This window comes from Aythya fuligula, chromosome 24, assembly GCF_009819795.1.
Source record: "Aythya fuligula isolate bAytFul2 chromosome 24, bAytFul2.pri, whole genome shotgun sequence".
NCBI classification, from domain to species: Eukaryota; Metazoa; Chordata; class Aves; order Anseriformes; family Anatidae; genus Aythya; species Aythya fuligula.
Genome location: NC_045582.1, coordinates 3,388,926 through 3,944,051, shown reverse-complemented (window position 1 = coordinate 3,944,051; position 555,126 = coordinate 3,388,926). Strand labels below are relative to the sequence as shown.

Below are 555,126 nucleotides of genomic sequence, written 5' to 3'. Positions count from 1 at the left end.
CTGTTAAGTAGCTGCTGTTTTTTTTCCTCTTCGATTATCTTGGCTCTCACTATTGCCTTCTCACACCTCTCAAGGAAAGAAAGCCTTGTCTGATCTCTCAGCTTGTTTTAGCTCATGAACTAACAGTGCCTACTGAGTGCAGTACTGGCTGAAGAGCAGTTTGTGTACTAGTACTTGTAGCTTACAGTTGCCTAAGAATAACTGTCATCTATAAGGACATGTAGGTGATGAAATAACTGCTGTCTTGAAATGGGCGAGAAAGGGTAAAAAGATGAGGAAGTGTCATTGCTAGATTTGGAGAGTCTGCAGGAGTCTTCATGGAGCATCCTGGTTTGTGAAGTGCCAGAAGGGGCATGCTCCTTGCTGGACATGAGGTAGCACAACCAATTCATAGCTTCCACATCACCGTGTCACCCCACAGGTATCAGTATGCCTTCTAACAAAGGCCTCTGAGCCAGGACATTTCAGCCATTCCTGTGGAAAGGTGACCCAGCAAATCCACTCACAGTCGAAAGGCAGGCTGCAGTGCTGGGGCAGGCATGGAAATGCATCATTGTTTTTATATTTTTATTTTATTTTTTAAGTAATATTGTAAATTGTATGAGAATTGAATTCTCATTCAGTTTGTTACACTGCTATGGTTTGTAGTATGGGAAGAATTGTCTTCCCAGTTATTTTTTCTAAAAGAATAAGAGACTTTCCAGTGCCTCCAAATGACACAGGAGAAGATAAGGCTTGAAGCAGCTCTTTTCGGAAAGACAAAAAACAAACAGAGACAGTTTTGTTTCACAGATCCTTTACTGCCTTTTTTTTTGTTTCTCCACTTCCTGTCTCTTTTTGTCAAGGCAACTCAGAAATCATACCCTGCTACTGACCTGCCCTTGAGATGCATTTTCACTGGGGTGCAGGAGGCAAAACACTGATGCACCAGCACTTGGAGGAACGCACGTTCCTTGACTCTCCAAATCTGGGCTTGAAATGCTGAAGAAAACCGTAGTGCTGAAGGCAGGGGAAGAAAAAGAAAATGTTCATGAGGGTCTTACACTCTCCTTCCAGCTCTCCAGCAAGGAGTCAGGCTTAGCAAAAGCAGTCCTGTGAGCATTGAACACAACGTGACTCATGTAACCAGCTCTGTAGCTTTCTGTGAAAGACCTCCCGTATTTTGCTGGTGCCTCAGGCAGTTCTCTGGGGTCCTTTTCCTCCTGGTCCCTGGAGGGAGACCTCCTCCTGGGATAGCTTTATCTCCCTGGAAGGAGAATTATTGACTGGGGTGAGCAAGCAGCGTAATTAGTGTGAATTAAAGTAATTCGAAAAATGCCTTATTAATCATCCAAGGGCTTGTAAGCAGCACAGGAAAATGTGTTTTTAATTATAAACATGATTTATTTAAAGTTGATGGACTCTTCTTTAAGTTCAAACTCCCGAATGGGAGAACATGAAGACCAGTAATTTATTTGCTTGTACTTTGAAGGCTCCGTCCCAGTTGTCTGCCTGGTTTTGACTTGGGCTTCATGCAAAAACTTGCAGCCCAGCGAGCCTGCAGCCATCGCGGTGGCTCTGTGCCTTTCTCAGCGCTCCTCGTTCTGCTGCAGTCTCGAAGCAGTCGCTGGACGTGACCCACGCTGAGGAGATGTTTTTGTTTTCCAGCCCTGTCGGTGGTGCTCAGAGAGCAACAAGTTAATGGCCTTGGACCGAGCCAGGCCTCCTACAGACAGATACTGCCTGAGCTCCCCTCATTAATCTCTGTCAGCTCCTGCTCGCTCCGAAGCTGCTGCGCTCCTGCAGCTGCGGGCCTGGCCTCCCACACAGCTCTGCTCAGGTACCTGGGCCCTGCCTCGCAGCAGCTCCTGCCATTCCCACCACGGGCCTGCCGAGCGGGCTGGGTTGCACAACGCCTTTCTAGAACGTGCAGAGATCCCTGAATTCACTTTCACGACATCTCACTGCTTCTTTTTTAGCCCTGGAATATTGACTTTAAAGCTGTTCAGAGCGTATCTGCCCTGCTTTCGTTCCCAGCGCTCCGGCCTTGTGGTCTGCGGCTGGCGGGCCGTGCCAGCGCAGCTCGTCGAACCTCCCAGGCAGCAGAGATGGTTCCAGGGCCCTTCAGAGGCGCTGCCCCCGTGGTGCTGGAGCCAGACATTGTTGCGCTTCAGAAAGTCTGGTCCCGGCTCTTGCCAGGGGATGGCGGATTTCCTTGGAGGTTCGGAGATTGTTTTGGCTGGAAGGGGATTTTATCATCACCTATTCTGACCCTTTGCATAACCCTTTCATGGAGGGATTATGGCATCAAGCCCGTGACTTGGGCTGAGCCTGGACCGATCCTTCAGAAAGGCTCTCGGTTTCAATCCAGCCATGATGCTGAGGGGCCCAGTGACTGGCAAGGGGCCCTGTGCCTCCCTACGTACATATTTCCTCCTGTAGCATCTGGATTTCACAGATAAGCTTTGGAACCTGGGAAGCAGGAGGGGGAACGGGATGTAAAGAGAAGAGAAAGCTGAAGAGTGTCTGATGTCTTCACTTCAAAAATAAATGAATTGTAAATTCCAGTGGAAATTGGAGCTTTTTCAGGATCTTCCTGGCAGTACAGGAATGTGGCAAGCAGCAATCATCCTTAGTGATTTTTCTGGTTACAACAGTAATCATCAAAAGCTTTTGAGACCAGACAATTGTCTTCTCTCCCAAACGCTTTGGCTCCACCTTCTCAGGGTATGTCACCGCCATTTCTAGTTGTGTAGTTACTTGTAGTGCTCCAGGATAAATGAAACCTGATTATTTTCAATAAGAGGTGTGAGCAGAAGTAACCTCCGTGTACGGGTGCCTGCGGCTCTCGGCGCTGCATTGTAGCCAAAGCTGAAAGAGCTTCCTTTGTCTTTAAGCACTGGGATGAGCCCCTGGCGGGTTCCCAGCTGGATTCCCTACAGGAATCACAGACCCAAACTGAACTCAACTGTTTCCCCTGAGCACAAATGAAAGCTGCCCAGGTTTTAGTGCCTAGAAGTGTTGACGAGGACGAGGCAGCAAGGATCACCTTGCTGAGGGAGCTGGGGAGCATCCCTCTGTCTCTGTAAAGACAGATGCAGGGAAACTGAGCCGTGCAGGCACAGGAGGAGGTCTCTTCTTCATTCTCATCAGTCCACGGGACAACCCCTTTGGGTTTGGTGCCATGTTAGGGAAAAATCAGAAGAGAAGATGCATGATCAGGAACTGGGAGAACGTGTCAAATGCCCAGGATCCCTTCTGCCATCATAGCTCTTCCTTCCCCCCAGATGGGTGTGTGCTTGGCACGCAGCTTTCTGCTCAGCTGTCTGTAGGGCTCTCACCCTAGCAGTGTTGTCACATATGCTTCCAGGGCATGATAGAAATTATTAGAAATGCAAAGAGGAGGGAGGGTATCTTTTTTTTTTTTTGAGGAGTCTCCTGTGAAGTGAGGTGCTCAAGAGGAAAAGGAATTGTCAACTCTGTGCTTAATCAGCAAAGCACCAGAGTTTGTGCTCAACTCTTGCTGAAGGCAGTAAGTTGCTGTGCTTAAATGCCTCGCTGAATGGGAGCTTGTATTGCAGAGAAAGTGGGACACTGCAGGAAATCACCTGTGTGGGCAACAGCGAGGGCTAATTCAAGCTAAATGGGATACAGCGACCTCTGTTACGGAGAGCGCAAGCAGGGAGCACACACATGGGGAGAAGCAAGAGGTTGGCCACATGTGCTTCTGCCTCCTGCCCAAAGGTGCTGTGCTTTACTTGGAGGTGTCACTCCAGAGAAGGATTTTACTCTGGAAATGCGGTCTTTGAGCCCCATTCACGTGTGACAACAGCGGGATGAGCGGGAACGGGTTGTGGCTGGAAGGCATTGATGGCAGAGTTCACTAGAAGCATTAATGTGTCGACACCAGCCCGGAGCTGCCAGCCTGTTGGTCCATGGCTGCTTCTAGGAAGGGAGAACATCCGAGTGAGATTTGGACCCTGCTGCTCTCAGCCAAGCTCCCTTGTATGCAGTAAGCACCTGGGAGTCTTCCAGGGTGAACAGCAGCTTGATTTGGGGGTGAAGAGCTGGCATGGCTGCTGTATTCAGGTTCTTTTAATGCCTTGTAGTCCAAGGGACTCCTGTAGCTCTCGTGTTTTCATTTTATTTGGGTTTTGAGGAGTTTTGTGGGGATTAGGGCCACTCCTTCATCCTGTGAAACTTTCTTTCAGTTCACATGAAATGGAAAGTTGCTGCTTGCAGTCCCAGATCACGGCATCCAGGCTCACACCTTGGGGGTGTGCAAGGGGCACACCAGGGGATGTGCCCTACTGGAAGTGGAGAGGTTCCCCATCACCCTCCTTCACGGGGCACTGGATGTGGCTTTCATCATTTAGAAGGAAAATTTGGCTGATTTCCCCCCAGACCACTATTTTATCCATGGGACCTAGCCCAAGGCACTGTGCTGGGTGCCCCCCACCAGGGCAGCAGATACACCGGGCACCACCTAGACAGCCAGACTGCGCCGCAGCCTTTAATTACACAGCTGTCTGTTTTTTCCATATTCTATGCCAAGGGTCGATCAAGGTTGCATGCAAAACTAAATCTGGCTTTTCCTTAACTTCAAGTGACTTCTTCCCTACTGAGACAACCCTTGTTGTGAAGGTTGGTATGTATTTACACACGTTCACACAGCCTGAATATAGGCAGAGAAATATGCATGCAGTACCTCCAGCTTTACAATAGGATGTTGATTTAATTTTCCTCTTACACAAATCTAAGAGCAGTTTGTTTAATTGAAGCTTTTAGAAAGCCCTGGAAGGTAGGGTGTTATTATACCCGTTTTATGCAGGAGGAAGAGAAGCAGGGGGCAAATCCTGTGGAGAACATTATCCTCTGGTATTCTAGGAAGCTAGCAGCGAACGAGGACAGGGGAAGGTTTGCTGGCACATAAAGGAATTCGCACCGGTTCAGGTGCATGCAGAAGAACAAACAGTGGCTTTCTCCAGAGCCCTGCACTTTGGGGAAAGCGAATGCCTCCGGGCAGGCAGGACACGCTGCCTTGGATCCCGCACGGCGCTGAGGTTGCGCTTGGCTCGCTGCGAGCCTGGAGGTTGAGCGACCTGGATGCTTTCCTACTGGGTTCTGGTATCAAAGCCTCCCTAATGGGATACCTGAAGGTGTAGACAGAGGGAGGGGCAGGAACAACCTCCGAGATAAACCCCATTGTGTGGGAGGGCGGAGGCTCCGAATGGCCTCAGGAAGGAGTCAGGCGATGGCATGTTATCTCCGAGTAGCTGAGATACCAACTTTCTCCCTGTCTAGAAAACCAGGAGACCCTTTTACCGTTCCTAGGGAGGGAAAGGCTCTGCAGGAGTCCTACCCTTGCTAAATACCAGAGAATCTGCACAAGGCTAAGATGCTCTGAATGCCCCAAGTCTAGAAAAGCCTTCAGTTGCCGCTCGCGCCTGGTTAGGTAGGACGGGCTGCTCTGCAGGCAAGGCTTGGCCTCTTCTGGATGTGATGCCTGGAGTGAGATCATCCCCCGTGCTGAATCTGTAAGAAACCTGTTGAATGCCGAACTCGCTTTGTTTTTCTGTTGGCTTTAGAGTTTCCAGGTTTGAGATCACTGATGACAGCTCTTATGTTTTAAGGGTTCAGGCAATTGGAGGCTTTCCTCAAGTCCCCAGGTCCCGGATTCCTGCTATCAGCCAGGAATCTCAGCTCTCCTTTTTCTGTGTTACATCATGTCAGTACACTCCTAGACTTCTTGGTTGTACAGAAATGCGAGGGAAAATGCAGTCAGAATATTTTACAAGCCTGGAATGCAAAGGCAAAGCACCCGTGGCGTTAAACAGATAAGGACTTTGACTTTTAATTTATCTTTTCAAAATTCAAGCCAGAGAGCTTGTTACACGGCGGTGTTAAAATCTCCAAAACCTTAGCAAATTTTGACCAAATCTAACATGGGTTAACAGTGAAGCAGCAATGCAGAGGCAGGGGTTTGCTCTCCCTTTGCTAAACACGCGGTGCTGGCTGGAGAGGAGCTCGGAGGCTGCTCCGGTACGAATCAGTGACAAAATGGCTGCGGCAGCCGAGTGGTTCTTCTCCAACACGACACGAGCACAACATGCCAAGCGTATCGCTGACATCCAAGGAGAGCGATGCAAGAAGATGAGAGCTGCCACAGGGGATGTAATAGGAAGCGTTAGCGCTGGCTGATGGCAGACCTGGAGAGCAGGATGCTGTACGGGAGGGATCTGGCACCGGCACCGGTGTAGGAGGGCTGGCTTGCCCCCACGAATGAGATAATATTTGGTCAGCCGTGCACATACTGCATTGCTCATAGCCGTCCTGCCCGCCAGCTTTCAAACCAGCTCCTCTAAAAGGACCAAAGCACAGGGGCTCCAGCCTCGTATGGGGTTAAGGAAAAGGGGGGAAACAGGGGAGTTCTCACGTGCTGCGCACGCGGGGGCTGGCGGAAGGAGTTTTGCTGCATGAGAGTTCTTGGAGATCCAAATGCTCTCTTCTCATTCAGGGCCAGGTGTTGGCAAACTGAAACAGTGTGGGGAAAATCACAGCGAGATAACAGAATTTTGTTTTCCTTTTTTTTTTTTTTTTTTTTTAATTTGGATGTTTTGTATGTTTCTAAACACGGTATCTTAAAATTTCACATTACAATTTTGGATTGAATCAGAACTTTTCTTGCACAAAATGTTTAAATATTTACACATCCCAGCCACTTTGAATTAGAAAACCTTTCCCTGTGAAAACAAAGTCACAAACTGATCGTGTCTTGCAAGGTCTTTCCGATAAGTTAGCTGTCTTTATTTAGGAAAAAAAATAAATAAAAATAAAAATCTGCCACTTCTCTGCTGAGTCCCAACCTGGGTTCTGAAGTCCCATGGGAAGTAATGGCATAACAAAGAGCCCAGCTGTGCTGTGTCTCATCCCAAGTAAATTCATTTTCTCTTTGGAGACCACTGCTGTTCCAGGGCAGCCGGTGTTGGCCCCCCACGGTAAGAAGGGAAAGACCAGGCAGGGGTGGATGCTGCGTCCCTGCTGAAAATGGTGTTGAGATGGGAGTATAGGACAAAAAAACCCTGAGATGTTGGATTTACAGGCTCTGATTGGGAAATCTATCTGATAACTTACTTCCTGCAGGGGCTCAATGGCAAATTTGTCTGCAATCCCCTCATACCTACCCAGGACTTCTCTGACAGCATGCAATGCCCTTAAAGGCTACTCCCAGTTATTGCCCACAGCCATAAATACGGTTGCAACTTGTTGATTCCTTTCCCCTCCGCGCCACCAAAAGATGAGCTGCCTCGTCCTACGTGCTGGTTTGGCATCTCGGGAAGGAAGCTGCAGCTGAGGGTGTTGCTCTGAGCTGGGAGGACAAAGGCAGAGGGGGCAATTGGGGTTTGCAACAGGCAAGGGAAAGGTGCAACTGTGCGGCTGACTGAGGCTGAAAATAAAGGGGTCGTGAGCCAAGAGCTAGCAGAAAATCCAGGAGCGTGCTGAAGGAGGTGGGCTCCAGCCACAAAACTGCACATGAGAAGAGAAACCCTGACCCTTTTGCTAAGGGCAGAGCAATATGGAGCTGGAAGAGGGGCAAGCTACAGGAGGAGGATGGTGCAACCTCAGCTCGTCGGGTTCCTTATCAGAAGTAGCCACCCGCTGCTCCACCAGCGCAGGGCGCCTTTCGGAAAACATTTCTGCCTGAAATAAATGCTCCGGGTCTCTAGGAGGCTTCTACCTCCCACGGTCCTCATCAAAGTGACCCTACCACCCCTAAAACACAGGGACGGGGTGATGGGTCCAGCATCTGTTTTCCGTTCAGCCCTACAAAGTTTGGGGCGTTATCAGGTGTGGTGGCCGGGCTCCAGAAGAGCCGGGGGGTGTTGGAGGCCGGTCCCTTTCCCAGGTCTAACGCCTTCCAGATCTTCTCCTCCCTCCACCCCAAATCAAGCAGAAACTGCACGAATGAAATTTCTACCTCCTCGAACGATGCTAACTGCAAATGTTACCAATTAGCGCTCCCCTAAACGGCTGTGATTAGCTTACCAGCTGACGGAGTATTTACTCTAGAATTTCTCCTTTTCTTTTGAGGGGTACAAAAAAAAAAAAAAAAAAAAAAAAAAAAAAGACACACGAAACGCCATTTATTTATTTATTTTACAAATTCCTGCCGCCGGCCGTGCTGAAAACGTGAATCACGCAGCGGGAGCTGGAAGTGGAGTGGCTCTTCTGCCGAAAAACAGATTAAAGCACAGGAAACAGCCTGCGAGAGCAGGCAGGCGCTCCACGAGCCATTTGCGACACGAGGTTAACAAATAACGCCGGGCTGCGCGGCCGATAAATGAACGAGTTGAAAATGATGGAACTTCCCCCGGCGCGTCGCAAGGGCGATTATTCCCCCCGAGCTGAACCTCGCCAGCTCCTCCCCGCATCACCCCCGGTGCCAAACTGCTGGGCAAAGGCTCGGGGAGAGGATTTGGGGTGGCGGCGGTGCGGGACGCCCCATTTCTGCCTGGCCGAACCCTTCCCGAAGCGCCGGCAGCCTCGCATCGCTAATCCGCGCCTGCCTCCCCTCGGACAGGCCTGGCCACTTCCCTTCCCAACACGCCGATTTTTTTTTTTTTCCTTTTCCTTTTTTTTTTTTTTTTTCTTTCCGAATTTCCCCCCCTTGCTTGTTTGCCTTTCAGAAAGCTGATTCAGCCTCAAAGCCGAGCGGCTTGCACCGCCCGGCGCTCACGGCCCCCGCTGCCTGCGAACACGCCACACTGCAACCTCTCGCCGCAGCCAGGATGAACCTTTTTTTATTATTATTATTATTATTTTTATTCTTTTTTTTTTTTTTGGTCTTTTTTTTCCTCAGCGTCTCGGCACAGCCTCAGAAAGGCAGCGGTTAATGTGGTCGGGTTGTGCTTTACGGCCACGTCCCTGCTCCATCGGCCCCAAAGGACGGGGCTGCGTGAGGCGGCGGCCGGGCCTGGCTCCTGGGGGGCTTTTTGGCCCCTGGGGGGGCTTTTGGGGTGGCCGTAGTGACAGGGGGACAAGGCCAGGGGGACACCAGGGCACCCCGGCCCCCTCCCTGTGGGGCTGAGGCGGCCGCTCCTGAGGCAGATGGAGCTGGGGGTGGTGCCGGGGGGGTGCATGGAGACCCCCCCCACATCCCCTCTCTGGGGACACCCTGGACTTCAGGGGGGGGTTAAGGGGGGAGCACCCCAGAGGGGGAAACGCCCCAGGGCTGCTGTGCCCCCCCCTCCTTGTGTCTGCATCCCCCCCCCAGGTCTGTCCGCACCCCGAGGCTGGATCTGTCCCCTCATGGCTGCTGCCCCCACCTCGGCCCACCCTGACCCCATAAACTGCCCCCCCAAGCTGCCTGACCCCCATAAACTGCCCCCCCAACCCATTCTGACCCCCAAAAGCTGCCCCCCCCCAGCATCCCTGACCCCCATAAACTACCCCCCCAGGCACTCCATGACCCCATAAGCAGCCCCCCCAGGCCCCTCAGCCCCCCCTTAACCCCCCATAAGCTGCCCCCCACCTCCCTGTCCCCCATAAACCGCCCACCCCCCCAAGCTGCCTGCCCCCCCCCAGCACCCCTGACCCCAGAAGCTGCCCCCCCAGGCCCTCCATGACCCCATAAGCAGCCCCCTAGCCCCCCCCCGCCCCTCAGGCCCCCCCTTGACCCCCCATCACCAACCCCCCCCACCCCCCACCTGCTGCCCCCCCACTACCACCCCCTCCCCCTCCCCCTCCCCCCTCCCCTAAGCCCCGCCCCCTTCCCAAGCCCCGCCCCCTCCGACCTCCCCCCTCCCCCCCTCCCGCGCTGACCTGCCCTTCCCCCCCCCACCACCACCCCCGCCCCCTCCCCTCCCCTCCCCTCCCTCCCCTCCCCCGCCCTCTCGCCGCGCGTGCAAATCTCGCGAGACGCGGCGCGCTTTCACCACTGTGTGTGCACCAATCGAGCCGGGCCGGGCCGGGCCGGGCCGAGCGCCGCGGGAGGGAGGGAAAGGGGGGGAGCGAGCCCCGGCCCCGCACCTGCCCGCCCCCACCCAGCCCAACCCAGCCCAGCCCAGGGGTCCCAGCCACCCACCCGCACCCCCCCCCCCCCATATTCAGCGACCCCCCCTCAGCACCTGCCCGGCCGCCCCAGCCCTCCCCCGGGCCTTTGTCCTGCCGCCGGGCCTTGCCCTAACCGCCCCCCCCCCCACCCCCCCACCTCACCCCGGCCTAGGCTCCTACGCGAGGCCGGGGATCCGCGGCCTGCTCCGGCTCCTCCATCCCCGCCCTCGGGGCTCGCCCCCCTTGGTTCTCCCCCACCTCCTCCTATCCCCGCCGCCACCCCTCCGCCCTTCTCGGTGCCCGGGAGGCCGCGGAGCCGCCCCTGGCCTCCCCCCCCCCCCTCCCGCCCGTGCCTCCGCCACCACCACCGCCGCAGCAGCAGCAGCAGCAGCAGGTTCCCTCCCTCCTTCCTCCTCCTCCTCCTCCTCCTCCTCCTCCTGCCCCCGGCGGCGGGAGCCGAGCGGTGCCCGGGGAGCGCTCGGCCCGGGCAGGAGGGGAGAGGAGCGGCGGGGCGGCGGCAGGAGCAGCGGCAGCGCCAGGTGAGAGAAGCCCCGAGGTGGAGGGGGGGGGGGGAGAGAAAAGCGGGGGGACAGCGGGGAAACCCCCCCCCGTATCCCCCTTCCTCCGCCTCTCTCCCGGCCCCGCAGGGCCCGGAGAAGCCCCGGGGGGCTTGGGGGAGAGCCTGGGGAGGGTCCCGGCGGGGGTGCGGGGGGCTCCGGGGGTGTTGGAGAGGCCCCCCCGGGGCCGGGCCGAGCCGGGGTCACGGCGGAAGGGCCCGCGGCCTGCGTGCCCCGAGGCGGCGGGAGCGAGGCCTGGGCCGCGGCTGCTGCCCCCACCGCGAGGCCTGGAGGAGAGCAGAGCAAAAAGAGGGGGGGGGGGAAGAGAGGTAAAAACCGCGGGGCTCCGGCCCCAGCCGCCTGAAAATCCCCCCCCAGGGGGAGGTGAAGGGGAGGCGGGCACGGCCTCCGAGGCCCCGGCCTGGGAGTTGGGGCAGCGCTGCCCCGGAGGAGGCAGGCCGAGGCGGTGCAGGCTGCTCACTCACCCATTTATTTCCTAACCCTTCTCTTTTTTATTTTTATTTTTTAATTATTTTTTTTTTTTTGCCAGCTTGGGGTTGGAGAGGGCTTGAACATCATCCCCTCACCCCCATTTTATTTTATTTTTTAAGCCCGTCGGGGAAGGGCAGCCCCGCTGCTGGGAGGGAGGGGAGGGGAGGGGAGGGGGCGGCTGCCAGCAGTGCCCCAGCCCAGGGCATTCCCCAGGCCCCAGTTGAAGATGGGCTCAGGCCAGAGGGTGGAAAGAGGCTCGGGAACTTGTGGCAGCCCCTTCCCGGCCCAGCATCCCCGCCCCGGGCTGCCATTCCCTCCTGGGTGGTGCCCCCGAAATGGGGGACGAGGTTGGGAGCTCTTCGACATCTCAGCCCGCACGGCCCGTCTGTCATTTTCCTCTGCACAGATTTCCTGTTTTGAAATCTAGGCTGATAGCTTTTTTAGGAGGGAGGGGGGGTGTTTGGAGCAAATAGTAGAAATAAGGCTCCCCGATGACTGTGTTTGGTGTTCCATTAGTTTTTGAGGCTTGTTGCTGACTGGGGAGAGCTTTTGGAAATGCCCCTGGCCTGATTCACTTAGCCCCCCGTAACTTGGATCTGCAGCGTTTGGAGGAAACAGCAGGGACAAAATGGACAGTTAATAAAAGGAACAATTGTATCCTGCCTGTTCTAGAGGGCACTTGCTGCCCTTCAGGAACTTTCCTCATCGCATATGCTCTTTATACAGCAAATCTCTATCTTCCATCTCTTTTCTCTACCTTCGTCCGGGAAATGAAACTGGAACAGACATTTCTGGAAATGATGAACTTGATTGGTGCAGTTGGGAAGATGTGATTCACGGTTAAAAATGAGCACTGAAATTTGTCCCATTTTTTCACAGTTCAGTATTTGAATTGTATATTTTGTCATTTTAACCTGTTTATATGACTGCTTTTTTTTTTTTTTCTCCTCACCTGAACCCTTCAAATAACGGCATCCGCTCTGTCGGATTGCCAAGAGGTACCCCAGGTACATCCAGTATAAAGATGCAGCTCTAAAGGTATCCGATACTTTGTAGAGTAAAAGGTGTAAATGTGCTTTATTTTTTTTCCTGTGATCCTTTTCTGGGCTTGGAAGAACCACGGCTGCTGTCAGTATTACTGTCAGTGAAATCTGGAGTTTGGGGAGACCTTGTATTTTAGGGATTGGCCAAAAATAAATTCTGGGGTGAGGAGTGTTGCTTTTTTTTTTCTCCTAGTCATGCAGCATGGATGAAAAGCTCTGAAGCCTTTAGTCATAACGTTCTAGTCCCATGTTTTCCTTTTAATAAAGCATCCAGTGGGAGAATGTGACATAATTGGTTTCTTGGATTAAGAGATCTTGAAATGGCTGGTGCTACAGATAGAAGATGAAACTCTCCAGCAGGGTTGTGGTTTAAATACAGTAATACGGTGACAAAGTCATGTTATTATGGCATGGTAATTTTGTATTTCTCCTGCAAGAAAACGCTCTCTACACAGTTCTACTGCAAAACAGACGCTTTTGAGTCTCATCAGTGGCACGGAATGTTAAATCTCTCCTTTCCTTGCATTGCATAATCTGGCTGTTGTTCTCCCACAGCAGCAGAAATGATGGAAGAATTGCATAGCCTGGACCCACGAAGGCAGGAACTACTGGAGGCCAGGTTCACCGGAGTTGGTGTTGCTAAGGTGAGCGTAAGTACCTTCTGGAAAAGGCATGACTGCTTGTCCATCCTGCACCGCACTTTTTTTTTCATTCTACATTGATAATTTTGCTTTGCTAACAGAATGTTTTACATTGATAGTTGTGTTTTGAGTGCTAATTTGCCTGAAGTATGTTTAAGAGGAATGAAAATGGGATCTCTATGAGCAGACACTGCTATACAGAAGATTTGGGCTTCTAATTAAGTTCTTAGGAGTTGCTCCATCTTGAGGTAGCTTGCACGCCCCCCAAAACAGACAACTTTGTCTTTGGGAATGGGAATCTCATCTGTCTTTTCCTTTCTCCAAGTTTTCATTTGAGAATTGAATTTGGCCACTTGTTAGATGCAGTTTCAAGCGTATTGTGTTTGATACAGCACGTAACCAGGCTTAATATTTTCAGGAATTTGTTCATCCAGTTCTTTGTGGGTACAGTGCGCTAAAATTGTGTACTCGATTGCTTGGGACACACACAAAAAGTACTTGAAGGCAAACCCTCCTATATCAGTGATCCACAACCTGCTAGTAAAATCCCATCTTTGTCCTCACGTACAACTTCATAACTGTTCAGTAGCTGACTTTCCTGAGTAAGGCACCTAATGACAACATTCTGTGGTTGCTTGATATGCTAGCATTAAGTTGTTAGCTCTCCTGATGTCGTTGGTAGCGTTAATTGATTGTCTCTCTGAGCAATGAAATGGTGGCAGAACTCATTTTAAACTAGGTCAGTGATAGGGAGTTTATTTTTGATGAAGATACCAAGTTTTGGACTACATCAAGGTAGAAGGTAAAACACTAGTTTTGCAGTGTCATTTTTTTGGAAGCATCTTAGAATTATTTTGGAAAGAAACTTTGTAGATGTTGTATTTCTTAGAAAACATGAAAGTAAAACAACTTGAAAAACAGTTTAGTTTGAGTGTACACTTTATTTCAGTACTTCCATCTGGATTCAAACAAGGCGAAGTCCTGGAAGGGAGCATGAATAGGTAAAATGTTCAGCATTCAACTAGCATAGTAACGATGATTAATGCTAGAAGTTTGGGGGTAACTATTTCAGGTACTGAAGTAGGAGTGTGGGTTTTTTGATCTTTTTCCCACCCTTAAGACTTTTTTTTAACCTTAGGGCTTCTACAACTATTAAGTTTATGCTCTATAACGTAGTTATGATCTTGAAAGACATGTTTTATACAGCATTACAACTTTTTATGTACTTTCTCATCTGTTTCTTGCTTTTTCCCCCCCACATATGTAACTTTAACATCTTTAGCTGTACCAATAAAAATAAAGCCAAATGACTTTCTGGAATAGCTAAGACTTAGAATCACAGACACTATCATTGCTTTACAACAGTGCCAACATACTCGGTGCTCTTGAAAAATGTTAGGAATTGCTCCTTTTAAAGGAAAAGGATACGGGAAAGCAAGTCTTAATGGTTTTCTCTGTGTTTGAGCTAGAAACACTGTGTACCTCCGTAGCTCTGTATAGGTTCATATTGAAAAGCCTTTTTTTAACTAAAGCATACCAAATAATAAGGCCTCATTTCTTGAAGGTTGTACTTGGAGCAAAGCTCCTCTTTAACTGAGTTTTGTTTTTATCTGTTGTTATGCAGTATAGTGTGTAACTTTGTATTAGTCAGTAAACTGTTAAAATGCATTACACTTCAAGCAATATATATTTATTTACTTGCATACTTGCTAATTTGCAATAGATCAGCCAACCATTGATATGAATTAGCATGACTCTACTATGTTGCAGCAAGTCTTGGTTGCAATATTAATCTCAGATACTACATTCCCTCCCAGGTTGGTGCTTCAAATTCCCTCCCTACCCCCCCAAGTCTCCGTCCGTCATGCTCCGCACTGGCATTGGTAGGTCACTGTCTTAAAGGGAATGTATTGGGAAAGCTGTGATACAATTTGTATGATTCAACTAAGGTTTTTAGCCTTTTCCAATTAAATGTTTAAGGAAAGCTATGTTGAGTAAGTTAGTGCCATCTAGTGGGACTGGGACTGGCACATCCTCCTGGGATAGAAGGTATTCTGTTGCTGTTTATTGCATAAAAGGAAGAAATGTCATCTTAGATGCTCTCCTATTGGGTGAATGCGGCAGGCAGTTACAGCTCCGAGCTTCCTGCCTTCCACTGGCTTGTTGTATCACTTGGTGTGTTTGGCTAGGTTTCTTTAATGTTTAAAAATACAGGGTATATTTTGAGCCTGCGTAAAACTAACATGCTAGTTTACGTCCTTGATATAAATGCAGCTTTAAAGCCTGTTTTCCCACCATGTTTGCAAGGATATCTGTACTCAGTTCGAAGAACGAATAAAAGTAAGCTGGCCGAGGATAAATTTTCGGTCTAGAAACTGGAATAAAAAGCTTCTAGTCATCAGAGTCACAGGATTCTAGAAGAGCTTTCCAGTAACAGTAGTAGAGGGCAGAAATCCTAAACTGTTTTGGAAGCAGCTGTGTGCTGTCACCTCCTGTGGTAGCTGAAGGCACAACCCAATGACCGAGGTCATTTGCAGTCCCAAATGCCTCAAAATTCTGTTGCAAGACTGTGATGAATTCTCTTACTTAATAGTTGGAGAATATATTTCTCTTGAAGCTTGGAGTTAATACGTGGAATTTATGAGCAAGGAATGTTTCTAGGCAACTGTTATACTCATGTGGTTCATCCAGGTCACTAGATAGCTTCAAAAAGCCAGCGATGCTTTAGATGTCTATTCTTGCCATATGGTAAAGTGCCATTCTCTCCCAAATTCACAAAGCCAGTCCTTGAATTAACACATGACTGTCTGACATCTACAAGTATTCTGCTTATCTAACTCCTGTTTGTGTTTACTTATTTAGGGCAAACCTAAGCGTGTTCAGTTGAGGCATTATTCTCAATAGTCATCTCAGGCATCTTTCCTGGGTCAATGGGTACAGAAGACAAAAAGTAGTTTATTTCTGGAGATAACGTTGTTTGGTTTTGTCTGTTCTCATCTTCTGCCTCCCTTCCCCCTGCCTGGGTGCCAGCTTTAAGATACCACACAGGTTAGCACCGAAGGATTTGTGTCTCTTCCAGAGACTTTTACTGGATAAGAATTGGAATAGGTAATTGTGCTGGATGAATTGGTGTTTGCACACAGCTTGCTTCAGGCCTAACCAGGGTGGATCATAGCTGCAGTATGCATTTCTTCTACAAATTTGGTCTTTAAAAGATTTTCAAGCTAAGCTGCGTGCACCACTCCATTATAGCTAATCTAAAAAGGCTGAAATATTTCTAGAGAGAGTAACTGTCTGTCTTGCTGTAGGAATGTTGTAGGTCTGGAGGACTGTGCTGGAATTGAAGTGTTGGTGGTAGCTACTGTGCTCTGCCCTCCCTCTGTGTGGTGTCACAAAGAGGGAAATGAAAATAACCTGAATAGCGTCACTTACGTTGCAGGACATCTGCCTCCAAAAAGAGAATAAATAGAACATAAGAAAGAACAGCATTTACTTGTATTATTCTGTTGTTGCCTTTTTTGTTTGTTTTTCCCTTTTTCTGTCGTTCTGGGATGGAAAGTCTTGATTAGTTCAGTAACTACCAGTTGTTTGGTCTACTTAGCAGTGTTTTTAGCAGCAAAAGTTACTAGGTTGAGAATTAATGCATGAGCATAATTGTATCTTCCCTGGAGGGAAGCAGTGCTGCACAGTAGTCCTTGACAGGTGTCACGTGCCACCAGAAGAACTAATTAATAAGAGTTTTGAAGCTTAGAAATGAATTTATCAGCTACCACAGAAAGTGCCAGGACTTTATACCAGATACTTGAAAATTGTTTGGATGCTTCTTTGTGCATCATGACTTATTTCAAACGTGCTGTCTGGCTGCTGGAGTTCAGGAATAGTTCTCAGATCTCAGTTCTGCTTCTGCCCCTGAGCTGAGGTTCAGGGTGAGTTGTGTGACACTCGTGTCCGGTTTGCCGTCAGTAAAATAAAAATACTGGGTCTTCATTGAGGGAACTCCTGAGGTATAATGGAAGCCAAGCAAATCCTGTTGGAAATACGCTTACCCATCAGCTGTGTGGAGGTTACCTGTGAACATCCGATAGTAGATAACTTCCCGTGGCAAAAAGACAAACCTGGAACACAGAGGTGATGTGGGGATCTCATTATTGGCCATGAAGTTGATTAACATGGGACTTTCCTAGAAGCCTAGTTAAGAAGTAGTCTTTAATTCTCCCATGTGGAGTCAGCAGTAACTTTCAGTGGAATTAAGGACTGACTTTTTCCCTTTGAAATCTCTTGATTTGCTACAGAGTTCAGAATAATTTGGGCTGCATTGGCCTGAGGTAGTGAAGCACATCTCCGCCACTGAGTTAGCAAGAGAGCTTTGCAACGCACGTAAACCCACATGTGAGGCTCCAGCTAGGCAGCTTGGATTCCTAGAGCTCCCTTCCAGTCTGAGGAGCTGCAGAGCACAAAATGGAGACTGGACAACAGAAGAGTTGTGGACGAGCCTGAAGGATCATTTCTGGCAGCTTGGAGAGGCTGAGGAAATGCGCGAGTCATGCAAGGCAGTATTTAGGCTTGAACAGGAGGTAGGTAAGGGAGGCCTGAGTCAGACTAACTTTGTTCCAGAAGATGTGATGGGAGCTATTATCAGGCAAAGTTGTTGCTATTGAAACTGCAGCCATTGTGCCTCCTTTGTGGCCCTCCCTGGGCTCTCGCAAAGGGAGAAATGACTAACTAGCCTGTGTAAATGGACAGGTTTTTAATTCTTGCCTTTGAGTAGGAGTCTTGAAAGGGCCTGTGAACTCTTCATCCACTTCTCAACATGGAGGTGTTGTCGTGCAGAGGTAGGCCACGGACTCAAAGCAGCAGTTGAAAGGTGAATCACAAGGGAAAAGAGCAAGCCAGCTTATCTAGGAAAGAAATTCCTCGCGGAGGAGGAAGTGTGTGCTGTTCTTGTGCTTGTCATTTGGGTAAACACTATAGGAGCCATTAGCTTATTTCAGATGACCCACGTATTTCAGATTTTTGCAGGGCCCCATCATGGTTTCTCTTGACAGGGAATAGTGGGTGAGGGGGCTGGAAGCGACACCACAGAAATGCGGTATTATCCTAATAATGTCTGTGCTAGAAAAGCCAGATACCACTGAAAATGACTTCAGGAACAAAATTCATAAGCCCTTCCCTTGTGAACTATGGCATGCTCATTCCCTACTACTATTTCCCAAGCTATATTCTGATGTCAGTATTCCTTGCTCCTGCTTGCTTGTTTTTCCCCCAAAATTCACGTTCATTCCTTTAATTCCTTTTGTGTCACGACCACTTCAAATGGTATGCTAAATTAAGTACTGAACATTTATCCAATGTCAGTTGCTGAGTTAAATATAAATAGTCAGGAATGATAAAACATAAATTTGAAGATTTTTTTAGTCCGTGCACACACTTACTCCCTCACTGTCAGCTGAGGGGCAGATGCTGAGATGTATAGCTGCTCATATCCATTGTCTAAACCTGTTGCTACCAGCAGTGGCTAACATGAGGTACTGTGTGAAACCAGATATCAAGCTGGATGAGCGTGAAAACTGTTTTGTTCTCCTCTCAGTTATGCAAGAGGAAGAGGTGCAGCTGAGGACTAGGCCGTGCTCCTCAAGCATCCTCGGTATTGCATCCTTATTGCTTCAAGTGCAGCCTGTGCTAATGAACAATACGTGTTTGCATAGCCAAAACACCTCAAAACAAGACTTTTTTGCTGACAGTTTGACTCTAGCAAGATGCTTTAGCTTCTTGCCTGTAAGATAGGCCTCATACTGTACAGTAAAGGAAGTGGAAGGCTGTCTTGAAGATATGGAAGGGAAAGAAAACTTGCTCAGTGGAAATAAGTCAAAAAGTGTCTACAAGGGATTTTGCATTTGTTCGCAGTGTCAATAAACATGGCAGTGAACTTGCTAGATATTTATAAACAACTGACAAGCTTTTCTTTCCTGATTCCATAACTAAGTACTTGGTTCCTTTCCACCCTTTCTGTTCCTGTGTTAGCTTCAATTTTATGATTTTGTTGTTGTAGTTTCTAGAGGAAGTTTTTAAAGTAAAGGGAAATTAACATTTTTGCTCTTCAAGAACTTGTGATCAGAATTGATTTTTTTTTTTTTTTTTTGGATCAGCACAAGAGCAAAAAGATTTGATTCCAGCTCCTCTAGAGCTGTAAATCTCACATGGAATAGTACAGGTAGTTGTGTCTTGTAAGGAAGAAAAACGTTTTTAGGTATTTTTCTGGCTGCTTGTGTTTCAGAACTTTATATTCTGATGCAAACAGACAGGATTTTTTGTATAGGTGAGGTTAAACCTCTGTTTCTGAAAAATCTTAGGATTGCTTCTAACTATAGATGGCTTTATCAGCTTATTACTCCAGGTTGCCCTGGAGTGCAGGTCAGCACCATGGCCACATGCTTTCAACCACAATGTCTCTGCGAAGCTCAGATGTGGCGCTTTGGGACAGCTGTTCTGTCACTTGCTCTCCACGTGCAAAATGGAGGCACCAAAACGTGGAAACAACTTTCACCTTGGTTATGTCAAAGCCCCAGCCTGTCCATCTGAGGCCAGCAGAGGCTAACTTGTTGGGGTGTCTTGGCCATGCTGCCGAGGTTTCAGCGCACAGGAGGAAGCAAAGGATTTTAGAGGATGTCGCTTGAGCTGTTTGTAACCAAGCTCTTTACGTAGGTGAAAAGATCAGCTTTCTATCGCCACTTGCCATCAGACAATGCATTTATTATCAAGGAGGACTTCGTGTGGATATGGTTAAGGTTGGTGTTGGCAGTTCCATTAAGTTCTGTTGGCCAAGAAATAAATCTCTGTGACAACCGGGGGCAGCACCCTCGTGAGCCATTACAATGGAGAGGTTCCAGGGCAAGCAGAGGTGCAAGCTGCTCCTCTGTATAAAAAGCCGTATAATTTGAATCAATTGCCTCGCCAAGGGCGCAAGGTAAAACGTCTTAATGCTTTTGAGCTATTTGTGTGATGAGCTGAAGGGGGTGATGGTATGGCTTAAAGCATATCTGCAACATACTTCTCAGTAACTTGTGTTTGGAAGGGAACCCTGAATGTGGAGCTTCCTGAGCTGTTCAGCTGTAGGCTTTTTTTATTCCCTTGAAGCAACCCTGTCCTTTAAGGAGTAACAAACTTGCTAGTTAACATTCACAGAGTAACACGGGAGGTAAACAGAATTTGTGCTCCGTGCCATGCCTGATTGGGAACGGGGTTAGTAATAGCTAGGTTGTGTCACAAGCCTGCTTTGAGGGTGCTGTTTGTCTTATAAATGGGGAAGGGAGAACTGCCACCCTCAAAAATAATCTGTTGTGGGATTCTTCTGTGGTATTAAGGCTTCTTCGCTACCCCTCCCATAAGTCGTCTTTTCAAGTATATAATGAGAAGTGGCTTTGCCTTGAGGAAAGGTTGATTGGTGGGAAGTGGTTACTGCCAAAATAAGAATGCCAAAATAGAATGAATCTTTGGGAGAAGATGCTCACAAGTTATTAATGGAGAGTTGGCTTTATCATGTCATTCTTCCTGTTAATGCATTTCATCAGTAATTGTGAATCTTGTTTTTATATCTTTGTCAAATTTGTCTAGATTTCTTAAGTTAGGTCCGTGGGAGGATGCTTTTGTGTCAGAGCACTAGGCTAAAACAGTGACTTTGCATGATTCACTTTTCTTTCTTTTTAAAAACAACTTAAAGAGATTTTTAGAAAATAATTTTCAAAAGCGCTTGTGTACCTTAAATGTAGGTGTGTATCCAGCAGAGCCTGCGAAGATGTTAGACTCTTGTAGGTAACTGGATACTCTTTAGGTAAATCTGTTCCAGCCTCTTGGATTTGTGCTTTAGCGTGGCAGAAGCAGCTGCTTTATGGGCAGGTCAGCCTTGGGTCCATAAAAGAGCCTAGCAGGGGAGGTTATTTTATGGGTGACGATTCTACTGCTGTTAACACAACTTTCACTTGTTCATTTCTTTAGTGTGGGGGGAAAAAAGCATTAAATAAACACTTTTCAAGAAAAATCAGTGGTACTGCCAGCATCTGATAACAGCAAGGGATGCCTTGTCAGATGGAAGATACCTTTAAACTCATAGCCCAAGGTTGAGCAGATGCTTGCCTGAAGAGCTGAGCTTTGAACTAATGCTCCTCAACAAATCCAAAGTTCTGCTTCTCAAGCCAGTTGCCTTAGACCTTTGTGAATAGTGCCTTGGCTGTTTTGTGATTGTGGTTAAATAAGACGATTAGGATTTAAATGGACACAGAAACACCACTCCAAAGGCCAGATCAGTACGCTGAGAAAAGCCTGTCCAACTGGCAGTCCAGTTTCCATCTTACTCCAAATGACTTCTGGAGGTTTTTAGTGCTCTAGCACGTGTCTAGGCATTTGACCCGTGTTGCTGCTGTACCCACATGGCTTAGAGCAGCATAGTTAGCCCAGAGGTGCGGTGTGCGGTAGGGTGTGTCTGCCATGCATGGGGATCGTTTCTAACTGTCTCTGCTTGTTTTTTACTAGGGTCCATTAAATAGTGAGTCTTCCAACCAGAGCTTGTGCAGCGTGGGTTCTCTCAGTGATAAGGAACTGGAGGTAAGCAGGCATAAATACTACCGGTAACTGGGTTTTTCAAAAAGGAATTTTGTGAGAGCGAATGACAGTGGTGTGTGTGTGGGGGGTGTGAAAGGGACTAGCAGAAATACCTAGTCTCATGCTAACCCTGCAGCCTTCAGACCATGCTATGAAACAATCCTTCTTGAAGCTTCCAACTGCAGCAGGCAGATTTTACCCAACCCCAAAAACACAGTAATCATAAAATTCAGCTTATGAAATTGTTTTCAGCTGCATTGTGATTTGTTTGTGGCTTTTGGCTAAAGTTTAGGCCAAATAAAAAGCCAGAGAGCATTAATGGAAAAGTTTGCCTTGCCTATCAAATATGTGAGTTTGCAGAAGTCTACAAAGCTGAGCGTTTTTATGAATCACTCTGTGGAAGTGTGGAGAGGTGAAAATTGATGCTTTGTCCCTGTTTAATCTTACTGCTTTAGTGTTAACTATTTCAAAACACTTGCTAAAGCAGCTGTAAAATGAATCACAAGGTTCATCGTTTTGCTTTAAAACGCTGTGTTAATAAAATAGTGTCTCAAATTAGAGTGCATTTTCTTAAGACTTTAGAGAACTTACCACCCAATTATCAGGTAAGTTTTGGATCGCATTTCCCTCCATTATATGGCAGTACTGATAGGAGCTGTCTGGTGAAGCTAAGTCTTTCAAGAATGAAATATCCATACAAGTGAGTACAGCTAATAGTGAAAGATTGAGTGCTAAGTCATATTTTACTTGATTTTGATAGGCTTGCGTGGAATGATTTAAATTGACCAAGCTGATGTAATCAAATCTACCATTCCTGGCTTTTCAGTCTATAAAAGATAACGTTGTATGTAATTTTGGTTGTATAAATGTACTTAAGGGGAAGAACAACCGAATCTGAATCTCATTAATATGCTTAGAGGTCTACAGGGGCTGTGCTGGAGTCTGGTGTTACCATTGCTCCAACGCTGCTCATGAATTACTCTTTGCTCAGCAGCGAGGAGGCAATTTCATGGACTTGTACGTGTTTGGGAGCTGGTGCAACAAGTGTCTAGATCATTACAGAGTTTTCAGTCTCTCCATTCTAAAAAGTGCTTTGCAGGCATGATGGCCACCCTTCTCTTAACATCTCCTACATCATCTTACCAAAATAATGTCAGTGACCACCCAGTTGGTGACGTGGGACCATGGATGTCCAGCATCCACTGGGGCACAGCCAGATTTAGGTTCTGGCTGCGTCAGCTTTATTCTTTCTGCTATTAAAGAAGGTAGATTGATTTCTGTGCTTACTGTGTGCAAGTCTTTTGGCAGAGATCTTAAACAGGGTACTTTGGACTTTGGTTTCCAAAGAGCATGAAGCTTAGGTTTGCCACAAACTTTCTGGCCATGGCTTTCCCTCCCCCAGTGTTGTTTTGCACACTGCGGTTTTCTTTCTGCCCCTGGGCTACAGTTTAGTGGTGACTGAAGTGATTGCAGAGCTTATAGCTTGGAAATTATTTGGGACCCTTAGGGATAAGAGATGGTTTTAAAATGACATTGGCGATGGGAATGACAGATATCTTTCTTTCCAGCAGCCTTGGTAGGCTGCTTCCAGTGCTCTGCGTCCTATTGTTCTCAGCAGACTGAGCCACATCAGTGACCCTGGTGGCAGTGGAGCACCGTGCCAGGGTCCCCTCACTCTAGTGTGTCTCTGTTTTCAGCCTTGTAGGGCTAGGTGTGATGCTTCCAGAGGCTTCAAATGGTGATCTGTATCATGCCTGCCCATAAATATATCTTGGTCCAGTTCTAAGCTGCACCTTTAGGTCTCTGGCTGCTCCCAGAAGATGCAGGTGTAACTGACCCTCAGCTTCAGTGAGAGCAGATGCAAAGCAAACTGAAGTTCAGATGAAATCCATCTGCGGTGGCTTTCTCCTGGCTGCCTGCTTGGGGAGCTCTGCCTTTATTTGTGCAGGGTTGCAGATGTGCACCATGGGCAGGATAGTTCCCGTAGGCAACTGCAAACAGCTTCAGGAATGAGCAGAGCTGCAGGCAAGATGGATTGTCCTGGTAGGCCGAGAGTGGCTGCTGTGCTGTAAATCTGGATGTCTGTACTCCAACCTCTTGTCGTTGGGGCCTGTTCTCAGCCACCTTTCACCTTTTGTGCCAGCGCTGCAGTCACCCTGAAATGGTTTATGCATTGTTTTTTTTCCAAGTGTTTGGGCTTGTTCTGTTAACCGTGTGAGGTAACTGGGCAGTGGAGGCTGGCTTACTGCAGCTGAAATTAGGGAAGAAAAAAAAAACAAAAACTAATTCCTAACCATGTTCTCTCCGTTCTGCAGTGCATATATCCAAAGGTAGCAGCTATTTGAGAGCTATTGTTTCTTTAAATACCAGCAGTAGAAGCGAATGCACCAGAGAACTGAAATGGCCACTGGGGATATGGAGCAGATTATTGTGTTTTGGCATTTTCTTTAAATTTTGGAATAACTGCAGAAATGTTAATTTTGAAGTATTGTTTAACAGACTCCTGAGAAAAAACAGAATGACCAGCGGAATAGGAAAAGGAAAGCAGAACCGTATGAGACCAGCCAAGGTAATCCATTCTTCTGACCCTGCTGCAGGATTTCCGAACGGTTGGTAATTTGTGCACGTTTTGCACAGTCAGTGTCCTAGGAAACTAATGGCTCTTCTCAAGGGTGTGTCAGGCAGCTTGTTATAAACTACTCCATGATGGTGTAGTTCTCTTCTGGGAGCCCTGTTGTCCTCATTGGCAGGAAAACACTCGTCTTCGGCTTATTTGCACAAACTATCCCATTTTTATGGGACAGACTGCCCAAAGGCTTAATATGGCTTCTCTGAAGTGTTGTTCTGGTCCTGTGTCACTACATATACAGCAGCCAGACTTCAAAATACAGGCTGTACTCTCTCTCTCTCTTATTTGAGACGTATGCCTGCCTTGTTAAAGTAGGTTCTCACCATAACAAATAGAGAACAAACTGTACTCAAGTATAAAGCAAGCAGTGCTGTCTTGAAGTACTAAGAAAAACCCAGAGCATTTCAGTCCAAGTTCAGATTTTCTAGCAAATGGGCATAGGGACAGATTTCTAGTTCTTTTATGCTTCAAAAGAAAGTAATGAGGATTGTGTTGACAGAATGGCTTTGATAATATTATAATAAGAGAAAAGGGCTACGCTTTAATGAGCTGCTATTAAGCCACCACCAGCTATCTCTTTAACTCTTATAGGAATGCTGGTGAGAGATTTCATGTGCAGTAATTTACCTGAAGGTGAAGGAGTGGAAGTACCCTTTGCTCTGCCCTCACCTTAAAGGAAAGTTTGGAAGAACCCGTGCACCATTCAGTGAGGTTTAGTGTTTTCTAAGTCCTTCAGCAAGTGCAAATGCTGTTTGATTAGATTTGACATGTTCAAAATTGATTGTTAATTGAATTGCCAACTGTAAACCCTCCCAAAACAGCACAAGAGCAGTAACCCTGGGGCAGTGTTTTGTTTTGCAGAAGCTTTTGTTAGGATAGGTGGTGCACCTTTACACTTTGACTTCCTTTCCCCATATAGAAGTCATTTTTCAGAAAACTACTTCATGACTTCTGTACTTAAAATATCCACTCTTCATTCTTCTTCTTTCTCAGGAAAAGGCACTCCTAGAGGACATAAAATTAGCGATTATTTTGAGGTAAGCATCTTTACGTTGTTTGAGAAGTCAGAATTCACATTATGCAAAATCTGAAGATGGAGGTCTGTAGCGAGACTTCTGTTACTGATCCCTCACATTAAATAGGATCTGGGAGTCACTGATTGATTGAGGTTAACCTACAAATCTGCCTAGCTAGGGCATGTGAGACTTCAGGAAGTGGTTTTTAAGTTACTTTCTCTTTGAGCAGTTGATAAAATGGGTTGGAAGTTGACTCCACTGAAATGTGTATCTCAGGTGAGGATACTTGAGCTCTTAATGTGCAAACCTACATTGATAAAGGTCCAGTGCTGCAAAGGAATCTACCTGCCAAGTCCTGCTGATTTGAGTAGGAAGTTTCTTACAGGGTTCCCTCTTTAGAGGTAGCTTGCCATGGGAAGCTGGCATGACGTGGAATCCCCCATTCCGCATCACCACTCCATGTCCACCCCCCAAAAAAGTTTGTTCTTTATTTTACTGAATAACTTGGAGTCAGAAATTAAGTGCTTATTAGTGTTTATTGCTTTTCTGGCTTAAGTGTTTGGTAAGTATGGGGCATTGTGCAGTGCAGGAACATACAGATTGCTGAACTGATCAGTTGCCCAGCTGATTTGCTGTCTTTGACAGTGACTGGCACAAATACTTCAGTGGAGGTGCATATTTCCTACTACTTCTGTGCTGCACAGTTAGCCACTTCCTTACAGGGAATGCAATTCCTAATTCTGTACAGTAAATAATTAGTATGTAGCCAAGTATGCAAGTTTATATCATTTTTGTCTTAAAATGAGAAATGTATTCCATGTAAATGTGGATGTTTGTCTGAAATGCTTTTGCTGTTATTTTTGAAAACAGCAAATGAAATTTTGAGTTTTGCCTCCCAGCTTATCTTCAGTTTGTTTAAATGAGTCCCTAGAGCCTGTATGGCTTCATTTTTAAGATTGTGTTGGTTCTGTCTCTGTTAAATTTGCTTGAATATAGTATCTCTGTGGAATTACTGATGATCAAATATGTTGCTTTGGCCAGTTTGCTGGGGGAAGCGGCCCAGGAACCAGTCCTGGTAGAAGTGTGCCACCAGTAGCCAGATCGTCACCGCAGCATTCCTTATCCAACCCCTTACCGGTAAGCGTACTGCCTGGGGACAGTGCGGGGGGCATGGCGATGATTGGGTTGGTGGCTGTGCTTCAGACAGGTAATAAAGCGTCCTGCACGGGAAGGAAGGGTCTCTTGGTGAGTGATTTCATGTGGTCTGTATTGTTTTTCCTTTCTTGGTTTGGTTCGTTTTTCTTGTTTAGTTTCTTATATCTGAAGCTGGTTTCTGGCAACAAAGCCAGATTTCTAGGAGCCTGTAACACTTTTTAGTCCAGTTGTTAATAATGTGGGTATCAGAGCTTAGAGCATGCAAGATCAATATTTTTAGCGTGCTTCGTGATTACAGATAGGGCACTACACTGTCCTTAATAAAAGGTGGAAGGGATGTATTTTCTTACCTTGTATTCCACTAGTGCTCATGAAATTCTGTGTGAAGTTGGGATTATCGTGTATGTTTGTATAGCACTACCACAATGATATTCTGATCTTAGTTACACCCTTTGGGACTACAGAAAAATGTGCATAACATAGTAATATTGGGAACATCCTTTACTTCTGTCTGTATGTGACTTGAGCATTAGCAAAAGCTTGCAAAGAAATGTGTATACAAGCATGTCTGTTGCTGTCCTTTGTTAAATAATTCCATTTTGCTGCCTGAATGTTTCTGCAAGATCTGAATATGAAGGAATAACCAGTATTTTTAAGCCGTTTTAGCACAAAGCAGTTAAAGACATTTCTTTGAGCTGGTAAAGCCGTATTCAGAGGCCCTGGTGCTTGATCTGTAGTTCTGAGTGTTGCCAGTGCCCGTATGTAAAATTTTTCAGCATTTGTTGTGTCTCACAGAAGCACAGAGGATGGGAAAGGTTTAGTTATACCAAAAAGCAAATGCAAAGGCTTTTCTGATTACATTATTCTGCAGAGACCTTTGCACAGTTCATGAATGTGTACCGAACTAAATCCCACCACTGAATGCTCTGATCAGAATTCAATATACATTGCTAGATTTTTGGGAGCTTTGCATTGCTGCTTTAAGGGAGAGTTTCAGATATGGCTTCTAGATGTTTGTGACGTTTATAAAAATTAAAATATCTGGATAATTGAACATCCTTGTCTTATTAATTCACTAATACTCCTCCTTAAAGAGAACTTAATGAACGAAATAACATCTCTGTTGCAGATGAATGATATCCTAGGGACAGTTCTTTATTCCAGCAGATGAGCTACCCTTCAAGTGTTTATAATGGGATCAGTTGGTTCTTCCTTTGCTTTTCTTCTTCTCCGCTTGAATATATTGAGTAGGTAAACGTTTGACCAGGATGTTTCTCAGGTGGTGAAGACTGATGGTACAGTTAGAGCTAGGTCAGTTTGTCTCTCTCCTTACACAGATGCTCTTTGTGTTTCTTATCTTCTGTTCTTTACTCTTGCAGCTAAACTTGCAATGTTTGCATATTCATAACAAATTATGTGCATTTGCAAGATCTATCCTCTTCTTACAAACTGAGTATCAACGGTTTGAGCTAAGCCCAAAAAAATGGGGGGATGAGTGAAAACTGGAGAAGATGGAGTATCTTATCCATTGCAGATGTCAGTGTGGTCTAGGAAGTGAGCGGAGTGTTAAAATGTCTTTCACAGTGAGACAAACCTCCTCCAAACCCGTGAGTTAATGTGTGCTGTACTGGAAATTTTCTGCAATCAGAACTTGTGGAGGAATTGTACTGACTTCAGGTTGTTACCTCTCGTCTTCAAATCTCTTGACTGCTTTGAATTGCCTCACTTCTCCCTTGATCAGAAGAATGATGTTCAGGTCTTCAGACTTTTTGCAAGGTCGCTCTCGTATACAAGCATTCTGTTGGAGGAAGAAAGAACGCTCTTGACATTTGTAATGCTAGCCAGAAAATATGCTGCAGGTTGCAATTTAGGTTTTGAGAGAAAGTGGAGCCTGACCTGACTGTTTACTTTCTATGTGGCATATGTCTGGCCTGGAGTTACGACTTGGAAGGTCTTAGATGAGTATTACCCAGGCTGCCAAGTTTTGGTGGTGTTGGGCTGGCTTTTGAAGCAAGAGCAACAAGATTCTGAGTGCTGTAATCAACATAGCTCAGATAATCCTTGTTCTTACTCATCTCAATTCCCACATCACCTTTGGAAAATGAGTGTACTGAATGAGAAAGGAGTCGGTGTTTACCTCTGCTATGCATCTCAGATCTTTTAGAAATACGGTAGCATTTTACTTAACTTGCAAGAGGTTGGTCCCTGCTTTAATTGACAGAAATGAGGCTGTGATATCTGGGTCCCAGACACGCTTAGGTTGCTGACTTAGCAGTTCAGTATTGGTTTAAATTTTAAAATGAGTCCTTAGTAACCAAAGTATTGTAACTTCACGTTGCAATGTACTAAGATATTTTGCCTCTCTGGCTCCAAAATGCAAGTATTTGCAAAGGAAGGGTGTGTGTTAACTGATGAGGAATTCTATCCAGTGTGTTCATTTGTTACATTTTTTTTTAATTGCTAACTTCATCTACTTTTTGATGTCTGCCATTGGAACGAACATTCCAGGAATTCTGTCTGAGTTATCAGATCCTCGCCATGCTGCCTGCCCATTCCTGAGCTGCTGCTTCACTGACAACAGTTTTGGCAGAGTCAGAGAATCGCTTTTAAAAAAAAAAAAGTTCATTGTATTTTTTTTGACTATGTTACAGCGGCGAGTGGAGCAGCCGCTGTATGGGGTAGACGGCAGCACAGCAAAGGAACCACAGGAGGATCACTCTGCTCTGCCAACGCTGATGTCGGTGATGCTGGCGAAACAGCGGCTAGAGAATGAGCAGCTGGCACAGAGGGGAGGTGGCCTCTGCTTTACTTTTGTCTCGGTGAGCAGCTCTGGAAAGACTTGAATGCCAGGGGATGGTTCTAGTTAAGGGATGGGGGCATTTGAAGCAGCTCAAGTGCAGCCTGGTTTATTGATGACCAAGTCTACCATCTTCTGGTAAGTTCATCTTCCTTGTGAAGAGTTCGAGGTCCCAGGCTATCTTTGTTTAATAAAATGAGATGAGTTTTAAGTTAATGATTCAAAAGTTTTGTGTAGATCAAAATAATAGTATCTGAATGGCTAACCAAATGAGAAAAACAAAAAGAACAGAGTATAGACTTGCTTTTAGAAGCATTAGTTTTGGCCTAGCTTAATCTCAGCTGACAGAACTATATGAGGTTTTAAAAAAGCTTTGTCTTTTAGCAGATTGGGCCAGACTTCTTGAGAGGAGCTGATTCTCTTGTTTTAATGAACTAAGTCTCTAGAGCATTCTTAAAACTTAAAAGTATGGTACCCAGGCCAGCCTACACCTCCCATGTAAAGATAAGTGTATCTGCATGGGCACTAGCAGTCGTTTCGAGGAGCATATAACAATACACTAACTTTCTTTTGCAGGCCCAGCAAGGCAGCCCATCTTCTACGGGATCAGGGAACACTGAGCATTCCTGCACTTCCCAAAAACAGATTTCCATCCAGCACAAACAGTCACAGGTATAGCTTACTAGATGATAAATCTCTTGGATATGAGATTTAAGCTTGGCACAGCTTGTCTTCTGCACGAGAGGGTGTCAATTGCAGGAGGCATAATGTTTCCAGTGGAAAAGAACTGGTAGTACCAACTCTGTAACTGTACATATTGAAGGTAAATCACTCTGAACTTTGTTCCTTATCCTGTAAAGGATGCTTCTCAGTTCTGCTACTGGAGTTTGCTTGATCTGTTACGAAGCTTTTCCTTGTCAATACTGCGGGCAGTTCTTCAGCTGTGTGAGAACGTGATCGGGGAGGAGTAGCTCTGGATTGCCCTGTCTCGGTTGTGTTGTATCCTGAGTGGTCTTCCTCTCCTTTAAAAGTGAAGGCGTGATGGAAAGCTAAATGGTGGTTATGGATACCTCTGTTTAAGCACTGGCTCCTGGGTGCATCCACGCTGATTACAGTACAGATATCCGCAGCTGCAAGTTCTTTGTCTTCTGCAGTTGTTAAGAGTACACCTGTGGTGTAGTTTGCCCTGCGAAGGTGGAACCTGATTTGTTCCTGACAGTGCTTCTCAGCAACTTCACTGAGCTGGAGTCGAGGAGTAGCTGCTTTGTCTGTGCCACTGTCTTTTGGTGCCTTTTATACTCTGTTAAGATTCTTCTTGTGGCTTTATGGTGAGACTTACTTTTAGCTGTGTCATCTATCTCTGTTTCATGTAAGGACATTCAGCTTTATCTGCAATGCATCTTGCTCGTTTCTTCTGCAAGCCTGCTCGTAGTCTTCTGATTTTCATCTCTGATTTCTCTGTGACTGACCCTTCCCTCAAGTGATTTCTAAACAATCAGTTTTGTGTCAATCATTTTCACACATCAGTCTGTGTCAGAGCTGGTTTTACTGCTGGGGGAAGTTCATTCTCGGTTTCCCCAGCAGGTGGTACAAGTCCTTTGTGCATAAAGAATTGCTGGGGACACTTACCAGCTAAAGTCTCTGAGCTCTGTCGTGTCATTGGGGTCACATCTGTTGTCTGTATTGTTAAAATGCTGGTCTGTGAAGATCCCTGCTTCTTGCTAATGCTTGTGATAGAATGATGCCGTGGCTCAAGAACCTGCCAGAGAGACTTCTCAGATTTCAATCTTTGCCATCTCACCACCACTGTTTAAAACAGTGGCCACAGCTGTAGTGAGCAAGATGTTTGTATTCTCTCCTGTGCTCAACATGCTCACAGCATCCATCTTCCTCGAAAAGGGCGACAGGTTAGCTGAGCATGCTCTCTGCCAATGCTCAGCTGCGTGGTGTTTTCCACAGATGCAGCTGTAGCATATGCTTAAGACAAAGAATCCAGAAAGATGCTTGATTCTGTGTTGAGGATGTTTACATTTTCATTTTCACCATCTCCACCTGTTTGTAGCTGATAAATGGAGAAAATAAAATCTTAGTGATTTCTGGCTTGAATCATTTTTGGCAGTGCCAAAAGCAAGTCAGCATGAGAATGATTTTCTTAGTGTTTTCAGTCAGTGCAAGGGCCTTCACGAGTTCTCTGAGGCAAGGTGAGTTGTGATGAAGTAAATCACTGCAAATATAAGAGCATGCATCCTGAAGCATGACTTCACCTGATGCAGTGCAAGCACGTGTGCATTTGACAGATGGATGTAACAGTTACCAAAGAAACTTTCTGCTGCTTGGCTGAGTGGATGCAGCCTAGGTTTTCAGCAGAGTGCCTTCTCACTGCCTTCAGTGACAAAAGTCTGTTCCATGTGCCTCCTGCAGGCTGTCAGGAAGTATAAAACAAGTTAAGGCCACAGTGAGGTGACCTGCCAAGCTTCCTCTTTGTCTTTTGGGATTTAGGCTCCTCTTGCTTGATGTGCAGTGCTGGCAGGTGTTCATTTTGATCTTGCCCATACTGGGTGTGTGTAGAGAAGCAACAGAGTTCCTGCCAAGTTTGCCTCTTACTTCATGGTGTTAGCTGCCAGGCAAGCTTGAAATTTGGAGAAGGGTTATTAACAACTCCGCAGGTAAGTCTCTGCTAAATCTTCCCAGAACCAGGATAGTTGCCTGCTAGCTGTAAATGTGAAATCTGTTTGTAGCCAGGCAGCAAGATTCCCTTGGGCTGACTTGTTTTTTCAGTTGTGTTGTTCGTGTGCATGCTGACTTTGTCCACTTTTCTTCCCCATCCATTAACTGGAGTCCTGAGATTGAAATACTCTTACTGCTACAGAATGTTTCTTATTTCTTTTGTACCCTGTTCCTGGGTTATAATTATGATTTCAAAGGGTGAATGTATTAAAGATGTGCTGCACCTTGTAAAATTTTCCAAATAAGTTTCATTCAAGAACTGTAAAGTTTCTGTCCATAGTGGATACTAACACATCAGTTTGTCAGAAGAAAAGCTTGCACCTAATATTCCTGCTGTTAATCTGTTGTTATATTTTAAAATAATGAGGACCTGCATTTTCTGCCAAGACCACCTGAAAAACCTCATAGGTATTATGTTTTGTCTAGCAGGTGGTTGTCTATGCCCATTAATTTGTTATTCCAGCTGAGGGATGGGATTTGGTGGCTTTTTCATAAGCCTTTTTTTCCTGTGCGAGCGAGCGATGTTGTGCTGCAGGAAAGGATGCTGAATGTTAGAGACCATCAAGGGCTGGGCAGAACTCCACTATAAAAACAAAATTGGCAGGGTGTTGTAGCCTGCTATGTGTTAACAATCTGTGTTCTCCAGAGCAGAACTTCAGGCCTTTGTGCTAGCTGCTTGAACCTCCTGTGTTGGAGGAGCCCATCATGCAATGAGAAAATGAAGAACTGGGAATGTTCTTCCCCATACTGCTGGGGGATGCAGGGGCTTGGTTCCTCCTTAGACCTAGCTGTTCAGGTTCAAGAGGGTTACTATATTATGCTCTGTGCTGACTCTGAAATATCAGCTGTTCTATTAAATGTGGTTTACGGTGTTTTTTTCTCTACAGTCGGACCTCACAATGGAAAAAATCTCTGCACTAGAAAACAGTAAGAACTCTGACTTGGAGAAAAAGGAGGGGAGGATAGACGACTTACTAAGAGTAAGTATTTCAAGTGGGACAACTCTTCTGAAAGTTGCTATTTAAAGATATCAAGAATGCCTGTGCCAGCTAGGCTGCAGAGCAGGGGCTTGTATACTGTAACATTTGTAGAACCAACACTCCCAAGGTAAAACAAATCCAGTCATCCCTTGCTTGCTAGATAATTATCTGGTTTGTAGCAGATACTGTTAGGGCCTGCTCGAATCCACAACCAGTGCAGCAGCAGCAGTGTGGTATTTATAGTGCAGAGTCATTGTTGTAGCTAAGCACTAGCTCAGGTGTCTGTGTCCTCAACAGGGTTGGCTTTTCTTTATCCGTTGCACTCTTGTGTATTTTGGTAGCTAACCTTCAGAATTATTCCCCTCTTCTCAGTGCTGGGGAGCTGACTCTGCCTCTTGCTCAGTAGATGGAGAGGTTTTATTCAGAAATGTTGATTTATGAGAGTGACACGAATAAAGATGAAGAGAGGATCTTTTGGTCAAACCTAAAGAATAAAGCTGCTCTAGCTCATTAGTATTCTTCAGTAAAAGATAAATACCTTTAAATCAAGGATCTTGTCTTAATGGAGGAATTGTAATTGATCTAGCTTTCATCAGCTGGAGAGGCATCTCTTGAAGTGTTGAAAAGGATTAGAAAACACAGTAACAGGAGAAGAGCAGAGGCTCTGTGTGTTTTTATATTTCTGATCTCAGTACCTAAAAGAGCTAAGACATTCTCTTAGACATACGCAGACAGACGTGTGGCTTTGTGGAAAATAAACCATGGAGCAGGAAATAGATTTTTACCATCCACTGTTTAAACAGAAACCAAACTATTGATTGAAAGGGGATGGTTAAATATTATTTTTTTATCAACGAAAATAGTTGCACGTAAAATACTGATGTGCATTTTGGTGTTCTTTTTAAAAACAAACAATCAGCCTCTGTTACTGGGAGAAGTCTATATATCAGGGCTGATGGACAGTAACTCGAACAAGAATTTAATAGAAAGTGTAAAGGGAGTTATCCCATCCTTTTCCTCTGTCAGTGTTGTGGCTAAAGGGGGAAGATAGTCCAGGGATGACTAAGCTATTTTGAGACTTGATAGCTGTGGCAAGGTCATAATTGTTATAAAAATAAAAAGTCCTTGTGTTGAGTTCCTTTTTACCTTAGTTTCTCACATGTAAAACAGGATGATAGCACTTCCCTGTTCTAGAGGTGTGTTAAAATTTGAATGGGTTAAAAACGATGAGCTTAGCTGGGATGTTTTGATAAGAGAAACCTAGTACTTTTTTTCTTTTTATTATTTTTATTTTTCCCTGTCATATCCTGCTGCTTTGCTTTCTTTAATCTGATGCCTAGAGCTAGCTGGAGGAATTTCTTTCTAGGTGATGCTTAGCTTGGCTCTCATGGAGCAACTTAGTCAAAGGCTTGTCTTCTCTGTTCGCTTTTAGGCCAACTGCGATTTGAGACGGCAGATAGATGAACAACAGAAGATGCTGGAGAAGTACAAGGAGCGGTTAAATAGATGTGTAACGATGAGCAAGAAGCTCCTTATAGAAAAGGTGAGCAGGGGACTCACGGTTCATATGACTGAAAGGTTCTCTATCGTTTTTGTGGCAGTGAAAACCTCTTCTTACTGCTGTAATGATAAAAGACAACTGGAATTTTGTCTTGAATTACTTCTCTGCAAATAGTAATATAATCTGAAGACTAGAAATGTTCTGAATGTTTTGGTTTGGTTACTCTTCACTGACTCAGCATGATCTCCCTTGCTTAAGTGAAATAGTCTGAGCTCTAAGTGCAACAGGCATTAGGTCTGGTAGCTGGTATACCCAAAAAGCACCATTGTCCAGCACTTGCCATACAAGAGCAGTATCCCATTGTGCAGTGAAACTGCCAGATAAGCTCTGTGACATGGGCGAGCCATTTAAACCTTTCTTTCTCTCAAATGGCAAAATTGGCGATCATTGCTTTGTTTGCACAGCACTCAAAACAACATGTTTAAGACACTGAGAAAGTGCCAAGCTGTTGTTTACCAGCATCCAGTCTGCTTCAGTCTTGAAAGCTTCACAGATTTCCTTTTGGTGAAACAATAAGGGGGTTTGATTACTCTTTCACCTGTTGGCCAATTACATCTATTGTTTGTGGGCACTGGATGGGCACAAATACCAGGGTGCTGGCTAGTACATGCAGTCTGTTTGACTTGCTTTTGTCACAGAGCTGATTGTTCCTGGCTGAATGGGACTCCCTTTTCTGGGAGGATTTCTAACTCTGGGCTGTGTTATGTAGGCTTGGTGTACAGATAAGTCCTGTGTAGCTCCAGTGAGGAGCTTTGCCTGTTCATCTTTAATCCTAATTGACTGAAGCTTTGCTGCTCTCATCTCAGGCCTTTTGAAATTGCCTTTCACTTACTGAAAATACTCTTGACAGACACCACCACCAGTTTTTATGCGTGTTGGTGTCCTAATTGAGATCATGTCATTTCTGGGAGTAGTGCTTGTCTAGGATTGAACTGGCTGATCATTGTATCTTAGTCTTAACAGTGATTTAAGGTGCATTTTCTTCCTTCACCTCTTGTTTGAGTGAATAAGGGCCTGATCAAAACCATGCCTGAAGTCCAGCTAAGCTACTGATGCAAAGGGATGGTTTTAATCCTACTGCTAGATTGAATTTCAACTGGTGATAGAAAGGGCGAGCTGCCGAAGCAGTAATGGGCAAGGGAAGATGAGGCTGAAATGTCAGAAAAGCAGCTGTCTTACAAATGCCTGTCAGATCACAGAAGCACCATCAATAAATTTATCAGTAACGTTCAGCTGGGTTTCAGATAAGTGGCACTGGAATAGTGTGAAAGGTGATAAGGGTTAGAAGTTACTTAAAATACAGCGTAACTCGGGGCTGCTGATTTATGGGTTTTATTTTAACACGTGTCTTATTTTGTTTTCAGTCAAAGCAGGAGAAGATGGCGTGCAGAGATAAGAGCATGCAGGATCGATTGAGGCTAGGTCACTTCACCACGGTGCGGCATGGGGCGTCTTTCACCGAGCAGTGGACAGATGGCTATGCCTTCCAGAACCTCATCAAGTGAGGACAGAGTTATCTTTACCTTCAGAGCCATAGAAGGAAAATCTAAGCAGTTGTGTGTGTGGTGTCTTGCATGTCAAAATGTGAGAGTGGTGTGACCAAAGCATGGAAGGATCAGATAGGAACTCGGCTGCTGACAGCGGAGAATCTTTTAATGTTGAAATGCAAAATGTTTCCACTTAACTCCAAAGACTTAAAACTCAAATCAGATTGTTTGAGTTGGCCCCTGGGTTGGAAAGAAATCGGCTGCCCTGCTGGATATTCTCCATGCACTTGGCTGTGCGAAGGGTGAAGGGGCAGAGCAAATCCTCACACGTATCTTGAGTCTATCAATTTGATTTGCTCCATCTGTGTGTGTTACTCCAGGAGGGCTACTTGGCTCTGTGTTTTCTGGTTTTGTTGTTTTTTTTTATTTTATTTTATTATTATTTTTTTAAGTTAAAGTAGAAAAGCTTAAAAGAGAAAATCCATACTATTTAGTTTTTTTTTCCTCCTGGTAATGGTGATCAAAAGGGCTGCAGAAACCTAGAAATTGAGATCAGAGACCCTTTTATGCAGGATGTTAATGGAAATACCCAGTAAATTCCCACCTGGCCTAGACCTTTAAGTAGGACTTGGCAAATTAATTGCATAGAGAGAGCTATGTGTGATCCTTTAAAATCATCTCACTTTTCTGTAGTCTGGTATGGAGGCGCAGGTCTTGTGAGGTGTAGGTTGAGTACTTTATAATTCTCCCTTATTTGTGCAGTAAGACGTGGAAGAAATACTTCTGGAATTTCTACCTGCAGTCTCAGTCTATTTTTAAAATGTGAATTAAGTATGTAAATTCTCAAGTCATCTAAACTTGTAATTCCACGAATGCTTTTATCGCTATAAAATAATGAGGCAGTTTTAAGACTTGGAGTCTCTCCTCCAAGACAAAAAGACTATTTTTAGAGTGAAATTGGGAATGGTGTTAGTTACACTTCAGAGAAGTAAGGACAGCTTTAACTGTACCACTGAAGTATAAGGATACTTTCTCAAACAGTGCCAGACTTCAGGAATAATTTGAACAGGAAAGTCTGAGGTTTAGAACAGAGCCTTCTAGGAAAAAGAGTGTGGAAACTTAGTGACTTACCATGGATCCCTGGGTTTTCTATGAGGTTAGCAATTCCTTGTTTTTGGATATCCTCTGCATGAATAAAACCTTTCACTTTACTGAAAGGTTTCTGTGGGCCAGGAAAAGAATTCCCTTCTATGTGTGTATATATTTAAAAAAAAAAAAAAAAAGCACATCCCCCTTTTTTGTACAAGAGTGTTTTGTTACTAGTCTTAAAACTGATTTGAATTCATTGCTCCCGTCTGTTAAAAGCAGATGCTGAAGACAACTGAGTATATCCCATTAGTTTTCTGCTTCATGTTTTTTCTCCCCTCTTCTTTCCAGGCAACAGGAAAGGATAAATTCCCAGCGGGAAGAAATAGAAAGACAGCGAAAAATGTTAGCAAAACGGAAGCCACCTGCGATGGGACAGACCCCTCCAGCAAGCAATGAGCAGAAGCAGCGCAAGAACAAGACCAATGGAGCAGAAAATGAAACGTACGTTATGTGGCCTTCCTTGTGCATTGCAGAGCTGCGTGCTTTGATTAGAGCACAAAATATCTACTGGGAAATGGAATCTTGCCCTTGCCTCTAGGCTTCACTACATGCACAAATGAATAGTGTGGAATTAGCCTGGCATTCAGAAACATCTGGCTGCAGTTCTAAATAGTTTTCATTGGAGTAAAACAGGGATCATTGCTGAGTCCAGACTTTGTGTAAGCTTAACTACTTTTGAATGTAGTAGTTTTCAAACTTGATGCAACAAGAGTGCTGAAAAAGCAGTGTCTTTTTCTGAAGAAAATACTTCACACTTAATTTTGGTATCACTGCAACGTGTCTCTTAAAAAAAAAAGAAAGCATAGCATTCAGAAGCTTTTATTTCCATTTATTTTCTGTTGAGACTTTTCATACAATTAATTTGGTATACTAGAAAAAGATGCTCTACAAAAACAGTGCATTAAGCATTAAACTGTGTCTCAGAAGCAGTCCTTCCCAGATACTTGAGTCAGGGAAACAGGAACATTGTTAAAGTATTACTCTTTCTTCTAAAAGAGAAATTTTTCCTTTTTTTTTTTTTTTTTTTTTTTTTTTTTTTTTTTTTTTTTTTTTGGAATTACTGATACTTTGAGACTCCTGATGCTCTTCAAAGAGGAAAGCTTGTCTCACAAGAGGTTTCAAACATAACTTCTTTTTTAGAATTTTTTGTGGAAATGTGAAGTCAGCCTCTCACCAGCTTGTTTCTTGTTGGAGATCATTATTAAGTAACTTTATTGTAAATAAAACTGACTCTCAACATGCTGGTAAGCCACACAGCCTAATTTTCCTTTCTTCTTTTTCTCCCCATTCTGGGCACTCAGAACTTTCCCATAACTTGTGCAAGTCTCCTTTTCAGTCTTCATTTTATTGCTCTTAGCTAATACTGTAATTCTGGATGACACTTTTCTTTTTGCACTATTAAATCTCCTGGGTATGGCCTGACTTCAAAGTTCTTGCAGCCCTTTGAATTCCTGGTCTTTGCACTTCAAAATTGCATGTGAAGCAAAAGCTCCTGCTGCCTTTTTCAGTCACAGCAAAGAAGGCACATGATGGGTGAGTTGTGGTGTTCAGAATGCTCTCACCAGCCAAGGTGGTACCCTAAATAGGATGCTGATAACTGCTGATAAGGCATGTTGTATGGGAGCGCACTCCATGTTTCTGCAAATCTGTAGTTTGAGCAGAGAGATTTACCTCCTGCACTGGCCAAGTGAGCTTAAAAACAACTCAATACGCTTTTCAAGTTGTGCTTTTGCACAGGGACATTGGAGAAGTAAGTTGAATGTGTTTGGATATTTTGAAGCGTTGCAGCTTGTTGCAGGAACATTTCATATATGAGGGAAGAGAGAACACTTTCCCCATTTCTGTCAGGATATTTTTACCCATCAGGACGATGCAGCTGGTTTCTGGCATGTGCTGTAGATGTGGCAGTATGGGTCTTGATGTGCCTGGCAGTCGTGATATGTATCTGTGATACCCAGTGAGCTTCTGCCTATGGTTGTGAGCGTGCCTTGATATTATCTCCTAGCGCAACCTGGGCATGCTAGTGAGCCTTTTTGTCCTCCCTGCCCTTTCTCCCTGTTTCTTGCTGGTGTATCATCCTTCACTGCTACATTTCAGGGTTTTATCTTTGTGGTTTAGAAGAGTTGCTTGTGATGATCTCGATAAAATCAGTTTGCCAGTTCATGTGGAGTGTTTTAGGTTTGTTTTTGTGAGTCAGTTGAAGCAACTACACTAAGTGACTACTTGCTTAATTGTTAGTTATCCTGTAAATGCGTTTGTTGGACGTGTTTCATGTACAAAATCTTACTGAATTTTGAGGGAAGTTATTTTTTGAATTCTTACAGAGGCTTTTGGGCAAGTTGAATCTGAATGTTTCTGAAACTTGAATGGGGAGTGGATAGCCAAATCCCTACATTTGATTTTGGTTTCCTCTTAGTTTCATGGTCGTTGCTGTGTCAGAAAGGAGAGGAAGGTTCCATTATGCAAATTTAAACATACTCTTCTCCAACCCTGCTCTCCGGAAAATGTCTATCTTGTGAATGAAGTTATTTTATTCACAGATACTAATCTACTGGGGCTTTTTGAGGTTTGCTGGGACAGCTTGGGCAACCTTAGAGTCTTCAGGTGCAATAGAAGGAGTGTATTTCAAGCCATGTTTCTGTGAAACAGGCAGTGTTTCTTTTCAAGCCCCCTTGATTTTTATAATGCTTTCTGCAAATGTAGCTATTTCAGGCAGTATTAGCCTGGTACTCATTACATCTCTTGCTTAATGAGTAGACTGTCGGTATTTAGCTCTGTATTCCTCTTGCACATAAGAAGATTTGGAAAGTTTGTTGCTGGCTTATTCAATTGTCTTTTTGTTCCTTATGAGCAAGACCAACCAAAGACCTAAACTTCTGGGAAGGCATTTGGAATTAGCTGAATCTGATCTAAATTCAGGCTGTCATGTTTTTCTTGTGGAATAGCGCACTTTTATATGAAATAAGACTTCACATAAGCTTTTACAGTACCAGGTGGTTTTTGTAGGTATCTTTAATTTGTAATAAGCAGTTCGTTATGATGGAGATTCTTTCAAAGGGAGCTTGGTTTGAGAGTGTTATATCAAATCTATCTGCTAAGAACTGCTTTAGAAGTAATTTCAACTATACACACTCTGCATTATCAATGGTGGAGGGAAGTAGGGTATTTCAAGATGAGCACTTAATCAACTAACTACAGTCATCTCAATTTGCTGTGCGGTGAGCTGAGAGCCCATGGCCCTGCGTAGACAGAGCTCAGTCCTCTCTTTAAACAAGGTGTGACGTTGATTCTGTGGAGACCTTATATGCTAACCTTTGTGCTAAGTATTACGCAGAGCATAACTGCTGCAACAGGAATCCTTCTGGAATATGGTTTGAACTTAATTTAGGTTAAGGGTATGTGTATATATTGTCGTGTGTTACCGTGTTTACAAAGTAAGCAGATGCAATTGATACCGACTTGATAACTGGTTCACATGCATGATGCTTTTACCAAATTTCATGTTGACAGCCATGAGAAAATCAGTATAATGATTTGTTTTGTAACTTTAAAGATCTCAGCACATCATTCCACTTCACTAGTGATGGGATCTGTCACTATTTTAGTGTAAGGCCGTACTTTGCCACTGTTGTACACGGCACACTTTGTTTATAAAAGACGCTGAAAACATTGTGAAACTTTGCCTTTTTTTGACCACCCACTTCGGATGGAAACTTTACACATCATTTACCATCAGCAAAAAGCGGATTGTTTCCCTTATTCCATTGTCTCTACTAACTACATACGGGGTCAAAGATGAAGTGAGCTTTCCAGGGTTTCCCTGAAGCCACTTCACAGCCTGAGACAGAAAAAAGTTATGACTCCCAGTTCACTGCTCTGCTTGCAATGGCACGGTAGCCAGTTGTTCTGCTAATGCTGAATAGATGGGCTGAACTATCATGTGCTTACTACACAGAAAAAAATGAGAGTCAAACAACGAAACAAACTTCAAAATGAAAAATAAGATGTTGAATACTGACTACTTGTGCTTCAGTGTTCCATGCTTAAATTGTTTTAGGTCACTTTGTTATGGTCCTGTCACTATCCTAAATAGTTGTTCTTAGGGAATTGAATTTGAAATTGATACGTGTTTTATCACGGTCTCCTTTACTTGATTGCTAGATTGCAGAGTTTACAAAATGAAGTCCTGCTGGGTGTTGACATACACTGTGTAGTTGTTGTTTTCTTAGGAGAAGGTGTCTACTGCAACCTGTATACTTTGCCACATGCATTGAAACTTGACATTGGATCTGTCACTTCTATGCAGGTTGACGTTAGCAGAATACCACGAACAGGAAGAAATCTTCAAACTCCGACTAGGTCATCTTAAAAAGGTAAGAACTAACTGCAGAAAAGGCTTTTGGGTAGGTTCTTGATGGTTTTCTGCAAACAGTAGCATTTTTCTGCAGAAGTCGCTACTCTTTGTTTGATAAGAGGTTTTTGTTGCTTGAAAAGGATGTCTGGGGTTTCGTAATCCTATTTTCCAAGGAACTAGTATTGTACTTTACTTCAGGAAATGGATTCTGTGTTGTTACAGTCAAAATTTCATTCAGGGAGCACCACAGTTTCAGTGCATCTTATTCTGCCACCAGCGCCTGCCTAGTGCTGGGCTCTATATGCTCCAGGATGGAGGACCATAAAGGAAGGTACCAAGGGAACGAAATCACAAGAACACCACAGAAATTGCAAGCGTCAGTGGCTTTCTCATTTTTGTCATGTCAAGTAACCAGTGTTATTGCTAACAGACCATTAAAACCTCTTGGGCTTTTGAATGTGAGTAGTGTCTAGGTAGCTGTAATGCATATTTGTTTTCAAATATTCAGTAGGAGCTGCACCTGCAAGTGATTTTATATTTAAGTAAGCCATTGGTCCATTGGTTACCATTTAAAGTGAGTGCAAAAATGTAGGAATAAAACTTCTGGGACACTTCAACCTATGAAATTAAGAAGTCTTCTGCCATTTCCCAGTTAGCTGTGATCTCTATTAAGGCCAAAGAGTTTTCATTCCTGGGTGAAACAGAGAGGAAAAGTGCAAATGCACTGCTAGTCTCCTTTTCCCAGGTGGTGGATGAACTCTACACTTACTTTTTCCTGTAACCTTGATGCTTAAATTGAATGCAAGGCCTCATTAATGCTGCTGTACCCCTCATTATTTTCAGTGGCGAGAGAAAGTTTAAGCACACATGGAATCTGCTGGCTCTCTGCCCATTGTGTTTTATTGTCCAGTGAGTAAAGATATGTGATATGGGCAGGAGTATGCTAAAGGCATACTTGCTCTACAGCTTCCGCATTGCTGGAATGGATTAATTGCAGCTCGGTCTATGCTGGCATGTAGTATGCCACCCTGGAATAGAGGAATCCATTAGGAAATGGACCTTAATGGAAAATGAAGTAATGTTCTGGGATTGTGGCATTGTCTGAAGCTGTGCTTATCCTTCTCCACTTTTGGAAACCGGCTCATTCTTCATGCCTAAAAATAGAACAAGTTGAGAAGGAAAGGAACAGAGTCACAAGACAAATGGGTAACTATGTCCCTTGAGTCATATGCACCAAATAATGCTGCTCAAGGCACATGTTTTAATTGAGGTCTGCGACTGTCCACAGTGATGTGAATTCTGGTCTTGTGTTTGAGGGCGCTAGAGCTTCCAGCTCTACAAACGCTGTGTTGAGACTTTGATGTGACTCCTTCCTTCACAAGGGAAGGAGCAGGACCACCACGGAGATGAAGCTGTACGTGTTCCTACACAAGGCAAGGGCTCTCAGCACATGCACTTCATCACTCAGTTGCTAGGCTTAAAGTATTCTGGAACGAAGTCTTTCTAAGAAGTATAAAATCTCTGTGGTCCAGAGAAAAACTCTTTGGTTTTGAGAAGTAGCAGCTGCAAGTTCTTTTGGGTCATGTGCGGCTTATCAGTCACTCCTATCCTATAATAGAGAAAACAGCCTCAGTTAAAACTGGAGGGTTTCAGGGGGAGGGTTCCCTCCCTGTTGGCAGCATGAGGCCATGGCTGTTAGCCTGGTGTTGAAGAGGCAGAGAAACAAAAATCCAACCAGGTACTAAATAGCTCATTAAACTTACACTAATATGTTGTTCTGTTCATAATAAGACCTGCTGGCCACTGCAATGTGTGTTTTATGGTATTCCTGCTGCTTAATGTTAGACTGTTTATGTGGTTCAGCTTGGCGTCAGGACTTTTACTTATGTGTGAACGAGTCTTTACTTGCCTTACCTTTGTTAACCGAAGCATGCTGTCCATTCAAGTGGTGTCTTACAACAGAAGTTTTTGACTAACTTCCATTTTTGTTTTAGGTGGCTTTTAAATTTCTAGGGTAGAGAACATACGACCCTGAAATGTGTTGAAGCTTATCGTAATGTTTATGTGCTGTGATGGTTTTCAGAGTAATCATCTGTCAGAGATAAGAATGGAAGCTAGTATTGGAAATGTTCTTTTATGTTAAGTTAGAGCCATGCACTTGCAATGTGGAAGCCAAAGCATCGAGCAGGCCACATCATCCTGTGTCCTTCAAGCATCCCTTTTTTTTTTTTTTTATGGCTTTTCAAAGTCCAGAGTCTGTACTTTCTTCAGAAAAATCACAATTTTGTTATCTGCATAATTTCACGTTTAAGCCCAGGGTAACAGCCTCTGTATTTAGAGCACATCTTTGTAAAGTGTCATGCCCCATTTTTTGAAGATGCGATCTTAAAAGATTTGTCTTCACTTACGGAATTGAGAGAGAAGGAGGGGGGTTTGGCTCTGTTAATGTGCAGTCTAATATCATGGGGCTTTTTGTTATAAGGTCCCAGGTGGAATGCCTCTTAATTAAAATCTTAAAAACAGAAGACACAAAGATATGTCTGCTCCTGTCCATGTATAATTTTAAACAAAACTGTCCAGTCAGTTTGCATTCCTTTCATCTTCCACCTGACTCTAAGTTAACTGTGAACATCAGTTTAATCTCCCAAACGAGTTATTTGTCAATAACATCTTTACAAGTGGAGTTACGTTTGTGGTTCCATAAATCAGGCAGAAATGCTAACTGCAATATTGTAAACAGCATTGTGTTTTCCTTTTGGAAACGTGTCTTTCCCTTTCCTTGTGCAGGAAGAAGCAGAGATCCAGGCAGAGTTGGAACGGCTAGAGAGGGTTAGAAATCTACATATCAGGGAATTGAAAAGGATACACAATGAAGATAATTCACAGTAAGCGCATGGGAGTCATAAACAAAAGTGTATTGCAAATTTTGATTTGTCTCCCGCAAAAATGTCAAATACAGCATCTTTTTTAAAATTTCTTTTACCTTAGTATGTCACTTGACTGGGGGGCTATAATCTTTTATCAGTACAAAATGATCAAATATTGTCAAATCTTCTAGCCATTACGATTTTATTTTTAGACTTAATATAAAAAAATGTTTCTTCACTGTATAACAGCTGTAACTTATTGTGCAGTAGACATCATTATTACTGTCAGTGCTCCTAAACTGTGTCTTTCTCACCAGATTTAAAGACCATCCAACGCTAAATGATAGATACTTGTTGCTACATCTTCTGGGTAGAGGCGGCTTCAGTGAAGTATATAAGGTAAATTTGGGGTGCTGGTCTGGTGTAATCTGAATCTGAAAGAAATGAAATGAAATACTACTATAAGCAGAACCTTGCACTCATTTTCGCAGCAGTATGTGTGTGGCTGTAGAGGGAAGAAAGGAGTACAAAACAAATGTTACATCTGGCTTCTATTAGACAGCAGGCTTGAAATTTTTAGGTTCTGCTCTTGTCCTCAGAGGTCAGTTTTCCTACAAATGTATGTTTCAAGAAAACATTGCACCAAGTCTGCAAGTTCTGTAAGGACAGAGAAACAAAGCATTTGTTTCTTCAAGGGCTGCACGCATGCATACCTTACATGGCTGTTTTATTGAGTATGGCATAGCAAGTCTTAAGTGTCCAAAAGAGAAAATAGCTCCAATAATAAATAAGAGCAAAGCCTTCATTTCCTGGGGGTAGAAGACTTTTTTTTTTCTTGTCTGTTTTTTACAGTCTGAAGTAGCAGACTGTGTGTGTAGTCCTTAGAACTGAGCATTACTTTTGTGTGTCAGCACTCTTGCATGGCCACGGCCTGTGATACGTCGGAGGTTCTTATTGATTGACAATTGCAATTTAGAGCCTCTCTAGTTGTAAATATTCCCCATCTGTACCTACTGTTCTTTAATTCATGTTGAACTTGGATGGAATTAACATAACTATACCAGTGCAAACATGGGAAACATCACAGTGATTGGTTTTGATGCAGTATAACAACAGGTATCCAAACCAGGGGGCTCAGGTAGCAAAGAGGGACAGCGATCTGCATGCAGTGCCTCTGAATTTCTCTTTGGGGTCTCTGCTGACTCAGTAGAAAACCTAGGCTCTGCAGGTGAAAGGTGAAAGCACGAGGGTATGAATGCTTCATACCTGACTGTGCTTCAGAGTTCTAATTGCATTACTAAGACAAAGAAATGCTTACTTCTCTTCTCCAGGGTCTTGGCCAATCTCTTAGGCACTAGCAGTTGAGTATCCAGCTTTTGAGCTGGACACAATTATCTTTGTTTGTTTGCAATAGGAGTCTGTCCTGTCCTGTAAATTATTGGGTGTTTCTGCTCTCAGACAAGGTAATAGGCTTCATTCCTCCAAGAACACAATTCCAGTGGTTGATTCTTTAAAGGATGCCTAAATAGTGAGAGACTGGAGGGAAAAAACACAGCACAAAAATTACATGGTTCAGCCAATGAATTCTCTAGCTTCTAAATAGGCTGAAACGTTTTGCTGCAAGCTGGAGAGCTGAGCTACCTGTGTGAAACAAAGTATTAAAAAATCACGTGTGTTTTTTGTTCTGTTTTTAACTGAGTGTAGAAAGTAAGTTTAGGTGGTTTGGGGCATAATGGCAGTCTTTCCCAGTGTGATTATGCGGCTACACTTTGTTAATTTGTCCTCTCTGATCCCATTGTAACTCTCGTAGTAGAATGTCAGAATAAATGCAGCACTGGTTAGGTCCCATAGGGAAGGGTCAGATCAAAGCACAAAATATTCAATTGTTTTCAGAGTTGCTTGGTTTCATTAGTGAAACTAATTACATCAAAATGTGGGTTTGCTCTTCACTCAGTGTGTTGTAATGCTGATTTCCTGGGTGGGGATATTGGTTTGTTAGAGCTTGTCTGCTTTTGCAGCGTTAACTTGAAGCTGTGATTCCTACTGATACTCAGCTCTTCTCTCCACAGGCATTTGATTTAACAGAACAGAGATATGTAGCTGTGAAAATACACCAGTTAAATAAAAACTGGAGAGATGAGAAGAAAGAAAACTATCACAAGTAAGTAAGGCTGTAAAGCAGACAGATGTGTTTCCAGACTCCTCCTGTATTTGGTTATTCAGTGTCTGAACAGGCTGCCATTTTTTTCCTGTTTTGCCATGTTTCAAAAGCTGCTGTTTCTTTTAGTAGCTACTTCTAAAAGTTCTGTTCGTATTAGAAATGTCTTCAACATATGCAAAAGCGTGTTCGTGTGTACGAGCACTGTGACACGAGGTTTTAAAACACCAGTAACACTCTACAAAGAAAGCTTTAAGGTGGCTTCTCCTCTCCAAAACATGTAAGCTCTTTCAGAAAAAGGGTGCTGGTGCCCATCTTCCAGGTACACACCTACATTATGCTCACAGAAAGATTTCACTTTGTTTCCTAGAATACTTAAGCTTTTCACAGATGATTAGGAATACACTTCTATGTCATGGCCTAGAAGAGAGGTAGAGGAAGTCTTAGGTACTGGTAACTCGTGCTTCCTAATGCCATGGATTAGAGAAGCGCTGCAGAATAGCATCCAGGCTTTTTTTTTTTTCCTGACAGAACTGCAGAGATAAAGCTGTGATCTTAATTCCCCAACAAGTCACTAGCAAAAGCTAAGCTGGAATTGAAGCTTGGAAACTGGACAGTTGAGTGTCCTGGAATTTTTCTAGAACTTGCTGATTTTTGTATTCAGCTATCTTGGATCCCATAGCAATTTATTATGAGATTATTCTGTTTTGGCAAGCAGTACCGTTAATCAGGATTAGTTATTTTGTAGTACTGCCAGCACTTGAGAATCTGATGTACTTAAATTCTGTGGTTCTTCAAAATTGTTCTGAGCAGTCTCTGATTTGCTTGCCTTTTCTCAAGTTGTCTGAATAATGTGCATGGGTTTGTGATTGGACTTGGAATGCTGAGTGGTATGTCTGGGTGCTCTATCTGTAGAACTTAGAATTAAGTCACTCGTATGACTAATGCTCAGACTTTCCTGCTTTCAGACATGCATGTAGAGAGTACAGAATTCACAAAGAACTGGATCATCCTCGAATAGTTAAGCTATATGACTACTTCTCGCTGGATACTGACTCGTAAGTTGTGTTGTTGTGTCCTTTGACTCAATTTGACCCACTCGCTACCATGGTTTTGGTCTCTCACAAGCAGAGTCCTGAATATATCCACACCATGCAGACTGTACTGCAGAGATGTCTGAAGCAGTTTCAGTATGCACAGGTTTCCTAAAGATGCGATGCTCTACTAGTAAATCCTGCTCTTTATTGGCCTGGGTGCATGCCCCAGTGGATACAGCTTTCCCCTTCTGCTTTTAGTGCTAAACAGGGCACATCTGACCTTTGCACTGTTGAGCACTAAGGACTATGCTCCTGGTGGCCTATTTTTAGAGAAGGATTAGTAGGCTGGAGGGCTCTTACTTTGAAACTTCGATCAAATAGATGAGACTTGCAGACAAACAACAACAGCGTTCTGGTTTCTATCTGATGCCTTAATTACACCTACTCCTGTTTTGCCTCCAGGTTTTGTACAGTGTTAGAATACTGTGAGGGAAATGATCTGGACTTCTACCTGAAACAGCACAAGTTAATGTCGGAGAAGGAGGCGCGATCCATTATCATGCAGATTGTGAATGCTTTAAAATACTTAAATGAAATCAAACCTCCCATCATACACTATGACCTTAAACCAGGTATGCTATGCTGCTAGCTGCTGTGCACAAGGATGCTTGTTAACTAAAGGTAATGGGTTATAAATAACATGGGAGCATTTATTTTGGTTAAACAGCGAAAGGGAGACAGTCCTGCTTGGGAAAATTAACTTGCATCAAGAGAAAACTAAAATGCATAGAACATTCTGTGAAAAGCTTATTGTCTCCCAGAATTGCAACATAAACAAGGAAGTAACATTCCAGAAAAAGCAGCCTTCTTGTTCAGAATGAGCCCTTGAACCACCAAGTGTCTGTTTGGTTTCTCAATGACCTGCTTGTGTTCTGTATTTGAGGGCTTCTGTTATTATTGCTTCATAAAGGTTCCCATAATTACTAGTGTGTTTTCTGTTCCCATTCTTCTGACTTACTCTTTCTGTAATCATCTGCCTGAAAACTCGGTAGCAGAAGCTGGCTTGGAAGTGTTCGTTTTTTCGTATCACATGAAAGCTCACAAAGCTGAGGATATACAGTCAAACTGTTTGCTCAGGTCTGCCTTTTGATTTCAGTAACGTCTACCAGGTAGAAGGTCCTCTGCAAATGTAGGTGTTTCCCTTTAAAGTTTCCCTTTTAGCATTGGACGGAGTAGTGAGGGCAGAAATGAAAGGGCTCCCTTTTGGGTTACAGATAGTGGCTCCACTGCTGGTTACTAGTCCGGTAAAATTCAACCACCTCTTCAAAAAGTTCTTTGGTTTGCCTCCCTTTACTGGTGGCACTTCATCAGTAAGTCTTGTGTAACTGGTATGTGATGTGGTTTATTGCATCAGCACGAGGAGTCTGTACAGGAGGTGGTGCTGTTGCTCTAGTTCTAGTGCACAGTTTCTTCCCCCAGCTGTTGGCTGCTCTTCCGCTGCAGAGCTCTGCCTACAGTTGTCTAAAGTTGTGATTCATCCGCTGCCATCACACACAATTCTGCTGCTTAACTGTAGGCTTTGAGAAAAACAGCAATGATCTGACTGCTTGATCCCTGATGGATTTGTAGAAGACTCTTGCTTAAGCAGTAATTGTCCTTTTTGAGCTTAGAAAGCCACTGGGGAGCACTGCCAGGAAGGAGAGTGTTTCTGGCTGTTGAGAGGCTGGGGCAAGTCAGGACTCCTGGATAAACTGAGTCATAACTGTGTATGTGTACTTCCTTCTCTCCTTAGTCCTCCTTTTTGACCTGCCCTTCCAGCAGGACCTCTGGGAGGGACCAAAACAGCACGGGCATCAAGCTGCTTTGGAGAATAGGGCTCGTAATCTGAAGGCCCCAAGTAATATTGGGCAACTGAGTCATTTGAGGATGGACAGATGAGATCTAGCATTCAGTAGGAGCTGAGTTGTCTTTGAAGTTGTGTATTGAATGGTAAAACACCTACCCCAGGCTGCTGCAACTCCCTGGGTTTTGTAGACTCCATGTTCCCTTGTGCAGAGAGCCAGAGTTCAATGTCATTTTATTCTTGCCTTTCTCTGCTAAATGTATATCCTAAGAGCCTGTTTCCTTCCTCCGTTTAGGTAACATTCTTCTAGTCAATGGTACTGCATGTGGAGAGATAAAAATCACCGATTTTGGACTTTCCAAGATCATGGATGATGACAGCTACAACTCTGTTGATGGCATGGAACTGACATCGCAGGGGGCTGGTACTTACTGGTAAGCATTGCCTGGGGCACCGGCAACTTACAGAGCTGACACAGATCCAAAACTGTCTGTAAATTATTTTTGATCTGTATGTGCTGCCATTGTCTGTGACAGCTTGAGACGCTGGGGGTTTGAGACCCTGGAAACCACTTTTTCAGTTGACACACACAGCTTCTTTTGAGGCTGGCAGCTTTTTGCTTTTCAATCTGTTTGTGTTTATATGTTTGAAGACCACCTCTTGTCCAAAGTGCCCGGTGAAAAATTGCACGTCTGAGATAGCCAGCTCTGGAGTGGAATTTGGCTGCTATTCTACAATGCATAATGGCACAGTCTAGCAGTTTGGGGGGGGAGGAGAATGCCATGCAGGTACATCAGGGGGAAGGAAGGAGTATTCTTCTGAATTGATGGTACATCAGGGTGAAATAAAGAGTATTCTACTGAAATGATGTGAAAATCCAGGGTGTTAGCTCGTACAAAATATGTAAGTCTCATGGTGCTATCTATAGCCAAACCTTCACTTGTAAGCATCACGTGAGAGATGTTTCAGTAATACTTTACCTCTGATGCCAGTTGTTGGCACTGCATCACCCGTAGCTGAGAGCAGGACCTATGGTGAGTACCCCAAATGTGGTTCTTAGAAATCACCCAAGCTGCAAACTATCACTATGAGCAACAGTTGCCCAAACATTTTCTAAGGCCTTCTGTATTGCACAGGTTTGTTCCTTTCCTAAAACTGAAACTAGCTGTAGTTTGAAAAAGGCTGGGTCTCTGAGACATGGCATCTGAGGTTGTGTTTCTAGAAACACGTACTTTGGCTGTGAATTTCTATTGTGGAATTGTTGGCCAAGCTTTTTTAACAACAAATGCCAGTTTCAAAGATGAAAGAAAGAGAGGCTATTTTGTGTGTGCTGTTGAAAAGAAATTGACTGTGCTGACTAGCTCAGACTGTGGATGTCTGGGCAGTCTTTGGGATCGTGGTTTCCAGGAGCTGGTGTGCAGTGGTGATCTTGAAATACAGGAGCCAAAATCTGGTCCTGTGACTCCCAAGCCAACATCTGATCACAGAAGCTTGTTCCTTCCTTTCGAAAAAAATGACAAAGTATTTGGAGATATTACTAATAACTTGTTGTCACTTCCTCCTCATCAGGTATTTACCACCAGAATGTTTTGTAGTTGGGAAAGAACCTCCAAAGATTTCAAATAAAGTTGATGTCTGGTCAGTAGGAGTTATCTTCTATCAGTGTCTCTATGGCAGAAAGGTAAGAACACAAGTAACTCCTTTCCAAGTAGTGATTCCCAAACCTTTTGGAGGCAGCCCTGACTTCTGCTTCCTTCTCCTTGCCAGACTAGAAGGTGCTTCTGCCTTGTCCCTGCCGCATTAACACAGGCTCTGTCTTGGAGCTGATGGCAAGGAGACAATTTACTAGGTTGTGTTTTGTTCTACATGGCAATTCCTTCAGGAACAATCCTCAGAACATCTCTTTCCACTGGACATGTTTCCAGTGAGGCCCTTACAGGCAGGACAAGTGTGTCATTCAGGGCCAGACACCGGAGGTTCCTGGTTTGGCATTGCTTTGTGATGCTTTCCATGTGTTTTGATGTTCTTCTTCTGAATGCCGAGTCTTTGTAGAGCCAGGTATCCCTTGACAGCTGCAAGTGTTTTAAAATAAAAAGTAGGCACAAGGACCTCCTCTAGAAGTTTTTAGGATGCCTTTTGGAAGGGAAGAGTCTGAATCAGGAAGAGGCGATTTGTCCTGAGAAACAGCTATCTTATTTTGATTTTGACAAGAAAATAAATTGATTGGGGCAGGAAGAGGATTCCATCAACACTTGTGTTCCCAAGTCCTTGGTAACTGAGTGTTGTGAAAGCCTGAGTTGCTAAACACACTGTGTCTGCTTTGTGGTGTCAGCGGAACCGGCCCAGCAGAGGTTGAAGTAGGTGAATCTCCTGGCTGCTTGGATCGCTGAAGGTCCTTGGCATGTGCTGGTGCTGACCCATGAGGTCTGGAAACAGATGGAGGTCCCTCCTGTCTGAGCTGGAGACACCCCAGACACGTTCCAGCTTGATGTCCCTTTTGACCAGTTTAAAAACAGGAGCAGTGCGTCCTGCTCATCTGGCAGGAATCTGCAGCACCTTCAATAACATTCACGGGCGTCTTGCCTGGAAAAATGCTGATGTCAAGTGATGATTAACAGAAGTGTTAAGGTTTATTTAAGGTCTGTCATCAACCTTTAACAACCCTCTTGTATTTTTTTGGTAGCCCTTTGGCCACAATCAGTCACAACAAGACATTCTGCAGGAGAACACGATTCTGAAAGCTACCGAGGTGCAGTTCCCTCCAAAGCCAGTAGTCACGCCAGAAGCAAAGGTAAGTTTTGCTGCAGAAAATTTGATCGCCCCGTGCATGCTGTTCAGTAGTCGGCACTGACAGTTCCTTTCTTACAGTTCTCCTAAAACTAGCAAGGAATTTTGTGTTTTATGCGTACCTCCTACAGAGCGCTCTGGGACTTTGCATCGTTGTAGTTGTCAGCCTTGGGTTGAAGGGAGCACAGCGTGTGCCTCTCCCCGTGCTTTCTCCTGTTAAAAGATGAGCTTCTGGCATGGGAGCTGGGCTGTCTGTGCAGTCACCAGGAAAGGAATTTCAGTGCCGGGGCTGTCAGATTGGCCCAGCTCCCATGGAGTTATCTATCAAAGAAAGCTTCCTGTTCATGTCGGTCTACTGATTCTTGTTTCGCCTTTGGGGTATCTGCAGGCATTTATCAGACGCTGTTTGGCCTACCGAAAGGAGGATCGGATAGATGTCCAGCAGCTGGCCTGTGACCCGTACTTGCTGCCTCACATCCGCAAATCTGTATCCACAAGCAGCCCAGCTGGAGCTGCGATTGCATCAACCTCTGGATCATCCAATAACAGCTCTTCAAACTGAGACAGAGTAATAGGCCAAAAACTGCTTGAGAAACCGGCAAAAGGACTTTCAGAAACAGCTTTGGAATAGAGGAATCCGCAAGGGTCTCGAGAAACCTGTACCAGGTGCTTTTTTTCTCTTGCTTTTTTCCATCCATAGAGCATGACATCAACTCTCATCAAGAAAACCTTCGGCATCTAGGCCAAGCCATGTGGATAGGAGATGGCTTGAGGTTTGTCCAGTAAATGACCGCGAAGGGTGGCTGCTCTGAGCAAGGAGGGGAAACTCAAGAAAATACAAAAAAGACATGGTTTCATGTACTGGGAACTTCTGAACATGCAGCCTTGGGGAATCCAGGACGCCGTGTGTGCTTCATATGAAGAATGTGGACTTTGGAAAAAGACTGGGCTAGTCCAGTGTTGATATTTAAACATTGTTCTTTTTCTTTTAATAAAGTTTAGGTAACATCTCCTGAAAAGCTCGAAGCACCAAGGTTCAGCTGGGGATGGTATATGACTCTTTGCCCTTTGGAGGGGAAAAAAGTTGATCCTGCCTGTTCATGGCACTAGAGTTAGTGTTTTACCCCTAATTAATTTCAGTTTTTTAAAAATAACAATTTTTTGGAAGAAAACAGTTTTCTGGTCTCAAAGTGAAACCCGTATTAGCAGGTCCGTGGCAGTGTCCGTTCTGCAGATGGCACAGCTCTCTGCTCCCTTGGGGTGGCCTCTTACAAGTAATCACCTTCTCAGGAGGGCCGTGGAGCCCGTAGGCAGCCTGTGTAGATCTCCTGTGATCAGAGCGGATCACGCGTCAGACTGCCACTAGGTTTTCAGCTGCTGCTTCATAGATCTCACAACGGTTGGTTGCATCTTCTTAATTTATTTGAAGTGCTGTTCTTTTTGAAAACATACCCTGACATGCTCACGACGTGCTCTCTGCTCTCGTGAGCGTGATAGCTGTTGACTGTTGAAAAGGCAGGCAGTGAACGGGAAGGAATCTGAGCACAGCTCAGGTGCGGTCTGTGCTCACACAGTACTGTACATATCTTGTTTATGTTACAAAAACCTGAAGCTGAGGAAGGCTCTTCCCAGTTAGGTGACTTGGCAGGAAAGCTGCCTCTCTCCCTTAGCATTTTCCTTCTAAAACTTGTTGACTTTTCTAACTTGCTGTCGTTACTGCGTCAGATTACAAATAGAGGAGATAATGTTCTGGAAGGGAACAAACACCCAAATATTTTTTGTCTCCCTTCTGTAATCTGCCTGGAGAGGTTTTACACCTTCAGCTGGAGCCTGCCTGCTGTGAAACACAAGCCTGTTGTCCCCAGTGTGCCCCCTTTTTCCCCCTGCGTTGAAGGAAGACTGAAAACACACACAAAAAGCGCAGCACTTGAACATGTGGCAGCCAGGTTGGAGTGTTTCTAACATGTGGCAGGAGCTCGTAGCCAGAAAAATTTAAAGATGCAGTGTTCCCGGCAGAGAGCTGAGCCGTACACTACTTCAATCCAAGGTGTTTAAAAAACCAAATGGTCGCGTGCACGCTTCCTAACCCGACACCCAGACCACCGTGTTGTGGACTGTTCTCGGTGCGGCACCTCTGGGATCAATCCTGCAGCTCCAGCAGCGCGTGGGCTGCTTTTGGGGGGCGCTCGGTACCTGAATGCTGCTCTCGTGGTAAGCAACGTTGTCCATCTCGCGCTTTTTGAGAGAACTAGCACGTGTCTGCCTTATTTGTAAGCCATCATCTGCAAACATCGCGCTTAACCTGTTCAGGAACTCGAGGTTAACTGAAAATTGCAGGAGTCTGTTGAAATTGAGCAATGGACATGGAAAGCGTGGAACTCTGTTGCTTTGATTTTTATTACTATTTTTGTAGTGACTCTTGGGCTTTTAATTGGATGTATTCACTTGCAGCTGCGTTAGGGTGGTCTCTAAACTGTAGTGTTTTAAACAAAGAAAAGAAATACTGCATCTTTAAATACTCAGCCATAATTTCTTAGCCCTTTCCATCGCTGCTGGTCTCTTCCAGAAGTTAACTGTTTAGCAAGCAGTGATTCAACGTGTCTATCCAGCCTCTGTCTGGCAAAATCAGGGTTGATGCTTCGTCCTGTTTGCTGAAACGGATGATTTGGTGTCTGTCCACATCGGGGAGAATTCTAAAAGGGTTTTTTGTATCCCAGCCCCGTTGTTTCTTGGACATACAGTGTGTGCTATCTCTGTGGGTGTGATTAGTTTTGTGTCAGATGCATTTATTCCTGCTGTGTGACACCCATTCAGGGGCCATGGGACCGCGTTAGCCTTTTCTGGGGCTGACAGCAGTGAAGAACCCTGGTAGAATTTTAGCGGCGACACCTTCCTTGTTAATACGGGTTTCACTTCCAATAACAGACCCTATTGCCACACTGTTCATTTACTTAAAGAAAAGTGTATGAAGAATTTGTAACTTAAACCAGGCCAGACTGTTTTGGCTCTACCCAACAGATGAGACATGGATATTAAAATAAGTTTTAAGAAACTGATTTGCTTGGCTCTTTCTGTTTTTGCTCTTCGTAGTGCTGGCAGGAGCTGTTTGAGGGGCTTGGGGGGTGCCAAGACCGGGAGGAAGGATGGAGAAGGGCGGTGCTCAGCAGCTCAGAGCAGTGGGATCTCTGCCTCACAGGAGGGAAGCGTGCCCTGCACAGGCTTTTATTGAAAATTACCAAGTCTTGTTTAATTACTGATACCGATCTGGTTCTGGAATGGGGAAGAAGACATCAGCTTGGGGTTAATCCCTCATTTCTAGCAGAGCAGTAGCTGCCTTTAAAAGCTGTTTATGTGCAGGCCACAAAGAAACCCTCTTTGTGCCTGCTGATGAAACTGTCAGCCTCCCCCTCTGCCCTGGCTGGCGATGCTGCGAGCTGGTGGCCACAGCCAGGCCCCGGGACTGCAACAAGAAATTCAGCTCCTTCAATTTCAGTCTCGGCAGCTTTCAAACTACACAATGGAGAAGGAACAAAGACCTTGGCAGCCGAAGGCAACGAGTCTGCTTCACCCACTGAGTGCCAGCTCCTGTGCCCAGCTCCCTGCGGGCGCACTGCGAGCACTGTGCGAGGTATCCCCGCGAGGTGACGCACCCGACCGCTGCAGGACGAGGGGTGGTGGGTGAGGATTCCTCTCCTCCTGATGTCACCTGCTGTGTGCTTGGGGTAAGAATGAGCTTTCAGTGAACAACGGGTGAAACTGAACACTGGGAGCAGCTCGGCTCCCTCTGCACTGCTGCAGCTGATTTGGTTTTGGGCCCCTGTGCCAGTTGGGATGATGCAACACAGATTTGGGCAGCAGGAGGTGGTGGTAGCACTTCAGCAGCAAATGTAGGAGCTGAACGCAGCCGTGGCCAGGTACCTGTGGGGCGTGTGGCATGCCCAGAGCAGGGCCATAAGCAGCAGCATAGGAGTTCAGCTCAACGCCAGCAGGAATGAGGCTTCCCAAGGGGCTGCCTCACTGGATGCTTCGCCTCATACGTTAGCGGTTAGGCGTCATGCTATGAAACGAGCTCCCTTCTGCCAAATAGGCCAGTCCCAGTTTATTTTGTGACCTGGCAAACCCTCGACGTGAGGTTTGCTACTGCTGCCAGCGTCTCCCTGGGGTTTGCTGCTGGAGGATGTTATTTTCTGGGTGCTAAAGCTTTAAACCTCGCACCACCCAGAACGGAGAGGAGGTTTTACAACACAGAAGCAGGGCTCTCACCCAGCACGGGGGCAACTTCCCTACTGCCTGCAGCTGCTTTTTCCCCCCGGGGCCGTGCCGACAGTGCCCGCGGAGCATCCGTGCACCCCTGCAGCGCCCACCCTGGGCAGGGCTGGGGGCGAGAGGCCAAGCAAACACCACGCTGCTCGGCCTCCCCTCGCACGTTCACGCCCAGGGCCAGGCGTCTTGGCCACAAGGACGCTATTGTCTCTGCCAGGCGGGGGAGCGGGAGCCGGGGCCGGTGCTGAGAAAAGCTCCAAAAGCTCTCATTTCATGCGTTAACTGCGTGGGGGCGCGAAGGCCGGGAAAAGCCGCTGGCGCGTGCTGTCTGGTGAGGAGCCGCGAGCGGCTGCCAGCGCCACGCTCACCTCCTTACGTCTCCCCGGCTCCCGGCCCTGGATCTCGCCGTGGGATCGCTCGCTGCAGCCTTTCCTCTCCCTCCGTCCTTCAGCTGCAGCTCGGCCCTTTCTGTCACTCCCCATTGCCAACTGTCAGCCCGCTGGCTCAGCGCAGCTCGATGCCGCGGGACGGGCCGGCAGAGCCAACCCTCGCCCCGTGTAGCCAAGGTTACCGGCACGTCCCGGCTGGCCCAGGGATGTGGTGGGGAGCAGCATGGTGAGGGTGGGAGGCTCGGCCTCGCAGGTGCTGGTGCCAGGTTTACGAGGTGCTTGGCTTCCATCCGCGTTCACAGAAGTGAAAGGCCGAGCTCTGCTCAGCACTGTCCTCACTTGACTGAAGCTGCTGGCAGCCTGGGCACTGCGAGCATGCGTTGGCCAGGGGACAGGCCACCCCTTCGGTCATGTCCTCCCTCTTGGCCTAGCCTCGGCTTTGCCTCAAGATCAGGGCTGGAACCCTGCTTTGCTCAGCGTGGTGGCTCGTCCCAGCTCCTGCTAATCCTGACAATCTGCCCGCTCGCACCCAAACCCGGGAGAGCGGCCAGGACGGTGCTGAAACCCCTCCAGGAGAGAGGAGACAGCGAGGGACTAAGGCAGAAGGGGTCATGGCCAGGCCTACGAGGTGAGGCAGTGGCAGAGGTGGAAGAAAAGAGTCCAGGGCCGCCCACGTGGCCCTACTTTGTGCTGCTCCCACTGGGAATGGCCACGGGACAGGGCGGGAGCCTGGTCCAGAAGCTGCTGCTCGGGATGTGCCGTCCCCCGCTGCTCTCCAGCTGCCTTCCCTCCCAGCCCTGCGTCCCGGTGCTGCAAACTTGTGCCTGAGTCATGAGGAGAAAGTGGTGATTTGTTTTTTTTTTTTTTAAAAGGCGATTTCCTCGCGAAGGGCTGGAAATCCGTGCAGCCCCTTTCCAGGTGCCCCGGAGAGCAAGGAGCAGCCGTGGGATTGGGGGGCAGCGCTCCTCCCCGGGCAGCCCCCAGCCTCGTCTCGCCCCCGCGTCGGAAGGGCAGGGACCTCGGCGCTGGCCCTCCCAGGGCTGGAGCGCCCTGAAATTCCTCGTGGCAGCTTTGAGTGAGCACATCTGGTTTTAATAAATTATTTGCAGCTTGAACTTGCCTGACTTCTAAGGGCTGCAGAAGAGAAAGCAGCAAAAGAGCCCCGCCAGCCCCAGCAGAGCAGCCCCAAAGGGACCGACCCCGCTCACAGCGAGGGGGTCCGGGGCCAGCCGAGCCCCTGGGGGACCCCTGCTGCTGGCAGAGCCCCTTCAGCTCCTTGCAGGAGTCGCGGGGGCGGCCGGCAGGGAGGCAGGGAGAGGGCTGCTCTGGGCCAGGAGCCCGCTCCCTGCAGCTGGGTGTTGAGCAGAGCCAGGGCTGACGGCCGTCTTGGCTGGGCTGGTGGTGTCTCGGAGATCGGGCGCGGTGCCTCCCCCGTGTCCCCGGGCTGTGCCCGTGGTGCCTCCCCGGTGAGATCCCTGCCCGATATCCCTGCTTGTCCACAGCCAGGGGAGTGCAGCTGTGACCTCTGGGGACGAGTCCCTGTCCCAGCCCCGTGCAGGGGGATGCATCCAGCCCCCCAGCCCAGCACCATGGCTGCCGACTGCTCCTTGCTGCCAGCGCTGCAGAGCCCAGTGTGAGTCCCGGGGAGGACAGGGACATGGGACCCTATCCATGGCTGGGGCAGGGGATTTTTGTAGGGGTTTCCATGGGGACCTCTGCTCCTGCCACCCCATCCCCACCGTGGCATGCAGCTCTCAGAGCCTGCCACGAGTGCTGGGGGATGCGGGGGCTTGCTGGGATGAAGGAGCAGAAGGAAAACAAACATTTCTCTTCATGCTGCTTCCTCATCCACACCCATTTCTACCCCTGATCCCTGCAACCCCGCAGCAGCGCATTCCCCAGCAGAGCACCCTCTCCTTTTTCCTGGCTCCACCGGGCAGGGCTGCGATGCTCGTGCACAAACCCAGCGCCGCTGCGCCCTCCTTCCCTTTTGGCCCCTTCCAGGCTGGGTCTCCCCATCACCAGGGGCAGGCTGCGACCCCCCCGCAGCCTCCGCTCCTCCCGGCGGGCGGGGAGCGACGTGGCCTTCCCCGCTGCCGGCGCGGGGGAGAGAGGAGCCAGCAGACGCCGAGACGGCCTCTTCCCTAAGCGGTGACCTCAGCGCGGCGATGCTTGCCAGGTGGGTGTTGATCTTGGCCCGGCCGGCCTCATTCGGAGGCCAGGATGAGGCCGAGGTGGTGCGGACGGAGGCTGAGCTCGTGGCCGAGCCTGGCAGGTGCTGTCGGTCCCCATCACGGCCGAGTTGGGCGCAGGGAAGAGGAGCCCGTGGCATCGAAGCCCCTCAGTGGCTGGGCTTTGGTCCTGGGGCTGCTGTCCTGGGGCCTCATCCTGCGGAGAGCCGGGGGCACGGGGACTCTGCCGGTCACAGACACCATCCCAGCAGCGGCAGTGCCCTGGGTGGTGCAGCTCTGTCCTTCAGGGCAGCTGCCTGAGCCCCCAACACTGCTCTCATGGTCCACGGGCACCCCGACCCCGTCCTCAAACACCCGTGGTGGGAGCGAACACCGACCCTGCCCTGCATGGAGCCGAATTCAATACCCAGCTCTCTGGGCACCTCTCTGACCCTGGGCTCTTCAGCCCTGGGGTTTGTTCAATCCTTCAGGCTCCTTCAGAGCAGCTCCCGGCCCCGTGGTTTTATCTGAGGTGGTTCCCCAAGCCCTAATGCCCTCGGTCTTTAACAAAACCACGTCTGAGAAACCGGCCTCCCCCTCTGCGCAGCCTGGGGCTGCCGGGCAGCCGCATGGCTTGTTTTCCCATCCCAAATAGCCGGGTGACAGCTGGGTCCCACGGCTTGCTGGCGACGTTTCTTTCCCAGCCTGTGGGACACTGAACAGCCCCGATTCCTGCCAGTATCCCCTAAAAGCCCAGACCCCCACCCAAGGAGAGCTCACGGCACAGATCGAGCTCAGAAAGTATTTTCTAACCCCTTCTGCAAAAGCAACTTGCATTCAAGCTGGATTTCACCCTGGCTGTCCTGCTGCAGCCCCTCCGCTGTGACCATTCCCTGGCCAATAAGTGGCTTTTGCCAAAACCCAGCATTTATTTAAGTTTTTCCAAAGAGGGGACAGATGCAGATGCTCTGGCTGCGGGAGCCAGCAGCAGCCTGGATCTCCCGGTGCTGACTAAGCTGGGATGAGCCCGTGGCCCCCGGCCCCCACCCGGTGCAAAGAGACAGCCCCAGAGCTGTCCCCGGCATGCGGCCGCGTCCCCTCGTCTGGCAGCAGCTCGTTAGGGCCGGAGAGGTCAGACAGCTTGGAAACGTCCCAGGGGAAGGGAAAAAGGCATTTCCTCCAGATCCGCTCCGATGAGCAGCAACTCGACTGGTACTAAACTGGATTAGATGAGCCTAAGTGGGGAGCTGCTGGCCCGCACTGGAGGAATTAATGATTAGGAAGTGCTAATTGTCTTCTAATTGTACACAGAGGAGGGGCCTCCGAGGAATGGGATGGACGAGGTCAGGAGGCGGTGATGCTCCCAGAGATCCGGGGCCTTTCAGCTCTGCCGCGTCCCCTCCTGCCGATGGGATTCACCTCCTGGGAGAGCAGAGCTGGGTTTGTGTGGGTGCAGGGACCCCTTGGTGGGACTTTGCAGCTCCTTCATGCCTGGCTGCTGGCACCCAGGGTGGGTGACACCCCTGGAGTCGTCCCCATCCATCTCCAAGGTTTAGGGATGGGACAAAGCACCCAGGTGCTTCCCTTCTGACCCCCAGGCTGCTCTTCCAGGTGCTGGCTCAATTGAAAAATAATCTGTGGCTTAAAAAAATAAAAAAAAAAAAAAAAAAGCCCAACAGCCCAGATGCTGATGTGCATAATTGGACCCCTCTCGGAGGGTTTGCATCCCCAAAGCCTCTCCTGGCACCGCTCTGCAGGTCCTTCCTGCCTCGCTGGGAAACAACGGATCCCTTTATTTTTTTAAGGATCTGCCAAACCAGAAGTGGCTGGCTCACGAGCATTCCTCCACACCGGGCCATTTCAGGGCCAGATCCTGCACCCGGCTCAAGGGAGCGATGCCATCTTGGTTAAAGGCATCATCTTCCCTGAGTTGTGCATGGCAGAACCCATGGAGCTCACCCTGTGTCCCTGGGGAGCTCAGGGGGGAGGTGAGGCTCTGGGGGGACGGGGTCTTCACTGCTCCAGCAACGGGGGAAAGCCAGGGCTGGGGGAGCTGCTGCCTTCAGCCCCCCCCCCCCAGGGACCTTCTCCTCCTGGCGTTCTGGGATTTGGGGTTTTCATTGGCTTTGAGCGTATTGCAAGATTTAACCTTCTCGGGGTGCTGCAGGCTGATCCCTTGCTCCAGCCAGATCTCAGCAGCTCCCCCGGTTCACCAGATCCGTGCAGACCTCAGCGCCCCTGCAGCTCCAACAACCCTCCTACAGCAGCACAGCCCGCCCTGCAACGTGGGGAAAATGCCAATTTCCAGCGTTTTCTGCCCAAAGCCATCCCATGCAGGGGGCCTGGGGCACCCAGAGGTACACACAGAGGTCGCTGGATGCTTTAAACCCACGTGCAAGTGGAACGGAGCCGCAGCAGAGCTGGGCTTCTCCTTCCCTTCCCACCTCCTCGCTCGGCTTCCCAAGGGCAGCGCCTTCCTTCGCAGCCCTCTGCACGGCTTTCGGGGCTTGTGCAGCACCCGCCGGAGGGGAGGTGTTAAAAAAAATAAAAATAAAATATTGTAAAAGGGGTTCAAAGGGTTTCAAAAGCTTCTTGTACTCAGCTCGTGGACACAGCAGTGTGGGACGCCGCGCGAAGCTCCTACCCCATGCCACAACAGGAATCCAGCACAGAGCGCCGTGGGGACCTGGCGGGGGGGAACCCAGCATGGGGCTGGGGGTCCCCGAGCATCCCCCGTGTACCCCAGCCACGTTTTGGGGTGAAGTTGGCACCCTGCATGGGGGGGCTCCCACACAGGACACACCACACACCGCTCCCCGCCACCTCCTTGGCACCACTCCTGACACCTTGCCCCCAAACCCCCCATACCCCCAGAGCTCCCCAAACCCTCCAGTGCCCCCTAAACCCCCCAGCTCTCCCCAACCCCTCTCCCCAGAGCTCCCCAACCCCCCCAGAGGCCTCCAGCCTCTCCCAGTGCCCCATAAGCCCCCCTCCCCAAAAGTGCAGCCAAAGCCCTGGCGCTGTGCGGCAGGCTGGGGCTCCCTTCTCGGGGGAGGGGGTCCCTTCATGGAGGAGTCCCCTTCCCGGGGGGGGGTCCCTTCCCTTTCCCAGCCCCAACCCCGGCCCCCCGATCCCCCCCCCGGCTCTCCAGGGCCCGTCCCACCGGCGAGGGCAGCTCGGCTCCCGCTGACGCAGTGTCTGAGGCCGGCCCTGGCTCCCCCCCCCCCCTCCCTCCCTCCCTCCCTCCACCTCCGACTTTTTTTTTTTTTTTACTATATTTTCTTAACTTTTTTTTTTTTTTTTTTCCCTCCTCTTTTCGGCGTCCCTCCTCCTCCTCCACCTCCTCCCCCTTCTTCCTCCCGCCCCCCTCCGCTCGTCCCCTCCTCGGCCGAGGGAAGCGGCGAGGCCCCGGCGCGGAGCGGAGCTCGGAGGGGCAGCTCCGGGCATGGGGCGCCCCCGGAGGCCGCGGCCTCTGCGAGCCTCCCTCGGCTGCCTCCTGGGCCTCCAGCTGGTGCTCGGCGCCGCTCACCCAGGTGGGACCGCGCCCCCCCCGCCGGCAGCTTGTGGGGTGGGGGGGCCAGGAGCGATGCAGCCTCACGGGGAGACCCCTAAATCCACCCCCCCCACCCCAAAATCCTCCCCTCTCAGCCCCCGGGGCGCTGCGCGGGGGTCTCCGGCCGTGGGGAGGGCGGGGGCCGCTGGGCTCCGGGAAGGTTTTTTTTCTTTTTTTCTTTTTTTTTGGGCTTTTCCACTCCCTCGCTTTTCTTCGCTTTCCCCTCGGCTCCTTTTACTCCATCTCCCTCCGGTCGCCTTTGGGACCGCCGCGTTTTGTTTTTAGCCCCCGCCGCCGCCTTTGCTTTCGCCGCCTTTTTTTTTTTTTTTTCGAGCCGCCGTCGCTTTTTTGGAGCTTTTTTTTTTTTTTTTTTTTTTTTTTTTTTTTTTTTTTCCCCCCTTCAGTTCCCTGCTCCGTGCGGCCACGCAGCGCCTGGAGAGCCCGGGGGAAAAGTTTCCGAGGCTCCGGGGGGGGGGTCGGGGAGGCTCCGGGACCAGGGGGTGGCAGCGGCCCCCAGCCCCGCTCCGGGCTTTTGTCTCCCCGGGGAGGGGCTGAAGGAGTTTTTTTGGGGGTTCCTCCTCCTCCCACCGCGTCCCACCCCAAAACTCTTCATCCCACGTCCAAGTGGGTATTTGCAGACTTCCGTTTTTGCAGGACTTTCACAATAAATCGTGGCTCTTGGGGCTTTTTTTTTTTTAGCACCCTCCGAAGACACCATGTGCCAGACGCCGGGGGCTCCTGGGGCCGCTCCCATCCCCGGCGAAGCCATTTCAGCCCCTTCATCCCGGGACAGCCCGGTGCAGACGCCGGGCACCCGTTGGGTTGCTCCCTTCGCTTAATTTGTCTGTATCGAGAAAACTTTTTTTTTTCTCGTTTTTAAAAAATGAAAAAAATTCGAAATTGGCTACTTCTGCCCGAACAACAACAAACATAAACCCTTGGCCTATTTTATTAGAGTACGCTCAGCAAATCCAAAGCAGATTTGGAAATGGCAGGAGGGGAGGCGCTGCTGCCCTCCTCCCCCTGGCCCCCCGCTCTCCCCCGTGGCGTTTGCCAGCAGGGGACAAGGAGCAGGGACAGGGATGGGGGACAGGGAATGGGGACAGGGAGCTGCCACCTCAGCCAGGGGCAGAGCAGGGTTTTTGGTCCCGTTGTGGTGCAGTGTTTGGAGGCAGCTCGGTGCCAGGGGCAGGATTTGGCCCAGGAGCGTAAAAAAGAGGCACAGCTGGGAGAAACGGCCTAAAAATTGGGGAAAGGGACGGGGCGATGGGGAAGAGATCCTTGTAGTGCTGGGGCACTCGGTAGAGGTTCTGCTGCTGCGTGGGGACCATCTCCAAAGAACTTTCCTGAGCCGGATCCCCGTTAACGCTCCTCTCGTCCCCGCAGACGCCTTTTCTCGAGGTCGCGAATCCCTCCTTTTTGCAGTGTCCTGGGGGGGGGCTGCTGGATTTCTGCAGGGCTCAGCCACCCGTCGGGCCCGATCCCGGCCGCTTTGCCGCTGGAAGCAGCCAGGTCTGGCGCGTTCCCTTCGCCCGCGTGACGCCGAGGACAGAGGCAGCTCTGTCCCTGCGGTCGGTGGGAGCGCGGCGAGGTGGGAGCGCGGCGGCGAGCGGCGGTCCCGCGCCGGGGCCGGGGAGGAACAAGGAGGCTTTGAGCTCCCCCAGGCCAGGTTTCGTTGCTGGTTGGACTGGGGTGCGAGGCTGCTGCGGGGCTGGGAACGCCATTTATTATTGTTTATTCTGTAGGGGATGGGATTTCAGGGCGTTTGCCGGTCCTCCAGGGAGCCCCGCAGAGCCTGCGGGTGCTGTTTGCCTTTCTGCACCTCTCTGTCTCTCCCTGCTCATTTTCCCTGGGGTCTCTCCACGCTCATTGAATTCCCTCCACCCTATTCCCTGTTTTCCCGCTGCTCTCCCCACCATCTTTTCCCAGCTGGAACCTGGGATGGGGACAGGGGACGGCGCTGACGGAGCTGCCACGTCCCAGGTGCCTGCTGCCTGCAGGGAGACACTGAGGTCTCCAGTGCTGAACGTGCAGCTGGGAAGGAGCCTTGCTTGGGTTTGGGAATCAGTCCCCAATGTCCCCTTAGCGAGCTGCCTTTGGAAGGATGCTCTCCGCATCCAGGTCCTTGCTGGGGTCCTTGGGGACCTCGCTGGTGGCATCGCTTTTCCCCTGCCGGTGCGGAGCCTCCCCGTTGCACTGGGAAAGGCTGAAAAAAATGTAAATTTTGGGAAAACTTCTCCGCCCAGCCAAACCGCGCAGCTCCCCTGCATGGGGCCGAGTGCCTGTGGCTGAAGGCAGGGGCTGCCACGGCGGCTTCGCGGGGCGGGGAGGGGGCGGAAGGGACCCAGGGAAGAATTTACAGCCTTTAAAATAAACACGGCAGGCTTCGTGCGAAGTTCTCCCCGTTTTCCTCTTTGCAATGGAAATAGCTTATTGCACGGCCAGTGTGGCTCCGAGAAACGATAACCGGGATTATTTGGGAGCAGGAAGGGGGAACGGCGGTGTTGGATTTGGGGTAAAAGCCCCACAGCGTGGTGCTGGGCTGGGGGAAGCCGGGAGCTCGCCTGCAACCTCAGCAGGCAGCCGGGCCGAGAGGAAGAGGCAGGCAGAAGAAGGGATTGCTTGCGCAAGAATTAAAAGAATGACAAGCAAACGAGATTTATTGCTTAATGCAAAGCTGCCCCCTGCCCCCGAAGCCACCCAGAGCCGTGCGATGCCCAGGGATGTTTCCCATGTGCTCGACGTGAAGGTGCTGCCCCCATCCTGGGCTGGCTCCCACGGCGAGGGTCGGGATCAGCATTTGGGGTGACCCCGACTTGCCCCACGCCTTCCTATGTGCAGCCGCATTTTTATTTTAACCCATAAACCGCAAGCAGACGTTCTCGAGCCGTTACAACGTAGCCTGGCCTCGCGGCTCCTTGTGCAGTCCTTCCCATTCAAGATTTCTCGGGGAAAAATGAGCCGTGAAATCAAAGCAAATGGCTGCTGATGGCTGGGATCGCTGCCGGGGGGATCCGCTTTTACAAACCCGTAGCAGCAGATCCCAGCTCTGATACCCTGTGTTGGCTGGGGAAGGGCAGCGGGCGCTGCTCAGGTCGGGTTTGGGGCGTGCAGCCAGCGACGATTTCGGGGTGGCGACACGGGCGCACGCGTGGCGGCCGCGCTCTGCTCCGGCGAGCCGCAGGATTCCTGCTGCTGCTCCTCACGTGCAGCCGGGGAGCAGGGTTTTAATTAATTTGAACCGTGCCGAGCCCGCGGAACATCACATTTTTCTCATTCTTCGGATTGCTTGGAGCCCAAAAGGGACCCACACAGATGCTCCTTTTCTTAAAGGACCCATCTTTAATTAATTAAGGGTTAGCAAATGATTAGTGGGTTGACTTGCAGATTCTTGAGCGAACTCTCGAGCCCGGGAGGGGAGGTTTGGGTGCTTGCAGGGGGCACGAGGCACTTTTCAGACCTGATGCTTCTCATGTCCCAGTCCCAGGGAGAGCTGAGTGCTGCGTTGTGCCTTGTGCTATCACAACAGGAACACAAATGGGATTTTTCCTGTAAAACAGCATGTCTGCAGGATGGAGATTAAAATGGGAACGGGGAGATGGAGAGCTTCTGTGCTCCCTGCGTGAATCCCAACGCAGCGACTTTGTGCTCTGCAAAATGGCCCCATTAACCCCAGCACCCTCTGTGAGCATGGGACAAGCAAATAGAAGAAAAACTTCATTTCAACATCTTGTCCATTTAAAAAAAAAAAAAAAGTAGATATTTCTTTGGGGCACCTGGAGCCTGATCTGTGCCGTGCAAGCATGCCTGGTTTTGCTAAAATGGAGGTTAATGGGCACTGGTGGCCCAGGTTGGGGTGTTAGCGTGAGGAATGATGCTGGAGAAGCAAGGAAGGAAATAATTGTGCATGACTATCAGTGTTTGTTATTATTGTGTTTAGTAGTGTTGAAAAAAAGTGTTACTTTTCAGGCAATTGCTACACCCCGTTTACGGGGATGTGCATCGGGGCTCTCCTGCCCGGCCCATTGCTGGAGCCTGGAGCCGAACTGGGGGAAATTTGGGGGGAAAATCCAGGTGCTAGGCACAGAGGGCTGATGCTGGGACTTGTCCCCTTCCACGGGTGGGTTAAGTCGCTTGGCCTGCCCACGGGCAGCATCCCCCAGGGAACAGGGTCCGAAGCTTTTGTCTGCATCCCCGGCCAGGTGCGGGGAGAACGGACCTAACACCTGCATGGCCCTGATCCGACAGCTCCCCGAGGCAGCAGAAAACGAGCAGGGTGGTGGGAGGCCTCCTGGGGTCGCAGCCAAGTCCGGAGCTCGTCCCGGCGGGCTCCCACCCCATAAACCACCGGTGGCTGTTTGCACCGCCGCGGGCTCTGTGCCGCTCCGGGTGCGGGTCCTGGTGCTGCACGCCCGCATCGCGAGCTTTGCTGTCATCCCTATGACAAGGGACCTGGCCTCTGAGGTTTATTAGAATTTAAAAACCACCACCGGCAGCAACAGAACCCCTTTTTTATCCTGGTGCTTGGCTTTGAGCGTTCAGAGCTGCATGCTGCTGCGTCCCAGGGATGCCATGGGCCATGGGTACTGCAGCTGCGTTTGTCAATGCTGCATTCCCAGCCCTTGGAGGGCTCCTTCCTTGGGCTCCCTTTGGCCAAAAATTGCTCTTCATGACCATGTTTTTGCTCTTCTCCATGCTAAAACCTTGGGGATGTCTGCAGGGGATGGCAAACTATGGCAAAAGCTGGGCAAACTACTGGGGTGCAGACATGCTGGGCTTTTCTGGGGCTAATCCAAACCCACACAAATTAAGGTGGAGCTGGGGGCCCTCCTGTGCTACTACTGGGGTGCAGCTTTGGGATCCCGCATCCCTAAATGTCACTGGGGGTGGATTTGGGGACTGGGTCTCTCTCCTTGTGCCTGTGGTTCCCTCCCCTCCTGTGTGTCCGTGGGTCTGTGCACAGAGGTGTCATTGTTGGGTGAAACCTTCCTGTGTCTGATGAGAACAGTTTGGGGTTCTTCTTTTTTTTTTCTTGGTTTTATTCCAGGGTTTTAGCTTCTCTGTTGGTTATCTGCCCCCTGGGCTGGGTACATCCCTGTGGATGTTACTGTGAAGGAGCTGCTGCTTCCCATGGCTTCTCCTCCAGGTTTGCACCCTGGGGTTCGGGGCCACTGTTCAGCTTTGGGCAGCAATAAAGAATGAAAAAGCAGCAGTTTGGAGAAGGGGGCTTGGGGGCTGCTGTGCTGCTTCCCACTGGGACAGCAGGGGGACAGCATGTGAGCTGGGCTGGGCTCGCCAAGCCGCACAAAGCCTTCAGCCTCACCTGCGTCCCCGGGGGGCTACAAGGGACCTGGCTCCTGGGGCTTGGAGCCGTGACCCAGCCCTGGTTGCTCCCACAGAGCCGATGTTAATCGTCAGCCCTGCTCAGGGCCACCTCCGTGGCCTCTCATCCTGTGCTGCCCACGTCCCCAAATTGCAGGTTGCGCTGCTTTCCTTAATTGCCCTGCGGTGGCAAAGCCGTCGTGGGAAGGGCTGCGCTGAGATCCTTCTGGTTCGGACTTTTTGGTGGCTAAAAGCTTTTAAAGAGGCAGAAAAACAAACAAACAGGAAAATGCCGCGGGCAGGCAGCAGGACAGGGCTGCTCTGAGCTGCCCCGCCAGGAGGATGCAGGATGAAGAGGCACAGGGGCAGCACCCAGCCCTGGCTGAATTTTGGCCGTTCCAGGCAGAGCGTCAAGCTGGTGCCCTACTCTCCAGTTCCTTCATCTCCAAAACTGGGTGCAAAAACCCACAGAACATCACTGAAAGGAGTCATCTGTAGCTGCTCCGTCGCTGCTGAGGGTGGTGCTGGTGATTTTTGTGCACGGACTCGGAAGAGGTTTTGTCCCTGCAGTGTCCCTGTTGGACGGTGATTTAAGGGCACCGGGTGAAGTTGTGGTTTGCAGAAACCTTCAGTTCTGCTCAAGTTTTCCTGCAGCGTGGACCAGGCTGGGGTTTTACCCCAAGAGCATCGCTCCTCCAGGGCTGACCCCTGCGAGGGCTGGGTTTATCCTGCAGGATAACAGCGTGGTAGGTGTTTGGCTGGACATCCACGCCCCATGCCCCAGGCACTCCGCCGGCAGCACCGCAGAGCACGCTGTGCTCCCGTGCCTGTGTACAGAGCTCCCATCGTCCTTCGTAGAAACGCAGCTCCAGCAGCTCTATTTCCAAATCAGAGATTTCAAAAAATCAAAGATTTCAAATCAAAGATTTCAAATTTTTTTCCAAAACAAAGATTTCTGGCACCAGAAAAGCTCCCCGCTCCTCCTGCGAGCCTGGGCGTGAGCTCGTGCCCCAAACCCATGCCCCAGGAGGCAGCAGCTCGGCCAGAGCTCGCTCCCTGTTTTGCCCAGGTGAAAGCTCTCAGCAGCACACCCCGGGCCCATGGCTCTGAGCAGCTTCTTGCTGCACCTGTAGCATTGCTCTGGTGCCTCCAGGAGCTTGCTGAGGCCATCGCGGTGTCACTGGGACGAGCCTGATGCCAGCAGGTAACATCCTGTCCTTTCTTTAGCCCCAAAGCCTTAGGCTGTAATTTCCAAGCTCCACCTTGTCCATTTTTAGAGCTTTTTGGTGCCTTTCCGGCCCTGGGCTTTCCCTGGAGTCTGGACAGCTTCCTCCAAGCCCACGCAGTGCTGCGGGTGCAGCCTCGACAGGCACAGATCCAGCACCTGACAGCAATGGGGACAGGATCGTGGGACGCTGAGCACCCCAACACCCCATCCTGAGGGTTTTTTCCTCCTGCTGTGAATTTTCGGGGCAGCTTTTTGCAAAACCGGGTTAAGCAATAAGCAGAGGAGGGTGTCCCGTTGCTGACCCCTGCTGCTTATGGCTGCTGCGGGGCTCACGGCGCGGAGGATTTGTTCCCAGCACCAGCGTTCGGCTCCCCTCACAGTGCTGCAGCCACAGCCCATAACCCGGCCCCAGCAGAGCTTTTGCTTAGTTGGGAGCTTGCCGGGATTAAAAAATGTCTCCTGAGAAATGAACGGGCTTCTTCTTCTAGTCCTTGGCTTTTGGTATTGTGCACGCACGGAGCCTGCGCCCCCCTCACGCCTTGAGAGCTGCGCGCGGGCAGGCTCCAGTTTTGTGTGTTCGGGGCCAGCCGTTCTCTGGAGCGAGGTCGAGGTGCACAAAGCTTTGTGCTGAGCCTCCCAAAAAGCCCTCTGATCGTTTTCTCCTCCTTCCTCCATTTCTTCCTCCTCGCGGAGACAAGTCAGCAGAGCTGGCTGAGCCCAGCCACTTGCCAGAGCTGCCTGGAGCAGCGTGGCTCCCCCAGGGCAGGGGGGAAGCTTTGGGTGGATAGGAAACGAAAACCTTCTCAGACCAAAAAATTCATATAGTGGCAAAAAAACAAAGCAAACAAAGCTAAATATAGCCAGGCCCGTGAGTAGGCTCTGACTTCTCGTGATGTTTGTAGTGAAAAAATTGGTTGAATTTAAAAAAAAAAAATAATTAAGGAACAGTTGTGTTCTCAACGTGCTGCTGGTCGCTGGGCCGTGGGGGCAAGAAGCAGGCGGAGGTTTTGGAAGCAAGGCATCAGCTGGAGCAGAGCTGCCTGGGGAGTCATGCCCCAGTGCAGATCCTGGTGGTTTTACTGGTTTATGTTGGTTTTGAGACGGGAAGGAATGAGGTGGCCTCGGAGATGGGTTCCTGCGAAGGATGGTGCAGGAAAATGCCAGGGGGTGGAAGTTCGGGCCATGGCGAGTGGGGATGGTGGTGTGGGGGTGCTGGAGGCCAGCATTCAGCACCCGGGCTGGGGTTTTGGAGGGTCCCGATACAAGGCTTTGTGTTTGCCCTTGGGGCTGTGCCTGTGCAAGCGTTGTCCATCGCGCCCTGCCCATGCGGGGGGACGCCTCCCTCCCAAACCTCGATTGCTCCGTGGTTTTTTAACACATCCCCAGGCACGGGTGAAGATGCTGGCCGTGCTCTCTATTTTCCTGCTCTTGCTTCCTTACCTGGAGCAGACGGCTGGTGCCAGAGCTGGTGGTTTGGCTCCTCTGGTGCTGGCACAGGGCTTGTTTTGAGCACCGTTGCCTTGGGGCGCTGCTGATGGGGTCTCAGTTTTGAACAGCCCCGAGTTCTTTGTGCTGGCTCTGATGCGTGAGAGCTGCTTGCTGGTGCTTTGTGGGGGTGCCAGGAGGCTTCAGCTCGGTGCAAATGCCTGTTGGGGCTCCCAGGGCACCCATCACCCCAGGGCAGGCACTGGGGCTATTCCCAGAGGGCAATGGTGTCCCGCAGCCTGCTGGGTGCTGTGCGCAGGGCTGCACCCCAAAACTTGCCGTGCATGGAGAGGGAACTGAGACGGGGGTGGGGGCGAAGCGCGGTGCCAACCCCTCGGCGGTGCTTTAACCCTTTCCCCACGCTTTTTCCTCTCTCTTTCCCCCCAGACTCCAAAGTCTTCCTCATCTACAACGCGGGCGCTCAGGGCTGCCTGGAGACCAAGGACTCGCTGGTGCGGCTCGCCAAGGGCTGCAACGCCAGCGCCCCAGCCCAGCAGTGGAAATGGGTCTCGCGCAACCGCCTCTTCAACGTGGGGGCCATGCAGTGCCTGGGGGTGTCGTGGCACGGGGCCAACGCCACGGCCGGGCTGCACCCCTTGGCCACCTACGAGTGCGACCGCGAGTCCGTCAACATGCGCTGGAGCTGCCGCAGCCTCGGCGAGCAGCTCTCGCAGCACCTCGGCGCCCGCCCGGGCAATTCCTCGCTGGACAGGGGGGACCAGGCACGCAGCTCGCAGTGGAGGACGTACGGCACCGAGGAGGATCTGTGCTCCGTGCCCTATTCCGGTAACGTCTCGCCAGGTGCCAGGCTTGCACTCTGCACCCTGGGTGCTTCCCAAGCCCCCTGCTCCTCATCCCCGTTGCCTTGGTGCTCAGACCCAGGAGGTGTTAGCAGTAGGGTTAGCCCTTAAGCACAAGCAGCCCCAAAATGGAGGGGAGGGAAGGCAGCCCCAAATCCTGACCTTGTCAGGCTCGCTGGGGCTGCAAAACCAGGTGGGAGCAGGGCGATGGGATCAGCCCCGCGGGTGGGATCATGCCCTGCCAGTCCCCGAGCAGCCGCAGCCTCCTTGCCAGCTGCCCCCTGTTTTATCGCTCAGTGTAACGCCACGTGTAGAGCATCCCTTGGGCCAGTCCGGGTCAGCTCTCCTGGCTTCATCCCCCCACCCAGCTCCCTGTGCACCCCCAGCCCCTCACTGGTGGGGCAGCACCCAAAGCGGTGACATCCTCGGCTCAGTGTAAGCACCACTCATCGACAGCCAAAGCATCGGGTGTTATCAGCGTTACTTTCCTCCTAAATCCCCCACACAACCCCATTCTAGCTGCTAGGAAGAAATTCACTGTCCCCTCCAAAACCAGGACATCTGCGCATCCCAGGAGCCCCCCTAGGGGGGAAAAACCCACACCCCTCACCCCGACCTCCCCCCAGCTGCCCCTTGGCCGCAGCCTCAGGAGGGGGCCCCTCTTGTCCCGCAGAGATCTACACCATCCAGGGCAACTCGCACGGGAAGCCCTGCACCATCCCCTTCAAGTACGACAACCAGTGGTTCCACGAGTGCACCAGCACGGGGCGGGAGGACGGCCACCTCTGGTGTGCCACCACCCAGGACTACGGCAAGGACGAGCGATGGGGTTTCTGTCCCATAAAGAGTAAGTGGGGGCAGCGCGTCCCCTCCCTCCTCCCGGTGATGCAGGAGCATCCCCAGGCTCCCCAGCACCTGGGTTTTGTGGGATATGGGGTTTTGGGTGGGGTTTTTTTTGAAGTTTGGGTGGGACATGCTGGGTGCTCGCCCCTGCCAACTGCTTGTCCCCATAGGTAACGACTGCGAGACGTTTTGGGACAAGGACCACCTCACCAACAGCTGCTACCAGTTCAACTTCCAGTCCACACTGTCGTGGCGGGAGGCTTGGAACAGCTGCGAGCAGCAAGGAGCCAACCTGCTCAGCATCACCGAGATCCACGAGCAGACCTACATCAATGGTGAGCACGGTGGCCCCGCGATGACACCCGGGCGCTGGCTGCCCCCACGTCCTTGCCACCTGGGGCAGAGCTGGTAGCCCCGTGGCCATCCGTGGCCCCAGGTTGGGCTCTCTGTCCTGGCCGGGTGGTCTGGGGATGGTTTCGGGCTGGGGTTGAGCTTGGCTGGGGCTGGAGCTGGGGGACTGATCCTGCTTCTCTCTCTGCCTTGGTGCCAGGGCTGCTGACGGGGTACAGCTCCACGCTCTGGATCGGGCTCAACGACCTGGACATCAACGGGGGCTGGCAGTGGTCGGACAACTCGCCGCTCAAGTACCTCAACTGGGAGAGCGGTGAGCTGGGGGGCTGCGTGCAGCCAGGGGGCTGCAGTGGGGCAGGGAACGGGCAGGTAGCCTGGGCTGCCCAGGGGACCGGGTGTCCTGGGCTGAGCATCCTTGTGCCACGGGGCACTGCAGGCCACTGATGGGCAGCTCGGTGCCGGAGCGTGGCGGAGGACACGGGTGGCGTGAATTTCTCTGCATCCATCTCTAGCCCCAAGAGGGTGTTTGGGGGCAGGAGGACTTATTGCAAGGCATGCCCTGGCTCCGTCCAGTGCTGTCACCCAGAGGCACTTGTAAGGACAGAGATACCCCGGGAAGAGGGCTGGGGACAGCTGCACCCACCCTGTGAGCCCCCCATCACCCTGTCCCTCCCTTGGCCCCTTTTCCAGACCAGCCCGACAACCCCAGCGAGGAGAACTGCGGTGTGATCCGCACCGAGTCGTCCGGCGGCTGGCAGAACCGCGACTGCGGCATCGCCCTGCCCTACGTCTGCAAGAAGAAGCCCAACGCCACCGCTGACCCCTTCCTGACGGGTGAGCGGGGAGGCTGAGTGTCCCAGGGAGTAAATCCAGGGCGTCCCAGGGTGGGAACAGGTTTGGAAAATCCCAGAGCAGCCCCACCTCGGTGCTCAGTGCCGTCACAGGTTGGGCGTTAGGGGAGGGCTCAAGCGACACAGGAGCTCTGCGGTGCTTCCCCAGATCTCTGGGCTCTGCTCTTGCATCGAATCTGTGCAAACAGAAGGGATTTGGGATGGTTTCCAGAGCTCTAAAGCTACCGTTGCTTGCACCTTGCTTGGTTTTGGCCGTGGCTTTCCCACACCTTGGCCTCTTGTCCAGAGCACAAGGCGCTCTCTGAGCGCTCGAGCAGCCCCGTGGGACCGCGGTGCCCCGCAGAGGAGAGGGTTGGGGAGCGGGACGGGAGCCCTCAGCTGCTCTTCTCCTGCCAGACTCGTGGTCAGAGGTGAAGGTGGACTGCGAGCCCAGCTGGCAATCCTTCCAGTCCAACTGCTACCGCCTGGTGGGAGAGAAGAAGAGCTGGCAGGACGCGAAGAAGACCTGCCTGCGGAGCGGGGGGGACCTGGTCAGCATCCACACCCTCTCCGAGCTGGAGTTTGTCACCAAGCAGATCAAACAAGGTACGGGGAGCCCCGGCCCTGCCCAGGGGAACATTGGCATCCTTAAATGTTTGCATTTTGCAGCACCAGAGCTTGTAGGTTTGCTCTTGGGGTATTTGGGAGAGCCAAATGTGGCCCCAGCTTCCACTCTGGTGCCCTGGGTGACGTTGGGCAGCACAGCACCTGTCCGATCTCTGCAGCCATGCAAAGCCACTTCTCTGTAATGGAAAATTAAAATTAATTAGTGGCAGTGAACGGTGTGGAGACCCCAGGCTGGGAAGTGGTGGGTTGCTCAGCCACATTCTCCATCCAGCAGATGTAAAAGCCATTCAGAGGAGCCTGCAGCACCAGGGTGAAAATAACATGGCCCCATCACTAGTCCTCTTTGATTAATGCAGAAATAGGGGGAAAAATAAAAATTGCTGACAAATTTAGTTCTGTTTGTTCCTTTGTGGGGAGAGACATCCTTGCTCCTCCTGATGGCGTGGGGCTGAGCCCCGCAGCCCCTGCTGGGTAGGGGTTTCAGGAGGTGTTTTGAAGCCTTTTTGGGAGGGTTTCTGCAAGATTTCAGCCAGGCAGAAGGGATTTTGCCTCCTGTTTTGGCAGACGTGGAGGAGCTCTGGATCGGCCTCAACGACCTCAAGCTGCAGATGAACTTTGAGTGGTCGGACGGGACGCCCGTGAGGTTCACCTACTGGCACCCCTTCGAGCCCAACAATTTCCGTGACAGCCTGGAGGACTGCGTGACCATCTGGGGACCGGTGAGGGCATGGGGCTGGGGACGGATCCTGCACCTCCACAGCATCCCCATAGGGACAGGGATGGGGCACCCAGGGGAGCCTGGGTTGAACCTGGCTCGGGAAGGGTCCAGCACAGCCCTGGGGGCTGCTGCAGGGAAGGAAAAATGTATGGAGCATGGATTGAGCTGGGAAATTCCCCAGGCTGTCAGCTGGGCTCAATCCTGCTCTTCTTCACCCTTTCCAGGAAGGGAGGTGGAACGACAGCCCCTGCAACCAGACCCTGCCCTCGATCTGCAAAAAGCCCGGCCGGGTGAGCCAGGAGAAAGAGGAGGATGACCACGGGTGCCGAAAGGTGAGGGGGGCGCAGGGCTGTGCTTTCTTGGCCAATTCCTTGCAATTCCCAAACTGCAGCCCCAAAGCAGCCTTGGCATCCCCAGAGCTGTGGGTCTGTGCCCAGGGGTGCCGAGCCCCTGCTTCCGGGGTTGTATGAGGCCATGGGAAGAAATTGGGGCAAAAAAATGCCTCCGCCATCCAAGATCCTCCCCCTTGGTCTGGCACGAGTTTCCAGCAAGGAAGTTTTATTTTTATTTTTTTCCTGCTTGCTCGCCTTGCCTCTCGGTGTGCCAAAAGGCTGCAGCAAAGCGGCTCCATGCAGGAGCAGGACGGGATGGGATGGAGGAACCTGGTGCATTGGTGCTGGTCGCCTTCACCCCATGGCCCTGGGCTCCTGGCAGCTCTCTGGGCTGGCATCGGGCTGCACCCAACGGCTCGAGGATAAAGGGAGCATCTTGGCTTTGAGATGCACAAAGCTCAGGGCTCCTGCAGGGGACCGTGGTGCTGCCATCATCAGGATGGGGCTGACTCTTTCTGGCCCTTATAACACCGTTCTCGCTGCAAAACTGGTGCTCTCGGTCTTGTTTTCCCCATGTCCACGGGGATGTTGGCATTTGGGACACACCGAGGGCTGTGCCACCCCAGCGTCTCAGCCAGCTGCCTCAGTTTCCCCAGCTTGGCGGGGACGAGGCCTTGCAGCTCCTGAGCCTGCTGGAAGGGGTTTTTGTGCCTCAGCTTTCGCGCAGGGAGCCTGGCAGCGCTGCCACCCTTGAACTTCTCCCAGCGCTTCAGAGGCAGCGCTCGCTCACACCCAGCCCGGCAAACTGACCTCGAGGGGCTGCTGGGCTGTGCAGGTGGCTTCGCCCAGACCTTTCCTTCATCCCAGCAAAGACAAACCCCAGCAGATGGCTGGTATCTGCGAGGGCCCGGGGACAGGGTGGCAGCCAGGCAGGTTGGCACACCGGGCCAGGTCTGGTGGCACCGGAGCAGGAGGACCCCCAGTGTCAGCAGGAGCTGGGGACGAGGTGCTGGTGGCCGCGTGCCACCACGCTCAGCCCTGCCGGCTCCTGACCACATGAAGTTAGAGCACGAACCCTTTATTTTTGGAACGGCCTTACAGAGGGGCCATGCTTGGCTTTGCCAACTTTGGAGACAGGAACTCGGGACAAAAATGGGATTTGGAGTCATTTTCCTCCCAAAGGCACCCTCCCGCATCCCTCCCTCTGCTTCCTCCCCGCTGTGCCGATGGCACGTGTCCCCCAGTGTCACTGGGGACACGGATAAAACCCCGGTGATGCTTCCTACTGTATCAGAAGGGTTTCTGAGTTGAGGCCACCTACCTGCCCGGCCGAGCCCCTTCACCCTTCCCACCCTTTGCTTTCCCACCCCGTGCACATCCCCTGTCCCAGCGCAGCTGAGCCCCCGCGTCCCTCCCCGTGCTGCCGCCCCGCTCACTGCTCTGGCAGAAAACAGGCACTATTGTGTCTCCAGCCCCGGAGAGGCTCCAACATCAACAAGGCGAGCGATTAAAGCAGGCTGCGGTGGGACTCGCTCTCCGCTTGGCCCTGCCGCATAAGCAGAGGATTGTGCTCCCCTCCCCGCACCCCGGCGGGGCCGAACGCTGGCGGGGAGAGCGATTTCTGCTGCTTTGAAGCTGCCCTGGGTGTTTGTTTTCCTCGCAGCCCTCTCCTTTGCGAGAGCTCTGGAGCAGAGCCGGGGCACGCCGGGTCGGCCGGGGGCAGGAGACCTCCCAGGAAAAGGCGGAGGTGGCAGCAGGGGACGTGGGACCTTGCTCCCATCCCACGTCTCCCGCAGCGGGGAGCTCGGCCCCTGCCTTTGGGGTGGTTTCGTGGAGGAGGTGCAGGGACTGGCACGGAGCTGACCGGGTGACTGATGTCTGCTGCCTCCTGTCCCCAGGGCTGGAAGTGGCACAGCCCCTCCTGCTTCTGGCTGGGCGAGGACCGCGTCACCTACAGCGACGCCCGCAAGCTGTGCTCCGACTACGGCTCCACGCTGGTCACCATCACCAACAGGTCAGCCCCAGGAGCCAGCAGCCCAAGGACGGGGTTTGCTCCAGGGCAGGGTTTTTTTGTGTGGGATGGGAGGGGGCGAGGGGGCTCAGCCAGCAGCTTGTGCCCCCCAGGTTCGAGCAGGCGTACGTCAGCAGCCTCATCTACGGCTGGGACGGGGAGTATTTCTGGACGGCGCTGCAGGACATCAACGAGACGGGCGCTTTCCGCTGGCTGAGCGGCGACGAGGTCATGTACACCCACTGGAACCGCGACCAGCCCGGTAAGGGGACAGCGGCGGCGGGTGGGATGGGGACGTCCCCTTCCCTGCTGGCTCTGCCCCCGGGGAAGGGACCGGCAGTGACCCTGAGGCTGGCTCCAGGTTACAATAAGGGCGGCTGCGTGGCCCTGGCCACCGGCAGCTCCATGGGGCTGTGGGAGGTGAAGAACTGCAGCACCTTCAAGGCCAAGTACATCTGCCGGCAGAACCTGGGCACGCCGGTGAACCCCGAGCTGCCCAGCCCCTACCCCACGCCCAGCCTCACCGGCGCCTGCCCCCTCGGATGGAGCGCAGACCCCAAGCTGCGGCACTGCTACAAGGTGAGGGGTGCCGGGGGTTGCGGCGAGCCCCGGCCGTGCCCTCCCGTCCTAGGAGCGTGCACTGGGGCTTGGGTGCTTGCAAAAGGCAGCCCGGACCCCGCTGCGGGCTGGTTAGGGGCTGGGGGGGGTCTCAGAGTGGGGTCCTGGGGCTGAGCCCCCCTGCTTCTCCCTCGCCAGGTGTTTAATTTTGACAAGCTGCAAGAGAAGAAGACGTGGATCGCGGCGCAGGAGTTCTGCCGGGAGCTGGGGGCTCAGCTGCTCAGCCTGGGCAGCTACGAGGAGGAGCACTTCATCGCCAACACCCTCAACAAGATTTTTGGGTGAGGGGCCAGCGCATCCCGCTGCGTGGGTGTGCTCGGTGTGAACCCACGGGGATGGGGACCCAGCGGTGGGGTTGGCCTGTGCCCATGGCTCTGTGCCACCGTGTGTGCAGAAAATGCATCGTTTGGGGCCATCGTACCTTCTGTGTGATAGAAGTGCTTGAAATTTGGGGAGGGATTTGGATTTAAAACTGTTCCAGCCCTGAGCCTGCATGCACCTGGGAGCCTGTTACCTGGGGTCTTTCCTTTAGGCATCATGGGAACAGCAGGTTTAAAAAAATAAGCGTAAAAAGGGCCAAAATATAAATATATACCAATGTACACATATAAAAACCTCTGTTTTGGAGGCTGGGCATGTTCTCACCACTTCCCCCCGGCTCCCATAGCGAGTCGGAGCCAGAGATCCACGAGCAGCACTGGTTCTGGATCGGCCTCAACCGGCGGGACCCCGCGGGGGACCGGAGCTGGCGCTGGAGCGACGGGCTGGGGGTGAGTCGGCACAGGGCACCCCCTGCCCGGGTGCTGAGCCTGGTTCAAAGCTGAACCTCAGCAGCAGCACCACAGGCAGCAATTATTGCTGCCACGGGGGGGATTTTGGCAATGTACTGCCCCAGTTGGCAGTTGGGGTGCAGGGGACAAATCCAGCGCTGGTGGAAACCCAGCCTGGGAGCCCCAACCCCGCCTGTCTCTCTCGGCCCCCCAGTTCTTCTACCACAACTTTGACCGCAGCAACTACGACGACGATGACATCCGGAACTGCGCGGTGCTGGACCTGGCGTCCCTGCAGTGGATGCCGATGCAGTGCGAAGCCCAGCTGGACTGGATCTGCAAACTGCCCAAAGGTAGCGCCGGGCAGGGGCTGGGATTGCAGATACCTGGGGGCCAGGGAGCAGGGACGGCGCTGGAGCATCTTTTCGGAGCAGGACGCTGTGCAGGAGGAGGGGAGGGTTGGTGGAGCCTGTGGGGGTGCGTCTCCTCTGCAAGCTGTGCTTTTGTGGCAGGATGAGCCTTAATTTGGTGGTTGGGGGGGGTGAAGGGAGCTGCTGCCAGGCCTGGAGGGATTCGGGGCATCTCTGCCCCATGCAGGTGGTGTCAGTGTGGAGCATCCCAGCCCCACATCCTGCTCACAGCCTCTCCTTTCCTTCCCCAGGTGCTGATGTGAAGGAGCCGGAGATCACAACCCAAGGTGCGTTAGCAGCTGTCTGTGGCCATGTGTCCGTCTGGGACACGCTGTCCTCCCCGGGCATCTCCCATCCTGTAGCAAGCACAAAGCGAGCTGCGGTCTCACAGGGCACTGGGAAGGGGCAGCGTTATTCAGAGGAGGAGGGACCCTGTGTAGGACCGTAGAAGGGGTGGGAGGTGGGACAGCTGAACAGCAAGGAGGAATTGCTGCCTGCAAATGCACGGCAGAATCAGGCCCCCGGTTGGAAGCTGGCCCCCTGCGCTCGCAGGGAGGAGCCCAGAGGCCAAACCCATGCAGGGCAAAGGGACAAAGGGACGAGGACGCGGTGGCAGCATGGGGGGGACGCTGCAGCATGGTGCCGGGTCCCCTCCTGCAGGCAGCAAAGAGTGGGTGAAGTACCAGGAGGCTGAGTACAAGTTCTTCGAGCACCACTCGACGTGGGTGCAGGCACAGCGCATCTGCAGCTGGTTCCAGGCAGAGCTGGTGTCGGTGCACGGCGAGGCCGAGCTGCGCTTCCTGGGCCAGAACCTGAAGAAGGTAAGAGGTGGCGGTGACCTCCCCGGGTGCAGGCGTGCTGAGCTGGGTGCTGCCTCCCAGCGCTGCTCTGTGCCCCCTGCAGCCCCTCCTGGCACGGCTTCTTCCGTCCTTTGCCTGAAGGACGTTATCTGGGGACAGCCTCGCTCCAAGCTGGTGGCCGGGTTTGGTGCTCAGTGGCTCCATCGTGAAGCTCGTCACCAGCAAGGTGCCACCACGGGGCATTCCCAGAGCACTGCGAGCTGCAGGGGGGCTGCGCAGCCCCCACTGTCCTGCCCCATGCCCCAGGTGGCCATGGCTGTCCCCAGGGAGATGCATACAGGGCCCTCCAGGCACTGACGTCTCTGCTCTGGTCCTGCAGTTCTCCAGGGGCCAGGAGCAGCACTGGTGGATCGGGCTGCACACCTACGAGAACGACGGGAGGTTCAAGTAAGTCAGGGCCAGGCTGAGCCCTCCATGTCCTTGTGTGTCCCCGTGCCACCAGCCCCATGGCTCAGAGCCTGCTGCTCAGGTTGGGCCCATCCCGGGCTGGTGCTTTGGGATGGAGGCTGCTGGTTCCTCACCCAGGAGAGGGCAGTGGTGGTGCACGCTCCCAGTTCAGGCATGGGACTGGTCCCATTGCAGCCAGCTCGTAGCATTCACCAAGTCACTGCCCAGCCTCGTGCTTCCCCAGGTGGTCCGATGGGTCCCTCCTCAACTTCGTCTCCTGGGCACCCGGCAAGCCCCGTCCCATCAACAAGGACAAGAAGTGCGTCTACATGACGGCCAGCAGAGGTGAGGGGCTGGGTCCAGCGGCACCGGAGGGGCAGGGGGCTGCAGGCAGGGCTGAGGTACCCTGTCCTGGTGTGACGGGGGTGTCATTGGCCTGCCTGTCCCTGCAGAGGACTGGGGGGACCAGAAGTGCCTGACGGCGCTGCCCTACATCTGCAAGCGGAGTAATGCCACCGCCGTGAAGCCCTCCCCGCCACCGATGCCCGCTCCCACAAGCGGGGGCTGTCCCCAAGGCTGGTTCCCCTTCCTCAGCAAGGTATGGTGGGGACAGACCCCGGGGAGAGGATCATTGGGGAAGGATGGGGCTGGGGAGGGTGTGGGAGGAGGTTGGGGGTTCTGGGACTGGGAGCGAGGCCTGTGGGGCGGGAGCACCCCCAGACCATCCCATGCCCTGCTGCCCGTGCAGTGTTTCAGCTTCAACGGCCGCGACAAAGCCGAGATCGTGAAGTGGCCGGAGGCGAAGCAGGCGTGCGAGAACCAGGGCGCCGTGCTGGCCACCATCTCCAACCCCCTGGAGCAGGGTAGGTCCCGACCCCCGGCCACCACCACCGCCACCAGCCCCGCGGCTGCTGGGGCTGCCCCTCAGCACCTCGCCATCCCTCACAGCTTTCATCACGTCCATGCTGCCGAACATCTCCTTCGACCTCTGGATCGGCCTCCACGACGCCAAGAAGGAGTTCCAGTGGGTGGAGGGTGAGCCGCTGCGGCATGTGAGCTGGGCGCCTGGTGAGCCCTCAGGGTGCAGCGCCTCCAGCCCCAGTGACAAGCCGGTGAGCCCCCCCTGCTGCCCCACACCCTGCCCCATAGCATTACCCTGCCCCATAGCATTGCCCTGCCCTGGGAAGGAGAGTGGTCAAGGCACCTGCCACCCTGAGAAGGCCTCAGCATGGTGTCCCACTGATGGTGGGCTGGAGGTTGTGGGGCTGAAGGTTGTAGGGTGCTGGGGGGGCTCTCTGAGGGCAGTGCAGGATCTGGTCCTGCAGCGTGGGGGTTCCTGGGCTCGGGGGGGGGGTGTGGGATGGGACACACACAGGGGGCAGTGCTGATTTTGGGGCTTGGCTGTGCAGACCAACTGCGTGGTGGTGTGGCACGGCTCCCCCCCACACTTCACGGGGCGCTGGGACGACCGGAGCTGCGTGGAGGAGAAGCACGGCTACATCTGCCAGCGGAGCATAGGTAGGGGGGAGCGTAGGGGTGACGGGGCCCCACCGAGCAGAGCTGGGGGCTGCCAGCCTTACCCCAGCACCCCACAGCAGGGGGGTGCCACAAGCAGTGAGCTCAGGGTGATGGGGTCAGCTTGGGGGGAGCATGGGGCAGTGGGGAGGGGGCAGGAGGACGGGCTCGGCTTGGGGGGAGCACCTGGCCCCAGCGGTTTGTGGGGCACCCCCAAACCTGCGTGCATCAGCCTGGCTTGGTGAGTCCCCAGCCAGCTGCATGTGTCCCATGCATGCACGGCGCTGCCTCATGGACACCCCAGCGAGGAGGCGACCCCCCCGATATGCAGGAGCAGCCTCTGACCGTGTCTCTTTACTCCCCCAGACCCGTTCCTGAGCCCTGCGCGGACGCCGTACCCCCCCTCGCCCACCGGCACCCTCTTTTACCACAACAGCACTTACCGCATCCTGCAGAAACCCCTCAGGTGGCACGAGGCCCTGCTGCTCTGCGAGACCCTCAACGCCACCCTGGCCACCATCCCCGACCCCTACAGCCAGGCCTTCCTCACCCAGGCTGTCAGCAGCCTGCGGGCCCCGCTCTGGATCGGGCTGGCCAACAACGAGGTGAGGGGACGGGGACAGCCCCCCCGGCTTGGGGGCCATTTGGGAGGGGGTCTCAGCAGCCCCCCAGCCTCTCCCCTTGGCTCCGCAGGGAGGCCGGAGCTACTCGTGGCTGACAGAGGAGAACCTCTTCTACGCCAACTGGCAGGACGGGGAGCCCCAGCAGGTCGCCGGCTGCTCCTACATGGACGCGGACGGGAGCTGGCGCACGGCCAGCTGTGACACCAAGCTGCAGGGCGGCATCTGCCAGCTCCGCTCAGGTACGAGGGGGGCGGCCGGGGGGGGCTCTGCAGGCCCCACAGTGGGAGCTGAGTGGTGTTGGAGGTGGCATCCCACCAGGAGCTCCAGTCCTGTCGCTGTGGGGCTGGGTGGCCCAGGGTGCTCCAACGTGCTGTGGGACCCCGAGCACCCTGTGCCCCCCACCCCAATGCATTGTGTGTGTGTGTGTGTGTGTGTCCAGGTGCCACCCGCACGCACAAGTGGAGCTACAGCGGCAGCTGCCCCAAGTCGCTGGAGGACTCGTCCTGGATCCCCTTCCGGGACCACTGCTACACCTTCCACATGGAGATCACCCTGGGGCAGAAGGACGCCATGCGGAGGTGCCAGAAAGGTACGGGGAGGCTGCAGGAGAAGAGAGGTCCCAGGTTGCCCCTGGGTGCAGCACAACACCCTAAAATAGAGGCCCCGGCCCTGTACCAGGCCACCTCTGGTCAGTCCTCGTCTCTCCCCAGCGCTGCTTTGCGTTGGGGCTCCCCGTGCACCACAAGGTTCATGGTCAGCAGTGGTTCCTCGGCTTTGTCCTCGCTGTTGCTGCCGCTCCCAGGCTCCATCCTCCTGGCCCTGGGCTTCCCCCTCACCCCCCTTTCTTCCACAGTCGGAGGCACGGTGTTGTCCATCCAGGACGAGACGGAGAACGTCTTCGTGTGGGAGCATCTCCAGGCCTATGAGGGCCCATCCAAGGGCGCCTGGCTGGGCATGACCTTCAACCCCAAAGGTACAAAGGAAGGAGGGAGGCTTTAGACCCTCCCTGGGCAACCCCATGGGTTCCCACCAGGTCTGCATGGAGCAGAGGAAGCCCTCGGTGGTGGCACCATCTTGGGGGTGGTTGTGCTATGGTGTGACCAAGAGCATCTCAGGCTGTGCGGCATGTGCCACATGTGTCCTCCCCTGGCTTTGTGGGCCCTCCCCATCGCCCCCTCACGCCTCCCCCTGCTTTCAGAACCGGGGCACAGACAGGGCATCCCCTTCGGCCTCCCCAGACCCAGTTCTTCCACTTCCCAGGTGGCACCTTGGTCTGGCACGACAACACCGCCGTGAACTACTCCAACTGGGGCCAGCACGACACGGGGCCCAGCATGCTGAGCCAGAACAGCTGCTACTGGATCCAGAGCAGCAACGGCGTCTGGCGCCTGGGTTCCTGCACCAACGTCACCATGGGGGTCATCTGCAAGATCCCCCGAGGTAGGGACCCCCCTGCAGAGCCTGGGCTGGTGTGGGGTGAACCAGGAGTCTGGGCACGGTGCTGCAGGGCAGGGCTGTGTCCTGCTGGCAGGGTTGGCCATGTTTTGGGGAATTCCAGTGCAACGTGGTGGTGGTGGGGGGTCTGCAGGTCCCAGTGGGATGGTGGGAAGAGGGGAGAGTGTTGTGGTCATGTACTCACCTCTCTGTGTTGCCATTGCAGTGGAGGAGAGCAGCTTTTCCAGGGCAGGTGAGTGGCACCATCAGCAGCATCACTTCCCGCTGAGCCCAGCAGTGGGAGCATGACCTGGTCCTGTGGGCCCGTGCTGCAGCCGAAATTGCATGAATAACAAGAGGAATGGTGTTTGTGGGTGGGAAATCCCATCCCTGGGCAGCTTTCAGTCCTCCTCTGTGGAGAAATGTCTGGCCAGCCCTTTGTGGGGCTCCCTTGCCCCTTCTGGAGGGGTTTATCCAGAAGGTGCCACATCTTCTGGTGGGATCCTAAAGATCCAGCCCAGACAGCAGTGGATCCTAAAGACCCAGCCCAGGAGTTCACATTCCTGATGTGAATGTACATCAGGAACAACCCAGAGAGGCTGTCCTGCACCAGGAGCTCTGCCGTGGGCCTGACATCCCCAAAACACTGCGGTTCTGTCCCTCCCTGACCCATCCTACCAACCCACCCATCCGGAGAGCCACCACCTGAAGCTCCTCATGCGCCAGGCTGGGGCTCGGGCAGGACATCAGGAAGTGGCAGCCTGCATTTCACCGGCCTTTCCCCCTCCCTGCAGCTCTGCCGGAGAACACGACGGCCATCGCGGTGGTGGTGCTGTCGACACTGGTGCTGTGCGCCCTGGTGGGCATCGCCATCTACCTGTACAAGCGTCGGAGGAGCTCGGAGCGAGGCGCCTTCGAGAGCGCCCGCTACAGCCGCACCACCTCCAACCCCAGCGAAGCCGCCGAGAAGAACATCCTGGTGTCGGACATGGAGATGAACGAGCAGCAAGACTAACGGCAGGGGGGACGCTGGGGACAGGGGGACGGGGAGGGGGGGATGGAGAGCATCACACAGACGATCCCCAGGGTGAGCACGGCAGGGGCAGCAGCGGGGCAGGGAGAGGGGCTGGGGTCGGGGTGTCCCAAGGGTCACTGCCACCAACTCCAGGCTTGTCCCCGGCTGCTGGGCGTTTGTCTGCAGCAGCCGCGGAGGCAGTTTCAGGGCTAAAAAGTTTAGGGGAAAGTTGCCCCCTGCTTCAAGAGCTTTCCCTGAACAGGCTCCGAGACACCTTCCCCTTGGGAGAAGGCAAGTGTGGGCGTTCAGGGCCCTGCAGTGGGCTCTTTCCCCCCGGAAAATGAGCTGGTGTCTGAAGACATCCTCCTGGGCAAGAGGTCTCCAAAGCCAATCTACCTCCCCTTCCCGTGCGCGAGGAGGGCCAGCCCCACGGCCCGGTCGGTCCTCTCTTCCTCCTTGTCCTCATCTCCCAGCACCAGAGACGTCGCGGTGACCCCTGCAAGGACACCCCCGCCCCAACCCCGACAGCTCAGCGATGCGACCCCTTCTCCTCCCCGCTGCATCCCTCGGGCTGCGGCCGGCCGCGGCGAGGCAGCTGCTGCTGCTTCCTGCGGGCCGGTGGCACAATCCTGCCCCGCTCGCTGCTCCGTTGGTCCCCATCCCAGTTAGCACAGAGCAAACCTCCCCGGCGGGAGCATCCTCGGCACCCCAGGTTTTGAGCAGATCAGAGAACTGGAAGCCCCAAGCATCCTCCTGTTGGTTAGGCGCAGCGCTGGTTGGCGGCCCCGCTCCCCGAGCCGCTCGGCACTCGGATCCCCCGAGAGATTTGGCCAGTTTCTGCCCGACTGCAAAGTGCGTGGAGGAAGGAGCAAAAAAATAAAGAAAAGGCTCGGGGCCGGGCGCCGAGAGCCGGAGCCGCCCTGCGTCCCCCGCGCCCACCCGCTCACCGCCCTTCCTTGCAGGGCAGGGACAGCGCAGGGCTGGTTTTGCTTGTTCGGGCCAGGAGGATGAGCGTGAGGGATGTAGGGTGGGCACCAATTTGGAATTTTTTTGGTGGTAATTTTGGAGGTTTCGTTGTTTTTTTTTTTTGTTTTTGTTTTGTTTTGTTTTTTAAGGAAACGATAGCTTTTTTTGCTATACTGTATTGAGTGCGTGCTGAATATATACGTTCTTTCACACAGCTGGCTGGGGTGTGTGTGGTTGCCTGTTTTACGTGTCAGGTGTAGGTGAGGAGGAGGAAGGCGCTGCATGGCTGAGCCCCCTGCTCGCTGTCGAGCTGTGCAATAAGGAGCGCGCGTGTCCCGGGGCTGAGCCGTCCTGCTCCTGCAGCACCCCCGGCGCTGGGGTCGGGACAGAGGATGCCCAGAGACAGTGAGAGATGCTCAGGCCCTGTGGGGGGGGGTCCCTGCTGGGAACGGGACCCGAAAGAGCCCCCATAACCTCTGAAGCAAGGCGGCAGAACCCCCATAAAAAGACATTTTCACGTAGCCCTCTGCCTCCAAGGCTCACATTTTTTTTTTGTTGTGAAGACGACGGGAACTAGCTAAGTTGTGTTACTCTCATTTTTGACACCTGTGTGGATTTTAAAATCTGTTGATTTCACTTAAGCTGGACATTAAGTGTTTAAGGAACTGTTGGGGGGTGGGACAGGGGAACAAGGGATCCTTTCATTTTGTTTACTTTTTGGCAATGTCCAAAAGCCGCCATGACGTTTCAGGGCGAGAGCAAGCCTGGAGCTGCCCCGGGTCCAGTTCTCAGTCTTGGCTTTGTCCACATTCATTTCCTGAGGTCCTTTCTGGCTTGGAGCTGTTGGTTTTCTTTCCTGATGTGGGTGCTGGATCCTGGAGAGCTGAGCATGAGTCTGTCCCCATCTCCGTCCCCAGCAGGCGTTCAGCTCCTCCAGCACCTGGGCTTGTGGGGGATGCTGCGCTGTGCGTCCTCTGTGACTCCTCCCGCTGGTGGGAAGTCCCAAAGGAAAAGCTGAGGTCAGGTTTGGTGGGATGGAGTGGGGAAGAGCGGTGCTGAGGGCAAGAGGTGCAGCTGGGCAGGACTGGGCTCATTTAGGGAATTGCACAGGGCCCTGGGCTCAGCAGGGGCAGCGCAGCACAGGGTTCTCTGTGCTCTGTGACTTTCACCCAGCCCTATCCAGGAACACTTTTTAAAAAGATTTTTCTTCTTATTTTTTTTTTTTTTATTAATTCCGTTCTTTATCCTCCTTCTTCTCTACCTTCAAGCAAAGAAGTCTGTACAATATAGGGGAAATCTTGTACAAGAATAATTTGTCAGCTGTCGGCAGTGATCAGGATTACAGGAAAACTGCATATACGGTTAAGTGGTATCGCCTATCACCATTAGAATAATGTGAAGAATTGCTTAAAAGGACCCTGTCAATTATATATATATATAATATATATATATAGTTTTGCATTTTTTTACTCTCTGTGGTTTGTAAGATCCTTTTAGAAGCTTGGAAATAAAATTTCCTTCCCCACCTATTTTCTTCCTTTTTTTTTTTTTTTTTTTTTTTCTCCTTCCATTTGGGGAAAACCAAAATTTGTCTTCCCGTGCGTTCCAAAGAAGCAAAGCTGAGGGTGAAACGGCACCTACCAGCCCCGGGCCAGGGGAGCAGGTAGGTGGGCGAGGGAGCATCATCATGCTGCACGTCCCTGGGCACGGTGGCTGGCCTTTGCTGGCTGTTTTTTGGGAAGAGTCAGCTGGAGAACGGACAACCTTCCCTTTTGGACACCCAGCCCTCCGGAGTTGGAGAGAGACCTCAGTTTGAACAGAGCCCTTTGAAAAGCGCTGAAATTTCTGTTTCTCACTAAGGCTCAGGCTGTAATCCAGCACTTTTGGAGCACTTCACACGAGAGGTGGAAGAGAAGCCGAGGAGCTGGCAGGAAGGTCGGAGGGGGCCGCTCTTGTTAATTGCAAACAGCAGTGGAAATAATTGTGCTCAATGCAGCAGCTCAGGGAGAGGACGCTCGAGTCACCCTTGCTCTGGTCTCAGGGTGCCTGGTCCCAAAGCCAGGTGGGCAGTTTGTTTTCAAAGGAAGCCCTGTAAAAGTTGCACTGCTGACTTTAGACCGTGAAGCCCACAATGTGCTTTATTATTTAATTTAAAAGAAATGGAGCCTTTGGGGAACGTAGCCGTCTGGAGTGACCGAAGGCCCTTTCTCATGGAGGCGAACGATCTCCGCCTTCTGTCAGCTTTTCCCAGCCTGAATCGAGCAAACCCATTTTAAGGGAGTCGTTACAAAATTCCATGATGTCTGGTTCAGGCTGGGCTCAACTGGAAAAGGATATGAAAGAGCCTTGTTATCTTAATCCCCTTTAATTTCCCTACTGACTCCTTACGTAGCAGTAGGAAGGCAACACCTCCTGGGCTGGCAACGGGGGCCGGCTACAATTAGTCAGCAGCCCCGTGCTTCTCACCAGCCCCTGCTCTGCGGATGAGGGGCAAAATTTTTGGAGAAGAACTTCAGCTTGACGTTCAGAAGCATTTCGCATCGGGAAGCCTTATGGTGCTGCTCGGGAGCCTTATGGTATGCCCCGGGCAGAAGTGGTCATCCTGTCCTGGCTTTGTTCTGCCTGCGGGCTATGGGGAGCAGCGCACAGCCAGGGTGCGGAGTTTGCTGGGCTGAGCTCTCTTCCCCAGGCGGCTCTGACACAGCTGCATTTGCAAAGGTCACAATTGAACATTAAATGATCAGGAAAAAGCAAGCTTTCAGTGGCCGCAGCGAATTGAGGACCGGGGATCCCTGGAGCTGCAGCACTCGTGCAACGCGCGGGGGCTGTGGCCAGCGGACGCTGCCCTTTTGAAGCAAACCACAGCTGGCAGCGGTTTTCATTTCACCCCATGGTAAAAACCGCTACTCTGAAAAGAACCAGTTTGTGCAAAACAAGCGACCACAAGATCTTTGTTTCCTCATTCCCAGAATCCAGCCCTAAGTCTGACTCAGAGGTTATTAATCTTTGCTGGATAAAGGAATGCAGCCTTCTGTGAATACAGTGTCTGCTTAGTAAGGAATTTTATTCCTGGATAATGACAAATCTGCTGGGTACTCCTCGCTGCAGGTGGTTATTGGTCATAGTATAATGCATGGTTCGTGTTTAATAATTCCCCCGTTTCATGCAGTTATACGTAGTTTATAAGGACCAACTTGGAGACGGGCGAGCACAGCCATGCGTCTGGGTCAGGTTTCCAGTGACCAACAATAACCAGCACGGGGGATATTAAGCGCCTTAAAACTTGCAAAATTATACCCTCTCATCACACACAATAAAAAGAATTACAATTTATTCAGTAATATATTTCATGTTTACGTGGAACTGAGAAGTTAGGAAACGTGTTAACCAGACAAGAATTCAGAAGGTTCCTGCACAAATCTGTGTATAGCTTAGAAGAATTTCTTCAGCAAACTTGTGCCAATCAGTCCAATATTTTGCTGAGCTACAGATACTCCAGGCTTCTTGCTGTACTGTACAGTGAAGCCTTCAGTCTCCTTATCTTCGCTTCCAAACAACAGCAGTATTTACTAGTTGCTTCAGGTGGATTCAGCATGGTATTTTTGCATGTCACCATTATACTCTAATTCAAGTCAAGATCTGAGTTAACTGTTTTTTTGTTTGTTTGTTTTTGTTTTTGTTTTTGTTTTTTCATTCTCCCTTCTAAAATACAGAAGGACCCTCTTTGTTCAGGCTGTGCTATTTGCTAGAGAATATTAAATATTAGAACTTTACTGAAAGCTTTATTCCAGCTGAAGGCGATGCACTTGATGGTTCATTGTTACATGCCTTAAATCAACGGATAATAAAAACATGCTTTGGACCTTTTGGCTGTAAGCTGTGGATAGGATCACATCGCTTTATAAGCTCGAGCTCTAATCAGAAGAAAGCTCAGAAGCACCGAATGTCAGTATTATATGTGACTCACAACACACAGTAAAGGAACCACAGGCATCTCCATCACTTGTGATTTTAAAGGTTAAAGGAGGTCAGTTAAAAACACAACTTGCCAGCCAACTGTTTGCAATTAGGCGAGGCAGTTTTAGGACATAATCAGCAGAAATGCTATGTTGACATCACTACTAGTTACCTTGACCTGTGGTCTTTTAGAGCAATTAGCAGGCAGTGTTTGGACTTTTTAAGACATCAGATGGACTACAAAAAGGACTGTGTGACACAGACACTCTTGTTTTGGCTTTAATTAGAGTAGGACAGAATATAAGGGGTATAAAAGACAGGGACAAGGGTACAAAGGCTTCTTGGTGGACTTCCAAAGTCATGAGATTTTTTAATCCGATTTTCTCAGAATCTGCAAATGAAAAAAAAGAGTGTTTCAGGATACTTTTCTTCATCAAGAAAAAACAGTAACTGAATAGAACAAAGCAAAATGTCTTTGCTTTCTTTTAAATTTGGAAGTAGAGAACAATCACTGAATAATTATTTTGATTGCCTATTATCTGCACTACTAGCCTGCTCTCAAAACAGCAGTGCAGTGCTTTCTGAACTCAGTTTTGCTGCCCATCTGAAGAGAAAGTTTCTCCAACATTCAAAATAAATGTGTCATTCGATGCAGCCTTCAGATTTTCACCATTTCAGTTACCATGGGAAAGTATGGTAAGGCATAAAGTGCAATCCCTCCTTCTTGCACATAAACATCTTCTAAATGCTGTGGAAATCGTTTGAGCTCACTGCTTCAGCATCTTTTTTTTCCTAGAATGAGATTTTTTTTGTATTCCTTATAGCATTGTTGTGAAGTTTTAATAGGTGGAAGATGCGTTCAAGTCACTGGTTTTAAATTATGCAAAAGCTACTAAGTCCTGCTTTCTTAATTACCTTGGTAATTTATTTATTTCAATTTATTGAAAGTACAGCTGAAAATGCAGTTTTCTGTCCTGATGGGATTGTCAAACCTACAGTATTTGAATTATTGTTTAACTCTTACATATTATATAAGAAGTAAATCTATCCTGGTTAGCTAGCAGATGTGTTTCTTCTGGGGCATGAACTGCTGGCATAGCAGCCATATGGAGGATGATGCAAAATGTAGAAGGCATGCAAGAAGGTCTCCTTAGAAGTGATACTATATCACTAATTAATTAAAATGGATGATTCTAAGCATGATTTTATATTGCAAGGAGTGTGTCAGCATAAGCAAGTAATTGCTGCTTCTCAGTGGTTTAGACCATGCAGCTCTGAGCACTGGCTCCGGGAGGTGCTGGTAGCGCAAAATCCCTGCTGGGGATGAGGAATTTCTCACCGCTGGAGCCAATAGGCCAGATAGAGGCTGGCAAAAGCAGCAGGTCGCAGAAAACCTGAGCTGTAATTAGCAAAGCAGTTACTAGGTGTCACTGTAGCCCCAGCTGACAGAAGTGAAAGATCCCTCCTTGGCAAAAACCCACGGCAGGGGAAGCAAGTCCAACAAAGAAACTCAGCTCGCTCCAACTGCAAGAGGTTTGCTATGAGAATATTAGCTGTGTTATAAACACAGAGATCTGCAGTCTTCCTCTAGGATGAAATAACTCATTTGGCATTTAGCATTGTTCCCGGGCATTACAAGTCTTCAAAATCCTGTTTATATGTGGTATTTTTCCTGCAACTGAAACGTTGGGATTCAGAGAAACCTTTCTGCAGCAGCAGCATTATGATTTCATTGCTCATCAGCACCTCCTCAGTAAACTGATCTTCAAGACAACAAATACCTGTCATTCACTGGTAAAACATGCATTTAAAATATGCATTCTCATTTCTCTGTTCAGTAATCCTGGACAATGACATTGTAATAGAACTTAGAAGGTGAGGGTGAAGTGGCTGGCTTGGCCAACGAAGGCAATTTCACGTCTCTGGAGAATATTAACATGCCAAGGTTAATAAATGATTTGCCAGAGAAAACTTCCTTACCCTTTTATTTCCATTTTATTTCTACCGTTGAGACAAAAACAAGTCCTCCCTATTGGCTGGGGGAGAAGAGTCCCTGTTCTGTAACGGGATTCAACAAGCATTTACATCAGAAATGGGGAGTTAATCTCTTCTTAGCCCATAATCATTGTCTACACAACTTATCTAAATATGAAATGTACTTTGTTTAAATGCCCATTACACAATCAGAGTTTAAACAAAGCAAAATATCTTTGTAATGGAAAACGGATAAAATATTTTTGTAATAGATAGTATATCTTAGAGGTCAAAGACAAGGTTATAGCCAGACACTTTGGAGGCAGTACTTTTACAATTACAAGGTAAAGTACAAATGTAAACTGAATTACTCTCAGCTGTGTGAATTGAAAGATTTCCTAACTTACCAGGTGATAGCAAATAAATATCAACAAGCAAATAAGTTCAAATAAGTGTCTTAACTAGCTTTTAAAATTGTTCTTTACTTCTCATTAATTCATTAAAAAGAAAAAAAAAATGTTCACAGAAGATACCCTAGGGTAGAGCTTGCTATAAACTCAGCAGTACTGTGGACTGAAGAGGAATTTCATGATTTATTTTGACTAATGGTTGTATTTAGGAAACAGCTGCCAAGATGATATGGAGTTTGAAGGGGTCGGAGAAGGGGATACACTTTAGAAAACAGTTTTTGTCTCTGCTGAAGAACAAAACTGTTTCAGACTGCTGAAGATGGTGTTTTGTTTTTGTTTTTTTAATCATTAGTGCTAGCACCTCTTTAAAATTTCTGTCCGGAGTGTTTCGCTAAGATAAGAAAAATTTAACTTGGGAGTTTTTTTTTTTTTTTCAGCTAGTCAGTAGAGTCCAAATTTCCTTCAGTTTCTGTTCTGATATCCTACGCTCAGCAGGGCTGGCCACCCAAAATCCAGTGTTATAATATGGTTCTAGACCTGGAACCCTGAAACAGCAGAAATAAATGCAGAAAGCTTGCTCGGAGGACTTGGCTTCATTTGCTGTTTGTTCAGACAGTGATCTGAGTCTGGAAAACAGCTTCAGGCTCCTCCTCAATATTTGATGTAGATGTACTCTTTGACATCACAGGGACCAGCTGCATGACTAAGCGCTCACTCTTCTAACCCATAAAATCCCAGATTATTTTGCAAGTAAAAGCAAAGCCTTTTCTTAGAGTTTGTGATTACATTTTAGCAAATAATCCGGTTCGTTGCCCTGTTTTACATCTGTCAGTGTCTCCCTCTTAGTGTTTCTCTGTTCAGACTGGATGGGTACGTCAAATTTCCTGATCGGCTCAAAGGGAAGAGAATGCTGTGACTATGCTAAAACTAAATGAAAACAAAGGCCTTATGAAACGAGTGGAGTCTTTAACCAGTAAGATGCCAACCTTCTTTTTGGATGTTTCCAGAAAGCTCATAAAAGTTCAGAAATTGCTCATAAATGCAATTTAAAATCTCATTGAATCAAATAAGGAGGAAGAGTGCTAGCACAGCACGGGTGCAACAAATCAGAGTTTTACAGCAATAGACTCTTAGAGAACCAAAGGACTAAAGCCCACTGCCTGGACCTTGTACACTGTGGGTTTTTTTCTCTTCATATTTTATTGGGAGCTTCAGTTAAATATATCTACTGTACACTTGGTGTCATGTAAATTTTTCTAATTTCCAGAAGTTGTATTTCCTGAATTTTTTCCTCCCACTTTTTGATGTTTAATGTGTCTCTTATAACTGAGTCCCTCTTGCCAATACATGAGATCTTGCATATTTAATGAGAACAATTAAACAAGAATGTGGTAGAAGTGTTTTAAGCTCCAAAGCTTACTTTCATTTTCCCCTGCTCTAGGCTGCCTTGAGCACTAGGAGAAAGGCAACCAAGATTAATAAACCTTTTCTGTTTTGACACTGATTAGACATGCAATTTAATAACACTAGAGACAGCAAGGAGAATGCTTTTATTTAAAAAAAAAAAAAAAAAAAAAAAAAAAAAAAAAAAAAAGCATGGAAATGCCTAAAAGCAAGAGAAGTAAGAAAATTACAGAATCATTTAATAGCTAGGGTTGGAAGGGAGCTCTGGAAATCATCTGGTCCAACCCCACTGCTCATGCAGGAACACCTAGAGCAGGCTGGTTTTTGAAGAGCTCCAAGGAAGGAGACACCACAGCACTAATGGGCCACCCAGACAGTAAAGAAGTGTTTCCTGATGTTTAATTTAAACAGAACCTCTTGTATTTCAGTCTGTGCTCATTGCCTTTTGTCGTGGCAGTGGGCACCACTGAAAATAGCATGGCTCCAACCTCACTGCACCCTTCCTTCAGGAAAGGTTTTTTGGTTGTCGACGAGGATGGGATTCGAACCCACGCGTGCAGAGCACAATGGATTAGCAGTCCATCGCCTTAACCACTCGGCCACCTCGTCTGTGGAGCTTTAATCTTTAAAATACAGCACAACTCTGAGTTAGTGTCAGTATGAAAACGATTGTAAATACACATGGCTGTCTGAACCTTTATTCAATTTATCTATAGTATACTTTATTTTTAAAGACTTATTTTATTTATGCAGCTAGTCCTAAGACGAGTTTTAAAATTATCATTATTATCATTATTTCAGCACTATTGATAGCATTAAGAAAGTCTAAGGTTGTAGCTTTGTTTTATGGTTTCTGATTATATTTTTTAATGATTAAATCCATTTAAAGAGTTTTTATATGGATTTAATTAAATTTTGTGCTAATAACACTCCAAGTTTCAGAACTATGATTGAACTCAAGCCTAGGAGTAATACGTTTTTCTGGGATACATGGGGCAGAGAGTTCAGTATCTGGATTTGGTATTTTTCTTTTTCAAGTCCAATCCGAATTTAGACTTTAAAAGAGAAGATATGCGGGAACACAGCATCTCACTGATGCAGCTCTGTGTGGTCACTTTAGCTAAATCTCCTTGGTCTCTTCATGACACCTAGATTATAGGAAAACCTATGAACCCTGTCCCTTTGAACTTGAGTGACACAGGGGAGGGAGCAGGATATTTTTTTTCAAAGCCCGAGGGTCTCACATAGCCAGAAGCTCATGTGTTGTTCCACTTGCTGTTCCCCATCCAAATTGTTTTAGTGCAGACCTGCATGGGAGGGAAGGTTAAACGATGGAAGCAGCCCTACAGCAGAATAGCATTGATGGCAATCATTGGAGAAAATAACATCAAACATTTATTAATTGTCCATCACTGACGTAACATGTGCTACCTCTGAGCCACCTCTGGGGGACTGCTCCTTCAGTTTTCCGGCTCTGATCTATTTACTTCGAGCAGGCTGACTCAGCTATCGGAAAGCACACACACTTCAGAAATGAATATACGTGATTCTGTATCAAAATATTTGAGTGACTAACCCATGAATAGTAGTGAGAAGCTTCACTGAACTGCTCCCGTGGGTCTCTTGTTTTAATTCGGTATTCTCTCTGAAGTGTTTGTCTGAGAGTGGTTTCTCTTTCATGTTTGTCTGTCACTGATAGACTTCTTTATGAGCGCTTTTAACAAGGCCATCTGTAACCTCTGACTGCTGCAGCATTGTATTATTTGACACTAAAGCTGTCCCTTCAGGTCCTGAAGGTTTTAGGAAAATGATGGTAAATAAAAATTTTCAGCATTTTGGGCTATTTATCCTGCTTGCAGTAAATGTCCCACATCAGATGAGCTTGGCTTCTATTATAGGAGAGGGAGTTAGACTAATTTAGAGCACATTTGACCATGTAATGTTGGGCCATTAACAGATAATTGAGGTTGCTCAGAAACCAGAATCATTTCAGTTGTAATTCTGTCCTGCTGCTGCACTGTGCCACAGGGACATGCCCATGTTCTGCACCTTGTTGTCTCGCCTGTTACAAGATTTGGTATCTCGCACCTGAACCCAAGTTTTCAGAAATTGAAAATTCTGCCTATGGGTCTGCCAGTGTTGTTAAATGACTCTCTTTGACTCACTCTTCCAGTAATCAGCATGAACCACCTTGACTGTGGTCTGTCTGCTCCACTTCACAGCTGCACCCTAGGTATTTATATCCAACCCACTCATGCCTTTACAATCCAGAGAAAAGACAGAGGTCTGGAGAGTGAAGCTCGTGTGACCAGCTTCAGGCATCTTTCCCAAGGAAAGATGAACCAGATCTCAAAACTCGCCTTTTTCTCTACACAGACTGTAACAGGAGCATGGCCAGCTGCTTGAGATGTTCCCTTTGTACTGGGAATGCCTAAAATGAGCAGAAAGTAATCCCCCCCTCTTTTGCCTGAGTTTTCAAAGTGCTGAATTCTTCACCAACTTCAGCTGACAGTGCAGCTGCATCCAGCTTTCTGAATGTCAAACAGAAAGGGTTTTTTTTAATGATTCCTTACAATAGATATTCAAAATGAGAGGTAACCTGTGGAAATGCCAAGTCCTGATGCACAACAGACAGGTAGTTTATGTGCTACATCTGAAAGTATTTTTACGTTATGTTTTCTCATCCAGACTGATGATTTGTCAGGAGAAAACTGTGAGGTTACTCAGTTCTTTGGTTTGGGGTTTTCTGACTTCTTTTGTCTTGTCTTGTTTTTAATGATGTGCAGCCATAACTAAGCCAGAAATACCGACTAATTGTAAGGGTGAGCATGCCATAACAACAACAATAAAAGGCCAAGAATTATTCTTATCACTGTGTCAGTATTATTTGAGGCTGGACATTTCAAAATGGCAAGACTAGAAAGGAATCACAAGAATCCAGCATCCCATAGACTGGGTTCTAATTAAAATCCCTCCCAACCTCCAGAAAGTCAGGACTGAAAATCACTATTCATTTGTACAGCTTCAAGACGACTGATGAAAGACTTCAGACAAACCACAAGAGGCCACAGGATCAGTTGATGTGACCTTTTTTTAGACCAGCTCAACTGCATTCATATTGCTCCAGTGAAATGATGTTCTGTGAATTTAAAAACATCAAAAATGTCATTCCAGAGAGCTTTGGAAGGTACAGAACACACGGATAGGTTCACGTAGAGATCGTGTGACAATTAACTGGAAAGTTGCATCTGCAGCTTTGCAATTCATAACAAGCACACCAAGACAAGGGAAACGCATTTTCATGTGACATGTCCATAGTGCTGACTTGGTAGCAAATAGCAGTACCACAAATGTATTCTGTTTTCTGGTCTGCCTACCTAAAATGGGTAGAATTATGAAGTATCTTTAAAGATGGCAGCCACAGTATTTACCTACAGCCAAGAAAACCCTTCACATGGGTCTGGATGCTTACCATAAAGGAGTGCTTGCAAAAAGGCCTCATCAAAGCCCTTATTTTAACCCTTAGTTTAATTAAGATTCCCTAATCCATTACTAGCAAAACTACTCGAAGGAGTTGGTGACTAGTTAACATCAACCAGTGAAGCTGGTGGGGATACAGTTGTAATCATTTAAGTTAGTATTGCTGAAAAAGTCATTATAGTTCTCATTCCAGGTGCATTTCCAGGCATCCAATCTCAATAGTGACTTAGGTTCTCTTCTAACCTTTTTTTTTTTTTTTTTTAATGCTATGACTGATGAGCAGGGCATACACAGGTGTCTTCTGTGAAGCTGCCAAAAACACTGTGAAGATCATTTAAATAAGTGGAAGACAACAAGGAAATCAATCCCCTTGCATTAGGATGTTGAGGAGGATATGAGGATCAGGTGTGATTATAGTCTACACCTGAAAGGGAGCACGTAAGAGAAGTTTACTGGCTGGTTTTTGGAAAGGAAGGTCTGCTTGGAAATGCTCTTTTGGTTCTATGCAGATTGAAGAGCTTGAGGACAGAAAAAAAAAAAAAAAAAAAGAAGTATGTTAAGTTGTGCTGTAACTCTCAGAAGAAAGTAATGAGGGTAAGGCATAGTTACAAGGTAACTGGAAGCATTGCTGTTTTCAATACTTTTCTTACCCTGTTTTTGGTGACTAGGATGTCATTCAGTCATAAATTCTGCAGAATGGTCTTTGTAAAGACCATGTAGTCCAAGCTAGAGGCTTGAATCTGTTAGTTCACGTGGTGCCTATATGCTTACAAATCTGTATTTTTACTGAAGTGAATTCTAATGAACTTGGTAAATAGATCAAACTGCACAAAGATACTTCAACTTATTGTGGGTTTTGGCAGTGTTACAGTAGTGATAAACTGTCTAGTGGCTGGGAAGGCTGTATAATTTTTTATGTCTGCATTCCAGTGACTTCTCTTAAGCTACTTGACTGAAAAGCAGATGTCCTGCAGTTATGTGCTAAGTGTGCATGTAAGAAGTGCTGTGCAGGTTGACCTGCCTGATGGGCAGCTAGCCTGCTCCAGCAAGTGGTTGGAAAGGCACGATCAAAGGGAAGGCACCCCATTAAGGGTGCCTGAGTGACACCAAGTTATGGATGTGCATGGGTATTTCTGTCACAGCTCCGCATGTGTGGCATGATTTTGCTTTTTATGTCCAGTACTGTAATGGGAATGGACTATGAAAAAAGAGGTTAGGATGGAGGGGGCAACCAGAACAACTTATTTAATATGTTGCTATTCCTTATTGATGTCTGAGGGGTTTTCAGAAAGAAGGAAGCTTGCATATAATCTGTATTCACCTGGAAAAAAAAAAAAAAAAAAGTTATTTGTGGGTTGAGTATCTTGGATTTGCTGAATATAACTGACTTATTAAGTCTGGATTGTTTTCACAATTAGTGTTATATTTGCTAATCATTCTTACTAGCAGTGCTCGCAGCTGCATAGCCTGTTGTGAGGATTCAGCACTGGTGCTAAGGGAGTTAGCTTAGATTTTTGAGTCCTAGCCTACAAAAATGCAGGGTTGCCAGTTTTGCTGAAAGGATATCCTGTTACAAAGGGAAAAAATGAAGGTTTTGAATGTAGGTAACTAAAAGGTCAACATTTAGTCTGGTCTCAGGAATAAAACAGCTAAGATGTAGCACTGTGTGAATGTTAGGACAGGCATTAGCTTGTTCAGAATGTACTTTGAGTCCTAGTGGAAAAATGGGACGGATCCAGAGAACACTCATAAAGATTGGGAAACCTCACCAGGAAGAAAACAACGGTGAGGTACTGACTTGACACAAGCAATGGCAAATACCAAGCAGTAATTAAAAGGGAAAAGGATAGTGCAATTAAAACCACAGATATACTATCCAGAGCTGTGGGGTGGGGGAAATGTTTCTAGGAGTAGGTGGCTATTTTCTTTTTTAATCTAGATAACGTAGGTAATCACCATTGGTATGAAAAACAGGGAGTGAATTTTCTGCCTTCCTAGTTAGAAGGTCTCTGAGGACAATCCTGGTATTGTGGGGAACCAGGTGCAGAACTAGATGGCATAACACATTCCTAAAACAGCTCCTGAAACAGGGATAACCTCAAAAAGTGTCAATTCTCAGTGAATTCAGCTAGAGATTTTGACCACCTGTAGGTATTGAAGACTTCATGGCGCTTGTACTGTCATAAACTAAAATGCAGGATCCTGGCTGCGTTCTGCTGAGGGTAATTGATTTTGCCTCCCCAAATTTCCATTTTATAGTTCTAATTGAATACATTTTTTTTACAGTGAATCTAATCAACCCGCAGGACAAAACACTTATTTTGCTTCGCTCTTGACAAACAAGTGTTTTGTTTGCGTTTTGCATCTGTAATTAAAGTACCAGCTGCCAATGGTGAAAAGAACTATAGAAATTAATAATTATTTCCCCTGTAAATACACGGTACAATATTGCTGGCAGGGAAGAGTAGCCCTCATTCCAAGGCAGTATGGCTGTATTCCACTGATTAGAGGAAAAAAAAATAAAAATAAAAATAAAAAAATGATGTGCATATGTTAGTGTGTTTGGGGGGGGATGGGGGTGGAGGAGAGTGGTAGAGGAGGGGAAGGGATAATTGTGTGTGCTTCCAGAATGTACGTGCTGGATGTAAATCCACGCATGCCGTAAGCTGCCTCGGTAGTGTTGCTGAAAAGTACTGTCATCTCCTTCAGAAGTGTCAGCAGGAATAGGCAAGGACCAGCCAGCTTGTGAACAGAAAGAGCATTGTCCTTAACCTTAAACTGATCCTGCTCCTCAGAGCTTTTATCAAAATACCCACTTTGTTTACTTGTTTGTTTTGGGGCTGGGGGGTGTTGTAGATCAGCTGCTCTGGTACACCTGGGAAAGGCTGTGATTGGGTTGGAGTCACTTTGGTGCTACAGTATTATTGCTCTAGCATGTTTATAAATTCTCTTCAAACTGTTCTTTTAACTGTTGCATCTTTTTCCACCCTTTTCTCCTGCATTTCTATGTTCCTCTTAGAGATCAAGCCATGATGTTTTCCTTTAGGCTTCCAATAAGTGTATGACAGTCACGACAGTCTTAGTATAAGTAAAAGGCTTTACACTCACATCTACATACATGTATGTATAGATGTATGTATTTTACAGCATAGTGCCAAATCAATCATTTAGACAATAGCTTGCTGATGAACGCTTCTGTCAAGGCATTCTGGGAAGTCATTTACTTTTTTTTTTTTTTTTTTAAAATGTGTTATTAAGGCCTGGAGGCATGCAGATGGGGAAATATACACTGTTTACTGCAAATAATTTGAGAAAGACTCTTCTACCAGATTGTACATCTTCTCCAAGTTGATAGGAAAGACTGGTGTGGTAAATTATTTATTTAGATTAGTAGAAACATTGAGAAGGGCATCTAACCATATGTTTTAGAAGCTTTTGGTACCCACTTCATTAGGTGGGCATTACAAATAATACCCTAAAAGTACAACAGTATAATATGATGTAAACCATCTCAAGGAAGCACTACAACCTATAATCTTGATTACTCTACACACTAGCAATTACCTTTGCAATTCATCCTATTTCTTTAAAATGCCGGGGGGAGGGAGGGGGGACGACACACAATGAACTTGGCAGTTTCTCTTTGTGTGTAATGTGTAAGTATGATGAGCTGAATTATCAAACTAGACTCTGATACCACCATCAGTTCAAATTCTGCAGAGTACTTGAAAGCTTTAAGACTGAACTCTGTGTGTGTGGTGCACATGCAAGCCTTGTTCCTTGACGGCTAGTACCACAAAAGCTGTGTAGACTGGGGACTGAAACTCCTACCAGGCACTCGGAAGCAAGCCAAGACATTTGCAAGACTTCTGGAGAAGGCAACTTCTATTGTAATTAGCTAAAAGGCTGTGTCATAAGATCTTATTTACTTACAGCTTGCATAGTGGGGTTCTGTCTGCGACTTGAGCTCCCTAGGGTCATGGAAACTTGTCAATAACAATGAAGTAACAGAATTTGTGCATTAACATTCAAGAACAGTGTTTTGAAGTCTTACCAAGAAGATAGGCTTTGGTTGCTGAGGCATGTTAATCTCTTTCCTCAATGCTAGCAACATCTTATGATGAAATCAATACATCATGCTCTGGCACAATTAATTCCTCTGAAAACAGGGTATCCTTGGTTATCATTAAATTAGCAGGGCTCTCAGTTTCAGTATTTCTGACCCTCATTCCTGTATTTCTTGCTTTAAAAATGCATATTTTTTTTTTTTTTGGGGGGGGGGGGGGGAAGTGTAACAGATGTTAAATTATTCTGTTGCTTAGTTCACTAAATTTCTCATCTTATATAATATTGCGAAGGGCAAACAATGAAATCCTTGGCTGCTCTCCCTCAATCTGATTCTCTACTGTAATGTTGTATCTACACAACAAACAATTTTTCCGTTGCCATACTTAATTACAGGTTTTCTCTATGCAAAGCTTCCAGATATTGAGCAGTTCTGTGAAATGCTCTGGGATTATAAAATCTAAGCCAAAGATGAATAAAGTCTCTCTGCATTTCTTGAAATCTGCATAAGTAAGCATATCTCTCTCTCACAGTTTAGCAGGTTTCAGTTGATGTTGACATTTCACGACACACTGAAATATTGCAAGGCAGCAATACCAAAATAGGATTATGGACTCATCTGAAGTGATGCAGTTTCTTAACCATGACTTTTGGTGATTTCTGTAATATGCATTCACATTAAAATTGTCCGTATCAATTATCAGGTTCTGCTTGCACAGCTCAAAGGCTTTCACAGCCCCCAGATTAGCCCCTGCAATAAGACAAAAAATTAAGCCTTTAGCTTTAAACTGTGTTGTGCCTGTTATAAAACCAGAATGACATTTTTTATTATTATTACTTTCTTTAAAGCCATTTTCTACAGATCTTTGTCTTTGTATTGGAATTCTGAATCACTTGAAACTATGGATTTTTTTATAAGCACATGTAATAGCGGTGATAACTGAACAGTCTTCTGTTAAATTCTGTGTGGCGTGACTGCTCTGAATTTTTTGTTTGCTTTTAAACAATAAAATATGCAGCTTTTAGGGAATAAAACTGAATCACGAATGGTACTGATGTAAGATGGAGTAATTGATTTCATCCACAAGTTTCTGTCGAAGGTCTTATCAATAGCAATAGAGCCAATGAGTGCCTGGAATTGTTTATTAGCCATCTCCCCTTGCTATTTTTAAGACAACAATGAATATCATTTGAGTGCCATAAAATGAGTGGATATACTCCTACTCTATAAACCGATTCTGCTTTCTCTTTTCTTCTGAAGGATTATGTGGAATTAAAAAATGTTAGAGGAAAAAGCCCTGTTCTCTATGTGCACAGAGGGCTTATGTTTTTTAAAAAAAAAAAAAAAAAAAAAAAAAAACAAACCTCTCCTTACTCTTCAACAACCAGATGCATAAACCTCTGCTTCCTAAGGTGGATTTCTTGTCATACGTGCTTCTTGGGATACTGTGCCACTTCGTTCTTTCATTGCTTAACATACCACCTCTTGCTGGCTCCTGGACTCTCGAAGAAACTCTCTCCGAACACGATCACTTCCTTGTATTCAGTCAGCTAGCTCTGAGGGGAAACTTCAATTATTCTGAGGACAGGATTCAGGGAAGGTTTGGGAAATGTGACTCACTTCCCTAAGCTGGGTGCAAGCCAGGAATCTAAATGAACAAGGCCTGGCAAGGAACCAAGTATGCAGGATTCAACTGATGTATCATCTGCCTTTTAAGACTGAAGAAACAAAGCTGGCACAAGCTATTATCTTCCCACGTATGGGATCAGCATTTTACACCATCTACACCAGGTTAGGGTGTGTGTATATGTCATAGACCCACTTACATCCTTTCTGGAGGTTAATTCTTTGGTTACTATCTGTTGGTGGCTTTTTTTCTTTGCGTTTAAGTGCTTACTTACAAGAAGTAAATTGGAAATTACATTATTCATTTAGGAACTTCAGAAGTCAGAATACATCCAAGTGCTTGACAAACACTGCAGAATGTATCTTAGAAGGTACCAAGCTGTGTTGTGATTACCTTCAATTTCTTAATAAAGATATAGCCCGTATTGTGAAAACATGCACTTACGTTGCTGTAAGTTTAGCTTATAACGTCACTGATAATTTCCGCTCAGAATGGAACCAGTACAACAAGAATAATACTTGTAGGAAAAAATGGGTGCTGACAGAAGTCAGGCTGAAATTGAAGCTCATGCAGCAGTGCTAGCAGGGCTCTCTTCTAGCTGGGAGTCACCTTCCCAAATGCTACAATCTGTCCTGCCAATATTTGTTCTCCCCTCCCCATCTGCATTCTTCTAGCACTTCACACATGTCACCTCTCTTTATGGATTTGTCTTTCAAACATTTTTCTTACCTGCTAGACTTGCATGTGCAGCTTATGATCCCTACAAAATTTGATGTTCATCTGATACTACTAATTGCTGTAGATTGGCTCATTAAATCTTTCAGCACTTGACATCAAGATCTTGTTTTAATCAAAACCAAGCGCTAGAAAATTGTTTTTGGTCTTGGTGATCTGCTTGCTACATACCAGTGGCCTTGTCAAATACATGAATATCTACAGTTAATTTACTGAGAATTCTTGTGCTAAAGAAAAACACTGCCATGGTGATCAAGCTTTGAGTTAAATTTATCCTTTGAGTAAATTTAAAGATTTGACACATTCCTCTATACTAATGGAATTAAACAAGATTAAGAGGTAAATCTGGTGAGGTATCTCAACCAAATGTTTGTGGGTTCAACCAAATATCTTGTGGGTTCCTCTCTCTCACCTGACTTTACTTCAGCTTTGAGCCTTTCTTTTAGATGTTCCTGCCAAAAAAACTGCGTGCTTCCCACGCAACCACATGGCCTCAGCAGTGGATTTGTAGAACCTCCACCAACTTGACAAATATGACATTGATCTTCCTTGTCTGAATCTTCTGCCAGAAGATGATTAAGACGTAACAGAAGAAATCAATAACTGTTCTTGGCGAAGTCTACAGCTGAATAATGGACAATATCTTTGCACTAATATTCTAGGATTTTGAGAGATTTTACTAAGGTTACCATCACGTGATAGAAATCCTGAAAGTGTAATATCCAACAGTTCAGAGTTAACGCGTACCTTAACGCTGATAACTGGGCAAAGGAAAAACCTTAGTCTCTAAATCTGTTGGTTTTTTTCCATGTAATCCCAATCCAATGTGCCGCTGGGAATTACACAGTCACTGTCCTTTAGGAAGAATTAGTGTGTCTCAATTCCACCTATAATGAATGTTAGGACGTATGCTTCTGTTGAATGTTCTTCTCCCTTGCATGTGTTGGCACTGCGTGCATTTTAAATGTTTGTCTAAAGTGACTTGCTTTCTAGAAACCTTTCTAGATTTGCAGTGGTACATGGAAAGTTCATTTCTTGGTTAACTGGAATGAATTTTAACTAAACAGGAAAAAAGTAATGTTACGTAACAAAACACTTTAATGCTTTTCTATTTATGACTGACGGATGAAAACATGTTAAGTATTTACTGATTAACAACTAGTGCTCTTTGCGTGCCATCTGATGAGCAGATTGGGTTCCTGTTTAATAAATAGAATTCTAAACGAAAAACACTGAGACTTGGAATTGAACTCTAGATTAGCTAATACTGTAAAAATAAAAATCTGAAAATGAAAAAGCAATTTGTGAATCTATCACTTCACACATTCAAACTCAAACCACATGGATTTACATCTCTGGCCTTAATTTTGACTGCCTACAAATACCCCTAGATGCTACACATATAATGCCTCAGAAAACCAGACTCTTCTAATTAATGTCAGCAGCAGAATGTTTGTGTGTTTTTGTTTTGTGGTTTTCTCCTTCTTCCTTTTCCCATCCTCTTCTAGCTGTGGTTTGGTTTGCCTAAATGTTTTGTGTTAGGAAAGAAGGACAAGGCTTTTGCCTGAAAACAGGAATAAAATGAAACCTGATTACCCATAGAGCTTTTGGTTTATTTCTAATCTGCACTCTTATTTTTTCCTCCCATTTCTGGCAGTTCCACCCCCTGAATTTCTTGGACAAAACAGGTACTGTTACCAATTCCAACTAAGGTCAGCAGGAGACGGAGGAAACTCAAGAGAAGGGAGGCTTCCTGTTGGCATAGTAGGAAGATGAATATTTACAACCCTCCAACACAAGATAGGAAAAAACTCTGGATGTCCATGTTGTCCCTTAGTTCTGAATTTCCTTAATTTTTAAGGATAAAAGTTGAGTTTTGAAGCTTCTGTCTAGATGTCTACCGTGTCCCCTGGGATAGATGACAAACTTCAAAATATAGACAGTTGGTTTATTTCCAGTGAAGCTGAGAGTAGAAATGTTTTTCTTGATAGCATCTCTGTATCTAATTGCTTAAGCAGTTTCTTGAGACAGAGTGAGCAGCTTGTTGATTACAATGAGCAGCAGGGAAACCTATTGCTCCTTCATTCTGCCTTTATTTGAAAGTCTCTGCAGTCAAAGATTTTACTGCATTTAGACCACAGATAGAAAATAGGACCAGCAAACAATTAAAAATAGCTTTGACAAACAAAGCTGTGCCTCTTAAAAATTGAGCTTCTGATTATGTTTGGAATACATAAAGAAGTTGAGCTTAAAGGGCTCAGCACTGGTTAAATGGGATCTATCCCAAAGGGAAGCCTTATAAAGGAAAGAAAGGGCAAGTTTTATGACTGTGTTATGAGCCATGTATACCAGTGCTCAAAAAGCGTGCTTGTGGATTGTGGTGGATGCTGTCATGCTGAAGAATCTTTTTTTTTTTTTTTTTTTTTTTTTACCTCCAACTCCGTAACAATAAAGCCCACAAATCCCCATCGTGTCATTGCCAAAGAAGGCTTGATTTAAGCTTCAGTGATATTAATTAATATTTAGGAATAAAGCAAGTGTGTGTGTGTGACTTGTAGAAGTTTCAGGCAGCAAACATCATCTCCTCGCTGAATGGCTTTCAGTGCCTCTAGTAGAACCTACTAAAAGTCACAGCTGCTGGAAGGTTAAGGAAGGAGGTATAGATGGAAGAGCTACTAACTTATTTCAATATGCTTCCAAATGTAGAGGAAAACAGAGCCCTTTCTTTACAAAGCAAGTCAAATATCAAGTCATCCTATGACTTTAATAATGAAAAAAACAACCACCTTTACACGTGTATTAACTATACCTTATATGTTGCTTAAGTTTCTCTCGATCTGCCTGCAGCCTCTTTCTTTCCTCTGTGCTTGTTTAATGAAAGGCTCTGGTCTTTGATTTTGTACATACCAGGAAAGTGAATGGGAACTGATCACACAAAGCATAAGCCATACAGAGATCATGAGAGAATCTTGTCTGAAAAAAAGATGGGTTGGAACAATTCGTTTTATTTTTATTTTTTTTTTAACTTTTCCCTGTCGCATGAGCTGCCACTGGAAGATGAAGTTTTGTTACTGATATTATCCTCCAGAAAGCTGCTGTCTTCAGATGTATTGTTGGTAGGCAGTGAAGAATTCTGGATTCTGGAGAATTCTGGATCTGAAGAATTCTGAGTTCTGGAGTAAAAAGCCCCTATAATGTGTAAGGAATAAGGCTGTATGCTTAATGGATGTTGACCTATTGTTCAAATCCGGCGTTTGTCGAAAACCTGTTGCTGAGCTCCAGCTTGTTGAGGTCTTAGGTTTATGTGCAAGCTGAGTTGAGGATCCTGGGCTACTGGGTGCAGAATGCAGCAGTGGTCTGGGAACTGCTGAACTAATGTAAGGAAGCCACCGTGACGCTTTTCATTGCAGAGAAAGGCATTCTTAGGAAAGCAATAAATGTGGGCACTAGCCCTGTCTCTGGAGTTAGCTTTACTATATTTTGAATAGATGAATTACTTGGCCTATTTTCAAGTTCAAAATGATCCCCATCTTCCATGCAACTCCCACATGGAGGGTACAACTTGTTACTGTCCTGAGATTCTCTGATGTAGTTCTCCATCAATGACTATTGTACTGTGTTCTCTTAATGTTCTCTTAAAGGCCAATGGGCAGATTTATGCCCTCTTGAAGATGCATTTTTATCATTTCCACCTTGCTCCAAGCTACATCACTCACTTTGTGCTAAATATAATTTACTAAACTTGTTCTGTCCCAGCATACTAGCAAACTGGCTAATGGTCTGGGAAAGACTTTTCTTTAACTGATTGTTATCTTCAGTATCTTCCATTTCTTCAAAAGAATCTTTGATAGTTAAACACTGGACAGGATAACAGCTTTTCCCTCGTCCTAAATGGGGCTATTTTATAGCACAGAACAGATGAACTGCTGAATTTGTTTGCTGTGTAGGAACCACTGGTTTCCCAGGAGGTCAGTGTGGATGACTGAATTAGAGAGGATTCAGCATGTGTGTGGACTGGAATAGTTCCTTTTTTTTTTTTTTTTTTTCCTCTCAAGACTTCTGCAATCTAGACTGAGATTGGAGGACTGTGTTAAACTCTTTCCTTGAGATCGCTTCCTATTCTCAAACACACTTTCACTTCATTTTCTTGCATAATGCTGTGGATCTCCAAGATGTGTGTCCAGTACAAAAAGCGACTATCAAAAAAAAAAAATTACTTTTGTGTTGAGTGTTTAGAATGTTTGGGGTGGCTTACAAATATTCTTTTGGTATTGATGTTATGGCACAGTCAGTTATTGGCAATTCTAGTTGTAGCACACTTCTTGTTAACAATATGAATTTATTCATGAGCTTCGCTGGAACGCAGACAGAAAAATCAATATTGCTTGTCTGGTAGGACATGTGGAGGAATATGTGGCGAAAGCTAATAAATACTACTAAATGATGCAATGGTACCAGACAGCCAATTACTATTTACCTTTTCCCTGAAATGCATTCAGACCCACCTTTGCTTGCTTTGTTGAATATGTAGGGTCAGAAGAAACTGCCTCTATGTAAGCAACAGGAATTGCATTAGCAACTTTATTTTTTTATTATTATTATTATATAATGTAAATGATGGAGTTTTCAATTTCAAGAATTTTATCTTGCTCATTACACAGTAATATAAACTTCCAGTGAGTGCTTTGATCTGCCCCAGTTTGCAGCTCAGCTGATTTTTTAGTACGTACTCTGGGGGAGGCCTGCTGTTTGTTCTAATCCTCAAGGGCACCCTGCAACAGAATTCTCTGCCTGTTAACATTTATACACAAAACCATATGTTACAGTAACAAAAAAGAAAAGTAGCTTTAGAGATTCTAGTGATTATCTTGGGGAAAAAAAAAAAAAAAGTCACATAAAACATTAGGAATTTATTAAATTTCGTGTGATGACTGCAAGTCCTGCCTTTTTTGGTGCAAAAATATCAGTTGGCTGCATAAAAATCTTGAGCTATATTCATTCTTTGGCACCATGTGAGGACGGGAGGTGCTGAGAAAAGGTGCTCATAGCTCAAAATAGCCAGAAGGGATAGAGAATAGGGATTGGTTGACCTTTAGAAAAATAGGAAAAAATGTTTTTAAAATGCTATTACTAATCCATATGAAGAGAAGCTATGTGCTAATAAAACACATATAAAGACAGGCCTGGAAGTGTGAAGTCTCAGCAACAGAAACTTCTACTAATGACATTGCTTGATGTACCTTAGTTTCATAAAGGTGACCCAGCTAACAACAAACTTCACCACCTGATTGCAGCGAGTGACCCTGCTGGTGTACGACTAGCTCTGTGCCACCCTGCTGTAGCACACTGTGAATGTGACATGCATTGTGACCGATCAGAAATACAGAGTGTGACTGGGCTAGCGGTTGTGGAGCTGTCACTTCATGTCCTTGTATGCTGTCTGCATGTCCAGATCAGACATGAGGGGTTTGTGTGTGTGCTCTGCTTTGTGACTGAGGCTTCACAGCAGTTGGATAGCAGCTAGCAGCTAATGGCTTAGCTAGAGATCTTTGTGCAAGGATATTATGAAAGAAGCAAATTTATAGGTGTAAATTGTAATACGTAAGGAAGATGAGCCTTTTAAGAATGATTAAATCAGAACGCTATTGGGCGCCTATAGGAAACTGAGTGATGAATGCCACTGTGTACTAACACTTCAGTCAGTGTCATGTGTAGATGAGGATCTTTGGTCCCATTTGACACCTTGCACAATGAAAGGAATTTGCACCCACGATAAAATTTTTAGGGCATTATGCTGAAGCAATTCAAAAAGTAACATGACTGAACCCAACGTATTCATATAGTATTGGTAACACCTGACTGCATGTGCTTCACAATAGACCACTGACTTATTAACAGTGTGTCTCCTTGTGGAATTGCCTTGTGCAGTACAATCTTTAAACCACTGGGAAGACTGGACACTTACAGGTAGAAGAAACAAGCCCTCTGTCAGACTGATTTAGCTGTGGGCTTGATCACTCAGACCTACCCTGGCAGACTGTCCTACTACACTTGCTGGTGTGGGGCCTATGGGGCTCTCCCAGCAGTGCTTCTAACCTTGTCTGTTAAATGCATGTTTGTTTTTTATCCCAAGGAGATGTTTGGACTGTTGCTCTGGTTGTCCTGTCTGCTCATTCATACAGCATATTTTTTAATTGCTTGGGGCTGCGTTATTGTATTTTTTTTTTTTTCTTGCTATGTGGGTGCACTTGAATGAGTTTATTTCCAATTGTAATGCACATTGAAAAATGTGTCCTCTACCTGTGGATGCCATTCCATTCTTTACTGTGGCAATGTCCTTCCTTGTGTCAAGTAACCTGCTTTTACTGTGAGACGCTGGGCAGGTTTTACTAAACTTAAGAGAAGCATAAGAATTCATTAAGACACGGTGCAGCAGGTAACATTACCCATTATATTTAATTTTTCTTGTACTATTTTGGTCTACTACATACTAAAATATGATCTAGATGACAAATATTTCAACTCTAACTCCAAGGCATAATTTAAAAATGAAATAAAAAATGTAAACTGGGGCCCTAGCAATCCCATTAGTTTTGAGAAGCTCGAGTATTTTCTTTTCCTTCTTCAAAACAAGATGTTTACTCTCTAGGTAGCAATTTGAGAGCTCCTGAAGTTGATGAAAGTAGTAATTCCAAGGTGGTGACATCAAAGAAAAAGAAATGGTTGTGTTATTTCACATAGCTGCTTTGTTGCCCATGGCCCCAGCAGAAACAGCTCTCCTAGCCTCAAAACAGAAAGTATAATCTGTAGTCAGGATCTTCGTACAAAAGATAAGATGTCTGGATTCAGTTTTGTGCTCTGCTAAAACTTATCCTATATAAATCACTTACTATGTCTTAGCTTCTCAAACATAAATAAACAAGCGCAAGGGTGCTGCGAAGATAAACTCATTGAAATGGTAGAAGACAGTCAAAAACAAATTGTGAGGGACAGATAAGTATGTGAAATAATCAGGCAAGCATGTCTGCATGCATGTTAAGGATATCAGAAATAAAAGATATTACATATTAGGAATGTGGTGGGGAAGTAGTAGAATATACCCTCAGTCTAATGTGGTATGAAGAGAACAGACAGGAGGGCCGCTGGGGTAGGGAGGCCTTTAAGATAAACTTCCCTTTGAACTACATGTTGCTGATAATTCAGAGGAAAGCTTGAGTTTTTTCCCCTACAGACAAACAGCAAGTTACATGCATAAAGATATGACATAGTAATGCTGCTCTCTATTTACTCATTTTTTTTCCTGGCTGGAAGGACAGGAGAAGAAGACTGGTCCTACTCTGTGAATGCCTGCCTGCTTTCTCCTGAGTGGAGACCACCACACTGATACAAGTGAAGCTTTGAATGGAAATAAGATTTTTGTCCTTCTAAGATCAGCGCAGTAGTTAATTTTGACTATATTTTTTCCCCCAAATACCTGAGGCCTATTTTCTGCTCTAAATTAAGTCAGAGACATGAAATAACACTGATGTAAGGAGCATTACCTCAGACCTACATGAATGCATAATTGAATGGGTTTAACCTTAATTTTAAAATACTTATTTTTGCTGAATGATGTTTTCGAGTAAGAAAATGCTGTTAATATGTAATAAATCAGAATTAGCAATAGATCTATCCTATTTCTTCCCTAAGACTTGAAAGGAGAAAACACGTGCACACACAAAAACACACTTAGGAGTCCTGAATATGCAATGGTATTCTTGATTGTGTGGAGAGCCCTTGTGCAATCATACATGTCAAGAACAACATCAAAATAGCTTTATGGTTATGCAAGCTATTTCTACAATGATACAAAACTGCAAGGACAGTCAAACTGCTTCTCTGTCTGTATGGGCCTGGTTTTTGTCTCCAGAGATGTAGCTGTGTTCTCACAGTGCCTCTCAAGAAATGAGAAGCCATCCATCTGCTATGATATTTAGCGAATAATCTTTGTTCTATAAATATTTGAAGCTTTGTGCTCAAAAATGGAATATCACTTTAAAAAGCAACTTGCTGGCATACATGCTAGCTGACTTCACCGAAACAATAAACTGATTAGCTAATCCTGGCAAACTTCATATTGTTTTCTGAGAATTTACTCATACACATTGTTAGGTCGGAACTTGTTTAACGTCTGCTATTTAAATTATGGAGGATTTATTTGTCGTTTAGATACAATTAACAATGATAAGCAGAGGTAACTTCACTATTTTCTGTATTTTAAACTCAAATAATTTATTTTAAATTACCCGTCTTATCTCCACCAATTGCAAAGTTGGATGAAATAAAGACTTGATCCTGTGCTCATTAAAAGCCTTGTGAACATGCCTGCAAAACTTTGCCTGCGCCCTGGAGGAATAGGGAGATTAGAAGACATGCTTTATCTCTGGCCTTTGATCCCACATTTCTAAAAGGCATGTATGCATATTCTGTGATTCCTTATTCTAAAATTAATTTCAGGTGTGCTGAATAACACCACTGAGACATTTCATGTAGTTCTCAAAGTTTATCATTATAGGCGTAATTCCAGTTTAAAAATTTCCACTGTGTGACAGTTTAAAACCAACCAAAAATGTAAGTATGAGCTCTGCTTTGAAGGTACATTCTTATTAAACTAATGTGTTTGTATGAAAAAAATAAAGCAAATGTCTATTCACGGCAGTAATACAAGCGTGATTAACTTAGATTAACATCCATCCAGTTTGCAATGTCTAGCATCAGGACAAATGGCTCGATTCCATGTAGACAGTATTCACCTGAGGTGGCTTTATTTGGGTCATGCACCCCTTTCTCTTTTTTTTTTTTCTATAGGTTATGTTGTGTTTCAACTTCTGCTTGACTGATAGGTTGTCTATAACAGGAAACTTAAGGCCATGTTTGTTTCTAGATTTGGTGACAGATCCACATTTCCTTCCATAACTGTTTTTTGAGGAGGTCTAGAAAAACAAAAGAGGTGACTGAACTTCACCTACTCTTAAGAAAACAAACAAACACACAAAAAAACAACTGCAGTGCAAATTTATCTGTGTGCGAACACCAGAAAGAAAACAATCCTGAAAGCCCCTTTCTCCTCCTCCTCTTTGATCTTTCCCCTGAGTTGCATAGCGTTCTGAAGACAGATATTTCTATAGTATGTTTTTTCAAATTTTCATTTGTATTTTATTCAGAGATCTTTTTTTGGACTATGTGACTCTTCCCTATACAAATCAAGTCCTTCTCTTCAAAATCTTTATTCTGTTTTACAGATAACTTGCCAGAGTGATCTCACTGTTACAAGAATGAAAGCTGTGATTCTATTACCTAAGAAAGTACAAATGCAACATAAACAGCTATGAGTGACCGTTTCCAGTTAATCTATTAACTTGTAAGTCTAATTTGGACTTGTGACCTTTTGCATGTTAATATCACCAAGGGAACTACAATGTGAGCCATTCAAATCACATCATGGTTGCTCAATTATGAAACACTTTGTATGTTCCTATTCCACAAAACAATCCTGCCCTCTGTATTCTAGAGGACAGCCATGACCTTTGTCATTATGATGTTAGTATTTTTCTCTTACACATATCCATTTACCATTCACGCTCAAATTAATTCTAGTCTTTAGAAATTCCTTGCAAAGAGATAAAACATGGTGACTTTTTATGTTAATGGATGCTCAAATATGAATAAAAATATTGAGAGCTCAAGACTGAAAATTCTAATTTTCAAATTAGACATCCCAACAACACTTGCGTAGTTTAGAGAAGGAATATAACAAACTCTTAGAGATAATACAATTTAATTCTTGGAGTTGCTACACTTGAAGCATCAACTCTAGACTAATGTGTAAAGAAAAGCAGAGTAGCTAATTAACCAGACATTCAAATTTTGAATTTTAAAAGCTATGTTAATAAAAATGATATAAACTTGAAAATAATGTAGTAAACTTTCATGCATATCCAACTTTTTATCCCAATCACAGACAAAGATGGCTTAATATCTTTGGATACACGGGGAAAAGCTGAAAGAAGAGACGTCACATGTTGAGACAAGGGCTTATTAGTGGAATTGTGTAAATATTTAGCAGATTACGTCTGATTACATTTACCTGCTTTGTGAGCATGACGCTTATTTGTTCACAAAAGCTCTTATAAAGGTAGTAACCTAACATTCTCCAATATAAGCATACTTAATCTAACTTATATTAATCAAATGCTACTGGGAAAACCTAAAGCCCTTTTTCTCATGCAGATTCAAAAAGTCCATGCATAGCACTGGTTAAAGTTTACATTTATATTCACTTCCTAAGTGATCATGGGTTTAAATAAAAAATTCTCTGATTGCATGTGTATGTGTGGGGAAAGAAGATCATAAAGACGACTCAATTACAGAAACTATGGTGTCAGTCTGAATTTTAAGGCAGTAAAGGGTTCCTTTCCCATCTTCTTTGAGATCTTTAGTACAGTGAGTTGGAATAAAACATCTAAGAGGGGGCTTGGGGTTTTGTTTATGTAGAGAGAGCCAAAGAAACGTAGCATGTACCAACAGATATATTAGTCACAGTCTGGCAACTTCTGTATAAATGTAATCTTTTTACATGGTATACAGAAAAGATTGCTGAACCTTCATTAGAAAGAAAGAAGGAAAACTTCCATGGAGGAAGAATAATGCCTAATGATATAGCTAGAAGGCGAGAGTATTAGCTGAGACTAATGACTAGAGAGAAACATCTTAGTGTTGGGCCGCCGTCAAAGTGGTGATAAGTACAAAGTAGTTGCAGAATGATAATCAATATTATTGTTAACTTTTCCTGAAGTACCGTCTCCTAAAACCTCTCTGAACTGATTCTGCCAAGTACTTTCCTGATTATAATTGTCTTCTGTACTAACTTGCACACTTTAAAGAAGATAATTTCATTAAGCTGTATCACAATGTTGTTGTACGTTCTACATGTTGCATCATCTGTTAGTAGTACAGCAACATTCAAAGTTAGAAATAGAAATATTTTGTCATCCAACTTAGTGAACTGTTTCTGGTATGTTTTCTGAAAATGATATGACACACTGCAAAGTTAATTTTACAAGTTTAAAGTAAAAAACAAAACAAAACAAAACAAACAAAAAAAAACAAAACAAACAAAAAACAACACCTGCAGTACAAAAGCTTATAAAGCCAATATTGTTATGAAATTAGAAACTGAGACAAATGTATATGCTCTTTTAGTTTAACAATTTCCACCTCACTGTATCATTGACAGGAGATAATTCCAGTTTTCTTAATAATATTCAGATATTCCTCTTGGAGTGTTTGTTTCTCCTAATAATGAAGGGATATTATTTTATTCACCAGTTGCTGCTTGTGGGGAGGCAGCACGGCAATGGAGGAGTTGACCACCTAGTCTTCTGTCCCACAAAGCATCCATAGAGCTCAAAGCACTGCAGCTGAAAGCTGAAGGGACATGTTGAAAAATATCACTCTGTAATGACAGTAGAACGTAAATACAAAACCTGTTCGAAGTCAATGGTATTACTGCTATTGATTTCACAGTCGCTGCAGTCTAACTTTGCTTGTGGATAATTCACGTAGTATGGTGTTGCTTTGCTTGGACAATATTTTATTTATGTGGAGTTTCTGTGGTCTAAATACTCTAACTTAGCAAGATAGTCACGTCTTCATCACATACTCTGAAAGATGATGTGTTCACATTGTTAACAACTTATTCAACTATCAGGTGCCTATCATAAAAACTTCAATTTAGAAAAGAAAAAAAAAAATGTGTAAATTAAGCTTTCAACCAATGCTCTTTGCAAATAAAGAAGCTTATCTTTACTTAGGTTCTCCATAAACTGCCATGCTAATCACAGGATCAAGCGTGGTGTGTCAGGACCAGAGTAGGCCTTCAGTACATCCTACCATAGCTTCACTTTTCTTTTTAAACACCCTAGGAAGGTCTAGACTTACACAGGTGCTTGCTATTCTACTGTGGGACTGGAGGTCTCCTTCAGAGTGTTGGATGCTGTTTCAAAGCTCAGGACAGTGTAGCTGTATGATTGAACACTGCAATTTACTGTGCTGTACGGCAAATGAGGAGCAGAATAAGGATAAAAAAAAAAAAATCCTGAAAGTTACATGTGCTCAGTTGCTATCTTGGAGTATAAGCTTTAAACAGTAAAGACAAATAATTATGTTCTGCATCCCCAGATTACAAAATATGAGCCACATCATTCAGTTTTAAAACAATTTAGGTTCTGTTCTTACAGGCATTATAGTTTCTTTTATTTTTAACCAGATATTTTTAATATTTACTTAGGCTGACACCATAAAGTGGGCGTAATGTTCTAATCTCACAGTCCATTGTAACATACTTAGTTCCACTGTTTTAATTCCATTTGGCTTTCAATTTAGGTTAAAGATCATAAACACTGTATTGCAGAATCTAAAAGCAAGACACCAAGATCTATCTTTGTGTTAGGGAGAGACTTATTCTAGTTTCAACTCCCTGTTGGCACCAAACAGAGCAGAACAAAAACTAGAGGGAGCTGTTGTTCACAAAAAAAAATCTTTAAATCTCCATTATCCTTTATTTTGAAATAAATCAGAAAGATACTCTTTTCACCTGATTTAAAGGAAGCATACATATTCCCTGTATCAGGGACAAAGAGAAGGAAGAAAACATGAGGATAAGCAAAACATGGAATTTGTCTGTCTTCTGGTTTAAATGTATAGATATATTTTCATTCAGTTAGCAATGCACAAAACAGTCTTATTTCACTTTTTAAACAAATACCTTGATATACTATACACTGAAAATTAAAAATATTACAGATTTGATGAAGAAATGATGAACTAGTAGATTCATTCATTATGAGGCTAGTGAATTAGCTCAGTAACTACCAAAAAAAATAATAATAAAAAAAAAAAGCTTATTAAACAAAAAGAAATGTTTCTTCTGGAAATAGCTATTAAATAATGCAAACAAACTGAATCCTCACCAAATAGTTTCAAAGTTAAATAAATCGAAATATCTGTAGGGTAAACTTGTTTTCATTAAAAGCTGCATGAATGTAAAAGAATTATCATGTAATATAATACATGACATATGTACAAGCCAAATATATTTGTTGGCACAAAAGTCATGTGGCAGATTGAAATAAAACACCCACATATTTTAGGGGCTGCCTGGTAAGACTGTTGTGAAACTTGTCAGTCATCAGATCATTTTGGACCACTGTCTTCATTCTATTCTAATTGTAAAACAACTGTGAATTTGCTCAGTTCACCACCCTTTCCTGTGAAAGACTGAGGAAACATAACATTGTATGTTGACACAGTCCTTTAGGAAAAATAGGCTCGAACTACCAGATACTCAGCCAAGGTGGTTTCACTTGCTTGTTTCCCTAGAACTAAGCTCAGTTACACTAGAATGCTTCCTCAAAGTTCTCAATCCATAGAACTCCACGAAATAGCATTTGCAAATATTTCTTTACTTCTTACTGGAGAATCAATCTTCATGGATCTGAAAGAGGCTTTAAAGAGATTAGTGGCCTAATTATGAAATTTGTATTTTATTAAATTGTAAAATTATCATATTTGAACATTTATGCATTAAATATCAATCTGGTTGTTGTCAGCATGTAAATAGAACAACAAACCTGCTGCATATCTCTTCTTTGTATGCAATGTGCACAGGGCTGAAAAATATTTCCAGTCAAGCTACATGAATAGATGATTGGTATTTAGCAAATAATTTACGCCATGAGTGATGTTTTCCTCAATGAGCTATTGTGTATTGTGTGCTAAACAGACAGGTGGCCTTAATCCGTCCTACACCCAAATGAATACCAGCAATACTGCTTTACTTGGGAACCACCCACGTGAATTTAAACAAAACTAAGGGGCTGACCAGTGGCAAGGAAAAATCATCTAGGTAAAGATTTGTCTTCAGTTGTCTTCAGTTTTTAATTGATTGTCGCTCAAACACACCTGTAAAAACAACAAAAGCTTTATCAAGTGCAGCTTAGGGGAGTCATTGAGAAGACAAAGGGTGCATCTGCAGTAGCATTTTGTCCAGGCTTAAGACTTGTACTTTTGGAACAACTCCGTAGTCTCCACTAACTGTGGAGCAGACTGGGACAGCACATACTAAAATTCCTTTTGGATGAAGCTTGACTGGAAGACAGACTCCAGCTGGTAATTAGTATTCATCCATATGACCAGCCAAGCGATAGTCAGAAGTGGAACCTTCTAAAATGTGTATAATGTGGATGTCAGGTCCTTGGCTTCAACTCTTACTCTGCTTCTGTTGAGCTGCATTACTGTCTGATGAAGACGTTAGCCAGAGAGTAGTCTCAGATGGTATAATGAACTTCCAGGAAGCTAGGGCCCATCACAATCCCTTTACTGACCCAACAATAACACTTGAATGCACTTTTTTGACTTGGTCTTCTCTACTATGGATGTGTTGTACTACAGATTTTTTTTTTCTTTTTTTTTTTTTGGGGGGGGGGGTGGGAAGGTAAAACCAAAGCATGCAGTGTGTTATTTTCTCACTGGAAAGATGATGGGGGAAAAAGATAGTCAAATAATGATTGTTCATTATTTTGTTCATGTAGTACACTGATGATGGCAGTATAACAACCAGAATAGATGTGAGGTTGGTAATTGAGCAGCATATTCAAATTACTATCAGAAATATGCATCGAAAACTGAATATAACTATTGCAAAAGCAGTGTCACTTGAAAGAAAAAGTGTATGGGAGAGGCGTGCACACACAGCCAAAACAGTCGCCCATTGCATGTTTTAATGTTTGCCAAGTTCATGGAAGATCACTTTGCTTTGTAGAATAGGAAAGCCTGAATGCAGCCAAGTCAAAGTAATATCCTCTGCATTTGCCAGTACTGTGCATGTTAGGGAAAGACTCTGACCTAAATGTAATGACCTGATTTGAGAACAAACCCAACCACATAAGAGAATGTTTACTCTATAGACTTAATTTCACATTGTAGAAGACAGATTTTTTTCCATATCTGAAACTCTGTGACTCACACTCTCTCTGGGGACATCCATATTTTCTCCTATAACACAGGAAGCATGGAAGCAACATCCCATCTTTTTACTAGTATTTAGAAAGTTCACTTATGCTGTAGGAGAACTGGATTTGTTTCCCCTCCATATGAATGCTCTAGCTACTAAACTATTGTCTTTAGTGGGAAGGTTCCTGAGGCTTTCTCACCTACAGCATTTACTTTGCATGAGTGTGAACAAATACTGGTGAGGAGGAAGTCCATGCAGTTGTGATCTTGCTGTTGGGGACTGGCAAAGTATCACAGGGATTTAAGTTCAGAACAGCTCTTAGTGAAGCAGACTGGAACCAAGATTTCCTCCAACTTTTTCTGCCTCATTGAAATTTCATCTTTGAAACTCCTTTACCCAGATGTGTAGGCTACGGGGAATATGTAATGTCTGTAGCTCTTGAGAGAGCTCAGGCACGAGTGAGAAATCTAACTGTACTCAGTGCCTGAGTTCCAGCTGGGCATGGCTAGTTTTGCTCTCCTGGGAACCTGACTAGAAAATTTAGCAGTTCTTGACTTTTATTCTCTGGATTCCTAGCTGGTAAATCAATAAATAAAATGTTGATTTCCTTTATTAAAAAAAAAAAAAAAAAAAAAAAAAACACAAAACAAACAAAAAAAAATCACCAACAGAAAATAACACCTCCAAAAAACCACCTCCCTCTGTTAATATGCTTTGACTGTTTTTCTAATGCTTAAAGTGTATCACAGAACTTTTGGGTTATTTTGGATTAAGACAAGAGTTCAATGAAACTACCAAATGGTGTTTTGGAAAACAGATTAACCTTTGTGATGAGCCATGTCTGTTTTGAGAAATATCATACTCTGATGAGAGATGCAGCACTACATTTTCATGTTTAATACATTTTAACTCTGAGAATATCCTTATGGAGATGACAGCAAATGGAAAACAGACTATGAACAGCAATAAGCACAGATATCCTGATCTCAGCATATTAAAGTTATCTGGGAAATAGCACAACAATTGCAGCAGCAGACTCTGTTCTTATGATGTTCTTAGGAAATTGGGTACCTGGTGAGATACAGTCATCAGATGTGGTAGGTTGTAGCTGATCCTCCTACACGTGGATTAAGCAAGTGGAAGTTTTGGCTGAGGGAGAAGCAATTCAGTTGGCAACTCAACCCGTTTATGGCCATCAAATTTTGAGATGGCATTAACTTTTACTCATTGGGCTCCTTTGTGCATTTTCTAGCACTGGTATAAGATTTCCCTAGATTTTCTATAAGGTGAAGACTTTTCTGAGACCAGAGAATTTCCCTACCTTATTTTGAATCCTTAAGGAATCTATTTTTCTGTAATTTCTAGACTGTGAAATGTTATAAACTGGCTGGGAAGACTTGCACAAAACCTGCATTAATGCACTTCTGAGTTCAACAGCCCCCTCCACCCTCACTTGTTTTCAGTTACACTCAAACAAAAAAAGCTTGCTTTTCCTTTAGAGAGAGGCAAATATTAACACAGCTTAGTATGACATAATTATTGGTCTTTGTCACCTGGAAAACTCAAGAACAGTTTTTGGTGTGTGCTATACTGTTGAAGAACTTTGGATTTACTTTTTTTTTATTATTATTTTCTAACTACATTTATAAAGGAACCAGTCCTTGTGTGACCATAGTGTTTTCCTTAATGTCAATTCAGTCTTATTCCAACTTTTGTATTATGGATGAGCAATTGTATAGGGTAGAATATTCAAAATAATTAAATTTTGATGAGTGTTGTTCCAACAGATGGCTATGGATGACTGAAAATTCATTAAAACCACACAAACAGTAGAATATCTGAGTTATTGGTGTCTTACACTAAAAATAAGTTCAAGCAAAAACATAACCAAACTTCTTTTGATGATCAGTGAGATCTCATCCCATGATGCAGCTATTATGAACCGCAGTTCTGGTCTGCAAGACGGTGAACAACTATTGAGTGAATAACATAATTTGGGGAGCTCTGTATCACTGCTGAATTACTGTGGTCCCTTGGACTTCTGTGAATATACAAGCCATTACACAAGTACTTTTGCATCATGTAATGTACAACAGTTCCTTGTTTTACTGAGTATTAAGGGGTTTAAATGAATTTTATTTCTTCTTCATTCTGCTGTGGAAGCACAGTACAGCTTTGTCATGAACAAGAATCTGACCCCTCTAAGAAACTGAAAGATGCAGTGGGTGTAGGAACAGCTGAAAAATGTAGTTGTTAACTGAATTAATTTTTCTTAATTCAGTTCTTGTGGCTTTTTTATTCTTTTTCTTTTGGATTTTTAAGGCAGGCGCTGTAAAATGGAATCTTTTGCATTGGCAGCTCTGTATGACCACAATGTAGTTAGTTACCTGTGTGATGACTGGTAAGCTTGATGGCCACGGTGTGTCATAACAACCTGTAGCAAAGATGGAACTTCAGATTTCCTTGCTTTGTTTTTCCCTTGTGTGGAGTTTTTGTTTCTTTCAGCTTGTTCTCTGTTCCGTTTCTGTAGTTTCAGACTTGCCTAAGGAGCAAAACACATTATTTTCCTGGAATGAGAGAGATTTTTCTACGTTATGCACCTGGATGAGATGATCTCATGTCTGAGTGTTCAACATTCATATTCTTTGAGGTACATCACGTGATAAAAGAGTTAATCCACAGAATGACTAAACCCGCCACTGATGGGAATAATTATCTGACCTAGTAATGCAGTAATCTTGGTAAATGTAAACAAAAAAACACTTCAGTGATTTATTGCATTCAAGGATGCTCATTGTTAAACCTGAAGATAAAATCTGTAAAATGAGGGGGCTAATGTTTTCCATGGAGTTTTCTATTCCTTTCCTTACTTGTGTGGAAAACTCATCTTAGACAATAAAAAATGCTTTTATTTGTTTTCCAATTATTCTTACGCCGAAATGCTGTAGAAGTACTGCTATCAATGCAAGTGGTCTTGCTGTGCAACTACAGAGTGGTCTTGATGATCAGTCTGATTGCGCAGCTGTTTGTGTTTTTCTTTTTTCTTGTTTTTTGATTTTCCTATTCTAATGCTGTCATCATTAGTTTGAGCAGGTAGAATGGCCACAAACATTAGATTCACCTGCTTATGCCTATGAATAAAGGAATCCCTGGCTAATATCAGCATCATACAGCAGCCTCTATCCTCCACAAATTTGGCATACTGGAATAAAGGGGGATAAAAGCAGCAGTGCCTTGCTGATATACACTCTGCTGTGTATAAAGCTGTCAGAGTGGCCTATAAAACCGAACTGTTACGTGCCAGAATCAGAAGCGTTGTCCTGCCAACTGTAAAAGGTGTAAAGACACCTTCTGCTTCTGTCCTGTTAAACTTCCCCCAAGAGCTACTTGACCAGCCTGTAACACGTGACTGGAAATTCAGTGCCATACGTCCCTGCTTGACACTGAGCACACTGAGAATTTGCACAGTAAACAAACCCACACTTTCTCTATTACTGTGAGTATCCAACCAGAGTTAAATTTTAGTATAAAATTGCTAGAAAAAGTATTCTAGAAGTTAAAAAACACTGTTTCTATCAATAGTCATAAAGCTAAAATACTGCTTGACTTAGAAAGCAAGCAAATTCTCATGGTTTGGGTCTGAAAGACATATATTTGTATGATGCATAATTTGTTTAGCCTTTGGACTAGGAGGACTCGCAGCTGTATCCTAAAAGAAATGAATAAAAGAAAAAACTTTTTTTCTCAGCGGGTCTTTATTTTAATGTATGCAACAAAGTTTGCCCTTGTGGCATTTAGTCAGTAGTCTAGCTTCATCAGAACCAAGTGTTCCTGAAGTTAATGGAAACACTTAAATTTGATCTAAAGTCTTCAAGAAATGCTAATTCCTGCAACCCTTATTTACTTGCAAAACTTTCTGCCAAAAATTGTGCAATCAGACTCAGATTGCAAGTCCCTTAGAGATGAGCAATTGTTTGTGTAGAGTGAACAACCATAATGAAGTTGGTGGTAACAGGTACACCATCTCAAAAATATAAGTAATAGATTCGCAGTCTTGTCCATAAATATTACAGTTTACACCTGCTCAAGTGAGTAGACTTGCCTGCCAAAGAAACTATCTTAATTTATGGACTAGAGACAGATTGTATAGTGTGCTGTTTCTAACAAAAGCTCCTACGCTGCTCAGTTTTCCCCTCCTCCCCTTTAGGCTTTTAAATTATTGACAGTAAGATAGCAGCTGCAAACAGATACATTTATTTCAGTATAGCAATATCATATTCCAGCAGTCTTTCTGGATGTTTCCTTTATTACTTTAGTTTTCCCATTTTAGTTAGTTTAAAAATCTATTAAATTGTAACAAGTCAATGGAGTGACTGTATGAACAGCTTTGCAGAGTTCTAAATTTACTTGCAGTGACTCCACATCAAACTGGCCCAATCTGCAAATCAACAGATGATATAACTGCCATCTTTACAAATTTCGTCTTGGCTCTAAAATTCATTATGTGATCTCTCTGCCTCTTACATAATTACCAGTAATAAAGACTAGCATTCAGAATTTAGCTGAGAATTATTCTGATGATGCATGAAGCAGAAGAGGCTCCAGATGCTCTCTTGAATAGCTATCGTTGCTTAGTAAGCAATTAGGAGTAGTCACAGTCTTTTACTGTATTTAAACAGCAAGTGGGCTACTGGGGCCTAAACCTTATAAAGGCTTGTAAGTGTTACTGAAATGTTAATAATATTCTAAAGCCAGGAGTAGAAATTCCACTTGTGGTAGTGCAGTAAGTAGACATGACTTAAGGATACATTTGAAACGTATGCTAAAATATTAAAATATTATTAAGCCCTGCAGAAAATAAATGCAGAACAAAGATGCTGATGGAAATGTTGCTGCATGACTCTTTTTTTTTTTTTTTAAACTAATGATATAAACTAATGAAATAAAAGGTATGTAATTCAGAAATAGCAATTTTAGAAGAACTACTCTCAGACAATACAAAGAAAAAGTAGAAATAACATTTAACATATGCTGCAGTCATCTCTTGCTTTTCTGTGCTGCTTTCTGGCCTACCTGAGATTCTGAATCTGTCCTGTATGGCATCTCGCTCAAATATCGTGCATTGCTGATGAACTTCTGAGGCTGTGCTTCATATCTCCACCAGGTAACCAAAACCTGTACACAAAGCAAGTATGTTTTCTTTTTTTCTTAGAGTTGATTCTACTAAAATGTAATGTTGTTTTGCTATTGGTGGCAAATTAAAGCTTTGACTTACCAATTCCAACAACAGTTACAAAATTCCTTACTACTGTAAAAAAGTTTGGTCTATTCATTAATATGAAATTAGAGGCATTGGAATTCAACAGAGCATTAGTTTCATAGACAGGAAACTAGGAATCTGATCACAGGAAACTTCAGTAATATTGGGATATTGTCAGAATTTAAAGTACACTGTGGACAGTATTAGTGTTCTTTTCTGAGCAATCTCTAGGCCCTATGGTAATTCATCAAGTTTTTACTAAAATAATAAAACATTCTAGGATTAGTACACTAACAGATGTCTTCAGCCTCGCCACGGTAATACAGGGAGCAAGCTACGAGTACAGAGCCATTAAGTCCGCTTGCTTAGACTACTGTGTTCCTGCTTTATGGGATAATCCTACTTGTTTGTTTTTTTTTTTTCTTCTTTTTTTTTTTTTTTCTCTTTACTCATTTTCACACTGTTCCTCTTCAGAGTGATAAACACAGCCTGGTATTTGTCATCCTGGACTGGATATAAAGATTGTTTTAAAAATATATTGTTATGCCAACACAATAATTTCTGCAGTTGGGTTTAATTCTAACCATAAAAGGAATATGTGTTCTGTGCCAACTACTATTGAAAGCTAAATCTTGTCTTAACATGTCTGAGGATGACATTACAAGGTAAGTACAATAACTGGATGACTCAATCTGTGTAGAACAAACCATGTTTCTGCCTATAGGGAAGAGTGCGGAAGAGGAGAGAGAAGGTACTGCCAGACATTTTCCATGTGGTTGTTTGAACCCTACAGAAATAGTTTGGCAACTCCGTGGTTTCATATCATGACGTCACCTGTACAGGTTACAAAATTGGTTTTAATATCCCTGATTTAATTGGGAGATTTTAAAGTTGCTAATACCAAAGCACTGTATTTTTAACTGAAAAATCTGATCAACCTTAGTGCTGCTCTACCCGGCTCTCTATTTGGAGCTGCATGTTAAAGAGAGAATCCATCTCTGTCTGCTTAGAAGCTCTCCGCACAGCTGCAGATTTATTTTCTCCCCCAAACAACATGTTTTGGGGAGCAAATACTACCTTCTGTACATATCCAGAAGGTTCTTCATTTGATTTCAACTAAATCTGAAACAAAGGAGAGGTAATGTGAGAGAAGATATAGCAGCTTGATCCAAGGAGCAGTATGCAAATTTCTGGTGATCCAACTGGCCTGTAAAAATAGATGTGTTCCATGCACCAGAGGAGATAATGTGAGCTATATTCACAGAGAATTAGGGAGATAAATCAGAAGTGCTAAGAGCAAAGCTCATAGACTGTGGAGTACAAGGCAGTCTTTAAGAAAGTACCATGACAACATTTTTCTGAAAGAATCCAAGATATCTAAGGGGATGTCAAAATCAAAGTTTCTTAGATATGAAATAGATGTTCTGAGAATGTATTTCAGAAATTCTTATCACAAATTATCAAAGGAATTGAGAAAGGTGATAAAAACGTGCTAGCTACCATCCTGAACTACTTCTGATGTCTTAACTACTTAGCATCTGTCAAAGAAAGCAATGAATCTTGTTATAGCCAGTGCAAACTAGAGATGAAGAATAGTCAGGAATTTGATATCCAAAAATCTTATATAGATTTGCCAATAACTCAACAGATTGCCAGAGAGAGATTGTTATGGAAAATCAAGTTACTTATTTTCAGAGAGAGAGCAAAATGTGATTAAAAAAAAAAATAATAAAGGACATAGATACTGGATCATTAATGACATACCTGCAGCTCCTGCTGCATGAAAGTCATGATTTAGTCCTAACACCTCCTCTTTCACTGTATACAGCGATCACATGCAGTCTGTGAGAATATCTCAAACATCACAACCGGTGCAAGTTTTGCTTTCAAAATTTCTGTCATAAAAACGCACAATGCACATTTGTATTTTCACTGTTCTCAAGCAATAAACTGCACCGTCACCCATGTAAAAGGCCAATGTAACATTGAAAATGTGTCAGCTAAGCAGTAGCAGACAAACAAAATACCTCTCCCTGTATGGCATAAATTGATTGTTGGCAATCTCAGGAAATGAAAACAATGATTAAGTGAGATGTGAAGAATGACCTTATGCTTTGCTTTTTATAACATGTTGGGAAGATAGCATGGGCAAAATTCCACTGATGCTGATCATGTCCTACATCTTTAGTAACAGAAGATTTGGTGTTTTCTGCAGGACTGATATTTAAATACAAATTAATGATGACTCTAGAATTAGAAAAATGGAAAGACTTGTTTCCACGAAATGAAAATCATGCTGTCTAATTGTAAATGTGTCATTTAGTGGTTATGCTGGCAATACATAACACTTATTTCTGCAATTCATCAACTTCTTTGTCAGAACAAAAAATGAATTCAGAGTTGTCCTTATTGCAGGTACTAGTCCATGATGGGATTACCTACCCCCTGTAAACCAGAAGATAGGCTTTATTTGCAAAGAAGAAAGTGAGGGAAGAGGTGAAGAAGGAAAAAAAGAAAGAGAACACAGGACGTTGGAGGCTCCATGGTTACTTAAGAGCAAGAGACTCTGAAGCCAGTAGCTATGATCCTTTCCTTACACACTGTTTACGTAGGCATTTTCAGTGACTTAGTATTTTAAGAACTGTGACACACCAACGCTTGAGTCTATTTTCCATATCAGATAGCGTAAGTCAACCTGCTAAAGTTATTCCCCAAGGGCCAAACTCTGTCCTGTTGCATCACTAAAACTCTGCTGTAGTCTGCATGCTGGTGTTAACGAAAGTGGGGTAGAGCTCAGAAAACACAAAGGCTTTCAATTTTTTCTCTTTTTTAAGCTGATGCTGAAGACTGCCTGGAATTTGAGAACTGTCCGTGTTTAGGCCACATCCTGCAAAACACTAAAGCATAACTTCATGATTTTAATTTGTGAACAACAGAATTAGAAACAAGTGTTTTGTGGGATTAAGGTCTTTAGTTAGGTTTTAATAATCTATAATCATATTTTTGTGGTATTTTAATAATATCAGCTCTTAATATTTAGCATAAGTCTTCAATATTTGGGATTTTTTATTAAAGCACCTTTTATTAAGGAAGCTTTCAGTAGCTGTTTAAAGCCTGCAAACAAGTTTGAAAATAGGTCCTAAGAATGTCATAAGTATATCTTTAAAGATCAGAAATCATCAAGCATCATAAAAAAATATAAAAATCTCTATTTTAATGTCACGGTTATAAAGACATTATTATGCTCATAGTACTGGGTATTTCCAACAACAACAACAAAAAAACAAACAAACAAACAAAAAAGCTAGGTCTGTCAGTTGCCTATGGACTTAAATAACACTTTGTATTTATATTTTTCCTTATTTATCTATTGTATTATTTCTTACAAGTGTAAATCCCACAATCCTATATGCGCACCAGTACTGTACGTAGGGATAGAAATGAAACTACTCAACACCAGAAAATAAAACAGAAGAGAATGCAGATCGTATGGGTCATTTTCTCTCCCTCAAATGACTGTGAACTACTGGAATACGTGTTTCCACTATGCCCACTGCATGTCAAGCAAAGAATGAAGAGTGCTGTACTGAAAGAAATTAAAATCCTCTCTGTAATATGCTTCTACCTCAAAAAATAAACACAAAAACACTAAAATGAGTATCAATTAGTTTCCCCCTTCTCTTTTGCAGTGAGTTGGTGAGGACAAAAGGCGAGAGCACAATCTATCTGGTTTTCATCCCTTTTCTTAAGAAAGGATGTGGAAATAATAAAGTTCAAAGGAGGGCCACAGAAATGATCCAGGTCCTGGAAAACAAGCATTACTGATGTAAGGCTTAAGGAGCTTATCTTACTTAGCTTAATTGAAAAGAAGGTTAAGAGGTGACTTGATCACTGTGTGTATCTACACACACCTTTAAAAAGCACCTGATAGTGAATGGCTTTGCAACTGTAGTGACAAAAGCAGAACAAGATTTACTGCCTTGCAGAGTTGGCAGGCGAGTTTTCGAACAACCACAATCACACGATTACCCCAGTGCTGAGGAGAACTGGGCAGTGGAATAGCGTACCAAATGGTGAATTTGCCATCACCTGAAATATTCACAATTAGTTATCTGCTTAAAAGGCACTGTTTTGTCCAGCTTCTGAGCTAAATCGTGTAGTCTGTGAATGCAAGGAGATTGATTGGACTGGATGATTTTTGAAGCCCTTTCTGATCTCAAATCATGTGAATCTATTAGTTTTCCTGCTTGTCCTTTAATTCATGGATGTCATAAGGACAATGACATTGCCAGCAGCTGCAATCAATAGGCTCGTAACACTTGCAGCTTTGTATTAACACAATTCAAATCTCTTGTTTCAGAGCATCATCTGTTTAGCTATGGAGCTGAGCAAGATTTATGCTGGCCTCACCCTTTAACATGTGTTCCTAGGACGATTTCCCTTCTTCTTAAGCACCGAAGAGTGGCTAAAAATGAAGGGGTGGCGCAGGATGGGATGATAGAGCACAAGAAGTGGCAGGCCAACTCATCTTTTTTGATGTCTGGCTAATCTTCCCACTTTGTATGATTAAGGTCAAACTGATTACCCGGTTATTTTTCTTCAGGCAGATTATTGTAGGGAGGCTTTATTCTTCCCAGGAGCACAGGGCATGGTTTCCAAGCTGGGCTCATTGGGGTATTCTCCCTAGGGGATATTATCAGCACCCCCGGATGATTGTTTTATAACCTGTGAGGCGAATTTTCTGTAGGACTGAAGTGTTTAACTGTGATGATATGAGGAAAACATATTGTCGTGCAATATCCGCACGAGGGAACAAAGCAACTTCTGTTCACCTCAGCTTTGGGTACGGCCAACTCCAACGGGGCCGCGCCAACCATCACCTGTCCTGCTGCCAACTTCCCGCAGAGGTTCCTCGGCGTTAATTACCCTGTTTAATCACAGCCAGCTGTTACAACAGCCAGACATCAGTGGCAGTTCCTAGCAGGGGGGGCTCCCCACCCTACAGCAGCTCTACCTGCCTGGGGCCGGCGGGGGGGCTCAGGGAGCACCTGAGGCAACCACGGAGGAGGAGGAGAAGGTGAAGAGGAAGGAGGAGAAGAAGAAGGAGGAGAAGGAGGCGCTCGTCTCCTGCCACTGGGACTCTCCCAGCGCCGGGGAGCCGCGGGAGGAGTTACCTGGCCGAGCTGTGGAGGCCATTTCCCGGGGAGAAACGCGCCCGGGGGTGAGTGAGGGGGGTGCGGGTGGCTGGGTAGGAGCGAGGAGCGCTGCGGGGGTCGCCCTTTGGCCGCCCACCCCGCTGAGGGGAGCGGCCCCGGGCCGGCGGTGGCCGCCTGTTGCCGCGGTAGCCGGGGCCGCTGCCCCATCTCCCCCCCCCCCCGGCCCCGGCTCCTTCCCCGCCTCGCCGGCCGCTCGGGGCGGCGCCGTCCCTGAGGAGAGCGGGGGATGGAGGCGCCATGCCCGCGCCTCAGCACGGGCAGCCCCGCGCTATCCCCCCCGTTTTCTTCACCCCCCCAGTCTGTCCTTTCCTTCAGGCCCCGGGGCCGGGGGAAGGCTCCTGTAGGGTTTATGCTCCCCCTCTAGTCTCAAAGCCCAGCGGTCGCGGCGTTTCCCGGCGCTGAGGAGATGGCAGCGCCTCTCCCCTCAGGCGCTGAGCGAGGGGGAAAGTCCCTTCTTCGGGTCCCAGCCCTCCCACGGTGTTTGCAGGCTCTGTGGAGATGGCGGTCCCTCTCCTGTCAGGCACTGAGCTGGGGGTGTCCCTTCTCCCCCCCCCTCCGGCATTGCCAGGCCCTAAGGAGATGGCAGGGTGGCTCTCCCCGTGGTGCCAGGGTCTGTTTTGGGGTGTTCCCAACCCCTTTCTCCATCCCTGGGGAGCACCCAAGGGCCGGTCCCTGGACCCTCACCTTACTCTGAGCTGCCCTGAGGGGCTTGGGCCTGCTGCGGCCCCAAGGGGTGTGTGAGGGGTGGGAAGCGGCGTGTCCTTGGTGTCAGAGCCCATTTTAGTGCTCATTCAATACAGGAGCATGGTCATGTCATGGGATATTCCCATGATGAGCCTCCCCGAGGATGTTAGACACATCTACACCTGAGCAAAAAGCATCAGGTGCGACTGCTGTTCGTGTTTCAGGCATCACGTGTTGGGTGTTTTTGTTCCTGAAGAATGCTTCCTGCAAATTAGCCACACAGCCGCTGTGTTTTTAATTCTAACCCAGGCATAACTTTTGTTTGTTTGCTTTTCGTCTTGTTCATCTTCCAGAGGAAAGCAAACGTTCAGTGCAGCGTCAAGCTTGTGACATGCAAGCACGGATGGAACTACACATGTTCCCAAAGTCAGTGCATGTTATTATTTTGCAATCTAGAAAGGAATTTTATTAATATTTTGATATGCTTAAACTCTAGTGACAGCAACACAACTTCTCCAGTGTTTCTATACGTGTTACAGCATATGCACCAGAGATTGCTCTGGGACTCTGCCTGGCACATTCCAACAATTTGTTTCTGTCCTACTAACAAGGACAAAAAGAGTAAATGGACAAAACAGACACCAGCAAAGAATAATTATATTTAAAGCCTTTACTTTGCCCTTAGTTCACCCTCACTGTTCTTAATATTGTCAGGTTTCCAGAGCTCAGTGGTATCTCTTAATTTGGAATTTCCTTGTTTGTTGAGGTCAGGCTGCGAGGATTATTCTAATGATTTTCTTACTGTTCATGCAGTCTCTTATTGCAAACAGGAAAAAAACTTCAAAATGTTGGAAACTATTAATTAGAAAGACAGTGAATATTGCCCAAGAGTATCGTGTTTCAGAGTAACAGAAATACCTTACTTGTGTCAGCATAGCCGTGGCTATTTCTTTCACTTAATGGGATCCTTATTCTGGTTTTGGTGCCTCTGCTGCATGTGAAACATATGAAAGTAAAGCAGTCATTGCCCTGAAGAAGTTAAAGACAGAACCTTGTGAGGATCTCCACCAGCTATTGTAATATAACCTAAATAAGGGGTGTAACCTTGTTCGGCATTTCGGTAGATCCCATGTGACATGTAGTAATATGCTTAAATCCCCAAATACTGTTGTAAATCTGGCCCATAATCTATAGTGCACAAGCAGCAGGGATCTGGAAGCAACATCTGCTCAGAGTGCATATGAACTACATCTTAATATATTATGGTACTGAGTCAGGGCCCCACTCTTTTTTTTTTTTTTTTTTTTTTTTTTTTTTCCCCCACTGAAATCAGACTGGCTTTAGTAATGATTTAAGCAATCACAGACTCAGATCCATCGTGGATGTCGAACTGACCATTTAACCATTAATTCAGTGTGTTTGGCTTTTTTAAAATTGAATCTTCAGATGCTTTTTTTCTTTTTTCATTTGACCTTACCTTCCCCTTACTGTCTGTATTGTTTCAGGAATGATTTTTTTTCAATGCTGACTTTCTTGCTAATATAGCAGTTGTGCTGGGCAAATGACAAAGGCAAAGAGCTAGCAGAAGATGAAAGCCAACTGGTGTTAGCCATATGATTTAAAGTTGCATTTTCTTTATGTAAACAACATGCCTGAGGTTGCTGCTTCAGCTTGCTTTATCCCACCAATGAATCTCTGGATTTACATGTCAGTCTGTGTTCTGCATTATATCTTTTTTTCCGTTTCTTTTTTTTTTTTGGTATGTGTGTGATTCATTATAGTTTAGCATCATAAAAAGAATCTCTGGTGTACAACACATACAAGCCAGAGATACCATTATAAAATTGCTGTCCTGCAGTTCATGTAATCAGGGATATGCCCTGCGAGGAAGCTTTAGCTTCCCTAAGATGGTTTTAGAATTCTTGTGTGGCAACATTTCTCCTGCATGCCCCTGAGTGAGTGGTGTCAAGTTATTTTTCAAAGCCTGGGTTCCTTGTTTTATGCAGTTTTATTTTAGGAATAAATACTGCAAAATCCAGCTCAGGGCTATGAAAATGGGAAGGTCTGAGCCTTATTGGCCCCTGTGGAGTGACATGTGTTTAACATGTCATATCAGGATAACGGTTGTGAGACTCGTGACCTTGTCTGCAAGGGTGTCCTAAACAAACAGTCGGCAGCACCTCACAAACAGTTATAATTTTTGATTGTAAAGAGTTATCAAAGCAGTATAAAATCTTTCAGAATAGCAACAAACCTCACCTGGCTCACTGAAGAGTTACACTTGAGTTCAGATGGTTCCTGAAATTGAGTAGTCAGAGTAGTGTTTTTTTTTTTTTTTTCCCCAAAAAATTACAGTGTGGCCACGACAGGAACTTGAACAAAGCTGAGAACAGTGGTATTTGGGAAAACCAGAATATCGTGCTTTTTGCAGGCCTGCAGACTGCCTAGGGGAGAAATCTGTTAAGAGCTAGACCTTCACATGGAGATCTGGTTCCTCCCCCCACCACCATCTGGGAATTGATTATATTCTTAGAGGATCGTGAGTTGTTTGTTGTGTTCTAAAGATGGATCCTCTTGCATGAAAACTGAAGTACAGATACGTGTGAGAATAGACTGACTTCAGAAACAATGAAAATGAATGCTAAATTGAACAGTAACGCTTTGGTGTAAGACACTTTTTGTTCTGCTGACTAAACAAAATTACATCTTGGTGGTTTCACTGTGCTACGCTTAAAAGTCAGAAACAAAGCAAAGAAAGAACAATCAGAATACAAGGCGCAGTCTTTAGAAACACACTTCATGTAGATCTCAAAATTCAGTAGCTCGAGTACTGATTCGCTTAAATTACATTATTGCAACAGTTTTTGTTTGTTTTGATGAATATATTAATGAAATGCCATCTAATTAAAATGTGGAAGTAGTCTAATGGAGGACAAAAGTATAGGTAGAAGAAGGGATGCTACAAGTTAATAGACAATAGCTCCATCAGTTACTACTGAATAATACAATGGTCTTAATGTGCCACTCAGCTCAGGAAACCTAACTGGGTGTTGCCAGAAGCGAGGGTGGCAGACGAGGGGGAGAATCTTTCTGCACGCTGTAGGATCTCTGCTTTCTGCAGATGTCAGTAGCTTTTGCTGCTGGCCATAAACAGGGCAGCGGGCTAGGTGTGTGTGCAGGAGCCCCTCAGAGAAGCTGAAGTTGTCATAAACAGTCTTTATTTGCCAGCTCTGTATCCCTTTAGCATAATAAATGCCATTTGCCTTAGTCTGATAACACAACTCTAGTATAACAAGATCGAAGAAGTGAGTGTTGTTTTTTTTTGTTATTTACAGCCAAAAAATGTATGTGCTTCAATTTAAATGGGTGACATCTGGCAGGTCTGAGTTACGCAGCTGGAGGAACTCCAGCATTCTCGGACTCCTAGATATGGGCTAGTAATTGCCTCCGGTCTGAAACTATTTTTTACCAGGCAAAGCACATAATTTGGTGCTGTTTATTATAAGCTATATTTTACTTGAAAACCACAACAATCCTTTGTCCTCTGAGGAATGTGAAGTTGCATTTGGGCCCTTTTGATGGGGTTTTCTGTTTTAGCCTCTGTTCTTGGATTTGCCGTGCAGGTTAATGTCTATTTTGTGAAGATGGGCTGGCCCCAAGCACCCAATGGCCCATATTTGTGTAAACCCGACATGGGATGAGGAATCCAGCTCAGACCTTCAGTCTGTCCTCTGGTTAAAGAAAAAAATATGTACGGTCAGCCCTCTGTAAGTAGCTATTACAACTGGAAACTGAAATGCAGAACCATCTCTACTTCTTCCATTCTCACTTGCCCTCATAGGGGTCAGATGGGAAGCAGAATTTCTTCAGAGGCCGTTTTCATCTCTACGCTGTTTGCTGTGATGAGAATCATTGATGCAAAGAAACATTGCTCTATAGGCCAGGACTTGAGTCTGGTGGGTACAGCAAGGCCCCATCAAGGAATTAAGGATGCTGATGGTGCAAGACCAAAGTGAACTTTTTTTTTCCTAAGGCCTTAAGTTATGAATTACATATTCAGGATGTATATTTGAATGGCCTTGTTACCCTGCTCTGATTACTGGCAGATGCTCTACAGCTAATGGTGTCATTTCTGTTACTACATCAGTTGTTAACTGGGCCAGAAAACAGCCTTTAAGATTAAAGTTTAATCAATCCAAGTATTTGGAGAGTGAGCAAGTATAGCCTTTATTCTTCTCGAGAATTATGGTCTACTTCTTTGAAATCCCTGGCAGAGATAGAATGTTCTGTCAGAAAATGTCTCCAGTGAGAAATTGCAGGCAAAGAATATTTTCTGTGGGATGGCATGAGCAACCTTGTACTTTAAAGCTTGTATATTAATTGCTTGTTAATGGGCAGCTTTTGGCAGAATTTCTTTCTGCTATGGCCTCAAGAATTTTAATGGAGCATCAGTCAGTGCGTGGAGAAAATATACTTTAAAAACAATAAGCAGGGCTCTCGGTGGTTGTGTCAGTAGGTGACATTGGCTAAATCAGTCATGTTCTACTTCTGGTCAGTTGTAAGCTCTGCGATAACTTCATTAGCAGGAGGAAGACGCGTTATATCCTTCCAACTCTGGCGCAGTAAGTTTTTCTGGAGCCCCCCTCCCCTGGCACTGCTGTCTTCAGAAGGGTTCCAAGTGTCAGACAGGAACGCTGAAGCCCCTGCAGATATTATGTTAAGGAGTGCATTTTTATGTGGCATGTTCAAAGGCTTCTGAAAGCGATTCCCCAAATGTTTTCAAGCTCGCTGAACGTTTCGTATGCGATGTTTTCACAAGCAGGGAGGCTCTTACAAGCATGAGCCTAATAGGTACACCAGCAGATATTTCCATATGTGTAAATATGCACACTATGTCCTCTGGGGATAAGAGAGGTCTGGTTTTCCTCTGCTCATGAAAAAAACAGTGCTGCTGAGGTGATTGAGCCTCTCAATTTTCATTCCTATGCTTCCTCTTCTTTTGGTGGTTATTAGTTGAAATTTCCCATAAATAGGGTGTATTTCCCAGAAAAAGGGGTATTCTTCCCAGCAAAAAAGGAAAAGACCTGTTTAACAACATAAAATTAAAACAGCCAAAGGTAACGTGAAAACAATCCAGTGGGAAAACTGCAAAGTGCAGGAAGAGCCTTCAGCTTACACAGAGCGCGATCCTCGGTTTGAGAAGAGGAGTGTTGTGCACCTGAAAGGTTTTGTGTACCCGGTTGCTCCTTGTGGTGTCACCTCTCTTGTTCCTGGTCACCAGGTTTGACAGGAGGAAGGGGAATGCTGAACTGCCTAACCCTAACCCTGAACTGCCCCTCCTTGAATGAGCTTCACGTTCCACCTGACACACTGGCTGCAGTTTTGGGTAACTGAAAGGGAAGGGCATGCAGCAAGCTCTCCTTCACCATGGCCTGGCACGTTCCCTTTCTAGCTTGCTGAGCATCGTTCGCACACAAATTTTGGGAGGAACTCTCCCTGTCGAACAAAGGAGGGCTGGTTCTTCACTTTCCTCACCTTCTGTAGCTTTGCACCTCACTGCTTCTATTTCCAGGCAGTAGATGTAGTAGCAGTATGTCAATGGGGTGCGTGTTGTAACAGGGTTTGGCAAATTTCTCTGGGAGAGAGGAATGACTCCAGCCTGTCTTCCTTTCTTCTTGTTAGATGTGTTGTGAGAAACAACAGGAGCTTAGAGGCAGCCTCTTCTGGAGAGGGAAGATGGCACCTATCACCTTACTGATGGTTTCTTGCGTTTTGTGGAAAGCAGGTTGTCCCTGCTGCTGGTAGGGTTCAATGGCAGCCCAAAAATTGGAGCTGTCGCCCCTCAGAGATGGGATTCTGCACTTCTCAGGTCCTAGTCCACCTTTTAAGGCCTTCCATATCAATGCCAAAAACTACCACTCCTTTTTGGTCCACTCAGTACAGCACAGAGCTTCACAGTATGGGATCAGTAGACAAAAATGTAGTGGAGCCTTTAGGACTGCTGTATCCCAAGCACAGTGACAGTAGCAAGGAACTGGAGAGTTAAACGACTCAGCAGATCCTGCTTTTCACCCTTAAATACACACCTTATTGTATAAACATAAGTACTGTACACACAGCGTGCTCTGCAACCTTGATTCTGCCGTGTCTTTGTCGTTCTGGGGACCTGTAATTGCTGGGCTGTATTTTCTTTAAGGCCAGGACCTCTGCGTGCCTAGTACAGAAACGAGCTGTTGGAAGATGGGCTTTAACAAAGGTTTTCATGTGGAGTGGAGCTGAGAGGAGTTAACATCTTCAGGCAGCAAAGATAATGCTGTAGTCAAGGCCTTAATCTGTAACGGGGATACTGCGCCCCTTGAAGAGCCTTTGAGGTACGGCCATCAGTTGTGTGCGTATCCCACTCGTTCTGGGGGAGGGACACCATCAGGTTAGTGAATATACAAAATTAGTCATGCTTTTGCACAGGAGGCTTCCGTTAAAGCAGTCTGTCTGTGTGGCACACCAGCTTTCATTTAGGATGTGGAAAAATAACCTGAGAACAACCTGGAGCAGAATAAATCTGCTTGTTGCATTGTATCCGCCAAGGATCTTCTCTGTCTACGTTTAGTGCTTGGGAGATCTTCTTAAGTAGTGAAGAGTATGACAGGCAAGGCTAAATTTTAAAATTTTAGCTCAAAAATAATTCAAACACTTTAAGAAAGCAATGCAGAGAGGAGGCAAAACACAGAACCCCCCCCCCAAAAAAAAAAAAAGTGGAAGTGAATCCTGTAAGACTAGCTGTATAAACCCAAACGGCCATGCTGCTGCTTTATTTCAAAGTCCCATTTAAGAGCATGGCTTTAAACTCCCGAGTCACTGTTGGGTATGTCTGTAATTCCAAATGCAAAGCATCTGCCAGCCGTGCCAGGGTTTGCTTCACTTGGGCACGATGCCTCTTGTGGGGCTTTTGTCACCACATTCAGGTTCTTGATCCGCTGCAACCTCTCTGAGGTGCATTGGGTGCTCTCTCCCAGCTCAGCACCCAACCTCTGTCAGTGGCCCAAGTCCTGTGCGCTTCATGATCCTCCAGGCCCCCCATGCACACACCCAGTGCTCGCTTTGTGCCTTTTCCTTTGTTCCGAGCCCTTCCATGTGCTTGGAATGGCTGTCCAGCCTGACTTCACAAAGCATCCTGTGTTTTCCTAAAAATGGTTCTGAAAATTGAAGGTATTTCTCACCCCTTTCCAACTCAGAATGCCACGCGTCCTCCTGTGTACGTTTTGTATTGATTTGTGTGCTCCTTTGGTGCCGTTAGACTGCAAATTTGTGGAGCTGACTCTTATCTGTGCAGAACGTTTTCACCTAGTGCGCATTGCTCGGCTCATCTAAAGCTCTATATAAATAATGAAAACATACAGGGCTTGCTGGCACAAGTCAGTAGAGAGCTGCGTTTCCTGAGGCTCTGCTTCAGAGCTCTGCTTTGTTTCCGGGAGCTCTGCTTTGTTTTTGGGTCTGTTGTGCAAGTATTTTACATAAAGCTTCATGCGAGGCTCGGCGCTGAGGCTCCTCCGTCTTCCACATGACGTAAGGAACACGCAGCCCTGTGTTGAACCAGTGTGCGCACAACGCACAGAAGGCGTAAAGCCAACTTCCTTTCCACTCCCAGCTCTCCCTCAAGTGCAGAAATAACCGAGAAACCTGCCTGGAGCATGGGAGTGAATGCTGCTGTCCCGAGAGCACGCTGAACTGCACAAGGAAGGTGCGTCACCGATCCACACAACGGCTGGGCTTGGCCAGTGGAGAACGCCACGGGAACGAGCTCCCCCCAAATACCTGCTTAGGATGACTGGGGTTTCAACTCCAGGATATCAAGTCAACATGGTTAGAAAAGGTGTACGGTGATTTAGAAACACCTTAGCCATATAGATAGTGTCTTAAGGTATGGTCAGTAGCAGCGGCCCTCCTGGGATTTTATTGAGTTATTTTTGCATTGTAAAGTGTCTCTGGATAATTTTTCTGAAGGGCGCTATATAAATGGAACAACTGCCTGATTGATTTAAAGCAAATCTCTTAGATTTTTGGCTTCCGTTTCTACAAATTGCACGTCTATATTTCCCTGCTTCAGAAATTAAAGCAGATATATCATGGGTGGAACGAGATCAATTTTATTACGCACAATAGTTCATTAGTGAAGTAGGAGCAATTTCATGTATTTATGCACAGCCTGCCCAGGTTTTTTTTTTTTTACTGCGGCTCTTTCAGATGTAAATAAAAATATAATGCTTGTCGAGTTCCTTATTAGACAGCATACAGGAATGGAAAGTGTTTGTGGGATTGCGCTGAGGGTTAGATTTTGAGATTTACAGCCTGCCACTGGCACTGGGGTTGGAACCCACGAGTGATGGCTGACGTTTTGGCCAGCAGTGTGGGTTGACCAGAATAATTCCAGAAGCAAAACATTGGCTCACAGAGTCAGAGAGAGGCTTGGGTTGGAAGGGGCCTCAAAGATCATCTAGTACCAAGCCCAACTTGCTGCACCCTACATCCAGGCTCTGTAGCGTGCTGACAAATGCCTTGCACGCACCCTGCGGAAAGCAAAGGCTTGAAGTCAGTGCTGGAAACCCCAGGAATCCAAAGAGGAGCTGAGCTTTTGTAGCCACCAAGCACTGTGGGGGCTTCCAGAGCTGAAGGCACAGCTCTCTGTCTTTGTCTTGTGCTCAGGAACCAGCATTGGTACCCAGAAACTGCAGCAGGCTGGGTGCTGGATGCAGAGAACGTGGTGCTGTGTTAATTCACGCTGAGCGGTAGCCGTGTGTCCGTGCCTGCGTCCCGAAGCGTTTGCTGTTCGAGCTGCATGATGTTTATGTGCCTGCATCTGTTTTTGTCGAGTAGGTACCATATGTGAACACACTTTTTTTTTTTTTGACGCCACAAGTAGCTTTGTACCCCAGTTTATTCCTACATACATAAAAGCAGCTGGCAGCTGGATGAGACTAGCAGACCTGTTAATGTCAATCCTGAGTCAGTCAGCAGGATCAATGTTATGAGGCAGTTCTTTCTCCCAAGTGGCTGATCACAGGAGCTGCACAGACATCTCTGCTTCTGGAACCGAATTCTTTTTTGTTATGCAGTAACATAATGTTGCAATACAATTAGAGGAGCTATTCCTAATCCTGCCTGCCTTTGCTCTTATTTTCAGATCGCTATCTGCTTGGTAATAAATACTTGTCGTCTTAAAAGACACGCAAATGGTGACGATGAAATTGTATATCTTCAGCTAATTACAGCACCAACCTGCACGGCTTTGTCTGGTTTGGTGCAGTTCTCATTCTGTTCTGCTCAGAACGGTTCTGACTCTGCAAGGTGACCTCTGAAGCAGTGCTGAGGCCATCAAACTCAAGCCATGTTCGGCCACGAAAGAAATTCATCTGTATGTTCAGATGTCATTACTGGTCCTGCTAATCCCTTTTGACTCAGTGGAACACTTCTGTAGGTCATTTATAAAGTTGATTATTTTCCTTTTTTTTTTTTTTTTTTAAAGTATATTTAAGGAATAAAGTGGACGTTATCTTCCTAAGAGATACAGCTAGGGAATGGTTAAGGCTTTTAATATCCCTAGGTGGGAATTAGGGAACAAGAATGGATGCTTTGTAAGGAATTGCTGGTTATTATTACAGACTTCTGAAAAACAGACGTGAAATTAACAGTTGTGTGTCATTTCATTACTGCTTTGGCAGTCTGCTTTCTTTTTCTTTAAGGGTAAGATGGTTGCTAGGGCTTTGTAGTGAATAACCTTTTTGTGTTCAGCTCAAGGCAGAGTATAATTATTTTATAATTTTGGTTTGTGAGGCCGTTTTAGACATTTTCAGGAAGAAAAAGAGCTCAGCTTCTGCGAGCCCCCCTCTTTCTCAGCTGCCCATCATTGGCATGTCACAGCACCAGGAAGGGAAGCTCTGCGTCTGCCCTCATCACCCCCACGAGGTGTTTGCCTGAGGACCTGGCCACCGCCAGTGAGATGAATGTGGCCTTGACATTGGTACAAGCTGGAGCTGATTGATTTTGAAAAGTGAAGTCCCCTGTCAAGGTATGTGTCTGCTGTCACGGCGTAATCACCGTGCCGAAAGGAGGTGGTGGGCAGCAGCTGCTGGAAGCGAAGGAGCAGTGCCTCAGGTTAAAGCTGATGTCTAACTCTTTGGCTTCAAGGGGCAAATTTGCTTTTAGGAGTCAACAAGCTTGCTTTTCCATGTGGTACCAGTGAACTTTGTCCCCATTGAGAATTTTTTTTTTAGGACTTGACAGGTTTTTAGTCTTTTGTGTCGGGCAGTCTGATACTGCCGCATGCAGCGGGATGCCGTAAGGACGGACTGGGGTCTGCAGGACCCAAAGGGGCATCAATAATACGGACATCTCTATCTGAGCCACCTCTCCTGGGTCGCTCCATAGTCCTGGAGAGCAAGTTCACAGTACACCACACAAAGCTGGGACGTGCCCCATCTGTCTGTCAGGCAACCCTTCTTGGAGAGCCAGGCCGTGCTCTGATCTCCGGGCCCTGTGGGCTGTCCTTCTGCAGGCTGGAGCCGTGGCAGCGCTGTGCTCGGATGGAGACAACTCACAGGGCAGATCCCTGAGGTTGGACAGATCCCACCCTGCGACCTGCCTGCAGCAGCACGGGTGAGCCTGCAGCACCGCTGCCCAAACCTGGCATTCCTGGACTCACAGCCCCACTGCTACCCATTCCCACGGCCTCGCTGCAGTCCCGCCGTGAGACGCAGCACCCTCCTCTCTGCTTGTTAATGCACTGCGAGCGCACATACACGTCTGTGAACGTTTTACCTTCGTGTCTGAGGAACTGCTTGCAATTCAGTGCTGCAGTATCATCTTTTTTCCCTGCTAATTGCTTTGCTACATGTGCAAAGCCTCAAACGATGTGAACGCCACCACCACCACCACCAAATATTAGCCTTGCTGGGAGCCATTTACAGTTGCACCCTCCGTGTGTTTAGGGGTTGGAAAATATTTAAAACGAGAGGAAACATATTCTTGCTTAAGGTGTGCCTCTAACTTGGGATCCATCACTTCTGCACGTTGCCCTGGCAACGCTGCAATAGCAAGGGAGTTCCTTTTATGGCTGATTTCCGAGCATGGCCGAGCTGGAGCCGGCAGCCTGGGTTACCAAGCAACCCCGGCCGGTGCTCCAGGAGCTGGGAAATGCAGCCACCGCTTTTGGATAGTGCCCGTGATCGTATGCTCATTCCGTCAACTTTGGTCTTTTTGCTGTGAAAATAATCGCTAGGGAGTCTGTCTGCATCCTGGTTCGTGGGGCTGCTTTCCCCCACTCTGCTTTCTCTCGCTTGAGCGTTCGATGTGGGAACGCTCAGAGGAAGGAGGATACAACCGTCCATTTATTTGGGAAAAAATCAGAACGTTCCATTCAACGTCTGATGCTGAAGGGTAATTAAAGTGATGCCATCTGCACAGTGTGAAAAGAGAGGCATCCTTAGCTTCCCAGGTCTGCAGCTGATCAGACGTCATGTTTGAGGACAAGCCTCACGAAATGCAGGTGTTGAATTGCGTGGTGAAAGTTTCCTCCAATTCCTGCCCTGGTGCTGCTTCCTTCTGTGGTTTTATCTTCCCTCCACTTCAGAGGGCTTTTGATAATAAGCTGCCTTGTGGAGGAGGATGCGAATTAGGAGAGCTTAGGAAATCATTAGAAGACTTATGATGAAATAACAACGTAAAGTTGTTGTGTTAAATATTTATATTCCAGCCATATCCTACCTGCGGTTGCCTGTCGGCCCCCTGCTGATAAACAAACACCTTACAAAGGCCTGGTCCCTACTGCCAGGAACCTCAGCTCAAAAGGAGGGGAAGCTGGTTTTGCAAGGGTTGACCTGAAGCACACAACCCCTCCTACGGAAGCTGAAGGACCTAGGTGCGAGTTTCACGTTAACTTTCACCATTTTGTTTCATCCCCCATGTCACCTCCCCTGTCGAGGGGCGGTGTGACGGGTGGCGGGTGTCACAGCAGGGGTCTCCCAGGACCCCACTGAAACGTGCCCACCAGAGGTGGGATCCCACGGACTGGGACATGCAACATGATTCAAAGCAGCACAACAGGGCTGAGCTGGCATCAGGAGAATCGCCTCGATTTACCACTTCTGAATAATTTTGCAGATTTCTGTGTATCTTGTGGATCTTCTCAGCGCTGGCAGCTGGAGAGGAGGACGAGCACATGGCGTGTCATCCACAGGGGCTGCGAGCTGCCAGCGTCTTGTTTTGAGTCAGCTCCTAAACAGCCACAGGAAGGCTGATTGCATGCTTCTTACAACTCCTTTCATATGGAATAATGCATTCCTCCTCTTTTGCAGGCAACCAGTGAGTGCATAGGATCTTGAAAGCCACAAGGGCCTGTATTGCAGCCTCTCGGTGAGGTTATTAAGCATGCGACGTTCCAAGAAAGTAGTTAATGACTAATGAGTGGTGGCAATTCTTTCCATCCTCTAAACGGGAAGAATGAGCAGCGAGGGCTTATTTGATGTATTTGGTGTTGCAGAGAACGTGTAGCTGCTCATCTCTGGTAACCTTCCTGTGATGTATTTCAGCAGACAGCACGGGGAGGTGTTCAGCGTGTGCTGCCGTTTGGGTTGCGGGGTGTTTGTCACGGAGGTCAGAGGTAGTCTGTGAGCTGCTGGATCTGGCATCATGTCCGTCTCTTCTGGTTTGCTTCCTCTGGCACTGGTCAGTGCTTTTAACCGGGGTGAAAACAGGCGTGCAAACTAAACCTAAAGCTAAAGCATTGGTTCCAGTGTTCAAGGGCAAACCCGCTCCTAGCCTTGGCTGCAGTCTTCATATACCCCAAACCTTGGGATTAATTTGTACTTGTACTTCTAGAAACGGAGGCAAACAGTTTTGGTTGCAGTTTTTATTGGTTTGGTTTTTATTTTATTTTAGACAATCCATAAGAATTAATCTGGATACAGTGAGACAAATTCCCAGGTAGCTTAATTTAGCATCACTCCAATGTCTTGAAATGGGCAGCACTAACTTGTTACGCCAACTGTAAATGTGGCCCTTCATGTCTTGTATCAATTTTCTTTTAAATAACAATCACACCAGCCCACAGTGATATTTAGCATTACTCAATCCTTGTAAAAATGACAAACTTTACCTCCCCGCGAAGTTGCCTGTGATTAGTCACACGTGGCAGTGTTAACAAGAGGCGACGCTGAGAAGTGCCCCGTGAGCTTCACTTAAATCTGGCTGTTATGTCAGGCTGTACCTGTGCTATCCCCCCGAACCCTTATTGTCAAGGGAAGCAATTTCACATCCTGCCTACTTAGTTAAGAGATTGTGAAAGTTATCTTTGTTGTTTTGAGAGAACAGAATTTATTCCCTTCAAAACAAGTGACCAGCATTGCCTTAATCAAGCGCACGTACCCAGCCTTCAGCGAGGCAGGCCAGAGCCGAAGCCTTTCTGTTTCATCCCGTTTCAATCCGGTGTGTTGTCAGCTGAAACTGGCTCTTTTTAATCTTTTGTAGTAAATGTCAGGTGAGGAACTGACAGTTGTGAAGGTAACAATTTTCCATTTATCCGCAGCCTGTGTAATACATGAGTGGATACTTACTGCCTGTGAATGACCATTGCTGTCAATCCAACTTAAAATCCGTTCTCTTCTGTGCTTCTGGAGGGACGCTGCCTGTGTAATTTGTCTGTAGCTTATAAAGGAGGGAGCAGCCGTGAATTGAAGGCAGCATTCAGTTTATTAGTTGTATTTTAAATATTTGATCACAGTGAGGCTAAAAATTCAACACCACTGTAATGTGGTATGATGCCTTAAAATGCCTGTAGTATTTGAGGTAGATCAGACAGAAAAAAATAATTGTTTGTGAGAAAATGATAATTGCACGTATATCGCACTTCAAGCCGAAATATCATATATTATTTACAGTCTGGGGAAGGAATATGAGACTCCAGATAAGAGGGAGAGGAGAGATTAATTTCATCGCTTTGGTAAACACCCGCAGCAGCTGGGTGAGGCGTAAACGGGGGCCGTACCTGGCCAGAAGCAGCGCCTGCCGTGTGGACAGACGAGGGGTGGAGACGGCAGCTGGGATCTGCAGCAGACAATCTGCACCTAGATGTGCACCTGCCTGCATGGCTCTTCCTTCCCTGTGTGCTGCCGATGGGATGGCAACGGCCACGCTCTTGGAACACGAAGGTACAGCTCAGGGTTGCTCTTGTACATCAGGCTCTTCGGCTGCTGTCAGCTCTCCTTCACAAAACGAGGATTTTAATGCTTAATTCCCTTTCTCGCTCACCTTTCTGCAGGTGTGTGAAGAAACAAAGCTGGAGTAAGGGCACGAAAAGGCATCCTGGGGGAAATAGGTCAGTCCTTTATTTACCGTAGTGCTTTAGCTCTGATTATGCAAGGAGCTTAATGCTGCTTCAGGTAGAGTGGGGCCTTGTATTTCTATGCAACACCTACAGCGGCGGCGTGCTCTGCCATTCCTCTGCCCGCGTTCCCATTGAATAATAAGAACCAGGTTTTGGAAAGTACGCCAAACATCTGGTAAAATCAGGGCTCTACAAGTTTATTCGAAAATATTCGTGAGCGTCACAGATTTGCCAGGTGGTGAGCACTGTTGAAAATCTGTCCCTAATTTACTATGTAAATTAGGCCATTAGGTTAAATTGATCTGCTTGTAAGTTAGCGTGCTACCCAGTATGAGCTACGGGGGTAGAAGCCGTCCTGGTAAGACATACACATTTGACTAAATTGTATTTACATTCCCTGCTCTCTTTATGTGGTGGTCATCCCCCTGTGAGTCATCCCAATACGCTCCAGGTTATGTGGGAATCTCGTCGTGGCAAAATGTTGATTTAATGAGCTTGGAACAAGAGACACACAACATCAAAAGCTGGGACACCCAGGGAGTATGTGACTGGAAATGAGAGTACATCATCTTAAAAACAAAAACAAACAAACAAAAAACCAGGACAAATATTTATCTGCTGTTTTGTTAAAGGATTCCTCTTCTCAGACATGAAGAAATCACTGCAAGACAAACATGCTAGCAGCTACTGTCCATGTTAGCTCCTTTTTGTGCTCGGTATGTCAAGGAAAGAAAAAAAGATTTATGACTCATTGTTTTCCAAGGTTGCTGCTTCCTCTGCAGATATTTACAGGTTGGTTTTTAGAAAAACAGTTTACAAACTGCCCACTGAATTTCCATTTTTATTGCAGGGTCATATTATTACTGCCTAATCCATCATATATCACACAGGCTCTGCACTTAATGCTCGATTAGGGAAAAAAATGCATGGTTAGCTACTCGTAAATTATTGTGTCTTCTCACCGTATATCTTCAAGATAATGCAGACGATACAACCTGTGTGTTGGTAAGGCTTGCATTATTCAACCCCACTGCTCACTTGGGGACACTTTTCTCTAGGTGTTAACATCCCCTAGTGTAAACAGGCTTCTCTTTTCCCTTCTAGAAACACGGCTGTTGGTCTCAGAGAGCTCTAGAAGTCTTCTTTGGAGCAGGAACCTGAAATTTTGTAACCGTTTTTAAATAGCCTAAAAGCAGCCTCAGGGTCATACTGTCACTTTTTAAAATATCGCATTGAACATTTAACACCTGGTAAGTACTGAAAGTGTCACTTTGAAAACAGAAAGTTATTTTCATTTGGAGAATGTTCCAAAGCTTGACAGTGTTTCCCACACATTCGTACTGTCTTCCAACTGGAAAAACTTGGAAAATAGTAGTGAAGTGCATGTGTGGAAAGCTCATTCTTCAAAAGCCTGAAAACATGTTTGGAAGCAATCTTTTTCCAAGTACAGTTGAAATTAAACACTTATTTTTCTAATATAAAAAATACTTCTGTGAAAACTTCCTGACCTCTTCAAGTTCTCCTACCAATGATGAGACACAGAGGGGAGAGAAAAATCGCTTTTCCCATTTCCTCAAACAGCAAGCGAAAAGGCTATAGGAAGTGACATTAAAACAGTGAACGTTTCATTAGAATTGCAAAGACGTGGATTTAAACAATAGGAAACGAGGAAACTGAGGCTCCCATTTCGTTTTATTCATCACTTATGCCTCAGCTGTCTTTGCCATGGGCCCCATTTTCTTTTGCATTGCCTATTGCACAGGTACTTACACCAAGGATAAGTATGTGTAAAATACATAAAACATTGCTGCTCTGCCTTAGAAGCATTTTAAGTTGACTGCAGAAGGGTGAGTAACTGCATAAAGCTTAGGGAACAATGAGGTGGGCTCCTGTGTTCCAGCTGTTATTTTTTTTATTGTATTTTTAACTTGTTTGCCTGCAGTTGTGTGTTTACACCATGCTGTCAAAAGGCCCAGCAGTAGAGCGGTGACGTTCTCAATGGAGCTGTGGCAGACGTAGCTAAATTACCGGTGTCGAGAACTTTTTTGGCTTTTTACAGTACTGAATGCATTTGTCCTGAGCACTTAGCAAAAATAGCATCTGGGAGGCCAGTTGGAAGCAAGGAGGAAGGGGAGGACCTTTACTGCATGTGAATAAAATTGGTAGCTGAAAGGCAAAAATCACATCAGATTGGCAGCTCCCACCCTCCACGACTGTCCCAACAGCTCAGCGATGCTCGTCTGCTCAGCTCTGCTCCAGAAGCCGTGGTTTTGGGTCCTGTTGTTGCTGGTGAGGTTAATGTATGGTTGGTGGTAATGGGAAGTGAGCTCTTGAATGTTCCCCGGAAGGTTTAGCATTTGTTTTCAAAATAGAGGGAAAAACAAAAGGGAATGCTGCTAAAATTATCCCTTGTATTATAAACAAATGCAAACAGCTGTGGGAGCTCTCGCTGGCTTTGCTGGCTGGTCCTAGCTTCAAAAGCGGCCTCATTCGCTCCACCCTCAACTATAGGTGTCACTGCGGCGAGTTAAACAAGCTCCAGGAAATGTCAACAGCAACTGAACACACAAGCTGTGTTGGGAACAGTGTTTGCTGAATAAATGACTAATTTAATGGCATACACTGGAGAATGGTTTTATCGGTAATAGTGATACTCCAGTATTGCAAATAAGTGGAGTTTAGGGCTGTAGTATTAGCATTTGTTGTCTTATGTTTTTTTCCTGTATTGAAAGGGAATATTGAAGAACCATTTTGATGCAGAACAATTACAAGGTGGTTTGCATGGCTGGGAGGCACGTGATGGGGAGTGGATTTGCATGGTGTTGCCTTTATCATCTGAAAAAGGCAGAACCATGTTGGGAAGTCTGGTGCCTGACCGTAACCCATGGGGTCTCCGTCGCTCCTCCAGGAAAATCACCTCTGGGGTTTTGTGGCTGGCTGTAAATGTGGGTTTGAGAACTTACTTTAGAGAAATGTCCTTAATTTTTGCAACTTGCCTGTGGGGAAAGAAATGATCTTTTATTGTATTTAGTCATTATTAAGCCTATTTATAGGCTGGTCATTAAAGTACCCCTACCTGCTATCCAGTCGATGTTCTGAAAGCTAATTAGCTAAGTAACTAGAGCAAATCCACTATTAGGTATGCAGGGAAGGTAGCACTGACACAAACCAACAACAGGGGCCAACAATTAAGCAGATGGACAGTTCTCCAAATGACTCTGGAATTTATGGTGTGAAATGACCTTTGGAGGCAAGGGAGTTCTGCTGGTTATTTGAATGGCACCAGGATTTCGGCTTAGCTTCTGAGGCCAACAGGGGCCATGGACGTATCTAGAGATGGCTCTGGAAAAGCTGCAGGGTAGAAGAGCTCACCTGTGATACAACACCCACGGAGAGAAAAGAGTTCAGAGGATGCAAAGCCGGGAGACCGGGCTAAGGTAGTCAATGCTTCGGGTCACCCACCCTTTGTTCTTGGATGGTTTTCCTTGCTCCTGTCTGAGGGTGAGGGGAAGGTTATGCCCTGCCCTTACTGTAACGTGGCTGAAGCTACACGAGCTGTGGGAAAGGTTAATTTGAACACGATCATTCTTCTCTGCGCTGTGCTTTTTAAAGCTTAAACGCTTATTTTTAGGGTTGACAATACACAGCTCTCTTTATTGGCCCACAGAAGAGTAAAAATAGATGGATGGGGATCGTGCAGATGTATGTGAATAATTCTTGGCAAAACCTGTTATATATTCCTCAAATGCTAAATTTTAAGACATTTTATTCTTTCTCTTTTTTTCCCCTTTCATTTGCAGTTATACATTTTGCTGCACTTAATCTTTTTTTTTTTTTTTTTTTTTTTTAAATGAGATCATTATCAAATATGGCAGTTTGCAAATATTTTTCATGCTGTTGGGCCTTTTTCTTTTTTCCTTCTCTTTTCTAAAGCTTCTTGAATGTCATAAATATTATTTCTCTAGTTGAACATCAGATGGATTGCTAGGCTTAACGAGGTCTGTGTCCTCAGCCATTTGCTGCTGTTCTGCTGCTTCCGTACTGGTGGCCTGTGCAGAGCACGTTTGAGGAATGTTCTCTGCTTTAGCTTGCTCAGATATCTTTCTGTTCGTATACCCAGGTTTCATAGCTGAAACTTTGCAGCATGTTTTAAAGGCAGCCAAGAGGGAAGTGTAATGGCTCTCCTGGAAGTTGTTCAAAAGCCACTCCCATCGACTGCATCGGACACTTATATAAGGCGCCAAAAGCAATTTCCAGTCAAGTACAAGGTAAGGGAAACTAATTGGAATACTGTAGGCTGTAGTGAGAACACCTTTGGAAGCTGAGGTTAACACTTTCAAATGTATCTTTTTCCCATACAAGAAATGTGTCTAACTCATAAATTTTTTTGGGTCTGACACTCTTGTTCTTTTCTTTATTAGCTGGGGCTCCAGCACGTCCTGTACCCTGCTCTGGGGCTTGCCAGAAGTTCTGGTAGCCCAGCCATTAGTTTGGATAGTCCCTTTTCCCCAAAGTGTAAGAATTCAGTCTTACACTGAATTAATAATTAAAGAAATATTTTGAACTGCAGCAAAACTGGCCCTGGGCACCTCTCAACAAATCTCTTCTCTCCCGTAAATCCAGCTTGGGCTCTCTGTAGCTCCTGCCAGGGTCTCGCTGGTCCTCTTCCACCAAAGAAAAAAAGTCCTGCTGCATCAACAAATGACTAATTCCCATTAAAGCCATTCAGACACTGAGGCTTTTTTTAACCTTTGTTTACTTTTCCTATTCTAATAATCCAACTTTGATCAATTTATCTCACCAAGCTACAAGGGTTCTCTATTTATTACCCACATGTAAGGCACAAAGCACAAATGGAGATAATCCTCCACCAGGGTATATTGAAATCACAGCTTATTCACACTAGGACAATTTGGTTCCTGCTCACATCTGAATTCTTAAGTGCTATTTCAGGCTTCTTCCCTTCAGGACTACTGTAACTTTGAACTCTTGAATGGTTTGATTTTTGGAACTGTAATTTCTCTTAAGCAAATGTCTCTCACCTTTTATTTAACTTTCAATCTTCTGCACCCAAACTTTTCAGCACGCAAATCCTAAAGCTATTGTTCCAAAACCTGGCCTACAAGGTTACTTTTGCCTTCCAGGCCAGACTCTTTTGCAGGTTTATTAACAACACATCCTCAGGTACGTTTAAGGAGTCAATCATTAACTTGATACTAGAACGTACGCTGCCTCTCCTGGAAATTACCGTCTGAGGGTAGACAGCCTAGGAGGTAGTACAGAGACAAACTTCAGTGGGGTTGCATGCTCTCAGATCTCTGGATGTAAGAACTCATCTCCAGTTTGGGGTGACCTTTGTCACCCACCAGCACACCTGCACATGTGATGTAATGTGAGTATTTGACATTTCCCTAATATGAGTAGTTGAAAAATTTCCTGTTTAACCTTACTTTGGTCTTGTCTTTCCCCTGGTTCCAGGTTCTGCCTCTGAGCTGACCATATTCTTGTTGTGGTCTTTCTTTTTTGTTCAGCCAACGCTACCCGAGCATCCTAATAGTGGGTATTTGTAGTAACAACTCAGACAGTCCTCCTGCCCTTAATACCACTTGCCTGCCTGCCGTATTTCATTCAGCAAAAGTGTGAATGCTCTCCATCTCCTATAAAAGTGAATAGAATTCAGGGTGTGGGGAAAGTGAATCTACAGGAAAAACAGGCTGTTTTCTTACTGTCTTTCTCCTGATTCTGACTAGAACAAACTAGTCAGGGGTGTTTCTTGTCTGCTTGAGCTTCAGATGAAGAAATGATGTTTATTCTCTCTTCACACACAGCTTAGTCAAGGGAAGTGTCTTACTCGGCAAATGGCAGAGCAAAGATAATATCTTCTCATTTTGCATACAAGGAGGATCCTTGGCAGAACAGGAATTGTTCCCTTGGATAATTTTCATCTCCGTGTGCTTAAAACTCCCTTTTACCATGTCTCATAGTCTACCCAACTCTACTGCTTCTGTGCTATATACCCTGTTTGTGTCCTTTGCTGTGATTCTTACTATTCCAGTCTCATTTAGAAAATACTTCTTAAACTGAGAGGCCAGAATGCTGTTGCATGAGTGTTTTTTGCACCTCTGGAATGACCTCTTTGTGTCATGTGGGCTTCAAAATCCAAGAAAGCTCTTGATAATGCTTTGTGCTTGTGGTCTGTCTTTATAGACTTGTGGGGTATATTTGTGCTAGCTCTTTTTACAGCTTTCCATACCTTCCTGGTCTTCTACCGACATTCTCAAGATTTGTTTTTCCTCTCAGAGGCAAGAACTAAATAGATCTACAAACTGTGCTGACATTAAAAGAGGAAGTAAACACTGAGCACTTCTGAAAGTATGGCCTCTCCTCAGCACCTGTGTTGTTGCTATCCACTAACTGGTTCTTTCTTTCTTAAAAGTCTTTCTTCTTAAAAGAATTAAATCTGACTCCCTAAATTTGCTCTTTAAATCTTTAATAAATACGAAGAACTATTCAACACCACAAATTTTACAAGGAAGAAATTAATATAAGCAAGAAGTTGATTGACAATCTGTTGTTGGACTGTTGTTGAGTGTGGTATTTGCACCAGAAGAAGAGGTGGAAAAAGTACTGTGACTTTCTGCTGCAGTCCCATGGTGCCTGACTATAGAAACGTTCTTAAGGCCAAACTGGAGTGGATAAAACCAGCAGCTCCACTCACAGAGCTTCCTTGAGGGAAGCAGTTTGCAGTATGCCCTTTCACAGGAGAGGAGAAAACCAGGCCGGCATTAATTCACTCTTCCTAGGCACTGCATCCAGTCTCATTCCTTTAGCTTATGATATCTTTGGGCAAGGTCACTTACGCCATAGTGCATTAAAGGCATTGTATGAAGGATATTGCATTACCATATTATCACGAGTTTAGTGTGTTTTATTGCAGCATAGAGATTAAGGCAATTATTAGCAAGTTCTTAGGAAAACAACAGCTTCTGCTACATCAGGTCCAACTGACACAGTGGCAGTGTCCCTGTGGCTATGGCTGTAGTGGGAGCTATCAAATAATGGTGTCATTGTTTATGGTGGTTTTTTTAAATACCATCTTTTTTCCCGATCTTTCTTTCCCCCCCCCCTTTCATACTGGCTCTGACAGACTGCCTACTTTCAAATGCTGTCAGAACATCCAGTGTAGCAACAGTTGTTATAGGTGTAGTGATCATCCTTGATCACAGCAGTGTGTTGGAGCTATGGGTTTTTTTATTTTAAATGCATGCTTGAAAATGGCTTGAGTCATCAGTATGCAGACTGCTGGCGGATCACTCATTTTTTTTTATAACACCAATAAAGTAGTCGCTTCAGTTCCCCACAACACAAAAACATTTGCTGTTGCCTAAATTTCCTAAAGACATTTTGTTAGACAAAGTGTCCTCATGCTCTATATGCACTCTGATTAGAGCAGAGAGGTTTTGGACTCTCTATAATTTGTTGTCCGCTCCCAGAATGTTCCAGTGATTGTGCTAGTCCCTTGAGAAATGCCATGTAAGTAAACTGTTGTATATACAGGCTACTGCCTCCTATGGGCTAGCCAAATCCAGTAGCCCAGTAGTCAGGGCTGCTGCAGCTCCCTCTTCGCAGGTCTGGTAGCCTGGGAGGAGCAGGTCTGGGTACTCTGTTTCTCTGATTAGGTCACTGGGGTTGTCAGTTTTCCTCTGTTCTCCTTTGTATGTGCGTGGAGATGAGCGTTTTATCGCATGACCTAACTGTGGATATATGCCAAGCTTGTCAGTGTAAAGCAAAAGCACTTGCTTAGTTATTTTATTCAATATTTAGGTGTCCATGGGCTGGAAGGACAACAGAAAATAACCACAGGTTGAAAACTGGACAGAGTTGTGCTGCCAGAAAGAGTTACTAATTCTTGGCCTTTTTCAACTGCACAAGTTGTTATATAACCCCTAGTGGATCTCACCACCTTTCTGTTTAGTTATCTGATTACTTATTGAAAACACTTTGGGGAAGAAGATTTGGGAGCTGTATGTATAATTGCACATCCACCTAAATTTTTCGACAAAAGAGTTGTAGAGGTTAGAGTATCGATAGCAGCACCAAGTGCCCAAAGCTGACCGCACATTTTCTGTACTTTCCTTGCTGTGCTTTGCTTGATTAATCGGGACAATTCTCTGTTAGGCATAAAATTAAAATAAATGATTAGAATAAAGATGTGCTGAGCTACTTGACAAGACTTGAGTACAGGGTACAGAATCTGTGGGTGTTTGGCACAGCCCCAGCACTGCAGATATTTTAGCTCTTGCTTATTTTTGATTCAGTTCAAATATGACTTACCTTTTAAAAAAAAAAAAAATAACTGTGATGTATCTATGTTACACAACAGAGGCTCATAATGGAAGAAATCACATGGCAAAGCTATAGGCATGAGTTGTAGGGCACAAGTGCTGTTCTGAATTATCTCAGCTTCAGCTTATTTTGAAGCACTCAAGCAATAATTGGTTGCATACAGAATGGTTTGTTCTATCAAGTCACCCTCCTTCAGAGAAGAAACCCACAGGAAGGCTTCAGAGGCATGAGCCACGCAGCCACACTGTCACTGGTTCTGTTCACTTACAATCCTTTGTAGTTTCAGAAGCATCTGGGATGGGATGCTGAGGAAAGCAATCAAATAATATTTCTAGAGGGATTTACCCATGGAAGAAGCCCTTCCAAGGGACAAATCAGCAGAGCACCTCCAGTAGATCTCTTCCAGTGAAGAGCTCCCAGATTCCCTGCAGTCTTTCTAAGGATCCCTACAAGACAAAATAGCGATGCAAAAACTGCATTGTGTTTTTTTGCTGTTGAGGGTTGCATTTACTTTAGGTGAACACCTTTCACCCACTGACTCTGCTTCTGGCTAAAAGAGTGGTGAAGGGGACTGAGAGCTGTAGCACAGAGCCCTTCCCATCCTGCCCTTCCCAGGATTTTTTTTTTTTATGCAGATAGTTTGGAGAAATTCCTGGGATCCTTTGCCAGGAACAAGCAGACAGAGAAGCCAGTGGTAGAAGAAACAATCTGTAGCTTCCCAGGGTTGTCTAGTTAAGTTGTAATTCCATTGTCAAACTTTGTTTCTCAGTCGCAGGTCTAGTCTGCAGGCATCACATCTGGACCAAGAAGAAATGACTCTCATGTGTGGGCTTCTGTTAACTATCAGTGCAAAAAACAATGTATAAGAAAGAGGCAAGGGTTGGCACGATAACTGCTAGCAGACGGCTGGGATCAACTGAAGTAAGGAAACTGTTAAAAAGGAGTTGCAGCGTCAAAGCAGCATTTTTCACTTTGTAAATTCAGCTCGAGTATGTCTACAGTGTCATTTGTGCTGAAGATTTGGATTCCTGTGCTGTATCTAATATCTCTAGCAAAGCGATCTATCACTGAACTGCAGGCATCTCCAGGGTGTAAAACAACACCAGCTCGATGGCACACAGCAGCAGTTCACAGAAGTGCAAGAAAGAAGTTTCAGGAGAATAACAGAGCAGTTGGGAAAGACCATAGGAAGAACGTACAAACAAAATGTAGCATAATAGGTCAAGCAAGGTACATTTTGGTCATTTCCTTGGCTTTAAGATATATGATTCTGAAAAAAAGTTGCTGTTTAAGTGTTATTAATAAGAAGCAGGCCCTCCTTCCCTTCTCTCTTCCCCCCCCCCCAAAAAAAAAAAAAAAAAAAAAAAAAATAAAGGAAAAAAAAAAGGCAGTATTGTCCCCCAGATACCACTGCACAGCAGTAACTAACACACGAGTTTTGCAGATCTTTAGACCTATTACCTTGCGACAGGGAAGTGTCATGAGAAATGCAGTAATGGTTACAGTAGAAACGGAATAGGAACAGTGAAAATTATGATCATTTTCATGAAAGGAAAGACCCACACCCCCTTTCATAATAAGAAAATCTTTTGAGTGTAGCCCACACATGTTTCAGAGGCAGCTGCTTTACTGATTATTGCAAGCCAAAATGTTATATCAGAACACACCTACTTAACAATACCAGTTGGGTTAATTAAGAGAAGGTTACATTTTAGTTCATATGCCTTTTGAAAAATGGAATAAACAACAATCTTTATTCCCTTGGGATGAAAAAAAAAAAAAAAAAGGTGTAGATTCTGCCAACTGGTTTGTAATATGAGAGTGCTTTACATGATGTATTTTCACAGCTGTCTTATCAGTTTCCTAAAATGAATCAGGGTGGAGCAAACAGTTTAGGAATGTCATGAAAAAAGGATTTGGAGCTTTGCTGTGGTTCATGATAATGATGCCCTCTTGGAATAGTGTATCAGAGTCAGAAGATCCTACTGGGGATAGGGATAATGCTTTTAATATATTTTTGCACAAAAGTGAGCAATTATTGTCTCTAAACTTAGATGGAGGCATCCTCTTTGCTTTTTATGATAGTTTGACTTGAAACAAGTTTTGGACAGAAGGCATATGCAGTTAATTCTCTTGTGAGATTCAGTTTTCCAAAATTTTCCAAAATGGGGCAGTTTCTGCCATTGTAACTCATTTCAGTAGGGGCTGAGGGATCTTGGAACTTCATGGACCCAAGCATTTACCAGATCTTCGCTGAGTTCATCACCTCCATGCAAACCAACCAGTAAAGGTCAGGCCTTTCACCCACTGGCATGGTGGTAGAACCCAGACCGATTTCTCTGGGTTTTCAGCATCGTGCACTGAAAGCTGGAAATCCAGAGGTGGAAGCGATTCAATGCTGGTATGTCTAGAAAGAGTTATTGTGCTGTTTCCCCTTCATCAGCGTTCAGTTAACAAAATACCTGCTCAGAACACTGCCCTCATGTACTGCTTTGGATTTTGGTGTAGGCAAGCAATGAAAAAAAAATCTATATAGATTTATTGTATGAATTGAGGAGGAGACATGGTCTGCTGGAGAAGAATCTGACGTTCTTTTAATACTGCTATGGGTTAATGGAGTGTATAGACTGTATTAGCAGTTTCTCTAAATACCTGATATTCCATCTCCACTAAGAGTTACAGTTTATTTGACAGAAACAAATTGAGTGAACCAAAGCTTTTTCCTTTCGTTAAAATGACTTTGACTAAAATGGTGCTCTTTAAAATATAGCATATTAGATCAACTTATCAAACTTGTGACAGTTATTCTTTAAGTAGCCCTATTTATTTTGTTGGCTAGTAAAATACTTACTACTGCTCCAGAATTGATATTTTTCTGAAGTCTGATTGTGCAGGTGAGCAATGCTATCTTCGTTAAATATACCTCAGGTACTGGCTGCAAATTGTCTCAATGGCCTACAAATGTCTGTCTGCTCAACAGAAAGTGTACGATTTCCATCAGCTTCAGAGTGTCCCAAGTTAAATGCTTTAATGATAAAATATGTGATCCTCTGGGAGAAATTTTTAGAGTTAATAATTTTCCATTTACCTGAAATGCTTAATATATGGTAATCTAGAAAACAGTAATTTGCAGCAGGCCTTGTGTCTTATTTCATCCTGTGTGCAAAATGCAACTGCTCCTATTCATACAATGCATCTGCTTCCATGGGCCTACTGTGAATTTCACAAGGAATCTAAGTCATTACTCTGGTGCACTAAGTCGGGCTCAACTGTACCTGTTTTACGATAAATGCTTACTATTGTTACTGGTCTCCATGGATGGAGACATCACAGTGTTTATACACAATCTATTTCAATGCTTAACAATCCCTGCAGTTAGAAATTATTCCTAATTTCCAGTCAGAATCATCCTTGCTGCATTTTAAGACGATTACCTCTTGTCCTGTTCATTTCAGTAATGGAGAACAAATGATTCCTTGCATTTCCTATTGACCTTATACACATATGAAGGTTGTTGTCATCTTTTCCTTAGGTTAAACATGCCAAATTGCTCATCCTCTCAGTGGATAAGAGGATAGGTGAATAAGTGGGATGGGCAGAAAATAACACAATAATTGGTGGTTTCTCCTGCACTTCAATTTGGACAAGGTTTCATTAGTAGAAGTAATTTTTTTAAGACCGATTGGACTAATTAGAACCATAAAAACAAATGTTGGGAGTGTCCAACCCCTTTAACAGCAATCCTTGTCTGAACTCTGCAGAAGTAGCTGAGGATTAAAAAAAATACAAAAACTTTTCCAAATTTCCCAACTATTCTAGTTGATCAGCCAGTTAATGTCCTGCCTGTGCATTTAAGCCATCGGGGTAAAGTACCAGTCCACGCATAACATCCTTCCAGGATGCTGGAACGTAAATTGAAAAGGGCAATGTGTTGGAGGTTTCGACTAGTGAACACATACAGACTGAAAACGTGGTTTCTGGTTACTCTTGGTGTATCTTTATCACACGTAATCCAAAATTGGTACAGCAGTAACCACATATATTCTGTAAAGAGCTTGTGCCAAAGCTGTAGAAAATTGTGTAAAGCTTTTTCTACCCAAATGAATGTTCACCTGATTGCCAGCTGCAGTCATTAGCAATCGTCTCGTGAATTCTTAAATAGTGAGCTAAGTTGGTCCTGGCGTAATGGAATGGAGAAATAACAAAAGCTTGTGTCCTGGTTCGGTCTGGTGCGCACATGAATTCTGCTATCTTTTGGCTGTACACCAACTCTGTAACATTAACAGCTCAGAAGGTACAATTATGAAGACTTTGCTTACAACTGAGTGCTGTTTGCTGTCTGATAGGTGTACCCCAGTGTGCCAGAGGTGCATTATTTCAGTCAAGATGTTATCTTGAACGCATGCAATCATTAAAGCTCTCGTGGTGCCTCTCAAGAGGAAAATGTTGAGATTGGTATTGTTGCCAAATTATGATCTGCATAAATACATCCTCTCTTTCAAAATTGCAATTACACTTTGCCATAGAATATTCTTCTTTTAATAATGGGCGTTTTCTGTTAAACAGACACAAGATTCTGGACTGAGGCATGTGTGTTTGGTTGGTAGGTTCAGGCATCTCCCTCAGGTACCTGTTTAAAAAAAAAAAAAAAAGTAGAAGAAAGCATCAGGCATCATTGCAGCAATTTTAGAGCAGGAGGAAGCACTGGCTAGACAAGGGATCCATCATCCTACATGAAAGCTCTCTGCTTGCCGCCACCAAAACAGCGCTGTAACATCTCGTGTTCTGCCCTTCTTTCACAATGTCATTTTTTGCGGTGTTGTTCTCTCTGAACGTTTCTTGTGGACAAATGGGCAAGACCTTCCGCAAAGGGGCTCTGATCACACGGATTTAAATCCTTCTGGAGGTCAGTAATCACCAGTTCTGACAGGCCTCCAGCACGCAGTGCAAGGCTCATCTCTTGGCCAAACACTTCTGAACTTTATCTAAGATTATGGCTTTTTTCCTTTTATTCCATCTGCTGCAGACGGGAAACAGGAATTGCTGTGATTTGCTTCCTGCTACAGCCAAGGACTGTTTGATGTAGGTTTAATATGCCGAGGTGTATGTCACCAGCCTTTTGTTTCTACATAGCCTTTAACGTTCTCTTTCTTGGTGTTCAGGGGAGTTTTGCGGCTTGGTTAGACTCATTTCTGAGGAGACGGCGCTTGGTGAGCAGAAAATGTTTTGTCTCTGTTGGTTTCTATTATTGGAAAAACTGCTGACTAGAACGAGCAGCTCTTGTATTAATTCCGAGATCTTCCAAATGTTGATCCTTCCTTGTCTGGTCATCTCGCTCCTGCGCAGGTGTATACAAGAAAATAAAGCTATTTTTATTCATCCTGTTACTTGTTTCTTCTCTGAAGTTCTGTTAGGAAGCCTCTATTGCAGCTGTTGCTCAGATGAAGGGTAATGTTGGTGTTAAAATGCAACACTGGTGGTAGGAGAAGGATCATAAAGCACATATTTACTTAGATTTAGACAAAATAGAGTCAGTTATCCACAGCTCAAGGTGCTCTTGCCAAAAATTGCAAAAATGAAAATGAAACAGCCAGAAAAACAGAAATCTCCCTTTCCTTCTGGAGAAAAAAAAAAAAAAAAAAGGCAAATCTATTTGAAATCTCCCCAGGCAACAGAAATAGATATGCCTTTCATTAGTTAGTGAAGGGATGGCAGAACCCGTGTTCTTTTAGACTGCTGAAGTGTGAAGAAAATCAGTATCTCACATCTAGAGGATTACTCTAAACTATTTTCTCCATAGGCATATATTTCTTAGATAACAAATATTGTAAGCAATATTTATTTTTATATGATCACACTTAATAGCATCCATCTAGGAGATTATCTGATGGTATATATGATTTGAAAGACCGAGTGTTTTTATATCTTACTGTAGGTATTCTGGCTATTTAGGGGACAACATCTTGTTTGTTACAGCCGTGTTATTCCTTTGCTGTTGTGCAAACTTCATGTCAGTTTGCAGTAAAAAAAAAAAAAAAAACAACTCACAAAACACAAAGAGTTGATTGAGATTTTTATGTGAATTTTTTTGGCTCCCTGGTTCACCAGAAAGATGTCTAAAGGAGCGGTTATAAGGCTCAGAGGCCAGACGCAATAAGGTGTGGATGTGACCGAAATGGAACTTGGACTGGATTTCTGGACCAAAGTCTGGAATTGGTGATCCTGAAAATTCCCCCCTCATCCCATGGCTAACCCTTGACCACTTTAAATGCCAGAGGCGTTTGCTGTTGATATTCTTTGAATACCTATAGTTGTGCTTCTGCGTAGGCACAGACCAGCTCAGTCTCCTAGGTCTGGGCAGTTTGGTGCTTCACTGAAGTACAGACTTGGTGTGTTCCAGTAGGATTTGTCTCCTGGGAAAATGCAAGGGAGGCTGTCCTGGGTGGAAAACAAGGATGCTTTCTTTTTTTCCCCTCTGCCTCAGGGACTCCAAACCCAAGTATTGACTTGAAGCAGTCCCTTGCCTTTTTGAGTTCTCAGTCAGAAGGCACCCAGCCTAAATTAGGACACTGTACACAGAGCCTGTGTGTGTAGCACAAATACTGAGGAATCACATGTGCCTCAGGAGGTCCTCAGGCCAGACTCGTTGTAGGCTGCCATAAGGCTTTGGGGAACCATTCTACATGCCTGCCTGTGCTGAAGCATCCCCTTTTGGCCACTGTTGAAGAGGATAGCGTGGAAAATGGACAGTGTATGACTGCTTGTAAATTCTCACGGGTGGCTAGCACAGCCTCTCTGGGTTGGACATAAATGACTAAATATTGAGACGCTGTGGCTCCTATGTTCCTATTTGGAGCTGCTCTTTCGCCATTATCTCATACCCTTTGACTTCTCAGCTCTATACTGGAAGTGTCAGATCCTCCCTCTCTTTCACAAACCCATGTCTTGAAATCTGTTTTCTTAGTAACGATATAGCTACATATATAAAGCAGTTGACATCAGTTCTGAGAATATTTTCTTGTAGGTGGAACTATTATATCCTTGGTGCTGTAACATGGAGTCAGTGATTTGCTATGCTAATAACTTGCTGAAGGAAAAATGGGAATTATTCTGACTATGTATTATTCCCCCCTAGTGTATGTGGTTTAAAAAGACTAAAGGGCAACAGAAGATAAGCAATTACAGAAGGCGCTTCTGCTGGAAGTAATGAAAGAGACAGGAGGCTACAGATTTAGATTAAAATATTTCTGGAATATTTCCTTACTATTTTTTTTTAAGTGCTTGTTGCTCTGTTTTATGTGTTGCCACTCTCTTATGAAAGAAAAAAAGAGAGGACTGCAGTGATCGATGACATATAACCACTTTGATCCATGCTTAATTCCAGAAACGTGGCGTCTGTATCCCTGCCCTGCTAACAAATACACAGCAAAACCAAACACGGGGCTACCTCCATTTTTCATTAGTGCTTCCTAGGCAGGATTTTGTCCATAGGAGTTTGTTTTGTACAAGTCATTTTCTTGACTCACACCTGAAGATTACCCCGCTGCTTAATTTCCGTGGTCATTCACCCGGTGCTGTGGGCAGATGTGATGAAGCTCTCAGCTGTCCTGGGGGCAGATGGAGGTGAGCAACCTGCACCCAGAAGGTTTAACAAGGCATCCGTCCCAAGGGAGTGGAGATCCTCGTAATTAATTTAATTAAAGGGAACACTTTGTACTGGGACTAAAAAGCTTATTTTGTTGAGTAAGGCCTAAATATTCGTTTTCTTAAAGGGAAATAACCAGATAAAATTATGTTTACCGTGTACTTTTTGCACAAAAATAGCTTGGATCCGTGACATTTGATGAGAAACCCCAAATTTCTGTCAGTATTGTTTTTCATTCAGGGTGGCCTGTTCAGCAATGCCGGCACGCTGATTAGACTGCAGCGTGTATTTCTTGAGTAAAGAACACATTTCTTGTGTTTTTCTTGAGCTTTTTGGGTAAATAAATGTGCCTACGAGCATTAGAAGGTAGCACAGCTCTTCCTGTGTACGCCCTTTGCACCTGGTCTTCAACAGGCTGATGTTTTTGGAGGGAGAACTGAGCGAAACCCTTCGGATTTCGGCTTTTGCTCAATCCCCTCAGCGGGAGGCCGGGGGGGGGCGTCCTCAGGGGGGAACCTGAGGCGGCGGCGGCCGCTTCACGCGAGCCGGGGCCGGCTTGGGCGGCTGCAGCGCCTCAGCCGAGGCTGTGCCGGAGGCCGGAGCCACCTGAGGGGGCCGCTGCGGGTCCCTCCTTGCGGGCAGAGCCCTGCCCGGAGCCGGCTGCCCCCGGCCGCGCGGGGCCGCCTCACGGCGGGGCCGCCACCGCCGCCGCCTCACGGGAGGAGCCCCCCCGCCCCCCGAGGAGGGCAGCGGCGCGTTTTGCATAGCCACGCCCCCCTCATGAATATGCAGCAGCCCCTCCCCGCTCACCTCCGAGCGCATCGCGCGCGAGCACAGGGAGGGAGGGAGGGAGGGAGCGAGCACGGGGGCGCGCACGCCGCTTTCCTTCCCCCTCCCCTCCCTTCCTCCCTCATCCCCTCCCCTCACGGCCGGGGGGCGAGCGCGGCCCCGCCCGCTTTCCCTGCCCCCCCCCCCCATCATCTCCGCGCGTGCACGCGGGGCGGCGGGGGCGCGCTGCGGGGGGGGGGCGCTGCGGGAGCCTCTGGGCGCCGAGCGAGGAGCGAGCAGCCGCAGCGGCCGCCCCCCGCCCCTCAGCCGTCCCCTCCCCGCCGGGAGCGCGCTCGGCTCGGCTCGGCTCGGCTCGTCCCGTCCGCCCGCCGCGGCGGTGTGGGGAGAGGGAGGCGGCCGCCGCGCCTCAGCCGCGGGCGGTGCGTGAGGGGGGCTGAGGGGGGTGTGTGTGTGTGTGTGGGGGGGTCTATGTGGGGGGGGGTGGGGGTGTGAGGGCCGCCGCCGAGCCCCCCCCGCGCCAGGTAAGGGCCAAGGGGGTGCCCCCCCCTCCCCTCCTCCTCCTCCTCTCCTCACCCCGCGGCGACAGATCGGGGGGGCGGGGGGGGGGGAGGCGACGCCCCGCGACGCGGTGGTGGCCCCTCAGGGCCTCCCCTCAGCCCCCCCCTCACCCTCCCTACACCCCCTCACCCCCCTCGCACACACCCCCTTACCCCCCCGCCATCCCCCTGCCCCCCACGCACCCCTCCTCGCTCCACCTCTCACCCCCCCAGTACCCCCTCCGTCACCTCATCTCTCCCTCATCCCCCCCGTTTCCCCCATACACCCCTTCTTACACCCCCCACCCCCATTTTCACCCCTTTTACACCCCAGTAACCCCCATCCTCACCCCCCCATTGCTCTCCTCACGCCCCATCCCCCCCGCTGCCCCCATACACCTCCCTTACTCCCTATCCTCACCCCCACACACCCCCCTTACACCCCCTTACCCCCATCCACACCACTTTACCCCCCTCACACCCCAATAACCCCCATCCTCACACCCCCATTCCCTTCCTCGTGCCCCCACTACCCCTCCTACACCTCCTCACATTCGCTTACCCCCATCCTCACCCCAATTCCCCCCCCCTTACCCCCATCCTCACCCCGTTACCCCCCCTTACACCCCATTAACCCCCATCCTCACCCCCCCCATTCCCCCCCTCACCCCCCCCACTTTGGCCGGGGTTGCAGAGCTGAGGGGCGGCGGCCCCGGGGGGCTTTGGGGTGGTCGCAGGGCTCAGCCCAGCCGTGGATTTTGGGGGGCGCTGGGGGGGGGTTGGAGCCAGCTGGGGGGAGCACCTGGGCATGAGTGGGGCTGTGGGGATCCCAAGTGGGGATCCTGAGGTGGGATCGAGCCACGCAGGAGGGATCTGCCTAGCGAACGGCCTCTCTCCTTCACAGGCACCGGGCGGCAGAGAGGATGCCCGTGAGGAGCCCCCCGCAGCCCTGCCTGCTGCCTCTTGAGGAAAGCAGGGCTTGAAATCCTCCCTCCTCTTCCTCCCGGGGGTGAGTAAGGAGCGGGGAGGCTGATGACACGCAGCGGCTTTCTGTTCCAGGCGTGGGCTGGCTGTTGGGGGCTAAAATGTAAAGAAGAAAGGAGATACGGCGAGGCAGACGGCTGCGCTGGTGTGTGTGTTCTGCAGGGAAGAGACGGGCTCGTCCCCGTTTGTGTCTGGAAGTTGAGGAGCGTATGGCAGCCAGCGAGGTGGTCTAGGGAATGGTGCATCGCTGTGGAGCTTAGGCTTTTATACAGGTGGACGTGGCATAAGGGAGGAGAAATATCTGGAGAAGTTAAATCACGTTAATTGTAAAGGTTAATTAGTGCTGTTGTGGAGTGTAGCGTTGCTACAGGATAGTGAGCGCAGGCGAATGAATGCTGAAACGGGGAGAGGAGCGAGAAGAAATAGAGCAAACGTGCGATAGAGAACAACACGGCCATGAAACCCTGCTCGCAGCGTTTCTCAGGTGGGAGCTCGGAATGATCTCTTCAGAATGCTAAAGGTTGGCTGTCGCTGATTTCTCTTATTTAAACCTTAAACCTTAGAAACCAAAACCTGAAACTGAAAGCATCCGATCCTAGCATGTGGATTAAAGCCAATATATAGTAAAATAAGTGTGTTTTGGTGACGGTGTTTTGAGGAGAATTTGCTAGCTACAGTCACGTGAGGCTTTCTTACTGGAGTGGCGAGAGACACCTTAGATCATGGCTACTTTGTGTAGAGGTACGTTTAGCTATGAAATACGTGATGAATGTGCAATTAAACTGTGATAGTGCAATATATTGCATTTGCAGCTTGCCACAATCAAAATCCTTTCTTATTTGCTCTGTGAATGAACTACTGGGGGTAAAAAGCAGACAGCAGTGCTTAGGCAAGGAATATGTGAGCTGCTCGGGGTTTGTGGGCATTGTGACTCTGGGGCTTCTAAAAAAAATAATAAACAAAGTGCTCCTTAAGGAGTCGTGCTGCTTTTTTGTAGTAACTCTTGCTAAGAGCATCATAAATGCAGAAGGCTGTGTGTGCTCCAGCCTTCCCACCAATTGCTCTGGTGTGGAGAGGAGCAGTAGGACCGTATCCTGTTTGGATCTAGATTGTGGTGGTGGTAGAACACCAAGACATCCTCGCCTGCAGATTTAGACGTGTAATTACAGCCTGGGTTACTGGCTAGGCACTCAGTGAAACTGGATGACTGCTACCTTGTCAGAAAATAACCGAATTGTCAGCATTGATTGCTCTGGGGCAATTTCTCCCTTGTTGTCATCTTTCCATCTTTTCCATTGGCTTGCCCACGATCCAATGTTTGCATGTTTTTTTTTTTAACTAGAAATACATATTCTGAACAAAAAGGTGTTTTCTGAGTTGCCTAATGATTACCTTTCAACATTTCAAGTTACGTACCCTAGATTTACTTGCTATTGAACCTTTAGAATATGTGATATATGTTGCTGCTGAGAAATCCCCGAATGTAACCGTTACGTCCAGTGAATTTCTAACGGATTGGTTTTTATGCAGCAGTACAGATGAGCATGCCTAACTTTCTGCTTGTAAATTCTCATTTATGAATATTAACGTGCGTAAATGCAGGCTGTATTAGGTCCAGATGTGCATCACTTCACATGTTGTCATGCACTCTGTACGCTGGATTCTGTAGGCCTTGGTTGGTTTGCTTGTAGCATATTTAAATTTTCTAGGTATGGAGTCTTGCTTTTTTTTTTAATTTCAGGATGCTCATTAACATCAGCAATAGCGTATTTTACTTTTTTGTTAAACAGCAAAAGGAAAACACTAAGAAGGCATCCAGTAAACTCTTAAAACCAAAACCCCACCACCAGCACCAAAAAAGCCTGGTACATTGAAAAAGAAAAAGAGCGATCTGCAGCCCTCCTTGTGCATGGTTTGTTTTGTTTAAAAAAAAAGAAAAGAAAAAAATGACGTTCCTCCTTATGTTGTATGTAAATATTCCTTTTCTAGAAGTGATTGAACCTGTGATCAGTTGAGAGACTAGCAACACCTATTGCTCCACAGTCTGAAATAAAAGGAAAAAAAATCCTTTAGAATTTTTTCAATAATTTCCTCATTTGTGTCTTTTTGATGTATAAAGCCCTGAGCATACATATTGATTCTTTTTGTTTAAACTTTTGAGCCTGAATTTTCTTTCCTGCAGCCTGATGAGGCGGGTTGGCTTCCTCTGCCATCCAGACGAGCAGATGACTCCAAGCGTAGGTTTTTGGTGAGATTAAGCTGATTTTAGGAACTGCTGCAAAGTCAGTGACCCCGTGTCTGCCCTTCTGGCAGCAGTGCTGTGGGTGGTGGCGCAGCCCCTCTCGGCTGCAAAGTTAAATGCTCGAGCAGCTGCCGGGTGGCTGACAGCTATTTCTTTCTGCAGAGTTCATTTCTAGCAGGATCAATGAACCGGACTTGTCGTGTGGAACATTGTGCGAGGAGGATGTGGGAGCATCACCCAGGAAAGAGGCTGGGCCTGCCCCTGTGGCAGCAGCGAGCTCTTGGAGTGGGTGCTGCTGGTTGCACGCCCGTGCCTGCAGTATTTGTGTGAAGCCTTAGAAAGGTCTCCAGGAATGGCACTGGTAGAGGTGTGGGGCTGCCTTTCAGTGAGGGTGCATTTGGTTTATGCTTAGTGCTCTGCAGAGAATACTTAGGGTCGTCCAGCCTTGTTGTGTACAGTCAGAGATTGGGGCCAGCTTGGTAATAAGGTTGCCTTGCACCTTCTGATACATTTACTGCAGAGGTGCCAACCTCTCAGAGCATCGTTCAGCGTCCTTTGAACACGCAAAAGCAGCGTGGTGGTGCAGGAGCTGGACGCAGGACCTGTGAGGCCCGTGGCAGGCTGCCACGCTTGGTGCTGAGAGCAGAATTGGGCCCGCTGGTGGTTTCTGATTCCTGCAATGTTAACTCTTTGTCTTGAAATGACGTGTTTGGTGTAGCTTCAAGGTGGAAAGCGTACCTGTTGCATTCACTGGAGACAAGTCTGTATTTAAAGCTCGCTGCATCTGCAAATATTTGCAGGGGTGGAGTGAACCGGATCGTTCATTTCTGGTTTATTTGCTAACTGGATTTTATGAGCTCTAAAAAACTAATTCTAGTCATGCTACTTAGAATTATTCCGGGCCCATTATTTTATGGGTCTGAAATACAGTCGTTTGTTTTACATTCATTTAAAAAGTAATTAAATACAAACCCTACGTTAATTAGAGAAGGCAGTGGCTTGTTTGGTGTGCTTAAGGAATGGACAAACTGGGGGCTTGGAGCCTGGTCTTGAAATTTTGGCTTTGTGCAGCCTCCCCATCTGATTTAGCTTGCTGAGGTTCAGTGTAGGAGGCCACAGCAAAAGGATCCAGTTCCAGGGTGAGGAAGAAGGCAAACTGGAGAGGAATTTGACTTGGTGTAGCCTGGAATTGGCTGTGGGATTCTGATGGGGGAGAGACATTGAGTCTTGGAGTTGGAGTGAAAGTGCAGTATGTTTTGGGTGCTCTGGTAAGGGCACCGTGGTGTTTCAGGTCTTCAGGAGATCTTTGGAGCCACCCATAGCACTCACTGACGGTCTGGGTCTCCTGTTGGCAGCGTTACCTGTCTTCCTAATCGGTGTCAAACGAGTTAATTTATGCTGTGATGTGGGAGACTCCATCTTGTAAAACACTCTTTAGGAAGGCATCAGGAATGGTATGACAAAGTACAGCTTTCTTACTCGACGCAAGTTTGTGTTTGTGCCACGTTGTGTGATTGCTGGAGGAAATACTGCTCGGCGTGTTTAACGGATGGGCAACAGTTGGCTTTGCACATGTTCTGCGTAAAACAAGCCACGGGGTAAGACTTGCTTGGTCGTTTTTACATATTTTTATATACCTAGGTAAAGCTTTTTTCCTTGCTCCATGGGGAGCCCTTATTTGCTCAAACGTTGCTTTTTCGGCCTTTCAAATTGGAGCGCTTTCAATTTTTCCTCTTCCTTCCCCCCCACCTCCGTTGATTCGTGTGAACAACGTCTGCTTTGCCACAGGCAGCCCAGCAGCGCTCAGTAGGTTTCCAACCTTAATGATTCTGTGCTCTTCATCAAACACAAGTGAAGTCCCTGACCCATGCTCCCTGTCCCCATCCATCCCCCGAAGGCTTCCTGCCCGAAGTCCCTCTGACCGGGGCCATCATGGGCGTTCCTGTGGCCAGGAGCAACCTCTGAAGAGCAGCATACGTAACGTGCACGTCAGCCTTTCGGCTGTTAGCGGTGCTTATCTCTTTCTCCTTTATGGAAGGAGCATGTTGGTGACTGCAGGAATGTCTCCTGGAGTGCCCGGATAGCTCTGGTATGAAGGCTGCAGCTGCTTCTCCTTTTTCCTTTGGCCGGGGAGTGGTTTCTTGTTTTGTCAGAGGTCTTTCACTGTCTGAACATGGAAGTCTTGGAGCAACTTGCTGGTTGGTCACCGTTGGCTTGTCTTATTAAAGAACGCTGCGTGTCCAAGGTTAAGCTCCTGGTATGCCTGAATAACCCCTTTTAACCCCACAGCCACTTCCAGTCCTGCTGCCCCATTTCATGCAAGTTGTTGCGAAGTCATCTGATGAGCTTCTCCACCTCACTGTGCGGATCAAAGCAGGGCAGGCTCAAAGCTGCGTTTATTCCTGAGCTGAGCTGCAAGGGTACACAAACAGTGAATTTTTTTCTTCCTTTATCTAAAACTTTTCAAAGCTTGGGAGGATGGAGGCAGCCGTTCTTGCTTCTCTTTCCTCGAGGTGCTGGACCTGGAAGTTTGCACTCCCTTCTTTTAGAGCAGGTTGCGTGTGAGGCAGCAGAGGGGTGGCTGCGGGGAGTTAGCTGTCTTCACGTCCCCTTTTCCCTATCTTCATTTTTTTCCCATTACAAGAGGAGAGCTGGTTTTCAGCGATGCTTTGCAGGTTTCCATTGTGTAATACTTCAAACCTGCAGCTTGTATAAATACCTCGCTGGCTAATGAAGTTCAGCTGAAGAGTTGGACTGCCTCTTCTGCACTCGGCTGAATTGGAATAGCCCGACACAGCGGACGAGGTGAAATTCCCAACTAACAGTGGCTGGTGGTTTTTCTCCAAGCCCCTCACCTTTAATGGTGAATATTCTGTTGTCTAATTCTTACAAACATCGTCTTTAATTGCTAATTAGGCTTGAATTGTAATGATCTCAGTTTTGTAGCCTCCAGTTGAAAGGGTTACATTAATGGAAAAAGTATTTTGGGTGGTGAACTCCTATTTGTAACAGCAGTCACGCTGGGAATTTGCTATTAATTACTGAGGATGAGAAAAGAGAGAGGAAGGTGCCCCTATTGCACAGATACAAATTAACCGTTTACTCATTTTTAGATTTTTTTTGGGCTTTAGTTACTTCATTTTTCCCTTTGTGCCTGTCGGATTTCCAGGGCAGACAGAATACTGTTTTGGCAGATTGCAGCTATTTTTCTGCACTTAGAATATTTAAGTAAAATGTATTTTAAAGTGGCCAGTAGGAAACTTCACTGCAGGAACTTTTTTTTTTCAGTTGTCTTAATACGTGCATCCCCCTTATTTTAAGCACTTCTGGCTCTTGGCCTCCAAAATTAGTGTTTCTTTCTTAGTTTGGTCAGAAACTTACTGAATGCGCTTGAAGAAGAGAAACAGTTGGTGTGCATGAGAAGCATCAAAAGGAAAGACGATGCAAAATCTCTCTTCAGAACGTGAATATTTATAGAGCTCGTGGCTCCAGAAGGCAGCTGTGCATTGATTCCCATCTCTGAAAAGCACTGACTGATGTTCTCTGATGAACTTTAATGTGCTTAACCTGGAAACAATTTGGGATGGTAATCCGAAGTTCCTTGCAGGTGAATTTTCCGCCCTTGAATTGCCAAATATTAAACTGATTGAGCTCGATCCTGTGGGCGGTGTTTTAACGGGTGGCTTACATGTTGGTAGGCCATCTCTATGGGCAAAAAAATGGGAAAAATCCAATGAAGAGTTAGGTGAAAACTGTAAGGAGAAACAAATGTGCGTTACGTAGCTTCCTGCTCGTGTATCTGGACTAATAACCAGAGGGATAAATGTTAGAGGGTTTGGATTCTTTCTGCAGTTGTTAAATGGAAACTGGCTTATTGGTTTTACTGTTTTAGGGGAAAAATGAAAAAAAAAAAGGCTTGCTTCCTACTGCTCTTTGAAGGGTTTCCTACCTATCTGTGCCACCACCCAGCTGCTGCTCCCTCCCTGCTGAAAGCTGTCGGCCCCACAGTGCTCAGCTGCCTCTCAGGGGTGAGGTAAAGAAGAACAACCCCACTTGGCCATTTAGCCCCCAAATTTCTGCTGGGTGGGTGCGACGAGCAGGCCCGTTGTGTCCTCCTGGCCTGGCCCAGCACGTTCTGGTGGTGGCTTGTTCCATCTATGAACGTGAGTTTCTGTCTTCTCAGACTGGGATCTGATGAAATCTGTGTTTTTTGTGGAGAAATATTAATAGAAAATAAAGGAAGAAAGTGCAGGGACCAGTGAAGTGCCCATCTTTCCTTGTCTGGGTCTCAGTCCCCTCTTCCAGAGCACAGGTGTTTCCCTTTTGCACGTTTCCCATTCTCTCCTGTGGGATTATGCTACGTCGGGAAGCTATTTTTGGTAGCAGCATGCTCTTTAATGTCCCAGGTAATGATTGGAAGAGCTCCACTAACTACAAGGTGAAGGTACACAGCACTTCTGATGCGTTTTTAATGCGTGAGAGACGTCAGCTGGAAAGTTCACACCTTCTGGAGTTTGCCAGGAGTCACAGTGTTGTGGGAGGGAGGGATGGCAGCACGATGCTGGGGCCTGTAAATGGAGGAAGTTGGGCAAAATAGCCTTGTCCTTTCAGGCTGAAGCTCCCACTTGCTCTTCCTTTAGGTTTTCTTAATACTATACAGATTTTTAGTTTCCTGGCTTGGCTCCCTGCTCAGTGGTGAGCACGGGGAGGTCGCTGGGATAGACCCGGGTGGGCTGTCTCTTGTAAGCACTGCAGAAGAAAGCCCTCAGCAAAGGGGAGATTAGGGGATGGATAAACAACTTGCTGTCCTCTGGAGATTGTAGGGAAGGGTTCTGAGAGAGGGAAAAACCATATAAAGTGTCACGAGGATGGGTTTTAGAAGTACTGAATGCTTGGAGAAAGGAGCCAGAAGGAAACATGCATCAAACGTTGATGGCAGCTGTAAAGCCAAACCAGGTGGAGGGATGGGAGTGTGAGTGGCTGCAGTGGTTGCAATGATCCCAGTCGGTGTTTGGGGGATTTTGCTGGTCAGCCCCAAGCTTACAGCCTGTAGTGTTCTTCCTCTGACTTTATTTGTAAGCGTACGTGCAGAGGGGCAGGGGTCCAGGCAGTAACTCTGTGCGTGTCGCTGTACCTTGCTTAATTTGTAGCTTTCTGTAGTTGCTTAAATCGGGATCTAATGCTTGTTATCTCTTTGAGCAGCTTTCATACTGCAAAGTATCTTGGTTTAATAGCTCATTTTCATTATATGAAAGGAGGAAATCTCCCACTTGCTTATTTAATAGGCTTTTTTTCCTGTTATTCAAATAGCTCTGTTTCGTTTTCAACAGAAGGTTTGTGTGGAGGACCCCAGCTCATTTTTCTGCTATTTCACACCGTCATTGGTATGAGCTACTCTGCTTCACAGGTACAACATCAGTGCTTGCTCCAAGTCTTTGTGAGCAGCTTTCCATGGGCACCAACCTTTGGCTAGGGCTTGGTTGTGTGTCGAGGCATCCATCCCTTGCTTCTTTGGCCTTCAGAATTGGGGATTTAGTCTTAACAGGCACCATGGAAGAAAGGAATATTGTTTGGTGAAGGCTACGTGTGCCCACCCGCTTTCTCTTCAGACTGGTAATATTATCCATGTCTCGATTTTAATTTTTTGTTAATGCAATGCTGACAGCAGGCAGTGCTCCTACACCTCCTCAGCAGAGGTGGAGTGTGCCATCTGTCACTACGTGGGTAGTAGTTATCCCAAAAAGTAATAACAGTGGGAGTTCTTGCCAGTTACAAGTTGTGATCACAAGCCAAATGGCGCAGTTCGGAATTAGCGTGCATTCCCAAAGAGAAAGGCACGCCTTTAGTTTTGCGGACCCACGAAGTATTTTCAGTCCCAGGGGGCTCGGCTGGGTCTCAGCTGCGAGCGCGTTAGCGCAAGTGAGAGGGGTGCAAGGCTGGAGCATGGGCTGCGATGCCCGCTAGCCCAGCTTCTAGGCAAGAACAAACTGGGATTTTTCCATGTTATGTAAGCCTCAAGTAGGTTATTACATGCAAGGCTGAAGCTGAGGAATTATTTTAGGAGAGCAGTAATGGAGTGGCATAGAGATTTGGTTTTGTCTTTGCCCAGTGGGAACGGAAAGATCCGGCTTCTTCATCCTTCGGTGCCACCAGCCTTGTACAACTCTCTGCTACCTGCTGGAAGAAGATGAGGAACCCTTCTAGCTAGGTGAAAAACGTGAAGATCGCCTGTCTGGTTTTAGTAGCAGTTTTACTACCATGCTTTATGGCATTCTTGTGGGAAAGGTAGGACATAGCATGGTCAAAACTGGTGTGAGTGGGTGCAGAACTGGTTAGCATGCCACTGAGTAGCTCGGATGGTGGAATTGAGCGTACCAGCTGAAGTTGTGGGTGACAGCAGCTCCCAAGGGGCTGCAGGGATGGGAAGTCATGTCAATCGGGTGCTAGGGTGCTGAAAAAGGACTGAAAGGAATCGATCCCGGGTTAAATCTTTGGTCTGGCACACTCCTGCCTTGATTTGGTTTCCTTACAAGGCTGTGGAGGGTGACTGGGAGGACATTATGGATGGAGTAACGCTACTTGGTCGTACAGAACAGCTGAATTTGCCTCATCCTCGGTAATCTGTGAAGTCCTGACCGTGCACGAATGTCAGCACTGGCCAGTGGGGTGTTTGAGACGGGTGATGCTACTGGGTACGTGGTCAGCTTTAGGGCAAGCCACAAGAACATCTCTCGTGTAACTGCACCCTTCACCTTCTTAAATGTGTAATAAAACTCCTAGCACTTTAGAAAAATAGTTAAATCTATTTATCAATGGGCAGAATGCGTTTATCAGTTAGAATTGACTAACAGTCACGCTTAAATTAAGTTTTAATTAAAGAGAGACCAGACAGAAGATGTATCATAGGCAGACAGGAAGAATTGGAACTAATTTTTTTTTTTTTGTAATTACAAAATTAAAGTAACAGAACAGGTAAAGAGAGCTCAGTGGCAGGACAGGTAAAGACAGCACTGTACGTCTCCTTTGGCTCCCTTTCTCTCTATAAATTCGGATCCTGACTGAGGACAGCTATTGATTCAGCGTCACGGACAACAATGGAAGATGACAGTCATTGTTCTTCAGACAGAAACCTTTAGAGGTGGAAACATTAAAAAAAAAAAAAAAGAAAAAAAAAGAAAAAAAAAAGAATCAAACAACCAAACAAAAATAAAGCCAAGCCATGACAAGTAAAACATTTAAGATTATCCTTTCCCTGTATTTTCAGTACATAAACTGTGGTACAGGAAATTAATAGATCCTTGGTCCATACGGCCTAATCAAGTCAGTTCTGTAAGGAACCCCGTTTAGAAGTAAGCCTTGACATGGGTAAGTTTCTGTGAACAGTGCACCAAATGCAACAGATGAATTAATTCTGACTTAAGTGGAAAGGTCTGTTCAACTGTCCAGAGACAAATGTCACTTCTGTAATGTAGAAGGATGAAGGATTGGGGTAGGCAAGGCCTGCAGCTGAGGTTTTATCTCACTGACGTACCAATAACATGCACTGATATACTTAGAATGAGATGGCTCAGAAAAGTGGTATCTCTGACGAATTTGGTATTTAAGAGATGCCCATCTTTGGAAAGTGGAAGAATACCGCGTATGAATTAATCTGAGTAAAAGAGGGATACGGATAGCTACTCACAACAATTTATTTTGGAAGATGCCATCTGCATGAGAAAACAAAGTGCTGACTTGACATTTTTGAGCTGAACAGCTGATGTGTCTGAGACTTCTTCCAGTTTTTGAAAGAATGTTTCAACGTGAGCTCATCTGAAAGAGCAATTGATAACAGCGCAAGGAAATACCTACTTTGAGTTTGCTTGCAGGGGCTGTACACCATTACCTGTTTTCTCCTACTAATTAAGTCTCCTCTATCCAAAATCAGCTGTCTGAAAACAGGACCAGTAGGGTTCAGAATATGCAAAGCTCCGTGCAATGTAAAACAAACCAGAAGCAGCCACCCACCCTCCTCCAAATGTCACTTGGGTGTGTGCACACAGAGCATGGGAGGTTCAGAGTGAATTGTGGATGTCAAATCATTCTCTGTGCGGTGGGGTGAACTGCTTGGACTGAAGGGTGGGCAAACAGGATGGGAAGAAGTGAAGACAGAAGACGAGATGCAAGTTATGTTTACTTGCAAAGAATGTCAATTCCTCTCTCCTTGTCCATACACATGTAGTTAACTAGGTTGGAGCCTCTCCTAGCAAGAACCCTGCTCAAAATTTCAGGATTTCTTTTTGCAGCTCTGGGTTGTTGGCACAGACCTGCTCACATCCTGGACATACCGCGTGTCAGTGCAGCCAATGGTGCATGGACACGGCTTTCACAGGGTGCTTCTGTTGTTCTGAAGTTACTTGGGCAGATGATTTAGCTGTGCTTGTGTCAGCATACAGGGTCTGTCTGCTAGGGGTCTTTGCCAGGATCTGTTTTTCCCCCGGCATAGCTGTAACTGCAGGGGTCCTCATAAAGCAGATAAGCTTTGCGTCTGGATCTTCTTCTTTTTCTTTTTCTTTTTTTTTTTTTCCTTGCTTCTGTCTCTTGTAAATGTCCAAAGACTGCCTAAAAAATTTAGTCAATAAAGACTTTTTTTCAAGCTCACTGAACGTGGGCAGTGAGTTAACTTTCTGTGGTGGGTCGCTGTGGTTAGGATCTTCTGCAAGGGAGCTCAGTGCTGAAGTTGGATGCGTCCACAAATTCTGAAGTGAGTTAATGAGTGTGCTTTAGCGAGCACTTGGATGTGCTTGTTTCATCTGTTTACCAGGCTATAGCTTAAGTGTAGCCTGAGATACATAGACTGATTAGAAATAGTTACCTCATTTAGATATTTTGTCAGAAGTTTCAGCGTTCATGTAAACTAAGCCATTATATGGTGTTTACCTAAGCCATTATATGGTTTTTACTTATCGGATGTATCAGTCCGCTTTGTATTCCCTTGTGTATCTTGCTTGCAACTAAAATTTCACATTAAACAAAGCTATGATGATTAACTTCAAGCTCCTGCGCTGCGTTTTTCCTTAGAGACAAACATTTTTTCTGCCTGAAAATGAGATAAGGCGCTGCTCTGGGCTGCATTTACCCCTCCTTGTGTGAACGCTTTTCTTGTGTGCCTAGTTCTGTGCTCGAGTTTTGTGCGCCCAGCTTTGTGCTTGAGTTTTTCTCTCTAGCACAAACCTTGCAATTCACCGCTGTGAATTAACCTCCATAAATTGCGGTGAATGAAAAATTTGTTCAGGTCTGGATAAAACCGTCTTCAAAGGGAGATTAGGTCATCTGACACAAGATTACTCAGCTCGTCATCAGTATCAGGAAACTGAGTAACTACAACTCTCCCAGGCGATGAGTGTGTCCGCAGTATCGTGCGTTACGTGAGCGCGGTTTGCCTTGGATTTGTTCAGGGATGTTGTATGCAGAGTAAATCTTGTATTCATTATTGCCCCTTTAGTTAAGGGGAGATTAGAGCCAACTCTGGCGTATGTGGGGATTTGCCCTCGTGAAGTCTCAGGCAGCACTACCTGTGGTCTTACTGAACGTCGTGGTGTTCCTCACTGACACCTGCAGTTTGGGAGTTCGGGCCCCTTGAGCCTCTCCTTGCCAACTTGTAAATGCTCAGATCCCTGCCTGGTGCCTGTTTGCTCGAGGTCTGGGCTCCTGCTGGAGGAGTCGGGGCCGCTTGCGTGTGGGACGTTGCCTTCTGTAATGCCCGAGGAGCTTGGGGCCAAGGGCAGGAGACCCGGCCCTGCTCTCCCCACTCTGGTTTTGGCCTCTGCAGACCCTGAAAAAAAACATAACCCATGAAAAGCCCTTGGCTGACTGATTGCTAAAGAAGTTCTGCAAGCAAATTTGATTAAATATTAATGTCATGTGTGAGAAATAACAGTGTGGCTGGTCCAGGGGGGCAGTTTGGAGAAAGGGCCTCATGTCAGGCCCCACGTTGCTGCTCATCAGGGGTGGAAATACTGCCCGCCAGCTGGAGCAGCTCCCAGCTGTACACATAACGTGTGTGTAAATGTCTGCACCTCCTTGTGACAGCAGACAGGCTTTGTCATTTATCGTTTGTTGTCGCTAAGAATGTCTGATTTTTGCAGGGAATGTGGATCGAGGAACAGCTTTTCATTTGTAATCCTACCTCAGAATTTGGTAGGAGCAACACCTAAAATAATGCTTTTTAAAATAAAGACTTTATAAACATATACTTATAAAAATAAATATTTCTAAAGACTTTTAAATAAAGTTTGACTTCAATTGGTTTTTATATAAGGACTGTATAAAATTGCATAAAGGAAGAAACCCAAATCTTTTTGAAAGGGACTTACGAAAGTGTCATTGCAACAGAATACTTCTTCCACGTCCAGGCTATTTTTGTTCTCTGAAGCTCCCCATCTGCAGTCGGTGGGCTAAACTTTCAGGTAGTTTCAGTGTCCTGGGATACTTTGGTGTGACACCAACATACCCTGAAAAACTGAGCTGGAGTTCATTTATTGTCTGCTTTCCTATCCCTAATGGAACTGGTTTACAATGATTTATTTAGGCGCTTTGACAGAAAAATGCTTATAAATGCCAAAGTTATAACTTGCCAGTGTTCAGCACTGATATATGCTGCGTGCTGGCAAAACACCCCCAATTTCATAAAGAACAGAGGATGAATTCTGGAGCCCTGCTTAATGGTGTGCAAGGGCACAGAATCCAGCTTCAAGACTTCAGTGTGTGGAACAACCAAGGTGGCTAGACCAGCTTCAGAAGAGTTTAAAAAATAAGTTGATAATATATATGAAGTTATACGTAAAAGGCTTGGACGCATCTTCACTGGGTTTAGGGGGAAGAGCTTTTAGTTTGATGTAGTAGGTGCTGGTGGACGTTAAGGCAAATAATGTTATTTTTGAGTTCTCTCGAGTGCCTGTGTAGGACTCAACGTTGGCTCGGTTGGGATTCAGGGGAATTACATGATCTGTTACGGAGGGGCTTCTTCTGTTTCTAAGATGCTCTGTGGCACATCGTTAAAACATTTAAAAAGCACAGCAGAAAGTGCCGTGTGTCCGTGCTTTCTGCTGGATAAAACCCAGCATCCGAGTTTACATTCCTTCATGTTTATTCATGCTCTCAGACTTGTTCCATATGAAACGCTCGAGCTAATAGAAGTTGACCTAATGCTTTTTTTTTTTTTTTTTTTTTTTTTTTTAAAAAAAACACATATAGGAAACTAAAAATACTTTTTAAAAATTAATTATTCTTTTAAGCTTCCAAATAAGGAACTACTTCAGTTGCAGATCACTTTCTTTATGTGTGCAACATGCCTCATTTGGTTGAGAGGTTTGATGTTGTCGCTGGTTGCTTTTTAGGTAAAGGAAAGCAGCCTCTAGGTTGCATTTTGTTTTGTTGTATACCTTTTTGTGAATTCATTGCTTTCCTTTAGGAAATGGCTTTACCTGACCGCAAGTTGCTAGCAGTTTTGCTAAGTGTTTAGAAATCCTATAGGTAAAAAAATGAAATACTCTGGAAACATTGTAAGAAAGCTTGAAAGAGAACCTGGTATTTTTTCAAGTGTGTTTTGTTTGTTTTTGTCTACCAGAGTTGTTTACCTCTGGTATAGATGTCAGATGGTGAGATTTTGCATATTAGTCATTATAGAAACATCAGGTTGGTTTTCCTTCCTTTATTTGTTCTCTTCCTCTTCCTCCTCCTCCTCCTCTTCCCCCCCCTCCCCTTCTCATCCTGCTGTTGTTTTATCTTTGCAGCAGTGTTAAATTTGCCTAGCAGGGCCAGGAATTGATCTCTCATCCCTGGAGCATACACGGGCTGTGTGCTGGCTTTCAGCAGAGCCTTGGGTAGGTCTGGTTCACAAACACCATTGATTTCTGCGCTGTTCGCATGTGGGAACTTGATGTGAGATGTTCTGAGATGAAACACGGAGGGTGAAATAGCTTTATACCCCCAAACCCTTTCCACACTTAAGGAATTTTTGAGATGCTTCTCATTAGCAAGGGATTAGCAAGATTTACTTAATGGTCATGTGCACAAACACTGCTTCCCGCTTCTCTTTTATTTATATTTTCAGACTTTGTTCAAAAACTGCTTGCCTTATTTTGTATATCTGAATGTAGGTTGAAAGAATCAAAGATTGCAGTGGTGTAGAAACTCCCCAGCTCCATCAGTCCGGCAGGAGTGCTTGGTGCGACAACTGCAGGAGACCACAGCTTTTACCCAAAGACACGATTTGGCCCCATTATTACATTTGCGACAAGCAATCTTGCCACGTGTATCACTTTCCTCCAGGTCTTTTCCTAATGGCTGAGCGCTTTTTGCTCAGGTTTCAGGTTTTGAGAGAAGGAAATATTTCTAGGCTTTCCTGGCCTTGACATATTGGACCTTTGGCAGTGCCAGGTAGGTTGGAAGGTTACTCGCTGCCTTCCAGGATCGCTTCTCTTTCTCAAAACTGGATTGTGAAGGTGAAGGAAGATGTGAAAATAAAGGACTGGAGGAGAGCTGAATGAGCAAAGGTGAAATTGAGAAACAGAGCAGCAGCAGCAAGATGTTTGTGAACGTGTAAATGCGCTTCCTGCATAGGTAATGGGATGGAAATGAGCATGCAGATCGGCTGGTGGGAAGAGTAACTGGGAGATGTTGAACTTGGTAATGTGTTTGGAAGAGCTGCTGTGAAAAAGGCCACCGATCTCGTAATGAAAAGGTTAGAGATAACAAAAGCTTATCTGAGGATTAAGACTGAGTTGGTTGAGTGGTTTAACAGGCAGACAGGATTTTGCCACGGTTATACCTGTGCGGCTGCGAGTGACAATCGGCGTCCTTCTGAACAGGACAGATAATGGCACTTCCACGGGCTGCTTCTCCGAAGATGGATGAGTGTGCAGCTGCCTTTTCTGCTTGGATGCATAGATTTGACCCTTTCGTGACAGCAGGGATTAAAAATTAAAAAAGTAATGATTTTTTTAATATGCCATTTAAGTATTTATATCACCAGCATTACGGATGGGTAAGGGGAATGGCAGCGTTAGCACTCACTGCCAGAACTGAGTATTTCAGAGGGCTTTAAGGAATGTTTGTGTACCATTTGTTTCAGGTCAGTCAAATATTGGCTCCTATTACATGGGTACATTTATTTATCTGTGGGTTTGACAGACTCAAGGTTGAACTGGAAGGCAAAGTAGCCTTTTTGTAGAAATCCTGCAGTCAAGATTATGTAGAGCACTTCGCTCCAAGCAACGTCTGAGCAAGCCGGTTATTTTCAGTGGAATTTCATTTCTCTAATTGTTAGTGGTAAAACTTCCTGACTACTTTTTGCCAGTTGTTTTGAACTTCATGTGTTGTTCAGGTACACCTGCAGTAAGATCTGTAGGGACTCAGTGGCTGTGTTGGTTGCAAACATTAATACAGAATTTTACATGATTTCCTGCAAACTGTTCAGGGTTTTATATCTGTGGGTGTGTATGTCAGTATAGCCATCGTTCGTGTTTCACTGTAGCCTTGGACAATGTGGCAGGGGCACATCTAGAGAGGACTAAGTAGGACTTCTTAAATGGCTCCATAGAGTGAATTACCCTTCAGTGTTAGCACCAATCTGTCTAATTGCCGCCCGAGTTTCCGACACGTTTCAGAGCAAGCTAATAAAATGTACCCCAACACAAATATTTTTGTACAAACAAATATAAGAGTTAGAAGGAAGGGGTATCGCTAATAGCATTAAAATTCATTCCTCATCTTCCTCTGGTTTAATTGCTTCAGCGGTGTAGTTAGCTTAATTTGTGTAAGCAAAATTAAAATAACTGTTGAACTTTAAGCACTCCTACTGTACATGGCAGCAAAGCAGCTGTAGTTTGTAGCAGAAGCAACCTGTGAAGATACTTTTCCTGAACCTGCTGGTAATTGTTAGTTTTATTAATAAGAGCAGTGGCTTTATAGTCATAATTGCTTTCTAGCAAGATGAGAAGCTACAGATCTATTTCTGTGCTGTCAGATGCCCTAGAACTAACACCAGGTCTGCATTTCTTGCCTGTTGGTAAGCTCTTCCAAACTGCGCAGGGGAAATAGACTTCTAGGGGTTTGTTGGTGCTCGTGAACCCAGCCTATGCACATCTGATGCGAGCAGAAATGATTCAGAAGTTGATTTTGCTGTTGGATTTGGTGCTACGGTTAGAGCCTGTGTATAGAAGAATGCCTCCTTTGTCTCTTGCCAGCGAGATAACGCACCCGTCATGTATAAAGGCTTTGTTGTCTCCTTCCCGGGGCTGCTCCAAGTAATGTGATGTCCTGTGCCACGCTGCTGCTGAAGCTGCTGCATCCCAGCGTGTGCAGAGCTGGGCTGGTTCCAGGCTCCTCTCCTGCATGGCTGAAACATCAAGCGGCTTGTGTTACTTGGGAAAAGCTGACGGGCAGCTTTAAAGGTGTGCCTTCTAGGGTTTGGGTGGGATTCGTGCTCTAATGCAGTGACAAACTTCAGGTGAATGGGGAGGGTTCCTTACAGATAGTTCGGTCAGAAAACAGGTCGCTGTATTAAAGGAGGAAGTGGCAATATGGGACCTTTAAAAACCAGACCGGGAAGCATTTGTCACGTTTTGGGGCAGTACAGTTTCTGAAACAAGCGCGCTGCCTGAATCTAAAGAACAGATAAACAGGACGTGAAAGAGAAACCTGTTTTAAAGCTCAGTGTATTTATTCCATTAGTCTTTTAACATCGTTCTGAATACTGCTTTGCTCATGCAGATAATATCTGCAGGGATGTTGTTGGAGGATCGCCTAAGAGGACAGGATGGTGCCTTGCTTTATTGTAAGCAGATGAAGCTTTATGCAAACCTGACCCATGTCACAGTGCCTTTCTCAGGAGCTACCTCAGACGTGTGTCAGTCAGTCTTGGACATGAGAAAGGGAAGAAGTAAGCAGAACTGGGTGATACAGAAGCCAGTATGTTTTTACATGCAAAATATCATTCGAATGGGTTTTCATTGTCACTTAAAAGAGCTGAACAGTGCGTCTGTACAGTCGATAGAAGAACAGAGGATGGTAGGCAGGCACCTCACATCTCCACACATCAGTCGGGATGGGCAGGGCTGCTACGAGTGGTTTGGTCATTGGAGCCTGGAGAATTGTGTTTTCTTGTTCTATGTGAAACGTTGTGGGCTCATACGATGAGGGACGGATGTGAAACGGGTTCCGTACGCTCAAGGAAAATGAGCGATGTGGTAGGGTTAGTGCTAAAAACCTCTGGGGGAGGACCTTGACCTTGCATCTGGTACTTGGATCTGGCTGACCTGGAGGCGTTTGGTGTGCAGAGGAGCCTCCGGCTGGGAATGCGCCTTTGGGACAGAAAAAGGCATGATTAGCGAAGCAGATAAGCAGCTTTATTTATATATTCGTGACCTGTCAGAAACATACCTCATTTCTTCCTGCCGTCAGCCCTCGGGGAGTGCCTCTGCGGGTCGCTTTCAACGAGAGGAGCTCTGCAGTGTGCTCACCATCAAGTAGGTAAAGCTGGGGAGTCCGATGGGGTTTTGTGGCAAGGAGAGGGGACTGGTGGTGGCTGACAGCATCACGCATCTCTGCAGCAGTTCTGGCGTGGTGTGGCCCCAATTTCCTGCTTGCCCTGGTAAATACCGCGTTGCCTTTGTTATCCCCTTCCCAAAGAAAGGGCTCGACGTAGCATTGTCGGGGATTTTATCGTGACGTCCGTAGAGCGCCGCAGCTGAGTGTTTTCTGCCTGATGTTTTGCCTCTGGAAAACAGGATATTCAACAAAGTGAGGAAACTTGAAACTTGTTGAAAATGCGAAGCCTGTTTGATAGCCTGAGTAAGCGTGATGCAGGCTCCCGGAGGGACCTGATGACTACCCAAGGTGGAGGAATCAAGCGGAGACTTGGAGAAGAGGAGCAATTAAAAAGGAAAAGCTGGGGAAATGGGTGCTGTAATGAGGTGGATACAGGTGCTGTTGGTGAGGAAGGTTATTTAAATTGGTTTAACGCATTACTTTTGTGTTCTCTTTAAAAAAGAAATGTTGATCTAAAAGTGTGTTACCCATGATGGTTAAACAATTGAACTGCAAAGGATGAAAACAAAACAAATAGAATGTTGTTGCACAGGTGAATTAAATTTAAAACTTGTTTTTAGGATATGTAACAACATTGCAAAATGGAACACCAACTACAGAGTCTGAATTTTTAATAGCTTTTATCTCAGATAGACAGTCGTTAGATTGAATGCTCAAATGCAACTTCAAAATCTAATATTTTTGAGTAATCTGAGTTTTTTAAAATAGGAAGTTACCCGCTGTGATTCTCAATATATCTGTGTGTTTTTTGTGCTAAAGAAAGCTGCGGTAGCATGGTGGTGGGTTTTGTTTTTAACGAGGAAGTAGTTTCTCTACTGAATTTAAAAAACAAACAAAGCAAAACAACAACAGCAAAAAAACCAGGACCATTCCTGGGATCGCCCTGAACCTCAGGGGAAGGGGCCGCCCACCTAAGGACTGCCGGATCTCAGGAGCACTCTGCACTGTGTAAATGTTGAGGTTTGAGCTGTTTCATCTTTCGTCTTTAATGTGAGGGATTGCTCAGGAGGCCCGTTTGTTCTGCTGGAAGCGAGGCGAGCCGTGGTTTTCTTGAAGGCTGAGCACAGGGCCCACGCTGCAGCCTTGCCGTTTGTGCCTGCGCGTGGTGTGTTAAAGGAATGAGCATACACAGTCACACACAAATGGAATAACCTTGCATCAGGAGGGACCTCATCTTGAAACTGAAAGAGTAGTTTGAGGTTCGGTGGTGATTCAGTTGGGCTTTTCTTCTTTTTCCTGTTCCCCGTGGCTGTGTGGATATCTCCTGTAAGCGGCTGGGAGAGCAGCGGAGGAAATGATCGGACTATACCCGGAAAACCAAACGCAAACACAGTCATCAGCTCTGCGAAGTAACTAGCTGGGAAAAGGAAGATTTCCTTTTTACAAGCCTTTTTATTAGAATTTTGACTGTCTGGATGGTGGGAGCGCGTTAAAGAGGAGAGGAATAATGTCTAAGCTGTCAGTTTTCCTGTGTTTTGTCTGATAATTTTGGTGGTTTCACCTCAATTTGATTTAGAAAAAAATCTGCGTTTGTATTTCAGATGACACTGGGTGTGAGAGTTACATTTGGTTGCTTTCCTTTGGAAAACTAAAGCAGCTTGCACCCACCTGTGACATGTGAGAACCGTGCTTCCGCATGGATCTGACAGTGCTCAGGGTTTACTTTCTGTGGGTTCCCCATCAGGTGGCACGAGGCATGGCAGGCACCGCCAAAGCTCGGTGTGAGCCAGGAGGGAGGAGCTGGCTTGTTTGGGGTCTGAAGGACAGAGTACAGCTGGCTTCCCAGGGTGAGTGCTGTGCTCTGGATGGGGACAGGCAGAGGAGCTCGGTGCGAGCATCTTCTGCATGTCTCCTGGTGGAATTAAGCTTTTAAACCTCTTAACTGATTTTTTATCCAGGTGAAGACCTACGTTTTTGTAATCATAGCAGGTGCTGAGATACCAGCTGCAATTAGCTTCAGTCGTACTGCTCCCATCGCTCTGACTTGACTCACGCTGCATTACAGGTGGGGAGTGACTCCGGTGCTGCAGGCCCCAGCCCTGCGAGCAGCCAGCAGGACAGCGGGTGCTGCAGGTGCAGGGTTGAAAACAAATTTCTGTCTCTTTATAGGCAAGTGCTGAGAGCCTTAAAGAAACGATTCTGCATTTGTCAGGTTCTGCACGGGGCGACGTGCTCCTTAATGGACACAAAAACGGAGTGGGCATGGATGTGAGCAGTCTTGCCGCTGATATACTTGCTCAGGGCAGGAAAAGCAAGGGATGACCAAACAGCTGTGGAAAGGCCTTGCCAGCCTTCTGCTGGTCAGCACCAGAATGAAATGCAGTGTAGGTGTCTCTCCTGCACACGCAGGAAATTAACACCAAGTTTGCAAAGGTAATGATGGGTCGAAGCTGGCCATTACTGCTGGGTAAGACCTGGCAGTTCTGACATCGGTGTGGTGTTGGGCAGCTGTTTAAAAAGAGAGCAGAATGTTAGGGATTAACAGGAAAGCAATAGTGAATAAAAAAGCATCAGAGCCACCTTAGGAGTGTGTGGGATCTTGCAGGCTGCTGCTTGGTCTGCTTGTTTTCTAAGCGCTACTTTAGAGCTGGGGAAGGTGCAGAGCAGGGCGATGAGGATGATGAGACACGGGATGATTTCTGAGGAACAGCGGCTGAGCAGAATGGAACTGCCTAGCAGGGGAAGGAGATGCCTTTTAGAAACAACTGCTTGGAAAAGAAAAAACTCGATGGAAATTTTGGATGAAATGTAGGCAAATAGCATCTCTCAGAACACCTCCCCAGGCGCCCTTAAATCCTCACTGGCACTCGGCCCTTTGAATCACTGCTGGAAACGCAGTGAGTGTCCCACGGCCAGCTGGTGAGTGCGTGCCCACCTTCCTGCCACGGCCGCCTTCCTGGGCGGTGTTGCTGAGGCAGGGAATTGCTTCGCTCGTGGGTTAATTGGGGATTGTGGGTTAATTGGGGATTTATTCGTCAGGCCTGTGATGTTTAAAGGCTAGTGTGTTAAATGAAGATATCCCCTAACCAGGCGATCGAGATTATGAATACCTCCTTAATAGCAGGGTGGCAAGAGGTTCCAAAAGCCAAAGCAGTGTTCATTTTCCTTGCGTGTGTTTATAGAACACCAGAACTTTTTGTGGCAGTTGAGGAAATTCGCCTTCTTTTGGGCTCATGATAAGTACGTTCTTCAGTGGTTTCTGCAGTGCTGTTTGCATTATTTTGCTTAAAAAGCAGTAAACTTTGAAAAATGTGATATCCATGTCTAATTTAGACTTAAGATAATCCAATCTTGCTACAACACTGAATGTTAAACTATTTTGTCTTGTTCAGACTCAATCTTGTTAAAGAAGAAAGACTTCCTGATACGGGTGGTAATACAACAGCAGATGATATTGTGTTTGCTGTAACAGATCTTGATGTCATAAATGTTTTCCTACAGAACTTGCCCGAGGAAATTTCAGGCCATTGTTTCCTAATAAACGTTGTTTCAGAGTGTAATAAAGGTGAATCAGAGGCTGGCTTTGTGCTGCAGCGAGGATGAGGATATGCTGCTTTTTACACCCAGGATGAGAGAAGTGAGGATGTGTTGCAAGAGGGAGCGGTTTCCTCAACCCTGAACCCTGCCAACACTGGAGTTTGGTGGAAGTGGACTGTGTGTACGAGAGATATATGTGTATCTCGATATAATGTGTATATGCTGCTGTAGGATATATCCCCAAACTGAAACTGCTCTGGAAAGAGGAGCTCTGACCCCACGTTAACACATCCCAGTCCTCTTTGCAGGCGCTTGCTGTCAGGGTGGTGGCATGGGGTGGGACGGTGCTGCAGCAGGGAGGAGGAGACGTGGGTAAGGGTAAGGCTTGGGTCTCCCTGCTCACACCAGCAGATCTACCTAACAGCCTGGGAGATCCAACAGTTTGAGGAGGTAGGTAGGGGTTATTTCGCAGCTGAGCTTTTCCCTTCTGTAAGGAATCTCCCGATGCTCACAGACTTGAGAAGGAAACCCACCCAGTTATAGCTTGTTCTTTTGCCAAAAACCAACAGAACCCAATGCTGCCGTACTCAGCTCTTTTGAGTTATCTTCGGCTTTGATGCACAGTTGTCCATACTCTGAGTGTCCGTGCCTGGTGGGTAGAGCATGTCCTGTCCCAAAACAAAGGGCAGCACCCCAACCGCTCCAGCCCTACAGAGACTCCAAGGAGCAGCGGTGCCGTGGCAGTGCTGCCGTCCAGCTGTACGTGGCTCGCTGCAAAGCACAACTGACAGCAGGCAGAAGAGAAGGCAGAAGGGATACCTGATACCCTCTGAGCAGACCGAAGCAAATTTCAGCCAGGTTTTTCAGATGCTTTTGTGCCAGCCTTCTGAAGGGAGTTAAGTACACGTGAGCCAAAGGGAGTGGGTCGTGTGAGCTAATGTGTTTTATTTTGCAACTGGGCAAGGTTTAAGAGGATATTCAATATTCTCAGCTGGCAGGGGGGGCCTTCCCAAGCCGTGGTGACGGGGTAGATTTCAAGAGTCACATAGAGAGTAACTGAGCCATGGGCTTGGGGAATGCCTGCTCACTTTGGTACTGTAACTGTGGCTGGCTGCCTGCTGCTGTTCCTCTTCTCCTGGCCTGCTTTCTTTATGGACCTGTAACAGCCGGCCTCGGGTTAGCCAGGTTCTCCAGTTTAAAAATCTCATTGGGTTTTCAGCTCAAAAACCAGATCTGTAAATCTTCATATCTACATTTTTGCTGCCCATTACAGGATGAAATCAGAAACCCGAGTTCTTAGCTGACAAGGACCAGTAGGAAGCAGAGCTGGTAGATACACCAGTGAATTATTTTGAAGTATACTATACTCTGTAATTTCAAGAGTGCTCATACAATGGATTCATTTATAGCTGCTTGTAGTTTAAACACATTGTCTTAAGTACCCAGGCCTATTTTAAATACCACTTACATACTTCATAAAAGATAAAAGGTATATAAACATGCCCTTTCCTTCAAGTACTTGCTCGTGTGTGCTGCTGTGTGGGTGTGATGCACTAAGCAAGTGCTTTGCCCTAGCAGTTTTAGTGCAGTGTGGAAATTTCCCCTCATTTCTCATTTTGTGGTACTTTAAGGCTAACAGCTTTTGTTTTGTGTTGGAATGAACGAGAACTGCACGCATGGCCAGGTACTGGAGCTTAATTTGGAAGAGTTGATAAGGTGGGAAGTCTTTAAATGTCCTGATATGATGTTATCAAGTAGCTCTCACATCCTCAAACTTGATTTATTTTTTAATACTTCAGTGGTTTTTGCATTGCCTTGTGTTGGAAAGTTTGGAAAAGTGACTTAAAGCAGAACATCCACTATTGCTAAGTCTCATTTTTCCTGCTTGGGATAGACATGGCCAGCTAACAAAGAAATGAAGGCTGAGGGGCACAAAGTAGCACTTACTTTCCCTTTTTGTTGCTGTTTTTAACTCAGAGTTTAAGATATATTCTATGGATTTAGCAGATAAGTAAAAAAAACAAGCCAAAACAAAAAACATAAACAAAAAACAAACATGACCATAAACTGCTGTTCTGTTTTTATGTAAGCATGGTTTGTAATTTGCGAGGTACATTTTTTTCTTTCCAACTTTCCTCTTGTATCCTAGAGTCCAGTCCATGTATGTTAACATTCATACGTCTTAATGTTGTAAGTTATACCAAGTTTAAAAAATGTTTGAAAAAGACCTGTGGCTATACAATCTCTGAGTAATTGACTTTTTTTAGGGACATACACCTCTCATGATGAAGCCTGCTAGTAGGATGGTGGTTTTGTGCCATTCAGCTCTAGGTAATTCTGTCCTCGGACAATTTAAAAACAAATGAATTAAAATTAAATTTTCAAGCTACTTTCCTGTAATATATTTGTTTCAAACAAGCAAAACATGAAACAGAAAACCTAGAATGCCTCATTCAGCGTTGTTATTGCTGATTCCCCCAGTTAAGTGTTCCCAGCCCATGTTTATGTCTCTTGCTTACAGCGCGAGGTTCCAGGCGTTGTGTTGGTGCATGCCCTGCACTCCGTGCATCACGGGGAAAGCATCGCGATGTTCCTTCTCTCAGTAGCTTTGTGCACTGAACGACAGAGCTGGAATTAGGGCAGCAGGGACAGCTCTTAGTGTCGTGTGCGGGAGCAGGAGCAGTTTTTCTGGGCTTTCTGACATGAAGCAGCACATCTGCAGCTCTCATGTGCCGTCTGGGTGGGAGAACCAGGTGGTATTCCCCTGGTAGACGAAGTCCTGTGCACACGTGCATTTTAAACTCAGAAGTCAAAGGAGACCAACCCATGAAACGGAGCACGGTTCCACCAGGAATTACAGCACACCAAGAGGCAGCCAGTGGGCCTGGCCTCCTTCCCCAGCCCCTGCGCTGTGAGGGCTCGGCACGGCCACCCTGGCACGGGCACCGAGCTGCTGGAGTCCTGCGTTGGGTGGCCTGGTGCTGGGGGCACTGCCAGAGTGCCCGGCCTGGTTTCAGTGCAATCCCTGGCAAAACTTCTGGCTGCACCGGGGAGAGCTTTGGGAGGCTCAAAATGACTGCTGTGTCCAGTGGTTTATCAGCGTCCTGCTCTCCGTGGGCTGAGAAGTGCTCACACCTATTAAAATGTCAGATAATTACACTAAGTCGCCTAACCTTGAATAACTCTGGGACGAAAATATTGTCCTTGGTGCGTGCTTCACATAACCTATCATTGCGTGGTCACCTTGGCATGTGTATTGTGAGCGCAGCACCCAAACCAAGTCGTTAATGAACAATGACCAACCTGTAGATAGAGCAGAGGAGGTGAACAAACAGGCTGTAGTTAATGTTATTAAACAGGTTCTGTTAATTAGCGTCTGAAGGCATCAGGAGAGTGAGGGCTTTGCAGCAGTAATAGCTGCAACAAGACAAAGAGAGCTCCTGCCCCAAATCACTGCGCTAGTAGAGATGTTTGTACACGTTGATAAACGTTATTAGGATGCTGAAGAATGGGATACTCCGTTAATAGCTTGGAACTGTTTGTTTGTTAGGCAGGAAATGAAATGGAAGCTCATTATAATTTTCATATAAAACCAAGAGTCTGAGTTGTTAAGATAGCAGAATGTAAATGTAATCCGCATTTAACACCTTTTTTTTTAATTATTTTTTTTTTTTAAGGCACATGAGGTGAGCAGAAAAATCTTAATTTAAAGCATGGGCAATTTTCTGATTTTTTTTTTTTTTTTTCATAATTCTCTTGATGTCTGGACGCTTTCCCACAGTTATTTACAGTGATAATTATGAGGAAACTGTTGCCAACTTAGAATATGGTAGAGTGGATGCTTGCTTAATATTATTGAAAATCAGCCAGGCGGTGTCTAAATACGGACTGAAGTGCTCCGTCGTATGGCTGCGTGCGGCACTCCTGATTTATCAATGGGACACGATCCTGTGCAGCAATTGCGTGTAGTAACGTGATTCAAATGTTATTTCAGAGGAAGAAGTTGAAGTTGTACTCTTCATGGAGATGGAAACGTGACACTTGTTTTCCAGACGAGTCCCTGATACAGTTAGGTCAACTCTGCTGCCGTTGCTGTAATTTAAGGAACGTTGCCATTTGCCTCATCTTTGATTTGTTGGGTGGTGGCTGTCATTAAAACAAACACACAAAAAGTACATTTTGTTTAAAAACCGAGTTATGTGACTTTGAGCTGGAATCGAGGCTATTTTTCTGTCGGTATGTGCTTTGTTTCCAACATGTATGTATGTGCAAAGAATTTAAACTGTGATTTTATTTGATTTTAGCATACCATCCAAGCTTACTCAATTTATCAGATGAATACCAGCTGGTGCAACTGACAGCCAAAACTAGAAAAATAACCTCGTTTAAGGATGGAAATCCCTATTCATGAGACCAGTTGAGAGAATTTCTTTCCAGCAGAACGGGTTGAGCAGCATGTTCTGATCATTGGTGTACTGTATGGTTTTCAAAGACAGATGGTCATTGTGTTTAAAGTCTGTGTATTAATGCTCTGTTGATTAAAAAAAAAAAAAAAAAAAAAAAAAGTAGTATGAGTAAGTTGTTAATTTCTCTGGGAAAATATAATTAAACTGCTGAGATCAGGGTACATGTGACCTATTCTACGTTTGTTTTAGAGGCTTCAAATTCAATTAGCTTTGCAAAATTGCCGTGAAATGTTACCTGCTTAAATGCAATGTCTGCATAGATGATGGGGAAAAAGATTGCTTTGTTTGCTCTAGGATGAACAGAAAATTAGTCTTACGTTTCATCCTGTTGGAAGCTTGCTCAGTAGTGATGTTAAATATTTAAAAATATACAGTGGATGGCATTTATATCCACATAACAAACTTCTTAAACTTGTTTCTCTGAAATCAAACCTTTCATGGCTTTAGTCAAGCAGCTACGGAAGGCTGCTTTTTGCTCGTTATCTCTAATCTTTAAGTCATCCTCCTCTTGTGGATTTAGCTTGAAAGGAAGCCGTTGCAGCTGGAACCTGCATGGTTGTATCCCAACGCATTCATTCCTTGTCAGGTCCTTGTCTCGTGGACTGGAGCAACAGGAGGGTGCTTGATTTTGTCAACTAAAAGTCTTGAAAATCTTGAGATTTTTCATAAACTCACCTCCCAACCTGTCCCCATCATTTTTTTGTTAACTGGAAGCCCTCCTGTTGGGCACTGGGGCCACTTGGCTTTTATTTCATCCTTTTGTTTGGTGCACTTGTGCATTAGAAATGCCTAGAAATCGAGTTAACATACGATCACGTACCTGTATGTGTAGCAAGATTAGAAAAGCTGTCTGTTAGGGACTGATTTGAAGCTAGATGCTGGAACACGTGGTGACTGTGGGTCTTTGCTGTTTTACACCCTGCTTGTTCTTCAGTGTGCTCTTCTGCAGAAGGACTTAGAGCAGTTATTGCTTACACAGGTGTAGCCCAGAAAGTATCAGGGACTGTAAGGCTGCAGATGGGCTGCTTTGTGCTTGAATTATTTAATTATCTCATCCACTTCGCTTGCTAAACCTTGATCCTTGTATTCCTTAGCTTTTTGGTTACTCGGCTTTGCGATGTTTTAATAGTGTTTCCTTGTATTCCGGGCTTGGAAAGTACGTAATGTCCTTTCATTCAGCCCTGTAGGAGCAGCTCTGTTCACAAGGCGTTCATTCAGAAATTGTCTGAATCAGTGAAAAGGTCCCGGATGCAGAGAATGATCAGAACTGCTTCAAAGGGAGGATTGCTGTGATCCCGGATGAAGTGGCATAAAGCAGTGGATGTACTGGAGCACAGCTGGGGAAGCGTCGGGGCATCGGTGCTGCTCGGGGCTCGCGGTGGTTCAAAGGATCAGAACTCAACAGGTGGATGCCGTCGGTGGGCGAAGCAGGTTTTGGGGGTGTTTTGTGTCTTAGAACAGCTTTGTGAGCGTGTGTACGTTGTCTGTGTTGGTCCTCACAGCAATTACTTGATTCTGTGAGCAAAAAGCACTCCTTAGAAGGATTTTTTGGCATTGTGGAACTCAGAATATTCCTACCGTAGGTATATATTGATATAGCTGTGACATACCGTGAATCTGGTATATTTTGCAATGTGACCTATCATGGGTTATATTACAAATCTGCAAACTTCGATGGCAGTTGGAAAGCACTGCTGTCAGCCAGCTACCCCTGCCTGGTTTCTAGCTGCAGAAATCCCAGTTGGCAGTAAGGGGCTGCTGCGTGGATGGCCAAAGGCAGGGTGAGTGTGAGCAGTGAAGGTCTGGGGTAGGTGGGATGGTGCCGGGCTCTTGGTGCCCTGTCCTGCAGATCCCCCCTGCTGCCTGTGGGGAGCACAGCAGTCATGGAAGAGCAGACAGCAGTCATTTATGTCGGGTGTGGGTGAGTAAGAGTTAAGTAGGACTGCTGCCATCTCTGCTGAGCCTAAGAGAACTGGCTTGGTGAAGCTGCACCAATGTAATAATCAAAAAAATCAGTTCTCTTATATTATGACTTGCAGCTGTAGCACAGGACACGGGTTTTAAACCCCCAAACTCCTAGAATATTTGGAGAAATCCAGACCATGTTGTTTGATTGAGACGTGCCATCGGTGTGATTTATGTCTATAACCAAGAAGGGATAATTCTAAAATTGATTTTTTTGCCTATAACTGTATATTGCTCCCCAAATGTATTTGTTGTGATACAACATGTCAGAATTTATAACTTTCATGCAGTTAAATAGCAGAATTTACAAATATAATTAGAGGGTTAAAGGCATTAAAAGAATAAAAGCACTTTAATGACATTCAGTTTTTATTGACAACCCACTAATATCTGCTGCATTCACATCGAGATTTCTAATGTAATAATACGAGCAGATGAAAGCTCGGCTATTTAAAAGCTCAGTGCAGAGCATATTCATCACAGACGCTCCGTGAATGCAGATGGAAAGTTACCGAGCAGATTACGGGCAGTCAGCACTCATCTGCGGCTTACGCTGCACAAGCCATGTTCTGCTCTTTGTTTTTACAGGGGATCACACGAAGAGAGAGGAGTTAAGAAGATAGGTGGCAGCAAACCGAAATGCTTTTATTAGTTATTCCAAGCCTCTCTGCATGTTTTCAGCTTTCTAGAAATGGTAACGTCACTGCTGTGGAAGGGAGAAGTTTCTCTCCGCGCACTCACTGCGAGTCTTTTCCAGTCCCTGTTCTTGACCAGTTAAAAGAATTGTGAAAAATGGAAATCTATTTTTTTTTTCTTTTAAGATCCTTCCTCTTTTATTTCTCATGGCCCCAAGGAATAGAGCATTTTTTGTGAGGCAACATCTAATAAAAATATGTCTTGATTTGAACGTGTTTGAGTTTGGCCTCCATAAGGGCTCAGTTAAAACAAGTTCTGTAACTGCGGAACTTATTTTCCATTTATCTGCTGTGTACAGTTCAACACTCAGGGCTTTTTAGCTGGGTTTTCCTATTTTCCTAACAGCGCATTTCCTACAGAACATGGTTGCTCGGCTGGGAGGACCCAGCAAAGGATCCTGAAGGGTGAACACAACTGTGCAGCGTGGCGGAGGGCTGGGCATTTGCCAAAGGAGCTCCCGGTTCCCTACCTGCATTTTTTACCCTGTCCCATGGAGGAAGGGTTAAAACCACCTTAGTCTTGAAGCTGTCAACACGTCACAGTGTTCTGGCACTTGCAGAGGTTGCAGATCTCCCTCCCTGCTGTGACACGACTTATTTTCGGTGCTGTGGGACGAGAGCAGCATTTGCATGTTCTCCTTGCCTGACTGACTGAAGCAGCCACAATCCTGCTGAAAGCTGTGTGCTGCTTGCTATTTTTCCACGGAAGTGAAAACTTGAAAGCAGAGAGGTAATTGGCAACCCTGAGAAATAAGGTAGAGTCGCTTCATGAATTTATGGAGTGTCTGAGAGCTTTATGTACAAAATTATTCATAGAAGACCATCTAAGAAGTTCCTCCTGAGCTTCTGGAGAGCAGTGCAAACCCCAAGTTAAGCTGGCGATTTACTTTACTTTACTTCTTGCAGTAGAAGTAAAAAATAGTGAAGTGGTCAAATATTATTCTCTGCTTTACAACATGCAAACTTGAGGTGGTCTCAGTTTATTTTGCTTTTGTCGTTTTGCTTTGTTTTCCTTCATTTGTCAAACAAGATTTTCATAGACTAGATTGATGAAGCATGTAATGTGATATTGTCAGCACACAGGGACACCCATGGCAGTACCGAAGTAGGTGCTCTGGTCTTTTTCAGTGAGCAGTAAAATACATTCATTGTGGCTCTCTGCTGGTGAGCTTGGCCTTTGTACGTGGAGACAGAGCAAAGGGCTGAGCACCCGGCTCTTGATTTAGTGCTGAACACCTTCGTGGGAGTTGTGTTTATGTAAGGATTCAGCTGAAAAAAAAACTAAGAACGGGTTGTAGGATTTTAGCAGAAAGGCTCGATGGCTTGGAGGAGAAATACTGGAAAGCAGCGCTACCCCCTAGATGTTATACACTACGCGATGGGTATGAAAGGAACACGTGGTCTGATTTGCTTCTCTTATTTGAATGGAGCTGAGAGGGAAGAGTCAAGCGACCGAATGAGTATTGATTAACAGCGATCTGGAAGTGTGAACGTGAGCTCTCGAATGGTGTTGGTGCAGAGTGGAGGCTGATAGCTTACACAGTAACGCTCCGGGAGGAGCTGCGGGTTTATTCCTTGGATGAGATTCCTCCAGTTTAGCTTGTACAGCTAGACAGCACGGGGCGCGGTAGCGAGTTGAGAAGGTGCTACTAAATCATGTTGGTTTTTGTGTCTTGCAGGACTTCCGCTGCATGGAGGAAGACGCTTTTCACTAGAGATTTAACTTGCTTAAAGATATCAAGGTAGGAGATTTTTTTTCCCCTCTACATTTTCTTTACAGTAGCTGTTTAAATAGAATGGAAGTTGTGCTCTGTCCTGGTTTGTTTGTCAGCCTTTGCATTGAGCATGGGCACTGTCTACCTATGTCAGTTTTATCCATTTTTTAACCTGATTGTTTCTGTGGCTAGAGAAAAAGATGTAATAGCTTTCACGTAGTCATGGTTGATCATTCTCTGTATTTTCCTGCTGGAAATAATCAGCAGGAAAACAGTGATGTAATAAAAAATATTTATATAGGGTTCTATGCAATTTGTTTTTTTGAGATTATATATGTATATAAAAACTCATTCTAACTGCTTATTAAAACAGTTTATGCTTTTATTGTGAACAGGATGTATAATAGTGACACAGCCTTCTACATTAAAAAAAAAATAATTCTGTTTTAATTTTTCAAGTTGTTTTTTCATTTGTAAAATCCAGAACCTTCAGTGTTCTGAGAAAGTTTTCAGGGCTTGCTAGTGGATTGAACTTCGGTCCCATATTGAATATTCTTGAAACTTGAGCAAGTTTGCAGCAGGTCTGTAGGTCTGTATTTCAGTGTTCTAGATCATTTAAAAATGAAGAAAATCATTCAAATTTCCTTTAATCTCTCAAAATAGCCTGGTGCTGTAACATTGCCTGCCATGTCATACACTGCCTACTTTTTGTTTTCATTTTCTGTCCTGCCATTGTATCTTCCAATTTAACGTAGGAGCATCTCAAAAGGGGCATGCCCTGTGCAGCTGTTTTTTGAGCAACAGCAAGACTTTTTGGCTACTCTGTGTCACAGCTAAAAGTTGAAGTTCCCGTGGTTGCTGCTGGAGCCCTCTGCACTTCTTTGGCCTTCTGGTGGTTTGGGGTGGAATCAGGATGGTTGGTCCTGGCACAGCGAGGCTTGTTGATGCCAGCTGTAGGAAGTGCCCTGAAATTTCTTCCAGTGTCTTGGTTTCCAGAGGCAGGCAGTTTAACTAGACTTGACTTTGGCAAAACGGTTCCAAGTTTTGTTTCAGCTTAAATCCCTAGCTCATGGTTTTTGAGGAAGGCGCGATTGATACGCTGATATGATTTGCAACCAAAACAGTAATTTTAAGTGTTACAGGCAACACAGAAGAGATTAAAACCACCGAACACGAGTTGATGAAAGTCAAGTAATCATATTTGAAACTTTTCCTCAGTATCGGTTTTCTCAGAGGTGGTATAACTGACATTGTATACGGAGAGCGTTAGTGTCCCTTATGAATTCAGTCCGTATCATTTTGTATAACCTGGTTTCTAATTCTAGATTGATGATAAAGCCCCGTTCAAAATTAAATTTCCTGAATTTCAAGGTCACTACATTTCCATATTCCACAAAGAACGGTTCTGACTTTTGGCTTCCTTCTAGTGAGTAACTGCGTTGTTTCAGTAGTGTTTCCGATCTCATTTTAAATAGCTATCTAGTTTTTCTCCTGTTAAACCCGAACACTTAAAGATACTGGTGGAGATTTTGTTTTTTTCCTCAGCAAATACAAGCCCTGAATGACAAGATCGGGTTGCAAAGTGCTTGTTGGTATTCTGTGATCAGCCAGCTTATCCTACTGGGGTCAGGGTGGTTTGGGAAAGTTGGGGTTAGCTAGATTCTGAGTAAACCATCAGCTGTCTAGCAGTGGCAGCTCTCTGTTAGCAGGCATGCTTTTATTTGCCATCCTTCTTACTAGAAGCATAGATTTTTGACAAAATAAGAGAGAAATGTCGTGCTGTTAATGAGGACAGGGGACTCAAGCCCACGCAGAGCACATCCGCAGGTAAGCGCACCTTTTGGGTGGTCTCCTCCTGCTGTGCCTCATGCTCCAGAAGCAAACAGCTGCCTCCATCTAGCATGGGTCTAGCAGGGTACCAGAGCGAGCTGCTACCCAGAAGAGGTTGGGTGGGTGTTTGTAATGCTCTTGTCTCATGGCTCGTGCTCTACCTGTATCCAGGTCAGCAGTGACGATAAACACCACAGGCTTGAAGTGAAGGTAATCACCATGGGCTCATCAAGAACTATGTTTGGCCTCATTCATCCTAGGGCTGTTGTTGGGAACTCAGCGTACATGGGAACTTGTTTGTGGTGTTCTCGGAATTCCTTTCGGCTCCAGCATTGAAGGCTTCTTTATTTTGCAAAAATGAGAGCAGGGATTGAAGCTGACTCCTGCTTCCTCACGTTGAACTGCAGCACGCTTGCCCAACAGTGTGGATCCTCTTGGTTGTGTTTATGGATCTGAACTCGTCAAGGATAGCTGGAGAAGCAAAGGCATCGAGCATATCTAGCTGCACACAGGAGGAAGGGCCACGGCAAGTGCAGGAGTGTTGGAGTTATGGGGGCTGCTGGTAGGCCCTCGGGGAGGTGTAGGTGAGAGATCTCCAAGAATTCTGATGGGGAAGGGCTGGAGGTCATGGCCCTCAACTCGCTTGCCCTCATCACAACGATTAATGTTCGGGCTTTCCCGAGGAAAAGTGAAATTATTGATTCTTGGTCATATTCAGTTGTCCTAAATTCTTTTACAGGACTTTGTCCAATAAATTCTGTATTGCTTAAAAACCTGTGGCTGGTAGGTTTTGGTCTAATTATTTTTCTTTTTGTTTTCCTTTTTTCCGACCAGTCCTGGAAGTTCTCAACATATTTTGCTAGATTCCCACAAGAAAATTTTTATTCTTAAAGACCCTGGAAGTATTTCATACCAAATTTCTGCTCCTGTTTTCTTAACCATACACGGACCAGTCTTAGAAGTACACAGCTCTTTGACTTCGAAGAGATAAGCAGCTCTTCGCACTCCTCTTGCAAGTCGGAGCTGTTGTGTGAGGCAGGGACTTCAACACATCTGATTGTCAGGACGTTTGTGGAGCTCCTGACATAGCTCAGCGCTCAGTTAGGGCGTACGGCAGCCCGGCCTGGGCTCAGTGTGCTCTTGGGGCTGGCAGCCCTGGAGATAGGCTGTCTCTCAAAACATTCTCTTGAATTTCAGGGCAATTTGAAAGAAGAGGGTAGCTTAAACTTTGAATAATTTATTTGAGGAGCATGGAAAGTTTCAGCCTAGCAGCTGTTAGAAGGGAGCGTGGAACAGATTTCTGTATACAATGTGTGTTACACAGGGAATAAATGCTTGAAAGGCTGACTGGCTTTGTGGTGTGCGTTTTCCTTTTATTTTTCAATTTCTTTCATCTTGTGATAATTAGCTTTAGAAATCTGTCACTTTTTTAAAGAAAGGCCTTGATACCTGCTCCTTCTTGAAGTTGGAATGCTCTGAGGAAACAGTTCACAAATTTGTGAAAGCTTGGATTTTTTTTTTTTGTTCACAAAATGTTAAGTTAGTGTTTACATGTTGTTAAATCCTGAAAACTAATATTCAGAAAGAGTCTTGGTGTCTTAAAATACTCTTCTTATTATACACGCTTCTTAATTTCTAATATCACAAGTTCAGCTTTTCTTGTGACATGAGGTAGTCTGGTGCTACCGGGGGCTTCTAGAATGGAGTGGTTTAAGTGGTTTATGGGTTGTAACGGAGTGTTTGTTTTATGAAGCTTTGTTTCATCTTTGATGATCTCTTTGATCTCTTTCTATTCCAATAAAAATGAAGTGGGAAGAAACGCTTGCCTTCTGATGTACGTCAGAGTGCTCTCGGTGTTAGTGTTTGGGTGGGACTCCACCACTTTATGATATTGTAGTACTGCATCCACAGGCTGGCAACGCGTTGTGTGGAAACAGGGTGGCACGAGATTTCGTGATTACGAGATTTATCTTATGCCCTTTTTAATTTTGGAAGTGGTTGTCATTGATAGAGGTACTGGTTTCCCATTGAAAATGCTTCTGGGTAGAAGTTTGCAAATGCTTTTTTTCCCTATCTATATGCATGAGTAAAAATATTCTGAACTTTTGACAAGATAGCGTTCATCAACTTTTGAAGAATATTGTGAAGGTTTTGGGAGTGAATTCTGCCTTTGAAATTTTCTGCAGTATGTGCTGGTGTTTGGGGCAGGAAGAACTTGCTTTGATATGGAAATTCCATTTCCAATGGACAATGACTTTCCCTCAGAGATACCACCCAAAGCATGAAGTATTTTTTGCAGGCTGTCTACAAACTGCCTTAAAATGAAGAAAACAAAGAAATAGACCTTAGTCATCTGGGAGGATTTACTGACAGTGCAGAATTGTTCAAGTTTAACATTTGGGGTAAAGATGCAGCTTTCAGCATTCAGTTTGCCTCTCTGCTCCCTTGCCTTTGTTTTTTCTTTTCTCTTTGTGCCTTACACTAAAACTTCCTGGTTCTCCAGAAACTCTGTGTACTTAATTGAAACCTAGCTTTGTTAGAAAACAAAACAACATGTGGCAGAGTCTCTTTAAAAAAAAAAAAAAAAGCTACTTTTGTTAAGTACCATTGTTGCTATGAAACAAGGTTCATAGGGCTAATACCTTCTTACTTACCTGCTGATACCATGTGGAGACTTCTGGTGCACATCTGCACTGCATCTGATAGAGAAAGTTACAGGTAGGGCCAATGACAAGTAAAATGTTGTAGCCCTTGGTCGCCTGGCTTGAAGACAGGAGCTCCCCTGGCACTGGGAGGAGTGTAAGAGATCCCCAGCTCAGCTCGGGGAGCAGCATCCTCCGTCTTCAGCTTGTGCTGACCCAGCTGCAGGGACTGGAGAAGAGAATTAACCTGGGCTGTAAGGTGCATCGAGTTCACTGGGGTATGGAGAAGGGCCTGATCCAGCTCCTCCTAATACTGTAAGGCCATTTGCTGGGTAATCCTAATTCCATGAACTAGTATGACCAACAGAATTTTTAATTGAGTCGTTGTTCGTATTATTTCTGGATTAGTATTAGCTAAGCAAAGGAAGAGCTGTGGCCATACTTACTTGAAGGTGCAAAATAACATGGTTGTGCATGCAAAATAAAAACAGGAGTTGTTTTTGGTGACCTGACCATTCTATTACTGTATATAGTGAAAACCTTGACTAATCAGGGTATAAATTCAGTGGGTATTTAGGCTTGGAATCCAACATTGTCTGTAAGGCACAGTGAGAAGCCACATCAGGAGTTGATGCTAAACTGAGCGTACTGCCAAAAGGCCTTGCTTGCCATCTCCCACCCACAAGGGTCACCAAAGATCTAGTGGTCTTCTGAGGCTTCAAGGTGAACTCTGAGTATGTGGAATTAGTCCTTAAGGCACCCCGGGGCTGGTAACTCGGGGTCATAGTGCAAGACATCACTTCTTTCTGTAGCACGTGGTTCTTCTGAGCAAATTCATGGAGCCCCCACACATACCCTGGGCAGACACTTAATCCAGTCTCGTTGGCAGTTTTGTCATGTGAAGGCTGCAGGTAAACATCGTTAGCACACTGTCACCCCCACCTTTGGCATTGTTCAGGCTCAGTCCTGTTGGCTCCTTCAGCATAATTAGGTTAATTAAGTTATTCCTCAGCGCTCCTGGCACACCTCCACTCATTTCTGGTCTGTGCAGAAGCCTACCTGGGGATAGGCCCTACGCCTCCTCAATCTGTAGGAGCTTTGAAGTTTGGGGCTGTCCACTGTTAGTACAAGAATTGTGAAGGTGAGTTGTCCTACCAGATCTAGGTGGGATTTCAAATGGATACCCGGAGAGCTGTCTTTTATATTAAAAGAGAAAAAAAAATACCTGTACTCTTCTTTAGGGGGATTTTAGTAGGGCATTTCTATTCTACCTAGGTCACAGAATGGCCAGGATGCTTCCTGGTGTCCGTGTGAAACCTTGTGCCCCAGTTTGTGCCCAGTGCCTCTTGTCCTAGCACTGGGTGCCACTGGAAAGAGAATTGCACCTTCCCTTCAGGTGTTGCAAAAAATCAATAACATCCTTTCTACATTCATCAGCTCTCCTTGTAAAAATGTTCTTTGGTCATAAGAAAAAAACTATAAACATAAGAATTTTGTCTTAAAGTTTTTGCTGCTGACTTGCTATATTTTGCCTTTTTCACATCCTCCTTTAACACATAAATTTTTCTGTGGTACATTTAGAATTAATCTAAAATCATTTTCAGACTTGAGCAGTTCCTCAGCTAGTAGCAGGAGGTGTTTACTGCCTTCTTGTTGTCTTGCTCAAAGCCGAGATAAATACATTGGGATTAGTGGGATGTTGGAGGGATTATAATATTACCATGTTCCAAAATAAATAACACTTTGAGTTCAGTTGCATTCTCTTTACATTTGATGTCTACGTCATATTTTATCCTTCTGATGGTGCAAAGAGTGTGGCATATGAAAAAGTGTATTAATAAGGGTGATACAAACCCAGAGGCTTTCTGCCTATGCTGTGAGCTGGAACAGAACAGCCAGCTACAGAATTAAATGAGCAGAATCCAGATTGAAGACAATTGTGTTTGTGGCCAGACAATCTTTTTTCTGTAGTCCTGTAACAGTAGGATACTTGGAAGAGGGGCTTAGGCTTTGTTTGGGAGCCCTGGGAATAAGCCCAAATACTAGGTCTTTGTGCTCTTATGTCATTGTGCAAGGCTTCGGAAAGAAGCCAGGCAATATTTAAGCAATTAATAGATGCAAAGGAAATACTGGTACTGTATCCTCACTAATAATACTCACACGCAGACACCAAAATCTGCCGTTAAATGTCAGTATCTCCCAGTAAGTGAACAGGTCACATTAAAGGGACTTCCAGTGGCTTTAAATGCGTGTACAAAGCTTTTTGCATTAGGTATTAGGGATTGCTCTATGGGTATACTTCAGAATATTAGATAACAGTGAAGTAAGTTGAGGTAGCATTTACTGAGCATCCTCCAAAATGGAGGATTTACATTGTTAAAGAGAAGATCATGATAGATTTCTATGAGATGAATGCATTACATTTGAAGTATGGAATACTGTATATACAATGGAAGCAAAGTTGAGTTTTATTGTATGTGCTGATCAAAGACTCTTTACTATTCTTTTGGTCTAGTTTGGAGCTGCTTTTCGTGTTGTTTTGACGCTTTACCTACTTTAATAAGAGGATGTTCCACTAGAGCAAGCTGTCAGTGTGTCTGGTGAACCCCAAAGCTCATTCTTTTATCTTCAGCAGCACAGAGACTACTTTTTTGTTTGTTTGAGATGTACATAGCAAGAAAAATACATGGATAATGTTTGCTTGATTTTTTTTTTTATCAGTTAGCTTTGGTTTGAGTTGCTTTCCTCCTCATGACAATTTATTCAATTCTGAGGAGAATCTGACAGTCAACTAGCCTGGGAGCTAAAGACAGTATCTTCAGCAAGTTGTTGTTAGCAAGGCTGACTTTTTCAACACTGTGAAAGGTAGCAGCTCTTCCCAGCAGGTTTGGCCTTAATAGTAATGGGAAATGGAGGCAGAGTTGGCTAAATGCTATATTTTTCTGAACTTAGAGTGAGGATAATTTGCTTAAACCCTCTGACAATGTAAGCAGGTCTTGCTAGCAGTGCAGAGATTGTGTTGTCCTGGAGATGGTCTGGATGAAGGAAAGCCAACGAGATGGTAGGCTTTGTACGGATGCTTATTCCTCTTGCTAGGAAGCGTGTTCCTAAAGCAGAATTATTCTTCATTCCAGGTTTTTAATCTCGTTTTTAACTCTTTCTTAGAGTTTGTGTAATGTTTTCTTGTTGACCAAATCAAAGTGTTATTTGCTACAAGTCGTGTTCTCCTAATTTACACAGGTTTTGGGATACACAAAGTGGAACAGGATCGCCATGTTTCGAAACAGTCTCAAGATGCTTCTTACAGGAGGGAAGTCAAACCGCAAAAACAGGTCCAGTGGTAAGTAAATGCTCCTCATGCATATGTTTTATTGACAGTTCTTGAAAGGATTCCTTTTATGTATTGTGCTTCGGTTTTCCTGGGTGTCTTTTTCTTATTAATGAATAGAAGTACTCAGTTGTTGATCTTGTAGACTAAAAACATCATCGTGGGTCATTACAATACTGTGCTGAGATTTAATATTAAAAATACTGGAAGTAAACCACATGCAATTTTCATTGTGGAGATAAGATGCAGAGAAAAATAATTAGTTGTGCAGTAGCAATACTTGTGGTAATATTAACATTTTTTTTATTTGAAAAACGAAGAGGGGGGGAGATGGAATTGAAGACAAATTGCCCAAGTTTACCCAGCACTTCTGGTAGTTGTTTTTTTTTTGCTGTCCCAGGACAATTGTTTGTAGTTCCGTCTGGTCCCTCTGTCCTGGCCTGTTTATTCCACGAAGGAGCCTCTAGGTGAGATTCTGACTGCAAAGCAAAATGTTGCAAAAATATTGCTGTGCTTTAAAAATAATAGAAATGTTTTTAAAGCATTTCTATTACACTTCCATAGTTACTTCCAAGAATGGAGTGCTGGCAGTGTAAGAACTTTTAATGAGCTATTTCATTTTTCTTTTTGAAGCCATCTGGCAGCACATTTTTGAGTATTTTGGGATAGATTGTTTATTTGTGCTTGTGTGTCCATGTAAACAGCGCATCTGTGTATTCCATGGGAAACCACAGTGAAGATGCAGAGATACAATGGCAATAATGCAACGGAAAATAAACTTCTCCCTTGGCTGAAGCAGGTTAATATGGATCTCTCTCAGTGCCAGAATAGTTCCTGGTTTAGTATCTTATTACCCAAGTTGTACTGGGGAAGGAGGGGTGTTGTGAAGCTGCACTGCTGAAAAACGTGTCCCCAAGTGGCCCGGTAGCAGCGCTGACTTCGTCACTTCGGTCCTTGCACATCAGCAAGCTGCGAGCCGGGCTGCAGGTGGGAGGCCCAGCGTGTGCTGCCTGACTCTTGAGGCATTTGTCATGGAAGCTGGAGCAGCGCGTCAGGGTGTTGACTTCCTTGCATTTGTTATTGTAATTAGCACGTGTCTTGCAGGGGAAAAGTGTCTGTTTTGCAAAGTCTCCCTTAGTGCTGGAGCCCGAGGTGGCGGTTGTCAGTCCCCGGTTTGATGAAGCAGATTTTGTTTTCTTATCAACTCCTTGGTCGTTTGTTGTGAGAGGCAGGTACCCGCACACAAAGCCATGTGGGTTTTGGGCAGACACGCCGGCAGATGGCTCTTGTGATTCCGTATCTCTGAAGTACCGCGTTTTACAGTTTAAAGCCCAGGGATGTACAAATTGTCTCCTGATGAGACTCTCAACCTTTGGAAAACAGTACAGGAGACAAATAACCTCAAATTGTGGTTTCTGTACAAAGCCAGATCTCTGTCAAATGTTCTGTTATCATTCCTCTCCCTTTCTTTTGGCTTATCTCCCAAAGCAGTGCATTGTGTCTGCACGGCTCTGCAAGTGTGGGTTCCTTACTTTGTGAGTGAAAAGCGTCAGTTCTGAAATAACAAGATTTGATACGGCAGTACTGCTGGTTGCGAGCAGAACAGAAAAAGAAATGTGTTCTTGAGAAACAACGTGACGGTATTTTCTATTAGACAAAGTTTTCTCTTATGCCTAACAACTGTACTGGACATTGGATATTGCTTATTGCGATTCTGCCTTTGAAATAAGTTCCTTTACCAAGACATATTCTTTTTGGCTTTCCTTAAGGAAAGGGGAGAGAATTTAAAGGAAAAAAAAGAGAAGTTTTGTTCTATTGACAAAGTCCAAATTGAAACCATTCCTCCACTGGAAGATAATTTTTCAGATGATAAGTATTAGCCTATCACAATATAACATAACCTTAGATTAATTCATTGCTGCCTAGATTTTTAATAAATGTATTTAATTCTGTAATTTCTTTGTAACGCAGGAAGGAGCAAATCAATAAATCGTTCATGCACAATTCTATATGGCATGGAGTATTATAAGCTTGAAATTTTATTTATTTGCTTTTCAGTTCTGGTGAAGTACAAAGTCAATGCTGTAAAAGTCGATAAAAAGGAGAGTACTTCTCTAATGCTGTACAAAAACGGATGTCGTCCTGTCACTGGCGATGAGGGAGCAGTCCCACACTGGTCTAAGCAATCTGACTTCACAGTCATCTTGCTCTGCTTGTCCTGGACTTCATGTTCCCTTTCTCTTCATCTTCCCTTCTTTCCCAGTCTCTCTGTAAGCTAAGGAAAGGATCTTGAGGAATGCCTCCATCGCCCTTAAACAAATGTACGCGTTTCACAACAAGAGCCAAGTGTTTCAGTTCACTAAGGCACACACTTAGCATGTATAAGTGTTCATCACCCACAGCGTTATTGCTTCCCAGGCCTTCAGCTTCGTGACTTTTTTGTGGAGGTATAGGTGGGAAGCTGGGAGTTCTGGATTTCTTTTTTTCCAGCCAAGTGCTTTAAAAAGATTAAGTATGTGATGTTAATAATGATATTTATCATTAATATGATTTGAAGTGTAAAACCAGTGTTGGAGATGAAGCTTCCCCAGCCATTTTGGAGCTGTGATTTGCCTCCTGGTTCAGAAGCTTTTATCAGGGGTGAGGTCTGGAGGCAGAGTCAGGGTGAGTGAGCAGCTGAGGACACAGCAGCAGGCGGCTCTGAACGAGCTGTGCTCACCAGCAAGCCCCATAGCGAGAGCTGCACCCATACCTGGGAACCTGGAGCAAACTGAGAACCCTGAGTCCTGCGTTGTGAAAGAGACTTCGGGTTTGCTTGCTGATTCACTTCCATGTAATGATTTTAATTGAGGTAGGTAGGTGAGAGCCTGCTCTGCTCCGTGGTGTGTGGGTTTGGATGAAGTTGTGCTGCGTGTATCTGAATTTCCTCTACTCCAGTCTTGTGCCTTTCCAGTCTGGGAGTAACGCTTTGAAGCAGGGTGAAAGGTAGTGTTGGTTTTTGTTCCTTGTGGAATCCAGTGAACACACTGGCCTTTGAAATTACTTCTCTTTGCAATTCTTTCATTTGCAGTAATGCAGTTAGCAAACAGGGTCAGTCGAGTCAAGCTAACAATCCCTGTATGTTATGATGTGGTTTTGATCGTTCTTCATGATTAAAAGTACACCAGTAGCGGTAACAGTAAAATGCCTTCTTATTATTCCTCCTTCAGAAACTGCTGAGCAACTTCTCTGAAGAGCTGCGGTTAAAATTTATTTTGACTCAGCTGGGTTTTTTTTTTTTCTTTGGTACTCTTTATGGTCTTGTGGTTCAGGAACACACAAAATATTTATAAAAGAAGACTACCAATTAAGTGTGTATGAACGTACAGTTACATGCAGTAATGCCAATTAAAATAAATGAATTTCTACTGCAGCATCAGATTTTGTAATCTCCTGTGGTTAATTGTGTGTGTGTGTACTTTCGGAGCTGCACTGATAGGGTTTCAGAGCAGCGCGCTGTGTGCAGTGCAGCTCTGGGCATGTCGTTGTGCACATATTGAATATCGTCCTAACAAAAATTCTCAGGTGACTCAAGGGCACTCGAAATATTTTACAGGAATGCCTTGAGGACACATCACGACTGCGGCAGTGTTTTGATTAGAACGTATTTGCTTCTGCCACAGGCTGGGATTCCACAAGGCTACCAGACAACGGCCTCTCTGAAGCTGAAATTTGGTCTGAGTACAGTTAAATATTACCTGTATTTTTCTACGCTAACTTACTTTGCAGAGTTACAGATGTCCTTACTCATAAGTTTGTATCCAGGGCTAAATTTATGTAGTTAAATATGTTCATTTCAAAGTGTAAAAGCATGGTGCCGTGCTTCTGGCAGAAGGTCCAGCACGGTTCTTGTGGCCAGAAGCCCTGATGGCAGGGCAGTCACATTAGAAGCTGAAGGGAGGCATCCCTGCGGGCTGCTGCTTCCCAGAAATTTGATTTTCACAGCTCTGTCCCCTGAATTCAGCCCTCATGGGGCAATTCTGCTCTGTCATTTGAATCCAGAGACTACGAGGTACTCGTTTCTTTTTATCTGTTTTATCAAGGACCTGTCTTGTATTTATTTGTAGTTTGCTTGCTTATACTCACTGATCTGGGTGTGTTTACATAGATCAATCCACTGATGTATTCATGCAATATTTTGTTAGTGAAATGGGTCTACGTAATGGATCCAGGCTTTCCACCTATTATAATACTCTTGTTTCATTTCCGAGCAGGTGGACTACTTCCTTCTTATATCACTGCATTCAATTAATACTCCTCTAAGAGTTCAAATCCCCTTTGGATCCTGGTAAAATGCAGCTTTTCAGGTGTGAGCGTTTTACCTGTTTTCGTGCTTCTGTGCACTTCTTTGTGAAGCAGAAACCCAGGAACTCAAACCTTGTATTTCTGAGGGAGGCTGTGGTAGGTTTTTAACGCATTTTTGTCTTTTTTTTTTTGCATCTTAAATTTATCAGAGGTGTGTAATCTTTGTTACTTTAGTAAAGCAGCCCAAAGGGCTGATTCTGACTTAGGAGCTGGATCTTATTTGTTCTTAACTGCTATGAGGCACACACCACTTACCCTGAGCATCTGAGCCGGGAGCTTGCCTGGGTTCGTCCCGGTTTTGCCGTCGATGTTCCAAAACCTGTTCTGCTTTCCTCGCTCACAGGAGAGCCAATTACTTCCAACTTCCAACATATTTATGGGCTTTTTGGAACCTGCCACGTTATATTTTAATTCCAGGACCAAAAGAGCCCCTGTCAAAAGCTCTTCTTGTTTGATTCTTGCCGTTGTAAGATGAAAGGCGTTTTGATGAAGGTCTCATCACTGCCACGCCAGAGCCCCATGCAGTTCCTTCTCTGTCTGATCTCTTGGAAATCTTAAGCGTGGTTTTTATCCCAAAAGAGCTTTAGGGGGTCGCAAATGCTGTTTGGATTTCATTTCTGAAAGAAATTGCTGAGTGATCAGGTCCGGCTGGTGGGCCCTAGAGATCGTGGGACAACGTCATTTAGGAAGGTATTGGAAACGAGACTGAAAGACCTATCAGAAGCACGGACTGTATTGTTGTACTGGATACTGACTGCTTCCATGTGGCCGAGGTAATCCATCCAAATAATAATTCAAACATTTTCTTCTACAAAAACCTCGCTAGCTGTTCATAAACTCCTTTTGAGACAAGTCTCGAGAATGTTGACACATCCACAGCCCCTCTGACTTCAGAGAAATCCCGTCCTTGCATTTGTGAAGAAGGAGCTGACCCTTCCTGCGAGCTCTTGGTGCACCTACTGCTTTCATCCATGTAAGTTAGTGCATTGCTCAGGAGGAAGTACATCAGATACACGTGAGTACACGCACACACACCCATGCACGTGTTTTTCTTACTAAGGAACGTCTTTGGTCAGCAGGTGTGTCTTTCATGTCCCGAGCTCTCTTCCCAGACAAACAAAAGATGTTTGGGCAATGAAGTTCCTGCTTCTTCCTTGCTTGGCTCTCCTGGAGAGAACTTTGGTGGCCAGTGCCCCCATCACTCTGACGTGGATTTCTTTACTTCTGGCCCACAAATAGATCCTTTGTAACAACACAAATATCAGCCTAACTTGCTTTATTGCCCATAAATCTTTTTTACGGGACAGATCTGTTCAGACCTCTGCTGTGTTTATAATTGTCTTAACTGACTCAACAGCTCCGCCAGAATTTATCAATGTGTGTTGTTTTGTGCTTCCGTGTGTGAGCGTTTTGGGGTGAGCAGGGGACAATCCAGCTCTGTCAGGCTGAGCCTTGCCAGTATTTTCATAAATCTGACCATCACCAGCTGTAACAACAAGCGTGTTGACGAAGACTGCCTCCATCCTGTTATGTGCAACAAGCAATGAATGTTCTCATCCCACCTTTTGTCTTTTCAGGGCCCTAAAAGTGACTTTAACTGAAGCACCATTCAGCGAGCTGTGTTCCCACATCATCTTTGTGGATTTTTCCATGCTCTTGAGCTTTAATTTGTTGTTTTATTCTTTATCTTCTTTGCTTTCGTCAAATACAGACGTAATGCTAATCTTTTTCTGGAGGGCGATTTTTATTCCTTAGTGCTTCCTGCTTGTTGTCACATGATGCTATGTGGCATTGTTCAATGATTTCTGTACCTGGAGTCTTCTGGAGACATGTTTAAAGCCTTGCTCCATGCCTCAACCTCCCTTCTACCTTCCCATATTGTACTACATGTATAAAACTTTTCTCTTTGCCCCCATTTTTAAACTGGGTTTACTTTCCTCCTTTTTTTCAGCATGTCAGTCCCCCAGATAACTGCATTATTGCTGAAATCTGGAATATTTCTACTACTTTTGCTTTCTCTCAGATAGGTTATCACACAGTATTCTGGTTTTCCTTCTCAGTCTTCCTTATTTTTTGTCTTTGTTTTCTGTGAGCAATTTGGAAGGATGAAGTGTGCTTATTAACATCTGATATTTTTGAAATACTGTATTTTGGACTCTTCAAGCCTCCTAAAATTTAAACCTCATAGTAAAATCTTCCTTATTTTTCCTGCTTTGGATGTTCTGCTCTATTCATTATGTAAAGATATGCTTGAAATGCAGGCCCTGTCTATCACGTACGTTTACTGTTTTGATACAGGTGCTGTTCCTATTACTTCATCCCTTTTCATTAAAGGAGCTTGTATTAAAAATGCTCATTCTTTCACTCCCCCCAACCAAAACAAATGCAAAAATGGAACAAGAGAATCTTTAGACTCTGGCCCATTTGTTCAAAGAAGTTAAAATTTAAAATTAGGGACGTGGGTCTGGGGAGGGGAGAGAGAAATGCTCGATGTTTCATCTCTGCTGATTGCATTTGTTCCAAGAGGGAGAGGAAGGCGTGCTCCGGGTACTGTACGGGGTCGCCCCCTTTACAGCTGCTGGGGGATGTTTTTCTTTTGCTGATTCCCCGTTTCTGATAGCTGTCATTGTATCTGCAAGCACTCCTGTTTCTTTTTATTCCTCCAGTCATCCACGTTTTATTCTCAGATGTATTCCTCCTTGCTGTTTTTTATCCAAGACTTATCTCTAGGTCACTGAGCCTATTCTCAAGGTCTTCTATACAGGCTTCAGTCCTCCTCAAGCCGGTCCCTTCGTTAGCGATTCTACAGATCTGATTGCTGAGATGAATTCACTGAAGTCCCTTCTAATAGCAGGGCCGATCTGTCTCCAGCTCTGCTTTGAATGCCGTTTCCATTACGGCATCCATCTCACTCTGCCTTCCTCACACGCTGCTCTGAGCTCCTTGACCTCCAGCGGGTTTATTCCAGGGAGGAGGAGAAGGCTTTTTAAAGGACCCTTTTTGCAGGCATCCATTCTGCAAACAAGGGAATTGATTTTTTTTTGAAATTAAAGGCCTCAGGGAGTGGTAACATTGGCCGGTTGTGCCATTTCCCCTTCAGAGCTCAGCCCAGAGGCAGTGGCCCGCCTGCTGGTGCTGCTCCACCAGCCTTGCTCCAGACCTGCCTGGAAGCCTTTTCAGGGCACGCTTGGTTTGGAGCCATCAGAAGCTACAGGAACAATTAATTATTTGCCTTTGGTTGTCTGTAGTGCTTTCTGTTGAGCATTGCACTGGCAGAAAGCAGTATTTGACCTGAGCTCCTGGAGTTCATTGCATCTTGTATGAGCTTTGCTCTCAGGCGGGGATGAGCAAGGAAATAAAACACAGAGAGCTGGGGTGGCTGCCTGGGGCTGGGAGCATCTCTGGGGGAGCTCCTGTTCCTCTGTGGGGACTGGAGGAGGTTTGGAAGAAAAGAGGGAAGCACGCTGTTGGGACAGCCTTGCTTGCTCCTATTACCTGGCGTTTGTTCCTGCTGCAGTTTTCAAGGATCTGCCTCGTGAACGCTGTGGGGAGTTGTTGAAATGTTTTTTAAACTTCCTTTTTTTGTCAACAAGGTATTTTTACAAACTAAACGGATCAGTGCTGTAACCTGGCTTCTTTAATGCCCACTGACTAGCTGCTGAATGCTGCTTACAGAGTACAACTGGCTTTCTACTGTCCTGGTGACTGCTGGTAAGCCTTTAAACGACGTTGAGCAGCCTCCTCACGCGAGGGCTATCTGCGGAGGTAGCGGTGTCCGAAAGCTGCAGTGAGGGTTTGAGTTGGGGCTCCCTGTCACTTGCCAGATGACTTTCACCAGAGCTCACCTCTGGCTTTCCCAAATCTTCCCAGGAGCATGTCAGAAGCTGGAAGGTACAAAGGTGCATGTCGAGGAGCAGCAAGGTCCCTGGGGGCTGGGATAAGGCCAGCATGGAGGGGTCTGGGGACAAGCAGGCTGGGCAGACCCACCTTGAAAAATCCCAAAGACTTCTTTGAAGCCATTTCCAGGCACGAAAGACAAAGCCATGAGCTAAAACCAGCACATATTTATCAAGTACAAGCTGTGCTCGGGCAGCCTGATGCCTTCAGTGATGAAATAACTGGCTCTGTGACCCAGTCAAGGGTCGATACTGGTGCCAGTACTACTTAGCAACTTTAGGAGCAACCTGGACCGGGGATGGAGCGTGTCCTCCCCACGTTTGTGGGTGATGATTTTTTGGAGGCAGCAGGTGATGCCCTGCAGGGTAGGGCTGCTGGTCCAAGGGACCTCGGCGAGCTGGGGGAACCTGGCCAAGCCCAGCGTGGCATCGTGCTCGTAGGACAGGGAAACCCATGGATATGGGGTGTAAAGCAGCGTGGTGTCGGGGTTCTTGTCCTTTTCCTGGCAGGTACTTCGTTGTTGGATGCACAGAAATAAAAGCATGGCAGTAGAAGAAGACTGAGACTTTCTGAAGGAGTGGAGGATGGTCATTGCTCTTGGGTGTTTTATCTTCCCTGATTTGAGTGCCACAAACCGGTGAAAACCTTTTACATTTCCATTAGTGAAATGGGGACAATACCTCATCGCTCAGCCTTACGAGTGAGCAATCCGATTTTGTGAAACAGTTGGATGTAAAACATTCTGATGATGAATTCCGAGGAAGAGCTCACAGCGGTTAATAATTTTGTCTCAGAATTGCCTTCAGTGCGTGCAGTGTGAGTCAACACGGCGAGCTTCAAAATCAAACACTGAATAGGTGCTAAGCGAATCAAGCACCAAGCCTGTTATTAAATATAGCAGAAATTTTGGGGCTAAGGAAGAAATAGAGCATTATACTTTTACAATCAGTTTGTAGGTGTGTAAAGGGGGCAGAAGAAAACATGTATATACTGTGTAATTTTGGATGTATCTGGGATTTCGTGGTGGTACAGGCACTAGTGTGGGGTTGGGATAACCACCTGGAATCGTCTTGCTCGTGGTGAGCCAGCAGAGGGAGCAGAAGTTTTCTGACAAATCATGGATCCAAGACGGCTGGAAAAGTTGTGCTGATGGGCAAAGCTGCTAGGTATGTTGTCCATGGCAAGTGACGTTGTCTTCTCTGATTCCTTTAAAAAAAAATCTGATACATGATTCGAATGGAATGGGAACACATCAAAAGAAGATCACAGAGTTTGAGGGATTTGTTAAGCCTTATTGCTGGGTGAGTGGAATGGCCTGTCCAGGATTTCTAAGGAAACGTTAACAATTGGCATATTTATACGTGTTTTAAAACTTCATTATTTAATCTGTAAAAGCAGTCAGAAAACACCAATGTCTGACAATAGATCTCTTTTTTTTTTTTTTTGTATCGAAACAAGCTGAGTCCCAGTACTTAGGTAAACAACAGACTTTTTTTGTTTTGTTTATATCTAAGGAGTCAATCTGATCTGTAAGAATGGATTTATAGTTTTTACACAATCTAGAAGTAATTTTTTCCACTCTGGAAACTTAGTGAATATCAAATATTTAGAAATAAATAGGTTTAAGATCAACACGCAAGTGTTGAACGCTTGTCATTTTACGTTATTGTGTTGAATACATTCTGTTTTTCTTGTAAGCACAACTTGGTGGGGCACAAAAATAAGCAAGTGTCTCCATGTGCAGTAAAGATAATTAAAAATACAGTGGAGGAAAGCTGAAGCTAAATTTAAAGCACTGTACTTTTGTTCTTTTCGGAAGTTGAAACTGCAATTTCTGTTTGCAGTGAAATGCTGCCTGCAAGGATTTCGAATAGATGTCAGTCATGGAAAACCTGAGGTAATTTCCTCTGCTAATTAGCTCCTGAATTTCCATACCACGTGGCTTGGCACCATTTCAGTAAGATTTTCCAAGCAATAAATGACACCGATAGGTGAACCAAGCACTTCTGTCTCACTGGATGATGTGCTCCAGCAGGAGCGGGTGAATCTCTGGGGCAGGTGAGTTGGATTCATCTCCGCAACAAATTCAGCTCCTCGGGAAAAGGCTCTTGCAAGGTGGCTTTTCACAGCTTGTCGTGCTAACAACAGCTAGCTTTTGGAAGTCCACATCATCAAGATATTCTCTTTTCTCTAACTAATCTGTAGGAGTTGGTTTGATGAGACTAAATGAGCATAAGATTTTAGCAACAACATGTAATATATTACAGTGTAGGTAAAACAAAAAATACAGAACAGCAGCTTTGAGTGCATGGAATGCAAATGTTACAACGTAAAAGTCGTGTTTTTTTCATTTTTGGCTGGGGGAAGTAAGGTTCTTCTAGGTATCCCTGGAATATGATAAAATAGTGTGGCAGGAAAACTAATTGCTGTGTGTAGAGGGGCTGTTTCAGAAGCAGCCTGTACTCCTAGGTGTAAAATCTCAGGATGCAGAGCATCCCTCTTGTCTGATGATTTCATTTTGTGTTTAAACTTCCAAGTTTGATGAGAAGAGTCAAGATGAGACTGTAACCGAAGGGTGGAAGGTGGCGTTAGCTTAAAACTTCATTATATTTCCTTTTCAATATTTGATTTTCCAGCTATCCGGTTATAAAATAAGCAGCAAAGGATATAGAAAAAGATGGATGGGCTGTGCTGACAGTCAGGAGAGTTGGAGTTACTGCTCTGAGAGAAGCACTAGAATACTTCGTATGGCTGGGACCACCTTGAAGGGAGAGATTGATGAACTATTTGGCAACAAGGCAAGCAGGAGTTAGATCCCAAGGCTTTCCTAGTGCGATAGGATATGAAATGCACCTCAAAGAGCCGCTGTTGTGGCAGCAGCTCGAAGCAGCTTTAGAGCAGGTGCCTGAGATTGAAGAAGCTTCTGGGACTTCCCAGTCCTGCAGATTGTTCAGTTACATATTGCAATTAAATTTGAAAAGTCTGTAGCCTCATAACCTGTCCTAGGAAGGAAAGATTTGTATGAACCTTGATCAGAGACCGTGCAGCGACTCGGTGCTCCACGTGCCAAACACTCGGGGTATATGGGGCGCTCCCGTAGCGCTGGCAGCGTTCTCTCCTGCAGCAGGCTAGGAACAAAACGAAACACAGCCTACTTTGGGAATTATTTTTCACTTTGACAAGTGAAGCAACGTGTGCTCTAGGTCGTTGGCGTATGACTTGAGGCGAGCTCTGCCTGTTCTGGTGCGTGGCCGGGTGCGTTTTGAAGTCGGCTTTTCCTGCGTGCTGCCTCCAGACAGCCGAGCCCTTTGGCCTCCACGTCTGCCATCTCCATTGCCATCCCACTCCTCAGTCCTGCTGCTCTTAGTCCAGGCATATCTTAGCTTAAATTTTCCACCAAAGGTGGGGGATTTTTTCCCTACAACAGTTTTTTTTTTCAGTACCTAAAGATAAATATTATTAACATTCAGCGTGACTTAGCCATGGGAAGTGTTGATGGGGATTCTTGCATTTGTTTATTACATCGACAGATGTTGAAGCCATCTCTCTCCATCCCAGAATTATATCCCAGGCATGATTCACGTTTTTATTTTTGAGTTTTGTTGTGTGCTAAGCATTGGCCAGCTTATATAAAACCTGCTGATCAGTGACTTGCTCTGATGCCTGAAGTCCAGGAGTTGGACTCGATCCTTGTGGGTCCCCTCCAGCGTGGGATGTTCTGGAATCCTACGACATGAAATACAGCCCAGCCCTGTTCAAGAAGTCATAATTGCCTCCTCATGGGTCTTCTTCCCAGCCTCTGGGACTTTTGTGTGGCTTTGCAAGGGTCCCAGCTCAGCACTATGTGTGTGAAGTTACTGGTTCTGCAGACACGTTTCACTCCGTTGCTGTAAGCATCTCTTTGATGCACAAAGTACCCGTCACAAGTGGTGGCGAATCAGTCTGTAGTGTCATCGTTATATTTTTTATTGAAATTGTACTTGCTTTTCCTTGATTCTTTATTCCTTAAGAAAGACTAAGGAATAAAGTCTAGTAAAATCTAGTAGTTACTAACATTTTTAATGGGAAAATTATTTTTGTTTATAAGAGGAGTGATTTTTTTTTCAAGTTACCAACTTAGAATTTTCTCCTCTTAAGACTTTCTTTAGCATACATGCAATCTTCTTTCTCAACGTACATACGAAGACTTCTTTTTTAATATCAGATATATTTTCAGATAATTTAGATAATTTTTGCTAAAGCTTCCAATTTTAAATGACCTACTTGATGGAATTGTGGAACTTGTTGCTGCAAGATTGCACTGATGTGGAAAGATTTATTTTTCCTTTTATATCACCATTTTCTTTTTGAGGATCTGATTAGTATAGAAACTGACCCAAATTCTAAGCGTGGCATAGACTTGTCTGTACGTCTCTGCCCCTCATCCCTCCCCTCCCAGTTAGTGTGTTCAGAAAAAAATCTTAACGAGTTTGGAACATGATTTGAATTTTCTCTTATTATGGTTAACAGTGAGAATTGAAACAGGAATTTCTTTTCTGGTGTTCATTTGTATTCGAACACTTTCTGTCACTGATAGTACAAGAATTAGTAGGACGTCGAAGTGATTTATTCCTTCTGGTGTTCTTGTCTGCTTTAAACAATTGACTCATCCGCTCTTTATTAAAGAAAAAAACCGAACTATTCCTTGTTCACATTTAGGTATCTCATTCTAATCACAGAGTTGCCAACACTGTTTTATTAAGAGGAATAAAAGGCTACGAAAAGTCGTCTTTGTTCTGTTTCTGCATTTTTTTTAGAAATTCAAGTTTAAAATGTCTATTTTTAATTAGCCTGAACATGAACATTAGCATTAACATGAACAAAACTTGTTTCAAAGTTTAAAACAATAGTGTTATTCGATGCAGGGATCTAGGAAGACTTGGGTGGATCAGAGTTCTAAATGTAAGAAAAACCTGAATTTGTGGTGTCTAAACATTCCTGCTGCCTTTTGGTACTGTTGGCTGGTTCATGGCTGATCAACAGTCTTGGAAATGTTGCTCTGAAAGCTGACCTGCAAGCTGATAACCCACTGAACATTTATAAGCTGAATATCCAGCTATTTTCTGTCTTCCCCTTATTGACAATTAAACCAGGCAGGAACCTTTTGCTCATCGCATACACCCGCGATGCTTCCTCGCCATGAGATGGAGACGTGCGTCTCTGCTGGCTGCTCGTTGGAGAGGCTGCAAAGTTGACCTCTTTTCTTGGTGCATTCCTGAGGGACCATTGTCGTCTTAAAGTGGATGCAAAACTGTAAAAAACTTTTTATTTTCTTTTCTGAAGCAGCCTGGGAGGGAGTGAACTGTTTGTTCCTACACGCCTGGCACCGCGCTCGGGAAGGGCACAAGCAGGTTCACTGCAGTAGCTGCACCTGAAAGCACTTCAAGGAAATTAGGGCACAGTGAGACAAAAATCAGATGAAACAGAGGCTATGTAAGCACATAATGACACTGAAGCAGGCCTTTCTGTAATAATTTGCTTATTAATTCAAGTCAGTTTTCTTAATTTTCTTCCTGTTTCCCTGCGAAGCATTTCCCACGCTGCGGCGCTCCCAGCGGCGCGCTGAAGAGCACCGCGTGCTGCCCTGAGCTCCTGGTCCCATGTGAATCCTTGGAGAGGGAGCGTAAGTGACAATCAGCTCACTACAAATACTTCCTCAATCCGTATTTCACCAAAACCGGGGTGGTGGTTTTATTCACAGGGCAACAAGTTTAAACTGAAAGTGATTTTCAGTTTATCAAGTGAGTGGATCAAGTTTTTGATTGTGAACAGTGAATTCTCTGGATGTGGGCCATTAAAAAGAAGTATTAATAACTTTACTTTTGTCAGACTTTCTAGGAGTTCTTAACTATTGAACGAGGAGCGCACAGGGTTCTCATCACTTCTGCAAGTCTACTGCCTGATCACCTGCTGTCTTAAGTGGCTGATGAGATGGAATGGAAATACAGCCTTCCACCCCCCTCCTTTTATTTTCAGTAGGGTACCAACAAAGAAAAGAGCATTCTGGAAAATTAAAAAGGTGCCTTGTTATGGAAGCATATTTAATATGTTCATCCTGTAATAGATTTGTTATCCAGTTGTTTTGGTTTTGTCAGTGGGTGTTTTGCTTGCAGGTTCTCAGGCATCATAGTTCACGGGAGGTCAAGAGACGTTAATGTCAATTTTGACTTTTTCTTTCTTTTTTTTTTAAAGACAGAAAGCCTGTTAGGATTTTGTTAGTATACTTGGCAACAGCAGTGATTTATCACAGGGTCCTTTTTCCAAATGTGTCTCTTTAGGACACTGCCTGAAAGGAGCCCCAGCGGCTGGCCTTCCTCCAGCTCCTCCAGCAGAGAGGGTGAATAGCCCAGCAGCTCGGGGCCGGAGCGCCCCATTCATCTCCCGTGAAAGGAGGAGCGACCTCGGGGGAGCTTGGGAGGGAGAAGCCAGGGAGGAGACGAGCGGAGTGTCCTTGTGGCTGGTGCTGCTGCTGGCACCGTTGCCTTGGCCATGTGCTGGTGATAAACCAGCGCTGACGGCTGAGAGGAAGGCTTGGCCATCAGCAGAGCCAGGGAATGCTGAAAGAGCTCCTGCCTTTTATTTCCTGATTGTAAAAGTCCTTTCAGAGTGCATGGGTAAGCTTCCTTGAGTAACACAGCATAGCATCAAAGATGTCCACAAATGTTGGCTGCGGATTTCATCGAGGACTAAAGAATTTCTTCTCCAAGCACGATTTCTTTGTGCTCGTGCTTTACTTCCCACCTGTTTGCAGGCGAGCAGGGGAGGATCTTCTAAAGCCTGGCCGTGAGCATCTTTAAGAGAATAGCTCCTTCTGATGTCTGGACTAGAAGCGTCTGGAGAAATCTGAATTTTTAAATATACAGAGAACTGGTTTGCAAGCAGCTCTATTCTGTGTCAGGGTTGTAATTAAGATGACAGTGGACCTGCTTAACTTCTACTGATGTGTGAATTAATTTCTTGTTAGGTATGAACAAAAAATATTCAAAGCTCTCGAATAACCCATACTTTCTTGACACAAAAGTTACTTTTTACATTGTTTTACCTTGCGTTTTACGTTATGATCTCCTTATGCTCTCAACTAGTGTTGATTCCGTCTTGATACAGTATTTAGCATATTTCTGTTACTTTAAGTTGCAACCAACATAAAGTAGCGCTGCAGAGTTCTCCAAAGTCTTAACACTTTTAATGAATTCTGATGAAATATCACTATTCTGAGCTCAAGTAAACTAATCTTAAACTTGGAGTGCTCCCATTAACCAACACGAGAAGCCTGTAACACTTCGTTGTGTTACCCGCTCGTGTCTGCTCATCATGTGCTCTATTTGTAGTACAAACGCTCGATCACATGAGCGGTTTTGGGGCTGGAACTGTTCTTGTGATCAGTGAGTGCTTTGTGCTCTGGTGCTGGGCTTTGGTTGGGCAGCAGTGGACAGTGTCCGTAAAACAATGGCAACAAAGAGACAAACCCGGATAAAGGATCCATTTCAGAAATGATAAAAAAAATAAAAATCACCAGAAATCCTCTCTGAAAATAAATCCCAACCCACATCTCCTAATTTAACCTTTACATCATAGAAAATCATGGGATGCTCGGATAGCAGCGTTGGCTGTAGGGCTGGGGGAATTCTGAAACCAGGAAACTTCTGCCACGAGTGCTTGGTGGGCTGCCAGCTGGTTTGTCCTCAAAGACCCCTGTTGTTTCCTGCCCTGTAGCGTTGTGTTGGAATGGCAGCGCTTGTTACATGCAGCAGTGACACTGGGAATGTCCATAAAACATAAAAGGTGACTTCTGTAACTTCATGGAGGATAAATAAGGATTAAATAACATGGCGCTAGTGGTATCTTCATGTGGTGCCCCAGACCTCAGCAGCTGTTGAACAAATCTCCTCCGAGATGTTTGAGGCCATCAACCCATGTTAGCAGTGAAACCGATGGCAAGAGAAGGTGCCCTACAACCATAGGGGTGAGATCTGAAAAAGTTCCTGAGCTGCCAGCAGGTAAAGTGCTTAATAACTGAATATATCCGGAGACAGACCACTGGGATTATTTTTAAGTAGTAATTAAATCTGTAAATTTGCTAAACTTTGTCATAAAATTTGCAGTACTGCCAAGGTATTTTGTGGGTAGCAGTGATCAATCCACAAAGCAGATAACGTTAGGGTGGTAATCAAAACGTGATTGTTTATTAACGATTTTCAGTGCAGCAGTTCCATGGATACAATTTATTTTAAAAGGGGGTAATTGCAAGCAAATACATTCAGTAGGGAGGCTCCTACACATGTCAGTAAGAGCTGGGGGCTAACTTGCTGCCCAGGTGAGGGCCTGCCCTCCTGTTAGCTGCTAACTGGGGTTGGTACGAAAGGCAGCAGAGCTCTACGAGTTGGTTTCCATCAGAAGGAGGTACGGAGAGCTGCATTTTGTTCTCTGCACTGCTCACAGTGGCTTCGTTCCCATTTGAACCCAAGGATGTAGCGCAGTGAGTGCAGGGGTGCAGGGATGGCAGGAGCCTGCCCTGGGCCGATGGGCGCCGGGTGTTGCTCTGGGGCAGAAGGACGTGGTTTTATCTTTGATGTGAAGACTTCGGTGTCATAAGGGCCAAGGATCACCAAATAGTGGTTACAGGAGAGACACAGTCAATGTACGTTGACCTAAGTGACCATACGCCTAACGAGCAAAGCCAATGATTCTGATTCAATATCAAATTCTGGGATTCAGTGAGCAGCACCCACTAGGTTACCTCTAAAGCTGGGGGCAGAGATTTGTGTGTTGTGCATTTCCAGTAGGAAAGTTAAAGGCTGACCCACGCGCTCTGTTCATCAGTTCTTTGGCTGAGAAGAACAGAAAGCATCCCCGTGTGCCTGCTGCATGGACGGCTTTGAGAGGACGTGCGTCGGAAGCCCCCCGCTCTGATGCTGCTTCGTGATTGCAGAAGCTGTGAGCAGTTCTTGGCAGTTTTTGTTTTTCCCTGGTGCAACCCAGGAAGCTCTGTGCCCCTCGGTTTCCCATCCAGTTGTAGCAGCCTCTGCATTTGGACTTCATATGTAGAGAGCTTTTAGATTCATGGATAAAATATGCTAGATAATTTCCAAATATTATTAACAACAATTTCTGACTCAAGGTGCTCATCTTGTCATCTTCCCACATCAAAAAAAAAAAAAAGCAGCAAAGCAAAGGGTACAGTTTCTTATTAATATTCACTTTACACAGATGTCTCCAGCCAAAACAGTGATTTGCTATTAATAGAGAGAAATCAGGGTGCCACTTTTCCCACCCGAAGTAGATGAGAAGAATTGTAGCCTAGCTTAGGCGTGCCTGTTTCTTGCCCGTGACAGTGTAAGGGTTGAGATGGTTAATGTGCACATCTCTGCCTAAAGTTAGTTAGGATTTGTTCTGTTCCAAAATACCCACATGTTGGTGTTTATGACTTACTGAGAAGTTCCTGCACATCTGTAAATGCGAGGAAGAAAGCACATTTAGTGTCTGACGTTCATGAGAAGTAACAGTGGCAGCGTGTTTGCGAAGAGCAGGACTTCAGCTAATAAATTTATCATGTCGAGGGTTTTTTCTTACTGTGTTTTCCTACAAGCTGCCAGCACAGTAGGACCCTAATTTCAATTCAGGCTTCCAAGTACTGCAGTAATAATAATAATAATAAAAAAAGAAGACAACAAAAACCCACAGCCAGACAGACTTGCCCAATAAAAAACTCGTCTTTAATTCTGCAGTGGCTCTTTGTGAGCCTCACAGCCTGAGCGAGGGATCAGTGATGGGGTTACTCCATCTAGGGCAGCTAACAAGTAGGCAGCACACCTTTACGTGTCGAGGTGAATTTAGGAAGTCTGTGTATTAGCAGCCGCAGTTGCAGCAAGTGTCATTTTTTTCCTCTTTCTGGCGGTGGGGCTGCAGTCAGGACGGATCCCATTAGCGTCGCGCTGGCCTCGCTGCGCTTTTCTAATGGAGCTCAAACTTTGCTGTGATCAATTCTGCTGGTAAGAGCGTTGAAATGTATCCACCATGCAAATGAACTCCGGCCAAGCTCCCAAAGAGGCAAAGTTGTTGTTAGAAAACCGGAGCAGGAGGAGGGACAAACCCCGAAGCTGCTGAAGGGCGCAGGGACGTGGAGCGGCGCCGGGGGCATGCTGCAGGTCCCCGGGGAAAGAAAGCGGAGCCGTAACCCCGAATGCCTTCCAGTGACCTTCCTCGGTAAGAGGAGCTTGGGTGATAAATGGGCAGACTTAAGCACGTTTATGAATTGCCAGGGCCTCTTAAGCCAAATTGCTATTTTGACTTCATTAATTAGAACGTCTCCATATTGCAAACGGGGCTGGTTTCACCCCCAGACAGATGGCTTGCTCCGTAGGAAAGCTAACAACGTGGAAACACCAAATGCGCTATCACTGATTAAAGTTTTACTTACGTTTGTACCCTGAATGAGTTTGCATCTCTTTTCCATTACCAAACAGGAAAAAAAAATGCATCTTTTTCAATAAGAGAAGCTCAAAGAAAGCACAACACGTGCAATAAACGCCCTGGAACGAATCCATAAGGTGAGATTTACCACCTTTAGTTAAAAAAAAGCCACTTCCACCTTTGCTAATTCCCAAAATCGTGGCTTCCTGGGGCTGCAGGGCTGCGTGCAGCGGGGAGGGATCGGGCGCTGAGAGCCGAGGCAGCCTCTGCCTGCAGCTGGAGCTCTGCGGAGGCACCCGCGGGGTCCCCGCGCTGGAGCCACCGCCTGCGGCTGCCCCCGGCAGAAGGGTGCAGGAGGCTCCGAGCTGAGAAGGGGAGAACCCACGGCACAACTCGGAGGTGGGTTTGGGCAGCCGGGAGAGGGAAGAGGAGGGGAAGCCGCGGGGCTGTGGCTGGCGTAGGGTGTCTTTTGTTTCCCTGTTTGCTTCAGGATGCAGCGCCGGTGGTTGGAGCGCAGGTGTTTGCAGCGAAAAGCCGGGTGGCCCTTTTTCTTCTGAGCTTAAATGTCCATGAAAGCGTGTGTGCCTCTGTTTAAATATTTACAGAATTTCTTGTAGGAACGTTGATTTGCATTTAGAACAGACTTACCTTTTAAGTGATTAGTTATGGCAATCAAGTGCAAGGTTTTTTGCTTTTTACAATGAATTGGGCTCTGCACCTCTCTTCCTCCTCCTTTTCTCCACCTTTTTTCGCCTGTTAATTTGGTTTTGTGTGCATAATAATGCCAGAGAGTATTAATAGCGGAGCCTTAGCTGAGATGTGGAAAATCATAGGAATGAGCACTTCATATTTTATTGATAACCACCATACGCTGCTTAGTTTGCATTGTGAATAATAAGGCTTTCAATTATTCCTGGCTTGCTTTCTCAGTAAGATACTTATAAAAATGTCATTGCACAGCGTGAAGAAGGAAGTAGGGGCTGGGATGGGGGGTCACGAGGATGCCAAGGACACCAAGGTACAAGGATTTAGGTAGAGCTGACTTTACATTGTGCTTTGCACATGTACCTATGTATATTTTAACTCTGTATTACTCAGATTGTTAAGCTGTGGTAGGAATAATGTTGCTATTAAACTTATTAACAGCAAAAGTAAACGTCTGTCTCTATTCTGCTGCCTTGGTAGGTCGCTTCTCACCTTGTGGCATTATCAGTGAGGGGCGTTTATTTCAGGAAGACCCAGATTTTTAAGGAGGATTTTGTATGTGGAGTGTTTGTGCTGATACATTGCTGATTCACGGGCTGTGGGCATGGGATGTTCGGAGCTGAGGGGTTCAGAGGGACGGCTCAATCCACGGGAGCAGCTGGGAGCTCCTCCGCAGGCTGAGATTGCTGCCATGCAGCCAAAATGTACAGAGCTGTTACTGCAAGCTGTAGTGCGTTATCAGGGGAGATGAGCTGCTGGATTTGACTTGTAAACTTGGGTTTCTAGTAGGAAAATGTGTTACCTCTCTAGCCAACGTGCAGGGACAAATATATATATATATTTTGGAAATGCTCTTCCATTTAGGCTGCTAAACTGAGCCTCTGCAAAGGGAATGGAAAGAGGACTGAGGGATTCGTGGCACGAGGGTTTGTGTGTGTTCATGAATGTAAATAATCAGAAGGGTTTTTGCAATGAAAATCTTCACTGTCTCTTAGGTCTGATGATTGCATGTTTAAATATTTTTGCTTAAGTTACTGGAGTATAATAATGCCTGTATTCAGTCAGTCAGTTAGGGTCTGTTTGGTTCATTTATCGTTCATACTCAATCCCCACCCCTTATTTATTGCAGTGTAAGCTACAGCTCAAGGAAGAAAACCTAAGTTTTAATTTAATAAAGCTGTATAGTGCGTATTTCTTTATTTCAATTAAATACTCCAAATAAAAGGATTGATGTCCCTGCTTCCTCTGTGTACCTCAACCATCGTATTTTCTAGATGCCACTTACTAGCAAGTGGCATAAAATTAGAATGATGCATCAGATCTATAGATGCTAAAAATAGTTGACAGTAATGGCAATACCTCTCTGAAGGTATCCTCTGCTGCTTGCCAGAGGTCTGCTTTCCCTTAGGCTCAGCCCCTCCACATCTCTTGTTTGCTGTAAAACTGAGATTTGCAGATGAGACAAACGAGGGCGAATTATCTCCATTGCCAAGCACAGCCGGAGGAATGAGCTTTTCTCTCATTTTGAAGAAAAGGTAACGGCAGGGTTATGAATTGGCTGGTTTTGTCTTATTTAAGATCTGAGAGGAAGTGTGATGGTGATGACTGCAGGTAAGCATTGCCTTCAGACCATTCCACCTCCCAGTTCTCTCATTTTTCTCACCTGAAAGCGTCCTGAATATTTTCCCTGTAGCCCTCGGGCACACCCTGCACAACGCTGGCATGCTCTGCAGGACCGGGTTTCACTGGATATCTTCTGCAGGCTGGCTGGGGAAAGCAAAGATAAATGGGTTGAAATCTTGAAAGAAAAAAAAAAAAAAGTTTGAAGTGAGCGTAGTAAATGTGAGAAGATCACAGCTCCTTGTAAGTGTGGGCTGGTGAAAAGCCTTGCAGCAAAGACAGAAGGCTCCTGGAAACAGCTTTCACCATTAGTCTCAAATGTATTTAAATTTGGCTTCAGAAACTTGTCATTTTGGACTTCAGTGACACTGCCTAGGAGAACACTTTGTAATTGGCATCCAGACAGCGGGATGTGGCAGCCAAAACAGGTGAGGGATTGTTCTCGGGCTGCTCCCTGTTGTGGACACCCTTAAGAAAGAGAGGATATTGCCTCTTCTTCGCCTTTACGTATTTATTATTCATGGTTAGAAGGTCCAGCAAAATACAGCTGTAATGACTTTATCCAATACGTGCCCTCTTCCCTTTAATTGAAAACACAAAAAATATGAATGTGCAGTGCGAGCGCTTTATGCGAGAGCATCGCTGGGTTTGAAACCACGGCGTTTCTGCCCTCTGCCTAATAGTTAACTGCACAGGAAGCGTGAAAATAGCCCAGGTACATTAGCGAGGATGATTTAATAAGCAAAGAGAAATCATCTTGCTGAATCAAAGCCAGCAGAAGTGAATCAGAAGAATTAGGTAAGTCTTATCTGCACGAGTCTATCTGCCGTGATAAAGACCAGCCATTACTGCTACGTTCTGCTCCTGAGCTGATTTTTCTAAATTATCTGATATGCTAATAGAGAAGTAGGCTGGAGACAGCTGTTTCTTGGTGTTACAGGCTGAAAACAAAATGGCTGGTACATATTAGTGCTGCGAAATTGCAGATGAAGAGCTAGCTGCAATTAAGCTATTTCTATTGAATAGAAATTAGTCAAAATACAATGATTTTGACTGGTTGTTGGGCAGCTGTTATTGGGATGGAAGAAAGGGAAGCAGACTTAAATTAAGGAAATTTGCAAACAAGTCTGCAGTTACTACTGAAAAATAAAAGTTTTTCTATTCAGAAACAGATCCTAGATGTGTTTTCAGCTATGCAATTATGGAAAGTTATTTGTGTGCTTAAACTCGTGGTGACCGAGTCTTGGAGCTGGCTGTTCTCGCAAAGAGGCTGCATACAGTATGTAGAACGAAAGCTGCAACATCACTCTCCCTCGGATAATAATTATTTCCTTTTGTGAAGCCTATAATTAGATATTTGCATGGCCTTCTGCTGGAGAACTGATTGTTTCATCCGCTGGAACAGCGCAAGCATTACCGAGCTGCGATGCTGCGGGAATTGGATGAGTCGGGATTAATAACTTTGCAGTGCCTTTAATTGGAGGTCCGGGTCCGGGTCTGTCTGAGATGAATCTGCTTTGAAATAAGAGGAGAAATCTGTTTGTTAGTCGCGTGCTGGCTGCTGCAGCTGTGAGCTCTGTCCCATACGGAGAATTTTGGTTTGTAGAAAGGCAGAGTGGGGCTGTGCTGTTAGTGTGCAGCCCTGGGAGTGGCTGCGCAGAGAGCTCCGTGTGAAGGCAGCAGCAGGTAAGCTCTTCTAGAAATACTCCGTGATGGGTTATATCTTTTTTTTTGGGGGGGGTGTTGTTACTCTTTCAAACAGCAATGGTGTTCTGCTATTTGACATTTTTTGCAAATACTGCATTTGTTAAGCATGGAAATGATTTGGTGCTTGTACACAAAACCGAGTGAGCGGAGGCTTTTCATCCTCTTCTGAAACCACACGCGTAGCTTCCCGAAGGAGAAATGGACCAAGGTGAGAGAGCCAGGGGTATGGCCACTGCAAAACACCAAGGGTGCGATGCTGTAGCTCTGAGGCTGAAGCGTTTCAAAGTCCAACAGTTTCAGAACAGGAATTGTGGTGAAACGTTTTTCTTTTAAGTTTGTTTTGCCCAAAACTCTGGGCACAAAATTTATGGGGCTGTGTAGTCACCAAAGACTGATTGAGACTTCTGTAATAACATTTGCTATAATGGGCCCCGTAACGTAAACTGTGGAAGTTCTCACGATGCCTTTGATATTTATCCCTTTTGATCTAAAAAGCACTGGCTGTGCAAAGAGTTTAAATTTCAAATGCTTTAATATGGCACGATCATAATATTGTAAGGTTGAATTTATTTACAAATCCTCCCAGGGCCGTGTGTGTTTACAGGAGACGCAGAGCTTGTTTGTACTGGGGTATGCTGGCATCTTCTGTGAGTTGTGAGACTATAGGATAGGTAGGGAAATGGGACGCAGTTCCTTGGTATTTCCCATGAAATATTTCAGCGCAGACCGTCAGCGCAGTAAAATCTCTGTACCTTCACTCTGAGGAGTTGATCTGCTTCTTTCTGCTCGTCAAACATTTACATTTTATATGGGCAATACTTCCGAATGGTAAGCGGTAAAATACAAAATAGAGATTTTTGAAAGCTTGGTGATGCGTAGTGAGAAATTCCAACAGGTAGGCTGCTCAGAAGGACGTCGATATTTAGTGTGAAAACACGGGACTGCACAGGACTGTCAGTGTAACGCTGGGTGAATATCCAAAAGGCTGACAAATAGGTTCTGAGGTCTAGCAGTAGAAGCCATTCTATGAATTTATTTTCTCTGGGAGATGCTGACTTAGTGGGATGTAAAGCCAAGAAACTCCAGTTTTGTTATAATAGTGCTGTTGCAGGGGTAAATCAAGCGTAAGTCATTAAAAATAATTGCTGGCTATACCCCAGTAACCGTAGTGTAAACATCCTGGTGCTTTGGTAGCAACTTGGTGGTTGTGAAATAATTGGCTAGAAAATAGCAAGACGCTCATTTTGGGTCTTAGATGTTAAAATTTATTCCTTTAGCTAGATTTTGTAGGAATAGTGTAGAATGTGTTCCTTTGAGAACTTCTGCTTTTTGAGGTTGTCTGATTTATCCGAGACCCAGAGAAAATGGATGCGCCTACTTGCTTTAGGAGTCCGAAGACTGTCCTAACATTAAAACTAAAGAAACACGGTCAGATGCTTTGTCAGGAAGTTTCTTAGCAGCTCTTTGAGCAGTGTAACATTTATTACTTGATGGAGAGTTGGCACTATATAGAGGTAATCTTTGAAATGAGAAATTTGCCACGTAGCGTTGTGCTCATAGACCGAAATGTCACCCGGCAGTGTGTTGTGTGCGAGCAAGGCTCTAACATTTCCGTGCAGATTAACCTTTAGCTGATTATTTCTTTATAACGCGTGTTCACCACTCGAGGTGACCTCTGCTTTTTTCTGACGTAGCTCCCCGGTGCCCACGTGGCTGTGACCGCTGGTGGCACCTCTGTGTCGTCACCCCGAAACCGCCCCGTGGTGCGGATGAACCATGGCGAGCTGGATTTGTTACCGAAATGCGCCTTGGTTTGAGGTCCTGTGGTGGCTGTGACTTTGTGGAAGCAGCATCCTAAGAACGAAGAACATTGGCTGCTTCTTTCTTAGCATCTGAAATGTGTTTTTGGAAAGTTTCTCTTGCATGCTTCCCTTGTTTCCATGCGAATGCTGTGAGGAACATTTTGTAGATGGCCAGTCCAACCCCGTGGGCTGGGAGGTGGGGATGTTCCCATCAAAATAAAGCTTCACGTGCCCAGTAGGGCTGTAATTAGGGTCAGCTGGGATTCGGAACAGTTTGGTCTGTAGCCTGTGTTGCTCTGCCAGCTGCCTCAGCAGGAGGCTCACCCTACTCCTCTTCCCTGCGATGCCATCTGAGGGCACGGACCCACAGCTGGCATCGGGGCACCCTCGGCACCCGTGGTGATCTTCTGGGAGCTGCCTTTGGTCAGTTCGGTTCATACAGCACTGGGCAGAAATACAAAAAAAAAATAATGTTTTGCAAGGCCTCTTGAAGGGGGCTCTGATCGAGATGGGATCAGGGCATGTGTAGGAGCATTACTGGAGAGCTATGGGTTTATCGTGTTTTCTAATTGTGAGTTCATCATCCAGGTGAGAATTGAAGCTTTAGCGTGATGGTGGTGTTGTCAGTGCTGTGCTTTGTGCCTCAAACAAAGCTCCAGATCATCGTTTGTCTCCCCAGAAGCGTGCCTTGGATTCATCTGCCTGGCAGTGCAAGCGCCTAGCTTGGATTTGGGATCTTGCTTCCCAGGGAGCGCGCCCAGATGTAGCGCCTCACTGATCCTCTGGGGTGGGCTTCAACATGAGGAGTGAATGAGGATCATTGCCTGGATTTAACAAAGCTTTGGGTGAAGGGATTCCATCACTGACTTCATCTGCTGTCCCTGCATTTGGTCGGTTTACATATTTTGGCTCTTTGGGTTTCATGGCCAACCAAGAAGACAGCCTGCTTGCACTGCGATGCTGAGTTTTGCCTAAATTTTGTACAGACGGAGGTATTTTCTCTCTCAAGAAATTTTTGGGACTTGAGTTATTTTGTTTCTCTTGTGGGAAGATCAAATCTTTGCTGAGACTTCATATTTACAGCAAATCTTAATGTATGACTGCATTTGAGAACTCTGCAATCATCCAAACCCAAACCAAACCCAAGTTGGATGAGGACTTCCTAAAAAAGTAAGAAGTGCTGCTGAAATAAAGAAAAGCCCCTCTGTTGTTCCCTAGTGGCTGCTGGAAGCAAGGGCAGGCATCTGCTACAGTAAGAAGAGTCTTTGCCTTAATCCTGTACACCAAAAGTCAGTGTTTTCAGGGTTATCACAGTTTTAAACAGCTGTTAGCCCACGTGGGGATATTAAGTGTTCATTGCTTGCTGTGCATCATCGCGGTGGCCACATGAAGGAGACCGTACCCCAACAGCTGGGAAGCTCCTGCTGTGTCCCAGCCTGGGCGGTGCCTGTAGATAATTTTGATGGTTGTGTTTTGGAGGAGTTCAAGGTCTCAGCGGTCCACGTGTATTGCGTTCAGGATGACCTGCATCAGAAGAAAATGCCTGCGAAGGGCAGGAGAAGAGCTTCCTCCCCCATCACGGCGTTTCGTAGCGTGTCCAAGCAGGCAGTGAGCAGTGAGCCTATACAGCGGTGCTGTCTGGGGCTCAGGAGGATCTCTGGTAAGATCAGGCAATGCACACAAATAATTCACATCCATTTTCCTATGCTGGCCACGTTGTCCAGCTCCCAGGCTACCGTTTGGCCAGCACAAGCAAAAGCGTGCAGTTTATTCTTGATGATCCTTGTGGGTCTCTTCCAACTTGGGATATTCTACGATTCTATGATTTTAATGAATATTAGAAAGGGAAAAGTAGAGGGGTGTTGAGAAACATTTGTGAAACACTTGTACCCCATGTGTTACCAGCCACCAGGCTGGGGGAAATGCTGGAGGCGACCACGCCGTGGCAGCTCGGAGCAGCAGCAGTGCTCCCCTTGGAAGGGAGGAAATGTGGGCAGCCACGCTGCTACAGCACAGCCAAAATCCCGATTATTTCTTGTAAAGAAGCAGGCCAAACAGAAACGCAGCAAGCTGATAAGAACAACAAAAAGAATCAACGATCTCAGCGGAACTTATACATATTTTATCTGCCCTCCAGCGTAAGACTTTCTGCATCGGTTGAAGTATTTTCTTCGATAGCTCCAAGTCTTGCAGCCATCTCTTTTCCTTCAGAAAAGAAGCGATCCTAAATAATAAAAAGCCTAAAAAGAAGCAAAGCCCTGAACCATAGCACAGCCGTATAAGTTCTTGAAATTCACCTACATATTTTAACAGGGGAATCTGGGTCTTCCCCGCTGCGGAGCCGTTCTCGCAGCGCAGATGTCTGCGCATGCTGTAGCCGTGATATATGGTGGTCAATTTTTCTTCTTTAAAAGAAATTCCCTTAAAGTAATTTATTTCAGAAAAGCCGTCTGGGCACATAGTTTTGCTGCTCTTTACGAAGATCCTCCTGCATGCCTGTGCTCTGGAGAGTATAAAAAGCATTTTTCTGGGGTGGCTGGGAGGGTGTGTGCGCACATGCACAACCACTGCGAGAGGTGAAAGTTCCTCGCAGTGCCTCCCTGCTTTTTCTCTTGTTCACAATTCTCACCTATTCCGGTTCCAAAATCTGTTTCTTTTGGGTGGGGACCTCCATCTCGTGCAAACAATACATAAATACCAGGAGATAATTAACGGAAAATGTTGTTGCTTTAACCAGAACATTGCATTTTGCGTGGCGCTTTATAAACACAAGTGTGGTAGATGCACACAGCAGTCTGGGAGGAAGCTAACATGATTTCACGTCAAAGCTACAGCACAAGCACTCGCTGCACACAGTGCTTTGTGTGCAGCACCGAGTTGGCAAACATGCCTTTTAAATAATAAACCCTGGGATTGCAAATGCTGGTACCTGCAATATTTTGGAACAGCTGTGCAGACAATGATACGTATTTTTTTTCTTATGTGAGGTTCAGTTTAATATCTGTTAGCATCTCAGCCGTTAATTTCTTCCATCCATGCTCGTCAGGTGTGCCTGGGACTGCTGGGCTGCTTTTGGCACTGCGCTCAGTTACCTATTTCTGTTCTGAGGGCAGAAAAAGTGATTCCCTCTTGAAAGCTAAACATCTTCCTCAGCCAAACTACTTCTTGGGGATTTTTACAAGTAAATCCTTTAATTTTTTTTTAAACCCGGGCTTAGTTTAAAAGGTCATGTTCTGGTGGACACGGTGTTTATGCAGGACTTTCCTGTCCTATGAAGGCTTATGAATAAGCTCTCAGAAGTCCACGTTTTGTTTTTTTTACTAGATTAAAATGAGTCGCAATTTTCAATATAGCTGTTAGAAAACAAATAATTACAATTAGGCTGTTTTACGGATAATCACTTGCTCTAGTCGTGTACCTGTGGTGGCTCAGGCACCAGCGCAGTGCGCGGTAGTGTCGGGCACTGTGCAGACCCCGAGGCATTTTACCTCTAGCAGGAAAATGCTCCTTTCATTTATGTTTTCTTTGACAAGTAGTCCACTGATGGGTTAGGAATGCAAAGATCTCTGTGCCTCTGGAGTTTCTTGAGCTGTGGAGTGTTGGAAGAGCGCTCTGAGAGATGCAGGAAATGCACCAGAAAGCAGCACAAATGGAGAGGTGGTGCTGGTTGGTAGCTCTGAGTGTTGGTTTGCCTTCCCTTCAAGGTGGAGCTGAAAGAAATCTGAAAAGATGCCCACGGCAGGTTTAGTTAAAGCTAAGGGAAGAAGATCATCATGCTTTGCTATGTTTTGTTGGAGCATCATCTATATTAAGAAACCAGCTTTAGGAAGGTTCTCTGCTAATTTGCCCTTTACATTTTAGAAACACAAAACTCTGCAAAACCTTAACCAAAAGGGAACTTGCTTGAGCTTGGAAATTTTTAAATCCCAAAACTGGTTATGTCATTTTTACAGATGTACAGTGTACTGGGGCAGGCTTGACACGTAGATTATCCCCGCTGACAGTTTCAAAGATGCATTATCACCTTTTAAACTTGGGGCTGGCTATTGATGTGAGCTCGGTTTACAATTAACTGCTATCCTTGCCTGTGTTCCTGCCATTAGTCATGACAAGTGACACAGAGTTACATCATGGGAACCGAAACCTTTCCTTTGAAATGGAAGTTTTCTTGGAATATAGATGAGTCCTTATTGATGGAATGCAGCTCACTTGCCCGGGGCTGGTGCGCTCTGACTCTGGCACGCTGCGGATTATTTTCTTGCTGTTGCTTCGTTGCAGGATTGGATTTGTGAAAGCCTTTGTGTTGCGTTCTGCCGTATGGATTTACCTCTGTTACATTTTCTTACCGACTTCATCCATAAAATGATAAGGGGGAATGGCAGGTGCCTACAAAATGCTGTGACTCCGTCTGCTTTATACCCGTTCAGTTCATTTTGCTGCAACTTCAGGTGTAGTTTGAAGCTTTACTTTCAGCTTTGGATGACCAAGATAAAGGTGAGTCAGACAGGTGACGGCGCGTGGTCTGTGCTGCTGGCTTACAGAAGGAGCAGCAGTGCCGAGAGCCTGGCCCTCGGTGCCCTGAGCTGCACTGGTGATGCTTTGGGTAGGGAGGGTTGGACCTGCTGCGCTCCACAGGTCCCAGCAGAGGTTGCTCTGTGCTTCTGCATCTGGAGCGGAGGACACACAGTCCTAAAAACTTGAGTTCAGCCAAAAAAAACATAAACTATCCCTCTTTAGGTTAAAACCAGCAGCAACAAGCATTTCTAAATTTTCCCAGTTGTGCCCCAAGGGAGGGTAAATAGTGGACTGCCCGACTAAAAGTGTTTTTTGCACCCTTAACTGTTTTTTGGTTTTGTTTTAACCATTTGAAGGCTGGAGGAGATCTTTAGAAAAGGATTCGGGGATTGATTTGTTCTTGCTATACTACCAGGAGTAATAAGGAATCTGTAGAGAGCTATGCAGCTGGTCAGGATCCCTCTGTCCTTTGATGGAGATGAATAAAGATAATTACTGGCCTGGTAATGCCAGATGTCAATTAAGAACAAAGGATTGGATTTGGTTGTGTAACAGATTTGACTGCTCGAGCTAACCTAAATAAAAGATGCAACTATTGGAAAGACTTTATTTTCATTAGTTGCTCGAGCAGCTGTGTGACTTTCCGACTGCAAGCAGAGTTAGGTATAAGGATGGTGCTATTTTTATATAAACAGATCGTACTAAGACTGAATGTCTCCGTATGGCTCATTTGTCCTTGTTATTTCCTCCCCTCCACCCCCCGAGGAGCTGCACTCGCTCAGCAGAATTAAACTTGGTGCAGAGTGTAGGAACAGGATGGAGCTTCCCAAACCACAGGGAAGGATTCTTCTGTCTTCAGAGAAGGAACAAGTGTGTTGTGAAGTGCACTTGTACCTGGGTAGTGCTATTTGTGCATGTTTTCTGCTAGCAGTATTTTGGCTGTGAACCGAATGTGCAGGACAGATGCTTCTGGAGCCCTTTGGGTGGAAGTCCAGCCAAGGTTACTGCAAGAACAGGCAGATTCCTGCACCTGAGTACCTGCAGGGCCAGACTGTGGTCTCCAAGAGTGTGCTGGAAGAGCAGCACTCATTGCCTGCGAGGTGGTGGTCTTTCCCTGCTGCTGTTAAAGGTGAACCTCCGGTGTTGGTAGACTCTTAACCCGTGTTCTGACACTTCACAAGAGGGGCAAGACTGCTAAACTCACTTTGCTTCTTTCTTGTTGCTAATACAGAGCTGCAGAAGTAGCAGGACATTTGCTTTAAAAGGCTTCAGATAATATTGCCTCCGATTTGCTCACTGCAAAGCAAGCTTGGATGTGACCACGGCAGGTTTGCAGTGAGGCGAGGGAGGTGATCGGCGTAGTGCAAGCAGCTCAGCTCCACACAGCCGTGGGCTCTGCTTTGTCCAGAACAGTCGCTGCAGGATTAGGTGTGGGAGGTCTTATCTGGACAGCACCGAGCTCTCCCAGGCAAGCACTTGGACCGTATCGCTCCAGTAATGCAGCTGGATTATGGAACATGTTTACTGTAGAAGCAGTTTAGTTCCATTTAAAGGATTGGGATTTTTCTGTTGATCTGGGGAGAACAGCACATTTATCATTATTTGGGGCCATTTTATTTACTCGATATTTTGCCCAGCTTTTTGCCGCCGATGTCCACAAAGATCATGAAGTGTGTGAGTTTACGTTTTAGGAGCAAAAATGGCAGCGTGCTCATGCCTTACAGCATGAACTGCTTCAGCTTTGATGGTCCGATGCCTATTTAAATTCATGAACACCATGAAGGGCAGAAAAGCAAGGGTTTTATTTGTCAGCCTCTGCGTCTAAGCCCTGTGCGAAGAGATTGGGGATAACTCCAGCTCCCCCAGCCTTGCTTTTACCACGTCTCCCTTTTTTCCTTAGGTGCAGTTTGCCATTCAGCCTGCATCCTGACTAAATGTACATGTTTATCTGCAAAGCAGCGTGCCTGATGCTTTTAGCATGGCTGGAACTCCCTTTTTGGCTTAGGGGAAGGGGGACTTGTGGTGTCCCTGTGCTCCGTACAGGTGGTGGCTACCAGGGGGCCTTCAGTTAGGAAGGAAATCAAGGCTGATGCTGCACCCACCTATATTTATTCACGTATATAATTGCGTTTATATGGTAGTTAAAGTGTTATTCGAGCCATGGATGTAGTGCGAGTTGTTAACAGTTTACAGCTAAATATATTCGCTTCCCTCCGCTTGCAACTTTTGCACATTGCTTTGAAGTGCCAGACTGCGTCCCTAGTGTGCTGCACGTCGGGGTGCTGCAATCATCGGAAAAGTCAAGTCAGGAGCAGCTCCTGCCACCTGCATGAAGCACCTGGGAGAAAAATGCCTCAAAAAACCAATGGCTTCCTCATACATGCATGGGCTGAGCGACTTTTGGTGGTGGAGGAGTTCGGGGTTTAAGTTTTATTCAGAAAGATATTAAAATGAGCCACAGCCTGAATTTAAACTAATCTCTGCAAGTCAAAATTAATGCAAAGCCTGGCTGATTATCACATGCAGTGTTTCTGCTAGGGCTGGGTAGGGATATGATTTTGATAAAATTCACAGTTTTCGAAGATTCATAATGCTTGAGCGCAAGGGAAAATAAGTTAGGGACAGGGGCTGTGAACTATTTGATCAGAGTGGGATAATTAATGCTAGCTAATCAGATTCGAGGTCACGCAGACAGCCATACGCACACACTTGCAAATGAGAAAATAATGTCTTGGGTAACAGTGGAGGCAAAAAGGTTGCATTTCCAGTTGCTCCTGTGACAGAAAGGGATATTAAAATATATGTGTGAGTGTGCAAGAAAATCTTATGGAGGGTGAGTGAGGAGGGTTTTTGATTTTTAAGTGAGACACCGGTGGGGTCAGGAGTGCAGTGCTACAGCCGGCGCTCACAGCAGCATTTCCAAAAAGAAAGACCTGGGGGGGACACAGAAAGCCACAGCGGGCCCCAAATGTGGGAGAGGCAGCATTCAACCCTGCAAGATCACGACGGGTTCTGGGGTGAAGCTTATCAGAAAGGGGGGAGCTAACTTAGCCATGCTATACAAATTTTTGGTGGTTTGAAAATACTGGGTATTTAAGTAGCCAGGAGGCTACGTAATCTTATGCAGGAATACCTAAAATGTGGTACCTAACCCAAGTTGAAAAGAGAATTGGAAGCGATGAAGAAAGGCAGTGTTTTAACAGCATGAATAACCAGTGAAGCTAACTGAATGGAAGTGATTTTTTGGCAGCAGAGAACCAGATAGCTTTAGTCAAACAGAAATAAATGAAATTATGTGGCCTGTATGCTGCAGGAAGTCAGGCCGAATCGTCTAATGGGCCTTCCTGGATTTTGAGCTTAATCTTATTTAAAAAAAAAAAGATGAGTAATTCTGAAATAGAAAAACAGCAATGCATACCTGTGTACATACAGATATGTGCATACGCACAATATATATAGATATAAAAAAATACCAGTGGCTTACAAGGAACTGCTCCTGCAGCAAGCAGCTAGCATGACCTTAAGGTGCGTTACATGCTGGACTGCTGTGCCCTCTGGTTTTGAGAGGCTTGAAAATTGCTCTCAGAAAATAAATACTTGTTTGCATTAGCTTTGTGGTCCTCCGTAGCTACGGGAAAATAAGGTGCAGTGTTTTCTAATGTTTCTATTATGATGCATAAAGCACTCGAGTTGTTATGTGGTCTTTCTTTTAAATAAGCTGGATCTATGAAAGCCTGAATAGAATTAGATGGATGAATTTTTACCTGCCCTGAAAGCTGAAATACTTTGAAATACGATTTTGCCATTATGTATTCAGGTCAAGTTTTCCTCCTTTTGACTTCTACTCCATCTTTGCAGCAAACCTTTCATATTTATTACTGCTCTATGAAATCTTGTTTCATCTTTATGACTAGGCTAGCCTTAAACATGCATCGGTCTGTCTGGAGGCATTGCATTTTTTTTCTCTCAACCCTACAGTGTCAGCGTACAGGTTTCTGTGCTGATGGGTGACAATGCCCAGAGCTGAGGGGAGCCTGATACCATCTGCTTTTTTTTTTTTTTTTTGAGCTTTAGAAGTAAATTGAGACAGTTGATTTATCTCCCCCTGCCCCCTGACTTGTGACCTAATGTGAATTTGGAAAATGAAATACAAAGCTCGAAAACTACCTGTGCTTTGATTTCCTCAAGGACAGCTTTCTGTGCATTCCTAATTTGTGTGCTAGTGTATACTTGCTCATTTATATTTTCACATAAGCCAGAGTCACACATCATTAAATACTCTTTTTTCTAAAAACCTGTAGGTTACTTTGACACAAGTCCTGGTGTCAGGATTTCTTCTGTATTTTGCATTTGGATCTCCAAACAAATAGGTTTTATTTTTATTATTACTACAATTTTAATTACTCTTATAAATATTACTTGAGACTGAAAGTAGCAAATTGCTTTAATTCTCCTTATGATTTCACGTTTGTGTAACATGCCACGCACTTTTCTGCATTTTGTACCTTTTATGCAATTAGTCTTTCTAGCTTTTTAATAGCTGCCTGCTCGAGGAAGCTAACATGAGAACTTAGGCATAATTTATTTAATCATCAGAACATCTGTTTCACTGCAAACTTTCATTAATAAACTTCAAAGTTTGTCTATATAAATAGAATAATTTTAGCGCTAACAGGTTTCTCCATAATCTTCTGTATAGCACTAATTTTAAAAGTGTAATTATTTTACATAATGTAATGCCATGCAGAACTTGGCCTCATTAAATTAAATGCTCAACAATCTCAGTTTTAAATTGCCAAGCAAAACAAAGATAAGTGTAAACAATTTTTTAACAGATAATTTACACCTCGTCCAGGTACTAGGACAGCACGAGGGAAGCGCAGCAGCTAACGATGTAGCAGCGCAGGGCCTGCCATGGGCAGGACTGCAGACATTTAGCAATATAAATCCACACACAAGTGAAACTCCTCTGTGTGTGTGTTCTTGGTTTAGTTTAATTCCTAATCTATCGATTTGGGTTGTGTTAATGCCTTTTCAGGGGAAAAATAGTTTGGCTGCTCAGCAGTAAATCAGGCATTACTGGCAAGCATAGCTACTCCTGCAGAAGGAGAATGTCTTCGGAAGGGTATCAGCAAAATTATTCTGGTGAAAAATTACGCCCTGTAGCCAATACAGTCATGCTGAAACCAAAGCTGGCTAGGCCTGGGATAAAAAAAAAAAAAAAAAAAAAAAAAAAAAGAAGAAGAAGAAATAGAATATCAGCCAAAAAGTAACCATTTTGAACGGTCTGTTTGCAGCACACCAAGACGGCAGCTCCAATGAGAGGAGGTTGCTGCTGGTCCTTTGTGCAGAAGTACAGCCAGGTAGTTCTGCACTTTGAGATTTAATCTCACTTCTGGCATTGAAAGGTGGTATCCTTGGCCAGTCTCACCTGAATTCTGAATTTTTTGGGGCTTCCCAAAACACTGCAGTTGATGTGTTGGATGGAAGCGTGCTGGGGCCATGCTGAGGCTTTGCCGTGAGGAACCTGTGCTGGGCCTCACAGGGTGGTGTGAGGGCCTGCCTCACAGCCCCTTCGTGCACGTAAATGTAGGGAGGTAACTTGAAGAAAAAATGGGAATTACTTAGCCTAACCAAGCTCTCACAGATGAAATCTTGGTGCTACCACCCCATTCTTTCCACCTCCTAACTCTGAGTGTGGAGCTGGGTGTGAAGGAGCAGGGGGACTTTCAGCAGCAGGCATGGCAACACCCAGGGGGGTTTCCCAAGAGAAGTGCATCTCCAGTTATAGGCCTGCCATCTCTTATTAAAAAGAATATTAAACAGAATATGAAGCTCCAGCTAATATGAAGGTGCTGTTGGATGAGCTCAGAGGCCCCACCAGTCTTTAGATGTTCAGGCGTTGGTGGGCAGGTCATGCTTTCACCTCAGGGACTCTGGCCTGTCCGCCAGCCTCCTCCAGGGCTGTTGTCCAGACCCTTCTGTACCAGGGAGCGTGACACGTTACCGGGTTGGGGGGCATTGCTTGCCTTGCTCCACGTAGCGAGGAAGAAGGTTGGAAAAGAAGCAAAGGCAGAGAAATGTCCCATGGCCGATGGCTCTGGGTTGTCCCATGCCATCTCCTGACTCTAAACCTTGTTTCCCATGTGAAAGGGCAGCCAGAGTTTTGGATATTTGGTAGTTCTTCACCACATTGCATGTATTCAGGTTAAGTGTATTACTATTTATTCTTCACGCTATTTCAGAAGTTTGTTCATGATTCCTTATCCCTGCTGCCTGCCGGAGTGGCACTCAGGCCATGCGATTTCTTTGCCTTTTCCTTGCAGGGTTCCCTGACATGTAAGGAATTAGCGAGCCTCTGACCCGGGTTCTGGTTTTGAATTCTGTACCATCTGCTGTCATCAGATGCTTGCTTCCATGGTGGTAAAATAAGCACAGGCAGAACATATGAAAACAAAGCATCGGGCTGTTTTTATCAATTTTGTACAGATTTTTTTAAGAAGAAAAATTACAGTGTTTTTAACAAGAAGCAATTAATTTTTGCTTGCCACCATTTAAAAACCAATTTCCGTTCAGGCTATTAATTACTTACCATATAAATGCCTTCTTAATTGTTGCTGATTACATTATCCATCTCTAGGAGTCTTTTTTGTAGTTTTGTACCTTATCTGAAAATGAGAAGGGATTTTTTGTTGCTGTACGCATTAACAACAGTACACGATCAGGGTAAACCTTTGTTTCCTTTAGGTGCCAGGTTGGTTACTGATGTGTGCCGTGCATTTGTTTGAGGAGTGGATTTCTTCACAAAATGCTCTTTTGAATGGATAGTTTACGTAGCAGAAGTTGGACAGAATGTTAATGCAAGATAAGTTCTTTGTTTCTTAAATCGTTTCTTTGACTCTAGCAGCTTTCTGCCCTTCTGAATATTTGATTCTCTTTCAAAACCAGTGGAGAAGGGGATGTATTCTTACTTTCTAAGCTGTGAGTAATCCACGGTGTCATTTTAATTGGCAAAGCCTGTTTATAACCCATCATGTGTGATGTGCTAGAACCAGATTGATTGTACTGCCTGGCTGATAAATAAAAAAAATTGCTATAAAGAGCTTCTGTAATTGTATTAATTAGGGAGATTTATGTCTGATATCTATAAAGCAGTTTATGATGTTGCATACAACTCAATGGCAGCTTGCTTCGGCTGGTTCTGCAGTGACAAGCTGACACAGCATCCTCTGGCATGGGTAAACTTGTCCCTGGACAAACAGAGATGATGGACTGAGGCTTTGCTATTCCTCAGTTTCTTCATTTAGACATTGCACATTGGTGCAACGATTGCTATGGAAGTTCAGTGCCATCTAACATTATTGTAGGAATATATAGAAATAGTTCAGTAAATAGGAAATCTGGTAATGGTACAAAGTTATGCTACATATCATATATATCTATATTACTTTTTCTCCGCCTTTTATCTTTCATTCAGAATTTCTTGAATACTTGGTAAAAAGTCCTGTCTGTCTTTATTTGCAAAGCAAATATATTAACTGTTATTGAGTAGTAACTGGGAAATAATTATTAGAAATAATTACTCATTCTTCCGACTAAATAGAACTGTTAACCTCTTTTTATTTTACCGTATTATTGCTCTAATTAGGCCATAAATGATGACTCCATACCTCTGTGAAATTTCTTCTGCTACAGTAGAGCCAGAGGAGCCATAAGAAAGATGATTCTGGAGCACATTTGGGTTGCTTAAACACTAAAGTAGTAATACTGCAGAACTTTAAAAAATCTAGATATTTGGATTGCAGGAGGTAACGGACTGGAAGAAGGATTCTGGTTGCTTTAAGTGCCTTTGATTAAAAAGTTGTAATGTGTTTCTAAAAACATTGGTAGTGCATTCAGTGGAAATGAAATGGAAGAATTAATGCGGCTTCAACGTAAGACTGCAGAATGCAACAACAGCTGATGATGGAAAATTACACCCAGTGTTACATCTGTTTTAATAAGCAACAAAATGCTGAGAAATATCTTCCTGTATGCTTGGATGCTTCCTTCTGCTTGGGTTTAAATTTGGCATTTTGATTAAAGGTATAGGAAGGACACATTGGCCACAGTTCTGACTATGAAATAGGGGGTGCTAGCATTGTACAAGAAAACATGTTTGGTTTAAACATTTACAAGTACTTGAATTACTTTGCTAGTGAGTTGGTAGTCTGTGCTTCTGCTTCATTAGGGAAGTGCGTTCACGTCTGGGTTGCCTTCCTGATGCCATTGGTGCCTTCTGTCTCCAGGTGTTGCAAAACAGTGAGCATATGGGGAGCTTCACCTGCTGTGAGGGCACGTTGCTCTGGTCGATTCCCAGGAAAGGGACTTGGATGGCGTTTGGATTCCCATGTGTTCAGCCAAGGCTAAAATGATATTTCCAGAACGTCACATATGGGTTGGGGGAATTTCAGAGCCTTCCCCCTATGCACTTGGGCTTTAGATCCGTAATAAACCCATTTCACTTCGCTCTTTGTGTCTTTGTCATTGTGCAGGGATTGCTGAGTGCTCACAGCAGACTGCCTGTTATCTCAATAACCTATTTTAAGCTCAGTCACTTGTACCAATTTCTCAACTAATTTTAGGATAGATGACCACTAAGTCATTCTAAAAATGCTGTTTCAACTTTCAATTAGAGGAACACACACGCATGCAAAGAAAATGTGCCCTGCAAAATAGGTAGCTGCCTACAAAATAGGTAACTCTTGTTCTAGCTATTACAAAAAGCATGTGTTGTATATAGTGTTAATTGCTTTTAGTTAATTACATTTTAACATATTCAGTCAATTGGAATAATTAGTATATCTGTCATGCTTTTTATTTGAAGATGAAATTACTTGTGGTTGCTAAAGGTCCCAGACAGCCTTATTAAAGTCTACAAGTATTTTATAATTTACAGATGGAGAGCAGAAGCAAGCTGAGTGGGTGATGACAGGGAGGGAATTTGGAAGTCGGGCACCACCGGCCCTTCTCCTGCCCTGTGCTTGTCCCTGCCACACATGCGCTTCCCTACCAAGCACCAGAAGGTCCCACAAACAGCACAGCGTAGTCCGACCTTGGAATAAGTTTTTTTTTTTTTAAAAATGACTGTACTGAGTTGTTCTGAATCACCTTTTGAAAGATCCTGATAATTTTTCTCATATGTTTTCTACCTCCTTTTTCACCATTACATTTTTAGGTGTTACACTGAGGCAGATTGGAAGGTGTAACAATCCCGACACCATTCTGTTTGTGTGCGCTAACACCGGATTTAATCCTGTGAGAATTAAGATTGAAGCCCAAGATGGAGGAGAGTACATCTACATCTTTCAAATGGCTAGAATGGTATTTAGTTCTGGGGAGAAAAAAAAAAAAAAAAAAAAAAAAAAAAGCGAGAGAGAGAAAAAAATAAAAAAGGAAGGAATTTGTGCTTGAGAGTAAATAAAATGTGGTGGGTTTCTTTGGGAGAGTGCAAGCAGGTTGCCTGGAAGGGGCTGTGCCTTCTTCTCCAAGCATTTCTGTAAATGAGTTTCCATTTCACTGTGTTGGAGATGAAGCAATAAGTGAGCAGCGGTACCTGGAGAGGGCACAGGGTCCCATCTCTGCTCTGCCCTGGGTAGTGGCCGTGTTACAGCTCTGCCAGCTGCCTGCTTCCTGCCAAACACCCAGCTCTGGACATCTTTGGTGACATTTCTTGTAACACTCAGTAATCCTGCCACAAGGAAGGAGGCACTGGTGTTAACACCTCGGTGCCTTTTCCCACCGGCGCTTGTGCACGGTGTCTGTGCGGCAGATGTGGCGAGGCTGGATTCCAGGGTGTGCTCCTCAGGTCGGAGTTGCATTTTTGTCATATGACATAATGCTCATTTACTAATGAAGAGCCTGTCGTTTTTGAAAGAGAAATGCTCAGGGAAGACCCCTTGGGCTTACAGAAATTGCTCAGTTGGTGGTGGTTTAGTTTTCCTTAAAAAAAGGAAAAGTCAGGGGGAGGACAGTGGGGGGTTACAGTACGAGGAGGCAACATCCCTCCTCCACCTGGAAACCTCCTTATCTGCTAGGAGTTGGGGTGTGTTAACAGTAGATCTTCAGCTACTTATTGGGACAAAAATAAAAAGGAGAAGTGAAATGCCACAAGATGCAATATTTTGTCATATAGTGCAATGGTGCGTTCGGGTTCGGCTGTGACTTGTGTGCCCTCTGGTTTTGATAGCAAAGCGGGTGTTTTGATTGTCTGAAATAAATACCTTACTGACCTTACAATCTCCCATGTATAAGGATAAAGATGCTGACATTGATTTTCTCCCAGAGCAGTTACCAAAATACTCTTCTAAGTAATTGCTCACAAATTCTCAGAAAGACTTCTATTTAGGTCTTGCATTCTAAAAAAAAATAATACTGCTTACATTTCATCCCACATCATTCTTACATGGTTCCGTAGCCTTTATTGAGTGGCTGGCTGCAATTCCATCCCGTGTACCCCATTTGTGCTTCCTTGCAATGGCTTCTGAAGAAGCGGTTGCTTCTTAATTTTCTCCTCTGTGACAGTTGTAACCGTGGCTCTTTTATCTGCTTATCCTGGGCGATTCTGCATTGCCCCCGTAGGAGCATGAAATGTAATTTCAGAAAAATAATTATAAGTTGATGCACGTAGATTGCTGCAAATTAGTACCTTTCTGATTCAGTGACAGTAAACATTACATTCAGCTGATTACTTCCTACACTGCCCCATTAACTTTTATGGAGTTTCCAAAAAGACCAACTTTACATTAATTTAAATAGTGAACAAGCGAGGCTACAGCTCTCCTTTTTTGTAACTACGACGATTGTTCATCAAAACAGTTTTGGCGACAAGTACTGAAAATGCGAGCGCTAAATCAAAAGAAAATATTAGAATTGAATTTTCTGAATTTTAGAACCACCGATGTTATAAAATGTTATAAACCAGCACAAATCTTCCTGGCAGTGAAAGGAATGTGAGGCGTCTGGATGAGTCCAATTCTTTTGGATAATTTACCTCACCGATCAGATTTTGTATCAAGTTTGCATCCTGTCATTTTTTTTTTCTTGGTTCTGTTTTTGAATGATTGTGCTTTTTTTAAGGAAAAGACTTGGTATGTACTTGGCCCGTTTGGGGATGTCTGCACTAGAGGACTGAAGATTTATGGAGAATTTTAAGTTTTATTCTACCTGAAAGATCAGGGACATTTCAGACTCTTCATAAAAAAAGTTATGGATAAAAAAGAAAAGACGTCACTGAAATCTTCAGTGTGAAAATACCTGCTGCCTACATGCATTTTGGGTATCATTAGGAAACAAATGCACAAAATTACATGATTATACACAACTGAACGATGGCTTGCGATTTTCGAAGCAGGTTGAACAAACAGTGTTGAGATTATGAATTGAACAGGAGTAGGCTGCCTTCTGCGTGATCTTTTGTTTCCACCTTGACTATTCAGAGTCCCAGTATGCCTGCTTTTACGCCTTTTCACAGCCATTTGGACAAATTAAGGAATGATGTTTTCACTCCAGATTGCTTTCTGCTCCTTCGATTGTTCCTTAATGAGCTCAGATACAACGCAGGTACTGAGGTTAGCTAGCCTTTGTTTATAAATTTGGGTAATGTACTTATTAATGCCATTTTAAAGTGCATGAAGTATAAAAAGCAGTTACGAATAAAAATATGTAATGCAATTTCATAAGCTTTAATGGAATAACCACGCCAGCGTGTGGACCATGTCCTGGTCTGTAGGTGCACTAATCAAGTGCAGTGGCGCTGCGTTTCTGAACTCCATCATGCCCTGTTGCAGCCACGACTCCAGAAATAATTTGTAATGCTGCACATTTTATGATGTTCAAGGTTGCTTTGAACTGTGCACTCACTTGGACTCAGGCTGCATACCTCGTGTCAGCAGTGTCTCTGCTTACTGCACATCTATCCAGTGGGACTGTATTTAAAATACAACAAGGTAAAAACACTTATCTCTATTAAATGTATATTAATTTTTCCCTTAAAGTATTTCAGAACACACAGGCTGGCATTCCCATTTTGTGAAGTCTTAGAATTTTGTTCAAAAAAAAATAAAAGGAAGAAAATCTCTTGCTGACCCACACATTAACAGTTCCAGACACAACCTTACATTTCTGAAAGCGTTCCCGTGATTTCCGTCTCCCGTTGCTTTGCATAATGAACTGTACGCAGTTGAAGAGCTGGTATTGTTTTCTTCGTGTCCGGGCAGTGATGTAATTGAGGTGTGCTTCTTCCCTTTCCACACTTTGAAATGTCTCTGCTCAGCTTGAAGCACGCTTGCTCTCGGTGCCTGTTCCTGACCGCTGGGTCTCGATCTGGTGATCTGGTGAGTGTGGAAGCGTGTGCACCTAGAGGAGCTTCAGTAATGATTTTTCTACCAGTAATTGCAGAACAAATAATTGTGTGCATTTTGTATTTTTCTACTACTTGAGTGAATTGTCAAGGCTGCTCAGAAGGGACTCAACATGTTGGAAAACGTAAAGGCTGGAGCTTTTTTTAATGGGGAATCCATCACTAAAGTGGGGCTGTTCGGTTAGTGAATTAATACACTTCTTAATAGCTTTTATCATAATAATTTTTGTGCTTGCCTTCTGAAGCAGAGGACCCCCTCACGAACCAGCTCGGGGAGATTTGTGGCTGAGCTGTTCCTTCTTCAAGTAAGGGCTCAGCCCGCTCCCCCCTGGCTCAGTTCCGGGGATGTTTTACCTCTTCGCGTCTGGGGTCACATCTGGGTCGACCCCAGGTGGGTGCATTTCACACGTGTCATTCCCGAGCCTGGCTGGGATCTGCCAGGATGGCAGAAAAGAGGATTTGCAGCCGGCTCCCCTCTGGGGCCGGGGGCCAGCAGCGATGCCCCGAGGGGGCCGTCCTGCAGCGACCGCGGGCTGGGAGCGGCGTTGTGGCATGGAGCGGGCTGATTTTGGGGGCATTGATGAATCTGTTAGGGCAGAGCGCTCCGTTACATCCAATGCGGTGGGTTCCTGCAGCAGATTTCCCAGCATGCGTGCAGGAGATAGACCCACCCTTTTATTTCCCTGCCTTAAAAATCGCTTTGTCAGGCGAAAGCAAGAGGGAGACCTGGGAAGGCATTGAGACGCGTCGCGTGGCTTATGCACACTTTAATCAAACGGGGGGGACGGGATTGTCAGGCTGCTGCTACTTAATTTATTTAAAACTTGTTGTCTTTGCCTTTAATGCGAGCACCTGGCGGCGAGGTGGTGCTGAGCGGGGCCGGACTGCAGGCTGCTCTGCTAATTGCTGTGTGGTGCTTTGGGCAGTGGGGTTAGTCGGGGGGGCTGCTAAAACCCATGGGATTTTCTGTTCCCTTTGGGAGCAGCGTGTTCAAAGCAACCACAGATTTGTTATCCGTTGTGTCGCTGCTTTTACACGGGGAGAGGAGCAGGCGGGGAAGACAGGGGAGCTGGCGCTTCTCAGCCCCGTTTTGGTAGGGAAGGCTGCTTTTCTGAAGCTGTTACTAAGCGTGGTTATTGCAATTCCTTAATCTCTTTGTAACTGAGAGACAGACTCTAGGGCTCGTGTGCTGTGCTTGCCACGCAGGAGCTGCTCCGTGCCCTCCCCGGGAGCCTGACCCCGGTCCCGGGTACAACCGGGGGGCGTTCGCCCTCCGGTGCGACAGCGACTCATTGAAATTAAATAATGTGCAAGTCTTAATGGAACTTCTTAACACTGAGATATTTAAAAATACAGAATAACAAAAGCTTTCCTTCCTTTAATTGTTAGACAGGAGAGAATAGGGATCACTGACTCAGGCTTGTGGTGTGTCACTCGGTTCCCCCGGGGCACGAGCACAGATAACTGCTTTGTTCCTCCTGGTGACTTCTGCAGGAGGCCCTTCACCAGGTTTATCTCAGTTCTGATTTTTCTTTAAAACTCATACGGTGTTTCCTAGAATGGATTTCATACCCAATTTACTCGTGGTGACCTCTTTTAGAGGTTCTGTCAGTAAGGGTCGTGTTTTGCTGCCTCCAGAATCTGTGGGGCAGCCGAGCTGTTTGCACTCCCCTGAGCGAAACCACTGTTGTGTGGTGGGTGATCCCTGCCTGCAGCTCCTAGGTGGTACCAACGCAAACACTCCCAGGTACCTGCCTGAAACCATCCTTAAATAAACACCTGACAGCGCGGTGTGAACAGCAGCAGCCTCCCAAGCACCAGAGGTGTGCGCTATCCAGACTGCGAACACGAGCACAAAGAAGTTAGGAAATGTGATGAATATTCCCTTAGCCCCTTAGCGACACTAATTGCCCCCCTCCCCCCTTTTTTTTTTGCACATATATTAAGATAACTCTTTAATTATTTGTATTAATAATTGTATGGTGTTGTTCCTCAGTAACCTCGCTGCACCCCTGCAGGGAACAGAGTGTGCTCAAAGTCTTGATTTGTAGCAGAGAGCAAGAGGAGATGCTTCCATCACTTAACCCTGAGCTGTGGGCTGCTGCTTCTCTTCTTGCCACCCTCTGCCTTTTCACTACACATCCGAAATCCTGCTGGTACCAGCCCTTTTCACGGGCTGACACTGATTTGTTTGTATATACTTATATTTTTCTTTTAAGTATTTATCCTTTCGCAGTTCTGCCTCAGAGGGAGAAGGTGCCTGCCCTGCACAGGGAGCTTGCTGGGCTTCCTCTTGCCTTTACTTGGATGTACAGCAGCTGGCAGGGCTCAGCACACCGCGTGCTGAGTCACCACGTGTCTGGTAGCCCTCCTCAATCGACCCTGGAAGTTATTTTACGGTGATCTTTCTCCCCCCTTACTACACCGTGCAACTTGCAAATTACCTGAGAACTCTGCCAGCCAATGTTTTTTGTGGTTTTTGATGGTTTTTTTTGTGCAGCAGCTCCTGTTCTCAGATGTGTGGCTTTGGAAATCGGGTTGTCACCATTTTGCCTCCTGCTGTCGAGTGTTCAGGAGCAGTACCTCCAGCTCTGCCTGGCGTCACGCTGTGCTCTCCTGCTTAATGCTTATTCTCACATAGTGAGCGAGTCTGCCTTTGTTTTTGTTCCAAATATTGCTTTTGTTACGTCCAAGTGACTTCACAGGGGAGATCCTGTCCTTCCAAATGATTTTAAATAGATTAATTCCTACTTATACATCCAGTGTTCCAGCAGTACTGCCTCTGGTTGGTTGGTGTTGCATCTCTTGTTATTTTTTGTGAAAGTACTGTGCTAAGAAAATACTTGCTGCCCTTCTCTAGGGAAGCTGACTTCCCTGAGACCAAAGCCGCTCATTTGGGGCTAAAAGTTAGTTCTTTTAAAATGAAGAACTTGCTCGTTTGTTGGATTTATTCTGTTGTAGAAAACCCAAGGAGGGTTTGGATGCCTGGTAAAGGTATTGGGTATGAGACTTCAAGCAGCACCTTGCATTTATTCCGTACCGAAGTAGTGTCAGCTACCTTGTTGCTCCTGTTAAGGGGGAAGCCGAGTTTTGGAGCAGCTGCAAAACTCTCTGGATAAAATGCAGCAGATGTGTTGGTAGTGCTGTATCCCTATCGCTCTTTCTCACTTGCAGGGCAAGCAGGCGATCAGGCCCAGTCACCATGGGTTTATGAAAGGCAGGTCCTGCTTGACGAACCTGATCTCCTTCTATGACAAAGTGACGCGCCGGGTGGATGAGGGAAAGGCTGTGGATGTGGTCTACCTTGACTTCAGCAAGGCTTTTGACACCGTCTCCCACAGCATTCTCCTCAAGAAACTGGCTGCCCTAGGCTTGGACTGGCGCACGCTTCGTTGGGTTAGAAACTGGCTGGATAGCCGGGCCCAAAGAGTCGTGGTGAATGGAGTCAAGTCCATTTGGAGGCCAGTCACTAGTGGCGTCCCCCAGGGCTCGGTGCTGGGGCCGGTCCTCTATAATATCTTCATCAATGATCTGGACGAGGGCATCGAGTGCACCCTCAGTAAGTTCGCAGATGACACCAAGTTAGGTGCGTGTGTCGATCTGCTTGAGGGTAGGAAGGCTCTGCAGGAGGATCTGGATAGGCTGCACCGATGGGCTGAGGTCAACTGCATGAAGTTCAACAAGGCCAAGTGCCGGGTCCTGCACCTGGGGCGCAATAACCCCAAGCAGAGCTACAGGCTGGGAGATGAGTGGTTGGAGAGCTGCCTGGTGGAGAAGGACCTGGGAGTGATGGTGGATAGTCGGCTGAATATGAGCCAGCAGTGTGCTCAGGTGGCCAAGAAGGCCAACAGCATCCTGGCTTGTATCAGAAGCAGTGTGACCAGCAGGGCTAGGGAGGTGATCGTCCCCCTGTACTCAGCTCTGGTGAGGCCGCACCTCAAGTACTGTGTTCAGTTTTGGGCCCCTCACTACAAGAAGGACATGAAGGTGCTTGAGCGGGTGCAGAGAAGGGCAACGAAGCTGGTGAGGGGCCTGGAGAACAAGTCCTACGAGGAGCGGCAGAGGGAGCTGGGCTTGTTCAGCCTGGAGAAGAGAAGGCTCAGGGGCAACCTTATCGCTCTCTATGGGTACCTCAAAGGAGGCTGTAGTGAGGTGGGGGTTGGTCTGTTCTCCCACGTGCCTGGTGACAGGACATGGGGGAATGGGCTTAAGTTGCGCCAGGGGAGATTTAGATTGGATGTTAGGAAGAACTTCTTCACTGAAAGGGTTGTGAGGCATTGGAACAGGCTGCCCAGGGAAGTGGTGGAGTCACCATCCCTGGAAGTCTTCAAAAGATGTTTAGATGTAGAGCTTAGGGATATGGTTTAGTGGGGACTGTTAGCGTTAGGTCAGAGGTTGGACTCGATGATCTTGAGGTCTCTTCCAACCTAGAAATTCTGTGATTCTGTGATTCCTTTCAAAAAAGCAGGAGCCTCCCAGCTGTTCTTCCAGGCTCGGTCACTCCCCGGCGATGCTGGCTGTAGCTGCAGGGAGTGCTCCCAGGTCTGCAGTTTGCGATGTTTTATTTTTTGCTAATCCTCTGAATGCCTGAGAGGAGGAGAATGAGGATCGAGTCTGGCTGAGGTGAACAGCTCTGCAGCAGTGGAAACCCGGCTGGGTGAGGGGGGAGGAAAAATCCAGATTTGCGGGAGTGGGAATGGGGCTGAGCTGACACAGCACCATGCTGAGGACAGGAGGGCAGGGGGTGTGTTTTGAACCAGCCCAGTTGTACAAAAGAAACAAATTGCAGCGAGCACGGGGTCATGCTTGGTCTGTTCCTCCGTCTTCAGGAGGAACATCTCCTCCTCTCTTCCCCAGCAGCTCTGGCAGGGGAGGTCATGCATCCCTCACTGTGATAGTGTTTTAAGTCCGATTTGGTCCTTTAATATTCTTTTTTCTTTACTTTCAAAACTCTTACATCTCTCTCAGGCATATACTAGAGTTTTAGGGTGTTGTATAGCTCTTTGAGATAAATTAGGGGAAGGGTATTCTAAAGTTAACTTGGAACGTCTGTTTGTGTTACTGAAAACGTGTTATTAGCACCATGAAGTATGAGCTGCCTTCGCTGCTCAGGAGCATTTAACTGAACCGAGAGTTAAGCTATTGTCTGAATCTTACTGCAAAGCACTATGGAAAAAGTGTATCCTGTGAATTCAAGACAATCTTACAAACCAGCTTCATGTCACCAAACATTCCTTGGTTTTACCATTGTGTTAAAAGCAAAATCACAGAATCGCAGAATCACCTAGGTTGGAAGAGACCTCCAAGGTTACCTAGTCCAACCTCTGACCTAACACTAACCAGTTCTCCACTAAACCATATCACTGAGCTCTACATCTAAACGTCTTTTCAAGACCTCCAGGGATGGTGACTCCACCACTTCCCTGGGCAGCCCATCCCAATGCCTAACAACCCTTTTGGTAAAGAAGTTCTTCCTAATATCCAACCTAAACCACAAACCACCCCTGGCGCAACTTTATCCCATTTCCCTCCCCAAAAAAGAAACACTCACACAACCCCTGAGAATTGGCAAGAGTTGTTTATTGCCAGGACATCTCGCAGGCAAGCCTGCGAGATGTCTGTGGTGTTTGGTGGCTCCAAGTTAATGTTTGCGATGGAGCCTGAGCAATGAGTAGGGGGCTTGCCGGGCACTCCTGCGATGCTGCTGGTGCCCTCGGATGGCAGAGCACAAAGACACGCTGCGGGAGTCCCAGGTCTGTTCTGGCCGGGGTGGATCCACTTCCATCTGTTCCTCCACGTCTGGTGGATCCAGCTCCATTGGCTCCATGGTGTTAGGCAGGAGGCTAAGCCAGACTTTGCTTGGGACTGCCCAAATGGGATGCCTTCCGCCCGGCATGTTCTCTGGCCAGGGTGCTGAACCAGGGGCTCGTCCAGTCCCACGGCTTGGTCCCATGCCAGTCTCAGCTTGATTTTCATGCACAGGTCCATTGGTGCCGTCTGGTTTCTGGCCATTACCGCGTCCCGCACTGTGCTCCGGACTACGTGCACCCCTCTGCTCCCCGCAGCTGTCTCTCTGGTGCTCTCGCCTTTGCCCCATGTCACTGTTGCTCCTGTGGTAAGGCCCAGGCCCCCTATTGCTGGACGTGTGAGGGGCCGGCCTGTTCCCCGCATTGCTGCGGTGCCAATGGTGTTGCCTGTATCTGTCGGTGGGCAGGGCGCCAGAGGTCCCTCGGGCACTGGTGTGTCTTGTGCCAACGGCGCTATTCCTCCACCCACGACACCTCTCCTGATCAGGTGCATTCCTTCTTGGTGCTTCTCCGGACCACATAGCTGTCCTCGCGCACCAAGAGGCCTGCTGCTCGCCTTGCTTTCCTGGTCTCCTTCCTGCAGCGCAAGCTGGCAGTTAGAGGGACGAGATGCTCAGCGAGTGGTGGCCAGCTGCCGAGGGGCCTCTTTTATAGGGCGCGCGGCAAAGGCAGGGCAGCGGTGGCCACTGTGACCTCAGCAAGCCTCTGTGATGGAGTGGCCCACGCGTGGCCAAAGGTGGCTGTGTTGGGACTGGCCTGGAAGATGTCCTCACGTGGACAAGAAGGAGGGTTGGGGGTGCTGAGGGCGCCTTTCCTGGGGCTGGCTCCCCCGGGCCATTTGGCTTGCCCTTGGCCACGGGGACTACCCTGCGCCTCCCATCCTGTGCCCTGGTTCCAGTAATACCAACATACTCAAGAATGTGTTGGAGGTTTAAGACTAGTAGATAAATAAAGTCATCTACTGGAGACTGCTACACGTGATCCAAATCTGTGTTCTGCTGTGTGTGGTTTGCTTTGGCAGATTATGGTTAATTCTTAAACCATTTCTCTTATTGTGTCACATCTTTCTGTCTTACCTAAAAAGAAAACGTGGTAGCTTCATTGCTTCTGCCTGATCAAGAAACCTGTCATGCACCTCTTGACAACTGGATGTTGTTTCATTTTTTCTTCCTCCGTAAAGCTAGGAAAGCTGCACAGTGCGTGTTTTGACGTCTTGTTTCAGAGGATTTCTAATGCAACTTCACCCAACCGTTGCCAGTTTTCCTGTCCACAGAGGACTCCCAGGTTGTCCTCGGGGTAGGATGGGGCCGTAGGGACCATCTCGGCCACTTGTCCCCACAGGGCGTGCAGCCTCCTGTTGGAAACATCTTGCAGAGGACGGTGCGAGCCGCTCCATGCCCCTGGGGACAGGTTTGTTGGGACCGACCATGGCTTTGTGGGCAAGGCACTCATTTAGCAGCACTTGTAATGACTGTAGGGATAAAGGTTTAATTTCCTTTGGTAACAATGGGGTGGCTTTTACTAAATACAAGGTTTTCTTTCTGATTTTACTGCTGCGACTTTGGTTTTGTAGCTGTAGTCTTTTGAAACTTCCAGTCCTTCCAATTGCCTTGCGCTGTGTGTTTGTGGTCGCGACTTGAACTCGTTTTTATTTCCTTCGTTAACGTCGAGGTTGTCCATGTGGGCATGCAGCTGGGGGGGCACAGAGATAATTCTGGTATCTGCGTGCTAGGCAGCGTTCCAAACCAGCACTGCGTCCTGCAACAGAAGCGCAGAGGCAGCAGCCTGTGCCCCTCCGTCACGCAGTGCTCGTCGGTGCCAGCCAGGCTGGAGGAAGGCTCCACGTAACGAACCCCAGGACGGCTCTAAGCTAACGAAGGCTCCTTGAATATGTCAAAATTGCAGTCATATTTCCAATATCACATCCTTCCTGCAGCCAGAGTAGCAAAGTGAGGGGGGGAAATGTCACGGGCTGTGTCCTCCTCGACACCTGGCAATTACCGTGGCTTGTTGGGGCACGAGCAATTGATGGAAAATGGGCACTTTTCGGTTGCTTTAACTTGCTATAGGCTGACCTTTCTGTGCAGCTGTCGTATGACCAGGGAAAAAGGCAAAGGTGAGAGCAAATTGCATTGCCAGCACCCATTCAGGATGCCTGAATGTGGCTTAGGTGGAACTGAGGGCCGGAAGGGTTTTGTGAAGGGAAAAGGACACAAGGAACCCCTCCTTAGCAGGGATGTGGTCCTGGTTTTAGGGGCACAGGAGGGGCTAGACGTAAATTTTGGGCCACCTGTTCAGTTCTGCAGGTGTGCTCCGGTACACAACTTACCTCTCAAGCGAGACCGATGTACTCACCTGCGATGGGAGTCAGTAAAGTTGAATTATCGGTGGGCACAGCAGCTGCCCCCTGTGTGCCTGGAGGCAGATTGGGGTGCAGCCCCTCCTAGTGTAACCCCAAAGCGTAAAGGCGGAAATCAGCTGTCGAGTTTTTAGGTAATACAGCTATTGAGCAATTCAGTTGTATCAAAACTAATTTCAGGCCTTGCAAAAGCTTCCCCTCCCCCTGCCATAAGCTTTAATAACCTCTGAAAAACATCCTGCATTGTGAAGGCTTGTTTTTGCTTGTTCACCATCTGCAGAGCTAGACTTCTTTCTGCCCGCACAGCCCCTGTGTACTCCAACATCTATATTGATGTGCGCATCTATTGTTTCTAATCTGGTCACTTGATCAATGAAGACCAGCATGTAATTAATTGTATAGTATTGTACACAATGTCCCTCTCTACATTTATCCAGATGGATTTGTTATTTGTTAACCGTAGCTGCTTAGAAGAGGATGTAATGAGCAGTGGTTTTGTTCCTCTCTGCCTTCCCAGTTTTTTTTTTTGCTGACAAATAGTTTTAATGGGAAACAATTTCAAAGAGCACTTTTTTTTTTTTTTTTTCTCTTTCTTTTTCCTGGGCCTGTCTCATCATACACTTAATAATTTTTTTTAATGTTTTGATACAATGGTCCAAAGTGAAGGAGTTAACTGAAGATGCCCAACCTGGTTCCTATTCCATTCAAATTTCTCTGGGGTCCGTAGGAGAATTTAAAAGCCTGCTTTTGTTCCTGAGGACCCTCTAGACTTCATTTGCAGCAATCAGGGGACAAACTTGAAGAAGCAGCGGAGCAGTCAGCAGCAGGGTGCCCCAGCTCTCCTTTGCACCTTCCCGTCCCAGCCCTACCCATCGCACTGCGAGCGTCAGCTCCCGTTGAGCTGCCCCCACGGCTCGGGGATGGGGCTCAAGGAAAAGTTGCGTCTGCCTGACCTGTCCACTATGATGTTCTACTTCTGCTGTTTTGGTTCTCATGCAGATGGAGGGAACGAGGAGCCACCAGACCGAAGACAGGCAAGTGTAGACTTCCGTCAGAGCCGATCTGGGCAAGGTAAACGCTAGTGTTGTTCTCCCTCGGTGACTCGTTTCTCGTTTGTTCGCCTTCTCTGTATTTGTTTTCTGTTTTTCGCAGACTGTGTAATCTCTTGGAGTTATTGTCACCATCGCTGTTATTTGTACAGCTATGACTATTTGGTAATATTCACAAAACTGATGATCTTGTTACAGTTTAAAGGAGTTTAGGATAATTTGTGGCCCAGCATAGGCGTGCCCGTGTTGCATCTGCATTTTGCAGACGGAGGGACCGAGCTTTGTGCAAGGGCTGTTGGCAGAGGTGTAGGGAGTCTTCAGCACGTACCAGCACAAATCTAAACACTGCTTGCTTCCCTCCCTGCTTGCAAAGGGGAGGGCCTGGCTGGTTCTCAATAACCAGTTTTTTCTCTCCCACAACCCCCTGGATGTGAGTAGAGATGGGAAGTGGGCAATCCTGCACGGGGGGGCTCAGCAGCTGCTTCATATGTCTTTTGCTTTGTTGTGTTGCACCCTACAAGAACAGGGCGAAGGGTCCTATGAAGAAAGCGGTAAAAATAGTCTTTACATTATGTAAATAATGATTCTACAGCCTCTTTTGTTGAGTATCCATTATTCACAATAGGCTTGGTGGTTAAAACCAGTGCTGTGGCTGTGTAACAGGGATTGCTGTCGCTGACAGCAGCGGCTCTTATCTCTGTGCTGGCTTACATTTCCTTTGAAGTAGCTTACTTATAAGTTTTAAGCATTTGCTCATTTGTGAGGGTTGTGAAAATGCAAGTTATCTTTATGCAGCTCGTGAGATCAATTAAAAAGCATTTCGTGGAAGCATGACTCTGGTGGGTGCTATGTGTGTTGGCTTATTTTCTGTTTCAGATTGCAGCAATAATTTTCCTTTCATTTAGGTTCAAGTCTGTTGTTGTCATGGTGTCCTAATGACTTATTATGGAGGCATTTTCTCCGGAGCATTGTTCTTTTCTGGCAGCATTCCAGTGTTGCCCAGGCAAAATTGCTGCAAGTGATTGAAGCCCGCGATCAGGATGAGGGGGATTGGAATTTACAGTTAAAGCCACGAAGCCCTGTGAAACATCAGCAGCTGAAACCACTTTGTTAGCACAGGACCTTTGTCTTATCATTTTACAATTCTGTATTTTAAAATAGAGGAATTATCCATCCCCTTGTTAGCTGTAGGCACTTGGTGACAGCTTGCATACAAGCAGCATTTGGTTCTCTCGCTTTGTTGGAGAACGCAGGACGAGTGGTAGTTCTCTCCCCAGCAGTTAGTTCAGCTCAAGTTGCTGTTGATGTTGCTTCTAAAGGCTGAGCCTTGCCCGCTTGCTTTTCTGTTGGTCTGTATGATGTTCTTTATTTGTTTGGGTTCTGTCTGTTGCCTTGTTTTTACAAGATACAGCAGCTTGGATGGAGCTGTTCGTTTCCAGGTTGCCTGCTGGATTTCGGCGCGCTTGTTCAGACACCGTGTTCTCCCAGGTTACACGTCTGCCCGTTCAGTCAACATCTTGGCTGCTGTGGAAAAGTACTGATATTGGGCAGAGGACAGGGGTGTTTTTTTTTTCCAAATTCCTGCTTGCCAAGGAACAACCGATCTATTTCTGTTTGCCTCCGAGTGCAGCGCTGTAAGCATGTAGGAGCATTCACAAGGAGCTCCCTCGTGAGCAGCTGGAGCAGTGGATGCAGGTCTGGAGCAGCAGGTGGCCTCTGGTCTGTGTGCGTGAGCTGCTTGGCTGCCTGCACAATGCATTTCTCATCATCGTGGGTTAAGGGGTTTTATTATGCCTAGATAAACAGCTGACCAAAATAAGGAGGTCATCTTCCTGCTGGTTAAACTTCCACATTGCCATCCGTGATGCCTAAGTCTTAGAGTTGTTTATGAAGCTCTGTTATCTTGGAATACTTCAAGAAATAATCTGTTAGTTCAATTAGTTCATATATAATTTATAGTAACATTTTATTTAAGTACAGCTAGTAGAGAAGCTGTCAAAGTTCTGGTTCAGCCGTGAATGTTCCCTTATCTCAGGGTTTGATAAAGCCCAGTACTCCTTCTGGCTGAAACAAATTTAAGTCTATTTCAGTGACCCTGTTTGCTTGTTGACTCTGGCCAGGGTGCGAGAGGAATTCGGATGGTGTGGAATGAAAATAATAAGTTCTGGATATGTTGCGAGTGTGCTGGTTTTCTTGTAAAGCGTTTGAGAATTTTAAGAGGGAAAATATTCCCGAAAACTTGGTCAAGTTTCTGTCATTACTTTCTTCTACATAAGTTATTGCCTGCAGTTGCCTTCAATTTTAGGTAAGTGACAATCCTTGGTCAAAGATAACTTTGAACTTAAAGTGTAGTAATAAAGTGTGCACTGCCTTTTAGGTCTTCCCCAAAGCCTTAGGTATAGATTGATTTTGTTGATGTCAATGCCAATTTCGGCGCTAATGCCATTTGCCTCTCCTGGCACTCAGGGGTGATTTGGAGCAGGCTTGCAGAGTCAGCAGAGGTGTTCAGCTCAGCGGCTCTGGAAAAAGCAAGGTCTTATGTCAAGTAAGCTGTGTATGGAGCCAGTAACTAAGTTGGCAGTACAACAGTGGAAGATACTTTTTTTTTAAAGGTATATTAACAGTATTATATCAAATTATGCCTTCCTCAAAAAAAAAAAAAAGGCCCAACTCCATAATTAAGCATAGTCACTGCAACTTTTGGACAATTACCAGAAAAAAAAACAAGGTGATGTTCATCAAAGTTCAGGTTTTGACGTCTGCTGAGCAGCTGCTGTCCCACACGCTGTGTGAGCGTGAGGCTTAGGCCTGCTCCTGAGAGCACGTGTGTCTGTCCTGCTGGCACAACGTGCTGCTTAGCATCCGATGGAAAGCGATCTGAGAAATGGTGACCTTCCACTTCTGAAGCTGTGGCTGTTGGGCCTTGCTGTGCTGGTCAAAGGTGTGAAAAATGCTGGTTACAGGTGGACGTTTGTGAGATGACTGCCTGCGTCTGCACCAAACACTGGTGCACTGCGTGGAGCCCAGGGCACGATTCCCTTCCTAAAGCAGAACCCAAACCTGTGTCATCTTGTCCTAAACTCCACTGAAATTCCGCTGAGGAGCACTTCTGGACAGCCTGCTCAGATGTAGGCACCTCCGTTGAGGGCACTAAAATGAGTTGAGAGAAAGGCAGTCTCAGCACACCAGAGCACTTCTTCCTGTGATTGAAGAGGAACGGTGCCGTGCCTGGAAGAGGTCCATAAGCACAGGCTCAATGCCTGGGAGAGAGTGGTGCTGGCGGCAGGTTTGTTGCAGTCACCCACAGCTGCTTCATAGAATCACTAAGGCTGGAAAAGACCTTCAGGATCATCTGGTCCAACCATCCCCCTACCACCACTGTCACCCACTAAACCATGTCCCTGAGCACCACGTCCAACCTCTCCTTGAACACCCCCAGGGACAGTGCCGCCACCACCTCCCTGGGCAACCCATCCCAATGCCTGACTGCTCTTTCTGAGAAGAAATGTCTCCTCATTTCCAACCTGAACCTCCCCTGGCACAACTTGAGGCCATTCCCTCTAGTTTCATCACTAGTTATCTGAGAAAAGAGGCTGACCCCCAGCTCCCCACACCTTTCAGGAGTTACAACAGAGGTCTCCCCTGAGTCTCCTCTTTTCCAGACTAAACACCCACAGTTCCCTCAGCTGCTCCTCACAGGACTTGTGTCCCAAGCCTTTCACCAGCTTCGTAGCCCTTCTCTGGACACTTCCAGGGCCTCGATGTCCTTCTTGTAGTGAGGGGCCCAAAGCTGACCACAGAACTTGAGGTGCGGCCTCACCAGAGCAGAGCACAGGGGGACAATCACCTGCTGGTGATCACCTCCCTTCACTCAGGCAGCTCAGGTAGGATGAGCATTAAGTGCAGTGGGAAGGTGGCCAGGCAGTCATTTGAGCTTTCTCTGACTACAGCCAAATATTTGATATTAAAATCTGTGTTAAAAAAAAAAACCACACACAAGATAATGTCAGCAGCATCATCTTTTAATACAAAATTAAAGATAAGAACAAACAATGATCCATTCTTCCCTTAAAGGGATGTACTCTGTTAGGGCGTTTGTGTGCACACTTAATTAAAGCAGCATGAAATGAATAGAAAAACATCAGTGTCTTGTTCGGTTTGTGGCAATAATGACAATCTCTAATGAATAAAACATAACAAACTATCATACTTCAGTGTACCGAAGTTAAAAAAGAAAAAAAAAAAAGAAAAAGATCTCCTCCATAAAGAGTAGGCCTTGAATGTTCAGTAAACTGTGGCAAATGCTCAGAAAGGGAGTAAAGTCGGAGTTTTGAACTGTCAGAACTAGCGTGTGGGTAACGTGTTTGTGTTTTTTGATTTCTTGTCATGAGTGGTACAAAAATGCTGAGAGAGGTTCTTGAAAGTTGGCATCAGCCGTGGATGGACTGTAACCACAGCGGTGCCACCTCGCAGTGTGCTGCAGGAGCTTGTCCAAGGCTTTAAGGCTTCTTTCCACATGGTCTTTCCTTCTGCTCATATATTGTGGTGTTCACGTTGTGCTTTGGCTGTTGAATGAAGTTAGTCTGTTGTCTCCTCTGCAATACCCCGTATTTGAAGGCATTCACCCTTTTGTCTTCCCCCCGCTTTCACCTGCCTGCCCGCTCCCTAGGAGCTGTGCTTCATCTTCTAACCGTGCTCTTCAAGCCCCTGAGAACCACACGAGTGTCCAGTGGAAATCACATAATAATTGTCTTTCTGGAGGGAAAGCATCGTCAGGCACTAAAAGCTAAAACCCAGCTCTTAAAGGTGTGGCATGAGCATAATCTCGTTACGGTGTGTGTAATGAAATATTAAGGGCCTTAAGAGGCTTCTGCAGCTGAATTCTGAGCCGCCTCTATTAGGTTAACGGCCTGGCTGGCTGCGGGCAGGGAACCGGCTGCAGGCGATGGAGGTTTCCACAGGAGGAGCAGGCCCCGACTGCCTGCTGCTGTGCAACACCTGCGCTTCGGTTGTTGCTAATGTGCGTTGCAATAATGAGCAATATGTGCATTTATTGTCAAAGACGTTGTATCTCCACCTGTTGTTGTGTTACTTGGCTGTCTTCCATGGGGTCTGCAGGAACGCGGCCTCCATCCCGGCTTTAAAGGGCTTGGGGTCTGCGTGGTCGTTGTGGGATAGCTGCAGGGGGCTGCCTCGGGAGGCTTTGTTCAGTCCTTGCTCTTTCTGCCAAAGGTCCTCCAGAACAGGCCTTTACTCCATCTACCCCAGCATCTTTTACATCCCTTGCTTTCAAGCTACTTTTGCCTTCCCTGACTGTTCCCCAAGATTGTGTCTGCCCGCTCTCAGATCTCCTAGTCCCGCCAGCCCGGCGTTTCCCCAGCACAACGTGCTGACCTCAACGGCCGCACTGCCCAGCACGTGGAAGGCCAGCGTGTTTGTGGGCTTGGAAGAAGTATGAAAGCTGTCTTAATCTGCAGGCCATATATAAATAAGGAATGTTAGCGAAATGTAAAGAGAAAATTTAATTCGACCCGAAGGATTTTTATTAGAAATCCACAATCTAAGCTCACAAAAAAAAAAAAATAGAGTGAAAGATTTATTGGTTTCTCTGAATTAAATTCAAAACCGGTGACTCTAGGACTCTTAAAGACAAGTGAGAAAAATCAAAATAAATATTTCATGGCTATGCTGTTCATAATCTGAAGAGCTATGCTGAGATGCTGTTACAGAAACATAATTTCTTCAAGGGAAGCACCAAGATCGTGCCAGGCAAGCACAAAAAAGCAGCCGCCACTGCTATCTGCAGGGCTGAGAGAGACGTGCAGCGAAACGGTGCTCGCTCCGGCTGGGCTCGCCCTGAACCAGACAGTCCTCTGTCTGGGAATGATGAAAGCAGAAGCCTGCCTCTTCTAACCAGCTCTGTTTTCTCTTTATGTTCCTCTCAGGCACCTCCACAGAGAACGACTGTGCTTTTGAACCAGACTACGCTATTCCGCCACTCCCAGTGACCGAAGGTATGCAGCACATTCGGATTATGGAGGGCATGTCCCGCTCCCTTCCATCCTCCCCCTTACTCACACATCAGTCTATCAGTGTTCGGCTCCAACCTGTGAAGAAGTTAACTGGTAAGGACTTTAAATAAAGTTCAGTAGGGCTTTTAAGGTCCTTTGGTGCAAAAATCGCTAAGAAAACTTTGAACAAGCTTCTGTATGAAAGTCATCATTTGTTAATTATGGCTTCTACTTTGGTCAAAACCAGTAGTGTTTGCACAATCAGAGTGTTTAAAAGAACAGATTGGATTTCCCTCTGCTGGAGAAGTCTCTCTGTTCTGAAAATGATCATTCTTTTTAACAAATATTCTCTGCTTTTCTGAGAACTGTCAAGTTTTTGGGAAATTTTATTTCCGTTTTGTATTACGGTCTGTGCACAATGGAAACATTACAGTAATTTTGAACTTTGCTGAAATTTTGAATGCTGAGAGAATTCATCAGAAAAACGATAAACTTGTGCAACAAATGATCTTTTTTTCACAGTTTGTTTATATTTTTAAACTGTTTTGTTTATGTAATCTCCCGGGATTTGGATTTGAACACCTAAGGATTTTGAAGTAGTTGGATTTTTGAAAGCAGTTGGCATCTAATAGCCGTGTAAAAGCCTGACATCATATTCATACTGGTAGCAGTTTTGAGAAACTTGCTTCTTGCCTAAAATCTGACATACCTCCATGCCCATTTTTAAAAATGACCAGTCAGGGTGCTACATTTATATTGAGAGAAATCTCCAAACCCAATTTTTAGCTGCTATAATTTGACCTCTGCTTACAAAAGGCAAATCCAGTATGCTTAGTACCTTTGTTTTCCCTGCCCACTGGTGAAAGGAGAAATTGAAAAGGACTCAGAAGCGTGAGTTAAGTCCTGTGGTTTGGTTGAGGATGGTCTGTGTACCCGTGATGATGCGATGCTTCTGTGAAAGACAGGGTGAATAACTCCTTCCACCTGTGTTAAGTTGAACAGAATTTCTGTCCGTAATCGAAATCGCTCCTGTCGCTCTCGAGTCATCTCTGTGTCCTGATGGATGGGTAGAGTCTGATCTGCCATCCAGACTCTCTTGCTAGCAAGTCATTCCCCCTTTATAACATTTTAATCAATAGCAGTATTATCTCTGACAGGTAAATGCACCAAGAGAGAAATTCCTTGGCCGTAGGTGCTGGTAAGAGGGTAGGGCACTGATGTGGGTCAATGCCTGCTCTGGGCTGAGTGCGTAGTCAGTGGAAGGAGCATAAAATCTATAGAGTTGTCTGCTTCCACTCTACATTCAGATAACCCAGCTCCCTAAGCTTGTAGTCAATGAAGCTTTTAATTTTCATAAGTAATTAGGTTTATTAATGTGTAACATTGCCAGCTTATTTGACATGACACGGAAGCAAGCAGTTTGCAAGTACATATGTAGCTTTATGCACGTACACTCACATCTTCCTTTAGGTTTTGAGTTACTTGCAGCAATTTTCTCTTTTGTGGTGTTTTAAAATTAACCAGTTCCATAAACCTAGTGTCTTTATCTCATTCAGTGCCTTTCTGTCACCCTCATTTGACTCCAGTCCGTTCTGTGTCATCCCATTGTACCTCTGAGCACCGTTACATTTATACAACTGCCCCAACAGTTCCTTGCTGTCCTGTGGGATATGGCAGAGAGTTTGAGCTGTACCCTGTTGAGGAGGGAAGCTTGCTTGCCCCCCGGAGCTCCCTTCCAGCCTGCTGACGAGCCACCTTGGCGTGGAGCTGCCGGCCCCTGGCTTGGCAGCAGGCATCGGCCTCCCCCCGCTTTTCCGCGTGGCACCAGCCCAGCCAAGCAGATTAAGCTCCATATATTTATAATTATCTTTTTTTCCACGTGGAAACAGATCAGACTCCATCTCCCGGCTCAGAAAGCTTTTGTTGGGTTTGGCAGGGCTGCCGCTCGGAGAGTTTTACTGGCTCCTCAGAACAGCAGATACTGGAATTGCGGCAGTAGCTTTTGCAGGCAGTACTTCAAAGAAAAGGAGGGGGGACCACACGAACTTTCAGGGGGTCAGGCAGTGTCCCTGCTGCCATTCTGCTTGAAATTTGCGTTCTAGCACCGGCAAGGTTATTTTGTAGAACTACAACGTAGGCATTCAGCTGGTGAGAAGGCCTAGTCCCTGCCAGTCCTCTTTGGAAACTGTATGCATTGAACGTGTCTTCTGAACGTGTGTACACACCGGCATGACACCAAGACAATGCTGATAATTCTTATTACTTAAAAGTTAATGAAGAAAAGTATTGCCTTTTCTTTTTGTTCGGAGGTCCATTTTGGGGTCGCGCACAGGAATCTATTGGAAATTGATTGGGAAGATGATTTTCTTGGGCTTTTGCACTTTTCCTTTTCCATCTGTTTTAAATATCCTGTTCCAGCTAGACCCAGTCCAATACAGCATGAAAACACATGCTGATGTTTTGCACGTACATGTCTTGATGACTTCAGTGGAGCTCCTGAAGTACTTAGAATTCAAAGTGAGTTTCAGTGCGTTGGTGGATTAGCATGATTTTAAAAATTATTAGTTTAATTTACTGTTGATATTGTAAAAGGGAGATGTTTATTTTACATCCTTGTGCAGTCATTATAGGAATTTGTTTGCTTTCATTAAGGTAAAATGTAAAGGAACTGGGAAAGTAGCATTGTTTCACTGGTTGTTATTCAGGGCATTTATCACATTTCTTCACCTATTTCGTATTGTCTGTGCCTCATGTTTACTATTAATCTGAGAGTTTTGAAAAGCAAAAAAATCCATCAGCCACAGAAAGAGATGGTTGTTGAATATTTGACCATTTACTATATCAGTAAATTGTTTTTTAAATTTTATTTTATTTTACTGGTGGACATCAATTGGCAGTTTGTAAAGACCCTCCTCAGTTTTGTTCATTATTTTACATATAATGCTGTTTCCTTAAAAATACCTTAGAGTTAGTACTAGATTTGTGAAGACAAGTTCACAGCCTTGCACTATTTTTGATGCATTTCTCCCCATTTCTGTCCTTAATATTCCAGGAGACTTGCAAGTGCTCTTGTAGCACACTCAAAATCTGGTAGAATTGATCTAAATAAATAAATAAAAATGGGTTGAAGAATCCTCATGTGACTATAGGAGCTTACAGATGAAAGTAAATGGCCATTAGCCTGACAGTGAATGCACAGAGACATTTCCCCAAGTCTTGCTGGCTGGGATTCTGTTTGTTCTTTTACTTTGTCTCGTTCTTATTTCCAGTTGTTAATACTGCACAATAACAGCAGTGATTCCTTTTGGAAAAAGGATGAGGGTTATTCAGGGAAACCGGAGTATTACAAAGAGAGCCTTTTGTCCATCTGACAGTTGCCACATGGATTTTTCAAAGCGACCTTCAGAGCATAGAAAATTGTTGAGAAATTATCCAATTGTAGGGGCTTTTTCATGCTCTTTGCTTCTTACATACATTTGTGTGTGACTAACCCATTCATGTAATAATTTCCATATCTGTGGAGCGGTCGGATAGCGGAATGATACTATTCATTAGATAAAACACTTTGTTGTCTTTATTTTTTTTTTCCCTAAAGATTTAATACCTAAGACCATTTGCAACAAGACTGTACCAAATTCCTGCTTTATGCTTTCCGGAGCTCTTCAGAAATGAAGATTTCAATATGAAGCACTTCTCTGGCTGTTCACTAGATGATGTGCTCATGTTTGAGGGCTGAAGTATCGTGGGTGGCTCAGGAACCGCACGCGTATGTTGTAGTACAGATAGGGTATATGCTGAGATATGCCCCGTGATGCCCTTGAAAAGGGGCCGCAGTTCATTTAGGTTTCAATTTAACCCTTTAAAAAGGAAAGGATGCCTGTATAGTGCAGAGAAATGGGCTCAGTAGAAACTGCAATGCTCTTTATTGATTTTAATGTCATCTTTTAAAGTTCTTAGCTGATTTGTACACAGGTTGTCTTTGCTTTCCCAGAACAGTTAAAATTTCCATGTTTTTTTTTTAAAAAGCATCATGTGGTGTGTTAGTTTTCTTTCCAGAGGAACTGAGGCTCCTTGCTGACATTTTGATATCTCTGTTTTCTGTATACAGAGACTTGGCTGGATTCGGGGGTTGATAAATATTCAGTACGGTTGCAATTTTCTCTCTGCTGAATGGTACGGTGATTAAGAAAAACTAAGGTCATTGTTGCTCCAAAGGGTGAAGTAATAGTGAGCATAAGTAATCAGCTCTCTCCCTCTCCTGCATGTACAACCTATTGTTCAGCAATGGCTGAGCACGTATTTCAGATCGGTGTGTTGAACCTCAGTTGCTGTATTTAATATATTTTTTATAACAGAAGGGGTTTATTAGCAAGCGTAACATGAAAAATACATTATAACAAACAAAACAAACCCAGACCTGCCAACCCAGGATAAGGATGTGGAAGACACCATTTGGATTTTTCTGGAGGGAAATTAGCACTTGAAAGTTACTGTGCTTGCTGCACAAAGAGAGGTCCCATTTCCGAAACCGTCGGGTGAAATATTCTACCCCACACCAGCGGCGTGTTATCGACGGCTGAATGGAAATAACGCGACTGCATCGTGCACCTCCATTCAGGAAGGCATCGCTTTTCAGGAGGGTGCTTATGGAGATGAATGTATCTGAGTGCTTTCCTGAATCGAAGCCAAAAATAGTAACCGGGCGGTGTACGAGGTTAAAATTGATGCTGGGCTGCAAGATTCAGCTGCTGATGCTTTATTCCCTCAGCGTGAACCCCCCGCATGCAAAGTGTTTGCACGAAGTCCTGTGCCACACCTGACTCCTCCCCGGGAAAGGTTTCTAATTTACAGGCTGTAAATTTACACGCACAGGGATGATTTTATTCATCGCTGTACGAGGCTATTTTTAATTTTCTCATTGAATAACAGATTGGGAGCTTCAGAATTCTTTCAGAAAGTGCGTGTGCGAGTCCCCATGCACAGGGGGAGGAGGGGAGAGTGTTGTTAAGAAATTTAGGAATCAAATCCTGTTTTTTCTAGAAGTCGCTTAGGTATTTACGTGTAGGTCTGGATTCTCGGAGGCCTCATTCCTCCCGTGTGCAGCGTGATGCTTCAGTGTCTTTGAAGACATGGGCCCGAGGAATCAGCTGCGTTGCAAAGCCTCCTGCTTTGAAAGCATTCTCCCTCGTGTTTTGGGAACGGAGGAACTTCCCCTAAGAATGCTCTTCACAGAAAGAAATAGGAGCATTCCTAGTTGTATTTAGGCAATTAATAACCTCCTCTTCCCCAAGAAAAACACAACACCCTTCAACTGGATCCTTAAAAGAAGCTGGGAGAGGAGCTGCAGCAGGAGGGAAACTCGCTTAGCCCTGGCGTGGCAATGAACCCACCAGTGCTGGTCCCGATCCAGCCAGGCTGTGGGGACCCCTGGGACACCGTCATCCCCTCGCTGCTCGTGCTGGGGGATGGCAGAGCCAGGACTTCACCCTTCTCCCATGTCCTCCTTCCCCTCCACTGGGAGCAGATGGAGGAACACTGCGTCTTCCTGCGTCTTCAGCAAGTGGTCGAATGGTCTTGGTGCTCACTGCCAGTGTGGGACGAAACAAGCTGAGATTTCTACTTGAAATCTCTACTTGTTCCTTGTTGGATGGTGGCAAAACCAGATTAATAATCCCAGCCCTCTGGGACTGTGTATTCTCTCAAAACGAAGATGCTATCGCAGCTGGGTAGGGATGTGAGAGGTGTCAGAACAGCTGGCTGAGGTGTGGGTGCTGGGGAAGAGCTGTTTGGGCCCAGATGAATTTGTTCAGATAAAACAGGGTAAGAAGTGGACAGGATTTCTGAAAGTCTGGATTTTCTTTGCTAAGCAGAGACTTTAGGACTACATGTGGGGTCAGCTTTAGGTGAAACAGTTGCACCTCTCATGATGCCGGTACCTTGTCTGTCTGAGTGCATGCATCGAGTGGAAGGCATCTGACCATAGTGTAAACCAGTGTGATTTTCCCCTCAGAGCTGCAGAATGGAACAGAAACCTCGGTTGTCTGATACCTTGCTGGGACAGCCGTGTGTCCGGGTTGCCTTTCACTGCCCTGCTTTATCCGAAGATGCTTTAGGGCCCTGCCAGCCTTGGCGGCACAGCAGCGGCTGCGCTGCGGCTTGCTCTGGGGATGTGTTGCTGGCTCCAGGAGGAGTGGCTGCCTCCTGCTCGGTGCCGCTCGGGCTCTCAGCCACCTGATGGTGCTGCAGTTTGGTTCAGCTCCGGGAGCCGCTTACCTGCGCGGAGCTGTGCGCTCGCCACAGGTCTCGTCACCACCCTGCTTGGACACAGGCGCTACTTGGGGTCAGCGCTAGCTCCCTGCCGTTTTCCTCCTCGTTCCAAGCAGACCGTTTGCAAACGCTGAAAGTCGTCTCGTGCTGCTGGGGTTTGGTACCAGGCTCCCAATGCAAGCACGCCCTGGGTGGAGGCAGCCGTGCCCGCGCTGATTTGCACCGCCCGCTTCCATCCGGAGGGTGAAGGCGGGATGCAGACGGGGAGAAGGGGATGCTGCAGCTTTAAAGCATCCAAGGGCTTACAGCCTTTTCGTATAAATTGTTCCCAGAATCCATGTCACAACTCCTTATATGGTGCTGCTTTTTTTCTCCGAGTTGCCATGACAACAGCAGCACTGCACCATTCATCAGCTCTGGTCCTGGGCTGCATCGCCAGCCCTTCGGCTTACTCCAAAATGTTCAGGGGAGCATTGGGGAATCATTGACTCCGCTGTTCTGCGCCATTGTTTACCTATCCTTTCAGCAATTTGCTCTAAAAAAAAAGAGCAAATTAGATTGCGCCGGAGAAAGAAACTGTGTAAAAATACTTCATTTCCCCCCGAGGGAGGCGTACAGTCTACATTTGCTGCAGCCTTCTGGAAGGAGAGGCTCTTTAACGCCGAGAGGCTTAACGAGGAGAGAAGCCGTGCGTCTGGAAGCCTTCCCCAAATCATCCCGCAGCCTGCTCCCCGGGGACACAGACGATGCCGAAGTGATGTTTGGCAGGGGCAGCAGGCACCGCAGGGAGAGCGGCGCTGTGCTTTTGGGAGCCGAGCTTGACATCAGCAGCGGGAGGTGGCACCTGTAACATCATCCTGACGTTGGGAGCAGCAATATGGAGCTGGCGCTAGGGAGAGGTGGGCACCAGAGCAGGATCCGGCCTGGGCTGCTGCTCTCGCGGCATCGCTACCTGTGAATTTGCAGGCTTTCGCCGGCTTCCTGCTGCAAGGCTGCATGCTCTCAGGTGGCGGGGAGTGAAAACAAAGCCTTGTGAGTATCTGGACAATTTGTCTTGCATGGACTTTGATTTAAATCGCGTTAGGCTTTTCTTGGCCTCTTTTAACTCTGCAGAAAATCAATGTAGAATGAGGGACTTGAATGCTTGTAGCTTACGAGGAAGCCATTAGGAGGTTTGTAGTGTAAGTAAAGATTATGCTGCTTTGGGTATTTTTCTTTCAGGTGTTGTTGCAATACTTTTACATAATCCCGAGTTTGTCTGCTGCTTGCAGAGATGTGCAGAATCGCATGCCCAAAATGTAAAATCAATGTGCAATGCAAAAAAATCCCACTTTTCCAGTAGTGCTGAAATAGAACAGATCTACCAAGGAGTGAGTTGAAAAATAGCCACAGATACCAAGAATGATTTTCTTTTTGATCTTAGAACAATAGGATGGAGATAAGATTTTTCTTCGATATTGCAGAGTGACCACAAATGAGATTTGAGTGGGTTATAGATCCCTTATGTGCTGGGAGGCAAAGATTTGCTTCCCGCTAAAAGAGTAAGTTTTAATTTGTGCTACTAGGAAAAATACCCAATATATAAATAATTGTTTTCAAGGCGTAGTTTGAGGAAAGCTGCTCGGGCGCCTGGTGTTCATGCTGCACTTGTTTTCGAGAGGTGTTGTGGTTAAAATTGTTGGTGTCAGTGTAGACTTTTCATCGTTTCTAGGTATTTTTATATCATACTGCTGGCAATATGTTCACATTTTCTTCTCTTGCTTTCTTTAACTGTCATTTTGTCAGCATGACATTGATCTAAAATTCATGTTTTTCGTGTAGGAGGGGAGGTGGGATTGGAGGCCCACTCCTGCTTGCATTTCTGAACCACACAGTGCCGACAAGGACTGAATTATCTGTAAAGTGTGCCATTAGATTCTGTTTTTTTCAGGATGTGTAATGTGTTTTTTTTCTGGCCATCACTCACTTTCCATTTAATTTTCCCTGATGCATAGCAGTCCGTGGCTATCTGGAGGTTTAACGCAACGAGCAAACTTACATAATGTCAGGAAGGAAAATTGAATCATCCCTTATAAAAAATGAAGTAGCACACCCACAGGCAACGTTTCTTTGTGATTTTGGTGCCTGCGTTTTCAGTCCTCTCTTGTACTCCGGTGTCAAACCTTCCTGCCTCCAGGAGCGAAACCTGCTGGAGAAGGAGGATCCTCTTTCATCTCCAGCAGTGTATGCCGAATATTTGTTTCCTGTTGTGGCAGTTCTTACTATGCTTTTTTTTTTTTTTTTTTTTCGGATGCTTCATCCCTTGTTTTTGGGCTTGTGGTTTGACAGGCGTACAGTTGTACAGTTAAATGGAAACCAGTTGGGCTTGCACAGCTAAAATGGGCACATTTTTGTGCATCCTACCTGCGTGCCTCTACAGTTAGTAAACAAACACAGTTCTTTAGATGAAATTCGTGCGTTTCCCACTTGTTTTTTTAGGTCTCCAAAACCGTTCCTAACATTTACATAGATAAGTACTGTGTCCATCTGCAGCTCTTGGAATTAAACCCATTGGTGTGTTGATGGCTTTTCTGTTGTTGGAGATCTGTCAAACTCGTGACATTTCTGCATTAATTTCCTGGTGGTCTGGATGTGGCTTTTATTTTATTTTCAGTGGAGGGAAGGAAAAATTGCCTTAACATATGCATTGGCTGCTGAAAGTCACAAACCAGTTTTAGCACAGATTTTCCAGAATGCTGTTCACAAGGCAAGAACCCTGTTCTGACTTCTTTTGACACACGACTGCCTTCCACATTAAGAGAAATCATAATGGAGTTGGGCACAAAATCCCACATGCTTTTTTTGATGTTTCCCCTGAGATTGCCTGCCTGCTGGGCCTGCAGAGCCTTTACAGTGTGCTCCTTCCCAGGATGTTTTGTGCAGAGGTAAACATGTCATCACAACACTGTGGCTGGGAAAAGGCACTAGTAACTTTTCATTTCAGGTCTGTTATACGTGTTTACACCTTTAGGTTCTCCCTTTGTTTGTGTTTAGTGCAGGTAACATTAAAAACAAAACAAACAAAAGAAACCCTACAAACCAAACCAGAAGAAAGGCAGAATAGCCCGAAGCCTCCGTGCCTTTTCGAAAGCTCTGAGCCAGAAGCCTGTCCTTATTTCACACTGGTGCTACACAAAATGGAGCATCTGTCACGATTACACTTCTGCTGCGTGAGAATTTTTACACATAGCTAGAAAGTTTCTGTAACCAGAGGAGGTGGTGTAGGAAGCCTTAACATGGGGTTGAACCAGGCCATCGTTTTCCCCTTTGCATCTTTCCTCCTTCTGCTCATAGAAAATTCCCCCAAAGCTGTTCTGTGGGCAGAGGGGCCTTCGCAGCACAGCTTGTGGAGCAATCCCCACCTCCAGCTGGGCTGGGGGGTTCTTACCCATTCCTACATCTATAACGATGAGTGAACCTGTGTTGTGAACTCTTCTTCCTCTGTCCTGCCCGGTTGTGTTGTGTTGGGTTATTTGTCCAAAGACCAACCTTTGCTTTTGCAGAAGTCATCTGTACCTGCTTGCCTGCGGTCAGGACAGACTTAGGGCAGGCTCGGCATGGCTTGCAGCATTACAGCTAAGCCATGCACGTGGCTCTGCTCTGTGGTGGTGTCCCACAGTGCCCAGCCGTGTGCCGGGTTTTCATCACGGATCCCCAACCCGTGCCCACGATGGACAAAGTTAAGGATTGAGGTTAATCCATGGCCCTGGACTGCTGCTTTGGCACTTGCTCTGCAGTGACCTCCCTTGGCTGGCTGCTGCTGGCGTGTAATCCCACTCCCCATACGGGATTTATTTAATTGCATGCATGCTATTTGGGGTTGTAGCAAGGATGCCTTTGGCCCAATATTCAAGCCGTATTCCTATATATATGCATACCTGCTGTTGACATAAACCTTCACCAATGGTTCTTGCACCTCAAAATCTGCACTAGCATGATCCATCCCTCTCCTGTGCACTCAGCTAAGGAATAATGCACTGGTTGTTACCAGGATACAGCTCATGATGATTTTTCCCCAGTAGATAATGTGTGCACGCGTTTCTAAACCAGCTTCTTTCTTCTTTCAGCATCAGCTTTTTGAATCGTTTAAAAAGGAGGCCTTTAAATATCTAGCTGGTGGTTGGACTGCAGGCACAGCTGCGTGGCCTAACGTTTTGTGTTGACGTGTGCTCCATGTGGAGATGGGCTTTTTTGGCAGCAAAGATGACACATTCTACAGCTAAATGAAATGGGAAGACAAATTATCTCGAGCTATTTTCACACGATACTTTGACAAAAGGGGATTGGGGTGGGGAATCCTAATTTCCAACATTTACTTGGTTGTGTACCTTTATTAAACAAGGTATTTAGAGTCCTGAAACATGCCGCGTTGTAACTGGCTGCTGCTTATCACAGCCTGATAATGTTCATCTCAGAAACTCCTTCATCACATCCCTTGGGATCCACGGGGCCGGTCCCTGTCTGTCCCTATATGGAGTCGGTAGGGGCTGACGAGGTTGCCCGGGTGTCCCTTTCCTGGGGACTTGGTCCCACCCAGCTGTTAGAAATGGGGAGCAGCTCAGCTGAAGATGACAGTAGATGTCTGGCTTCACAAGGGATTTAGCAAGGGTCACCGTTGGCTTGGTGCAAGGACTTGGTGTCTAACCACACCTGCAGATGTATGGAGCCTGATGCCAGGCGTTACTTCATGCCTTGATAGTCAGTACTTCAGGGCTTGTGAAACATCATCATTTCTTTATCCCCTCCTCAGAACCTTGTTTCTGAATCAGTTGGGTTGTTCGTGTCGGCCATGCCTCTGAATGGCTGGAATGCCAATATTTCCTTTAGTTTGGCTTGGGAGAAGGGAGTTCTGCGGCCCAGGACCTGTTGGCACAGCTCTGGAGCAGAGACAGCTTCTTGCCGCCCACTGCACACGCAGGCAGGTTGCATAAGGGGGTGAGAATAGCTCCACATTGTCTTCTCGGGAAGGAACTGCTGCTACGCTTTATCTTGTACCATATTTGTTAAAAGTTTATATTTGGACAGGTATAAATACATTGTTGTGCTCTGTGATTGCCAAATACCCAGCTCAGCTGTGAAGTCACCATCTCAGCATTGCACACGGGTTTGTTTATACACACGAGGCTAAATTCCTGCTTTCATGTTTGCATCAAAGCGGTGCTTAATACATGGCAGTGTAAGCATTATTTCAGCGACTGCGCTGTGTTTCAGTACATGATAACCAGGCCTTCAGGACTCAGCTTCACATCAGGTTTGTTCTAACGCTGCGGTGTCCTTTGTTTTGCGTAGTCCAACCCCACAGAATTTAAAGCAGAGGAAATACATTGGTCAGCTTTGGTAAATGTGGGCTGGCAGACAGGGAGGAAACACAACATTATTCCCTCCCAGTGCTTTACAATTTCCCCCCTGAAGAAAGCAGACCCATAAGTACCTTTGTTTTCAGCAGTGCGTGTTTGAGTATCCTGCTAGTTCATGCAGAGGGGAAGATCTGGGCTGTTGCTTGCTCTTCTTCATTCGTCTCCTTTTGACTGCTCTGTTCCTTATTCACAGCATTTCTGTGATTTCTCTCCATAAATGCAATGTAGACGAGTTTTCTCTACAAGATTCCTGTCTCCTTTATATATTTAAGAAGCAAGATTTGCTCTTTCTGTTCCACGGTGGCCTCTTTCAGTTCAACAGCTGATTAGACAAGTTGGGTATGTTCATTGTTTTTTGCTATTAGGGTCTCTGTTTTGCTGTTCAATGAGTATATGACTGCAGAGAATGATTGCTGAATGAATCTGAACTGCAACTTTTGTTTGCTTTTTGACAGTGGTTTACATTTTTGTTTCAATACATGAAGAAAAAACAGCACTAGGCAGTTTGCTTTCTGCAGTTCTTCCTGGGCATGCTTTGAAATTTCTAGAAAGTAGAAAAGGGCCGATAGTTTTGATGGGTAAATAAGCTTGTCCAGCCCTTAATTCATACTGCTGTTGCTCTTATGTAATCTAAAGGAGCTATATCAAGAAGACAGTAAAATCAGCCTCTTGCCAAGCTGAGCTTTTAATATAACCACGTATTTCTGAACAAAGCAGCTACTTTAAAAAACAAAGCAAAACAAAACAAAAAACTAATTATTTATGATGCAAAGAAAATCCAGCTTCAATGAAAATAAACATCTGTCTCCCTCCAAAACCAACCCCCCAAACCCACCTGTAAATGAATTATGATAGGCACTGTCAATCTGTATGTTTAATTGTTAAATTAGTATTGGCAATGCTTTTGCTGTTGATGATGGTAATTACAGCAGGCTAGGGAAGCCTTCATGCTGCGATACCTAACCTGAAGTTTTTCAAGCAATGAATGCAGAAAGCACGAGGGAATTGCTGCAGCTAAGTGCCAGGACATTGCACCAGCTGACATTAATACGGAGAAAGCCAGCACTAATAGCGGTAAGGGACACGGTAAGGAGCAAAGCAAGGGTTTGATGGTGTCTCAGCAGAGGTTTTAGAGGTTTTGCATTGGATTTCTGTCTCTTGTCCTCTTTTCTGGTCCTGTGCATTTCAAATCTGCTTAGAAGGTCTGCAAGAGGACTCTCAAGGCAGCTCGTTGGCTTTCTTACCTCATTGAGATACATCAGGCTCCTCAAATAGGCAGAGGGCAGAGGAGCAGTGGGGAGGTGGGGACTGGCTGGAAGCTGCAGGCATTGCCCAGGGGCAACACGAAAGGTGGGTAGGGAGAAAGGGTAGCTGTTAAAGCCAGCTTTAATTCCGAGGGGGAGAAAGGATAAAGGTAAAAATGGGGAGATAAGAGAATGGAAAATTTGGAGAAGATGGGAGGCAGGGAAGAGTTGGAATAAGGCAGTACTTCTGAGGCAGGTTACGAAATAAGTGCTTGCTCTGGGAGTTGCCTTTGAGGAAAATGGCATGCTAAAGAGCTTGCAGAGGAGCAAGTCTATCTTTGATCCTTCCATTGTAACATCCTATTTTAAAATTTCAGTGGCAGGGGGGAGGTTGCTCAGCAAAGGGAGGAGGAGCAGCAGCTCTTCAGCCCTCAGCGCTGCGCCAAGCACAGCTCTGGCGTCGCAGCCAGATTTTGGTTTCCCTGCTCTCAAAATCTTTTTGGTCTGATGGGCTTGATCCTTATCCGAGGCACACGGGTGGCACATCTGGGTGCATTGCGCAGGAGCAGCCAGCCGGCACGTGTGCTCGACGGATGGAGCAGTTGTGTAACACCGGTGGTCGTGGTCCTGCCTGGGCAGCAATCAGAGCAGCTCTGGGGGATTTGACCACTTGCAGGTTATAGAAGGTTGAAACGTGGAATTTCTTCAAGATTTTCTCTGGAAAGATCAGGCCGAGCTTAGGAGAATGACTTTTTTCCAGTTATACTTCAGGTCTTTTTACCCTCTCCATCACAGAAGTAAATCTGCATGAGAAAATTGTTTCCTTTATTAAGGAAAGAATCAGACAGAATGACGGGGTCATAGGGGTTGGAAGGGACCTCCAGAGATCATCGGGTCCAACCCCCCTGCCAAAGCAGGTTCCCTAGAGCCCAGGTAGGCGTCCAGACGGGCCTTGAATATCTCCAGAGAAGGAAACTCCACAACCTCCCTGGGCAGCCTGTCCCAGTGCTCCGTCACCCTCACCATGACGAAGTTCTTTTGCACGTTGGTGTGGAACTTCCTGTGCTCCATTTTGTGGCCATTGCCCCTTGTCCTGTCTCCACAAATGACTGAAAAGAGGTTGGCCAAATCCCTCTGTCTCCCACACCTCAGGTATTTATACACATTGATGAGATCCCCTCTCAGTCTTCTTTTCTCCAGGCTGAACAGACCCAGGTCTCTCAGCCTTTCCTCATAGGGGAGATGCTCCAGGCCCCGGATCATCTTTGTGGCCTTCCGCTGGACTCTTTCCAGGAGATCCCTGTCTCTTTGTACCGGGAAGTCAGAAGTCAGATCAGGTCGTTTCTTTCAGGGAGTGGTGTCTGGCCTGGTGTGCTGTGGCTGCCACTTCTTCAGCTTGGAAGTGGGCGCTGAGCAGCGCCTTCCCAGCAAAGGTAACGGCATTTTCAGTGACCAGGTCTGGGCCTGCTGTGGAGCATCTCGCTACTGTCACAGGATAAAAGTGCCCCAAAGGTCTGGCAGGGATCGCTGGGCCTTGCATCCAGTTATACTGGGAATGTCGCTCGTCTGTACCTGAGGCATCACTGGGAGAAGAAGGCCCAGTCTGTGGGCTCTAACTGCAAATAATCCCGTGGTCATGAGATATTTCAATTAAAGCATTTAGGCACGCCACATTTCCTTGTCCCTATTCCTCCGTGGAGGTAAAGGTTGGTGAGCAGTTCATCTCAGCTGCATGCAGAAAGTTCTAGAAGCTCATCTCCTTCTAGAAGTATTAAATGAAAAAAAAAAAGTCAAGAGCAAAGGATAAATCATTGAAAACTAAATGTGGTCAAATGGTAGCGATTTCCTTAGGTGAACAAACAAACATCGTAAACACAGCCTATACAATTTTTCCTAAAGTTTAACAAGTTCAGGTAATTCGGGCTTATATCACTTTTGCCTCATTGGGAGCTTCATTTTAGGCATAGAGGAGTCTGTGTAGCTGCTGCCAGCAAAGCAGTATGGACCCTAAACAGTTTGATATCAGCTGAAGAATTATGTGTGCACATCAGTGTAATTAGAGGTCTGCCTTTATCAGATATGCCACCTAAATTAGTTTCAGCATAGCAAAATGTGAATGACTGACACATATATAAAATCAAATCACCTTATCTATTAGCATATTTTAAGTTTTTTTTAAATACTGTTTTCAAGTAATACATTAATATTGGCCCTTTTGCTGCACAGCCCCAGTTAAAGCCAGTGGTGCCGTAGTGTGCAGCTCTGGTCACCTGTGTGCTTTAACATGGGTTTACTTGGGCTGTGAATGGTGTTTTACAATTTGCCCTTATCTAACTGGTTACAATTTACAATTTGCCCTTATCTGACTGGTTACGATTTCTCAGCATGATCTTTAGGATATGGTGTGGCAATGAATTAGGCTTTGTTGCCATGCAGCTTAGCTTTGCTCCCAGCCTTGGCCCCTGCCACATCTGTTCACATGTTTTCTTTTAATTTGGCTATAATTTGATGCCTACCTTTGATCATTCCTGGCTTGTCATAAAATATTTAACTAACACACAAATAGTCATGCTTTCTTGCATCAGTGTCTAGAGTGAATGATTCCTTTTTCTGGTTGTTCTTCAGATCCCTTGCAAGATTAGTCCAGGCTTTACTTTTTTACTGCTGTGGTACTAGAGGAGCACAGGGATGCAGAGCAGCCCTCCCTTGCACACAGCCTCGGAAGAGGCAGCTGCTACGGGTGTTGTAGGAGCAGGCACCATGAAGAATGAGCAGCAGATCCGTGGGTCTGCCTCGCGTGGAGGTTGTGGTGGAGGGGGTTATAGAAACAGGCAAAATGAGTCATGGCAAAGCAGGAGGACCAGAAGGTACTGGAGGATGCTGAATTGCTCTCTGTGCTGTGTAGCCTCTCATGTATAACTTCCTTAACACCCACTGGCAGAACAGTGGCTGGTAGGGCACGGCTAAGTACCAACAAGGGCTCTAAGGGAGCCGATGCTCGCCTGGATAACAGAATGTATTAGCAGAAGTTCACCTGGGTATTGCTTAGTGGAGTTAGGCTCTGCCAACCTCTTGGGATTGCTTTGGCACAACCATGGCGTGCTGGGGGGGAACCAAGTCGATGGAGCTCATTTGGATTTTCAGAAAACAGAAAACAAACGCTTCCCGCATTTTTTCAGACTACAGGGCTCATTTGGAGGAAGCTGTGCTGCGAGGTGGTAAGAAAGCTTGATGCCTGTTTCAGAAGGTGACAGATAAATTAAGGGAAGATAAATTTGTTGGGGGCTTTGGGAGCTAAAGCCTGGCTCAGAAAATCCTTGTGTGGCAGCATGCTGGAGGCTGTGAAGGTTTGTGACTGTTCCCTTTTGCAAACTCTGCCCTAGGTATCTGGTGTCAACTGCTAGAGACGTGTCACTGAGCTGGACAAGCCGAATGCTTTCATCCTTCTGTGAAGGACAGCAATTTACAAAGTAATAACATTTCTTTAATTCTTCTGTAGCAGCTCAAGCTCTAGAACAAATGCTGCTGCAGTGAGAAGGTGCAGCAGTGATTCCAAACGCTTGCTGCTTTACTGCAGCTTTGCAGCTACACACTGTGATTCAGCTTTCCTGTAATCAAATCTCGGTGTAAATACAAACGGAAAGAAGGACTGTACAAAACAACAGAGGAAAACATTCTCTGTCAAGAAGAGTAGCCTTATTTTGGAAGCAGGCTACACTTCCTCATTTCTTCTCTGGAAAGAACCATCAGTTAAAATCTCCTCCTCCCCACAGTGACTTGACATATCTTAAGTTGCGTTAAATATTCAGGTAGGTCTCTACAGCCTGACTTGTTCAACATGTATAACTTAAAAAAAAAAACATCCCTAAAACAAAAGTCCCTTGTTGGAGCACTGCAGTGACACATAACATTTGAAGAAGACAGGGGAATGCATTTGGAGAAAACTTTCAGGTTCTAAGGACTGTTGCTTAATAATTTTTTTTTTTCTTTTTCATCTTTTTTTTTTTTTTTTTTTTCCTACAGTCAGCTTCATACAGAAAAAGGGGAAAACGTATTTGCTTCAGTAGCTTTTTGGTTAGTTTCTGGTTTCTCTCATGCAAGTTTATCTGGAAATCTGAGCATTGTGTTTGGATGGTTCAGGCTGTAGGTTTAGAGAACAGTGAAGCAGTTTCTTTCCAAACAGTGAATTAACAGGATTACCCATAATTTGATTAAAGTGACCAAGCTCTTCGCTTCTTTCTTTAGAATAAATAGCCTTTACAGTACATCCAGGTTGTATTTGACAGTTCTGTATAGTGCCAGTGAAATGTTTGAGTCCCTGAATTGCTGTAAAAAGAAGCCTGGGATGGCAAGAGGCTGAATGGGAATAATGGTATCCAGCACTCGTGGTGTGGTGCATTCTCCTCTCATCTGTTTTAAGTTTAACATTTAATGAAATAAAACTGGTGGGAAAAGGGAAGTGAGGGAGGTGAGGAACGTTTTCATCGCCATTCTGGTTCTGCCATCCAGGAGAATTCTTTGGTTTGTTGAGCAGAACTTGTGTAGGCTCATAATGCTGACGGCGTGATTTCATCCTGTAGTCCCAGGCCGTCATTCACCCCGTTTTTTTAGGTTAACCAAAGTCTGAAACTTGAAAAGGCAACTGAATGCAAGAGAAATGTCTGAAACCTGTCAGTGGGTGAGTTGCTTATTTTCCTAATAAGCTGATTTGGGAGGCTGAGGCAAGTGGCACTGGCTTCCTCCTCTTTCATCCTCCCCCCGTCTGCGCAGCAGTTTCTACCTTGAGTCACACACGAGGAATTTCTACTAAAAGAGGTAATTTTAAAAGACTTCAGAAGATGCTGAAAATGAGAATTTTAGATGGGAAATGATGTGGAAAACTCCTGTGACACAGCTCTGAGGAGTCAAACCCAATCTCCGAAGTTTAAATGGGGAGATGAAAGCCCCATACCCTGCTCCTGCCTGGTCTGGATGTTAAATAGGTAACTTGCTTCTCCTCAGAGCTATCTCCCCTATGGGGATAAAGGCTTTTTGGCAACCCACATTGCAAAAGAATTTATCAACAGGGTAAGAGAGATTTTTTTGTCTTTTCTGGGAGCTTTAATAGGAGCAACTTTCTTCCTAAAGGCTTGCCAGGGCTTTCAAGGCAGCAGCAGCATCACAGCCCCATGCTTCAGCCCAGTATCGCTGAAGGCTGAAGCACTGGGGCAGACCAGGGAGGGGGGGCTGCATTGCTGTCACCCCAGCCCACCGAGAAGTTTGAGAACAAATTGCTGCTCCATTTGCTCCAGATGACAGCCAATAGTTGCATGGTAATAAGAAAAATGGAAGCTGAGTTACAATTCTGGAAGTGCAGAGTGGATATAAATTAGCATTTTAGGCAAAATTATTTTCTGCCTGAGTACCCCAATTTATTGCAAATATCTTTGAGCTAGTTGTTATTGAGCAGTTCCCACAGAAATCTGTTGGTTTATTTTTTCTGCATGTAATTACAATACAAGTCTTTTGGAAACAAGTTATTTTTTCCCTTGAAAGTTAATTAGGGGTGCCTATTTGTACAGAGGGAGGTTACGATCAATTATTTTTTTTTGAGAGAGGTTGTACAAGTTAAAATTTGATTTCATTTTAGAAGATCATACTCCTTTCTGATGTCATTGAACTTCCTCGTGTAATGTTACTGCTGTGGCTTGGTCTTCTTTCCCCTGCTTTCTGGAGATGAGTGGAGGGATGTAAATCTGGAGAACATGGCTGATCTGGAGGGCGAGAGAGGCTGGGATAAGTTTCTAGCAGGGCTCTGTGGTCCCCCAGGAACACCAAACCCATTCCACAGGTTATTCCTCAGTTTTCCAAGAACAGTTTCAGAAGCAAGACTAGGCAGACCTTTCGTGTTACAGAGTTCTTACAGTTTAAAGAACGTTTTAATTGAGACAGTTTTTGACAGTTGTTTATTTTACCTCTCCTTTTCCGTTGCTGTTCTTCCCTTCCCAGCTTTCTTTGCTCTCTTCTGCTTCCTTGCTCGCTTCCCCTTTCCACTTTAATTTCCTTCCTTTTCCTTTCTTTCAGAACCTTATCTCCTAAACTAACCATGTTTGCTGAAAGTTTTGGAAGGAGAACAATGTTTCCAGGCAGCACATTGTTCTCACTTCTTGTATGCTCTGCCCTGCCCATGATGCTGCGATAACTGTGATGAAAGGAAACAGGCTTTTACATGTAATTTAAAAAGCTTTTATACTCCCAAATAACAGAATAGAAAAACAAAACAAAACCACCACCACCAACAAAAAAAGTTACTGTTATACAGTGGTGTCTGTCAAATAATGCTGGGTTATCTAAAGAAGGATATTAACTTACAATTTCACTGTTTCAATCTTGATTTTTTTAAAATCTGCGCCTAAAAATCTTAATTATTGATAGCTGGTTTATTAGTGCCTCAGCAGAAATAATCAGGTGGTCTGTCGTTGTCTCTTTCTATGACTCTTAGCAAAATAAAGAGTCATTTGGGATCAGAGGAGGCATTGCAAGCTACGTGTCTCGTGTGTTGGGTGTAGTCCAGCTGTGTTGAGTCTGACAGTTACTCGTTCCAGGAGCTCCGTGGATCAATAGCACTGCAGCACTTAAAACATTTTAGTGCGAGGGAGACTTCAATAAAGTCCACTCGCTGCAGCATTACGTAGTGTTGGGCAGCTTCCAGCACGTGAATCAGCCCTTGGCACGGCATCTTCGTTATTAAGTAAAGATGGGGAATATCCGATGCGCGGAGCGGCCGCATGCAGCGCCCTAAATGTGAGGTTTGGAAGTTTGCTCTTCAGACCACTGTGCGGGCTCTTCCCGTCACAGACTCAGTTGGGCAATTTTTTGTAACGAGCCGGTGCATTTGGGGGATGGCCCACTCTCTATACATAATTTATGGAGTAATATTGTGCTCACATGTTTAAGTAATTCGGCCCTTCTTCAGCTGAATCGGGTGCAAGAGATGAGCCTGCAGCAAGCACGGATTTTCATCGTTCCTGGCAGTCTTTTGCCTCTTTCCCTAGCCTTTGGTAAAACTGGTGTGTTTTTGTACAAATAAATATAACTTCCCTTCTAGTAGGGCAGAGGAGGGTTCAAAGCATTGCTGAAAATCAGCAGTTCTTGGTATCTACGGAAGGGAGAGGACAAAAAGCTGGGCGGAGTTTGAGCCCCACCATGGTGGAGCAAAGCCAGTGAGCTTTGGCGTGTGGCTGCGTTGTGCCTGTATTCCTCCTGAATCCCGTGTGTGTGTCCCAGCAAGCCGTGGTGACTTGTGTCACCGGTCCCAGGAGAGGCTCCCAGCCTGGTCCTTGCTGCTCAGCCCACCCTTGATGCTGTGGAGGAGCAGTTGGCCATCCTCGAGCCTGGTGCCCAGACGGATCGGTTTGTTCTGACCCGTATGGGTGTCAGTGCACACACAGGGGCAGGTATCTGCACCGCAGGCAAACCGTGGAGTTAATTAGTTCAGATCCGCTGAAATGATCTGAAAAAGCGCCTGGAACACTTTGTTCAATCAGGTCAGAAGATGCTAAGAGCCCTTTTTTGTGTGTGCGCGTGTGAAACATTCATTGCAGAGCTGAGCCTGAATTCGGTAGATGAAGCCTTTTGCTAATCCATGATAATTTCCTTTTATCAATGCTTTTTAATATAAAGAAACCCTTTTTTAATTAAAATGCTAACTCATCTATAAATTACATGACAATGAAGTGGTAACAGAGAGAATGCAATAGAATTAGGATGCTCGGTGGGCTGAAGTGGAAAACAATGCTAATAGAGATAAAATGATTACTCGGGAAGAATAAATGCACACTGTTGGTTCTTTGTTGTATTTTTATTTGGTAGCAGATTGAATTCTTGACACTGTTCGCAGAGAGCAACAGAATTGATCCCAGTACTCATTGCAGCTGTGAAAAAGGACGAGCCATCAGCAGCTCCTGGTACCCGAAGTGTTTGTTGGGTGCGAGAGGAGCGTGTTGACAGCAGGCGGTGAGAGTGGCCGCGTTGGGCAGCTCTCCCCCGCCACTTACTCCAGCCCCAGCCCCCTGCTCCTTGGAGCTGACTTCCCCAGGTGCCCCACAGAGACCTGGTCTCCCAGTCCAAGCAGTATCACAGGAGGTTTCTGTTCCTCAGGTGGGCATCCTTCAAGATACTCTGAATTTTTAGAGTGACTTCTGTTGCATCCATCTTCAGCCTGCTCAGCTGCAGCCTCTAATAAAATGTTTTGCCTAGAGTTAGTTTAAAAGTGCTCCACTCCAGTTCTGTGCTGGTTGTACATACGTTTGCTTATGTGTGCTTTTTCATTTCTATCAGAAGAGCAGTTTCAAACATTTTTCCAAAAATAAGTACACAATTTTTAAATTGATTTACAGCAGCAGGCTCATGTCTGCTTTAAAGACTGATCTTCAGACGTCTGTGACAGCATTGTACTTACAGTGTCCTTGTGGATATTAAGGAGAATTAGCATGAAAACAGAAGGAAATAATTTCTGTCTTTTCCCCCTCTGGAAGACAGACCACCTGCTGCAGAAAGTGTCATAAATGAGCCATCTAATTAAACTTTCTGAATGCTTACCCTGGTAATTGTTTTGCATTCCGCGGTTAACTCCTATCCTAGAAGTACCATCGCTTCAAGACAAAAAATTCCTGTCAAAGTCGAATGAGAATTTGATTGGCACTGAAGGAGGGCTTTGCAGCTTTGCTCGACTGACTTGGGTACCGGTGGGGATTAATTGCACTGAGAACTGCAGGAACCGGCCTCGAAAATGTGCAGTATTTGTTTTAAATAACTTCCCTAGCTATTTACATCAGAGTTCCTACACCTGTAGTAGCAAGCCTGGTCCCATATGACACCAATGCTGCGTTTGTCACTGAGTCCTTGGGTGTAGGATGGGCCCGTGGAAGGTCCATACAGAGGCTGCTCTCCTCTGCTCCTGGACACAAACATTGGAGCCTGGCTGACCCAAATGAAGGTTTTTGCAACTGAGCTACTCGTCATTGGGAAGTGTTTCTGAATTAGATGTGCGTTTTGCTGTTCTGGAAGGACATCGTTAGTAACTCCCGAGCCCTTCACCTAATTTGGTATTACCTATGCTGCTCCCTGCTCAAAACATCCTTTGTGTGACCAGGAAAGCTGCTTCGATGCTCTTTAATGCCCAGGCTCAGTCTGGTTCTTACAGCAAATCTGATGGAAATAAGAGGCCTAATGGACAGAGGCAGGTGTAGCATACTTCAAATAATTTTTCCATGCTTCTGTTAGGATTTACCCTACGTGCTAAATGCTAATCCTGTGACTTTGATCACAAGATTTCACTGTGGTCATGGGAGCACGTTCAGGACATAGGCAAACTCTTGTGCACGTCACTTTGGCAAAAAAGGTCAAACACTTGACTAAACACTTTAACACTTGGCTAAAAAATGCCAAAACAGGTTTCTGAGATGATGGTGTTGCCATTTGCTATTTCTTCCAGTAGAAAAGTAATGCCCAGATCTGAGCCTGCCGGGGTAATCTTCCTTTGGACCGAAGACGGGAGCGCTCCACTCCTCTGCGGGGAAATCCTCCTTCGTGTAATCGGGTTACATATGAGTGAGGGCTTTATTTTTGGTCTTTTTAAGGTTAAGAACATCTGAAATGAAAGGAACTAGTGTGCTGTGGCTCTTCCCTGGTACGCAGTTACCCTGAGAAGATTTTATTGACTGGAGCCTTTTAAACGCAACTTGGTTTTGAGTCATGTTGACACAGCACATCTTGTCTTCTGGTACCATGCATTTTCAAGACTTAAGTCACTGTTTTTAGGGAATAAAAACATAAATACTATAAATTGCCTTGTACGACTGAAGAAGTAGTACAGCAAGAAGCAATCATTTAGATAATAATAGGTTCCTCATTATCCTGGAAACTTAAAATGGTGGATGGGATCAGCTTGTAGGATTCGTGAGCTGATGGCTTGTGCTGCCCTAGGTTGGGTGTTGGCTCAAGGCAGGAATTAATGGGGTGAATTCTGGGCAGCCCGTTGGTGAGGGGCAGGAGAGACCCAGAACAGATGCAGACGTGGGATGTGGGCGAGTTCCTTCCTGTGGATGGGCCGGAGCTGCCAGGCTGCGAGCAGAGGTGCAGGAGGGTGGGCTTCCATGGCAGGAAAGGTGGAGGTTTAATTATTTCCTAGGGACTACTAAAAAAAGACCAATCGTGAATCAACTGTATCTTAAAAAATGTACTTAATCTGAATAATTACAGCGTCGCCTTGCTTTCAGCGTTAAGCTTTTACGTACTTTTGCCTGTTCTTCAGGATAAACACCCCAAGCATGCAGGTTGTGCACCTTTGGAAACCTTCAATTCATTTCTCTTCGGGTCCATGCAGTAAAGCAGAGTAGTTGGCATCGCCAGCCCTTCCTGTTTGTATATTTTTTCCTTCTTCTTTGGGTCAGTGACTCAAGTTTAGAGCAAAACCTTCTGGTGATGACCCCATTGCAGTCATTAACATTTTGACCTATGAGAACCAGCTACATTGGGTATTTTGGTATTTGTTTTGAGTTGAGCGTTGCTCGAGCATCCCATCAGATGGTCTGCGGTTCTAGCGTTAGCCAGAAACAATAAAGAAAGAAAAGATGAGCTATTTCCAATTTATATTATAAAAATGACGGTTACTGGGGCTGTGATAAAACAACTGAAACAAACTTATCTGCTAGGATAATTGCAAATGAAACGCCAGTAAATCGGTCTGTGCAGAATTATTATTCCCAACAACTTTGGTGCCAGAGTCATAATCTTCCCACTATTGATGTGTTTTCATTACGTTGGTATCTGCTACAAGATCATCACAGCAAATAATTTTTCCACTGGCATTGGCCGATTTGCAAGCTGATAGGGTTTTTGTGCGTGCGTGCATGTTTGGTATTTATGGGTTTGGTTATAATCAGCGGGCTGGTGGTGGTGAGCAGCGGGTTGTGCTTGTGCAAGCCGGGCTGGGCTGAGCACCCCTGCTCCTGCCTCCAGCACCCTGCAGCCTCGGCGCCTTCGGTGCTGCGAGGGAGGCAGGGGCTGGGGGCCTCGGGGGGCTGCGAGCCCCCCTTATCTCCACCAGGCGCTTACATTCCTGCTGCCTGGCACGGCTCGTCTTACACCGGCCCCTGCAGAGCCTGGAGGGGAGCGTGCTTTAAATATACCTAATGGTCACGCCGTGTTTTCTCGTGCAAAGTGATAGCGTGGTGCCTCTTCTCGCGTCGCATCGGGTCTCCCGGGAGCGGTGCTTAGGGGAAGGGGAGTCAGGAGGGTTGTTCAGCACCTATTTTGGTACAGGGAGTGGGATCTGATATATTTTGGTAGAGGGAGTGAGATCTGGATATATTCAGCCTCAGAGGGACTTCTGTTGACAAACCACACCATCAGCTCCATCTTCTTTTCCCCACCCTCTTTCTAAAAATCACCATGGTCACTCAGGTACCATCTCAGCAGGCGAGAGCAAGCGAGCTGTGCGCAGCCTCGCTGCTGCCCCATCGTCAGAATTGCGGATCCGTTTCCAGCTGCAGGGGACTGTTGGCTGTGTGCAGTCTCCTTAAAAGCCAGAGATTTATTGCTGCCTCAGAGGTCATCGCTTGACCTGTTGAGCTTTTATTGCAGGAGATGCATGAGAACAAACGTCCCCCCATCCTTAGGTTCAGATCCCAAATTTAATTTTCAGGACAGAGAACTATAAATATAAATTATGTAAATCGAGGCTATTATACTGAGAACCGCAGAGGCATGAAGCATACTGACCCATGATACAGTTTTTAGAGCAGCTTTTCAAATTAGCCTTTCACTTTAATGGGCATGTGAGTTTAACTTTGAAATGTAATACAATAATCTCTGCATATAACTTACTCCCCAGTTCTATTTCCTTGGTCTGGCAGGAATATCTGTTTAAAAACTTAGTAATAAAGGCATTTTAGAAGTTGTTATTTTATTGCAAAAGGTGCATAGAGCTTTCTTTCAGAATTCAGACCATTCAAACATGCAGAAAAATCACATTTCTCTAGCACTAGTGCTCAATGCTGGTTTGTTACAGACAGAGTTTTACCTTTCCCCTGCTCTTTCTTTAATTCTCTTGAATCTTTTCTGGATTTGCAAGGATAAAAGTGAAGCGCTTGGGTTTTGTCTTCTTGGGCAGCATTAGTTGTAGTCCAGTCACTCACATTGAATACCAAATCTGTTTGGTCAGACATTCAGGATGTTTCAAAATTGAAATTTTTTGTTCAGAGGAAACAATTACCGAAGCCAAAATTTGTGTATTAATTTTAGATATTTATAGTTAAATATCTGAAACCCTAACGGGCTCTGTTACCTCTCCGTGATCTCAGCCCTTCTGTAGTTGCTGAATGCAGGCCCATTTGCTTCCTATAAAAAATTTTATTAAACAAAGTAGGAAAGAAAAAAGGAAGTGTTTAAGAGTATCAAGAATGTGCCTCGATACTCGCACGCTTTAAAGACTGTGCAGTTTGAAAGTTTTAACAAGAGCCATCTCCTTTGTAAAGAATGCAGATAATTTTTTTTCTGGCAAAAAAAAAAAAAGGGTAACCTGATATGAGTCTGACAGTGTCGTTTAGTTAAGTGCTTCCATCTGTTGCTTGCTATTTCCCTTACTCATGACCTCTCTTTCTTTCTCCCCCCCTCCTTCTCCTTAGCCCCTTTGAGGAAAGCAAAGTTTGTTGAGAGCCCTCGAATCCCAGAATCTGAGCTTGGCTCACCAACACTTTCTTCAGCCCAGAAACTGGACGTTGATGCATACTGCCCTGGTAAGCCGCATGCGAAGGGTCTGTGTTGCGAGGGAGAGCCGGCACTTCCAGCCCAGGAGGCTTTTAAATGGCATACGGCTCCTTTTGGTAGCTGCTTGATTGGACCTGCCCCAGCCCAATTTTTGTGACTTGGAAACCCAAATAAGCGTTAGTTTCTAACTGATGCCCATTTACATTTGGTGCTTGTGGTCGTGTGCGCGTTCCAGGCTAGCCTCGTGGCCACTCTTAGAATAATGTAGAAGATCTAGAGAGTTGGATTTAAGTAGATAAAAATGATCCAATAAACACACTACTTTAAATTTAATTTTTAATTATGGTTTTCAGAGAGGTTGGGATAAAAACACGTTTCAGAGATACCGTTCTATCAACTGATGCGAAATGGTGTAACCTTGTTTACCTACGTGCAAAAAATACTGCTTTTCTGTTTTTTTAAGGAATAGCTTCCAATTTATGCATCCTGTAGTAATTGTTCTTAAAAGCATACGTCTTGGTGGAGGCCTCTGGAGAGCGCTGGTCGAAACATAAATAGAAGTGGGTCGTGGCTCTCCCTGGCTTAACCCCGTGTTCGTCTGGCTGCTCGGGCAGGCAGTTGCGTAAATATCATCAAGCCCAGACAGACCTCATGCAGATGTGCGAATGCCGTTAAATCTTTATTTAGCTGCGTCTTGCTGCGAGCTCGGTATCAAATCCCAAATTCTTCCTGGCTTGGCGAAGCGGTGGGGGAGGCTGGGGCAGAGGTGTCACACCTGGAGGAGGCCATGCCCAGAGCAGCGGGAGGAGGTTTTTAATTTTTTTGCTGAGTTCTGCCATTTCCTCTCCAGGCTTTCACTGGTTTATGAACCAAAGGGACTCGTGTTTTGCCATGGATAGAGGAAAAGGATGTCAAGTGTTTTGGGATGGAGTTGTAAATCCGTGAAATGCTCCTTTTTGGTCTGTAGCTGTGGTAGAGGAGGTTGTACGAATAAATGGTTCTCTGAAATCAGGGTATCGCTTCTGTCTGTGCATCCTGAGTCTGAAGAGTATTAGTATTCACAGTTGGAGGAATTAATTGAATGGTGTCCAGATTTTGAGTGCGGGCTTTCTTTAATGCGTTTTGTTTGAAAGAGGGGGTATCTTAGAAAAAAGGCAGTCCCTGTGCTTGAAAATACCTCCTTTGAGGCCAGGGTTGCTGTGAAAAGCTCTCTTTCTTTTCCAATGATCATGAATTACAATTAAAATTTTGCTGTTGCAGCCCTTTCTTCTTTTAACTGAATAGCTTCAACTGTCATGTTTGTAATCGTTAATAATTATAAACTTCTTATGATTGCATCCACAGAGAATTATAATTGAATTGTAAATTTGGCTTAAAAGCATAAATTCCACATTGCCCTATCTCGTCGTACGTCTTGCAGACGTGTGTGTGTGTGTGTGTGCCTCGCCTCCTGCCCCCGGCTTCCTTTGCCAGCATGGTTTGAAGGTGCAGGCATCCTCCCGAAGCCCACAGCCCAGCAGCAGGCGGTGACAGTGGCATCTGCTTTTTTTGCCTTTTGATCTCCTCCTCTTGCTGACAGCGTAGTGATCTTAAAGGAAAAGTGGAGTTTCCTAGTGCCTTGAAGCGTCATTAAAGAAACATGAAGCATCATTAAGAAAAAAAGGAGAGAGCAAGAGAGCGACTTGCTGCAGTAGGTGCTGGTGAGCAGCACGGACTTGGAGCAAAGGCAGAAATCTGGGCTTCCAGGAGGTTCCCCAAGGTGCCTGGGTGCCAGAGCGGCCTTGTGGAGCCTGGCCACACAGTCCCTGTATGTTTGGCACTGAGCAGTGAAGCTGGCATTTGTTGAGGTCCAGAGGCTGCAGTTTCTGAAGCACCACGCCAGGCTGATGTTAGAGGTAACCGGCAGGTGAAGAGGGAAGAGAGGAGCCCGCTGGGGAAGGATTGCTGAAGCTGTTCATGGAGGAGGTTGGTGGGATGCACCGTTTCCTCTTGCAGTCCTGCAGATCGTTCCTTCTTCGCCATGCCCAGCGAGGAACCTGTGAGCAGTAACTCCATGCAGATTGGCCCTTTGCTGTGGAACAAACTGGAGGGAGCTCAGGGGATGAGATCCTCAAAGGAGGCAGGTGGCTGAGAAGGAGTCTTGTGTAAAGAAGGAAAGAAGCAACAAAGATCTGGATGAACCCGTGGGGACTTTGAGCACCGTCACAGTATCCAGCTCCTGATGGGAAGGGATGAATCCCACTCGGGACGGTGGTGAAGCCAACAGGCATTGCTTGTAATCAGCTTTCTAAGGAATTACAGCTCCTTTCCTCAAAGCTAGTCGTGCTGCAACCTTCTTCTGTGGGGTGTGTGTCCAGTGAAGGACATGAGCAGGCAGTGCTAGTGTCTCCAGGAAAAAGAAGTTGGAGGAATGAAGCTCGAAGTTAAAACAAGAAAAAGAATAAAGTTGGAGATATGCTAGAGCCTAGCAATTGAGTGGAGGTGGAGTGGTTGTAAAGTGATCCCTGACAAGTAATGTAATTAATTATACACTTAAAGGCAGTTTAAAACACTAAATAGCAACGAAGAGAGAACATTATCTACTCTGCATATAGAAATGATTATTTCAATTTGAGATGCCTAGAGATGAAATTTTGCTCAATGCTAAAATGTTTATTTTAAGGCTCGAGGCACATTTCAGCACATTTCGGGGAGGTGGTTTCCTCAGCAACCATTGTTCCACCGCTTGGCCTCTCCTGCTGCTGCGGGGAATTATTTCTTTTGACATGTTGCAGTGTGAATCAGTGTACGAGATGATGCACGTTAGAGATTCAACACTCAAGGAAGGAGAGAGAATAATAAAGTGGCTGGTATTTTTGAGGGAACTTCTAGTAGAAAGGACATAGTAAAGATTTAAGCTTGTCATACGAGGTTTTAGAAAGCCATATTCTTTGGTGTGCCCAAAGAAGGCAATTCGATTCTGTAAGATGGATTTAATCTATTTACGTGAAAGCAGAAAGTGCCCCACATCTTGCGGTTGTTTGGTTTAAGATGATGTCAAAAAATTCATCTGTGACTTTGAGGAACACATTTATCTCAATTGTATTACTGTAGCTCATTTTGCAATCACGGCGGTCATTTAGAGTTGAACCCTGCCCGTTTTGACTTGGGGTAGGCAAGATGGAGAAGTTGTTGCTTGTTTTTTTACTTAGCATTGACTCTGTAAGGAGAGCCTGAGAGGCGGTGGATCCGTCCGTCCTCCCTCCCTGTTCCTGCTCAGACCTGGCAGCACCTTTGGGCAGAGCAGCTCCCATTTTCCTTCTTGTCAAACATAGCGGCTGTGGCACCACACTCACAGCCATCGCCTCTCTGCAGGCAGGACAACGTGGCAGAGCAGGATCTGACCTTCAAACCTCTGTTACTCAGCAGTTCAGAACTTTTTTGTGATGGTCTGGTGATTCACAATTTAATCTGTAATATTTTTATCGCATCTCACTCTGTAGAGGTGGCACAAGCAGGGGATGGTGCACTGGCTACCTGGTTCTGCTTCACTCTTCATCACAGGGCGTTTTTCTTTGTGCTGCTTTTTGTTTTAAGCATAGCATCTAAAACACGTGCGTGTTTTGACTTACAAGCGCTTAGGAAACCTACTGGAAGCAGTCTGAGATGGATGGTGCTTTCAGGTAATTGCTTTTTCTCTTAGATCCGCATTTGCAGTTGCATTTCATGTGATTTATTACCTTGCCATTACGTTTCAAAGGCTAAGTATGTTATGACATTATCTTTTACTGTGATTAAATTCTTCTTTGGAAATTTTGGGACACAAAACTGTCTGGTCAGTGGGTGTCTGCTTGTTCCACGCAAAGCTGGCAGGTGTCTGCTTCCATTCCTAAGGGAGTTAGGTACCACCTAACTAACTGCTGCCATCACAGCGCTGTTGTTTCCATTCATCTCATTGCTCCTTTTTCTCCCTCTTTGGTTAAAGTATCTCTGGGGTTGACATCTGCTTGCTTCCACTTCTTTCTTTTCATTGTGTAAAAATGTCTAGTTTTCATTTTACGCAAACCATGCGCTTCTCTTAAACACCACCAGGACATTTTTCAGGTGTCAGAGAAAGCCCTTCAACAGGGAAGGGGTGAGGCAGAGCTGTGCTCACATTACTTGTGGTGAAAAGGCAACAAGCCAAAATAAAACATAAGAATAAGCCAAAAAGAAAACCCCCAAACAAAAAGTCATCTGGCAGGATCCTTGTCCAACCTCGGTCATATTAGCCAGTGCTGGGCTGGGAGGAAGGCCGGGGAATAATCAAACAAACCGTGGCCTGACAAATGGTTTTGCTGTTGAGTCTTGTGGCTGGCCCACCGTTCTCAAGCCCACTGACCTGAAGGGAATGGGAAATCGTTGCGATCGGCCCTAATTGCAGCAGAACGGTGGCAATTCCCTGCGTCGGTTGCTATGGGAGCCATCGACTTTTCCGTGCTTCTTCTGGGAGCACAGCGCTGTTCGGAGATGGAAACGGCCTCAAAATAAACCCGGCTGTGATCCTGAGTCTGCGATAAGAATAGCGACAGCATGGTTAGGGTTTGAGGAGTGTCTGCTTGGGATCAGCCCCAGGGCACTCGCTGTTATGTACAGATAGGCCTAGAGGGGCCTTCAGGCACGCGGGAGGCGGCAGCTTTGGGAAGAGGCCTGGGGTTGCACTTTGGGGTTTGTGGAGCCAGTCTCCTCATCATGGGGGCTCCAGTAGAGCTGGACATAACAGGAATTCCTTATACTATGTTTTAACTGTTCACTGAGTTCAGATAACACGGTATTCCTGAAGCTTCCTGATGTGATCTGCAAACCGTCAGCTTCCCCTTACCACCTTGGATTTGCTTTCAGCTATCTGGGGAAAAAAAAGGGGGGGGAAGAAAACAGCTTTAGGAGATCCAAAATCTGTTCTTATGAAGAACTGTCCAACTTCAGAGAGTCGCAGTGACTGCCAAAGCACCTTATCTACAAGGTGCTTGAAGTGTGTTTCACATCAGCTGCTCCAGCGGCAGGGTTCCCTGCAGCTCAGCACCTTGGGCTGGGCCCGTCTGGATGGATCCTGGAGTCAAACAAGTTGTTTCACCTCGTCAGACAGGAGTGCTTCCCTTCCCTTCCTCTACTGGGAAATGGTAACTTCTTTGTGCTAACACTTCGGCTTAGTGAATATTTGTAGCTTTCTGTCTTGCCAGTAAGTAAATATGTACCCAAGCAAACTGGCCCTGTTGACTTTGAAGCCGTCGGCGATGGGCCTACAAGGATGTGTGTAAAAGCCTCCTCGTTTTCACATCTGAGCAGACATGACACTTAATATCACACTTTGCAGTATGCAGGGAGCATCGGAGACCTTCCCTGTACTGTGTCCTTAACCTCTGCGTTGCTGATGGACAAAGGCAAGGTCAGGCTCTGCATAGAATGAGCGACTCCCTGCAGAGGAGTTTCCTTTTCTAGTATATTATTTCTTAAAATAAGGGACAAGGGCAGCCTGCACCGATGCTCCCAAGTACTACAACATGTGCAGTATGGCTGTGAACGTGTGATGGCCTGTGACGCAGAGACACCCGAGTTGTGTGGATTAGTTGGGAACAAGTCGTGTCAGGAGGCTGTCAGGTGTCCTCAGCAGCGTGGGCTGCTCGGTTTTGCTCCAGTGTTGTGTCCCGATGGCCATCCATGCTGCTGAGCTGTCTTTGGGTGTTGGGCATTGTGCCATAACTGCAAGTAAAATTGAGGATTCGATAAACTCGGATTGTTCCGGTGGGCGGTGTAGATGGGACAAGTGCAGGTCTCAGAGCCTCGACCCAGCGTGGGTCTCCACACTGGCCCAGGAGTCCTTGCACGCTCAGGTGCCCTCTTATCACATCATCTGCCCATGGCTCCGTCTTCAGCTCCATGGTTGGCCTGACACACACAGCTGTACAACAAAATTACCTCTTACAGATGGGACAAAGGCACAGCTAATAATGACATGTCCTCATATATTTCAGGAGGCTCACTGGACCTTATAATGAGGGAGAACTTTTTCAGAATTTCAGCCTAAAGTAACTTCAGTTCTGGCTTAGATAAAAGGACACTGATTTAGCTCTAGCCTGACGTGTATGGCAAAGGTACAAAATATCCTGCCTCAAGTCAAAATGTCAGTCATATTCAGAGGTTGGGGTGGAATTTTTTTTGCAGCGTAGGTAACAGGCAATGCAGGTCTCCATGCTTCTCTTCTGCTTAATCTCTTTTCGACTATTTTGTACACTTGGCCATCAGAGGGATCAGTTGCCTGTATCATCTTACTGGAAACGTGAGCTGGTTGCCCAGATCCTGCTCTAGGATCGCAGTTTTGCTGACAGCAGGTACGACGTGCCTTCTGAGCCTCCAGCGGGGTGCTGCTCTCTTGCTGCTGAAGATGTGGTTGTTGTCACTGCCCTCGTGAAGTGTCACAGGAGGCTGCTCACACTCTCACTTCTATAATTATCAGCCGTATCCAAACCAAAATCTTTATCCCCGGATTGTCCTTTCTTGGGCAGAAAAGACCCGTCGATACTTGCAGTTGTGGGAAGGCACTACATGTCAATTTAGATTTATGAAGCCATCTCAGCTTTTGTTCATCTTGTGGTAATTCCGATTCCACTCTGCATCTGTCAAACTGAATTAAATGCGCACTGCCATGTGTTCGGTGTTTGCCATGAGGGCAGTGTCTGCAGGTCCCAGGGCAGTGGCAGCCCTGACCCGTCTGTGACCGTGCTGTCCTGTGTCTTCAGGGCTCCCGCCTGCAATCTGTCGGTGTCGTTACACGAGCCTAATCCTTCATCTTAGCTCCTGAGCTGCCCGTTTCCTCAGGAGTTATTCAGGCTGTGGTTAATTTAGAGTTAGCCTCAACCTTTGGAGTTTATGCCTGTCATAAGTGGAAATACTGGGACCCTGAGAGGGAGGGAGGAAATAATGGTAGGTGGGCTTCTTGGTCATGACTGCCAATTAGTCGTCCCTTTTCCTTCTGACTTGGATATTTCTTCCCAAATACTCTGCAGTCTAGAAGAAGTGATCAATAATTCTACTCTCTTTGTTCCTGATGTCAGTTTTGAGGCAGTATTAGTTGGTTTCAACTTTTGTGGAGGCAAAAAGTGAATATTCGCTTTACCAGCTCCAAAGATAATAGGAGGGTAGATGTATTTGTGGAAAACTGCTCAATCCTTGTAAGAGCTTGGTTCCCATGTCATAATGGTTGCATGAATCCGATGGATGCTTTCTTTGTCCCTTAACCAAAAGGCACTTGAACTCCAGGGATGCTATGGAGAGCTTCTCATAAGGGAAAATATGCAGTGCTCTGAAAGCCACACCATTACTTCTGCTCTCTTACCAGTTGCCTTGACTTCCTATCACTCTTCGGGACTGCAGAACAAGGACTTCTTTATTCTTTTCCAGTGTGAATATTGTTCCCGTTGCTGTAATTTGTTTTGATCATCAGTATTCTCCCCATCCTATCTGTTCCTTTCTCTTGGTCAGCACAGCTGCACTTTTGTGCTGAAAAAAGGAGATCAATTTGCTCATAACCTCCCGCAACCGCTGCCTGCAGGTGGATTGCCTACTGTATTAAGCAGACTTTTGGACATTTGATGTCACTAATTATTTGAACTTCTAATCGTTTGAAAGATAATTACTTTGAATCCAAACATGAAAAATTTGGGCCAGCTGCCAGCTGGAAAGGGCAGATAGCTCACGGCCTTGCTGGAAAGCATTGATTTTACCACCGCATCTTCAAGGCCCTCCAGAGGCCTGTCGCTTACTGCAGGCTCCAAAATGGTTGTCTTTGGTCTGAAATTGCAGCAGTCTTCCTCAAACTCCTCCATTTGTTCCCGAGTTTCCTGCTGGGTTCTCTTCTTGGCACCTGTTTTGGTTGCCTGACGGGAGGAGATGCAGCGATGTGCAAGGTTACATGGGCGCTGTGGTTCTGCCTTCCCCTGTTAGCTAACTTCAGCGTTGGACTTCCACCCAAATGACCTGCGTAAAATTGCAGCTCTTGCCCTGTGTAACTTAACCATGCTGAGAGGATAGCTGGTGGATCGGATTCTGAGTTGTGTAAGGCCTTCATTGATATGGCTTACGTTTTGGAGAAACTACAGGTATTAAATGGATCTCATCAGAATGGGCAACAGGGTCTTCCCGCTCTATTAGGTGCTGAAGGGTTGTTGATTAGAGACCCCAGGTATTGGTTGCATTTGAAAATAACACCAAAAAGCATGGAAAATTCTCTGTTGCATTTGCAGTTGTTCCTGAAATCATCTAGTTTTGTGAAAGTCCATGTGAGTACAGGAAGCAACGGAGGTGCTTGTTGCAGTAACGAATACAGAGCTGTATGATCAGCTCATTTTGGTAACTCACAGTTTACAATTCTGCCAACATGAGTAAGTACTAATAAATCAGAATCATCCAATAATGCTTTTATACTTGATGCTCTAATAGCTGGTGATTGTAGATTAGTAATCTCTGTCACAGCTTCCATACCCAAACCGCACTTTTGAAATCCCAGCACTTCAATGGCAGTAGGTTTGGGAGACTGTTGTTTATGACCTAAAGGCTAAGGTCATGATTAGGACTGATTTGCCTTCAATAACATTTATTTGGGAAAAGTGCTAACATATCAGCTGTAGGCAAAAGAAGGTCTTGGTGCCGTCCGTGTCTCCCCTCACTCTCACAAACCCACAGCCTCCCATTTAACAGCAGTCAGTGGCTGCAGCATCTCTCCTTGATGTAACTAAAGTTATAGCTCCCTGCACGCTGATTGTGTTTTGACCAGGCAGAGCTACCTCGCAAGAAGAAAGGACACCTGTAAAAGTCCTCTCTGCAATTTCTTTCTCCCCAAGGAATCAAATGCTGGGACCATGGCTGGATGCGACAGAATGGATTCTCAGTGGCCTCTGCCACTCTTGCAGCAGCCGAGGGCAGAAATGAGCATGGTTTTGGAGGTGAACACCTAGGTCAATTTTATGCAGTAGCAGCAATGTGTTCTGCACACACAAGTATGCTTCTGAAAGTTCCCTGCCGCCCTGCTTGTGCCACCCACGTGTGAGGCGCTGCTGGCCCCCGCCTGCTTCCCATGCAGGCATCGTTGTCATGCTGGGAGCTGTGCATCTCCGCCATCCCTGCCAGAGCTGGGCAATTCCCCAAACGGCAGGAGGAGAGGATTTGTCCAGGCTTCTGCTGGAGCTGTGTGTAGTCCAGTTGACTGTTGGCACCATTAGCTTATTTGTGCTTCATCCCCAAAATAAAGCTTCTTACCAAAGCTGCCAGATAGCAAAGCCAGCTACTGCTGTTCATTTGCTTCCCAGCAGTGGCGTGTAACGTGCGTTCGTGAGGTTTGTGTCAGATTTACCACGTGAAAAATTGTAAGAGAAGAGAATATGAGAGGTTTTGGGAAGCAGTTGCGGAAATTCAAAAAGTATTTTGGGTGGATTGTGAGAAACATGCCTAATGTAGCAAAATAAATACACAGAATAATATTGGATTATATTGCTCAGATTTTAGCAAACATAATATTCAAAGGGAGTGGTTGTTCTTTTTTGATTGTGAATCTTAAAAAGGAAAAACAAAAAGCAAACAAAAGCCCCCAACCAACCCAGGACATCTCTTTATTAATAGGAGTATAAGAGCTCATCCCCAAATATGGCTGGAATAAAAGGTCAGCTCAGAGAGCTAAAAGATAAATAGTAAATAACTGTATTTAGGGGTCAAGGCCTTTCTTCAGACAGTGCTCGATGAGAGGGTCTGTGTTCGGAGATGGGAGAGCAGAGCCACGTTTAGGATCAGGTGATGTGCCCAAGATAATATGCCAAAACTGTGAGGGACGGACGAATTGCATCTCTGCTCTGCATCGGCGGACGGCTTGCTGCCTCTGTCATTTTGTCCTTGCTGTTTTAAAGAGCTCGGGAACCTGTTCAGAGAGCTAAATGTAATCTTGCTTTTAGGAAATGTTCCGTATACCCAGGATCCCATTTATGGTAATTGTGGCCTTTTTAAAGGGATGTTTAGTGATTGATTGAGTGTCCTCTTATTTCCTCCATTCTCTTTTCTTCAGGAGGTAAATGAGAGCTGAAATCCAAGGAAATTCACCCCCAAATAGGAGTACAGAGGGTTTTTTTCAAATCTAGAACACGAAATACATTGAAATAGATTTGATGATAGCATTGAAATTGCATTTGTTGCCTGTCTGTGGCTCGGTAGGGCTTCTGCTTAAAAAAATGACTGTCTTTCTGGCAGTGTGCTTGAAAGAACACACAAGGACATCCACAGCAGTGGGGAGAGCTGGTTAGGAAGCAGTTCTTGTACGTGGTGCCGAGGAGAATTTCTCGTTTAAATTTCTCAGAGCAGACATCTGTGGAACTTGTGCAAGGCGTAACGGTGAGAAGTAACGGTGAGAACTGCAGCGAAGGAGAAAGGCAGCTTGTTACGGGAAGGCTGGCAACAAGCAGCAAGCCCCTGAAGCTGCAGAGGCAGAGCAGGGCACGGAGGCTGCGGGTTGGGGCAGAGCTGCACTTGGAGCACTTCTCTACTTCAAAGGCAGGGGTTTTGGCCAGCCGGAGGTCACAGCTGAAGAGCAAGATAGATTTATAGTCCTAATTACAGAGTTATCGATTCCAGCGAAGATTTTGGTTGCCTGTTTGCTCTGTTGCATTGCAACTTGTGATGAACCAGCACAGAGGGACAGACAGACTTTGCCTGGCGCCTGGCTGGGTACGATTTTGTTGGTGGGAATGTTTCCCCTCGCTCTCTCAGAAATAAAACTAAGTATGAAAAGAGCAGCGGCACGAAAATATGCATTAAAGCAATGCATCTGATGCAGTCTTCATCCCGTATTGGTTACATTTTGAAAAACCTCTTCTCGATGTAAGCAAGAGTAATGAAAAAACCTTTCCATTAATACCGAGATTAGGGGAATATGCAGAAATGGTCAAGGGCATTTGCCAAATATAGCTCAAGTATATCCAGAATAACTTAAAGCAGATGTACATAATAATGGGACAGATTTGGGTCACATGGAGAAAGGCAAGTCTTTGGATAACACTCTATGGTTATGTAATTGAAGATCAAAATCGTAAATGGCATCGTTTATTTCTGGCAGTCCATAGGTGCTCAGTCTTTGCATGCAACTGTTCTATTTTTTTCCTTGCTAATTTTGAGGATTTTTGATTGTTAAAACAAATCATTCATATTCAGGCAAATTCTGTGATGGGTGCCACTAGGCGAGCTGTTACCCAGTGCTTCTCATTAGGCACTCGCTGAAGAAGACTTCAGATGTAATTTCAATTATTTTCAGTCTACTTTTGGAATGAAAAGTGTAACCAGTACAGCAAAACCATTCTGTGGAGCAAAGACATGGTTAGTTTCTTGCAAGGGTGCTACCCTCTGTCATTCATCTGCAAGATTAGACAATGGTAGCTATCGAACAAGGCACAGAATTGCAAAATAGATCATAAAGAAATTTCATTTGGTTTTAAGGAATTGCAGCTGAAATGTGTGGCAGATTTCATTACAGGAATTGAAAGAACTAAACAGAAACAGTATTTTAGAATGATAATGTTCAGAGCCGTGCATTTTGAATGCTTTCTTGAAAAGAGCAAACCTAATACACTGTGCTTATGAGATTGTAGATTTGATTTCCAAGGAAATGTTGTGAACATTTATGAACACTTATGAACCCTCCCTGGAGAGAAAAAAAAAAAAAAGACAAAAAAAAAAAAAACAAGAACGCCCCTGCTTTTGTCAGGGATGCTTCCCAAGATCAACTGTGGCCAGGGTGGTAGCAGGGATCTGCCAGGGTCCATGCAATTGCTCCTGAAGGGTCTAAATCAGGCAGGTCCTGGGGTGGATCGCAGAGGTCCTGAGACGTAGCTGAGATGGCTCGAATTGTTTGAAAGGAAGAATTGGAGGTGTTAAATTGCTTGACAAGCTCAGGTTATAAAGTTTTTGCAGTTCAGTAAAATAATTTATTAACTCGAAGGGATGGCAGAAGTAGCTGGAGAGGATGGAGATGTGCACTTCTGAGGTTTGGTAGAACTCTGGAAGCTGAATTATTAAAGAAAAAAAAGCTGTGCGCGCGCCTTAGGTACCTACGCTCTTTTTGAAGCATCTAAATCATTGAGGGCTGGGTTTAATTATTTATTATTGTTAATTGCTTGGGTGTAATAGTTGAAAATGGTTCTCACGCTGTCAAAGCAGTTAAGAGCCCTTTGCCAGACGTGTCCCCGATGGTTGCTCAGTCTCCTCGTATGGCCTCAGCTCCTTCTCTGCCCTTTCCCTCGATGCCCCGGGGGCTCTTGGTGACCTTGCTGCTGCGGCCATCGATCGCGGAGCCTGGTGCTCCATCCTCGGCCTCCCCGGCCTCTGCTGCCCCAACCTCGCTCCTGGCCTCCACAAGGGTCAACGCTGAAGCCCAGCGACCTTCCGGAGCCCTCATCTAATGAGCCTGCTGTTTGTCTCTTGGCCCATCTGATCCTCTTTTGGCATCCCTTCCAGTATAATGCAATCCAGAAGTAAAATAAATAATAGTTTAATATATATACACACACGTATAGATGGATATATAAAAATAATATAAATAAATAAATCACAGCGTGCTCTTCATGGGCTAGAGATGACGAAAAGCACAACTTCCATTCTCATTTCTTGTTTCTTTTACTTTGTTTTCTGGTCTCAGAGTAATTAAGCCACAATTATGTTGGATTTTCAATCTTTTCTCCATTACCGTTAAGTCCAGACTTAGCAGCGTAGCAGGGTTAACTGGAATGTGTGCTGTGTGTGTGTGGCTGGTACTGGTTTGGGATTTTTCCCCTTCCCTGTGGCTTTATTGGTAAGGAATTGGAAGTTGTTGCTGGGCTGATTTAATATTTTTTTCCTGTTCTTTTCCACTTCTGAATCGCTGTGCATTCAGCAGTGTTAAGACTGCAGCACTGTGATTTATGGTTTTCAGCATTCTTCCAAGCCGAGAGATAAAAATGCCAGATAGCCTAAACACGTGTAGTATTTTAATCTAAAAGGACAAACTGTTTCACATCTCTGTGTAGGAGCCTTTATTTATTTCTGTCATATAATGCTGCCGTTACCTGTCTCTTCCGAAGATTAAGGATTAAGAGAAAGCAGTCTCCTTCAGTCTGTTTTTTTGTTGTTGTTGTTGCTTTACTGAAAATTGGATTGCCTATTTCATGTGGCCTTCCGAATAGTCTTCCTTTGCTTTCTGTTTTGAAGATATCTTTTATTTATGGAAAGGTCACTACGAAAGAATCTGAATGTCTTATTTTCGACTTCATTTATTTTTGCAGTGTAAAGTAAGGCAGTTTGCTTACATTTTTCTTCCCCAAAACAATCCCCGTGCTGTTTGGACAAATTACCTCTCCTTCCAACTAGGCTACAGCTTTTGAGACTAATCTATCTCGGAGCTGAGGGTGTTCATGGATTTTTATTTATGTTATTAGAAATAAGCAATTCACCGCAGTGTGTTTTGCTCCGTGGGCTGCATCTGTGATTAAAGTCCTTGGACCAGCGGCACACATCAGTAAATCTCTCTTGGTTTTGACTCTGATTTCAGTACCTGAAATGCTGACTCCGAGCTTGGAGCACTTGTTTTAAAATTACCCGTGACAAAATCCAAGTGGGTAAAAGTTGCTCTATTAAGTTCCAGGCTGCAGAGGGAAATCATTTTTAGTAAGATTCTGGAAAATCATTTATCGTGTGGGGATCTGCCAATGCAACAGTGTGTGCAAAGACAACGTAATCAGGAGGAATCTCGTGTCCAGCTAAACTCCAATACAGGTGAGGAGGCTCGGGTTAGCCAAGCACGTGCCGGTTGCGGTGGGTCCCCCTGCCTTGGACCCACGGCCAGCTCAGTGCAGCTGGGCTGAACAAGAAAAGCCTCTTGCTTAAAACCAAACAAGACATAAACGACTCAACCAGCTAACCGAAGATGTCAGCTGTCATAAAAATGCGAGTTTCGCCGTCTGATGGCCGCTGGGAGACCAGCGGGGGCCCAGGCAGGTAGGAAGAGGCAGCTGAGGAGCGCGGCAGCAGCCCAGCTCGCCCCATTCCCTGCAAAAAAGCTTTCCTTTGTTATTGGTGTGTGTATGTATATATATCTACGTGTATATACATGAATACCCACCTTCTGTTGAACAAGGACACCAAGGTGCAGTCCCTCAAACTCCTTCGAACACTTCGGCACGTCCAATGAAGCAGGGAGTTAAGATTTTTTTACTTGTTGAAAATTCCTGGCGTTGAGCATTTCAGGAAGGCTTTTAACATGACTTAATGTTTATGCAGAAGCGTACGACTTGATGTAGCCCAACGCAGCGGCCCCAGACCACGAACCACACTGTGATCTCTCGAATCCGCTCCCTGATTGCCTTCAGGTTGGCGTGTGCGCAGCCCAGCACCTCTCTTCTGGGCACTGAGATGCTCGCGGTCGTGTGTTGGAGCTGGCTGTAGGGCTTGCTTTGAGCTGCTGCAGTTCATTACAGCAGCACGGTGTCAGAAGAGCTAAAAATACCGTGGGCCAATTCTGCTCTCGACTGTGCGCTCAGATTTCCCCAGTGAGGTCGGGGAACCAAATGCGCTCAAGTGTGCCTAAAATGTGGCTGCAGCATTAGCTGGATAGCGCGCGGTGCGGGGAAGAAGTTATGCCCTCTCTTTGAACTTGGAGAGCGAGTATTAGCTCTTACTGTCAACTTTGCAAGGCAACTTACAGCTTCTTTCCATAATACCCATTCACAGGCCTCTTGGAGCGGCTCTGTCTCTTCTTTGACACTCAATTAAACAACTGCACTTATTTTTAAAGACCTAAAACCAAAAGGCATAATAATCCGGTACAGTGGTGCTTTGCTCAAGTTCAAAGTTATCTGCACTTTGAAAGCCCCATTATAATAAAATAATTGATAGTTCTGCACTAAGTGGGATGCTCTCAGAGCTCAGCTCCTTCAGCTGCTGCTCTCTGTCTTGTGTCTGGCCGGGGAATTAGGGCTGCAGTCACGGCTGCTGCCTCTGCATGACGCTGCACCTTTTCGTGCAGGGACCTGAGATGAGCATATAATTTTATTTTAGAGGTAAAAGACAGCTTGTGCCCCTTGGAGATGCTTTAGGGATGGTGCGGACACGGTTAAACCCAGCCTCACAGGAGCAAATTGTGCTGTTTGTTTTGAGAGCGGTTCCTGACACTGAGCAGAATTCGGCTGACTCTGCCCAGCCGGCCCCGATGTAGCCTGTAAATAAATCGCTCTCGAGTCTGAAATAACACATTTCAAACTGAAGACTTCAGTCTTGCTTGCTGGCCTGCTGGACCCGTTCCCTGTGAGTGGCCTGGCCTGGCACGAGCCCGCACGGCGCGTCCTTGGCAAGCAGCGCAGCTCGGCCGCCTTTTCGTGAGCACCATTCCAGAAACTTGGTTTTCTTCATAAGCTTCACAGAATCACAGAATGAAAGTATGGCTGAGGTTGGAAGGGACCTCTGGAGATCACCTGCTCCAACCCCCTGCCAAGCAGTGTCCCCTGGAGCATGCTGCACAGGATCCCAGCGGTGGCTTAGACGCAGGAACCTGGACTGAGCGCTTTTCCCCATGCCTCACTGCAGTGGTCCCATGTGAAGGATTTACAGTCAGCTCTTCCCTAATTTTAGACCACTACTGCAGGAAATTGGAGGTCCCACCAGGTGCTGTACAGAGTAGAAGGAAGCTCTCAGACGTGCACAGCTCTGCTCTGACCTTTTACTTTCTGAGGAGCAAAAGTGAGCATGGTTTGAGGATCGTTAATGTGCTCTGAAACCAGCATGGGGGATGCACAAGAAACTTTCAGTAATTACAAACTGAGCCATATCCTACATATAGATATCTAGGATAAATTCCAAAGCCGACTTTTTTTTTTTTTTTAAAGCAAAAATAACCTTGGAAATCAGAGTCCATACACTTTTCATTTTACGTAAATGTATCTGTTCTGAATTTGACTCCCCGGGATGGTAAATGCCCACAGATTGAATGTGGGTGGTCAGCAGTTCAGAAAAATTGGGCCATCCATCTAAATTTGTCTCTATCTTAAACCTATCCTATTCACGTCAGCGATGTATAAAGCAGTACAATAGGGATTCAGTAACTTAGAAGCCAACTTCTGTTATCATGCTCCATAATCCACTTTCATAACGGTGAAGTCACCGTTTAAGGACTGCTTTGGATGCTGATCTGCCAAAGCTGGCGGCGTTTCTGGATGCTGACTGTCGTGTGAGATGCTCTAGGGTTTCTGATGTGCCGTGGTGTGGGTGAGACACCAAGAAATTGCTGTAAGCTTCTGTGAGATGCACATTTGGAGGCTAAATGGGAATTTCTGGAAGCAGCTGGCTTGAATTAACTGAGGTCTTGTACGTATCCCAGATTCTGTGATTTGTGGTTTTCAGTTACAGTTATCAAAAAGTTATATTTAAAGCAACATCTTTCTGCTGTAGCTCCAGGCTGAGTGCTGGAGCACCCCCAAGCCAGGACAGAGCTGGGAAGCAGAGATCGGCTCTTTTCCAGATTGTACATTATCAGATGAATAATTAACTGTAGACTAATTGCAAATCCTAATTAGTCTCCTACAACTGCGCTAAACACAGTATTGCTTCAGTGTAACATGGAAAGAACTTGACCTTCAGGCTTTAATGATAACACTGCTGCCGTGCGGGCAGCGAGGAACTTGACTTTCAGAACCTGACTTACCTTGGGATGCTACGGATCAAAAAACCTCCAACGTTTTTTGACAGAGAAACTTCTGGAAAAAAATCATCTGGAATTCTGCTTTTTAACTTATTTTTTGTACGTGGTGGGGATTTGACAGGTGGATTTTATGTTGTGTTGTAGCCCATACTGTGGCTGCACAAGGAGGCTTGGTCTGTGGAGCCCCGTGCTTTCCACATAACCTTGAGCACGTCAGAGCCAGCGATGATAATGGTCGATGCACGTGGGTTTTCTGTCCCGTTCTTTGCCATTAACCACTCGGTAGCGTGGGTTTGCTGCTGAGCATCTCGTTTAGTGCTGTGGGAACAGGAGAATGAGATGGCACGTGCAGTGTTGAATTCACTGCGGGTAACTGGAGGCAGCTTCTGTGTGAGAGGAAAGGGGGAGCGCTCTCCTTCTCGATTGTTCTTTCCAGGAAATCTCAGTTCCTGGCTGGCTGTGTTACTGCTGGTGCAGGGAAAGAGAGATGAATGTGCTTGCTTCCATATCAGGTACTACAAATACAACGAGCAATGAGAGGAGAACTAACAGCCAGAGTTAGAAGAAACATGTACTGATAGTTGGAGCAATGCAAAACCTAAAATTAATGATCAATAAAAAACATTAAGACAGACTTGAATGATGTGAATAACCTCGAAACCCGGATGCAGAAGTTACAGTGTGAAAAGTTAGCTGTGTTTTTTTGCTAAAAACACTGAACAATAGCAAAGAGCAACAGTTCCTGTCTAAATCCGTGTGTTCCTCTTCCTGTTTAGGTGACGCTGAGCAGGAGCTGGGACCCCCTCCATCCGTAGATGAGGCAGCAAACACACTCATGACTCGCCTGGGCTTCCTCCTCGGAGAGAAAGTCACGGAGGTACAGCCAGGGCCCCAGTACAGCATGGAGGTGCAGGACGAGAACCAGGTACAGCAGCTCCTCCGCTCTTCCTCGGTTTTACAGCAGTAACTGGCTGGGCTCTGATCAGAATGCAGCATGGGAGATAGTGGTTATTTTCTAATTATATGGCAGCTGAGTGTCTCATAATGGTGAAATGATTGTTGTGAGGTAGAAGGTTGTATCTCCTTGTTAAACAATGAATCATCATTACACTGCAGCAGTACATGTTTCAGGGATCAGCTGCTCCTGTGTGAAACAGCTTCTGTTGTTTTTCTGTTTCTGCAAATGTTGTAGGAGTGGGCAGCGTTTCTAATCAGATTACAGTGATCAAAATAATCTGTACTTCCATGGCATCTTGTGTGCAATATTTCAAAAGCATTTTAGCAGTGTTGCATAAAGACTCACTATGTCTGTAGGAAGTACAGGTAAGTAATAATATTATTTTACAGATAGTCACAGATTTTGCTCTTTTCTTGCCTAGCAAGATGAGTTCATGCTTGAAAATCGATAGAGAAAGCAGATCATAAAACCTTTGTTGTGACTGAACTTGCTACATCCTCTTTGGTGGCTGCAAAGCAGAACAGCAAAAAGGTCAGGGTCATGGCTACAATGTCAATTTTGTGGAATCTGCCTGAGTTTCTTCCTGCCCCTCCTCAGCCTTGGGCAATACGCCCACTTCCATCAGCATTGATAAAATGAGAATGAAACTAGGGGACAGTTTTTTGGTTTGATGTTTCCATCAGCTAGAAGGACAGTCCAGCGTGTGGTGCAACAAGGCAAAACTCAGGAGCCCAGCTGCAATTCTCTCTCCTTTTACCAGTCTTTGTGTGACTCTGCATGACTCCATCTCTGTTTTAGATATCCAACATAGGCACATTTCAGAGGATCCAAATGACAGTCCTGAATTCCCTAAAAGAGTCAATAACAAGTGGCAGCCATAAAGGTAGTCCTGGCATTAAAGCTCGATGCCCGTCATGGCCATAGGAAGCTTGGTGCCCCTCGGCAGGAGGCAAAGGGCTCCCCCAAGCCCAGCACAAGAGCTGGGGGTGCTCCTAGTGCAGGAGGCTCTAGGTCCTATGCCCCAGACTGAACCAAGTGATTTTTGGTCTTCCATCACCTACATGGCCCAAGGGATTAATATGTAAGATGCTTGAACGCCAAGATATGAGTTCTTGTATTTTTTTTTTCCTTTAACACATTCATTAAGCTTTTAATGATTTCATTCAATTTTTTATGCAAGTTTGGTGGATTTGAAATGTACTTTACTATACATTGTGCTAGAAAATGTACTTTTAACAGGCACCTATTTGAACTGAATACTTCAAAGCCCAGCAAAGCTTTCTACTATAAATGGCTCCTTTTGTTGTTGCCTTTTGACAAAAATTAAAATCCCATCTTTTCTCTAAAGTAAAAGATGTCTTTGGAGAATAAATAAAAGAAAAATCTAAAGAGAAACAGCGGAGAGTTGTCCTCTAAAATAGATTGATATCTTGGGCCGTGTGCTAATTTTTGCATGAAAAAGTTTTGCAAGGCCTTTGAATGCTATTCATGTGCTGGAGAAGATAAAGAGAGGCCGGTTCCTCAATTACCGAGTTAATTCTTTTTCTTTCTTTGTGAGCCTCTCCTGCTGCCAGCACTCGCCTTGAATGGCACAGCACTTGAGGTTGGCAGTGACTTCTGGAGGGCATCGCATCGCGCCGCCCGCTCCCACCGGGCTGGCTTCAAAGCCACACCGTGCTGCTCGGGGCTTGTCCAGCCGAGGCTCAACAATCTCCATGGATGGAGACTCGACAAGCTCTCAGGGCAACCTGTTCCAGTGCTTGATGCCTCCAGCTGTGAAGGGCTTTTTTCTTTTAGCTGGTAGAAAATTTCCTTGCTACAACCTGCGGCTGTAGTCTGTTGTCCTTCGCAGTTCAGAGAAGAACGGGGCTGTCTTCTCTCTAACCCCCTGCAGACCGTGGAGGTTTTCAGCTCTCCCCAGGTGCAATTTGGCCTTCTCCAGGCTGAAGAAACCCAGCTCCTTCAGCCTCTCCTGCAAACCTCTCCGACTCCTTCCCGAATTGATTTCTTCAGCCACCACGCTTCAAGGGGTGTTGAAAATCATGCAGAAAGACGTTTATGGGATTTGCAAAGATTAATTCTTCCATTAATCATTGATTAATTAAAACCTGATTGACTACTAGTTTGCACTTGAATTTAAAAATGAGAACAATTTTCTAGGTTTTCATGCATTAATTTACATGGCCTGGGCAAAGAAATGTTCTTTGTATAAAAAGCTGGGACTTGGCTGCTGCTTGTTATTCTAACCATGCTTTGCCTTCTGAAGCGAGAAAATAATTATTTGCAATCTCACCAGTGCTGAGCTAAAGTGAAGATAAGGAGTAGAGGTGTTTTCACTAAAACTGCCCCAATCTGTAAATCGGCGCATTCCATTTTCATTCAATTGCCTTATTTTGAATATGTCAAAGGATATATTCTCTAATCCAGATTGCTATGAAATTGCACGTCTTATGGGCTGTCTCTTTCTTAATCACGCTTTCCTTAATGAGAGATCACAAATGCCAAAGAATAAATCCTTTTTCTCCTACTTTTTGGGAAACTATTTTTTAACTGTACTGGCTGCCAGAGAAGCACAAAGGACAATGGGCCTATGACAGAACAGTTTAATTTTTCAAAGCTTAGTGAAAACGTGACAGATGAAACAGCAGCAATAATAATAATAATACGGAATGTTCTGTCAATGGAAATTTATATTTAAAACTAGCACAGAGGAGCATTCTTCTATATCAATACAAAAATAAAACATGTCAATCAATGCCAAGTGATATGCCGTGTTATTTAGTAATTTCCAGTTGCAAGTAGCTTGCTCCTAAGGAGCTGCATTGATAATACTGCAAATAAAAGAGCTTTTAAGAATATCACTTTTGGCATTTCATGAAACAATGATGTTATCAGCTGCAGGAAAGATGATTGTACCCCTCTTGGACTGAATTTTAATTTGAAGAGTAAATTTTCTGTGTTTTAAGGTTAGTGGATGTTATTTTGCTAGCACTGAGATAAGTTTCAGCAAGGATTTGTTTAAAATACTGCTTGAAACGGGCATAGAAAAACCTTGCCATAAACAATTCATAGTAGTAATCATGCTTTGCATTCTGAAAGATCCCAAACGTGAACTGATAAAATTTTTAGATGCTGTAGTATCGTTGAGGCTAGGAGCAGTGAAAGGAGCTGAATCACAGAGCTGGAGAACAGCTGAGGCTGAAGGCACTTCTGGAGATGTTTAACCCAACCCACTGCCCGAGGCAGGCTCAGCTCAGAGCAGGTTGCTCAGGGCTGTCCCTAGCTGGGTTTTGAACATTTCCCTGTCTTCTATGTCAGGGGCACGGTGGTCCTTTGGCCTATCTCCAGTCTGCTCATCTTGAATGGGGGAGCCCCATCAATGCTGCTTCTTTCACTGCCTGAACCTCAGAAGTAATGCTACCTTATACCCGACGGAGTTTATTGTACTGCCAGAGAGTTAAAGGAAATCAACATTGGAAAACATTAACTTAATAGCTCGGGTATACCGATGGGGTCTGATCAGCTGCAATAAATCCGAAGAGACAGTCCCACGGTAGCGGGTAGCTCAGTGCAAGCACCTGCTTGATTCATGAGCAGCAATCCCAAAAGTGCCCCATGTAGGTTGCGTTAAGAAAGACACACACCCCAGCAATTCTAAGTGGCAGAAAATAATGGAATATTTTCATTGAATACTGGCACAGAAGTATTTTTTAATTTCATCACTAGAATTAATTAGTTAGAAATAGTTTTGGAAAATTAAAAATAAATTTACAGAAATCATGCCAGCATTTAGACATCTGAAGATTGCAGCAAGGGAAAATGAAAAAGGGTCACTGAGAGGAGGCACGTGGCAGGTGCTACAATGGATGCGTGCAACCAGAATGCCCAGGGAGCCAGGATTTATAGAGCAGCCAGCTTGCTGTCGGTTCCTAGAAGGCTACTGGGGGAAAAGAAAGATCTATTTATAAGTGCCTCGAACATAAAAGAAGGGAAAATAACAATAACCATGATCCACTAGTGGCTCTGCAAATTGGATGGGGAGAGGGGAGCGTTGCTTTGTTTCTCCTTAGGACTTCAAAGGCTGGTCTGGTGGCAGCCGTCTCGCTCGCTGGCGGGATGTTTTATACGGGTACCGAAGGGAGATGATAAATTTCTGGAAATACCGACACGGTTCATTTTCTACCATGATTCAGTCTCGATGTTTAATACAAAAACCTGACGCGGAGCCATCAGGTCAGCGCTCCAGCCCTGACGTACCAACGTGCTCCTTCATGTCAGTTGAGCACAGTTACACTGGTGCAAGAGCAGAGGCACGGGGAGGTGCAGGAGGGTTGGGGCATCCACATGGTGCTGCCCCAGAAGCCCACCCATGGCACTGGGTGCCCCTTTTTTGCCCCACAAGCCTGGGGATGATGCTGTGAGCAGGGGTTCTTACCAGCTACGTTGGGATTTCTTGGCCAAATTAGATTTCTTCCCAGTAGCTACACGTGGGATCTGGCTTCTAATTTAAAAACCAGTGAATTCTCCACGTGTTGTACTTAAAAAAAGTCCACTCCAGACACCATTTGAGCTTCAAGTATAGAATAGTGAGAAGGAAAAAAAATAATCAGACTTCAAACACATTGTGCAGTTTGTAAGCGTGATGCTTTCTGTGATCACCCTGGGTTCAAATCCTGTGAAAAAGGGAACAGGAATCTGCCTGACTATTGGGGAAGCATTCACATGGAGAACAAGAAATCTCAGGCACGTTCCAGATAGGGAATTAACCTCTGCTGGTCCTTCCTTGGGACTGGAACCATTTTGCGACAGTGAGAAAAAAAAACACCAACCTGTAGGCAGAGGCGAAAAGGGCTTTGTTTTGTGAAAGGGAAGTAAAAAGTTGCACGTTTGGTAAGCTATTTTGGGATGGCTGCTCTAAAGTACAGGGTAACGTTGATGAAGTTGCTATGTTAGGTAGACAGGAGCACCTACCAGTGTCAGCGGGTTTGTTGCTTACAGATATTGCAGGATGTATCTCCAGGAGGAGCTTTTGCCAGGGAAGATTGTGTATCCAGCAGCCTGCGGTTAGAACAAGGGATCTGTGTTGTATCACAGCTTGTTTCAAATCAAATTCAGGAATAATTTTGTTTTCTTAATAAACTGATCTCTGTGCTCAGCATCAGATGTACAAGTTTCTTGCACACAGTTTCAGATGGGTTCATTCCAAAAAAACTTTTAAAACACCAGTCTTTTTTGTGCTGCTGCATTTTCTGTTTTGTTCTGCCTTTGGAGAGCAACCTTTTCACTGGTACGGGTTGGCTTTTGGCTTTCTTTTTTTTTTAAAAAAAAAAAAAAACAAAAAACAAACAAAAAAAAACTTTCTATGGTAGGGAAAGCATGCCGGTCCAGGGAAGGGCAGTCTCGTATCTAGATAAGGGATTTTGAACTTCCTCTTTGCAAGGGTGTGAAACCATTGTTGCTTTTCTTGAATGAAGGAAACATTTACAGGGCAAAATAAAAATTGCAGTCCCGCTGAGATTTCTGAGCAGATGTAAATGGCACCGAGGTCTTTGTAGGATTTCCTGCATATAATGTTTCTTGCTGTAAGTGAAGGTGAGATCATGCTGTATACTTATGACCCTCAAGATTGCTACTTAAACAGAGTCACAGACTTTATCTCACTTTATTGTGCGAGTTTATTTCTTAACTTTCAGTTCCACGTTAACAGACTGCTCAGCATTTTAATGAAGCGTGCAGTCATGTTGCTAAATGCCACTTGCTGGATGTTTCCCGCATTGCCCGTTGAATGAGGAAGCTGGAACTTGCTCTTTTCCAGACCTCCGCAGGAACGCAGCGCATAAGCCCCTGCTCCACGCTGACCAGCAGCACGGCCTCGCCGCCCGCCAGCAGCCCCTGCTCCACCCTGCCACCCGTCAGCACCAGCGTCACCGCCAAGGACTGCACCTATGGGGCCGTCACCAGCCCCACGTCCACGCTGGAGAGCAGAGACAGCGGTATCATAGGTGAGCGTGCCATCTCTCTCCTCCTTGCTCTCAGTTAGTTCCCCTAATGCTAAGCCAGGCAGTCATTGAGGGCTTAACGAGCTTTAGTTTGGATAATATATGTGTGTTTGATAATGAACGGGGTGTTTCCATGTTATTCGTGTTAATGTTTCAGTAACCGAGGTGAATTACACCTCTCTGTCTTTAGCTCCTGATAAATAAATTCATGTAGAGTTGCTGGGAATTGGGAAGAATGTGAGCATACACTGTTTGATGCAAAGTTTTGGGAGTTGTTTAATGGTAAAAGGCAGAGTTTGCCTACCTCATTCTATTTTTGCTTCCCATGTGCCCCCACCTTTGCTGATTCACACACTTAGTGCAGTGTTTTCTTCCCAACTTTTTCTTCCCTCCTTTAATTCTAGTGAGGTCATTTTTTCTGCCAAGTTTTTCTATTGTTCTCTCATCTCCCTCAACTTGCTGTCTGTGCCCATTTATGAGTGTGGAGATGCTAATTTAGAGAGATGCAAACTTTTTGGCCCAAGAAGTGGGACGGGGATGGGCAGTGCCAGGCAGTGGCTGCTGCTTGGGGCTGCCATCTTCTCCTGCTACCTCGAGTGATTTGAGAGTGATTTGATCTGTTTTTTCAACGTTTTCCTTGTGTTAAGTCCCTAGCCACTCTTCTTTTCTGTTAGGGGAAGGAGAGTGGATGATGCTATTACCTTCATAGTTCAAAGGCTGTTGGGTTTTCTGTAAAACTATTTGGTGGGGAGGAGACTGTGAAATGTGTTCTTGTGTTACATGTGCAGTCAGTAGTTTCTCTGACTTCTACCATAGCCCCGTTGAACTCATAATTTTAGAGGATTAATGAGAATAATTTTAGATTCTTGCTAGGCTCCACCTCTTCCTAATTGCCAGCGTAAAGGATCTTGAGAAAATAGCATACACAGATTAATTTGTGCTCACTGGCTGTGAAAGCACAATGGGAGGAAAGAAATTGCTGTGTAATATCAGGCAGAATGGCCCTAGCATGGGTGTCCTCACCAGGATTTTATGTTGAGTGTTTCTCCAGCTACGAATACTCTACTTTGCCAATGGTTTATATAGTGCTTAAAGAAGGAGGGAAAAAGAAAAAGGCAGGTTGATAATTCAGGGAGGTTAGTTGTACTGGTGATTAATATTTTGCTTGGCTGATCAGGAAATCTGGGCTTAGTTCAGCTCCTGTATGCCACAGAAACCTTTGTAGCACTTCTGCCTGCATGATCTTAAAATGCAAATATGTAAGCTATTCTGAGCTGCATACCACAGTAGGCTAATGGATTCTGGGAGAGCTCTTTGCGGTGTCACACACCCTTCGGTCTCTGTTTGCGATGCCCCCTGAGCTGGGCTTCCTTCCCTCCGGCCGGCAACAGCCCCGCGAAGCCTGGTTGGGTTGGAGAATGGTGGTGAGTAGAAGTGGGCGTTTGATTTCAGCTGGGTCCTGCCTCTCAGCACACCTGTGAATTAGGTCTAAGAGTGAAGGAAGCCTGAAGTGCAGCAGCAGAGGTTGCGAAAATGCGTGTGCTCTGCTTTCATGAGCTGCTGTTACTGCTGCGGTCTGGTGGTGCGCTGGGCTGTCAGGTTGGGTTCATCCCCACCTCGTGGTGGGCCCTCACCTGCCACCACAGGGCCGTGAGGCTGAGGATTCCTGCAGGTAGGTTTTGTCTGGACCTTCTGGTCCAGGGGAAAGGCCGAGAGGTGCGGGTGGTCTCAGCGGCAACCCCATGTGTCCGAGAAGAGTCAGCACGATGCTGACTCCTGGTGGGATCAGTTGTTGAAGCTTTTTGCTCAGACTCTCTACCATACCCTTCTGTCAGTAGGTCTGTACTGGCATTTTTTTAGTTGAGAACATTTTTCCCCCCTGACAAGGAAGATTCTCTTAGCAATTTCTTTCAGGAGCACAGATTTTTTTTGCATGGAAAATCTGGGAAGTGAAAGAAGGTGGCTTATCCCAAGGCTATGTTAATGTATCCCAGATGGAAAAGTCATGTAAAAATATGTTCGTATGGAGTAGGGGAAGCACTGTTCAAGGCTCCCAAAAAGCAGTGCTTTCCTCTTCTTGTGTCAGCACTCAAAGGAGAACAGGAGACTTTCTCCCCTTCGTTGCCCCCCCTTCACTTTGACAATAGTAATTTCAACACCTCCTTATTCCAGCCTTTCATAGAAGCTGGGCAGCTGTAACAAATTGTGGGGGAAACGGTCTTCTCCAGTCACACTTTCCAGCAGCAAAAAAAAGAAAAAGGGGATTTTTTTAGCCAAGCCTGTTAGCCTGTTTCCATCCCTCTGCTGTCTTCTGCAAGGCTCAAGGGCAGCACAAGCTGGGGGAGGCAGCTTCCCCGGGGGACATGGATGTGGGGTTTTGTCATTCTGGCACTGTTTGGCTGTGAGCTGGGCGTGCAGTGATTTTGTAAGGTGCTCTCTGCACAACAGCAATTCCCTGGGATTATTTTCACTGCAGAGTACAGCAGCCACGTTGCCCACACGCGGAAGGCAAACCAAAGCTCAGGCGGGCTCTGCTCTCCCTTTTAGTAACACATCAGCTCCTTTGTTTCTGGAGGGTCAGGGATCAGGTTTCCCTCCCTTGCATTCCTGCTTTATTGGATACAGATCTTCTTGTGTGCATTTCCCTCTGTCGTGTTTGCTCTCGGCAACGAGGACTGAACTGACATGGCTTTTGGGCTGAGGGGCTTTACGTGGTACCTTAAAAGTGTAAAGCTCTTGGAGATTTCCATGACAAAGCCACTTGGATTTTTTTTTTCCTTGCCATTTTTGTGGAGAGAAAGATTAAACATTTCCCTGGTGTTTTATGTTTCCTGAGCTATGATCCCTCCTGCTCCTCTCAAGTGATGTGAACTGTTAGCTCGTGCACCTCCGCAAAGGTGCATTTTTCTGATAGATGAGAAATGGTGAAATGAGTGATAAAAGTTACAGCTATGGGGAGATCTCCTGATCTCCGTCTCCTGTCTGTCAGTCCTCAGCTGCAACAGGCATCACCTCCAAATCTCAGTCGTGAATCACCACCAGTTTGTATTTTGAGAACAGAGGCTTTAAAGTGTGTCCCAGGTCAGTGTGCTCTGTGTGCAGTATTTGAGAATTAGCGAAGGCCAGAAAACAGATAATTAATAAAACAGTTAATTAAAGTGGGAAGGCAATGCTTACACCATAACTGCATTTCCCCATGTGTTTTTGCTTAACATAAAATGTTTTTGTACATTTTAAGCTCATTTTACATACCCATGTTGCTAGACACAGCACAAACTTGCACGGCCAAACTAGAATGGGCATTTTTGTGCTTAAACATGGATGTGAAGCCCACGTTCCTTAAAGAGGACAAACTGAGCTAAAGACAGCACACTTGTGCGTGTCACCTGTTCCTTAATTTCAGTTATCACCAGAGAACAGACGTGTCATATCTTTAATCTGCATGGCACTGGTACCACGTCACGCTTAGTGACCACTTCAATAAATGCACCACTTGGGTTGCAACAGCCTTATTTTAATTTTTAAAGCCCTTTGTAGCAAAGGAAAGTTATTTCTACTTAGTTGAAAGAGTAGCGACGTTACAAGCTCCAAATCTTCAGATTCACACACACATCACCTTTCCCAGCACAAACTTCTTGCAAACTGTGTTGGGTTTTCTTTATCTCAAAGGCTCAAACTGGGTTTAGAAGCACAGTGCAAAGCAGGAGGACAGACAAGGGGAATGAAGGCAGCTGAAGGAAAGATAAAGGGAAATTGTATGAAAAAGGGTTAGTATTTTTTAGCTTTTATATTAGTTGCATTTTGTTATAGCAGCTATCAAAAGCAGTAATAAATGTAATCGTTAACTTGCAAAAAAAAAAAAGGGGGGCAGGGTAGGAAAGGGGAGGTGAGCCAAAAGGAGAGATAGGAGCAAGTCAGCCCTTTCTCCTCGAAGCCACTAAATCGTTTTTGTGTAAAGCAGAATGGCTGGTGAAAATGCTGACCTGATTTTAACCTCTGAATAGCTTCCAGGATTTTTTGGCTCCCACTGTATAAAAGCAGCCAACTGTTAATGTTCAAAATCTGCTACTGAAAAGAAAACTGGTCAAGGCACCACGTGCTCCTGCAGCGAGACTTTGTGCTTCTCATCCCGACAGAAGTGGGCTTCTAAAGTTTTGCTGCTTGGATGCAGCAGAAAACACAAAAAGAAATCTCCAACAGTCTTAGGCAAGTCTTAAAATAAAGCAGAGAACATTTCTTGCCAGAACGGGAAGATCACCCAAGTGCTTGTGATGTTTGAGTAGCACTTCGTATCATTTAGTAGCAGTCCCAAGGGTATTAAGTGAGCGGCTGCGTTCCTGTGTTGAATCTTCCTGCAGAAGTGACATTTGCAGTGCTGTGATTTACTCCCTGACGAAACGGGGCCGCACTCCTCCTTTATGTAAACTTCTGTGCTAATCTGCGACGTGTTCCCTGCTTAATGATCAGGGGATCTGAGTGAGGAAACACAGGTGTGATGCTGAGGCAGCTGGAAGGAAAGCCAGTGAGCGGTGTAAATCCTCTTGCACCACTGCTGCAGTGATGTAGGTAGGTCTAATACCACGTGGACCAGTTGGCTTCACTTAAATTTTGTGGATTTTACAAAGACGACACATAAAGGGTCCCTGTCCCCTCCTGGAAATCTGCCCGGTAGCTTTTTTCATGTTTTCCCCTCCTTGATGCTTTTTGTTCCGCACTCTGACTCCTGACTTTTTATCAAGTTGCTGCTTTCTACAGATTTATGCATACGTTGGTTGAAAACAGGATTGTTAATACATTCATCTAGGCTGCGTGTGAGGCAGAATAGACACTGCTGACAATAAAACAAGATACATTTGTTTGCAAGTTTAACTGTTTTGAGAAGGGAACAAAGAGCAGCTCAAAAAGCACTTCAAGATAAATTTAACTCAGGTTAAATATTTTTGTGATCTTACAGCTGCTGCATTTGAATTCTGACAATCTCATCAGTATTATGAAACGTTCTGGTTAATAATGAATAAGATTTCTAACAATTGCAGTTTTTTCTTAGTCTACCCAGCTTCCATTTGGGTTCATTCCCCAAAGGAGGAGCTCCCTGAAAAATGTCTGCCGTTGATGATGATGAGCTTTTGTTCGTTAATGTATCTGCTTATTGTAGGTGATTGGGCTGACAGTCAGAGATGAAAAGGGAGGCTATTTATCAGGCACGTCAGCAGCTGTTGAGCAAAATTGGTGGGATCACAGAATCTCAACCACATCGAGTACAAAAAAATATCGTTTCTGGATCCTGATTAATTTTTTCTTAATTTCCTTAAAAAGGACAAATTGAGCAAAAGTAAACATGTGCACATGTGAAGCAATTCATGGTCAGGGTGAGGAGTGAGGAACCCAACCAGGCATGAAACAACATTTCTGCCTCCCCCCAGAGAAGGCTCCGAGGCATCAAGGGCTGTGTTTGCTACCAAAATCTGGCCCTTAAATATTGGATAGGTAATAGGTTGGCGACAGGTGGTTGTTATGTTTTTTTGGGGGAAAAAAAAAGGTGGAGGTGAGAAAGAAGAGTGTTTAAAGATAAAAGCAGAAGGAAGCAGCCCAGAACACGTGTTACATTAGAACTGTGAAATCTGCTCTGCTTTACCGTCCAGCCTGGTAGATGGAAAAAGAAATGGAGTGAAAAATTGAAAGAAAGACTACACTGAAAAAAATGAGCAGGAGATAGCTAGAGGAAAATTCAAGTTGTTGCTTATATATTAGATTTGGAACCTTTTTACCAGATTTCTTTAATATTCACAATAGAGGACTGTGAAAAATACTCACCACCTTGCTTCAGCAAGTGACGAACTAAGGTTTAGAGAGGAAAGATTTGCTGCTAAGTTTAGTTTCCTGAGCTCAGTATTTGCAGTAACTTGTGCTGTGATGCGGGGAGCGTCCCCGTGCTCTAATCCTGCTTTACCCTTACGCTTCTAGTCTGCAGAGCAAGCAGGTACGAGCCCTTTCTGGCTTGGAGGCATTCATGCCATTCTTCATCCTGCCTGTCAGCCATTACAGCAGGGAATTCAGATTTAGAACAGCAAGAATATAGGGTCAGCATGATGCTACTGTCAAGGTATTTCTCATTACGTTTCAAGACCTTTTGTGCGCTTACTGTGATTTATAGTAGCTTGAGGCTTGGAGCAGAAATTGGTTTACCTGGTTAATCTCTGTCTTTTCATAGGATTGTTTATGCAAATTAGACCAATTTCCCCCCTCTTCCCCCCCCCCCCCCCCCCCCCCCCCCATTTGAAACCACTGTTGTAAGAGAAGTTAAACTTAGGAAGAACAAGGTGGATTTTGACCTCAAAACCAGGGCTGGTTTAAGGTTGTGGTTTGGTGGTTGGTGGTTTTTTGTTTTTTTTTTTTTTTTTTGCTTGGATAAGCCTTAAACTTTCTGTCTGATGGTGTCCAGCAGAGAATAACTCCCCATCTTTCTCTAAAAGCACCCAGTGCTCCAGAGGCCAGCCGTGTACCGGTTGCAGTGCCCAAGGCTGCCTCCATCCCTGGGGAAGGATTTGGGCTTCTGGTTTGTGCCTGCCCAGCTTTTCTGCTTGGCAGCCAAGCTCCTGGGGGCGGTCTGGGGCGACTTGGCTATATTGAGGTGTATCTTTCTGCGGCTGAGTTTATGAAGGCTTATGTAAATTGGGGTAAAAAAAATTATTTTACTCCTTGTCAAGTCATACATTTTAGCTAGGACATCTCTGATGTGATAGGGCAAGTTGTATTTTATTGTGTTACTGGATGAGAGTGAAATGAGGTTAACCTGCAGTGGCTCCACGAGTGCTTCTAGTATTCAGTTTCAGGGCAACATATGAGGCTCGCTGCTCTGCTGCAGTTACTCTGTAAGGCAACAAAATCCCTGTTTCCTATTTGAGATGCATTATAAATCTCTACATACAATTAATATCGGAGCTGTTGCTCGTCATAAAAAGGTAGCTGTAGGAAAGTGCTTTTTTCTTCAGCTCCATCTGCAACGTGAGCATGAAGGTTGACATTTTCCAGGCATGATCTCTGCCTCGAGGAGAATTGGATGGGATGCTAAAAATCCCCTCACGTGTTTGACTCAAGACAAATGCAGTTGAAAGCCTCGTGCTCCGGGGCACAGGCCAACCTGCAACTACATTAGAAATAATATTTGCTGTCCTGTAAATACAGGATATTTCTTAGGGATGTGTAGCACTGGCTTCAGTGACGTCTGGGATGCTCTCTCAGATGCACCTTGGATGCAGTTCTGTTCTTTCCCAAAGAAATAAAAATATTTTAAAACATGCTCTTGGTAAAAAGTTCTAACCACGATGTTTCGCCAAAGGAAAGGAGCCACGTCAGGGTTCGAAATAAAAAGCTTGACGCAGGCAAAGCATCAAATCCTCTGCTGAGGTAAAAGGCAAGTGTGAGTCTCGAATGCTAAAAGCAAGATGGGATTGTAAAAGGGCTGCTGGTGCATCTCTGGGGTGTCTCCCCGCCCGGCATCAAAGCACACATCCTCAAAGAAGCCGAGGCAGCGCCGCTCTCGCCGATACCGTTGGTGCTGTTACACAGGGCGGTGTTGAAATCTTGCAGGCAGGGATAGGGCAAATCCCCTGGGAGCCGTGGTGATTGCACAGGGGTGCCTCCGCGCCTTGATCCTGCAGTGAGAGGGTCTGCGATGAGCGGTGCGGCGCTCTGATGCTTCACATGCCTCAAATTCTGTCCTCGGATTAAACACGGTGTGAACTGCACGCCGGCTGATTCACGGGGGATATGATCTGTATAAGCACCCATATTTATCTACACGTGCCATCACTGGGGTGCTGCGGAGAACCACAGACGTTTCTCCCTGGCTCTCGAGTCTCTCCTGTTCAGCACAAGGCTCCCTTGGGTGCCCCCGTCCTCCTCTGTCCCTGCATGAATCCCTCCCGTAAAAAAATTCCCAGCAGTGTCTGAACGCCTCTTTGGATCTTTTATAACCCTTTCATTAAGAAAGGATTAATTCCGTCATCTCCATCAGTGTGACATCTGCATTGTCATATCCCAGTTTGCTAATTTCTGACTTTGTGGTGCTATGGACCACCCGCAGGGACACTGACCCTCTTCATCCCCAGGCTGTGACATCCCGCATCCTTCGAAGCCCTGAATGTGTCCCCCACAGCTGAAGCATTGCCAGCAATGAAAACTTCAAATACTGGGTTTTTGGTGGGCCAGGCCATAAATGTCCCTGCAGCCCCTTTTAGCGCTGGCACAATTCCAACACTGTAATGCCAGGTTTTGGTCTGTTGGGATCTTTCGCCTTTAGGGCCTCCTTTTCGCAGCCCAGCGGCTGGGTTAGTGCCATAGTCAGGAATTACAGAGCGATGAAATCTCCACGGATTAGTGCTAGATACTTGCAGGTGATTTAGCTCTTTAATCTAACCGAAGTAGTATCAGCAGGAATTTCAACATGAGAGTCAGTTTTTAGCATAATCTGATGGTCTCCTTATAGCTCTGTACACCAAAATCTGCTTGAGGATGGAAATATGGCCAGCGGTGTCGTGGTGCTGGTGCACAGTTCCTTGCCAGACAGCCTCACCCCACCCTCTCCCCAGCACTAAACTGCTTTAAGCTGCAGAATATTTTTATCATGTAGGTAGAGTTCAGGTACATTAATGACACAACAGCAGCCCTCTTGTGAATTTGGGCAGGATTCAGCCCAGGGGTGGCTCCTCTTTCCCCATGCAACCGTCCGAAGAGCTCATTCCTGGAGAGCACAGTTAATCCCCTGCAGGGAAATTAAGAGGTCGTGGGGACACCTGCTTGCACACCCGAACGTCTCAAGGCAGCCCCTGTCCTAGAATCCCCTCTGCAGCTCTGTTCTTTGGAAAATTTGGGGTGTGAAAATGGCAAACCTGCAGAAATAATAATTCGCAGCTTTTCTTCTGGCAACAGGTGTTTATGGGCTTGATCCTGTCTGGAACTTAAATGAAGTTCTTTCTACCCAAAAAGTCTTTGCACTTTTTTTGTACCTAAACCTCACCTTTTGCCCCTGGTTATCGCACTGAAACAACCTGAGTTGGTGCACGTAAATTTGTGAGATTCAGTGTTGCTCACCCAAAAGTCTGTGGCAAGGTGGTGGTTGCTGAGCTCCAGGAGCCAGGGACAAGCCCAGCTCTGGGGTGGTGCTGGTGGCTCACGTTGCTGACTTATAGATAGCCTCACGCTTTTGCCTTTTAAATAAAATGAAAATTGTTTTGGTTTAAAATAGCTCATAGAAGAGATTAACTCCGTAGTGTAATCGCTTCCAGCCTGTGTAGCCGTGCTTGTATCATCCCGGGCTGTTCAGGAGGTAAATTGATCTGCAGGGAGCAATCCGAAATACCTGATTCAATGAAGAGTTTGCACATAAACAGCCTTAGTGTAAAACAGTGAAAATCATGTTTACAATGAACACAAATTGACAATTAGAAAAGAGACCAGCAGGGTTTATTATCATTTTTTTGTCACTTCATTAAGAGAAATCTTATTTTGACGCATGGTTATTTTGTTTTGTCCTCAGTTTAATGTATGAAGATGACTGCTTTCAGCTGCTGACGTGTCTCTACCGAGATTAATTAGAAATATACTGGGGTTGTATAAATTAATGATTTTTTTTTCTGTAAATGGACGGCACAGCATGCTTAGCACCTCAGAGCCAGACTTCTGAAATGGAGTTTTTCTGGGAAACAGTAAAAAAATCTGTTTATTGATATTAAGCAGTTTAAGGGAGCAAAAGAAATCTGTGAACATCTGCTTCTTGTTTTTATCTTATTTTATCACGTTAACGTGTAAATGTGTTCACCTGACAGCGCGCTGTGTTTAAATGCCAACATTTGTGAAGATACCGGTTCTTATCTGTTACCTGTGTTGGTTTTAAGTTTTAAACAATGATGCAAACAGCTACATTTTGGAAACCTTGATGAGGTACAAAAGCATTGATCTTACTTTATGGATGGGAAGCACAACCCTGAGAAATAAATAGGTCCAAAAGGTAAAGGCGAAGCCGCACGGGCTGTGTTGGGATGGACACAGATCAGGCACTTCTTGCACGTCTTGGTGGTTTTTTTTGGTGATTTTGTGGCTTCAGATGAAAACTTTAACTCTGGTTCACGTTATAGTGACATTTAACAAGTATAATTCATGCAGATTGATCCTTGGACATTGAAATGAATGGTTTTGCACTGGGGAGAGAGTCGAGCAGCCGGCTTGGCACGTATGGAAGGAGAGCAGCATCGGCCCTGATTTTAAGTGCCTGAGGCTGCCTGTTTTGTCAGAGGGGACAGGGCAGCTCTGGCAGGGTATTGCCGAGTCCAATCGGATGCCTATCATCAGGCGACACCCATCATGTGAACAACTAACTAAAATATGTAGTTCTCCGCTCCCGAATGAATTTGGAAAAACAAACAAAAGAACTCTTACCCACGTGCAATTAAACAGCAGCCTCCTTTAGGTGCTCTTTGCCTGGAGCCTCTTCTTTAGGCTGCTTGCCTTCAAAAAGTAGCCAAAGCTTGGCAAGGCTTTAGCCTAAACACACGTGAATCTTAGGAGTAATTAGCTGTTTGCATTCATCAAGACAAAAATAAACGCGGGGCTGGTTGTCAATGAGGCAGCAGAGCTGCAGGACTGAGCTGTTGTGCGGGCAAGGAAGGCTGCCCCTGAGGAAGCCTAACAGTGGGGTTTGTGCTGCAAAAAGAGGAGATGCTGCTGTGCCCAGGGACAGATGGCAGAGAAATTAGCGGAGAATTTGGGCCTGGAGTGGTATTTACCATGGCTAAGTGAAAATGACGTATTTCAGTGGATTTATGTGATAAGTATTAGCGAGTACATCCACAAGCACAGCGCGCCTGGGGCTCAGGAGTAGGCAGGATGGAGTTGTGTTTCAGGGTTTGGAATAGCAGTAGGAATCTGCACAGTTGTGGCAAGTGAGAGGATAGTGAGTTATATGTTAATATATCAACAGTCCTACTCTTTCAAGTCAAGCAGTATGAGGGAAAATGTATGGATTGCATTTAAAGCTTGATATGAACAGCTGTAAATCAAACGAGACACCGAGTTCAGATTCTGAACCAAACGAATCCATAAGAATTAATTGTTTGTGCAAGTCAGGTGTGGGTTTTTATGTGATATTTCATTGTTAAACCGTGTTTATAAATTATATTGCTAAGTTTATAAATTTCTGAAATTATTCTCTGAAAAGGTTGTAACTGTGATGCAAATCGAAAGATATTTGGAGCACTGATAAAGTTTCTTCCTTAATCATTTCTAGTCTTTCTGGAATTGCATATTCTAATACAACATTGTACATAATTTTTAATACTCTTTATAATTATAAATGGCTTTTAACAGTATGAGCCAAGACATTATAGCTTAAATGTTCTTTTAGAAGTAGTAAGCAGAAGTAGTATCATTAAACTAAATTCCATCTCTGATTTATGTGCATGTGGAAAATATGATGAGCATCAGTTTTGGCACTTGCATTGCACAACTTCGTGTATAGCAGCATGTATGCAAGCAATTCTTTCTTTGTTAGTCATTTTGTTTGTAATTTCTTCCTTCAAGCTACTTTGACAAGCTACTCAGAAAATGTGGAACGCACAAAGTATGGAGGGGAGAGCAGTAAAGAGCTTGGATCTGGAGGAAACCTGAAACCCTGGCAGTCCCAGAAGTCCAGCATGGACTCCTGCTTGTATCGCGTGGATGAGAACATGACGGCCTCAACCTACAGCTTGAACAAGATCCCGGAAAGGAACCTGGAGACGGTCTTGTCCCAGTCAGTGCAGTCTATTCCTCTTTACCTTATGCCACGGCCAAATTCAGTAGCAGGTAAGAAATAAACATTTTTGCATTTATGTCATTATTGAAATCAGAGACACAGCATATACATACCGCAGCCTTTTTCATGTTATCATTACCCACAGAGGAGTCTCCTTTTTGTAGTCGTTATCATTAAGTGTGACAAAAATTGTCTGTCCATTTGACTTATTACTTCTACATGGAAAATTCCTGTGGGGAAAACTGTTTCTGATGTAGTTTAACGGTTATTTCAGTAATCTGTGGTGTCATTTTTACAAAATTGTACAACTGTAAGATTAGTGGGGGAGTATATTTATTAAAATAAAAGGAATTCTTTTCTATCATTACAATGCAAATATAAATATAAAATGCTCAGGTTTAAAGTACTGCATAATTCCAGGACAGTCATTTATACTCTTTCGAAGGAATCTTTGTAAGAAAAATCAGGTGTCTGATCTCTGATGATCACAAGAACTTCAGAGTTAAGAGAATTATGAAAAGTTTCCTGCAGAAAAGTTGCTGTGGATCCAATCTCTTGATGGGACTTTGTGCTGCCTGCATTAGTACACGTGTGCATCCACTAAATCAGCTTTTGCAGCATCTGGGATTTGCTAATGACTGAGCTTTTTCTTTTGGCACAGCATCAAAATTTTCTTCATTTAATTTCATAGCCACTATTTGAAAGATCCTTAAATGATGCTGTGACATAGCTTGGTAATGTCTTAACAATCTGCTAAGTTCATCCCTCAAGTTGGTAACAGCAGGAACAAGAGATAGGATCAAAAATACTAAAGCTTTACTGAAAAGCTTCTTGCCTGGAATTATTTTTCCTTGCTCAGCTATTTTTTTCTTCCTGGGTAACTTTTTGGGGGTTAAAAATTACATTCAGATGGTCTGCATGTCTGGCTATATAGACATGTGGAGAAACCTTTATCTTTTTGTAGAGTCCCGGAAGGATTCTCCTTAGAAATATTAGTCCAAAAATTCTGAACTGCAAAGAGCCCAGGAGACTGTTGGTTAAAATAGCATTGCTGGTCCACCCAGGCTGTGTTGCATAACTAGATTAAATTTCCTTTTTAATCCCACTTTGGAAAATCAAAGGCCTGAAAGCAATTCAGAAATGAGGTTTTTTAGATGCTGAAATGCGAAGCCCCTAAGCGTGGTGGTTAAACAACACGTGCCATGTGCTTAAACCTGAAAGACTAAACGCATGGGATTTCAGATCAGAAAGAGATGATAAAAATGAAAGCAGGAAACTCCACTTGCGAAGCTTCATTATTTAGGCTTTGGGTTCACTTCTTAGAAGTGATGTGCCAACACCTGCAGAAGAAACCAGGGCTGGTTACTATACACTTAAATACCTGGGTTTCAGTAGAAAACCATTTAGCAAAGTTCAGGAACGCCCTTTCCTTCTGTATCTTTGCGCTTTTTAAAATATGTCAGCTAGCACACATACCCCAGAATAAACAGTTGTAGGAATAGCTATGGAAAAGAGGACAAGATTTGGCTGAACCTTTTGTCATTGACTGCCCAAATGTTATTTTCTCTAATTTTACTGCCCGAAGAGTCAACCTGCTCTGTCTGCAAACTCCACCATCCTGCGTGAGCGCCTCACGTTGTGCAGCCAGGTGATGGCCATGGCCAGCAGACTAATCTGACTGAAAATGAACCCTCCAGAAAACACACACATTAATTTTGAGCCACAGGTTCATTAGTGTGGGGGCTGAAGGCAGAGCACCTGGCAGCGGATGGAGCGGAGAGCAGCTTGTAGGTGGTTGTAGCAGGGTGGTTTTCCACACTGTAAGCTAAGGATGAAGCCACACCTTTGCTAGCACTCACTGTTCTTCTTTGTTGGTGTTTTGCAACACAGCCAAACAGTCTATTTATACACAAACAGTCTGTTCCATTGCACGGCTGCACTTACACCTTGTGCCTTTTTTCTTTTTTTTCTGCAGTTTTCTTAAACTGCTCCTTGTATATCTTCCAAAATGGAACAAAAACGTTCATTTCTGTGCCGGGCTTACAAATGCAGTCAGTGTCGTGTATGAATCCCTCCAGCTCACAAATGGAAGCCGTTCTCCCAACATGTATTGATCCAGTCTTGCACTTAGTTGCATAATACGTCTTCAGAAGCAATTAAAAGCAATTTATTGCAAACACTTTCTCTTGGAAAAACCCTGGAGTACCTTAAAATGCCAAAGCAGGATGTTTGTAGAGATGGGAGGTTTGGTAGAGCACTTCTGGGTCTTGGTAAATCACTCCGATCCCTGGGTTGCTGTGTATTGGATGTGATTTTTTTAAGTTGTGGGAACAGTGGGAGCACTTCCTTTGCGTGAGCTCAGTTGGGGCACATATGGTGACCACCACTCAGTGAATTACTGCACGGAGCATAAAAGTTGCCGGGCAATTTTATGGTTTGAAGCCAGAAGCAGCTGTGAAGGGCACCGCTGTTGTGCTGGGCAGCCAGCATTTCACAGTACTTAATTGAAAGAGAAAGGAGAGCTGGGGTGCGAGAGGGAGGGGGCAAATTGTCCTGAGCTCAGTCGTGGGAGAGCTGAAAGGGCTCGGGGTCACACACAACTCACAGACAATAAATTGCTCGCAGCTTGGCTACGAGTTAAAATACCACTAATAAATTAGAAGAAAATTAAACAAAACGTGAGCATGGAGTCATAGCATTAATACCATGCTTGCAGGGGGAAAAAAAAGCTAAGGAAATTCAGGGACCAGAGCTGCTGATTCTTTTCTCTTAATATCAGACATTAACAGCTCTTAGTTATGTTTTAATTATTGCCACCATACCCCAGAGCCCTGCACCGTCAGCTGGTGCGGTCCAGCCACCAGCCAGTCCTCCCTGCCTTCTGCTTCCACCAAGTCTTCTCAGAGCTAAATATGCAGCTCAGCTCCTAAAATTGTTTTCCTGCACCATTCTCAAACAAATGTGGAGAGAAACCCAGCTCTGCCTCCAGAAAGTCTCAGTATTCCTATTTTCTGCTAACAAATACCTCTGTGATATGGCTCAAACCCACTAAAATATATTTTGTTTGTTTGGCTGACGTTGTATTATGCTGTATTAAATTAATGTTAAAAAAATAAGAGAAAAGCCAATTAAAAATGTTCTTTGTTGTAATTAGGGAAAGCCCCTTCACTTCCTACATAGAGGGAAGCTCCCCTATAGGGAGCATTTTGAGAGGTACCAGTACCTCTCCAGAGCATGACCTTGCAGTACAAAGCAACCTGCCTCCATTCTTCCAGTATTAACAGCAATTTTTCTAGCTGTGTGGCATTCACAAAGCATAATTGAGTAATCACCAGTTCTAATTGAAACCCCAAATCTCAAAGCTAAAATGAAAAAAAGAAAAGTTAAAAAAAAAAAAAAAAAAAAAAAAAAAAAAAAAGAAGGAAAGGAACAGAGTGGAGCCGTGTACAGAACCAGTTCAAGGTAACGAGTGAGCACGTTAGGGGTGATAAGATGGAAAAATTTCTGTTCATTGCCAAAGGATACAAAGCTGATCTGGTTATCCTTTGTGATCAGAGTGCTGACAGCAACAGCAAATTGCCAAGGAAGTGATTGTAATCCCCTTTTCTGCTGTGTTTACCTGCTCTGTAAAGTGCTCTTCACTTCTGTACGGTGCGGAGCACTTTGCCCATCTGCAGAGATTGTGTGCTCTGTTTTACTGTGGGAAATGGGAAAGGGCTGCAAGCATTCAGAGGTTGGGATCCAAGAAAAACACGTATAAAAATAATCCCAGGTCTTCCAACAATTCTTTAAAACTCGGTTTTACAGTTCAGAGCCATGTGAATCCATTGGCTTTGCAGTTTTATTGTTCCCAGAAACTGAAAGCTGCAACTGTATTTTCCTCCTACCCTCTTCCAGGCAAATAAGCACAATAACTCATTTTATATGCTTCCAACATTTCTAACAGTAATCATCAGAAGACACTTGACATTGGCACTGGGCATTCAGGTTTCTGAATGAACACAAAGGCCCCAGCACCGTTTGCAGCTCATGTACACGACAAGCGTCTCATTCTGCTTCCATTACCCGTGAAATGAAACATGAAATCTTGAGTTCTGCAGACCCCGCGTGTGGTTTATAAGGTCTGCTTCAGTGTTAACAGGGAATTAAAATGACCTTTTATAATACTAGTTCCTCTCTTTTTCCTCTCGGAGAATATAAAATAACAGCAAATATATTATTAGCTATTAGCTTAAGCTTTCTAACAGATAAGGAATTTAATCTGTAAAGGTGAGGGCAGGGTTTGCGTAAACGCCCGTCCGTGAGGTCTGTGAGAGCACAGCGAGCGGTGGTTATCTCAGGAAGCATCCTGTGTCTGGCAGCTGCTCCTCTTGGGATGCTTCTGGCAGAGATGTGAGCGCACAGCAGCCCTGCCTGCGCCACGAGGGGGAAAAGCACAAACCAGGGGCACGGGAAAGTCATAAAAGCTGACTTAAATGTTTCTTAACATTGAAATACATTCGTGTTTTCCTCTGTCCTGTGCTGTCCCTGGAGGAGGCCGGAGAGGTCTCACGAGCAGGGCGAGCGTGATGCTTGGAGGGTCTGCAAAACCTCAGCCAGACCCTGGGAGACCACACTCAGGAAGAAGCACAGCAGAAACTTTTTAAGAATACCTCTTGCTCCACCCAAGGGAAAGAATTGATACCAAAAGGACTGAGAAAGAAGGCAACATGCTGCAACACAGGGAAAGGAAGCTCTAATTAGATCTGCTGTAGTGTGCTTGCTTTTCCACAAGCCCTGCAATGTGTTGCACTATAGCAAAAATTTGTGCTTTTTTTACTTTTGTTATTGGGTTGGTATTCTCTGAATTAGATACAACTCTTCCTATAAATCATTCCAAAGAGAGAGATGAAACAAAGATGCCTTGGATAAAACCCCAAACTTCGTGTTATCCTAATTGTGCTTGACTGCTTCTTGATAACTTAGGCCAGATATCTAGCCAAAAATGATGTCATTTATTCTGAAGCAAATTTATTAGTACAGCTGAAAGGAAACTGAATTTGGGGTAAATGGAGAGGACCTTACCTTGCAGCAGTGCACCCTGACATCAGCCACAGCAAGCTGAGCCCCTTGACTCAGCTGGGAGCAGCGGTTCCCTCCCACTCTCCCTTTTTCCCCAAAAAGACCCAATCCTCGAAGTCCACCAGGCATCTGGGCTGCCAAGTAGCACTTCCAAGTCAGGTTGCCTTCTGTTTATTAGTCAAAAAGTTCAGTTAAGCTGAATTGTCTTCCACTAGTTGTGTGCCACTTCCTTGGAAGAATTGCATCAGCAGCACGCTGAGGACTTTTGCTTTTTTCTCCCTTGTGTCCTTGTATCTGCAATCATTCTGTCTTATTGCACCGAAGAAACCTCACAATCGAGGGGAAGCTTTCAAGAGTTTAATATGATATTTTATAAGTTCAATTTATCTTGCATAATTTTTTGATGTACTGAAGCGTATTCTCTAGAAAAATGACTTCTCGTTTCTCTGGCCGTAGGCCTCTTTAATTATTCCTCAGTTCTAAATCAGAGGGATAAATCTCAGTTCATCGGCGGGGTGGTTGGACTGACACTTACAAGAAGGAGCCATGGTAAAGCCTGAAATGGATGTGGTGTTTAACCACCACTTGTAGTGCATGAGTCTCTTTGGAGGTGGCTGTAGAGAATGATGATGAAGGTAGGACAGAGCCTGGCTTGGGCTGCCGAGGAGGAACCCCCCAGTTCTCGTAGGAGCAGCAGTAAATCGGGCAGTTAGCTCTTCTCTGGCAGCGCACAGCACTTAGCATCTGGGCTTCACTTGTCTCTTAATCGCCATTTCACAGACAGGATAGAGGCTGAAATGCAGACTCCCTAGATAAATAAAACAATAAACCATGCCAGCTGGCATGCTGTTCTCCCCAGGAGATGGAACAATTGTTCTTCCAGGGAGCTGTGCGCCTATTGCAGTGCCTCAAAGCGCGCAGTTGTTTGCTGCAGAAGCTCCTTGCTGCCCATCGGGGCACGAGGAACACCGTGGAGCAGTGTCCTGATGTGGGGCAAACTCAGGAGAAGGTCTCCTGATTCACAGTGAAAGACTGGTAACCGTGTTTGTAGAGACCTGAGTTACTGGATGAGGAATGACTGGATAGACCCAAAGTCTTCTAACCAAGATCCACATCCTAGAAAAAGAATGCAACTTTTAAAGATTTTCAGTTCTTTGCCTTAAAAAAGCTTTTTAATTACACAAGTCAGTAAGTGCTGGCACAGTTACGTCAGAAACCATCCAAATCCCAACGTGGCTAACCATCCTTTTAGCTGCTAGCTGGTGTGATCAGAGGCCAGAAACCGCTGTGAAGGGATGTCTGTCTCCCAAATCAGGCTCTGAGTTAACAACTGGGGGGAGCAGTTGCCCCTAATACAGGCTCCAAAAACCTGGCTTCATGTTGAAAACCATTTCCTATATTTAAGAAAGAAAATCCTACAGCCCAGAAGTAAGCTGTAAGGAAAGGATGGGCCTGATGCGTGTGAGACACTTGGCTCTTTATCTAATAACTGTGGCTTTTATGTAGGAGATGAAATATCACCAAATTCCATTCATCTGAAGCTATGCTAAAAGCGATTATTGAGGACTTAAAAAGGAGGAGAAAAAAAAAAAAAAAAAAAAAAAGAAAAAAAGAAAAAAGATGAACAACAGAAAACCTTAAAAGCAGCCTTTTCAGAACAACAAAAAACCTAAAACTGTCAATATGGCAAAGTAAAAACTATAGCAATGCTGGTTTTTAGCCTCTGTTTTACAAAAAGCAATGTGTTGAGCAGGGAGATGCTGTGCTTGGTTAGACCAGCTGATACCATTTGGAAAACTGGGCTTGACAACCTGTGCGTACTCTCAAGAATTTTCTCTTGAAGTTTTAGATGATCACTGTGATTAATGATTTAAATCTGCACATGAGCTACGAAGCTGAGTCTAGTTGACACTTCTGAAACAATCGACTAAAACCAGTTCTAAAAATGTTGTGAGTCAAGTACGATTCGGGCAATACAGATTGTGTAAGGCATATGTTATGTGCCTCTTGAGAATAACAATTTGGCATTTGAAATCCTGTACAATTAGCAGGAGGCTCTATACTGTGTTAGCATTGCAAGTCTCAGTTCTTGGCCATGCAACATGTTTATAGTGTAGGATTTTCTCAGCGTGCACAAGATGGGCTTGTATGAGGGTGTTTTCCTGGAGACTGCAAGTCAAAAATAATTGCTGATAACCATATTATGACACTGATTCTCAATTTGAAGAGAAATGTGAATTTTCAAAGGGAAAGTTGATTTTTTTGTTGTTGTTGATGAATAATTGGAGAGAAAATGATTGTAGGTTTTAAGTCATTACATAAATCGAAAAAAGGAGCTTTTATCAGTGCGTTGCTACATCGAATGATCTTGTATAAAGAAATGAAATTACCAGGAAGACGAGTGTTTCTGGCTATCCATGATGGCTCAGTGCTCGGTAGAACAAATGTGAGACCGGCGCAGGGCTGGATACAGGATTTGGAGGGCGGACGTGCTGTTCTTTGGCAGCTGCTGTCCGTACGTATGTAAGAGTAGAAGGAGTTGGTGGTGAAGCACACGCACAGTTGTGCTCGCTGCAGGTGCCCCGATCCCCTCGCATCACGTCCCAGTGGGGTAATTTTATTTTCCTTCCCTTTTCTTTTCATTCTCCCGCCTGCCCCCAAGGAACAGGAGCAGCTTCAACAGGGTAACTTGAACTGAATTCATGAGAATGTTTAGCAGAATTTGGTAAAGGAAAAGCTTGATGCCTTCACAAAGAAACAGAGGTTCTTTCAGCCAGCAAGTTTGTTTATTGTATGTGCTGGAGCCTTGGTGCAGCAAAACTGCTGAGCTGCGTGTGTAAGGCATTAATAACTCCCATTCAAGTGTGGAAGATATGCCTGGGCAGGATGATAATCCTTAACTCAATTTAGTGGTCTGCATAAGCTTAATGCAGTGTCATTTACAAATATAAAAGAAAAGCATTCAGACTTTGATTATTTTTTATTAAAAAAAAAAGTCTCCTTTGCCTGAATATTGCCTTTCTCAGTTCTCTCAGGATCAACCAGGGTTGTTCCCGGTGTGGTTTTTCAGCACATCCGAAATGTACAAGTCAGTCTGAGTCAAGGCCAGCTGGTTTTTGTCTTCTTGTTTGACAAGTGACTGAAGTGAAAAGAGCCTTTTATTTGGAAAGGAAGGATTACGTGCTCAGGCCCTGCCTTGCGATAGCACAGGCCGCACATCGGTGTGGAGGATGAAGGCCGGGGTTGCCTCAGGTTTGCCTTTGGCTCCTGTGGTAGCATCTGCTGTTCCCCTATAGCCACCCTGGCTCATTTACACTGCAAAAAGTGGGCATTAAGGACACATTTTCATCCCAAAGGCATGTTCTGCTGGCTTGTGGGCCTTAGCACAAGTGGGGCTTGAACCTGCAAGCAGGTGGCGGTGGGTTCGGTGCTTACAGCACATCACTGGTGTCTGCTCCAAATCCACGTCTCCTAAATGCTCAGCTTCAGCTCTAATTAATGCCCCACAGGGAGCTCCTAACCAACTTTAGAGGGGTAAAAGGGCACTAAGGATTTCTAAAACCGGACTCTGATGCTTTAGCTCCTCGTTTTTTATCATTCCTGTTGTTTACCTTTTGTCCTCTCTGTCTCTTTTATTTTATTTTTTTTTAAATCTGTAAGCAGAGTTATAAGAGTTATAATCTAGAAATAGAATTATAAATAATAGAGTATTATTTTAAAAACAGCATTTAAAATCACTGGCCCTTCTCTCTACCCTGTTACAATCTCTCAGTCTTAGTTTTTGACTGCAGCAAGATCCTGTAAAGATAGGCATGTGGTAATTAGGGATTGTGTGGAAAAGATGCTTCTCCTCACTTAGAAATATTCTGCCTTTTGGTTTCATTCAGTTGGTGCATCTTGTGTCACAAGGAGGAAGGATTCAAAGTCCGGTGCTGAGCACTGCTCTAGAGAGCGATATCAAAATATTTACTCACTTCACAGCAAAGAATTCACATCAGCTTCACAGGCAGTCTTTGAAGAAGTCATTCAATTAATTATTTCAATTTAAAATAGTAATCTTGTTCTGGTAAGTGACCAAATACTAAAGAAGTGAATGAAATGTAAGTTGCAGTTGTTTCATTTATCGTTCACTTATTCCCACTGAGACCTTCTTTCTGCTACAAAACCCTAATGAAATTATCAAAAAAGAAAAAATAAAAGGGATCAGATACAGAGTGCTGAACAACTGAGTATTGAGCAGAGTGATTGCCTTTGGTAAGTGTTTATTGGGAATTTTGGAAGTGGTTATCAGAACAAGGACAGACCTGCTGGTCTGCAAAGGCTTTTTTATTTCTATCTAAGTTTTCTGGTTATAAATGCACATCATATTCCCTTGCAGTGGAGTTCTCATTCCTTCATTTTATAATATTCTGTAAATTACTTGACTGAAAAGTGCTGTGACATGGCAAAACGCTTTCTAAATAGTAGGTAAATTCATGTGCAAATGTTCTAATTTTGTTTTGTTTAAAGCACGTTTTCTCCTGTCTTCCAATCATCACGTATCCCTGTATAAAAAAGCAATTACTGTTTGTTGTTCTGATTAATGCAGCTCGGTGGCAAATGTAATGTGAGATGTTCCCCTCTGATAAGGTCCAGAGGCATTTCTCATCAATCCGCGAGATTCCCTTTCCTATTTCTTCTCATATTGAAATTTTGAAAACATTTGTAGTCATTGAGAAAAAGTGTTATGTCAGGAACAGATCTGTGAAATGATCGCTGTGAAAGTCACATATTGATAGGAAATGCTGTAGGTGAGGTCATGCTCGAATCCAGGGGATTGGGAGCTAAATACCTGCAAAATCAGTTTGTACCCAGTTCTTCTCACCATTTGCTGGGTTTCCACGTAATGCCCTGGGGGTCACTGCCTGTAGCCGTGTCCCACAGCAGCAGCCCAGCCACCCAGAGGTGTGTGCCCAGCTGGCATGGGGACAACCTGTCTGCAGTGCTTGGGCTGAAAAATGGAAGAAAAAATCCCTTGCACTGTGTTATCTGCCAGTTTCCAAGAGGAACAGATAAAGTTTCTAGCTGCCATTTCTCTTCCTTATTCATGTAGTGATGGCACCTTCAGCAGAGACCAATAAATTATTCCTGTTTAATCTAACATTGTACAGAAAGCTAAATTCTCCCATGAGCAAATAACTTTGGAAGAGTAAAGTTATCTTCTTTAGTTCAGATAACATTTTTCTCATTTACTTGTGTGTTTTTGCTGGTCTGTTGAAGGTTTAATTTTTCCTCCACTCATTCTGGCTTTATGAACACCTAGATGTTAATATCCTAACTAAGAAGCTCTGAAATAACTGAGGGTTGTGGACTGTGGCATAAAATGCATTATTGAGTCGTCTTTTATGCAGTAGGAAATGCTGACTACCTTTGTCAAAGTTTGTAGACATGCAGTTGAGTAAGTTTTGTGATTGGGTGAGCTTAGATCCAATATAAGCATCTCCACTTGTCTTTTTTGTTTATGAACCTCAACAGGAGACCAAACCAGAGCAAACCCCAATGGGGCGTGAGAAAACGTTACCAAAACACTTCTTTATTCGCAGCTACGGGAAATTAGGCTTGCCTCATCGCAGCTTCATTGACTCGATGTAGATACAACTGTGTGTGATTGGCTTAAAGGAAAAATGAGTGGGGCAGGTGGGATCTCAAAGCTGGGTGTGATGGAGTCCTTTGCTTTCTCGTGCAGCCACCAGCTCGGCCCACCTGGAGGACCTGGCGTACCTGGACGAGCAGAGGCACACTCCCCTGCGGACGTCCCTCCGCATGCCGCGGCAGAGCGTGGCCGGCGCCCGTGCACAGCAGGACCTGCGAGGTAGGAGCGGGCCGGAGCCTCCATGGGGGCTCTAGGGGGGGGATCTCATGTTGCAGCTGCTGGATTCCATGGTTTGCAAGCGAAAACGTCAGAGTGGGGCTCTCCTGCAGTGTCCTCTTCTGTGGCGTGGCCAAATCAGGAAGAAAAATGTGTAGCAAACTAAGTACTCGTGTCTTGTGTCTGGCGGTGGTTGGCTGGATGCTGCCTTGCTGTTCCTAAAACAGTGCCACAATCTGAAGTGCCGCTGGAGGAACGTTTTGAGGGTGTTTTTCTGGGCTGAGTAGATGCCTGGTTTGCCAGATACACGCTTCGTGTAGTCTTGCTGTAAAGATGCATCCCCCACCGCTGTCCAGCAAACACTGATGACAGAGGTCCATCCCGCCCGCCCCAGACATTTCTCTAATTGTCCTTTCTGGAAGAGCATGTGCTTTGATTTTGGAGCCCTGAACTGTGTTTCAGTTGGAAATCCAGTTGGCATCCCCCAATCTGCGTTACCCTATGCATTTAATGCTGTATCACATATGGGGATTCCTGCAAAATGTCCCCAGATTCCTCTCTCTGATTGCTCCCCTAACAGCGCTCCCTGTTGCTGAGCACTGGGGCTAACACAGAGCTTTGATAGTTTTTGAAAAATGAGAAAGCTTGATGGAATACTTCTATTATTCTTTATTTCTTGAACAAAGGCACAAGCTGCAGCCCCCCTTTGCAATTTAGGGCGTGCCCATGCAGCGGGAGCCCAGTGCAGTGCGTGGAGACACCACCCCAAAGCATCCCTGCTACGGCCACTCACAATGCTGCCATTCAGGCGGTCCTCTCACTGCTGAAAGGCCTTTTGAGAGGGGAAAGTTTTGCGGTTCTTCCTGGCAAATTCCACAGAAAGACATTAGCAATGAGAAGAAGCACCAGGGCTGACATTTGGGGATTTTATTTCCAGACCACTCCGGTCAGATCTGGCACTGCCATAGCACTGTATGTCCTTGAGGCTTCATCCCACCACACAGCTTCCATCCCTCTTTTAATCTGAGCACTTCCATTGGTTTTTATCCTCAAACAGTTGTTCTGGTAATGGTGGTGGCTCTGCACGTGCAGCAAATCACCTGGTTAAGGCTTCATCCCCATCAGTAAATGGCCAAGAGAGCTCAGGGCTCCTCTCTGACCCCCTTGTCTTCTGGTGGTCTGAGGATGAAACTGTAAATCCTATTCCTGGCTCTTTTGGGAGAATTTTGGGTTGCAGCTGTGCCTGGGAGGCAGGGAGAGCGGTTTCTTTTGGCAGTCCGTGCAGCTCCCCCTTTCTTTGGGTCTCCTTTGGGAACACGGCCACCGTCCTTGGGTGAGGACACGGGAGGCAGCAGGCTGGGTTTAGCTCAGCAGCACCGCAGGCAGGACCTGGGGTAGAGTTGGGATTTCTACAAAGCACGTAAGCCCCTGACTGCAAGAAAAAAAGTGTTGTGTTTTTTGATTTTTGATTTTTTTTTTTTTGTCGTTTTGGATCGCAGTCTGTAATGAAATCACATTGGCTGGTGAGGCAGTTATAAAAATGTATTAGCAGGCAGTAAGTGAAGAAAGCAAACTTTGACAGACAAAATTTCCATATGTTCAAGCAGAAGAGCTTGCCAAGCCTTCGTAATTTGCAGTGATTGCATCCAAAACATTAAAGTTTATTGTAGGAACAGAATCAAATTGTTTTCCAGACACACTTTTGAAAAACATGTAGCACTACATATTTTCTTTCTCCTTTTCTTATTTTTTTTCCTTTTTTTTGCTAAGGTTGCATGAGAATAGCAGCAGCGTGTCAGGTTTTTGGAACTTGTTGCTGATGCTAGTTGAGGAGCTGTGCTATTTTTAAAAAGAGGTGGGGAGGGAGAGAAGAGGATGTGAAAAAAAAATCAAGCCATCACTATTTGGAAATATTTTCATTTCAATGAATATCTGTGCCCCCTCACCCAGTACTCAGTGGTCCAGATATTATTGTGAAATTGCATTGATCTGGGCTGTTAGAATCACCAGCACTTTGTTCCAACTGGAAATGCTAAACTTGGGCTTAACTTTAATATCTCTGGTCTTGGCACTCTGTTGAAATAATGAAGCAATTACTGGCCCAGGATCTGGTGGCATAGATTACAGCCCACTTATTTTGTTCCTGGTGTTTAAGAATCCCAGTGCAGAGCAATTAAATGGGGGACTGTCCTAGCTATTTGCGCCTGTTAAATCAGTTATTTTAACCAGGTGAGGAATTTTGAGGTGTAATCCCAAAAGCTAAGAGCATTACAAGCACTTTTACCGGTGGCAGGTTTTTAATAGGATGGCGAATGCTCGTCTTGGTTTTACTATTTCGAGCCATCAGAATCTGAAGCCATTCTGGGTTGTTGTAACCTGAAGTACAAGATGATAGTTATGATGTACCTTGGAGCAGAAGCCAGATGGCAACCAAATTACATGGGATTAGAACATCCCAACTGTTGCCATCAGGATTTATTTATTTTTTCCTCCAAGAGGAAAGTGTCTGTGCTGATGCGGTGGGAGAAGAATCTTGTTGGGTAGGGGAGGAGAGGCTGGTGAAAGTGTTCAAACCCAACCACTACAATGGAAAAGGACTGTTGGCTAATGTAGGCCATATGGCAATAGCATGTTTTCCTTAAAATTTCTTTTATAATTTTCTGTGTTGTTGTTTTTTTTGTTTGTTTGTTTGTTTTTTTTTTCCTCTTGGTGTCTCTTTCATGCTGTAGCCTTTTGGGTAAGTTAAAAAATAGTTTAGCCTTTTCAGGCACGCAGTCCATGAAAAATAGGCACTGCTTTCATGGTGATGGATGTAGACACTTAAGATGACACTTGGAAGAAGCTGCAGTCTGAAGCAAGGAAAGGAAATAAACATTTGACTAATTTATGGGTTCCTATTTAACGAAGGGCACGGTAGATGCTGATTGATACCATGTTATTCAGAACCGCATTTCATTGTAATAAATAGTGAAGCACTTCTTGCCTGGGCTTCCTCTCCACATATTGGCGATATCCACGCCATGCATCTTCGTCCTGGATGGGCTTTCTTTGGACAGCAAGATGCATCTTCCACTGGGGAAAGTAACATGAGAACAGAAATGCTTCTAGAGCAAAATATCAAAGTAGTGAGCTGTGGATGCCGATTGCCAATGTAGCTGAGAAAAAATCCTGGTTAAAGAGAGAAGAGTCTGTAAAAAGACGTAATTTCTGAACAGGCAGTTGAGATTCTTTCAACAAGCTAAGATAAGTAAAAATTCACATGGTGTAGCAGAGAATGACCTGTGTGTTAAAGCAGGACGGGCCTTTGTCTGACTTTGTCCTGCTTGTCTTCAGCCCAGTGGCTTCTTTAAATCGTGCCCATAATACAGCCAACCTCACTGGGATTTAATTGATGCTTTCAGATGCAAAAAAGAGCCAGGACAGGTATGGTAGACAGCGTTTGAGCTTGGGGTTAGAATATATTGTTCGGGCTGTACCAAAGCTTGCACAGCATTTTATCAGCTCTATTATATGGTGAGAAAATTCCACACTGCCAGACCTTGCACTGCGTTCCTCTACACACATCTATAGGAGTAGGGCTTTAATTTACCTTAAGATGTTATCTGAAGTTCTGGGTATTTCTGCGATACTCTGGCTTAAGTTCTATTAAAATATTTGATTAAAAATGAATATAAATCCCAGCAAGTTTTAGGGATGAAAAGGCAGCTTATTCACAAGTGCCTCAATACTGTTTCAATAAATTGCCTCAGACACTTTCAATGAGTGCCTCAATAAAGCCAAGTGCCTCAATACAGTTTGTCCAGAATATGTGCACACATCCTCACCCAATATTTCTGAACCATCTTCTCCTCTTTTATAGAGTCCTCTTTATGGGTTTATCCTTTACTCAAGGTCTGCCCCGAATGCTGAGGCTACAGTGCAGCCTCCCTTCTCTCTGCGTTTCCTTCCCTCGTGATCCATGACATGTTTCTTTACCAGTCTTTACTTTGTTCATTCCTTCGTTAGAAGCCAAGCTTTTAAGATGAAAGAATTGTTTATTCTTTTACGAAGTGGAGCCGGTCGAGGTCGCGCTTGGGAGCTCAGCAGAGCCCCACGTTTCATCCCCTGGGAGCTGCACAGCCCAAAAGGAGCACGGCCACGTGCCTCTGCCTCGTCCTCTGCCCGGGGACCGCCGGCTGCTGAGGCTCGTAAAATAAATAGTAACAGGGGGGGAGGGTTTTGGAACGGCTCAGCAGACAGCATCAGGAATTAATGAGGATCTGGCGCATAGCTTGCAATTAGTCAATGACAGTTTTAAATAATTCATAACCCTTTTAGACGATCCAGCTAGGAAAATGTTGATGCTGCTTTCTTCTTTCAAAGCAAATGCGTTGGCTGGAAGGAGCGGTTTGAAGCAGGTATTTGCAGGGCAGCAGCTTGAAGGAATGTGCACGGCAGCGCTGAGAGCCGCCAACCCTGCTCCACGACGCAGCTCAGCACAGTCAGACAAAATATCTGGGTCTTCTCCTGGCATGTGGGCTTGATTTTGGTGGCTGGTGGCACAGGAAGCGTATTCTCAGCACTGATGTGCAAAGGAACCTGGCGCCGAGTGTTTAGTTAATGGCAAGAGGCTTACCAACATCCCTGCCTTCCATCAGCCCCGCGATTGTGAAGCCTGGGAGTGATAAAGGTCTCGCCAGGCTGCCTGAAGGAGTTTGCTCCCCTGTGGTCAGCAATCAGTGGTGTTGGTAGGTCTGCAGGAAAGTTGGATATTGGCAGATGAGTGGGTATGTCTCTTCTCTGGCTTTTGTTAAGCCTGTTTTAGGACTGCATATACCAGGTGACAACCAAGGTGTATATATGCACGTCCAATCTGTAGGATGCCCTTTGTCTGTTTGGGGTGTAGTGGTCGAAGGTGTAGTCGTCACCCAGCCTCATACCCATTCTTACCTCTGGAAAGAAATCAAGATTTGAATCTGTTTCCACCGTGTACAGCAGGAGCCTGTTGGATCCCACAGCTTACATATTTACTCAGTCTTGTCTTTGCGTTACCCCTGGGACCGTTTGGTACCTGTTAGACATCTGCTTTCAGAAGAAATTATCATGTATTACCGCTCTCTAACACAACACACCGTGTATACACGCACACGTGAGGTAAAGCTGTAGCTTAGCAAGCACAAGTCTTAGCTCGATGTTTTTTAAGAGGAATCTCGATTATTATTTTTATTTCATCTCCTATATATAGCATCGGTGGTGGAAGGCGAACAAAAATCTCTCCCATCAGAGGCAATGCTGAAACAGGTCCTTTACATCAGCCAGCCCCCTTCACCTGGTGCTCCTGGCCCCATGCAGCATTGCCATTGCCCCTGCACTGTGCCATTACCCCTGCATCGTGCCACCCCCTGGCATCGAGCCCCCCAGCTCAGAGCTGGGGCAGAGCCGTGGGGTCCCACCAGCTCCAGCCACCCACTGGCTCGTCCCCTGCCAGCACCAGGAGCTCCCTTCTCCAGCACCCTCTGTGCCAGCGCGTCCCGCTGCGCTCACGTGCCAGCCCTGGAGCTCCCCCTGCTCCCAAACCATCCCCACCCCAACACAACAAATCTCCGCGTTTCCTCGCTGACGTAAACTTCAAGCACGCTCGTTGCTTGCAAATGGGAATAAAAATACAGCTCCTGCCTGCAGTATTAAAAAAAATAAAAATAAATCCAAATGCTTAACAACTTAACCACAAGCTGTTTTCCATAAGGGGGTGGGTCTGAGGAGCGGGTGGGATGGGAGCGGGGGCGAGCTGTCGGGGTGCTGGGGCAGAGGCTGCAGGGTGCGAAGGCAGAGCCTCGCAGGATGGGCAGCAGGTCCTGTGCTGCTGAAACGTGGGAGGAGGAAGGGGAGGGATGAGTCGGGGGATTCTCGAGGCAGCGGGCGCCTGGGTCATTCATAGCTTGCAGAGCAGAGCGTGGCACAGCCTGGGGGAGGATCGCACATTGGAGCACGAGGCTTGCTGCAGAGCCCCCAGTTGGTCAAAACCCCGGTTTGTATTTACAGCGAGAGCTTCAGGGTGGTAGCACAGCTCTCACCTCTCCCCGTGTAGATGAAATACCCCGCTGCTGTACCATGATACGTAATTTTCAATGAGTTCAGCTTTTGGAGCTCATTTCTCACTACAGGGGCGGGGGTGGGAGCGCCCTGCACCACCGAGTGCCTTCGGGACAGCCCCGGGGCTCTGCAGGGCTTTGAACCCTTCCATGCAGGAGGCAAGCTGCTGAAGGAATGCCCGACCTCAGCAGATGCTGAACCATGCATGGGCTTTTCTGAAGTAGCTGGGGGCTCCAAGACTTCAAAGAAACCCAATGGCCCCTACTGGAAGCAGCTCGTGTAAGTGATGGGAGTGGGACTGTGCCAAGAGAGAGCTCTCAGCAAAGCAAGTGCTTTGCTTAAATCCTTCTGCAGCTCTGCTCGGGGACTCCCCCTCTGCAGCTTCACAGGGTTTGGTTTAAAATAGGCTGGGAGGACATCTAGAAGTTGTATGGTGGGCCAGTTGATCTCAAAACAAATTGAGGTCAGCTTCCTGAACCACAGCTCAAATTTGCCACAGCTCTCTGCATTCGCTTAAACCTCTGCATCGTATGAAAAGCTGCGCGGCTGGGAGGTGCTCGGGGCTCACACCCAGCTCTGGGGCTGAACTCGTGTCCTGCTGTTGCAGCTGCGGCCCCTTCAGTTAGCCCTGACTTGAAGGAATCGTGCCTCAAATAAAGAGTTTGCAGGTGAGAAGTTACCTGGTGGGCGGTCCTGATTCCCACTGCTGTTTGGGGGCTGTGAGGTGCGGGTATGGGTATTCAGGAGTGGGAGCCCAAATTCCCCATCCCAGCAGGTGCCAGCCCCCAGGATGAGGATGAGGATGAGGACAAAAGCCACATCAGTCACGCTGTGACACCATCCCCTCCCTGGGCAGCAATCGCCTGCTGCCTTTGTGGCCACTTTCTGAAAGCTTTTCATTAAGAAATGGTCTCAGCAATAAAGAAATGAAAATAAGCTGCTGCTGTGAAGAAGCAGCAACTGTCCCTGCCAGCACAAAGAGCTTCCAGCAGTTTGTTTCTTCAGATTTCTGTGTCCCACCTCCCAGTAACGGGTCTTCCAGGCAGAATGAGCCGTGTGAGTTAATCTTCCTAAGACCAGGTTTGCACCAGATCTGTGTGTAGTTGTTACTCTTTGTAGGTGTGCGTTCCCTAGATAGCTTGTGCCAAATGGAAAGAACGGCAGATACCTTCTCCCTCCACCCCCAAATGTTCCTGAAGAGTTTTTGAGGCTGCTTTGGTCTTAGTTTTGCGTTTTATTATAACCCAAAGGTGGAATAAATCCAAACCGTAGAGTTGAGCATTTCAGTGGCAGGAAGCACACAGCAATCCCCGCAAATCCCTGAAGTCTTCAGGGGAGGGGAAATCATCTTCTAGGTAAGTTACGTTCCTGAGGAGTGATGCTGACCTGTCTGCTTTGAATGGCTTCACATTTTTGACACACACCAGTAGCACAGACCGGGCTGCCGGGCAGCCGTGCCCCTTGGAGCATCCTTGTGCCTCCCTCAAGGCTCCGAAGGTGAGGCTGGAAAGGCAAAGGCAGGGGGACACAGCAAACGAGCTCGTCCTCCTGAATAAGATAAGAAATGCTTATTTTTTGTCTTCTGTGGCAAAAGGACGTGGTGCAGGGCCGTAGTACACAACATGGAGGCTCCTTAGGTTAGAAGTCAGGATGGGGGACCAGCAGGATAGAAATAAAGCTTTTAGCTCTGACTTGTGATGTTATTTTCTGAGGATTCAAAAATAACATCTCGGTGCTTCCTGTGAAATACCAACAACGTGCAGCATTTTCTGTGGTCAGTATTGTATCAGGTTGTAATTTGGGATATGTTATAACGCTACCAGACATAAAAGAAAGCAGTAAGTTGGGGTGTGAGGGATGAAGCCTCTGTTTAGGCTCCTTAGCCCTAAGTCTGCTCTTCAGGGGGTCTTAGCAAACGTCCTTGGTGCCTGGGTGCCCCCAGGCCAAACAGCCAGGTACACCTTGTAAATTGTGTTTTCTGTAGGGGAACAAGGTCTTGGATTAAAGGAGAAGATGTGCAAATGTGAAAACTCTAGAAATGATCAAAAAGGCAGAGGTGTCCTGACCTCCGTCCTAATTGGGAGACAAGGGATCATTACTGTCAATACCTTTCCCTCGTTTTTTTTTTTTGCTCTTCTGTAATTGATTCTCTGTACAAAAGGTAGCAATTACTGCATTGCTGGTGTGGCTGTAGCCTGCAGTGGGATATGGCATATCTTCTGCTAGGAATCTGGGTTTGCTGGTGTAATGAAGGTGGCTTGGGATTTGTAACCTTTCTGATGCGAAGCCATTGGGAAGCTACCAGAAAAGGATGCTCATATAGATTAAAGTGAAGTCACAGCTCTCCATCTCACATATGTTTCATGTTTCAGCAAATTGTCATATCTTTTATTTCTTGACATCATATAATTCCAGTTTTAGAGGCTGAGAGATGTATTCCAGCCTGGCACGGACAGAAAAACGTGAAGAAAGAGGAGCTAGGGTAAGCAGACCTGCCGACTCGAGGGCAGCTGTCTCTGGCTGCCTTGATTTTCAGGAGGCTCTGGGAGCCTATAGCATCCCAAGATACAAGATACAAAATGCCTGTAACACTGCTTAGGGTTTGCTTTTGCATCTCCCACGTGAAGCAAAATGCACTTAAATGTATCTAAATTGGGATCATGCATAGCCCAATTTCACCAGGCTCCTGCCCTGATATAACTCTTCCCTGCCTGGGATGTGACAGGTAGATCTGCTTGGGCAGAGCTCGATGGGGCTACTGTAGGAGTAGGTGGAAGGGTTTTTCTGTATTAAGAGGTGCCATAAGCAAATATTTGAAGCTGTATTTCTATTTATATTGACTTGTGCCGCTTTAATTTTTGCCAATTACCAGTGCTGCAGATGGTGAAGCCTGCCAGTAGAGCTTTAAAATCAGTCTGCCTTTTTAAAACATTTTCTGCGTAAGGAGATGGAGTTAAATTTGGGATTTTCCTCATGAAAAGATAAATGTTCTAATTGTCATACAGGAAAATTACGGTTTTATTTATAGATGGGGGAAGAGTTGAGATAACTTTGCTTAGGTTGATTGACCGCTTGTAGGATTTTTGTGCTCGTTGTATTGAACAGGTGACGTTGGGCATGCAGTTCTGTGTCACAAGGGGACGGGGACAGCTGCCTTGCAGAGCTTTCTGCCCTGTGGCAGGGCCTTTAATTATGGTGACCTTGAACAAGAAATTTCATTTCTCCAGCTCCACTTTCCCCAGTTGTAAACTACTTTCTCCTGTAAAATTCCCTGAACTCCTTTGATGGAAAATGCTGGGAAAGAGCCAATACTTTTAACAGCAAACCTGTGGGCAATAAACAAGCTTGTATTCTTTTCACCTTTTGCGATGAAAAGATTCCTAAGGAAGATTAAATAGCGGCTTCAGATCTATGGTTTTACTCTGGTGCCATGAACGCTTACATTCTGTCCCTGTGTTTCCTTACAGTACGCTTTGCACCTTACCGACCCCCTGACATCTCTCTGAAACCACTGCTCTTCGAGGTTCCCAGCATCACCACCGAGTCCGTCTTCGTTGGCCGCGACTGGGTGTTCCACGAGATCGATGCTCAGCTGCAGAGCTCCAACGCCAGCGTTAACCGAGGAGTGGTGATCGTTGGCAACATAGGCTTTGGGAAGACGGCCATCATCTCCAGGCTGGTTGCGCTCAGCTGCCACGGCACTCGGATGAGACAGATCGCTTCAGATAGCCCGCACGCCTCCCCGAAACGTAAGTTCAACAGCATGCACGTCTTCCAAACTCACAGACCTTTTCCATCAACTTTTCTAATGTTTTTGCTGCAAAGATCCCTTTCCTCTTCAGACCCAAGAACTCAGTTAAACCTTTGTTGCCAAGCGAAGGAAGCACCTGCCAGCATTATTTATACTACTTGTGCTCCAAAGCTATGGTTTGAAGAGTCAGGATAATTTCTCTGCTTTCCCTGGCTTAGAAACATCACAGATTGTCTCTGATCAGGAAGGCTCTAGTTTTAATTGCTCAAATTATTTTAATACAAATCCCTCCTGATGCATTCTCCTTCCCATACAGTTGGTTTATCTCAGTTTGTCTTGGTATAAAAGTTTAGGGTAGGTCACAAGCCCGTGTGGGCTTGGCAGCGAGGCTAGCTCTGCCTCCTGTGGGTCCCCTCCAGTTCACATCACTCTGCCCTGACATGTTTGCAGGTGGGGATGACAACATTTTAAAATCACTCTGCTCCCAGTAAGTGGATAAGACAGGACTAAAAATACTGAGTTAGATACCTAAAGGTATCTTTAAGGATCTAGGTCACTGTATCTCAGAAAAACTGTAGTCGAATCTGTTTACTGGAATCCAGCACTCTTAGCCATGTAGAAATATCTGAAATGTCACCGAATGCTGGCATGTTGAGTAGTGTCACTTGTCAGAGCTAAATGAACAATGTGTAGTGAAAGGCAGGGCTTGTTTCTATATTTTAACTGTAACTCTGCAGTGCACCAACTGCATGTCTCCCCAGCCTGCTTAGAGGGATTGTGGAGATTAGCAGTCTACTGTACTTAACTGTTTCCAGACTAAAGGCTTGGATATTGAGAAAGCTCCCTGTACCTTTCATGCACAGAAGAAAAAGATCCTTGGTCACCTTCATTTTAGTTCATGCTCTGGTGTATCCATGAAGTTGAAAGTGAAATGATTCCTTGGTGTTAGTTGTTGGGGTGGAGACCCTAGAATCAATCAACAGATTTTATTTCCTAAAGACTTGAAAAGTCCTAGTCTAGCTATAGAAGATAATAACTGTTTTACTAATTTCGCATGCTGGAAAAGTCTACAATGCTTACTAAAATCTATGTTTAATAATAAATGCTAATTAGGTGACCTGACAATTCTACAGCAGTTGTGTTATCAGCATTAGCAAACTGGAATAAATAAAGCCTCAAACTTTTTATTCTTGGCACAGAAAAAACAACGCAGGTGAAGGGGGTGGTGTATGCTCAAAACCAAGAATGTGCATCATTGCTAATACAGTCAGGATTTAATTATGTAGGCAGTAGTCATCCTCCGTTGCTGTTTACCATTAAATGGGTCATTGTTTCTGTTATGATTTCAAGTCAATCTCAAGGATGCATTGCTGCAATCTATCCAGGACAACCTTCTGCTAGTAGAGTCTGTTGCTTTTAAAGCGTTTCTGAAATAAAGAAAACGGCAATTGGGCATCATCAAGTACTGCATGTCTTTATGTCATTCAATAATACTCTGTTTGAGTACCTATGGGTGTAAAAATGAGTGGTTTGAAAATCTTAACCACAAAGGTCTGGTGAACAGACTCTTGTACTGGTAAAGCTGATTTCTTCTTTGCCAGGCTAAAGAAATGCAATAGAAACACAGTTAAATTTGACAGAGATGATTGCAGTATAATTCATTAGTTGCTTTCAAGCCTGTTCCAGATCCTGGTGCTACTCCTGCTTCTTTCTCTCTGATAGCGTTAATGGGCTCCAGATAGATATGTTAGCTGTGGCTCTCCATTTTTATATGTTATAAAATGGGTACATAATTCAGAAAAATTGTCTTTCTCCACTGAAGAAGGACTCTGAACTAAATTAACGAGCAATGGGTCATAACGAAGGAAGATCTATTGGCAGAACTGCAGAGCCCAGGGAGCACTGCACTAAAATACACCAAACTTGAAGACAGAGCGTGCTTTCAGGAACGCACAATTCACTCAATTATTGTGATTACTTTAAATCAATGGAAGTACTGTGGAGAAGACGAATAAGACAAATTTAAAGCTTTATCTTAGCAATCCTTCCCGTGCTGCTTCCAAAAGGAAGTTCTTCAGGAGCCTCTGTCCTGGCTGGCTGGTGTCACCTTGTCCCACTGCCTGAAGTCCTGAACAAATACTCGTGGAAAGTGTAACTGCCATGAATGAACTGCTAGAAAATGTCATCTGTGTAGTAGGTAATAATAACGTGGGTCGTGCTTGTCCCATAGCCACTCATAACCTCTTTCCTCGGGACAGATGTGGATGCAAACCGAGAGCTGCCCTTAACCCAGCCGCCGTCTGCTCACTCTTCGATCGCCAGCGGGAGCTGCCCCGGGACTCCCGAAATGCGCCGGCGCCAGGAAGAGGCCATGCGGAGACTCGCTTCACAGGTACGGAAACATTTGGGATTTTTTTAGGCCTTGGAAACCTGTTGGTTTTAATGGACTCACTTGGAAGGCTTTCTGTCTTGCATCGCTTTGTGCACTGGAAAATGTGCACGTTCAAAAGCTTACTGAGAGAGTACAGAGGATAAATTTCTGGAACAAGTTTTATCACCCTAGGAAAGTTATTTCTGTAAAATGAAATTCCCATTATATCAGATACATGTGCTTTTAACTCCGAGAGTGTATCTTTTCCAGCCATCCTACTTTATCATTCCACCGGTGGAAGTGTAACGAGATGACACAGCTACCAGAATCATTGTTGTTTTTTTTCAGCAGTGAAAAGGAAATTGCCAAGTGACCGGTGTTTTGTTTTGAGAGGAGCAGGTAGCATACAGCAGGTGAAGGAGCAGGCTGTGAGCATTACTGCTGGGTGGTGCACTTGGATGGTTTTGGGGGAAAGTCTACAAAACAGATCACAGCCTTTTGAGCAATACACGGATCGTTTGCTGTTACAAGAGTGGATTGTGTACAGCAGTATTGCTTACTGTTGGTAAGCTTTCCAGCTTGAGCTTTATTGTATTACCGAGACTCACTCCTACTTTTGTGATAGTGGGAAGGTGCCATTATATTGCTTTGAAATCTGAGGAGCTTGCTCTTCCTACGCATTTTGAGAGGATATGAGCAGTTTATGCTTTCCTGTTGCCTGCTCCTACTATGGGGAGGAAAATATCTAGCAGTGTCTTTGTTCTAAATTACTGCCAGGACGTGTTTTGCTTGGCTTTTTGTACCAGATACTGTCTTGTCCTATCTGCTTTCTGCTGCACCCAGATGGCAAAGCAGAGAGCGTGTGATAGCTGTGTAAATAAATATTAAGACTTGATTTTCTTCTCTTCCACATGGAGCTCTTGAAAGGAATGCAGTGGCCAGGCCTGCTTCCATTCAGAACACATTAGTCATCGTGCTCCTTGTAAATCTTCAGCATTACAGACTACCAGAAAGGCCAGTAAGCGTGCTATCTCTGCTTAAAATGCCTCATCTATCTCGACTTTCTTCCCCTGAGTGCTTCTGTAATCCTGCTGGATACGTAATTGATAAATGGACACAATTTTAGCTTCAGTTTCCTCATGAAAAAGGTAAGAGAGATGGCTTCTTCAAGCAGTGCGTCACATCCAGCGCACAGATGATGCACTGAAGCTTTTTTGCATCTCTGGTTGCTGGACCAGTAAGAAAATAACAAAAAATGCTCATAGCCAAAAAGTAAGGTTAAAATGGGGTGTTATACCTACAATACCTGTAATACCTTGGCTGCACACCCCTTTAGGAAAGGGCTCTAAAGCCCCATTCATCCCATAGCTGAAAGTTTTTGTGAAACCAATCCCGTGCTTTGCTGTCAGAGCATAACAAATGAGTTAGGAAGATGTAGTACCTCTTGTGCTAGCAGCACGGTTACAGATTTTTGGTGGGATTGTTGATCTCCCAATAAATCTCAACTGCCATAAATGCAGACAGATTCCAGAAATAACTGTCACTGGCTTCCAAACACGAGGCCTTCCCAAAAAGATCGATGCCAAGGCTGATGAGTTGACCTTCGTGTTCTTGGAATCGCTTCTTTTACTCGAGTAGCTGACACAGCATGCAAAACTTCTAAAAAGCTTCACAGTGTTTAGCAAACAGTTACGGGATGAGTCAGAGCAGCAGCGGCAGGGCTTGATTCAGCACTCAGAGACCTTGGGTCTATTCCCAGCTTTGCCGTTAGCCTTGCTGGGCTCCTTGGAGATCAGCATCTCATCCGCCTGCCTGTTTCCCTCCCTATTAATAGCAGAGTGATCCATGCAGCTAATGGTCCTTGGGTGTCTGACGCTGGAAGGATACGTAACGGGGAGGTGGTTGGTGTTCCCAGTTCTAAAAAGCAGTTGTCTTCCAGGTATGTCCTTAATGAAGCTGTGCACTGAAATGAAGCATGTGCTTAAATCCTGATTCAGAGCATCACTTCCTCTCACAAAGGGACCTTTTACTGGAAGTGTAGGACCTTTTTTGTTTTGGTTGTGTTTTTTTCAGCTCCATGTTCCTGCTGATGGTACTTGATCAAAAGCAACAATTTGGTTTCATTGCATCAGACCCTTTTCCAGAACAGCATGTTACAAACAGTAAGCTTGATGGATTATCCAGCCTCAGGAAGGGAAATAAAGGCAAATAAAATGGGTTAGGATGTTTGTCAAATTGATAGCTGGAAGTCGTGTGCCTAGTGCACTCTTAGTAACCTCCTGAGTAGCACAGCTCAGCATCGCCACTGATGAATACTTGCTGTCAACAGCAGATAAATTGATTTGCTTAGAAAGAGCTGTGCCGTATGATGTCCTCCTAGATAAAACAAACACTGACTATTCCAACCCAGCTGTGGTTTTTGAAGTCTCTGAGTGACATTGGGAGCAAAAGGATTACTGACCTGGCAACGTAATTGAAAATCCATTAAAATAACAGTTGGGAGCTCTTTGTGCTGCACAGGATCACCTCATTCAGAAACTCAATCACATGTCTATAACTTGCTTTTGAGAAATCAGGGAAATTTGTTGTTCATTTGAGGCTTTGAAGGTGTTGAAATCTTAAGAAGAGCTACTACACTGAGTGGTCTTAGTAGACAATAGTGAAGCTAGTCAGTTAAAATAATTTAGCTGCCTAATGTGAGTGTCTGATGCCACACACTGCAGCAGGCTTTCTGGGGGACAGTGTCAGAAAACCCTCACATGGGTAAACTAAAGGTTGCCCAAAGTCTAATCTAAAAAAGAAAAAGGAATATCCCTTGCAGGAGAAAGGGAGAGAAGACCATATTCCTGTATCAGTAGCTGTGGAATAAAAAAAAACAATTCCTAATGGCCTACTTAAAAAAGTTTTTGTTTGACTGGCTGCAGAAAAAAGAGCCCAAAGAAATGACAGAAAGCCTGACCCTTGGGTTGGTCTGGTTGGAAAAATTGTTCTTGGACGTGTGTGTTCAGTAGTTGCATTAAGGCTGGAGGCAGAACTGAAGCAGGGAAGAAAGCGTTGACAGTGACGGACAACCACAATTGTCAGGGATATTTTGGGAGATACAAAACATATGTGAGGAGACAGAGAAAGCCACGTACAGATACTCCACCTCTGCTTACACTGAAGGGAGAAGGATGTTCTGGGGTTGTGCTGTGGTCATTGTGAGACAGAAACGCAGATCGTTATGAAAGTGGATTAATAATATACTAAAAGGCTTAAGTAATTGTTGGCACGGGCTCCAGAACGCCAGTGGGAAGCACGCCGTCCCTCTCACCCACTCCGTTCCTGCTGAAAATGTCACTTACCCCAAACTCAGAAGCCGTGTGTTTATGATGACAGAAATGAAAGGTGAACAGTTGCTTTTCCTCCTCTGGATTACTCAGGGTTGTACTTCTCTGTCTATTTTTCATGCAGTAAGTTCGTTGGGGCAAGGGTTGCTTTTAGCTCTTGTTGTCAGAGATGAGCAAATCGTTAATTTTAAAAATAAATGACTGAAGGCTGCCTAGCAGGAGCGCTGCTCAGGCTGTCTTTTCAGCTCCCTTGCCATGCTGGAAAAGAGCATTATTTTATTGTATTCGTAGAGTAGATTGAAGTTATCTGTGATTTCTAGTTCAGTGTCCATCGGCAAACTATTGGAGAAGAAAAATGCTTAGAAATGAGCCAATTTAGAAAACCGGTATCAGGTGTACTTTTTTGTCCTGCAAAAGCTGTGCAAGGAAACAATCTGTGTCCAGCTTGTTCAGGAGTCACCTGACGTTATGCTCGCCATGGACCATAGGAGGACAAAAACATCACAAGCAGGCAGAATTCTCTTCCTCCCAGAGGCTGGTGGGCAACCACTGAGGTTTGTGGTGTCTCAGTCCCCCTCTGATGGGAAACGGAGCCTTTTGTCATGTGAAAAGTGGTCATGGTAGGAAAGGTTGGACACTCCTCAAGGTTTGCAGTGAAGGAAAGAAAGCAAGGAGCTTAAACTTGAGGCTGCTCTCTTCCTTTTGTCATTTCTCCTCCTAACAGCCCGTCTGACTAAGGTTTTGTAAGCGGCAGCAGGGTGATTACTGCCTTGAAGGATTAGCAGAGAAAATACTGGCGGTACAATGATGCCATCGTGTAACATCACCCAGGTCTGTTCTGGCTGCCCTCCTCTCCCAGCTCCCAGTGAGAAGTTTGGGTGTGGACAGAGAGAAGATTTTCAAAAGGGAAAGTTCACTCTTGCTGTCATTCCAGGGTCGCATTCAGGGTTGTGGTTGGCATCGTGTTGAGTGCTGTTGTGTAGACAGGAATGAAGAAGTGTGCCAGGAAACTAGAAGCATCGAGTGCTAAATGACTTGCCATCCATTTCCTCGCAAGGAAAATATGAAGTACATGGCAATTTTAATTGCTTCTTAGCAGAGATTTCTGTGAATCAATTTCCTAATTTATTTTTTTTAAAGGTAACAATCTAGCTTTCAGGAATGGAGCTGGCAAAATCCCCTTTTTCCTTTTAACTCGTAGGCTTCTCCTGCCTCAGAAGAAGAGGTGAGGCAGCGGAGCTGAGAAATGCCCTGTTGGTCGTGGTTTGTGGGACCCCAGCTCCCAGCAGAGCCATCCTTGCTGGGGAAGTTCCCCTTCCATTTTCCTTCCACCCCCTGTCATCTGTAGGAGTTTGTAGCACAGAGAGGCCTGCAGGGAAGAAGAACAAGAGGGATTGTCTTGCCAGATCTGGCAAACCCTCCGAAGTCATGAATAAAGCTTCTCAAATTGCAACACCCATCTTGACACTTGCAAATAAAACATTAGCATTTCTGGCAGGGTGCGTTTGGTTAGCCTTTTGTTTTAATCTGTACGCATGTATTATGGAAATCAGTTTACAGGATTCCTGACTGTATTTCAAGTCAGCCCTCTGACAAAGAGCAGCCTGCCAGTTCTTCAGCAGTGCCAGTGAGTCAAGCTTCAGCTCGGCTCCTTCCTTGCAGTAGGTGCATGCCAGGTTCCTGGTGAGCTAGCCACGGGCAGCTGAGTACAGAGCTTCGTGTAACTGCTAAACTCATGTGCTGGTACTGGGTGCTTGTAAACATACTGCCTGGGACCACAGAATGACTGGAAGGTGAAACTGAAAAAAAAAAAAAAAAAGGTTGTGAATAAGAACAGCAGGGTTTTTCAAGCTAAGATCCCATACAAAAGAGCACTCAGCACCTCTGCCATGTTGTGCCGTGTTTTTTCTTCCTTTTTTCTATTTATTCTTTCACCCCTTGCAATACCCTTTGACTTAACTTCCTCTGAGCAGGGCTGGTGAGCGGCATGGCCAAGTCACCACACTGCTGTCCTTGCCGTGCTGCTTTCCTGTCTCCAAATGTTCCCGGATAATGTATAACTTGGGCTGATGCCTCTCAGCTGGAGCGTGACCTTGCTTGTCCAGCACTGGTCCTTCACCTCAGCAAAACAAACCAAGAGGCGTTCCCACCGGTACGGAAAAATACAGAGTCACAGACATGTCCTGGGTGACCTTTGCATCTCAGCGAGGGCCACCAGCACCCCCGGGAGGTGAGAGAGCCCAAGGTGAGATGGGTTCAGCTCAAGGGAAGAAGCCCGAACCAGGTGTCCCTTCTGGTTAGGATCACCTTTGCTGTTTTCCCTGGAGGTATTCTGTGTTACTCACCCAGGATTTTTAATGGATGTGATACACGGTTTAAATAAGCCACTGAACAGCTCTGTTCCTTGGCTTTCTGGCTGTGTCTGGCTGCTCGTGGTAGCAGCACTTAAACAAATGAGCCTGAAAGCCAGTTCGGCAGCACTAATGGATTGTACCCTACACAGAGCAGCTGGTTTGGGAGCTGTGCTTCCATGGCATTAGCTCACTCAGCTGGTGCTGAGCACTGCTGCTGACTTCAGAGGCTCTTCCCCCATCCTTCAAGCCACGAGCCAAAGCGTCACTGCCATTGCTGCGGGCGTATAAAAAGAACAGGAGTCCTCCTACCTTATGCAGAGGTGGAAGGCTTTGTTACTTCAGAGCCCTGATGCCCTGCGACACGAATGAGTTTCAGAGGGCATTTTCTGGCAAACTCAGCTGTGTAAAAGTAACGAATGTTCCTGATAAACTGGGTCTCCACATCTGCGCACGGTCATGTGCAGTGAATAAAACCCAGCATTTGCGTTATTACAACCAGCGCTGTGCCTGGCAGATGGCCTTCTGGCAGGTAAAAGCACGGCACTGAATTTACGTGAAGCTATTTTGTATGGCTCAAAAAGAGAGGAATCTTACCAGGTGCAGAAATAGGGTTAAAATGCAATGCCTCCTTGTCCGGCACTGCAGAAGGAAGCTGAGACGTGTCACACCAGAGGCATGATGTCAGAGGAATGCCTCTTAGATGGAGGATATTATTTTTCACAAATAGTGGTGCCAGAGAACTGCTTAAAATTGGCCTGGCCTATTAAGTAAAAATAACTCCTTTCCCTTGAGCCATCTGCAGCCCCTTTCTCCTTCGATGTGCGCGCTGTCCTGCCGGTCTTGCTCCTGTTCCTGGCTGTTACCTCCTGCCCCCCTGGCCTGCCCTCTGCCCCTCCCAAGCTCAGTCTCTTTTCCCCCTCTGCACTTCCAGGTGATGCCCCACAGTCCCTTACGTTTCCCCCACTCTGTGCCCTTTCTGCCCTCTTCCCCCTGCTGCTCTCACGCGGCTCTCCCCCTCCTGTTTCTCGCTGTGCTGGGGAGAGCCACTTTGCTTTTAGCACACACGTGTCGCCCTTTTTCTTCCAGCAGCTGCTTTCGTAGATCTGATCTATATGAGGAAATCTCCCTTTTTTTTTTCCTGATTGCCCGGAATTCTTCCTTGCTTTTCTCAGCCAGAGCCAAATCCCTTTCAAATCAGGCCGAGAACCAGTCAGCTGCAATGGGTGGCTTAGCCTGGAGGTGTAGGGACACACAGCTCTGCTGCCAAGCCTGGCGTTCCAGAAAGGGTGGATGGGGCCGTGACACAGGATGGAAGGGCAGAAGTGGAGGCAGCATGAACGGTGCTGGTTTTATGAGGCTGAATAATGAGATTTGAGAAGTGGTTGTGGTGGGAAGGAGAGAGCAGGATGGCTGGCGGCAGAAAGCTTGGAAGAGGCTTCAGGAGGCCTGCTGGGTGTACCACCTAAAGAATATCTGACCAAATTCTTTCATAATTCTGCTTCAGCACTTAGGGAGATGAGCCACTGTCATTTATAGGGAGGTTCAGTGCGCCCTGACCCCACTGCAGGAGGGGATGGGGCCGTGCGCGCACCGAGCACTGGCCGCAGGCTGTGAGAGGCGACGCTCTGCAATCTGCGTCTGGTATTGCTCAAGCCTTGTAACACATAATTAATATTTTAAAAAAAAATAAGTTGTCACAAAGCTCACGATAACTGTGTTTCTTTGGTATGCAGCCAGCCAGCTAGACTCTCCAAATTATTTTAGGAACGTAGGCCTTACAGGCCAAGTCCTTTATTTTTCCTAAGAGGTGCACGAGATAAGCTGTTGTTTTGGCGCTAAGTGGGGCAGAAGCAGCTTTGTGTTCAAAAGAGAAGAATGTCAGTCCTCAGAACCCACGTTTGGCGTGGAGTCGCTTGCAAGTGATTTCTCCTTGCCAACTTGCAAGAGTTTTTTACACATTTGCACATTGGGGAGGAGCACAAGGAGCACTGGCTGTGCAGCTGGCACGTGAGGCTGCCTGCTTGCGTGACCCCATCCGTGCTCTAGCATGTGGGATCAGTTGAGGTAAAACATGCATGATACAAGTGTGAATTACTTTTGAAGCTCTCTTGCAAGCAAGAGAGGAAATGATACAAGTTTGTGACTTTTGGCATTTGATATTTAATAGAAACAGCAAAAAAGCCTTGGGTTCTCAGTGTGGAGGCATTCAGCTTGCTGAAATTGCATTCTCAGCCCTTTCAGAAATGGCATAAACATGTACGTTGAATGGTTCTCTTTATTTAGGTGTTACTTTCCCCATCCCTTGTAGGAATCCACGCCTTTTGCATTCGGATTGCTTACAGGCATTGTGTACCCCGTGTTTGGGAAGATTTCAGTTTAATAGAACTCCAGAGCAAGGAACTTCTCAGCTTCCAGCTTTGTAAATATCATTTAACAAACAACGAGAGCTGAAATAATGGTTTAAAAGTATGGGAAGGCCAATCTAGTGTTTATGGTGTTTCGTGCTACGTGATGACAAAGTTCAAATTGAAAATATGATCAGAAAAACTACGCCTTAAATTGTATCAGACAAAAATAGCACTTACTGGTGACAACAGCCAGGCATGCCCGTATCTTTGGAAGAGCAGGCTGTCCCCTGATGATTTCCTTCATTGTAACACTTCCTAGATGAAATGAAATGTTTCACTCAAGGATTTAGTTTATGATGAGAGCTGCTTGGAACTTTCTCAACAATAGAGCAAAGCTTTTTAAAGCAAAGAAATTCAACTTTTGGAAAATGAAGCTTTTACTGAGAGCACACCTTGTTCGATGCAATGTTCAATTCCAGCCTGAACAGGTTCTTATTTTTCATTTCTTGGATGTACTTCTTGGCTTGTCCAGGTGAGCAAGAGGAGGAGGGACTAATAACACCCTGAATTACGGCTAGTCTGAGGAGTGTTATTTCAGATGTAGAGCAAGATCTGGACGTGATCTCCCACATCTTAGCAAGGTATCCTAAGCAGTGAGATGGTGCTAAAGGCATTCACCTACTGTGGGGAGAAAGAACAGGGTTTGAACCTGGGAATGAGCCCCTTCCACAGCAGCCCCCCTGTTGTCCTGAAGTCTCCTCCTTTCTTTTTCCATGTGAAACCTGGCCCCATTCCCGAAGGCGGAGCCAGGGAACGATTTGAGACCTTTGAAAGTTTTATAGGATGAGAAAACCGTTTCCCACCCAACTCTGGTTATATAAGCAAAGAGCCTGGTTTCTAACACCAGATTCAGCTTCCAGCGCTAGCTTTTGGCAGCGTCTTTTTGATTTGAAAATTGAGAAAATGTCATGGAGAATAAATAACATCAAGATGAAATTCTGGCGCAGTTGCACTTGTGAGAACATCGTAGTGCCTTTCCTTTAGTTGCCTTTCCAAAGTCTTCCTTGCTTACTGGTTTGTCTTCAGATCCATCTATTAAGCACTACATCCATCATACTGCTCAGGCTCTGCCAATATGTGAATAAATCCAGCCCAAGTATCAAAAACGTATGTGAAGGGGCTTCAACGAGCTGAGATGTAACTGCACGTATATTCCAGAAGAAGGAAGTGTGTCCCTATAAGTAGCGGTGGCCGTTCTCTGCAGGGGTACTGGCTGCGTCCCCTTTTCCATGACTTGGCTCTTTAGGTTCCTGGAAGAAGTTAGTAAGCCTCTCCTAAAGAGGAGGCCTTATTTTTGTGCCTCTATACGTTGTGTGTTGGAAGTAAGAGCTCTGCACGTATAGCAGTTTGGTTTCTGTTAGCAGGAACGTGATACATCAAAGGAAGGCTGCTCAGGACCTTAGTGGTGTGGGATCCCCAAGTTCTAATCCCCAGATAAATGATACTGCAGAAAAGAAATCACTGCCTTTATTATGACTTTACCCGGTGCTGTTCTCTAAGGGGACACATTATATTTTAACTGGCTGGTAGCAAAAATTACGTTATGAATTTGGAGATATCCATTAAAGCTTAAGCACATGTTTTAGGACTTGATGCTCCAAATTGCAGCCTAGCTTCATCGCTGCATGCATCACACCTTGTTTTCACTCCAGAAGGAAATTATTTCATTATATCCCATTGGTAATTTCATAGATTTCTTTTTAAAATGAAAAAAAAACAGTGCTGAGCCAGCAATGTTTGAGGACCCCCAGCCTTATGTTTTGCTTTCTTAGTGCCATCTTCTGCAGCCACATGGTCCGGAGACCGATGGATCCAGCCAGCAGCCAGCAGCCCTGGCCTCATTGCAGAGCTCACACAGCATCCAGAGATACCCAGCAGTATCAGATACAGTTATCAGATACAGAGAGGCCACACAAATCAGGTCCTTGGTTAAAAAGCCCACTCTCCCCAAGTTCAGAAATGTGTTTTATTTTGCAATATTAGTGCGCTGTGCTGCAGCAATGGACAGCACAGGCTTCTTTTCCAGGGCAATGGTGGCAAACTGCCTCTGCCTGCTTCACTGTGATATTTTTGGATACTGTCAGTGGCATTTGAAAAGGCAGTGAATGGGAGCAGCACTGGAGAAAAGCTTTTTTTTGACCTGGCCGACGCTGGCACCAAATGGCCAGGCTGGCACCGAGGATGCTGCTCCCTGCGAGGGACGGGGGGAGCTGCTCAGCAGGGTGGGACTGGAGCAGTCTGCTGAGGGCTCAGCAAGCCAAGAGAGGTCTGGGGGTGTTTTCTTATATTTAAAAAGAAACCAAGAGAATTGTCAGATCAGAGTGCAAAGATAGCACTGGTTTTCTGCAGATTTGAAAAGGCGGGCAGGATTTGGTGGGTGCTGGCAGACTTGGGAAAAGCAGGTGCCCTCAGAAAAGTGGAAGGTTTCATTTTTATTTTTTTTTCTTGTCTTGGTTTTGTGAATGAAGAGTTCTATCGCAGTGGATGAGTAATGTATAGTAAACCTGGCATTCCCTGTTGTTCATGGGAATCTGTCACTTGCAGATGCTACCTTGCTGCAAGGTACTCTCTTCCAGCTAGTGCCGCATGTCTGCGTCTACAGAGCTTGACGTTTGCAAGCAGCAACTAAAAAGTAAGTTTAAGAAAACAATCACAAGTTATTATTGATGCCAAGTCCTTCCATAGAGCTCGGAGCACAATCCTATCGCTCGGTGCTGTGCTTCTGAGATGTCAGCTACTGTCACTGTCCGTCTCCGTGAGCAGCTACAGCATAATTTCATATATTCCCCGAGTGGCAGGTCCAGTCACTTTTCAGGATCAGTGCCTGTTTTCACCAGCCGATTCATCTGGATCCTTGTCACGGGTGGTTAACGCTTGGTGTTCTCAAAGACTTCGCCTGCCAGAACACATCAGAGCTGCCGGACGCAAAACGCTGCTTTTAACAACTCACCCGCCTCGTGTCTGACGAAGGTGCGCCCTTGTTCCTTTCCTCTCTGCCAGGTCGTCGCCTATCACTACTGCCAAGCAGACAATGCCTACACCTGCCTGGTGCCCGAGTTCGTGCACAACGTGGCCGCGCTGCTCTGCCGCTCGCCGCAGTTCGTCGCCTACAGGGAGCAGCTCCTGCGAGAGCCCCACCTGCAGAGCATGCTCAGCCTGAGGTCCTGCGTCCAAGACCCCATGGCCTCCTTTCGGAGGGGAGTCCTGGAGCCCTTGGAGAATCTGCACAAAGGTATTGTGATGACACCTTTCCCATAGCTCCCACTGCACCTTTTTTTTTTTAATATTGTGCTTAGATGTATCTGAGCATTTAAACAAAGCAATAAATTAATCCATCTGTGTCGCAGTCCAAGAGCTGCAGGCAAGAGGTGAGACCTAGAAAAGCTGAGATTATGCCATCATCCATATTTGGAAGCAAAGGGTTAATCCCTCTTCTCCTGGTGTGCAATTCAGGGCCACAAATGAAATGTTAATGACAACGTGCATTTGACTTTGCTTTCTCGGTTTCTTCCCCATCCCAAATGTGGCCTCGCAGCTCTGAAGGTGAAAACAAGCAACAATTTCCATGCACAGCTCTGCTTATGGCAATGTGTTTTGATTTACTTACTTAGGGGGTGAGTGTTTTTCCCTTTCCCTGTCATTATTTAGTGGGCTCTTGAGAATTTGAAGCTTTCAGCCAAAGAGCTGATACCATAAAAGTCTATAGACACCCTGTCTAAAGCTTCTAGGGCAACTGGTAACAGGCCATATCCTGATTACTGATTTCAGAGCTTTTTCCAATGCAGCATTGATTTTGTCTCCTTTTCTTTCAAGATGCAACTAATTCGTTGTGACAATCGCTACCTTTAAGATCTCCGCTCGTTGCCATGAAAACTGGCAGAGGGTTGCAGAGTTCAGGGCTGTGTTGTCCTGCAAAATTGCCTTTATCAAAGTGGCACACTCTTGAGTCGTCAGCCACAAAAATAGTTGAGATAATTTTCTGTTATGACCCTGCATATATCCCAGTGTCTGAACCGACGTGAAATAGGTGCAGCCTCTACCAGATTCAAAGCCCTGCTGTTCAGATGAGCTCTTCTGAACAAAGCGTCCAAGCCCTGAGCTGCTGAGTCCAACTTGCGTGGTTCTACCAGGCACAAGAACACCCCGAGCCAGCACAGCTCGACAGCAGTTGATTTTCCTGGCATGGAGAAATGTCACTGTAGGAGTAGTGTGGCTACCCTTTCCTACCAACACTCCTGGCAGAGAAAGGACACGTTTAGGAACCGCTGCTCTAAAGGAAAATAATCTGTGGTTATTGCAGTAACTCTTTGGGAGGCGTTCCAGCTCTTGATTTTAAAGGGTTTCAGAGGATGCTTATTTTTCCTGCCAAGCAGGTTGGCCCTCAGCTGGTCCCAAGTTCTTGGGGGGTGGAAAATTTTTCTATAAAAGTTCTGTTTGCTTTTGGGCTCGGCATTCGACGCAGCTCTGATGGAGCCAGTGATTGGGGCTCTCATCTTTCAACGTTGCTGATGGAGAGTGCTGGCAAGCTGATTTGTACCAAGTGTTTTGTGACAAAATGAACAGTGTCTGGAAATTGGTTTTAAAATATATAACATTTAAGACTCTGTAAATATATCAGCAGGTCTTTTACAAGGTGCTGTTGAAGCTTTAATGCTACTGGGGCAAACTTATTGCATAACCATTAATGGTGAATGTCACTGAGAAACTCAGATTCATGTTTCTCAAATACATTTTTTTGAATCGCCAGGAATCTAAATAATACATAGGAGAACAAAGTTCTGATTCTTCCCCTCTCCCTGCCTTCTCCCCTCTCCCTCAGGCTTTATGAGAAACATGAGATATGAGCATAAAACTCGTGCTCCATATTCACTCCAGGATTTCAGAGAGTCATAAAGTGTAGTTTCAAGTATATCCAATAAGCTTACTGAAAAGTTAACTGAAAAAGGATCCCTGGCGAATTTAATGCAAAATATGTGTTCTTCGTATGGATATTAACAGCACATTTAGAAATAAATGCAACTTGGTAGCATAAGGCAAGGACAAGATGGGATTTTGGTGTTCAGCGCTACTGAAAGCAAGGTGTTTACGCGTTTCTGCCCTCCCTGGAATACCACAGACGGCTCGTGTTGCCGATGAACATTTTGTGCTGGATTTTTATAGAAAATTTCCTGATGCACTTTACAATCAAAGAGAAAAGCTGATCAGCTGTCAGGAATACTGAGCTTTTTTGTTAGCCGGGCTTATCCCTGGTACTTTACAAAGGAGAGACAACATTATACCGATTATAACCTGTAGTACGTCAGTAGCTTATGCCAACAGTAGCCTCGGATGTCCTATTTCCCACCCATTACTACGTTTATTAGACAAGATTACCTTTGAGAAGATATCACTTGAGCTTAAGATCCCAGTTCACAAGGATATATATCATTAGTTCCAAAGCTCTACTCAGCTCTCAGCATCCGACCTAGAAACACTGGCTTCATTGTATGCATCACTTTGGTTACTGCATTCACCCACAGCAAAAAAAAAAAAAAAAAAAAAGGTTTAAAAAGATCATGACTTGCTTTTTGTGGGATCTGGTTATTCCCCCCAGCTTGTTTATAAAAGTGGTTTTGACTGCACAGTTCTGATCAAACTCCTTTACAGTGCTGGAAACAGCCAATGTAACCTTCAAAATGTTGTACAGCCAGCCCCACACCTGCAGAGTGATGGCTTACGCTCCTCAAATAATTGTTTTGCCTGTGAATCGGGTTTGCTTTCATTTCAAAACACTTGTCCAGACCTTACTTGATCAATAAGATGAAGTGCAAAAATAAATAAAATAAATAAAGTGCAGACATCAGAATCAGCATAGTGTGGAGGTGTTGGGGAAGTGACTTTCTTGGTGAGCCTTCAAAAATTAAGACAGGCTGACATCAGGTGTGAGCTTAATACCAAAACTACAGAGAACTTCTGATAATGTGCTTATTAAAACTTATCAGAAGGACCTTGATTCACATCAAATAACATCAGACTTTGTGGAAGTGGTAGTTTTTTAAGGATGTCTGTTTTACTTGTAGAATATTACATTTTGTATGTCAGAAATAAAATATGTATTTTGGAAGAATGGAAATTGTTTATGTGAGAACCTACCTAGGAATTAGTGTATCGTAAGAGAGGTGCTGCTGCTGCATTTGTATTTCTTCTTTAGCAGTATTTGATGACACTTCAGAACAATGCAGTGACTTTACAGTATATTGTAGGCACATGTTTAGCCTTTTAAATTAATGCCTTTTTTCTTTCTCTTATCTCAGAGAGGAAGATCCCTGATGAAGATTTCATCATATTAATTGATGGCTTAAATGAGGCAGAATTTCACAAGCCAGATTATGGAGACACCATAGTATCATTCCTCAGCAAAATGATTGGGAAGTTCCCTTCCTGGCTGAAGCTGGTGGTGACAGTCAGGACAAGTCTACAGGTACACTGAGTCCAGTAACTCTGATAAACTGTTCCGTTGTCATGATGGGTGTTGATAAAGATTGTCTTAGTGTATATAAGGATTTGTTTAAGACCCTATATTTTAGGTTATCCCTTTGGCCTTTTTACACTTGGATTTGCATTTCTGTCCCAGACTTTACGGAGTTGGAAGGGTCTAATCTGGCTTCACTTGTTTATGCCCATAGATGTTCATCATGTTCAAATGAAATGAATTCATTCAAGTTCATTTCATGTAAACTAAACTCATGTGAAAAGGGGCTACTTAATCACCAAGCATATTAGGAGACTGCTTGAAAACGTCCTCTCCTCGTTGTGGAAGGGCCAAGGATTGTGCATCTTCATACCACTTTGTGCAACTGCGTTGGAAGGAGTCAATGTTGGTACAAGTCATTATTCAGCTCAGTTAAGAATATCTTGAGTAGGCGCTGAAGCTCTAGGCTGAATGTTGTTTGGGTTATCCATAAGTATTTTCATTTTAGTTTGCAGCTGAGCAGGTTTTCTTTTTTTTTGTTATTATTTTTTACCTTCATCCTAGCCTTAGCTATCATCACCACTCCCTTAGCACAGGATTAAGCCGCCCTTGGTTTGTTGGCTCATCTGAATGGAGCAAGCTGAGAAGCAAACAAAATGACCCAGTTAGGACAGATCTGCTATTTCAACTGTTTCAAAGCAGAGCTGGTTGATTTGCAGCATCAGTTGTGGGAACACTCACACTGAGCCTTTGAGCCAGGAGCCCGGAGGAGACAGACGTCAGAGGGATGAGATGCGCTTGGGATGAGAGCTGCTCATCAGCTGGCCCAGCTGCTCCAGGGAGAAGGACGTGTCTGCGGCTCTACCTGACGCAGAACAGCACCCATTTCTTCATGATTAGCCACTTTTCATTAGCATGGGGCTGTGCAGTTCATTTGTACCGTGGTCCATTAGGCAGTTTTACCGACATCCGCTAATATTTACCGAGCTCCGCAGGTTGATTTACTGTGGTCTGCCTGGCAGGGAGCTGAGCGCTGGCTCCAGCTACATCCAGGCAGCCAGCTGCTGCTCGCTGCCTTCGGAGCCGGGAACTGCAGCTGCTCCCTGAGACACTGGGAGGGTAGGGGCTATCTGCTCTTCTGTGCCGTGCTTCTGGGCCACTCGCTAGTGGAGTAAATTAAACATATTTTCAAAGAAATCTTTTTATAATGGTAGGTAAATTGCATCTCGATGGCTTGAATTCCTCATTTAATTAGGGCTCTTGCAGCCCTACAGTCTTCATGGTGAGCTTTAGTTTTGCACCGTGTTCACCCTTTGTATTATTTTGGAGAGTTGGTTGCTGCTCCTGAAACTGCCTTGTCCAGCTCCATCACGTCATTTCTCTCCCCACTTTGCAGTGACAGAGCCCATGACATGAGAACTCCTTTGGAGAGGCCTTCAGTGATTTTGAGGCCATCAAAAACCCAAAGCATTGGTGAGCTTAGCAGATGAGAGATACCCTGGACATGGTATCTTGCAGCAGATAGACGTATTTATTTTGCACTGGAAAGCATTCACTGTTATCTGCCCTCACGTTTTGGTGCATTTCCCTGTTGATAGCAGCAGAGTAGCACAGGAGGAGGTGCTTTGCTCGGCTTCAGCAACGTTTGTTTTGGCCTCAGATCTGTCATCTGTCTGTTCACAGGTCGTTCCTTCTATTGGGCTTCTGAAATGACAGCAGGAGGGATGGCATCTCGATGCTTGGATGGGGTAGGGCAGGAGTAACAAGGGCACTGCTCCGGGGGATTTTTCTAGACCTTTCCAGGGATGAGGTGTTAGGAACCGTGTCCTTCATTTTGATTTCAGTCATGTCTCACACAGAAAGTACTTGATTATAGATGAGATTGTGAGGTCCTGAAGGCACAAACTGCCATTTTGTGTGCTTGCCCTGATGGAGAAGGTCTTGAAGGAGTCTCAAAGGTGCTACTGTAATATGAATTAAGTTTACTTAATGAATAATAAACGTTCCCAGCATGAATATACTTCTTTTTCTTTCTTTGTAGGAAATAATTAAGCTGTTGCCCTTCCATAGAATATTTTTGGACAGACTGGAAGAGAATGAAGCCATAGACCAGGACCTGCAGGCGTACATCCTTCATCGGATACACAGCAGCTCGGAGATCCAGAACAACATCTCGCTGAATGGCAAAATGGACAACACTACGTTTGGCAAGCTCAGTTCTCACCTCAAGACTTTGAGCCAAGGGTCCTACCTGTACCTAAAACTCACTTTTGATCTCATAGAGAAAGGATACCTAGTACTAAAAAGCTCCAGCTACAAAGTAGTGCCAGTGTCTCTGTCAGAAGTTTACCTGTTACAGTGCAATATGAAGTTCCCAACGCAGTCTTCCTTTGATCGGGTTATGCCTCTCTTGAATGTGGCAGTGGCATCTCTGCATCCATTAACAGATGAACATATTTTTCAGGCCATTAATGCAGGTAACATTGAGGGCACTTTGGAGTGGGATGACTTTCAGCAGAGGATGGAGAACCTTTCTATGTTTCTTATCAAACGTAGAGATATGACGCGAATGTTTGTTCATCCCTCTTTTCGAGAATGGCTTATTTGGAGAGAAGAAGGTGAAAAGACCAAGTTTCTCTGTGATCCTAGGTAAGCAGATGCTCTGAGGAATCAGAGCTTCCACATGTGTTCATCTCAAAAGCGTTTCGTGCTGTTATCTGAATCATTTCATTTTACAAGGTTGCACATGGAATGAGATTCATCTCACCTGACTTTGATGTGTCTGCTCTGTACATAACTCCAGCTGTACTGGTCTCCTTACAACTTTGTATTGTCCGTGGAAAGAAGTAAGTGCTCCCTGGGCACAAAACTGACCCGGCAAATGTAACAGTATTCTTTAGACTGAGACGAGCTGTTCTTCAGAAGGTCCCAGTTGACTAGCTCAGATACAGGCATCTGAGTCATGCTAGGGGTGGCTGCATTTTGGCAGATTAATCCTGCCAGCTCAGTCTGGAGAGGGGAATCATCCTCTGTTTCCTCAAAGGTAGCGAAACCATGTGAAGCGGAGGATAAGGAGATGAAAGATGAACAGTGTGGGTACGTCTTTTGCAGTTGGCTTCTTTTTGAAGTCTTGTTCCTCGTAGTCCTGCTATAAATGCATTTTTGAAAGCAAAACAAGGAACGGAATCAGGCTGTTCACAATTTTGGACTGTAAATGCATACGTAATCTCCGTACTGATAGCAGCTGAGTTCCTGGCTTAGCTCACAGAGAACAGAATTTAATCATGGTTAGATTTATATTCTCTAAACCCAGTGATCACTATTAACAATGTTATCTTTGTTTCTGCTGAAGAGTGGAAACAGACACTGACTGTAATTCTAGTAGTTTATCCCCGTAAGCTCTGCTCCGTTTTGCTTGCCCATCTCTTAAAATACGATTACAAAAATCAGGGAAACACTCAGATGCTCGGCTGTATCAGGGCATCTCCTGGATCCTGCGACCAGCCTAAAGAAATACGGCAGTATCTGCTGGAACCACATAGCTGATTAGAGCAGACATAGCTGCTAGCACTCTCGTTGTAATTTACCACTTTAAATTTTGTCACAAACAGGCTACAGTAGAAAAATATTATATAGCTCCTCCCAGTGGGAATCTTGGCTGGTTTAGTGGGTTCTGCGTGATAGTCCTATCAAGTGAACCCTCTGTAAGACATCTTACAGCAGCAGGTGTCTTTATATCAATCAGTGCTGGTTATTTAATATCCTCCCGTGGAGTCATGAAGTGCTCGTCACTGGGTGATGCTTTTCCACCCTGTTTGCAACGCGGACACGTCAATTATGCCGATGGAGCTGAGAGCAGCCCCCCTTTCTGGCCACTTGTCACCGAGGTGGTTACGGGCTTCCTACAAGCTCTCAGAAGACCAACCTCAGAATGAAACTCAAAAGTGCTCCATTTTTAGATGATTTTGCACTGAAGCCATGCTTGCCACTGCACGTGGTTTTTGCAGGAAGTCACAGATCAGCCCTTGTTCACTCGATGAGATAAACCATGGGATGGATCTCTGCTCGGGGTTCAAGGACATCATGACCACGTTGTGCTGCCCTCAGAGCTGTAGTTTGAGCAGGGCTTGGTCTGTAGCTGTCTTGCCAAGCTGAGAGTGGGCACAGCGCTGTCCTGGAGAGGAAACCGTGCGAGCTGCGCGCTCACCTGCCTGCGGAGCTGGAGCCGGGTCCTTTGCTCTTCCACTTCTCTGTGCCAAACAATTTGTCACACACTTTGGGAGGCTCTTGGCCGTCACTCGAGTCCCGTATGTGCCATTTCACCTGGAATATTAATGCTGGCTTTAACCATAGGGGGAAATCTTGTGCTCTTTGCAAGAACAAAACCCCTGTGGGATTTCTGACGCTAACCAGACTCAGCTCCTCGCCAGGGGCAAGCAAAGTTGCAATGCATGTAACGGGCTCCCAGTGCCTCGAGTGCAAGTCTATACGTATTGAAGGGCTAATAAATATCTCTAATGTATAATGCACGCTAATTGCATTACACTCCGATGGTAGATAATGAAACAGGATACATTTTGGTGATTAATAGAGAGGACCCTCTGAGATTCTGCTATTGTGCTCCTCAAAATCCTCCTGTCCAGCTCTCAGGGAAGCGCCAATATTGCAATGTTGAGCTCAGAGTACAGTAAACCCTTAGCAACGATTAAGATAAGTAATGATTTTTCATTTTATTCCTCTAAAAGAAGCACAGCTTGCCACTGGCTGAGCTAATAGGAGTAACCTATGAAAATTTGCCTGCTGTTGGTTTGTTTGCAGCAACTTTGATTTCCTTTCTGCTCACTTGGGAATTGGGAAGAAGTTATAACCGTACGGACCGCTCATCGTCTGCTGGGGCAGAAACGTGCTGTTAATGCAAAGCTCGTTGACTTCCCCATGTCGATACAGCCAAGAGTCAGGTTGCTGAGGCTGATTTTTCATAGGAGAAGAGCTTTGGAGTGAAGTGTGGTTTTGTGAAGCTGCTCTTAATTGACTTACCCTGACAGGGCGTCCAGGTGTAAGGATGTTACGAAAGAAATTGGGATAATGGGCCTTGTGTCTGCACACTGCAGCTGGGGTAATCTTCCTCATTTCATTAATGAGAGCGAGTTCCTGTGTTCTGGGGAGTATGGAGAAGAGGGGAGAGGAAGAACACAGTGTCCAGAAATTACCACGTTTTCCTAGGCCTTTATGATAAGCGGCAAATCTCCATCCTCCAGATTTTTCTGTGAGCCTGGTGAGTTGCTAACCCTTGTCCTTGGATGCTCACCGTGAGTTTTCTGTCTCAAGCAAGGGCTGCCTGGCATTGAGGGGAACACAATCACCATAACCTCTCTCGCAAGAGACCCCCCAGCATCTATTTAATAACAGGGCACCAACAAAGCATTTGTCAGAGCTGAACCAGCATCGGAGTAATGACTTCCCCTGCCTGTCAGCGTAACGCTATTAACTCAGTGCCTTAGTTGACAAATAACATCAAACATCTTAGGGGAAAGACCCAATCCTTTGTGACTGGTGCATGGAGAAAGTGGTGATTATTGAGTGTTTGCTCTTACACTTGTATTTCTTAACGTAAATTCTTCTCTGATGCCGTGCTGTGTTTTGCCTAGACTTAATCAGAAACTTCCATGCAATTATCTTGCAAGCTTTTACAACGCTAATAAAACGTTTTATCCCTGGGCTGCTGCTGAAGGAACTGCGAGGGAGACAGACGTGATTTGCCCTGGTGAGGCAGTAAAAGAGCTGCAGCCAGATACAGACCCCCAAAGTGAAATTACTCTGTCCAGATTTAAGTATCAACATCTGCGTGGCTTGTCTAGACTTGCTTTATAGTCAGAGGAGGGAAATAAGGATGATTCATTTCATCATGAGCTAAAAGGCTAAAATAGGTCAGATGAAGAGTGCCTTGCAAGTGTCTCCTCCTGTCAATTTATAAAGGAGCTCAGGGTTTTGGGCTCACTGGGAGATGTCTCCAGTACTGACGGTCTGCTCTGCTAACCGGTACGCAGGTTTTGGGGGTAGATCTGCAGGTGTCCTTTTCTTGCTCAGAAAACAAAGGAAGTAAAAAGCTGCTCTTTATGCCGTTGCCAGCATATGGCTCTCGTAACAGGGGCTTTTGCTTCTCAGGGTGGCACATGCACAAGCTGCTGGTGTGTCCCCTGTCATTGCTGAGCAAAGTGGTTCTTTGTAGCACGGCTCAGGGACCTTCCAACGGCAGTGGCACCTCAGCAAATTAAGCACCGAGATCTCCACTCGCAGCATGGAGTCACCTCACCTAGGCTCTGGTGCTCGCAGTGCATGTATCTGGACCGGGGTGAGTGGGAGGGCAGCAGGCACTGGTGTAGCGATGGGGGAGGACAGCTCCTCCCAGGAGGAATATTCCACTGGGAATCCATCCGGGAATATCCCAGATGCGGCGTTAGTCTGAAATCCTGAACATCTGTGGTCAGGCTTCCAGAAAAGCTGGATGCTCAGGTCTGAAGAGAGCCCCTGCAGGCACTGGGAATCATTCAAAACCCAGTTCCAGGTGCCTGGGTCACCAGTGACACCGCTGGGGTGGTTTAGGGGTGATGCTCAAGCTCAGAAATCACAGAATCCTAGAATTACTAAGGTTGGAAAAGCCCTCCAAGATCATCTGGTCCAACCATCCCCCTACCACCAATGTCATCAGTAAACCATGTCCCCAAGCACCACGTCCAACCTCTCTTGAACACCCCCAGGGACGGTGCTGCCACAACTCCCTGGGCAACCCGTCCCAGTGCCTGACTGCTCTTTCTGAGAAGAAATGTCTCTTCATTTCCAACCTAAACCTCCAAATGCTAAACCTAAACCTAAACAAATGCCGTATGAGGAACCAATATTCTGCAGTAGATGTTCTTCAGTGCACCAACAATAGATCAGGGGCAGTTCCTCCTGCTCGTTGCCTGAATTAGAAGATGCCTAACAATAAGGGATATCGCTTAAAAAAAAAGGCAGAAGTGCTGGTGTCTCTGGAGCTGGGGGCGAGGGCAGCTCCTCATCTACCCCCTCGTGTTCCACATCACGAACCAAATCTGTTCCTGTCCCTGCAGCCCTAAATAAAGGCACCTTGTGTGGCTCGGGGTGCAGCAGTGATCCAAGCAGGAGCACGCAGCTCCAACGCAGCCCGCCGAGTTGCCATGGTTTCCTGCAGAGCTGTCCTGGAATACAATACAGTGTAGGTATTTTGCATTTTCCTTTCTCTCTTGGGAGGCAAGCTGCAAGTGGAGACTTTTCCTACACAGAGTTAATGTTTTTACTTATTACCCAGCGGACTGAGAGATTGTGAATTAGAAACAAATAAGTGTTTTTTGCACTTAATCTCACTGACAAATCAAATTAAGCTTAATCTGATCGACAAATAACAATCCCCAGTCAAAAGGGAATAAATTTAGAAAGTTTGGAGGAAAAGAAGTCAGTGAAAATCATAAAAATTCAGTGATAGAGCAAACACTTAAATGGGAGGGGGGCTTTATATTACGCATCAGCTTCTTAAAACTTGTCTACAATTAACTCCTAAGTATTTCACGTCATTATAGTGCTTGGTTAGTTAACTTTTTGTTTTCATCTTTTATATGCTGAGATTCTGGAAAGCTCTTAAAATATACTCAGATTTATTGTTAGCTTGAAAAAAAGCATTCACCAAAAGCCAGGCTGTGTCTTAAGTGTTCTCTCTGCATTCACGCGGGATGGATTTCACTCCATGAAGCAATGGTGCTATTTGAACTCAAGGTGAAGCAAAATAATGGGTTTTATTTAGTTGAATCCTTTACTTATGCAGAAAAAATAAAAATAATGCAGTGCCCAGTAGCACCTTGTGGGGAGGGAGATGGAACAAGGAGGTTTTCGCGAGTGTTCAGCAGCGACCTCAGCTCTGGAGGTGCAGCAGGGAGCTGAGCGCTGCTTCTTCCATTCTTATTTTGCATTACTTTGCTGCTTGAATTGCCTTTCTGAAAGTGTTTTATTTGGAGTGCCCCCAGGTGTGGGTCCGTGGCGAGCACCTGGTGGTTCAGCAGGACCCCGAGGGACGGGTGGTGTTTTGTTCATTGCGCTGTGCCAGCTGCGTGCTGCGTGCCACATGTCACCGAAATACACGAGGTCAACTCGTTCCCTAGCCAGCCTGCTGTCCGGGCATCTGCACTTGTGCAAAGCCTGTGCTGAGTTAGTGTAATTAATTACCAAATCGCCGGGGGATTTGGTGTTTTATCATCATTCCTGCAGCTCTAATTTTGGCGGGACTGCGGAGCGGGGAGGAAGCGGTGGTTTACCTGTGGTTTGGAGCAGGGATTCCTCTACACCCCTAGCATAAGAATGGCAGTCAAACATTTCTTGCTGGTTTCATTTCCTCATCACAAGGAATGCAGCTGAGTTCCGTATTTTTGGGTCACAAAGATGTATCCATCATGATGTCCTCCACTTCACTGAATGGGCAAACACAAGCTGCTCACCAGGCAGTGGAGATCTGATGGACTGCTGACACTGAGTGTACAACTTCCAGGCTTCCAGAGTAAAGTTTTCTGATCCCTGACTTGTAAATGGTGTATTTTGAAATGTAAAAAGAATGGGCAATAGCTCAACCAAATTAATGTAGGAGACTCTTCTATATGTGAGCATCCACATTGCCAGTGTTTCTAGGTGTTAACTCTAAGCTCCTGCAGAAACACTGAGCTAAAAATGAATGATTAAAGCCATGGGTAGCAAATCAGGCAGCTGTAATGGGACTTCTCTGAATGTCAGAAGCCAAGGTTTGTGCAATGTGGACTTTGGGACTGGGTAGAGAGAAGGATCTGTTGGTGGACGTAGAGGAGAGGGAGGCTTGAGCTCATTCACGTGGTGGCTCTACATCTAACGAAGAGCCCAAGTGCCTGAGTTGCAGGTTTTTCGTCGGAAACTTGGACAGGGCTGCAGGTGTGGTGTCGATTGGAAGAGAAGAAATGGGAGACAGATTACAAATCATGACTGATGAGATGAGATGAAGAGCAGATGTGATTGCTGCCACCATAAAGGACATCAGCAGAGCAGCTTGCTTTAACTGGCTCATTAGACATGCAACCTAAGCATTCAGATGCAAGTTTTTTTTTAAATATATTTTGTCTTGAGTTACTGTCCTCATAAAATCTTTTTTTTTTTTTTTTTTCTGGACTGCAAACTTCTGTACGCTGTACCATTTTTACATCTAAATGGAAGAAAATATTCACTGAGTAATCCATTCTGTGGCACTGAGCCACTAAAAAGAGAGAAGTGGAATTAATTGGAAGCAATATGTGTGCTTACTGAAGAAAGAAATGTTGCTTAATTTGTTCTTCTTATTTCATTCCTCAAATCTTAAGACTCACTCACTGAGCAGAAACATCTTCCAGTGGTGTACTAGGGAGTAGCCCCAGCTTTATTCCACCTTGCTTCTTACAAGTTCATTTACTCCCGGTTAAATGGAAGTAGAGCGCTTCCAAGTCACATTGCCCATTCTTTTATTATCCTGCTTATTTGAAATTACTCAGGTGAAATGAGAACAGGAGGTGCATCACCATTTATCTTTCGAGTTCTTGTCTGCATGTTGACAATATAGTCACCGGAGAGCTTACTGAGAGATGGTTTTTATTCATTTTACCCACCTAACATGTTTATTAAATATGCCAGCAGTCTTTTCACACTGCTCTTGGACATCACTTATTTACTCTGAATACGAAGTAATCTGTTCCTGGCAACCAGCAGATTTTCTGAACGGCCTTATGAACTGAACTGAGATGAGGGAATTTCATCGTTACTCCCTGGATCTAGTTTTTTTAATCTCATTAAGTCAGGCTCTGTAAGGGTTCAGAAATGGTTTATTCTCTCCTTTATTGTTCTGTATTTTTAAATTATTGCAAATATGTTTTGTTACCTTAAACCTGAAGGGTGCCATCAGAGTTACCTGTTTTTCCTCTGCTGCTTCTCTGGGCAGTTCCTGGCACCCAACTGCCATTATTTCATGCAATTTAGTGGAGAGCTGCTCCAGGACAAAGTCCCAATAAGGGTTCAGCTGTATTATCCCAGATTAATTGCAGATGAACTCTTTCTCTGTGATAGCCAAGTATGTAACATAATCTCTGGCTTTTACTCTCCATACTTGATAAAATATGGGAGCAGCACAGTTAGTACCTATGGAATTTATAACAGACAGCCTAGAGAATGAAAAATGACAGCAGCATCACTAGCAGATCTTCAGCATAATTCTGCTTTCAGCTGAGCTGCATCAGTGAGATCATTGCTATTAGACCTGTCAAACTTACCTGAATAAACCAGTGACTTCCCACCTGAATGATGACGTTAATACCATGTTGGGGGGCACAGAGCTTCCCACTTCCTTCAAAGTTCGGAATCATTAAGCACAAGATGCTCCAAGACATCTCTCAGCGCTGAAGATGCTGTTAACTACTGTTTGGCTCCGTCTCACACACGCTCAATCAGCCTGCCCTTCCTGCAGTGTATTAAGGACGTGGTGCAAGACAGCACTGGCTGTATGTGGAGGCTCTGCTCCTTGATCACATCCCCCTGATGTGCACCATATTGTAGCATTGCGGGTGGTATTGGTTTTACTGGTGTTCAGTCGCACCCCAGCAATGAAGAGACATCCAGTGAGCCTATTGATTTGAAGTCTGCCATCACCAAGACACACTTAAATCAGAATTTCTTTAGGGATAGGCCGGGTGCTGTTAAGTGATTCCATTTCTGCTGCTTCCAGTGGTCACAGAGTGGTTCGTGCAATTCTTCAGGTCTCCTTTACACCAAGCACAGCTTTGCTGCTTTTACTGCTTAGACTACAAATAAGGCAGTGGGGAAGGTTACATACAAAGGGATGAAGCACTAAGAGTTGGGATGATGTCTGGATGCAGATTTTTGTGCAGTGCTTTGTCTCTGGTAAGCCAGAACTCATCAGCCAAGCACTTGTAGCTGGTGGCATTGGGTGAAGTATTAAATCATGGTCATATGTCTTAGAGAGACCCGCTGCAGTGAGACCAGGGGTGTTGGACTTTGTGTGCATCTGATGGGTTGAACCTTATCATCTGTGCTACAAAAAAGCAAGATTATATAATCACAGATAGCCCCTTTTAGCCGGGAAATGGCATGTTTAGCACCTGGAACAGTGGGTTCCTAGTTTCTGATTGGGGCCATTAGGTGTACCTGCTGTATAAGAATGGCCAGTGGTGATTATGGTATGAGCAAGCCATTGTGAATAAGACAATTGTTGGGTGAAGAAAACAACCCGAAACCATGGTGGCGAAGGTTTCTCATCCTGCTAATCAGAATTATCTCTACAGTTTCATAGAGCAGCAGGAACTGGTAGTGCCCTGCTGCTGTGTTCTCCGTTACTTGTAGGCAGGTGACGCTTTCTGATCAGGTGTCTCATCCTTCGTCTCTTCGCAATGAAACGTGACTTAAAAGATGGAAAGATTTATTTTTTTTTTCTTGGCTGTGAACTCTGCTGTCCTAGTTAGCTTAGCAAATTAAAGCAGTGTTTAATTCTGCGGGAAATAATGCTGCATATTTAAGAACATTCCCTGTTTTGAATTGTTTCTTGTATAACATTAATTCCTCCTAAGTTAATTCACAATTATAACATCAGAGGGAAACTATGCTACAAAAATCAATAAATCACTGTTGGTGATTAAGTGATCCTTCAGCAGGAGCTGACTGTGAGCTGAGCTCGGCCTTTCCTGCAGTCTGCTGCACTGGACAGACGTCCTTTGGAAAGCAAAGGAGGCTCCGGTCTTCGTCAGAGCAGACATTATTCTCTGCACTGAAGTTATAAAATTGCCCTCTGCAGAGCTGAATAAAATATGAATACACGTCTGCTGGAAGACCAGATTCACTGGGCACCGTGTCAGATGTCTGGGTTTTGGAATGGTTTCATGGGATTAGCTGGAAGAAGGGAGACGTGGATGTAAATCAGGAAATTTGGATGTTGGTAGGTTCAGAAGTAAAAGGGACTGATTCTCACTTTGTTTTTTGCCTGTCTTCTGTTTCATTGGTTCAATGCCTTAAAAATCAAGTAACTTTATACCCTTTTAAATCTCCTTTGCTTTGTCTGAAGGATAAAAGAGTGTAGATGAGGCACATATGCAGAAGCTTTTAGTATTTCCTTCTGTGTTTCCCCATGCTGCACCACAGCTCTTCAGTCATGCTAGGATTTTGTTAGTGCTGCATTGTCCCTTTCCATCTGTGGCACAAGGGATGGGGACAAAATGAGGAATGTGCTCGAGGTACCAGTTCCCTGCATTGGCTTGTTCTGCTCCCACAGCTCCGCATGCTGTAGCTTTGGGTGAATAAGAGAGCAGCCTACAGCACATACCCCATAAGTAGCCTTCACTTACAGCTGCTATACGTCTGTACCAGTTCATGCTATGCAAGGAGCAAGGCTCTCATCTTTATATATACGTATGTGTGCATCCCTGGGCACAGCCCTCACCATTATGGGAGCCTGCATTTTGGAGCTGGCTTGCACTGCCACACACAGTCTGCGAGTGCAAACAAAGGCTTCCAGAGCTGAGCTGGCAGCGCTATTAATTTTTCACAAAAAGAAATCTTGCATTAAAAATAGAAAATCTCTGATGATAAACTCTGCAGTAGTGAAATTCAAAGCAAATCATTTCACTGAGCTCCTTGATGTAGAAATCATTACTGCCATCCTCTGCTGTATTAGAAAAAAGAAAAAAAAGCCCATGCTGTTCGAGTCTGTTTTAGCATGCAATTAACGTTGACAGAACAAGTGACTGCAAGTATTTATCAACAAGCCCAAAGCCAAGGTCTGGGAAACATTGCAGAGGTAATGCATTACTCATGAATACTGTACTTTATTCCGGAATAGTTCGTACATGCCTTATTCATAACAGCCAAAGTCATGCATATAATTAAATTTAGGTAAATACCCTACCAGCTGCAGCTGAAAAGCAATTTAGGAGCTAAGCATGGACCTTGGGCTTGCGTGTCAGACAGGAGCTGCACTTCATCTCTCACTGCAAAGAGAAGGCATGTCAGAAGTTTCTGGATCTTCAGTCCACGCTCAGTATTAATGCAGTTACAGCTCTGTTCTGAGCCTTCCCAAACATTTTTGAAGAGTTTCCGATCAGCCGTGTTCAACAAGCAAACAAGTGGCATTATTTCCTCTTCTTCGATGGGCAAAACAAAGGTAGAGAGGGTAGCTACAGCATCCCTTTGTGAGCTCGCTATCAGATCGTGGAACAGAAAGCTGCTGTTAATTATTTCCATCCCAATGCATGACTCTCCCCAGCAAGGAAATGAGCTGATGTCTCTGAATGAATGCGCACCACCAACCTTTTAGTTGAGGTAAACGCGTTGGCTGTTGTCCAAAATATAAGCGTAGCAACGTGAGGCTGAGGAGCCATTGAGATGTATTGAGAATATTAGAGTGATTATAGGTTTTCGTAATCTGGCTGAACGGGGATGGGTAAAATCTAGCAGTTGCTGCACTCCTTGACTTGCAGCTGTATCTTTATGGTTTTGTGATCACGCGAAACTCAAGCTGTGTTGCATAGTCATTTGTTTTCGTCTGCTCTGTTTCTTCTTTCCGTGGGCCTTCCTAGAGTTTAGCTGGTGTAATGAGCAAAAGCATTTGACTGTCTCCTTCGAAAGGGTGTGAACTGGTGGGTATCTCCTCCTGCTCCAAAGGTGTGGAGCAAAGAGGGGAAGAGCAAAAGGAAAGAAATGCAGTAGGCCTTAGATAACTCAGGGTGCTACAACCACTCCCAAATCCCTTCTGTTTTGCCATCTTTTTAAGTTTTGTCCCTTCTGTTAGTTGCTTTGTGGAAAGCTGGCCCAGTGCAGCCACATGTCAAGGGAGGCACTGCCCAGTGCACAGCGGTGTCCTGTCATTTCAAGCAGCCCACCATGGCACCTGAGCACCTCAGTCACCGTCTGGAGGAGCTTCTCCTTCCTCCCCTTGTGGTGAGGGAGCCACAAGGTTGCAGGCGCCCACCACAGGTTGCTCGGTATGGTGGGACAAGCCTGGGTCGGGGCAGGGAGCGAAGAGGAATGTGACAGGAGCTTCTCTTCAGGTTCTTCGTCAGCTCAAGACACCCAAAGCGCAATGGGCACCATCAACCAACCAAGCATTTAGACAACAGCCTGTTATTTGCATTTGCCTGAGCATGAGCCAGCAGTGTGCCCAGGTGGCCAAGAAGGCCAACGGCATCCTGGCTTGTGTCAGGAATAGTGTAGCCAGCAGGAGCAGGAAGGTGATTTTCCCCTTGTATTCTGCACCTTGAGTACTGCGTTCAGTTTTGGGCCCCTCAGTACAAGAAGGATATCAAGGCCCTAGAGCATGTCCAGAGAAGGGCTGTGAAGCTGGGGAAGGGTCTGGGACAAAACTCCTGTGAGGAGCGGCTGAGATCACTGGGGTTGTTTAGTCTGGAGAAGAGGAGGCTCAGGGGAGACCTTATGGCTTTCTACAACTCCTGAAAGGAAGTTGTGGGGAGCTGGGGGTCGGCCTCTTCTCATGGGTAACTAGTGATAGGACAAGAGGGAATGGCCTTAAGTTGTGCCAGGGGAGGTTCAGGTTGGAAATGAGGAAACATTTCTTCTCAGAAAGAGCAGTCAGGCATTGGGACAGGCTGCCCAGGGAGGTGGTGGAGTCACCGTCCCTGGAGGGGAGCCCAAGGAGAGGCTGGATGTGGTGCTCAGGGACATGGTTTAGTGGGTGACATTGATGGTAGGGAGATGGTTGGACCAGGTGCTCTTGGAGGGCTTTTCCAATGTTTATGATTCTGTGAGGTCACCCTTATAAATTTCCTTGGCTTTTTGAGAGGCCCGATGGAGTTGCTCACTAGGGGAAGACATTATTTTAATACATGGGGAAGATCACCACATCACATTTTCCTAGGGCCACATTTACCTGGGGCCTCAAGGCCTGCCTTACAACACAAAGGCATTTTGTTCATCCTGCTCTTTTTTGGGCACACGTCCAACATCCTACAAGTACCATGTAGGCTGGCAAAGCGTCACTGGGCTCTGCTAAAATGAATCCGAGCATTATCAGTCCAGAAGGAGGTTTGTTGGCAGGGCCTGGGAGAGACCTTACCAAACACCTGGCTGTGGCACACAAGTCTTCCACTTTCCTTCTGGACTTCAGCAAAAGAAGGAGCCTGGCTTTCCTTTGAGACGGGGCTAAGCATTCTCCCTGGATGGAGATCCCCACCCTTGTGAAAACATCCATCTTTTGTAATATTTACTTGCCTTTTTGTCATGCTAAGTGCTTTTCTGCTTTACCAAATAGTGATGAGCTAATAACATTCCCTGTCCTTAAAAGCCCTTGTAAAGCCACAATTTATATCATGTTTGGTTTTGTTTGGCTCAAGGGGTTTTGATTGCTTTTATGTGTAGTCACATTTTTATTTAGTTCCAGAAATGAAATGGGTTAAAAAGGGCTCCCTTGAGAGTATCCAAAGGCTTACGGAAGAATCTGAACTTCCCTTTTACTCTGCCCTCAATGTCAAGGCAAGCAGTTGCTTTGCTTGTAGCATGCATACTTGGCTGCAGTGTAATTGTTTGTTTTTCTTTTTTTGATCTGATACACTTGGGAGACTTTGAAAAAGCCTCATTTGTTCCTAGTTCGTTGCAAGCAGCAACAATGTCTGCGTTAGTGATCTGCATCTCCAGTTGGCAGAGGCCATCTCCTCTTGGTTTGCTTCCTTCAGAAAATCTAACATATGGAAGGGTACACAAAGAGCGTATTTGTAGGCAACACGAAGAAAACTGCCTGCAAGGACAAATACTGGCCATTCTCACCCCAGAACAATTGGCATTGCTTCACTTCTTCACACCGCATGTCGTCTGTGCACGTACAGAGAATAAGCTGCTTGAGTCAAGACACAGCCATCTTAAACTTCCACTGTTTTGAGTTGGAAGTTCAAAAACCTTTAAGTACCTTTAGAAATGTCAGCGAAGACCACTGTTAGCAAAGGAAGTCAATGTCTTTTATTGTGTTTCACGTTAAATGGGGCTCTGCATGTTGCTCAGCTACGTTGTTTGGGTTGTCAACCTGGTAGGTCATTTGCCAGAAGCATCTTTGTTACTCGAAAAGCTGGAGAATGTGTTTTACGTGGAAATAAAGTTGCTTTAGTCTTCCCAGGAAATGTCACAGGGTGGAGAATGCAGTTGTCATTTAAAGGCCATTTTTCAAACTGTGGATATTTGGAATGTGTCATTTTCTAATGACTTCAACATCGATGGCATGCTTTCAAAGTGGAGTTGTGCTCTGCAAAATAACTACAAAAATAGCACCTCGTCTCTCATGAAATTGTACCTCTACTGTTTCTGAATTTAACTCTGTTTATAGAGAATGTATCATTTTATTTTTATCTTCTAATGATCTTTTTTCAGTGATAAGTGGTCACCAATAATAAATGATATGCAATGAGTTGGTGGTTTACAAATAAGAGCTAGTCCAGCTTAGTTTCCCCAAAGCTGGATTAGGTTGAAGGCTTAGCAAAAGCAAAAATTGTTTTCAAAATTTCTTCTGTTGGTGTAACAGGCAAATACTAACATGCTCCTCCTTCTCTTTTTAGGAGTGGCCACACATTACTTGCCTTCTGGTTTTCCCGTCAAGAAGGAAAACTAAATCGACAGCAAACTATTGAACTGGGACATCACATTCTCAAAGCACATATTTTTAAGGTAACAAAAATTAAAATGAAGACTCATGCCAACCTCATCCCCGTCGTGTATAATCTGCCAACGCTGGCAACGTTCAGTCTCTTCTTGTTTTAGGGCTGCTGTGAGAAGTGTGATTGCTGCAGGCTGCTGAAACATGTAGAAGTTAGCTTTACAAAATTGGCAATGGTATATAAGAAATTCTTGAAATTAAACCATCCTTCAGACTGTAAATTCAAGAAAGAGCCTCTTACCTAAAATCCCTCTCTTACCGTAAGAGGTTTCTTCCCATCTAAGATGAGTTCCTGTAACAACATCTAGGAAAAATAAATCTTAAAGAATTCAAAGGCTTTGAAGAACTCAACCCAGAGTTTAGGTTGTAAAAGGAAGAGGCACTAAAATCTGGTGGTTGATTCATTTTACTTCTCAGACAGACGTTTAACGCCTGAATAATTAAAGGGAAGCTTGGTCACGAACAGCAATGTGACCCATAAATTAAATGTTGTTCTTCTGCCTGCTGGCCCTCATACCAGGAGATGGAAATGAAAGAATGGATTTGTAAGGTCATAGGAAATACAGAATTTTCTTAAAAGTTTTAGGACCTGTGCATTTGCTTACCACTGATAAAAATGAGACTGTATTTTCATCTGGTCTGTGTATGATTTTACAGACTTAAGAACTTACGTAGTTCTATTAGTATTTTTGGGTCAAACATTTCTGTCCTGTGTCAGTTCTGTATTTATTTGTTGGTTTCCCTCTGCTGGATTCATGATCAAGTATAGTAATGAAGTCGCCTTGTATGGGAAAACAATGGCTAGAGCCAAAGGGAAGAACCCCAGGTCAAAGCATTATCCAATTAGTGTATAATTTTCAAATTTTGGGATACAATCCCAAGGCCCAATTTAGCAGTGAATTTAGTATTCAGCTGCATTTTACTTTAAAACTGATTCCAAATCTTTTTTGTTTCACACTCCGGTAGAAACAAATGGGGCTTCAGGAGCTAAACACATGACAATTTTCATTAAGTGGAAAAGTTGCCTGTAGATTCCACATTTAATTGAGCAATATTTACAATAGTAGAAAATGCCTATTAGCATATGAAAAATGTCAGTACTGCCTTCTGTTTCTAATCACTCGGCAAAATCCCTGTTTTTGCAGTGCTGCAGCAATAGCATGTCCCGGTGACAGATAAGCATAACAGTGTGTCATTTAAAAGTACTGTAAAGTTTTGAAAGGCTTTGGATTAGCTGGATTAGAAACACTGTAAAACTTGGTCTTTTGGTTTTCCTTGAATAGATTTATTTTTATTCCTTGTTTTTAACGAATGTTTACCAAGGATTTGTGTGTTTACTGAGTGAAACAATAGATGCATTAGTTTTTGAAAGGAGACATTAAACTGGAGTATTGCAGAGCGTTTTTAAGATCTTGAACATTCTTTTAAGAAAATATTTCAGACAATACGTATGCACATTCCTGCTGTTTCTGACCATATTTGCTTCTAAACAAGCATTTTTTCCACTCAAGCCTTTCATTCTGCCTGATTTTTTAGTGAAGTCATTACAAGTAAGATGGGTTTTCTGCCAGGAGAGGAGCGTGTCAGGTCATAAATTCAGAGTGTTTTTCCTGAAGTGTCTCATGTTATAGCAGCGGCTTTCTGCAGACACAAAGATTCTGATTTTGAAGGTATTTATCGAGGCTCAATATCATTTTATTTCCAGTTCATTTACCCATCATAAAGCTTGACAAGGATTAAAACAGGTTTAAAGCATTTTGTCCAGCCAGGTAGAAATGAGGGTTAGCTATAGAGTCAAAACTATGATTAAACAGGGAGGAAAACATGTTTATCTGATCCCTGTCACTTCACATCCACCAGCAGTTGTGCAAAATAACGAGGGGCCACTTGGAACGGCCGGGTGCAGCAGATGAGCGAAACGCAGCCGCGAGGAGCTGGCCTGGCAGCTGGGTGCAAGGAAGCTTCTTCGCTCGGTGGCTGAGATCTGCTGGTGCTCTTTCTTAGACACAAACATCCTCAAACAGTTTGGGAAAAAAAAGTACAAATGTTTTAGTCTTTTAAAGCAATTACCAGTCTTAACAGGAGCATATGGAAACCCAGCTTGGGAAGCCTGGCATGGAATGAAAGGGCAAGAAGAGAAATGTGCAGTAATGATACAAGAAGACCTAAACTTCGAGCTAACGTATGTTTTACAAATCAACCAAAGAGAAGTCTTTAACTTGATCTTAAATTAGTTAGCTGAAATGTCAGTAATCCAGAAGTGGGTGTCCCTCTTCTCCAGACTGAGCGTGTAATGGCAATTACAGGCTGAAACACACGCTGTGACAGCTAAAGGTATGTAAAGGTGTCTGAAGGTGTCTGATGTTCCTTGAAAAACAACCTTACAAGGAGCTCGTGTTGGATTTTGCGTCAAATCCTTGACTCTGTCATAGGCCACAGACAGCATTGGGTTTCATTTCTGTTCTTGGTTTTCTGTACACGTGTCACAGCAGTCGTGTCACGGTGCGGCTGAGACAAAGCCTTAGGGCTGTAGCAAGGTATGGATACAAGAGGAACTGATGGCCAAATAGCAGAGGAAGCAGTACGTTAGAAATGAAGTTATGCTGACAGCTGCAGACAAGAGTGCAGGACGAAAAAAAAAAAAACTAAGCCTGTTTGAAAATCAGGATTTTGTGGGCTTGGCAAGGTTGTTTGAATGCAACGTGCACGGTCAGGCCATGCCTTCGTCCTGCCAGATGGTCTCAGCGAAATGGAAACCACTCATCCTATTTCAGTTTGATGTTGTGTCAGGCTGGGATTTGCTTTCGCTGAAGGGTTCAACCTGCTTTACAGAGAAGGGAAACAGAGAGTCAGGAAGATATTACCTGCAAAATGAGAAATAGTGCAGATTTGTTTCTGCAATGCTAACGGTGTCAAGTGTATTTATTCCACAAAGGATAAATGTCATCTTTTATGCATTGCACTAATATCTAAGTATATATGTTCTAATAGTGGTTGAGATTTTTATAGCGTGTGTGATTATCTTCAGATGGCTATTCAGAAAGTACATACTCTTTCCCTCCATCCTGGTGGTGACTCAAACAGCTTATTTATGGGTTTGGTAGTATCATAACTATTTTTGAATTATTTTAACTGTTTATTATAAAATGGTTTTCCATTTGTCAAATGATACTGTACCGAGTTCACTGAAATTTAATATTGACCTCCAGTGTCCTGTGTTGTGTCATCTCAAAAGCAACATTTACCAGCGCTGAAATTCCTGAGTTCTTTTTCTGCCTCAAGCAGGAGCAGCTATTTTTCTCTTCAGTTCCCTGAATTATGAAGAAAACAAGCTCATGCAGTTGTTTGTTATTTATAAGAGCTTGTGTAATCTTTTAGCTTTTTTTTTTTTTTTAATTTGTGGTAAAACTGTTTTAAGTGACAAATCCACCAATGGCTGGTGCAAAGCTTCTGAGCACCTTTCACACCTGTGTGGCAGAGGTCTGTAATGTAGCCCAGCAGTGGGTTCAGACAGTGGTTCCTGCACTGTGAGCATCTTCCTTGAGGTGAAACAAATCCCATCGCCTGCTGCTGGTCCTCTTCCCACAGCCCCACACCACGTGTGTCAGTCCCTCGCTGCAAAGGGGACCAGAAGTCTTTCCCAAATGTGATCCTGCCACTCTGAGCAGGTACAAACGGCTACACAGCAAGTGAGGAGGTAGGAATCGGGCTTTGCATATCAAAACAGAATTAAAGATGTCTGTACAGTTTCCGTGGAAACAGCAGACTTAATGGTAAATCAATAGCAGAACAGCTACATATAGGCTATATCCACAGCGCACGGCGGAGCACAACCAGCAGCAAAGCTGGCATTTGCTTGCTGGAGGTGAAAACCCTTCCATCCCTCTGGTCTTTGGCTGGACCATTGCTAACTTCTACAAAGCTTTTGTCCCTTCAAAGCATTTGTCCCTTCGGTAGCAAGGGGAAGCTTGCTTAACAGTGCCATGGTCTGATCCTTAGCGTTGCTGAAGGAAGATGTCACAGCTCCTGTGCATTGCACATAGCCTACTCACGCACACCAACTGGAAAGGTTGGAGACAGTCTGGTATTAGATATGGAAATGCTGTTCGAGCTCGTGGTTAAGACTTCCTTAATTTATCTTACTGTGCTCGGGTATTGTCATCCAGTTTAAGCCTGTGAATAATAAGGAAACTTTGTGAATCGCTTCTGCCAAAATAACATGTACTGTATTCAAAAAGAAGAAAAGAGGCATGCTGTGCTCCTCGGCATAACGTTTTCTGGGGGAGGTGAATGGATTCAGGTTGCTCACGGTTTAATCCTGCCTTTCTTAGACTTTGGAGATGTCTGCAGAAACTTTGCAAGTTATTTCCTACAAGCTTATTAATTCGGTGCAAAGGTCAGATGTGGCAAATGATCGTGTTATCTTGTGAATAAACATTAGTGTCCTGAAACTGTTTGAAGTCCTTAGACCCAGGAGGGTCTGCCCAGTGTAATTAGACGTACCTATAAGCAATCCTCCCGTGCTGCCACTGTTTTGGAGATAAAAGTTGAGTTTGAGTGAGTGTGGTTACTGAGCTAATCCTGGACTATCAGCCTGGGTTTCTACTGTATGAAAGAAAGCATAATAATTTGTGAAGTGCTTTTACTAATCTTTTCACCCAGTAGCGAAATGAATACACAGGGCTTGGATCAAAGTCATCTTTTCTGTTTCACAGGGGCTGAGTAAAAAAGTTGGTGTTTCTTCCTCCATCCTCCAAGGGCTTTGGATCTCCTACAGTACCGAAGGCCTTTCCATGGCATTGGCATCACTGAGAAACCTCTATACCCCAAACATCAAGGTACTGGAGGGGGAGGAGAGCTGGAGGGGTTCAGAGCTCACACGAGAAGCTTCCACTGCCACGTAGTCAACAAGTCCAGGACATTCCCTGAAGCTGCCTGGCAGTGACAGCTTTCTTACACTGGCAGCAGCTGGCTGGGTACTGAGCAGGCATTGGTATAACTTGCTGAGCTGTCTGAAACAGTATTTGCCCCCAGATTTGCCCTGTGTTCTCACCCCTGTGTGAACAAGGAGAGCATGGGGTCCATCTCCACGTCGTGTCCCTGCCATACTCTGCACCTTTGGGTATAGCATTTCCACTGCTGCCACGTGCAGAGGGAGGGGAGCAAGCCAGGGAGCAGAGCAGGATAACCAAAGGCAGCACTAGAAGTGGATCCCATGGGAAGGAGAAGTTTTTCTCTCCGTGTGTTTAAATTTCACTCCCTCACATAAGAGGGACTGTGTCCCCAGCTCTTGTGACCGGCTGTAGTGACTTTGGTCTGGTAGGAAGTGAAGCTGCACTGTTCAGAGCGCATTCTTTCAGGTGAAAGCTTAAATCCTGCTACCTAAAATGGGACCGTATATTTGGCAAGTGTTTATACTGGGCATTTTATGCCTTCACTATTTGCTTTGAAATGTGCAAAGGGACTTGGTTTAAATTTTTGTGTTGCCTTGACGATAAGCTCATGGCTCTCCACAAAATGCAGCTAACGGGAGCTTTGCTTTTTCCCTGCAGGTCAGTCGGCTGCTGATTCTAGGAGGTGCAAATGTGAATTACCGGACAGAAGTTCTGAACAACGCCCCAATTTTGTGTGTCCAGTCTCACCTGGGGTACACGGAGATGGTGGCTCTGCTCTTGGAGTTTGGTGCCAATGTAGATGCTGCTTCTGAAAGCGGCCTGACCCCCCTTGGATATGCTGCTGCTGCTGGATTTCTAAGTATTGTTGTGCTGCTGTGCAAGAAACGGGCCAAGGTAAGGTGATTATGTTCCTCCAACAGCTGACAACATATTCCACGCTTAGGCGAGGCAGAGCAGGAGCTGCAGGAGGGATATCTTGCACTTGCTAAAGAATATCCCCTATCAGATGAACACAGGATGCTGCTGCAGTGGGATTGCTTTCCTGTAAAAAGGTAGCAGCTTTCAAAATCTCACGTTAAAACCAAAGGCAAGTAACTCTGGAGAGTCTGTAATTAGTATTCTGGAATTCAGGTCTGGTGCAGGAACTGCCTAATCATGCTGCACTAATGGCCTGCTGAAGTATGTTCTGGAGAAGTCCTTGAACCTCACAATGTTAAAATGGCAACGTCGCTTTTGCAGCGCAGAGTGTTCTTTAAATATCTCGTTGAGACACATTTTCCAAAAATTTCTATCAGACTTGTCCTAGAAAAATACCCTTTGTTTAGCTTTGTGGTAAGTGTTTGGAGTTTTAATTGTATGTAATGAGTCAAGTTTAAATATTTTGATGAAGAAGAAAATCGTACTGATATTTGAAGTGAAGCCTCCTGGAAACAATTTGTGGTTTCTCTATATGTTTAGCTTCAGTTCAAAAAGCAAAATAGGGGTTTGTGTAGTTGTGGTATGAATGTCAGGATGACTGAGGGACCATTCAGGTCTTGCCGTGTTGTCTGTAATAATGCCAGGACAGTAAGAAGCAAAAAAAGAATGCTGCTTTCATGGGGATATTTTGAGAGTTGGGTGAGTCCCTGTCGCTTGGTGAATCTGCTCCCTCAGAGGGAATATTTGGGATTCAAAATGCAATGCAAAAGGCTCACTACCCAGGCTTTCCTTCAATATCTCTACCGTTATCAAGGAGGTGCTCAACACCCCAATACCAGCTGGGTTTAGTTTGAAGGCTGAGATGTTTCATAATGGCAAGCAGAAATGAAACACTGCTGTGTGAGTTTGCAAATGACAAATAATGCTTTGTGGAGCACGGAAGTGGTTAATTGGCAGGAGGATGGATGGTAGCTGGTCTGCCCGTCCTGTTCTCACCAAGTTACTGCTTTTGTGACAGGACCCAGAAATCCCAGTCGATGTATTCAGACATCAAGTGAAAACTATGTCGTGTCCTGAAAAGCCTACCAAATAAGTTCCTGCGGGGCTGCCAAATGAAATCTCTGTTTCCTATTGACTTCTGCTTGCATTGGTTTCACATTAGGGTGTTAGACTACAAGCTGAGGCACTGCTGTCTCTCTTGAAAGAATCATGAAATGATATCTGGGAAACAAGCTGTTTTTCCTTTTGTGGATTTGGGTAAAGGAGACGCCACCACGAGTATGATTTCAGTCCTCAAGAAAACATCGTCGCTGTATTTCAGGACACAAAGGGAAAAACGGTTTTGCAGCCTTTGAGCCTGAAGAAAACTGAAGCTTAAAAAAAAAAAAAAGCGACCTACCCAAAGCAAACACTTGTGGCCAAGAGGATGCCTAAGCCTGGGACAGAGTTTCTCTGGGAATAGCTGTTTTCTTGTCGTGGAAGGGATAGTTTACCAGAAATATGCACATCTTGCACACGTGGCATTATTTTGAAACCCGGGCTGGAAACTCTGAAGAAAGGAAGACGCTTTGCCCAAGATGTGGCTTAATTGTGTTTTGTCGTCTTCTCTTTTCAAGGTGGATCACTTGGACAAAAACGGTCAGTGCGCTCTGGTTCACGCTGCTCTCAGGGGACACTTGGAAGTGGTGAAGTTTCTGATCCAATGCGACTGGACCATGGCTGGGCAGCAGCAGGGAGTGTTTAAAAAGAGCCACGCCATCCAGCAGGCACTGATCGCTGCAGCCAGCATGGGGTACACGGAGGTAAGTCTCACCAGCCCATCACTGCCTCCGTGGGGTTTCGGGGAAGCCATACGTTAACGACATTTCCTAGGCAAAACATCGAGCAAAGGGGGGCTGGGAGGTGGAGGCAGTGCCCCTTCTCTTCTTCCCCTTCCCATCCAAGGGTTCACAGATCCCTTGGCAAAGCCTGTGGTCTGGGCAGGCTTCCAAGAGAGGACATGCAACGAGCCTGTGAGTTGTTGGAATAAACCTTGAAGGAAGGGTGGATAAACAGCGTGTTGCTTACGCCACTCCTCCAAGTGCTCAGGGGAACGTGAGACCACGCAGCTTCGGTCTGTTTGCTGGGGGGGAGAAGAGCTGAAGAGCTTGCTCCTATCGCAGTGCTTATGATTTGCTGATACGATAAATGTGCGTTTTCCTTCCGAGAAGCTGTATGCGAGGATTTCTGAATTGGTTGATTTCTTTGCTAAATTGAGCTCCTCTCATTTACTTGACTTGAGACTTTGCTTTTGTTAAGTGTAATCCATGAAAACATAGGTAATGTGCTCAGATCAGAGGAGCTAATTAAAGAAAGCTGGGAAATTCCTATTAGCTAAGTGACTGTGAGCTGAACCGATTAGAAGCAGATGTGACTTCAAAACCAGAAAGATCTGCACGCTGAGGACATAATTTGTAACAGGGCACAGCAATTTTTGAATGAGAATTTCCCCACAAATCATACCAGTCACCGTGATAAAAAGCAGTTTAATATTTGTGTTGTACCCTACATGTACATGGTTGCTTACAGAAAATCCTCCAGCTCCTTGTTTTGAGGTGCTTGTAGCCCTAGATGTAAGCTGATGATTAATTTGCTGTTTTTTCTCCAACCTCAGTGATGAAACAAGTATTTTGCATGTTTATAAAGTGATCTTAATCACTGGTGGAGCCACACTGGAGTCCTTGCTGGGATTATACTCTAGTGTAACCAGACCGAACTTTAAGCTTTAGTCAGGCAACACAAAGTCCACTAAGTATAACCCTCATGCCGCTGTCATTCCTGATGTCCCACGGTGCACGAGAGCAGCTGGAAGACAGCAGTTGTCCCCCAAATCCCTGCCCCTCTAACACAGACAGCCCGTGCCCACAGGCAGCTGCATGCAGCAGAGCAGGCACAGCTTCCTCGCAAGCACTCAGCAAATGCTACTCCTAGCCCAGACCCCAGCAGGTAATTGTTTCTCCTAGACTGAGAAAAATGGTTTTGTCCTTCAGTCACGAAAGTAAAATCTCAATTTTCTTCTTAGCCTCTCGTTTTCTCTTGTCATGTGCTCCAAACACTGAAATTGCCTGCCAGTTTTCAGTCAATTAAATCCTTTAATTTACCCCTGTAAAGAAGTTAGCTTGCTTCTTTGAGGTTTCAAGCATCCACAGCTGGAAGAAAAACATAGTGGAAGTCTTTTTAATGGTCTGCTTAAAGATGGTACTTAATAGAAAGGAGCTAATAGTTTCTGGAAGTAACTTCATCTTGGCTGTAGCTTAATGTAATGAAGAGGCTAATGACTATAACTGCACCATTGCGTCAGTTGCCTGTCACTCGGTTTTCCCAGCAGGAAAAGTGAATGGTCCCACTCATCGCACCCCACCAGGTGAGTGAGGGGCAGTACAGATGGGCAAACAGCATTTTGGCACTGGCTGCAGCATCTGTAGCTCAACCCACAGCAGAGGTGCATCCGCTGCATGCTTCATCTGTAGCAGAGCAGACACCGATACAAGGAGCTGGCATTACAGAGGCTCATCGTGTGCAGTCCTCTCGAGACACTTTGGGGTTCTTTTGCTTTTATGGGGCAGCAGGTTCAGTGACTGATCTCCGGAAGAGTATTTACTTGAGCTAAGGGTGCCAGGTAGCAACTTTGTTCATTTTCCTTCGTGTGTGTAGCTCATGTTCAAATGTCAGTCGTTTATATATAACGCACCGAAGTTCGTGAGCTGACATGTCATTTTGTTTTAGATTGTCTCCTACCTGCTCGATCTTCCAGAAAAAGATGAAGAGGAGGTGGAGCGAGCACAAATCAACAGCTTTGACAGTCTTTGGGGAGAGACAGGTGATTTCTGTAGATGCTGTAGCTTTCCCTGCATGTTTGTATTTATGGTCTCCTGCCACCTGACACATCCCTGATCCCTGCCTTTGTTTTGATGAAGGGAAAAAGATCAGTTTTTGCTTTGATGATTTGATTTCAGGTGATTTGATTTCAGGTGATTTACAGATGCCAAGGTTCGGTTTGCACTCTGCTTGAGTAAAGGGTTTGGCTTTGGAAAATCCCGAGCTTCTGCAGCTCCTGGCAGTAATTTCTCTGAAACATCTCGTCTTAATTTAGATGGGGTCGCGTGGTGGGTGGGAGGCCCCCGCGGATCTAACCCTAATCAGCTCTGGGGATCCCGGCTGCCGGGGGCCCCCCGCCCGGCGCCCCGCTGCTCCCACACCCTCAGGCCGTGCTCGGCCAGCCTCGCCTGGTCCCTGCTGCCGCGAAGAGCTCGCCTCTGTCAGCCCGGGTGGTGGCATGGGGGGCGCAGGGCCGGGGGGTCCCCAGCCCCCAGCCGCCAGGATGGCCCCAGCAGAACAAAAAGGGAACGGTGGTGGCTTTTCTGCAACCCCTCCGCTGTGGGGTGCACAGCCAGCCATGCTCCAACACCACCGAGGGTTGGGGCCGGTCCTCTTTAATATCTTCATCAATGATCTGGACGAGGGCATCGAGTGCACCCTCAGTAAGTTCGCAGATGACACCAAGTTAGGTTCATGTGTCGATCTGCTCGAGGGTAGGAAAGCTCTGCAGGAGGATCTGGACAGGCTGCACCGATGGGCTGAGGTCAACTGCATGAAGTTCAACAAGGCCAAGTGCCGGGTCCTGCACCTGGGGCGCAATAACCCCAAGCAGAGCTACAGGCTGGGAGAGGAATGGTTGGAGAGCTGCCAGGCAGAGAAGGACCTGGGAGTATTGGTGGACAGTCGGCTGAATATGAGCCAGCAGTGTGCTCAGGTGGCCAAGAAGGCCAACGGCATCCTGGCTTGTATCAGAAGCAGTGTGGCCAGCAGGGCTAGGGAGGTGATCGTCCCCCTGTACTCAGCTCTGGTGAGGCCGCACCTCGAGTACTGTGTTCAGTTTTGGGCCCCTCGCTACAAGAAGGACATGGAGGTGCTTGAGCGGGTCCAGAGAAGGGCAACGAAGCTGGTGAGGGGCCTGGAGGGCAAGTCTTATGAGGAGTGGCTGAGGGAGCTGGGCTTGTTCAGCCTGGAGAAAAGAAGGCTCAGGGGCGACCTCATTGCTCTCTACAGATACCTTAAAGGAGGCTGTAGCGAGGTGGGGGTTGGTCTGTTCTCCCACGTGCCTGGTGACAGGACAAGGGGGAATGGGCTTAAGTTGCGCCAGGGGAGATTTAGGTTAGATGTTAGGAAGAACTTCTTTACCAACAGGGTTGTTAGACACTGGAACAGGCTGCCCAGGGAAGTGGTGGAGTCACCATCCCTGGAAGTCTTTAAAAGACTTTTAGATGTAGAGCTTAGGGATATGGTTTAGTGGAGGACTGTTAGCGTTAGGTCAGAGGTTGGACTCGCTGATCTTGAGGTCTCTTCCAACCTAGAAATTGATTCTGTGATTCTGTGAGATTTATACAAAATTCCGCTCTTCCTCTCCTGATATTTGGCATATTTATCCAAAACATTTTCCTATTTCACTCTCTCTTTCCTTGTAACATGTAGCACTGACTATTAACTTATCCATTGATTCTCTGAAAACTCATCATGATTTAGCACCTGGTAATTAAAGAAAAAGTCCTTTTTGTGCAACACTTCTTTTTTGTATTGATGAATATAATGCAGAAGCCCTACCCTTCTAACTTCTACCAAGCAAAAGCAACCATTCACCCCTTTTACTTCACTTATTGCACTATCATCTCCATTTCTTGAGATATTCAGACTTGGAGTTTCTAGCTTTTAACCCCAATGACCTCCTAAATATTATCCACCGTCTATTGTACTCAACTCACTAATCTACTTGTATCATTGGTAATGTTCCTGTCAACTTAATACACCAAGGTAATGTTCCTGTCTGGGTAACAGAGCACTGATTTTGATTCTGTCAGCTTTGTTTAAAAGTGACATGATCCAAGGGTACAGAGACTGGCTGGCGTCAGCTTTGTGCGTGGCCAGGTTGTCTCTGGTCTGAAGACCGAAGAGCTGGGTTACGTGTTGAGCTGATTTCTATGCTGTAGGATTGAAAATGTAGCCTTATTATGGTGTTGTAATGAATGGAGCCTACCAGAAACTATTCCTTCTGAGCAACCTCAGCTTTAAATGACTTTGGGAGAGAGGAATGAAGCGTCCCAGCATGGAGCTGGTCCCAGCAGGGCTGCTCTGGGCCATTTGCAAGGCATTAGGAAAAGCAGCGGCTCGCTGCACCCACCGGGACGGAGCAGAGCAGCAAGGGCATGGTGCCATTATTGGTGGAAATAAGGCCAACATGTACAAACGGGTGATTTAAAAGTGCCCCTAGGGTATCACAGGAGAAAGAAGAAATTGGATATAGAATTATTCAAATGAAATGACGGAGTATTGGTAATTGGTAATAGGACAGTGGCATTTTTACCAGCCAGCCAGGTCATAACGCCAGGTCAGAGACCGCTTATTTAAAACATGCTCTGGTATTTGGCTCCTGAGGAAAGAGTCCTGCTGCAGAATAGCAGTGGAATAGCAGAATGGAAGGTGGTCCAGATGTCTTCAGAGTTTGATCAAAAGCCACGGAGATGATGTCTTCCTGCAGTGTAACCTCAGAAGCAGCATCGGCTACTGCAGATTCTCTTCTCTTCTTGGGTTTGGACAGTCCTGGGTTGTCTGGATTAACCTGGCACACCCTGGTATGAAGCCATGCACGTTTTCTCAGCCTGTTGTGTGACTCTTCTCTTCCCTGGAGCTCTGCCTTCACAGGTCACAGCTCCCATCCTCCTCTCTCCTGGTCAGCTCTGCTCTCTGGGCTGAGCTCTATGGTCTTCTCCCTGAAAAATCCCAGCTCATCTTTGTCCTCTTTCCTCCTGTCCTGGGCAGCGCTGCTGATCCCGACCTGCCTGTTGCCTCAAGGACTACTTCAGCAGAAAAAACGTTTCCCTCTCTGTCACTCTTCCTCCCATACCTTTCCTCACTGATGCCAAAAGCTGGACTCACACAGACATCGAGAAGTTCTGGGTTTCTGAGGGGATAGCTGGGAATGCAGACTTGTGATTTGCAAATTGCACGCAAACTGAGGAGGTAAGATGGGAAAACGAGCAAAACTGAGCCAACCACCAAATTCTGCAGCATTTTCTCCCATCACGGGCAAGACAGGTTTATATGGATCACAAGACTCCCTTGCACGTTGTTTTATTTTTATTTTCCCAAAAGCAAATAGCAAGTTTAGATACATTTGAAGAGAAATTCTGGTTCCAACCTAAAAATAGCAATCTGTTCTAAAAATCTGAATCACGTCTTTTCTCTTTGTTGATACTTGTTGCTCATGTGTCTAATCTTCCATAGAGCAGAGCTGACTGCCTGGCTTAGTGATATCAGCCTGATATCATCCAAACGGCAGTGCCAAGTTACATCATAAGTTCAGGAATTGCTGACAGCACAACTCCAGATGGATTATTTACCCCTGGGACAAGGCTAATAGCAAAACCCAGCCCAAAAGTATCTGAGTCACTTGCAATAACTCCACCAGGGCTGGAGGTGCAAATGCAGCAAGAGCGACTACATCAGAAAGCGTTTGTCCTGCTGCCAGCCCGTGGAACAGACACACGCGCCATATAGGAGCCAGGAGCACGCTGCAATTTCATGATTCCTTCTCCAGATAAAGTTGTTGTGTTTGGTTTTTTATTTTTTTTTTTTCTTTAAGAAAACAGACACGCTTTGCACAACAGGCAGGGGCAGAATGTGCCTTAGCAAATCCCTTCCGCTTGTCTGACGTCCTCCCCGGTGCAGGGGTGCACGTCCATGCCTGCAGCTTGTCTGGGATTTCGTTGAGCTGGGACTTGAGAACTGCAGCAAGTCTTTTATGGCATTTATGCCAAGACTTTGTTATTACAGGGTGAGTTGTTCTCATGGCACCAGTCCTCATAGAAGAGTTGCAACTTGAACATTGACGTTTTCCAGCTCTGGTGGCTGCTCCTTGGCTGGGCTTGGTGGATTCGTGTTCTTCACACTGGGCCATGAGCTCTCTGGCAGACAGTAGAACTTCAAACGTAACCGTTTCCATTTCTCACATTTCCTCTATCACCTTCCCTTGACTTTTCCAGTCCTCTTTGGACAGACGAAGGCAGCCTGGGGGAAGCCTTACCTTGGGCTGTGGGTTTTGTGGTGACTAGCAGCTCCTGCAGGCACATCAGAAACCATGAGGTGATGTCAGGAGCAGGCTGATAAGAGCACCTCAGGAATGCTGGAAGGCCTAAATAAGCTGAACTTCTAGAAGTTTTCCTGAAGCCATTTAATTGAGCTTTGGGGCTTGGACGGATGGACACAGCTGGCACCACAGGACAGGTTTGTCTCGCAGCAGGCAGCAAGCCCAGGTTGTCAGCAGGGAACCTTCCTGAAGCAGCTCGGTAGCACAGAAGCTTTTAAGCTTCTCATGAGTTGGAGCTGCGAAGGACGGGCTGGAGCCACATACTCACGGCACTTGTTTGGACCCCAAGAAGTGAAGAACATCAAGGTACATCAGTGCCAGTAGCCAGCAAAGCAGAGAGGAAGAGGGGATGGCCTGGATCAAATCATCCTTTTCCTGTGAAGTCTTTTCCAAAGTACATTTCATGGTGAACACCGAAATACTGAGGTGACTTACAGTATCTTCATTGTTGCAACCATAAGTCATTTTGACGTGAAATACCTCAAATTAACCTGCAACATTTCAAGTGCAGGCAAGTTAGAAATAGAAGCCAAAAGCCCTGCATGCCGATCCCTCTGCCGTGAACATTAGACACAGTCCTCCTTCTATATTTGTAGCTTACGTTTAAAACCCACATGGAGCTGATTATAGATTTTGCAGTATGTTCTGCTTGTGGCAGGGAGATGATTTTTCTTTTAACTCTTGGTGTCTCAACTCCAAGAGAAGAAAACTCGACCATAATGTGGAACAGAATAGAGAATTAATTAAATCCCCCACCATTAACAGTGTTGCAGTTGGAAACCCATCAACACCTCGTAATCAGCCATCCCACAGAAATGTACTTCAAAGAAAAAAACAAGCTACGTCAGTTAGAAATAGACTCCCACCTTCTGCTCCAACTCCTACCAGAAGCAGCAGAGCCAGAGGAGCCGTGCTGAAGTGCACAGAAAGTTGGGGAGAGGAGGGAGGAACTGAAAAGTCTAAAATTAATACCAAAGACGAGCCAAAGGCAGGTCCTGCCCTTGGAACTATTTTCAGGCTGAAGGTGTCGTTCCTAACCCAATGGTACTGGGAGTTAGCAGAGCCTATTTTGACAGGGGGAGGGGTGTCAGGTGTTCCTTTTTCCCAGAGCACCTGGAATACTGAAGCTGAGGGGTAATTGGGGTTTTGCACAAAGACCCTTGCAGGTGGGACCGGTCCTGGCCAAAACAAGGGCTGGAATCGGGGTTGTGCCTCGAGAATGTGTGAGCACACACGTGCAGCTCTGGCTTTCTGGTTGTTTCAAAGGTGCACAGGTTAAAGTGGGATATTGCAAATAGAAATCCTCCATCTCAGGGATGCTGCTCTGTGCTAATTCTGACAGGTAAAAGCCCCAAAGCCCCCTGACTTCCCATGGCAGGCAGGAATCTGCCCGTGCCTCCAGCTCAGTCCCGCACTTCATCTACATCTACAGCTCTACATCTAAATGTCTTTTAAAGGCCTCCAGGGATGGTGACTCCACCACTTCCCTGGGCAGCCCATTCCAGTGCCTAACGACCCTTTTGGTAAAGAAGTTCTTCCTAATACCCAACCTAAACCTCCCCTGGCTTTCACAAGGATCTCACGTAGTCAAGATCTTGGTGAAAATAGTCAAGGGCAGGTTGTGAAAGGTCTTGTCAAGCAGGCACGTAGCCAAAGATCTGTGTTTTCTCGAAAAAAGTTGCTCTGACCCGTCCCATTTTCTTGGTTCGTTTTTCCTCTTGGGGTGGGCAGGCGGGGACGTCTGGCGTTTTGGGCACCCTCACGTTGCTGTCCGCTCACCCCTCTCCTCTCCCCTGCAGCTCTGACGGCGGCAGCGGGCCGAGGGAAGCTGGACGTCTGCCGGCTGCTCCTGGAGCAGGGCGCCGCCGTGGCGCAGCCCAACCGGCGCGGGGTGGTCCCGCTCTTCAGCGCGGTCAGACAGGGCCACTGGCAGGTGAGCTGGCCTCGCGCGGCTTCCAACTGACCCCTGATGAAGCAGAGAAGAAAACACAGCTCTTCTGGGGATTATAATAATGAAAAGAAGAGCTTTTGCCGTTTTAAACACCCCGAGCTCTTGCTTTCTGCAGACAGCTTTTGTTTATGTGCTGTGTTATCGCACCGTTTGGCACATAAACGGGATGCACTTGACTTAAAGGGTTTTTTTTCCCTTTACCTGTCTTGCTTCTTCCATGCCCTAACGCTGCAGCAGTAATCCCAGAGGGTGACACGCAACTCAGGGGTGCGATTTCAAGATGTGGGGATCCCCCTGCTCCTTCTCAGCCCTCATTTCTCTCCGGCAGCCTCTCTAGGTGTGTCCCCGCTTTGTGTGTTGCAGATCGTAGATCTCTTACTCACCCACGGTGCTGATGTGAACATGGCAGACAAGCAGGGGCGGACGCCGCTGATGATGGCTGCATCCGAGGGACACCTGGGCACGGTGGAGTTCCTGCTTGCACAAGGTCAGTGCTTGGAAGTATGGTGGAGGCTGGCCACGGCGAGCCCTGCCGCTGTGTCCTGCACAGCTGGAGTTGGTAGTGTCAGGGGGGATCATGACCCCGTTGCTAGATGGGGCACTGGAAGAGGTTCTCAACACCTTATCTGGCTTTATGGAGAGCAAGGTTGGAGTAGGCAGAGTATTCATCTTGGCTATCCGCTTTGTTTTCTCTTGGATGCTCACAGCCTCAAAACACCACATTTGGGTTAGTAATTAACACGGCAGCGTAGGACAGGTGCTTTGAGCATTGAGTGAAGAATATGTTCTAGAACAATCAACAGGACAAAAATCAACAAGTGCTGCAACTGAACCACAAACACTATGGACCAGACAAGTGAGAATCAACCCCGGGTCCAGGGTTTGGGGCACATTTTAACACTCCCATTTTTAGCACTAGTATTGTTACCCACAGTTTTGACACCTACATCAGCAGGAAGGTAAGGCCCTGACACGGGCAAGGATTTGGTATAGTGGGTGAAAACAATACAGGATTGTTTCAAAAATAGTCTGCCCTTCAGTCTTGCACTCACAGATTCACTTTGCTCGGTACTTTCAGTGTCTCATAACTCCTCTTCACTACAAGTTACTCAGTCAACAAGAATGTCTTCCAATTTTACTCATTTCTGATGTAAATGTTTGAGGTGAGTCAGAACAACACAGTCTGCAACCTGTGCAAACATGATTATTACTTATTCTGTAGCTCCTTAGATCCCTTTTTTTTTTTTTTTGACTGATAGCCAATGTTTGGTTGGTTTGTTTGGGTAATTTTCCATTATTTTTGGCTAGACATAGCATTTAATTCTTGTATCGTTATTTGATATTTTTATTTCAGGTAAGATCCCTGTTTGGGAAAGGGATATTTTCTTCATATCGTAAGTGACTGTGTCTGATCTCATAGCCAAAACGCGAGACACTTGAACATTTTACATAGTAGTTGTAAAAACATTCTTTTTTTCCACTGTAGAATTGTCAGGCTTCCAAGTACAAGTTTCCCTCCGCCTGTCCATCCTGAGCCACAGGCCTGCAGGGTCCTTGCTGTTCAGGGCTGTAACCTGCAAAGGGATGTGACAAAGATCAGTTTGAGGCATTGAGTTTTCTATGAATTAATTCAATTAATTCTCCTCTGTTTTGCTTTAAGAAAAAAAAAAAAATCAAATTATGCTGTCTCTGGATGTTTGAGCTGTACCATGGCCCTTTGCACTTTGCCTGAATATGTGTAAAATGATTAAAATAAGTGAGTTTTGGCAAAGTTGAGAACTGTGCACGTTGCTAAAGACTGGCTCAGTGGAGGATGAAGATAGCAGATAATCTGATCCTGGCTTTGGGTGGCCAACAAATGTGCGTAATGCTTCCCTGGCTGTTTGGACACCAAGGGCCCAAGAAGTCAAATCCATGAAAATCTTTTCATTTGAAAAGGACCATCCTTCTAAATAGCTCAATAAACTTCGCTGAATATGCTCTAACACATGGTCCTGAAAAGTTAGCTCAAGCCTGGGCAGAGTACAGTGATATATGGTGGATTTTAATTAAAATGGCTTTGACAATCCTGCTCAATGTTTCATTAAAATCAAAGTGTGTGAATCATAAGCCATAAGCATTAATTAGTGTGTTGCAAAGCAAATCTCATTTGACTGTACTTGATTAACACAGTCAGCGTTTGTAAACACTTTTTATTAACAGAGTTGCAGTCATCAATCAATTTGAAATCCAAATTTCTGGAGGTACCTGTTGCTCTCGCTTAGTGCCCAGAAGGAACGGACATGTGAACCCTGAATTAAAACTTCCCTGGCTGCAAATCTGCCAAAGCGGGTATTTGTACAAATCCATGTCAGACAAAGCAAATAGGTCTTGATAAGTGTTCACTTCCATCCTGGAAGCTGTTTTCCCCAGACAAAATCTTTCCCGCTGCATCAGGGATCGGTCCCACGAGCTCACCTTAAGCCACTTGCCCTCCAAGCCATCACTTGTTTCACGTCCAACTGCCTTGGTCCTAAGGAGGCCAGAGACGCCCCGAGGAGCACGGGATGCCTGGTGGTGCAGTCACAGAGAGGTTCTGGGAGCCACAGCTGCAAAGGGACCTTGGCTCTTCTGTGATCATCGTGCCCTGCACGCACAGGAGCAGTGGTTTGGCATTTTTGAAGCAGTTTGCGTTGTCCTCTCATGGAGACCTTCGGCTTGCATTGCTGCCGTGAGACCCTGAAGTCTTCATGTGTCAGCCTGAGGTGTGGTGGCCCTTCCACTGGACTGGGAAAGGAGGGGGAAGGCTGAGCAATGAGGAGGCTTTCCAGGCTTCCCTCTTTCTGCGGGACCTTTCTCACCTGCTCCAGAAGAGTCGGGAAAAAGCCACGAGAAGACTTTGACTGCAAGAAAGGAACAAATAAGAAGGGATGAAATGAGGTTTGTCCTCTTTTACTGAGAAGAAGGCGGCCTCATTTAGCTGAGCGTCATCTCGAGAGCTTTCAGAGAGCTTCAGAAGGGTTCCTGGGTGCCACGTGGGGCACCATTAGAGGAGTTTGTCGTAGATTTGAGCTGTCCTGCAGCCAGCGTCCCACCTCGGCACGCCAGATCGCCCCAGCCACTTGCTTGCCACCCGCCTCGCTGGCCTCTGCACTGCTGTTTGGAGGCAAGCAGCAGGCAGGATGCCGTGGCTGTGCTGAAAGCTCTAGATGCAGCTTTCTGAACATTATCTCCAGCAAATATTCCTGTGTTCTGCTCCTCCGCAAACAAGAAGTTGTGCAAGCTGGAAGACATCGCAGCTCGCTATCGCCTTGGTAATGTGTGCTAACCAGGGGATGTGTCAGCTGGGATGAATGGGAAGGTTCAGGAAATTCACATTACTCCCCCACTTGCTAAGCTTTCTGGAGCCAGTGAAGAACACACGCTGGGTGGTTTCGAGTTTACCTGCAGGAGGAGAATACTGCAGCAGCAATTCAGCCCAGCCTGCTGGCAGGAGCATCCCGCAGATAGCCACAATCCCTCGGAGGAGCAGAGCTGATACACATCTCTTCTGCACGCTCCAGAGCGAGAGCCCTGCCTGTGCCATGGCAACAGGACTTGTCTTCATGCCACGAAGAGGAGTGTTCACTTAATGCTGCTGTGCAGATCTCGTATGCGCACCCATATGCCGTATGAAGCAACACTGACCCGTTGGTATGGCAGCGCGATTTCTTCATCCAAGAAAATGTCAAGTCCCCCTTTCCTTGGCTTGCAGTTGGCAGTAGTTTATCCCACAACGTTGTATTTATGTTGGGTAAAGTTCAGGGAGAAATACTGCTGGAAATTGTGTCGATTCGGGTAAAGGGGAGGGAGTGAGGAGGGGGAAATATGTGCCTTTTTAGAAGAAATAAGCTGAGTTGACTTAGTTCCCCTGGTACACTGCGGCCTGCTGAAACAGCAGAATGATCCTCATCCCTGACTCACACAGGCTGGAATGGGTTTAGATGAAAAACAGTTAAAAAGGAAGATTGATGTCTCAGATGAGGGATGTCAAATCTACCCTGCTGCTCAGAAGATGTTTGCCAGGACAGCCTACGGAGCCACATGTGAAAAAGTTTGCAGCTTGGCGTGAATAAACTCGCTTGCCACAGTTCCTATCAGCGCATTTGAAGTAGTGATGGAGGGTGGGATACACGGTGGGAGAAATGTTAATAAAGTAATTAATAATCGTATACATAGCACTCTGAGCTGTCATTGCCATGTGGATGGTTCGTTGAATCCTACTGCTCAATGACAGAGCTCCCAGGCGAACTGACGCTTGTTCTTCCAGGTGCCTCCATCTCTCTGATGGACAAGGAGGGCTTGACGGCGCTCAGCTGGGCTTGCCTGAAGGGCCACCTGTCCGTGGTGCGTTCCCTGGTGGAGAACGGGGCTGCCACTGACCACGCCGATAAAAACGGACGCACCCCGCTGGACCTGGCTGCTTTTTACGGCGACGCGGAGGTGGTAAGTGGCCTGTGGTGCATGCAGAACAAAAAATGCTACAGAACGGTACAGCGCAGCTCGATGCAGCAACAAGCATCGTGCTTCCCCTCTGCACGTGCTTCCACAGGGGCAGTGCGTGAGAGGGATGAAAGCTCAGCCCCGCAGAGGTGGTTTTGGCACAAGCAGTGGAGCAGAGCAAGCTTTGGCTGCTCAGACTTCACACCAGCAGCACACTGAGGTCCCTCCCGGAGCAGAACTGACTGTCACCTTTGCTGTTGCAGGTTCAGTTTCTGGTGGACCATGGGGCCATGATCGAGCACGTCGACTACAGCGGGATGCGGCCCCTCGACAGGGCGGTGGGGTGCCGCAACACCTCGGTGGTCGTCACCCTCCTGAAGAAAGGAGCAAAGATAGGTAGGGACCAGGGGCGGACGCGCTGTCGGCTCTGTACTCAGGCAGGACTCGGAGCAGGGGCTTCCTAGTGAGCAGAAACCTAACGCAGAGGTAGCCCCAGCCCCAGCTGCTGTTTCGTACACCGAAAGCAGCCGGCGAGTCATGACTGCCGTGACCTCTTGATTAAGTTGGGATTGTTTTTGCTGTCGTATTACTTAGAGAAAGTTAATAAACAACTGTTTCTTTGGCAAGGTCTTTCCTCCGGTAAAGCTTTTTCTATCTTTACTAGTCTGAGTCGACCAATGTACTATGTTCATGCATTGCTGTGAGCTGCTGCATTCACTTGCTCTGTGTATGCTTTCAGATTTTAGTGTTACCTGCACTGCGCCACACAGCTGCTCACGTTACGTTTTCCTGTGAAAGGGGATTTTGCTGGTGCATTGGCTTCTTTGCTGCCTGCCTCTCACAGCTGCTTTTTTCCTTTCTTTTTTTCACCTTCATCCATTTTTTCCCCTCTCTCCTACAACTTTTTGTTTTCTCCTTTCTTTGAAGGTTGTCAGACGTTACCGAGTCGCCCACGAGGTATATCTCATTGCTGTCAGCATCAGCCTCGATCTGATAGCTTTGTCAGCCTTGCTTTCTCCTGTTTGATTTAGCCTGCATGCGTCCCCAACACCTCTAATCTTTTAATTTACCTCACCTTCAAATAATTTTTTTAATGACTGTTGCAGAGAATAACTTGAACTCAAAAACTAACCCCCTCCCCCCAAAACGTACTGAATCTACTTACGCAGTGTTGTTGACTTATTCTTCCCCCACACTAATGAGTTGTCCCCAAATTTTTGCTGCCCCTGCCTCTCAAGTATCAGGCCTTGAGCTAACAACTGGCTCTGCACGGGTGGACCCTGCTCTGGCCAAAGCCAGACGCTGCTGTCCTGCAGCACTCACCTGCCCAGAGCCAAGGTTGTCCCCAGCCCAGCACGGATCCTTCGGCACGAGCCCTGCTGAGCCAAGGCCTTGCCTTCGTTACATCCTCCAACTATTTGGATTTTCTGCTCTCGTATTTCACACCTTGCGAAGTTGGAAATCAAAATCCAATTAAAAGCAAAATGCCTACCGACAGTCAAACTGCAGATTTCCTAGGACACCATAGATATTTTAATTTGCAAGTGCTCTTTACGTAACCGCTTTGATTTTCCTTTCAAACCCGGCTTAGTTCCCGACCACGCTGCCTTCCCCCCTCCCAGCTGGTTCTGCAAACAGCACTGCCCTCTCGTGGAAATGGCTCCCAGCATTTCCCTGATACGGTGGTGGTGGTGATTAGCCTTAGCCTTAATGACTACCAAGGAAAAACGTTGCAATGTGGATGACGTTCACTTAAGTGCGAGAGGAACTGTCAGCTCAATCCTTTGGAGCACTCTGCTCTTTGACCATGCCAAGTTGTTCTCTCCAGCAGAAATTCCCACCCCAGGATATTTTTTCCACCCAGCTTCCTACCACCCTTGCATTGTATGAGTTTTTTACCCATCATGCATCCTGTACACTACAGGTCCAGCAACATGGGCGATGGCAACCTCCAAACCAGACATCATGATCATCCTGTTGAGCAAGCTGATGGAAGAAGGAGACATGTTTTATAAGGTGAGAAGAGCTTTTTAAGAGAAAATGAAAAAATGACGCTTACAACAAACATTTCTACAAGGTTTTGGTCTTCCTTTGGTAGCTCAGTGAGTAACGCTGCTGCCTTAAGCCATGGCAAGTAAACAGTACTGCTAGAGGGATCCCACGTGTCGCAAACTGTTTGGTTTTGGTTAGTGGGGTTGGGGAAGGGGGCGGGGTTGATTGCCAAAATCTGTAACAAGGCTGAGGCACAGCCAAGTCTGTCTGCATGCTGGCTTTCAGCCAACACTTCATTTCCTCCTTGGAAACACCAGGACCCAAGTGTTTTGCAGAGATCCTCGATGGCATTGCGTCAGATCTGGCAGTGTTGTCATTACCTAGCTGGCTCTCTGCTGTGAAGTGAGGCAACGAGACGGTATAGCCCAGGAAAACTAGTGAAAGAAAGTTTTCGTAATGAAAACAGATTGTCAGGACACAGATGGCTTTGTCATGTCCTTTAGCCCATGGGAGATGTTCCACCACTACAGTTAGAGTCTTTTTCGCTCCGTGTTTATTTTAAGCCAATCTTTAAAACCTGGAGATTTGCACACACACACAAAAATGTGCAAGTACAACAATGATTCACTGTTAGGCTCCAAGGGTGAAGCAGAAAATATGCAAAGCTGGCATTGTAACTGGAGTTATCTGCCAGAGATACGTGATACAACTGAGAAACCTGAGTCTGAAAGGTTTTAAAGCTTACTGTTCGTAAGCTGCAAAATTTATGTCTGGGTCGTCGTGAATTGCACACGTCCTAGATCCCATTTTGCCCTCTTTCTTTCACCCTAGCTGCCATGGCTGCCCCCCTCCAGGGCGCAGATCATCCCATCCCAAAAATAGGTGCCCAAAATAGCAAGGCTGAGTCACCCTTTGAAGGTGACTGTTGCGTCCCAATAACTATAAAAGGAACCCAGTTGACAGCCCTAGAGGTAGACACCTAATTTCTAGACATCTAAAGTCCAGGGAGATGAATCCCAATCCATTTGTCCAACTTCAGAGCCACATCAGTGCCACAATGCTGATCCTTGCTATTGCAGAGGCTTCTTGGAGCCCCAGGATCTCCACCCAAAGCCCAAAGCTTTGTATTTCTCACCCTCCCTAGTGCTTCTTAAGCTTTGAGTTAGCCTTAAATGATGTGAAATGCTCATTGCCAGAGACCAGCTCCTCAGCACGGCCCGTGGAGTCACGCTGCAAGTGCACACTGTGTGCTGCTGGGGCTTGCACAGGATCAGCCCCTGAGCTGTTAGCAGGGTGTGAAGGCTGCACCTTCCCATGGGAGGGATGTGGGGTCCTCTCCAGGAATGGGGGATGGATCACCCAGATCAAAAGACCATCTACCCAGACACCAGGTGGAGTTGTATCGAGTCCATTTAACAATTTCTGCTGTTTCCCACTGTAACTTGACAACTCTGTGTGACGTGGGAGAGCTCAGTTTGCACAAAGCAGCTGCATTCCCTGATCAAATGTTCCCTTGGTCAAATGGTCCGGCTTTCCTTCCTAGAAAAGAACTAAATAGTGATGTCATGTTACCTTAACCACACAAAGCATTCTTGGGGCTGGCGAGTTCTCTGCGGTAAAGTAAACTCAACCAAAGGATGTGTTTTGACCCGTTCTCCTTCTATTAGAAAGGTAAAGTGAAAGAGGCTGCCCAGCGCTACCAGTATGCTCTCAAGAAGTTCCCCAGGGAAGGATTTGGAGAAGACCTGAAAACTTTCCGTGAGCTGAAGGTGTCGCTCCTTCTCAACCTCTCCCGATGTCGAAGGAAAATGAATGTAAGTCTCCCCGCTCTCCACGGCCTTATGAGCAAGCTGCCAGCTTCCTGCCTGTGCATAAAGACCTGTCCATCCTGTAATTGTGCTTTGACCTCTGGGATCTCCCCTCTGGGTAACCTGGTTGTCCTTCACAGCGCACTGCCATTTTATAATTCAAAAGAAGTAATGATTTAATATGCATTTCTGGTGATTAAAAATTCATTGCTATGTTTATAGCTTTTTGAATTTTTTATTACTCCCTTTTGATGATGATGTGAATTGGGGGTGGAGGCATTTTCCAGATTTCTAGGGCAGTGGTGAGGGAGGAGCCAGGAGATGTGCTCCTTTGAATACTAATTAATTTAAAATGAAGGAGCATATGCTTAGGGGGCTAGCACTTCCCCAGGGCAGTGACTCATCCAGAAACACCCCCACATCCTCCCTCTCCTCCCAGAACTGCCATATCACTGTCACTCTCCCTGCTCCAAACTAGCAGCATCTAGCAACAAACTTCTGCAGCATGTCTGTTCTTCCAGCAGACAAGTGCCACCTCCCCCTTGCTCTGCGTTCAGAGACTTTCACCTCTACAACTTTTAAAGTCTCCGTAGGCTCAAAAAAGTGAAATCCTCTGCCAAGGCTATGAGCCGGCAATGATTACACTGGAAGGGAGGGTGGGATTTTGTGACACGTTCATTTTTTTTTTTTTAAGCTATGAAGGAGACAGATGAAAAGCAGTGGAAATATAATCTTAACACTGGTGAACAAACAGCACAGTTTTCAGAAAAAGTGTGAATCTTTTCCTTAAACAAGCCAACTTCCTGCTAAGTCTGCACTTTAAGGACAAGATTCCCAGCTCACTGTTAGCAGGGGAATCCCAGGTGTTGTGATAGGGAATCTCAGGGGGCTGTAGTTGCTTCTGCAGTTTTTGCACCTATAAGGTAGACCGTAAAGGTAGCTACCACTTGACTACGATTAGTTTAGTTTATCAGACAGTCTCTCTTCAGTAGCTGCCTCTGAAGATACAAACAAAAGTATTTGCCTACACACGACTTATAAATTTTCCCCTTTAGATTCAGAAGCAAAAAACTTCTTACTGAAGACTTTTGCATACTTAAAACAAATTTCTATTAAACTGCAACGTGGCAGGTTATGGCACACGCCTGAGAATTTGACAAAATCACCCCAGGACGAGGCACGGTGCTGTTCTGTGGCCTTTTGAGCTTTGGAGGCGTTGCCTGGCCCTCCTCCATCTCCCGGTGGGAGTCCAAGCGGAGGCAGTGCCAGGTAGCTGCCACCCCCGTAGCACCCAGGGAGCTGCAGGCAGTGCAGTCCTCGCTGCAATTCATCTCTTCCTACAGCAGACACCGCAGTTTGCTCGGATGAATCACTCTGAGAGCTGTTCCAGGCAGGGTGTCCAGACAGCAAACTCCATTACGGGCACCTTAGGGGAGATTAAACCTCACCCGGGGTTTTGCTGGGTTATGGATGACCTTACTTGTTCCTGCACAGCTGCTCGGTGCAGGCCAAGTGGCCATGGTGCGCTCATAAACTTCGCTTCTAGCCTGGTGGAGTTTGCTTCCTAAGTTTGTGAATGAATAAGGAATATTTTTAGGTTCTTTAACCCTGAGCGGTTCTGGTAGAGAGCCCAAGTCAAGCAGTCCAAAGCTGTGAGTATTTGGATGGGAAATGAAAACCCTTCCACTGGGAGATCTCCTTTGCAGGTGAGAGCTGAGCTCAGCAGTACGAGTAGCATTCGGGATGAGGGCAAGGGAGGACAGTTGGCATGGTTTGAACCATAGCTGCTGGCCTGACCTCATGGCACTGCCACTCAACAGCACCCGAAGCAGTCTCCCAAAGCAATCTCCATCCCATGCTGTCACCCTCTTCCTCCCCACTCCAAACAAATCTCCCAAGTGTAGGCAAGAGGCAAGGGAACTGTGAAATGGGTGGCAGAGGTAGGAGACCTTTGCCAGGCAAGTCCTGTTCGTAGCTACCAAGGTATCGATAGTCTCATGTAGAGTTTTATTCAGCCCCTCTGAAGTATGTCAGTGTTGCAGAGTGGGAAGCAGAGGGCGTGGGAAAGGTTTCCTATTGCTTTTGACTGTGGAAAAAAATCCTTCATGAGATTACATTCCAGACTCTGCAAGACCAGATGTTTCCTCAAGACTGGAGGCTGTTGGACAGGGATTGCATGCACTTGTTGGGGACACAATCAATGAGAACAGAGCCGGTGGCACACTGGCCTCCGGTGGGTGCTGACAGCATCTGGTGTTACAGAGAGAGCTTTGAGTCTTTGGGCATGCCATCATAGCACGCTGTTTGTAAATGATTTGGAAACAGTGTGAAACATTCCAGTACCATCAAGTTTTCCAAGTTATTGTGCAAAAAAAAGTCCACATTAAGTTTGTTTTCTTCCCAGATTGTATGTATTTTTATTTCTATTATTCAATTACTTATCTCCACACCTATTGTAATGACAGGATTTTGGAATGGCGGAGGAATTTGCCACTAAAGCACTGGAGCTGAAACCGAAATCTTACGAAGCTTACTATGCAAGAGCGAGGGCCAAGCGCAGCAGCAGGTGAGGAGAGGGAGAGAGCCGAGTGAGAGGGGCTGGGCTCTTCAAACCTGGCCACACCGGTGTGGGCATTCACCGTGCAACTCTGTGCAAATGTCCTTGTGTGAAGAAGTGGCAAAGAAACATTCATTAATAAGATTACAAAACTCCAAAGTAATACCCTAATTCGGTAATTTCGGCTGAGTGTGAATGTTTCTAAACTGTTCATCCTAGCTGAACCTTGTCTGAACACCTTACTGCACTGGAAATCTTTACACCAAGATTGGGTTTTCGTTTAAAAATACCCTTTAGTTCAACCACGATGTGGACTTGAAGCAAGATATGATTCATGGAAGCCCTGTGGCCTGTGCTGTGCACGAGGGCAGGCTCTGTTCATCACAGTGATTTCTTCTGGCCTTAAAATCTGTGAATCTCTCTGTCGTGCAGCACACGTTGCAGGGCAGTGCTGCTGACTAGCCGTGTGGTGCCTGTGCAGGCCATGCCAGCCACCGTGCTTCCAGCCATAGTTTGGACTCAGAGCACTGCAGGCAGCTCCTGGGGCGATGCAGTGCTGGCATTTCTCTGCAGCTCAGACGGAGACCAGGGGGGTGCCCTCATTCAGTGCCCCGAAAGCTGCAAATGGGAGATTTTATTCATTTCAAAACCGATCCATGCCATTCCTAAATGAGACGGAGGGCTTGCTTTTGAGTCCTGCCCTCAAGGGCTGGGCACGCTGTCATTGCACAAGTCCTGGTTTTAAATGGGATGCCTTGCACGGCAGTGCAGAGATTCACAGCAGCTGGCGGTTTGTGAAGCCCACCTGTGTACACACAGCCCAGCGGGCAAGGCCACGGTTCAACCTTCCATGCTGGAGCCAACGCGTGTAACGGGGCTGCTGGCCGAGCTGAGGCCACACTGCTGGGTCCAGCGGGTCTTGGTGTGGGAGGTGAAGCCGTGACCTTGTGTTCTGCAGAGAAGCCCTGCTGGCTGAGCCGCACTGACCTCATGCCTTTCCTTTAATGGTTTTCCTCTCCATTGTTTCCAAATTGCTTTAAGGAAGCGTAAAAACTGGGTCGCTTTCCAGATGATATCAGCCTCCATACATACAAGCGGCCTTTTCTCCCCAGATCTGTCCAACAGAAACCGTTATCACTTCGGCCTTTCTTATTTATTTCCCTGTTTGTGCACAGCAGCACCCCTGAGGTCAGCGCAGTCGGGGGAACGAGGCTTTTCCTTTTTGCCCAGGGTTTTGAAAGGGTTGTGCAAAAGCTTGGGCTGGTGTTGGGAGGTGCTGGGGAGTTTTTCTTTGTGGCAGAGCAGCAAAGCAGGGTGTCTGCACGTTCAGCCCAAGGCGGGGGATCATCCCCCAGATCACGCTCACGTACAGATGGTTTTGCTCAGAAGTGAGCAGTGTCCCTGTAAATGACAGCCCCCCTCCCTGAATCCCCACCTCCCATTACTCCTCACAGGCTAGCCTTGCCATTGCAAAGCCGTCCCAAGGGGGCTTGCAGGCTTGCTAGCATTGCTTGGCTCCTTTGTTCTGAAGAAGTTAGCCAAATCCCTTTGCAAAATTGCAGAGACAGCCTTGCCTAAAGTGCTGACCCACGGGAACCCCGGCTCCTGGAGCCAGCCGTGACGCTGTGTGGTCTTGGCAGCAGTCACAAGCTAAATTTTCACTGCCGTAAGCAGTTGCAACGAAAGCTGCACTTGTTTACAGCAATGGTGAGCTGGGCTGCTAGTTACTGGTGTGTTGGTTTCCCCTTTACTAACGCAAGGGCAGAGCTCACAGTGGTGCTGTGAGGAGTAATTAAGAAGCCCGTATCACGCACTGCACAGGACAGGCATTTTTGCTAGTCTGGGTTGTGCCATCTCAGAACTGTACTCCCCTTTTCTCCCAGAATGGCTGGTGGTATTTTCCTTCAGTTTGGCTAAAATAAATCCGAGGGAGGCACATAAGGCAGGGTTGGAGAGAGGCAGCCAGCTGTAGCGGCTGCAGTCTCCCTCCGTAAAACAGACAAGCCACTTAACCCTTGGTAGCCTCCGAGAACGGCTCTGTTCAAATCCAGTGTAATTTCAGTTCTCATTTCTGTCCCTTTGTCAAGCAGGCAGTTTTCAGCAGCCCTGGAGGACCTGAACGAGGCCATCAAGCTGTGTCCAAACAACCGTGAGATCCAGCGGCTGCTGATGCGGGTGGAAGAGGAGTGCAGGCAGGTGCAGCAGCAGCAGCAGCAGCAGCAGCAGCCGCCGCTCCCGGTGGAGCCCGAACCCGAAGCCCAGCACGAAGAGCTGTATTCCGTGCAGGATATCTTTGAGGAGGAATACCTTGAGCAGGATGTCGAAAACGTTTCCATTGGCCTGCAGACAGAGTCCAGGCCAAACCAAGGGCTGCCCATCATCCAGAGCCCACCGCCGTCCCCTGCTCACAGGGACTCCGCCTATATTTCTGGCTCGCCTCTTGGCTCTCATCAGGTCTTTGATTTCAGGTCCAACAGCTCTGTGGGTTCGCCGACCAGGCAAGGGTACCAGTCCACATCTCCTGCTCTGTCTCCGACACACCAAAACTCCCATTACAGGCCTAGTCCTCCGCACACTTCTCCTGCGCACCAGGGCTCCTCTTACCGCTTCAGCCCGCCTCCATCTGGAAGCCAAGGGAAGGAATATCAAAGCCCACCACCTTCTCCTCTCCGCAGAGGCCCTCAGTACCGCGCCAGCCCCCCTGCAGAAAGCATGAGCGTCTACAGGTCCCAGTCGGGTTCCCCGGTCCGTTATCAGCAAGAACCTAGCAGCGTCAGCCAGCTCCCCGGTCGGCCAAAGTCTCCCTTGTCCAAAATGACCCAGCGATCCTTCCAGATGCCCCAGCTGCCCGTGGCGGTGCCGCAGCAGGGGCTGAGGCTGCAGCCAGCAAAGGCCCAGATCGTCCGGAGCAACCAGCCCAGCTCTGCCGTGCATTCGAGTACTGTAATTCCGACCGGTGCTTACAGCCAGGTGGCCCACTCCATGGCCAGCAAGTACCAGTCGGCGTCGGGGGAGATGGGGGTTAGTCAGAGCAGGTTGGTCTACCAGGGCTCCATCGGGGGGATCGTGGGGGACAGCAGACCTGTGCAGCACGTTCAGGCCAGTCTCAGCGCGGGAGCCATCTGTCAGCACGGAGGCCTGGCTAAAGAAGATCTTCCCCAGAGGCCGTCCTCGGCTTACAGGGGGGGGATGAGATACAGCCAGACGCCCCAGATCGGGCGAAGTCAGTCCGCTTCCTACTACCCGGTGTGTCACTCGAAGCTGGACCTGGAGCGGACCTCCCTCCCCGCCAGCCAGCTTGGCTCTCCGGATGTGTCTCACCTCATTAGAAGGCCCATTACGGTTAACCCCAGTGAAATCAAGCCTCACCCGCCGACTCCGAGGCCGCTGCTTCATTCCCAAAGCGTTGGCCTCCGCTTCTCTCCTTCCAGCAATAGCATTTCATCCACCTCCAACCTGACTCCCAACTTCCGCCCGTCTGCTTCGATCCAGCAAATGGAGATCCCTCTCAAGCCAGCCTACGACAGGTCGTGCGATGAACTTTCTCCGGTCTCTCCCACGCAGGGGGGCTACCCCAGCGAGCCAGCGCGTTCCCGGACCACGCCGTTCATGGGAATCATAGATAAAACCGCTCGGACTCAGCAGTACCCCCACCTCCATCAGCAGAACCGGACCTGGGCCGTGTCGTCCGTGGATACTGTAATTAGTCCTACGTCTCCTGGCAACCTCCCCCAGCCAGAATCGTTTAGCCCACCTTCGTCGATCAGCAACATTGCCTTTTATAACAAAACCAACAATGCACAGAATGGCCATTTGCTAGAGGAAGACTATTACAGCCCCCATGTGATGCTGGCCAATGGGTCCCGGGGAGACCTCCTGGAGAGAGTCACCCAAGCCTCCTCGTACCCCGACGTCAAGGTGGCAAGGACACTGCCTGTAGCGCAGGCCTACCAGGACAACCTGTACAGGCAGCTCTCCAGGGACTCCAGGCAAGGGCAGACGTCCCCAATCAAACCAAAGAGACCATTTGTGGAGTCTAATGTGTAAAAGACGCTTGTTGGAGTAAGACCCTTATGTTTTCAGCACACACTTCCAAGCTTGATTTCCATGCATATTATTATTATTATTATTTTTGTTTCTCTTTGGTAGCTACATGACCAAGTTTCTCCGGTACTTTCTGTGTGGTGGTCAGACAGCCATGCACGTGCTCCAGCCCTTCTGTTACCCAGCTGACTGTGAAGCCAACATCAGCCAAGCCAGTATCATTTGCCCAATTCCAGCTAAGTTCCCTCAGTTTTCAGCTGTCAACCAGGATATTTTAGTACATGGTGTGGGGTAGTCCAGAAATATCCCCTGCGCAGTGGGAGGTAACCAGCTCTTTTTCAAGAGACAATTGCGTTTCAATTTAAATTGGTTTCTTTTTGTCTCAATGAGCTCTTACACAATTCTGATGAAAATTCCTAGTGGGAACAGAGCAGGGATCCCAGGAGCCTTTTCAGAGGCCGCGGCCGCAGGTCCCCGTGCCAGCCGGGTCGTTTCTCTGCCCACTTGTCTCTTTGCCCACGAAGAGCGAATGATCCGCGCAGAGCAGGGCGTCGTTTGCTTGATCGCGAAGTAGCTATGCACAGTCACCATCCTGCTTCACCCGGTTTGTAGAATTTTAATCGGAATTGTATCTGTTATTTCACCGCGTAAATCTGCCCCGAGGGGTGGGGATCCCGAGATGCGTTGCTACTTTGCAGTTTACCTTCCAGGTGCCCCGACGTTGATTTGCTCTGGGGGCATTTTACAGGTTTGCAGAGATTAAAGCTGGCCCTTCACACGCGTTTTGAGCAGCCAAGGGAATTGGCTGGAAGCCTCTCGTGGACTGGGATTGCAACAACTTCGTCGCACCAGTAGCAGATGACTGCACCTCACACATACGACACCGCGTTTTCACCAGGACAGTTTTAACGTGGGGGTTTCCGTTTGGTTTTGGTGTTTTTTTTGTGGGGTTTCGGTTTGTTTGGTTTTAGTTTGGGGGAATATTTTGGCTCACGAGGGGAAAAAAAAATGCTTAGGAAATCCTGTTCGAGGAGGAAAACTGCAGTTTATTTTCCTGTGTCGATGGGATGCATAACATGGCGTCGTGGCTCCCGAGACGGGAAGGGTCCGAGGAGGTAACGGTGCCCAAGTCCTTCGGCAGCATCGCTTCCCCTCCGCATGCTCCTGCTCCGGGACGCCGTGCCGGAGGGGGGCTGCGCCCCTCTAAGGGAAATGCTGCTTCCTTAGAGCTGCAGGATCCGTTCCCAAGATCCTGGAAAGCGATTGCCCTGTTCCGTACCTGCAAGTGGTACAGACAATGTTTTGCTCCTTAAGGACCTGTAGTTGAAAGAGAGAGATTTATAATTTATTTATGCACTCTGTTTCAGGACATTTGGGGGTTGGCTGGTTTTCTCTCATTTGTTTTAAATCGAATGCAAATCACGTCAAGACAGCATGAAAAGCAGGGGACGCTTCCAAAAGCCTTTTTACCGAATTTTTCAATTATTTTCTGGAATTTTTGGGGGGGCTGGAGGGATTTCTTTCCAAACGCTTCATTTACTGCTGGTTGTTTTGTAATCTGCCTTTTTCAGTTACCGAGGGCGAACGGTCGGACGAGCTGGGGGGGGGAGAGCGATAAACGTGTAGCTTGTTTTAAAGCGAAAATAGTGCCTGTTGCCCAATGCTGAATCTCACCCATATCAACTCCTAACAGCAAAAGGGATTTGGTGCTGAGCAGGAAGAGCGAGCGATACCTTTCAGTGTTTCCAAAGGGCTATGCAAATCCAGCCGTAGGTTGAAAAATTCCTCGAACCAACCCGCAGAGCCCAGCCTCAGCTGGTGTAGACGAGCCACGCTGATTTACACCAGCTGAGGACGTGGCTCGAAGCTCTAAGCAAACCCTGGCTGTGGTGGGGCTGTCCTGCGCGTGGCTCAGCACATCTCGGCGTTATCTCACCGCATCACTCGCTCAGACCAACCCGGGACGCGCGTACCTTGGGATGACGGGGCCCTGTGTCTCATAGACACGTTGAGAGTATTCAGAGGGGGGTTTCCTCTACAGGCTGTGGAGATGCTTGCGCTGTTGTGGCTATTTTGTATTTGTCCAAGCCAGTATTTGTATTGAGGTTGGCGTTTTCCTTCTCGAGTGCGGCTCGGCTCTGACCTTTGCTTTCTTACAGGGCTGTAGAGCAGGCTGTAGACTCGGAGACCCCTCAGGAGCGCGGGTCCCGCGGCCGTGCCACTGGTGCACGCCCTGCTGCTCTCCTTGAAAGGGGTGCAATGGTTTTTGTTCCTCTTTTGGAAGTGGTGTGTTCTGCTTTGCAAGGAATAACTGCTTTCTTTCCCTCTACGTACAGCACGCCTAGCTAGCTAGCAACACGCATCCGTGGGTCTGCAGCAGCATCAGTCATTTTGCTCAAAGCCTCGCTGCCTCTGCTTTCCCAAAGAGTGAGTGGCTTTCTGCCTTGAGTTGCTTCTTTGCAAGGGAAAAGTAACCAAATTCAGCCCTGTTGCTCTTTTATACGGTGGAGTGAGACGTGCCACGGCCATAAGCCGGCGTTCTCAGCTGAGACGCCAGCGGGACGGTCCGTGTTGAGGAGAGCGTTGTAAGAACTGCCTGTGCTTTGCTTTGCTATTCACTGCCATGTGGTTCCAGTACTGTACTCCCGAGATGTCCCCTAGCAGCACTTCTGTGTGTAACTTTGGGTTCGTGAAGGTGTTTTAAGGGAACAACGAAACAGCTCACACTTTTACCACTAACACCGAGATGAACGAATGCTGAAATACTGCAGCATGCAGGTTTTTTCACAAGACCACGTGTTACATTTTCACAGGATTCTTGCACTAATGGTTTACCATCTGTTCTCTCTGTAAATGGGTGCACTTTACTGTTTGAATTTGTTACTATGATAAATACTGGATATTTAAGCGTGAGTAGTGTCTTCATTAGAAAATAGCAAAACAACTCTTGTCTCTTAGTGTATTTTTCAAAAAAGAAAAAAAAAAAAGAAAAAAAGCAATGAATCATAACATTTATAGCACAAGAACTGACTCTTGTATATAAGCATCAACAGATGGAGTAATTTTTAAACACAAAATTATTTGCAGTGGTTTTAAAGCGCTTCCCCAGCAATTCTCTTAGGGACAGCTGAGGCGTGATTGCTGCTGCAGTCGCTGGGCGGGCGAGGAGCACACCTCTCCCTGGAAAAGCTTTTCCTTACTCAGTCCTGTGTGTCCTCAACGTCACGATTCGGGTTTGGCATGGACAAAAGCAGAGGTCATTTCATATTTGCAGTCGTGCGTGGTCGTGTTGTAAAGTGCCCTGATTTCACCTGACATCACTTCGCTGTGTCACCTTAGGCGTAGACCTTAAAGACACTGCGCTGTATCGGCTGTCTGTGCTATGCCTTCAGCCTCTTTGAATAATTAACACTTGGGACGCTGCTGCCAGTCGGTGCCTCCATCCCCTCCCCTGGCTGCCCTGGTGCCACCCGTGAGCGCCTGCCTTGGCAGCGAGTGGGACTCATCGGGTGCACCAAGTAAACCAGATTCTTGGTGACTGAAACCCTCTGGATTTGGTTCTTGGGGCGTATTTGGTAGGCGATGCTGGAGCAAACACCTGTATTTAGCCGCAGTACCCACCAGATGTCCCTCGCACTCTGCACGCGGTTGCTCGGTGCTGGATGTGCCGCAGAGCTGAAATATCTGCCAGCTCGGGGCATCGGTGTCTGCTGCATCGCGGCGTGGCTTCTCCGGTTCTGGTTTGTCCCAGGGGAAGGACACTCCTGTCCTGGAGGCAGGGAGCCCTGCTGGGTGGGGAGCTTGTGCTGCTCTCCGTACCATCCAGCTGAGGAATGGCATTAAGGGCTTTGAAAATAGTCAAGAGATCATTATAAAGTGCTTGGAAAAGGAAAAATTTTCCAAAGATGAGGCCCTTGGAGGCTGTCTCTGAAGGTAAAGGCGCAGTGCAGGCGGTGCCACCGCCTCGGTGCTGCTGCTTTGATTTGATGCACGGGAGGGTGAAGGCTGCAGCAGCTCCCAAAACGCCCGGGGTCGGGCTGCCACCGGGCACCCGCGGTGCAGGGGTTTCATCCAAGCACTGACCTTTGTGTTCTTCTTTAGCGTGGCTGTAAAGAAAACTGCTTAGCTCGTGTAAACGTGTGTGTGTGCATATAACAAATACCTAAGCCATAGTTGGGTTAGGTCCTGAACCAGGGTGGCTACGAAATTTGCAGCGATTCGGTCCCCTCGTACCAAGGTTGTTGTCTATTCAGGGTTACCCAGAAGAAGTCTAGTTAAAACCCAAGTGCCAGCTCCGCCTTATCTCGAGAAACAAGCAAGCCAGCGTGCCTGCTCGTGCTCCACCTTCGTTGCAAAGGTGGGTCCTGGGTCATCTGTTGCAAGGTCTTTGGTGGTTGTACTTTGATTCGTCTTTGGGGGAGTTCCAGGCGACTCCTCTGCTGGGATCAACAGTGTTTAAACAAGGGCTTAGGGTAAGAGCTATCGTCCCTGCTGCGGCACGGCGCGGCGCGGGGACCTCTGCAGATAAATGCCTTCGCTCCCTTCTGGTTGCTCGACGCGAAGTCTGGTGGGGTGCATTTGGACACAAGCACAACGGTGAAAGTCAATCTGCTTTTTTCAGATTTGCTTGGATAATTGCTGGATTTTCACTCAATCAAACTCTTTTTCTAATTCTAAACCACTAAGGGCTCAATTATTTAGCAAGATGCGTTCGTGTCCAACTCCTGACTGCAGCTGGATCTCACTGGGACTGTTACAGATCCACCCAAGAGAACACAAAGCTAACACGATCGTCACCACTAAAGCGAACGGACACCAAACAGATCCGCCGTACCCTTCCCTCCTGCTAAGTTTCTAGCTGTTGCGGTACTGGGGAGTCAGCAGCCGGGTCCCGTCCGCCACCATTGCGTCCTGGTCTCTGTAGTCCCGCAAGCTTTGCAGAAAGACTTTGTCCCTTCTGGGTGACGCTCTCCGGGGAGGCAGGTAGGCTCTGGGTGGTCTCCCCCGGAGGTTTAGCACGCGGGGGCTCGTTCGGTTGGGTGGGGAAGCCTCAGGCCCAGGAAATTCGCTCGCTTCACCTTTGCCTTGCCGTGTGCACCGATTTGCCAGACACCATCCGCAAGCCGAGAGCTGCGCCGTGTGCGTTACGTCCATTCTGTCGCTGCACCGCTAGCCCAGAGACTCGTGTGGACTCTTCCAGCACCGCAGGTGTCATTCCTGTCCGGCGTTTTCTTTCCCATGGTGTTGCATTCAGCATTTTGTCTCTGTTCTGTCTTCACTTCCAAGAGGATCTGAGTTGGTACAAACATGTACAGTATACACACTTTGTGATTTGTACAATTCCCTGGTTGCCATCCTTGAAGACACTTGCTGGGAAGATCTTTAAGACACTTAATTTTCCTTTAGCTTTTCTATAATTCCGATGTAAAGGACTTTCTCTGTACAGTATATTATTCAATGCATGTTCTGTTCTCTCTACTGATATATTGAACACCACACAGTTGTGATATTGTGCAGTGGGGAGAGCAACCCCTGCCGACAGCGGAGGCCTTCGCCTCTCATGTAAAAGGAAAGAAGAAAACATATTTTTTCCTTTGCTGTATTTGCTTGAGCAGAGTTTTCTTGTCTGTACATGTGAGCTGTGAGATAGATGTGAAAAGTTCAAAAGAATGCATTTCCCCCCCGCCCCAATGTATACAGATTGTAATCTGTACAATGAAAACTGTATGTATGAAAAAAAAAAATGTACTTATTTATAAATGGTTAACACTTGGAAGCAGCCTGCGGACTGGTGTTTTTCCCACCCTGCTGCCTGAAATGTCTCAGCCTCGCAGCTCCCAGGGGGCAGAGGGGCTGATCCAGCACCCTGGGGTACCTGAAATGATGAGCACAGATGGGAGCCGGGCAGGGTTAGCTGCAAATATTTATTAGGATAAATATATGTCTGCAGACAACACATTGCACGAGAGGGGAAAACATTTCAAACACAAACCCATTAAAGTTGCACCGACATTGCTCAGGGAACCTTTGGTGACCGCAGCCCAAACACGTGGCCGCGCCGGAGGGGTGCGGGCTGAAAACAAGTAGAAAATCTTCGTGATCGGCGCCGTCCGATCCATTTGGCATAAAGAAATGGGGGTGGGCTTTGGGCTTTGGAGCCTTGCGGCAGGGAAATGCAGGCTGTGAGCCTGAGGTCACCAGGGCAGAGCCTGTGGACCCCGTGTGCAGCAGCACCTCCATCCCCACGCGGGTCGGGGGATGCTCAGGGTGCACGAGGGGGTCCCTGGGGGCTGCCTGGAGCCCCAAGCAAAGGCTCTGCTGCCGGCACCAGGCACAAAGATGGGGGGCACAGGGACATCCAACACCCACCCCTGCTGGGGACTGGGGAGCCGGGGGTGTCACTGGCTGCCACCGGGGCTCTCGCCCTCCGTGAGGGTCTTGAAGTCCATGGAGAGGGCCAGCTCCTCAGCCAGCGGCGGGCGCTTCCACTCGTCCCGTGTCAGCACGTAGCCCACCACCAGCCCGAAGGCCACCAGCAGCAGCCCCACGGTGTTGGCCAGGACGCCCTCGGGCACGAATTGGCTGTAGGAGTCCCTGCGGGCACAGAGAGGGATGCTCAAGCCATGGGACGTGGGTGGCCTGGCCCTGCCCTGGCTGGGGACCCTCTCATCCTCATCCTCATCCTCCTGGAGGAAGGTGAGGTGGCCCCACAGCTGGGCACAGCCCCCAGAAATGTCCCCTGCCCCCAGATCCAGCAAGAAGTGAGGCTGCTGCTTGCTTTGATAGCAGGGAGAAGGGGTGGGGGGCACGGTCCTACAGACCCAGCCATGGGCAGCCCAGCGCCCCCCCGCCAGCTGAGCTCCCCCAGCCACAGGGAGGGGGCTCCTGGGGGTACCCTGTGGCCGTGTCCCCACAGTGCTGGGGCAAGGGGGGCCCCCAGCCTGCAGCCCGATGGGCAGTGAGCTTTCAGGGGACAGGGACATCCCCGTGTCCTCCAGCCGAGCTTCCCAGGGGGTCCTGCAAACAGCTGGCAGCAGTGAGGCGGCGGCACTTGCTGCGTTCCCCACCAGGAGCAAAGAAGAAGCTGAGCAGGATGCGGCCCCCGTGAAGCATCATCTGGAAGTGACTCAGCAGTGGCAGAACTGAAACCCTCGGGGGGGAGCAGAGCCACAGAACCTCAGCCCGGGCAGGGGCCAGGCTCTGCCCTGCAGGGCTAGGGCTGGAGCAGCACTTTTCGGGGGGCTGGGGGGTATTAATCCTCCCCCCCCAAGTCATTCACCCACCTGATGTTGAAGAGCAGCATCTCGGTGATGCCCAGCAAGCAGGTGGCGATGGAGAGGGCAAAGAGGGCGATGCCAACGAAGATGTGCTGGGGCTTGTAGCGGCTGCGCAGCGAGAAGGACGCGCCGGGGGCCAGGAAGAAACCGCACCCCAGGAGCCACTGCGGGGCGCAGGGGTGTCAGGGGGTGCTGGGGGCCCTGTCCCTGTGTCCCGTCCCCCCCCACCCAGGGGTGCTGGGGCTCCCCAGCCCTCACCTGCACAAGGTAGAGCACGAAGGCGGCCATCCCGCACCAGCTGTGCAGGCTGTACATGTCGGTGATGCCCTTGGCGTGGTGGGACTTGAAGACCGCCACGATGCCTGCGGAGAGGAGCCCGTTACCCCGCCAGGGACGGATCCTGCCCCCCCCCCCCAAGCCATCACCCCCAGCCCCAGCACCCACCCACGAGGGCGATCACCAGCGCCAGGCCGTGGAGCAGAGCGTGCAGCATCTTGGTGGAGCGCTTGGCTTCGTTCCTGAACACCCGGTAGACCAGAAGAGCTGATGGGGAGAGGGCGGGTGAGCGCTGGGGCAGCACCTGGGGTTCCCCCCAACCTCCCTGGGACCCCCCCATCTCCCTGGGGTGCCACACACGGGTGCAGGGCTGGCCGGAGCTTCTCCCCAACTTCATTTACCACCACTCTGCCCCTTCACCGCCCATCCTGGTGGCACTGGGGGGGCTGCACCTCAGGGGGGGCTTTGAAGGCTGCCAGGAGGATGAGGGTGGCCCCTGCTCACCGTCACCTTGGAGGAAAACCATGCCCAGCACCATGCAGAGCGGGTGGACGTTGAATTGCAGCTGGCCCTGCCAGGCCACCCCGCCCCGGTAGCGGCCCAGCCACGCTCCGGTGGCCGCCAGCAGCGTCAGGCCCAGCAGCTGCGACACGGCCACGTACGCCGAGAGCCCGGCGGGGCTGGCAGGCGGCGGAGCCCCGTCCATGCCGGCCTGTGGGGACAGAGAGAGGGAAGGCAGCGAAGCCACCGGGCCGGTGGCCGCGGTGCCAACCCCGGTGCCGTGGTGCCCACCCCACCCGGCCCTCACCTGCCACGGGGCCCCCGACGCTTCCTGGTGCCGCTGCGTCACCTGCGCCCGGGGGTGGCTCCCGGCCGCCGCGGCACGCCCGGCCCTGAGCTGCTGGATCCAGTCCCCTCCTGTCCCCTCCTGTCCTCTCCTGTCCCCTCCTGTCCCCTCCTGCTGCCCTCCTGGCCTTCAGCCCCTGTCCCTGCTTCCCGTCCCCTCCCTGCGCTCCCAGCCCCGCTCCTGCCCCAGCCCCCCTGGCCCTGCACGGCTGCTCCTGCCCCACAGAGTCCCTGTCTCATGCCCCATCCGTTCTGCCCCCTTTCTCCTGCCACAGAACTTCAGCTGTACTGTCCCTCCCACCCCATCCCCAATCCTACATCCCCGTCCCTCTCACCCCCATCCCATGCCCCCATCCCCATCTCCACAACCCCATACTTCCATCCCCATCGCCCCATCCCCATCCCTCCCCCCATTTCCCTATCCCTCCATCCACAGTCTCCCTCCATCCCTCCCTCCCCATCTCCCCATCACCATCCTTTCCATCTCCCCATCCCTCCATCCCCATCCTTCCCCCATCTCCCTATTCCTCCATCCACATCCTCCCCCCAATCCCTCTCTCCCTATCTCCCCATCCTTCCCATCTCCCCATCCCTCTTTCCCCATCTCCCCATCCCCATCCTCCCCCCATCCCCATCTCCCCACCCTCCATCCCCATCTCCCCATCCCCATCCTTCCCCTTATCTCTCCATCCCCAACTTTTCCCCCCATCCCCTTCTCCCCATCCTTCCCCCACCCTCCATCCTTCCCCCATCTCCCCACCCTCCATCCCCACCTCAGCACCCTCCCAAACCTATTACACAAAAGCAGCCCAGGTTCAAGCGATGCTGCTCAGGGGCCCCACAGGCCACCAAAGCGGTGACCCTTGGGGACAGGAGGCTGAGCAAGCCCCGGTGTTGGGGGACACCACAGATCTGCCCCCCAGACCCCCATGACCCACCTGCACCCTCTTTGTCTTGGGTTATCCCACGGGGATCCGAGCCTCTTCCAGCAGCACGGCCACCGCTCCCGCAGCCCCAGGGCCACCTCTGTCCCCGTCCCTGCTGCCACTGCCTCTGGGGGCCGGGCTGCGACAGAGAGCACTGCCAGGACCAGGGGTGCAGTGGGGGGACGGAGGCGGGGGGGATGCATTAAGACCACGCACACACTTTATTCCCAGCCACCTTTATTGGATCAGCCGGCTAAGTGGGTTAGGGGAATTGGTTTATCCCATTAAGGTTTCACTGCAAATGTCGCCTGCCCGCGTCCAGCCCCAGCGCCCGGGGCCACCGAGGTTCTGGGGGACGCGCCAGGGAGCAGGGCAGGGTGGGGGGGGGACAACAGGAGGTAGGGCCCCCTCCCTGCCACACAGTGGGACCCCAAAATCCTCACTGCTGCTGGTGGTACCTTTGGGACCCCGTCCTGCCCCGTTTGGCTTTGAGGCTGGCAGAGGAGCACCCGCGTCCTGGCACAGCCCCGAGCCCCAGCTCCCAATGTCGGGGGGCTGCTGGCACGCTGCAAGGGGACAGCCCCGTCCCCAACCACCCCGGGACCAGCAGCGGCCCCTTAGCCCCCAAAATGACCGCTCCTCAGACCCCAAATCCCCCCCCCCCAAGCATTGGCAGAGCCAGAGGTGAGCAGCCCCCCCCCCTCCCGGCAGAGCAACAGGTCAGTGGCACGGCAGATAACCCCCCCCCCCCCCAAAATGCTGCCCCCTCCCTATGTCCTCCCCCCCGTGGTGGGGACCTGCCTGTCCCCCTGCCACCGTGTCCCCTCGCAGCCACCCGGGGCAGCCCCCAATCCTCCCCCAAAGCCCCCTTATTCGGGGGGGGGGGGGGGGGGTCTTTGCTTAAGCCCCCATGGTGTACGGGGTTGGGGGGGCATCTCACAGCCCAGCAGCCCCTCACCGTGACCTCTTGGCTGAGGTCCCCCCAAAATCCTTGTTGGGGTGGGGAGGAGTCCCCACAGCAGTGCCACGCAGGGGAGGGATGAGTGATGCTTTGGGGAAGGTTTTTTTGGGGGGGGACACCCCCACTGCACGGCACATCCCACCCCATTTTATGCCGCCCCCCCCCCCAAAGCCCTACCTGCGGGTGCTGCCAGGCCCAGCGGTGCCAGCGGCTGAGCAGGGACAAGGCCAGCAGCGCGTTGGCAAGGCAACGGAGCGATGGCAAGGCGAGGGGGGGCTCCCCACCACTGCCCCCGCCTCATCCCAGCATGGCTGTAGAAGGAGGGTGCCGTAGGGGCTGGGGAGGCTGCAGGATTTTTTGGGGGGGGGCTGCAAAATGGTGGGGACGGTCCCCAAGGCTCGGAGCCACAGCCGGGGGGGTGCTGGTGGTTGCGTGCTCCCCCCATGAGCTGTACCAGGCCCTGTGTCCCCCCCACATTGCTCCCCAGGTGATGCAGACACCCCTGGGGAACCCCCAAATGGCCCCCCAAAAAAATCTGAGACCCCCTCCCAAACCCCCAGCCCCCCCAGCATGGTGCCAGCCCCCACCCCAGCTTTATGGCCGTCGTTTTTTTAATTCGAGCAGCGCTAATGAGGGACTTGATGTAATTAACTCCCGCTAATCACTTGCGCCCACATCAGCAGCATCAGGGGGATGTTTAGGGGCCTGTGGCTTTGGGTGATGGTAGGGGGGGGACGTGTCCCTGTGTCCCTGAGCCCCCCTCCTCCCTCCCCCGGGATCCCCTTGGGCACAAGTGGCCGCATCCTGCTGTCCCCATGGGACACCCCCGGGAAAGAAAAGCCCTGGGAGGGGAGAGGCAGTGGGGTGGGGTGATGGTATGGGGGGGGGCGCATCCCAAAACTCCCCCCAGCCCCATTTCTGTGTGGGGTGTGCGTGTGTCACACGGTGCCACTAGGTGTCACCAGGAGCCCGCGGTGCGCTGCGCCCTGGGACCTGGGGCCGCTGCTGAGACCTGGAGCACCCCTGGGACGTGGAGCAGCCTTGGGACATGGAGAACCTCTGGGACATGGAGCATCCTGCACCCCTGGAGCACCCCAGGGACATGGAGCACCCCTGGCACATGGAGCACCCTGGAGCACCTTCAGATCTGGAGCACCCTGGAGCACCTCAGGATGTGGAACACCCATGGGAGCCAGAGCACCCCGGGACCTGCAGTAGCTGGTGGGACCCAGAGCACCCCTGGGACATGGAGCACCCTGGGCACTGGAGCACCCCAGGAGCTGGAGCACCCACCTGGGGCATGCCAGGTCCTGGAGCAGCCTGTGGGCCAGCTCAGGGCAGGGCTGTCCCACACAAGCTCCTTCCCTCAGAAAGGGACTTTGGGTTCCTTGAGGGCTGTTCCTGCCCACCCAGCCTGCAAAGACCCCCCCCGGAGCCCCCAGCTCCACACCAGCCTCTCCCTCCCACCGGGCACTCACCTGGGGCAGTGCCAGCCCCCATCACCACCAAGAGAAATCCCCGTCCCTGGTGGAAACCCAGAACCACAACAGCCAAGTCTGGTCCCTGCACCACAGCAGTGCCCCAGGTGCAGCAGCCCCAAACCCTCATCCCTGCAGAAATGCAGCCGTGGAGCTGCTGCGACCTTCGAGCAGGCGCTGTCACAGCCAAATTCCTGCTGATAGAATCGACCGGGTCAGCTGGAAGATCACTGGGTCCCTACAAAGATCACCGGATCCTACTGATGCAAACTTCAGGGCAAACCAACAGCCAGAGCCCATTATCTCGAATACTTATCTTGAACACTGGCGGTCACAGGGCACCAACCGCTTTGCTAGGCAGCCTGTGCCCATGTCTCGCCGCCCTCACCGTGTAGATATTTTTCCTACAGTCTGGGCTGACCCTGCCTGGTGCGGTCTTGTGCCAGTCCCATGTGCCCTGTTATCGGTGACGAGGGAGCAGAGATTGGTGACAAGGGGGCAGAGATTGGTGATGGGGCAGAGAACAGTGACAAGGTGTCAGAAACTGGTGACAAAGGGGCAGAGACCAATGACAAGGGGGCAAAAACCGACCCCTGCCCCCATTTTCCCTCCCCAGGGAGCAGCGAGGGCTCCTCGCAGCCCCCTTTTCCCCAGGCTGGCCAGCCCAAGCAGCCTCAGCCCCTCCTTGCAGGATGCACCCTCGCACCAGCGTTGTTGCCCTCCTCTGGACCCTTTCAAGTCCCTTCACACCCTTTTTGTATTGTGGAAGCCCGAGCTGGAGGCAATATTCAGTTCACGTTGAATATTCAAGAGGGAGAATCCCCTCTTCTGACTGCCCGGGGCGTCCTGCACCCCAGCACAGCGTTTGTCCCCTTGGGTGCCAGGGCACCCAGGTCCCCCCTTGAGCCCCATCGCTCCTCACCCGCCTGTCTCACAGCGGGGCCATGTGTCCAGAAGGATGCTGTGAGGGACGGTACCAAAAACCTCACTGAAATCCCCAAATCCAGCCCCATTGCACCCACCTCCTGCCCTCCATCCACCACGGGGGTGACTTTGTCATGGACAGAGAGAAAACTGCTCAGGCAGGACCTTCCCCTCCCTGTCTATGCCTGCCAAGATCTTTGTTGTCTAAATGCCTCCTGCTATCCCCCAGGACCATTTTCTGCACAACTTTTCCAGGGGCTGGGGCAGGGTAACAAATCTGCAGCTCCCTGGGTCTTGTCTCGTGCCCTCTTTGTGGCTGGGCACAGCCCTGGCTCGCCTCCAGCTGGCTGGAAACTGCCCGAACTCCCAAGACCTTTGGTAAATTGTTTGGTAAATGGTTTACCAGAGCTAATCTAAGCCATAAAACCTGCCATAAACCACGAACCTTTAGCCACTGGGCTGCACACCATGGCAGGGGTCAGCCGGCCTTGAGGGCAGAGCAGAGAGAGGATTTCCCCCTCTGCGGCTGGGCTGAGACCCTCAGAAAACCCTCCAAGGGGACGAGCTTGGGGTCTTCCTTTAGGATAGTTGCAAACATTTACCAACGGGCCCCTGAACCTGCTGAGCACAAGGGGATGCGGTGGTGGCTGATGTGGGGACACCCCAGACCCTGCCACCACGGCCGGCACACTCCTTTCCTCAGGGCTAGCCAGCGATTTGTAACCAGCTCTTTAATTAGCGACGTTGCCGGGGACATAATGGGTTTATTAAATCTGCCTGTGGCCGGCGGTAATGAAATCCTCCCCGTGATGCTGGGAGCAGAACCGGTGCTGGATGTGGCTGTCCCCAGCTGTCCCCTCTGCGTAGCCCCCCCGGCTCTCCTGGGGCTGCTCCAGGTTTTTTCTGGGGGTCCCAGCACATCCCCGGGATGCTGAGCACCCACAGACCCACAGGAGCCCCCTAAATCGATAACCCTTCACAAAACCAGCAGCTCCTGCACTTCCCTAGCTGCTGGCCCCTTCCCCTGCCTCTCCCTGAGCTTATCAAATTACCATTCTGCTGATCTAACCCATCACTTGTGTTTTTTGGTTTTTGTTTTTTTTTTTTCCTTTTTCCCCCTAAATGAAGTTTTCATTTCTAAGAAATGCTCATTTGCAGGATGCCTCCCCAGAGGAGCGTTTCAAGAGCCCAGCTGGCAAAGTCAGGCTCATTGGGGGTCCAAATGCAAGGAAAAAAAAAAGCTCAGCTTGAGGGCTCTGTTGGGTGCAGCTTAGGGCCCCCAGGGATGCTCACTTTGCTCACACCCCTGGCTGATTCCCCCAGCAGGGATTTGTTTTTTCAGGGGCTGCAGCACCCCCAGCACGGCTGGATCCAGCCCCGTCCCTGTGCCAAAGGCAGCACCCAGGGCCCCAGTTGCCCCATGGTTGGTCCCAGTTGCCCCAGGGTTGGTCCCAGTTGCCCCAGGGTTGGTCCCAGTTGCCTGGGATCCCACAAAGGCTGGACGAGGGGTGATTCCCATTGGGATGAACCCATTCCAGCCGGGTTCCCCCAGAGCAGGGATCGGAGCAGCCCAGTTGGCAAAGGGCACTGCTCCCTGTTTTTCTCCTGGCACCAATTAATCTGCCTTCTCCTCCTGGCCGGGAACAGAGCTCAGCTGAGGAGGGCTGCCGATAAGATCAGCGCAGCAAGCGCAAACACTTCATCACTTTCCGAAGAGGCTGAAGGCTCATTTATGGCCATTTTAATAGCTGCTTGGATAAACACCAGCAATAACCTGCACTGGACTTGCAGCAGATGATTAATGCACCCACAGCAGTCACGCTCGCTCGCCTTGGGGCTGGGATTGTTTTCTGTTATTAAGGAAGGGAAAATAAATAAATAAATACAAGGAAGAACGTGGACTTTGCCACATATCTGGGGGTTGATGCATGGTTGCGGAGAGAACATGCTGGGCTCTTCCATCATCCTGCAGCAGCTGGAGAGGAAGGGTGGGTGGAAGGGGAGGAACGGGGGATGGAGGACATGGGATGAGGGATGGAGGACAAGGGATGAGGGATGGAGGACAAGGGGTAAGTGATGGAGGACAAGGGATGATTTCTTGCTCTCACTTCTCCCCTCTGATGCTCCTGGCCACGTGCCCTGTGCTGGTCTCATCTCCTGCACTGCAGCCAGGGAACTCCCCAGGGGCTAACCTCTGGGGTCTTACTTTTATTTACAACCCTCCCAAGACACTGCCATCACTTAGGGGCCCTGCGTGCTGCTTTCTGGGGACTTGCAATGTCACAGCGCATCCTCGGGCTGTTGGCGCTGCTCCCAGACAGAGCTGGAGGAGCTCCCATGGTGAAAGCCCATCTCCATCCCTTTCCCATCTCCATCCCTTTCCCATCTCCATCCCTTTCCCATCTCCATCCCTTTCCCATCTCCATCCCCTTCCCATCTCCACCCAGCCCCACTGACCTGCTCGGTGACATGAGGGCAGGGACACAGGCAGTCACGCTGGTGTGTCCCCTTCTCCTGCCACTGGCCATAAACCCCTGTCCTGTGGCTCTGTGAGGGGCGTTACCCAGGGCAGGGCCGAAATCTTGCCGATAAGGAGCATTTCTGCTGCTTCAGCCCCAGCAAGAGCTGAGTGTGCTCTTTTGGTGATAAGCAGGTGCTAAGGGGTGGCTTTAACCATGGGGCAAGCAACCTGCCACCCACTGCACCCCAGACCTGGAGAGGGGCTTTAAATGGCACTTTTAGGCAAGAAATGGCCAAAAAACAAACAAACAAACAAACAAACAAACAAACAAAAAAAACTCAATGGATCTTTTTTTAATTTTTATTTTTATTTTAATTTTTATTTTAATTTTTATTTTTATTTTTATTTTTATTTTTATTTTTTATTTTATTTTATTTTTATTTTTATTTTTTTTTAGCCAGCAGTGCACTGAGTGAGAGCTCCTGTCCCCAAGCCCAGGTGACAGAGGGGGCTGCACGGTCACCCCATGCCACCGCACCCACTCAAATCCCACTGAACTGGGTTTACTCCTATTGCTGTTGTTGCTGCCTTGCACCGGCCACAGCAGTTGTTCTAATAGTTTGCAATTATTTTTGCACCTGCAGGTCCGAAACGAACCGCCACGTTGCTTGGGTTGCTTCATTTCTCTCTCTTTTTTTTTTTTTTTTTTTTTTTTAGGATGAGAAAAGAGCTGTTTAGATGAAAAATTTGGAGTGGAGACATGTTTTCCTCTCCCTCATGGCAACGTCACAGCATCTGGGAAAGCAGCTTAGTGAATTATGCGCTATGATAATTGATTGAATTCATCAGCAAATAAAGCAGCATCATTTAGAATCGCAGTCCAGAGAGCGAGGAAAAATTCCCCATGCAGGGATTTTACGAGCTGGTGCAGGAGCCATTGTGCCCACAAAACCACAGCAATGGGGAAAATTAACAGATGAGGGGGCAGACTGTCCCCCAAAAAAGCTCTTTTTGTAGGATAAACCCTCAGCAAACCCTTTCTCTTGTCTCCAGAAGCTCCTTGGTTGCTCAAAGAGAGAGATGGGTCAGGCAGGAGTTTTGAAGCACCCTTGAACGTTTTGAGAAATAAGATGGGAATGTTAAAATGTGGATTTTAATGAAAGAAAGGGAAAACTGGCTCGAGCATTCCCAGCCAGAGGGAAGGCTGTAAGGTGAGCTTACACCTGGCAAAAACCCCAAATCTTCCTGTCTGGCACTGGCGTCTAAATAATCTGCTCCATCACACACCTCCCTGCTCACCTTAAGCCCTCTCCCATCACACCACTGTCACGGCAGATGCATTACAAATCTCCTGAGAATTATTTGCTGTTAAACTCCTTATTTCTGCCTGATTTGGGGGTCTCAGGGTCCAGAGACTCATCTCCCATGTCCTTCACCCTGTGGGGCCACGGGCTGGGAGATTTGTTGAGTCTGGCAAGCCAAAGAGCTTGTTAAAGACAAGGAAAGCAAACTGCACTTCACAAGCGGCGTCCTGCCACGGGCATCCTTTCTGCAGGACATTTGGGGTTTATCCCAGCAGTTCTGGTCCCTTTTTTTTTCCATTGGGCTCCAGGGCTCTCCCCTCTCCCTCTGATGCCAGGAGCTGGCTGTGGTGACTCCGGCACGGCACACGTGTCCGCGCACACGCGCTCCGGCGGGGGGGAGGCTGTTTTCATGCAGCTTTTGATGGAAATGCGAGCGGATGGGAAGCATCCTCCCGGCCGGGGCAGCCGCCGGGGACACCGCGGCTCGCCCAGGAGCCCACGTCACCCCGCAGCCCCGCGGCCGCTCTCGGTTCAGCATCCGTCTCCGTGGCAACGCATCCTTCATCCTTCTTGCCTTCATCCTTGTTGCATCGCCGGCAGCCCCGGGTACCCCCCAACTGGGTCCTCTGCCCTATATCACCCACTCCAGCACCCCCAAATTGCATTGTACGGGGAGAGGGGAGTGTGGGGACCGGTTGGTTTTGCACCCATGGATGTCTCTGGGCCCATCCTTGGGAGGTGTTTGGGGACAGAATGGCTTTGGGGCAGCACAGAGGCACCAACGCGCGTCTTCAGGCTTGCAGATATCTCACCTGCCTTCCTGGACCTCAGCTGCTTCACCTGACAGCACTGTCCCATATGTAGGTGGCTTTTCTGTCTGCTCCCAGCTGGGGATTTTCAGGACGGGATGCCACCAAGCTGCTGGCACCACCGAGAGAGCCCCTGCCCAACGCAAAGTCCCGCAGCACCATCAGCGCCTTGGAGGATGCTCAGGTACATCGACCGTGGGCACCCCAGTCCGCTGTTGCCCTTGGAAAAGGGCCCCAAACTGCCCTCATTGGGGTCACCGTGTACCAGCACCACGCTGAGATCGCAGAGCCCATTTTGGCCACGCTGATCTCCTGAGACCCTGGCCCAGGAGCCGGGAAAACCCCTCCCCCAGGAGCAGCTGGGAACACGGGGCTGGCGCTCCGCAGGAAATCTCCATTCATTGGCCCTTGGTCGCTGGCCAAATTGGAGCCAAACCAACCATTTTTGCAACTTCCCAAGGAAGTTTCCAGGGTCCTGAGGCTGGTGGGGAGAGGGGATGACAAGGGGGTGCCGTGGTGTCCGGGTTTGGAAGCATTGCTGGTGCTGTTTACAATTGGGTATGTGCTCAGTGCGGGGAGGGAAGGTTTTTTTTGGGTGTTCCTGCTAGGAGCACGCCCTGATAGGATGTGTTGTGGGAAGCTGTGATTTTTTTTTGGGGGGGGGGGGGAATTAATTGATGTTAGGAGATTGTAGGCTCTTAAATGCCTCCTTTCTCTTCTGGAAATGGTTCTCTGCACCCTGTAGGGTTCCCAGCCCTACTGGGAGGACTTGTTCCTTGCCGGGGGCTGTGTTGTCCCATGTGCTCACACCATGGGGCCATGGCAGTGCCCAGCCGTGCTGCAAAACAAACAAGTCAAGGGATTTCCCCTATCCTCCACCCTAAAAAAGCGCACACAGCCCATGTCCCCATGGGTTGGTTTTGGGGATGACAGGGCCAGCAGGACGTGGTGAACCCTGAGCCTGAGCTCAGCCCGGGCACAGCTCCCAAGGCTGGGGCGGGCCCCTGGGGAAAAGAGATCTATTTAATTAAAAAACCAAAACAAAACACAAAAGGAGCTATCAAGCCCACCAAAACAAGTCTGGTTTTCATTTGGAAGGAACTTTTTGTTGCTCATTTGTCATCAGACCAATTCCTCAAAGTCCAGACACTTTGTGGGACAGGATGGGGTTTCCTTCCCCACCAGAAGGAACGCGCCGTTTCCCTGAAAAACGAATTATGCCCAGGGGCACGACTGTGCTGAGAAGCTGCAGGACGTGTCGGGGACATCCTGCCTGGTGCGATGGGGTCCCCCTGCCACCGAGCCAGGAGGGGACGGGGGACAGAGCCCAGCATGGGACAAGTCCTGTGGCCGCCCACCCCACACTCCCAGCCTTCCTCCTGCTGAAGGAATTTCTTTTTCCGCCCTTCCCTCGATTCTTCTCCTTTTTTCCCTCCCTCCCTTCCCAGCCCTTTCCCCTTCCCTCGCGGCGCAGCCAGGCACCGAGGGGACTTTGCCCCCCCAAGGCTGAGCTTTCTCCCCGCAGCCTGGAGCAGCTGAAGGATGAGCGAAAACGCTCTTATCTGCGAGGGGAGGCAGGCGCTGTGGGCAGGGTTTGCGCGAAGGCTGCTGGCTTATAAGCAGCCGGCCGCGGAGGGAAGCTCCCTCGCGAGGCTCCGAGCGCAGCTCCCACCGCGATGCCCGTGGCGCTGGGGCTGCTGCTGCTGGTGCTGAGCCCGGTGGGCGCCCTGGAGCCGGGGCTTGAGCCCCCCAATTACGATGCCACCGAGGCGGGGGCCGCCCTCTTCGCCGATGCCTACAACAGAACGGCCGAGATCGTCCTCTTCAAGAGCGTCTCGGCCAGCTGGGATTACTACACCAACCTGACGGCCACCAACGGTGCCCTGCAGGTGGGTGCTGGCACGGGGTGCTGCTGGGGGGGCTCCGGCAGGGTGGGGAGGGCTGGCGGGGTCCCCTTCGTCCCCACGGGTTCCTTTTGAAGCACCCCAAGGTGCTGTCCCGGGACTCGGATGCTTGGCTTGGGAATGGTTTTGTCCCCAAAACTGGCTCTCCGGAGAGCCCCTGCCCCAGTGCAGCAGCCCTGGCCCCGCAGCAGAGCCTGGGTTTATTTTTAGAGGTGTTTCCCTCTGCCCAGAACCTTCCACTTTCCTTCCCCCCCTTCCCAGGCTGGGGTCAGGTGTCGAGTGTCCCCGTCCCTGCCCGGCACCACGTCCCCAGCACTGTGCCATGCCCCAGCCCCACGGGAGCCCCAGACGTGAAGGAGCAGCAGGGTGGCACCGGGGCACTCCAGCACATGGGGACAAGCTGGCTGGGGGGGAGGTTGTACGTTTCGGCGTGGGCTGGAGCTGCTCTCAGTTGCACGAGCTTGGCCCCTGCCCTGCATGGACACTCCCCCAGATCTTGTCATACCTGGGGGGCTGCCACAGCCACGGCGTGGGGACATGTCCATGGGGACACGGACACGGCGCTGTGTGCAGCTCGGAGCCATACATCCCTCCCCATGTAGCTTATGGGGTCAGCACAACAAATATGTGACCAGCATGTGTTTGGGAACCTGAGTGTTACCTCCACACCTCAAATAATGTCACGCAACGCCCCAGAGCCCAGCCAGAAGCCCGTGGGCAGGAGGCACATGGTGTGCTGCACGTCTGTCTGTGTGGGACACAGCAGTGAGTCGCTGGGGTGGCGGGGGACGAACACTGCCAACTTGGCAGGACACCCAGCGTGCCCCTCCAGCCTTTTTCGGCCAGCTAGCGCTGTCCAGGCACGCACCCAGCCACTGTCTGGCAGATGTTGTGGTGGGGCTGGGGACCTTTGGGTGCCGCGGGGGCATCCCGGCTTCAGCAGGCTGCAAGGAGGGGCTGGGGAGCACCTTGTGTGGATTTTGCTTGGGGACATTCCCAGACCAGCCCACTTTCCCATGTTAATAAATACCTGAGGATCACGGCTGAGTGCTCCCTGTGATCTCAAGGCTTATCGGGCCACCCTGTTCCCCTCCCAGTAGCTCCCAGATAGTTTTGGGGACAAGAGGGGAAAACAGACAGGACTTTTCTGGCTGCTCTGCCCAAAGCTGTGCCCACTCTGAGAAATGCTCAGAGCACCCTGCAGAGCTAAAAACACCCTGGTGGTGCCCAGCACACTATTTGCCTGAGCCTGACACAGATGGAGAGGGAGAGGAGGGGATCTGGCCCCTGAAATCAGCCCTTCAAAGGGGCAGCAGAGACGCGTGTTGTGCAATGGGGAGGCACTGAGAACTAAAGGGTTAACAGGGCTCGAGGTGGACGGCAGGACCCGAAAGGCAGAATTTGGGGGATTTGGTGAACCTTTGGGCCAGGCAAACCCTGCTCAGGTCTAGAGCACAGAGGAGCTGAGCCAGGCCAGCCCAGAGGTGTGGGCTCCCCCGGGACCTGTCCCCAAAGACGTGGCCAGGGGACAAAGTGACATGGGGGGGCATCAGGCTAAATGCAGGGCAGCAGCCCCTGGCCTTGTGGGGATGGACAGAGGGACACTGGAATGACAGACAGGCAGGGACGGCCGTGGCAAGGGGTCTGGGGCAGAGCCTCTGGCCTCAGCTCGCTCCACCGGAGCTGTCAGGAGAGTTTAGGGCACAAATCGCCTGACCTAACACAGGCGTCTGTTCAAGAAGGAGATGAAACACAGCTGGACTCTGCCTCCTACAGCTCCCTGGCTCAGAAACGGGGTCTGGGAAGGGATAAAACATCCCTCATGAGCCTCCACACTTCGTGGGTGACTCCCATTGATACAAGGGCATCTTGCTCCAGGGTGGGGGCTGTCGCGTCCCGGTGGGATGGGGAGCCGGGGCCGGATGGTACCGGGGTGAGGGTGGAGGTGCTGGGATGCCCAAGGGGGGAGGTGGGCACCCAGCTCTGCTTTAGGCATCTCCCCTCCCTGTCCCCGAGCAACCTCTGGCCACACCACGCTGTAACTCCCTTCCCTCCCGAGAGAATGTGATGATTAAAATAAAACAACCCAGGCTTGTTGGAACCAGGCTGGAAACGCCACGAATTACGGCTAATGAGCTCCATAAATCACACTGGGACAGCACGGGCAGCAAGCAGGCGTTCTGCATGTTCTCACTGCTCACTGCCCGGGCTGATGCACTCCCAAAAAATCAGCATTTCCACGCTGGCCATGTGGATGCTACCGCCCGCGATGCGCCTCGTCCCAAAATCGTGGCTGCCGGCTGCAGCTCCAGCTGCCTAAATAACCCCTGCAGCGCAGGCTGCTCCCGCTGTCCCACGGCCTTGGGAAGCGAGGTCGGGGCTGGCAGTGCTGGATAAGGGTAATGGGGTACCCAAAACCGGGGGCATCTCCAGGGGGTTGCATCTCTGCAAGGCAAAACCCAGAGATGGGGCTTATAGGGCACAGAGCAGGGGGATGCAGCTAAACGTTGCTCGAGCACGGGTATAATGATGCTGGCACAATGGCCCACAAGCATCCAACACCCTGCCCACGGGACACGGACCCCCCGTCCTAATATCCCCATCCCACCCAGGGCACAACACCACTTCCAAAACAACCTCAAAATCTACTCCTTGGGTGCTCTGCAAGGCGAGCGGGGGCTGCAGATGTTGCCTCTTCGGCTGGAAACTGTTGTCTCTTTCTATAAATGTCACGGCTCAGGGACAGCCCTGCCTGCCACCGCGTGTCCCCTGCCCTCTGGCTCACTCAAACCCCGTGACTCTGAGCGCGGTGTCACGTCCCGGCGCTGGTCCCCACGTCCCCTCTCTCACCGCGCAGGTCGAGGCATCGCTGGAGGAGCAAAACTTCACAGAGGCATGGGGCAAGAAAGCCAAGGAGCTCTATGGCGACATCTGGAGCAACTTCAGTGACACCCAGCTGAAGAAAATCATCGGCTCCATCCAGACCCTGGGGCCCTCCAACCTGCCCCTGGACAAGCGACAGCAGGTAGGCAAGGCTGTGGTGAAGCCCTGGGAGATGCTTGGGTGCTGCGATTCCCCCTCAAAGCCTTTTTTCCTGAGCGTGCAGAGTCTGCTGCTGGCCCCTCAGCTGCATTTTGTAGGGTCTCCTGGAGGTTGAAAACTGGGGAAAAGTGATGGAAGGGGGGAGATGGGAGCTGGGGTCCCACCTCGGGGAGGTCACACAGCCAGGATCTGTCCCTAACGTCAGTTTGGAGCTACCTGCAAGCAGGGGCTGGAGATTTCCTGCTTACATTGAGCAGCCTTGGGCGTTCCCTGGACGCCGGCCAGGCTGTGCCCATGGCTGGGGCCAGCTGGCTTGAGCGCCCGCAGACACAGCCCAGCAAACAGGAGGGCTGTGGCAGCCACCTGGCTCCCTGCGCACCCGGAGCGGCTGTGACCGGTGGCACAGACCAGCAGCAGCGACATCAGGACAGCCTTCCCCATCACAGCCCCGAGCTTGCGGGGTCCTTTAATTAAATGCAAGTAAAATGCTCGAGGCAGCGATTCCTGCACATCTCCAGTGGCTCCCAGGGCACCTCCCCACCGAAACCCTGCTTGGCTTGCAAGCCCGGTAATACAATCCTCACTGGAGCAGCGTCAGCCCCAGTTCCTTCCCGGAAACCTGTCCTTGATAACAGAAAGGATCCCATCTCCCTGCACATCACCCACGTTTCTCCCCGCCCGCAGCCACCGCCGTCCCCTCCGGAGCAGAGGAATGGGAGCAGAGAGAGGGGGACGGCGCGGGGGAATTTCCGTCCCTGGGAATGGGCTCCCCGAGCAGGTTCCAGGAAACCTCCCGTTGCTATTGTTTGCTGTTGTTGAAGCTCACAGAAATAAATACCCTCCCAGCGCCCTGGGGTTTTTCTTTTTTTTTTTTTTTTTTTTTTTTTTTTGCCCGCTTAGATAAACAGCCTGTGCCGCAGCCCTTCTGACGAAGGGCGTTATAAATAGCCATGCTCCGGGACACGGAGGGGGCTCGGTGAGCGGCCGTGCGTGGGCTGTCTGTCCCAAAGTGCAGAAACAATGGGTGATAACACACACCTCACCCCCAAAAAAGCACTGTATAAACACCCCGATCCTCCTTCGGACACACACACGCGCTCTGGAGATGGGAAGTCTGTAAATCCCTCCTCAACAGCCCTTCCCACCCTCTTCCAGCCCCAATGCCTTTTCCCTCCCCGCAGTACAACACCATCCTGAGCGACATGGACAAAATCTACTCCACGGCCAAGGTGTGCCCGGCCAACGATACCTGCTGGGAGCTGGAGCCAGGTGCGGTCCTGTCCCCAACCCCGTCCCCGTCCCCATCCCCATCCCAGTCCCCATCCTCATCTCCGTCCCGTGCTTAGGGTCTGCTCCTGATGAGCACCCCCAGGCTCTGACTTCTCCCTGGTCCCAAATTCCCATTGGGATGGGGTTGGCAGGGTCCTGGTCCACATTCATAGGGCTGTCCTGGGGTGCGGATGGCTCGATTTGGGTCGATTTTGTGCCCCACTCCCGCACGTCCTTCCCGCTTGGATCTCTCATGTCCCGTGTGTCCCTTTTGTCTCAGACCTCTCGGACATCATGGCCACGTCCCGCAGCTACAAGAAGCTCCTGTACGCCTGGGAGGGCTGGCACAACGCCGCAGGAAACCCGCTGCGTGCCAAGTACGAGGAGTTCGTGCAGCTGAGCAACGAGGCGTACCGGGTGGACGGTGCGAGCGGGATGGGGACGTGGTGGGTCAGGGAGCGGGGTGGGAAGAGGGGCAACACAGTGTCCTGCTCTCCCCATCCCACTTCATCCAGCCTCCATTTCACTTCTGTCCTGGTGTTGACACCCTGGGGAAGGTGCAAAAATCCTACTGGTGCCCAACAGGCCCAGCTCTTTGGGCTGGATGTGGGGCAGCCCCTTGGGGATGGAGCTGGGGGTCATCACTGCCTCCCTGCAGGCTTCGAGGACACGGGCAGCTACTGGCGCTCCTGGTACGACTCAGCTTCCTTCGAGGATGACCTGGAGCATCTCTACCACCAGCTGGAGCCGCTCTACCTCAACCTGCACGCCTTTGTCCGGAGGAAACTGTATGACCGCTACGGCCCCAAATACGTCAACCTGAAGGGTCCCATCCCTGCCCACCTCCTGGGTAAGAGCCAGGGGTCCTGGTGGGACTGCAGAGCTGTGGTGGGATGGCGGGTGGTCCCACTTATTGCTGTGTTTCTCTTCCTTCTGACCCACCCCTGGGTCTGCTCTGTCTGCCTTCTCTCCTCAGGCAACATGTGGGCTCAGCAGTGGAACAACATCTATGACCTGATGGTCCCCTACCCTGAGAAGCCCAACCTCGATGTGACGAGCACCATGGTGGATCAGGTAATGGGCTGAGGGACCTGCTAGGGCACCACTGGGAAAAAAGGGGGGATACGTTGGCCAGGGCTTCCCCATAACTTTGATCCTATGGAAGTGGTTGCCCATATCTGCGTATGGGACAGTAGAAAAAACAGGTTTGGGAGGGGTAGGGACAGAGAAATGGCCCCGCGCCCACTCCAGCAATAGCCAGAGAGGCAGCAGGTGGGAAAAGAGGCAGGCTGGTGTGGTGGGAGCAGTGCTGGTCCTTACGCTGGGGGCTGCATCCCCACCATCACTCATCTCCAAGCCCTCCTGAGACACCTGTCCTGCTCCTATCTCCTGTCCGTTCTGGGCACCAGCACTGCTGCTTGGTGCTGCTTAGGGATGCTCACCCCATTTCTGGGGATGGAGCTTCCCATCAGGGTGAGAGGGGCAGGAGCCCCTCCCTGTGGTGCTGTGGGAGTATCAGAGGCGATGCCCGAGGCATGGGCAGTCCTTTCCTTGGCCATAACCTGCTGCCTCCTGCCCTCCAGGGCTGGAATGCCACCCACATGTTCCGGGTCTCGGAGGAGTTCTTCACCTCCCTGGGGCTGTTGGAGATGCCCCCTGAGTTCTGGGACAAGTCCATGCTGGAGAAGCCGACGGACGGGCGGGAGGTGGTGTGTCATGCCTCGGCCTGGGACTTCTACAACCGCAAGGACTTCAGGTGTGTGGGGCCACGCAGGGGCCCAGGGCTATGGGACAAGAGCTTCTTCCACCCCCTTGGTGGTCACTATTTTGGGTACCCCATCACCATCTGGGGTAAGGTTTCAGGGCACCACATAGCTGTGCCTTCCCCTCTACTGGGTTTTTCCTCTTTCCCATGGGGTGCTGCCACCCTCTAAGGGTCCTTCCCACTGGGGATGTGCGTGGGCAGACCAGGGACCCTCACCGAGCTCAGGCATCGCTCCTTTCACAGGATCAAGCAGTGCACAACGGTGACCATGGAGCAGCTGTTCACGGTGCACCACGAGATGGGCCACGTGCAGTACTACCTGCAGTACAAGGACCAGCCCGTCTCCTTCCGCAGCGGGGCCAACCCCGGCTTCCACGAGGCCATCGGTGATGTCATGTCCCTGTCCGTCTCCACCCCCAGCCACCTCAAGAAAATCGGACTCCTCAGCAGTGCCACCGAGGACGCGGGTATGGCAGCTGCCCTAGGACCAGGAGGGTTCATGGGACACTGACCATGGCACCGGGAAGGGTTTGGGATGTGCCAGGGCAGGCTGCAGCCTGGCAATGCAGCCCTGAGCAGGACAGACCCCGTGGTTGACACAAACCTTTCAACCATCCTTAGTTCGACGGACCTTTACTCTACAATTACCCTAAAGGAGGCTGTAGCGAGATGGGAATCGGTCTCTCCTCCAAGTGCCAAGTGATAAGACAAGAGGAAGTGGGCTTAATTTGTATCAGGGGAGGCTTAGGTCAGATATTAGGAAAAATTTCTTCACTGAAAGGGTTGTGAAATGTTGGAACTGGCTGTCCAAGACAGTAGATGAGTCACTATCACTCCTCCCGGAAGGTCTTCAAAAAACTTAGAGATGTAGAGCTTAGTGGTTGAACGGTGGGCTTGGCAGTGCTAGGTTAAAGGTTGGACGAGATGATCTTGGAAATCTTTTCCAACTTAAATGATTCCATAATCCTGGTTCTTGTTGCCATGGGTCCATGCATATACACCTCCTTGGGTCCATGCATGACCCCTTCTGGGCTCTGTGGACAACTTCTTGGCTCCATCCTCTTCACCACCACAAGCAGCAGCAATGCTCCCTGGAGCCTTGTCTGTTCCCTTCCCCTCCCCAGCAGAGACTCAAACCGAAAGCAGCATCTATGGTGTTTATTGGTTTTGACATTTCCAGTGTCTCCCCTTCCTGTCCACCTGGGAGCTCACCACGTAGCTCTGCGGAGGCGGCACCGAGTGCTCGCTCAGACAACCCGCCTGGTCACAAGGACAGGCAGCGGGTGACACATCCGCCTGCCAGCCAGTGCAGAGGAGGAGGACTTGTCGCTGCAGGACGTTTCCCAGCTTGGCAAGGGTCTGCACACCCCCCCACACCTCCCAGCCAACACGTCAAACCAGACAGCAGCAGAGGAAACCAAGCGTTCGCAGAGCCCTGCCGCAGGCGGCTGCTTTGCGGAGGAGGGCCAGTCCCGGGTCCTCCTGCCTTGTCGTTAAATCTGTTTCGTGATGGGGAAGCCGTCACAGCAGCCAAAATTGTTGGGCTGATGCTGCACAAACATCACGGAGCAGATGGTCGCTGCCTCAAGGCATCGCTGCCTGACTTGGCGGCCGCGCCACCACCGTGGTGGCAGCCAGCAGCCCGTCGGGGCAGTGCTGCCAACCCCTTCCCGACCCTACAGCTGCAGCTGGGTCTCCAGCTGGTCTTTCTTTAGTCTTCCTTTGCTCGAGGTGAAGGGGAAAGCAGATGTCACCATCACCTGTGCTCCGCGTGGTATGGTGGTGACTGCCCCAGGTCTGGATCCAAACCATGGCAGCCTTTGCTTTGGTGTGCCAGCCCTGGGGACCAAATCCCTTTCACCCTGAAGCCCCTGTAGGGTGAACGTGTTAACAGGGAGCCCTTAGAGTTACCCTCACCAGAGACTTCTCCAGGCTTCAGGCAAGGGGACACCAGGCTTGTCACTCCCATTGCTCCCATTCAGTAGAAAGACAAGTTGCCCCAAGCAGGAGCTGCAGTCAGAAAAACATCCTGTGTCCTGTGCACAAATTTCTAAGGATCACAATTATATGTTGAAATGTTGTTCCGACTTCTCATCCATCTCTCCTCACCCCACTGCCAACAAAAACCCAGTGACCATAGTGCCGCCCACCAGGGCTCCTTCCCGACCTCATTTGGGCTCTGTTTCATGCAGAGAGCAACATCAACTACCTGCTGAAGATGGCCTTGGAGAAGATCGCCTTCCTGCCCTTTGGCTACCTCATCGACCAGTGGCGCTGGAACGTGTTCAATGGCCACACGCCCCCCAGTCGTTACAACTATGACTGGTGGTATCTGAGGTAGGGGACAGTGGCAGAGGGTGGATACATGCATGGAAGCTGAGGGTGTGCAAGGATGGAGGGTGGGCAGAAAGGAAGAAGGGGCCATGGAGATGGCTGGAGAAAGATGGGTGGAGGGGTGGAGGGGTGGGAGGGAGAAATGCATAGGAGGGTGGGTTGAGGATCGGGAAGACATGGAAGGACACAAATTGTGCAGATCTCTTCAGCACTGTGCCTTCATTTCCTGTTCCCTGCCTTGGTTCCTCTGGCTCCCTCTTTCCAGCTCATGTTCTTGTTCTTTGTTGCCTACAGAACTAAATACCAGGGTATTTGTGCTCCAATTTCGAGGAACGAAAGCAACTTCGACCCTGGGGCAAAGTACCACATCCCTGGGAACACCCCTTACATCAGGTAGAGGAGGTGCTGGGAAGGGGATGGAGGCTTGGGGCAGGGGGTGTGGGGACCCCAACTCTTCAGGCAGGGGCTGGGATGCATTGCTCAAGACACAGACACCATCCAACACTTGGGAGCACAAATGGTGGGGAGCAGATGTGTGGCAAGGTGCCTTCAGCCATGCCCTGGGACTCACCTGCTTTGTCCCTGGTGCTCACCTTCACGGGCTTCCTCAACAGGTACTTTGTGAGCTTCATCCTCCAGTTCCAGTTTCACAAGGCGCTGTGCCAGGCGGCCAACCACACTGGTCCCCTACACACCTGTGACATCTACGAGTCCAAAGAGGCTGGAGCCAAACTCAGGTGGGGACAGAGAAGGGTCGGGACAATCGCCATGGGCAGATGTGTGCGTGGAAGCTGATGGTGTGCAAGGAAGAAAGGAAGGAAAGAAGAAAGGAAGGAAGGAAAAAGTGGCCATGGAGATGGCTGGAGAAATAGCTTTGCAGATGGATGGATGGATAGATGGAAATACAAGGAAGCACTGGGGTGGGGTGAGTGGTCCTCACCAGAGTCCTGCTATTGTCCCTGTCACTAGCTCCCACCCAGACAAGAGGTCACTAAAGCATGTTTGGTTCCTGTAGACTCCCTGGGCGTTAATGAATGCATGAGAATGTGGCGGAAAGTCTTCAGACCCCAAGCACAGGATAGCTGGGGGGCTTCAGAGGCAGTTTCCAGGCTCACATCCTTCTCAGGAATAGCATCTTCAACCCATGTGAAGCAGAGACACCACCACTGCTTTTCTCCCGTCCATCCTCCGACCTAATGCTGGCTCTTGCTGTCCCACTCCTCTGCAGGGAGGTGCTGAAAGCTGGGTCTTCCAAGTCATGGCAGGAAATCCTGTTCAACCTCACTGGCACGGATAAGATGGACGCTGGGGCCCTCCTGGAGTACTTCAGCCCTGTCACCACCTGGCTTGAGGAGCAGAACAACAAGACCAATGAGGTGCTGGGCTGGCCAGAGTTTGACTGGCGTCCCCCTGTCCCCGAAGGCTACCCCGAAGGCATCGGTAAGGCTGCGGCCCCAGGAGGGGCAGGAAAAGTTCTCCCAAGTGCCACCACCAACCCCTAGGCAGGACAGTTCTGGGGGAGGTCTCTGCTGTAGATGGGTGAGATCTCCATGCCAGGAAAGAGAGGAATAATCACCTCCATGTGCAGTCCCACAGGATCCCGTTTTGTGGGTGGTCACATCTTGCTTTGAAGCAGATGCCATAATCCAGCCCCTTGACGTACCGCTGTGCAGAGCTGTGGCCCTGCCACTGTAGTAAGGCCATCAGTCCTGGTGTGACAGGTCATCTGCTTTCAGCTGCATCCTTTCTGCCCAGCTGGAAGGGTTTAGGGCAGGCAACTTGTCCTGCGATCCCATCCCCTCTCCCGTGGACAACCTCCACCTTCAGCATGCTCCCAGACATCTTTCAGCAGACCTGCAACTCTGGGACGTGTTCAAGCCTGGTGGAGAAACCTCTTGAAAGACCTCTTGCAAAAAGGACTTCCCTTCTCTTTCCTCTTATCTCTTCCTCTAGACAAAATAGCAGACGAGGCACAAGCTAAAGAGTTCTTGTCCGAGTACAACAGGACAGCCGAGGAGGTGTGGAACGCCTACACTGAGGCGTCCTGGACCTACAACACCAACATCACCGACTACAACAAAGAGATCATGGTATGGAAACAACCCAGGCAACAGCCACGGCAGGCATCTGGTTCCCATTGCAAATGAGCTCTGAAAGCCAGGACAACCTCTGCTCCTAGCAGAGCTGTAGATGAGAACCCCATTCTCATCCAGAAGGTGACTTGTCCATGAAAAGTCATGCCATGAGGTACCCCCAGGGAAGCCACGGGGAGGTTGTCAGCCATGGCAGGGCAGGTGGTGCTTGTGGTGAAGGCCTGTGTCTCAGGAAGCTCCCTCAGGTAACTCCTCTCCTGCCTTTGCAGCTGGAGAAGAACTTGGCCATGTCCAAGCACACCCTCGAGTATGGGATGAGAGCCAGGCAGTTCGACGCCTCCGACTTCCAGGACCAAACTGTCACACGCATCCTCAAGAAGCTGAGCATCATCGAGAGGGCAGCCCTGCCTGAGGATGAGCTGAAGGAGGTGAGCTGCAAGGGGACAGGGCAGGACGGGCTGTCCTTTGCCACTACCCTGTGGGAAGACACAGGCTTTGCCCAGCTTTTAGGAAATGGCCCTGGGCAGCTGCCCCTGCCCCTGCAGAAGGTGATAGTTTGGTACCTTCTGCACAAAAGCAAGACCCTCACCTCCAGGATTTCTCACCCAAAGGTTGCCTGCCCCAGCCTGCTGTGGGTGCAGCTGCTTGTGTGGCAATGGCACATTGCATGCTGGCCCCATACTTGCCATAGTAACTCAGCTTTGATTCCTTCTGGGGTCATACTTGACCTGCCAGGACAGTGTGGAAGGGGCCAGGGGAACATCCTAATGGGCTGTGTTGTTCCCCAAGAGCAGGAGCAAAGTTAACAAGCTCACATGATTCGATTTCCTTTGCAGTACAACACCCTTCTCTCAGATATGGAGACCACATACAGCGTAGCCAAGGTCTGCAGGGAGAACAAAACCTGTCACCCCCTGGACCCTGGTAAGACCTGGCAGGGTGCTCAGCGAGTCATCTGCAGCAGGCCCAGGAAGGAGGGATTCTTCATAGGGACATGGAGAAGGGTCGTGAAGGGGCCTTTCCACCTTCTCGGTGATGGCCCCTGAGCAGTATATTGGGTCTAGCATCGTTGCATCAGGCTAGCCCAGCCAACGCCATCATCTGGCTTCACTGCTCTCTCTTTAGACCTCACGGACATCCTGGCCAAGTCACAGGACTATGATGAGCTCCTCTTTGTCTGGAAGGGCTGGCGGGATGCTTCTGGGAAGAAAATGAGGAACAACTACAAGCGATACGTGGAACTGAGCAACAAGGCAGCTGTGCTCAACGGTCAGTGTCCTGCTCCTTCAGAGACCCACCAACGTCTCAGCACCCCATGAGCAGAGAATTGAGTTGATCGTCCAACTCAAAGCCAATATCTTGAGGGCATAAAGGTCCCACCAACTGTCATTGGGTCCCCTGTCTCATAGGCATGGAGGGACCTGGGGTGTCTGAGTGGCAAGACAGACTCTTGCCCAAGAAGGGAAGTGTCTGACAGCTCCTTTTGCCCTACCTCAGGCTACACAGACAATGGGGCTTACTGGAGATCCCTGTATGAGACATCCACCTTCGAGGAAGATTTGGAGAAGTTGTACCTGCAGCTGCAGCCCCTGTACCTCAACCTGCATGCCTATGTACGCCGGGCCCTATACAAAAAGTATGGAGCTGAGCACATAAACTTGAAGGGTCCTATTCCTGCTCACCTGCTAGGTAAGGGCTTTGCGGAGGCCTTGAGCAGAGCTGTGTTTCCCACCAGGCATAAATTGCTGCAAGTCATGCCAGGACCTCATGCTTGCATTGTCCTCATGCAGGCGGTGCAGGGACTGGTGACTGTGCAACCTGGCCACAGACAGGGTAGCCCATCCTGAAAAGTGGGGAGTAACAAGTTGTCTTTGTTCTTCTCCCTCCATCTTCCTCCTGCTCTTCCCAGGCAACATGTGGGCCCAGTCATGGTCCAACATTTTCAACCTGGTGGTGCCCTACCCAGATGCCACCAAGGTGGATGCCACCCCAGCCATGAAGCAACAGGTCAGTGCTTTTACAGTCTGCTCTGGAGATGTCCCCTGGGACCCATCACCCTCTGGCCGCTGGCAACACCCCCATTGCTGAATGCTTTGATGCTGCCAAAAGCTTCCATGACATGCCCCTATTCCTTCCCCATCCGGATATACCAAGGGCTGGACCCAACAGTGGTTGCCATCAAAGACCTCCCAAGCCCAGAGGGACAAGACTGTCCCCAGCCTCCCATCCTTCCCACAGCCTCCAGCACCCACAGGATCTCCCATTGCCCCTCACCAAATCCTCCATCTGCTCTCTCCCCAGGGCTGGACACCCAAAATGATGTTTGAAGAGTCGGACCGTTTCTTTACCTCCCTGGGCCTCATCCCCATGCCGCAGGAGTTCTGGGACAAATCCATGATCGAGAAGCCGACGGACGGGCGGGAGGTGGTGTGTCACGCCTCAGCATGGGACTTCTACAACCGCAAGGACTTCAGGTGCCTGCAGGGAGCGAGTGGTGCCCCTGGCTCCTATGGTGCTGGGGCAGCATCTTGGTGGGATAAGGGCACACGGGATGGTGCCACCGCGGTGTCTCTTGCTCAGCAGCTGTGGCAGCCCCTCTCTGGCACTGCCACTGGTACCCAAGATGCTGGCATTGATGGCAGGAGTCCCCATAGCAGGGGGAGGGCAACTTATACCTTCCCTGAGCTGCCCAGAAGATGGAAAAGCTGACAAACATGGACAGGGAATGGGCAGGGGCGGCAGGAGAGGCAGAAAGACAGTCAGGGACCAACCCCATGGAGCAGGACCAGCATCAGACCTGGGGAGGGGACACGTGGAAAGAGACCAGAGGGAAACATAGGTGGTTATGGTACCGCAATGGGGTACAGTCGTTCTTGGAGACTTTCACCCCAGCTCTGCCCTTTCTTTTCTCCCCACCCCACGTCCTCATCCAGGATCAAGCAGTGCACTGTGGTGAACATGGATGACCTGATCACGGTGCACCACGAGATGGGCCACGTCCAGTACTTCCTGCAGTACATGGACCAGCCCATCTCATTCCGCGATGGAGCCAACCCTGGCTTCCACGAGGCTATTGGGGATGTTATGGCCTTGTCCGTCTCCACCCCCAAACATCTGCACAGCATCAAGCTGCTGGACCAAGTCACAGAAAACGAAGGTGAGTTGGCATGGGGGCACCCCACGGCACAGGTGGGGGCAGCTGGGGATGCAGAGGGCCAGGATGGGCTGGGCAAGGTAGAAGGGGACACGCACGGTGGCTCGGTATGCAGGGAAAAGACAGGATCTGATGGGGACCCTCTGCCCCCGGGCAGAATGACCCACACAGGGTGGAGAGGTGGGCACAGTACCCCCTTGCTCACACCTTCCCACTCTGGACAGAAAGTGACATTAACTACCTGATGAGCGTCGCCCTGGACAAAATCGCCTTCCTGCCCTTCGGGTACCTCATGGACCAGTGGCGCTGGAAGGTGTTTGATGGGCGCATCAAGGAGGACGAGTACAACCAGCAGTGGTGGAACCTCAGGTGTGCTCGAGCTCAGACCTCTCTTTGGTGCAAGGTCCTTGGCCATCGTCCCACTTGGTGTTTTCTCCCTGTGGCCCAGGTGGCTGCAGTGGGACATGATGGGATAACACAACCCCTTACCCTGTCCCCACACCCCGCTGTGTCCCCTCCTGGCTTACCCTACCTTCTCCTCCCCAAACTGAGCTAATTCTCCCTCTCTGGCCCAGGCTGAAGTACCAGGGCTTGTGCCCACCAACACCAAGGTCTGAAGATGACTTCGACCCTGGAGCAAAGTTTCACATCCCTGCCAATGTCCCCTACATCAGGTGAGTGAGCTGGGCTGGGAGGGACACCGCTGGGACAGGTGAGCCCATGCAGAAGCAGGGACCTCTGATTCAGGTGCTAGCAATGGCACCTTGTTTCATGGCTGGAGGGACACCTGGTGGTGCCCATCCCAAAATACCGGGTATATATCAACAGAACCTTAGAGGGAAAGGCTGGATCTAGGGGAAATTTCTCCTTGTCCAAGGGAGGTGGGCTCAGCCACACAGGCAGCTATAAAGTGCACACTAAAAGGAAAAAATGGCATCAGCACATTGGACCAAACTGATGCAGGTGGAGATCCAAAGCCAGTGATACTCCTCCAGGCTGGGATTCTGCACCTGGAGGATAAGGGGGAGCGCATTCTCCCCCTGCACAGCCACTAGCAGGGTCTGTCCCCGTGTCCTCACCCCTCTGTGGCCTCTCCAGGTACTTTGTCAGCTTCGTGATCCAGTTCCAGTTCCACCAGGCTCTCTGTAAAGCAGCTGGGCACACGGGGCCCCTGCACAAGTGTGACATCTACCAGTCCAAGGAGGCCGGGAATCTCTTGGGGTAAGTGCGGGCAGGGCAGAGCCAAGACCTTTATGACCCCAAATACCTTAAAGTCAGGCCACAGCTCTGCGGGACAGCAGAGCCCCTGGTGCTCCATCCTCTCCCTGCCCCAGCAATGCTCCGGTCCCTGGCCCTGGGACATGGGAGACCCTGGGCTGGGTGCTGCAGCTGTGATTGCAAAAGCAGCCACTAGATGGTAGCTGGGCCACTGGCAGGTGGAAGGCTCCCTCCCTCCTCCTCTTCCTCCTCCGCAGCCCCCAGTTCCTTAGGGAAAAGAGCCCCCTTGCTTCAAGGGAAGCACCTGTAAAATTAACCCTTTCACCCATAAACTGATCTGCATCAGTCCGGGCTCTCTGGAAGGCTTTAGGCATGTAAAGCCCCATATCCCACATGCAAAACCTTATCCCCCATGCTCTGAGCTCACAGATACCAGAAAGCAGAGACCGTGCCCCAGGGCTCCTGGCACCAAGAGCCCCAAGCCCTGAAGGCAAGGGCTGGTGGCAAAAGGGCAATGGGGAACCCACTGGAGCCGATTTTTCCCTTGCAGGGAGGCCATGAAGCTGGGTTTCAGCAAGCCGTGGCCTGAAGCCATGCAGCTCATCACGGGGCAGCCCAACATGTCGGCCGAGGCCCTGATGAGCTACTTCCAGCCCCTCATGACGTGGCTGGTGAAGGAGAACGAGAAGAACGGGGAAGTCCTGGGCTGGCCCGAGTACGACTGGACTCCTTACACGGGTATGTGGGAATGGGCTGAACACGGTGGGTCCATGATGGGGGAGAGTATGGTCCTCTCCAGGGTGGGGATGGGGCTCACAGCAGAGATGGAGCTGCCCTGGTGCCCCTTGGCCACCCCAAAAACCACAGGGGTTTTGGATGCTCCTCCTCGACTTCCCAGCAAGCCGAGTCTAAAGGAGACAAGTCACCCAAGAGACCAGCAAAGGAGAAGCTGGTGACCCACCACAGCCAGCCCAGAGCCACCAGCACTAACCATGTCCCTCATTTCTCCATTTTCCAGCCGCTCAAAGCCAAGCTGGCTCCTCCGACCGTACTGATTTCCTGGGCATGTCCCTGAGCAGCAAAGAAGCCACAGCAGGTGGCTGGGTCCTACTCGCCCTGGCACTCGTCTTCGTGATCACCACCATCTTCCTGGGCGTCAAGTTGTCCTTAGCAAGGAGAAAGGCCTTCAAATCCAGCTCAGAAATGGAACTGAAATAAGGCGGACACCGATGGGGGAGCACAGACAGGGTACGAGCGCAGGCACTCGGGCAGGCTGGTGGCAATGCTGCGGGCACGTTCGCCCACGAAGCCATGGGTTTCCACAGCCCAGGACTTCTCTCTCCAATCAGGTTGGACTTTTTTTTTTCCACTATGCAAGAGCCAAAGCAGAAAAGACCTATTTATTTGTCAGCGTCTGCATAAGGGGGAGAGAAATTCAGGCACCGGCAGGCACGGAGCCATCACGGGCTGCCCCCATGCCTGGGGGGCGCAGGTCCAGCCCAGGCACCCACCATCTATCTCCAACCCTTATGCCAGGGTGGCCAAAGCCATGGGGGCTTCAAGTGACAGAGGGCAGGCTTGGGAAGGACAGAGCACGTTTGTGTTCTCTGTCCATCCCTGGTTTGCCCACTGCTGGGCTGTTCGCTTGCATGGATGAAAAATAAACCCATGTCTTGTTACCCCCAGCGCAGCAGCTCGGCTCCTCCTTGTGGGTGATATCTCCGTGGGATGCTGGGCTGGTGAGAATACAATTTCCTAGGGGTCAATGTGGCTTTTGGGGTCTCCTCCGTCCCCATCATGAAAGCTCAGCATCCCTTTATAGCAGCACCATCGCCCCCTAAACATTGGCTCCCGTTGCAGCTGCTGTCTCAGGGTTTCTCCGTAGGGCACAGACCTAACGGAGGGGCTGCATTAGGGCCAGAAAACCCCAGCTGAGAGGTGGGTTTCCAGAAAAGTCCAAGCCTGAGCTGTAATGAGGGTTGAGGGTCACCAAGTCCAAGCAGGGACAGGGCTCGAGCTCACGGCTCCAGCACAGGGACGATGCGCGTTTACGTAAGGGCCGGGGAGGCTCTGAGGTCAGCGATCGCCTCCTGCTCCCCAGCTCTGATTATCTTGGGATCAGCCGTGCTTGAGGCTTTTTTTCCCCGTCTTTCTTCTGCTTCTGTAAATAAAACTTCGTATTTGTTCTGCGGTGATTAGGTGCAAAACTAATCCCAGGCCAGGGATTATTGCAGCCTTAAAGAGCCGCGATCTGCTGCAGCCCCAAGCAGGAAGGGAAATGAGGGGACGCAGGGCAGATCATGCCATCCCTCTCACCCGATGGCCTCCACCCTCAGTCCTGTCTTACAGGGGGAAACAGAGACCCGAGAGGAGCAGAAGGCAGGTGTCTGCCCGCCCACGCTCGGGTTTGTGTTTGTTTGCTTCCATCTCCTACGCCCACGGGGAGGCGAAGCCGCCGGTCGCGCGTCTTCCCGTTGCAATCCCAGGGCTGGGGGAGCAGCTGCCCCAAATGCCCGCACCCCACAGCAGCACCATCCCTGCCCCTCTTTCCCAGCCACGCGATGCCCGTGGAGCAGAGACCTTGCAAAGTGAGAGCTGGGTTGGAAGCCAAGTTTGCTTTCAGCCCCAGAAGGCAGGCTGCTGCAGGTGTGCTCCGTCGAGCTCAGCTCCCCGCTGGTAATTTTTAGCCCCGTGGCTGCTTTCTGCACCATTAACGGAGGTCTCCAAGGTCATCAAGGTCTTGCCAGCTTCAGGAAGATTGCTTTCTGGAGAGGAGAGAGCCACACTGAGCACTCCGCTCAGGGACTGCAACATATGCTCAGCTCTAACTCCCCATCAGAGCCCACACGGGAGCTGCCGGTGTCCTGGAAGAGGCCACGACTAAGTGGTGGGTGATGGAAACACAGAGCTGCAGCCTCCTGCTCGGGGACAGAGAGGCAACACAAGCCAAAGGTCCATCCAGGAGGTGCAGGAGGACACCAGGTTACCTCCAGCACAGGTCCAAAGCCCTTTCAAGGGATGATGCAGGACACGAGGTTACCTCCAGCACAGCTCCGAGCTCCCACCAGGAGCAGGACAGGGCACGCAGCTACCTCCAGGCCAGCTCAAGATGAAATGAAGGTCCTGAGCTGAGCTTAACTGGAGCTGCTGAGCCGTGGGTGGGGGCACAGGTGAAGCTTTCCAGGGCAATTAAGACCCTCTGGTGCCCTCAGGGCTCTGCTAACCATCACCAGCGTTTTACAAGTTACCTTTAAAATGAGGATGCTTCACCTCCCCTGTTGTGATAACATCTGGAGAGATTTTGCTGCCTTCTGGCTTCTGCATCACGCTTCCTGCTGAAATTAGGAGGCTTAGCAAAATTACTCCCTAGGAAAAAGGAATTAAAAAAAAAAAAAAAAAGGAAAAGAGAAAGAGCAGAGAAAGAGGAGATCCCCTTTCAATTCACAGAGCCCCTCCAAGGGGAGCTCAGAAAGCAGCACCCCAGGCCTGCGGGGGCTGTGCTGGGGATGCCTGCACACAATGCTCCTAGAGAGCAGATTTGCTTCGAAACCACGCACATCAAAAGCAAGAATCGCGCTGGGTTCCCTTCACCAGCCTGGAGACCCTTTGGGCACAGCGAAACCTATTTTTCTTTTTTTTTTATTATTTTTTTTAATGCTCATTATCCTCACTCACCGTGCTGGGGGAAGGTGACTGGCGGGGGGGACCCCACGTCCCCAGCGGCTGGCGGGGGCCCGGCCAAGCCGGGTCTATTCTTAGCTGGTAGGTGGCCGGGCGGGAGCAGGCAGGGCGCGCGGGGCCGCGTTCCTCGCATTCCCCTTCCCCGGGGACAAGGAGCGCCTGGAAAAATGCAGCCGCGGCTTGGCAGCACCCGGCACCCAGGGGCCAGAAGCAGGGGCCAACCCCGGGCAGGGGTCATCAAGGGGGGGGGGATATGGCACGGAGGGCATCCTGCGGGTGCGGTGGGCTAAGATGGGGTCGGCAGACCCCAAATCCTTGACCCCTGCATGCCCACCCTCCTTATGCCCCCTCCGTCAGCCATCGAGCAGGGACTTGCTTCGCCCAGGGTGGCCCCTGAGGGTGTTCCCCCTAATTCTGGGGTGCTGCTTTCTGTCCCCTTCCCTCCCAGGGAGCAGCAGAGCCACCGTGAGCTCAGGTCAGTGATGGCACAAGTAGGTGGGCCCTAGGAGCCCAGGGAGGCAGCCAGAGATGAAGGAAAGCACCGGGCACCCACACGGGTACCCCACGCCTGGAGGCACCTCCATGGGGCTGAGCGGTGCTGACCCCTTGCCCCATCCATCCTCCCACTCTCCCCATCCATCCTCCCGCTCGCCCCATCCATCCTCCCAACCCCAAAGACGGTGGGGGAGTCACGAGCCTGCCCCGTGCCTCAGTTTCTCCTTCTGTGCAGCGTGGACGTGCCACATCCTGGAGCTGAGCTCCCTTGTTTTTTCATCCCTCTGCTGAACGGGATTTGGCCCCTGTTGGGAAATAACCCCCCAGGACTCAGTTTAGTGTCACTGAGACCTTCCTGGGTTTCTGGCCTCCCCCAGGATGGCACTGGGGAGAGCGCAGGGTTAATTTTGGCTGCACATCCAACTGGTTTTGTGGTTTATTTTTTGTACTTAGCTAACAAAGAGTGTCACTGGGAAAGCTTGGGGAAAAAAAAAAGATTTGGAGGGGTGAGGTGGAGGAGGTCGAGGATGACCCCAAATCCACCCATGCCCCTTCCCCAGCTGTCCCCGGGGGCCACGACTCCGGCTCCATCTCCTCCCTCCAGAGCTTCTTCCAAAAACCAAGGGCATGAGGGGTGCCGGGCAGGGGGTCCCCGGCGCCTGTTTGGGGACAGCCCCGGTGGCCGCCAGCAGCTTTGGGGACTGCGGAAGTCCCATATCTCTGTCCTCAGCCTCGCTCTCCCGCTGTGCCTGCAGCCCAGCTCTGATTACCGAAAGGTGGAGGAACGCCGGCTCGCGGCTGGCAAACATTTCTCCCGGCAGGCAACAGCCGGCGGCTGATGGTTTGGGATCTGGGTGGGTGCCGAGCCCCTCATCCCCACCCAACCACCCCAAATCCGCAGCCCCTTCCGCGGCCGTACTTCCCCCTTCCAACACAGCCGCCCTTGTCTGACGGCCGCGGGTGGGTTATAATTCCCTGCACAGCGCAAATATTTTACTTCCTGGCCTTATCCCGCGGAGTCCCCCGGTTCCCCACCTGCCCGGCAAAAACCAAACATGCCCCGGTTGAACCCGAGCTCGGCACGCACAGATGGCTCGTGGAGAAATGATGGGGAGGGGCCGGGAAGGGAGGGCACCCCTGGGAGCACCCGGCACGTTTTTTTTTTCCCCTGGATATCGGGTGCTTTCCCATTGATTGCCTGGGGTGTGGGAAGGAAGGAACGAAGGGGAAAGGAGCAAAACCTCCAAAAGGCTCCCTGAGGGGGAGGAAAGAACTGAGCGAGGGAGGAGGAGGAGGAGGGGAGCAGGGCAGGGAGGGGATTACTGCTCGCTGAATTAGAGGGAGCCCTTCAGCTGCCTTGAACAGCAGGAGAATTTGCCCGGAGACCCCAATTCTTCCTATTTGGGATAGGCTGTAAGCACGGGATTAACTGCAAGCATATGCTTAAGTCCCGGAGAAGCCAAGGGAATTGAAAGGAGTCTGGGCACAGGGCACTCCTCAGGAGGGCACAGACACAGCCTCACGGATCAGCCAGCTCTGCTGGGATGTTGTGGGGGCACTGGGAGAGCTATGGGAACACTGGGAGAGCTATGGGTGCACTGGAAGAGCCACGTGGAGATTGGGAGAGCCATGGGGGCACTGGGAGAGGCCTAGGGGGCACTGGAAGAGCTATGGGGGTGCTGGAAGAGCTGTAGGGGAATTGGAAGAGCCATGGGGCACTGGGATAGGCCATGGGGGCATTGGGAGAACCATGGGGGCACTGGGAGGCCCCTGAAGCTCAGTCCAGAGAAAGGGGGACTGAAGCTGCCCCACTGCCATGGCTGGAGGGGACAAGGCTTCCTGGGCTCGCCCCACAGACCCCAGCTTTGCAGAGGGGCCAGAGGGGCCGGTCCTGTGCCCTGCCCCATGCCCAGAGCCCCCCCCCCAGTGACCCTGCGCTCCCCTCTGGGGACCCGATCAGCTCCGGCGAGGGCTGGGAGCCGTCACGCGCCCGCAGCACCGGGCACATCCGCAGCCACGTGCCGTGCCCACGAACAGCCCGGGCTGATTTATGGGATGAGAGGAGGGCAGGAGGCCAACCTTAAATCCTGACTGCCCGGTGATTAATAATCATAATTATCATCATATTAGCCATAATAATAATAGTTTTCTTTTCCCCGCGGAGCTGGACATCCAGGAATCTCGCGGCGGTTTCGTAAGGCGGAGTGACCGACGTCCCTATTTTCTGGCGAGGAAATTGCGGCACAGAGCTGTCTCCCTCGAGTCACCCAGTATATCAACAAGAAAACAGAGAAGGCAGGAGCCTGGACTCTGTGTCCCTCTCCCTCCCCCATGCTATTAAGCTGCATCTGTGTAATATAGAGCAAAATATCCTCCGCGACTCGCAGTAAATCACGGCAGAGGCAGCGTGCGGAGTGGATGGGGGGGAAGATAATGGGTTTTTCACCCTCTTCAACAATGGAATAAGTTTTTCTCTGCTGGGGGAAGGCTGACTTCTCTGACAGGCGGAGATAAAAGCAGCGGCAGGGCTCTGAAATGGGCTCTTTGAGCACCTGCCGTTGCCCACCCACTCTTGGTGCCGGCCCCGGGGGCAGGAGGCAGCCCCGGTGGGTGCCGCTGCGGGTCGGGTGCCCCCCGGGCAGGGCCAGGTCCCCATAAGTATTCCTGAGGTGCGCTGGAATATTAATTGAAAACCCCAGCAAAACACTCCTGCTAATGCTAATGGCCCATAATCCTCTTAGTCCAATTTCATGCCTGAAAAATTGTGCGTGGCGAACTCACAACGGAGAGCCCCTCGGTGGGCGCTGCCCTGAGCCGTGGTGGGCTGGGAGAAAAGGGGCAAGGACCCCTTGGAGGCACGGAGAGGTGGCAGGATTGGTGCTGAGCCTGGGGCTCTGTCCGAGCATCTCCTCTGCCAGGGCAGCCTGAGCCCCCCAGCCCACCTTGTCCCGCCCCCCCGGCCCCCCAGCCCCATGGGGCCGGATGACCCGGAGCCCAAGCGTGACCCCAAAGCCCCTCGCCCCCCTTGGACCCTCCACGTCCCATGGAGTCCCCGTGTCCCCCGTGCCCCCCAGGCCCCAAAGGTGCCTCCCCAGTGCCGAGCCCCCCCCCGAGCCCGGCCCTTCAGCACCGCGCGGGTGGACAGCGCCGGGCGCGGGGCCCCGCCCGCCCCAGGAACCCCCCGGACCCCCCCTCCTGGGATCCCTCGGGAACCCCCCGACACCTTCCCTGCACCCCCAGCCTTGCCTCCATCCCCCTGCCTCCCTGCACCCCACGTCCCACCACTCCCCCCCCCAGCTCTCCAGCTCCCTCTCCCCTTTTTTCGGGCACCCCAAAGCCCCCCCCTTGCACCCCACACTTCTCGCCCCCCCCCCGGCTCTGCCCCCGCACCCTTGCAGCCCTACAACTCCTCCTCTGCCCCTGCGCCCCCCCCTCCACCCCCTGCATCCCCTCCTCCACCACCCCCAGCACTCCAGCGCCCACCATCACCCCCCCCGCCGCCCCCTGCACCCCATCACCACCTCCTGCACCCTCCCCAGCCCCCAGCCCCCCCCAGCACCTCCTCCTCCACCAGTCCCGTGCCTCAGCACTCCCAGCACCCAGCACCCACACTCCCACCAACCCCCCCACCTCCAGCACACCCTATTCCAACACCCCAATCACCCAGCGCCCCCCTGCCTCAGCACCCCAAGAACCCCACGTCCAGCACCCTCCAGGCCCCCCCTGTCCCATCACCCCAAGGACTCCATCCCCACCATCCCTTTCCCAGCACCCCAAGGACCTCACCTCCAGCACCCCCCAGCATCCCCCTGCCCCAGCACCCCGAGGATTTGGCACCCAGCACCCTGCACCCCTCCAAGGACCCCACCTCCAGCATCCCCAGCAGCCCCCGCACCCCACCTCCAGCACCCCAAGGACCTCACATCCAACACCCTCCAGCACCCCAAAGACCCCACTTCCACCCCCTCCAGCACCCCAGGGACCCTCCTCCTGCACCCCAGCACCCCGAGGACCCCACCTCCAGCACCCCAGCACCCCCCCGCTCCCCCCACCCCAGCACTCCATCCCGGAGCCCACCGGGGCTGCGGGGCCGCCGCCGGCAAGCGCTGTGCCGGGGGCACCGGGGGGCACCGGGGGGCACCGTGGGGGGCCCAAGGGGGGCCGGGGGGGGGAGCAGCTCCCCACCTTCCCTCTGGTGCTGTCGACAGCCACCCGGGAACCTCCCGGCGGGCCGGGACAGCGGTGACTAAGCACTTTGGGGATTTCTACTCTTCGAATTTTATTCTTTTCTTTTCTCCCCCTTTCCAGCGGAGCCTCCCCCCTTCCTCCACACACACACACACACACACACACACACATCCACCCCCTCCACCTCCCACCCCCCTCCTCCTCCTCCTCCTCCTCCTCCTCCTCCCCTCCATCCTCATCCTCCCCGGCCGCCCCCGCCCGGGGCCGGGCGCGGCAGGGCGGGCGGTGGGGTTCCCCCTTCCGGCCGCCGGGAGCACGGGAGCCCCGGGCCGGCTCGGCTCCAGAGCTCGGCCAGCCCTGGGGTGAGGCGGAGCGGGGCCGTGCCGTGCCGTGCCGGGCCGTGCCGTGCCCAACCGAGCCGCTCCGGGCCGGGCCGAGCTCCCCGCCGCCCCCGTGGGAAGTTGCGCTGCGCCCAGGGCGCACCGGGCGGCGGGGAGATGCCGGTGCGCAGGGGCCATGTGGCCCCCCAAAACACCTACCTGGACACCATCATCCGCAAATTTGAAGGGCAAAGTGAGTACCGTAACCCCCCCAAACCTCCCACCCCGCCCCGCTCCCCGCTCCCGCTCCCGGTACCGGTCCCCGTCCCCCCCCCCCCCGCGGCCCCCAAACTTCGGGGCGCGGCGAGGAGCAGAGGGGGGGACAGGAGGGAGGCCACCGGCAGGGTGTCCCCCGGGGAAATAAAGGCTCCTCCGTGACCCCCCCGGGGAGGGGGGGGGGCGGAGGGGTGGGCGACAGCCAGGCACTGTCCCCGCGGGTATTTATAGACAGGGCGACACCAGGGGACGAGCGGTGCCGGGGGAGGGGGACACCGGGGACCCCCGCGCCCCCCCCCCGGGCTGGGAGGGGGTCCCGGGGGTGGCGGGGAGGGGGCCCGGCCGGCAGCCGGGTGTCCGGCGGCACAGACGGGCTCGCTGCTTGTTTGCCTTCAACTCCGCGCTGCTCCGAGGCAGCCGTCCCTGGTGAAATGTTGCCATTTGCTGTTGCTCCGAGTAATCCCTTTATATGAATTTTTTTGGGCTGCTTTTCGTGTCAAATATAGCAAAGAGTTCGGGCGCCTCGGGGAGCTCGGGGGTTTGCACGCCGTCGGTCGGGGGCCACGGCCGGGGGGGGGAGGCAGCGGGGGGCTGCGCTCACCTTGTCCAGGCACCCCGATGGGGCCGCTTTGTCCCTATGGGGCTGGGGACAAGGGGAGGGGAGCGGGATTCCCCCCCCCCCCGCCCAAGTTATATTTGGGTCTCTGCGGTGGGGTGCTGGGGCCGTGCACCCCCTCCGTCAGCACCCCATCTCCCTGCGCTTTGTCCCTGGTGTCGGAGTTTTCCGGCTGGGCGACCGTCCCTGCGGGATCTGCTGTGGCAGTGAGTGACGTGACCCCGGGGACGGGAAGCGAGAAAAACTGTCCCTGGATCCTATCAGCCCCCGCTGGGACGCGGCGGCTGGGGGGCAGCGGGGGCAGGCGGCGAGGCGTGCCAGCGGGGAGGCAGCCAGGCCCCCTCGGCCCCGCGGGCTCCCTGCCTGCGCGCTGCCAGCCACACTCCAAAATATTCCCCTGGGGCAGCTCAGAGTGTAACAGGTGTTGGGGGAGACCGAAATGAGCCCCCCCTGGGGCACTTCACCCTCCTTTGTTTGTGGGTGCCCTCACCCTACCCCGCAGCCCTCATGGGTGCTGCAGCACCCAGAGCTGGAGAGCCCGGGGCACCCTCCCAGGCGAGCACAAGGGCAAGGGCAAACCTGCAGGTGTGAGCAGGGCAGAAAGCAAATTTTGGGGCAAAAACACCCTCAAGGAGAGCTGGCTCCCCAGCTTGTCCCCACGCTGGCCTTGGGCATATCCCTGTGCTCGGTGCGGCGCGCTGCCAGCGCCATCAATTCTGTCCTGCGCCAGCACGGCCCCGATCCGGCCCACGGGGCTGGCACTGCATGGGAGATGTTTATCGCGGGTGGTGCGCAGGGTTTGGGGGGATCCCTTCCCTGTGCTGCCAGAGCGATTGGGGCAGAGCGGGATGGGGCAGGGGAGGCAACTTGGGAACGCCTGGATGTGGGTTTTGCGCTCTTTGCGGTGAAAACCCCGAGGGTGGGAGCCCCCCACGAGGGGCCACCGAGGGCTGACGCAGGAGACCACGGAGCCGGCATCCCCGCTCCCCCAGGGACTCCAGAGGTGACATTAAGGGGAGCCCCGATGTGCTGGGAGGGGGCCCCCACCCCGCCAGGTCCCGGTGCCACAGCCGTGCCGAGGTTTCTCCGCGTTGGAGTGAAGCCGGCGCTCGGCTCGGGAGAGCAGCGGGGCTCTGGAGCGCGCGCACGCTGCAGATGCCATTCCTGGGTAATCCGGGAGATTAATTGGGGTCTGGGCCGGGAGGCAGCCTCCAAAGGGACCCTCTGCTCTGACCTGCCTCCGGCTCCAGCCCGGGAGGATGCCAAAGGCTGGGGGAGTGCCGCAGGGGGGGACGCAGCCTTTTCCATCAGTGCACATAGACCCCGCTGCCACAGCCCAGCAAAGCCTCTCCTGGTGCTCAGCACCCCCCGATCTTGTGGAAAAGCAAAAAAAAACCAAAAACAAAAAATGAAAAATCAAAGCTTGAGGCTGGGTCTCCCCCAGAAAAAGGGGTGAAGGGGCTCCATCCAGGCTGGACACCCCAGGCTCGGCGGCGCTGCGAGTCACCACAGCGTGACACCAGCTTGGCCCCAGCCCAGCGATGCGGATGTGCCGCTCCCTGCCTCAGTTTCCCCCTTCCTCCACCTGAGCCCCGGCCTTCTCGAGCACGTGGGCCACGCAGCGCAGCGGGGTCTGCGTTTCAGCTCCAGCCCGAAGGCACAATTATCCCATAAAACATTCGGAGGATCATTAGTGCGGCAGGTTTCAGCCTGGCTTCCCGCAGAAGCCGAGCTCACGCCTCCTCTTACCTCTTGCCTGACTTGAGTCAAATCTGAGCAAGGGTGGGAAGTGTCTGAGATATCTCGGGTCCCCGATGAGCTCCTGGGCTGAGAGAGGCTCTGCTGCTCTTCCCCATGGCTGCTGGGGACAGATTGCCCATGTTTTAGACAGCAGCGAGTCCTCGTGCGTTAGCAGGGAGAGGTGGCTCAGGGCTCTGCGGTGGCATTTTAGCAGGGACCCTTGTTCGGGGGTCCCCACAGCCACCGATTTGGAGGAAATTAGGGGGATTTTCTCTCTCTGAAGATCAGGGCAGCACCCAGAGTGGTGTGGGCTGGTGCCAGCAATCGTCCTAAGCACCTCTCACTGGTGGCACTGGGGAGCCCAGCCCTGCACAAGCCCGGGGTGCCCTACAGCGGGTGGCACCAAAAAGCCCCAGCACCCCCCATCCAGCCGGGCCCCCCGCGTGTCCCCACGTCCCCCTAAGCCCCGCGCTCTGCTGCGTCCCCGCAGACCGCAAGTTCCTCATCGCCAACGCCCAGATGGAGAACTGCGCCATCATCTACTGCAACGACGGCTTCTGCGAGATGTTCGGCTACTCGCGGGTGGAGGTGATGCAGCGGCCCTGCACCTGCGACTTCCTCACCGGCCCCGACACCACCAAGAGCTCCATCGCGCAGCTCACGCAGGCGCTGCTCGGCTCCGAGGAGTGCAAGCTGGAGATCCTCTACTACCGCAAAGACAGTAAGAGATGCTTTCGGCACGTGCGGGGTGAACCGGTGTCCCTAGGTGGGGACCGTGGTCGTGGTGGTGTCACCCGTCTGGGCTTGAGATGAAGCACAGCACAGGGTGGGGTGGGAGGGACCCTAAAGCTCGTCCTATTCCACCCCCTGCCATGGGCAGGGACCCTTCTCACCAGCCTTTTGGTTGCCCAAAGCACCGTCCAGCTTGGCCTTGGGCACCTGCAGGGATGGGGCACCCCCAGCTTCTCGTCTTCTTTCAGCTCTTTGAAGCTGGGGCTGGGTGGCAAAGGGAGTCTGATGGCACCGGGGCTTTGGGATTGCACCCGGGACCAGGGCTTTGCCACGGGAGGTGGGAGCAGGGTGACCCCACAACGGGTCCCAGCTGGATGGACCCAGCTCGGCCAGAATTTGGGCTGTGGTGGTGGCACCTCGAGCAACAGAAAGGAGCTGCCGGAATATTTGGGAATGGGGTTTGCAAGCCCTCGGTGACAGCTCAGAGCCATGGGACCACTCGCAGCATCCCTATGGCATGAACGAGGATCCCATGGGGTGCCCACAGAGGAGATGGGGTGGGACTGCGGCCCCGTGTGGGGTGATTCTGCCACCCCTCACCCCAAAGCCGGCTGGTACGGCATCGGAGCCGCCCCTCCGGCCAGCAGGATGTGGCTGCGTGCGCACAGATGGAATTACACTAAGATGAAAATGAAGCTTTGATGGAAAATACTAGTGATTAGTTCTAATACTGCAGGAAGTTAAATAAATATTTAGTGCTCGATGCTGCCAAGCGGCGTTGGCCGGGACTGGCAGAAGTGGGGGGAATTCAGGAGATCAGGCGCTCGCTAGAGGTAGAAAACATTAAGTATTTCCTTTTTTTTTTTTTTTCAACCTGCGGCGCCTTCCCATCGCTTCAGATTATATTGCTGGGGGCTGGGCTTGAGAAAGGGGCTGCACCTCGCTGCTGGCAGCTCCGAGCGTGCCGGGATGGAGGAGAAACAACCGGGAAGGGAACATGGAGGCAGGAGCCTTGGCTCCCGGCCCGCACCCTATCTCCCGGGCAGGGACCCGGGTGTCCTGGCCTCCCTCCCAGCCCCTATCTCCTGGGCTGGCATCCAGGTGGGGCTGTGTGTCCCCCCCCCCCGAGCCACCATGGGTTGAAGGGGTCTGGCCGGAGCCCAGCGTGGCTGGGAAGGCACGAGGAGGAGCGGGCACACGCCGTCCCCCTGCTCCCTGCAGCGTGTGGCCGTGGCAAGGACAGGGCGTGCGGCTCCGCGTCCCCTCCCCGGGATGGGGATGGTGGCACAGGATGAGCAGGGAGAGGAAGCAGCCCCCAGAACCCATTGCTGAAAAACTGGGGGCAATCCTGGCCCCCATGGTCACGGGGACCTGGAGGTGGCGGCTTCCCAAGGGCCGTTTGGGATCTTGGTGCCCCAGGGACCGCTTGGTCCCCGCTGGCAGCAGGATCCAGCCCCGTCCTCCCCTGCTTGAAGAGCTCCCGACAGCTCGTGGGATGCTCGCCACTCTCCGCAGAGCCCTGCTCTACCTCCAGGCCACGGAAACGCTCCGAGCTGCTTTCTTCTCTTTTTTATTAAAAAAAAAAAAGGGGTAAAAAAAAAAAAAAACACACGCACACACACAACAAAGCCTAGAAGAAAGCCCTTCGTGGCTATTTTTAAACCCCAGCCCCACCAGCAACACGCTCGCCAATTGTCTCCCCCCAGCACTCAGCCTGCGATCGCTCAGCCCATTATAAATGGGCCTTATCGGCGAAGAAAAGGCCCTCGCATTACGGGGAGCTGCTGCTTAATTAGACCGCGGAGGCTCCGAACCCGCCCGTCCTCCTTTTCATCGCAGCGGCTCCAATCTCCAGGCTCGACCTGCTGTTTATTACTGCGGTACTCCCGGCTCTGCAGCTCGCCTGGTTCTTTCCTGGCTTTTGTGGTTTGCCGGAGCTGATGTTCTCCCCCCAAAACCTGCCTGCCCGAGCCCCCCAGCAAGGTTACAGGGGGATGAACGGAGGGGATGAGGGGGGACAGGGTGTCCAGGGCACCCATGGGTGTCAGGGCGGGTGGCTGTGCCCACGTCCAGGCAGGTTCCCATGGGGGTTGTTGCTTTGGGGCCAGCACGTCCCTGGGGACATCACACCCATGCTGGCGTTAGCGTGCAGCTGATTATAAAAGATTTCCTCGCAAGACGCTGCTGAGCTGGACCTGCCCGAGGCCGGGATCAGCCCCACATCAATGAGGGGCTGGGGTCCCCCAAAGGTGGCCGGTGAGAGCCCCCAGAGCCCCCCCCCCGAGCGGTGCCGGTGGCCGCAGGTGCTGGGCACGGTGGCGCTGGCACAGGCGGCGCGGCGGCAGCTGGCACCGAGCGCTGGGCTCTAAATCTGCGTGGATGTGATGGCTGCGAGACAGCACGGGGAGACGTGCGGACGAGACAGCTGGAGGGACAGCCACCTGCCGGCAGCCCCTCTGTCCCCATCCCTGTCACCCCCTGGGGACAGTGTCCAGAGCCTGAGTTTTGTCCCCCCAAAAGTTAGGGGCAGGGGTGAGCCCCGCAGATGCCTCGCGCCGTGCCATGGGCTGGGATTTCCCCAGGGGCTCGGGAGGTTGCAGAGCCATCGATGTCCCCCACAGCTCCCCATGGGGCTGGTGGCTGCGGGGTGTCCCCTCCGGCACCGTGTCCCCTCCTTCCCCATCTGGGGCACGTTTGCAGCACAGCCGCGGGCTTCTCTCCATCAGCTGCTGCCAGAAGCCCACGAGAAAGGCAGACGGGGACGGATCCGGCCACATTTACTCCTCACAACCATACAGATGGCAACGTGCAGCGTGCTGCCCGTGGTGAGGAGCAGGCAGGACCCAGGGGACCTCGTGGGTGGCAGGGGACAGCAGGGAGGCACGGCAGGCTGACAGAGCCCAACCCCAGCTCGATCCGTCGGCTTTTCCAAAAACTTGCGGCTTTTGCGCCGAGCCAGGGCAGCTCGCCCCGTGTTTCTTTAAGGGTCAGGCTTGGCAGAGCTGAGCCCTGACCTCGGGAAGGGGACAGCCACCGCCGCCCGACTCCAGATGGGGACTTGTAAACATCCCCGGCTCGCAATGACAAACACTCCGCTGCTGGGGGTCTGGCACTGCGGGGCCGTGGCCGTCCTCCTTGGCACGGCCGTGCTGCGCCTCCGGCTCTGCCCTGGGGACAGCATGATCAGGGGACGGGGCTGGAAGGGACACATCTGCACCCTCTGCAGCTCCCTGGGGGCTGTGCGCCTGGACGAGACATCCCAGGAATGGAGAGACAGGCCCAGAGCATCCCCAGCACCCCGGGGGTGCTTTCCATGGAGGGTTTTCCTGACACCCCTGCCCTGGCACCGATTCTCTAATCCCTAATCCCCCCCAACCCTCACTGACTGCGGTGTCCCCGGTGGGAGGTGGCACCGTGTGGCACCAGGACGGAGCCCTCGGGGTGCCTGGACAGCCCCGGGAGATGTCGGCACTGCAGCTTTGGCTGCACAGCCCCGTGCTAAGCTGGACTAATTCCTGTGGCCAGCAGGGATTTAGTGAGGGAAGGGCCACCCGCACCCCAAAACGCCCCACCAGGCTGGGTGGGATCCTCACGGCCACCTCGTGCTGGCAGCTCCCCAGTGCCCCCAGCTGCTCCGTGCTCCTGCTCCTTCCCCTCCTGTCGTCCCCAGCCCATGAGCAGAAATCCCCGGTGTGCTGCATCGTCCCACCTCCCTTAATGAGGTCGTTTGGGTTGTAGGGGCTTGCCCCATGCAGTATTTTTGCTGGTCCCATGTCACAGCCAGTTTCAGTAGGGTAGGAACAGGCATCCCCAGCACCATCCTCCTGGTGCACATGGGGCCAGGGGGACACCCATAGCCACCCCCCAGCAGACAGACCCTATGGGACACCCACATCCCAAGAGCTCAGCCTCCCAGCATTTTCCACCCCGCCTCGACGGCTTGATTTAGGGTCTCGGAGCAATCTGCACAGCTCTTTGAAGTTTCCACCAGGGCCCTAGTGCTGATTTCTCCCCAGATGGGAGCAAGGCTCAGCCCTGTGCACGTCTCAGGGGCGCAAGATGGCCCCGTCCCCTCCGTGCCCTTCCCACCCTTTTTCCTCCTCTCCGTTATATAATGCCACTATAGATTTAGCCACTCTGCCATGAGACCCTGCAGATTAAATCTGCCGGCCGGGGGAGGGAAGGACTGGGTAAGAGCTCCCAGGGCAGATTAATAGCTTGCTTTTTTAATATTCATAACAATACAGTTTTGTGTCCGGCTCCCGGAAACCCCCGTGTCCCGTTGATTAGTTTAATGCCGATGATACGGGCAAACAGTCACCGCTCGTGGCTGCAGAGGATAAGAGGGCCGGGGAGGGAGGGGCCCCACGATGACATTTTTAATGTTATTAAGTGCTCGCTTTCATCAAGGTCAGGAGATGAGATGGGTCAGAAAGCACAAAGCCTCCGACCTCTTGGCTCTGGGGAGATGCTGGGTGACGGGAGGATGAACCCAGCCCGGGGTTTGGGGAACGAGCTGTTTTCCAGCCTGTGCAGACCCATCAAATCTTGGAGGATGAGTGTGGGACTCCCCAAAGCAGCACCATCATTGCCAACAGCCAGCTCGGTGCGGGGACACCCCCCGGTGCTGGTTCACCCCCCATTTTCCAGGAGAGCCCTCGCTGACACCCCAGGGACCGCTCGGCTGCCAGGCAGGAGGGAAGATGCCAAAAGCCTGCGCTGGGGAAGGGAAAAGAAATTCCAGCACAGTCCCCAAGGCCACCACTCCCTGCCCCAGCCCACCGGGAGCCACTCGGTCCCGTTCCTGTGCCGTGTCCCCCCCCCTCCACCCCTTTTTGTGGGCAGCCCCACGGGCGGGGGCGAAGCGCAGAGAGGTTGCGAATGCCCCCAGGACTCCTCCAGGAGATCATTTGGCGGCTAGATAAAATTAGACGGATGGAGACAGATTAGCTGAACAGCTGAAGGGAAGAGACGGGCAGATGGATGGGGACAGGCGATCGAGGAACAAGGACGGCAGCGCAGGGCTGGGGGCTCAGCCCACCCGCACCGGGCACCGCAGCAGCCCCGGGGTGCCCGGGTACCCCACACCCCGCTGCCCCAAACCCCAAATCTTTGAGGATTTGGCTGCGTCTCGAGGGAAGGTGCTGAGCCATCCTCTCCATCCCCGATGTCCTCCCATCTAATGCACGGGTCCAAGACAGCTCCCTGCACACAGGACGGATCCTGCCCCAGCCAGGGCAATTCCCCGGGGACCAGAGGGGGGTATCGGAGCAGCAGCCGGATTTGTGGGATCACAGCAGGTGCCAGCTGCTTCCCAGCCCCAACCCGAGCCCCAGCTGCTCCTCACGTCCCCAATTTTCAGCTGTTTGACATCAGCCTGGGATTAACCCTTCGGGTGCATGCAGGCCCTGCTAGGATCCAGCGCCCACAAGGTGTGCGGTGGCTCAGAGGCTCCCAGCACCGCGGAGGAGCTTAGGAAGGAAAAAAAAAATGAAGCCGTGAAAGGGAAGCGTGCAGCAGGGCAGAGCACGTGAGCCAGGATCAGGCCATCTGGATCGGGATGCCCTTGCATGGGAAAGCACAGAGCTGACGGCTGCCACGCCAACCTGCCAGTTCTCTGGTCCTGTGGAAGTTGGGGATGCTTCAAAATAACCTGCAGGGGTATAATAATAATAATAATAATAATAATAATAATAATAATAATAATAATAATAATAACAATAACAATAACAATAACAATAATAATAACAAAATTTTATAGCAGAGGAGAAAGCATCCCGCAGCCAACCCTACCACTCACACGCATGTGCCAGCAGAGCTGCAGCATCCCAGGGCTGGCACCGCATCCTCCGTGCCCGTGCCACCACCTAAGGACACCCGCTCGCCTCTCAGACCCTACAGAAATACCTACAAAAGGTGGAGAAAAGGGTTCATTTCTCTCCATGCCCAGTATCACGGCACGCGGGTCGGCGCGGCGTGCCCGTGCGTCCCTTCCAGATGACTTTATCTGCTGAAAATCCCCCCCTCCCTCGACCGCCTCCTCCCCACCTCCTGCTTTTAAGTGGATTTCCCCTCCGTGTGGTGAACAACGATGAAATCAAGAAAGGAAAGGAATAATCCCGGCGGCCGGGCCCTTTAAACGGATTTCACCCTATCCATTTCTTTCCCCTTCTTGTGCATGTGTGTGTGTGTGCGCCACTGACGTCAGGGCAGATTTGGAAGTTGCCCGATGCCGGCCATCTGCTCCTGATTACGAGAGGCCCTGAGCTCTTTAAAATTACACGCAGAAAGGCCGACGGGCCCCGAGCGTGGCCGCGCATCCCCGCGCTGCCGGCCCCGCTAATCCCCCGCTCGCAGGGCGCCAGCCCCTTTAATCACCGTGGCCAGGGACGGAGGGAAGGTTTGGGTGGTTTTGCAGGGGCTGGTGCTTGTTGAAATGGCCCAAATTGCCCCAAAGTGATGAGGGGGTTGTCCTGTCACCCAGCAGGTACCTCTGCAGTGCTTCCCCGCTGCCCTGTCGCTTCTAGGAGGCTTGGGGGGATTTTCGGGGGGATTTCAGCAGCAGGGATGCGGTCGGTGCCAAAGCAACAGGAGGCGGCTCAAGGAAGGGCTCCGCACTGATTGCACCCTTGGGAATGGCTTTTTTTAGGATTATCGTGGGAATGAAGGGTGGTGGGAAGCCCTCTGCGTCCCCCCATCGGGGAAAGGGCTGCAGGGAATTTGGGGATCCCCTGCTGCAGGCTGGCACCTGCCCGCAGCTCAAGCAGGACTGTGGGGTCGTCGTGCATCCAGCGGGTAAATCTGCGTGGCCCCATGCTCCATGACCACACCGGGGTCTTTCCTACAGCCCCCCTGCTCCCAGGTCACTGCGCCCACCCCTATGTCCCCCCCGTGCCTCAGTTTCCCCAGGGTGCTGCCCTCGCCCACAGCCTGGACCTGGGATGGGAGAAGGCCGAAACGAGTCCCCCCCAAACTGGTTGGTGACTGCAGGGCAATTAGCGGCGGCTTGATTGCAAGCAGCACACTTAATGAGGTTGAACTGCTACCTGGAAATTTTCGGAGTTCTTAATTACCCACGCCGTAATTGCTAGTCTAAAGTACATTAATATAAATGACTGTCTGGGACAAAAAAAAAAAAAAAAGAATAAAAAATAAAGGCAGGATGCGGTCTGCAGGAGCTGGGGTGTGGCGGGGCCCTCCAAATCCACCTCGGAAATTGCATCCCTTAAAAAATACGGTTCGCTAAAAACATTTTATGGCATGGGGGGGGGGGGGCCGGGGAAGAGCCCCCTGCGTCCCCTCCTGACCTCTCCATCTCTCCGCTCAGCCTCGTGTTTTCGGTGCCTGGTGGACGTGGTGCCGGTGAAGAACGAGGACGGTGTGGTCATCATGTTCATCCTCAACTTCGAGGACCTGGCGCAGCTCATCGCCAAGAGCGCCGGCCGGAGCCTGCACCAGCGGCTGTCGCAGAGCTGGCGCTCAGGTGGGTGGCACTGGGGACACTGGGGACACCGGGGGGAGAGGCAGGGCTGCATCCTCCGGGGGCTGCGTTTCTGCAAAGCCGCAGCTCCAACGGGTTGGGGAATTGAGCCACTTGAAAAGAAAATGGGTGGAAAAAGGGCTTTTTTGGCCCTTTGTGTGCACCCCCAGGCACGTCGTGTGCTGTGCACCTCCTGATCCAGTTGGGGACCTTGGGACAGGGTGGGGACGGACCCCGGGCACAGGAGGGTACAGATTTAAGGAGAGGGCATCTCACCTGCTTTGCTGCCAGCCCTTCGATGTTTCATGCTGGGAGGGGTTTGTGGCAGCCCCTCGGGTCCCTGCTGCGGGCAGGCAGCACTGCGTTGGTCGGGACAGAGGGCTCTGGTGTGGGACAGGAGCCACGTGCGGATGTTTTGGGACAGCTGGGGGATATTTGGTGTCACCAACAGCAGGGCTGTGCCACGGGGATGTCACCGCATGAGGGATGCATTGGGATGGCCCTGAACTTGCTCCAGCTTTGGGCTGTTTCCCACAGTCCCAGGCTCATCCCAGGGCTTTGCAGGGCTTTTGGGGGGCAGTGGAAAATCCGATAGCAATTTTTGGGGGAGGCTGGAGCAAAGGGAGAGCCTTGGCGAGGCCCTGCAGGGGGTGCGGGTACCAAACGATACCGAAGTTGGACCAGACCATGGGAAGCAGAGGTGGAGCTTCCAAATACCCTCCTGCTATAGGGTCCTCTGTGCCAGCCACCTGTATTTTAAACGGGTGAACAATCTTACATAGATCTTCCTATAAACACTACCTGGGGTGCGGGGCGCTACAGGGAGGCTTGCGTCAGGACATTTGGGGACCAGGCTAAAGCTGTGGGAGCAGCCTGGGTCTGTCCCCCCATGGCACTGGGGGTGGCACAGTGGGATTGGGAGCACAGCCAGGGCTGGGGCTGCACTGAGGACTGACGGGGCCCCTTGACGCTGCCCTTTGTGTAGTGTAACGTGTTTTTAATGCAGTCACGCTCGGTGCACGGACACAGCCCCAGTGCCACGAAGGGGTTCGCGTGCGTGGCTGCAGGTCCCGGTGGGGATGCTGTGTGTGGTTTTGGGTTTTGTGCATCCTCGGGCCAAGCATACGCAGAGGGGACAAGCAGAGCTATGCAGTGGGTGTGTGTATATCCTGCTATGCCTGTGAAGTGGCGAGGTTTATAGGTTTATATTTCTGGTGCATCGCGACAAGAGCAGTTAGCCTCCGTGCATGAACTGCTGCGGACGTCCTAAATACCAGCACCGGTGTTGCCTCCTAGCTCTCATATGTCCATCTCGACATATGACGCGTTCCCGTCCTGTTGAACATCCCCCGAGGTCTGGGTTTGGCTGCGGAAGGTGCCCAAACAGAGCCAGCACCGAGTGATTCCCTGCGCACCCCAAGGAGCCTTGTCGGGAGAGGCGGGTGCCAGCCCGGACCAGCCCCTTGTGCGTGGGTTTTCTGGCACCAAGCAGCTCGGCAGTGCTTTGGGGTTAAGTGAGGGGAGGCGAATTGTGCCAAAACCCATCAGCTCCACACTATGCTGCTTTCTCCCAGAGGACGGTGCCTTTCTGGAGCTTATTTTGCATCCCGCGTCCCTCTGCCAAGAGGTATTGCCGCTAGTGGAGGGATGAGACGCAGGGAAAGTCAGCCAGAGGCTCATCTAATGGTGATTTAGGCTGCTTTGTTTTTAATGTAGGGTGAAGCCAAGCTGGTCCAAGCCTTGCCCAGCTCCTGGCCCTGCTGACAGGGTTTGCCCAGGGAAGGTTTTGGTCCGGGACGTGAATTTGGTCCTGAGGGTCATGGTCTGCTCTGCGGAGCAGCCACAGAGGAGGACGAGTGATTTTGTGCTGGGCATCACTACCAGGGACATCGGGTCCTGCTGTGGCTGCTGCTGGTCCCTCTCTGCATCCACCCCTTCCCTTCTTCACCCTCTTCTGCTGCTCCTTGCAGCCCCAGCTGCTCTCACCTTGGTCCTGGGCTCCAGCGAGGCAGTGCCCTTGTCCCCAGGGGCAACCCCAACACTTTGGTCCAGCACTGGACAAAATGGCTGGAAGTACTTTTCCTATTTGTTAACTTGTAGGATTTTTTTGCACGTTGTGTTTTTGTTTTTGTTGCTTTTGTGTTTTTTTTTTTCTTTTTTCTTTTTTTTTTTTCCCTGAGTCCCACCAAGGAGATTTAGAGGCTCGATTTCCTCCAGGTCCAAATCCCCTAAGTGGCTTTAAGCAGCTTAGAGACGCTCCGCACCTTTCCCGTCTTGCATCCTCAGTGGCCGGGGTCTCCTGCAGCCCCGCCGTGCTCAGGGTCTGCCCTGAGCTCACGTTGCTGCGGGATTAGTGAGCGCCGCAGGAGGAAGGCCCACGCATGTCCCCCAAAACCACCCGAAATCCTTCGCAGCCCGCTCCCCCGCCACCGCCCCGACCTGCCTCGCTGCGGCCATCCCGTGCAGCTAGGTTACATCTGTGTCTCTTGTGTTTTGTCTGTGTTTTTCTTTTTAACAAGGTCAAGGTAGGCGGTTGAAGTTTAGTCTCCCGTCCCTGCGGCGACTCAAAGTCCAGCGGAAATCTCTGCCCACCAGTGAGTTTGATGGAGTAGCCATTGACTATGGAAAGGTAACCGCAGCCTTTGTCTGATACGAGCCCGTGCCTCAGGCCAGGACCCAGCGCTCTTCCTCGCTCTCCCCATCCCCGCTCCCCCTCGGCTGCTGTGGCTCGGGCCGTACCCGGTGCTGGGGGGCTCCGGCCCCGGCGGCGTTGCTTCGGTGGCATGGGACCGTGCTGCTCCGCAGGGCCAGCCGTGGCTCACGGGGGGAGCGGGAGCTGTGCCGAGCTGGGAGGAAGGTCCGGCTCCGTAGGGCGAGCTGTTTGGGATGGCAGAGGTTGGGGGAGATGTCCCCTCCGCAGAGATGCTGGTGGCAGCTGGAGAAGGTGTGGCGTGAGCAGGGAGCACAGCTGGCAGGGCTTGCAGGCAAAAACCTCGAAACGGCACATTTCCCCCCGTTTTCCTGGCCGGGACCAGCCCAGGCAGCTCTGGCTTCTCAGTCCTCCTGCAAAGACCGTGATGGAGGGTGATGCTGTCACTGCCGATCTGATGAGATTGGGGAGGTACCGGAGGAACCTCTTTAGAGCTTGCTCTTCTCAGTGTCTTCTTGGCTGTCAGAAGTGCTCGAGGTACCTCTGGGCAAAGGCGTGTTGTTTGCTGAAACCCTCCAGCTCGAGGCACAGGGCTGTGGGCAGGAGGCTTTCGCTCTGCTGAGGCATCCCCAGGCACGAGGTGGTTGCTGCGCTGGGTGTATCCGGACAGCCTGGATACAGCTGCTTCCCAAAATCACAGCTTGGGGAAGGCGGGAGGTGCATGTCTTCTCTCAGGTTGTGCTTGTGGCGAGCTGAAGGCATCCGTAGTGCTGTCAGCTGCTCTGGGTACGTTGGTCCCACACCCGCCAGTGCTGCTAAAGGCTCTGGGCGCCCCACGGTGAAGCCGCGTGGTGCACTGCAGCGTTTCGGGGGCACACGCGTGGAAGATGCACCCTGAGGACGTCCTGACGATCCAGCGCTCTGGTGGAGCCTGGTCCAAGTGGGGAGAGCCTGGAAGGAGCAGGGACAGCCAGCCCCACTGGTCACCACGTCCTACAACCTGCAGTAAGGCCCTTGGGGATGGTGAGGAGTGCTGCACCGTGCCTCGGGCATGCTCTCAAAGCCCCAGTCCCAGCCACGGGCATGGCTGCATGGACCCGAAGGATTCTGCCCCAAAAGGTGGTGGCTTTGTGCTCCTCCCTGCAGAGGCCGTTAAAGGCTGGAAGCTCTTTAGGTCCCCGGGGAGGAACCTTTAGCAATGGCTGAGGGGCTCTGGAGGAGAGGGAGGACCTCATAGGGCTGAATTTGCAAACCCAGCAGCATCTCCAGGGCTTCCCGGTGCAGAGCACATCCCTTCCCCAGGACGGACAGCAGCACAGGACCCCGGGCACCCACCCGCCGTGGTGGCCTGAGCTCCTGCAAGGGGCGAGGGAAAGGCAGGACCGGTGGTGGGACACGGGGACACCTCAGGAAAGAGCGCTGCAGGGCAGGTGCTCCAGGCAAACCCACCCTTAGGGTCTCCTCTTCTCTTCTTGCTCTGCCTGCTTCCAGCTACGCCTTGCAAACAGCCCCGTGGCCGTGCGAGCCGGCTCCTGGCACCGTCCCGGGACTGCCACGTCCCCGAGGGCTCGGTCACCCCCACCGCAAAGCACCCTCGGTTCTGGTCCAAGCTGGAGCTGAACGGGGGAACCGCAGCGCTTCCCGGCCCCCTGCCCCTCCTCTTACCTCCCCAGCTCCCTCCTTCCCCCCAGCACGCGAGGACTCCTTCTAATAAAACCCTTTCTCCCGGCTGTCTTAAAGCCCGGTGGCGACTCCCTGATTTTGAGGGACTTGAAGACATCGCCCAAGGAGAACTGTGTGCAGTCAGAGACCGAATCCCTCCTGGAAAAGGAGAGGAGGCCGAGCCTGGAGGCCGACCCCACCTTACAACACTCGTCCCCGAAACAGGAGCCTCCCTCGCTGGGCCCGCGAGGGCCGTACTCTGCGTGGGGTTTCATTCGGTCTCGCCCCGGGGGCAGCTTCCACAGCCTCCGCAGGGTCTCCTCCTTGGACAACTTTGAGGCTGCGAGGTCTGAGTTCCAGAGAAAATTCAGGGAAAGGAGGGCAAACTCAGGTAGGGGAAAAACCCCGGAGTTTTCGGTCCTACTGCGGGAGCGACGGCCCCAGGGGCCACCGGCACGTCTCGGGGGGGGAGGTCTCTTACCTTGCACTGCTTTTTCCTCTGCAAAGTGGAGATTAAGTGGGGTCTCCTCCCTCAAACCCGCTGATCTTGGCGTGCTTCCCTGCGTAGGCAGGTCGTAGAGCATCGGTGGCGTTGCGCGTGGGCCATAGACTGTGTAAGGTTGCGTTTGGCTGCCCTGGGTGAGAGGCATCTCGATGCCATCCCACCTGGCCAGGAGGGAGGGAAGGGGACAGCAGGCAGTGTGATGGCCCCGTGAGTGATGTCCCCATGTTGGAGGTGGAGGGGACAGCAGCCAGGTGGGAGGAAACGCGCCTCCACCCCGTGTTCACGTTCGGACCTCTTGTTCTCGTAGAGACGTGATGCTAAATAAGGTGGAGGGCAGGCAAGGGAAGCTTCAATAATTGGGGATGGGGAGAGATCAGCATGCGGTGTTTGGCTTGAGGAAATGGGGTGGGGGATCGTGGTCCTCAAATAGTCACAAGTTACGGACCTCAGGAGGGGGCACGGCACAGAGGGGCTGAGCGGGCAGGAGGAGGGTGGCAGCAGGAGGGCACCTTCACGGGGTCTTCAGCACCTCCTGCCCATGACACCTCTTGGGGTGATGTCAGAATGTAGGGGATCGAAGGGGTAAAAAACTGAAAAAATAACCCAGCCCTGCCCGTAGGAGATGGAGGGGGTGGGACAGACTGGTTGTGGTGTTGGGGATGTTCCCGAACCCCCGGGTGTGTGCACGAGAACCTCTGTGGGTACACACTGCCATGGGCCAGACCAAGCTGGTGCCTCTGGGACTTCCTCCCTGGTCCTGCACCAGGGTGAGGCAGGGAGGAAAACCAGGTGGGATCCAGCCCCCGCAGCACGGTGACCCCAAGCCCACCACAGCTCTTCTTCGGGAGAACTGAGGGAGGAGGAGGTGTCTGGGTGGGGACATTGCCCATCTCCTGGCTCACTTTGGTGGCCACGAGCCAAGGCGAGGAACTGAGGAGCTGTGTGGGTCATGCTGGAGTATGCAGGGGTGGAGGACGCCCACCTTCCCCTTCATCTGCTTTCATACCAGCTCCTGACATCCCTCCCTGGTGGGTCTCGTTGGGACCGGTCCTGAACCCACCACGATCTTCAGGGGTAGCACAGCACGTTGGGTGCCTCCGCATTTTGGCATCCCATCCGAGCCCCCTGAAGGAGGTTTAATGGTGAGAAGATGGGTGATGTGCCTGAAAAACAGCCCCCCTCGGGTGTCTTGGGTTGGGCATCCCACGTCAGAAGCCACCCCAAAGAAGCCAAGCCTTTATGGCCTGGTCAGTGCCTTCTGGTGGCACCCCGTGGTGGTCCCGCACCGAGGTTAGAGCTCTGCAAATCTGCTCCTGCCCTCGCCACCCTCCTCAACGCTCCTCTCCATCCTGTTTCAGAGGCTTCCCACGTCAAACCCAACCCCCCGAACTCCACCTCGGACTCGGACCTGATGAAGTACCGGACCATCAGCCAGATCCCCCAGTTCACGCTCAACTTCGTGGAGTTCAACCTGGAGAAGCACCGCTCGGGCTCCACCACCGAGATCGAGATCATCGCGCCCCACAAGGTGATGGAGCGCACGCAGAATGTCACCGAGAAGGTCACGCAGGTACGTGGGCACTGAGATGGCACTGGGGTGGTGGCACTGCCACCAGGACATGGTCACGGCCATTCCAGTGGCTTTGGGAGGAGAGGGCAGCGATACCTGGAGTTTCCACCCTGGGCAGCATCTCAGCATTTGATTTTCATCTTTTCCTCTGAATGTTTTAATATACTTTTTTTTTTTTCCTGAATCACTTTTTAAGGGTAATTTGTGCCCAGAGGGACACGGGCATGATGGTGGCCATGAAGGGGACACACACGTGTGCCTGCATGTGCCCATGGTTCATTTGCAGGGGAGGCTCTGGCTGTCCCCGTGGCACCAGTGGCCCTCGTGTGCTCAGCTGGGGACCCCACGGATCCCCTGGGAGACAGCAGGTGGCACTGCACTGTCACCGAACCAGGCACACGTGGCACTGCGCTGTCACCAACACGTGTGATGCTGCGCTGTCACTGCAGGGGACACGCATGACGCCACGCTGTCACCGTGGTGAACACACATGGCATCAACCTGTCACCACAGTGTGTCCCCGGACTGTCACCACAAGGCAAACACACGGCGCTGCCCTGTCCCCAGAAGGACCGAGCTCCCTGCTGGCCCTGGCCGTGGGACGTGGTGGCATGGGTGTGAGGAGGAACAGGACGCCAAGTGGCGAGGGCCGACCCTGCTGTCACCTGCCCACGGTGTCTGTGACCCACAGCTGCCTGCCCTCCTTCTATGCACAGGAAGGGAATTATTTTTAAATCCCCATGGGGAAATAATGACGTTGGGGCAGCGAGTTAATTAAAAGGCCAGGGAGATGCCAAGCCACGGTGTGAGCAGGGAAGGGGGCGTTTTGGTGCACGTGGGAGGTGCTGCTGCGTCCCACAGCCCTGGTCAGGATCTGTTACCAGTGGGGAAACTGAGGCACGGGGGAGCTGTGGTGTGCAAAATACATCCAAGGGCACCTCCCACCACTGCTAGGAGCAGCTGAGGGCTAATTTAATGAAAATGCAGCCATCTGAGCCCAAAAAAGCCCCAGGGTTTGGCAGTTTGCTCCTTCAGAGCAGATCTTCCCTTCCAGGAGCTTGGTGCCAGGAAACTTTCCACCTCGTGTCCTCCATGGGGGGCGGATGGGCTCTCCCCAAACAGCATGGGATGGTTTTTAGGTTTGTTCCCTGTTTTCGCTGCTTTGGCTTGTTCCTGTCAGCCCGCACCCCTCTGATCTGGGGGTGACCACAGAGACCTGGGGACCAGCCCTGAAGGCTGCAGCAGGATGGCGAGTGGCCTCCATGTCGGGATGGGATGGGATGGGATGGGATGGGATGGGATGGGACGGGACGGGACAGGACGGGACGGGACAGACCTCTCCTCCCCATTGCATCTCCCTATGGCTTCAGGGGACCCAAGCATCCTGCCCATCCTCACCCCATGCCTCCCACCACGCCACAGCTCCTTGCTCCTGCCCTCTAAATAATTCACAGCGAGGCAGAGACAGAGGCGAGACGTGGCTGACGGCATCTAAAAATACCGGCTGGCAGCAGGGAGAGGCAGGCAGTGGCTGCTCGGGGCAGGCAGGAGGGTCGGTCACAAGTGCAATGAGTGCGCCGGGCTCAGCCTACGTGGCTGGAGGCGCTCGGGTGCTGAGGGGTCAGCGCCACCAGCTTGGGGTCTTGTTTTGTGGGTGGCACCTCTCCGGGTCCCCAGGGAAGGGGGAAGGATGTGGAGTTGGTCAGGGGGTGATGGGGAACAGGGGTGGAGGTGCTGAGTGGTGTCAGGATTTGCACCAGAGGGTAAAGAGCAGAGAGGGGGGGAAGGCCAGTGCCTGCCTGCAGCCAGCACCATGGGCCTGATCCTGCCCTGTCCCTTTGCTTGAGGGTGTCCTGGTGGCTCTGGTGTGTCCCCCTCCCCAGCTTGGTGTCCCCCTCCTCATCCCCATCCCCCTGCATGGGGCAAAGAAAGAAGGGGGGGCTACACCTGCTCTGCCCTGAGCCCCACAGGGAGCAAGCAGTGGCCTGGGTCATCCGGGGCCATCAGGGCCCCCCCTCCATCACCCACAGCCCACACACACCCTGCTCCCTCCTCCCTCCTCCTCCTCCTCCCTCCCACGGCCACCTCTCGCACCCAGCACCAGCACCCTGCACCCCCAGCATGAGCCTGCGGCTGCAGCTGAAGCCGGTAAGTGCAGGGAAAAGTGGACGGGGGAAGGCGCACCCTGTGGAGTCACCATGGGGGACAGCCGGCACTGCCACCCTTGGACACTCCCTGAGCCACCCAGGCCACTGAGGGGTGCAACCCACAGCCCTCGGGGACAAGGCTGAAGGCATTCCCTACCTCTGGGTTGCTTTAGTTGCACTTTTGCCGGTTGTTTCTTTTCCCTTTTCTGCCTCAAATCTTTGTGGTTGTCCTTTTTTTATTAATCCCTGCCTGGAAACTAAGGGGGCTCGACCCACTCTTGCTCCAGCTGCAGGAGCCAGGTGCCAGGAGCAGGGGCGCACAGCAGGCATCTGAGCACAGGGAACAACACTCGAGGTGCTCAGATTTGGGACTGGCCTCACCGAGCTGCTCCCAGCCAGGCAGGGCAATTTGGCTACAAGGGTGGCAGCATCACCAGCTTTCCCAGACACAAGGCGCAGGAGCCCATTTGGGGTCTGCGGGACACATCTCAGCTTGGGGACCAAAAATTCCAGCAGCATCGCTTTGTCCCCACGGGAACCATTCCCCAAGCCCACCCGGTGCCTCACTCCCCTCCGCAACGATTGCATTTCAGTCACTTTTCCTATCCCTCCCTCTCCATCCGCCGGCCACGTCGGCAGCTCCCGCGGCCCCATTGGCGCTCTCGTCCCCACGGGGGCCCCAGCATCGATCGGGTTTGATTAATCCACGCTGGGCTCCCGAATGCCCTTCGCAGCCGCATGCCTCCCGCCCGCCCGGCCAAGCGCGTGCGTGCCTGCGCGGGCGATGCCGCGGTCCCGGTCCTGCGCCCCCCGCGCCGGTCGCTGCGTGGGCGCATGGGGCTGGGGACCCCCATGGGGGACACCCGGACCTCACCGCGGGTCAGCTGCCACCCAGGGCGCCGGGCAAGCCGCAGGCAGGTAGGAGCTGAGGACGTGGTGGGAAGGGGCTGTGGGGCCAGATCTGTGCGGGGTCACAGCAGCAGGAGCCCTCGGGTAGCCTTGAAGGATCCAGCCCTTCCTCCGGAGCTGTTGGCAGAGTCGTGGTGGTGCCCATCACCACCTCAGGGTATATGGGGCTGCTGGTGGGATGTGGGATCGGCATGGGTCCTACTCTCTCCTCGGGGACAGATATTGTAGGCTGGCACCTAATCGCACCTGTTTTGCTGGGGCCTCCATGCGGGGATGCCCCTTGTTCTCCTCTATGGGTGGCACGGGTGGTGGGCACTGTGGGGACACCCAAGGGACAACAGAGTGTAAAGGACAGGCAGGGAGGATCTGGCTGCCCCCAACTCCAAATAACCCCCTTCATGCCACCGTCTCAGCATCCAAAGTAGGACAGCCCCATCCCTCTCGGTCCCCAAAACCTTGTGTTGTGTCCCCAAGGTGGCTTCAGAGCCCACCAGGAGCTGGTGGTGGGCCTGGAGGGGGAAACTGGGACATGGGAGGACTCACCGGTGCTGTGGGATTGTGTCCCCAGGAGGAAAGACAAATCCAGGGCGTGTGACAATGCGGCAGGCTGGCTGTGCGTGTGCAATGGTGTGTGCCCCTCGGTGGTCACAGGTTGTCCCCTCCCTGAGGATGCTCAGATGGGAAATGGGCACTGCCCGAGGCCAGGTTTTGCTGTGGGTGGCCCCAGCTGTCCCCTCTGTCCCAGAGGGACATTGAGAGGAAGGTCCTGCTGTGACCAAGAAAGGCATCACACGAGGCTTGCAGGATGCTTAATGTGCCATCACCCTTGGGGGCACAGCCATGGGACTGCATCTCCAGGCTTGTTGTCCCCTGTGGTGGGGACACCCAGCAGCTCCTGGGCTGGTGGCACTGAGCTGAGGGCACAAGGAGGCATGATAGGAGGCACTGTCCTCCCTGCCAGTGTGGGTCTCAAGGGTGTAAATTGGAAAAATGCCTGCCCCGAGGGTCCTCCAGCCATCAGAGCTGGCCAAGGAGCTGGGCAGACCTTGGTGCCAGCCACAGTGGTCACCTCACCTTGTGGCCTCCTGGACAGACACACATGAAGGCAATTGAAGTGAAATAGGTGTAGAAACCCCACTGCATGCTCCCTGCTGCCCTACCAGCACAAGGGAAACCCTCACCGGGCTCCCGGCCTTGTCCAACCTCCCTCCTGGTCTCCATGTCCTTCTCATGCCCATCTCCTGGCAGGTGCTGTCCCTGGGGGCCGACGTCCTCCCTGAGTACAAGCTACAGGCACCGCGCATCCACCGATGGACCATCCTGCACTACAGTCCCTTCAAGGCCGTGTGGGACTGGCTCATCCTGCTGCTGGTCATCTACACGGCCGTCTTCACCCCCTACTCGGCCGCCTTTCTGCTCAACGAGGAGCAGGTGGAGGAGAAGCACTGGAACTGCAGCTACTCCTGCGACCCGCTCAACATCATTGACCTCATCGTGGACATCATGTTCATCGTGGACATTGTCATCAACTTCCGCACCACCTACGTCAACATCAACGACGAGGTGGTGAGCCACCCCGGCAAGATCGCCATCCACTACTTCAAGGGCTGGTTCCTCATCGACATGGTGGCCGCCATCCCCTTCGACCTGCTCATCTTCCGCTCCGGCTCTGACGAGGTGAGGAGAGGACTCGTGGAGGGACGGGGAGAGGGATTTTAGGGGAGAGAACGAGAGGGGTATGGATGGGTTAATGCAAGCAGTGGGAGGATAGGTTGTACTGGGTCTGGTGGTTTTACTGTACTGGGTCTTCTGCAAGGAGATGGTCAGAGGGATGAGCAAGGATGTTTAACAGGTTTTTATTAAGCAGCTGGAAGCTGGGTTTTTATTTGCAAAGGGTCAGGCAGCCATGCAGACCCTACTATAAGCTAAGATAATGTCCAACTGGACCTGCTCTCCTTGCAGGGGAGACAGCCCGGGGCTCACCCAGCACAGCAGGCCAGGAGCTCAGTTTAGGGACCAGCCTCACACATCGGCAAGGATGAATTTGGGCTTGCATTTCAAGCCAGACTCAAAATGTAGGCAGTGGGATGGGTCTGTTGTTACTGTGCTACCTGGAGGCCCCACCATGGCTCAGAGCCCATGGGATGGGGTGAAAGGCAGTCATTCTGGGATGTCCTCACCTACAGAAGGTGAGGACCCATCAGGAAACATGAGATTGGCCTTGGCTCCTCTCACTTGCTCGCCTGTAATCCCAGGGCTCCTTCCCTGCCCAGTCAGCGGAGGGAAGCCATCCATTTTGTGGCATGATCCACCTAGCCTCTTTCAGGTGTCACCTCCAGGACAAGTGATTCATGCTCTCAAAGTGCCTTTTTAGCCTTCAAAGCCGGCATGGATAGACTGGAGACACGCCTTTGGCCACATTTATCCCCTGCTTGTCCCTGAGCAGTCTCTGCTCTGCCCCGCAGACCACCACCCTCATCGGCCTCCTGAAGACCGCCCGGCTGCTGCGCCTGGTCCGCGTGGCCCGCAAGCTGGACCGCTACTCGGAGTACGGGGCGGCCGTGCTCTTCCTGCTCATGTGTACCTTCGCCCTCATCGCCCACTGGCTGGCCTGCATCTGGTACGCCATCGGCAACGTGGAGCGGCCCTACATGGAGCACAAGATCGGCTGGCTGGACAACCTGGGCGACCAAATCGGCAAACGCTACAACGACAGCGACCTCTCCTCCGGCCCGTCCATCAAGGATAAATACGTCACTGCCCTCTACTTCACCTTCAGCAGCCTCACCAGCGTGGGCTTCGGCAACGTCTCGCCCAACACCAACTCGGAGAAGATCTTCTCCATCTGCGTCATGCTCATAGGCTGTGAGTGCCTGGCCCTGGCCCTGCCCCGGAGCTTGGAGGGGCTGCTGTGGGGTGACGTGGGGGGACAGCCACAAGGCTGCAGCACGTGGGGTTTTGGAGAGGATCTCCCTCTGCCCGTGCCTCTTGTGCACAGAGGATGAGGGAATAGAAATAGGGGATTTGGGAACCTGCTGCTTGCAGTCTGTGGTGGTTGGGTATGCATCTCCCCATGGCCCCCTGAGTCCTGCCCTCTCGTTGCAGCTCTGATGTACGCCAGCATCTTCGGCAACGTCTCCGCCATCATCCAGCGGCTGTACTCGGGCACGGCCCGCTACCACACGCAGATGCTGCGGGTGAAGGAGTTCATCCGCTTCCACCAGATCCCCAACCCCCTCCGCCAGCGCCTGGAGGAGTATTTCCAGCACGCCTGGTCCTACACCAACGGCATTGACATGAACGCGGTGAGTGCGGCAGGGGGAGGCCCCCGATTCATGCAGCACCTCATCCTGATTCTGGGAGCCCACCCAAACGTGTCCACCTTTTTGATCAGGGTAGAGAGGAGGCAGGAGATTTGGGAGGCTGAAGGGAGTCTGTCAGCCCTCTTTCCCTATTTTTCCCCTTTCTCCTTTTGCCCCCCATCTATCCATCCCTCCATTCCAGGCCCACGATAACATTTCTCGGCTGGAGGGCTGCTTTGGTGCCAGCGAGGAGCTCAGAGCCCCCGTCGGCGCCAAGCGCTTTCAGGACAGTGTCTGCTGGTGCCGCAGAGCCGGGATCGATCCAGCTCCTCTCCACGCTGCCGGTTGCTAAGCAAAGTGCATCCCGCTCTCAGCGGCAGGGAAAGGAGGGCATTTAAATAAACCTCAATCCATTTTAATTAGAGCCCAGAGAGGCAGCTGTTTGTTAGCAAAGGGGGGATCAATGGAGGAGCCACGCTGGAGAGGCGCCGGGGCTCGGAGCCTGGTGGGAAGGCTTGGATGGCACCAAGGCACCGTGGGGTTGCAGGGGGGGCTCAGCCCGGGGTGGTCTCGGGGTGGTCTCGGGGTGGAAGGACTCAGCTCTTGGCCATGGGGTCCTGTGCACAAACATGCTGGCTCAGCCAGCTGCAAGGCAGAGAGGAATGAGAAGGGGCAAGGCGAGGAGAAAGGTGGCACCTGGTGCTCCCCAACTTTCAGCCCTCACCAGGCTGCTAACCCGCTCGTTCCCAGCTCATCCTCCTTTTTTTTTTTCTAAGACTTGATCCTCCTCCATCCTTGAGCACTACCGGGGGACAGATTTGCATTAATTCAACAGCTGCTGCCTCAATAAACTGGGCAGCGCTGGGAGCTTTGCTGCTGGGAGAGCCTGAGGTTATCCCTCTCCCATGGAGGGAACACCCTGAGCTGGATGTCTGTGGCAGTAACTGGAAATGAAGCCACAGCACCCCACAAAGCTCAGGGCCTGGCACAAATCCCCTGCGATGAGCTGAGCTTGGACGTGCCACCGCTCACACCAGCTCCTGCTGGATGCTGCTAAGACACGATACACTCTGATCAATCATCCCACGTCCCGATCGAAGCGTCCGCCCCCAATTTCCCAGTAGGGAAACTAAGGCATCCTAACCAGGCATCCAAACCAAGGCATCCAGAGCAGGCATTCAAAGCCCTCGGTGGCAGCGACTTTCTCCGTGTCGCGAGTTTTACCTTGATTTCACCTTCAGGTTCAGCTTTTGCTCGAGGAGAGGTGTTTGCCACGGGTATATTCAGCTGTTGCTGCACACAACTGGCCTGTGCTGCTCCTTGGCGTTCAGGCAGGTGCTGTTTAATTAGGACAGCACCTCGTTACCAGTTTGCGCTCTCATTCAGCCAAGATCAGTGGGTGGAGAGATGAAAGGGGGATATGCCACCAGAGGGTATAAATAGATTCATTTGGTTATTATTATTATTTATTGCTCAGGAGTGTGGCACAGGTGGTACAAGCCAGGGACAGCAGGCATCCACCAAGGGTGGACGAACATGTCCCCATTGCTCAGAACATGTCCCCAGCTTTGGGATTTGGCTTTTCGGGGGCTCCCCATTTGGCCACAACATGCAGCACCCCGGGATGGGCAGGACCGTGGCCGTCCTTCCTGGGGACAGGGGTGTGAGGGCATCTCTGCCTCGCTCTCTGCAGGTGCTGAAGGGCTTCCCCGACTGCCTGCAGGCAGACATCTGCCTCCACCTCAACCGCACGCTGCTGCAGAACTGCAAGGCTTTCCGAGGGGCCAGCAAAGGCTGCCTGCGAGCCCTGGCCATGAAGTTCAAGACGACCCACGCGCCGCCCGGAGACACCCTGGTGCACTACGGGGACGTCCTCACCACGCTCTACTTCATCTCCCGGGGCTCCATTGAGATCCTGAGGGAAGACATTGTGGTGGCCATCCTAGGTGGAGAAGTCCTTCCTTCTGGGAGAGCAAGGGGCGCTGGGCGAGGGGCAAAGGGTGATGGGTGATGGGTGAAGGGCAATGGACAAAAAATGCGAGGTAAAGGGTGATGAGCAATGGACAAAAGGTGGCAGGTGAGGGGCAGAGGGCTTCTCCAAGTCCTGGAGAAGGAAAGGCTGTTCCTCATCATCCAGCTGGTCACCATACCAGTGAACATAGGATGGAGGATTGCCTGGAGATGCTGGGGAGAGGCCCCAAAGTACTGAAGACAGATAGCAGGGTTCAGCAGTCCCCAGCTCTTACTGCTGGCTTGGTCTCCCCATCAGTGGTGGTGTCATGGTGTAATCTCCACATCCACAGTCAGGGTCGGGGTTTCTGGGCACCCCCTTGTCCCCAAGCCCCTAAGTGAGGTATCCTGGTCCAGCAGAGCTGGGGTGGGCCCCCACCTCTCCCTAACGAGCTGTCTGTTGGCACAGGGAAGAACGACATCTTCGGGGAGCCCATCAGCCTCTATGCCCGCCCAGGGAAGTCGAACGCCGACGTGAGGGCCCTGACCTACTGCGACTTGCACAAGATCCAGCGGGAGGACCTGCTGGAGGTTTTGGACATGTACCCGGCCTTCTCCGACAACTTCTGGAGCAACTTAGAGATCACCTTCAACCTGCGAGATGTGAGTGCCAGGGGTGTCCCAGGGATGGGCCAGTCAATGCCTTCAATTTGGCCAGTCGGAGGGATGAAGTGAGGACGTCAGCCTGTGCTCCTCGCTCAGTCTCTGAGCTCTCAGGCCAGCCTTTGGGGTCCTTTGAGCTCTGCCACCAGCCCAGGAGTTGCTGTGTGGGATGGGGAAGTGAAGAAGGGACAGAGGTGGCTGGAGACCGGGCCTAGAAGGATGGTGGTTGGGCAGTGGCACCTATGGATGGGACCTGGCACCCATAGATGGGACACAGGACCCGTGGATGGACTGTGACACCCATGGATGGACTGTGACACTCACGGATGGGCCCTGGCACCCACGGATGGGCCGCAGGACCCATGGGTGGGCCATGGCACCTTGTCCTGGTGACCAGCCCCTCTTGTCCCTTAGGCAGACAGCGTTCCCCGCACACCGCTCAGCGAGGAGTACGACTGCACCTACCGGCGCGTGCGCCGACGCAAGCACTCCCTCTGCCAGCCCAACAAGCCCGGTGAGTCCCCTGCCTCCCTCGCCATGCCCCGGCCATCCCCGGCCCCGTGCCAGCTCCGCAGCCCAAAGCATTGGCAGAGCCAGGGAGCGGGATTTGCCATTCAGTCACTGCCCTGGCAGGCACCCCAAAGCGGTGCATCTGTCCCTCTACGTCCCCACACTGACATCCACGCTGCCTTCCCTCCTTCTCCTTAGGATGCCCTGGCCCTACAGGCACCCTAGAGGAGACGGGGGCTGATTTTACCACTGTGCCACCCCCCCAATTAACCTGTTGTGCTGCCCCACAGACCCAGACGCGGGCACCTCTGATGCTGAGCAGTATCACACCTACTCAGAGCTCACCAACCCGCAGGACCCGCTGAGTAAGGACCAGTGGGATGACCTGGGCAGCAGCACCACCCCCTGCTCCCAGACCAGCGACGACGAGGCCAAGCCCAGCAGCCCCACGAAAGCTGAGCCCTTCCCCGCATCCAAAAAGGATGATTTTGCTCTGCCCACGCTCAGCCTCATCACTGCCAACGCCAGCAGCACGGAGGTCGGCAAGCAGGCGGCGGAGAGCAGCCAGTCCTACACAGGTAGGACATCTGCAGCTGGTAGGAGAGTGGAAGAAAGGATGTTAGGAGAAACTCTGGTGCCATGGGGTTTCTCCTAGCACCCAGGGACCCCTCTTGGAGCTGTCCCAAGAGGCCAGATCTGTGCTGGGCCACACAGGAGGTAGCAGATTCCATAAATGTGGTGGGTGCCACTGTGGTGGACTGCTCATGAGCACCTTGGGTGCCCAGGGTGATGGATCCCCATAAGCACCTCAGCTGCCAGGGTGCTGGACTCCCCCTGAGCACCGTGTATGTCAGGGGGTGGCTTTCCATGAACACGCTGGGTGCTGGGCCCTGGAGCATCTCCATGCCAGGGAGCTGGGGGACGCAAATCAGAGGTGCTGAGGGGTCTTCTCTCCTTCCAGCCACCCCCCTGGATATCCCCAACATGTTCACCTTCTGGGAAGACCGAAGGCCGAACCACCACCCGGAGCCCCTGCAGCACGTCTCCCTGGTGCACAGCTCACGGGACATCCCCCTGCACAGCGACTACAGGCCAGGGCAGATCGAGTCCAGGCTGGAGCTCCTGCAGGCTCAGCTCAGCAGGTGGGCAGGGCACAGGGTTGGAGAGCACCTGGGGAGGGGGAAATCCAGGTCATCACCTTCTCCTGCTCTCCAAGGGTGGCTGCACCAGGCTCTGTGTGCAGCAGATGCCACCTCCTGACCCTCTGGGACTCTGCAGTCCTTGGGGAAGAGGTGGAGGTGATTTGTAAATGCAGCAACTTCTCAACTACAAGTCTCAGCCTGGGCTGCAGCCCAGCACCTCGTCTCTGCTGTCCCATCACTCCTGGCATCCGCTGCTCTGCCACTGCCTCCAGGCTTGATGCAACCACAGACATGAAAACACCCCCAGGCTCACAGCCTGAGCCCTTTGCAGGCCTCCTCTTCCTCTTGCAAAGAGCTGCAAAACTCCTCATGCACATCGTTGCCTTCTAAATAAGAAAAAGGACAAGATTTTTGAATAAAAAGGAGGAGGCTGCACTGGAAACATGGGTTTAAAGGCCCCAGGCAGCACCCACACGAGCAGCCAGCTCTCCCATCCACAGTGCTGCACATGTTAATCTCACTTCACCCCAGTGCCTGTGCACATATTTCGGTGTCTCACCAAGGTGCCAGCCCCAGCAGCAGGAGCCAGACCTCCCATCTGCTCTGATAGCACTACCAGGGCTACTGCCTGCAAGGAGTGCTGTGCCCACGGCTGCCGGTGTTGCTCGTTTCACCTAGGGTTAGGACAAGGCAGAAGGAAGGGGCTTATTCTGCTTTTCCTTTTCCCTCCATTACTCCATTCAGAAAGGTTGGCACCAACCCATCTTGCTCCCATTTGTCAGCACAGGCAGCTGGCCTGCAGAATTGATCCAGGTTAAAACTAACCACTACGTTTTTTCCCCCCCTCCGGGATAGTTTTAACTTTGCTCAGTTCCCTGCTCCAGATCCCGGTTTGGCTCCGCAAAAAAAATAAAACCAGGCAGGGGAAAATTGAGCGTGGCAGGAGAGAGGCGGCAGGACCGACCTCTCTGTGGCAGCACTGGTTTGACGCTCTGCTAAAAATCTCCCCAAGCAGCACCAGGCAGAGCAGCAGCACCCGCAGGCAGCCGAATCAGCACCTCTTCCCCGCCCCACCATGGGTCCGGCTCTGACGGGGTGCAGCGGGACGCACTGAGCTAACGCTGGGCTGCTCTGTCCCCAGGCTGGAGTCCAGGATGTCGTCAGACATTAATATAATCCTCCAGCTCCTGCAGCGCCAGCTGTCCCAAGTGCCGCCCGCCTACAGCCCCATCTCGCCGTCCTCGCACAACCTGGCCATGTACGGCATCGTCCCGCGGAGCCTGGAGCCGCTCGCACCCTGCGCACCCCTGGAGGATGAGGAGCAGACGGCCCTGGGGCAGGTAAGGCCACCCCGTCCTGGCTCAGCACCCACCGAGCTTCCTGCTGCCCCCAAAGGATGAGCCCCGGAGGGCCAGTAGTTCTCTCCTGCATGCAGAACACAGCTAAGTTTGCTGGGATCCAGGCAAAGCCCAGGGGTCCTGACACCAGAGAAGATCGACTTGGGGATGCTTCTGCCCCTGATTTGTGGGCGCAGCGCTTCCAGGTTTCCCAGTCAGTAGGGAATGGGGTGGGTTCCTCTGCTCTTAGGCTTCCCCAAGCCCAAAATAACATTTTGAAGGGGTTGAGACCTGATGGGGTGAGGAGAAAGCATGACTATGTTTTGCTTTTGCCATAAGCCACCTGGTTCCTCCTTTCCCACCAGAACCCAAGCTACACGGAGGTGGAAAAGTTCCACTTGAAATCCAGGGACTCCTTGTCAAGCGGGATGCACCTCACCGTGGCGTCCGATGAAACCATGACGGTCTACTCCGAACAGGAGCACCATTCCCCACCTCTCCCCAACCCAGAGCCTCCCCACCAAAGGGCACCAAACACCCAGGGACTCTTGCGGGGCTCTCGGTTCCCTTCCCTCCCTGAGCACTTGGAGGCATCTTCCGAGCACCAGGACATTCAGAGACACCTCTCCGACCCAGTGCTTCCTGGAAGTTAGAGATGTGGGGGCTGCGAAGCAAGTCAAGAGGAACCTCAACTGTGAGCTCGGTCAGTTGATGTTGATTTTGACTGCAGGGGTAAGACGGAGGACAATGCCGTTGGCTCAGGGGTATCATTTGTAGCTGTCTTCTGCCACCGTGAAAGGAAGAGTAGAGTGGCTGGCTTCCAAGATCAACGTTTTCCAGCGGTTTCCATAGAGTAGATTTCATTTGCACATTATAGCGAACCCAGAGCAGTTCTTTCTGACGGCCACCAACAGGCTGGCTAGGCCAAGCAGCACCCACCGCCTCTTCCTTGCCAAGGCTTCCTCTCGAGAGCAGCACAAAGCCGAGTGAGCCACAGCGACTGGAGGGGAGCAAATCCGTGGCTCTCAGCTGCGAGGGCGCTTTGCTGTCAGCTCTTCGGAGCCGGGACCATTGCGTTGGTACTGGGCTCAGCCCAGCGGAGCCTGTGGGCACCACAAAATAAAGGGGAGTCAACCAGAGGAGGAGGAGATCTCCACAGCGCGGTACTGGGGGGAGCTGCAGGTGGGAAGCCCAGGACAAGGACAGAGGACAGAAGCTATCCCTGTCCTACCTGATGGCCACCGAGACACTGAGAGCCAACAACCCCCGCCACTTCAGCACGCTTCAGCACGAGTCCTAGGGCACTGACTTCTCCAGCAAGGCCAACCGCGCCTTGCAAACCCCAACACGCATCTCACCAATCCCTGTAGGAACCCAGCTGGTCACCGGCCTGGCCATAAAGCACAAAACTCAAAAGCACAATCCCAGAAAGCCGAAAAGTCCCAGACACCTCATCTCCAGCCCGTCCTCCCAGCTTCTCTCTTTTGATAAAGGTTTGATAGATGCTTCCTCCTCCTCAGCCCTGTCCCTGGCAGACTCCCACAGCGTCCCCCGTAGGAGAAGCCCACTTAGCACTGCCGCCTCGCTGTTCGGTTAGATGCTGTGACAGTCCTAGGCCGCCTGCTCAAGTAACGTATTGAGCTCCCTTTGAGAGTAGTCAAACTGTGAGCGTCTCTTTCTCTGGAGTTTTAGTGTACACTTTGCTAATAAAGATGTTTTTGGCACCTAACGAGGATTGCAGCTGTGTTTGTTGGGAGTACGTGTAAATTCACCAATGGGCAGCACCCAAGGGAGCAGCACCCAAGGGAGCAGCACCCAAGGGAGCACCCAGACCCGCACCCTGGTGCCGCACCCAGGCACCACCTGCCCCGCCATGAGGGGCTGAAGCCAGGCACTGTGCCCCAGCCTGTCCGGCTCCAGGCAGGAGCTTCCTAAGAAGCCGGGCTGCTTGGTGTTACTGGCAGTAAAGCCCCGTAATTAACCCTGGGCTAATTACAGACCAACCCCCCCCCCCCCCCCGCCTCTCGGCGGAGACGGGATTCGAACTCGCGACCCCAGGGAGCGCCCGAAGCGGGCCTCGGGCTGGGGTGACGGACAGCGCTTCCAGCCAATCGGCTGTCAAGAAGGGCTCGAGAGCCCGCCTCGCGCCACTGCGACCCCTTGCAGCCAATGCGCTGCCGAGAACGAGCGCGGCCTCCCTCTAGGGCGGGACCACCCTCCGCGGTAGGTTCTCCCGGCAAGGGAAGGGCAAACCGACCAATAGGATACCGCGCGGCGCCAAACGGGCGTGCGTTCCACCCAATAGCCGCCCGCCTGGCTAATGGACAGCAGAGCCGCCCAACCCGTGCTCAGAGGGCGGGCCTCCGCGCGCGGCTTCCGCTCCCGTTGTGTGAGGGGCCCGAATCCCAACCGGCCGCCGCCGGGCGTCTGAGGCCGGGCCTGGGGGCGCCGCGGCCTCGCCCCGCTCCCCGCCGCCTCCGAGGCCGGGCCCAGCGCCTGCCCCGGGCCCTTCCCCTCGGCAGGGCCCAGCCCAGCCCGGGGTCCCGCTCCCGGTCCCGTCCCGGTTCGTTTTTCCCCCCTCCCGTCGCCCCCCCGGCCCCGCCATGTCGCTGCACGGCAAGCGGAAGGAGATCTACAAGTACGAGGCGCCATGGACCGTGTACGCCATGAACTGGAGCGTGCGGCCCGACAAACGGTTCCGCCTGGCGCTGGGCAGCTTCGTGGAGGAGTACAACAACAAGGTGGGCACGGGCACGGCCCCCCCCCCCCAAAAAAAAAAAAAGGGCCCGGGGTTTTTTTTTGGGGTTCCCTCCCCCCCGTTGGGCCCTTCCCTGTGGGGTTTGGGGGGCTGGGGGGGGGTCTGTGGGGGGGGTGCTGCTCGCAGAGAGGTCTCCTCAGTGGTCTCAATCCCCCTCGGCGTGTCTGGGTTTTGTGGGGAAAGTTTTCGGCCAGGACTCGAGGCTGGGAGCGTGTGAGCTGGGCTGAGGCTGTGTCAGCAGCGTTACGCCTGTTCTACCGTTCGTTCTCCTCGTGGAAGGTTGCTGGGGGGGCTTTTTCATGAGGCTGTAAGCCCTCGGTGCCTTTGCTCGTCTCTGAGAGCAACGCTGACATGAAGCGTGCGGTTGGATCGAAGCAGGGCACCTTGTGCAGGTAGCAGAGAGGTGGCCGGCTCTTCAAATTAAACCCTTCGTTTCTCGACAGCCTTTAATGCATTGGTCTGGGTGATGAATGCATACGAGCAGAGGAGGGATGAGGAAATAAACCCAGCTGTAGAGCATGCAGAAAGTTGTGTGAAGCTGAAGCTGTTGCAAATAGAGCTCTCTGTGTTTATAGCGTGGTGCTTTGTAGCTTTGTCGAGCCGCTTAATGGAGAAAATTAGGCCAAAAGTTGGTGTTGTGCTGGGATGTCATGAGGGGTGATCCGAAGGCAGGTGACACCTCTGGGAGCGCTTCAGTTACTGCACCTGCAGCAGTCCTGGCGGGATGCTCACAGCGCGCTGCAGCCCGGTCAGTGACCAGCTACGAATGAGTTGAGCCCCATCGGGGTGTTGGGGATGGCAGCTCGCTGAGCTCCAAAACTTCCCCTTTCTTTAAAGGCCGAATCACCAACCTGTGAGTATTTTGTTTAGAAGTGGTGGAGTTGGCTAATAAGGGACACATTTCTGGTGCTTTTCACTTTGGGTCATTCCCTGGGGATTATTATTCCCAATCACAGCGTTATCGAGTCTGCTTTTCAGCTCAGGCTTCCACCATAAAGGCAGTTGAGTCAGCCACTTTTTTTTATCCTTTACACTTAGTTGGTGCAGACAAGCTCTGTAGGGCTGTGTAAATGACCCGTCTGTAAATATTCCCCAGAGCTTCTCCTGACCTCAGTGACTCAGGACTCACAATCCTGATGACTCTGGTCCCTCCGAGCACCTCATTCTGTATTTATGCAGCGCGGTGTGAACAGCAGGAGAGTAATTGTGCGAGGCTGAGTTGCCGGGCTGGAAGTACAGAAAATGGGTGATTAAAAATTCAGTTTGTACAACAACACAGCGAAACGTGGCCTTCAGTTTGTTGAGGTGGTTTGCTGTGATCCTTAAAGGGTGCTGGATTTTTTGTGTGGTGAGGGGTGGGGTTTGGGGTTTTTTAAGGTGTTTTCAGTAGAGCCTTCTGCTGTAGGTAGGTGATGACAAGTAGAGCCCTCCTGGATAAAGTCAAATTGGTGCTCAGAGCATTGGTGGTGTCTTCCCTTTGGAGACCAGAGGGAGCTTGGGAGTGCTCAGTTATTTGCACGCTCTTCGTGGTGTCTCTCCGAGGCTCTCAGCGCTTTGCTGAAACTTTTAGGGGATGCTCAAACCCTCGGGGAACGGCTTCAGGCTCCAGGTTGGGACAGACCCTGCGTGGGCGTGCTGGGAGCACGCTCGCTGTGAGTTCTCTCAGCTCCAGCCTCTGTCCGTGGGAGTGGTAAAACTGAGGTAACACAGGGAAAGGACTGAAGGTGTCCCAAGTAGCCCATAATGTGCTTAGAGCAGTTTTTTTTCAACCCGAGTTCTGAGATAAGTGGGAATTTAAGTCTTGTCAGGCACGTGTGGAAGCTTTGTCCTCTTGCCGAAGCTGCCCTGCACGGTTGAGATGTTTTACGTTGCCAAATTCTGACATCAAAATACCCTTGCAGGTGGGACCAATCAAAAGGCTAACGAAAACTCACTTTCATTTCAGCTTTCTCTTTGCACTCGGATACCTTTGGAGGCTTTTGACAAGCACCAAACATTTCTGTTCCTGTTGCTGCGGTGTTTTGTTCTAAATAACCGACTTCCTTCCTTCCTTCCAAAGCCCAGACTGGAATAGCAATTCTAGCTTGCTGAAAACGTAACCAAATAGGTCAATATAGTTTTTCCTTGTTACTCTCCTGTTTTATTTATATTTTTTTAAGGTGTTTTAAAAAAGATTTAGTGCACCAAGCATTTGTGGTAGCAGCGTTTTCTGTTGGGGCTGTGAAAGGAAGAGGACAGATTCTTGTCCCCTTCATTTTGGGGACTTTCCATTTCTGTAGTAATTACCAGAGCTCCAAGTACGTGCGGCTACATGCACAAAAGGTCTCTTTGCACCTCTCATTTGTGGGGGATTCAGTTCTACTGGCTGCAGAACCCCAATCTCCTGCTGTCCCCAATTCCCAGACTCTCCTAACCGCTTTAATTCCCCTACGACTAAGAAGCTGGAGGGCACAGGAGGGAGCTGATTGCCAGGATCTCTCTGAACCCCAGGGGAGTTCTGCTTCAGCTCCTACACCTGCACCGATCGTTCCCTGGTAGAAGGACACAGTGGGAAGAGCTGAAATTATTTAGGCTGGCTTTTCCTGAACGCCTTGGATTAGCAAACTGCTGCTAGGCTTTAGAACACCTCGCAGATTGCTGGTGTGATGGGAGGCAGCTGCAGGCTCCTGAGCGTGGTTTCGGGGATCAGGAGTGATCTGTGGAAAGGAGCAGGCAGGCTGATTGCAGGCTGTACCTGGAGGACAGAGGTGCCACCTTCTCCTGCACAGTGCCTCAGATCAGGGAGCGTTTGGTGTGGTTGCTTTACCAGGGGGCTGTGGTTTTTATTTTTCTGTAAGGTTTAGGGTTGCAAAGACAAGTCGATCACAGCGACTTGATGGACAGCGGTAGGAAAACAAATCCAATTGCAGCATATCGTGATCTATGGGAGAAATGAAATAATTACACAGCATTCCTGGCTGCCATCGCAGCGTAATTGCAAAGCTCATGGAGGTTGAACCCCCCCTTGTCCTCCTTTCCCCACCGGGACGAGTGACAGGTAGATGCAGAACGGCTCAGATTGTCTCCTGCCTGACGATTACTTTGGTTTTAGCATCTCCTCAGGCTTTTCTGGTCTCGGCTTCAGGCACTGCTTCATGCAGTAGTTGACAGCAGCAGATCTCACCTCTCTTGCAGGAGGGAGAGACTGGGCTCTCGTACGGGCAGCATCCCGAAAATAAACCCCATCGTTCTCTGCAGCCTCCACCGAGAGCATGGCCGGAGGGGTTCTGTAGTCGCTGCTTGTGATCGGGTCCGAGGAGAAGAGTCAGACCTCTGAATGTGCTGAGCTAGGAGAGAGCAGAGCTGCTCCAGCGGTGTTTGCTGCTGCTGGGTCCCACAGTCAGCATCAGGTGCCAGGAGGTCTCGTGTCCTCGGTGGGCTTCTTGTTCTCCAACCTGGCCTGCGCTGAAAAACGTCAAAGGTCACCAAGGGGTTGGCTGGCACTGCTCTTTCTGCAGAGGGGTTAAACGTGATCATGCAGGGTGGGGATCTGTCAGTTCGCACCAGGAAAGCGAGTCCTCTGCTGTCTGAGATCTGCCTCTGGTTGGGGAATGTTGATTGCTTCGGACCGGCTTAATGCCCGCACGTTGAGCTGCAAACAGCATAAGCAAAGGGAAAGAAATGATTACAAGTCGTTTGTCTTCTGATTCTGACCTTGCCGCAAGATTTTCTGTGACCAAGGACAATTTGCTTCCTTTGTGAAATCCGCTTAGCATTCCTGAGCCCTAAAGGAGTTGGAGCTTTCTGTCAATCGCTTCAGAAGACCGGGAGATGCGGGGCTGGTTCGTGGTGGGCTGTGAAGTGGAGCAGCTGCAGTGAGGGGAGTGCGAGGCAGACGTGGCCTGGTTTTAGAGGCTTGGTTTGATGTCTTCTAGGGTCTCTTACAGGGTGGAAGGGATGGATCTTCAGTTTGACAAGCGGCAAGGGTCGCATTTGTTAGGAGCATCCCTAAGTGGACTCGTAACTGGACTGTGGAGGTGTGCTGTTGTGTGTCTGGGGGGAAACGTGGTGATTTCCAGCCTACTTCAAATGTGTAGTTCATGAACTGAATTGCATATGCCAGAATATTTAGGAATTGTGCAGATAAACATCTTAGAATAAGTCTATTAAGCCACGGTTTCCAGGAGGAAGCTGCAGTGTGGAAAGTATTAGGAAGTTCCCACTGTGAGCAGCTTACAAACTGCTTGCAATGAGTCGTCCTCGCAGTGTTTGTGTTCGAGCAGCGCTCAGCACAGTGGGGCTCTCATCCTGTTTAGGTCTTGTAGGCACTGCTAGGTAAACACCTCCTCCCAGCACCGTATTGTTCTCTGAGCGCTTTCTGACATGTCAATATTTTTCTAATAACATCATGTCTGGGACTACCAGCATTATTTCAGGTGCTGTCATGACCGAGCTATGTGGAGATAGCTTCTTGTCTGCCCTTCCCTCTATCACATTACCATGGGAAGAAAAATACTAATTCGGAGATCAGCTGCCTAAAATCTTTCAGCAGGCCCTTTCTTGGTCTTTTCACACAAAACACTAGAATAATTTTGTTGATGTTTTCTCTTCCCCCTCCTTTTTTTCCCAAGTTTGAATTCTCTTTGCTTTCTGACACCAGGTGGGATTAATCCGTGTTCTCCTTTGGTGCAGCTGTGGCAGGCTGTGTTAGCTCCTGTGACACTGAGAGCAGCCTGAGAGTTGGCTGGTGGGATCTGGTGCAGTGTGTGGAAGAGAAGGGTGGGCTTCAGTCCTTGGGGCTGGGATTTTGCTTCACTTAAGATCACATCTTCCAAGTACAGCGCTGTGGTGAGGATGGGTACTTCACTTTGCTTCCCAGCTGGGCATATAAGCACAGCTTTGAAGATTTCTCATTCCATTGCCATGATTAATTGTCTTTTGTAATTGTCCTTGAGGTTCCAGAAAGCATCCTTCTGAAATACGCTGTCCTAATGCACTAATTATAAATGATTCTTCTGTTAAAAATGCTTTCTCTTTCTTTTGAATGTGGCTTCTTACAGGTGCAGCTTGTTGGTTTGGATGAAGAGAGCTCGGAGTTCATTTGCAGGAACACCTTTGATCACCCCTACCCCACCACAAAGCTGATGTGGATCCCGGACACCAAGGGAGTCTACCCAGACCTGCTGGCAACCAGCGGTGACTACCTGCGTGTGTGGAGAGTGAGTAAATCCTCCCCGGGGAGAGACCTCTGATACTGACTGCTGCGGAGTTATCTCCTTTTGTACTTGAGACCAGATTTTTGACTTTCCTTTCATGGTGTCTTGTGCTTGCTGCAGTGTGAAGGTGAAGACACAAAATGAAGGCAGAGCACTGAATAAGTTTTTCTTAGCTGCAGTAATAATGCTACTAAATACAAAGACTGTAGGAAAGGCAGAATTACGGTGGTAATTGCTGTTTTAATCACCTGATTGAAGACAGAGGTGGTGATTGTGTTTTCCAGACAGTTAGGCTGTAAAGCTGAGGGAAAGAAAGCCGGGATTAGCGCTCTGTGTTGGAAGTACAAGTGGAACGAGTCGCGTGATGTTTCTATTTCAGTCAGGTGTTTTGCTTTTCCTAAAGGTGGGTGAAACAGAGACCCGGCTGGAGTGTTTGCTGAACAATAACAAGAACTCTGATTTCTGTGCTCCGCTAACATCGTTTGATTGGAATGAAGTGGATCCGTACCTCCTAGGTGAGACTGACAAAACGCTGCAGCTGTTGGTGTGAAAGACACGCTTCTGAATCCAGGCTGGTGAAATCCCAGATGTGCCCGACTGCTGTCATTGCAATCAGCACTCTGGTAACTAACAAGCAGACAAATTTGTATGTTGGAGAAACTGCCATTGTCTTGGGTTTTGAAAAAAGAAGAAAAAAAAAGACAGCTCTTGGGGACCTTTTTTTTTTATGTTGAAAGGTGGCCCCTCCTCTACGGAGGTTGGGTTAGGGGCGTTCCTTTGCTGCCTCAGTTGTTCCTACCTTGCAGATAGGAGCTATCAGCCTTTGGGGCTGGTGTTCCAGTGCTGAGTAAAAGTGGACGTGAACTCCTGTGACTTACCCAGTGTGTTCTGGAGTGGTTAGAAAACTCCATACCAAGCTTTTTATTTCTGAAAATCATTTCAATGGCAGGAGCCCTTAATTCAGTTGGAGAAGGGGGCTGAATGCTTAAGGCTTAATTTTAGCCTTTGGGAGAAATTGTCAATCCATGATGACTGATTCAGCAGAGGTTTGTTTTCCAGCAGAGGACAGCCGTTCATGTCAGGGGGATTTGCCCAGAGATTAACACTGATAATGTGTCTTAGTAATTACTTACTACATGATTTATTTTTTCTGTGTTGCATTGCTCCTCTCTTAAGAGCTTTACTGCTAGCCCCACCTTCAGTCCACAGAAGCAATCAGTTAATAACGATGTGCTATTGCAATTCTAGGATTAGGCTTTGGTTTTGACATGTGCATGAGACTTAAAGGATGGGGAAGTTCATCCCAGATCTGCATCAGGCTTCTGCATAGATTGAAGCAGACATGAGCTATTTACACTTTATTCCTGTGTGAAAGACTCTTTCCGCAGCTAAAAGGTTTGGGTCATTTAAATGCATGGCAGATTGCTGGCTGGTTGGCATTCTTGATTTTAATTGTATGCTGCTCTTGCAGCTATTCTGATCTGTAGATGTCAGAGGCTATTACACTAATGGAGCAAGTCATTAGCAAAATTCTCACAAATTATCGTATTAAGAATATTCATTTTGCTAACAGAAGCCTTTTTGTTTCAGGTACTTCTAGTATTGACACGACCTGCACTATCTGGGGTCTGGAGACAGGGCAGGTTCTTGGAAGAGTAAATCTGGTCTCTGGCCATGTTAAGACCCAACTTATTGCGCATGACAAAGAGGTGATGGCTTCATTTGGTTGTTTACATTGCATATATTTAAAGCAGCAGACAAGGAAAAGGGCTTTTCTGTGTTTTTTGTTTTTTCTTGAGAAATCTGATTATCCAAAAATTTAATGTTTTAAATTTAAAATTTAAGATGTATGGTTTTGATATGCATTAGTTATAGCTCAGATATACAGGTTTTATACGTTACAAACTGATTAAAGCTGTTCTGTTGGCTACTGCTCTGTTTACTCGTCATCAAATCTGGGCTTGAGAATATGTTTGTCTTACTAGATTATGCTCTAGAATATTTTAGAAAAATGAGATAAAGCACCAAACTGGAATTGTAATCAACTGGATATCAAAGGCAATAAACAGCTTACAGGATTCTTTCATTTTAACAAAATCTGAGTCTGGAAAACAAATATGTTCGGTTTCAGTGAATAATCCTGTAATGACGTGACTAGTTGTTTTTTCCCCCTTCCCTTTGGCAAACATAGTGACTTAAAAACTAGCTAGGAAGCTCAAGCATTTAACAGAAAATGTCACTACTAGTTCTGCTATTCATACGGAAAATCCATTTTGCTGTGAATTAGGGGGCAGTGCACTGACTAAAACTGACATTGTGTTTTTCTCTGCCCTGGTGCCGAGCAGGTGTATGACATAGCATTTAGCCGTGCAGGTGGTGGAAGAGATATGTTCGCTTCAGTTGGTGCAGATGGCTCGGTGAGGATGTTCGATCTCCGTCATCTGGAACACAGCACCATCATTTATGAAGACCCACAGCACCATCCATTGCTGCGTCTTTGCTGGAACAAGCAGGATCCCAACTATCTTGCTACGATGGCCATGGATGGCATGGAGGTGAGGCACTAGCTCTCCTGGGGGTGCTACTGGCTGGGATTTTTGGGAGGTTGCTTGGCCCTTCATTTCTTAACTTTTGAAGGAAGAGGGCAATGTTGTTATGTGGAGTATGATTAAGGACCACTTCTTATTTTAGTAATTTCAGTAGGAGTTAAAGGTAACTGGCATTATAAACTTGGAGATCTCTGGGGCTCCTAAATATTTCAGCTGATTTTTTTAAGAGGGGTCCGTGAGCCAGTTGGGCAACAGCTTTCCCTTAAAATCATAAATGCAAGTACTGTAGTCATCCTGTTCTTTCTCAGTTCATTGCATAAGGCAGTGTACCTTAGTTTGTCGCCTGTGCTGCTTCAGGGAAGCATAATTCATTTGCCATGTTCTCATACCTCACAAGCCCTCCTGGTGAGGCCTGACTCTTCTTGAGATGCACACAATTTGCTGACCAGCTAGAAACTATTCTGTGAGAACAGTGTGTGCTTGCCAGGTGCACCCTTTGGGAGAGTCTTCACAGCCTTAGTTCAAATCTTCTTGATTTCTGGAGGAAAAAAGAAAAAATGCCAATTATGAACTTTGTTGTTTTGTTTCTGAAGGTTGTGATTCTAGATGTCAGAGTTCCCTGCACTCCTGTTGCCAGGTTAAACAACCACAGAGCGTGTGTAAATGGAATTGCTTGGGCGCCTCATTCTTCCTGCCATATTTGTACAGCAGGTAGGTGTGGAAAGAGATTCCAGATCGATCTCTCGCCGTCTACATTAGTGAATCTCTGCTTGGGAGCTTTCCATTACATTTGCAAAATCCTTTCTTCCAAAAAGTTAATGCACTTCTCTTACTGCCTTTTGCTAAAGATTATAAGTGATTTAGAAGTCCTTTATTAGAGACTTTCCTAAAAAGCTTACGGAAATAGATGCCTGCTTATTGGATGGCAATAGTGAGCACAGTGACCAAACTGTGCATCTCTGTTGGCTAAGCTATTCTATTTTCCATGCTTTTTAATGTTTTTTTTTGTTTGTTTGTTTGTGTTTTTTTTTTTTTGCAAGCTACTTCTTAAATATTTTCAATTGGAGTTCCACTGATTGTTTGGTTTATAACTGTCCTGGATAACACGTAATTATCCAAAGAGGTGGGCTGGTTTTGTTGGAGAACAGCTGCACCACTGTACCTCCATCTTGATTTCTTACCTGGACTGCAACAGCCATATTCTATCTAGCTGCTTCTACTACACCCATATTAGGGAGATCCCATGTAGGGAGATTCCGTAATGCTTTGATTCTACTTATTTTGTTTTCTTGTGCAGCGGATGACCATCAGGCTCTCATCTGGGACATCCAGCAAATGCCTCGTGCCATTGAGGACCCTATCTTGGCCTATACAGCAGAGGGAGAAATCAACAATGTACAGTGGGCATCGACTCAGCCAGACTGGATAGCTATCTGCTACAACAACTGCCTGGAGATTTTGAGAGTGTAACGTTACTGCTTCATGCCAAATTGAGGCAAGGCCGTATAATTTCCCCTCCCCTCTAAAGTAAGAACAACACGAGTCAAGTGGCCAGTATCTGTTGTTGCTTTGCATCTACTGTTCCAAGAAACTGTTACAAGAATCAAGGACAGGTGTTCCCTGTCCCCAAGACTCTAAAATGCAGAGACATGCTGAGCCTCTTGGACCTTTTGGGTTCTGGTTTTCTTTTTTTTTTTTTTTTTTTCTTCAGTTAAAGTTCTGTATATTTGTTTGACTGTGTTAATAAGCTTGCAGGCTTTCAGTTGCTGCGTATGTCCACGTGTTTGTCAGCCAGCTGGGGCAGCACATCTAACTAGTTCGATAGATGCAAGTGCAAAACAAGGTGGGGAAAAAGACGGTGATGTTAACAGCCACCTTGGCAGGAATCTATCATTCCTGTTGTTGCTGCCTCTCAACTGTTTAAACATTTGTATGTTTTTTATATATTGGGCTAACTTTCTATTGAGTAAGGCTTTTCTCCCGAATTCTTACTTTTGATATGTGATCCACTTCCGCAGGCCCAAAGCAGGATATATTTGTTGATAGAAGTCACGATAACACTGCAGGCTCCCTGGCAGTAAAGGCCTGCCAGAATTAACCGTTGCCTTGGCTCCCAATACCTGGTTACCTGGGCAGAATTTTCTGGTGCTGTGAAGTACAAGTACTTGTTGCACAATTTCCTTACACTTTTCTGATGCTAGAGGCAGTTGCTACTATGGTAGGCCTTATTTTTAAATTATAACTGAATTTATTGTGTGTCTCCTGCAGTTGTGTTAGCTAACAGAATGGTAATAGGTTTCAGAAAGAAGATACTTGCATGACTTGAGCTCCCTCTGAGGTAAATGACTTCTCAAAAAATGTTATTTGTAATGGACTTTGGAGTGACATTTCCAATGAAATGATTTCCCCTTAGAGGGCTTACTATCTGAACCAAAATAAAATGGTTTCACACTTTGTAGCTTGCTTGATTGGCAAATAATATGACCAAGATTTTGTGGTTAACCTGCACCTTGGAGCTTCTTTGCATTTGGCCTGTGTTCCTGGGAGTTCTTGAAAGGAGTGCAAAGCAATCTTTTTTTCCTAAATGTATTTGCTTTGTACTGTCAGGTCTTGTTGAACGAGGAGATGAGTTGGAAGAGCTGGTCTGCTATCCAAATGAAAGCTGTTTCTCTGAAAGAAAGAATTCCCTAATGCAATGCACAGAAGATGGGTTTCAAATGAAAGAAACAGTGCCACAGAGGCTATGATTTGGCACTTGTCATCCTCATGTCTTTTTGGGATGTGTCCAGGGGCATCTGTTTCTGTTTTGAATAGTGGAACGCTCTACAGTAATACTTTGCAATCAAAGCTGAGTGGATTAGGCAAGATAAAAATCTTCAGCGAAGTCTTAATATAACACAGCTATTCAGATCGATGTTCCACAGTGCTCTCCCAATGAAGACATGACAACCGTAGCAGTGCTCTGAGGCTGTACCAGCTGAGTTTTGATGTAAGTGTCAGAAATTATCAAAATCATCCTTCCACCTAACGTACATTCACCTACAACTACAGGCAGCATTATAAATAGTAGGACGCTGCCAAACTTGAATTGTGATGGTTTATGCAGCAAAGGCAAGCTGGGAAAAGAGATTGCTGAGAACCAGTAAAACTGATGCTGAAAGTGCTGTCAAGTAGAGAACAGACTCTGAAAAGTTTTGTCATTCTGGACATGGGGAAATATTCTACAGATTACTTTTCAACATGAGCTCAGAAAAGCACTGCCTTGCGAATTTGTTTGCAATTCATTAGAAACAGCACTATTATTCCATCACCCCTTTTAATTTCAGAGCCAAGAAACTAACAGGGTTTAAGCTCGTGGTTTGTCAATGGCGTTCTGTATTCAGCTGTGGGGTTTTTTTGACAGAAGGCTCTATTTGACTTGAAGGTCAGTTTTCCCTACTAGCTATGGTGCTGAGGGTAGTGTGTTCCACAGATTTGATTGAGGTATCAGAACGGTGTTAGCCAAACAGTTGGGTTACAACTTTTTTTAAACAGTGCTTCATCTTAAGTTGGAAAATACTCAGAATTAAGTGAAAATTAGGATTTTCTTAGTAGCAGCGTATAACTACGTGCAGAGCTTTAGAAACTCATCAAAATGTGCACATACTTGTAATGTGCTGCTTAATTACAAGCAGTGGATATTATGTGCTGTGTCACTAAGGGATTTTAACTTTGGCTTGGAGTGCAAAGTCAGTTGTTACCAGACAAGCTTTTAATTTAAGTTGTGGTTTGGGGAATGGCAGGAACTACCTGTAACGTTAGTACTTCCAGAAGTCCCCTCTGTGCTTTGATGTCTCATTCTTAAATAGATGGCGTGAGTCAAGGATGAATGTGCCTGTTGCTTAGCTTAACAAATCTTTTGCAACTGCCGAATTGTGCTTTAAAAAAAGACATAAGCTAATTTATTTGAAAATAAAGTCACTGAGAGACTCCATGGGCTATACTAAATGACAAATACAGCCTGCTTCTCTAGGAATAGAATCTCTGTTTGTACCAAGATGATGAAAAGAGCACCTGTGAAGGGGCTAACACAAATAACCAGGTAGCTTCTGCTAGTGTTAGAGTAAAATTCTGTTGTGAACCTAGAGTGTCAGCCCTTCCATCCATAAACCCAATGGAAGTTTGCCTGTGGTATTGGGTTCTCATTCCAAACTCTTCAAAGGCAAGTGAAGGAATTTTGTGGACTCCAGTGGATTCTAAATAAAACTCACATCCTGTTTGTGTAGCCAGTTGGGCTACCTTCTAGGTCTATAACATGTTGCTTTGGGCATAATCTGTTGTCATTCTTCTTCTGAAATTACATTCAGAATCACCAGAGGCTGTTTTGGAACAGGGAAATGCTACTTAAAATAGCTTCTTTTCAAAGAAGTCACTTGAAAGGTTAATGACTGAAAAGACATGAAAATCCTCATGGGTGAGATGTTCTGTAGTGCAAATGGCACTTCCATCCAGAGAGGAAGTGAGAGACTTCGGTGCCCTTTTGCCAGCACCTGCTGACACAGTGGCAGCAAACTAACTGTCTACTTGCTGGTTCAAGTTTGTTTGCAAGATAAAATAAAACCCTGAGACTTGCCACTGTACCCTGTGAATCAGAAGATAGAGTTTATCACATTTTACTGGCGTAACATTCAATTATGTTGGGTATGAAACCCTCATAAGCATTATTTTTTTCCAAAGTTCATGGATATAAATACTTCAGCATTTGATCTTGATTATTTTGTGCTTGCTGGAGGGTGCAGAGCAACTGCTTTCAAATGCCTCGTATCCCTTGAGTATGCAGTAACATTAAGGGAAAAGTCTGAGCATCAGTGAGGTTAGAAAAGCAGAAAATCGCAGGCTATTTTGGTACAGGCAAGGCCTTGATTCTGGTACGGAGATGTCATTTTTCTCTGGCTTCGGTAGTTGTGCAGCACTCCAGTTGATTAATTCCAGATATTATGCTATTGTCTGGTTGTTATGTTCCCTTTAAACCAAGCTTTCCACAGATTTCTGCTGTTATGTGGGCAACCGGTTGCTAGTATATGGGCTTCAACCAGGAGATTTCGATTGTGTAATACCTCGTTAGTGAGGGGAAAGCATCCAGAATACAAGTTGGATGTTGAATTAGCATGCAGTGTGCTAACCCTTCATCGTCTAACTGAAACGGCCTATGGTAGGTTGCGTGTACTGGACTTGTGCTTCTGCATGCAGGGATTTAAAAGGCAAGGATGTGAGTGCTTTGACAATCTATTTAGAACGGAAACGGTGGTTTCAAAGAGCGATATGACAGGAGACTGATAATACAGGTTGTTCCGTATGGAACCTTGAAATGTACTTAAAAGGGGGAGGCATTGCCTCTCATAAGTCAAAGTTAATGATCCTTTCAAAACTTAGCTGTAATTACTCTCCTGAATGTTCTGGATAATAGTAAAAGGATCTATTTTTGCCTGGTGTCGCAATGAGAAAGCTGCATCAGGCTCAACTATAGATCATTGCCTACCAGGGACTAGGTGAGGGGAGAAGTCCAATATATTGGAATTCTTCACACAGATGCTCTTGTGCTTGTTTTAAATGTAAATCAAGAAAGCTGAGTGTGTCTGTTTTGTTCTCTTGCAGATGGCACTTTAACAAGTATATTTTTGGTAAGATTAGGAGGAGAGTCATCTTTTCCTCAGTCTTTTTATGGTAGGCGTTTGTCTGTGTTTTGTGTGAAATGTTAAATCCATCAGTCACTGAAATCCTCAACTGGCTACGGTTGTCAGTATCTAGTGGACCCTCATCTGTTTCTACTAAACACCCAAACCATGAGCACTTGACAATGCTGTTTGTGTTAAACTGAAGCTCTCTATTCAGAGAATGACACAACCTTGCAAGGTCACCCCAAGTAATTTAGCGCAGCTTGTCACCCAGAGAGTCCCTCTTGCTTTATTTAGGAGCTTGGCAGTGTCTGGCAATCTCTCCTCTACTGCTCGGCGGCAGTAGTGGCAGGTTGGTGGTGCACAGCTGTAACTGGATTCTTTGGGTAACGTTTTTGTGATAGAAAAATTGCTGCTGCTGTCTGTAAATTCACACAACCTAAGTTCTGGAGCTTGTCAGTTCCTCATGCTTAATGGTGTTTTGTCTCTTTCAGAACATCCTCAAAAGGATGAATGGCAGCAAGGGTAAGCTGTTGGCTCAGTGGATTACAGAGTTACAGTTCCATCCAAATAGTGGACTGGTTTGTCTTCCCGTTGCTGGTTAGCAAAATGGCCCTACCCCCTCACATCCATTCTGTTACCTTATCAATTAATACAGGTTATCTCTACACATTTACTGCTTTCTACTGTCAGACCAGTATTCCAGAGCAGGCCTGTATTTATTAGACAGTGGACATTCAAACCGAGGTGTCCAAGACCTGTTCTGGAATGGGCAAGGTACTGTCAGCTGTGTCCCTGTTTCTCTTGATCTTTGCGGAGAATCCAGGGATTTATTTGTATGTGGCACTTAACGAGCACTTTCTCATGCTTAGAGAGGCAGCTGTACTTCACCCTTCTTACCTGAGAAGAGTCAGAAATGTTTTATTGTTGGGGATATTGAGAGGAATACAGCATGCCCCAGCTCTTCTTTTAGGAAGAGATTTCCAGAACTTTTGATCAGCAGCATTCACCAGCACTAAAAAGCAGTAATTAAAAATGCAGCTAAACACCAGTTACTGAATGCTCATCATTTGTGGCAGACTCCAGAGACAAAGGCACTTGTGAGACTTGCTCGCTGTTGTCTAATTTCAGAAGATAACTTTGGCTGCCATGTGTCTCAGTAGCCTTTTGTGCAGCCTTTGGTACTCAGCATCAAGCTAGGATTTTCATACTCGTAAAAACAAATCTGGATGACTTCTATCGAATTTATTCCTCCTCAGAAAATCTAACAAAAAGACTTTCCTGAAAATTATCGCTGCAAAGGGTAGCCGTAAGCCCATATTCCAGCGCTCATTGATAGCCACAAGTCAACATCCCTTGGAGTTTGCTCTCACGATTGTAAGATGCGTGACTCTCAAGTCTCCTCTGTTAGAGACGACGATCAGTCTGTCGAATCTGAACCAAGGCAGAAATGCGAGAACTAGTGAAAGTCATAGTACAGCTGTGAAGCAATGTGTTGCTTTTCTGACAACCTGGTGAATATGAGTTATGAAATCTACTATTTAAAAATAACCTTTTTTTAAACTTGGGTTGCTAGCAGTGTAAGATGTAATTTAAATCTGTTGCGCCGAAGCATTTTTGTTACCGATAGTCAGTAGGAGATGTTTACTTTTTGTGTGTTTTTTCCCTTCTGCTCTTTCCATTCACAGTCCCGTTGTGGTAATTTCCTGAAGGTGTAATCTTTGTAGCATGATTGTACAAACATTCATATGAAACTCCGACTTCTTGTTCTCACTAAACTATGTTAAAGCAATAGTAGTTTTACTTCTGTCCTTCTTTTCTCCACCTTCCATATTGAGATTTGCAACTTTGCTACTATACTGTCCTAGAGGAATCCTAGTATCCTGCTATTCAACAGACATATGTTGTTGACATGGATAACTGCAGTGTCCCTATACTCCTTTATTTTTATGGAGAAAATGCAAAAGGTTTTGTTACAATGGATTTTAACACCTGAGTCATGGAACCATACTGTTGAAACTCTGTAAATTTTAAGGCAATTTTCTGAAGTCGCTTGAAAGTGGAATGTTGCATCCTTTTATGCTATTTCCTGCTTCCTATGTAGTTTTATTCAGATTTTTTAACCTTCTTTCTAAGTTTCAGCCTCCTGTGTATTAGGTACAGTATTTTCTGCCTTTCATACTTTGTAATAAAAATGGAACATTTGTAGATTGACTGCAGTTCACTGTGTGGTGAGTTGAAACTGGTACCCGTGGGACTCGCAGGGAAAAATATTTTTAAATAGGTTTCATGTATCCTGCGTGAAGTTCATTGCTGTGGAAGGGAGGGTGATTGCTTTATCTCGTCTCTGCTGTACAAAGCTGGTGAGATGTATTAATTGCTTATCCTACTAATAATGAAACTAACTTCATATTTCTAGCTACAATAAGTTACAGGTTGCTCCAAATTATATTGTTAGAAAGCCAGTCACAAGAGAACTTGAACAGAATGGTTAATATTTAAAGTACACCCACATTTACTTTTTTTTTTTTTTTGTAACAAATGTACCACGTGGTGTCTGTGCTCATGTTTTCTGACTTCCTTGCACAGTGCTTCTTCCCTACAGAACAAATAGTAATTATCTGCCTGCGTGTTTCTGCTACTTAAGATGAGGGGAAGAGGGATTTTCTAATACAAATAATTGGTCTCTAAGGCTTTTTGAATACAGGCAAATTGAAGACAAAGCAATTAGGCCCTTATTTAGTTCCTAAGCCTTATGTATAGGTGACCTCTGTTAAAGGGCATTTTCTTTACAGGCTCTGTCACTGGTAGCATTGTTGCTGCAACTGGGACCTAAAAGGGAGTATGGGTGGCAGAACTTGGAAATCTGTTTTTAACCTTAAAAATTGGTGAGCAGGACTGATGATTGCAGTAAGTATTTAGATTATCTCTGGTTCAACTAAACTGTTGTCTGAAAACTAGTGTACTTTTGGATTCTTCTCTAATTCTTTGTGTACTGGCTTTGAAATGAAAGCTTTTTAAGCTTCGTGACCACAGTGGAAAGAGTTGCCTATAAAGATGCACTGTTTAAGCTATATATGGACTTTGTTCCAGTAATCCATATTTGGAAAAGATGCCTTCCTTCTAAGAATTGTGTCTTTACCCTAGAAATGTATTTACATCCTCCTAGATTCTTTTTCCTGGATCTGTGCTTCAGAATTCTCCAAAGAAGGTTTCTCCGCTTCCATTCTAGTGGAAGAAGGCAAGAAATTTAAATTTCTGTATGTTAAATCCCAGCAACTGTTTTCAATATTGAGACATACCGCAGCAGCTTCCCACTTGGAGAACGTGCTTTCTTCTTTGTAAAGGTAAATAACAATATGTATTCAAATAGCATCACACTTGCATTTGCTATGAATCAATTTATGCAGAAATCTTAAGTGACAATCTCAAGCGGCAAATACTTAACGCCAGAATTCAAAGATGCCAAGCACTACCTGTCATATTTTTAGTAACTTTCAACTGAGAAGAAAATCCCCATCTCTGTAGGGAAGCAACTAAAACAGAGAAGTAAAAAACAGAAAAGTAACATTCATTGTGAAGCCAAATTACTGTTCTTTTGGTTAACTTTGCAATCTAAATTAAATCTGTCCTTTCCATTTGGCATAACTGAATTTTAAACTTCTTACCCAGTATGGTATTGTGGGGAATGCAACAAAAATAGGATCAGTGGCTATCGGAGGTAGGTCACCTTCCAGCTGAGGGAGCTCAACCTGTCTTCCCATCTTTTCCCTTCATTAGGGACCGGTAGGATGCAGAAATGTGTCGGTTGGGTAGGATGCGGGGGCTAGCTCAGCAATAACCAAACAAATCTACCTGTTTCTCTGGGCGTCCTGTCTCTCTGGTGATAAAGACTAGAAGTCCATAAAATACAGCTGGAAGCAACCGGTTTGTGCCCTAATTAAGTCCTGTGGGAAAGACTGTGATGACAACTTCTGCAAATTGGACCTACTAGTGCAAAAAGTCAGGAGCTGGTAGATGATGAGAGAAACAGACTGCTTGTCAGTGTAGCAAAACAAGTGCCATTACGTCCTGCAGAGGAATATGCGCAGAAAAAGAAACAGCAAGAGGTTCTCTGCCCTTTGTAAATATTAAGGAACAGCTGACATCTGCTGTGGCTGGCCAGCTCGCTTGCTGTGTGACCCTGGGAAAGTCACTACTTTCATAGCAGCCGTAAGTGGAAAGCATGTAATTCATCACTGATCAGTAAGTGGCTGGAAAATACTTGAAAGTTAAAGCTGTCCAGCAGTAATGCACACTAGTTACAGTAATGCAGTGACAGTAACAAACTTGGGCTTTAATCTTGGGCTTTTTTTTTTTTTGTGCCGCTCCATAAGTGGTCCAGATTGCCAGCTCAGAAGCAAGTAATGATCTAAAAGCACACGATACTTCTAACGTCCTTCCTCCTCTTCCTTCTCTTCAGTTCAGCCCACTACAAGCAGGAGAATGGCTCCTATTTTTTTTAACCAGACAGCTTCAGAGCCCCCTCTGCTGGAGTGCTGACAGCAGCAGGCCAGAGTGTGGCCAGCAGGACAGGACAGGTACCAGCTGCTCTTCTGAGGCTGGGGAGTAAATGCTGCACTCGTCCTTTTTAAGGATGCATTTCACATGGTTGATGCACTCTGTTGGTAATGAGGTAAGGTTTTGGGCCCTTTTGTGTTGTGCCACGCTCTCCTGAAGCTGGATTACGATGACAGTCCTGTCAGTTCTCCATCGAAAAACCTGCCTGGAGTGTTAAAGCTGAGAACACCAAGAGAGTGTTCACAGAGCCAGAACTGCCTGGAACCAGTGTAACTGCTCTTCTCAGATCTGCAGAAGAGAGTGCAGAACGCTTCCATGCATCGTCTGAAGATTTATGGAGTTTCTTCTACGCTACCCACCCTCTTTCCCCAGGTATTTTTCTTTGCACAGCTCCCAGTTCAGTGTCTCTGGCTGTGTGGCCTGAGAGGTTGAATAAGGAAGTTTTGGCATGGGACAAGGCTCAGCCTGGAGACTGCTAAGCTCCCCAGGAAGGATGTGTGTACCTAAACAAGAAGGGAAACAGGAAGGAAAGAAGAAATAGTACATCTGATAGCAAGGAGAAGAGGCTCTTTGAGTCAGACAGGTATGCTTCAGAAAACGGAAATACTACCAGAATAGAAAATATGATGGCATAGCAATTAAGAGACTGGGAAAAGATGCCAGGAGTTAAAATCCCAAAGGCCTACTCCAGACTTCCTGTGTAACTTTTAACAAGTCACTGGCTCTCTGTGCAACGCTCTTTAATCCCTAAAATAGGGATTACATTTCCTTTTCTTGCTTCATGCTGTGTGACGGCATTAAACAATTAGGCCTCTGTAAAGTTCCTTTAAAACAAATGAGCTGACTATAAGCACAGTAGCTCCTGTAGAGTCTTGGTGAATATCTGTACTGATGATTTTACATAAAACGGCTTCAAACAATCTGAATAGCTTGAAGCTGAAGTGTGAAGTATGTTTTATCGTTGTTATTTACAGAAATGCTGCTGCTTTTCTGGAAAGCAGCAGCTTTAAAAGGATGTGGGCAATCAGGGTGGAAACCCACAGAATATCAGTTGGTATCATAGTGTTTTTAGTAAAATGAATAACCTCATTCTTTTGTTCAAAATTAGTGCATCACTAAGTAGATGGTAAAAGTGGAAAAAAATGTATATTCTTTTTCCCCTGAAGATATATGAAATAGGGTCATCTGCTAAATTTTCATGGTAGAAACTGTAACTGCAGTCCAGGAAGGGTGTACCAGCTTGTCTAGAAAATAAAATATCAGGCGGGAAGTCTACAATGGGCCAAAAAAAGGTCTAATGCCACTGGTGTATAAACAGGGTCATGATAATGTCTCCAAAAGAGCACAGAACTGCAAATCAGCAGACACAACTTGCTGTCTTGCACATCAGGCTTGATAGGTGCGTGAAGTAATGAACCATCAAGGACAAATCATTTGTTTTCAAAGGAGGAACAAGAAAAAACTTCAGTGAAATCCAGGCTTTCTGGGCACTTGGAGATGGAAAGAGCACGTTTAACCAGGATGGCTGTCTCCTACCATCTGCTGGGGGCTCCTCATTCATTGTCAGAATTGATGATTAGCAAGTCTGGTGTCTCTTCGGTTTAAATAAGTCCACTTTCTACACAAAGGACTTGTAATAGCTTTCATGTAACAGGACTTCAACTGAGAATTTCATTCAAAACCACGTAAGAACTGGAAGAGAGACAAAAATACCAAAGGGTGAGGTGACAGTGTTTTGACATCAGAGCTGGCACAGTGGGGAATTAATACTGAATTTCTTCAGTTTTAGTCCCAGGAGCAATCTCATTAAAACCTTCCTATAATGTCCTTGGCACAAAAAGCAAGTATGATAATTAAATTTGGTGATGAACAAAAGTGGGAGGCTTCAATAATAGGAGGGAACTAGAATATCTTAGAGAATTGATGACTTTGAAGAGTGAGAGGTAGACATGAGATGAAATGTAGCTGTGGAAAGTGCAAAGCTGTGAATTTAGGGGCGAGGAGAAATTTGCAAAGGATGCTAATGGTTTATTACTTGGAAATTAGTGCAGAAAGGAAGTTGGTTTTACTAGTTGATAAAGGATAGCGATGAGCTACTTGAAGCTGTGAAAATGCATGAGGAAAGTTGGTCTGGTGGCGATGAAGATACTGTCATCGAGAGAGAGGAATCAAATTGGAACGGGGGCAGAAAAGGCTGCCAGGAAGATACCACAAATACAAAGCTTGTATTATAAGAGCTAGAGTGGCTTACTCATCTATTAAAATGAAGCCTGGAAGGGGATATGATTATCTTCTCGAAGTATTTAGAGAGAAAACACCAGGGAAGAGGAAAGGATTATTTAAGTAAAAGGATAATCTTGACATGAAAACAAATGGCTATAAGCTGGGCGTGAATATGAGACGGAATATACAGGAAAAGCAATTCAAGAGATACTAAAAAGCCTAAACACTGAGAGCATTAGACTTGGTTTTGGGTGGGAACTTCAAGGTAGGATCTGGGGAAGCCATCTAGCCCAATCGCCTGCTCAAAGCAGGCTGGCTTCAAAGTGAGATTATTGGCTTTGTGCAGAGCTTCGTGCCCTAGAGAGGCCAGATCTGTTGATCTAAGCATTCCTTTACTGATTAATGTGTCTATCTAGTATGGCATTGCAAGATCTTTTTATTACCCCAAGTAGTTTACCAAAAAAAAAAAAAAAAAGTAATGACATCACAGATATTGTCATCATGCTTCGGCTAAATCCAAAATTCCTCCTGGTGTGTGGGGTCTGGATTCCTGCACTTGTCCACACTTTTTAAAAAAACTTTCTTTTCCAGTCTGGTTTTCTTTGCATGGCTTATCCAGTGGATGCAACCCCTTTGACATTGCCATGTTGGTTGTGAGCAAAAACGTTTAGAAAACAATGCACTTGCTGCTAGATGTCTGCCAGACTGAGAAGCAGCTGCTGGCACCATCTGCTCGAGGTGGGTTTCCCAGCAGCGGGGTGGCCAGTGCAGCAACAGGGAAGGAGAGCTGTACTTGCTCATAAAAATAAAATAAAATAAAATAACCACACCCCCCGCTGTCCCTTGTGCAGAAAAAAAAAAAAAGGCACTATCAAAATATCATCCCACAGGTGGAATGGAGACAGAAGCAAGGAAGGAGCAGCTGAAGCCTGGACGTCATTTCAAAAGTATGAGTTGATTTATGAAGTTTGAGAGGGAATTATTGGTTAGATGGGACAGCTGCAGTAGTCCTCCTTTGCCCTAAAACCTCTGCAATTGGATTGTGTGATGTCTGCTTTGTTTTGGGGTGATCCCCCTCAAAGCTTCTTATGTTTTGTGGCACTGAGCTTTTCAGCAAGGACGTGTTCTGCTTCTGGGCCGTCTGTTTGAGGTGGCCTGGCAGATAAGGATGCCAGAACGGGAGGAGGAAGAAATTGTCATCGAGTCTACAGGTGAGCAGTTCCACCACCAAAAACACTTCTTGTTAAGTCAGACTGCTAAATAAAAAGCAGGAAATGCTGAGCTTCAAATCCCCTAGGCTAGAGTTCACTCCTGGGCATGAAATCCAGGTGAATTTGCTTCCACGTCGAGTATCTTTAATAAATACGTGATGACCTAGAGGCATTGTGGTGTTGTGGAGAGTAAGAAATTGCTTTCGCAGGCTTAACAAATGAGGGAATTAAGCTGTTACTCTGACACTTGTCCCTCACTGCACCCTGTGGGGTACCTGTGGGGCTCAGGGGACGCGGGCACGGATTGGGGTTAGGGCAGCCCCTGGGCCAGGGCTCTTCCCACAGGTGGCCTTGGAGGTTATTTGGGGTAAGTGCCCAATGCTTTTTTTTTTTCCCTTTGAAACCCCCCAAAAATCCCATTTTTGCGGCTTTGAGGCTCTATTCCATAACGGAACCGTATTCTTTTTCAAGAAAAAGAAGCCCTTTTATCAAATAAAAGGAGGGTTTCTGAGCAGGGCCTTCCCCTCGCTGCCACCCTCCCCCTGTGCCGGGGCGGGCTCTAGGACCCAGCGCCGAGCCCAGGGCGGCGGGGGGCGGGCCCCGCGTGCCGCCCGTCACGCTGATTGGCAGCCAGCTGCGGGCGGGCTCCCCGCTCACCCCCCTTGTGGCGAGCCGGAGGGGCGGGCCCACCACCATCCCCATCCCTCTCCTTGGCGCGCTGATTGGCGGGCCGAGCCGTCCGTTGGCGAGCCGCGGCTCCCCCATTGGCTGCCGCCGGCGGGCCGGCCCCTGTGATTGGCAGGCGGCGGCGGGTGCGCGGCGGCGGCCGAGCCGTTTGTTTTGCTCCCGGCGGCGGCGGCGGCGGGGAACGATCGGCACCGCCCCAACCCCCCCCCTCCCCCTCCCTTCCCCCGGTTCCCCCCCCCCCTCCCCCTTTCCCTCCCCTCACGGGGCCGCCGGAAGGAGCCCGGCAATGTGGCGGCCCTGAGCCCTCCCCCCTCGGCCCGGCCGCCATGGAGCCGCGGCGGTGACAGCCCCGGAGAGCAGCCCGCAGCCCCCCGCCGCCATGGGTGAGACACGGGGGGGAACCGGGGGGGGCCTGGACCGCGTTATGGGGCTGGGGGTGGAGCCTGAGGGGGAGATGGGGGCACCGGGGGGGCTGGGGGGACCGAGGGGCCTGGGGAGGGCCGAGGGAAACCGGGAGGGGACGAGGCAGGAGGGGACCGGGGGCTGGGGGGGGGCCCGGGGGGTGTGGGGGGCCCGTCCCGGTCCCTGGGTTTTGCTTCGGGGCCCTCTGGTAAAGAGCGAGGCCGCCGGGCAGCACGCACAGCCCGTGCTTGCCAGGCTCTTTTTTTTTAATAATTATTATTTTTTTTTATTTTTTTCATCAAAAAATCGGGGTGGTGGGGCCGAACGTGGGCGCGTCGGCGGGTGGTGTGGGGTAAATTGGGTGGGGGGCAGCACGGGGCTGCTCGGGGGGTGGCTGCTGGTGGCCTCCAGCTGGGCTGGGGGGCCAGTGAGGTGGCTGTGGGGCTGGCCAGGCGGCTGTGGGGTCGGTGAGGTGTCTGTGGGGCCCGCAGGGTGTTTGTCCGTCACGTTGGTCCCAGGCCTGTCAAGGCACCGCTTCCTCCAGGAGCTTCCATTGAAGCTTGCTGGCTGCGTTTAACTCCGAGGATCACGCACAAAAACACCTAAAGGAGTTCGGTGAACTCTTTCCAGACTAAGAAGTTGATCTCCAAAGCTGGCAGCACCGAATTTGAATGATTAACATGTGTTTTTTTTTTGAAGTTATGCCTTCTGTAAAGAACTGGTTACGTTCTTGGGTTTTGCTTTTGTTTGTTTGTTTTGTTGCCTCATTTCCTTTTTAGTTTAAAGAGATGTCTCTTATGTAAGAGAATAAAAAAATTGACTTCTCTAAACCCGAATTTACCCCCCCTTACATGCTGGCAGGGGAATTACCCCATGTAATGTGCTCTGGGTGACTCTGCTTGGGCAGGGAGGTCAGACTGGACGGTCCCTGGCGGCCCCCTGCAGCCTCCTTCTGTGACTTTCTGAGCAGATCCTGTGAATTTCTGCTTTTCTAATTGCCGTGCCTTGTGGGCTGCAGCTTGTTCCCTTCCTCCAGCTAGGTTTGCTGTTCTGAGGCTCACCTGCATTATTTAGTCCTTGCTCATAACCAGGTCTATGCTGTAGCTTCATAAAGCATTGCAAACCTTGCTCAAAGCTGAAGGAAAGCAAGTTCCCTTCCTTCGTGGCCCTGGACAATCCTAGCTATAGGAGCACTTACCTCAAACAAGCTTGTAACTTGCTCTGATTTTGTAAATACAACAAAAGTGCTCATCCACAAGGAGGTTTCTGTGTTATAAAGGAAGGTGCAGGATTGCTTGGTCTATATCTTCCCTGAAGGGACCAACCTGCTGGTACCTGGCAGACTTAAAATAGTTGAGAAGGACGGGGCTGGGTTTCCACAGAAGTGTTTTCCAGCAGCTTTGGGACGCCCGTTTGCAAGCAGCTGGGTGCAGAACGACAACGAGCAGTTCATGGAGCGCTCCTCCATAGCGCTGCACGGAGCAATTATGGGACAGCTGCGAGCAGATTGCTCCTGATAGGAGAGTGATAGGAAAGGTCTTATCTAAATTAACGCGGCACTCATTATCGAGTCTTAACAAGACTGGTGGATAACGGGCTGCGTGCTGCTCTAGTTTGCTTCCCTCGTGTTTTTTGGAGGCTGGTCTGAGGTAAGCAGAGGGGATGGTGACCAGAGGTCAGTGTCACAGGTTTGGGGCTCCGTGGATGCAGCCGAGGCTCGCTGACGGTGGATCAAAGACGGGACTACAGCTGAGGCTGATTTCCCAACGGGGAGCTCCTCAGCAGCATTTCAAGTAAATACATGCATAACTAGTTCTTTTATTGATGTCGTAACTTCACAAAGCATTGCGAGCGTTGCTCAAAGCCAAAGCAGAGCAAGTTCATCTCACAAGTTTGCCTTTCGTAGTGAATCTGGGGCTACTCGCTGCTCACCCAGAGAAATGCACGTGGATGTGGGACAGGGGAGAGCAGCCTTTGGGCCAAGTGGCCTGTGCAGGGCCTAGGATGAAATGCTCGTCGCAGGCCCAGCTGCAGTTGAGTCTTTCCCTCGATCTGCTCTTTTTTTCCTGCCTGTGTCACTTCCTTCCCTTGGCTCACAGCTTGCCCGTAGCCAGCTCCTGGGTTTCGCTGCGGTGACAGCCCCTGCGGCGGCGGGGGGGGGAAGGGAGGGGGCCAAGCCTGCAGGTCAGGGCCGAATCCTGCCGGGGGGCTCTGTCGGTGAGGAGGGGGACCCCAAACACACCTCGCATGCGTCAGGTTCGTGGACGTGCTCTGATTTCTCTTTTAAAGTACAAACCAAGACGCTCGTGATTTCCAACAAAAACCTGGCAGAGCAGCGTTTTGCAGGGACAGTGTGGCAGAATACCCAGCACTACGATCAGCGCAGTGCTGCAAGGGGCTCAGCATCCAAACTTCCCAAAAAAATGCTTGAAAGCTCTGCAGACACGCACAATTTCTCTCCCTAACTTGTGATCCTTACTCACTGCCCCTGCATCTGCTGATCGTTTGTGCAAGCAATCGGCTTTGCTGTTGTTGGGGGGAGATAACAAACAACCCCTTATTTGTTCGATTTTCTTCTTTTTTTTTTCCTAAACAGCTGCAGCATCGTGCTTTGTGTTATCACACTGTATAAAGCAGCATCTTGGTTTATAGGGGTTTACAGACTTCCTGTTTTCACCAGTGTGCAGATACTTTTACTCTGTTTGAACTTTGTGATTTTTTTTTTTTCAAAACTCTTTCTATTTTCTGCCATTGCGAACACGCTGACTTGCTCGGGCCCGTGCAGTAAGCCGTGTGTGAGCTGAAATAAACGCTTTATGCAGAGGAACAGCTTTCTCCGTGAGCAGCAGTTCCCCTTTATCGATGTTATAAAAATCCTTGAGTGTAGTTTTTAAAACATGAAAAGCATTTCCTGGACAACATCTTTCCCGCACAAAGCAGAACTGTGTTTCCCAGACCTAGTGGAGACCTAGCAAAACAGGGGCTCTCAGTGAGCTTCAAAAATTGCTTATTTTTCATTTGTAATAACTTTTGCATTGTGTGATTAATGCGATGCTGCTCGTGCTTCCTTAAAGCCAGCCGCTGGAAATCAGCTATTTTGATGGAAATAAAGAAGTATTCATGCTCCTCAACGCTAAATCCATCACAAGGCTGTCCGAAATGGAAACATTTTTTCCATGCATTACATTCAAATCAATATTTGGCCTTGGTTTTATGTTAGGAAATGGATTGTTTCTCTTTTTATCTCACCAACATAGGGATGAATTATAGGATATGTTTTGGTACTAGGGTCCTAACCCGAACCCAACCCTAGTTCCTAGGGGTCTGACAGCCTGCTATGAGCCTACTAAAACGCAATTGCATCAGATTCAGATTCACCTGCAGTTGTTCCATCAGCCTGCCCCGTTCCAGCGTGTTCCTCTCTGCCTGGATGGAAGCTTTCAGCATTAGAGATGAAGCCCAGACCGCAGTAAGCGTCGCGCAGCCCTCACAGCACACCAGCCAGGGTTTAGCTGCCGCCCTTAGGAGCTTAACATCTTTCCTGTGAATCCACAGGTTGAATTATCATCTACATCAAGAGATGGAGAAGTGATTAAATGCCCATACTCCTTGCCCAAATAAGAGGCAGAAAATCAGCTGGGGTCTTGGCACCAGAAGCCCCTAGCCCGTGATCCCCTTGTACCTGCTGCTCTTGGTTTCTGAGTGATGTGTCGTGCTGTTTAGATGCAACTCCTCATTCACTGATGGGTTCCTTGATTGATTTGATTTCTTGTCATGAGTGCTCAGTTCTGAGCCGTTCTTGTAGCTGTTTTGCTTGCCCAAAGGAGCCCTGACCAGCTGCCAAGATGAGCGCTTCTTCCTCCTCCTGGTATCTGGCCAAACCCCAAGTGCACTGTAGTGGAAAACTCGTGTCCCTGCTCCTCACGCCGTGCTTTGGGTGGCAGGCACTCCAGGGACGTGCCAGTCCCTAATTTGCAGCATCTTGTGCAGAGTCCCAGTCTTCGTTGGCCAGGTTACTCAGAGGTTATGCTTAACATCAACCAAGATTCAAGAAGAAGAGCAAACTGGAGACGCTCCAGTAAGGTAAAAGGTTAAACATTCAGTGTAGAGTTGGAAACAATTTAAAAGAGGAGCTGTGCTGTCAGCTACCTGAAACTTGAACTTCATTCACTTGTTTTTTTCACATTTTCCTCGCACAAAGGTTTACTGAGTACTGAGATAGGGATAGGAATCAGTTCCCTTAGCCGTGCACTTCTCAGAAAGCACCCTCTTGCTTTGGGTGGGTTACTCATCGCCTGGTTCCTTGAGCATGCAGATGGAAATTAAAGGAACAGTACCACAGTGTAGTTATCTCATCCAGCTTGCCTTGGAAAATTGTGATTTGGTGCGTTTTATTTTTTTTTAACTTTGTTTGCTGTGCTCTGCTTTAATTTGAAAGGTTTTATTCAAAGTTAACGCCTCCTGCAAGTGACGTGGGGAGAGCTCCTTCCCTTCCCCTCTCTTGCCTGGCCGAGGCGTAATGATTCTGTTTCACTTACAACACTGGATCAGATTTATGTCTTAATAAGTGACACAACACCTCATTAAAATCCAAATAATCCTTTTCTTGGTGGTGCTGGGACAGCAATGGGATGAAAGCACGATCTGAGAGCGGGATGCTAACCCTCCAAAATTGCCCTCAAGCTACCGGAGGAGCTCCGTGTTGCATTTACCGATTCTTGATGCAATCAAAATCCTGGAAACAATTAATTTGTTTGTCAGTGGCTCTTAGCAAACACCCAAGCTGAGTAACCTTGGTAGGAAATGCCCCTGGTTGTTTGCAGAGCACCTGCTCCACGCGTTGAAGGACTGCCGAGGTCTATGGCTATTGACTGGGTTTAAATGAACTGGAAAAAGTTTAATGGGAATATGATCCAGATTGTGTAGTGGTTAACCCATCGCTCTTGTTTTGGGGGGGTGCATAAAGCTGCCTCTCAGGAAAAAATAGTAAAACGAGAGCATCAATCACCTTACCAGCGAAGTATTTCTGGAAGTACTTCTGGAAGTACTTCAGCTCTGCCTCTCAGTCCTGCCAGGGAGGCGAAACAGACCTGGGCAGGAACCAGGGGCTGGAACAAAAACAGTGGTAGTGTGGCTCCTGTTCCGACTGGGGCTGGTTTAGATGCTGCCCCCATACACGTAGGTATGTTTTCATCCTTTTTGCTCCTAAGTGTTGGTGGTGTTTGTTCCCTGCGTGCTTTAGGAGCTGAACGTGTCCCGCATCTGTCAGCTTTAAGCACTGCAAAAATGTGTTGTTGAGGCACTGCTTAATTCTGAACACAGTCTCCTGCATAAAACATCAGGCAGCTTTATGGAGAGACACCCCTGGATGACAGCATAACGTGAAGCTGAAGAAATGATTGCTCCCAGTGAGTCCCCTTCCCAGGGAAATGCAGGTGCATCCCAGCCTGTCACTTAACCTACAGCTGGTCCCAGGGCACCAATTCCCAATGTAAGCCTGCACCCATCTGAATCAGCACCTTGGCGTGTGAGTAAAGGTGGAGCCCTGCTGGAATTAGGAAAGAACTTCTCGGTTATTTACACATCAGCCTCAGAAACTCTCGTTTCAGTTCAAGCGTGTCAAACCCATGTTTCAGGAACTTGGGGAGAAAGGAACCTGCGTACCTGACACACTTCGTGCGAGGCTGGGTGTCGTCTGTGCCTGTGTTGTGTAACAGCACTTCCAAATGTTCCTACCCAAAAAAAAAAAAGCCCCTAAAGCATAGCTTTGCATCCAGAGCTGCTGGTAAAGTCCAACTAGACCCTTAGACAGGGCAGATTGTCCTTCTGGGCATGCTTAGAGCTGATTTAATCACTGGTTCATGTTTCATGCATCTATTATTCCTCAATATCAGGAAGGATTGAACTGGACACGTTATTTGCCAAGGAAACAAAGCTTTATCCCCCAAAACACCGAGTCCATACGTGAAACCGCAGCCCAGCAATGCGGTAGGCATGAGCATGCCATTAGTGGATCATCTCGGTGGTGGCATCTGATGCTGCTTTGTTGCACAGATGGCACGGACCTAGGAGCAAAGACACTAGCCCAGTCCCATTTTGAACCAAACTTCAACTTTTTTTTTTTTTTTTTCCCTTTTACAATGTGTCGAGTAATTTAGGATTGTTATGATTACAGAAGCAAAGGCTTCTTTCCAGTAGCTGCTAAACACCTTCCTTTGTGCTGGCATCCATCACAGCCCGGCTGCTGTGTGTTCCTCAAGAGCAGAACACCTGAAATCGGTCACATCAGGAGTCTTAGCATCAGAAAAGCTTTAGTCTAGTGTACGTAAGAAATATTTCTCTGTGTCTTTTTATTTTTATGCATTTGCAAGAAGCCTTGACGAGAATCTGCTGCACTGTGTGCTGGCAGCAGGGAGTTTTTAGTGCTGGTCAGTTTGGATCTGTTCAGTAGGTCTTGAAGTCTCCTAAGATGTTTTGAGCTCTCTTCTTTGGGGGAAGAGAGAACGGTTTGGGGAGGTACCAGTACAAATGGATCTGAATTGAGATGTCCTAAGCTGGCTCACCGGCCAGATCTTCGTTTTCTTTCTGCTGGCTGCGGTTTGCTCCACTGGCAAGCAAGAGTTGTAAGGTAACAGGATATAGGATTGGGAGGAAGAGATTCTTACTGGGTTTTCCTTGGCAGGAGCACGTCAGTTTGCTCTTCCGAAGTGACCTGTGGTGATGCAGCAAATCTTTCCAAGTCGTGCTGTTTGTTCTGAAGCCATCTTAACAGAACCAGAGGCTGGGATGTTTGTTCCGAGCCTTCCTATGGCCAGATCTTCTGTGACATTGGGCAAGAGACTTAAAACTTGTCTGTTTGCTACCTTGTGATATTAGGTTGAGTTTGGGCTTTTATGACTGGATGAAATGTCAGTGTATTAGAGAGAGCTCTCAAAGGGTTGCATTTCTGTGATCCAACAGAAAACAGGTGCAGAAGCGTTAGAGCTGATGCTCACTCAGGCAACTCACTGCTAAAATTCTCGTCCATGGCAGACGAACAAGAGGCCTTGAACTCCATCATGAAGGACCTGGTAGCACTCCAGATGAGCCGACGGCACAGGCTGACTGGATTTGATACCATGAAGAACAAAGACACCGCTCACTCCAACAAACAGGTAATAGGCTGGGCAACGGGTACCCGAAATTGCTGCCTGGACTCAGGAGGGATGCGTGGGGTTGACAACGGGTCTGCTGCCTGTCTTCTGTCCTGTGCTTCTGGCCTGGCAGCTGAAGCATCACCACTGGATTAGCTCCCTGTGTTTTTTTCACTTGCTGACCTTCATGGACCAAGGAGGGTGCAGTTTGGGTACCTCAGCACTCCATCTTCCTCCCACGTGTGTTTTTGATGGTATTTGATCTGTGTAGAATAGCTTAAAAGTTTACCAAGTGGTTTTCTTGTTTTGCAGTCCATATTGCCTTTTTTTTTTTAATTACTTTTTTTTTTTTTTTATCATTCTTAAAGAAAAAACACAATGCCAGCAGTCCACCCCTCTTGGGCAGCCCTGCAATAACAAACCAGTGTGCCTCTGCAGTGGAAGAAAAAAAAATTCCGGTAAGAGCTTGCGTCCTATTCAGTGTTAACAATTACGAATTAAGAGCATGTTTTCTAAATTGTGCGTGGCGGCATTTACAGAATTCACTTAAGCAGGTGTGGGAGGCCAGGAGAGCTTTTCATTACTAACTCTGTCATATGGCAGTAGCGTGCACTTCTCCTTGTAGTGGAAATAATCCTTAAATTCAGAGGGAAGCAGAGAACGGAGAAGCAGTAATGATGAAAAGGAAACAAGTATTTCAATTTCTGATTCAAAAGAAGGTCACTGAAGTTCACAGTTGCATAAAGCAGTCTGTTGGGTAATGAACTAATGCTGGTCTTAATCTTCACATGATTCAGACTGCGTATGAATACAGGATGAGGATCCTGATGAAAGTGAGTCAAACTGAAGTTGGTTCAAGTACAGTGAAGGGGATTATCTGAAAGGGCTGGCTTTAGTGAAACTGTAATAAATCTTGCCTCTGTGAAAGAGGAAACAGCCATTTACAGGTGTCTGAATGCAGCCAGCATCCTTCGTGGGGAGGCTTGGCTGGAGTTACCCATCCTATGTCACACAAAGAGGGGAATGAAGCTCATCCTTATTTGAGTATGGGGATGTAAAATCCATTTTACAAATGAAATACTTTTCCCAAGGTAATAAGTGGCAGGGTCAATACTTTAGAATTTCTCTCTCGTGTTGCTAGAAGCTTTTTTTTCTTTTTTGAGAAAACTATTGCATTGACTTTCTGGTAGAAAGAAAGGACAGAGTAATATAGCTCTGGCACTGTATGCTGCGTATCATGTAAATGAAATACTTCAGTGCAGAATTAACAGTTTCAGTCCAGAACTGTTTGTCCACTACTGTCTTAAAGAATTAAATCAAGTTCCTCATAATTAGATTGGAGTTAACATGAGAAGTTGTTGATATTGGTAAAATCACTCTTTCCAGTTATATGCTTGTTACAGACATAAGGTTGCTGGAGCAGGCTTTAAAGTTCATGTCTGTCTCTTCCTTGTGCTTTGGCTGCTCATAATCTACTTGTTCAGCTGGGATCTGGGATTTCTTTGAATGTCTGGACAAATCCATAGATGGAGCAGTACAGAACCCTTTCCAAATCATTCTGAAATGTAAATTCAGTGAAGTCTTAAATCACAATCTGTAATCAGTCTTTATGATACCACATCACAGAGCTGGAACACTAAAGCCCCAAACTTGGATTTGTTTTCTTACTCTTCTCTTAGGACAGTTTATGTGAGTCACTTTGAAAAGCAGTTTGTATAGGAGATAAGTTTGCTGTACTTTCAAAGGAAATGAGAAGTGCTATAGTTTAACTCTTCTAAGTTCTCCCTGAAACACTAAGATGACTTTGAATTCCTTGAAACAGACAGTGTCTGATCCTTTTGGAAAAATTATCAGCAGGTAAATGCCAAATTATGTCAGTACCCATGATTGCTTTTCCCCCTTTCTTTTTGTTACAAATTACAAATTTGAAATTACAAACTAAATTTCAAATTAGTTTGAAAGGGTACAGCAGAGTCGAGAAGATACTTTAGTTTTTTTTCAGGTAACAGCAAGTTGAAGAACAATTTCTGCAAAGCCCTGAAGATTATTTTTTTTTTTAGCTCTTTCTAGTTAAAATAATGAAACCTAAAATGTCTAAACCCAGAATTCATCTTGGGGTCAGAAACTTAATCTATACAACTACTGTCACATAATTTCATCCAATTGGTCCTATTTAACTCACTTAGACTGGATTACCTAGAATTGTATAGAAAAAAAAACCTAGAGCCTTCCTTCCCAGAAAATCATAATATTAAGAGCTCATTCCTCTATCCATCAGTATCCATCTGTTTCATCAATAGTTAGCTGGTGGACCTCTTTTATAGCTTGTTATTCTTACGCTGTTTGTTGCATTTTTCTTTTACTGTTCTGTTAAAATGATTTCTCTATAATGTGCTTTGTTTTGGTGTCTTTCTAGGGTAAATTCCTTTTCTTCCCACATCTAAGAAACTGTCTTTGGTAAAGCTGATGTGTAAATTACCCACCTGCAGATTATTGTTGCTGTGATTGGGAAGCTCAATTCGGATCAATTATGTACCTACAGTAGTGCTGCAGGAATACCGTGTACTCGCAGTGATTGCATGGGTCCCTTTGAACTGCATTCTTGACCACTAGGCCTGCCAGATATTTCCTCTAGCTAAAGAGCATTTCCTGGCCACATTTTTTTTGAAGTTCCTAGATGTATGATTGCCTATTGTCTAAGGCTTTCACAGATGGCTTAATCTACTCCAATCACATAAATTGTGCAGCAGAAATTATGGAGGCTTATCAGAGCAGATTTTTCCCTTTTATTTTTATCTTTGTGACCTAAATTGGGATTTGAACTTTGATCTCCAGAGTTGAAAGTTCAGCATGTTGACTCTTCCGTGTCATCCAGCATCTTCTGAGTTTACAGGGAAATGCACAGGTTGTGCAGGCAGGGCTATTAACCATCTGCCAGATATGGATGATAACCCTGTGCACTTTCAAAGGTGACATAATAGTTAACTTGTTTTTATTCTCATAGTTTGAGTTTCAGGGACTGATTTTTTTTTGCAAAAGCAGAGACTTTGTCTGTGTCTGAAGAGTGAAAAATGTGGTGTGTTCTCTGTGTGCCTCTTTTCTACCATGAAGAAATGCTTTGAGGATTCATAAAATCAGCTTCAGTTCCCATGAATATGCAGTTGGACACCATTTCAGGCTTCTGCCATGCAATATTAAAGATGGATTAATTTTCTTTATAATTAAATGTGTCCTCTGTTTAAATGGCAATTAATACATTTAAATTAAATAAAATAAATTAACTATTTAATACAGATTACAACTTAGTTTTTACCCCCTTTCCTTCTCTTTCTCCCTTAGCAATTTCTCCATTCCACATGGTGCTGTGCTCACATGCCACCCTCTTAATTGTCTACAGTTGACTTTCTCCATGGAAGCTGACGCCCTCGGATTTGTTGTGTTCTGGTTAGCCTTTTAGGAGTTGGTGCCTCCTGCAGTCACAGAATCACCTGCTTTGTGTTTGGGCCTTAAAATCCTTATGGGGTCCATTCATTTGCTTTATTCTGTGTATGTCAGAGTTCTCACTGTGAACTAACTTTTTGTTCTTTTTTATGCAGAATGATGTAAGGATAAAGTTTGAATATCATGGAGAAAGGCGGTGAGTCTGTCTTCGCTACTTTAATATTTTGCCTAGTAGAATACTTTAGTCAGGTTAAATATCTTGTTGGCTTCACTCTCCTTGATGCTGAGTGAAAAACACACACAGTAGTGAGAAATGTTGTCATTAAAGACAGATTATACACAACTTATTTTTTTAGAAAATAACTTTCCTCTTATTTATTTCCATAATATCTATTTGTAAGTGAATTGCAGTAATATTAAGTAAGCTTCCAGCCTGAGTCTTTTTATCTCAGATATGTTTCACTTTTGTTTCATTTAACTAAAATCAAATGAAGCTAATCAAACTAGCTTCATTCTTCTCTAGTTTGTCACTTCCTGATGACCTATCACTATTGCTGTCCTGCTGTGACTGAACAACATACACAGCAAGGGAAGGTGTTTCATTGGTCTCTGTTTCCTTGTTATTTCCTCTGATGCATGGTATTGAGATGCTTTCTTTAAAAAAAAAAAAAAAAAACACAACTGAATGGACATTTTTTGTTCACAATGTTGTGTCCAGCGGGTAAAATTTAGTCAGGTCTTTCATTCCCTGCTCTTCTGCATATATGAGTTTTTCTTGCTGAAAGAAAATTTCTCACACGAGTAAATTTTACTCATTTTGTAAATCTTGTGACTTTGTGTATGCAGAAGGTCATTACTGAGGTTTAAGACCACCTTACACATACTCTTAAGATACTAGTGCATCATATAATCCCTTCATTTTTCTTGTCAGAGGAGCTCAGGTGTGATTAGTACACACTTTCTCTGTCACAAGTTGATTTTGCACGGTTCATGCTCATTGTTAAAGGATCACTAACTGTTGCTTTTCAGAGGAAGTTATTGGTATGTTCTTTGGCACTTTGGGCTCCTGTTTTGTTTGTTGCAGGAGGTTATAAAATACACCTTAATTTTGGAGAACCTGACAACCTGCATCGGTTGATTACACACATTGTTGATGTGCCAGTCAAACATTCACAGAGGTCTTGTAAAAATGCATCTTGTGCTTATGCATGCACCAAAAAGGGTTTAGAGATAAGGATGTATCTAGTTTAGTAAATCAAGTTAAACCTTGACTGCTCATAGCGTCTGGATATAAAATAATAAAGCAATCAACGCATTGTTAATTATGGCTTAAAGCTTTCCCCTGTTGTTCATAGTTCATTTTTCACATCGAGGCCTCAATTTAAGATTATTTTAATGAACATTCTCCTGATGCTCTGTGTTTGGTCCAGTTTGGACCACGATGCTGGAGCTGGTTATAGCTCAGTGTATTGGAGCAGCCAACAGAGTGCAAATGCTGTACCAGTGGGAGCTCCTGGAAGCTGTAACGGTTGCCTCGAACTTTCAAAAGCTGGTCTCAAAAAGGCCCTAAATTGTCTCATATTTGAGAGGACCTCTCGATACCGTCATAGCTGGTCAGAGGCCATGTGAATGTACAGGAAGGCTCCAGGCTTGCTTGCAGCCTCTTTGAGGGTCCTCTTGGGCCTCCACTGAGGTCGAAAAGGGATCATGATGTTATTTATGTTCCAGTTTCCTTTTTCTGAAGAAATCAATTGGATTGTAAGCATGAATTTGTACGCTACTCCTTACAGGCATCCTATAGAAATCCTTTGGTTCCTTCCATTGCAGGCAGTATATTTTCAACATGAAGCAGTTCATGATTTGATGGTAAAACACAAATTTAATAAAACATCTTTATATGTTTGATAGTACCTCAGTACATGTTATGTACAGAGATCCTAACGGCCTGTTACTAGCAAAGGTTATCGACTGGGCTGCTTAAACTCTTCCTCAAGTGTTGTCCTTTGTCGAATGTAGGTATTTTTGTTAAAATAGGAAAACAATTTTTGTTGATAAAGCAAACCGTAAAGAATAACTTAATTTTTTCCTCAAAAAATTGAACAGTAACATTCGCCTAAGTCCTGTATGGTGAATTTTATGACTAAAAAAACGATTTTGGACACTCTGCTCTGTCAGAGTCATTGTGGGGACTGTGACAGAGCTGCTGTGCAAGGTGTCACAGCTTGTCGCGATAGCGTGTCATGACAAGGCACCTCGGAAGCGAACTCCTGTCACCACAGTCCCGTCACCTTCCGTGTCTCCTGCCTGAGTGCATTTAGGATGGCACAGAGCTCGGGGAGAAGGAAGGTTTTCCTGAAGTAACATTAAAATGAAAAGGTTGATTGTGTGTTAGTCTAATTATGCAGTTACGCTTGCCTGAATTCCCCATTCCCAGAGCGGTATGCAGTTACAGACAGCGAGCTCGCCCCGAGAATGTAAGTGTGTGTGCTGGGTTTCAGAGGAGCTGCCAGAGCTGACCACAAATATTTAAGGTGGTGAGGCAGGAATGGGCTCCTTAAACCATGCAGTCCATGATTTTGTGTTAGAAGAGTGCATGGAGTTTTTTACACTAATAGAATTTGTGGCACCTGAGAACAGCTCTGCTTTTCAATGCCGTGAGCACAGAATGGAAGCCTTCATAAGGGGCTTCAGTTCAGCTGAGAGCTAAATTACATTTCTACGGTGCCAGAGTGCTGTAATTTCATGGACGGCTTTCTTAGTAATATGTAGAAAATGTTATTGTGGGCTGTGTTTTTAACAAGGACAATTATTTCTAAATTGCTGAACGTTGTAGGTCTGGTAGCGAGATGAACCCTTCCTGGGAAGTGGCTGAGGAAGCCAACTAACACTAGAACTATTTAAAACAAAGGCTGCATGTAGAGAAAGGACACTGAGTGTTGGCAAAGCGTGCTGGATGGACTTTCTGGAAGTTGGGCCTTCTGTCCTGAGGTCAGGTTCAGCACAAAGCTGTGTGATTGCCCCCAGGGATTCGGGGTTTCACCAAGCTGCGAGCAAGATGGATCTCGAGCATCCGCGGTCCGTTCAGGTAGTCTGTGCTCTTCTTGATGGCAGAGTTGCCAAGCAGTGCCACGTTTATATAAATAACCACATTTTTTGTGCCAGTATTTCAGCTCGGCAGAGCTGAAGTTGCAATCTCAGAGCTTTCTGATAGCTCCCTGCACGGCAGTGCCACATCCCAGAGCTGTTGGACCTGCAGTCAGGAGGCAGCCTGGTCTTGTGGCCTGTGGCAGCAGATGGCGAGGAGTCTGCTTGCAGGAGCCCGAAGGCAGGAGCAACCACCTAAATGGATTTCTGGGCGGTCAGCATCCTTGGTTCACTAAAATAAGGTCTGGCGAGTTGTAAGCTATAGTTTACATTTGAGTCCTCCAGTTCTTGACCCAGCACATTTTACTGGCTGATTATTCTTCCGAGAGAGGCAAAATCGTCTTTTTCCATGGCCGTCAAGGTAGCAACTTTCTGAGTACTTGGCAACTTCCTGCAGGAGAATGTTCCAGCAAAATAAACAGTTTTAGGTGCTTTGCTGGAACTTCGTTTTACTGCTATGCCTAAAGCATTATCGCTTCTATCCTCATGGAGGCAAAATGGTAATAAATACCTAACAAAGAAATCTATACTGCGCTTTTCTTAAAAGCATGCCTGTGCTGTGGTGTGCACCAGGGTTCCCCTAGGACAGTTGTACCTGTTGCCATTTCAGCTTTCTTGAGGCCATTGATGTGTTATTGGCCTAGGATGCTCTGCCACTCAGCTGGCAAGGAAACGGCTGGATGTCAGGACAAGGATTTTAGTGGGCCACAAAGTCTGGGCTCACAGATAGCGATCAGAAAAAATTATATCTCTGTGTATTTTAATTGTCAGTCCGTTGGTGGATATGCCCAGAGTTGCATTACATGTAAGCACACAAGAATAATACTTACATGTATTTTATTTAAATCTGTCTCTTTTACTAAAGTAGGGAGGACACATGAGATTATGATGAGATTGAGATTGATCTGCTGTATATAAATATTTTGAATTACTATAAGTCAGATGTTGTTACAGCTGAAGCAGTATTTAAGTTTTGATATATTACACCTCTGTAATTAAAAGAGAGAGAGAAAAACCAAAATTAAAAGAAAAAAAGCCACGAGTGACCAACAGTTGCATGTGAGTTAGGTTTGTCTTCAACTCCTGAGGAAAAGCTGCTGCTTGTTGCATGGGATCTGAGGTAGAACTACAGAAACAGGGTGGTGAGTCTGTGTTTCGGGTGTTTGGAGTTTGACTTGAATTTGCAGAGGGCAAATGTGGAGCTCATGTCCCCGATCACCTTTGGGATCGAGGGCTTTGAGGTTCCTTTGTGTCTGCCTGCCGATACCTTCCCTCAGGAGTCCAGGCCTAACTTGCTGTGGGAAAGTTTGCTGAAACCTTTCAGTTGGAACACATTTTGGAAAATATTAAGAACTGAGTTTTTTTGTTCAGATATCAGAGTATTTAAACCAAAATGCCTTTTTGTTCTTTGGGCCTTTTGCTGCATAAATCTCACTAAATGTATTTGTGTGTGTCTAGTGCCTGAGGCGGTATTCTTTAAGCCAACATACATAGTAGATTTGTGTCCTCTTATGTGGAAGAAATTTATTCAGTAAAGGATACTTTTCTATCCAGGAGCAAGGGCATTCTATTTGAAGTCTTCAGCTGAATAATTCTGAGGTTGCATTTTGCATTTTGGTGAACCAATTTGCAAATGCACCAGAGATTAACAATTCCTTGCTAAAATAAATAATATTAATTCAAGCTTAAAAAGATAATTACCGATTTGAGGATGAAAGTAAAACATTTGTGTTCTGTTTCTGTTTTTTAATGATTCAACCATCTAATTTGATTGCATTATCAGGTATATGTCTGAATTCAATAAGTAATTTTCTTGTTGTTTTTCCAGAATTATCCCATTTGTCCGTCCTGTGCGCTATGAAGATGTGCAACAGAAAGTGAAAACAGCCTTTGGCCAGCCCCTGGACCTCCACTACATGAACAATGAGGTACAGAGCATTCTTATCAGTGTCCAAAAAAATGCAACAATCTCTCTAGATGATGCCTCCTTTTTCCATCCCAAATTGTGTGCCTTTAAATTTAATTTTTAATTTTTCCCTCTAATATGGACCCATGATTGAATCTCTCTGCTCCAGAGGAAGATGTGCTGATACAGACAGAACATGACACTGATGTCTGTATTGTAGACATCATCATCTTGCGTCTTCCTACTGGTGTTATTTGGGAGACTTTCTTGGGGAAGTAAAAGCAAGTTAATTGAAGTATTTTGGCTATTGAAACCAACTATCACAGGCCAGTAGATACGCAGTCTGCAGACTACAGGCAGTCCCCACATCATTTCTTTAGCTGTCCAGGAACAGATTTAGAAGTGTCTAGTTTGCCATCCAGGCATTTGTAACACATTTACTTCTTGCTGGCTGTGACCCTTCTGCACATTGCTCAGCTCGCAGGCAAACAACATGAGTGAGGGTACAGGGAATGCTATCGAGTGGTTGTGAGGGATTATGGGCACTATAGTTGATAAAAGAAAGTGACCTGGGGAGTATGCACTTGTCTCTGAGGAACTGGGTAGTCTGTGTTAACAATTTAAGTATTTTTTGGCTTTCTCCTGGCTTTTCCTGTTTGTTTTTTTTTTGTTGTTTGTTTGTTTTGTTGTTGTAGTGTTGCCTTTGTGTTGTTAGAGACTGCATTCCTATGAAAGAGATGTAAAACCCCATTCACCAGTAGAAGTCAAACAAAATGAAAGTATTTCTTCAGTGTTAATAACATCCACGTATCTAGATGTGAATTGGCTGTGGAATAGAAGGTGTCTGAGGGTAATTTAATGGGGTTTTACCAGCAAGTTTTTAAAATCTTATTTGATTCCCTCTTTCAGAGCGTAAATCTTCCCTGTGTTCATCTCTTAGCTGAAACCTAGTTTTTGTTTGATTGTTAGGTCTGGATTCATAAATATTCAGAGACAATGTTCTCATCAGGGAGTCAGCCTGTCTCTGACTTGTTCTTAGCAAGCAATGAATTCAGGTAGCAATTAGTATTTTGTGGATGTTGCCTTAGGGAAATTTGCATGAGGTCAACCACTTTTCTGATGGTATGGAAGGAAAGCTCTGTATAAAAGGACAGTAAGACAATATTGTGATGAAAACCTGTGGCATAATTGAGCAATCAGAATCCTATTCTATATTCTGATCTTACTTTTATTTTTTACGTCTTGTTTAAATTCCTGTTGCAGAAGTAGACTCTTTTTTCTGTTCTTTCTAATGATTTTTTTTATGTTCTGTATTTTGCAGCTATCGATTCCTCTGAAAAACCAAGATGACCTGGATAAAGCAGTAGATCTCTTAGACCGAAGCTCTAATGTGAAAAGCCTTAGAATATTACTGCTGTCTCCGGACAGAAACCATGTACGTAACAACTTCTGTGACTGCAGCAAAACTTAGTCGTAATGGTGATTTTATCCAAGCATAATAGGAATTAGTAAGATTTTTCTGCTTCAGAGACACACATGAATATGTTTATTCTCTTTGTTTTGGCTTTACCTATGGGGGAGTTTGTTTTGTTGTTTTCTTTTTCTTTTTCTTTTTTTTTCTGGCTGCAGCAGGTGTTTAGGGACTAAACTATTGAAAAGAGGTTTTCAAGCTGTAATTATGAAGGATGTTTTATGTGGAGTACCCAATGACTGTATGCAGAAAACTCTTGATGAGTTTGATTCATAGAGAGCTTTTTTAAGTTCCAGTTAGTAGCACAGTGTCAAAACTGCACGTAATTATCTTGTCTTTAAGAAAGCACAAGTTGTTCTTGAAGACAAGCTATTAGCAATTTTTTTTTTTTCTGGATGGAACGCCTCAGGATATACCTGATGCTTTTCCAGTTCTGTGGCTTAACTGCTTTGAATCCAGTCTTGCTGTGTAGGAACTGAGTTGCTTTTAGCTGATAATACACACCTAAGATGAATTTGACTGTCTTGGTTCACTGTCCATCATAAGGGGCTGTGGCAGTCAGTGACTATTAGAGTAGTTTGCACTTTTCATCAGAAAAGACTGTAACATAAGAAGTAAGTCAAATTCCCAAATATGCCTATTTTAGGCAGTGAATTGAAATACGAACTGAGGAGGGCAAAAAATGTCCCAAGTTTCTTATACTGCTGGTCTGCACGTGAACTCTGTTCACTCAGGCTGTTAAACCAGTGCTTTTGGGGTGATTATTTTTGGTGATTTTTTTTCTTTTATTTTTAGAATAAAAGTTATCCAGCTTTTAAAGCCAAAGACCCCTGGTAGCTTAGATATCTGATTTGCAAATTACTAAATTTTCTTGAACAGCATGACACAAAAAGCTACCCTGTCTTGAAATCTCTGTTGATCGTAGCTTGTCAATCTTGAATGTTCATCCTTGTGCAAGTTCTGCAGGCTGTGAGCTCCAGCTCTTGGAATAATCACTCCTCTAATTCTTAGAGCTGTCAGGGGAATTAAATACACTTTGTACTATTTTTGAAATTGATGATCTATGCTAATAGACAAATAAACACCATCAGGTGTATTAACAGCAGCTTCTCAAACGTGCCAAAAGCTGGAAGGGTACTGGGGGAACGATGATGTTCTTTGTCCTATGCCCTGTCCCTAAGCATTTGTTACTGGCCGCTCTGAAGACAATACTTGGCAAGAAGGCCTTTGGTCTGACCTAGTGTAGTCAGACTTTGTTCTGTGTGGTCAGGAAATGGTCTGGGAAAGGTGGCCTCTACTTTTGGTATTATCCAGTAAAACAATCGTCTTTTACAGCCCTCTTAATTCCAGTGTCTTGAGGCTACAAACCAGATGTTATATGATACTATCTAAACTTTACGTAAGCCCCCAAGACCTTCCTACAGTAAACACTCAAGTAAGTCTCATCCCTACACCAGCCAGTAGCCAGTACTGTGGTGGTGTCCTTTTATTAGCTGTTTTTTCCTCTTTTGCTCAAAGCAGAAACAAACAGCAAAGTCTTCAGTAAGTGCCACTGTTTCCCCCCTCTCCTCTGACTTCCTCTTCATCTCTTGAGTTGCCTGACAGGAGAGCCCTACATGTGATAAAGCAAAAGCCCACGAGCCTGAAGGAGGTTTCTTGGCTACATGATCTCATCCCACTAAGGGAGCGGGAAGCATTATTTTTCCTGAAGTACAGGATGCAGATTTTGTTTTAGTTGTGCTCTTTTTCTGGGGATGGAAAGGTAATGCCGTGACTTTGGCACTAATATGTGTATAACACAACTTTCCAGTGACTAGTACTGTGAGCCTGTCTTTGTTTTTATTAATTTCCTTATGCCTCTTACTGTGGCTCACTTGTGCTCTTTCTTTTAGCAAGAAACTCACTCCTGTCATCCTTTCTTTCTTTTTAGAAACTAATGGGAAGAACTGGTTAAGTTGAACACCTAGAGTACTAAAGGCAGACTGTCCACATAACTGGTGTGACCTTTGCATCTGTTATTCAGCTCCCATGAATGTATTCATGACGGAGTTTCTGCAGTTTAAACCAGGCTCCCTCCTTGCTTGGTGCAAAGGATTTTCCTTTTTAAATGACCAGCTGTTTGATGGTTTTACTTTTTGGATTCTACAGCCTCACACCTTGTTTGTCAGTCCTATTCAAGTAAAATTCAAAAGAGAGGATTCATTTCCTTGGGGTCTCTTTGGTTCTGTTTGTCTCAGTAAAATAAGTGCTTCAGAAACATTCAATTCTGTAACAGATGAGAGAAAGGGCATATCCTATCCTCTTGTAAAACTAGGTACTTTAGGACAATTGAAATCAAAAATCCCCTGGTCTTGAGCACCTGCTTGGTCATGCATAATATCTCATTTGCTCGGGGGAGGTTGCCAATCCACAGTATTTCAAATATTCGGACCCTGCTGCAGCATCCTCACACAACTGGTGCCCAGGATCAGTATTCACAGCAAAGCTCAGTTCTATGGTAAAAGCCCACGTTACCTGTGCAGTCCTCAGGGAGTGCGCAGAGGGGTTTACTCCCTGGAGTTCCACAAGTGAGCACGTTAAAGAGTCTGGTTTCAGCATTTAAGCCTTGCAGTTTCTCTGAGAGAGCTCTGTGTAACTGTCGCACAAGGAGGACAACAAATTTCCTGGGCAGCTTCTTACTGTAGTGAATTGCAAAACCACCCTGTGGTTTCTCTTTCTACAAAGCATACTCGAGTTACCCCTTCTGTCTTCCTCAGCAAATGCAGGAGAAGTCCTGTGGCACGTCTCCTTTCACTGCTCTTTCTGCTTTGAATGAAAGGAAGGCACTGTGGAAAAAGGATCTTTAATTCGATTACATCCATGTAAGTGCAGGGAAGGATGAGTGAAAGCAACGCAGGCAGCATTCATCTTGTAATCTCCCAAGTCTTTGTGCTTTCAAAGTCTAGGATTTATTTTTGCCTAGGCTGATCAGTCAGCTCTCTTAAAAAATGTGGGGAATCAAGTTGCTAGCTTTCTGAAAGAGTGCAAGATTCATAATTTACTGCTGCTGGCCAAAGTGGCTGGCAAAACTGCAGCTTCTTCCGTGGTCTGATATCAGAGGGTGATCTGAGCCCCTTTCCTGTTAGCTTCACAGGTAGCTGCTAAAGGAAGACAAACACTGAGACCGGTAAATCCTGCGTGTTATTTGAGGCTGGAGGGAAGCATGCTCTAGTTGTTTGACTCCTGTTCTACAGAATAATTGCAAAGCTTCCTCTTTTGCTGCCTTTATTGTTTGTGTTCTTTGAAGTAATAAGACATCAGGCTGTAGGGCTGGTTTTCAGCTACTTTCTTGCTACTAAACGTAATGTTTTTGAAACTGTGGCCAGATTGCTTGAGCTCCTCAGTCTCATTTTGTTCTATTTCACTTTCATTTTACCCAACAGACAAGTTCTTCACCCCATTCTGGACTGCCCAAACAAGTCAGGATTAAAACCTCCCAATCTGTGGGGGATGTGAACACACCCTATCAGCAGCCAGAACCCAGAAGTAGGCATCTGTCTGTCAGTGAGTATTTTTGCCACTTCTGCTTGTCTTTATTTTGTGAAAATTACCTTTTGGGCACTAGGATTTATGGTATAGTGTTTATGAAAGCCATGAGAAATTGAAAGGTTATTCTAGGACAAGGCTGTTCATTTTCAAAAGCTCTTAATATGTTTATAATAGAATGTTTCAAAGTTCCTTACTAAGTTGTTGAACAGCTGAGGAGCTGCTAAAAGGGATGTGTTAAAGCCAGATTCATTGAGGTTAGAAGTTTGGAAAGCTTACGTGAGTCCATTAAGCTTTTTTATTTAGATTGGCAATTTCACTTCATGAAATCTAGATTTGATTTTTTATTTTTTTTTATGTTGAGTTTTGGAATTGGTGCTTGGTCCTGTAATCAAGCATTTTATGAGTATCACAGGAATTGCCACGGCGTATCTAACCGCTGCCCTACATACAGAGTTCCCTTACTTTCCACTCTCCTAATTACCTATGGGTAGAGCACAGGCAAATACGGTAGGTGAGTGGCACAGCTGCACAGAAAATAATTTTAAAAATTCAATGTAATATGTAACTTTGTCTCATTTCCTTTGTGTTTGTTAGCTTAGTGAATACATACTCAGTGAGAAGGTCCACGTAAGACTCCAGTAATGCAAATAATCTAAACCTGTACGTTGCCAAGTACTATCAATTCTCATAACTTCTAAAAGTTAGTGTGCAGAGTTTTAGAGAAAGAACTCACTGACTGTGTGTACATGTTGCAGAACGTATGATGTACCATAGTGCATTGATTTACATCCACAAGCATGCATTTCATCTGCATGGTTTCTACCTGTGGTAGGTTTGGCTGAGTCGTCCCAGTTTCTCGTGATATCCCCCTGTATAACTGTAAAGTACTGTTGAAAGATGCTCAAAGCTGCTAAGATTTTTATATTAAAAAAATAAAAATAAGTGTCTGAAGTTCCTTCAAAGATTTTTGGGTCAAAACAAAAAGCTCCGTGGTTTAGAATCTGTGTCCTCTGTGTGAAACCTCAGTGAGCTGTGAAAGAGCAGGAAGAAGGTGAAGGTGATAATAGGGATCTGCAGCCTGAGATGGTGTTCTGTGTAAATGACTTTTGCTTTAAAAGTGAGAAAAGCTGAAATTTGCAGGAAACAGAAGCAGAGGATAGTTGTGTTTGCTTTAACAACTATTTTAGGGCTTGTCAGGCCCAATGCTTCAGCTGACAGGTGCTGCAAATCACAAGGGCAGCACTAGGAGCTGGGAATGTCAGTGTTGTTCTGTTTCCAAGTTCTAAACCAGCTCTCTCTGTGGAAGAGGAGTGCTTCAGGTTCATTAAGTGTAAACTTGAGGCGTAATCTTAACCATATTTTGTTTAACAGTATTTGCAAAGCAATCCTGGTGTCAAATAACAAATCTGATTAAATTAGTACAGACAGTCCCATACTGGGGGCCCTAAACCAGAGTCAGATTCACACTGCTCTGACCAAAGTTAATTGGGAGAGGAAGCTCAGTAGAGAAGGACTTGAGAACTGGACCAGCAGTTCTCTAAATTAGACTAATTTAGCAAGTCTTCTGTATCTTTTCTGGAGTCTGCTGATCCCCTTTTACACAGTTTGCTTTTGTGAAGTAGCAAACAAAAACAAAGAAGTGCTATAAGCTGAAGTACGTCTGGGACTGGTACAGAAAGGGTTTACCCATCCATTCTAGTTTGAAGTTAACATGCATAAAAAGAGCAGCATTCCTTGGTCCTATAAGGCAAGCAGTGATATCCATGCTTGTCTGAACACCACGTTTCTTTTTTTTTCAGACAGATTTGATGCCAAAAATATCTGATTTTTAAAAATCTTTCTCTTTTGTTGGCATTCGAAGGTATCCAAATCATGATGCCAAAGCTAACAGACTGTACCGCGTGTCTGTCATGGGGAAGCGGTACGGTACTAAGGGGCCCCTTCTGTAACCCTATTACACAGACTCTCTCCTCTTATCCTGGCTTATGAACATTTTCTGATTAGCCTGTCATCAATCATAAAGGCACTAGTTTTATTTTCTGAACATGTCAAAGTTTCAGGCTGCTACCTTATTAAGAGGTCCAGAAGGATTCCAGTTTTTCAGGAGGTTTGATAGTAAGTTGGCAATAGCTTAGCATTAAATCTGCTCCCTCTTCCTCCTCTTTTCCTATCTTTGATTTTGGAAGAAGAGCGTACCCTTGTTAGCTAGCATTCCAGGCACAGAAACTTCCCTGTTCATGACATGTCGTGAGATGGAAGTCGAAGGCAGAGTAGAACAGAAGGTGTTCGCAGGAGATCCATCCGTGTAGTTCCTGTCTTCTGAAACAGCCATGCCTCGAGCCCGCTGTCACCAATTCAGAGGAAGTAAAGATAAGTTTTATTAAAAAAAAAAAAAAAGAAAAAAAAAGAGAGAGAAAAAAAAGTTGCTAAGCATTCTGGCAGCACTTGTGTTTTTTCCACTCACTTCCTTTGGTACGCATTGATTTAGTGCCGACTTCCCTTTCCTGCCCAGCGCTGGTGGCCGGTCCACAATAGCGGCTGGGCTGCTGCCAGCAGGACTGGGGCTGCCTTCGGCCAGCCGTGGTGGCATTGTCTTGGAAAGAGTGAAAGTGTGCTCCCGTGACTCACTCGGTGCAGCCACAAAGCACACTCGCTTGTTTATCCCTGCTGCAGTTGGCTCGTGCCATCACGTGAGCTCCGCAGAGCTGCTTGGAAAATCAGGTAGTAGCTCAGCAGATTTTTGTGCATGCAGTCCACCTCCCCGCCGCCTGCTCTGAACCATGCCAGCAGAGGGTTTTTTTTCCGCTCCGCAGCCCTCTGAAAGGTGTACATGCTGGTTTTCGGCTAGCTTCTGCCAATGTTTGCCTTCACTCTTTATTACAATAATTTCTGTAGAAAATATTTTCCTTGGGAGAGGATTTGCTGATCTTCACCCATCTTTCGTAGCACCTGAGTACACACAGTTAATTAAAGACAGTGTTGTGAGGAGCACAGCTTGAGAGCTGATCTTAAAACGCTGTCTCTGACTTCATGGGTGACCTTGGGCAGATCGGCTGGACCACGGCATTTCTTGGAGCTCACGACTTAACGTGGTGGGAGCCGCAGGTGGATGGGTCACTGCAGAAAAGGGTTTTATTCCTTCCTGTTTCTCAAGTATCCTCTTTGAGATCAGCAAAGAAAAAGCAAATCCCAGGGGCTGAGCTTTTCTGAGAGGCACAACAGAAACTCCTTAGGCAGTACCATAACAGATGAGTAAAATGTTTTTCTCATTGTTTTCTTTTGGCCCCTAAACATATACGCTCTGACCATTTACCTGTCTCATAAATGAAAATTGCAGAATTGACCTCTGTGTGTTTTTGCCCAAGCTAACTGTACAATTTCACATAGCAGAACAAATTTTGGGGTCATTTACAAAGTTACCAGTCTTCCCATGGAACACTTAAATTGTTCAGTATCGGTACGATCAGCTGATGATAGCTAGCAGGGATGGTGTTCTCACTCAAGGTAGATGAGGCAAAGTTACAGCCAAGGCAAAAGATCGATTGCTCTGACCAGAGTTTTGTCTAGTGATTAGCAGTGTAGTGAAGTTTGTGCCCCTGTTAGAAAGCCAGGAAGTCCTGAAGTCCTCTGCCTTCCCCAGGATAATGAAGTTATGCTCAGAGGATTGAGCAGAAGAGGTTAGAGACAGGTGACAGCTGCTTTAGGAGCTTTGCCAGCAATTTTCTTGTAGCAGTTTAAATGGAGCTACAGGAGCTCACTCACCAATTTGCTTTCTTACATCACACCTCCTGGTCCCACTCCAGACTATAAGGCTTACTCCAGCATTGCTGTGATCAGAGAGATCTAACGATAGAGGTGAATATTCGGGTTTTGTGTGCGTGCACATGCTGTCTCGTTTCAGTAAGCGTCAGTCTCAAAGATGTCCTTCTCTCTGGCTCAGGTTCCCAGAACACAGGCCGAAGTTCACCGCCCCCTGGGTACGTTCCAGAGAGGCAGCAGCGCATTGCTCGGCAGGGTTCCTACACCAGCATCAACAGCGAAGGCGAATTCATCCCAGAAACCAATGAACAATGTGTGAGTATGAACATCGGGGTAACAAAAAGGAAGCCCAGCAGTTAAGGAATTGCTGCTGCTGTCTGGGCCCTCTCTTTCACTCCAGAATAATCAGTAGTTGTAGCTGTGTTAGCAGCTACTGGTGTTGCCTTGTTCATTCAAGCCATGCTTCAAACCTCAGTGCCTTTGTTGGACTACCAGAAGCTGTTGCATTGGTTATTGGGCACAGTCTCTCCACCTCCGAATGAACCCTGCAGTTCTGGTGGCATTACACATGTATGCTCAGGTTTCCTATGGACCCTCTTGCATTTGAAACTGCGGTTTCCATTGAAAAAAGTAGGAAGTAAGGCCAAAGGGCAACCTGCAGGTGGGGACAGCAATGCAGTAGCACCAGCAGAGACTGTTTCTGAAATTACTTGTGCTCAAACCCAGCACGCTGGTCGACTCACTTTAATCGTCACAGCAAAGTCCTTCATCACCCAAAGCAACGCCGTGGCTCAAATTCAGTATGTGCTTAACAGTTTATGTGGGACAAGTAGGAAAAACATACTCCCTAAATAGCTTTAGACTCTCCTCTTCCTCTGGATATCCTCCAGGCGAGCAGTAGTGGACTCTGATTCTCTTGTGCAGCCTCTTTTAGGCATCAGACTGACGTTGCTGTGTGACTTCTTTTGTGTTGCAGATGCTGGACCCTTTAAGCAGTGCTGAGAACTCGGTGTCAGGAAGCTGTCAGTCCTTGGACAGGTCAGCAGACAGGTATAGGCTGGTAGGAACTTACGTGCTCAAATCAAAATACCAGTTGGACTTCTACAAAAGGCTATTTTCCATCTCAAATTTTCTTGGAGAGAACTAGGAATTTATTTCCTACCTATATCCCAATATATTTCTTAGAGAGAATTAACTGCATCTTAAGGCTGTTTTATTTTCTGGCAAAACCATACACCAACAACCTGGTGCTTCAGTAGCTCTGTGTTAGAAATACAAAGTTCTAAAGTCTGCCGTCTGCGTGGAGCCTGGGCTCAGAACATCTGGCTGCGGGGTATTTAAATCTTTTAGACAAGGCTCTACTTGTTCATTTGAAAAAAGAAAAAACAACAACCTATTCTAAGGTTACACAAATATATCATTACACCAGATTCCTGTGCCCTGCAAGATACTCTATTAATTCCTCAGGTAAATGGGGGGGGGGCTCTTCTTTTGGTGAAGTTAGTCACAGTCTGATGGTCTAGATCTTTCTCTTCCCTTCCTTTGCTGGTGGTGGTGCCCATCTCCCGCAGGTATTAGTATCAGTGCTGCCTTTGAACATCTAGAGTGTGCGTGAAAAAGGCTGAGAATTTTTAACTGCTTCCCATGTAAAATCAATAATTCAAAATAACCTAAAAATCATAAACTGAAATGCCCCACTTAAGGTTATGTACGGACCCTCCTAGAAGGAGTATTTTTTTTTTTTTACAAAGACAAGTCCTTTTCTTAATTCAAGGAATCTAGAAGCTACAAAATTAATTTCTTCCCCATCAGGCTTTGATTTGGGGGAGAAGGAAAGGCGCACATGCCCTGAGGTGTCAATAGGCAACTGTAGGTCCTATTAACCTGAATAGCAACCATGGCTTCCCATATAGGCTTCACCTTGTTTCTAAGGTTCTTCTGAGCTGGTTCCTATAGGTAATGTAAGCCTTTATGTTGAGGTTGGGTTTGGATCCATCTGCTTCTTCCACACAGTTTGAGTCACAAAGAAGCAGTTAAATTAACCTCTGTGTGCACACATTTACATTTATTTATTTATTTTGGGTTTTCTTACCTGTCCTTCTCTCCCCTTGTCCTTTAAAGTGCGGGTATCATCTGGGGAAGCTGTTTTTCTCCTTGTACACTGGTTTAAAAATAAAAAAGTGTAGGTAACACGGCTTTGGTACAGATTAAGTTTGTGTAATCTCTTTAGAGGTGTTAGAGGCCTTCTGCCAAGCAAGAAGCTGCACTTAGGCTTGCTTTGAGGAGTCCTGCTTATTGGGGAGAGCTGTGAGGTATCGTTGCTGTAAGCAATGTTTGTGGTTGGGCTCATCTGCTGCTGGTAGAGAGGAAAGGGAACAGAAGTTTTCAGGACAGGAACTCTTAAAACTCACGATGAACCTCTTAGGGCAGTGGACCCCTTTCTCTCCTGCCCCGTAAGCAGTGTACAAGCGGTGTCCTGTTTTGCTCTTCCTCTCAGCCTTGGATTTAACCTTCCATTTCACGTAGCTGCAGGAAGCATTAGATTTCAAACCATGGGCTGGGGAACCACTGAATGAGTGACACAAACTGAACAGAAAGGATGCCTGCTCATGCTGGGAAATAGTCTGGGGCTAAGCCTGACTTTGTTTTAGCATGAAATTATTGTAGGGACACCAGCTTGAGAATCACTGTTACCGATGTGCAAATACATTAGCTTGTATTTTAAAGTCCTTGTAGGTTTCTCTCCAGCTGCTAGCAAAACTTACTCTTGCCTTCTTTCTTTAATAGTCCTTCTTTTCGGAAGTCACGGATGTCAAGGGCACAAAGCTTTCCTGATAATAGACAGGAGTTCTCAGGTATGTCAGCGTCCAGTATAAAGAGTTCTTGATCCAGACATTTCTGCTGTTTGCTGGCTAGCCTCCATGTTTGCTGGGATGATAAAAATAGAGGAAATGGGGATATGTTGATTGAAAAGTGCTGAAGTTATTTATTTCCTACATCTTCCTAAAAAAAAAAAAAAAAAAATCAAAAAAATCTGCTGTATCAGGAAAATTCTGTCCTTAGAAAACGTGTGCTTTCTGAAGGACCCTCACTTCTCTCTTGGCATCTACTTCCAGACCGCGAGAATCAGATCTATGACAAAGCCGGGAAAGGTGGAACCTACCCTCGGCGCTACAACGTCTCCATGCAGCACAAAGACTACAACGATGGTGAGTGGTGTTCACACCTTCATTCCAGACTTAAAAAAGAAACTGAAGCATTGGCAACCTCCAGGGACCAGCAAAACTTTTCAGGAGTCTCTGAATACCCCGCTCCGTGCAGTTAGTGCCCGAGTTGCTGCTATTGTGCATGATGCTGCACATGATGCTTGTCCCTTTCCAAAGGGACACAAGATTTCTTTGATTATTTTGTCCTTTCTGCATATATCCAGGCTGATCTGTGAGTGGTAAGGTTGAGCATTGGACATATTTATTCCTACCTGAAGGATTCATCATGCTTCACTAGTTCACAATGCAAACTTGCTGCTGTGTATTTTAAAACAAGATACCAGGGACACAGGCACAGCTCTGCTAGGCAGGCTTTAAGGAAATTAATTTCTCCAAGTTCCATAAGAGGCGCAAATTCTCGTAATCCTTGTGTGTGTTTTTCATTTGCAAGTCCAGGCACGTTATTTAGAAAGTCATTCTGTCTGTGTGGTTGTTAACAAGCTTTGGAGCTTGTGCGGTAGCTTGTAAACCAAATTTTGCTTTGGAAGGCAAGTTCTGTTTAGATCTTGATAGAAGCACAACAGCTCCGAGGACGTTACAAAGTGTTCTCTCCCCTCTGCCTTGGGAGTCATCCAAAGCTGTGCTGAACTCAACATCAGCCCTGCGCTGCTACATTTTTGCATATTGTCTGTTTGGTAGTAGGTTGTATTTCATGGGAAAAGAACACGTGTTTTTTCAGTCCCTTCTCTTCAGTGCTTAACTTCCAGCCGTTACCTCCCAGATGTAAGGATGTCATTTAGAAATTTTACCATTTTTCTCCAGGTCGGAGGACGTTTCCCCGGATACGGCGTCACCAAGGGAATCTTTTCACTTTGGTGCCTTCAAGTCGTTCCCTAAGCACTAACGGGGAGAACCTGGGCCTGGCATTGCAGTACCTGGACCCCCGGGGGCGCCTGCGGAGTGCTGACAGTGAAAATGCCCTCGCTGTGCAGGAGAGGAACATTCCCACTAAATGTAAGTGGTCACTTTGATGCTGGAGAAAGGCTTCCTGAGGTTACAAGCAGGCAGGGCTGTTAGAGATGAACTCCAGATCCAGTTTAGACTATAGCTTGATTTTTAACAAGCCATTCCAAACCACATAATCACGTGGCTGTGTTTTGCTACCAGTCTGTCTCACCAATGAGAGGTCCTTTCTTTCCCTCAGTTGAGCTGGTTTAGAAGCTGGTGATAATCTTTGGTCAAACAACAGTCCAGGAAGGCAAGTGCTGCTTGTAAAGCATTTTTAGATCTGTATAACCAGCTGTTTTCTACTGCCTCCTATTTTGGTAGTAAGGTTTAGCAAGCCATATTATAGTCCACAGTAACATGATCGTGTAAGAAAGATTTTAGGAGTTTGCTGGGCTTGAAAAAATTCAGTAGTTGTTAAGTAAAAATATGTAGGCTTGCATGTGAGATGGCTTTTCCTTTAGAAAGCGTTGGAAATTCAGCTAAGAAATTAAAAAAAAAAAAAAAGTTGATTGGATCTAGATGATGTACAGGATTCTTAAACCAGGCAGACAAGCTTATTTTCTTGATACATTAACATTTATACTCAGGCTTGTGGATTACAGTTATTTTACAGTTAAGGACTATTTATTTCACTTGCTCCTTAGTAGAAAGATGTACTTCTGTATTTATAACATCCCTGAGTTGTTTTTTTGGGAACGTTTTATTATTGTTTTAAAAAAGGGGAAAGAGAGCATCAATCATTAGTAATGAACTTCAGCGATCCCATACAGTAATTTAGGGATCAAAATAAAGACATTAAGCCAGCAGAGCAAGCAACACTAAAACACCGACTGGCAGTAAATCTGATTAAATTAGACATGGCAAAGCTAATCTCTGAGCTCTTCTGTATTTTCACACTGTCCAGATGGCTGGTTCCTGTCTGTGTTTTTACAATTTCTTGTTAGATGCAGCATAATTGGAAGCATCGCGCTGCATGTGTCTGGTAGTGTCCTTCTTAAAGTTTGAGTTAAAGCACTGCTCTCTGAGTAATGTGCTGTGGTGTTAAGTGCAATCTGGAAAACTGGGCTCAGGACTTTCTGGGTCAGGAGGCTGCCACTTGTACAGTGAGCTGGCCAGTACAGCAGAACAAAGAGAACTCGTAATTCCCTGCTGACGTAACCTCCTGCTGCTTTAGCTGGTTCTCATGTGTGTTTTTTAGAGTCTTAATTGTTCAGCAGGTGACGAAGATACCTTCACTGTTCTTAGGTTATGTTCCCTACCATACACATTTCTAGTAGGGAATTCTTCTGTTGTAGAGATAGCCTTGCAGTAAAATCCTTCATGCAGGAGAAGGAACCCCAAAATAACGAGTAGTTGGCAAAGAACTCAGAAATTGTGTCCTTCACATTGTCCCAGAAGCTTAGCAGTCATTCTTAGACAGGTGGGATTGATTTAGCAAGGCTGAACCAGCTCTTCTTCATCTGATGTGTGTAGTACATACATATCAAGGGTCGGAAGGTCCTGTTTAGTTGCTGCCCCATCTCTTAAGATCGTGGTGTTGTAGAATCCACCCTGCTGGCAGAACGAAATTCCACCAGCCTCATTTAAAACTTGTCTATAGCGTATCTTTGTGAAATGTTGCACAGTTTCCCTCTGATGGGATGCTGTGGCCTGGGAGTCTGGATGGTTGAATTCTGTTCAGAGCTCTGCCACTAACTGATGCTCTGAGAGTCCCTTTCATGTCTGTTTCTTCATCTGCAAAATACCTGCTTCGGTCTTGCTATGATGGGAATCGATCTTTGAAAAGCTCACCATTATCTATAAATAGCACAGCCAAAAAGGAGAATTTTTCTGCTGTTTTTTAGCTCCGAGTGCTCCAATAAACTGGCGACGAGGAAAACTGCTGGGCCAGGGTGCCTTTGGCCGTGTGTATTTGTGCTACGATGTGGACACGGGCAGAGAGCTCGCAGCTAAGCAGGTCCAGTTTGACCCAGAGAGTCCTGAAACGAGCAAGGTAATTGTTTTTGCAGCTACTAAACTTTGCCATGCAGACTTTGAGATCCTGTAATTTGCCTATATCTGTCTGCCCTCAAAAGCTGGTATCATTATTTAGTTTGTACTAGGGTTTCAAATCATGTGGAGAGGAATAGGAGTCATTTAAAAATTGCTTTTCCGTATTATTAACTTCAGTCTGAAACTAAAATCCATTTTCTGGCTTCATTTTTGGCTGTCTATTCGCAACTTTTTGGTTTGTTGCCAGGTTACTTGAGGAATACTAGACTGCCCTGTGTTCCTGGTTAGACACGGATGTGAGTGAAACTAGACCCCAAAAGAGCAGGACTTTTTTTTTTTTTTAATTAAGAGAAGAAAAAAAAGCTTCACACACTTGCAAAACCCATTTTCTGGGCTTTTATGGCTTTCTGGGCCCTATATCAAGCGTATTAATTAATAGTTGCCTGTTTCCACTGCTGAATTCTCTTTGTCCTCAAGATAGACTGAACTGTGGTGTGTAAATTAAGCAAGAACATGGTGTGACAACACAGTAGAGATTGTGGTGATGGAAGGTGTACCTTGAAACTGTACAATAGCAAATGATTCCATCACAGTGAATGCAGATGGATTGACTGTTAGATTTTTGCTACTATTTGAACAAAGAACTGATTTCCCAATATTAAACAAATCCACTCTGAGCTGAAATAACTGATCCATGAAGATTTAATTATTCTGACTTTATGTGAAACGTTGATGCCAAGAGCAGGCCTAACTTGGTACGTTGTAAGTTGTACCATGTCTCTGCTGTAAATCAGACAGTAAAGCTGAGCCAAGGAAGATCAGGCTGGAACAGATTTTGGAGGCACTGAAACTCCAAACCTTGAACTATCAGTTGGCCCCATTGAGCTCCTTCCTCTGGTTCCATGCATCTCTGCAGCAGCCAGGTCCCTGCTCTCGGAGAGCTGTATCCTCTCCTAAAGTGAGAGGAGCAAATCTGGCAGCTTCCAGCAGCAGGGGAGGAGAGAGTTAAGTAGGACTAATTTGGGGAAATCGTCGTTCCTTTTTCCATAAGTCCTCGTGCTCCAGTGCCTTTGATGTTCAGCCTGTTTGTTCCCTGGATTCAGCAAGAAGCTGATACTTTTCCTGGACAACAAACATCTCCGATTCAGTCTGAAGCTGTTGGATAGCCTTTTTGCCTCTGCACTACGATACCCTGTTGTTTGTGGCAGACATGAAGCAGAGAATTAGTTTCACGTGCATAGCTGCAGATTCCTTGAAGTAAATAAGAGGAAACTGTTTCTAAGGTTGATCCAAGTAAAATCATCAACGTGAACCATAGCAGGACTACATGAGAAAAGAAGTTGGGAACTTTTAGCTCCTGTAATCTAGCTATCTAATGGATTGGGGTTCTTGCAGAAAGATTCCTGGCTATTCTGTAGCAATGTGTTCAGACCTTTTTCGTAATTAAAATTAAAGCTCACTGCCATCAACTTAGTGCTGAGGAGTAAGGCTGTTGCTGTATTGTGTGCAAATCTTTCCATCAATTTAGCTGGAGCTATTGAATAAATAGGTGACAGAATCAAGGCAACAGTGGTTTTTGTTTTGTTTGTTGTTTTTTTTTTTTTTTTTTTTTCTGGTACTAAACTCATATATGATACTTCTGTTCTATTTCTAACATCTGCACTGCTACTACCAACTACACAGGAAGGACTGACTTGAGGCATTGGTGAATGTTTGCCTTTCCCAAGAGCTAGTTGAGCCAATGCCATGGATTAGACTGCATCAGTGTAGTAGTGGTCTCATCCTGACAGTGATAAGGAAGGATTTATGAGGATGGAATATTCCTTGAAGCCAAAACTTTATTTTCTCCTTCAACATCCGTAGGAAGTGAGTGCCCTGGAGTGTGAAATTCAGCTGCTGAAGAACCTCCAGCACGAGCGTATTGTTCAGTATTACGGCTGCCTACGGGATCGGGCAGAGAAGACCTTGACCATCTTCATGGAGTACATGCCAGGGGTAAGAGCTGGAACAAAGCGAGAGGGATGGTTTTGTTGATTTGTAGTAAGCTTTTGCTTCATCTGTGTAATCCATCAAACACTGGAACAGGCTTTCTAGTGAGGTGATTGATGCCCTTATGCCTGTCAGTGTTCAAGAGGCATTTGGATAATGCTCCTAATAATACACTTTATCTGTTGGTTAGCCCTAAAGTGGTCTGGCAGCTGAACTTGGTGATGTTTGTAGGTCCCTTCCAGCTGAAATATTGTATATTTCTATGTTGTGTCCTGTTAGGTATGTTCCCTTCTCATAATGTGTTACAGTGCCACTGACTGCTTGCTTTTTATTCATGCCCAAATCACCTCTTTTGTTTTTTTTTTCCTAACGTGTCTTGTAGTTGAAATACGTTCTGTTCATTCATCACTAAAGCTAATTCTTTCCTTCAGTCTAAATTTGTTCTGCCAAAGTACTTGAAAGAACTTGGGCCAACTTGTAAATTGGGCTAACTGAATTAGCAGAGTCATACAGTGCAGCAAATTAGCTTAAAAATGACCCTGCAAAAAGGGAAACCTTTGACCCGGATCTGTCTGCTGAACTAGTTTATTGCTTGTGTCCACAGACAGTTGTATCAACACAGTGAGAGGATGGAGGAAGCGTGAAGAACCTCCTCAAGCTGTTTCTGCTGTAAAGCCAGCTCCTTGCTTTTCTCAAAATGGGCTTCATAGGGCAAGAAGTTCTGAGAGCCTCACAAAAGGGCTTTAGAAGAGGCCAGAATTCATTACTTGTGCTGGTTGGGTATATAACACAGTCGCAGCTCTGGGAATTGAATGGAGACTGCAAGATTTGTGGTTTGTCATTTCTTTGCCAATCTGTTCCGTTTGTTTTTGGTGCAGGGGTCAGTGAAAGACCAGCTGAAGGCGTATGGTGCTCTCACGGAAAACGTAACCCGGAAATACACTCGCCAGATTCTCGAAGGAGTCTCGTACCTTCACAGCAACATGATTGTGCACAGGGACATAAAGGGTGAGATGAGCTGGTGATTTATATATATAGCACGTGCTAACGGAATTCTGGGGAGAAGAAGCCAAATGTTAAATATTCGGTATCCTGGTTGTGGCTTCTTACTATCGCTTTGCTCAGATATCCCTTTTTGTCTTATATCCTGTCCAGGTCTTAGGGATGGAGATATTCTGGGCTGGGCGAGGGAAGTTGGGCTGTTCTCTCTACAGGACCTGGGAGCGTGGCAGGTGGTGTTTGTAGTAAGGAAGACTGGAAGCCTCTAATTCTTAGGACTACTCAGCTGCAACTCCACCCCAGTAAAATGAGGTTAAGTTGCCACCTGACTTTCACTGCCCCCATAACACAAGTACATTTCCCTGTTGATTCCCCTCTAATTTCCTCTCTGACCAAAGTGCCATTTCTCAGCTGTTAAGCATACCACTTGCTGTCAGAGCTCAATGCCTGCTTTTGACAATCCTGCTTACCTCAGGCTCTTGTGACTTGTCTTTCCTGCTCCGTGCAAGGAACCTCTGTAACTTTGCATATGAAACTTGCGTGATCAGTCCTTAGTTGTCCTCTTCCCAATATAACCTCATGGAGCCAGGCAGTCTCCTTAAGAGTTAATGTCAACAGATGTGGCAGACACCACACACATTTTTCTGTGCTCTAGAGGGACGGGCGCATTGCTCGCTGTAAGAAAAATATCTTCTTGTTCCTGCCTATAAATCTTCATTGCCTCCCCTGTAGGCTTGGCAAAGGGAAATGAGGTGCTGGTTCTTGAATAACACCTTGTATATTGCTCGTGTGGTGCTCTTTACCAAATGATTTCCTACCGATGGATTATTCACTAGTCTGCACCCATCTTCCAGACCAAACTGTTCATTTGTCCCTAGGATGCTGGATCACCAGACTTGCTATTCCAAATTCAGCTCTCCCACTGGGGAAGAGGAGTGGTAAAGCCATCTCACAGCACAAATGCATTTTACTGGGGGGCAGGAGGAGTTCACCTGGGTATATACCAAATAATGGCAACAAAGGGTTCTTGAGCTTATTGCAGCTTTGGAGGAAGAATTGTTTTTGGTGTCTAAGCCTTAGTTTGTGTCCACACACAAGCTATCCTCTAAGTTTGCTTTTTTTTTCCTCTGTGTTTCATGTTCAGGACCTCTGACCAAGTGAAGTGGAGATTGACTTGTTTATTGTAGGAGTTCAAAGTGGTTTAATTAGGTACATCTGTTAACCATTGCTTTCTGGTCAGCTGGGTATATTCACCAAAGTAGTATCCAAATAAAATCCTTTTCTACACAGCCATGAACTATCTAAGCCATTGGCCTAGGGGCCCTGTATAGGCTGTCTGTGCTGTTTACAGGCAGTGTTAACAATGACAGTGCTGACTCAGCTCTCGTTTCCCCTCCCCCTTTGCTTCCTTGTGTTTTTCCCCTGAAGTTTTTCCCATTTGCAGCCATTAGCAGTTGGCTTGTCTACAGCCTGAAATAAAGAAATGATGTTTAGCAGGTCACCTGAGGCTTAACAGGGTTGAAAGCCATACCATGAGCATGGGTATTTCTGGGCTGGATATCAGCTTCGTAGGCTGCAGATCCAACAGCTGGATTGCATGAAAACATCTGTCTCGATTCTTTCTTTTTTTTTTCCCCCTTCTTTCTTTTGTCCAGGAGCCAATATTCTCCGTGACTCTGCTGGGAATGTGAAGCTTGGGGACTTTGGGGCCAGCAAACGGCTGCAGACAATCTGTATGTCTGGAACAGGCATCCGCTCTGTCACTGGCACACCGTACTGGATGAGCCCAGAGGTGATCAGCGGAGAGGGCTATGGAAGAAAAGCAGACGTATGGTGAGGGATCGACTTTCTGTCTGTCAATCAATTTAGAGCTTTTCTGGAGTGAGATTATAGAGATATATACCTTATCCCTAAGATAATAGGCATACACATCCTGTTATCCCTATATATCCAAATTCAGATTTCATCTGGATCAAAAGTGCGAGCAGTTTAAGGTGAATTTAAGAAGTTGGTTTGAACTTAAGACATGACCTGCTGCAGGCTGAGCTTTGCAATGTCAACACACAAGTGCCCATTTAGTGTTTCCATAACAATTTCCATTCGTTCCTCCCTCAAACTGATAGCCAGTTCCCTAACTTTCTGGTGCGAGGTTTCCACCCTTCTTATATCCCTTATGTTGATAAGAGACCGAAGTTTGTTTGGGGAGAGTCCATTCATTTTGTTTTAAAATGAGAGGTATGCTTATAACCCTGGAATTGAACAGAATTTGAGTATGTTGACAAAGCTTTAAAGGAAAGATGCCCGAACCTGGAATAACACACAAGGTACAGGTCAGATCAGAGGTGATCTGAAGCATGCATGAGTGGAAACTGTAGCCATGCTATTATTGGCATAGCCAAGAAACGGCCTTTTTCGAAAGGCAAAAGAAAATGGTCCTGTGTCAAAATGTTAGTTTTGGAGGCTTTAAAAAGGTGAGATTATAAAACCAAGCTAAACGACAGCAACAAAAAGTAAGTTTGTGTCTCAACAGTAAAGCAAGGCCTGTGCTATTTCCCATACAAGCAGCGAGTGGAAACAGAGCTGAAATTTTCTCATATGCAAAGAGTTAAGTTCTGCATAGTCTCCCAGTTGGGATGCTTTGGGAGAGAACGGAGCACGTGCCCTTCCCCCTGGATTGCTGCAGTTGTGGATTTCCTCTTGGTGCTGACATCGGTCCATTCCCATCAAAGAGACGCTGCCGTTGGCTGGGCTCCAGTTCCTACAATCCCCATCATTATTTAGGGGGGTCAGAATTTTCCAGCGCAATGTTAGTCCCAGGGTGGATGCGTATGGCCAAGAGGCTCAAAGACGTAACAAATCTAGCCACCTGGCTTTCTGCCACTGCTGCAGGCCCCTCTCCAATTTTCTTTTTCCTAAATAGCAGAATATGTGAGCTATTTGTTATTGCTGGAGTGACTTGACATGAAAAACATTCCTGCTGTTTGCTGAATATCTTAAAGAAACCGGATCTGCTTAAACGGTATAAATCAGTCTAAACAATAATATATCCCTGCTTGCTCTTGAGCAAACCCCCAGCACTTCAGCACACATGGTTTGCATTTTCTGTACTCTCTTCGAGTAAGTCTTAAATGGCTGGAAACCAGTGTAAAATTTTCACGTTGGAGTTTTAAACCTTGTCAAGAAGTCGTTTCTTGCATATTCACTGGGTTTAATTCCTTTCCTTCCTTGTCTTGGCAATTGTTGCAGGTCTGCCTCTGAAAATGTCTTTTCTTTGCATTTCACTTCAAAAGAAGGTGTAGTTTAAAGGTAGACGAAGCAATTTTGCTTTTTTAATGGAACAGTGTGATCAGAACACAAAACTGCATGTTCGAAGTTCATTAGCTGCCTTTCCTTAATCTGTGGCCTTGAGGAAGCAATCAGTCCTTTTTGTACAAAAAAAAAAGGGTCACTGCTGTACTACAGAAACCTGTGAAAGTATCAGTGTCACACTCGCTTCAGAAAGGTGGCTAAGCCGTGTCTGTCCTCATAATCACGTTCTTGCCTTGAATCACTGCACAGAGCCCCATTATAACTTCACTCGTTGTTTTTCCCTAACGTATCAATGCATCTGCCCTACTGGCATCTTAATTCGCTGCCTTTTCAGTTTGGAGCTGTTAAGATTTTAATTACTTTTTGACTGTGGCAGATGCTTTGTGTCTTATGGAGATGTGAGCTTTCTCATGTGGGTATTCTGAGGAAGAGCAATGAAAAGGGGTTTTGCCAAAATGGCTTTGTGGGGTCAACCAGCTGTGATTCACTGGACCTTAGCTCAAAGTCAGTTTTCTGCCCTGCAACCCAGCAAGTGCATTTGAGATAGCAGCAGCAGCACCTGAAATACCACTGAGGTCCAACAACAGCTTCAGGGGCATTTTGTGTGCACCTCTTGTCCCCCGTTGTTAATACAAATGTTTCCTGAGAGTAGAATTTGGGCGAAGGAGAGCCGGACAGATGGCGCTTCGCAGTTCTCAGAGCAGCAAGAACCCAGAGGAAACCAGGCTCCCTGTCTCAGCACTTTATTGCTAGGCTGCCAGCGGTAAAAGCAGCGATGCTGGCAGATCTGGCTGTGGATCTGTGCACACATGGCGTTTGCTGAGCACAAAGCCATTTTATAGCATTTTCAGGGCAGAGCTGTACCTTGGTGCAGCCTGTTTGGAAGTTCTCTCTGAACACTGAGCGTTATTGTGGCAGTTGGTTCTCACTTCTTTTTTTTTTTTTTTTTTTTCCTGTCTGCCTTTCCAGGAGCCTCGCTTGTACTGTTGTGGAAATGCTGACGGAGAAACCACCCTGGGCAGAGTACGAAGCCATGGCAGCCATCTTCAAGATTGCCACCCAGCCAACCAACCCCCAGCTCCCTTCCCACATATCAGAACATTGCCGGGACTTTCTAAAGCAAATCTTTGTGGAAGCCAGGCACAGACCCTCTGCTGAAGAGCTGCTCAGACACCAGTTTGCACAGCTCCAGTACTGAATTACCTCCCTCGCTCGCAGCTCCTGCTGGGCTTTCGGTGCCCCGCCTGGTCTAGTTGCAACTGCCCGTCGTGGTGCTGCATCTTCAAAATGCCAACTCAGCTGTCCTAGTCCTTTGGGGAATTTATGCCAGGGAACCTAGGGTCTGCCCTCGTGCCTGATACCTTTGTTTGCTGGACTAATGTTTGTTCTACCGACAGCTGTCTGAACAGAGCTGCATTTTTGCCCTAGTTACCTTGATGTGAAGCTGTAGCTGGCTGCATGTTTTCTGCAGGCCCAAGAGTGGGAATCTACGAAGTGTCTCGCCGGTTGAACCTAGAAGAAATCTGAACCAAAGTGGGAACTGGAAGAGCTACACTGTTCAGAAACGTGCAATGGCTACCCAGACCAGCTTTCTCCAAGTGGCTCCTCGTGTGGGTCACTGCTTTCCAGACTTCTGGGGCTTTAGAGGCATCTATAGTACATGAATCCAGCAAAAAGCCATGTGTCATTGAGCATGCGCTCACTATATTATATATTTTTTTCCTTAAGTATTCAGCATCTGAAGGTGTTCAGAAAATATTGATTCAAAAGTATGTGAATAGTGTTATTTTATAATGAAACCATGGATTTGGGGGTGGGGGTGAGGGAGGTCTTTCTAGCTAAATGTCAGGATAATCAGAAAAGTTTCAGCAGAATGCAATCACTCTAGGGCCTAAGGCAAGGGCTCTCCCACTGACGTTAGAAAAATCCGGAGCTTGATTTCCAAGGCTTGATCTGTCCTAGCATTAAGGCAGTGCTGGTAAGCTTGTGTCCTCGTAGCCAACAAATCAGTGTCCCTGGTTCATCTCCCTGAGACTGTTGGGTCTAAACAAATCCCTTGTGGAAGGGAGATGTGCAGAACAGCTTTGTGTTGTACCTATCTTTTTGGCTGGTAACTTTTTACCGTCCCTTAAACCAAAGATAGTTTACCTGGTGTCCAGGAATGTACTTCAGGAAAAGCTTACGAGTTTCTTTGATGGCCTGGCCCAATGGAAAATTAAGAAAATAGGTTGCTGTTTTTTCACGGGGAGAATTTGCTGGACACTAGTTTTACTTGTGCACAGTAAGCTAGAGTCGAGGTGAACCCTTCAGTGAGTGTTTTGTTTTACAGGTGTGCAAGTGTTCATTTAAGGTTTCCATAAAATATTTTGGTCCTATTTAAGTAAGTTTTTGTACAAATTAAGTAAACGGTGAAACAAAGAGAACACTTGTAATGGTAGCATATTTGTGAAACCAGACAAGAGAGTTGCAGAGATCCCCAGACAGGTACCAGCAAGATCTATCCAAGTCATTCTGCATTTGAAGTGTTCTACATCTCTGATAGCAGATTTCCTGATGGGGCACCCACAGTCCTTATTTCACATAGAAGAGCAGCAGTTTTTAAGTGCTGGGGATTCTTGGTTAATTAATATGTTTTCAGTGTGAAATGAAACTAAGAGAAGAAAGCACACTGCTAGCTCAAATATTGCTTTTTAGAGCAACATCAGAGGTGTTCTGCTCTTGTATTGGAAACCACATTATCGGTCCACATGCCTCCCCCTCCCCTCCTTAAAAAAAAAAAAAAAAAAGAAAATCACTTTCCTAATGAAGTAAAATTAACAGGAGTTCATTTTGCGTGAAAGCTCTTAGCAGGATAAGGCAAGTTTTAATGAAACCAAGCTCCTTAAACACCCGACAAATAATATGTGAAATTAGAAGAGGGAACTAAAAAGAAGAAAAGCCCTGAGAGGCTTTAACAATCTGACGTGGTTTTTCTGTGCCGAACTCAGAGCAATGTGTAATCAGTGAAAGAAAGCTAGTGTTGGTTTCCCTTTTGGCTCTCCTGCACCACTACAAGGATGCACTGTTTAGGGTGCAGGCACTTAGGGGGATTTATTTTTTTTTTTAAATGAAAGCCCTTGTTCTATAATTTATTTAATTCTAGTGAGAGCACTTCTATTGATCTCTTTAAAATCTGGATCTTGACTCCAAATTGTCCAGACACATGGCCTGACTTTTGGCCTGCACTTCACTGTCGCTTGCACCAGAGGAAGGTGAGGGCGTAACACTACTGTTCTGTTCGGGGGAGCCTTTTTCACCACTTTGCTGTGGCGTAAATGGCTGCGTATGCTGCAGAGGGATGTGAAATCCTTCCCGTAGTCTCGACAGAAGTAGGGTGGTCAGCACTCCTGTGGGGCCCGGTAGCACTCTTCAAGCCTTGCAACTAGCACCTGAACGTACCAAAGATTGGAATCTTTTATTTTTCACACTTGAACCCGCAGGCGTAAAGCAGCGACCTAGACTGCAGTGATGCTGTCCGTGTAGGTTTCTCTGTACCCTCGGCTTGTCCTCACCAAATCGAGACCTCCTTCCATGGTCTTTCCTTGCCGTCCCACGCATCGTGTCTTGGGAGAATAGGGCTTGAGGAAATGGTGTCACTTTTAATGTTTCGAAGCAACTAAATCCTCAGGATCTGTTGTGGCTTTTACCTCATACGCGGCATGGAAGGCTGTGCCAGAGCAGAGCAAAGAGCGTCGTGGGCTGATGGGCTCAGTCCTTTCCCCGCCAGAGCTTCTGGGCCTTCCCACCACCTATGCTGAGATGTGCCTACTCTGTATACACTTGTATTCCAGTCTGTAGGAAGGGAAGTCAATAGCAATTGTACAGTGACAAGAGAACATGGGGTGCCAGCTTGGACTTCTTGTATTCCAGTACCTGACCCAATGCCACCCGTTCGGCACAGGAACAAGCCAAAGCATTACTTGTATGTTTGGAGATGCACTTTTATGAATGTAGTTTATATCGCTCTTTTTTAGCTCTTTTTACATCATGTAAACGGTGATGCCTCATACTTTTTTTTTTTTATTTATATCGTAAAAGATCATATTTGGTGATTTTTATATATATCGACTCGACTGTTACGGGGTAGGGGGGAGGATGGGAAATTAATTTGACGCCTTTATGAATTTAAAAAGGAAAAAAAAGCAGCTGGTTTTGCAGAGAATTTGCTGATGGTTTATAACAAGTAGAGCCAAGCCAAAATGCGTTCTTTGTTTCCTCACAGCTTTCTTGATTATGGAAAAGGAAGATCACGATTCCTAAGTCCACAGCTATAGCAAATAAACACGGAGCCAGCATTTATACTGTGGTCTCCTTATACAGCCCCAACATCAAAAAAGTTTCAAGTGGACATAAATGTAATTATACCTCTAAATTGAATCACATCTGGCCTCTTTATCCTGGCAGAATTGGAAAAAAAAAATGGGGATAAACTTGTTTAGGGGAGAGCAGAGGAGGGAGTGCCAGGCTAACAAAAAGCTGTTGTGTCCGTTTCAAATGTCATTTTGTGTTTTCAGCTCTTCCTTCCTGGGAGGCAGATACAGTGAATATTTAGTATCGCAATTCTTGATGGAAGGTGCTGCAAAAGTGGAGAAAATTCTGTGTAAAATAATATAGGAGTGTTACTATCCTGAAATAGTTGTGAGTCTGAGCAGGAAAATGTCTGATTCCCATCAGAGAGGAGCTTGAGGGAATGGGGACTGTGGCTATCCGTGAGCTTGTTAGGAAGCAAACTATTGGCATTTTGGTCTTGGTGTGACGATTCTGTGCATTCCAGGTTACCAGCTTCTTCTCCACTACATCTGGTCTTTGCCTATTCTAATTGCTGTAGGTTGCAGCACTTTGGATTTTTTCACATTTTTGGAGTTGTATTCCAAAGAACTTGAAGATGCTCCAAAGAGGTTCCTTTGCCATTAATTACCAAAACAAATCAACCCAAAGGGAAATTGGTACCTGCTCAGGTGTCACATGTTATTTCCAAGTGCCAAGAGAGCCAGGATAACTTGTGAAACCTCAGTAACTCTATCCCTGCTGTACAGGCTTTCACTGGTAGGCAGAGGCACATTTAAAGCTGTGCAGGGACAGCTGAATGAGATCCCAGTGACTGGTTATTAGGTTCATAGCTGCTGGGTGGAAAGGTTTTATGTATTTGAATATGTACAGGCCTGTGGCTGTCACCTTGGTACCTGCCCTTGGAGCTGGGAGTATTCAGTCTGTCTAATATTCAGAGGAAAGATTGGTGTTGTCTGTGGTTTAATGGTGTTTGGGCTTCAGCCCTCTAAACCCCAACCTTGTTCAGGAGCAAATCTCACAAAACAGCTCTGAATTCCCCAGTTAGAAAAGGCAGATGCCTAGGAGGCAGGTTCGAAAAGGACATTGTGTGTTAACACCCGTCTGACACAAACCATGCAGAGCAGGGAGAAATTGCTTTAACCTGGATTGTGCAGAAGACCTTGAACCAGTAGTCTATATATACCGACCGGGGGCTTGCAGTGCAAAGCCAGGCCAATGTATCGTTTTATTTACAATAAAATTATCATTTATATGAAAGTCTTTTTGGTGGTTATTTGCAGTGTAGCGTCTGTTGCTTCCCATGTAAATGATGCTTCTGGATAAGTAAATAAGGTAACAAGTTTTCCTCCTAACCAAGGACCTTAACTGAAGGAAGAAATCTTTCATTTCAGGAATTTATATTGTGACAGATGGAGAAGTGTCCTATTTATGAAGTATTGCTTCTTGGATCGGGTAAGTGTCTGTCATCTGCAAGGCTGCCTCTGATGAAGGTCACATTCATCCATTCCCTCTCTTCAAAGAGGTAGAACGGCTCTGTCTAGGTATTTCCACTGCCCCTGTTGTAGTGTAAAAATAGCTGTCTTCATTTCACCTTGCAGGAGAGTAGCTGGTTCGTTAGCTCTTCATTTGGAGATGCTTCTGATGGAGAGCAGAAGCTGAGGCTTATGTTTGGATTGTGCTGTGGTGGTGAGTTCTTCAGTCCAGGCCTGGGTCTGTAAATGGCCCTAAATCATTGGTTCCTACAAGGGCAGATTGTCATCATGTGTGGGAGAGGGACCTGGGCAGTTGACAACAAGACTGAGGAGATGGTTTGTGTGGCAGTGTCTGCTGTGTGTGTTTTAATTGGGAGTACCCCTGAGGAGGTAAGGTTAAGTGGGTAACTCCAGTTCTAGCTGATGAAGCTCAGCCTGCTTGGAAATGTGTTTATTCTACGTACCTGGAAACAGTTCCTGAATTGTTCTGCCTTTGCATATGTTGCCATTTTAGACAGCAAAAATTTGGAGGAGTGTGGCCTCTGGGCTTCAGGCAAATGGGAGATTCCACGAGGTCCTCTGCCAGAACTGAAGCCTCCCAGCAAAAGTGGGGGAATCTGGGTAGCCTTGCATTTAGTGTGCTAGGGATTTGGGACCCAGTAAGTTTAGCTGTCCTGGAGTAGGGCAAGGGATTGGGTGACCACATTTCCAACTATTTTCAGGCTTTATTTTTTTTCCAGCATACTATCTTAGGAAAGGACGGAAATAGTGCTCCTATAAAGTTCGTCTACACTACTTGCTCAGATTCTCATTTTTTCCTGGTACTGTTCTCTCTGTTTATGTGTCTCCTGGTCTTCATTGTTGCTGCCACTTGAGCACAGTGGTTTGAATGCCACCAGGGTCCCCTGGGATGCTGATTTCCCCAGGCCCTAACCACAGCCTTCCCTGTATCCACAGCCTTTTCCCAGGCCAGGCTGTAGCTAGTTGCTATGCCAATTAAATACTGCAATATTTCTTAATGTAAATTATGAACAGATAAGAACAAATGAGTTAACAAGCTGATGCAATAAAAGCCCTGGTACATGAAACAAGTACGTGCGTGGCACTTGTGTGCTCTTCCAGAACAGCTGAGAACCAGACAATTGAAGCTGTCCCAACATAAAGATGTCATGTGGAATTAGAAATAACCATCTGCCGCTGCTTCCTGACACCCTCTGTGTGTGTTAGAACCTGGACTGAAGGAGAAATTTAGAAACCTGCAGGCCCTGAAAATCACTGTTAGTGGAAGAGCCCCTTCCCAGAGACAGTGCCTTCGTTCTCCTCCCCACTCGGTACGTTGAGCGGTGACATTTTCCCACTCTACTTTGTGCTGTGCAGCCTCACCTCAAGCACTGTGTGCAGTTCTGGGCACCTCAGTACAAAAAGGACGTGAAACTATCAGAGAGTGTCCAGAGGAGGGTGATGAAGATGGTGAAGGGCCTAGAGGGGAAGACATACGAGGAGCGGCTGAGGGCACTGGGCCTGTTCAGCCTGGAGAAGAGGAGGCTGAGGGGGGACCTCATGGCAGCCTACAGCTTCCTACAAGGGGGAGTGGAGGGGCAGGTGACCTATTCTCTGTAAACACCAGTGATAGGACCTGCAGGAATGGTGTTAAGCTGAGGCAGGGGAGGTTCAGGCTGGACATCAGGAAGAAGTTCTTCACCGCAAGGGTTGTCACACACTGGAACAGGCTCCCTAGGGACACAGTCACGGCACCAAGCCTGTTAGAGTTTAAGACGCGTTTGGACTGTGCACTTAGTCATATGGTCTGAATTTTTGGGTAGACCTCAATGGTCCTTATGGGTCCCTTCCAACTCAGGATATTCTATGATTCTAACATTTGCTTTATGAACAGGAGATGCACATCTCAGGCCTGTAGGATGGCATGTTTTCCCCCGGACTCCACTCCCCCCTCTAGAGGCAGCTAGTTTATTTCCATAAATACAGCATCTGCTCCTGACCTGAATCTTCACCGTGCCTGTCCTTGGGTGGTGTTGGAGCCAGAGCTGGGAGAGGAAAATGACTCCAAGCTTGGGTTGAAGGTGGATACAATCAGCCCCAAAACACTGATCAATGCACAAAAGAAATAAAGCTAAAAACCTCCACTGCCTTTATGTTTTTGTGGTAATTTGTGTTACATGTACAGCGTGGCTCGAGGGAAGGTGACTTAAGGTAAGTTTCCTCTTTAAAGCCAGCACTAAACAGTTCTGAAGCAAATGTAATTTTAAATCTCTGAAGAGATTGGTTATACTGCTCTGCTGCGGCTATTTCTGTTAGGATAGTAAAGTCTCAACTAGGAACAACGTCTTCTGGATTTAATATCACTTGGGTGTGGGTGTATTGCATTATATCCAGGAAATGCTGGCACGGTTAGCTGTCATGTCACTTGTTCTTCTGGTGTTGATCTCTGCCTAGTGCTCTGTGTCTTATCCAAAACTGGACATCTGGATGGTATAGATATAAAAAGGATTTTTACTGATTTATTTTTTTTTATCCCTACAATTTTTTTCTTTTTATTATTATTTTTTTTATTACGTGAATTTATTGGCTTGAATTCTTAGGCTCTGTAAAAGGTCCCTTCTTGAGCTGAAAGGCAAGCTGGCTAACAGGGAAGCCTTGAGCTTGTATGGAAAAGCAAAAAGAAAGCTTTGGTGTGTGCAGTACAAATCAAGGCTTTTGGGCGCCTGTCAGTTTTGTACTGTCAGTGGAAAGACCAGATCTGTGCTGCGGGGGGAAGGAAATGCAGGTGGCAGTCTGCCATTGTCTGTGCTTCAGATGAAGCCAGTTTGAGTGTTGCAGGAGTCATCGATACAGCCTGGAATAGCTTTTTGCTGCTATTAAAGGCGCTGTTCTCGAGCTCTCTGTTGCCTTGCAGCCTAAGAGAGCTACAGCATGTTGTGCTTTGGCTGCAGCTCTCGCTGCCTCTCAGGCTCCTGTGCCAGTTTCACTGTGCCGGAGCAACAAAAAGCAGCCCCGACAGGGACAAGGACACGACTTGAAATTAATTCCAGGTAGTTCATCTCAGCACAAGTGGGTGCAGGTCCTGTGCAGCTTCCTCGAGCAGGTCTGTGTGCAGCATCGTCCCCCTAACTCTTGCTTCACTTACCAAATAGTGCTGGCTGCTTTCTGAACCCAGCTGATGCTCCTTATCACTCTGGAGCATCTTTGTCCCAGGCAGGCGCGGGGTGCCGCTGTGCGGTGCTGCTGAGCCGCTCCAGGGGGAGCACAGGGTGCTTTCGCCCTCGCTCAGCTTCTCCAAGTTGATGGCTGGCTTCTGGCCACTCCAACTAAAAATCTGTCGTGGTGTTTGGCAGCTATGGGCACTGGGAACCTGTGGTCTTTCACTTCTTTGTGGTACTTAAGCTGTTAAATCTTATACTTATGTGGGGTCTGAGCACCCTGGATCCTACAAACTGCAGGCGCACAGCACCAGCAGGTCGCTGGGCTGGACTGCTGCTCAGTGGCTGGTGGCAGCTGGGATGAGGGAAGATGGCTTTTGTGCCTAAAGACAGAGATCTGAAGCAAGGACATCGCATTGAGAAGTGAATCTTTAATCTTTGTCTCATAAAAACCTCTCTGATGAGAAATTTCAAGCCGGGGTTTCTGTACTGCTGCTTCTTGGCACTCCCTGGGAATGTAAAGTGTGCATTGTCATCCGTGCACTGCCCCCGCCTTCAGACTTATCAGGCAGATCAGATGAGCACAAAGCGTTGTTTAAAACATCTTCCCGTGTGCATTACCGCTAGGATTTCCCTGTGTACAGAGCTGGGCACGTTCGTCAGGGAGGCAGGAGTTTGCCTTTAGCTGCTCAATGTGCAGCAGCCGTTCTGTGAAAGTAGCTGGGTCGATTTCGGCTGTACCTGTGTGTGGATTTGATATTAATCAGATTTCCTTCCGTCCCCTCAACTGTGCCTGGGTCAGCTTGCTGTAGCCCAGTTTGGTGATACATAGGATGTTGGTTTGTGTTCTCCAAATGAGAAAAGGGGCTGTGCAGAAAGCAGTGATACAGGAGATACTGTATCTTTTTTATCTATATTCAAAAGACCTCGCACCTCGTGGTCTTTTATCTGTTCCCTCTGTTTCTGCTGTATCGCCAAGACTTTGCTGTGCCCTTGTGAGAAAGGGGTATAGGAAGGTGAGATGGTAAAAAATGGGGATTGCTACTGTCTTTAGACAGAATCCCAAATTTCAGTTTTTAGAGTGAAGGGAGGGAGAAAAACAGAACATTGTTCTTCTCATTTGATGTCCTTTTTTTTTTTTTTTTTTTCTCTTTTAACTGAAAGCCTAACACTTGAAAGCTTTTTTTCTCCCTCCCCTACCCCAAAATCATTTAGTATAGTTTAAAATTCTTTGTATATAATTTCCCTGCTGTGTGGAAAAGAGCAGCAGCCTGCCAACGTGAGAGAATGGGGAAGTGAAGCCAGCACGAAACAGGAAACGAAATCGAGGAGCCTGCTTTCATTTTCTAAGCCAGGGTTGCTGAAGGAAGGGACCAGAAGCTGATGGGGTCACGGGGCCCCCTCCACAGGCACTTGGTGCTTTTGTTTGTATTACAGTGAATCCTACAGGGTTGGTCAGGATGTGGCTTTTGTTATGGTGTAAGCATGGTGTGTGCTGCACGGCTTTTGGTGTAAAGAGGAGTCAGCAGCTTCGGGTGGTTGTGGTGGTTGGAAGCACTTTGTGAGGCTCGGGCTCCAGGCTCTCTGTGTGTAGTCCTGGCTGTGCTGGCACTGGAAATCCCCAGGCAGTGCCCACCCCACAGACCTGCCTGCAAAACCTTGGAACTAACGAGGAGAAATGACTCCTCCGAGCTCCTGAGGTCATCCAGCACACATCTCCAAAATCAGGTGGGACTGAGGGAATGGCCTCACGTTGCGCCAGGGGAGGTTCAGGTTGGAAATGAGGAGACATTTCTTCTCAGAAAGAGTGGTCAGGCATTGGGACGGGTTGCCCAGGGAGGTGGGGGAGTCACCGTCCCTGGGGGTTTTCAAGGAAAGGTTGGACGTGGTGCTTAGGGACGTGGTTTAGTGGGTGATACTGGTGGTAGGGGGCTGTTGTACCAGATAATCTTGGAGGTCTTTACCAACCCTAGTGATTCTATAACTGCAGCCTGCTTCATCAGTGAAGGAGAGCCGTGGAGGAGCCTGGCCATCAGGGTGTATCCCAAGCCCAAAAGGACCAAGGGTGAAGTATTGAGGCCTCCTGCTCCCCCGGGAGGAGCACCACAGTTACCTGGGCTGAGACACATCTGAAGAGGCACCGTTGGTTTCCCGTGGATGGCCCATGCCCATCTCTTCCCCTCTTTGGTGGTTTCTTGGCTGGGTCTGGGTTCTCCCAGCAGCGTTTGGTGGTGGACAGGACCTCAGCAGGAGCTGCTGTTGGGCTCTGAGCGGCCCAGCTCCCACAGTACTTAAAGCCAGGAGGTTCCTCACTGCTTTCTCTTTCAAGCTAGCCTTGCAAATCCGTGTGTGTGGAGGCAGCAGGTAAATAATAATTAAAAGCAGACCCACCTGCTTTCTTTAATCCCATTTCACTAGGTCTCCAGCCTGGCAGGCCTTGCTGGGCACATTAATTTGTATTAATTTGTATGGACTCCCCTGTGCAGGCATCACAGCAGATGGGGATGGGCCAGGCCAGGCCTCGCATTGCCCCAGCTGCAGTGTGAAGCAAGCCCACATCGGGCTGCAGAGGCAAGGCACGGTGTTTATTGGTACGGGGGGGATGGGGAAGCAAGCAAGCCATTAAGTGTATGAAGGGCAAAAAGATCTAATTGATATGGCAGTGAGTTCTCTCTGAGGGTGGTCTGGGCTCCAGGTGGAAGCTGACGTGGTTACAACTGCAGCTTCGGGTCGGGGCTTGTAGCGCGCAGGGTGCTGATGCTGCTCAGGGCTTCACATCGCTCAGGATTTCCACACCCAGGAATAATTTCTTGGGACTTTATGGGCAGAAGCTCTTTCCACGGCAGCTGCCCAGACCTGACCGCTGCTCCCACCTCCCCGTGTCCCTAGGAACACAGGACAAGACAGGGAAGGCTTGGAAACCTTGTATTACAAAAATAAAAGAGCGCATGGCGCAGTGTCACACATGAGGCCCTGCCGGGCTCCAACGCAGAACGTACCAAAGAAAGGCAAATATAAAAAAGACAGACACTGTTAAACAGTCGCAGGGCAACATCCTTAAGGCTGAACAATCCCAGCTGAACGGAGCTGATGTAAACCAAAGACCCTCCTTATTCAGAGCCCCAACAAGGCAGAATCGGTGTGGCAGGAGCAGGGAGCTCTGCTCTGACTTACAGGCTAGGTTGGGGCTGGCTCTCAGAGCCCCCAGATCTCCTTTTCCATGGTAGCAGGCCTGATATGTGTGAACAGGGCTGGGGCATTCCCATGGGGGCAAGTGCTTCTGGTCTGATCTCATCAGGGAGAGAGGGCTTCAGGTTTGGGGGCTACACCCCGCTCACCTCTGCCCTGTCCTTATGGTCTGCAGGACCCCTTTAGACATCCTCCAGAGGCCTCAAAATCGGGCTGCCTCCCTTCCCTTACCGCCCACGGGCTCTTGGGGTCCCCTTTGCTTTACATCAGCTCAGTTAGCTGCCGGCTCAGCAGTGCTCCGCGCCGTCTCTGCTCGGCTCCATCCAGGGAAGGCTGGGCTGGGTCCCACTCACGCTGTCTTGGTCCCGCTCTCCACTTCCTTGTGCACCCACAGCTCTTTGTGCTGCTTGCGCCCGAAGCCCTCGTCGTAGTTGCCTTTGCTCTTGAAGAGCTGCTGGAAGTGGGGCTTGCAGTAGAATTCCCCGTGGAGCGCCGCGTAGCTGCCCAGGCTGGGGAAGGAGAAGGGGTTGGGTGGGCAGGGGGTAGCTGGGGGTGCCGGGGGGCTGGGAGGCTCAGAGAGGGGAAGAAGGAGGAGGGAATGTGCTGCCCCTTAGCAGAAAGGGCCAGCTGCTCACTCCAGGGGTCTTGGGGCTGCTGTGAGCAGCTTTAAGGGGCTGTAAAGAGGGGTCCTGCAGGGCAGCTCAGCCTTTTCCTCCCTAGGTGACACAGGGCAGCTCTGGCATCCCCATGGGGCTCTGTCCCTGCTCTTGAGGGGAAAAACTCTTCTTCCGTTCCAGGTGGGATTAAACTGAGACTTGGGACCAGATGGGACCACTGCCCTTCATGCTGTGATTGGGAGACCGAGGGCCTTCCCCTGCCCTACAGGAGGGTGGGCTGCGGTGGGCGGGGGGGGGCACATTTTGGAAGAGCCTCCCCGGCCCCAGCTTGGAGATACCCGGCACGGCTCACCTGAGCTTGGCATGGCAGTGCTTGCAGCAGAAGCAGGCGTTGTGGAAGACAAATTTATCCGCCACCAGCCGCTCCATGGGGTAGACGGTCTTCTGGCAGGCCGTGCACATCTCCTTCACCTGCGCCTTCAAGCTGAAGGACTGGGCAAGGGGACAGCAAAGAGAAAGAGGGTGAGGAAGGGGGTTTGGAGGTCTGGTGCCCATCTCACCGTGCAGCCACCTTCCCCATCATCCTTGCTGCCATTTGCTGGAGCACCAGTAAGCCTGAAGCAGCCTCCCATCGCCCTCCCAGTGCCAGTCCACTGATGCTGGGCTGGATTGGTGCTCAGGCTTTAGGTTTCCGTCCTCTCCCCCTCACCATGAAGCTGTAGAGTGCCATAAAGCTGTAGGTACCTTGGAGCGCTGCACCGTGCTGCCTCCGGAGTTGTTCTTTGCCTCCTAAGGAGAGATGGAGCAGAGAAATCAAAATGAGAGCCTGAGAGACTAAAGGGGCTCGGTGCTGAGCTGTGCTAAAGGAGGAGCAGCAGAGGATTTGTACAGGCAGCTGAGCAGCAGGACCTTGGGGCACGCCAGCAGCCTCAGCCTGGCCATCACAGCACCCGGTGAGTCTCTGAACTCATTTGCCCAGAGGCCGTGACCTCAGTCAGACCCCGGTGTGCATGTTGCTGCTTGCACTGTGCTGCTTCTCCTGAAGTGACAAGGAGGAGGAAAGGAAAATAGAAAAAGAGGGAAAGTTATTTATATATTGCAGAGGGAACTCGCACCAGGAGACCGTGGGATTTCCCTGGGGCTGTGGGCACAGAGCAGCCAGCTCTGCCACCCAGCACTGCTCACTGAGGCTTGGGTCCAGCACGTGCCACGGCTTTGTTTCGTCTGGGACCAAGATGTAGCAAACACACCGGCTGCTTTTTTTTTTAGAGGCAGCACACGAGCACAGGCACAGGGGTGTCACGCTGTCAGCACTGCAGAGCACAGCCCCGGGGTCGTGCAGCTCTCCCCATCTGCCGGTGATCGCTGTCCTTGGCTTCCTACCATGCATGTCTCAGGCCAAGCAGGGCTGGCACTAACCCTCAGCGAAGCAGAGGGAGTGCAGCTGAAACATCCCTGCTTCAAGATCCCTTGGGACAGAGAGGGGGAAAGGGCTTTGGAGAGGGGCTGCAGCAGCCCCCATAGCACAGCCCCTCTCTGACCAAAATTAGGAAGCCTCACGTGCTGCCTGGTAAGTCCCTTAGGTAACAACAGCTCTGTTTGGGTGTGAGATGCTGCTCGTGTCCCTGCTGCCCACCAACTATTTACCCCACAGGGCTGCAGAGCGATAATTAATGCTTCTTGTGCTGGAGGCACACCGGGCTCAGCCAGGTTTTTTCCTGCAATGGGAGGGTGCCAGGCTGGCCGTGTGCCCACCCGGGGTGCCCCTCGCCCTCACGAGGTGCGTTGTGCTGGGTGCCCCTCGCCGGATGTTTTGTGTCTGAGCTCCCCTGCCAGGCGCTGCTGCGCTGAGCAGGAAACGCCCGCGCCGTGGCTGAGACCGAAAAGCTTTCAAAACCTCCCCACAGACTGCACATGTGTGGGGCAGGAGGGGGAACAGGGCACAGGCAGGGCTAAAGATGAGCCCTGCTGCCTTCAGCTGCTTGGCGGGGGGGGGATATTGCTCAGCCCCTGCAGCTGTGGGGGGAGCAGCGGGGCAGATGCAGGCACTGAGGTGCCCCAACCTCTGCCCTCAGCATCTCCAAGCGAGGTCTCTGCAGATTCACAGGGCTCCCATCGTGAAGTCCCTCTGGTCTGCAGCTGCAACAGCCCATCACCTCCTCCTCCTCCTCCTCACTTAGTCACCTGCAAGCCTTTATTATTTTTTAGCCTCCCTTTGCACTGATGAAAATGCCCCCTTTCTCCTTCCAGTTGGGAACAAAGGGAGCATTTTTTAGTGCATTTTTCAGCCAGGGCTGCTCTGTGCTCCTCGTTCCCAGGGCAGTGACCTGGGAGCATCACCCCGCCACCTCCTCGTCCTTCTCCTTGTTGCTGCCGTAGCCCTGCTTGGGCAACGCGCCCCAGCTCTCTGCCCCCAGGGTGCTCTCCCACCCCCCTCCCCCTGCTTTGCCCTTCCCCCATTTCTCCTTTGTATTTTTGGAAGCAGTTTGTCTCAGAGACACACAGGAAGCTCTCACTTCGCTAAGCTGCCTCTTCAGACGTTTCCCAGCTGCTCGTGCTGACTGAGGTCTGCGATGTGATTTTTTTCTCCCTCCTGCTTGCACAAGGCTGGAGGAGGAAGCCAAAATCAACAGAGGAACATGGGCGGTGGGGAGACTCGGGCTGCGTAAAACCAGTTGCGTCCCTCGGCCCTGCTAAAGCATCCCCCGGTGCTCTCCGGAGGTTAGGATAGGGTCTGAGGTGCTCTTTCTAGGCTCAGCTGAGCAGAGCGAAGGCAAACGCTGCTGCCTTGGAGCTGGATCACATCCGTTCCCAAGGCTACAGGCAACCCACCGCCTCTCGTCACTTCTCGGCAGCCTCCTGGCTCGGCTCAGGCTCACCAGCTATCGCTATTTCATATCTGACCCATCCTCCCATCCTGTCCCAGCAGGGGCTGTGCTTCAGCTTTGATGTTTTTCCATCTCCGAGCGCTCCGACCCTAAGCAGCTCGCATGCTCTCCATTGTGATCGCCGAAAGCCATGGAAACACAAACAAACAGCCGGCAGCTCCAGGCAGGAGCAGGGTGAGGGACAGGCTGGGCGCCGGGATGCTGGCTGAGCACCGTGCTCAGCGAACAGCACCTTCTGCTGGAACATCCCTGCCCCTTGTCCTCGCGTCTCAGTAGCAGCAACTGCACCTTTGGTGGCTCTAAAATGCCCACAGCTTCCCTGCCCAACCTTCCACCCCGAGAACAAACCCAGCTGGTCTGGAAATTCGCATACAAACCACAGGGGGAGCAACGTACATGAGCCGGGGGGGTGCTGGCGGCTTCCGTGGCCTGGAACATGGTCCCTCGCCCTCCTCTGTGTGCTTGATCCTGAGCTTGAAGCTTGTGGCCCGACGGTCCCTGGGGAGGTGGCTGAGTGGTGCAAGGTGGCCTCTTGCAACACCTGGAGAGGAAATGTCAGCAGGATGAGGCCGGTTTCATCACCCCAAACCCAGCAGCTGCTCGTCTCTGCAGGAGCCGGTGCCTGCTCAAAGCTTGCTCTGTGGGGTCGGGGCAGCCTCTGGGGTCCGGGATTCCTGGGGCACCCCCGGCAGGAGGTACAGGTCTGGGGCACGGCGGGGTTAGGGAGCTGGCAGGCGATCTTGGGTGCTGAGCTGAGCCTAGCGCACAGCTCGGTACCTCCTGTCCCCTTTCCTATGCAAAAATATGGGCTGGGATGGGAGAGGGAGACATGGAAATGCGACAGCTCCTGCAAAGAGCCTCCAAACCGCGCATGGAAAGCAATTACCAGGCAATGGCCAAGCTGTTGGCAGCGAGGATAAGGGATGCAGCTTCCAGGCAGAGCTGCTGTCCTGCCCAGGCAGTGGAACTAGAGCCCAGGGTTTCACCAATGCAGCCACCAATGGATTGGCGACGCTAAAATCACAAATATGGTGATTTTAGTCTAATTGTAACCCAGAAAAGCCTCGCTGAGGTTGAGGCTGAGCGTGGTTCCCTGAGAGGCTGCGGCCTCCAGGTGATGCGCCAAGCGCCCAGGAGGCTGAGTTCGAGGTGTCTCTGACCACTTTTAATGCAGCACGGAACAAAACAAAACAAAACAAAACCACCAGCATTGCAAACCAGTTCCTTTGGTACAAGATAAAAAGGCCCTGACATCCTCGCGGGGGTTTCCCCGTTGCACCTTAACTTGAAAACACCCAAAAAAGGCCAGAGTTGATGAGCCCTGTTCTGCACATGCAGAGCTGAGCACCACGAGGCGCAGAGGGAGGAGCAGAGCAGCAGACAATGAACCCGTGGCCTTAATCCCCAGCCCCCCCACGTTGTCCTGGGTGCAAAAGGGGGGAAAGGGGTGGCTCTGCAGGGACAGGGAGGTGCTGGGGGCTGGCAAGCCAGCACTCCTTGCTCCTGCTGATCTCGTGGTGATGTTTGTAAACGTGCCTTGGGTTTTGGAGGGCACTTTGGTCCCCAAAATGTCCCAACACTCAGCAGCTGGCTTCAGGCATGAGCAGCGCCCAGCTGAGCACCCAAAATTAATGCCTGCTTTCAGGGTTCAGCTTTGCTCCGCGTCCATGAGCAGCAGCAGAGGAGCCGGGCTCACCCTTGCAGGCCAAGGGGCTGGGCAGCCCCTGCTGCAAACGTTTCAGAGCTCTGGCTGAGAACACGGCTTCGATTTTACCTAAATCATTTCCCATCTCCTCTGCGGTTCGCTTGTTATTTCCTGCTCGCGAGCAGGGCGGGTGACAGTGCACGCAGGCGGCTGCTGTGGCCCCACGCGCACCCTGGGCTGGGCAAACGGGGCTGGCGGTGCAGCCCGAGCCCACGGCCCCTCTCTGCCCCCCACGTCCTGGCGCAGCACCTTCCCTCTGACATCTCAGGGGTGTGCACAGTGCCTAAAACACAGCACAGACCCCAAGGGGAGCCTGAGGAACCCAGCAAACCCCGCTGGTTTGCACCCACCACGTGCCTCGAGCGCAGATGCATGACCCTTGCCCTTCTCACCTGCCTTTCACCCTCTCCCCTACAAACACACCTCCACCCCAGCTTCCCTTCCCCTTCCTCTCACAGCTCATCTTCCTCCCCTACCCAGTTCCCTCCTCTCCATTTTCCACCCCTCTGCACCTCTCTCCTCCCCACACACACACTCCCTGGCTCCTTCCACCTCCTTTTTTTTTCCCTTCACCTCTTTTCCCACACGCAGCCTCCCCCCAGACCCCAGACCCCAAACCCTGTTCCTTTCCACACCGTCACAGTTAACCTGACCCACATTTTGATGCTCTCCCCCCAGACCATGCTCTCCATCCCGCTGCCCCCATCCCTCCCCGCACGCCCTGCTCACAGCCCCGTACCCACGCTCTCCCGATCAGCCCCACAGACACGAGCAGAAGTTGCTAAACGTCCTTCCTGCTGTGGGGCAGGAGTAGAAATCTTGCAGGGGAAGGGTGTGCTGAAGCGATAAGGGAAACACAACA

General features: G+C 47.4%; 9 protein-coding genes and 1 non-coding gene across 29 annotated transcripts in view; 7 read left to right on the top strand and 3 right to left on the bottom strand.

The window, feature by feature from the left end:
• Positions 1-10,486: 10,486 nt before the first annotated feature.
• TLK2 (tousled like kinase 2) lies at positions 10,487-54,960 on the top strand. Of its 5 annotated transcripts, none has more exons than XM_032202655.1 (23): positions 10,487-10,571; positions 12,683-12,768; positions 14,583-14,648; positions 21,292-21,363; positions 23,860-23,929; positions 24,983-25,026; positions 26,047-26,142; positions 28,812-28,979; positions 29,534-29,629; positions 32,572-32,664; positions 34,097-34,207; positions 35,590-35,726; positions 37,150-37,302; positions 41,168-41,234; positions 44,003-44,100; positions 44,400-44,481; positions 46,152-46,243; positions 47,209-47,298; positions 47,740-47,909; positions 49,416-49,554; positions 50,690-50,801; positions 51,804-51,911; positions 52,296-54,960. In XM_032202655.1, exons 2-23 carry the CDS (start codon positions 12,688-12,690, stop codon positions 52,467-52,469), a joined length of 2,319 nt encoding a protein of 772 aa, XP_032058546.1. In that variant the 5' UTR covers positions 10,487-10,571; positions 12,683-12,687; the 3' UTR covers positions 52,470-54,960. The 5 variants fall into 5 exon arrangements, with proteins under 5 accessions (XP_032058546.1, XP_032058545.1, XP_032058547.1 ...); XM_032202654.1 differs by having other exon boundaries at positions 12,680-12,768; XM_032202656.1 differs by lacking the exon at positions 14,583-14,648 and having other exon boundaries at positions 12,680-12,768.
• A 7,170-nt stretch (positions 54,961-62,130) lies between these two features.
• On the top strand, positions 62,131-86,957 carry MRC2 (mannose receptor C type 2). Its single transcript, XM_032202788.1, has 30 exons — positions 62,131-62,263; positions 70,706-71,104; positions 71,792-71,965; positions 72,132-72,296; positions 72,512-72,625; positions 73,003-73,146; positions 73,560-73,748; positions 74,334-74,488; positions 74,712-74,819; positions 76,718-76,833; positions 76,944-77,092; positions 77,192-77,409; positions 77,587-77,729; positions 78,116-78,218; positions 78,433-78,571; positions 78,880-78,915; positions 79,289-79,449; positions 79,808-79,875; positions 80,120-80,220; positions 80,328-80,473; positions 80,624-80,738; positions 80,824-80,987; positions 81,285-81,393; positions 81,757-81,995; positions 82,084-82,252; positions 82,453-82,602; positions 82,867-82,986; positions 83,274-83,453; positions 83,674-83,700; positions 84,242-86,957. Exons 1-30 carry the CDS (start codon positions 62,176-62,178, stop codon positions 84,460-84,462), a joined length of 4,410 nt encoding a protein of 1,469 aa, XP_032058679.1. The 5' UTR covers positions 62,131-62,175; the 3' UTR covers positions 84,463-86,957.
• Positions 86,958-93,700: 6,743 nt separating this feature from the next.
• On the bottom strand, positions 93,701-93,782 carry TRNAS-GCU. The gene has a single exon. It is a non-coding gene; the product is annotated as a tRNA-Ser (tRNA).
• A 34,783-nt stretch (positions 93,783-128,565) lies between these two features.
• TANC2 (tetratricopeptide repeat, ankyrin repeat and coiled-coil containing 2) lies at positions 128,566-408,642 on the top strand. Of its 13 annotated transcripts, none has more exons than XM_032202931.1 (29): positions 128,566-128,614; positions 192,083-192,145; positions 199,831-199,930; positions 250,523-250,594; positions 256,518-256,697; positions 282,159-282,269; positions 299,731-299,879; positions 305,728-305,914; positions 317,489-317,752; positions 328,489-328,614; positions 338,151-338,432; positions 340,693-340,826; positions 351,897-352,128; positions 355,190-355,356; positions 357,389-357,996; positions 371,964-372,072; positions 376,777-376,899; positions 377,614-377,850; positions 379,491-379,676; positions 381,640-381,733; positions 387,853-387,986; positions 388,368-388,491; positions 392,293-392,468; positions 392,729-392,861; positions 393,393-393,422; positions 394,390-394,481; positions 396,125-396,271; positions 398,731-398,831; positions 400,913-408,642. In XM_032202931.1, exons 3-29 carry the CDS (start codon positions 199,864-199,866, stop codon positions 402,867-402,869), a joined length of 6,222 nt encoding a protein of 2,073 aa, XP_032058822.1. In that variant the 5' UTR covers positions 128,566-128,614; positions 192,083-192,145; positions 199,831-199,863; the 3' UTR covers positions 402,870-408,642. The 13 variants fall into 13 exon arrangements, with proteins under 13 accessions (XP_032058822.1, XP_032058826.1, XP_032058821.1 ...); XM_032202935.1 differs by lacking the exon at positions 128,566-128,614 and adding an exon at positions 189,081-189,148 and having other exon boundaries at positions 256,518-256,586; XM_032202930.1 differs by lacking the exon at positions 128,566-128,614 and adding an exon at positions 189,081-189,148.
• Positions 408,643-409,264: 622 nt separating this feature from the next.
• On the bottom strand, positions 409,265-411,125 carry LOC116498569 (cytochrome b561). The gene is made up of 5 exons (XM_032202897.1): positions 410,924-411,125; positions 410,588-410,686; positions 410,402-410,505; positions 410,150-410,307; positions 409,265-409,460 (listed from the first exon to the last, which is right to left on the bottom strand). Exons 1-5 carry the CDS (start codon positions 411,123-411,125, stop codon positions 409,265-409,267), a joined length of 759 nt encoding a protein of 252 aa, XP_032058788.1.
• Positions 411,126-421,804: 10,679 nt separating this feature from the next.
• Positions 421,805-438,171, top strand: ACE (angiotensin I converting enzyme). The gene is made up of 25 exons (XM_032202802.1): positions 421,805-422,017; positions 424,890-425,057; positions 426,256-426,343; positions 426,624-426,767; positions 427,002-427,193; positions 427,320-427,417; positions 427,927-428,099; positions 428,352-428,575; positions 430,301-430,445; positions 430,737-430,835; positions 431,057-431,179; positions 431,671-431,882; positions 432,396-432,532; positions 432,805-432,963; positions 433,372-433,459; positions 433,661-433,804; positions 434,033-434,224; positions 434,445-434,542; positions 434,837-435,009; positions 435,469-435,692; positions 435,914-436,058; positions 436,265-436,363; positions 436,788-436,910; positions 437,458-437,645; positions 437,926-438,171. Exons 1-25 carry the CDS (start codon positions 421,805-421,807, stop codon positions 438,123-438,125), a joined length of 3,849 nt encoding a protein of 1,282 aa, XP_032058693.1. The 3' UTR covers positions 438,126-438,171.
• Positions 438,172-445,555: 7,384 nt separating this feature from the next.
• Positions 445,556-476,511, top strand: KCNH6 (potassium voltage-gated channel subfamily H member 6). Of its 2 annotated transcripts, XM_032202778.1 has the most exons (16): positions 445,556-445,844; positions 448,714-448,944; positions 456,283-456,438; positions 458,955-459,064; positions 460,826-461,138; positions 462,611-462,822; positions 467,127-467,555; positions 468,344-468,743; positions 468,984-469,183; positions 470,874-471,126; positions 471,600-471,793; positions 472,208-472,307; positions 472,594-472,881; positions 473,265-473,445; positions 474,587-474,785; positions 475,148-476,511. In XM_032202778.1, the coding sequence occupies exons 1-16, from the start codon at positions 445,769-445,771 to the stop codon at positions 475,433-475,435; spliced, it is 3,630 nt and encodes a 1,209-aa protein (XP_032058669.1). In that variant the 5' UTR covers positions 445,556-445,768; the 3' UTR covers positions 475,436-476,511. The 2 variants fall into 2 exon arrangements, with proteins under 2 accessions (XP_032058669.1, XP_032058670.1); XM_032202779.1 differs by lacking the exons at positions 458,955-459,064; positions 460,826-461,138.
• Positions 476,512-477,179: 668 nt separating this feature from the next.
• DCAF7 (DDB1 and CUL4 associated factor 7) lies at positions 477,180-486,979 on the top strand. Its single transcript, XM_032202628.1, has 7 exons — positions 477,180-477,523; positions 482,580-482,738; positions 483,139-483,250; positions 484,326-484,444; positions 485,081-485,290; positions 485,878-485,995; positions 486,582-486,979. Exons 1-7 carry the CDS (start codon positions 477,386-477,388, stop codon positions 486,752-486,754), a joined length of 1,029 nt encoding a protein of 342 aa, XP_032058519.1. The 5' UTR covers positions 477,180-477,385; the 3' UTR covers positions 486,755-486,979.
• Positions 486,980-499,894: 12,915 nt separating this feature from the next.
• On the top strand, positions 499,895-542,487 carry MAP3K3 (mitogen-activated protein kinase kinase kinase 3). 2 transcript variants are annotated; one of them, XM_032202620.1, is made up of 17 exons: positions 499,895-500,002; positions 507,054-507,175; positions 507,523-507,612; positions 510,751-510,791; positions 515,568-515,667; positions 516,967-517,080; positions 520,539-520,659; positions 524,585-524,718; positions 525,380-525,441; positions 527,191-527,258; positions 527,520-527,612; positions 528,432-528,623; positions 530,462-530,610; positions 532,473-532,604; positions 533,477-533,606; positions 535,253-535,430; positions 537,876-542,487. In XM_032202620.1, exons 1-17 carry the CDS (start codon positions 499,999-500,001, stop codon positions 538,102-538,104), a joined length of 1,959 nt encoding a protein of 652 aa, XP_032058511.1. In that variant the 5' UTR covers positions 499,895-499,998; the 3' UTR covers positions 538,105-542,487. The 2 variants fall into 2 exon arrangements, with proteins under 2 accessions (XP_032058511.1, XP_032058509.1); XM_032202618.1 differs by having other exon boundaries at positions 525,380-525,453.
• A 6,286-nt stretch (positions 542,488-548,773) lies between these two features.
• The window catches only part of LIMD2 (LIM domain containing 2), a 12,775-nt gene continuing 6,422 nt past the window's right edge, over positions 548,774-555,126 (bottom strand). Inside the window, exons 1-5 of one of the 2 annotated variants that reach the window (XM_032202633.1) lie at positions 555,004-555,017; positions 552,956-553,100; positions 550,416-550,460; positions 550,024-550,163; positions 548,774-549,563 (exon numbers count right to left, since the gene is read on the bottom strand). In XM_032202633.1, the coding sequence (XP_032058524.1) occupies positions 549,404-549,563; positions 550,024-550,163; positions 550,416-550,460; positions 552,956-552,997 (387 nt within the window). In that variant the 5' untranslated portion in view covers positions 552,998-553,100; positions 555,004-555,017 and the 3' untranslated portion in view covers positions 548,774-549,403. Of the gene's footprint in view, positions 549,564-550,023; positions 550,164-550,415; positions 550,461-552,955; positions 553,101-555,003; positions 555,018-555,126 lie in introns of those variants that run through there. The other variant, XM_032202632.1, reaches the window with a different exon arrangement.

What these genes read in the sequence shown, in the direction of transcription:
- TLK2 (XM_032202655.1), top strand. Translation starts at nt 12,688, where the DNA reads ATGATGGAAGAATTGCATAGCCTGGACCCACGAAGGCAGGAACTACTG. An exon ending in GCCTTCCAGAACCTCATCAA is followed by an intron (nt 35,727 to 37,149) that starts GTGAGGACAGAG and finishes TCTTCTTTCCAG; the next exon opens with GCAACAGGAAAGGATAAATT. An exon ending in CAGGGGGCTGGTACTTACTG is followed by an intron (nt 49,555 to 50,689) that starts GTAAGCATTGCC and finishes CCTCCTCATCAG; the next exon opens with GTATTTACCACCAGAATGTT.
- MRC2 (XM_032202788.1), top strand. Translation starts at nt 62,176, where the DNA reads ATGGGGCGCCCCCGGAGGCCGCGGCCTCTGCGAGCCTCCCTCGGCTGC. An exon ending in GCGTGACCATCTGGGGACCG is followed by an intron (nt 74,489 to 74,711) that starts GTGAGGGCATGG and finishes CACCCTTTCCAG; the next exon opens with GAAGGGAGGTGGAACGACAG. An exon ending in CCAGCCCCAGTGACAAGCCG is followed by an intron (nt 80,988 to 81,284) that starts GTGAGCCCCCCC and finishes TTGGCTGTGCAG; the next exon opens with ACCAACTGCGTGGTGGTGTG.
- TANC2 (XM_032202931.1), top strand. Translation starts at nt 199,864, where the DNA reads ATGTTTCGAAACAGTCTCAAGATGCTTCTTACAGGAGGGAAGTCAAAC. An exon ending in TGCACAGCAGGACCTGCGAG is followed by an intron (nt 328,615 to 338,150) that starts GTAGGAGCGGGC and finishes GTTTCCTTACAG; the next exon opens with TACGCTTTGCACCTTACCGA. An exon ending in TCAGACAGGGCCACTGGCAG is followed by an intron (nt 387,987 to 388,367) that starts GTGAGCTGGCCT and finishes TGTGTGTTGCAG; the next exon opens with ATCGTAGATCTCTTACTCAC.
- LOC116498569 (XM_032202897.1), bottom strand. Translation starts at nt 411,125, where the DNA reads ATGGACGGGGCTCCGCCGCCTGCCAGCCCCGCCGGGCTCTCGGCGTAC. An exon ending in GCTGGTGATCGCCCTCGTGG is followed by an intron (nt 410,506 to 410,587) that starts GTGGGTGCTGGG and finishes TCCTCTCCGCAG; the next exon opens with GCATCGTGGCGGTCTTCAAG. An exon ending in TCGTGCTCTACCTTGTGCAG is followed by an intron (nt 410,308 to 410,401) that starts GTGAGGGCTGGG and finishes TGCGCCCCGCAG; the next exon opens with TGGCTCCTGGGGTGCGGTTT.
- ACE (XM_032202802.1), top strand. Translation starts at nt 421,805, where the DNA reads ATGCCCGTGGCGCTGGGGCTGCTGCTGCTGGTGCTGAGCCCGGTGGGC. An exon ending in TATGACTGGTGGTATCTGAG is followed by an intron (nt 430,446 to 430,736) that starts GTAGGGGACAGT and finishes TGTTGCCTACAG; the next exon opens with AACTAAATACCAGGGTATTT. An exon ending in CTGTCACCCCCTGGACCCTG is followed by an intron (nt 433,460 to 433,660) that starts GTAAGACCTGGC and finishes CTCTCTCTTTAG; the next exon opens with ACCTCACGGACATCCTGGCC.
- KCNH6 (XM_032202778.1), top strand. Translation starts at nt 445,769, where the DNA reads ATGCCGGTGCGCAGGGGCCATGTGGCCCCCCAAAACACCTACCTGGAC. An exon ending in GGAAAGGAGGGCAAACTCAG is followed by an intron (nt 461,139 to 462,610) that starts GTAGGGGAAAAA and finishes ATCCTGTTTCAG; the next exon opens with AGGCTTCCCACGTCAAACCC. An exon ending in AGCAGACGGCCCTGGGGCAG is followed by an intron (nt 474,786 to 475,147) that starts GTAAGGCCACCC and finishes CTTTCCCACCAG; the next exon opens with AACCCAAGCTACACGGAGGT.
- DCAF7 (XM_032202628.1), top strand. Translation starts at nt 477,386, where the DNA reads ATGTCGCTGCACGGCAAGCGGAAGGAGATCTACAAGTACGAGGCGCCA. An exon ending in AGTGGATCCGTACCTCCTAG is followed by an intron (nt 483,251 to 484,325) that starts GTGAGACTGACA and finishes TTTTTGTTTCAG; the next exon opens with GTACTTCTAGTATTGACACG. An exon ending in TTATTGCGCATGACAAAGAG is followed by an intron (nt 484,445 to 485,080) that starts GTGATGGCTTCA and finishes GGTGCCGAGCAG; the next exon opens with GTGTATGACATAGCATTTAG.
- MAP3K3 (XM_032202618.1), top strand. An exon ending in CAGAAACCAATGAACAATGT is followed by an intron (nt 524,719 to 525,379) that starts GTGAGTATGAAC and finishes TTTGTGTTGCAG; the next exon opens with ATGCTGGACCCTTTAAGCAG. An exon ending in TTGGACAGGTCAGCAGACAG is followed by an intron (nt 525,454 to 527,190) that starts GTATAGGCTGGT and finishes TTTCTTTAATAG; the next exon opens with TCCTTCTTTTCGGAAGTCAC.